The 559,022-nt window shown below is 64.2% G+C and overlaps 19 protein-coding genes and 1 long non-coding RNA gene across 32 annotated transcripts in view; 9 read left to right on the top strand and 11 right to left on the bottom strand.

The window, feature by feature from the left end:
• Positions 1 to 2,103, top strand: part of ADM2 (adrenomedullin 2) — a 4,356-nt gene extending 2,253 nt beyond the window's left edge. Inside the window, exon 3 of the mRNA XM_082066535.1 lies at positions 1,438 to 2,103. Within this exon, the coding sequence (XP_081922661.1) occupies positions 1,438 to 2,038 (601 nt within the window). The 3' untranslated portion in view covers positions 2,039 to 2,103. The remainder of the gene's footprint in view (positions 1 to 1,437) is intronic.
• Positions 2,104 to 5,709: 3,606 nt separating this feature from the next.
• On the top strand, positions 5,710 to 9,682 carry MIOX (myo-inositol oxygenase; the record flags this gene model as incomplete). Its single annotated transcript, XM_082071229.1, has 10 exons — positions 5,710 to 5,795; positions 6,908 to 7,079; positions 7,360 to 7,440; positions 7,917 to 8,079; positions 8,162 to 8,229; positions 8,297 to 8,406; positions 8,521 to 8,588; positions 8,743 to 8,792; positions 9,353 to 9,465; positions 9,541 to 9,682. The coding sequence occupies 10 exons, from the start codon at positions 5,710 to 5,712 to the stop codon at positions 9,647 to 9,649; spliced, it is 1,020 nt and encodes a 339-aa protein (XP_081927355.1). The 3' UTR covers positions 9,650 to 9,682.
• A 246-nt stretch (positions 9,683 to 9,928) lies between these two features.
• On the bottom strand, positions 9,929 to 20,215 carry LMF2 (lipase maturation factor 2). The gene is made up of 14 exons (XM_082076378.1): positions 20,077 to 20,215; positions 18,214 to 18,467; positions 16,323 to 16,351; positions 15,914 to 16,110; positions 15,531 to 15,709; positions 15,274 to 15,412; positions 14,687 to 14,821; positions 14,476 to 14,581; positions 13,783 to 13,879; positions 13,497 to 13,679; positions 12,412 to 12,580; positions 11,935 to 12,046; positions 11,618 to 11,726; positions 9,929 to 10,820 (listed from the first exon to the last, which is right to left on the bottom strand). Exons 1-14 carry the CDS (start codon positions 20,171 to 20,173, stop codon positions 10,434 to 10,436), a joined length of 2,193 nt encoding a protein of 730 aa, XP_081932504.1. The 5' UTR covers positions 20,174 to 20,215; the 3' UTR covers positions 9,929 to 10,433.
• A 21-nt stretch (positions 20,216 to 20,236) lies between these two features.
• NCAPH2 (non-SMC condensin II complex subunit H2) lies at positions 20,237 to 31,622 on the top strand. 4 transcript variants are annotated; one of them, XM_082076376.1, is made up of 21 exons: positions 20,237 to 20,324; positions 21,523 to 21,773; positions 21,938 to 22,039; positions 22,478 to 22,533; positions 24,806 to 24,881; positions 26,009 to 26,080; positions 26,274 to 26,353; positions 26,755 to 26,894; positions 27,067 to 27,150; positions 27,404 to 27,513; positions 27,634 to 27,690; positions 27,854 to 27,920; positions 28,502 to 28,609; positions 29,401 to 29,454; positions 30,207 to 30,277; positions 30,391 to 30,472; positions 30,607 to 30,681; positions 30,856 to 30,908; positions 31,027 to 31,128; positions 31,204 to 31,353; positions 31,434 to 31,622. In XM_082076376.1, exons 2-21 carry the CDS (start codon positions 21,666 to 21,668, stop codon positions 31,569 to 31,571), a joined length of 1,785 nt encoding a protein of 594 aa, XP_081932502.1. In that variant the 5' UTR covers positions 20,237 to 20,324; positions 21,523 to 21,665; the 3' UTR covers positions 31,572 to 31,622. The 4 variants fall into 4 exon arrangements, with proteins under 4 accessions (XP_081932502.1, XP_081932503.1, XP_081932500.1 ...); XM_082076377.1 differs by having other exon boundaries at positions 26,006 to 26,080; positions 30,610 to 30,681; XM_082076374.1 differs by having other exon boundaries at positions 26,006 to 26,080.
• Positions 31,623 to 32,469: 847 nt separating this feature from the next.
• SCO2 (synthesis of cytochrome C oxidase 2) lies at positions 32,470 to 33,246 on the bottom strand. Its single transcript, XM_082072336.1, has one exon. It carries the CDS (start codon positions 33,242 to 33,244, stop codon positions 32,483 to 32,485), a length of 762 nt encoding a protein of 253 aa, XP_081928462.1. The 5' UTR covers positions 33,245 to 33,246; the 3' UTR covers positions 32,470 to 32,482.
• An 893-nt stretch (positions 33,247 to 34,139) lies between these two features.
• TYMP (thymidine phosphorylase) lies at positions 34,140 to 40,263 on the bottom strand (the record flags this gene model as incomplete). The annotated part of the gene is made up of 9 exons (XM_082071218.1): positions 34,140 to 34,330; positions 34,418 to 34,558; positions 35,470 to 35,700; positions 36,132 to 36,294; positions 36,429 to 36,547; positions 36,866 to 36,995; positions 39,315 to 39,413; positions 39,485 to 39,687; positions 40,137 to 40,263. The coding sequence occupies 9 exons, from the start codon at positions 40,261 to 40,263 to the stop codon at positions 34,140 to 34,142; spliced, it is 1,404 nt and encodes a 467-aa protein (XP_081927344.1).
• An 853-nt stretch (positions 40,264 to 41,116) lies between these two features.
• Positions 41,117 to 43,264, bottom strand: CIMAP1B (ciliary microtubule associated protein 1B; the record flags this gene model as incomplete). The annotated part of the gene is made up of 6 exons (XM_082056860.1): positions 41,117 to 41,241; positions 41,342 to 41,482; positions 41,998 to 42,119; positions 42,656 to 42,757; positions 42,851 to 43,054; positions 43,156 to 43,264. 6 exons carry the CDS (start codon positions 43,262 to 43,264, stop codon positions 41,164 to 41,166), a joined length of 756 nt encoding a protein of 251 aa, XP_081912986.1. The 3' UTR covers positions 41,117 to 41,163.
• Positions 43,265 to 53,573: 10,309 nt separating this feature from the next.
• LOC309440081 (C-type lectin Cal-like) lies at positions 53,574 to 57,829 on the top strand. 2 transcript variants are annotated; one of them, XM_082053389.1, is made up of 6 exons: positions 53,574 to 53,723; positions 54,231 to 54,304; positions 55,544 to 55,674; positions 55,833 to 55,970; positions 57,282 to 57,396; positions 57,651 to 57,829. In XM_082053389.1, the coding sequence occupies exons 1-6, from the start codon at positions 53,692 to 53,694 to the stop codon at positions 57,716 to 57,718; spliced, it is 558 nt and encodes a 185-aa protein (XP_081909515.1). In that variant the 5' UTR covers positions 53,574 to 53,691; the 3' UTR covers positions 57,719 to 57,829. The 2 variants fall into 2 exon arrangements, with proteins under 2 accessions (XP_081909515.1, XP_081909516.1); XM_082053390.1 differs by having other exon boundaries at positions 53,595 to 53,723; positions 54,234 to 54,304.
• LOC309440091 lies at positions 55,964 to 57,273 on the bottom strand. 2 transcript variants are annotated; one of them, XR_014184123.1, is made up of 3 exons: positions 57,014 to 57,273; positions 56,708 to 56,871; positions 55,964 to 56,041 (listed from the first exon to the last, which is right to left on the bottom strand). It is a non-coding gene; the product is annotated as an uncharacterized lncRNA (long non-coding RNA). The 2 variants fall into 2 exon arrangements; XR_014184124.1 differs by lacking the exon at positions 55,964 to 56,041 and adding an exon at positions 56,501 to 56,552 and having other exon boundaries at positions 56,728 to 56,871.
• A 1,686-nt stretch (positions 57,830 to 59,515) lies between the features above and the next one.
• LOC309449234 (rheacalcin-1-like) lies at positions 59,516 to 61,871 on the bottom strand (the record flags this gene model as incomplete). Its single annotated transcript, XM_082071209.1, has 4 exons — positions 59,516 to 59,595; positions 59,698 to 59,809; positions 60,810 to 61,123; positions 61,814 to 61,871. The coding sequence occupies 4 exons, from the start codon at positions 61,869 to 61,871 to the stop codon at positions 59,516 to 59,518; spliced, it is 564 nt and encodes a 187-aa protein (XP_081927335.1).
• A 5,355-nt stretch (positions 61,872 to 67,226) lies between these two features.
• On the bottom strand, positions 67,227 to 82,175 carry CPT1B (carnitine palmitoyltransferase 1B). Its single transcript, XM_082060188.1, is given in 20 exon segments — positions 67,227 to 67,372; positions 67,880 to 67,972; positions 68,176 to 68,289; positions 69,329 to 69,481; positions 70,230 to 70,364; positions 71,800 to 71,964; positions 72,518 to 72,546; positions 72,549 to 72,633; positions 73,233 to 73,338; positions 73,408 to 73,593; positions 74,896 to 75,091; positions 75,183 to 75,267; positions 75,465 to 75,572; positions 75,652 to 75,729; positions 76,618 to 76,755; positions 76,834 to 76,935; positions 78,018 to 78,189; positions 79,676 to 79,815; positions 79,891 to 80,056; positions 82,044 to 82,175. Coding segments are annotated over 19 exon segments (2,316 nt in total). The 5' UTR covers positions 80,032 to 80,056; positions 82,044 to 82,175; the 3' UTR covers positions 67,227 to 67,282.
• Positions 82,176 to 83,980: 1,805 nt separating this feature from the next.
• CHKB (choline kinase beta) lies at positions 83,981 to 88,017 on the bottom strand. The gene is made up of 11 exons (XM_082070707.1): positions 87,839 to 88,017; positions 86,940 to 87,048; positions 86,654 to 86,767; positions 86,371 to 86,504; positions 86,043 to 86,147; positions 85,695 to 85,753; positions 85,489 to 85,573; positions 85,306 to 85,414; positions 85,100 to 85,206; positions 84,886 to 84,967; positions 83,981 to 84,756 (listed from the first exon to the last, which is right to left on the bottom strand). The coding sequence occupies exons 1-11, from the start codon at positions 88,003 to 88,005 to the stop codon at positions 84,700 to 84,702; spliced, it is 1,128 nt and encodes a 375-aa protein (XP_081926833.1). The 5' UTR covers positions 88,006 to 88,017; the 3' UTR covers positions 83,981 to 84,699.
• Positions 88,018 to 88,098: 81 nt separating this feature from the next.
• Positions 88,099 to 89,517, top strand: LOC309447003 (uncharacterized protein). Its single transcript, XM_082067243.1, has 4 exons — positions 88,099 to 88,275; positions 88,774 to 88,875; positions 89,008 to 89,133; positions 89,205 to 89,517. Exons 1-4 carry the CDS (start codon positions 88,123 to 88,125, stop codon positions 89,346 to 89,348), a joined length of 525 nt encoding a protein of 174 aa, XP_081923369.1. The 5' UTR covers positions 88,099 to 88,122; the 3' UTR covers positions 89,349 to 89,517.
• A 4,710-nt stretch (positions 89,518 to 94,227) lies between these two features.
• Positions 94,228 to 107,413, top strand: MAPK8IP2 (mitogen-activated protein kinase 8 interacting protein 2; the record flags this gene model as incomplete). The annotated part of the gene is made up of 12 exons (XM_082070891.1): positions 94,228 to 94,292; positions 99,454 to 99,559; positions 100,193 to 100,429; positions 102,029 to 102,125; positions 102,298 to 104,703; positions 105,222 to 105,297; positions 105,402 to 105,574; positions 105,676 to 105,785; positions 105,871 to 105,990; positions 106,083 to 106,153; positions 106,826 to 106,924; positions 107,288 to 107,413. 12 exons carry the CDS (start codon positions 94,228 to 94,230, stop codon positions 107,358 to 107,360), a joined length of 3,633 nt encoding a protein of 1,210 aa, XP_081927017.1. The 3' UTR covers positions 107,361 to 107,413.
• A 5,770-nt stretch (positions 107,414 to 113,183) lies between these two features.
• On the bottom strand, positions 113,184 to 506,711 carry SHANK3 (SH3 and multiple ankyrin repeat domains 3). 3 transcript variants are annotated; one of them, XM_082076373.1, is made up of 23 exons: positions 506,487 to 506,711; positions 494,959 to 495,008; positions 477,701 to 478,030; positions 437,480 to 437,683; positions 430,835 to 430,906; positions 419,805 to 419,913; positions 412,952 to 413,103; positions 412,487 to 412,654; positions 411,355 to 411,471; positions 409,918 to 409,995; positions 393,132 to 393,198; positions 375,657 to 375,984; positions 325,345 to 325,532; positions 265,169 to 265,282; positions 239,349 to 239,424; positions 203,674 to 203,756; positions 188,413 to 188,537; positions 174,179 to 174,314; positions 171,573 to 171,653; positions 164,955 to 165,082; positions 164,010 to 164,115; positions 148,251 to 150,576; positions 113,184 to 113,325 (listed from the first exon to the last, which is right to left on the bottom strand). In XM_082076373.1, the coding sequence occupies exons 3-23, from the start codon at positions 477,953 to 477,955 to the stop codon at positions 113,313 to 113,315; spliced, it is 4,926 nt and encodes a 1,641-aa protein (XP_081932499.1). In that variant the 5' UTR covers positions 477,956 to 478,030; positions 494,959 to 495,008; positions 506,487 to 506,711; the 3' UTR covers positions 113,184 to 113,312. The 3 variants fall into 3 exon arrangements, with proteins under 3 accessions (XP_081932499.1, XP_081932498.1, XP_081932497.1); XM_082076372.1 differs by having other exon boundaries at positions 113,193 to 113,710; XM_082076371.1 differs by lacking the exon at positions 113,184 to 113,325 and adding an exon at positions 118,877 to 119,663.
• Positions 506,712 to 524,230: 17,519 nt separating this feature from the next.
• LOC309449152 (acrosin-like) lies at positions 524,231 to 527,075 on the top strand (the record flags this gene model as incomplete). Its single annotated transcript, XM_082071094.1, has 4 exons — positions 524,231 to 524,298; positions 524,961 to 525,226; positions 525,441 to 525,586; positions 525,994 to 527,075. 4 exons carry the CDS (start codon positions 524,231 to 524,233, stop codon positions 526,330 to 526,332), a joined length of 819 nt encoding a protein of 272 aa, XP_081927220.1. The 3' UTR covers positions 526,333 to 527,075.
• A 136-nt stretch (positions 527,076 to 527,211) lies between these two features.
• On the bottom strand, positions 527,212 to 532,144 carry ARSA (arylsulfatase A). Of its 2 annotated transcripts, none has more exons than XM_082051788.1 (8): positions 531,759 to 532,144; positions 531,221 to 531,461; positions 530,559 to 530,777; positions 529,925 to 530,094; positions 529,327 to 529,451; positions 529,023 to 529,156; positions 528,533 to 528,635; positions 527,212 to 528,418 (listed from the first exon to the last, which is right to left on the bottom strand). In XM_082051788.1, the coding sequence occupies exons 1-8, from the start codon at positions 532,004 to 532,006 to the stop codon at positions 528,117 to 528,119; spliced, it is 1,542 nt and encodes a 513-aa protein (XP_081907914.1). In that variant the 5' UTR covers positions 532,007 to 532,144; the 3' UTR covers positions 527,212 to 528,116. The 2 variants fall into 2 exon arrangements, with proteins under 2 accessions (XP_081907914.1, XP_081907915.1); XM_082051789.1 differs by having other exon boundaries at positions 529,023 to 529,150.
• LOC309449145 (acrosin-like) lies at positions 532,005 to 539,750 on the top strand (the record flags this gene model as incomplete). The annotated part of the gene is made up of 6 exons (XM_082071079.1): positions 532,005 to 532,092; positions 532,242 to 532,563; positions 536,932 to 537,126; positions 537,440 to 537,705; positions 537,940 to 538,085; positions 538,634 to 539,750. 6 exons carry the CDS (start codon positions 532,005 to 532,007, stop codon positions 538,970 to 538,972), a joined length of 1,356 nt encoding a protein of 451 aa, XP_081927205.1. The 3' UTR covers positions 538,973 to 539,750.
• Positions 539,751 to 540,062: 312 nt separating this feature from the next.
• On the bottom strand, positions 540,063 to 545,651 carry RABL2B (RAB, member of RAS oncogene family like 2B). 5 transcript variants are annotated; one of them, XM_082076015.1, is made up of 8 exons: positions 545,472 to 545,651; positions 545,353 to 545,382; positions 544,772 to 544,851; positions 543,878 to 543,957; positions 542,883 to 542,994; positions 541,148 to 541,245; positions 540,798 to 540,881; positions 540,063 to 540,511 (listed from the first exon to the last, which is right to left on the bottom strand). In XM_082076015.1, exons 1-8 carry the CDS (start codon positions 545,618 to 545,620, stop codon positions 540,434 to 540,436), a joined length of 711 nt encoding a protein of 236 aa, XP_081932141.1. In that variant the 5' UTR covers positions 545,621 to 545,651; the 3' UTR covers positions 540,063 to 540,433. The 5 variants fall into 5 exon arrangements, 3 of the variants coding, with proteins under 3 accessions (XP_081932141.1, XP_081932142.1, XP_081932143.1); XR_014186604.1 differs by having other exon boundaries at positions 540,446 to 540,511; positions 540,798 to 540,946; positions 541,083 to 541,245; XR_014186605.1 differs by having other exon boundaries at positions 540,458 to 540,511; positions 541,040 to 541,245.
• Positions 545,652 to 545,850: 199 nt separating this feature from the next.
• Positions 545,851 to 550,585, top strand: NME6 (NME/NM23 nucleoside diphosphate kinase 6). Its single transcript, XM_082049374.1, has 6 exons — positions 545,851 to 545,980; positions 546,451 to 546,553; positions 546,965 to 547,004; positions 547,440 to 547,600; positions 547,856 to 548,031; positions 549,462 to 550,585. Exons 1-5 carry the CDS (start codon positions 545,894 to 545,896, stop codon positions 548,020 to 548,022), a joined length of 558 nt encoding a protein of 185 aa, XP_081905500.1. The 5' UTR covers positions 545,851 to 545,893; the 3' UTR covers positions 548,023 to 548,031; positions 549,462 to 550,585.
• The last annotated feature ends 8,437 nt before the right edge of the window (positions 550,586 to 559,022 follow it).

Below are 559,022 nucleotides of genomic sequence, written 5' to 3'. Positions count from 1 at the left end.
GTGGGTGCCCTGTGGCGGGTCTGGCGATGCTCCTGAAGCCCCGGAGCGGCAGCGATCCCGTGGGACCCCACGCGCAGCCGGATGTGCCGGGAGCTCGGCCGGCGCGGGCGCACGCGGTGCCGGGGCAGCCGGGGCCAAGCCGGGGCAGGAGCCAAGCGCGGGAGGGAGGGGAACTCCAGACCGGCATCTGAACCGCGGGATGCGCACGGGGGCCCTTTGGTGGGGGTGGCTGGCAGGGCTGGAGCACCGGAGCTGGCACCGAGCCGGCCAGGAAAGTCCCGTGGGCCACGGCTGCCGGTGTTTCCGGGCACCGGCCGCCTCCTGTAAACACGTCCCGGGACGGGAAGGGGCAGCAGGCGCTCGCCGGCCCCCCCGGTGCTTCCCGTCTCTGCAGGGCTGGAGGAATTTGGCCTCTGTCCCCGCTCCCGTGGCTGGTGGCCAAGCGGCATCTGGCCTCCACCCAGCTGTGTCATGCCAGGACGAGCCCTCCGGCCCCCCCGGGCGGTGGCAATGGGGGGCAGGGGGTCGGTGCGGTGTGAGTTGGGGCTGCGTGTGCAACCCGGGGCACGCGGGGGCTGGCGCGGGTGCTGCCGTACGTGCCGGTGCGCAGGCAGGGCCGGTGCGGGCAGCAGGAGGGTCGTGGGCAGCGCTACCTGGGCCACGTGCCACCCCAAAGCCACGTTCCACTTCCGCCGCCACCGGGCACTGCCGATTCCTGCCGGGCAGTGACCCAGGGCGGCTGCGGGTGACACCGCGGCGGGTCCCCCTGCCAGTGCAGGGTCACCGGTTCCTCCAGGGGTGAGGCCAAGCTGGGCTGTACTGGAGCCGGCAGCACCGGGGTGTCCCCGTTTGTGCACCCCGGGGAGGGGACAGCAGGGTCAGCCCTCTGGGAGCTTGGGGACCCCCATGGCAGTGCCTGTGGTTGTGGGGGGTGAGCAGCCATGGTCACACGGTGCCATGAGGGGCATGGGGAGCCCATGGCGGGACCGGGGGGGGTCCCACCCTGCTGGCGGGGCTGTGGCTGCAGCCCTGCCCGTGGCAGCGGCTCCTGCTGGCCCTGCCACCGCGGCGCGACGCCGGAGCGCGGAGTACGTGTGCGGCTGCAGGTAGCAGCTCCCCGTCCTTGGCTGCCACCTCCTCCTCCCAGCTTGGCAGGGCAGGGCCTGGGCAGAGCGGCCGGGGGGGCAGCGAGGCGCCCCGGCCTGTGGCTGGGCTGGGGGGTCCCTGCCTGGCCCACCATGGCACCCCCGCCACGGCACGGCCGCCTGCCCTGTACCCTCCGTGGCGCGGCCGCCCTGCCCGCGGTGCTGCGGCTCTGCCCGCCGCCCCGGCGCTCCCGCTGCCCGCGGCTCTGCCCGCCGCCCCGGCGCTCCCGCTGCCCGCGGCTCTGCCCGCCGCCCCGGCGCTCCCGCCCACCGCGCTGCCGCTCTCTTGCAGGGAGCCCCCGGACCGGAGACCCTCGCCGGCCTCGCTCCTCGGGGACCAGCCAGGACCGCGGCCCCCCGCCCCGGCACAGCCCGCCGGCCCGCGGCACGGCCCACTGCTCCCTCCACGCAGACCCTCGGGCCTTCGGCACAAACCGCGGCTCCCGAAGCTCAGCCCTCGGCACAGACCAAAGCTCAGCCCTCGGCACGGGCCCCCGCTCCCGCGGCACAGCCCGAAGCTCGGCCCGCGCCATGAGCCCCCGTTCTCCCCCCGGCACGGCACCCGCCTGGCCCCCCGGCACAGACTGCTCATCCCGCGGCACCACCCGAAACTCATCCCGCGGCACCACCCGAAACTCATCCCGCGGCACCACCCGAAGCTCCCGCTACGCCGGGAACCCCCGTTCGCCCCCCAGCCCGGTGCCCCCGTGGCCCCCCAGCACCCGCGGGGCCGCCGGCACGCGCTGGGGCGGCCGCAGCTGCTGCGGGTGGGCTGCGTGCTGGGCACCTGCCAGGTGCAGAACCTGAGCCACCGCCTCTGGCAGCTCATGGGCCAGTCGGGGCGCCAAGACTCGTCCCCCATGAACCCCAACAGCCCCCACAGCTACGGGTGAGGGGGGGCGGCTGCAGCGGACTGCCTGGCCCCGCGCCCCCTGCGGAACCCCCCACTAAAGCACTTCCAGACTCAGATGTGCCTGAGCTCCCTCTGCACTGTTCGGGGGGCCCAGGGACCCCACCAGGGACTTGGGGACCATGGGAGTGTCCCCGCGGAGGGGCCCCTGCGCTGTCACCAACCGGAGCCCCATGGAGCAGAGAGCACTGTGGCCGCGGGCCGGGGAGCCAGTGGCCCATGGTGGCCCGTGGTGGCCTGTGGTGGCCCATCCGGCCGGGGCTGGCGGTGGCGGGTCCAAGGGGCAGCGGGGATCCTGCTGACCGCAGCAGCGCCGGCGCCTTGTGCAACAGCCCCGGCCACGCTCCCCTGACTCAGCAGCCCGGCAGCTGCCGCGGCACGCGCGGCCAGGGCTGGCGAGCCTGCTGCGCCCCACCGTGCCCCACAGCACCCCTCTGTGCCCCCTTGTACCCCTCTGTGCCCCACAGCACCCCACTGTGCCCCACAGCACCCCCCTGTACCCCGTTGTACCCCACTGTGCCCCACAGCACCCCTCTGTGCCCCGTTGTACCCCTCTGTGCCCCACAGCACCCCCCTGTGCCCCACAGCACCCCTCTGTGCCCCACAACAACCCTCTGTGCCCCGTTGTACCCCTCTGTGCCCCACAGCACCCCTCTGTGCCCCACAGCACCCCGCTGTGCCCCATTGTACCCCACTGCGCCCCCTCACTCCCAGCCCCCTCCCGTGCCCACCCAGGGCAGCGCAGTTCCATGGGTGGGAGTCCTGCATGGATGGGGTGGGGGAACCCTGCTCCAGCCCCCCAGCCAGGGTGGGGGCACAGGGCAGCCCCCCACACCTTCCCGTTGGGGTCCCTTCACAGGCCTGAGGCTGGGGAGCCTTTGGGGGCCCCGTCCTCCCCGGAGAGGATGCTGTTCCGTTCCCCTGTCCCCCCGGGTACCGCTCACAACCCTGCGGTGACACAGGGACCGGGTGCTGGTGGGTGCCAGGGGATGGGGAACCATCCCCAAGCACGGGGGGCAGAGGAAAGGCCGGGGTCCTGCACCCCGCTCCTGCTCCATCCCCTCCCTGTCCCTGTCCCCTCTCCTGTCCCTGTCCCCTCCAGGCTCCCGCTCTCCTGGCACAGCGACACCCCAGGAGTGCTGCTGTCACCTGGCAGAGCTGTCACCCCTGTGGCCTGGCAGGACGGGGATATGCAGCCCCTGGCACCGGCCCGTGAGGGTGCCCGGCCCCCCACTGCACCCTTGTGCCCCCACCCCTGCCCTCCAGAGATCCCCATCCCCAGGAGCACCCCGTCCCTCTCAGGAGCACCCCCATCCCAGAGCCCCCATCCCCAGAGCCCCCATCCCAGAGCCCCCATCCCCAGAGACCCCCAACCCCAGAGTCTCCATGCCCGGAGCCCCCCATGCCCAGAGTCCCCCATGCCCAGAGCCCCCCATCCCAGAATCCCCATCCCAGAGTCCCCATCCCCAGGAGCCCCCACCCCGCAGCAGCCCTGGGTGAGGGTGGGGGGCACCCATGGGTGCTGTTCCTGGCCCGTCTCTCCTCCCTCCCGGGGGTCCTGCCCCTCACTCGAGCCGGCTGACAGGGCAGGATGGGGACAGGACCATGACGAGGTGTCCCATGGGTGTCACAGCAGGTTCCAGGGCCGGGGTCCCCCCAGTGCGGGCAGGGGTCACCCCTGCACCCCCGGAGCCCTGGGCAGCCCCCAGACCCAGCACGGTGCTGCCAGGGGACATAGGGACACCAGCACAGCCCCTCCGGCCAAGGCCATCACCCCCCATCCCTGGGGTGACCCCCAGGCTGCAGAGGGGCCGTGCTGAGCCCCGCGGGGCCCCGGCCGGATCCTGCCCCACAGCAGCACTGGTGCTGGGCATTGCACGTCCCTCTTTGGGTGACAATCTGGCTTTGTACAGAATAAAGTGTGCGAGGAGGGGACACGTCTGGTGCCGGGGCCACAGCAACGGGCATGGAATGGGGGGCGAGGGGCTGCCCCGGGCAGGGCACGGGCACCCGGCTCTGCCACACAAGGCACCGGCACCGCCTGCTTCCCTCGGTGCAGCGGGGACAGCAGCGCAGGGGACAGAAGCACAGGGGACAGCCACGCAGGGGACAGGCACGCAGGGGACAGAAGCACAGGGGGGACAGCAGAGCAGTGAGGACAGCCATGCAGGGGACAGAGGAGCAGTGGGGACAGCAGAGCAGCAGGGACAGCCACGCAGGGGACAGCAGAGCAGCGGGGACAGCAGAGCAGCGGGGACAGCAGAGCAGCGGGGACAGCAGAGCAGCGGGGACAGCCATGCAGGGGACAGCAGAGCAGTGGAGACAGCCACGCAGGGGACAGCCACGCAGGGGGGACAGCCACGCAGGGAACAGCAGAGCAGTGGGGACAGCAGAGCAGTGGGGACAGCCACGCAGGGGACAGCAGAGCAGTGGGGACAGCAGAGCAGTGGGGACAGCCACACAGGGGACAGCAGAGCAGTGGGGACAGCCACGCAGGGGACAGCCACGCAGGGGACAGCCACGCAGGGGACAGCAGAGCAGTGGGGACAGCCATGCAGGGGACAGCCACGCAGGGGACAGCAGCTCAGTGCCCGTCCCAGTGGCCGCAGCGCTGCCCATCTGGCACCCACAGCAGCCACAAGGCCAGCGGGTCCGGACAGGAGCCAGAGAGGAGGAGGAGGGTGAGGAGGAAGCAAATGGGGCCACCCGTGTTGGGGGTCCCACGGGAGGGGGCAGGGTCGTGCCGGGGCTGCACACCTGTGGGCGTGGGGCTGCTGCTGCCTGTCCTGCCTGCGCACGGGCACGCGGGGACGGACCTGGCCAGGGCACGGCACAGCACGGCACAGCACAGCCCCACTGTGGGACACACTGTTGTGCACCCCCCACAGATGTGCACCACCCCCCCACAGATGCGCACCTCCTTGCACACAGGTGTGTGCCCCCTGCACACAGATGTACACCCCCTTGCACACAGAAGTACACACCCGTGCACATGGTCTGCACCCCCCTGCACACGGTTCTGCACCCCCTTGCACACAGATATGCATCCCCTGCACACAGATGTGCAGCCCGTGCACATGGTTCTGCACCCCCCCTGCACATGGTTCTGTACCCCCTTGCACACAGATGTGCACCCCCTGCCCATGGCCCTGCCCCCACAGCCTCACCCCCACCTCTGGCTCCCCCCCACTGCCCGCAGCCCCTCACCGTGCTATGGGGGCGCCTGCCTGGCCCCGCTCCCCATGTCCCCACGGGGATCACACCACGGCCCCGTCCCACAGGGTCACCACGGCTGGGTGGGCAGTGGGGGGACGCCCTTTTGCCCCCGCAAGGAGCCCAGTAGCCTGGGGCCACCGTCAGGCGCTGGCAGGGCCACCCATGGCCGGGCCCCCCAGCTCAGGGTTGGGGGTCCCAGTTTGGGGCTGTGACAGGGCCGGGCTCCCGCCAGCCCCCGCGCCCCCGGGGAGCAGCGTCCCCCGCGCCCGGTGCCGCGGGCTCAAACATTAACCGGGGGCAGGTCAGCCGGTGACCCGTGGCCCCGCAGGCTGGGCCGCCCCGCGCCGCCCCCGCCGATAAAACCGGGGGGCCCGCGGCCGCCCCACAGCCCGCAGCCCAGCGCCCCCCGCACGGCCCAGCGCCCCCCGCACAGCCAGCATGAGGAGCCTCGGCGTGGTGAGTATGGGCGAGACCCGGCGCCCCACGCCTGGGGTCAGACCCACCCGCATCGCCCCACACCTGGGGTCAGACCCACCCGCATCGCCCCACACCTGGGGGGCAGACCCACCCGCATCGCCCCACACCTGGGGTCAGACCCACCCGCATCGCCCCACACCTGGGGGTCAGACCCACCCGCATCGCCCCACACCTGGGGGGCAGACCGCACTCATGGGGGTGCGGGTCCTCCCAGGCACACCCAGCCGGCCCATGCAGCCCCCAGCCCCACAAGCATCACCCCCGCGTGGGGTCGGTGCCCTTGGGACCCCCCCGCCCTGCAGCTCTGCATGGGGGTGGGGCTCACACAGCTCGGCATGGGGGCTGTCCCCTTCTGGGGGGTCGGGGATCACGTGGGACCCCAGTGGTGCCATCCCCCCACAGGAGCGCCGTGCCGTGGGGGGAGGGGGATCCCGCAGCTCCAGCGAAGCGGGGGGCTGCCCTCCCCATCCCCGGGGCTGTGGGGTGGGGGGTGTCTGCAGCACCCCTGGGCCTCACTGCGGGGGCTGCCGGGGGCTGCCAAAACCAGGGACACCCCGGGCCAGGACCCCCCTGCACCCCAGCGGGACAGACGCCCCACACCGGCAACGGGGCTGCAGCGAGTGATACGGTGTGCAGTGCCCTGCAGTGCCCTGCAGTGCCATGCAGTGCCGTGCAGTGCCGTGCAGTGCCGTGCAGTGCTGTGCAGTGCCGTGCAGTGCCCTGCAGTGCTGTGCAATGGTGTGCAGTGCCATGCAGTGCCGTGCAGTGCCATGCAGTGCTGTGCAATGGTGTGCAGTGCTGTCCAGTGCCCTGCAGTGCCGTGCAATGGTGTACAGTGCCGTGCAGTGCTGTGCAGTGCTCTGCAGTGCCGTGCTCAATGGTGTGCTGTGCCCTGCAGTGCTACGCAGTGCTGAGCAGCTCTGTGTGATATTGTATGATGCTCTGCGGGGCTGTGCGATGCTGTGCGATGCTGTGTGGTGCTGTGCAGTGCTGTGCGATGCTGTGTGGTGCTGTGCAGTGCTGTGCAGTGCTGTGTGGTGCTGCGTAATGCTGCACATTCGGTGTTTCCTTTGGCCATGTCCCAGTCTCCGTGTCCCCCAAGACACCCGCTGTCCCTGGGGGTTTCCTCTCTGCCCCACGGCTGCTGGGCCCCCTGCAGGATCGGGCCCCCTGCGGGATCGGGCCCCCTGCAGGATCGGGCCCCCTGCGGGATCGGGCCCCCTGCAGGATCGGGCCCTGCTGACCCCGCCCGGCCCCTCTCCCCGCAGGACCCCGACCCCTGTGATGGGCCCGAGCCCAGCAAGGCCAAGGCCGAGTACCGGAACTACATGGTGAGCCGGGGGGGGTCGTGCTGCTGTTGGGGGGGCTGTGACCCCGGGGGGTCCCCTGCACCGGGGGCGGTACCGGGGGGCTCCCCCGCACTGGGGGGACAGGGGGGGCTCCCCTGCACTGGGGGGTGTGGGGGCCGTGCCGGGGGGTCCAGCCGCACAGCGCTGGCCATGCTGGGGGGTCTGATCCTGCCTGTGGGGGGCCGGGGGGGCTCCGCTGCCCCAGGCTGGGAGGGATGTTGGGGTTCCCCTGGAGCCCCCCGGGCCTGACGCTGCGCCGCAGGACGGGAAGCTGCTGGACCGCGTCTACAGCACCTACCTGCAGATGCACACCCACCAGACCGTCGACTTCGTCCGCAAGAAGGTGCGAGCCCCCCCCGGCCAGCACGGCCCCCCCGGGGTCCACCCACAGCGGGGGGACACCACAGACCCCCCAACACTACAGCGCCCGCCCCAATGCCCCCCCCAGCCCGCTTGGGGGGCACCCGCTCCCCACGCAGCTCCGGGGGGTCCCGGGGGGTCCGGGGGGGCGGCACCCACTCCCCACGCAGCTCCGGGGGGTCCCGGGAGGCGGCACCCGCTCCCCGCGCAGCTCCGGGGGGTCCCGGGAGGCGGCACCCCCTCCCCACGCAGCTCCAGGGGGTCCCGTGGGGTCCGGGGGGGCAGCACCCGCTCCCCACGCAGCTCCGGGGGGTCCCGTGGGGTCCGGGGGGGCAGCACCCGCTCCCCACGCAGCTCCGGGGGGTCCCGTGGGGTCCGGGGGGGCGGCACCCGCTCCCCACGCAGCTCGGGGGGTCCCGGGGGGGCGCGGGGGTCGCGGTGCCAGCCCCCCGCCCGCAGAGCGCGCAGTACGGGAGCTGCTCCCTGCGCACCATGGGCGCCATGGAGGCCCTGGAGCTGCTGGACCAGCTGGTGGACGAGTCGGACCCCGACGTGGATTTCCCCAACTCGTTCCACGCGTACCAAACCGCCGAGGGCATCCGCCGTGCGCACCCCGACAAAGGTGGGGCCGCTGTCCCCCCCCCCGCCACGCGGAGCCCCCCTGGGGCCGCATCCTGCGGGGTGACGGTGCCGCTTGCCCCCAGACTGGTTCCACCTGGTGGGGCTGCTGCACGACCTGGGGAAGGTGCTGGCGCTGTTCGGGGAGCCCCAGGTGAGTTGGGGGGGCAGGCCGGGGTCAGGGACCCCCCCGGGCCGTGGGACAGCTGTGACCCCCGCAGTGGGCCGTGGTGGGGGACACCTTCCCCGTGGGCTGCAAGGTGCAGAAGTCGGTGGTTTTTGGCGATTCCACCTTCCACAACAACCCCGACACCAGGGACCCCCGGTACAGGTGAGACCCCCGGGACGGGGGCGCCCGAGGGCTGTGCCCCCCCGACCGCAGCACAGCTGGGGAGGGGCTGGGTGTGCGGGGGTCCGGCCCTGACCCCCACTGGCTCCCCCCCAGCACCGAGTTCGGGATGTACCAGCCCCACTGCGGCCTGGAGAACGTCCTCATGTCCTGGGGACACGATGGTGAGGGGGCGCGGGGGGGGACAGGGCTCCTTACCCCTGAGCTGATGCACCGGGGGGGTGCCCGAGCTCCCCAGCCGCCCTGTGCTGGGCCCTGCAGCCCCAGCGGGGGGCGGGGGGGCCACAGCGGGGTCCCACCCGCAACGTGTCCCCCCAGAGTACATGTACAGGGTCATGAAGTTCAACCGCTTCGCGCTGCCCAAGGAGGTGAGGGCTGGGGGGGGACCCTTGGGGGCCATAGGGACCCCGGGCTGGGCTGGCACATCCCTGTCCCTCTGTTCCCATATCCCTGCCCTGTCCTCATGCCCCCACGTCCCCATCCCTGTCCCTGTGTCCCCACCCACATATCCCTACCCGGTCCCCATGTCCTCATTCCTGTCCCTGTGTCCCCACCCCCACGTCCCTACCCCTGTCCCCATGTCCTCATCCATGTCCCTGTGTCCCCACCCCCATGTCCCTACCCCTGTCCCCATATCCTCATCCATGTCCCTGTGTCCCCACCCCCATGTCCCTACCCCTGTCCCCATGTCCTCATCCATGTCCCTGTGTCCCCACCCCCGTGTCCCTACCCCTGTCCCCATGTCCCCATGATGTCCTCATTCCCATCCCCACATCCCTACCCATCCCCAGACACAACCCAGTGTCCCCATCCCTGTGCCCAATCCCTGTACCCGTCCCCATCCCCATATCCCCACCCTTGTGTTCCCATCCCTGTCCCCGTGTCCCCAGCCTGTCCCCACGTCCCCAGCCTGTCCCCGTGTCCCCAGGCGTTCTACATGGTGCGTTTCCACTCCTTCTACCCCTGGCACGCGCACGGCGATTACCGGCACCTCTGCTCCGAGCTGGACCTGCAGATGCTGCCCTGGGTGCAGGAGCTCAAGTGGGTGCTGGGGAGGCCGGGGGGGCCTGCGGGGGCCCTGCAGCCCCCCAGCACTGACCCCCCTCGCTCCTGCAGCAAGTTCGACCTCTACACCAAGCAGGAGGAGCTGCCGGACGTGCAGCAGCTCCGGGGCTACTACCAGAGCCTGATCGACAAGTACTGCCCGGGGCAGCTCTGCTGGTGAGCGGGGACCCCCCGAGGGGACCCCCACCCACCCCACGGCACCGCATTGGGACCCCGACCTGCCCCACGGCACCGACACGGCCCCCCCCACTCAGCCCCTCGCCGTGGGGGCACCGGGCTCTACAATAAACCCGCTGTCACGCACCCCTGTGCCAGTCACACCCCACGGGGGTTGGGGTCACCCCAGGGATGGGCAGGGGACAGGCAATGTCCCTGTCACCTCTCCTGGGGGGGCAAGGGCCAGGGCAGGACACCCCCCTTCAGGGTGAGCTGGGGGGGCTGGAATGTCAAAGGCTTTATTTAGAAAATTATAGGAAAGCTCTGTGCTCAGTGCCGAGCCGGGGGGAGCGCAGGATGGCAGAGCCCCCCCTGGGACTGTGGGGCAGCGCCAGAGCCCCCCCGCCCCGGGACTGCGGGGCAGCGCCCAAACTACCCCAGGCAGGGGAGCAGGGGGCTGCCCATGCAGAGCGCAGTGCAGCCCCCCAGTGCCGCACACCCCCCTGGCACAGAGCATCCCCCCCAAGCACAGAGCCCCCCCAGCCCGGCACAGCCCTGGGGGAGCCGGAGCGGGGCAGAAGGCTCTGCTGGCGCTGCTGCCTGCGCGGTGCAGGAAGGCACGGGCAGGGAGCGGGCAGGGAGCGGGCAGGAGCGCGGCCCGGGCCGGCAGCTGGGGGAGAGCTGCCGCTCCCCAGCCATGACCCCCCGGCAAGGGGAGGGGGCAGGGGGGGCTGCAGGCGAGGCTGTCAGTCCGTGGGGGGAAGACGGGGCTGGGCCAGCTCCAGGCGCTACTTCTTCTTCTTGGACCCGCGGGGGCCGTCGCTGTGGCCATCGCTGCCCCCCCGGGCGCGGCCGTCGCTGTGGCCATCGCTGCCCCCCCGGGCGCGGCCGTCGCTGCGGCCCTCGCCCCTCTCCTCCTCCTTCCTCCGCACCTGCCCGTTCTTCTCGCCGCCCCCCCGGTCCGCAGGCTCCCCCCGGCGGGGCCCTTTGTGGCGGGCGGGGGGCGAGCCCCCCCGGGGCCGGCGGCGCAGGGCGCGCAGGACACAGGCGGTGGCGGCCACCAGGTAGAGGGACCAGAGCAGGATGGGGCCGGAGCAGGGCTGGCTGAGCTGGCGCAGGGACCGCAGCAGCCGGGGCAGGGTGGCGGCTGCCGGGCGCAACGGCGGCGGCTTGTCCTGGGGGAGAGGGGGGGTCAGGGCTGCCCCACAGTGTGGCACAGGGGGGTCAGGGCTGCCCCATGGCCCACAGTGTGGCACAGGGGGGTCCGGGCTGCCCCATGGCCCACAGTGTGGCACGGGGGGGTCAGGGCTGCCCCATGGCCCACAGTGTGGCACAGGGGGGTCAGGGCTGCCCCATGGCCCACAGTGTGGCACGGGGGGGTCAGGGCTGCCCCATGGCCCACAGTGTGGCACGGGGGGGGTCAGGGCTGCCCCATGGCCCACAGTGTGGCACGGGGGGGGTCAGGGCTGCCCTATGGCCCAGAGCGTGGCACAGGGGGGTCAGAGCTGCCCCATGGCTCACAGTGTGGCACGGGGAGGGGGTTAGAGCTGCCCCCACGGCCCACAGTGTGGTACAGGGGGGTCAGGGCCACATCCTGGCTGGGAGCATGGTGAGGCCATGGCACGAGGGGGGCTGCCCCACAGCTGGGAGCATGGCACGGGGAGGCACAGCTGCCCCATGGCCGTGACAGAAGCGGGGGGGCACGGCTGCCCTGTGGGGGGGAGCACAGTGGGGCCGCAGCACGGGGGGGGGTCAGGGCTGCTGCACAGGTGGGAGACCGGGGTGGCCGTGGCACAAGGAGGGGGTCGGGGTGGCACGGGGGGGTCAGGGCTGCCCCCTGGCTGGGAGCACAACAGCACGGCCATGGCACAGGGGCGTGGGGTGTCGGGGATGCCCCCTGGCAGGGGGTCAGGCCTGGCCATGGCACAGGGGGTGTGGGGGGCCAGGGCTGCCCCCCTGTGCAGGGTCCTACCTTCAGGCCGTGCTGGCTGAGCAGACTCTCCAGCGCGGGGTCCCCCAGGGACACGGGGGGGAAGAACTCCTGGACGTGCTGCCGCCGCCACCACTGCGCCGGGGCCGGGCTGCGGGACGGGGGGCTCAGTGACAGACCCTGCGCCCCCGGGAGCGGGACGGCGCCCCCGCCGCCCCCGATGAGCTGCTGAGAAGCAGCTCCCAAATCCAGCCCCCACCCCATGAGTCTGCAGGCTGATGAGTGTCACAGCAGCTCAGGGGAGCAGAGGGGCTGGTGGGGGGGGCAGGTGCTGGCACCCCCCGCCCAAACGTGCTCACCTGCCCTCGGCGCTGCCGGTGAACCAGTACTTGTAGAGGCGGGCGCGGATGAAGAGGGGGGGCCGGGCGCTGAAGGGGTACAGGGACTCGTCCACCTGCACCAGGCGGATCACTGCCAGAGACATAACGTCACCCTGCGCCCCGTGCCGCAGGGACACCCCAAACTGCTGTGGGGACACCCCAAACTGCTGCGAGGAGACCCCAACCCACTGCAGGGACACCCCAAACTGCTGTGGGGACACCCCAAACTGCTGCGAGGAGACCCCAACCCACTGCAGGGACACCCCAAACTGCTGTGGGGACACCCCAAACTGCTGCGAGGAGACCCCAACCCACTGCAGGGACACCCCGAAGTAGTGTGGGGACACCCCAAAGTGCCACAGGGACACCCCAAACCACTTTGGGGACACACCAAACTGCTGTAGGGCTGGAGCCCAGCACCCCCGACCCCCCAGGGAAGGAGCTGCCCCCACTCACCATCATGCTGGCCCTGCAGCAGCCGGTGCACGAAGCTGGTGAACCAGGGGCTGCTGGTGTGGGGGCCCAGCGCCGCAAACCACATCTGCCAGTCCAGGCGCGGCTGGTGCGGGATCACCACGGGGGGGGCCCTGCTCACGTTCCCCGGCTTGTACATGAACTCGATCTCCTGCCAGGGGGAGCAGAGGGCGCTGGGGGGGCAGCCAGCACCCCCAGACCTGCCTCCCCCCACCCGGGTTACCAGAGGGACAAAGCCCCCGGGGGACAGCCGCGTGCCCCAGAGGGGACAGAGCCAGCGGGACGGGGACGTTCGGCTCCACTGCCTGTCCCCAGTCACGGTTCAGCCCTTTGGCACCAAACGTGATTGTTGAACTTGACCTGAGAGCAGGACCTGGCACTCGGCCTGGTTGGGTCACAACAACCCCATGGACGCTGCAGCCAGGGAAGAGCGGCTGGAAAAGAGCGGCCCTGGGGGTGTTGGTGCCAGCGGCTGAACATGAGCCAGCGTGTGCCCAGGTGGCCATGAGGCCACCAGCATCCTGGCTGGTGCCAGCACTGGTGTGGCCAGCAGGCCCAGGGCAGTGACCGTCCCTGTGCTGGGACCTGGGGAGGCCAAACCGCCAATCCTGGGGCAGTTCTGGGCCACTCACGCCAAGAAAGGCCTTGAGGTGCTGGAGCGAGTGGAGAGAAGGGAACGGAGCTGGTGAGGGGCTGGAGCACAATGTGATGGAGCAGCTGAGGGACCTGGGGGGCTCAGCTGGAGAACAGGAGCTGAGGGGAGACCTTCTGATCTCTGAACTGCCTGAAAGGAGCTTGGAGCCAGGGGGGTCGGGCTCTGCTCCCCAGGAACAAGCGCCAGGAGCAGAGGAAACGGCCTCAAGTTGCGCCAGGGGAGGTTGAGGTTGGATGTGGGAACAATTTCTTCCCCAAAGGGCTGTGGGGCATTGGAACAGGCTGCCCAGGGCAGTGCTGGAGTCACCAGCCCTGGAGGGCTGGACAGACGGACATGAGGTTCTCAGGACACGGGGCAGGGACAGGGCTGTGGAACCTGAACGACCCTGCGATCCTCCCGAACGCGGACTCACCGTCCAGCTCTGCCGGTCGTAGCTGCCCTCCAGCACCACCTCGGGCCGCCCCCCCACGCCCGTCATCCTGCGGAACAGCCCGTAGGAATTCACCACCTGGAACCGCTCGACCGCGTTGAACATCTGGTGGATGCCGGGCCACAGTTTGCCATTGGACTCGTAGTCAATGTAGGTGAATGGCACCTGGGCGGGGCAGAGAGTGACTTTGTCATGGCTGGGGGGGCTGAGTCTCCCAAGACAAACACAATGCTGCTCCGCTGCCCCTCAGACACCCCCCAGTGCTCACCAAGCTGATTGCGAACATCCCCAGGGTGGCTGTGGCGAACACGGCCCACTGCAGCGCAGCCCACAGCTTCCAGAAGCATCCGCGGACACAGGCACACCTGTGGGGGGTGGGAAAGGCTCAGAGCTGCACAGCCCCCCGAGCTGGGGCTCCAGCTGCCAACTGCGGGGTTCAGAGCTGCTGGGGCAGAGGGCTCAGCCCCATGGCAACACCACAGAGAATCCCCCCAAACTCATCCAGCACCCCCAGTCCCAGGGTCCAGCCGCCCGGTGTCCCTGCAGCACGAATCACAGAACCATGTTGGTTGGGAAAGCCCCTCAAGCTCATGGAGACCACCCATAACCCACCCTGTCCCTGCCCCATGTCCTGAGAACCTCCTGTCCGTCTGTCCAGCCCTCCAGGGCTGGTGACTCCAGCACTGCCCTGGGCAGCCTGTTCCAATGCCCCACAGCCCTTTGGGGAAGAAATTGTTCCCACATCCAACCTCAACCTCCCCTGGCGCAACTTGAGGCCGTTTCCTCTGCTCCTGGCGCTTGTTCCTGGGGAGCAGAGCCCGACCCCCCTGGCTCCAAGCTCCTTTCAGGCAGTTCAGAGATCAGAAGGTCTCCCCTCAGCTCCTGTTCTCCAGCTGAACCCCCAGGTCCCTCAGCCGCCCCCTCCCGCCCAGCTGTGAGGCCCCGGTGTCCCCACCCCCACCTGTACATGGCCACCAGGATCTCCCAGGACAGCGAGAGGAAGCCCAGTCCCACCAGCGGCAGCGTCACCGTCCGCAGCCACGTCGTGAATTCGTGGTAGGTGAAGGCTGGAGCAGAGGAAACCCCACGGGGTCAGAGAGGAGCCCCAGGGGTACAGGCAGCCCAGGTGCTGGGCCGGGGGGAGCAAGGGGCCCTCAGCCCCCGTGACGCACCTACTTTGGAGTCCAGCAGCCTCTTCTCCCAGTTGATCTCCAGGCCGAAGCAGCGGATGCTCCCGTAGAGCAGGAGCCCGTAGGCACTGAGCTCGAGCAGGGCGGAGAGCAGGGAGCGCAGGCTGGGGGGCCAGGCTGTGCACAGGGGGGGCTGCTGAATGCTGGGGGGCTGCGGAGGGCCCAGTGAGCCCGACCCACTCCTGCCAGGGGGTGCAACTACACCCTGAGAACGCGGGCAGGGAGGGGGCAGCGGTGGGGACACCCCACACCAGGAGCAAACACGCTGCTGTGCTCTGGGTCAAGCACCCCAGGGGCACAGACCCCGCCAGGGGCACAGACAACCCCCCCCAGGAGTACAGATATCCCCTCCAGGGGCACAGATCCCTCTACGGGGCACTAATCCTCCCCGCTCCGAGGCACGGACACCCCCAGGGGCTGGCAAAGCGGCTAGGGGTACAGCCAGAATGATCCCTCTCGCTGTCACACCCAGACTGGGCGGTCAGTGACAGTGACCTGTCCCCTCCCTGCCCTGGGGACACCACAAACAGGACCCCATCCCCATGCAGCGGGGTGCGGGGGGGCCTCACCGCTGCTGTGTCTCCTCCTGGTGTGGCCCAGCCAGCGCCCCACGTGCTCCTCGTCCAGCAGTGAGAAGGCCAGGACGATGGTGAGTGCATTGAAGAAGTTGTAGTTACCCGTGAGGATGATGAGGAGCTGCAGCAGCACCTGGCGGGGAGCGGAGGCAGTGCTGGGGGGGCACAGTGCTGGGGGGCTCCTGTCCCCCCGCCCAGCTGAGCCCCACGGCCGCTGGTGCGGGACAGGGGTCCCGGCTGTGCCCCCGCACCTGGCAGTAGAAGGCGAAGAGGCGCAGGCGGCGCGCGGGCGCGAAGAAGAGGACGGGCACGGCGATCTCGATGACGTATGTGGCCACCACGCTGAACTTCTGGAACCAGACGGGCAGCTGGTGGGCGAACCAGGCGCCCGGCGTGGGAATGCACTGCGTCTCGTAGTGGTAGGTGAGAGCTGGGGGGGCGTGGGGGGTCAGGGCGGCAGAAAGGGGCACGGGGCTCAGAGCAGGCAGAGCCGGCACAGAGCCGTGCGGGACACCAGGGGTGCCAGGGGCTGCCCAGAGCCCCCCAGCTGCCCACGGGCACGGGAAAACCCCCAGGGCAATGTGTCCCCCTCCCACTGCCTGTGGGGTGCCCCAAAGCGCGTGACGCCCCTCACCTGTGAGCCCCCACCATGTGGGGCAGCGGCTGGTCAGCTTCACCACCCCCGAGGCAAACATCAGCCGGAAGAGCAGCCAGCGCACCAGCCAGAAGGTGACGCCGTCGTGGGGACGCCAGGCTGCCGAGCCCCCCCGCAGCAGGCGCAGGGGGGCCACCAGCACCGCCAGGAACCCCGCTTCCAGCAGCAGGCTGTCCCTGCGGGGAGCGCCGCTGTCCCCACTGCCACCCCGGGGCCACAGACCCCCTGGGGCAGCAGCTCCCACCCCACCTGTGCCGGTACCGAGTGCCCGAGGTGGCGGGGGGGTGGCTGCTGTCACCCCTGCCCGTCACTGCTGCCTGAGGGTCCCCCTGCACAGAGCCCCCCACCCAGGAGCCCCCCTGGAAGGGCCACAGTGGGGCTGACTTACCACTGGAAGTAGAGGAAAACCTGCCCCACCTGTGGAGAGAGGAGCAGAGCATGAGTGGGGGGGAATCATCACATCACAGAGTCGTTTGGGTTGGAAAAGCCCCTCCAGATCATGGAGTCCAACCATAACCCACCCCAGCACTGCCCCATGTCCTGAGAACCTCATGTCCGTCTGTCCAGGCCTCCAGGGATGGTGACTCCAGCACTGCCCTGGGCAGCCTGTTCCAATGCCCCACAGCCCTTTGGGGAAGAAATTGTTCCCACATCCAACCTCAACCTCCCCTGGCGCAACTTGAGGCCGTTTCCTCTGCTCCTAGCGCTTGTTCCTGGGGAGCAGAGCCCGACCCCCCTGGCTCCAAGCTCCTTTCAGGCAGTTCAGAGATCAGAAGGTCTCCCCTCAGCTCCTGTTCTCCAGCTGAACCCCCCAGGTCCCTCAGCCGCTCCATCACACTTGTGCTCCAGCCCCTCACCAGCTCCGTTCCCTGCTTTGAACTCCCTCTAGTACCTCTACGCCACATGCAAATCGGGTTCCCCAGGCCCCTTCCCCACAGCCACCCTGCTGAGAGGGGGCAGAGGGGCTGGGGGGGCTCCGACCCCTCCGAGCCCAGAGCTAGCCCGTGGTAGCGCAGAAGAGGAGGAGGAGAAGGAGGGACCTTCCTCCAGCATCACCGTAAAAGGGAGCGAGGAGAGGGAGGCCGGGAGGAGGCAGAGCCGTGCGCACCCTGGGCACCGCAGCCACATCAGGCGTGTCCCTGTGGGCAGGAGTCACCCAGGGCCCCCGCGGGCGCTGCCTCCCCTCCCTGCCGAGGCAGTGGGTTACTGGATGAGCCTGCCCCAAAACACAGCTCGGTGGGGCCAGCAGGGCTCCCGCGCGAGGGCGGCTGCTCACCAGGGCTCCTGAGGGGCACGGCAGAGGGGACAGGGCGACAGTGCTACCAGGCAGCCCCCCGGGCTGGGGGGAACCCATTCCCAGCGCTGCCACCTCACTCTGCAGCCCCTGGCACCGCCTGAGCACCAGGGGAGGGAGCGGCGGGGGCTGCGGGTGCGGCGGGGGCTGCCAGTGCTGCCGTCCAGCGGGGCAGGATCGTTCCTCCCAGGGCAAGAGCCACCAGCCAGAACGGATTTTAGAGCACAAGTGTTTTCTTCTCTCTTTACTTCCCCTGGTTTCAGTGACACCCTCCTCTCGCTGCGCCAGCGGACTCTGACTCACCGGGGCTCCTCTGCCTGAAGCCGCAGCCCCAACAGCGAGCACAGACGGCTCAGGAGGGCGGATTTGCAGCTGGGGGGCAACAGAGCTCTCGTGGGACATGGGCAGAGGGTCTGGGGAGGCCACAGCGGGCAGGGGACAGAGCTGCCCCCACAGCAGTGCAGGAATCAGCCATGCAGGCCAGTCCAGGAGGGTTTTATCCCAGGGAAGGCACAGAGAACAGAACCCCAGGATGTCAGGGGTTGAAGGGACCTGAAAGCTCATCCAGTGCAACCCCCCCGGAGCAGGAACACCCAGCTGAGGTTACACAGGAAGGTGTCCAGGGGGTTGGAATGTCTGCAGAGAAGGAGACTCCACAACCCCCTGGGCAGCCTGGGCCAGGCTCTGCCACCCTCACCCCAACAAGTTGCTTCTCATAGTCAAGTGGAACCTTTTGTGTTCCAGTTTGCACCCATTGCCCCTTGTCCTGTCCCTGGTTGTCACCAGAAGAGCCTGGCTCCATCCTCCTGACACTGCCCCTTTCCATATTGATCCCCATGAATGAGAACCAGCACAAGCATGGAGTTGTCCCCCTCAGGGAGCTGCCAGCACCTTCCCCTGCTCCATGAGGAGACCTGAGCGTGCCCACACAACACTAACACAAGAATGTCCCCCCCCTGCCCCCCCAGGGCACTGTAACCCCTACCTGGTAGAGCGAGAGGTAGAGCAGCCAGAGCAGGGCGAAGAGCAGGCTGTCCCGCAGCGCCTCGAGCAGCAGCGCGCCGAGGGAGCCCAGCGCTCCCAGCACGCACAGCAGCTCCATCGCCTGCTCCGTGTCCAGCCCCAGGCGGGGCCCCAGCCACAGCACGGTGGGCATGTCCCGAAACTGCTCCCACAGCCCCTTCCCGCTCAGGCGCAGCACCTTGCGGGCGGGCAGGATGCCATCCCTGCCGTAGAGCCCTGCAAGGGGATGGTGACAGTGGGGACAAAGCTGACCCAAAACTCAGAGCCCCCCTTGCCAGCCCCTGGGCGAGCCGGGGGGTGCCGCAGAGACTTTGTCTCTGCGGCACCCCCCGGCTCGCCCAGGGGCTGGCAAGGGGGCTCCAGCAAACCCCCAGTTTACTCATTAAACTGGGAAGGCAGCAGCAATGGGAAGAGCCCGGTGGTTGGCAGAGCCAGCCTGGCCACGTGGAAGGGAGAGGGACGCCCTGCCCGCTGCGGGCAGGGGGGGGTTGTGCAGGCAGGGCTGTGCCGGGGGGCTCCGGGGAGCTGGCACAGCCCCTGTCCCCCTCCCCGTTCTTGTGTCCCCATTCCTGTCCGCATATTGCTCACCCCATCCCCCTCCTCATCCTGTGCCCCCATCCCTGTTCCCAGAATCCTCACCCCATCCCCATATCCGCCCTCACCATTCCTATGTCCCCATGTCCCCCTCCCCATCCCTGTCCACATATTCCTCGCCCTATCTCCATGCCCCCCTCCCCTTTCCTATGTCCCCATATTCCTCACCCCATCCCCAAATCCTCATCCTGCTTCCCCCCTCCCCATTCCCATCTACATATTCCTCCCCCCACTCCCCTGTCCCCCTCCCCATGTCCCCATATTCCGTACCCCAGCCCCCATCCCCATATTCCTCACTCCATCCTCATGTCCCCCTCCCCATTCCCGTGTCCCCATGTCCCTCACCCTGTCCCCCTCCCCATTCCTATGTCCCCATATTTCTCCTTCCACCCCCATTCTTGTGTCCCCATATTCCTCACCCTATCCCCATGTCCCCCTCCCCATATTCCTCATCCCACCCTCCTGTCCCCCTCCCCATTCCCGTGTCCCCATGTTCCTCACCCTGTCCCCATTCCTGTGTCCCCATGTTCCTCATCCTATCCCCAAATCCTCATCCTGTCTCCCCCCTCCCCATTCCTGTCTATATATTCCTCCCCCGACTCCCCTGTCCCCCTCCCCATGTCCCCATATTCCGTACCCCAGCCCCAATCCCCATATTCCTCACTCCATCCTCATGTCCCCCTCCCCATTGCTGTGTCCCCATGTTCCTCACCCCATCCCCACGTCCCCTTCCTCATCCTGTATCCCCAGACACCTCGGGGGTGTGGAGCGGACAGCGGACCCTCCCCCACGGAGCGGGCCCGGGTTCAGCTCGGCCCCCCGCCGGCCCCCAGGCAGCTGAGCCCACGGGCACAGGACGGGCCGGTACCGGGGGCCGGGGGAGCACGGTGCGGAGCCCCGGGGGGCCGCAGGACGGGCCGGTACCGGGGGCCGGGGGAGCACGGTGCGGAGCCCCGGGGGGCCGCAGGACGAGCCGGTACCGGGGGCCGGGGGAGCACGGTGCGGAGCCCCGGGGGCCGCAGGCGGGCCAGCCCCGCACCCCGGGCACACAGAGACAGGGCCCCGCGGCTCGGAGGGGCGCGGCGGCTCCGGGCCGGCCCCATCCCCGCCCGAGCATCCCCCGGCCCCGCGGGGGCCTCCGTGGCCTGTCGCGGCGGGGCCCACCGCCCCGCAGCCCCCGCAGCGCGGGGCCAGGCGAGCCCCGCTCCCCGCCCGCGCCCCCGCGCCGTACCGGGGATCTGCACGTAGAGCGAGGCGAAGGCGGCCAGGTATGCGGCGGCCAGCCCGGCCAGGAGCAGCGAGCGCGGCCGGCGCGGCGGGTCCCCCATGGCGGCACCGGCGGCTGCCCGGCCCCGCGCCCGCCGCGCGGCGTCAGCACGCACGGGGCGTCGCACGTCAGCGCGCACGGCCCCGCCCCGCGCGTCACGGCGGGCGGGAAGCACGAAATGGCGGCGGGGAGCGGGCCCTGAGGCGGGGCTGGTGAGCGGGGCCCGGACGGGCCCGAGGGGCCTCGGCTGCGGGGGGGAGGAGCTGGGTGCCGCTGTTAGTGCCGGAGCGGCCCGGCTGTCGGGGGGTTTGCTGCCGGTTGCCGTGTCAGGTGTTGGAAGGCGTTGTTGGTTTCCCGGTTGCGGGTTCTCAGGGGCTGTTCCGCGGGTTCTGCTTTTCCGTGAGGCTGAGAGACACAGGGACCGCCCTGTGTGGGACCCGGGGAGGCCAGACCGCCAATCCTGGGGCAGTTCTGGGCCCCTCACGCCAAGAAAGGCCTTGAGGTGCTGGAGCGAGTGGAGAGAAGGGAACGGAGCTGGTGAGGGGCTGGAGCACAATGTGATGGAGCGGCTGAGGGACCTGGGGGTTCAGCTGGAGAACAGGAGCTGAGGGGAGACCTTCTGATCTCTGAACTGCCTGAAAGGAGCTTGGAGCCAGGGGGGTCGGGCTCTGCTCCCCAGGAACAAGCGCCAGGAGCAGAGGAAATGGCCTCAAGCTGCGCCAGGGGAGGCTGAGGTTGGATGTGGGAACAATTTCTTCCCCAAAGGGCTGTGGGGCATTGGAACAGGCTGCCCAGGGCAGTGCTGGAGTCACCATCCCTGGAGGGCTGGACAGACGGACATGAGGTTCTCAGGACATGGGGCAGGGACAGGCTGGGTTATGGGTGGACTCGGTGACCTTGAGGGTATTTTCCAACCAAAATTATTCTGTGATTCTACGTTTATCGCAGTATCACAGTATGTTTGGGATTGGAAGGGACCTCAAAAGCTCATCCAGTGCAATCCCCCCATGGAGCAGGAACACCCAGCTGAGGTTCCACAGGAACATGTCCAGGCGGGTTGGAATGTCTGCAGAGAAGGAGACTCCACAACCCCCTGGGCAGCCTGTTCCAGGCTCTGCCACCCTCACTGAGAAGAAGTTTTTTCTCAAATTTAAGTGGAACCTCTTGTGTTCCAGCTTGATCCCATTACCCCTTGTCCTATCATTGTTTGCCACCGAGAAGAGCCTGGCTCCATCCTCGTGGCACTCACCCTTTAGATATTTATAAACATTAATAAGGTCACCCCTCAGTCTCTTCCAAACTAAAGAGCCCCAGCTCCCTCAGCCTTTCTTCATAAGGGAGGTGCTCCACTCCCTTAATCATCTTTGTTGCCTTTGTTTATTGAAGCTTTGCGTTCCTGTCGCCATGCAGCTGGTCCCTGCACCACCCGGTTGTCACAAGATGTCAGCTGCGCCTGGCTCCAGGTGACCTGTGACCCTCAGCCACCTCCCGCAGGATCCCCCATCCTGAAACAGGTGGTGTAACCCCATTTACCGGCCCCGGGAGCAGCCGCCATGGCAGACGTGGAGTCGCGCTTCCAGCACCTGCTGCAGCCCATCCGCGACCTCACCAGGAACTGGGAGGTGGACGTGGCCACGCAGCTCGGGGAGTACCTGGAGGAGGTGAGGGGGTCCTGCGCCCATGATGGGCATGTTGGGGTGACACCCGTGGGCCATGTCTGTGCAGGGGTTCTGCCCGCACCCCCAGCTCCTCCCCCTCCCTGTGCTGCCCCCCAACCCATCCTGTGGATCAGCGTTTCACTTCCCTTCCCCTGCGCCTTTGGCAGCTGGAACACGTCTGCATTTCCTTTGACAATGGCAAAACCACCATGAACTTCACCGAAGCGGCAATGCTGATCCAGGGCTCCGCCTGCGTCTACAGCAGGAAGGTGAGGGGGCTCCTCAGGTCCTGTTCCCGAGGCTGAGCTCTGCGGGGGCTGCTCTGGGGGTGCCAAAGACCTGGACGTAACAATGACTAATGGAAATAAAAGGATGTGATTTTATAATTCCTAAATTCAGGCCCTTTATACGCGTTGGGGCTGGGAGCCTGAAAAAGTGCAAGAATTTTGCTGGGTAGTACTTTCTTCTCTAGAGGGTGGGACACAAAGCCTCTATAATACAAAACCCCTAGAGGGTGGAGTACAAACCCTGCTTTCCCAAATCTGGTCTCAGAGTGGCTTAAACACCAAAAAGCACAATGAGGTTGTCAGGAAACTGCCCTCCAGCTGGTGGGGACGAGGGGAGGGCGGGCGTCACCCCGGCAGTAGCCGGAGCAGCGGTTCTGGGAGCTGCTTTTCCCTCTCTGAGGCTCCGTTGCTGTTTTGCAGGTGGAACATCTCTACTTGCTGGTCTACCAGGTGCTCGACCTCTTCTCCAACAAGAAGTGAGTGAAGCTGCCCCTGCTGGGGGGGCCCAAGGCTGCCGCTTGCCCCCCGCCTGCCCCACCATGCGCTGCTCTGCCGCGCTGCCCTCGCCCCTCTGTGCTGAGCCCTGAGCCCTCCCCTGCTCTGCCCTGCCCAGCTTGGGCAGCTCCTGCCCCAGGGCGTGAGCTGAGCCTCATCTTCTGGAGGTGGAACTGAGCCCCCCCCTGCAGGGATGTACTGGAGCGAGTGGAGAGAAGGGACCGGAGCTGGTGAGGGGCTGGAGCACAATGTGATGGGAGCGGCTGAGGGACGTGGGGGGTTCAGCTGGAGAACAGGAGCTGAGGGGAGACCTTCTGATCTCTGAACTGCCTGAAAGGAGCTTGGAGCCAGGGGGGTCGGGCTCTGCTCCCCAGGAACAAGCGCCAGGAGCAGAGGAAACGGCCTCAAGTTGCGCCAGGGGAGGTTGAGGTTGGATGTGGGAACAATTTCTTCCCCAAAGGGCTGTGGGGCATTGAACAGGCTGCCCAGGGCAGTGCTGGAGTCACCATCCCTGGAGGGCTGGACAGACGGACATGAGGTTCTCAGGACATGGGGCAGGGACAGGCTGGGTTATGGTTGGACTCCATGATGTGGAGGGGCTTTTCCAACCCAAATGATTCTGTGATGAGGGAGCTCAGGGGAAGGTCCAGGACCCTGCGCTGAGTTTTGCTTCTGCTGCTGCTGACCTGGGCAAGTGTCACTTTGAAAAACCCAAACACACCTGTTGTGGTGTTGGTCTCCAGCCCCATCAGCCATTCTATAAGGAGAAGGACTTTTGCTGCAGGAAAGGGCCCTGGTGGGGCTGATCCCAGCCCAGGGCCATGGCAATGCGCACCCTGCGGTTTTGCTGCCGCAGCCCTTTGCTGTGGTGTCTGGCGAGGGCAGCACCCGACATCCACAGAGTCAGCATCGGCAGCAGGAACCATCCTGGGGGGCACGGTGGCCCGTGGTTTATTGGTCCCTGTCTGCTGAGAGCCGGGCTCTGCTGCTGCTGTTGTCTCTGAACGTGCTCCTCGCTGGGGAGGGGTCGGCCAGCAGGACCCTCCCCTCCGCTCTCAGAGCGGGGATCTGGGGACAAACGGGGTTTTTGTGCCTCCAGCCACGCAAATGAGCTTCTTGAAGGGCCCGTCCTGTCCCTGCTTAACCCTGCCATGAGCTCTGCTTGTAGGAAATCCTGCTGGTTATTTAGGGAGGGTCGATGCGAAGGATCTGCAAGAGGCTCTGCTGGGGCTGCAGCAACATGCTGCTGCTGCGGGCATTTCTGAACATCCCCAATTATTTCCGTGCTGCGGGACTGCAGTGATACATTTCCTTCTGTACTGGAGCTCCCGAGCGTCGCCGGGCACGTTTGGTCATGAGGGTGTTTGTCACGCAGTCTGGATTCCCAATTCCCACCAGCCCCCCTTCCTTCGCAGCCCCCGCCCTCCCAGGAGCACCCTGAGCGCGGTGGCTCGTGCTGGTGGCACTGCCAGTGTCACGGAGGGACCCCAAAGTCAGTTTTAGGCGGCGAAACGTACTTTATTCTGGCCAGAAAAGTACAGGCAATGAACCAACCAAAACAGGGTTTATACAATTAATTAGCACTCTGATAACATAAGATAAAGGTTCGGATATCAGTTGAGGAGTTTATTGGGGTGCAACAAATAAGAATAATGAGGATCCACAGTGTGCATGCACGCACTCACAAGAAACAAAAGCAGAGCCCTCTGCCGCGGGTACCTATAGGAAATAAACACTAGCCTGGTTCGGCAAGGACTGCGCTTGCCTGATCAGCAAGGACTGAAATGATCGCTCACCCAAAGGAGGAGGTGAGGCGCTCCCGGTCCCGGGGAGATCCCTTGGACGGTGCTCCCGCCTGAGGGGAGGGCTCCAGCACAGACCCGCTGCTCCGGGAACACCATGCAAGGGGAATCTTCGGCAGGAACCCTGGTTTATAGTCTGATTAGATCTGGCTGTGGGCATTCCAGAAGCTTCTGGCTTCTCTGAGCCCCTCCTCTGCTAATGACCCTGTCCAATGGCTCGGGGTCCCACAAAAGAGCCATTAGCTGCCCCATGGAAGGAGAGGGGGGTGTACAACTGCCACAGCAGCTCTCAGAGGGGGGAAGTACCACTGCCACAGCCGGTCACATTGTCACCTCTCCATGCTGTCTGTTGCAGCGCAGGATGCTCCTGCTCGGAGATGCTGCAGCGGGGTGGGGGGAACCTGCGGCAGCCCCAGGCAGCCCCTGACCATGTGTTTTTCCCCCGGTGCAGGCGGGAGAAGCTGCCCACCTCCCTGCGGCCCGACGGCACCGATGCTGACGCAACCTTTGGGGAGCAGCAGCAGGAGGTGAGGGGGTGTCTGTGCCACAACGTGGGGCGCGGCGCGTGCAGCAGAGCCGGGTTTGGCTGCAGGGGTACGGGGAGGGCTGCACACAGCGGGGAGCCCCCAGCGATCCTCCCTGTTCTGATTAAGTGCTGAGGGTGCTGCCTCGTGCCTGTGCTGACCTGCTCATCCCTCACAAGGGACCTTCACCCCATGGCTCCCTGCATCCGCCCCTGGGCACGGCGGGAGCTTTCCGCAAGTTTTGTGTCGTGAGACCAGCCAACCCACAGCCCCCTGGGATGAGCCATCCCGTGTAGTGACAGGGACCCCCCTCCATCCACCCGGGGCTTCGCTATTCTCTCAGTCCTGGCCCTGGGCTGTCTCTAGGGCTGTGTCACCAGCAACGTGGGCAGCAGGTTTGGGGGATCCTGCCCCTCTGCCCCGCTCTGCTGAGACCCCCCTGCAGTGCTGGTCCAGCTCTGGGTCCTCAGCACAGGACACACAGGGACCTGCTGGAGAGGGGCCAGAGCAGCCCCAGGAATGACCCGAGGCTGGAACAGCTCTGCTGGGGACAGGTGAGAGAGCTGGGCTGGTCAGCTGGAGAACAGGAGCTCCAGGAGACCTTAGTGCAGCCTTTCCGCACTGAAAAGGGGCCCATAAGAAAGATGGGGACAGACTTTTGAGCAGGGCCTGTTGTGATGGGGTGATTGTTTTAAACTAAAGAAGGGACATTCAGGCTGGACATGAGGAAGAAATTGTTGCCCTGAGGGTAGTGAGAGCCTGGCCCAGGTTCCCAGAGAGGGGGTGGCTGAACCATCCCTGGAGACATCCCAGGCCAGGCTGGACGGGCTCTGAGCACCCTGAGCTGGTGCAGATGTCCCTGCTCATGGCAGGGGGACTGGGGGGGCTGGGACGGTCCCTTCAGCACAAACCATCTGTGATTCGATGACTGTCCCCCGGGGTGGGGAGTGTCACCTCCGTCCCTTCCCCACTCCTGTCCCACCCTAGTGGCTCTGCAGCCACAGCCCTGCTCACCGCTGCTGTCTCTGTCCTGCCCGCGTGGCGCAGCTGTGGGAGCACCCTGTGTCTGTCCCCCGCCTTGGGTGGGGTCCCTCAGACCGAGGGTGACAGCTGGGGGGGTGTCTCAGCAGTTCCTCTCGCTGGATGACGTCAGGGACAGCAGCCAGGCCAGCATGGACATGAGGAAGGACCATCAGCCCAATGTAAGAGACGCTGTTCTCCCTCTGCTTGTCCCAGCCTGTGTTGGGGTCTCCCCACGTGGACCCCACAGGTGGCTGGGGCCAGCTGCTCTCCAGCCAGGCCCTGTGGGGACAGTGGTTCCCGGGCAGTGCTGTGTTGTGCTGGGCGCTTCCCCAGGGGGTGAACACCCTCCTGCCCTGTCCTGTCCCCCCGCAGTCCGTGAACATTGTTCCCTTGACCCCCATGTCCCTGGTGCCCCCAGAAGATGTGGAGAAGAAGGACAACCCGCTGTTCAGGTGAGTTCTCCTCGGTCACTCCTGCAGGTTTAACTGGTCCCCCCTCCAGTTACTGTAATGAGGTCGGGCTATCCCAGTTCCCCAGTGCAGGAAGCGGCACCTTTCCAGTTCAAACTGGGTGGCAAGAAGGATAATCCTGTGGGTGTGTGGGTCCTGCTGGGAGCTGAACATGGGGAGAGGTCCCAGGGAGGGATGAGCTGGGGCCATGCTGGGAAATCTGGGATTGCACTGGGAAATCTGGGATTGTACTGGGCCAGAGAAGCTGAGCAGGGCCAGCGGGAGGGTGGGGTCGATACCCCCAGAGCAGGGGTTCTGGCTTTGGGGACACTCAGCAGCTCCCTCCCAGAGGCACAGGGCAGCGCCTGCTCTGGGGGTGCCCTGACGGGTGTGCCCCCCCGCAGCCGCACCAGGGAGCTCCTGGCCAGCCGGCGGGATTTCCGGATGAACTCCTGCACCCCCCATGCCACCGGCACCTGCCTGCTGGAGCTGTTGGGGCTGCCCCCCGCCCACCTGTGCCCCAGGGATCCCCGCGGAGCCGCAGGTACAGGGGGGATCGGGGTGGCACCACTGTGGGGCTGGGGGCACCCGGGGGGGCTCCGCTGTCTATGGGGACAGTGCTGAGGCTGCTCGGTGTCTGTGCTGGTGGCAGGGGCTCGCGAGGGGACCTGCCTGCTGGAGCGGCCACTGACCCCCCGCCTCTGTCACCCCCCCAGGAGCACAGCCCCATGTCCCCGGCAGTGAGCCTGGGAGCATCAGCGGGAACCCCGTCCGGGCACTGAGCTTCTCTGAAGACGAAGGTGAGCTGTGCGCAGTCGGTGGGCTGGGGAGAGGTCTGGCCACTTGTCTTGCCTGCCTGTCTTTTGTGCCTGTTTGTCTGTCGTTATGGGCTGCGTGTGTCCATCCTGCATGGGATGCTCCTGCCGTGTCACCATCAGGCAGTCGGGTCCTCCCAGCAGGTTCAGCTGGTGCCTTGGCCATGACACAGGGACCCCCCCGGCGTGGGAACTGGGGGATCCCAAAGGCTTTTACAGCGTTTGGTTCCCCTGCCAGGTGCCGCAGGACTAGACGGTGACATCGGCGGCGGGGACGACGTGCCCGGGGCCCTGGAGGACGACATGGAAATGGCTCCAGTTGCTGAGGAGCATGTGGAGGCGCAGAAGGTGGGTGTGGGCAGGGTGCTGGGGGCATGCTGCCCCCAAGCCCCCTCCCCGAGACCCCCTGAGCCCTGCGCGTCACTGCTGGTGCCACCAGGAGCTCACCACCTTGTTCCCCATCTGCAGCGTGCGCCCCGGGCACGGGAGCGAGTGCCGCCGGAGGACCCCAACGCCCACATCAAGGTGGGAGCCCAGGGCCAGGGGGAGCCTCTCTGAGACCGTGGGGGACACGCTTGGACACCCCAGGACATCCCCGCCTGCCCCCTACGCTGGTGCCATTGTGGGGGTGACCCCTGCGGTGTCAGTGGGAGCTCTGTGGATCTCACCTGTGCTTGCTCTGCTGTAGGAGCTGCTGGATCCGTGGCAAAGCCTCGACCCCTTTGGCGACTCCGAGGACAAGCCCTTCAGGAAAGGTATTTTGGGGGAGCTGGGGAGGGGGGGCTGCTCCCTAGATTCAGTTTACCCTGGCCAGGCCGGGCCTGGCTGCGCAGGGGGGTGAGGCTCCATTTCACAGCCACTTGTCCCACAGTGTCCCCAGAGCCACGGCGGGTCTGTCCCAGCCCCACGGGGCGCAGAGAGGCCTGGGGGGGGTCAGCTGTCCTGGCCAGACCCTCCGTGTGGGGGGCTGAGCTCTGATTAGAGCTGTGACACAGGACTGTCCCTGCGGTACCAGTGCCCTGTGCGCCTGGTGCCAGACGGGGCCACTCCTGTCTGCTCCCCAGAACAAGCGCCAGGAGCAGAGGAAACGGCCTCAAGTTGCGCCAGGGGAGGTTGAGGTTGGATTTAGGAACAATTTCTTCCCCAAAGGGCTGTGGGGCATTGGAACAGGCTACCCAGGGCAGTGCTGGAGTCACCATCCCTGGAGGGCTGGACAGACGGACAGGAGGTTCTCAGGACATGGGGCAGGGACGGGGTGGGTGAATGGTTGGACTCTCTAAGCTTGAGGGCTTTTTGCCAACCCAAACGATTCTCTGATCTGTCTCTGTGTGCACAGGGAGGCCCTTCTTGGTGCCACGTGGCCTGGACGATGTGGTGGGTGGCAAGAGGAAGAGGAAGGGCCCGAGGAAGCTCCAGGACTTCATGAAGTGGTTCTCTGCCTCCTGTGAGTGTTGCAGCCAGGGTGTTGATCCCAGCAGGCCTGGGCAGACTCGTGGGGGGACCGGGCTCTCTGGGAAGGGCTGCCCCAAAACGCACCCGGGGGGATCCGGTTCCCCAGTGGCTCTGGGTCCCGCGGCAGCCGGTGTCTCAGCTCCGGTCTCAGTCCTACCAGAGCTCCCCCAGTGACTCTGTTCCCTTCACTGGATGGGACGTGGGTCACCTTTAATTTGGGATCTCCTCACCTGGCCTTGGCCCAAGTCCTGAGGAGGAGGAAGGGGCAAGTTATCCAGGATAGAACAAAGGGGCCAGGGCTCCCCACCTTGGCAGGACGGGGCTCAAGTGAGAGCACGAGGAGTGTCAAGTAACAGCAGCCACGAAGCTGTGCTGTGAAGGGGGAGAAGTCCAGGCAGGTGTCCCCATACCACAGAGGTGGCCACGCTCCGCTGTCACCCTCACCTTCCCCCCACCAAACTGGGGCTGTGCCCCTCACTGGCCCCTAGACGGGCTGTGCTGCTCCCAGGGGGCTGGGCTGCATCAGGCTCAGGAGCTGCTGCCCTGGGGCTCTTGGTGACTGTCCTGGATGGGCCAGGACGCCTCTGGGGAGGGAGGTGGCTCTGGAGGTGACAACGGGCTCACTGCTTGCTGTGACAGCAGCAGATGTGGTGGCTATGCTGTCAATGGGGGGCTGCGGCTGCTGCAGGCCCCACATGCTGCTGTTCCCGTAGTGTCCCCAGGTGTGCTCCTGGTGTCCGCACCTTCCACCGTTGTGACTTTAATTCTCTCCAATTCCCACAGACACCGACGGTGCCGGCAGCCGGAAACCCAAGAGCAAAGGGCCGACATTTGCAGGTGAGGGGAGGTGGCAGAGGCTGGGGGGGAGGTGACAGATCCCTCCAGCCTGTGGCTCCTGCAGGGGGGCTCTGGGCAGTGGGCCGGGCACTGGGGGGCAAGAGTGAGGTACAGGGAGCGAGTGGAGAGAAGGGACCGGAGCTGGTGAGGGGCTGGAGCACAATGTGATGGCAACGGCTGAGGGACGTGGGGGTTCAGCTGGAGAACAGGAGCTGAGGGGAGACCTTCTGATCTCTGAACTGCCTGAAAGGAGCTTGGAGCCAGGGGGGTCGGGCTCTGCTCCCCAGGAACAAGCGCCAGGAGCAGAGGAAGCGGCCTCAAGTTGCGCCAGGGGAGGTTGAGGTTGGATCTGGGAACAATTTCTTCCCCAAAGGGCTGTGGGGCATTGGAACAGGCTGCCCAGGGCAGTGCTGGAGTCACCATCCCTGGAGGGCTGGACAGACGGACAGGAGGTTCTCAGGACACGGGGCAGGGACAGGCTGGGTTATGGTTGGACTCCATGACCTTGAGGGGCTTTTCCAACCAAAATGGTTCCATGACTTTCAGTCCCGGGGGACATGGGTCTGGGGGACACGGGGCTGCTTCCCCCACAGTGGGGGCCGCAGAGGCCTCCATGCTGTCCCGTAGCTGCAAACCCGGGCGAGGGGAGTGTGGGAGGGCACCTGACAGCCTCGGTGTGCTGGGGGCGGGCTGGAGGGGCTGAGACCAGCCCGGGGAGCAGAGGGCCCCCCATCACCCCCCATCTCTTGCAGACCTGGAGATGCTGTACTGGAAGCAGCTGAGGCAGCGGGTGGCGGCACAGAGGAAGCTGCAGCGCCAGGAGGTGAGTGGGCACGGCCCCAGGAGGGCAAACTGGGCTCGCTGGGACCCCCCACCCCATGGGGTGTGGAGCCCCTTTTGGGGGCTCAGGGGGATTTTGGGGGTGTTCTCTGCCAGAAGCCCCTGTGGCCACCACCATGTGAGGAGGAGCTGGAGCCGCTGGAGGAACAGCTGGGGGGTGACAGCGAGGATGGGGCAGGTATGTGGGCACCTGGGTCTCCCCGTCCCCCCCCCGAGCTGTGGGTCCCCTCCTGCCTCCCCTGTGGCACCGGTGCCCTTACAGAGATGGGGCTGGTATCCCCCGGGGGGCACTGAGGGGGTGTCCCCTCCCAGCAGGTGACTTCCTGGAGCACGAGGACATCCTGGCTGAGGGCCCAGAGGAGCTGGGGGACGGCGACGTGGCCCTGGGTGAGTACTGGAGGGGCTGGGCATGTGCCCCCCCTCGGCACGAGCCCTAGCAAGGCGGCAGGGCTGCACCCCCCCCATCCCAAACCCCCACTCTGTCCACCCCTGGGGCTGTCCCCGCTCAGTGGAGGGGCGGCTGTGCTGTGTCACTGCTGGTGACACTCTGCCCCCCCGCAGACCCCCCCAACCCGGGCTCGCTGTGCTACGCCGACCTGGTTCGCAGGAACGTGGTAGGTGCCCACAGTGGGGGGGCACAGGGCCAGGGGGCGGCAGTGGGGGCTCAAGCCCTGGAGGGGCAGCAGGAGTGTGGGGGTGTCCCCGCTGCCCTCCCCCCTATTTCCCCCCCAGGAGCTGTTCATCGCCAGCTCGCAGCAGTTCGCGCAGGAGACGGAGCTGTCACAGCGCGTGCGGCGCTGGGAGGAGCAGATGGAGCCGCTGCTGCAGGAACAGGCAGGGCCGGGGGGGCAGGGGGGGTCTGGGCGTGTCACAGCCCCCTTCCCGCATTGATTCCCCCTGTCCCCGCAGGAGGAGCGAGCGTCCTTTGACATCCATGGCTACGGGCAGGCGCTGGCGCAGGGCTGCGGCGCGCCGGGGCGGTGGCACCCCTTCGCCGCACTGGTGGCGGGGCAGCCCCCCTTCGAAGTGTGCCGCTACATGCTGGCCGCGCTGCAGCTGGTGAGTGTGGGGGGCACGGGGGGCTCCCCTGGGCTCTGCGGGACCCCCCCTCACTGCTGTCCCCTCCCTGTCCCCCCCAGGCCAACGACAGGGTGGTGGAGCTGGCGCAGGAGCTGGGGCTGGAGCAGGCGGTGGACACGATGCGGCTGCGGCTTCTCGCGCCCCCGCAGCCCCACGACCGATTCCACGCCCTGCAGCCCCCCCTGGCTGGGCCCTGAGACGGACCCCCAGATACAGCCCCCCCTGTGCAATAAACCCCACCTTGGCCCCGCTCTGCTGTCCTGGGGGCTCAGGGAGGGAAAGGCTCTTTCTTTGGGGCTGGCACCCCCTTCCTCCCGGGGACAGCCCTGGGGGGCCCTGAAGGGCAGGTGGGGGTGGCAGAGGCCTCCCTGTGCCCCCCCACCCCGGGGCCTCCCTTAGCACAGGACAGTTGTGGGGGGTGGTGGGGGTCCCTCTGCCCACCTGTTGGGGGTCACCCTCACCTGGGAGAATCCTGGGGGCTGGGGGGGGTCACTCCACCCCCTACCCAGAACCTCACTCCTTGTGGGATAGTCTTGGGGGGCTGCGGGAGCCCCTTTTCCCCCCTAGGACAGTCCTGGGGGCAGCAGGGGTCCCTGTGCCCACTTCCCCAGTGCCACCTTCCCCCTGGGATGGTCTTGGGGGGTGGTGGGGGTCCCTCTGTACCTGGGGGATGGTCCTGGGGGGCGAGGGAGACCCTCTCCTCGCCTACCTGGGGTTTCCCTCCCAGGGGGACAGTCCTGGGGACTGGGGGGGTCACTCTGCCCCCTGCCCTGAGCCGTCCTCCTTGTGGGATGGTCCTGAATAGTCTTGGTGGGGGGGGATCCCTCCACCTACCTGCCTGGCACCTTTTTCCCCAGGGGACAGTCCTGGGGACTGGGGGGGTCACTCTGCCCCCCTGCCCTGAGCCCTCCTCCTGTGGGATGGTCCTGGGGGGGATCCCTCCACCTGCCTGCCTGGCACCTTCTCCCCCAGGTGATGGTCCTGAGGGCTGGCAGGTGTCCCTCTGTCTGTCTGCTGGGCCCCACCACCTTCTAGGGCCAGTCCTGGCGCTGGTGGGGGTCCCTCCCCCGTCCCCAAGGCCACAGGACGCCCCTGTCACCCGCACGGTTTATTCCCCGTCCTGGAGCACGGGCTCGTAGGTCTCCATGTGGCGGCGCACGCTCTGCGCGATCTGCGCGGCCGTCTTGGCGCGGCCATAGCAGTCGAGCAGGAGCCCGTCAGGGCCCAGCAGGTAGATGAACACGCTGTGGTCCACGATGTAGTCGCCGTCGTCGTCGCGCGGCCCCGCCGCCGCGTACACGCCGTACGCCCGTGCGGCCGCCCGCACCTCCTCGGCGCCGCCCGTCAGCCCCAGCAGCCGCGGGTGGAAGTCCCGCACGTACCGCGCCAGCGCCGCCGCGTCGTCGCGCTCGGGGTCCAGCGTCACGAACAGCGGCTGCAGCGGCGGCAGCGCCGCGTCGCGCTCCAGCAGCTCCGCCGCCCGGCCCAGCTTCTCCAGCTCCTCGGGGCAGACGTCGGGGCAGTGCGTGAAGCCGAAGTACAGCAGCACCCAGCGCCCGCGGAAGTCGCCCATGCGCCGCGGCCGCCCGGCGTGGTCCTGCAGCCGGAACTCGCCGCGGCCCAGCGCCAGCGCCCGCAGCTCCGCGCGCCGCCGCTCCCGCCGCCGCCGCTCGCGCTGGGCGCGCAGGTACAGCCAGCCCGCGCCCGCCGCCGCGCCCGCGCCCGCCACCACGCACAGCCGCGCACACAGCCCCAGCCCCCGCCGCGCCCGCGCCGGGGGGGCCGGAGCTGACAGGCGGCGTTGCGGAGGGGGGCGCGGGCAGCGGCACAGGCAGCGCAGGCAGCGGGCGGGCAGCAGCGCCGCCAGCATGGCTGGGGGAGGGGAACGGACCCTGTGACCTCTGACCCCTGGGCCCTGCCCCCTCTAACCCCTCGCCCCAGCCCCCTCTGACCCCTCGACCCTGTGACCTCTGACCCCTCGCCCCAGCCCCCTCTGACCCCTCGCCCCCCTCCTTCTGCCCTGGACTTGACCCCCAGTGCCTCTGACTCCGTCCCTGCTGCCCTTTGACCCCCAGCTCTGACTCCCAGGTGACCTCTGACCCCTCACCCTGGCCCCCTCTGACCCCTCGCCCCAGCCCCCTCTGATCCCTCAACCCTGTGACCTCTGACCCCTCACCCCAGGCCCCTCTGACCCCTCGACCCTGTGACCCCTCACCCCAGCCCCCTCTGACCCCTCGCCCCCCTCCTTCTGCCCTGGACTTGACCCCCAGTGCCTCTGCCTCCCTGCCTGCTGCCCTTTGACCCGCAGCTCTGACTCCCAGGTGACCTCTGACCCCTCAGCCAGCTCCCCTTTGACCCCTCAGCCCCCTCCTCCTGCCCTTTGACCCCCAGCCAGGCCCTTCTGGCCTCCGAGCGCTGACCCCCCCGTGCCCCTTGACCTCCCCCCCGTCACTGCCGCATATCACGTAGCCCTGCCCCCCGTGCCCTTTGACCCCAGCCCCGCCCCCGGTGCCCTGTGACCCCTCTGACCTTTGCCCTCCGCCCGGAGCCGCGCGCCGCCCGCGGTGCCCGCCGCGCCGCTCCCCCGGAGCCGGAAGTACCGGGGCGGGAGGCGGGCGGGGCGGGCGCATGCGCACTGGGCACGCCTGTGAGGCGGCGCCTTTGCGCATGCGCGCCCGCCGCCTCCGCCAGGGGGCGCCGCCGCGGGGGCGCGGCCGTGACCGTGACCCGGCCGTGACCCCGGGCCGGGCGGGCGGGACGCGGTTTCAGCGCCCGTCCCCCGCCGCTGCGGGGGGTGCGGGGGGTCCCGGGGGGGTCCCGGGCCCCAGGACGGTCTCCGCCAGGCGGGGCGGGGGCGCGGGGGGCGGGGCGGGCCCCAGGCACAGCGCCCCCTGCAGGGCCCGGCGCGCCGCGCCGCACAGCGCCCCCTCGTGGTGCAGCCGCAGCCAGGGCTCCCCTGCGGGCAGCGCGCGGTGGGCGGGGCTCCGGGAGGGGGGGGCGCCTTGTTCCCCCCCGCCCCCCCGCCCGGTGCCGGTGCCGGTACCTGCCCGCACGCGCTGCCCCGCGGCCACCAGCAGCTCCGCCCCCACGCGGGGGTTCACGGCGTCCCCGGCGCGCGCGCGGCCGGTCCCCAGCTCCTGCAGCACCCGCGCCAGCGGCAGCGCCGCCACGCGCTGCACCCAGCCTGGGGACACGCGTGGGCGGGGACCGGGGAGCGCCGGGACCCCCAGCGACAGGGCAGGGGGGACCCCGGGACGGGGCGGGGGGGAGCCCCAGGCACAGCGGATGGGGAGTGGGGGGTGGGCAGGATCTGGGGTGTTGGGGGGCCCCAGGGACAGCGGGTGGGGGGCAGGCAGGGGGACACAGGGACCACGGGGGAATGGGGAGTCCCGGGACCCCCAGGGACAGGGCATGGGGAGTAGGGGGTGGGCGGGATCTGGGGTGTTGGGGAGCCCCAGGGACAGCGGGTGTGGGGCAGGCAGGGGGACACAGGGACCACGGGGGTTGGAGAGCCCCAGGTCCCCAAGGGGTTCAGGGTCTGGTGGATTGGGGGACCCCAGGGACAGGGGAGTGGGGGGTGGGCAGGATCTGGGGTGCTGAGGAGCCCCAGGGGCAGCGGGTGTGGGGCAGGCAGGGGGACACAGGGACCACGGGGGTTGCAGAGCCCCAGGTCCCCAAGGGGTTCAGGGTCTGGTGGATTGGGGGACCCCAGGGACAGGGGATGGGGGGTGTGGGCAGGGATCTGGGGGGACTGGGGGTTGGGGTGCCCAAGGGGGAGCAGGGTCTGGGGGGTGTGGGGAACCCCAGGGACAGGGGATGTGGGGAGGGGGACACAAGCAGGAACCGTATGGGGGGGTGAGGAATAAGCCAGGGGAGCCCTGAGCACCCCGCATGGGGGTGAAGCAGAGGGCAGGGGGTGCGGGGTGGGGGGAGCACGGGGGGAGGGCAGGGTGGGGGTGCGGGGTGGGGGGAGCACGGGGGGAGGGCAGGGTGGGGGTGGGGATGGGCAGGGCAGCGCTGTCCCCGCCCCCCTGTCCCCCCTGTCCCCCCTGTCCCCCCTGCCCCCCCTGCCCCCCTGTCCCCGTCCCCGCTCACCCCCCCGCGGCGCCGGCAGCTCCTCGCAGACGCGGGCCCGGCCCAGGACGCGGCGCCGCTGCTCGGGGGTCCCGGCGCAGAGGCGGCGGGCGGTGCCGGGGGGCACCCCCTGCGCCCCCAGCATGGCCTCGAAGGTGCGCAGGGCCGAGCCGTCGTCCAGCGCCCGGCCCAGCCGCTCCCGGCCCTGCGGGACCCCCCCGGCCAGCCCGCAGCGCCACAGCAGCAGCCCACCTGCGGGGGGGCCACGGTGGGGACCCCGCAACCCCCCCCGTCCCCGCTGTGGGTGAAACACCAGCTCTGGGGTGGGCAGGGGGATGGGGGGGGATGGGGGCGATGGGCGGGCCAGTGTGGGGGCTCAGGGGGCAGGGGGATGGGTTGGGGGGTCGAAGGGAAGGGGGCAAGTCAGGGGAGGGGACAGGGACACAGGACAGGACCCTGGAGTGCGCAGGGGAGGGCTCCTGTGCGGACAGGGACAGAGCCCAAGGCTGGGGGGCTGCAGGGCGGGGGGACACCCAGGGAAGGTCCCCATGGCCGGGGGGGGGCAGGGCTGGGGGTGAGGGAGACCCCTGGGCTGCGGGGCGGCAGGGCTGGGGCAGGGGACGCGTGTGGGGACCCAGGCCGTGCCCACCCCGTCCCCACGTCCCCCTGTCCCCATGGCTGACCCAGGGCGGTGACCAGCTCCCGCAGGTCGGGGGGGCCGCCCCCCTCCAGGCACTCCAGGGCCTCCAGCACCTCCAGGGAGTTGCCCACGCAGCGGCCCAGCGGCTCGTCCATGCGGCTCAGCACGGCCGCCGTGCGGATGCCCAGCTGCTCGCCCACCCAGACCTGCGCACGAGCGGGGCCGGGGGCTCACGGGGGCAGTGGGGGCTCACAGGGGGCAATGGGGGCTCACAGGGGGCTGGGGGCTCACAGGGGGCTCACAGAGGGCTCAATGGGCTCCCAGGGGGCCGGGGGCTCACCAGGCTCTGGGCCAGCTCCCGCGCGCTGTCCTGCGTGGGGCACAGGGCTGCGCTCCCGAACTTGACATCCAGCACCAGCGCTGAGAGCTGCTCTGCTGCCTTCTTGCTCAGGATGGAGGCTGGGGGGGGCAGCTTCGCTGGGCTGCTGCCCCCGTCCTGCCTGCCCCTGCCTGCCCCTGCCCACCTCTGCCTGTCCCTGCCTGCCTCTGCCCACCCCTGCCTGTCTCTGCCTGCCCCTGCCTGTCCCTACCTGTCTCTGCCTGTCCCTGCCTGCCCTTGCTGTCCCTGCCCACCCCTGCCTGCCTCTGCCCACCCCTGCCAGTCCCTGCCTGTCCCTGCCCGCCCCTGCCAGTCCCTGCCCGTCCCTGCCAGTCCCTGCCCGTCCCTGCCCACCCCTGCCCACGGGGCGCCGCGCCAGCCGCCTGTCCGTCCCGTACCGGTGACAAGGGGCAGGCTGTCGACGGTGGCGGTGACGTCCCGCAGCCCGTACAGCACCCGGTCGGCCGGCGCCAGCTCCTCGCTCTGCCCCACGATGCAGCAGCCCACGCGCTCCAGGATGCTCCGCATCTGCGGGGCGAGCGTCAGCGCGGGGCCCTCGCAGCATCCAGTGTCCCATCGCTGTCCCATGCCCCATCGGTGTCCCATGTCCCATCGCTGTCCCATGTCCCATCAGTGTCCCACACCCCATCGGTGTCCCGTGTCCCATCGGTGTCCCATGTCCCATCGCTGTCCCATGCCCCATCGGTGTCCCATGTCCCATCGCTGTCCCATGTCCCATCAGTGTCCCACACCCCATCGGTGTCCCATATCCCATCAGTGTCCCATGTCCCATCGCTGTCCCATGTCCCATCAGTGTCCCACACCCCATCGGTGTCCCGTGTCCCATCGGTGTCCCATGTCCCATCGCTGTCCCGTGTCCCATCGGTGTCCCGTGTCCCATCAGTGTCCCATGTCCCATCGCTGTCCCATGCCCCATCGGTGTCCCATGCCCCATCAGTGTCCCATGCCCCATCGGTGTCCCATGTCCCATCGGTGTCCCATGCCCCATCGGTGTCCCATGTCCCATCGGTGTCCCATGTCCCATCAGTGTTCCATGCCCCATCAGTGTCCCATGCCCCATCAGTGTCCCATGTCCCATCGGTGTCCCGTGTCCCATCGGTGTCCCATATCCCATCAGTGTCCCATGCCCCATCAGTGTCCCATGCCCCATCAGTGTCCCATGTCCCATCGGTGTCCCATGTCCCATCGCTGTCCCGTGTCCCATCGGTGTCCCGTGTCCCATCAGTGTCCCATGCCCCATCGCTGTCCCATGTCCCATTGATGTCCCATTAGTGTCCCATGCCCCATCGGTGTCCCATGTCCCATTGATGTCCCATGTTCCGTCAGTGTCCCATGTCCCATCGCTGTCCCATGCCCCATCAGTGTCCCATGCCCCATTGGTGTCCCATGTCCCATCGGTGTCCCATGCCCAATCGGTGTCCCATGTCCCATCGGTGTCTCATGCCCCATCAGTGTCCCATGTCCCATTGGTGTCCCGTGTCCCATCGGTGTCCCATGTCCCATCGGTGTCCCATGTCCCATTGGTGTCCCATGTCCTGTCAGTGTCCCATGCCCCATTGGTGTCCCATGTCCCATCGGTGTCCCATGCCCCATCAGTGTCCCATGCCCCATCGGTGTCCCATGTCCCATCGGTGTCCCATGCCCAATCGGTGTCCCATGTCCCATTGGTGTCCCATGTCCTGTCAGTGTCCCATGCCCCATCGGTGTCCCATGTCCCATTAGTGTCCCATGCCCCATCAGTGTCCCAAGTCCCATTGATGTCCCATGTTCCGTCAGTGTCCCATGCCCCATCAGTGTCCCATGCCCCATTGGTGTCCCATGTCCCATCGGTGTCCCATGTCCCATCGGTGTCCCTCATCCTGTCAGTATCCTGCATCCCCTGTCCCATCAGCATCCCGAGTTCCTTGACATCCCACATCCCACTGGAGCTCTATTATCCCATCACTATCCCATGTCACATCAGCATCGCGTGTCCCATCAGGATCTCTCACTGTGTCAGCATCCTGTGTCCCTTTGACATCTTGGGTCCCTTTTACATCCTGCATCCCATCAGCATCCTGTGTCCCATCCGCATCCCCTGTCCCCTCAGCATACCCTGTCCCCTCGGCATCCCCCATCCTGTCAGCATCCTGTATCCCATGTCCCCTCAGCATCCCCCATCCTGTCAGCATCCTGTGTCCCATCAGCATCCCACATTGTGTCAGCATCCTGTATCCCATGTCCCCTCAGCATCCTGTGTCCCCTCAGCATCTTGTGTCCCCTCAGCATCCCATATTCCCTCAGTATCCTGTGTCCCCTCAGCATCCCCTGTCCTGTCAGCATCCTGTGTCCCATGTCCCCTCAGCATCCTGTGTCCCTTCAGCATCCCCTGTCCTGTCAGCATCCTGTGTCCCATCAGCATCCCGCATTGTGTCAGCATCCTGTGTCCCCTCAGCATTCCCTGTCCCCTCAGCATCCCCCATCCTGTCAGCATCCTGTATCCCATGTCACCTCGGCATCCCCCATCCTGTCAGCATCCTGTATCCCATGTCACCTCGGCATCCCCCATCCTGTCAGCATCCTGTATCCCATGTCCCCTCGGCATCCTCCATCCTGTCAGCATCCCATGTTTCCTCAGCATCCCCTGTCCCCTCAGCACCCCCCATCCTGCCAGCACCCGGTATCCTATTGCCATCTGTGTCTCATCAGCATCCCATGTCCCACTGGCATCCCCCATCCCACCGGAGCTCTGTGTCCCATCACCATCCCATGTCCCATGGGAGTCCCCTCCAGCCTGGTGTCCCTGCAGGGTGACGGTGCGGCGGTGGCCGTGTCCCTGTCCCTCACCTGCTCGGGGCTCTGGGTGACGCAGAAGCCGGGAATGGCCTCCAGCTTGTCCAGCGTGCCCCCGGTGTGGCCCAGGCCCCGGCCGCTGATCATGGGCACCTGGGGGCGCGGGCGGGTGGGCGCAGGGGGGCACAGGGGACACAGGGACCCCGCTGGGTGCCCCCACTCACCTTGCAGCCACAGGCAGCCAGGGCGGGGGCCAGGGCCAGGCTGACCTTGTCCCCCACGCCGCCCGTCGAGTGCTTGTCCACCAGCAGCCCGTGCCAGGCGGGCGGCCAGGCCAGCGCGCGCCCCGAGCCCGCCATGGCCCGCGCCAGCGCCAGCGTCTCCCCCCCGTCCATGCCCCGCAGCCGGATGGCCATCAGCATGGCGCCTGGGGACACGGGGCACGGTGACCCCCGCTGCCCCCCGGGACCCCCAGGGCGCCGCAGCCCCCGGCTCTGACATCCCCGTCCCACCCTGAGGGTCTCTTGTCCCCTCAGGGGGATCCCCAGCTGCGTCCCCTGGTCATGACCCCCCTGCCATGTCCCAGCAGTGCCCCATGCGCTGCCCTGCACCCCCCACCCGTTGTTGGGGACCCCCACCCTGCCCTGGCCACGTCCCCCATGTGTCCCGCTGCGCTGGCCTTTGCCGTGTCCCTGTGCCAGGTCCCCTGGCCATGTCCCCCCAGGTCCATCCTGGCCACGTCTCCCCCGTGTCCCCCGGTGCCATGTCCCCCCCCGTGCCCCAGCTGTGTCCCCTGCCGCCTCCCATTGCCACACCCCCCTCCTGCCCCCCGTCCCCTCAGCGTGTCCCGGGCTGCGCCCCCCGCCGCGCCCCCACCGATCTGTCCCTCCTGCGCGGTGCCCTCGGTGACGCCGCGCACGAAGCTCCGGATCTCGGCCTCCTCCAGCCGCTCCCCGTCCCGCTTCTTGCGGATGAGGGTGGGCAGGGAGGCCTGCGCGGCCATCGCCGCCCCCCCGCCGTCCCCCGGCCCCCCGGCTGGCCCCCGCTGCCCCCGCTGCCCCCGCGGCGCCCGGCTGCCCAGCCTGCCCGGCCCGGCCCGTGCCCGCGCCGAGGAGGCGTCCCCAGCGCTGGACTCTGTCCCCAGGGCGAGGGTGGGGCAGGCGGGGGGGCTGCAGCGCCTGGGTGACAGCGCTGGGCGCCCCCAGGGTCACCCCCAGGCGATGCCCGAGGCCTCTGCACGGCCACCCCCCCCCCGACCCGCACGGCGCTCGGGTCCCCACCCGCAGCACCCCCGGCACCCACTTGTCCCGTGGCACCCACGGCCCCACACATCCTGTGGTACCCATGGCACACACAGCACCCATAGTATCTGTGGCACCCATGGCACCTGTGACACCTGGTGGCACCTGTGACACCTGGTCGGTGCAGCACCCACGCTGCTCTCAGCATGGGGGGTGTCCCACAGCACTTTGCTGACAAGTGTCCCCTCCCTGGCTGGAACCCCAATGCCACCCCACACCCCGTGGTCCTCTATGGGATCGGGGTGACCGTGCGTGTCCCCCAGACGCTGGGGTGACCCGGGGACAGAGCAGGGGGCTGAGTGGGTGGGGGGCTGAGTGGGTGCCGGTGGGGGGCACCAAAGGAGATGTGGGCGGCCGGTCCCTTCGCAGCCATGGGGCTGTGGGGCCAGCGCTCAGCCCCCTTCGCCATGCATGGCCCTCCAGGGGACAGCAGGACACGGCCGGGGAAGGGGCAGCTGGGGGGGCCGGTGCTCCCACCCCCCGGGATGGGCACGGCGGAGCGGGGACAGCCCCGCCTGGGACACGGCGACACACGGGCAGAGCCAGGGGTTGGTGCATCCATCGATCTTTGGGTCGCTCCCACCAGCGCGGCCCCGCGGCCCCTACTCGGGCACGTCCACGATGAGCGGAGCCACGTAGTCCGAGTGCCGGATCCCGAACGTCAGCCCCTCCGGCCGGCGCTGCGGGGCGGGGGGACACACGGTGACGCCGGGGGGGTCCCGGCCGCCCCCGGCCGCCCCCCGGCCCCGCCCGCGCCGGCGGGACCCCCGCAGCGCCCACCTGCTCGAGGCTGTAGGCGGCGGGGCCGGGTTTCTGGGTGTTGTCCCCGGGGAGCGCGGTGCGCGCCAGCATGGAGTAGTGCGGGGCGCGGCGCTTGTACACGTCGGCGCTCACCACGCGGTACCCGCACGGCCCCGGCGTCTGCGGGCACAGCCTGCGGGGTCGTGTCCCCGGCACACGGACCCCAGACACACGGCACCCAGAGCCCCGGCACCCACACCCCCCAGCCCCACGGCACCCAGATTCGCAGACCCCCCAGCCCCATGGCACCATAGACCCCCAGCACTCAGAGCCCCGGCACCCAGAGCCCTGGCACCCAGACCCCCAGACCCCCCCAGCCCCACGGCACCACAGACCCCCAGCACCCAGACCCCTCAGTTTCCCAGACCCCCAGCACACAGACCCCTTGCATCCAGACCCCCCAGCCCCACAGCACCCCAGACCCCTGTTCCCCTGTCAGCCCAGCACCCCAGACTCCTGGCACCTCAGACTCTCAGCACCCAGACCCCCAGCCCCCTGGCACCCCAGATCCTGACAGCCCAGTCCCCCAGCACCCCAGACCTCCTGACCCCCAGCACCCGATCCCCCTGACTCCCCAGCCCCTGACCCCCCAGCCCCCAATACCCCAGCTCCCCGACACCCCAGCCCCATGGCACCTTGCACAGATCCTCGTAGAAGGCGCCGTGGGTGCTGCGCCCCGGGATGGAGTAGTTGGGGGCTGAGCTCTTGTTCACCACGCGCGGCCCCAGCATGGGGGGCAGCCGGTAGGCAGCGGGGCCTGGGGAAACGGGGAGCAGGGGGCTCTGCCGGGGGCCGGGGGGGCAGGGGGGACCCCCCTTGGGCAGGGAGGGAGGGCTCAGCCCGGGGATGATGGGGGCTCAGCATGGGGATGGTCGGGGACTCAGCCCAGGGATGATGGAGGTGTTCAGCCTGGGGAAAATGGGGGGCTCAGCCCAGGGATGATGGGGGGCTCATGATGGGTGTCCCAGCCCGGCCCAGGGAGGTCATTGGGGGTCCCAGCCCATCTCAGGGGGGATGTTGGGGAGCGCAACCCAGCCGAGGCGGGATGCTGGGGGTCCCAACCCATCCTGGGAGGGTGTTGGGGGTCCCAGCCCAGAGAGGACATTGGGGGTCCCAACCCATCCTGAGGGGGATGTTGGGGGTCCCAGCCCAGGGAGGATGCTGGGGGTCCCAGCCCAAGGATGATGAAGGGATCATGACGGGCGTCCCAGCCCGGCCCAGGGGGGATGTTGGGGGTCCCAGCCCAGCCCAGGGACGACGCTGGGGGCCCGTCCCGGCCCCCGTCCGTCCTACCCGGTGTCTGTTGGGCGCTGAGCTGCCGGGTGCGGGAGGCCAGAGAGAACTCAGGCGCCGAGGGAAAAGCCAACGCGTTGGCCTTCTCGGGGGCGTAGCGGGCTGGGGGCAGAGCGGGGGGCTCGCCACGGGCACGGCCATGGGCACGGCCGGGGTCCCCAGCCCCGCCACCCCCCCAGGGCTCCGGCCCCTCACCTGGCCCGGGGGTGTCCATGGGCCGCAGGTCGCGGGGGCGGCTGTAGATGGAGTAGGCGGGGGTCCCGTCCTTGCCGTGGACCGTGAGCCCCTTGGCCAGCCCGTACACGGGCCCGGGGGAGCGCTCGTGCAGCCGCCCCTCGGTGCGCAGCCCGAAGCTGTAGGCGGGGGCGCGCCAGCGCGAGGGGTCGTGCAGCCGGTAGCCTGGGCGGGCGGGGGGCTCGGTGGGCGGCGGGACCCCCGGTGCCTGTCCCCCGGCTCACCGGCGGCACCGCGGCCCCCGGCCTCCCGCCGCCCCGACTCACCGACGTTGGTGGGGAGCCCATACTTGGGCCCAGGGCCTTTGAAGAGGGCGGCGATGGGGCCGCGGGGGCGGTGGGGCCTCCAGGTGCCCACCCACCCGTCGTTCGACATGGCGGCCCCTGCGGAGAGCGACGCGGCCCCTCAGCCCCAGAGCCTGAGCCCCCAGCCCAGGACGAGCCGGGTCCGGAACTGTCCCCAGCGGCACCCGCGTCACAATGGCCGGGGGCTCCGGGGCCCCCACCCCCCGACCCCCGCTGGGCATCCCCAGGGTGCCAGCTGTGACATCCGGGGGACCCCCCAGCACCCGCGTGCACCCCAGCATCCCAGGGGGAACCACAACAGCCCTTCCGAGAGGATTCCAGCACCCCAGGGAAGAAACCCCGGTACCTCGGGTGCAGCTGCTGAGACACCGGGGATGGAGCCCCAGCACCCCATAGATACAGCCCCTGCTCCCCAAGCATGCAGCCCCCAGCACCCCATAGATACAGCCCCTGCTCCCCATAGATACAGCCCCTGCTCCCCAAGAAAACAGCCCCCAGCACCCCATAGATACAGCCCCTGCTCCCCAGGTGTGAGGTCCCTGGCACCCCATATATACAGCCCCCCGAACCCTGTATATACAGCCCCTGGCACCCCATAGATACAGCCTCCAGCACCCCACATATACACCTCCTGGCACGCCAGGGATGCAGCCCCAGCACCCCATATATACAACCTCCAGTACCCCAGGAATGCAGCCTCTGGCACCCCAGGGGTGAAACCCCCCCAGCACCCCAAATACGCAGCCCCAGCCCCATGGATGCACCCCAGTGCCCCATATATACAGCCCCAATATGGCATATATATGGCCCTTGGGGCCCCGTATATCCAGCCCCCAACACCCCATATATACAGCCTCTGGGACCTTGTATGTCCACCCCCCCCCACCCCATATATACAGCCCCCAATATGTCATATATATGGCATATATCCATATATATCCATATATCCAGCCCCCAGCACTCCATATATACAGCCCCTGGGACCTCATATGTCCACCCCCCCCCCACCCCATATATACAGCCCCCAATATGCCATATATATGGCATATATCCATATATCTAGCCCCCAGTACCCCATATATACAACCCCTGGGACCTCATATGTCCACCCCCCCACACCCCATATATACAGCCCCCAATATGCCATATATATGGCATATACCCATATATCCAGCCCCCAGCACCCCATATATACAGCCCTTGGGACCACATATGTCCAGCCCCCAATGCCCCATACATACAGCCCCTGGGACCCTGTATACCCAGCCCCAGCACCCCAGGGCTGCACCCCCGCCCCAGGGCTGCGGGCCCCCTCACCCCTCACCCCTTACCCCTCACCCCTTACCCGCGCTCCCGCCGGCTTCTCCTCCCCCAGTTACTATGGCACCTGCACAACAAACAGCACCGGCAGCCTGGGATGGGGACACGGGGACACGGGGACGTGGGGAGGGGGACAAGGACACACAGGCAGGTCACAGGTGCATGGGGGCCGCAGGCAGTCACGGCCGTGGGGCTGCCCCACTGCGGGAGTCAGCCCTGGGAGAGCCTGGTCCTCGGGGCACAGGGGTCCCATAGGGGGTCAGTGGGGCTGGCTGGGGGCGATGGGGGACCCACAGGGCCATAAGGGGTCAGTGGGGCTGGCTGGGGGTGATGGGGGACCCACGGGGGCCATAGGGGGTCAGTGGGGCTGGCTGGGGGCGATGGGGAACCCACAGGGCCATAGGGGGTCAGTGGGGCTGGCTGGGGACGATGGGGAACCCACAGGGCCATAGGGGGTCAGTGGGGCTGGCTGGGGGCGATGGGGGACCCACAGGGCCATAGGGGGTCAGTGGGGCTGGCTGGGGGTGATGAGGGACCCACAGGGCCATAGGGTGTCAGTGGGGCTGGCTGGGGACGATGGGGAACCCACAGGGCCATAGGGGGTCAGTGGGGCTGGCTGGGGACGATGGGGAACCCACAGGGCCATAAGGGGTCAGTGGGGCTGGCTGGGGGCGATGGGGGACCCACAGGGCCATAGGGGGTCAGTGGGGCTGGCTGGGGGCGATGGGGGTCCCATGGGGGCCATAGGGGGTCAGTGGGGCTGGCTGGGGACGATGGGGAACCCACAGGGCCATAAGGGGTCAGTGGGGCTGGCTGGGGGCGATGGGGGACCCACAGGGCCATAGGGGGTCAGTGGGGCTGGCTGGGGGCCATGGGGGTCCCATGGGGGCCATAGGGGGTCAGTGGGGCTGGCTGGGGACGATGGGGAACCCACAGGGCCATAAGGGGTCAGTGGGGCTGGCTGGGGGCGATGGGGGACCCACAGGGCCATAGGGGGTCAGTGGGGCTGGCTGGGGGCGATGGGGAACCCACAGGGCCATAGGGGGTCAGTGGGGCTGGCTGGGGGCGATGGGGAACCCACAGGGCCATAGGGGGTCAGTGGGGCTGGCTGGGGGTGATGAGGGACCCACAGGGCCATAGGGGGTCAGTGGGGCTGGCTGGGGGCGATGGGGGACCCACAGGGCCATAGGGGGTCAGTGGGGCTGGCTGGGGACGATGTGGGACCCATGGGGCCATAGGGGGTCAGTGGGGCTGGCTGGGGGTGATGAGGGACCCACAGGGCCATAAGGGGTCAGTGGGGCTGGCTGGGGGCCATGGGGGTCCCATGGGGCCATAGGGGGTAAGGGGCTGACTGGAGACCATGGGGGACCCATGGGGGCCAGGGGGGCTGACTGGGGGCTATGGAGGTCCCGTGGGGGTCTGTGGGGTCCATGGGGTCTGTGGGGTGAGCTGTGGGGGTCCATGGGGGTCCATGGAGTCTGTGGGGTGAGCCGTGGGGGTCCATGGGGGTCCATGGGGTCTGTGGGGTGAGCTGTGGGGGACCATGGGGGTCCATGGGGTCTGTGGGGTGAGCTGTGGGGGTCTGTGGGGCCCATGGGGTCTGTGGGGTGAACTGTGGGGGTCTGTGGGGTCCATGGGGTCTGTGGGGTGAGCTGTGGGGGTCTGTGGGGTCCATGGGGTCTGTGGGGTGAGCTGTGGGGCTCTGCCAGCCCAGCTGTGCCCTGGGCAGAGTGTTTCCCTGCCCTGGGCTGCCCAGACACGGTCCCTGTGCTGTCCCTGTGCTGTCCCTGTGCTGTCCCTGTCCCCGTCCCCATCCCCGCGCCCTGTGGCTGGTGACCCTGGTGGGTCCCGGTGGGATCCCCCCCAGCCCCACGGCGCTGGGTGCTGTGGGGCCCGATCCGGCAGCGGGGCCCCATGTGCACTGGGTGGTGGATCAAAGAATCACAGCCTGGTCTAGTAAAGCTGTTAAGGACGGTTAAACCCCAAAACCAGTAGCCCTGTTTGTTCCAGAACTTGTAACCCTGTTTGTTCCAGAACTTACAACCCTGTTTGTTCCAGAGCTTATAACCCTGTTTGTTCCAGAACTTGTAGCCTTGTTTGTTCCAGAACTTACAACCCTGTTTGTTCCAGAGCTTATAACCCTGTTTGTTCCAGAACTTGTAGCCTTGTTTGTTCCAGAACTTACAACCCTGTTTGTTCTGTTATCATCACCCTCTTTACACATACGAAGCATCACAAAACCACTCACACTAGTATTTCTATATGAATACGTTGTTCCGTATTAGACTTTGAGGAAGCACCTGCAGGGGCAAGTGTATCAGCTGCACACTCACCTGCCCAGGTGTCTACAGCCCCCACCCAGGTGTGTGGAACCCTGAGCAATACAGAGCAAGGAGTCAGATCATTCCCTTTCCCTTCTGCAAGTGCCCTCGCTGCTCTCACATCTTCATGGGAACTGAGTAATTGTTGCCTGAGCAGCGCAGTGCGGTTTGTGCTCGGAGGTGTACGGGCAGCGCGGGCGCTTCTGGAGAGGAGGCTCCATGTCTAACGTGGGGCCTCGAGGAACATTGTGGCTTCATCTCTCACCCTGCTCACCATCCAACACCCGAGAGATCTGCACAGGACTTTGTATTCGTCTCACACAGCATGGCCGCTTCCCTGTGCGGGTCTCTTTATGGTGACAGGGACGGCGTCAGGGGAGGTGGCAGGGAGGTGACAGGGGTGGTGGCAGGGATGATGGCAGGGGTGGTGGCTGGGAGGGTGACAGGGCTGATGGCAGGGAGGTGGCAGGGATGGTGGCAGGGATGGTGGCAGGGTGGTGACAGGGGAGGTGGCAGGGCTGATGGCAGGGGTGGTGGCAGGGGTGGTGGCAGGGGTGGTGGCAGGGAGGTGCAGGGGAGGTGCAGGGGAGGTGCAGGGGAGGTGCCAGGGGATGTGGCAGGGAAGGTGGCAGGGAGGTTGGCGGGGTGGTGACAGGGGAGGTGGCAGGGAGGGTGTCAGGGGTGGTGGCAGGGGAGGTGGCAGGGATGGTGTCAGGGGTGGTGGCAGGGAGGGTGTCAGGGGTGGTGGCAGGGGAGGTGTCAGGTGAGGCGGCAGGGGAGGTGACAGGGGAGGTGGCAGGTGAGGTGACAGGGGTGGTGGCAGGGAGATGGCAGGCGAGGTGGCAGGTGAGGTGACAGGTGAGGTGGCAGGTGAGGTGACAGGGGAGGTGGCAGGGAGATGGCAGGTGAGGTGACAGGGGAGGTGACAGGGGTGGTGGCAGGGGAGGTGACAGGGGAGGTGGCAGGTGAGGTGACAGGGGCAGTGAGGCTGGCACAGGGTCCCCCCCAGTGGCTCCGGGCGCTGGACTTGCAGCCGAAGGGGTTCCCGTGGGCGCAGGTGTCGCTGCAGCACGGTGTGAGATCGGGGGGGAAAGAGCCCCGGGACCCCCCAGGAGAGCAGCCCGGGCACACCCACTGTGTGTGTGCGTGCGTGTGTGTGTGTGTGTGTGCAAGGGGCATCTGTGTGCACATGCCGTGTATGTGTTCATGTGTGCACTATGCACGTGTGCGTGTGTGGCACATCTGTGCACACGTGTGCACGGAGGGGACGGGGCTTGTGTTTGTTCTGGCACAGCACACGTGTGTGTGTATGCACGTGTCCATTTGTGCCTGTGCACATGTGTGCCTGTGCGTGTGTGTGTGTGTGTGTGCACCTGTCCGTTTATGCTTGTGGACGTGTGTGTGTGTGCAGCTGTGCATGGCTGTGTGTGTGTGCACCTGTCCATGTGTACCTGTGCATGTGTGTGTGCACCTGTCTATGTGTACCTGTGCACAGGTGTGTGTGTGGACGTGTCCATGTGTACCTGTGCATGGCCATGTGTGCCTGTGCACGTGTGTGTGTGTACCTGTCCGTGTGTGTAGCTGTCCATGTGCACCTGTGCATGGCTCTGTGTGTGTGCACCTGTCCGTGTGTGCCTGTGCACGTGTGTGTGCATGTGTCCATGTGTACCTGTGCACGGCCAGGTGTGTGTGTGTGCACCTGTGTGTGCCTGTGCACGTGTGTGTGTGTGTGTGTGCACCTGTGTGTGCCTGTGCACGTGTGTGTGTGTGTGTGTGCACCTGTCTGTGTGCTCAGGGTGGGGGTGACTCTGTGACCCCCGTCTGGTGCCCCTGGCCCAGCCAGCTGTGCCAGCTGTGGAGTGCGCGGTGCAAGGTGCGGGGATGCCGGGGTGCAGGGTGTGAGGAACAGGGGACGGGGGTACAGGAGTCCGGGTGCAGGGGTGTGGGGTGCAGGTTACAGGGGTGCAGGGTGTGGGGTGCAGGATGTAGGAGTGCAGCGTGTGCGGATGCACGGTTACAGGGATATGCAGAATGCAGAGTGTTGGGTGCAGGGTGTATGATGTGCAGTGCACCGGTGCTGGAGAGCAGGGGTGCAGGGTGTGGGGTGCAGTAGGCAGGGGCACCGGGGTGCAAGGTGCAGGCTGCAGTGCGCAGGATGTAGGGGTGCACAGAGCAGGGGTGTGGGGTGCAGGGGTTAGTGGCGCAGGGGTGCAGAGCGCAGGAGTGCAGGGTGCACAGATGCAGGGTGCAGGGCTGCAGGGTCACAGGGGTGCAGGGGGCAGGAGTGCAGGGTGCACGGGTGCAGAGCACAGGGGTTCAGGGCGCAGGGGGCAGGAGCACAGCGGTGCAGGGGTTCGGGGTGCAGGCCGCAGGGGTGCAGGGCGCAGGAGCACAGGGGTGCATGGGTGCAGGACACGGGTGCAGGCACATGGGTGCAGGGTGCAGGGATGCAGGTTGCACGGGTGCAAGGTGCACGGGTGTAGGGCACAGGGATGCAGGGTGCAGGGGTGCAGGCTTTCAGTGTGCAGGGCACAGGGGTGCAGGGTGCAGGGCACAGGGGTGTAGAGTTTCAGGGTGCAGGGCACAAGGGTGCAGGGTTTCAGGGTGCAGGGTGCAGGGGTGCATGGTGCAGGGTTTCAGGGTGCAGGATGCAAGGTGCAGGGTTTCAGGGTGCGGGGTGCAGGGTACAGGGTTTCAGGGTGCAGGATGCAAGGTGCAGGGTTCAGGGTGCAGGGTCCAGGGTGCAGGGTTTCAGGGTGCGGGGTGCAGGGGTGCAGGGTGCAGGGTTTCAGGGTGCAGGATGCAGGGTGCAGGGTGCAGGGTTCAGGGTTTCAGGATGCAGGGTGCAGGGTTTCAGGGTGCAGGGTTCAGAGTGCAGGATGCAGGGTGCAGGATGCAGGGTGCAGGATGCAGGATGCAGGGTGCAGGGTTTCAGGGTGCAGGGTTCAGGGTGCAGGGTTGCAGGGTGAAGGGGTGCAGGGTTTCAGGGTGCAGGATGCAGGGTGCAGGGTTTCAGGGTGCAGGGTTCAGGGTGCAGGGGTACAGGGCACGGGGTGCAGGGCTCTGGGCTCCTGGGCTGCCGTGTCTGCGGGGCCGGGCTGCGGCCCGGGGGGACATCCTGAGCGGGTGCGGAGGCGGGGGCGGCACCCTGAGCCACCCGGGGTGTCCCCCCTGCCCCACGGCGAGCGGGGCTGACGCAGCCGGCGCCCACGGACGCAGACGCTCAGCGGCCCGTGTCCCGCCGCTCCTTTGATGGCAGCGCGGCGGGGACGCCCCGTCATCGCCCCGCGGAGGGGCGGCCGCGCTCGGCTGCCGGTGACGGAGCCGGGGACGCGTCTGGGCACGATGAAAGAGCCTCCCCGGCCCCGCGCGTCCGGCTTTCGTCTGCGGACTCGCGTGGCCCTGACACCATCCTGCCACGCGTCCCCGCGCTGGCACCTGGGCAGCGACAGCACCCAGTGACGGGGGTGCTGGGGGGGCCTGTCCTGCTGGGAAAAGGGGCTCGTCAGGGCCACTCACGCCTCGGGATGGAGGGCAGGGGGTACCCAGCTCCATACTGGGATGGGGCGCAGGGGGCACCCAGCTCCATACTGGGATGGGGCGCAGGGGATGCCCAGCTCCATACTGGGACAAAGGGCAGTGGTGCCCAGCTCTGTACTGGGATAGGGGGCAAAGGATGCTCAGCTCCATACTGGGACAAAGGGCAGGGGTGCCCAGCTCTATACTGGAACAGGGGATGCCCAGCTCCATAGTGGGATGGAGGGGAGGGGATGCCCAGCTCCATAGTGGGATGGAGGGGAGGGTACGCCCAGCTCCATACTGGGATGGAGGGCAGGGGGTGCCCAGCTCCATACTGGGATGGGGGGCAGGGGGTGCCCAGCTCCATACTGGTGTGGAGGGCAGGGGGTGCCCAGCTCCATACTGGGACGGGGGCAGACCATGGGGCTCAGCACCCCGGTGCGAGGTTTGGCACCCACTGTGGGGTTTGGCAGCCGCCTTTGGCGCTGCCGGAGCAGCAGAAGGGTGAGCTGTGTGTCATGGAAACACTGGTGAGGAAGGGTCAATCGTTATCGGGAGGCAGCGGCAGTTTTGATAAGAGCAGCAGAACTGCTGATAAGGAACGGTCCTTTGGGGAAAGGAGAAGTTGGTAACGGCCGCGGCAGCAGCCGGTGACCCCCCCGGCATGACGTTAACAGCTGATGGGGGGGACTCTGCATGTACAGGGGATGCTTGGCGGGGGGGGACTACACAGAGGTGGTCACAGAACAAGGGATGGAAAACACCTGGGATGGGGATGGGGTCACTTAGAGTGGTGACGGAGGGGAGGGATGGGGTGGGAATCCAGAACCACAGATGGTTTGTGTTGAAGGGACGTTCCCAGCCCCCAGTCCCCCTGCCATGACAGGGACATCTGCACCAGCTCAGCGTGCTCAGAGCCCGTCCAGTCTGGCCTGGGATGTCTCAGGGATGGTTCATCCACCACCTCTCTGGCCAACCTGGGCCAGGTTCTCACCACCCTCAGGGCAACAATTCCTTCCTCATGTCCGGCCTGAATCTCCCTCCTTTAGTTCAAACCATCACCCCTTGTCCTGTCACAACAGGCCCTGCTCAAGTCTGTCCCCATCTTTCTTCTCAGCCCCTTTTCAGTGCGGAAAGGCCGCACTAAGGTCTCCTGGAGCTCCTGTTCTCCAGCTGACCAGCCCAGCTCTCTCACCTGTCCCCAGCAGAGCTGTTCCAGCCTCGGGTCATTCCTGGGGCTGCTCTGGCCCCTCTCCAGCAGGTCCGTGTGTGTCCTGTGCTGAGGACCCAGAGCTGGACCAGCACTGCAGGGGGGATGGGACCCAGGGTGCGGGGGGACCCAGGGGTGGGGTGGATGAGCAGCCGCCGTTGGGGCCACAATGGTCAGAACCGGCCCCGGCCACAGGCTTGTGAAAGGGGGAGATGATGGGGCTGATAACGCCCCAGCTGTTGGGGTGGGGGGGACCCAGGTTTGGAATCGGGGTGGGGGACCCCGTTTTTGGTTATGGTGATGGGCCCTTGCCCCCCCCGGCCACGTTGCTGGGGGCCTGGTGCTGGAGCAGGGACGGGGTGTCCATGGGGAACATGGGGGTGTCGGGGTGACTGCAGCTCCCCCCCCGGCACCCCAAACATGAGAGGGAGAGGGAACAGAGTGCTGGCTGCCCCACGGGCCCCGCACAGCCTGTACAGACACCTACACAATGTGTACAGGCACCTACACAACGTGTACAGACACCTACACAGCCTGTACAGGCATCTACACAACGTGTACAGACACCTACACAATGTATACAGACACCTACACAATGTGTACAGGCACCTACGCAATGTATACAGACAGCTGCGCAATGTGTACAGACACCTACACAACCTGTACAGGCATCTAGACAATGTATACAGGCACCTACACAACACAGATGGGCTCCTATGCAACACAAATGGACACCTACAGAAGATAGGTGGGCTCCTATGCAACACATACAGGCTCCTCCACAACACGTATGGACTCCTACACAACACATACGGGTTGCTGTTCAGCATACACGGGCTCCTACACAACATACACAGGCACTCACACAACATATACTGATATACGGGCACCTACACAACACGTATGGGCTCTTATACAACATGTACAGGCCCCTACACAACATATACCGGCTCCTACACAACATATACGGGCACCTACACAACATGTATGGGCTCTTACACAACATGTACAGGCCCCTATACAATGTATGCGGTCTCCTACACGACACGGATGGGCTTATGTCCAATACTTATGGGCTCCTACACAGCATATCTGAGCTCAAACACAACATATGCAGGTTCCTACACAACATATACAGACTCCTCCACAACATATACAGGCTCCTCCACATCACATCCTGGTCCCACCTCGCTCCTGGTGGCCCTGTGCTCCAGACAGACCCACGGGCAGCAGGAGCGCCAGGGCGAGGATGGGTTTTGGGGGAAAATCCCCTAATTGCCTTTCCCTCTTATAATCATTATTTTTTATATACGTACGTAATGCATATATAAAAAGAATAATTACATATCATTATATCAATATTATATCATGTTACTGTGTAACCTCATCTAGGGATGGTGGTGTCCCCAGGGAGGCTGGTGTCCCCAGGGGTGATGGTGTCCCTAGGGATGCTGGTGCCCCAGGGAGGCTGGTGTCCCCAGAGGTGATGGTGTCCCTAGGGATGCTGGTGTCCCCAGGGGTGATGGTGTCCCCAGGGATGCTGGTGCCCCAGGGATGCTGGTGTCCCCAGGGATGATGGTGTCCCTAGGGATGCTGGTGTCCCCAGGGATGCTGGTGTCCCCAGGGGTGATGGTGTCCCTAGGGATGCTGGCGTCCCCAGGGATGCTGGTGTCCCCAGGGATGATGCTGCCTTAGGGAGGCTGGTGTCCCCAGGGATGCTGGTGTCCCCAGGGATGCTGTGTCCCCAGGGATGCTGCTGTCCCCAGGGATGCTGGTGTCCCCATGGATGGCGGTGTCCCCAGGGATGCTGGTGTCCCCAGGGATGCTGCTGCCCCAGAGGTGTCTGTGGGCTGAGCGGGGTGTGGGAGCAGCCAGGAGGCCGTGCTGGTCTCACTGGCAGCACTGGGAACCCTTATTCAGGGCAGGGCAGAGAAGTTGTGATAACGACCATTCCAGGAAAGCAGAAGTGGCCGTGTGTCCCAATGTCATGTCCCAATGTCCTGTCCCACTCCACAGACATAAAAGCAGCGGGTGCCCAACCTGGGGAGGTCGTGCCAGAGCAGCCCTCGCCCGACAGACAGACTGACCTGGGGACACCCCTGGGACGTGGGTCACTCATTCAGAGACATGTCAGCCACCCTGCGCCTGGGAGCCGGCTGGTGAGTGTCCCCTGCCCCCCGTCCCAGTATGGAGCTGGGCACCCCCTGCCCTCCATCCCAGTATGGAGCTGGGCACCCCCTGCCCTCCATCCCAGTATGGAGCTGGGCACCCCCTGCCCTCCATTCCAGTATGGAGCTGGGTACCCCCTGCCCTCCATCACAGTATGGAGCTGGGTACCCCCTGCCCTCCATCCCAGTATGGAGCTGGGCACCCCCTGCCCTCCATCCCAGTATGGAGCTGGGTACCCCCTGCCCTCCATCACAGTATGGAGCTGGGCACCCCCTGCCCTCCATCCCAGTATGGAGCTGGGTACCCCCTGCCCTCCATCCCAGTATGGAGCTGGGTACCCCCTGCCCCCCGTCCCAGTATGGAGCTGGGCACCCCCTGCCCCCATCCCGGGGGGCAGATGGTCCCCGTGTCCCCGTTTCCCAGCGGGCAGGAGCCCCGAGCAGCCAGTGCTGCCGGTGCCCGTCCCCGCTCAGTCTGTGTCCCCCTCTGTCCCACAGCAGCGGGATGACCAGGGGGTCCCTGCTGTCCCCACTCCTGCTGGGCTGCCTGCTCCTCGCTGCCGCGCTGCCAGGTGAGTCCCTGCGTGGGGACAGGGGACAATGCCCACCCCGGGACAGGGGGACAATGCCCACCCGAGGACAGGGGGACAATATCCACCCCGGGACAGGGGGACAATGCCCACCCGGGGACAGGGGGACAATGCCCACCCCAGGGACAGGGGGACAATCCCACCCTGGGACAGGGGGACAATCCCCACCCCGGGACAGGGGGACAATCCCCACCCGGGGACAGGGGGACAATGCCCACCCCGGGGACAGGGGGACAATCCCACCCTGGGACAGGGGGACAATGCCCACCCCAGGACAGGGGGACAATGCCCACCCCGGGGACAGGGGGACAATCCCACCCTGGGACAGGGGGACAATGCCCACCCCGGGGACAGGGGGACAATCCCACCCCAGGCCAGGGGGACAATCCCCACCCCGGGCAGCAGCGCTCAGCCCAGCACAGCCCCAGCCCTGACCCTGCTCCCTCCTCCCCAGGCCCTGATCCCTGAACCCTGATCCCTAATTCCAAACCCCTGATCCCCAATTCCTGATCCCCGATCTCCAATCCCTGATCCCCCATCTCTGATCTCCTGTCCCGAGTCACTGATCCCAAACCCCTGATCCCAAACCCCTGATCCCTGACCCCTGATCCTCCATCCCTGATTCCCAATCCCTGATCCACATCCCCTGACCCCCAGTCTTGGTCTCCTTGACCCCTCACTCCCACTGCCCACCCCGTGGCAGCCCCCCCATGCCCAAACCTGTCTGTGTCCCCCCCACACCCTGCCCAGGGCATGGCAGAGCCTGGGGGGGCATTGTTGGGGGTCTCCCTGGGTGGGGGTGCCCATGGGTGCGAGTTCCATTGGGTGGGTTCCCCCTGGGAGGGGGTGCCCATGGGTGCGAGTTCCACTGGGTGGGTTCCCCCTGGGTGGGGGTGCCCGTGGGTGCGGGTTCCACTGGGTGGGTTCCCCCTGGGAGGGGGTGCCCGTGGGTGGGAGTTCCACTGGGTGGGTTCCCCCTGGGTGGGGGTGCCCGTGGGTGCGGGTTCCACTGGGTGGGTTCCCCCGGGTGAGGGCGCCCCTGGTGGGGTTCCGCAGGATGTGGGTGGTGCCGGGTGGGTGCTGGGGGGCCGGTGCCCTCCGGCCCCACACCCAGCAGACAGCCGGGCTCCCCCCACGGCGGGGGCCACGGCCTGTGGGTTGGTGGCGGTGCCCCCTCCCGTGGGCCGGTGACCCGGTGCCAGCTCCACCCGTGTGCGGAAGGTGCCCTGGCCGCCCGCCCCCGCCCTGCCCCCGCACGGAAGGGGGCCGCCAGCTGCCCCCCCAACTGGCTGTACCACCGCGGCTCCTGCTACGGGTACTTCGTCCAGAGGAAGACCTGGGCCGAGGCCGAGGTGGGTGCTGGCCCCGGGGGTCCCCGGGGGGTCCCCAGGGGGGATCAGCCCGGCCGGGAGCAGGACCCCGCGCAGGGGCTGCAGCCTGGGGGGCTCTGCTGCGCTGCCCCCACCCGGCGGTCTGTGCGGGGGTGCTGACCGCCCGTGCCCCCCCCCAGGCGGAATGCAAGCGCTACGGCCCCAAGGGCCACCTGGCCTCCATCCACAGCCAAGGGGCCACCAGGGTCTTCGCCCAGTACGTCTCCAGCCAAAAGGGTGGCCAAAACGTGTGGATCGGGCTGCACGACGAGGAGCACGTGAGTGTCAGGGGATGCACCTCTGCATGGGGGCCCTGTCCCGGGCACCCCCTGGCCCCCCTGGGCACCCACTGACCCCAAGCTGGACACCTCCTGACCCCCCTGGGCACCCACTGACCCCCACGGGCACCCACTGACCCCACCCTGGGCACCCCCTGACCCCCCTGGGCACCCCCTGACCCCCCTGGGCACCCACTGACCCCCACGGGCACCCCCTGACCCCCCTGGGCACCCACTGACCCCCACGGGCACCCCCTGACCCCACCCTGGGCACCTCCTGACCCCCCTGGGCACCCACTGACCCCAAGCTGGGCACCTCCTGACCCCCCTGGGCACCCACTGACCCCACCCCGGGCACCCACTGAGCCCCACCCTGGGCTCCGCCTGACCCCCATTCCTTGGCAACCACTGACCCCATCCCTGGGCACTCACTGACCTCATCCGTTGGCACCCACTGAACCCATCACCGGGCACCCACTGACCCCACCCCGGGCACCCCCTGACCCCAACCTGGGCACCCACTACCCCAACCTGGGCACCCCCTGACCTGCCTGGGCACCCACTGACCCCCATGGGCACCCACTGACCCCACCCCGGGCACCCACTGACCCCATCCCTGGGCACCCACTGACTTCACCCCGGGCACCCACTGACCCCCATGGGCACCCACTGACCCCACCCCGGGCACCCACTGACCCCATCCCTGGGCACCCACTGACTTCACCCCGGGCACCCACTGACCCCCATGGGCACCCACTGACCCCACCCCGGGCACCCACTGACCCCACCCTGGGCACCCCCTGACTGCCCCGGGCACCCACTGACCCCCATGGGCACCCACTGACCCCACCCCGGGCACCCACTGACCCCACCCTGGGCACCCCCTGACTGCTCCGGGCACCTACTGACCCCACCCTGGGCACCCCCTGACCCCACCCCGGGCACCCACTGACCCCATCCCTGGGCACCCACTGATTTCACCCCGGGCACCCACTGACCCCCATGGGCACCCACTGACCCCACCCCCTGACTGCCCCGGGCACCCACTGACCCCCATGGGCACCCCCTGACTGTCCCAGGCACCCCCTGACCCCACCCTGGGCACCCCTTGACTGCCCTGGGCACCCACTGAGCCCATCCCGGGCACCCCCTGATGCCTCTGGGCACCCACTGACCCCACCCTGGGCACCCACTGACCCCCCTGGGCACCCACTGACCCCAACCTGGGCAGCCCCTGATCCCCATTCCTTGGCAACCACTGACCCCACCCCGGTCACCCCCTGACCCCACGCCGGTCACCCCATCCCGCAGACCCGCGGCTGGAAGTGGACGGACCAGTCCGCCCTCGACTACACCAGCTGGGCGCGGGGACAGCCCAACAACCTGCGGAACAGGGAGGACTGCGTGGTGCTGGACAGCTTCTCGGGTGAGCCGGGCGGGGGGCACCCCCAGCACCCCCGCCACCGCGGGACAGTTGGGGTGTCCAGTGGTAAAGGGGGGTGATGGAGGTGGGGATGATGGGGCTAAAAGGGGTGGTGGGGATGTGGTGGAGGTGGGGATGATGTACGGGGGGTTTGATGGGGATAAGAGAGGTGATGGAGCTGGGGTGGTGGAGGGTGACGGAGGCGCAGGGGCAGTGTGGGGGGTGGCAGGCTCGGGGTGACCCTCTGCCCCCTCCAGGTTTCACGCTCTGGCATGACTACCCCTGCGACTACAGGTTCCCCTTCCTGTGCCAGCACGAGCTCTGAGGGGCGGCCGGACCCCCGGCACCGGGGGGGCCCCCGCGCCCCTCCCTGCCCGTCACCCTGTGGGCCCCCCAGTCTGTCCCCAGAAATAAACCTTGGCTTGAGCACCCAGCACCCACCCGTGCCCGTCTGCTCCCTCCACGCGTGGGCACGGGCAGTGCCACCACCAAAGCCACCTGTGCCACGCATGGCTGGTGTCCGGCCCCAAGGCCAGGGGATGGGCACCTCCTGACATGGGGACACCTCCTGCCCTGGGGACACCCACTGCCCTGGGGACACCTCCTGCCCTGGGGACACTCACTGCCCTGGGGACACCCACTGCCTTGGGGACACCTGCCCTGGGGACACTCACTGCCTTGGGGACACCCACTGCCCTGAGGACACCTCCTGCCCTGGGGACTCTCACTGCCTTGGGGACACCCACTGCCTTGGGGACACCTGCCCTGGGGACTCTCACTGCCTTGGGGACACCCACTGCCTTGGGGACACCTGCCCTGGGGACACTCACTGCCTTGGGGACACTCACTGCCCTGGGGACACCTCCTGCCCTGGGGACACTCACTGCCTTGGGGACACCCACTGCCTTGGGGACACCCACTGCCCTCGGGACACCTCCTGCCGTGGGGACACCTCCTGCCCTGGGGACACTCACTGCCGTGGGGACACCTCCTGCCCTGGGGACACCTCCTGCCCTGGGGACACTCACTGCCGTGGGGACACCTCCTGCCCTGGGGACACCTCCTGTCACTGGGCACACCTGCCCTGGGGACATTTCCTCTCTTTGGGACACTCCTGCCTTGGGGACACCCGGGCAGCACGGTGCCAGCACCCGTCCCCCTCCCTGTCGATGGCAGCGGCGGAACCGTCCCGGCCTTTATTTTGACCATAAACCGGAGAAAAACCGGTACAAAACCGGTGCGGGGGGGCGGCTGGGACATAGGGGTCCCTGCTGCGGGTTTGCGCCCCCCCCCCCCCACCCCGGGCACGGACCCACGGGAACGCCCCCGCGGTCACCCCGCGGTGCCCCCCGCTCCCCACGCCGTTCCCGCGTTCGGGGGCCGCTGACCCCCCGGTCCGTGGGGTGAAGGGCCGGGGTGTCCCTGCCCTGGGCTGTGTCCCGCCCCGCTTTGTCCCCTTCCCCGGGCCGGGCCGGTGGGGACACGCGGTGCTGCCGGGTCCCGTCCCCCGGGGTGTCCCCCGGGGGGGCCGTTGTGCGGGGGCCACGGACACGGCGGAGGAACACGCGGGGCCACGGTGCTTCGAGGCACTTTATTGTGGGGTCCCTCCGCGGCCAGGGAGGGGGGGCCGGGTGGGGTGTCTGGGGGCAACGCGACAGCACAGTTTGGGGGTTGGGGGGGCTGTGAGGGGTGCAGTGGAGCAGGGGGTTGGGGGCGCTGTGAGGGGTGCAGTGGGGCAAGGGGGTTTGGGGGGGCTGTGAGGGGTGCAGTGGGGCAGGGGGGTTTGGGGGGTGCTGTGAGGGGTGCAGTGGGGCAGGGAGGTTTGGGGGGGCTGTGAGGGGTGCAGTGGGGCAGGGGGTGGGGGCGCTGTGAGGGATGCAGTGGGGCAGGGGGGTTTGGGGGGGCTGTGAGGGGTGCAGTGGGGCAGAGAGGTTTGGGGGGGCTGTGAGGGATGCAGTGGAGCAGGGGGGTTTGGGGGGGCTGTGAGGGGTGCAGTGGGGCAGGGGTTTGGGGGCCCGGGTCGGGGTGTGCTGCACGCCGCAATGGGGTGCAGGGTCCGGGGATTTGGGGTGTGCCGCAGGGGCACACGGGGTGCGGGGTGCGGGCGTATCCGGGGGCTGCCTCAGGGCCCCCCTTGGGCGCTGTATTTGCAGACGAAGGGTTTCCTGTCGCTGCAGGAATCGTCCTCCCAGGACATGAAACCTGCGGGGAGGCGGAGGGCGCGCTGGGGGGCCGGGGGAGCCTCTCCCGTCCCCTCCGCGCCCCCCGGCGGTGCCGCCCCCCCGGCCCGCGGTCCCCGCTCACCCGCGGAGTCCTCCAGCGCCGCGCACAGCCGCCCCCGCGGGAAATCGTCCCCCTCCCAGGCCGAGTAGCGCTTGGGGGACCCGTCCACCCACATCCAGGCCTGGCTCTGGGGCTGGACACGGAGGACATGAGCGGCACAGGGGACACGGGGGACATGAGTGGCACAGGGGACATGAGCGGCACAGGGGACACGGGGGACGCGGGGGACACGGGGGACAGGAGTGGCACAGGGGACATGAGCGGCACAGGGGACACGGGGGACGCGGGGGACACGGGGGACAGGAGTGGCACAGGGGACATGAGCGGCACAGGGGACACGGGGGACGCGGGGCTGGTCGGCGGTGCGGGGGCTGCCGGGGCGGGGCAAACGGCAGCCAGCGCGGGGCGGTGCAGACGGGGACAGGACGGACGGACGGACACGGGCAGTGCAGGAACGTGGGTGGATGCACGCAGGGACGGGCAGGGACAGGGGTGGGCAGGGCAGGGACAGGCATGGCAGGGATGGCACGGGCACGCGTGGGATGGGCCCGGGGCAAAGCGTTGGGGTGGTGACCCCCCAGGAACACGGGGGGAGCTGCAGGCAGCGGGGCAGCAGGGCAGGCAGCGGGGCAGGCAGTGGGGCAGGCAGCAGTGCGAGCAGTGGTGCGGGCAGCGGTGCAGGCAGCAGGGCGGGCAGCGCACAGGCAGCGGTGCAGGCAGTGGTGCGGGCAGCGGTGCAGATAGCGGTGCAGGCAGCAGGGCAGGCAGCGCACAGGCAGTGGTGCAGGCAGCAGAGCAGGCAGCAGGGCAGGCAGCGCACAGGCAGCGCGCAGGCAGCGGGGCAGGCAGCGCACAGGCAGCGGGGCAGGCAGCGCACAGGCAGCGGGGCAGGCAGCGCACAGGCAGCGCACAGGCAGCGCACAGGCAGCGGGGCGGGCAGCGCACAGGCAGCGGGGCAGGCAGCGCACAGGCAGCGGGGCGGGCAGCGCACAGGCAGCGGGGCGGGCAGCGCACAGGCAGCGGGGCAGGCAGCGCACAGGCAGCGCACAGGCAGCGGGGCAGGCAGCGCACAGGCAGCGGGGCAGGCAGCGCACAGGCAGCGGGGCAGGCAGCGGCGGGCAGGGGCCGCTCACGCGGTGGTAGAGGCCGATCCAGACGCTCTCCTCCTCCTCGTCGCGCTGCTGGCGCTGGGCGATGAAGGCCGCCAGGGCGCGGTGCTCGTCGCGCGTGTGCAGCGAGGCCAGGTGACACCCCCCGCGGGTGGCCTTGCACCACGCCTGCCCGGGACAGCCGGGTCGGGGGGGGCCGGCAGCGCCGCCCGCACAGCGGGGGCCGGGACCCCCAGCACCTACCTCTGCCTTCCTCCAGCTGAGCTCCCGCCCGAAGTACCCGTAGCAGTGTCCCCTGAAGTCCAGCCAGCCCCGGGCACACTTGTTGGCCTGCGCCCCTGCGGGGTGGGGGGGGCAGTGGGGTGAGGGGCTGCACCGGGACCCCCCCCAGCACCAGCCGCAGCCGCCACCCGGGGGGCTCAGGGCACGCCCGGCCTCCGCCCAGGGGGGGCTGCTCCAGAGCCCCCGCGCTTCGGGGAGCCCCTGGTGCCCCCCTGTGCATCCCCGGGTTGCGTAGGGAGCTGTGGAGGACAGGGCAGGGTGCGGGCAGGGTGCGGGCAGGGTGCGGGCAGGGTGCGGGCAGGGGTCACCTGGCAGCGAGGGGTGCAGGGCCAGGCAGCCGAGCAGGCAGAGCCCCAGGACAGCAGCTGCTCCCATCCTCTCCCTTCCCTGCAGAGAAAGGGGCGGCTGGAGTGGGGTGTGGGGTTGGCCAGGGCACCCACCGCCTGCCCCAGCACCCACCTACCACCCCAGAACCCACCACCCCAGAACCCACCACCTGCCCCAGCACCCACCACCCCAGCACCCACCGCTTACCCCAGAACCCACCACCCCAGAACCCACCACCTGCCCCAGCACCCACCACCCCAGCACCCACCGCTTACCCCAGAACCCACCACCCCAGAACCCACCATCTGCCCCAGGACCCACCCACCATTCCAGAATCCACCATCCCAGAACCCACCACCCCAGAACCCACAACCTCTGCACCCACCGCTTACCCCAGCACCCACCACCCCAGAACCCACCATCTGCCCCAGTGCCCACCACCCCAGAACCCACCATCTGCCCCAGCACCCACCACATGCTCCAGCACCCACCACCCCAGCACCCACCGCTTACCCCAGCACCCACCACCCCAGCACCCACCACCTGCCCCAGCACCCACCACCCCAGTGCCCACCACCCCCAAGCACCCCCAGCACCTGTGAGAGCGGCGACGTGGCGATGTGCCCGGCTGGAGCAGCCGCAGCCGCCCGGTGCATTTATAGGCACTGCGGCCGGGGTGTCGGGCGGCGCGGGGGACGGGGCGAGTGGCACCCGCTCCTGGCAGCCACATCAAAGGCGAGGCGGCCGCCCCATGGCTCCGCATCACCACGCATGGGCAGGAGTCCCAGAGAGGGCACAGCCCCAGCCAGACCCCCAGCCCGGGCCCCCCCTTGTCTGAACACCCCGAGACACCAGGCCCTGGATGGATGGATGTCCCCGTGGTCCCCATCAGTGCCAGCAGCCAGTGCCACCCAGGACCCCATAGCAGAGCCCCCCATCCCAGGGCCACCTCTGCACCCCCAGCAGTAAGTCCCACTGTCACTCGTGTGGACAATGCTCCCAAACACATCAGGAGCTCCCAGTCCCGTGCCCACCCAAGCCCCACGGTTCTGGCCCCACCAACCGAGCCCCCAGGCACCCTGGGGTGCTGCCCCCCTCTCTGCACCCCTGGGTGCTGCCTCCCTCCCTGCACCCCCAGGGAAGCAACACTAACCGGCACAGGGAGCGGGGCCGCGCTGGGTGCAGCGTCAGTCCGGCAGCACCACCAGCCCTGGCCCCGCTCACTGTCCCCAGGTGTCACAGGGACCATCCTGGCAGAGCCCTGCTCGTGTCTGTGCGTCTGGTACTGAGCCCAGCGAGGGTGCACAGCCCAGGCTGCACCTCACCGCGCTGTCCCCTCGGTGCTGGGCACTGCCCACCACCGCCTGGGGTGTCCTGTGGGACGTAGCGTGTTGGTGTGAGCACCCACGGCTGTGGTGTGAGCACCCATAGCTCTGGTGTGAGCACCCACGGCTGTGGTGTGAGCACCCATAGCTCTGGTGTGAGCACCCACCACACCAGAGTGAGCTCCTGTGGCTCTGGTGTGAGCACCCACAGCTCCAGTGTGAGCACCCATAGCTCTGGTGTGAGCACCCACAGCTCCAGTGTGAGCACCCATAGCTCTGGTGTGAGCACCCATAGCTCCAGTGTGAGCACCCATAGCTCTGGTGTGAGCACCCACAGCTCCAGTGTGAGCACCCATAGCTCTGGTGTGAGCACCCATAGCTCCAGTGTGAGTACCCACCACAGCAATGTGAGCACCCACCACACCGGAGTGAGCACCCATAGCTCTAGTGTGAGCACCCACAGCTCCTGTGTGAGCACCCGTAGCTCGAGTGTGAGCACCCATCACAGCAATGTGAACTCCCATGGCTCCAGCGTGAGCACCCATAGCTCTGGTGTGAGCACCCACCACAGCAATGTGATCACCCATAGCTCTGGTGTGAGCACCCAGCACAGCAATGTGAGCTCCCACGGCTCCAGTGTGAGCACCCATAGCTCTAGTGTGAGCACCCATAGCTCTAGTGTGAGCACCCAGCACAGCAATGTGAACACCCACAGCTCCCGTGTGAGCGCGCACAGCTCCCGTGTGAGTGCGCACAGCTCACGCATTGTGCTCCGGGCAGCGTGGGGGTCTGGTTGCTACCCTGGCACCCCCAGGCAGTGCCACACTTCACCATGACACAGCACAAGGGCCAAATGCCGGCAGAGGATGGACCCGTGTGGGGAGCGGGGTGGTGGGGACCCCGGGGGAGCAGGGGTGCCGGGAGGGAGCAGCCCGTCACGGCGCTGTCCCCTGGGCACGCAGCCCCCTGAGCAGGGCTGGGCTGGGGTGCAGGTGCCGCAGGTTCGGGGAGCGGCGCAGGGCCAGGGCTGGGCTCGCTGACCGTGGCGCCATCAGATACGGGAGCAGGAACCAGCAGCTCCGGGCGCAGCTCCAGACACTGATCGGGGCTCCAGACACTGATCGTGGCTCCAGACACGCTCCAGCAGCTCCTGCTCCCCCCGGGGACCTGGCACGGCCACCTGTGGCCTCCGGGGTCCCCACTGCACTCAGGGTGGCTCTAGGGGACCCCTGGCTGTGGGGCTGGGCTGGGCTGTGGAGCTGGACCACGGGGTGCAGGACACGGCCCCGGTGCAGGGTCAGGGTGCAGGATGTGACCCAGCATCAGGTCCAGGGCAGGGGGTGACAGGTGCTCACCCCAAGGGACAGGTGCTGGCGTGGGCAGGTGGCAGCTGGTGCCCAGTGTCCCCACGGTTCTCAGGCCCCTCCTGGGCTGAGCTGGGGTGCACGGCTGGGGGTCACTGCCCCTCCTTGGGGGGTCCCGCTCAGCACCCCGTGGTGGGGGCAGAGCCTGCGTCAGCTCCAGGGAGTTCACTGCAGTGTCACCTCCTCACCGTGTCCCTCTGCGCTGGGGACATCGGGCAGTTCTGGCAGCGGAGGCGGGGAGGCAGGCAGGTGTGCACGAGGTGTGCAGGCAGGGGAGTGTGTGCAGGCAGGGTGTGCAGGCAGCAAGCAGGGTGTGCAGGCAGCAGGTGTGCAGGCAGCAGGCAGGGGTTTGGGTGTACAATGTGCAGGCAGGGTGTGCAGGCAGCAGGTGTGCAGGTGTGCAGGCAGGGTGTGCAGGCAGGGTGTACAGGCAGGGTGTACAGGCAGGGTGTGCAGGCAGGGTGTACAGGCAGGGTGTGCAGGCAGCAAGTGTGCAGGCAGCAGATGTGCAGGCAGCAGGTGTGCAGGCAGGGTGTGCAGGCAGCAGGTGTGCAGGCAGGGTGTGCAGGTAGGGTGTGCAGGCAGGGTGTGCAGGCAGCAGGTGTGCAGGCAGGGTGTGCAGGAAGGGTGTGCAGGCAGCAGGTGTGCAGGCAGGGTGTGCAGGCAGGGTGTGCAGGCAGCAGGTGTGCAGGCAGGGTGTGCAGGCAGCATGTGTGCAGGCAGCAGGTGTGCAGGCAGGGTGTGCAGGCAGCAAATGTGCAGGCAGGGTGTGCAGGAAGGGTGTGCAGGCAGCAGGTGTGCAGGCAGGGTGTGCAGGCAGCAGGTGTGCAGGCAGGGTGTGCAGGAAGGGTGTGCAGGCAGCAGGTGTGCAGGCAGGGTGTGCAGGCAGGGTGTGCAGGCAGGGTGTGCAGGCAGCAGGTGTGCAGGCAGGGTGTGCAGGCAGCAAATGTGCAGGCAGCAAATGTGCAGGCAGGGTGTGCAGGCAGGGTGTGCAGGCAGGGTGTACAGGCAGGGTGTGCAGGCAGGGTGTGCAGGCAGGGTGTGCAGGCAGCAAGTGTGCAGGCAGCATATGTGCAGGCAGCAGGTGTGCAGGCAGCAGGTGTGCAGGCAGGGTGTGCAGGCAGGGTGTGCAGGCAGCAGGTGTGCAGGCAGGGTGTGCAGGCAGGGTGTGCAGGCAGCAGGTGTGCAGGCAGCAGGTGTGCAGGCAGGGTGTGCAGGTAGGGTGTGCAGGCAGGGTGTGCAGGCAGCAGGTGTGCAGGCAGGGTGTGCAGGCAGGGTGTGCAGGCAGCAGGTGTGCAGGCAGCAGGTGTGCAGGCAGGGTGTGCAGGTAGGGTGTGCAGGAAGGGTGTGCAGGCAGCAGGTGTGCAGGCAGGGTGTGCAGGCAGGGTGTGCAGGCAGCAGGTGTGCAGGCAGGGTGTGCAGGCAGCATGTGTGCAGGCAGCAGGTGTGCAGGCAGGGTGTGCAGGCAGCAAATGTGCAGGCAGGGTGTGCAGGAAGGGTGTGCAGGCAGCAGGTGTGCAGGCAGGGTGTGCAGGCAGCAGGTGTGCAGGCAGGGTGTGCAGGAAGGGTGTGCAGGCAGCAGGTGTGCAGGCAGGGTGTGCAGGCAGGGTGTGCAGGCAGGGTGTGCAGGCAGCAGGTGTGCAGGCAGGGTGTGCAGGCAGCAAATGTGCAGGCAGCAAATGTGCAGGCAGGGTGTGCAGGCAGGGTGTGCAGGCAGGGTGTGCAGGCAGGGTGTGCAGGCAGGCGGGTCTGGCTGGACCCCCCACACCCCGCAGCCACCCGCGGGTGCTGCCAGTCTGGGGGTGCGGGCACAGGGTGAGCTGTCCCACCGGACACGGCCCAGGGGTTCTGTGCAGAGTGTCCCCGAGCGTGTTCCTGAGCCGTGTTCCTGAGCCGTGTCCCTGAGCCGTGTCCCTGAGCCGTGTCCCTGAGCCGTGTCCCAGCCGCCATGCCCCGCTGCACGCTCCCGTCACGGCCACGCAGGCACCGGCGGGCACGGCTCACGGGAGACGTGGCTGACCAGGGACACGGCTGACCGGGGACAAGGCTGACCGGGGACGCTGCTGACCGGGGACACTGCTGACCGGGGACAGGGCTGACCGGGGACACGGCTGACCAGGGACACGGCTGAGCGGGGACACGGCTGACCAGGGACACGGCTCATCGGGGACGCGGCTGACCGGGGACACGGCTGAGCGGGGACACGGCTGACCGGGGACACGGCTGAGCGGGGACACGGCTGACCAGGGACACGGCTGAGCGGGGACACGGCTGAGCGGGGACACGGCTGAGCGGGGACACGGCTGACCAGGGACAGGGCTGACCGGGGACACGGCTGACCGGGGACACGGCTGAGCGGGGACACGGCTGAGTGGGGACACTGCTGAGCGGGGACACGGCTGAGCGGGGACACGGCTGAGCGGGGACACGGCTGGCCAGGGACACGGCTGACCGGGGACACGGCTGACCGGGGACACGGCTGAGTGGGGACACGGCTGAGTGGGGACACGGCTGGCCAGGGACACGGCTGACCGGGGACACGGCTGACCGGGGACACGGCTGAGTGGGGACACGGCTGACCGGGGACACGGCTGAGCGGGGACACGGCTGAGTGGGGACACGGCTGGCCAGGGACACGGCTGGCCAGGGACACGGCTGACCGGGGACACGGCTGGCCAGGGACACGGCTGAGCGGGGACACGGCTGGCCAGGGACAGGGCTGACCAGGGACACGGCTGAGCGGGGACACGGCTGACCGGGGACACGGCTGAGCGGGGACACGGCTGAGCGGGGACACGGCTGGCCAGGGACAGGGCTGACCAGGGACACGGCTGAGCGGGGACACGGCTGACCAGGGACATGGCTGAGCGGGGACACGGCTGACCAGGGACACGGCTGAGCGGGGACACGGCTGACCAGGGACATGGCTGAGCGGGACACGGCTGAGCGGGGACACGGCTCCGCGCCCCCGGTCCCCGCCCACGCACGCTTCGTCCGGCGCTGACGTCGCGCTCCCGCCGGGACCCCGCGAGTGCGGCGGGCGAGGGGACCCCGGCCCGGCTGCGGGCACGGAGCGGGGGGTTCACACCAACAGCCTTTATTGAAAACATGTACAGAACAACCACGTCCCCGCTGCCCCCCCGCCCCCCCAAACCCGCACCGGGGCTCAGCGCGGCCCCCGCCGGCCCCGGGACCCCCCTCACTTCCCCCCCGTGTCGGCCGGCTTGTCGAACAGCTCGGCGATGTCCAGCATGGCCTGGCGGATGTTCCTCCCGAAGCGCTTCGAGTCCTGCGGGCGGCACCCGTGAGACCCCCAGAGCGGGACCCCGGCCCCTCCCTCCCCCGGAGACCCCGCACCCCGGGACTCCCGGCACGGCCTGCGCGGGCAGCGCCGCCGGCCGGGGGGGAGGTGGGGGTCCCACCGGAGGGGCTGGGACACGGGAGAGGGGCTGGGACGTGATGGAGTGAGGGTCCGACAGAAGGGACTTGGACATAGGGCGGGGGTCCCACCAGAGGCGCTGGGACGCAGGAGAGGGGCTGGGACGCAATGGGGTGGGGGTCCCACAGGAGAAGCTGGGAAACGATGGGGTGGGGGTCCCACCAGAGGGGCTGGGATGTTGGGGGATCATGGTCAGGGTCGGGGGGCTGCCCCAGGCCCATGGGGTCCCCACAAGAGACCCCACAGCATGGATGGCAACTGCAGCACCAGGGGAGCCCCCACTGCCTGTCCTTCCCTGGCCGGGGGTCACCAGCTCCCGTTTGGGGGACCCCCCCGGCCGTCCCTCGGGACTCTCACCGTCTCGGAGCTGGAGAACTTGCTGGAGATGTGGAAGTTGATGAGGTTCTCGCCCGCAATGATGTAGGAGACGCCGTAGCCATCGTCTGCCACCTGGGCGGGGGGATGAGTGGGGCCGTGGCACCCAATGGGGGCGCTGGGCACCCAACGGGGGCACCCAAGGGAGCCGTGGGGCTGGGGTACCTGTTACGGGGCTGGGGTACCCGCGGGGGGGCTGTGCTACAGACCCACACCCCTGCCCATTGACCACCCTGCTGTGTCCCCACCCCCCTCCCAGGGACCCCCGGGATGCTCACGGGGCCGAAGCCGCCGCCGGTGGAGACGTGGTCGGGGTACTTGTCCAGGTCGAACATCTTGAGCTGCAGCTGCGGGGTCTGGCTGGTGGAGAGGCGCCAGGGCTCCGACAGCACCTGCGGGGGGGCTGCGCTGGCACCCCGCTGCGCCCCACTGCACCCCACTGTGCCCCCAGCACCCCGCTGTGCCCCACTGTGCCCCACTGCACCGCGCTGCGCCCCACTGCACCCCGCTGTGTCCCACTGCACCCCGCTGCATCCTGCTGTGTCCTGCTGCACCTCGCTGCATCCTGCTGTGCCCCCATGCACCCCGATGCACCCCACTGTGCCCTGATGCACCCCACTGCATCCTGCTGTGCCCCAATGCACCCCAATGTGCCCTGATGCACCCTGCTGTGTCCTGCCATGCCCCCATGCACCCCACTGTATCCTGCTGCACCCACTGCATCCTGCTGCACTCCACTGTGCACCAGTGCAGCCCGCTGTGTCCTGCTGTGCCCCAATGCACCCCAACATGCCCCACTGCACCACACTGCACCCCACTGCACCACACTGCACCCCAATGCACCCTGCTGTGCCCCAATGCCCCCCACTGTGCCCTGACAGACCCTCCTGTGCCCCAATGCACCCCAATGCACCCCGCTGCACCTCAATGCACCCCAATGTATCTCACTGCACCCCACTGTGCCTCGATGGACCCCAATGCACCCTGCTGCACCCCACTGTGCCCTGATGGACCCTGCTGTGCCCCAATACACCCCTCTGTGACCTAATGCACCCTGATGTACCCCACTGCACCTCACTGCACCCCAATGCCCCCCCCGCCCACGGGTGTCACCGTCCCCACGCACAGCCTGTGGCAGTGCCCGCTGGCTGTGCCATGCGCGGTGACACGCTGCAGGGTGCCAAGCGCAGGGTGAAATGCACAGGTGACACACACAAGGTGACACACACAAGGTGACAGACGCGGGGCGCCGTTGCTGTGGCACACGGCAGCACGCTGGTGACGGCAGCTGGCGCGTGCCTGGACCGCGTGCAGCGTGCGCAGCCCTGGCACGTGCGTGTGCTATTGACATACAGAAGGGGGGGTGGCTTTTCCCCCTTGTGCCATGTGTCACCGTCACAGCGCGGTGCTGTCCCCGCACCCCGGGCTCACCTGTTGCAGGAAAGGGGACTCCACGCCCAGGTAGCGCGACACCACGTAGAGGCAGAAGAGGTGGCGGTCGATGCCGGCGCCGGTCATGGCCATGCGGTACATGTGCTGGTGCTTCTCGGCCGCCAGCTTGAAGAGCCGCTGGCGCTCGGAGCGCTGGGGGGAGCGGGCTCAGCGGGGGGGCCGGGGGTCCTGGCACCCCAACCCGGCCACCCCGGGGGCTCTGGGTGGGGGGAGTCACCCCTGGTCCTGCCCAGGGGGACAACGGCTGCGCAGTTCGGGGGGAGACAGCCCAGAGGAATGGGGACGGGGTGTCCCCAAGGAATGGGCCTTTTCTCCAGGGACAGGGACATTGCCATGGACTTTGACATCGGCCAGAGATGGGGACCTCCCTGAGGAACGGGGACCCCCCGGAGGAACAGAGACCTCCCCAAGGACCCCCCGAGGAACAGAGACCTCCTTGAGGAACAGAGACCCCCCAAGGAACAGGGACCCCCCTGGAGGAACAGAGACCTTCCCAAGGAACAGAGACCTCCCTGAGGGACAGGGACCCCCCGGAAGAACAGAGACCTCCCCAAGGAACAGAGACCTCCCTGAGGGACAGGGACCCCCCGGAGGAACAGAGACCTTCCCAAGGAACAGAGACCTCCCTGAGGGACAGGGACCCCCCGGAAGAACAGAGACCTCCTGGAGGGACAGAGACCCCCCAAGGAAGAGGGACCCCCCAGAGGAACAGAGACCTCCCTGAGGAACAGGGAAGTCCCCAAGGATTGTGAGCACTGGACAGGGGGGCGCTGGCTGAGACGAGCTGTGCAGGGACAGCCCCGACATGTCTGGTGACAGCGGCTGGAGCGAGGGCTCGGGGAGCCCTGGGGCTGGGGACACGCAGCGCCGTGGCACTCACGCTCTGGCGGGGGTCGGACATGCTGCGCACGAAGGCCGTGGACTCGGAGGTGCAGGAGCGCACGGTCTCGGTCCGGCCCTCGCGGAACAGCCGCGTCATGGAGGCCTCGTACGTCAGGCAGAAGCAGCCCTTGTCCTGCCGGGGGCTGCGTGAGACGGGACGGCCGGGACGCTGTCCGGCCCCATCCCCATCCCCGGCCCTGTCCCCGTCACCATCGCCATGGCCCCAACCCCAGCCCCATCCCCATCCTTATCCTCATCCCCATCCCTGTCCCCATCCCTGTCACCATCTCCATGGCCCCAACCCCAGCCCCATCCCCATCCTTATCCTCATCTCCATCCTCATCCTCATCCTCATCCTCATCCTCATCCTCATCCTCATCCTCATCCTCATCCCTGTCCCCATCCCCGTCCCCATCCCTGTCCCTGTCACCATCTCCATGGCCCCAACCCCAGCCCCATCCCTATCCTTATCCTCATCCTCATCCTCATCCCCATCCCTGTCCCTGTCACCGTCTCCATGTCCCCAACCCCATCCCTATCCCCCTCCCTGTCTTCATCTTCATCCCCATCCTCATGTCCCCATCCTCATGTCCCCATCACCATCCTCATGTCCCCATCCATGTCCCCATGTCCCCATCCCTGTCCCCATCCTCATGTCCCCAACCCAGTCCCCAACCCCATCGCCATCCTCATCCATGTTCCTGTCCCCGTCCCCATCCTCATGTCCTCATCCGTGTTCTGATGTCCCCAAGTCCCCATATCTGTGTCCCCATCACCATGTCCCCATGCCCATGTCCCCATATCTGTGTCCCCATGCCCATGTCCCCATCACCATGCCCATGTCCCCATCCCTGTGTTCCCATCCCCATCCTCATGTCCCCATCCCTGTTCTGATGTCCCCAAGTCCCCATATCTGTGTCCCCATGCCCATGTCCCCATCACCATATCCCATCCCTGTGTCCCCATCCCCATGCCCATGTCCCCATCACCATATCCCCATCCCCATGTCCCCATGCCCATGCCCCCATCACCGTGTGCCCATCCCCATGCCCAGGTCCCCATGCCTGTGTTCTCATCCCCATCCTCACGTCCCCATCCCTGTTCTGATGTCCCCAAGTCCCCATATCTGTGTCCCCATCACCATGTCCCCATCACCATGTCCCCATCACCATATCCCCATCCCCGTGTCCCCATGCCCATGCTCATGTCCCCATCACCATGTCCCCATCCCTGTGTCCCCATCCCCATGCCCATGTCCCCATCACCATATCCCCATCCCCATGTCCCCATCCCCATGTCCCCGTATCTGTGTTCCCATCCCCATGCCCGTGTACCCATCCCCATGTCCCCGTATCTGTGTCCCCATCCCCATGCCCATGTCCCCCTCCCTGTGTCCCCATCCTCATGTCCCCATCCCTGTTCTGATGTCCCCAAGTCCCCATATCTGTGTTCCCATCCCCATGTCCCCATCACCATATCCCCATCCCCATGTCCCCATCCCCATGCCCATGTCCCCCTCCCTGTGTCCCCATCCCCATCCCCGTGTCCCCATCGGCGCGGCGGCTCACGCGGAAGTGGGCGAGCTGCAGGGAGATCTGGATGAAGGCGTCGGGGCTGGTGCGGCACTTCTTGATGAGCCCCTTGCCGAAGTTGGAGAACTGGAAGCAGCAGAAGTCCACGTCGTCGGCCAGCGCCTTGGCCAGCCGGTACGAGCTCTCGATGGCCGCGCAGCACTGCGGGGGACAGCGTGGGACGGGGCACACAGCGCGGCCCCCCAGCACCCCACCCCAGGGACAGCGGGGACATGGGGACACAGGAGGGACAATGGGACCCTGGTGCGCTGACACTGTGGCATGTGGCATGCTCCGGCACGGGGACTGAACTAAGGGTCTTTTGAGGTCCCTTCCAATCCCTAACGTTCTGTGATTCTGTGGGGGTGTCTGGGGTGCAGAGCCCACCCTGGTGCTGTTGGATTTGGGGGTGTCTGGGGTGCAGAGCCCACCCTGGTGCTGTGGGGTTTGGGGGTGTCTGGGGTGCAGAACCCACCCTGGTGATGTGGGGTTTGGGGGTGTCTGGGGTGCAGAACCCATCCCGATACTCTGGGGATTGGGGGTGTCTGGGGTGCAGAGTTCATCCCAGTACTCTGGGGATTGGGGGTGTCTGGGGTGCAGAGCCCACCCTGATGCTGTGGGGTTTGGGGGTGTCTGGGGTGCAGAACCCACCCCAGTGCCGTGGGGCGCAGTCAGGACCCCCCGAGCTCCCCTGGCACTTGGGGGTCAGACCCACCTCCGGGGGGATGTCCCACTGCAGGCGCTGGGGGGGGCCAGCAGGGTGTCGGGCTCCCCCCGGCAGTGCCCGTCCTCGGTGTAGCCCAGATGGAATTTGTCTGTCGCCAGCATGAACTGGGGGGACAAGTGCCCCTGAGTGGGGGGCACCGGCCCCTCTGAGCCCCCTAGTGTCTCCCCATCCCCCCAGTCCACCCCCCCAGTGGCCCCACTCCCCCCAGCGTGGCCCCACACCCCCCACTGCCCCACTCAGCCCAGTTTGCCCCAGAGAGCCCCCTGGAGCAGCCCCCTCGGACCCTCCCACCCCCAGGAGGGGGGTGCCCAGTTTGGGGTGACCAACGGGGGGTCTCCAGTGTGGGGGGCCCCAATAGCGGTGCCCAACTGGGGAGGCCAATTGGGGTGCACAGAAGGGATGCCCAGTTTGGGGGTGCCCAACTGGGGGTCTCCAGTCTGGGGGGCCCCAATAGCGGTGCCCAACTGGGGAGGCCAATTGGGGTGCACAGAAGGGATGCCCAGTTTGGGAGTGCCCAACTGGGGGTCTCCAGTCTGGGGGTCCCCAACAGTGGTGCCCAACTGGGGAGGCCAATTGGGGTGCATGGAAGGGGTGCCCAGTTTGGGGGTGACCAGCTGGGGGTCCCCAACAGTGGTGCCCAACTGGGAGGCCAATTGGGGTGCACGGAAGGGGTGCCCAGTGGGGTGCCCATGTGCCCCGTTACCTCCCAGAGGTGCCCGATGATGGGTGCGTCGGCCCAGGAGTGCTCAGCGTTGGCCCCCAGCTTCCCGTTCTTGTAGACCACCAGGGTGAAGGACTTGTCGAACCACCTGGGGGGGCACGGGGGGTGAGGAGGGGGCGGGTGCCACAGGGGGGCTGGGGGGTCCCCGGGTGCCCACCGGTCGTAGCAGCGGCCGTGCAGCAGGGACTTGGCGTAGGCGTCCATGCAGCCCTCGCGGCCCGCGACGTAGCCGTGCTCGTCCTCGTCCAGCGTCAGGAAGAACGCCGCGCGCTCGATGGCGTCCAGGGACACCTTGTTCTTCCCGTGGCTGAAGAACCGCGCTCGCGCCTCGGCCCAGGGCACCCTGCGGGGGACACGGGGTGAAACCCAGAGCCACCCCGTCCTGCTGGGACCCCCGCCCCGCCTGCCCCAGGAGCACGTGGGGGAGCTGGGGATGCCTGTCGCCCTGGGAAGCCCCCCAAGCCCCCCACTTCACCCCACGCCGCAGCCTCCACCCGTGGGTGGCCCCAGGCCCAGCTCAGGGGGCCATGGGGGTGCAGGGCTGGTGATGCCCCCTGAGCCCCACAACCCCACATCCCAACCCACACTGCAGACGCCACCACCCAGGGGTGACCCCAGGGGGCCCATCCTGGAGCATCTCCCTGTGCCCCAGGCAGCACCCCCAGCATCCCAGCACACCCGGAATCCTCAGGATCCCCAGAATCTGCAGCACCTCAGCACCCCCAGAGTCCTCAGGATCCCCAGAATCTGCAGCACCCCAGCACCCCCAGCATCCATCCCCGGAATCCACAGCATCCCCAGAAACCCTGCACCCCAGTATCCCAGCACCCCCAGCATCCATCTCCAGCAGCCCCAGTGTCACCAGCATCCCCAGTCCTCCCAGTACACTCAGCATCCACCCCAGCAGCCCCAGTCCTCCCAGTACACTCAGCATCCACCCCAGCAGCCCCAGTCCTCCCAGTACACTCAGCATCCACCCCAGCAGCCCCAGTCCTCCCAGTACACTCAGCATCCACCCCAGCAGCCCCAGTCCTCCCAGTACACTCAGCATCCACCCCAGCAGCCCCAGTCCTCCCAGTACACTCAGCATCCACCCCAGCAGCCCCAGTCCTCCCAGTACACTCAGCATCCAACCCAGCAGCCCCAGTCCTCCCAGCACGCCCAGTACCCCCAGTACCCACAGTAGCTCCAGTGTCTCCAGCACCTCAGTACTCCTCGCACCCCCAGCACCCACCCCAGCATCCCTGACACCCCAGCATCCCCAGCACCCCCAGCATCCTCAGCACCCCAACGTCTCCAGCACCCCCAGCATCCCAGCACCCGCAGCATCCATCCCCAGAATCCACAGCATCCCCAGAAACCCTGCACCCCAGCATCCCCAGCATCCATCTCCAGCAGCCCCAGTGTCACCAGCATCCCCAGTCCTCCCAGCACACTCAGCATCCACCCCAGCACCCCCAGTCCTCCCAGTACACTCAGCATCCACCCCAGCACCCCCAGTCCTCCCACCACGCCCAGTACCCGCAGTAACTCCAGTGTCTCCAGCACCTCACTACTCCCCGCACCCCCAGCATCCACCCCAGCACCCCCGACACCCCAACATCCCCAGCCCCCCCAGCACCCCGGCAGGCCGGGCTGTGCGCACCTCTCTCCGGCGGTGAGCGCCGCCAGCCGCTCCTCGCCGGGCTGGGGGGGCGAGGGGTCGTCCAGGATGCGCTGGAACTGCTGCTCCAGGTCGCGGGGGCGCAGGTGCTGCCCCCCATAGTACAGCCACACCTTGTAGAAGCGGCCCTTGTGGTACACGGCCAGGTGCTTGCTCTCCAGCAGGTGCAGCAGCGTGTCTGGGGGGGACACAGCGGTCACAGCCGCCACACGGCACCGGGACCCCCCTGGGATGGGGGTGGGGTTGGGGCACCCCCCGGCCCCCCGTACCCGTCTCCTTGCCCGGGATGCGCGTGGTGTTGAACATCCGTTCCAGCTGGTAGGAGCACATGGGCACGATGCCCAGCGCCATCACCTGCATGGGGCAGCGATCAGGGGGGGCCAGGGCACCTGTGCCCCCATCTCCACCCCCTGAAACTCCAACCCCAGCCCCCCTGAACCCCCAAGTCCCCCTGCAGCCCCGGGACCTTGTGGCAGCCCCACGGCCACTCTGCCGTGCCCCTGCCCCCCTGCTCCCCCACCGCCCCCGGCCCCCCAGCGCCCCATGCTCACGGGGGGGATCTCGCCGCGGTCCAGCTTGCGGCGGTACTGCAGGATGGCGTGCACCGCGTTGCCCGCCCGGGCGGCCTGGATGTGGCTGGGGGTCACGTAGAGGAAATCCTGGGGACAAGGGACGGGTGAGGACGCCAGGGGTCCCGGTGGGGGTTCTGGCCACACCGGTGGTCCCGCCCCACCTTACCATGGCGTAGTAGTTGCTGTTGACCATGAGCGGGCTGCGGCCACGCAGGTAGATGTACTGCTCCCACCAGTCACTCACCTGCAGGGAGAGGGACGGGGATGGGGACGGGGATGGGGATGGGGACGGGGACGGGGATGGGGACGGGGATGGGGATGGGGACGGGGATGGGAACGGGGACAGGGACGGGGATGGGGATGGTGACGGGAATAAGGATGGGGACAGAGATGGGGATGAGGATGGGGATGCGGATAGGGATGGGGACGGGGATGGGGATGGGGATGGGGATAGGGATGGGGACAGGGGTGGGGATGGGGATGGGGATGGGGACGGGGATGGGGACGGGGATGGGGATGGGGAGGGGGATGGGGACGGGGATGGGGATGGTGACGGGAATAGGGATGGGGACAGAGATGGGGATGAGGATGGGGATGCGGATAGGGATGGGGACGGGGATGGGGATGGGGATGGGGATAGGGATGGGGACAGGGGTGGGGATGGGGATGGGGATGGGGACGGGGATGGGGACGGGGATGGGGATGGGGAGGGGGATGGGGACGGGGATGGGGACGGGGATGGGGATGGGGACAGGGATGGGGACGGGGGTGGGGACGGGGGTGGGGACGGGGGTGGGGACGGCGATGGGGATGGGGATGGTGACGGGAATAGGGATGGGGATGGTGACGGGAATAGGGATGGGGATGGGGATAGGGATGGGGGCGGGGATGGGGACGGGGATGGGGGTGGGGATGGGGATGGGGGTGGGGATGGGGACAGGGATGGGGACAGGGGTGGAGATGGGGTGCAGAACCCCCTGCCCCATCCCTAATGACCCAAGTCGCCCCTTCCCATGATCACAGGGGGACCACAGGGCCATGGGCTCGGGTCGGGGTCCCCATCCCTGGTGCTGGAGAGGGGAAGCACCATTGCGTCCCCCACTGCAGCACTGGAGGAGCTCAGGGAACTCACGTAGTTGGTTGTCCACCAGGACTTGAGGATCAGGTACTTCTGCAGCCGTGGGGCCGTCTTCTCCTTGAACTCCTTGGCCAGCGCCTCCATCCTGCTGTACTTCTCATCGTCCATCAGCGGCCGCACGGACTCCAGGTACTGTGTGGAGGGGGCTCGCTGTGACCCCCCATCCCCGTCGCACCGTGGAGGGCCCCCCTGTCCCCTCCCAGCCCTTACCCGGGTGATGGTGGCGTGCACGGGGGGCACGGGCAGCTTGGGGAGGGACGTCTGGAAGCTGTAGAGCAGGGGCTTGCGGATGGACAGCACCTTCATCAGCGCCTGCGGGACGGTGGGGATGGAGGGGACGGGGCGGAGCAGCAGGACCGCGGCGCGGCCGCGCGTCACCGCGTGACGGCTCCTGCTGCCGGCACCGGCAGTTCTGCACGTGCCCGCGGCACCGCAGCAGGTCCCAGATCTGCACCGCAGCAGGTCCCAGATCTGCACCGCAGCAGGTCCCAGATCTGCACTGCAGCCGGGTCCCAGATCTGCACTGCAGCCGGGTTCCAGATCTGCACCGCAGCCGTGTTCCAGATCTGCACTGCAGCCGGGTTCCAGATCTGCAATGCAGCCGGGTTCCAGATCTGCACCGCAGCAGGTCCCAGATCTGCACCGCAGCCGGGTTCCAGATCTGCACCGCAGCCGGGTTCCAGATCTGCACCACAGCCGTGTTCCAAATCTGCACCGCAGCTGGGTTCGAGATCTGCACTGCAGCTGGGTTCCAGACCTGCACTGCAGCCGGGTTCCAGACCCGCACTGCAGCCGGGTTCCAGACCTGTACTGCAGCTGGGTTCCAGATCTGCACCACAGCCGGGTTCTAGATCTGCACCGCAGCCAGGTCCCGGATCTGTACTGCAGCTGGGTTCCAGATCTGCACCGTAGCCGGGTTCTAGATCTGCACCGCAGCTGGTTCCAGCCCAGCGTGCTATCCCTGTCCCTGTCCCTGTCCCTGTCCCTGTCCCTGTCCCTGTCCCTGTCCCTGTCCCTGTCCCTGTCCCAGCCCTGCACGCTTCCCTGCACCGTCCCAGTCCCACACCACAGCTGGTCCCAGCTCTGCATGTTGCTACTGTCCCAGCCCTGCACACTGTCCCCGTCCCATGCCTGCACACTCCTGCACACTTCCCTGCACACCGTCCCCATGCCAGCCCTGCACACGGTCCCCGTCCCCCCTCAGCGCGCTGTCCCCTCCTCTGGGCCACTGGCCCCCTCCACTCCCAGCCATGGGGCAGGGGCAGCTCGTCCCCAGCAGCTCTGCAGCCGCAGCGCTCTCCATTCTGCACACACGCACACACATGCACACGCGTGCACACGCAGACGCTCTGCACCCTACGCCGGCCTAGCGGGCGGGTGCCGGTGCCGCTCACCACCCAGATTTTGGTGCTGCGGCTCATTTTGCCGTGAGGCTCGAACATCCAGCCGTGGTAGGAGAGGAGCAGCTTGAGCATCTGCCGGAACAGCAGCACGGCCGAGAGCCAGGCGCCGGTGGAGAACAGCACGGCGCTCACCGCCGTCCGGCCCTCCGTGCCCAGGAAGCGGCTGTGGGGACAGACGGGTCGCAGGGACATGAAGGGCAGGACCCCCATGAGGATGTCCCAATGCAGGGCCATGCCCGTGGTGTTAAGGGATGTGTCGTGAGACCCCCTGGGGTATGTCACTAAGAGGGGACATGCCCGGGGGGTAGGGACCTGTAGTGGGACCCCTGGGGGACATCCCCAAGAAGGGCTGTGCCCATGGGGCAGGGACATGTAGCCGGGACCCTCGCAGGATGGCCCCAGGTGGGGCTGTGCCCATGGGGTAGGGATGTGAAGGGTGGGACCCCCTGGGGGGTGCTGCGGGTCCCCATGGCCATGCTGGGGTGTTGTCGAGCATGTGGGGTGACCCCCAAGGATGTGGCTGGTGGGGTCGTGCCCATGGGCTGGGGATGTGGGGTGACCCCCTCTCCAGGGGATGTGACCGGTGGGTCTGTGCCCATGGGCTGGGGGTGTGGGGTGATCCCCAGGGATGTGACCGGTGGGTCTGTGCCCATGGGCTGGGGGGTGTGGGGTGACCCCCAGGGATGTGACCGGTGGGTCTGTGCCCATGGGGTGACCCCTCCTCCAGGGGATATGACCGGTGGGTCTGTGCCCATGGGCTGGAGGGTGTGGGGTGACCCCCAGGGATGTGACCGGTGGGTCTGTGCCCATGGGCTGGGGGTTGTGGGGTGACCCCCAGGGATGTGACCGGTGGGTCTGTGCCCATGGGGTGACCCCCCCTCCAGGGAATGTGACTGGTGGGGTTGTGCCCATGGGCTGGGGACGTGGAGTGACCCCCAGGGATGTGGCTGGTGGGGTTGTGCCCATGGGCTGGGGGTGTGGGGTGACCCCCAGGGATGTGACTGGTGGGGTCGTGCCCATGGCCTGGGGATGTGGGGTGACCCCCCCTCCAGGGGATTTGACTGGTGGGGCTGTGCCCATGGGCTGGGGGTGTGGGGTGACCCCCAGGGATGTGACCGGTGGGTCTGTGCCCATGGGCTGGGGGTGTGGGGTGACCCCCCCTCCAGGGGATGTGACCGGTGGGGCCGTGCCCATGGGGTGACCCCCCCTCCAGGGGATGTGATCGGTGGGTCTGTGCCCATGGGCTGGGGACGTGGGGTGACCCCCAGGGATGTGACCGGTGGGTCTGTGCCCATGGGCTGGGGGTGTGGGGTGACCCCCAGGGATGTGACCGGTGGGTCTGTGCCCATGGGCTGGGGACGTGGGGTGATCCCCAGGGATGTGACCGGTGGGTCTGTGCCCATGGGCTGGGGGGTGTGGGGTGACCCCCAGGGATGTGACCGGTGGGTCTGTGCCCATGGGCTGGGGGTGTGGGGTGACCCCCCCTCCAGGGGATGTGATCGGTGGGTCTGTGCCCATGGGCTGGGGACGTGGGGTGACCCCCAGGGATGTGACCGGTGGGTCTGTGCCCATGGGCTGGGGGGTGTGGGGTGACCCCCAGGGATGTGACCGGTGGGGCCGTGCCCATGGGGTCCCCCCGCCGCGCTCACCTCTCGGGCAGGTGGCGGCTGATGCGGGAGATCAAGCCCAGGGAAGGGTCCACCTGGCAGTACAAGGAGCCGGCGGTGGCCATCACCACCACCATCCAGCTGGAGGGGGACGCGGGGTACACGCCGGTCAGGAAGCTGTTCTGTGGGCACAGCGGGGTCAGGCCAGTGGGGACAGCGGGGACAGGGACACCGGTGGGGACGGGGGGTCCGACCACCTTGGCGCAGATCAAGCGCTTCTTCCAGGAGTAGACGCCGGTGAGGTAGAACTGCTTGACGGCCTCGCGGCTGAGGTGGAAGTCCAAGCCCTCGGGGGTGACGGTGAACTGGAAGGCCACGGCCTGGTGAGCCTCCGCCATCCTGGGGCTCTGCTGGCACCGGCACCTGCGGGGGGACGGGGGTGCTGAGCGTGGGACGGTCACCCCGGGTCACCCCCGGGGACCCCCGCCCGGCCCCGGCGCCGCAGCTCGGGGAGCAAGGCAGGGGGTGCCGCCCGCGGGGGCTGCCGTGGCGCTGCCGGGGCCGGCGCGGTGCGTAGGTGTCCCGGTGACAGTGTGACAGCGGCGGTGCCAGCTCGGCCGTGTCCCGGGGAGCCTGCCAGCGCGGGGTGCGTGCTGCGGCACAGTCACGCGCTGCTGGCCGGGCGCCCACTGAGCAAAGGGTCAGTGCCGTCTGCGCTCCGTCACCGTCCCGGGAGAGGGGACAGGGGACGGTGGGCGGACACACCCCCGCTCGCCCGCTGCTGCCCGCGCTGAACCCTCGGGGACACGGCAGCACCTGCCGCTGCGCTGGCACATGCTGTCCCTGCACAGGCTGCGGCAGCTGCGCCCGAGCTGGGGGCAAGGGACAGCCTGGGGACCCACTGGGGTCCCTGCCTGGGGCTGCTGCACCCATGGGTGCTGCTGGGGCCCGGCCTCAGGGCGGGGGAGCCCACAGGGGTGTCCCTGGGGTGAGGGGATCCCCAGGGGTGTCCCCGGGGAAGGGGAACCCCCAGGGGTGTCCTCGGGACAGGGGGAGCCCCGGGGGTGACCCTGGGGCAGGGGGAGCCCCCATGGGTGCCCCAAGGGTGGCTGTGCTGAGGGTGCCCGGCACAAGGGCGTCCTTGGGTTGAAGGGAAACAGCAGCAGCTCGGCAAGAGCCAAGTCACACCGCTGCTGCTGCACCACACTGCGCCGCACTGCACCGCACTGCACTGCACCGCACCGCACTGCACCGCACAGCTACACAGCATCGTGCCGCACTGCACCAAATAGCTACACGGCACTGCACCACACCGCACCACATGGCTACGCTGCACTGCACTGTACTGCACTGCACTGCACTGCATGGGTATGCTGTAGTGCATGGTTATGGTGCACTGCACAGCTATGCTACAATGCACCACACTGCACTGCATGGCTACACTGCACTGCACTGCACAGCTACGCAGCACTGCACCACACTGCACTGAACTGCATTGCTCTGTGTTGCACCGCACTGCACCATACGCACTGCACAGCACAGCACTGCCTTGTGCTGCACGGCACTGCGGTAAACCGCATCACCCTGCACAGAACTGCACCACGGCGTGCGGCGCTGCCCGGCTGCTGGCTGCACTGCACTGCACTGCACCCTGCTGCAGGCAACCGCCCTGCACTGCACGGCACTGCAGGGCAGGACACGGCACAGAATCACAGAACCACAGAATCATTTTGGTTGGGAAAGCCCCTCCAGATCATGGAGTCCAACCATAACCCAGCCCTGTCCCTGCCCCGTGTCCTGAGACCCTCATGTCCGTCTGTCCAGCCCTCCAGGGATGGTGACTCCAGCACTGCCCTGGGCAGCCTGTTCCAATGCCCCACAGCCCTTTGGGGAAGAAATTGTTCCCACATCCAACCTCAACCTCCCCTGGCGCAGCTTGAGGCCATGGCACAACCCCGCACCGCACGTCACCGCAGTGTCACCGCAGTGTCACCGCAGTGTCACCGCAGGCTGCCGGGGGCCCCGCAGGGTCCGTGTCCACGCGTGGGACGAGCCCCCGTGGGGCCGGCCCCCCCTCCGCCCGCCGCCGGTACCACAAGGTCACCGGGCCCGGCCCGCGGAGCCCCCGGCGCCCCCGGACGAGCGGCCTCGCCCGAAGCCTCCGCCCCGCCCGGGGCCTCGGGGCGCTCCCGGCGCTGCGGGCGGGGGCGGCGGGGCCGGGACCCACCGCAGCACCGGCAGCCGCGGAGCGGGCGCAGCGGCTCTGCGGGACGTTCCCAACGGCCACGGGGGACCCGCGGCGGGCGGGCGCGGGGCCGTTGGGTCTCCGCGCCGGGGGCGTCCGGCCGGTGCGGCTCCCGTTCCGGGGTTCCCCACGCGTGGTTTCCCCCGCCCGCCCGGTGCCCGGTACCTGCTCGGGGGCGCGGACGGCGGGCGGCAGCCCCGGGGACGGCGGCTCCTGCGCCCGCTGCGCCCCGGTAACCGGACACCGGCGGCGGGCGGGACCCGCTACATGGCCCGAAATGGCAGCGACGGCCGCCGCTCCTCCCCCGCCCCGCCCGCGGCCTCCCCCGGCAGGGACCGACACCCGGCAGGGACCGACCGACACCCGGGAGGGACCGACCGACACCCGGCAGGGACCGTCCGGCACCCGGGAGGGACCGACTGACAACCAGGCAGGGCCCGACACCCCGGGAGGGACTGACACCCGGCAGGGACCGACCGACACCCCCGGAGGGACTGACTGACACCCAGGCGGGTCCCCGCACCCCCGCAGGCCGGTCCCCCGTGGGCGGTGTAGCCGTGGGTCTGTCCCGGTCCCTGCCCGGGGCTGTGCCGGGCCCATCCGCGGGGCCCGATCCTGGGCAGCGCCAGGCAGGGCTGGGCGGAGGAGCAGCCGCTGCCTGCAGGTCCTGACCGTCCCCTCACCGCTCCGGAGCAGAACGGGGGCAGCTGCACGCACCACTGGCTCGGCTGGAGGAGCTTCATTGTATCACAGAACAGTTTGGGCTGAAGGGACCTTCCCAGCCCCCCAGCCCCCTGCCATGAGCAGGGACATCTTCAGCAGCTCAGGGTGCTCAGAGCCCCGTCCAGCCTGGCCTGGGATGTCTCAGGGATGGTTCAGCCACCCCCTCTCTGGGAACCTGGGCCAGGCTCTCACCACCCTCAGGCCAACAATTCCTTCCTCATGTTCAACCTGAATCTCCCTCCTTCAGTTTCAAACCATCACCCCTTGTCCTGTCACAACAGGCCCAGCTCAAAAGTCTGTCCCCATCTTTCTTATGGGCCCCTTTTCAGTGTGGAAAGGCCGCACTAAGGTCTCCTGGAGCTCCTGTTCTCCAGCTGACCAGCCCAGCTCTCTCACCTGTCCCCAGCAGAGCTGTTCCAGCCTCGGGTCATTCCTGGGGCTGCTCTGGCCCCTCTCCAGCAGGTCCCTGTGTGTCCTGTGCTGAGGACCCAGAGCTGGCCCAGCACTGCAGGGGGTCTCACAGAGCGGGGCAGAGGGGCAGGATCCCCCAAACCTGCTGCCCACGCTGCTGGTGACACAGCCAGGACTCTGTTGGTTTCCAGGCTGTGAGCGCACATTGCTGGGTCCTGTTGAGCTTCTCATCAACCAACACCCCAAGTCCTCTCCTGGGGCTGCTCCATCCCAGCCTGGACTGCCAGGGAGGGGCAGGACCTTGCACTTGGCCTTGTTGAACCCCATGAGGTTCACACGGTCCCACTTGTCCAGCCTGTCCAAACCCAGCAGAACCACAGCAGCACAATCCCGCCCCCAGCCCCGTCCTGGGGCAAGGTCTGAGCCCCAGTGCTGGCAGGGGGCTCATGGGGCACATATGCACACAGGCTGCTCCCCCACACACGCACACGTGCCTGGGGGTGTGCCCAGTGTCACCACGGCCAGAGATGTCCCCTGCGAGACCCCCAGGCTTCTGTGTCCCCCTGGGGCTGGGTGGGGTGGGGATGGAGCCCCCAGTGCCCTGCAGAGCTGCTGGGCACCTGCAGGGCTGTAAACAGCCAGTATGTGGGTGAAAGAGGGGTTGGGTGAGTGCTGAGGTGGGGGGCTGCGGGCCCAGACCCCCCAGCAGCCCCACACTTGGCCCCACACGTGCTGGGGGGCAGCTCCTGAGCGCAAGCCCCTGTTGAACCCCCAGGCGCTGGTGGATGGGACTGGGGTAGGGGCTGGGGAGAGGGTCAGACCACGCATGCTGCTGTGGGGCAGCCCCCCACCCGCTGCGACAGCCCAGCGGTGGGAGGCAGGAGGGACTGGGAGGGTCTGGACACCCTGGGGCTGGGGACAAGCAGGGATGGGTGGCGGTCACGGGGACAGGATGACGAGCAGGCAGCGCCATGCACCACCGCAGCGTTTATTGGTCTGACAGTTACATTCTGCTGTCGGGAGGGGAGGGGCAGCCCCAGCCTGGCCGTGCAGGGGGCGCCCTGGGGGGCCAGGGAGCGGCTGCAGCTCCTGCCCTGGCCCCAGAGCTCTAGGGGGCGCGGGGGGGAATGAGCCGCAAGGGCAGGTCCCCCGCACCCCTCTGCCCCCAGCAGTGCCCCGGGACCTCCCAGCGCCCCTGCCTGGACCCCTCGCAGCAGGCGGGAGCGGGCAAGGGGCAGCCAGGATGGCCGAGCCCCCGCCCCGCCATGGCCACCAGCCAGTACCCACGGCTCGAAACCCACCTGGTGCCAGCAGTGCAGACGTAAAGGCTGTGCCAGGGCCGGGGGGCTGCGCCAGGGCCGGGGGGCTGTGCCAGAGGCAGTGGGGAGCGGCCGTGGGCAGCACCATGGGTGCCGGCAGGGGCAGGCAGGGCAGGGGCACAGCCCCCCAGCCACCGCTGAAGATGTGGGGCTGTCCCTTTCCCAGGGGCACGGGCCGGGCAGACCCGTTTCTCTCACTGGGGTCACCAGCCCCCCGAACCGTTACAGCTCCCCTGGGCAGCCCAGGCTGTGGGGCAGCCCCCCGGGAGGGGACAGTGCTGCACCCCTGGGCTGCCCCACGGCACAGGCGCTGCCGGGGCGGGGGGGGCTGCGGGGCCGGGGTGCGCAGGCAGGGCCGGGGGCTGCTCTCAGCAGCACTGTGCCTTGTGCTGGAAATACGCCTCGAAGCGGCTCTGTGCATAGTCCTGGGGGGGGAAAGGGGGAGTCAGGGATGGCCCCCTGACACCCCCCAGCCCCCCGACTACCCCATTTGAGAGGGGGGTGAGATGCAAGAGACCCCCACAGCCCTCCCAGTGCCTGCGGGCAGCGCTCACCAGGTACCCGAACTTAATGGTGGAGATCTTGGCCTGCAGGATGGACCACAGGCCCCAGAAGAAGTGAGAGGCCAAGGCGAACCTGTGGGATGGGGAGCAGCCGTCAGCCCTGCCGGCCCCCCAGCGCTGCCCCACGGAGGGAGCGGGGACCAGGGGGTGTACCCCAGGGCAGCCCCACGGCCACAGGGACCCCCCCGCCCCGGCGCGCCCTCACCGGTTGATCTCGGTGAGCATCTCCTCCTCGATGCGCGCCTGCTCCTCGTGCGTGGTGTCCCCGCGCCGCCCCGAGTCCTCCGAGAGGTAGTGCCGGATGAAATGCAGCTGGAGGGGGACAGAGCGGGCAGGGACGTCCAGCACAGCCCCCCCCTCACCTGCACCCCGGCAGCACCGCTGCCCGCTGCCGAGCCGAGGCAGCTCTACCTGCTGCTGCCGGCTGGGGTAGTTCTCCGGGGACGCCTTGAAGAAGGGCCAGGAGTCGTGGGTGTAGTTGTAAACCCACTCGCAGAAGTGGTTGCCGATGTCGAAGCCCCTGGGGAAAGGGGGGGTGAGCAGAGCCGCCCCCCGGCGCGTCCCAGCCCAGCCCCCCGCAGCCCCCAGACCCACCGGTAGTTGTAGCTGCTGTACTCGAAGTCGATGAGCATGAGCTTGTCGGAGGAGTCCTCGTGCCCGGCCAGCAGCAGGATGTTCCCTGCGCAGACACGGGGCGGGCTCAGGGGCCCCTCCAGCGCTCCTGGAGCCGGGGGCTCGGGGGGCAGGAGGCCCAGCCCGTGCCCCTGCGAGGGTCGCGGCCGCCCGCCCGCCGCACTCACCCTCCTGGACGTCATTGTGGCAGAAGACGACGGGCGAGGGGGTGGCCTCCAGCAGCTCCCTGCGGGACAGGGACAGGGACAGACACCTCAGCGGAGGGAGCTGCAGGGACACGGGGCGGACAGAGCTACAGACACAACTGGGACACAGCACAATGAACCTGGCGGGAACGCTGCCCCGGGGACGCAGGGACCCCCCCGAGCACCGTCCTCAGGGCCTGGTGGCACCTGCTGAGGACGCAGGACGGAAGGGCCAAGTTTCCAGAGAAGCCGCATCCCGCAGGCTCCCTGCGAGGAGGCTGCGATGCAGCAGGGTTGGCCCCCCGCGTCGTGCCGTGATGGGGGGGTCACCTGAGGCTCTTCATCTCTTCCTGCAGGTTGTAAGTCTTGAGATGGTTGAACTTCATCAGCTGCGCTTCCTCAGCGAAGGTGAGCTCCGAAATCTGCTTCAGGTACCTGCGGCACAGGAGACGGTGCTGCGGCGGGACGGACGCCCCTCCGTGTTGCCACCCCACCACGTCACCTCTCCCCACCGCGCTGCAGAGCTGGGGACACCGCGGAGCTGCCACCAACCCGCTCTGTGCCCTGTCCCCATGGACCCCCCAGCAGCCGGCCGGGAAACCCCCCTGTTCTCCAGCCCCCAGGATGCCGGGGGTTGAGGTGACCTGGGAGCCCTCACCACTCCATGGTCCCAAACAGCCACTTGGGCTCCTTGTTGAAGGGCATCACCATGCCGTGGAACCGCGACATCTTCACCGCGATCTCCTTGGAGATGTCGGGGTCCCGCAGGTCCTCGGTCTGCAGGCGCCGGCTCTGGGGGACGCGCAGCCACGTGAGCAGCCCCAGGAGCCGGCTCGGCCCGCGGCGCCACGAGAAGCCCCGTGGGGGGTCTGGCCGGAGCCGGGACGAGAGGACCCCAGTGGGTCCTCCAGGACGGGGTGGGGGGACAGCCCGTCCCGTACCGGGATGTACTGCTCCAGCCGCCCCTGTGGAAACACCCCGTAGAGCCGCGGCCCCAGCGCCCGCTCGGCCAGGATGGCAAACATCACGCTCTCCAGCACCAGCGAGTCCACGCCCTGCGGACACGAGTGACCCCGTGGCAGTGACACCCCACAGCCCCCCGGCAGCCCCGCAGAGACACAGGGCAGCTGCCACGTCCAGGCCGGGAGGAAGATGCGGCAGAGCCCCGAGCCCTGTGGCTGCCCGGGGCTGCTGGTTGTGGGGGGCCGGTCGGGGGGCCACCCTTACCTGCAGGATGGCCCCATAGACGCGCAGCAGCACCTGCCGCGGCTCGTCGCCCACGCTGAGGATGTGCTCGGGCAGCGCACACTTGAACAGCAGGTTGCTGAGCCCCCCGCTGCAGGCACAGGGTGGTCACTGGGGGGGCACCGGGCAGGGGGGAACGATGGGGGGCAATGGGGGCAGCCAGATGGGGGACACAACTGGGGAGTGACTGTGGCACCAGGGGGGACAACTGGGACGCCTGGCAGGAGACAGGCACACCAGTGGGGGTGGAACAGCTGGAGGGCACTGGGAGGGCACTGGGTCAGCAGTTGGTGGGTAACAGGGACACTGCGGGGGGACGCGACCTGGGGGAATCACACAACTGGGGCACCCGACAGGGGAACTGGGGGGAGGACTGGGGTACGGGGCGGGGACAACTGGGGCACCTGGCAGGACACAGGGTCACCAACTGGGTGGCACTGGGAGAGTATTGGGCCACTGGCTGGGGGGTAACAGGTGGCACTGGGGGGGACTGGGCCACCGGTTGGGGGGGAACAGGGGCACTGGGAAGGACACGACTTGGGGACAGACTGGGGCACCCGATGGGGGAACTGGGGGGAGTGGCTGGGACACCGGGGAGGGACAACTGGGGCACCTGGCAGGACACAGGGTCACCGGCCCTGGGGGCAACTGGGGGCACTGGGAGGGGACTGAGCCCCGGTCGGAACAGGGACACGGCGGGGACACAACGAGGACAGAGGCTGGAGCACGCAACGAGGGACCCGGGGGGGGCACTGGGCCACCGGGGCGGGAGGGACACGGCCGGGGACACCGGGGTGGCGCCGCGTCCCCCGGGACGGTGACACCGGCGGGGCGGAGCCCGGTCACCGCCTCCGGCTGCGGCTGCCGCGATCAGCTCGTACCTGACCAGCCCGATCCCGAACTCTTCGGGCCCGATGAGCTTCCAGGAACCGGCGAGGAACTCCCGGCACCAGGCGTACGCCTGCAGGCGGGTGGCGGCGGGCACGTCCCCGTCCCCGTCCCCGTCCCCATCCCCGGCGCCGCTCCCGCCCGCCGCCGCAGCCGCCATGGCCGCCCCGCCCGCCCGTCGCGGCGCAGGGGGCGGGGCCGGGCGCTCGCTGGCCCAATGGAGAAGCGCCCCGGCAATGACGTAGCGAAGCGCGCCCAATGGGCGGAAGCGGCGGGGATGCGGCGCAACGTGGAGGTGAAGGCGCGGCTGCGGGAGCGGGCGGCGGCGCGGGGCGCGGCGGAGCGGCGGGGCGGGCCGGGCCGGGCCCTGGCGCACACCGACACCTTCTTCCGCGTCCCGCGGGGCCGCCTCAAGCTGCGCCGCACCCCGGTGAGCGCGGGGCCTGCGGGGAGCCCGGGCCACGAGGAACGGGGGGTGCGGGGCTGAGCCTGAGCACCGGGGTGGAGCACAATGTGATGGAGCGGCTGAGGGACCGGGGGGTTCAGCTGGAGAACAGGAGCTGAGGGGAGACCTTCTGATCTCTGAACTGCCTGAAAGGAGCTTGGAGCCAGGGGGGTCGGGCTCTGCTCCCCAGGAACAAGCGCCAGGAGCAGAGGAAACGGCCTCAAGTTGCGCCAGGGGAGGTTGAGGTTGGATGTGGGAACAATTTCTTCCCCAAAGGGCTGTGGGGCATTGGAACAGGCTGCCCAGGGCAGTGCTGGAGTCACCATCCCTGGAGGGCTGGACAGACGGACAGGAGGTTCTCAGGACATGGGGCAGGGACAGGGTGGGTTATGGTTGGACTCTGTGGTCTTGAGGGGCTTTTCCAACCAAAATTATTCTGCGATTCTGTGGCCCTGACCCTTCCTGGCCCTGGTGCCTTCCCAGGACGGCCGGGGGGAGCTGATCTTCTATGAGCGCCCTGACACCACCGGCCCCAAGCTCTCCCGCTTCACCATCACCCCCACGGACGACCCTGATGGCCTGGAGGTGAGCGTGGGGGTCCCCGGGACAGGGTGCCCAGGGGTGCTGGTGCTGGGTGCTCCCGCCACGGGGCACCCACAGCCTGGCCAGGGCCGCGCTGGGGGCGTGTGCCGCAGGCAGCTCCTCTCCCGCGCGCAGGCGGCGCTGGGGCAGGCGCTGGGCGTGCTGGGGGTGGTGAGGAAGGAGCGTCTCCTCTTCCTCGTGGGACAGACACGGGTGCACCTGGACAGCGTGGAGGGGCTGGGGGACTTCCTGGAGCTGGAGGTGAGTGGGCACGGCCGGGGTGCGCGTGCCGGCGCTGCAGCGCCGCAGGGCCACCGTGCCGGTGCCCGCAGGTGGTGCTGACCCCGGAGCAGAGCGTGGAGGACGGCGAGCGCGTGGCCCGTGAGCTGATGAAGGAGCTGGGGGTCGAGGAGCAGGACCTGATCTCTGGCGCCTACCTGGACCTTCTCCTGGCCAAGGGGGAGTCGGGCTTGTGAGGGCTCGCTGGTGTCCCCCCCCCAGGGATGGAGCCCCCTCACTGGGCTGTGCCAAGCACTGAGAGCAGCGGGAACACGGCCACCCCATGGTGACTGCTGCCCCCTCCCCACCCCACGGACACCTGCTGTCCCTGCCCTCTGCTGCACAATAAAAGCTGGGGACAAGTGACCTTTGTGACTGGCTGTTCCAGTGGGTGCTGGGGCCTCGGTGCCGAGGTCAGGACACACATGGTCACCCCTCAGCTCCCCGCTGTGCTGGCGGGGAGGGGGTGCCAGGCCCAGGGGGTCCCAGCTCTGCTCCCGTGGGGCACGGGGCCGTGGGGACGGGGCGCGGAGGGGCTGGGGTGGGCAGCAGCGCCCAGCCCTGCGCTGGGATTACATCCCTCCCCACGCTCGGGCCGTGCGGGAGCGGAGCCCAGCGGTGCCGGGGGGGCTGAGCGGGGTCTGCGCTGCTGCGGCAGCAGATGGGTCAGTGGGGGGGCGGGGGGCTGGAGGCAGCTGTGCTGCTGTGCCATCTGCCTGCTGCCAGCTAAGCCGATGTTGTGGCTGCCTGATCCTGTCTGGGGGGACAGTCAGCGCTGGGGGGGGGCGGGAGGGTCTGTGGGGCGGCGTGGCTGGGCAGGGGGGGCAGGGCTCACTCCTGGGGCCAGTGTGGGGCAGGGGCTGCCAGGGCAGGGGCTGCAGAGGAGCCTGTCAGAGATGGGGACACCACGGACGTGCCAGGGGACACCAGGAGAGGAAAGTCCTGTGGGAGCCACAGGCGGAGGAGCTGTGCCTGGGGACAGGCGGGAGGGAACAGCCCCGGCCCCTGCTCTGCCCAGGGGCTCTGTGACCCTGTCCCTGAGCCCACCCTGCTCGTGGGGTGACCCTGCTCGCGGGGTGCTGCTGATCTTCATGGGGGGCATCTCCCCTGTGACCCCCTCCCCAGGAGCCCCCATCGTGGGATGCTGAAAGGACTGTGCCGTGGGGTTGGTGGGACCGGAGTCGGTGCAGGCGTCGCCTGTTGGGGACGGAGGGGTGGTGGTGGCTGCCTCATGTCCCTCTGCTTGGACTTTAAGCTTGGATTTTAAGGGTCTTTTCCAGCCTAAACGATTCCAGGCAGTGCCGGGTCTGACGGGGAAACCATTCCCTGAGCTCCGCCTGTGCGCTGGGGGTTTGTCTGCACAGACACCCGGGGGGCTGTTCCTGCACCCCGAGCACACCCGGGGGCCGGGGTGGGTGGGCAGGCAGGGCCAGTGCTGCTCCGGGGGCTGTGGCGCGGGGGTGTCACCTGGACAGCTGTCCCCTTGCGTGCTCTGGGCTGGCACAAATGGGGCCTTGGTCTCCCTGGGGCTCTATCCATCGGGAGGGGCGAGTGGCTGGATGCGGGGGGGCAAAGGGGACACCAAGGTCCTGCAGTGCACAGATGCCCCCACTGCCTCTGGGTCCTCATGGCCCCTTGCAGCCTCTCTGACCCCCCCGCCCCCAGTGCCCTCAGCAGCTTCTGCCCCCATAATTGCATCCTGTCACCCACCGCACTGCCCGCAGACACACTGACACGTGGGGCCTGTTGTCCCCTTTGGCCCCCTGTGGCCCTCCCCTGGCACAGGTTGTCCTCACTGCCCCTGAGCCCCCCCCACTGTATCGTCCTGCTCCCCAGTGCAGTGTCCCCCCACCCCCAAGGCCTGTAGGGCCCCTTGCAGCTTCTAGAACCCACTCACTCCCTCTCAACCCCCCCATTTCACCCTGTCCCCTCACTGCAGGGACTCCCCCAACACCCCCTGAGCATCTCGTCCCTGTGCATGTACCCCCACTCCTCCTGGGCACCCCAGTGCACCCGCCTCCCCAAAGCACAGACCCCCCACTGCTCCTGGGCACCCCACTGCACCCGCCTCCCCAAAGCACAGACCCCCCACTCCTCCTGGCTTCCCACGCACCCTCCCCCATTGACCTCCACCATCTCTATTTCCCCTCCCCCATTTCTCTCTGCCCCCAAAGCAGGAACCCCCATCACCTCCTGGATCCCATATCACCCCTACCCGTCCCCCAGCTGTGCCATCAGCACCGGCACCGGACAGCCCTGATCCGTCAGCACCGGCACCGGACAGCCCCGGTCTGTCAGCACCAGATATCAAACAGCTTGACCTGTTCAGCACCAGGCACCAGGCAGTCTGGCCCGTTCAGCACCAGACAGCCCTGATCCGTCAGCACCGGGCACTGGACAGCCCGGCCCGTTCAGCACCGGGGCCCGGACAGCCCGGCCCGTTCAGCACCGGGCACTGGACAGCCCGGCCCGTTCAGCACCGGGGCCCGGACAGCCCGGCCCGTTCAGCACCGGGGCCCGGACAGCCCGGCCCGTTCAGCACCGGGGCCCGGACAGCCCGGCCCGTTCAGCACCGGGGCCCGGACAGCTCCCGCCGCGCCGCCCCGGGGCCGCCTCCGCCCGCCCAGGGCTGGCACCGCCTCCACCTCCCCAAACGGCTCCTGCCCCCTCTTACAGGTCCATCTACACCCTCTGTCCCTCCATAGACCCCCTGCCCCTCTCATACAGCCCCTTCATCCCCCTATAGACCCCCCGTCCCTCTCATACAGCCCCTGCACCCCCCTATAGACCCCCTGCCCTTCTCATACAGCCCCTGAACCCCCCTACAGACCCCCTGCTCCTCTCATACAGCCCCTGAACCCCCCTACAAACCCCCTGCCCCTCTCATACAGCCCCTGAACCCCCCTATAGACCCCCTGCCCCTCTCATACAGCCCCTGCAGCTCCCTATAGACACCCTGTCCTTCCCTATAGACCCTCTACTCCTCCCTATAGACGCCACGCCACTCCCTATAAAACCCCTGTCACTCCCTATAGACCCCTGTCCCTCTCATACAGCCCCCTGACCCTCCCTATACGGCCCCTGCATCGCCCTGCTCCTCCCCTGTAGCCCCCTGTGACCCCCGCACTTCCCTGTACAGTTCCCTGCCTGTCCCTGTGCAGCCCCCTGAATCTCCCATATACATCCCCCCACACGTCCCTATAGGGTCCCCCGCAGAGCCCCCCTGCAGCTCTGCCCGCCTCCTGCACAGCCCTGCGCCCCCCAGCCCTCTGCACTTCCCTGCACGGTACCCCCATGTACCCCCACTCCCTGGCCCCCCTTATACAGCCCCCTCTCTGTCAGCCCTCATTTCCCCTTAGAACCCCAGCTCCCCTCCATAGGGAACTGCCAGCACCTTCCTGCTTCCCCTCTATACAGCCCCCCGGCCCCCTCCTTACACAGCCCCTCACTCCCCTCCCTATAGAAACCCAGCCCCTCACCCCTCCCTGCACAGCCCCCTCCCCTCCTTAGAGAGCCCCCCCGCTCCCTGTTTGCTCATCAGCAACTTCCCGCTGCCCCCCGAGCCTCCCCCCAAGAGCTCCCAGCCCCTCCACACTTCCCTCTAGACAGCCCCCTGCCTGTGCCATGCCCGATCCCCTCCCCATAACGACCACCCGCCCCCCGCTCCCCGCCCTATACCCACTGCCTATAGCCCCACTCCCCTTCTATAGCACCACCCACTCCCCTCCCTATACCCACTGCCTATAGCCCCACTCCCCTTCTATAGCACCACCCACTCCCCTCCCTATACCCACTGCCTATAGCCCCACTCCCCTTCTATAGCACCACCCGCTCTCCTCCCTATACCCCCTCCCTATAGCCCCACTCCCCTTCTATAGCACCACCCGCTCCCTTCCCTATACCCCCTCCCTATAGCCCCACTCCCCTTCTATAGCACCACCCGCTCCCTTCCCTATACCCCCTCCCTATAGCCCCACTCCCCTTCTATAGCACCACCCGCTCCCTTCCCTATACCCCCTCCCTATAGCCCCACTCCCCTTCTATAGCACCACCCGCTCCCTTCCCTATACCCCCTCCCTATAGCCCCACTCCCCTTCTATAGCACCACCCGCTCCCTTCCCTATACCCCCTCCCTGTAGCCCCACTCCCCTTCTATAGCACCACCCGCTCTCCTCCCTATACCCCCTCCCTATAGCCCCACTCCCCTTCTATAGCACCACCCGCTCCCTTCCCTATACCCCCTCCCTATAGCCCCACTCCCCTTCTATAGCACCACCCGCTCCCTTCCCTATACCCCCTCCCTATAGCCCCACTCCCCTTCTATAGCACCACCCGCTCCCTTCCCTATACCCCCTCCCTATAGCCCCACTCCCCCTTCTATAGCACTACCCGCTTCCCTCCCTATACCCACTGCCTATAGCCCCACTCCCCTTCTATAGCACCACCCGCTCCCCCCCGTATACGCACTGTCTATAGCCCCGCTCCCCTTCCTGTAGCACCACCTGCTCTCCTCCCTATACCCCCTCCCTGTAGCCCCACTCCCCTTCTATAGCACCACCCGCTCCCCTCCCTATACCCACTGCCTATAGCCCCACTCCCATTCTATAGCACCACCCGCTCCCCTCCCTATACCCACTGCCTATAGCCCCACTCCCATTCTATAGCACCACCCGCTCCCCTCCCTATACCCACTGCCTATAGCCCCACTCCCCTTCTATAGCACCACCCGCTCCCCTCCCTATACCCACTGCCTATAGCCCCACTCCCCTTCCTATAGCACCACCCGTTCCCCTCCCCTTCCTATAGCACCACCTGCTCCCCTCCCTATACCCCTACTCCCTCTCCTATAGCACCATCCGCACCCCTCCCTATGCGCTCCTCCCCACAACCACCGCCCGCCCCCCCCACACCTTCTCCCCATACCCTGTGCCGCTCCCCCCGGCAGCCCCCGCCCCTGCCGGCTCCTCCCCCGCCCGGAGCCCCCATCCCCCGCTCCCGCCCCCGCGCCCCGCCCGGCCGCGCTCCCCGCGCTCCCCGCGCAGCTCCGCAGTCCGGCGCAGCCCCGGCCGGGAGAAGATGGCGGATCGCGCCGAGATGTTCTCGCTCTCCACCTTCCACTCGCTCTCCCCGCCCGGCTGCAGGTGAGCGGGGCGCGGGGCTGGGGGGATGCGGTGCGTGATGCGCCGTGGGGCCGGGGCACTGCGGCGGTGCGGGGCTGCCCTCCCGCCGCACCGCCCTTGGCAGCGCCGGGGGGCCGCGCGGGCTGCCACGGGGCCCGTGGGGGGAGCGGGCCGGGCCCCCCCGGCGCCTCCCGCCCGCTCCCCCGCCCGTTCACCTTGGGCTGCCGGGCCGGCGCCGCCGCCGCTCGGGGCCGCGCAGGCCGCCCGCCCGCCCGCCCGGCAGCGCTGCCCGCTGCGGCCCCGGGATTAACGCAGCAGCCGCCGGCCGCAGCCCCCCCGGAGCAGCCCCGGCCGCTCCCTGCCGGGCGGGGGGGGCTGGGGCTCGGGGGTCCGATCTGCCCCCCTCCACCCGCCGAGCCCCTCCGCGCTCAGCCCCCCCGGCTCGGCCGTGCCCGGGGCCGCCGCACCCCGGCGCTGCGGGGGGAGCCGCCGCCGCCGCCTCTTTGTCTCTCCCGCAGCGGCCCCGGCCGGGGATGCGGGATGATGCTGGTGCCGGGAACGGGCCCTCGGGGCCCCGCAGGGCCCGGCGCCGGCGGGCACGGAGCGGGGGGCGCCGGGTGACAGACCCCGGAGCTGGCGGGTCCGGGCTCGGCGGGGGCTCCGGTGGGTGCCGTAAAGCCGCGGCCCCCGCGGGAGCAGCGCCAGCCCCGGTGGCGCCCGTGGCGGGTCACCTTAGCGGGTCCTGCGGGAGCTGGGGACACAGGGCCGTGGCGTGTCCCGGGGGTCCCTCGCACTGCTGCGCCCGCTCCCCCTTCCCCGCACCTCGCCTGACCTTGGCGGGGCCCCTCTGGGTTGGGGTCTCCGCGTGAGCGGTGGGTGCGGGATGGGTGGGCTCGGTGCGGGGCCGTGGATCCTGGCAGTGGGGTGGGGAAGGGTGGAACACGGGAGTGGGGGGCATTTGGGGAGCCCCGGGGGTGCGGAAGCTGCGGACAGCGGGAGCTGGGGTCCCATGGGGATGCGGGTGTGCCCTCCGTTGGTTCTGGCCTGTGCTGCCAGGTCTCATGGCTGTCCCCGTCCCCTTCCCCTGGCCGTCCCCTTCCCCAGCCGCTGCGCAGCAGGGCCGCGGGCGTCCCCGGCTGCAGCGGCGCAGGAGGGGAGGACACGGGCTCTGCCGTGGCTGCTTGGCTCCTTCCTGCCTCTCGCCAGGGATCCGGGCAGTTCCCTGGGGGTCTCGGCGGTGCTCCGCTCACAGGGCTCCCCATCCAGCCCCTGAGCCACACGCTGCCGTGCGGGGTCAGAGCTGCCTCAGCGCATCCCTGCCCTTGGCTGTCGTGAGGCCTGGGCCAGGGATGCGTCTTGGCCGGCGCCGCGAGGGGCGGATGAGGCTGGAGCCCCCGAGCCCCCCAGCCCTGCTCCTGTCCCCACAAGGGGGTTCGGTCCCCCAGGGCTGACCTCGCTGCCCCGCCGTGTCTCCCGTTGCTCTCTGCGAAGGGGGGACCGTGGCAGCGCTGGCCACATCTTCTGCCCCCCCCATGGACCATCCATGGCCCCTCCAGCTCCTGAGGGAGCATGTGGCCCCAAGCCCTGGGCGGCACCGTGGGCAGCATGGAGCCCCTTTGCGGGTGCAGGAGGGCTGGAGCCGTGACCGTGACCGCTGGCCCGCGCTGTTCCGCGGGAGGAGGGCAGGGGGAGCGGGCACTGCCCCCGCACCACCCAGGGAACCGGCTCCGATCCCCGGGGATGCCGTGGTGGCAAACGCACCCGCGAGTCCCCCGAGCCTGGCAGGGCCCGGGGAGGGGGTGAGGCCCCGGCTATCGCCAGCACCATGGGCTGCGCCGGTTCAGCCGGGCCCTGCCAGGGCCTCATCCGGCTTGTGCCCTTTCCAAGGAGGCCCCTGGGGAGGTTGCGGCTGGGGGTGGGATCCGCGGATGGGACGGGAAGGAGAAGCTGGTGAAGGTGCGGTGGTGCGGAGGGATCGGCGTGGAGGGTCCGCGGCGCACCGCGGCGGAGCCTCGGCCGTGGCAGCGCTCCTGCGGGACGGCTCCTGCGTCCCGCTCCTGGCACCAGCCCCGGTGAGGCCGTGGGAGCCCCGGGTGCCGCTCACAGGGTTGGGGTGGGGGACGCTGGCCCCCCGGGGGTCAGCACCGGCCTCCCCGCGACCTCTTTCCTGCGCTGGGAGCAGCCAGGGGCCGGCGGGGAGCGGCGGCACATCTGCCATCGCAGCCCCTGGCCTGTCCCTGCGGGAGCAGCCATTGCGGGAGAGCCGCTGCCAGGGCGAACTGTCCAGGGAGCTGAGCTGAAAATAATGAGGAAATTCAATCTTGCCGAGGCCTGCTCGGGCGTCGCTCCCTCCTCAAGCCCGGCCCCCGGCAGCTCCGGCGCAAACACCGGTGCGCTGCTGCGCTGCCGTGCCCCGCTCCCGGTCCCGCTCCCCGTCCCTGCGCCGCTCCGCTCTGCGCCCAGGGCTGCGGGATGGATGTCGGGTCCCCTTAGGGACCCCGTGCAGCCCCACTCCCCTCCTCCAGCCCGGCCCAGCTCAGGACGTGCCAAGCAGAGGCGGCGAAGCCGGCCCGGGGTGCGCAGTGGGGCGCCGGGTCCCCACACACCCCATGGCGGGGTGTCCTGCTGCCCCCTGTGCGTGGGGCTGGGGCGAGCTCCCTCCTCCCCAAACGCAGCTGCGGCTCCACGTCAGCCCCAGCCCCTCACTCGGGTGTTCCCCACCTGCACCCCGGCGCCGGCACCGCCGTGGAGTCCTGTGCAGCCATGGCGGGGACGGGCGCTGTCCTGCCGCTGCCACTCGTCACCGGTGCAGCCAAGGTGCCATTGCTGCGTCCCTGCAGCGATGGTGCTGCCTCTGCTCCGGCTGCACCGGGGCCATGGCCACGGCCCTTGGGAGGCTGCAGGTCCGGGCTGGCTCTTGCTGGTGGCCCATCCCGCCATGGCGGCCCCATCCTGCCCTGCCCGCCCCAGCTCAGGAGTGGTGTGACCTAGAAACTTCAGCCACCGTTTGTCACAGCGTTTGGTCCCCGCTGAGGGGGAATGGCCTCCCCGGGCAGCCGGGGCTCGGCCGCGGGGGGGCAGGAGCCCCGTGTGGGCCGGGGCAGGGCAGCCATGCCGTGCCAGGCCACACTGTGCCACGGTGTGCCATGCTGGCCCGGATGAGGGCTGCTGGAGGAGCGGGTCCGAGCTGAGGAGGGTCCGTGGGTGCGGGAGCAGAGCGGGCCGGGGGTTTGCAGGACCCCAGCAGGTCCCCACCCCAGGACGACCCCCGGCCGCGCTGTCCCTGCCCTCCCGCCTGCCGCCCCTGGGCGACCGAGGGACCCCGAGAGCCCTGCTCACCCCAGGGAGCACAGTGGGTGCCAGCAGCTGGTCTGGCAGCTGGAGGGCTCTGTCCCCACCCTGCTGCCTGTGGGAGCGCAGCCTCCGGCGTCCCCTGGCGCTGGGGACGTGGGCTCAGCCACCGCTGTCCCCAGGGCTCGGCCACCGCTGTCCCCAGGGCTCTGGTCCCCACCATCCCTGGCGCTCCCTGGCTCTGGCGCAGCCCGTGTCCCGCTGCAGGCCGAGGCTGCGGCTGCACCGCCGGCTCTGACGCTTTCGCCACAAATCTGCGGATATTTGCTGCCTCCATGGCCTACTTCTGGGAATTATGTGATTTGGGGAAATCTCGCTCCCCGTGAAGCGCGAGCGACCGCCTGGCCAGCAGGTCCTGGGCAATGGGCTGGAAAAGGGGAGCTTGTGGCAAAAGTGGGGGCAGGTCGGGGAGCAGCTGTGGCTGTGCAGGCTGTGACCCCCCATTGTGTGGGGGGGCTGCTCCTGCTGCTGGCTGGGTCCTGGGACTGGGACCCCGTGAGGTCCCAACGAGACCCCCGTGAGGTCCCAACGAGACCCCCGTGAGGTCCCAATGAGACCCCCGTGAGGTCCCAGCCAGGCCCCAGACCCGTCCCCGCTGCAGGGGCTCCGTGTGCCCTGTCCCCCAGGAGCTGCTGGGTCCCCTCGGCTCGGGGGGCCCTGGGTGTCTCCATGGGGTCAGGGTGGGCAGAGGGTCCCCACGGGTGCCCGAATGCTGCCGCACCTCCCACCCCACACAGCTGCCAGAAACGTTTCATTTCCGTTTTTCGACACCGAATCCTGCCAAGAGTTGTCATCTTTTTCCTTTTTTTTTCTTTTTATTCTTCTTTTTTCCTTTCCCTGCAGAAACCACTGGTTTCCATGGCACCCCTGTTCTTGATGGAACGCCTTGGCTCCGGCTCCGGCTGCCCTACCGCAGGCAGGGCGGCCCCGGCAGGGTGTTGGGGTCATGGTGTCAGGGTGCTGGGGTCATGGTGTCGGGGTGTCAGGGCGTCATGGTGTCGGGGTGTCAGGGCGTCATGGTGTCGGGGTGTCAGGGCGTCACGGTGTCAGGGTGTTGGGGTCACGGTGTCAGGGTGTTGGGGTCATGGTGTCGGGGTGTCAGGGCATCACGGTGTCAGGGTGTTGGCGTCATGGTGTCGGGGTGTCAGGGCGTCACGGTGTCGGGGTGTCAGGGCTTCCATCCTCCCTTGCCGCCCCATCCCTGCCTGCGCGGGCAGGGCCTGCGTGCGGGCAGCACTGCGGGCTGGGCGCCGCTCCGCTTCGGGTTCAACCTGAGTGAACCCCTGGAGAGCAGCCCCTGGGGTGCAGGTGACCCCAAAGCCACTGCCACTGTCCCCTCCCAGCCTTGGGTCCGGCCCCTGCCTTGGGCTGGGCTTAGGGGGTTTTGCTGGGCTGGGAATTTGGGGTACGTGCTGCCCGCTCGGCGCCGCGCGGGCTGTCACGGCTGCGCTGGCGGTGTGTGCCGAGAGCGGCCGTGCCGGGCGCCGCCGCGGCCATCGCCCTCCCCGGCGCGGGCGACCCCCGGCTGCGGCTCAGGGTCCCCGTGCCGCCTGCCCGCAGCGTGCCGCGTTGGCTTGGCCGGCGCTCCCACGCCGGTGCCCGGGTGGCGGTGTCACGCCAGCACGTCCCCGCGGTGCTGCCCAGCCGGTGCTGCCGCGCTGGCACCCAGGGCGATGACGCTGTGATGCCAGCACGTACTGGTGGTGCCGCTCAGCAATCCGGACCCTTGTGGTGCTGTGGGGGGAACGGGAGGCGTTTCCCTGAGGTTTGTCATCCCGGCCCTGATGTTCCCAGCCCTGGTGGCCCTGACGTCCCCGGCTCCTCTCCCCAGGCCGCCCCAGGACATCAGCCTGGAGGAGTTCGATGATGAGGACCTGTCGGAGATCACGGACGACTGCGGCATTGGGCTGAACTACGACTCGGACCACTATGAGAAGGTGTGTGAGCTGAGCAGGATGAGCCCCCCTGGGGACACGGCGGCTGTGCAGAGCTTCGGTGGGGACGGGGAGGGGACACGGCCTGGCAAAGCCCGTCCAGGGCACTGAGGGGCCATGCTGCAGGGCACAGGCAGGTTCTGAGCCCAGGGACCCCCACCGTGGCCGGGCACCCAGGGGCCGCCCCCCACCGCTGGCTGAGCCCCGTGGGGTGGTCGTGGGGAACACGGGTGCTCAGCAGCCAGCCCCGTGTTGTCCCTGCCTTCCAGTGGCTCCCGCTCAGCTCTTCTCCAGCTCTGATGGGCAGCCGGGGGGACGGTGCTGGGGACACCGGCAGGGGGGACGGTGCTGGGGACACCGGCAGGGGGGATGGTGCTGGGGACACCGGCAGCGGGGACGGTGCTGGGGACACGGGCAGGGCCGGGCAGGCACGCAGGAGGGGTGAAGCGCTGGGTGTCGGGGCTGGGACAGGCAGGAGGGGCAGGCAGGGTGCTGGCAGAGCTGAGGGCCCTGGTCCCCAACGCTTTCCTCTTGGAGCCCCCTGTCCTGGAGACCCCGGCGCAGGGACGTGCCATGGTGGCCGTGGCCGTGGTGAGAGCGGGCGCCGTGGCCGCTGACCCAGTGCCGCACCCCCAGGACTGCCTGGTGCTGGAGCGCGGGGAGCAGCCGCACCCCGTCTGCACCTTCCAGGACGACTTCCAGGAGTTCGAGATGATTGATGACAACGAGGAGGAGGAAGAGGAAGAGGAGGAGGAGGGCAACGAGTTGGAGGCTCCACCATCCCCTTCGGCTTCACCCATCCCCTCGCCCGCTCTGGAGGAGACGCAGAAGCACCGACCCACCACCCTCAACCTGACGGCCCCGGGCACCCAGGTGAGGGGGCGCTGGGAAGGGTGTCGTGGTCTCTGCCCCCAGGGCCAGCGGAGGAGCAGCGGGGGCCCTGCGGGGTGTGGGGTGGTAGGGGGCCCTGCAGAGGGGAGTTCTGCCCGGGCGCCTCACCCACCTGGGATGGGGACACTGGGGGCACCGGGGTGACACCGGCTCCAGCTCCGCAGTGGTGTGGCAAAGCTGGGGATGTTGGGGATGGGTCTGTGTGGTGCCCAGGGGGCCCCTGCCAGGCCCAGTCTGGGGGACCCCATCCCCACGTGTGGGGCTGCAGGAGACGTGGGGTGCTGGGGTGTCTGGGGCGGGCTGTGAGGGCTGTGGGCACAGTGGGTGCCGTGTGCCAGCCCCGTGCGTTGCACGCGCGTGTGCGTGGGTGCTCGCACACCCCTGTCCCTCCTGTGCCGTCGCTGGAGCTGGGCTCAGGGGCTCTCCTGGGGAGGAGGGGGGGTCCCCGCAGACGTGGCGCTGCCGGGGTGTCCCTGTGTCCCCATGCGCACGCGGTGCTGCCGCGCCACCGCAGTGTGTGGGAAGGCGCGTGCGGTGCTGCCTGCATCCGGCTGCGTTGCCATGGTTCCGGGGGCCTGGGGATGCTCAGCCCCCCTCGGTGGGCACCGCGCACCGCGGGGGCTGCTGGGGGCTGGGGCTGGCGCAGGAGGGTGACAAAGCCCCAGGGCTCTCCCCCAGAGCCCACCAGCCCTGACCCACCCCAGTGGGGTGAGTGGGGGATCTCACCGGCCACCCGGGTCCCTTGTCCCTTGGGGTGCCAGCGATGGCCAGATCCGGCCTCGTTGGTGTGCTGGGGGTGCCAATCCCAGTAATGCCTGCTCCAGCTTGTTTGCACCAGCTGGGGAGGAGGCGAGACCCTCGTGCTGGGGCGCCAAACCCCTGGCACCCATCCCTATCCCCCCCAGCACCCGCAGCCATTGTGACACCCCCTCCCCGCCGTCCCTGCCGTCCTCCGCCGCCACGCTGGTGCGTGCCCCGTGGCACGTGGCGCCGGCCCCGCTCGCTAATCTCCTGCTCGGCGGGATTACCGCTGCCCGCGCTTCCCGCCAGGACTAATCCGCAGCTGCCGCCGCGCCGGACGGGGCGGCCGTGGCCCCGCCGGCTCCTGCCGCGCCGCTGGGCTGCGGCTCCGCGGGGACACCGCGGGTCCCGCTGGCCGCGCTCTGGCCCTCGGGGACACAGGGCACAGCAGGGCCTTGTGCCGGCGTCCCATGGGGGCAGCACCGGGGCCAGCGTGTCCCCTTGGGGTGTTGTCCCCGGGGCGTGCAGGACACGCGGGGTGTCCCTCGGGGGTGCTCACAGTGTCTGGCCGGGCAGGGGAGCTGGGGACGTGGTGGCCCTAATCTGGATAAGCCCCTGGCATGTGGCCCAGGCGCTGCCGGGCCGGTGGGGGCACCGCGCGGTGCCGAGGGACATCCCTGGCCTGGCCGTGTTCGGAGCCCCTGGGCCCCCGCGCAGCCCCCGCTGGGCACCCTCCTCCCCCCGTTACCGGGTCCCCAGACACCCCCCGGGTCCTGTCCCCAGGCTCGGCCACCCGCGCCCCCTCCCCGTGGTCACCCCCTGGCTCTGCTCTCCCCCCAGGACTCCCTAAACAACAACGGCGGCTTCCCGCCCGCACACCGCACCACCTGGCAGGACGCCCTTCTCCACTCCTCCTCCTCCTCTCCCTCACACACCGGTGAGTGCAGAATGGGGACGGGGTCCTGGTCCGGAGCGGGGCCGTGGGGCGGGGGCTGGCACGGGGGGCTCCTGCCCGGGGGTCCCGCCGCCATCCCCCTTTGGTTAGAGCCTGGTGCGTTTTCTCCCCGGCGCGGGGCTGGGGACTGATGCGGCGCTGCCTTCCCTTGCAGGACACTCGTCCCCCCACGCCTGCATCCAAGACGGACCCTGCCTGGAGAGCCCGAAGGGGCCGAGCCCCGGGGGGGCCCCGCAGGCCCCCGCCCCACTGCAGCCCTCCCCCTTTGACTCGCAAGGCAACAGCCACGAGTCGCTGGCACATGGTAACACATCGCCCCCGAGAGCCGGGGAAGATTATAACATGAATATCATCTCCTCTGCGCTCCGAGCTCCGCACTCCCCGTCGCGCCTCCACCAGCCGCCCCCTAAACCGCCTCTCTCTCCAACAGGGCCTGCGGCTCCCCCCGGCCCCACCGCGGCCTCGCCACCCGCAGCCCCCGCCGGCCGCTGCGCCCCCCCAAAGCACGAGGTGGCCGGCAGCCGGGAGAGGCCGGTGCCTGGCGAAGGGGGTGGCCGGGGGGCCGGGAGCCCGGGGTCCCCCGCAGCCCCCCGCGAGCAGCCCGGCTCCCCGCGGCGCCAGGAGGAGCCGGCGGCCGCGGCCGAGCGGCAGGATGCGCGGGGCGGGCGGCCGGCAGGTGCCTACGTGCGCCCCGCGGAGCCGCTCAGCTCCGACGGCGAGGGGCCGCGGGCCGGGCGGGCGGCCAGCGTGCGCGGGCACCCCTCGGGCTCCTCGGAGACCACCTCGCCCTCCTCAGACCCCGGCATCGAGGCCGACCTCACCAGCAGGACCGCCAAGCCCTTCCTGCCCGGCGGCCGGCACGGCGAAGACCTCAGCTCGCCCGGCTCCGACTCGGACGTGGAGGGGGAGATCGAGGCGGCCTTCGCCAGCGGGCGCCTGGTCAGCAACATGATCTCCTCCATCTCAGAGACGGAGCTGGACCTGAGCAGCGACAGCAGCAGCGGCCGGTCCTCCCACCTCACCAACTCCATCGAGGAGGCCAGCTCGCCCACCTCGGAGGCCGAGCTGGAGACCGAGCTGGAGGCCCCCGGCCTGATGGGCATCAAAGACTCGCTGCTACTTGACAAGGGCAAGGAGGAGGAGGAGGAGACGCTGGAGAGGGAGCTCCCAGAGCGCGGCGTGGTGCGGCGGGAGAGCCTGCTGGAGCTGAAGATGGAGGGCTACTACGACAGCCTGAACCCGGCGGACTCCTCTGCGCCCGCGGGCCAGACGGACATCTCCACCTCCGGCCCCCTGGACCTGAAGATCGACCCGGACCACAGCCTGGAGAGCATCCGCCGCTCCTTCTACCTGCCCGTGGGGCCCAAGCTGATGCCCGAGGCGGACGAGGAGGACAACAGCGAGTACGACTCCGACTCTGAGTCAGAGCCCGACCTGAGCGAGGACTCGGACTCGCCCTGGCTGCTCAGCAACCTCGTCAACAAGATGATCTCGGAGGGTTCCTACCCCATCAAGTGCCCAGACGAGTGCTTCCAGCAGACCCACTCGCTCTGCGACACCATCTCCCCGGCCTCCGATCTGGAGCCCGAGCTGCTGAGCGAGGCGCTGGACGGGGACCCCGGCTCGCGGGGCTCGCCGGTGGGCGCGGGGGAGCCGGCGGCCCTGCCGCGCTGCCAGCGTGCCATCGAGCTGGTGGACATGGAGACGCTGCGCAGCTCCCTCCAGCGCGCCGAGGACGAGCGGGCGCTGGGTGCCGGGACGGAGCCGGTGCCGGAGCTGCCCGTGGACGAGCCGGGCCCCTTCCTCTTCATGAGCAACCCCACCAACGACACCATCGCGCCCGTGTTCCCGGGCCGCCCCGTTGCCCTCGACAGACTGGGCGCCTCCGAGGTCCTGGCCACCCTGGGCTGCCGCCCCGCGCCAGCGCGCGCCCCCCCCCGCACCTCCCCCGGCACCGAGGCTGCCGCCGGGGAGCACCGCAGCGCCGCGGCATCGCCGCCCGCCGGCCCGCAGGACTGGGCCGTCAGTGGGGACCTGGACTCGGGTGTCCTGGAGGCCGATGACATGATCGATGACGTCCGGTTAGCGCCCCAGGGGCAGGGCCCTGATGCCGGCCCACCCGCCATGGATGTCTCCACCGCCAAGACCAACCGCGGCTTCACCATGGCCTACTCCACGGACGAGGACGAGGCGCCCTACCTGAAGGGCTCCCCCTTCGCCGAGAATGCGCTGCGCGGGAGCTTCGGGGAGCAGCTGCCGGCGGCTCCTGGCGCGCTGGACGAGTCCCTGGCGTACGACTCGGTGAAGTACACGCTGGTGGTGGACGAGCACACGCAGCTGGAGCTGGTGAGCCTGCGGCGCTGCACCTCGGTGCTGAGCGACGACAGCGACCTGCTCCGCGCCTGCGACCGCTGCGACCTGGAGGACGAGGTGGCCTTTGGCGACGGGCTGGTGGCCCCCGACGCCCACAGCTCCTCCGAGGACTCGTCCCCTGAGGCCGACCTGCAGTTCTCCAAGAAGTTCCTCAATGTCTTTGTCAACAGCACCTCCCGCTCCTCCAGTAAGTGGCCCATGCGGTGTCGTGCCATGCCGTGCGGTGCTGTGCCGTGTGGTGCCGTGCCGTGTGGTGCCATGCCACGCAGTGCTACGCTGTCCCAGTCGCTCGGTGTGCTGCCCACAGTCTGGGTGCTGGCACAGCTCCGCCGTCCTGCCTCAGCTGTCCCGGTCGTGTCACCGTCCCTCCGCGGCATGGCATGGCACAGGACGTGGGGCAGGGGGCTGCAGGGCCCATGGGGACGGACCCCAAGGCCATGGGCTGTCCCTGTGGGGCCACGAGGTTTTACTGGGGGGGGCTGGTCCCAACATGCTGTGACGTCTGTGGGGTCCTCGGCCCCAGGCCACTGGTTGGGGGGCTCAGCAGGGAGCCCCCAGGAGGGGCCTGAGCCCACAGTGGTGCCATCTGCCCCCCGCTCCCCTCGCCGTGAGGGTCCCGCAGCCCCTGGGTGGGCAGAGGTGGGGGTGGCCCCCACGTGGTGGGGTGGGAGCTGCCCCCCGCCCACAGCAGCCTCTGGTCCGCAGGCACAGAGTCCTTCGGGCTGTTCTCCTGCATGGTGAACGGGGAGGAGCGGGAGCAGACCCACCGCGCCGTCTTCAGGTGAGCAGCCGCCCGGCTGCGCCGAGCCAGCCACGGCCACCTCGGGGGCCCCATTCCCGCCCCCCTGTCCCTCCTGCCCACGTCCTCCTGTCCATCCCCCCCAGGTTCATCCCTCGCCACGAGGACGAGCTGGAGCTGGACGTGGACGACCCTATCCTGGTGGAGCTGGAGGAGGACGACTACTGGTACCGGGGCTACAACATGCGGACGGGCGAGCGGGGCATCTTCCCCGCCTTCTACGCACACGAGGTCGTTGGCCAAGCCAGGGACGCTGTTGGTAGGAGCCTGCGGGGTCCCTGGGGGCCGTAGGGGGTGATGCGGGCTGTGGGGGACATGGGGGGCTCCGGGCGCCATCTCCTTGTCCCTGTCCCTGCGCAGGCCTGAAGAGGAACCCGTGCTGGGTGGAGCGGTTCAACGTGCAGTTCCTGGGCTCGGTGGAGGTTCCGTACCACCAAGGCAACGGCATCCTCTGCGCCGCCATGCAGAAGGTGAGCCGGAGCCGGGGGGCGGCGCGGCGCGACCCCCCCTCCCTGCGCCGCCGTGACCCCCTCACCCCCTGCCCCGCGCCCCCAGATCGCCACCACCAGGAAGCTGACGGTGCACCTGCGCCCGCCCGCCAGCTGCGACCTGGAGATCACGCTGCAGGGCATCAAGCTCATCCTGACCGTGGCCGAGTACAGCCGGGACGAGGAGGTGAGGAGCGCGGGGCGCGGACCCGGGGGGGGCGGACCCGGGGGGGCGCCTGCCCTGCCCCCAGCCCACACCTCCTGGCTCTTCTCTTCCAGTTCGAGCGCTGCAGCCACTTCTTCCAGATGAAGAACATCTCCTTCTGCGGGTGCCACCCCCGGAACAGCTGGTGAGACCCCCCCGCCATCCCCGCGCTCCTGCGGTGCCACCCCAGCCCCCCCTGCTCCGTCCCCGTCCTGCCGCGGCTGCCCCGGCCCCGGGGGTGTCCCCTCTGCAGAGCCCCCGCGGCCACCAGACCCACCACGGGACAGGTGTGGGGTGTCCCCCCCTCACCCATGGGACAGGAGTGGAGTGCTCCCCCCTCACCCATAAGACAGGAGTGGGGTGCCCCCCCCTCACCCACAGGACAGGTGTGGGGTGCCGCCCCCTCACCCATGGGACAGGTGTGGGGTGCCCCCCCCTCACCCACAGGACAGGTGTGGGGTGCCCCCCCTCACCCACGGGACAGGTGTGGGGTGCCCCCCCTCACCCACGGGACAGGTGTGGGGTGCCCCCCCTCACCCACAGGACAGGTGTGGGGTGTCCCCCCCTCACCCACGGGACAGGTGTGGGGTGCCCCCCCCTCACCCACAGGACAGGAGTGGGGTGTGCCCCCCTCACCCATGGGACGGGTGTGGGGTGTGCCCCCCTCACCCATAGGACAGGAGTGGGGTCCCCCCCCCCCACCCATAAGACAGGAGTGGGGTGCCCCCCCCTCACCCATAGGACAGCAGTGGGGTGCCCCCCCCTCACCCACGGGACAGGAGTGGGGTGCCCCCCCTCACCCTGCCCGCCCCCGCAGCTACTTCGGGTTCATCACCAAGCACCCGGTGCTGAGCCGCTTCGCCTGCCACGTCTTCGTCTCGCAGGAGTCCATGCGGCACGTGGCCGAGTGCGTCGGGTACGATGGGGACGGGGACAAGGCGGCCGCGTGGGGCACGGGTGGGGGGCTGGGTGTGGGGGGCACGGCCACGCTGCTGCGGGGGGGGTGTGGTGCTGGGGATGGCTGTGCTGGGGCTGGGGGCTTGTGGTGCTGGGGTCTGGTTATGCTGGGGCTGGGGGGGCTGGGGTTGCAGTGCTGGGGTCTGGACCCTGGCCCAGCCCTGAGCCCCCCCCCTTGTGCCCCCCATCTTGTGCCCCCCCGCCTTGTGCCCCCCCCACCCCCCCCCTTGTGCCCCCCATCTTGTGCCCCCCCGTTGTGCCCCCCGCCCTGTGCCCCCATCTTGTGCCCCCCCTTGTGCCCCCCGTTGTGCCCCCCTCGCAGCCGAGCGTTTCAGGAATATTACCAGGAGCACCTGGAGTACGCCTGCCCCACAGAGGACATTTACCTGGAGTAAGGGGGCAGCCACTGTGTCTCCTGCTTCCGCACCCCCCTCCAGCCCCAGCTGGCCAGAGACTCTGTCTGACCCCCCAAACCAGCCGGCTTGCCCCCCCCGCACACGCTCCAGCCCGCACCCCATGGACTCCCCACACATCCTCGCCGCTTCTTGGGGGGCTCTGGGCCGCAGACACGGTGGGTATTGGGGTATCGGGGGGTGCCCGGCACCGCCCCAGCCCCGTGCCCTGGAGTCCCGGCCGCGGGGACGGCACCGCTGAGCCTCGGCGCCGGGGGACACGCCGCCCCCCTGCATGAGCAGAGCCAGCCCGGGGGGTGGGGAGCGGCTGCGGCCCCCCCAGCCCCGCTGCACAGGGTGGAGATGTCGGGGGTGAGCGGGGTCCGGGGAGTGTGGGGGCAAATGCTCCCGTGGGGGCTCAAAGGGGTGAAGGGGGGGGAAGGCTGTTTGGGGGCTGGTGGGGCATGGGGAGGTGGGGGTGCTGGGGTGAGCCCCCCCGCCCGTGCTGGGGTGAGCCCCCCCGCCCGTGCTGGATCCCTGCACAGCGGCAGCACCACCCTCCCGCCCCCCCGGGGACCCCCCGCCGCTGCTCCCCCAGAACAGCCCCGCACCCGGGCAGCTGCCTTGGCCCCGGCCCCCCCGCAGCCCCCGGCCCCCCCACCGCCACCAGTGTCCCCTGCACCCCCCGCCCCGGGACCGCATCCCCCGCGGGGCCGCGCTGGCCGTGGGGCGCAGGACACGCGCTCGGGCCGGGGGGCTCCCGGGGGGTGGGCGACGCTGCTGGCCCGCGGGAGCCCCCCGGCCTCAATGTATTCGCCCTGCGAGGGGAAACCCCGCGCCCGGGCGGCCGTGGGGGCGCCGGGCAGGGCCGCCCCCCCGTGCCAGGGGGTTCTGCTCCCCGTCTCCCGCCCAGTGCTAGTTTAGTGACTATAACTCCACGCGCTCGATGTACCGGTATTTATCTCGTGACAAACAGAACAGGAGGAGTCCTGAGCACCCCACACTTGTACAAACCCGGTTCCAGGTCCTCCCTCACCGCCCTGTCATCCACTTGGTCTTTCAATAAAATATATGCTTGGTGTGACCGCGAGGCCGGGGCCGCTGTCGGTGCCCCCGGGATGTGGGGTGAGGGGGTGTGTGTGTGGGGGGGTGTGTGGGGGTGTGTGCAGGGAACCCCGGCCCCCCAGGCTGGTTGGGAGCTCTGCAGGGCCCAGCCCCCCCTGCTCCCGCAGGGTCACAGGCAGATCACACAGGATCCCAGGGCTGGAATGGCTCAGAGGAGACTCCACACCCGCTCTGGGCAGCCTGGGCCAGGCTCTGGCACCTCCCAGCAAACGAGTGTCTGCTCGTGTTCACATGGAGCCTCCTGTGCTTCAGTGTGTGCCCGGTGCCCCTCACCCTGGCCTTGGGCACCACTGACCAGAGTCTGCTCCATCTGACACCACCCTGACATATTGATCATTGATCACATCCCTCTCAGCTTCTCTTCTGCCCTCAGCAGCCCCAGCTCTCCCAGCTTTTCCTCGGCACAAAGATGCTCGGGCACGCTGGGTCCTGCCCTGTGCCCGGGGCTTCAAGGGGACAAGGGAACAGTGTCACTGAAACAGGCAGCGCTGACGTGACACAGGGACAGGAGCATCCAACGTGGGGACAGCTGGACTTGGGGACAGAGTGGCAGAGGAGCTGCCCCACTCAGGAGGGACATTGTGGGGACAGCTGGGTACCAGCACCTTGGGGTGCGGGCACAGTGCGGCTGGGCTGGCAGCGGGGCTGGGGGACACGGGGATGGTGCGGGGGGTGGGATGTGGTTGCAGCGGGGCTGGGGGACACGGGGACTGTGCGGGGAGTGGGATGCGGTGGCAGCAGGGCTGGGGGACACGGGGACTGTGCAGGGGGTGGGACATGGGGACTGTGTGGGGGGTGGGACATGGTGGCAGCAGGGCTGGGGGACACGGGGACTGTGCAGGGGGTGGGATGCAGTGACAGCAGGGCTGGGGGACATGGGGACAGTCCCATCACCCCCCATGCTGGCTGTGGGGGTGGGTGTGAGGCATCGACCCCCTGGTCCCGGACCCCCCTGTGCCAGCCCCACGGGCTATGCGGGACGAGGGGTCTCTCGGTGGGGCTGTGGCGGGGGGGCCCCGGCCCGGGCTGCGCTTGGCTCAGGGTCACAGGGGGCAGGGGCAGCGGGGAGGGGTGGGAGCCGCGCTGGCCGCCCCAAACCCGTCCTGACAGAACAGGAGGGACCCGGAGAAGGTGCCAGCGAGGTGGGACAGGGCGGCAGCCCCTCCAGCCCCGCAGCTGCTGCTGCCAGCAGTGACAGGGGAATGAATGACGGCCACTTTGTCACCCACGGATGCCACCAGGTATTCCATGTGCACCCACCGTTCTGCAGCATTTGCATCCCATTAAGTGTATCCCAACCAGTGCCGGTGGCCCCGACCCCGGTGAGCAGCCAGCGGGGGTGACGGTCCTGAAAGAACTCGGGGGTCACTGGGGTGACTGTGGCTCCTCCTGCCCTGGCGGGCTTGGCTGTGCCCCCAGGGCCCCGCACACCCTCCTGCCCCCGCTCGCGCTCCCTTGGCCGCTGGTTTTGCCCGAAGGCACCGGCCACGTCCAGGTTCACCGGCAGCTGCGGCACCGAGCGAGGCCTCGTGTGCGCCCAGCCCCTCGGCTCCTGGCACACGGGACCCTGGTGCTGTCACTGCCCCGCGGCTCTGCCCCACTGCCAGCCCCGCTCCGGCTGGGGACAGTGACACCGAGCCACGGCTGGGGACGGTGGCACTGAGCCATGGCTGGGGACGGTGGCACTGAGCCATGGCTGGGGATGGTGGCAGCGAGCCATGGCTGGGGAGGGTGGCACTGAGCCATGGCTGGGGATGGTGACACTGAGCCATGGCTGGGGATGGTGACACTGAGCCATGGCTGGGGACAGTGATGCTGTGGCATGGCTGGGCACGGTGGCACCGAGCCATGGCTGGGGACAGTGACACTGAGCCATGGCTGGAAACGGTGACACTGAGCCATGGCTGGGAATGGTGGCACCGAGCCATGGCTGGGGACAGTGATGCTGTGGCATGGCTGGGGACGGTGACACTGAGCCATGGCTGGGGACAGTGGCACTGAGCCATGGCTGGGGACAGTGACACTGTGCCATGGCTGGGGATGGTGATGCTGTGCCATGGCTGGGGACGGTGACACCGAGCCCTGTGGCTGTGCCGTGGCTGGGGACGGTGACACCGAGCCCTGTGGCTGTGCCGTGGCTGGGGGCTGTGGTGGGTGCCGTATGCAGGTTGTACACACAATATGACGCAAAGTTGTGCCACAGGAATCCGCGCAGACCGCTGGTGAGTTTCCCTCCTCTCCGTGCTCCCGTTCAGATGGTCTCCAGCGACATTTTGCGGGTGTTGTCAGTGTAACCAGGGTCCTCCTGCCTGACGTGCTTCCTGTACAGCAACGATAAACTCCTGCACGTGCTTCAGTGCTGTGAATCGTAGGTATTTTAAAGTTGAAACCACGTATTTCTGGGCTTGGTATTAACAGGCTCCACTTTCTGTGCTCTCTTCCCCCGTCAGTTCGACTCACGGTCTGTGATTTCAGGTAAGTGCAGCGGGGCTCTTGTGTCTCTGCACTCGTGGCACCTCCTGCCAGAAAAATGGACTTCACTGGTTTTTCTGGAGCACAGCGGCCGCGTGAAAACTTTTGCCAACCCAGTGCCAGGGGTTTTTTTGGTTGCTTTTTAACTTTTTACGTTATACAACTGAACTCTAAACCAAACTGGCGTCTCTGCTGCGGCGGTGGGGCTGTGGCCAGTGATGCTCTGTCGGGATGTGTCGGTCCCAGCACCGGCAGCCAGACACGGGCAGAGACGGCAGAGACGGCAGCAGCACAGCACGTCAGGATTGTGTCCAGCTGTGGCCCCTCAGTTCCAGCAGGACAGGGAACTGCTGAGAGAGTCCAGCGCAGCCACCAAGATGCTGCAGGGAGTGGAGCATCTCCCGTGTGAGGAAAGGCTGAGGGAGCTGGGGCTCTGGAGCTGGACAAGAGGAGACTGAGGGGGGACTCATTCCTGGGGATCAATATGGAAAGGGGCAGTGTCAGGAGGATGGAGCCAGGCTCTTCTGGTGACAACCAGGGACAGGACCAGGGGCAATGGGTGCAAACTGGAACACAGGAGGTTCCATTTAAATATGAGAAGCAAGTTGTTGGGGTGAGGGTGGCAGAGCCTGGCCCAGGCTGCCCAGGGGGTTGTGGAGTCTCCTTCTGTGCAGACATTCCAACCCGCCTGGACACCTTCCTGTGGAACCTCAGCTGGGTGTTCCTGCTCCATGGGGGATTGACCTGGATGAGCTTTCCAGGGCCCTTCAACCCCTGACATCCTGATCCTGTGACTCTGTGGCTCTGGGGAGGGACACGGGCAGAGGTGTCGGGTGGGGTGGGGGGTTCTCCCGCAGTCACAGCTCCGCTCCCCGGCCCACGGCTCTGAGTTCCCGACACCAAACCTCTGTACCCACGGGGTTCCGCTCGGCCCTGGCCCCACGTGGGGCGAGCCGAGATGGCAGGGCAGGGGACAGGCCAGCACGGGGGGGACGGTGGTGACACTGGTCACTGCGGGACTGGGAGCACTGGGGTGCAGGTGACACCGGTCACTGCAGGGCTGGGAGCACCGGGGTGCAGGTGACACCGGTCACTGCGGGGCTGGGAGCACCGGGGCGCAGGTGGCACCGGTCACTGCGGGACTGGGAGCACCGGGTGCAGGTGACACCGGTCACTGCGGGACTGGGAGCACCGGGGCGCAGGTGACACCGGTCACTGCGGGGGTGGGAGCACCGGGGTGCAGGTGGCACCGGTCACTGCGGGGGTGGGAGCACCGGGGTGCAGGTGACACCGGTCACTGCGGGGGTGGGAGCACCGGGGTGCAGGTGGCACCGGTCACTGCGGGGGTGGGAGCACCGGGGTGCAGGTGGCACCGGTCACTGCGGGGGTGGGAGCACCGGGGTGCAGGTGGCACCGGTCACTGCGGGGGTGGGAGCACCGGGGTGCAGGTGACACCGGTCACTGCGGGGGTGGGAGCACCGGGGTGCAGGTGGCACCGGTCACTGCGCAGGTGGGAGCACCGGGGTGCAGGTGGCACCGGTCACTGCGGGACTGGGAGCACTGGGGTGCCCTGAGCTCTGTGCCCACTCCAGGGCTGCTCCCCCCGCAAAGCCGACCCCAGAGAGCCCGGCTCCCCCCAGCCCTGGGGAGCTGCACCCCCAGCGAGCGGCCACGGCCCCCCAAGTGCAGTGGGACCTCACCCTGCCCAGCCCCCTCCCCTCACCGACCCGGCCGCTGTCCTGGCCGGGGGCACAGGACCCCGCAGGATGGGGCTGGCTCCCCGTGCTGCCCCATCCTGCGCCCCCTCCCCACCATGCGTTCCCCATGAGGGGGACCCCGAATGGCAGCTGGGTCTGGGAGCTGCTGGAGCCGACAGACACCACGGACCAAAGCGGAGCTTTCTTATAAATTTATTACATAATAATAATAATAATTAATAATAATATAATATAAGAAACATAGATCTCTGTGGGGTATGTGTATCACAACGTCAAGGGCGGGAGGCGAATGGCCACACCTCCATGACTCTGGAGAAGGAGAAATCTCCTCCAAAAATCCATACAAAATAAGGGTGAAGTCAAACCGACCCTGTCAAATTAAAAACAGAACAAAAACCCACAGGTGAGTCCGTCTGGGTGAGAACCGAGAGTGTGGATGCGGCGCCGCGGGCCGGTGCGCGGTGCACATGCAGTGGTGGCGCCGGGCGCGGTGACACATGCATGCGGCAGCGGGGCTGCCGGCGCAGAGCAAACCGCGCCGCACTTTGTGGCTGGTTGCAAACGGGTTTGGCTGGCGAAGCTCTTCACCACCAGGAACAAAGTGCTGTGGGGTTTGTTTTCTCTTCGTTTACGGTCAGAATTACAGACAGGAGCTGATGGAGAACAGGGAATGGATGGCGTTAGTCTGGACAAAGGAAAAATACCAACAACTTCTTTAAAAAAAAAAAAAAAACCAAACCAAAAAAGTGTATCCCTTTGTACAGAAGAGAACCCAAGTCATTGAGAAGCCATGAGAATCACAGTAAGCGCCGCGCGTGGCCGGTCCCGGCGCGGCCGAGGGTGCGACGCTCGCCGGCGGCACCGCAGGCTCCGGGGCGGCTCCTCGCCCGCTACCGCTCTGCCTTCTCCTGGATGGCTTTTCAACGGGAAATGTCTCACTGGTCGGGAGGTGTCGGAGCGGAGATGCCAATGCAGCCGGAATAGATACAGAGTCAGGAAAGCGCTATCTACACCTGGGGAAAATCCTCTCTGCTTCCGCTGGGAAAAGAAAAGTAAAGGAGCAGCAGCTGCGTTAGCGGGGGTGGCGGTTCTGCCAGGGGTGGCGGTTCTGCCGGGGGTGGCGGTTCTGCCGGGGGTTGTGGTTCTGCCAGGGGTCGTGGTTGTGCTGGGGGGTTGTGGTTCTGCTGGGGGGTTGTGGTTCTGCCGCGGGGCTGCGGTTGTGCTGAGGGGTTGTGGTTGTGCTGGGGATTGTGGTTGTGCTGGGGATTGTGGTTCTGCTGGGGGTTGTGGTTCTGCCGGGGATTGTGGTTCTGCTGGGGGTTGTGGTTTGCTGGGGGATTGTGGTTCTGCTGGGGGTTGTGGTTCTGCCAGGGGTTGTGGTTCTGCCAGGGGTTGTGGTTCTGTCAGGGGGGAAATGGCCACAGGACAAGCCCTTGGCCCTGTGGCAACCCGGCTGCCGCAGCCAAGGCAGCGCCGAGTGCCGCGCTGCTGGGCCGTGGGGGCGCCGGGGACACGCTGTCCCCACCCGGTGGCACCGCGGAGCGGACGCCGCGCAGACGGGCACAGGGAGCGGGGGCTGAGCGGGGAGGAACAGGCGGGTTGGTCCAAGGGACTTTGGCACCTGGAACAAAACCAGCCCCAAAGCGAAGCCCCTTCCCGCGGTGCCGGCTGCTGCTGCCCGGGGACAGCGCTGTCCCCGCAGCCCCGTTGGTGCAGGTGGCGGGCGCGGGGGACGCGGCGATGGGGAGGATGAAGCTGCGGGGAGCAGGTTGCGCAGACGCGGGCAGCCCCGGCGCGGCCGCGGTGGGAGGTCGCCTTCTCTGGTGTTACGCCTGACTGGGACGAGCCGTGGTGTCCCCGCGGGGATCACGCAGTGTTTGCCAACACAGGTACGGCTGCAGCTGCTTGCTGGCGGAAGCTGGGGTGCACGGCAGGGCGGCGCGGCCGCCGGCTCCGCCACGGCAGAGCGGTGCATCCACCATTCCCAGCCCTGGCAAGAGGATCAGGGGCAGGGGGGAACTGGGGAGTGGAGGAGGAGGAGGAGGAGGAGGAGGGCTCCTCAGAAATGGCAAGAAGGCGTCCAGCTTTCCTGGTCCCAGACCGAACTTTCTGCAGAAAAGTTACGCTCTGCAGACTTCTGGCCTCTCGCAGCAAGAGGCGGGTGCAGGCGGGTCTCTCGGTCGCCCCAGAAGCAGCTGCGGAAGGGGCAGAGACCCGGGGTGCCTGCACTCAGGGTAACACGTCACGCTCCCACCAGCGGCGCCGAGGGGCAGCGCTCGGAGCCGCCACCGCGCCCAGGGGACACGGGGCAGCTCTGCCGCCACGGGCCGAGCGCTGCGCTGGGCACAAGGGCCACTGGGGCCGCCAAGGGCCACCAGGGTCTCCACAGGCCACCGGGGCTTCCAAGGGCCACCGGGGTCTCCAAGGGCCACCGGCATCTCCAGGGGCTGCCAGGGTCTCCATTACCTGCGGGTGAGCCGGGGAAGGAGCCAGCAGTGCGATGGGAATGAAGCGCAGCGGTGGCAGAGGTGACAGAGGCGGCAGTGGGACAAGCTGGGCAGGTGGGCAGGGGTGGCGGGGCTGGCGGGGGGTGGGCATGCAGGGGGTCTGCGGGGCGCTGGAACGCCAAGCGGGGCGGGGGCCGCGCAGCCAGGGCCGAGCCAGCAGCGCTGCAGAGCTTTGGCCGAGCCGCGGCGTGCGGGTGGGTGCCCAGCGGCTCCAGCGGATGCTGCTCCGCGGGGCCACGGTCACCCTGCGTCACCCTGGGGACCCAGGGAGTGGACCCCAAGCGGGGACAGCCGGGGTCTGCAAACATGCAGCAGCGGGGGCCAAAGCCAGCCAGGCAATGGGCGCAGGTCCCCGTGGCACAGGTCTCTGTGGCACAGGTCGCCGTGGCACAGGTCCCATGGCACCGCGCAGCTGCAAACGTGCGTGTCCACATCGGCAGGAGGCTCCAGAGCAGCCTGGTCAGAGCAGCGGAGGAACAAGCAGCCAAATGAATTCCCAGGCAGTCCCAGTGCTCTCCAGTTTGGGGAAGGGGCTGCGCGACACCCACCCCGGGACGTGCCCAGGCCCGTGCGCGCAGCGGGGGCTGCGGGGGCACCCAGCGTGCGGCGTCCCGAGGGATGCCGGGGGGCTGGGTGCTCGCCGACAGCCCGGGACGTGCCGGTGCTGCTTTGCCAGGCACGGAGCTGGAGAAGCAGCATCAGCTGGAGAGCCAAGCCCTGGTGCGGGTGAGCCCGGCTCCAGTCGCAGGGGACAAGCGGTGAGCTCGGCTTGCAGTCAGGTGCTGTGGGTGCAGGGGCTGCGGAGCGTGCGGGAGCTGGCGGAGGGACAGGGTGAGGGGACGGCTGGAGCGGGGGGGCTCTGGAGGGAGCGTGTGCCGGGCCGGGGGCTGTCAGAGCAGCAGCAGCCGTGCCGGCGGCATGGGACACGTCTGGTGCGGGACTGTCCCTGCCTGCGCAGGCAGCGGGGATGCGGGGTGCAGGGTGCTGAGCCGGCGGCTGCACATGCTGCGGGCGAGGCGTGCGGGGCTGGGGTCCCAGGGCCGAGGGGGAGATGGGGAGATGTGCGGGAGGGATGGAGGCGAGAGGAGCACAGCAGGGTGGAGGTGCTGGGAAGGCGGAGGACACACGGTGGGTCCAGCGGGCACACGGAGGGCGGGTGCGCGGCAGAGGGACGATGGGCCGGGCTGCGGCCGCGGGGCAGCGAGGCGGGAGGGGCAGGAGCTGGTCTGCGGCGCCCGCCGCAGGGGACACGGGACAGCAGCAGCGTTGGCACAGACAGGGCTGGGGACGCCTGATGGGGTGCGATGGCACACCTGGGAACCAGGCGGCGGGGTCAGGCAGACATCATGGCTGCTATCGCAGTTCGGGCGCCGCGCGGCTCACCAGGTCGCGGGCGCGGGGCCCGGGGTGCCCTGGGGCGCGGGGCGCAGGCTGTTTGCTCGCGGCTCCGGCTCGAAGCCCCTCGCGCCGTCTCCGGGTGCCGACCCCAGCCAGGAGCAGCGGGACGGCGCCCGGGGAGGGGGAGAGGCCACGAGCCCCAGGGCCCGGTGGCTTCCAGAAGCCTCGGGATGGAGCCGATGGGCACGTGCCCAGCAAGAGCTCAGGGAAAAGGACACGGCACCGGGGTGCGCCAGGATCCGTCCCGGGGAGGGCTGGTGTGCCGGCACACGTCAGGATCCGTCCCGGGGAGGGCTGGTGTGCCGGCACACGTCAGGATCCGTCCCGGGGAGGGCTGGTGTGCCGGCACACGTCAGGATCCGTCCCGGGGAGGGCTGGTGTGCCGGCACACGTCAGGATCCGTCCCGGGGAGGGCTGGTGTGCCGGCACACGTCAGGATCCGTCCCGGGGAGGGCTGGTGTGCCGGCACACGTCAGGATCCGTCCCGGGGAGGGCTGGTGTGCCGGCACACGTCAGGATCCGTCCCGGGGAGGGCTGGTGTGCCGGAGGAACTGCCCCCACCCCAGTTCGGGGCCTTTTCCCTGGCTGAGGGTTGTAAAGGTTCAGAGATGTGTGAGGGTCAGAAGGAACCTCCTTGTCCTTCCCTCTAGCACCAGAAGAGTTAATGCCTTTGTGGGGGACTCGGCTTTTTGGGAACACCGGTCACCAAGCCACCCCCTCCTGAGCTGCTGGCTGCGGCAGGAGGGGGCACGCGGGCCCTGGGCACCGCGCCGGGGACAGGGACAGCCCTCCCGGCGCCGGGGCTGCCGGGTCACTCCGGCTCCCGCCGAGCCCCCGTGGCCCCCGTGGCGCGGCGGGAGCCGGCCCGGCCAGCCCCGCGCACCGGCCTCCCCGCTGCCCACGCCGCCCGTAGCAGCCCCAGCGGCTCCCGGCCGGGCCGGCGGTGCCACGGGGCTGCGGCGGCGCCGTGCGAGCGGGTCGTGCCGGCGGCCATGGCTCCGGGACGGGGGCCGGTGCCCGACGCCTGCCAGAGGCGCCGGGTCTGCGGGTGGTGGAAGCACCAGCTCCGTGGGTCTGTGCCGGGGGGTGGAAGACTCGGTGTGTCCCAAAAAACAGGTTTCGTCTTGTGTTTCTCAATCTTTAAAATCCAGAGTGTTCGGAAGGAGCTGTTGGGATAGGTTTTTGTGTTTTTTTTTTTTAAAAAAAAGACTTTAACATTCACTCAGTCGCTAAAAAGCCCCATGAGCCATGGGCGTCCCGGGGGAGGGGTGCGGGCACCGCCTCGCCAGCATCTCAGCAAGTCTAGAGATATAGAGATTTAGGAAAACTATAACAAAATCAGGTGGTTATAGCTATAGATATAGATATATAGATATTTGTTCTCTCTTTTCAAATATATAGCTGATTAAAAAGATGCAAAATAAGGATGACTAGGATGGAGTGGGGATCCTGTAGTTCAATATCATCTCTTGTAGATCATCAGCTGCTCTCTATATAAATGCACGGAGATTATATATTATCCATCAACGCATCCCCCTTGGAAACAAGACCCTAAACCAAGAGGAAATAAAACATCTCCCTCCTCCCTCCCCCCCCGAAAACGTTGGCAAAGCGTTTTCTGCTGGATTCCCCACCAGCCTCCCTCCGCCATCCCCAAACATGCTTCTGTCCATGCGGTTTCGGTCCCTCTGGGGTGACAGGCGGCGCAGCGGCAGGAGCCGGCGGGGGAGCCGCTGTCCCGGCAGCGCCGGCGGCTCCCGGGGCGGCTCGGACAGGGGGAGCTGGCCTGGGGGTCACCGCGGGTGTCCCCCCAGCCGCCGCGCCCGTCCCCAGAGCCCCTGCCGCTGGAGCCCGACCCTCCGAGCACCGGCGCGGCTCAACCGCCGCTGACCCCGGCAGACGCAGCCTGCGCGGGGCCAGGGCCACCACCGCGGTGCCTCCCGCCGCCGCGGCCGAGTGCCGGCGCCGCCTGTCCCCTGCCCCGCCGCACTCGCGCCGCGGCGGCTCGGAGCAGCTCGGGGTGTCCACGCCGTGGGCCGCCCCGGCCCGTCCGAGCCGCGGCGGGGGCGCGCAGCCGTCCCTGTCACCTGTCGCCGCCGGGCGCCGCGGCCAGCGCCGGGCCGGCAGCACAGCCCTGTCCCGAGCCAGGCTCGGCTCTCCCTGCACCGCTGGCCCTGCCGCTCCCGCCCCGGCCAGGCGCTGCCGCGGCCACGGGAGCTGCGCCGGCGGCACGCGGAGCCTCGGCCCCGCCGGCCCGGCGACGCCCCGGGAAGAGCACACAAGCGATATACAGGCCAGACTCTCCGAGGAACAGAAACGAGGATGTATTTCATGCAACATTCCCTGTCCCGAAGGCGTCGCGGGGCCGGCGGGGCCGGCGGGGCCGAGCGTGCGTGGCACGCCGGGAGCGGGCGGGAGCCCCTGGGCTCCGCGCCCTTCAGTGCAGTGCTCAGAGTAGAAAGAGAATCAAAGTGGGTTTTATTAGTCTAGTAGAAACGCCCTCCGCGGCGGCTCTGGACGAGGCCAGCGCTGCCGGGGCCGGTCAGCTGTCTACCAGCTGCTTGAGCGCCCTCTCAATGTTCATGCGGTGCCCCACACGGGTCACCCCCAACTCCACAAAGTCCTCCTTGGTGAGGGCGGGCAGGTGCGTGCCCTCGATTTCATGGTCCTCAAACTTGTCTCGGTGCTCCACCAAATTGATGCTTTCCAGCCAGTCCCCGACGTCGTACTTGTTCCAGAGGTGGAGGGGTTTCTGCATGAAGGGCCGAGGCGGGTGGAGGGTGTGCAGGGGCGGCCCTGGCGAGGGGGACGGGGACGGGGAGCGGCTCCGGGCGCTCACGCTCCTCACCACAAAGCGCACCTCCTTGGGCTCGTGTGGGATGGAGAGGCTGGAAGATTTGAGGATGGTGGGAGGGGTGAGACCGTAGGGCCGGACGGTGCTGAGGGGCTCTGTCCGATCCAGAGCCGGCTTCACGGGGCTGGGGGTACGTCGGGTTACGGGGTAGCGACTGCCAGGTCGGACTGTGTAGGTGGTCCCGGAGCTCCGCTGGGAAATGGTGCTGAGTTCTCCTAAACTACTGAAAAGTCTGCAGAAAGAACGGTACAGCGAGAGAGAGAGGAGAGAGCAGAGGGCAGGGGTGAGGCCGAGGTCCCCAGACACGGCAGCACACACACAAACACACGGGGCTGGAGAGCTGGGCCAGCCGGGCGGGGGGGGCACGGAGGCGCCTCAGCCGGGGCCGCCCGGCCGGGGCGCTCACGGGGGCACAACACGCTCAAGCAAGTATCTTCAGTACAGAATCACGGCATCATGTTGGCTGGAAAAGCCCCTTCCAGCTCATGGAGTCCAACCACAACCCAGCCCTGTCCCTGCCCCATGTCCTGAGAACCTCATGTCCGTCTGTCCAGCGCTCCAGGGATGGTGACTCCAGCCCTGCCCTGGGCAGCCTGTTCCAATGCCCCACAGCCCTTTCCAGGAAGAAATGTTTCCTGATCTTCAATGCGAACCTCGGTTCCTGCTCTGGCTGCCGCGGCTCCGCAGCCCAGCGAGCCCAGCCGTGGCGGACGGTGGCCCCGCTGGCCGCACACAAGCCACGCTGCAGCCTGGGAGCCTGCACCTCAGCAAGAAGCCGCAGCAGAGCTGAACCTAATCCCGCTGGGGACCCCCGTGTCCCCTCGCTAACCCATCAGGGAGCTCTCGGTCCTGCCACGGCCTCAGAGCAACCAGCGCTCCCAAGCACATCGGCCCCTCCTGGGACAAGACGGAACCTTCCCGCGCCGCCCCAGGCGCCGTGTGGGGACGGGAGGGCCGTCCCACCGTCCCAAGGATGGAGCCAGCAGGGTCTGATCGTCACCCGTCGCTGTGGGTGAGGCAGCCTGGAGGCGCCTGGACGGGCGTCCCCCTTGCACTGCACCATGTCCCCATCCTGCCCCCCGCGTCGCGGTGGCACCTGCCATGGCGCTGGGCAGGGGACAGGGACAGCCCCTCCTGCAGCGCTCGCTGCTACCAGAGCCTCTGGCGGGGCCACCCCGGTGCAGGCGTGTCTGCCTCCTGCCATCGCCTCCATCGTGTCCCCCAGACGAGCAATTGCTCCGGGTACGCAGAAAGAAGCAGATCTGAAGCCTGGCAGGGCAAGAGCCGAGTGCCACAGCCTGGTGAAGCCCCGGCTCTGCTGGCGCCGCACTGTGGGGTGTCCTTCCGCCAGCACCCGCGCTGTGGGGTGTCCTTCCGCCAGCACCCGCGCTGTGGGGTGTCCTTCCGCCAGCACCCGCGGTGTGGGGTGTCCTTCCGCCAGCACCCAGGGTGACTGTGCTGGGGCCGGCACTCTGAGCGGGAGGGACCTGGGGCTCCCTCCCGCCCACTGTCCTGGCACCACCCTGAGCCCACGGGGACTTTGGTCCCGGCTCCGGTGGCTCTGAGCTCCCAGGAGGGCTCTCGGCAGGGCCCGGGTCCTGCGGCGGCTCGGGGATGGTCCCACGGGCCTAGGACGGGTCCCCTGCACGCACGGCGTCACCGCGCTGCGCCGGTTATCTCACCGCTGACCAGGCCGTGACTGCTCGTTGGGTCAGCAACGTCAGTCTGCTCGTCCTCCAAACTGGCCCATCCAACACAAGGAACCACAGCACCCGGTTACCAAACCAGCAGCGCCCCGAGTGAGCCCGGCCCCGCACGGCTCCTCCACCGCCCCCCAGGCTCTGCCCTGTCCTGGGTCCCTCCTGGCACGGACGGACCCTCTGGAAAGCTGCTGCTGGCAAGAGGAGCCCAGAGCTACAGCAACTGCTGCACCAACGCACACACCGCGCCAGCCCCGCCACCAACGCACACACTGCACCAGCCCCGCACCACGCCAGGTTCACCACCACTCATCATTTCCCAGCGACACGGCTCCAAGAAGAGTAGCTGAACATTAATATGAAGGGCTGCTCAGAGTCTGTGGGCTTAGACACGTTACCTCTTATTCTTATTTCCCTGCCCCCTTGGCGCAGAAAGCAAGAGGGCTGTGAAGAAGCACCGTGATGAGTCACGTTTGGGAAGCTCCATCAGTACAGAGGAGGAAGAGCTGAACGACCTTGAGGGCTGTGCCACGAGAAACAGAACGAGAAGTGACAGCACAAAATCCCGTGTCCCGCTTGGAGGGCTGGCAAGGGATCCCTGCTCTGCTGGAAGTGATGGAGAGAAAGTTCTGGGTCTGCCGAGAGCCAGGAGGGGTGACCGGGGGGACGGACGCGGCATGGCTGCGGACGGTGAAGGAACCGCTGCGGGATCTCCGGTCCGTGTTTCCCACAGACACAAGGATGCGCTAATGTTGCCAAAGGAGACACCGCAACACTCACTCGAAACTCTGAGCACAGTTCTGGCCACTCGTGTTCTCAAAAGGCAAATGTGAACAGAAACGGCCGCAGACAGAGAGTGTGCCAAGGGCGTGCTGAACCTGCCCAGGCGGGACAGAGGGACAGTGACTCCAGGTCTGTGGAGGAAAGAGTGGAGCGGGAGGGCACTGAGGACTCTGGGTCACCAGGACGCGCTCGCTGGGTCGCAGGGGACGCCTGGCTGGGAGAACGACAGCCCTGCTGGGGCAGCCGGAGCCCGCGAGGCGTTTTAGAATCACAGAATCACAGAATCATTCGGAGTGGAAAAGCTCCTCCAGACCATGGAGTCCAACCATAACCAACCCTGTCCCTGCCCCGTGTCCTGAGAACCTCATGTCCGTCTGTCCAGCCCTCCAGGGATGGTGACTCCAGCACTGCCCTGGGCAGCCTGTTCCAGCCCTTTGGGGAAGAAATTGTTCCCCACATCCAACCTCAACCTCCCCCGGCGCAACTTGAGGCTGTTTTGGGTGGTACCGATGAGCGAGGACGTGCTCCGGGCACAGTGCGGGTGACACGGGGGACAAAGCCACGGCCCTGCCTCCAAGGCACAGGGTCAGCTGCACGGAGTTACTGTTGGAAGATTCCTCTTCCCTATAGTTGGGAAAGCACATCAACACCCGTGCATGAGCCTTGCTGCAGGATGCACGGTGGCGGCTGCAGCGGCAATTTCCGCGGGCGGTGACACGCTCCAGAGATCTCCCGCACAGCTCCGCACCGCGTCCTCCAGCTCCTGGCGCCAGGCTCCGCATGGTGCGTGGTGAGAGACCTTCTGCACCACGGGGGGTTCGTACGTGAGCTCGGGCAGCAGGGACTTGCCCCACAGGTGCTTCAGTTTGCCCTGAGCATTTCTGAGTCCCAGCTGCAAGTCAAAGGGGCTCACGAGCGCCAGGTGTCCCTTTGGGGATGTGGAAAGCTCCGGCTGCAGCCGGGCAGCACGGCTGCCTGCCTTGGGATGCTGCTGCTGAGCACTTGGGCTCTGCCGGGTTTTGTGAGCGCTACGGTGCCGTCCACTTCTCCTTTAGGCAACAACGAGTCAGCGGCACTGGGAGCTTCATAAGAAAGATGAAATGATTCACGTTCCTTTTCTGGCGGAGCTCCCGCCGGGGGTCGGGAGGCAGCAGCCCTGAGACAGCGGCATTGCTGGTGGCCGGGGTGTCCCTGTGAGCTGGGACGTGGCAGCTCTGGCGCTGCCTGCAGGCCTCTCCTCCAAGCAGGCGGGATGCGGAGCGCTGCAGCATCAGCAGCGGGTGGGATGTGGGATGCGGAGCGGTGCAGCACCGGCAGCGGGTGGGATGCGGAGCGCTGCAGCACCGGCAGCGGGTGGGATGTGGGATGCAGAGCGGTGCAGCACCAGCAGCGGGTGGGATGTGGGATGCGGAGCGGTGCAGCACCGGCAGCGGGTGGGATGCGGAGTGCTGCAGCACCGGCAGCGGGTGGGATGTGGGATGTGGAGCGCTGCAGCACCGGCAGCGGGTGGGATGTGGGATGCGGAGCGGTGCAGCACCGGCAGCGGGTGGGACGTGGGATGCGGAGCGGTGCAGCACCGGCAGCGGGTGGGATGCGGAGCGGTGCAGCACCGGCAGCGGGTGGGATGTGGGATGCGGAGCGGTGCAGCACCGGCAGCGGGTGGGATGCGGAGTGCTGCAGCACCGACAGCGGGTGGGATGTGGGATGCGGAGCGGTGCAGCACCGGCAGCGGGTGGGATGTGGGATGCGGAGCGCTGCAGCACCGGCAGCGGGTGGGATGTGGGATGCGGAGCGCTGCAGCACCGACAGCGGGTGGGATGTGGGATGTGGAGCGCTGCAGCACCGGCAGCGGGTGGGATGTGGGATGCGGAGCGCTGCAGCACCGGCAGCGGGTGGGATGTGGGATGCGGAGCGGTGCAGCACCGGCAGCGGGTGGGACGTGGGATGCGGAGCAGTGCAGCACCGGCAGCGGGTGGGATGTGGGATGCGGAGCGCTGCAGCACCGGCAGCGGGTGGGACGTGGGATGCGGAGCAGTGCAGCACCGGCAGCGGGTGGGATGCGGAGCGGTGCAGCACCGGCAGCGGGTGGGATGTGGGATGCGGAGCGGTGCAGCACCGGCAGCGGGTGGGATGCGGAGTGCTGCAGCACCGACAGCGGGTGGGATGTGGGATGCGGAGCGCTGCAGCACCGGCAGCGGGTGGGATGTGGGATGCGGAGCGGTGCAGCACCGGCAGCGGGTGGGATGCGGAGCGGTGCAGCACCGGCAGCGGGTGGGATGTGGGATGCGGAGCGGTGCAGCACCGACAGCGGGTGGGATGTGGGATGCGGAGCGCTGCAGCACCGGCAGCGGGTGGGATGTGGGATGCGGAGCGGTGCAGCACCGGCAGCGGGTGGGACGTGGGATGCGGAGCGGTGCAGCACCGACAGCGGGTGGGATGTGGGATGCGGAGCGCTGCAGCACCGGCAGCGGGTGGGATGTGGGATGCGGAGCGGTGCAGCACCGGCAGCGGGTGGGACGTGGGATGCGGAGCGCTGCAGCACCGGCAGCGGGTGGGATGTGGGATGCGGAGCGGTGCAGCACCGGCAGCGGGTGGGATGTGGGATGCGGAGCGCTGCAGCACCGGCAGCGGGTGGGATGTGGGATGCGGAGCGGTGCAGCACCGGCAGCGGGTGGGATGTGGGATGCGGAGCGGTGCAGCACCGGCAGCGGGTGGGATGTGGGATGCGGAGCGCTGCAGCACCGGCAGCGGGTGGGATGTGGGATGCGGAGCGGTGCAGCACCGGCAGCAGGACATGACGGGGCTGGGCTGCGGCTCTGGGGTGGCCACAAGCGCCAGGCTGGTGAGGCGCAGCAGCCGGGGCCCGATCTGCGCGCCGGCACACGCAGGGACCAGCTGCAATCAGCAGAGGGGGAGGACGGGTCTCACGGGAGGCGTCTCACACGCAAAGAGACACCAGCTTGATGAAAAAGTAAGTTCTAACCAAAGAAAAGAGGGATTATGCCTTTGTAGGACAGCTAATTAAACCTTCTGGGAGTACTTTTACTGAAGATATTAAAAAGCAGATTTCCTGACCGAGTCCCTAATGGATGAGGATTCCTCCTTTGAACTCTGTCTCTGAGTCTGAATTTCTTCAAGGCGAGGGCAGATTCGGCAACAGCGGTAACGCGCTTCTCACGCTCCGAAGAAGCGCTTTGCTTTTGCTCCGCTAACTGTTGTGTTGCTGCTCCTGGCTTGCAGGTGTTTTCATGGCTTCAACTCTGCCAGGGGAAATTTAGGCTGGATATTAGAAAGAAATTCTTTACAGAGAGAGTGGTCAGGATTGGAATGGCTGCCCAGGGAGGTGCTGGACTCACCGGCCATGGAGGTTTTAAACTGAGATTGGACATGGCACTTAGTGCCATGATCTAGTCAATGGGCTGGAGTTGGACCAAGGGTTGGACTGGATGATCTCTGAGGGCTTTTCCAACCCAGTCCATTCTGTGATTCTGTGATTCTGTGATTCTGTGATTCATACCAGCCCTCGGAAGCTCCCCCATCTCTTCCCACTGGATCTGCACACAGGACTGTTCTGCGCTGGCTGTCGGGTGACATGAGGCTGCTCAGGTGACTTCATCGGCTCGGTGACCAGAGCCGCAGCGGTGCTGTGCCCACGGCCAGGCTGGGCTGGGGGCAGAGCTGGACACTAATCCTCTCTTTGCTTGAAATGCAGAAGGATGCTTGGAGGCTTCCTGCCCAGAACGGTGCCTGTCCCGGGAGACCCAGCACACCTACGGTTCCCATTCCGAAGGGATTTTGTCTTCCAGAACTGTCTCATGAGACCCATCCCTGCCGAGGGAGGGTGAAGGCAGGAGTGCGGACAGGACGGGCTCCGGGAGCCCCGGGTGCCGCTCCGGCAGCGATGGACGGAGCTGCGGCGCTGCAGACTGACGGGCTGTGCGCAGGGACCGCCTGCCAACCCCCCCTCCTCCTTCCCTGCTGAACTCCAGCAAGAAACGTCCTCCTGGCTCCCAGCAGAATAACCCCAAGAGAGGATAAGCTCATCCCCGTAAAGCAAGCCCACAGGGAAAAGGTGCCCAACAGCGCGAGGCTGATCTGTAGAACCACCGAGAAGAAGGTTTTTCACTGAAGGTGATCAAACTTCCTGCTGTCATTTGTTCTCAGGACTCCACTCATGCACTTTCATCAGGGAAGATCAATCTGGCGCTTCTGCGTGCTTCTCCTTTGCAGCAGGAAAACAAAGGGATGCTGCGAGGGAGCACCTGCAACACCGCCACAGCCTAGCGGGGTTAACTGGACCCATGTCCTGTGCCCCGACGGCGATGTGGTAACTCCACGGGCGTCTGGGGGCTGAGGATGCTGAAGAAGCACTGGACGGGCTCTTCACATGAACACCAGAATGAGCAAAGCGGGAGAGAACTGGTAAATTCTGTAACCCTAGGGGCTGCTGCACTCCCGCACGGCGTCTCCGGAGCAGGAGTAGAAGCAGAGCCTGTGGGCAGCACTTGCGCATGAGGTCCTGCAGCCCAGGCAGCCCGGTCCTGCGGATCGTGGGCTGCACAGATCCTCACCTCGGGCACAGCTCGTGTGTTCCTGGCAGCGCTGAACACCCACGACTGAGCTTTCAGAGGGGTCAGAGACTTTGTGAGGGGCCCAGCACCCACACTGCACATGAGCAGTAAAGCTCGTGTTCTCCACAAGCAGCCGAGGAGCCGCGCAAGCGCGGGACGATCACTCTGTGCCTCCCACGCGACGTGGCTCCGCAGCAGCGGCCGTGCCATGGGTCAGGGCAGCAGGACCTGGTCACCCTCGCAGCAGCCTGGGGAGGTGATGGAGCAAATCATCCCGCAAACCGTTTCCAAACGCACCGAGGATGAGAACACGGCCGGGAGAGGGATGAGCCAGGGACCTTGTTTAATCTGGCTTAGTAAGACCTCCTGAAGCGTCTCCCCCAGCAGCCTCACGGGCAGGCTGGGGAAGGACGTGCAGCACGAGCAGAGGGGAGGCTGGTTGGGACCCGGCTGAGCAGCCGGGCTCCACGGGCCATGGTCAGCGGAACAAGGTCCAGCTGGAGCCTCGTGACTCCAGCGGGCACAACCCTGCGGCTGCTGTGCGGCCACTTCCTCTCAGTGTCTTCATTAAACACCTGGATGGCGGGGCAGTCAGTGGAGATGGCACACAGTTCGTGCAGGTGACACACCTTTTGTGCGGGTGACACACCTTTTGTGCAGGTGACACACCACAGAGGAGCAGCCGATGCACCAAATGGGTCTGTGGCCCCGCAGAGCATCCCCAACCCACTGGATGGACGGGCCAGAGCGACCTCGTGAAGTTCAGCTGAGGGAAGCGCGAGGTCCTGCACCCGAGGAGCTGGGAACGGTCTCACCCGCAGCACACGCTGGGCTGAGCAGCTGCAGGAGCCGGGGTGCTGAGACCAGGCTGAACACCAGCCGCCTGCGTGTCCCTGCAGGAAAAGACGCCATGGGGGTCCCGGGCTGCGGGAGGTGCTGCAGGTTGGGGGTGACCCCTCCTCTGGGCCCAGCACTGGTGGAGCACACCTGGAGCAGTGTCCAGTGGAGGTCACAGAGATGATGAAGGTACTGGAGCATCTGACACAAAAAGAGAGATGAGAGAGCTGGGACTGCTCAGCCTGGAGAAGAGAAGGTTGGAGGGGACCTCCCCAGCTTGTACAAATACCAGTTCTCCAGTTGTAGCCCCTCAGCTCCAGCAGGACAGGGAACTGCTGGAGAGAGTCCAGCGCAGCCACCAAGATGCTGGAGGGAGTGGAGCATCTCCCGTGTGAGGAAAGGCTGAGGGAGCTGGGGCTCTGGAGCTGGACAAGAGGACACTGAGCGGGGACTCATTGCTGGGGATCAATATGGAAAGGGGCAGTGTCAGGAGGATGGAGCCAGGCTCTTCTGGTGACAACCAGGGACAGGACAAGGGGCAATGGGTGCAAACTGGAACACAGGAGGTTCCACTTGACTATGAGAAGCAACTTGTTGGGGTGAGGGTGGCAGAGCCTGGCCCAGGCTGCCCAGGGGGTTGTGGAGTCTCCTTCTGTGCAGACATTCCAACCCCCTGGACACCTTCCTGTGGAACCTCAGCTGGGTGTTCCTGCTCCATGGGGGGATTGCACTGGATGGGCTTTCCAGGGCCCTTCAACCCCTGACGTTCTGGGATTCTGTGATGCTGTGAAACACCTGACGGGGGGAGTGCAGAAGACGCAGCCAGACTGCCCAGCGGCACCCGCGGTGGGACAAGAGGCACACACTGAAACACGGGGAATTCTGTCTGAACGCACAAGATCGTCAGGTCACCGTGAGGTGACCGAGCACAGGCACAGGGTGCCCAGAGAGGTGCTGGAGTCTCCACCCCTGGAGACATGAACACCCGACGGGACAATGTCCTGGGCACACACACTGCTCGGTGAGTCTGTGGTCAGGATCTGGAGGAGCAGTGCAGACCTGAGGAAGCCTCCCAGACCCGTGATCAGCTCCACGACGCGCAGGAGCCGTCACTGCGGGTCGTCCCTTTGTGCCGGGGCCGTGCAGAGTGCTCGAGCTGACAGCCCTTCCCTGGACCCCCCTCCAGCCCCTCCCTGGTGTCCTCAGCCTTCTCCAGCACCCACAACGGCAACTCATTCCTGCAGCACCACCAGCCCCAGCAGCTCAGCACCAGCCTCTGCTCCTCACACGCTGCCTGTGGGCCACTGGAGCCATCAGGAGCGTTGCCACCATCAGATGGCCGCAGTTCACGGGGACGGTGCTCTGGGGCTGGAAGAACCAGCTTTTGCTCTCATCTGTCAGCACCGAACCCTCTGCTCCGGCGCAGGTCGCTCACTGGGCTTGGCTGGTTTCCTCTGCACTGTTCTATGTCCCCCAAAACTTCATGCGTTCTGCAAATCATGAATCCTCATTAATCATGCCAGTTTTCATACAGTAAATACACCTATTAAATGAAACAGGACTCTACAAAATACCTGTCTGCTATCAGCCTTCTTCCACAGTGCAAACCAACAAGCTACTTCTTACTCTTCACTTCTGGTGGGTGTTTTTCCTCTGGACAACACGTCCAGACTGAAGTCTTACCTCTTGCTCTGAAATAATTCCTCAATATTTATAATCCCGCTCCTAAACCAAGGCCTGGCTCCGAGCGCAGGTTGGAGCGTGAGGGGCCGCGTCCCTGCCCAGGAGGGACCCTCCGCGACCCCTCGAGCGTGGGACACGCACAGGTCCCTCCGGCCGGTCCCTGGAGCCCGAGCTCGCTGCGTGCAGCTCGGGTCCCACCGCAGCGGCCACCGCCGACAGGGCGACCGACCACGACCGACCCACGCGCAGTTTTCTGCCTGAACGCCAAGGAACCCAGAGCATGGTGATGCGTGGCTCCAGGCGGCCAGCCCAAGCCGGAGCCCAAGATACTGCGGAAACGGAGCAGCCGAGAGAGGACGAGGATCCTGGCGCGAGGGCACATGAGCCGCGGACCCGGCTCTGCGCTGGGAACGGCTGCAGCCAGCGGCCCCGGCCCCCTGCACCGCGGCACAAGCAAACCTCCTCCTCTGGCAGAGAAAGGAGGGGAGAATGGCAGCTTCTGCAGCTAAGAACTGGAGCCCGCAGTCCAGATCTCCTCAGGGTGCCTGACCTGACTCCTGCTCAGCGCACGGGCAGCCGAGGGAAGGAGTCCTGGAACCAGCACACTCAGCGTCTGCCGTGACACGGGGGTGACACGGAGCTGGGAAAGCCGGGCCCTGCAGCTGCGGCAGCACGGGAGCACGGAGCAGCCACGGGGGTCAGGCGCACTCGGTGTGCTACCTGGACGCTCAGCAAGGGACCCTCACTCAGCAGGGGACCCTCACTCAGCAGGAAACCCTCACTCATCAAGGGACCCTCACTCAGCAAGGGACCCTCACTCAGCAGGGGACCCTCACTCAGCAGGGGACCCTCACTCAGCAGGAAACCCTCACTCAGCAGGGGACCCTCACTCAGCAGGGGACCCTCACTCAGCAAGGGACCCTCACTCAGCGGGGGACCCTCACTCAGCGGGGGACCCTCACTCATCAAGGGACCCTCACTCAGCAGGGGACCCTCACTCATCAAGGGACCCTCACTCATCAAGGGACCCTCACTCAGCAGGGGACCCTCACTCAGCAGGGGACCCTCACTCAGCGGGGGACCCTCACTTCACCACGGCAGGTTTAACAAACCCCAAAGCCAGATGGTGCAGGAGCAGCGAAGGTCGCAGCCGACACCCGGGGCTGTGGCGACGGGCCCAGCAGCTCCATGAGCACGGGGGCCACGGGGAGGCGGCTTCGCAGCCTGGCTGGAGATAACAGCTCTTGGACACCGGAGGGACATGGAGGTGCTCAAGCCGTGACTTCCTACAGGCTGTGATTTCCTATAGACTGTGATTTCCTACACACCGTGATTTCCTACACACCGTGATTTCCTACACACCGTGATTTCCTACACGCTGTGATTTCCTACGGGCTGTGGTTTCCTACACGCCGTGATTTCCTACAGGCTGTGATTTCCTACACACCGTGATTTCCTACACACCGTGATTTCCTACAGGCTGTGATTTCCTACACACCGTGATTTCCTACAGGCTGTGATTTCCTACACGCCGTGATTTCCTACAGGCTGTGATTTCCTACACACCGTGATTTCCTACACGCCGTGATTTCCTACACGCCGTGATTTCCTACAGGCTGTGATTTCCTACAGGCTGTGATTTCCTACACACCGTGACTTCCTACACACCGTGACTTCCTACAGGCTGTGATTTCCTACAGGCTGTGATTTCCTACAGACCGTGATTTCCTACACACCGTGACTTCCTACATGCTGTGGTTTCCTACACACCATGATTTCCTACACACAGTGATTTCCTACACGCCGTGGTTTCCTACAGGCTGTGATTTCCTACACACCATAACACGGGGTGATGGCTCCTGAGCTGCCACGGGGGCTGAGCTGCTCGGCCACGCTGCCCGGGCACCATCGGGCTGGCTTGGTGGTGTGTGTCACCATGTGTGCCAGGAGAACAGCACCGCAACAGAGCAGAACAGCACCGCGGCACAACAGAACAGCACCGCAACAGAGCAGAACAGCACCGCGGCACAACAGAACAGCACCGCGGCACAACAGAACAGCACCGCGGCAGAACAGAACACCACCGTGGCAGAACAGAACACCACCGTGGCAGAACAGAACAGCACCGCGGCACAACAGAACAGCACTGCGGCACAACAGAACAGCACCGCAACAGAGCAGAACAGCACCGCGGCAGAACAGAACAGCACCGCGGCACAACAGAACACCACCGTGGCAGAACAGAACGGCACCACGGCACAACAGAACAGCACCACGGCACAACAGAACAGCACCATGGCAGAACAGAACGGCACCACGGCACAACAGAACAGCACCGCGGCAGAACAGAACGGCACCACGGCACAACAGAACAGCACCACGGCACAACAGAACAGCACCGCGGCAGAACAGAACGGCACCACGGCACAACAGAACAGCACCGCGGCACAACAGAACAGCACCGCGGCACAACAGAACAGCACCGCAACAGAGCAGAACAGCACCGCAGCACAACAGAACAGCACCATGGCAGAACAGAACGGCACCGCGGCACAACAGAACAGCACCACGGCACAACAGAACAGCACCGCGGCAGAACAGAACGGCACCACGGCACAACAGAACAGCACCGCGGCACAACAGAACAGCACCGCGGCAGAACAGAACAGCCACCATGGCAGAAGACCCACCACAGCAGAACAGCCACTGCAGCAGAACAAACACCCACTGCGGCAGAACAGTCACCGCAGCAGAACAGTCACCGTGGCAGAACACCCATGGCAGCAGAACACCCACTGCATCAGAACACCCACCGCAGCAGAACAGTCACCGCAGCAGAACAGTCACCGTGGCAGAACAGTCACCGTGGCAGAACAGTCACCACGGCAGAACACCCATGGCAGCAGAACAAACACCCACCACGGCAGAACAGCCCCCCAGCAGAACAGTCACCACGGCAGAACACCCACGGCAGCAGAACACCCACGGCAGCAGAACACCCACTGCGTCAGAACACCCACCACAGCAGAACAAACACCCACCACGGCACAACAGCCCCGCGGCACAACAGCCCCGCGGCAGGTCCCGCTGTGACCCGCAGTGGCTCAGCTGGCACCCGGCAGGGACGCTGGGGACAGGGGACACCAGCACGCACAGAACACGCCGAGCACGGGACGCTGCACAGCCCAGCGGGACAGGGACGTGGACAGAGTGTGGAAGGCTGAGCAAGCAGAGGTGGATGGAAGGGGGGCAGACGTGCCGGGTGGAGGGGACGTGGAGCTGCCTGTCCCAGCTCTGGGGCACAGCTGGGAAGGGCCTGGAGACAACCGGGGGCCCTGAAGCTTCTGACCTGAGCAGCGTCTCAGACCGAGCTGGAGGAGGATGCGCGAGGTTTAACGAGCCATGTCCTGGAGTCCTCTCTAATCACTTTAAGCAGAGTATGACAATGCACTCCAGAAAGCCATGGTGATTGCCACTGCTTTACCTCGCTATGGGAAGACAAAGCTGAAGATCAAGCAACTGGATGGTATCACTGATGGAACCAAAACTGTTGCTCCTGCTCCTGTTCATTCACCTTCTCGTTACAAGTAAGGGTTCTTTTCTTTGCTCTACATACACGAAGTCCTCCACGTGGGAACAGGGACGATGGAAAAGCAGCAAGAACTGTGCCTTGTCCTTGTGCTGACGGGGGGAGCAGCTGGGGAGGGGACACAAGCGGGGACCCCGGCCGGTGCCTGGACAGCCCAGGGATGCAGCTGCTGCTCTGAGGTGTCGGGTCCTGCTGCAGCTCCAGGTGCAGCTGCAGCCCGGGGCTGTCCCTCTGCAGGGTGACACGGCCCTGCCCCGGGGCTGTCCCTCTGCAGGGTGACAGTCCCTGTGGCCCATCCCTGTGCCAGGGCTGTCCCTCTGCAGGGTGACACGGCCCTGCACCGGGGCTGTCCCTCTGGAGACACCACTGCGTGCACTGGGGACACCACTGGGAGCCCCAGGGACACCACTGGGAGCCCTGGGGTCAATGCAGCTTCACATTTTGGGTGACAAATTTTGTTGCAGGGGAAAATGACCCCAGTGAGCAGTGATGCCAGCCCATCAGTGTTTCAACCGTGATGACACAGAAGGTTAATTAGGGTCAGCAATCAGCTAATTACCCACACAGAGCTGACCCCACGCCTCCAACCAGCAGCAAGCACTCGTGCATCCGACCTGACGGTGCCGCAGATCTGCTGTGGAACTGAGTCTCCTCGCCTGTGCACCCCAATGACCCCCGGGCTCCCAGCGCCCCTCGCTACCGGGAACTAATGGCAAAAACCTGCACTAAGAACACGGGAAAGGTGCTGGCACCTGGGAACGCCAGCCTGGACTGGTAGCCAGCTCCATCGCTGAGCCTTTTGGACCCAGACAGCAGCCAACCCTGACCCTGACCCTGACCCTGACTGTGACCATGACCTTGACTGTGACTGGGACCCTGCCCCGACCCTGCCCCTGCCCCCGGCAACGCCGGGCTCCGGCAGCGCCCACTGTCCCTCTCCGGCTCGCGTTCCCGCAGCCGCCTGCGCTGAGCTGGGCTCCCGGCCAGGGCTGCCCCGCAGGGCAGCGCCCGCGGGTGTGGGGAGCTCGGCAGCCCCCCCAGCACCCTCAACCGCGGCTGCAGCTGCAGGGAAGCACCAGCCGAGGCTCCAACACCTTCACGCTCGCCCGGCTGGAGATGAGCTACAGCCCATCTGCAGCCCCGGCACCCTCGCCAGGCTGTGCTCGGGGGCTGTGCTCGGGGTTTGGGGGCTGTGCTCATGGTCTGTGCTCAGGGTGCAGGAGCTGTGCTCGGGGGCTGTGCTCAGGGTTTGGGGGGGTGTGCTCAGGGTTTGGGGGCTGTGCTCAGGGATTTGGGGGCTGTGCTCGTGGTCTGTGCTCAGGGTGCAGGAGCTGTGCTCGGGGGCTGTGCTCAGGGTTTGGGGGGGTGTGCTCAGGGTTTGGGGGCTGTGCTCAGGGATTTGGGGGCTGTGCTCGTGGTCTGTGCTCAGGGTGCAGGAGCTGTGCTCGGGGTGCAGGAGCTGCGCTCAGGGGCTGCGCTTGGGGTCCGTGCTCGGGGTGCAGGAGCTGTGCTTGGGGGCTGTGCTCGGGGTCCATGCTCAGGGTGCAGGAGCTGTGCTCGGGGTCCATGCTCGGGGTGCAGGAGCTGTGCGCGGGGGCTGCGCTTGGGGTCCATGCTCGGGGTGCAGGAGCTGTGCTCGGGGTCCATGCTCAGGGTGCAGGAGCTGTGCGCGGGGGCTGCGCTCGGGGTCCATGCTCGGGGTGCAGGAGCTGTGCTCGGGGTCCACGCTCAGGGCGCAGGAGCTGTGCTCGGGGCGGCTGCAGCTCACCCGGGAGCTGGGCAGGGATGCGGGTGTGCGTGAAACAATGTCCAAAGCTTTCACACAGACAGGGCTGTGCAACAGAGGGGAAACATCAGCTGACGGTCACGGTCAGTCAGACGGTGCCGCCAGGAGCCGGCGCTGCCATTGTCTGAACCGCCAGCTCAGCGGAACCGGGACGCGCCGGCTCTCACCCAGCACAGCCACCGACCCCACAGTGTTCTGACCGGCTGGCGCCGTCACCGGGGCTGCTGAGCTGCGTCCCAACGCCGTGGGGCTGAAGACGGACCGGGCAGAGTAAACTCGCCCTGTCCCGCATCACGGAGCCCGGGGACGAGGCAGGTGCGACCGCGGGTGGCAGATCCCGAACGCTCAGACGCGCTGTGACACCAGCGACAGGACGGGGTGCGTGAAGCCACGTGCAGATGCGATGGCACGAGCGCCCTCCCACCGCCGACCACGCGCCAGCCAAGCGCCGTGTGCCGTGCAGAACCCGCGGCACAGATCTCTGCACAGCAACGGCCCCGGCCAGACACGGCGGCCCCACCAGCAGCACCAAAGGCAGCCGGATGGCTCCCGAATGCCCCGCTCTGCTCAGACCAGCCGTGCGGCGCAGCCGGGCCTGCGGCAGCGCTGGGGACGGCGCCGGCGCGGCACCACGGGTGCGTGTGGCAGGAGGAGCGTCCCAGCGCCGCAGGGGATGCCGTCGGCAGCTCAGTGCCTGGCAGAAAATGACAAGTAAAATCAAACATGAGTGTGCCCAGAGCTCCGCACGGGCTCCGGGGCTGCGACCACACGTGAGGCAACACAGATGTAGGGAGCTACTTACACACACGCTACGGCTAAGAACACCAGGACAGACAGACAGACACGGACGAAGCAAAACCAAGAGCACACAGCTGGCCATGCACGCTGGGGAAATTCACCTGGGGGGCACCTGGATTGGGGCATGTGCTACAGCTTGAGCCACCAGGGCTGCCCAGGCCCTGGGGCACCTCCTGGATGGGGACAGGGACCCTGCCACGTGGCACCTCCTGGATGGGGACAGGGACCCTGCCACGGGGCACCTCCTGGATGGGGACAAGGACCCTGCCCTGGGTCACCTCCTGGATGGGGACAGGGACCCTGCCATGGGTCACCTCCTGGATGGGGACAGGGACCCTGCCCTGGGTCACCTCCTGGATGGGGACAGGGACCCTGCCACGGGGCACCTCCTGGATGGGGACAGGGACCCTGCCCTGGGTCACCTCCTGGATGGGGACAGGGACCCTGCCCTGGGTCACCTCCTGGATGGGGACAGGGACCCTGCCACGGGGCACCTCCTGGATGGGGACAAGGACCCTGCCCTGGGTCACCTCCTGGATGGGGAAAGGGACCCTGCCATGGGTCACCTCCTGGATGGGGACAGGGACCCTGCCATGCACTCAGGTGACCTGGTGAGTGCACATGAGTCACCAGCCATGGGGTTGCAAAGGGACTCCAGCAGCTCTGGTGACAATTGAGACCGGCTGGGGACATGGCTGAGGAGCTCTGCCAGCAGGGACCCCTCCAGCACAGTCACTAACCAGTCTGGGAGAAGGGGGGGCAGTTTTCTGCGCCCCAATTTCCCTACAGCTGTCTCAGGTTCAAGTTCGTGCCAACAGTGACTTCCCTGGGACACTGTGCGTCACCTGCGCTCGGGGTGGGTGCTGGAGGCAGCGCTGCCCTCCTGGCCTCTTCCAGCCCCCTCCCCGCTGACCCCACCCCGGGGGGCTGCACGATCTCCGGAGCAGGAGCGGAAGCTGCTGTCCCCTCTGTCTGGTGGGACTCTGCTCCAGAAGGTGACCCAGGGACAGCCAGGGCTGTGAAGTCACGGCCCTGCGGGGAAGGGGAGCCCCGCGCACCAGCGGCATGGGGGGAGCTGCTGGGGGCAGAAATGAGACGCTGCGTCCTGGGGGGCAGTGGCCCAGCCCCATGGGGCTGGGGGCCCTCCCCACCCTGGCTGGGATCCCTTCTCATAGCACTGAGGTCCCTCCCCATGGGGCTGGGGTTCCCTCCCCATAGTGCTGGAATCCCTTCTCATAGGGCTGGGGTCCCTCCCCATGGGGCTGGGGTCCTTCCTCATTGGGCTGGGGTCCCTCCCCATAGCACTGGGGTCCCTCATCATAGGGCTGGGGTCCCTCCCCATAGCACTGGGGTCCCTCCCCAAAGCACTGGGGTCCCTCCTCATTGGGCTGGGGTCCCTCCCCATAGCACTGGGGTCCCTCATCATAGGGCTGGGGTCCCTCCCCATAGCACTGGGGTCCCTCCCCATAGCACTGGGGTCCCTCCTCATAGGGCTGGGGTCCCTCCCCAAAGCACTGGGGTCCCTCCTCATTGGGCTGGGGTCCCTCCCCAAGGCACTGGGGTCCCTCCCCATAGCACTGGGGTCCCTCCCCAAAGCACTGGGGTCCCTCCCCATAGCGCTGGGGTCCCTCCCCATGGGGCTGGTCGCTCCAAGGGAGCCGTGGCCCTGCAGAGCCCTTGCTGGCCATGCCTGGGCAGCCGTGCCGGGGGCACAGGGGCTCATCTGGGCCCAGTAAGAATCCCATGGAAGCCCAAGGGAATTTCCTCAGTCGCCACCTACGAGCATCAGCACACGACACCACGGCACAGGGACACGGACATGCTACGGGCACAGCGGGGCCGGGACACGCGCATGCCGGAGCGGGCGCCGCTGCCCGCTCTCGGGTGGGAGCAGGGAGCGGGGCCGCGGGCGGGGGCCGGGAGGCTGCTATGGGATGAGAACATGCTCACTTACACAACTCGCCCACCCGCCGGAGGCCAGAGGCGGTTCTAGACAGAGCAGCGCGGACATGCAGATGGAGAGCAGGAAGAGAGGCAATGAGAGAGATGTTAGCTCCGGTCCGGCAGCAACGAGGCGGAGAAGAGTGAACGGGCTTCGTCTGGCGGCACCGCGCGCCTCGGTGGCTCCTGCGCCGTGCGGGGCTGGGGCTCCGGTGGTGTGGGGGACGGGGAGGGGACAGACCCTGCGGTGTGTGTGGCACAGTGGGGACGGGACAGACCCTGCGGTGTGTGTGGCACAGTGGGGACAGGACAGACCCTGCGGTGTGTGTGGCACAGTGGGGACAGGGATGGGACAGACCCTGCGGTGTGTGTGGCACAGTGGGGACGGGGATGGGACAGACCCTGCGGTGTGTGTGGCACAGTGGGGACAGGACAGACCCTGCGGTGTGTGTGGCACAGTGGGGACAGGGATGGGACAGACCCTGCGGTGTGTGTGGCACAGTGGGGATGGGACAGACCCTGCGGTGTGTGTGGCACAGTGGGATGGGACAGACCCTGCGGTGTGTGTGGCACAGTGGGGATGGGACAGACCCTGCGGTGTGTGTGGCACAGTGGGATGGGACAGACCCTGCGGTGTGTATGGCACAGTGGGGACGGGGGTGGGACAGACCCTGCGGTGTGTGTGGCACAGTGGGGATGGGACAGACCCTGCGGTGTGTGTGGCACAGTGGGGACGGGGATGGGACAGACCCTGCGGTGTGTGTGGCACAGTGGGGATGGGGATGGGACAGACCCTGCGGTGTGTGTGGCACAGTGGGGATGGGGACGGGACAGACCCTGCGGTGTGTGTGGCACAGTGGGGACCGGACAGACCCTGCGGTGTGTGTGGCACAGTGGGGATGGGACAGACCCTGCGGTGTGTGTGGCACAGTGGGGACAGGGATGGGACAGACCCTGCGGTGTGTGTGGCACAGTGGGGACAGGACAGACCCTGCGGTGTGTGTGGCACAGTGGGGACGGGACAGACCCTGCGGTGTGTGTGGCACAGTGGGGATGGGACAGACCCTGCGGTGTGTGTCGCACAGTGGGGACGGGGATGGGACAGACCCTGCGGTGTGTGTGGCACAGTAGGGACAGGGATGGGACAGACCCTGCGGTGTGTGTGGCACAGTGGGGACGGGACAGACCCTGCGGTGTGTGTGGCACAGTGGGGACGGGGACGGGACAGACCCTGCGGTGTGTGTGGCACAGTGGGGATGGGACAGACCCTGCGGTGTGTGTGGCACAGTGGGGACGGGACAGACCCTGCGGTGTGTGTGGCACAGTGGGGACGGGACAGACCCTGCGGTGTGTGTGGCACAGTGGGGACGGGACAGACCCTGCGGTGTGTGTGGCACAGTGGGGATGGGACAGACCCTGCGGTGTGTGTGGCACAGTGGGGATGGGGATGGGACAGACCCTGCGGTGTGTGTGGCACAGTGGGGACGGGACAGACCCTGCGGTGTGTGTGGCACAGTGGGGACGGGGATGGGACAGACCCTGCGGTGTGTGTGGCACAGTGGGGACGGGACAGACCCTGCGGTGTGTGTGGCACAGTGGGGACGGGACAGACCCTGCGGTGTGTGTGGCACAGTGGGGACGGGGATGGGACAGACCCTGCGGTGTGTGTGGCACAGTGGGGATGGGACAGACCCTCTGGTGTGCACGGCACAGTGGGGACGGGGACAGGACAGAGCTCACAGTGTGCGTGGCACAGTGGGCCGGGGATGGGGACAGGTGGCACTGGGAGCAGAAGGTCTCTGGCGCTGGGGGTGCTCTGGGCAGCTCTGGGGACGGGGCGATCCCGGGGCAGCGAGGGGACCCGGGGAAGGGCCAACACGGGGCGCTGGGGCCGGGGAAGGTCGGGACATCCCACACCAGCCGGGGCACGTTCGCGTGTTTACTGAAGGAAATGGGACATTGATAACTGCGTGAGTTCAACAGCCAAAGCCTGAAGGGTTCCACAGAGCTACTTGTGACAGCTGGGAGGGAGGAGGGACAGGCGGGGAAGGGACAGGACAGAGATGGGGAAGGGACAGGACAGAGATGGGGAAGGGACAGGACAGAGATGGGGACGGGACGGGACAGAGATGGGGAAGGGAGAAGAGGGAGGGGAGGAAACAACATATGCATGAGAAAAATGCCCCACAGCAAGAACAAGAAAGAGCGGCAAATACAGTTCACATCGCTGTGACTTCACCCCATGGCTGTGTTAGCTTTGCGTTCATGGTTCTGAGAGTAACTGCTACAGGTTGTTTTAGGGCCTCGCCAGTGCGTGAGTGTTTCCCAGGGGGGATAATCACGGTCCCTCTGGTTCGGAGCTTGGCTGAACCCCTTGCGGAGCCCTGAGCTGCGCCCAAGGACTCGCCCTGGGCTGTGGGGGACAACTCAGCACGTGCTCTGCGGTGAGCAGGGGACGCGTTGCGTCTCCTCGCAGGAGCAAGACAGACCCCGCGCCGCTGCCCGGGCGCTGGGCTGCTCACCGAGCCTCCCAAACCTCCTAAACCCCCTCGGCTGTGGCTGCTGGGAGAGAGCGAGAGGCCTCGTCTCACCTCGGTGACACAGCCGCCTCCTGCTTGTCCCCCTGACCGCGCTGCTGTACCCGGCTGTGCCGGGGCCTCCAGCAATAGTTGTGTTTGGCACAGGGCGACAAACACCAAGTGGTCGCTGCTTCCATTCAAGGTTTGATCCCTTTTCTGCAGGCAGAATGGGCAGAACCGGCCGGGAGCCGTGCAGAGCCCGTGCCTGTCCCAGGCCACCGTGCTGCTCACAGCGGGGGCTGCTGGCTCTGCGGGACGCTGGGACGTGCCACCAGGAGCTGCCGGGCCACCCGCAGCGGGTCCGGCACAGACCGAGCTGTGCCAGGGTCCAATGCAGACCGAGCTGTGCCAGGGTCCGGCACAGACCGAGCTGTGCCAGGGTCCAATGCAGACCGAGCTGTGCCAGGGTCCGGCACAGACCGAGCTGTGCCAGGGTCCAGCCCAGACTGAGCTGTGCCAGGGTCCGGCACAGACCGAGCTGTGCCAGGGTCCAGCGCAGACCGAGCTGTGCCAGGGTCCGGCACAGACTGAGCCGTGACAGGGTCCAGCGCAGACCGAGCTGTGCCAGGGTCTGGCACAGACCGAGCTGTGCCAGGGTCCAGCGCAGACCGAGCTGTGCCAGGGTCCAGCACAGACCGAGCTGTGCCAGGGTCCAATGCAGACCGAGCTGTGCCAGGGTCCAGCCCAGACCGAGCTGTGCCAGGATCCGGCGCAGACCGAGCTGTGCCAGGGTCCAGCCCAGACTGAGCCGTGCCAGGGTCCGGCGCAGACTGAGCCGTGCCAGGTCCAGCCGGCGCTGCTCAGCTCACGGCCAGAGGGACGCGGTTACCCCCAGGGAACGCAGCACCGCCGGGGCCGTGTCCCCGCGGTGTCACGGTGACCGACCCGCGGCGCTGGAGGGGTGATGTAGAAGAGCAAGAGGACTCCTGAACGCACCGCGGACGCTCTCCCTCTCATGCTTCTCCATACAGGGGCCTGAGCTCCAGCTGCAGCTTTTCTTGGGCAGTTCACCGCTGGAGCAGTAACCAGCCTGGAGCCTCCCAGTAACCAGCCTGGAGCCTCCCAGCCGCAAGCTCCCACCGGCCTGCGCTCCGCCCTGGAGCGGGAGACCCAGGAGCAACCCGGCTGTCTGCAAGGGGCTGGGGGCAGAGCATTATGGACCTAAGAGCTGCTTCTGCCCTAACTACTCCCATTGCAGCAAGCCTGCTTTGCACCCCTCTGACCTTCGTAGGAAGAGGAAATTCAGCGCTGGTATCCACAGGACACCTGTGTCTCCTGTGCTGGCCCGGGGTGTCCCCAGGCTCTGGCTGCAGAGCGGGTGGAAGCAGCGGCCCCGCAGACCTCCCCAGCGGCTGCTCCACCTCCCGCTTGTTGACACAAGAACTGGAGTTTGAAAGGGTCCCTTTGTATTTCTCTGTACAAGAGGAAAAGCCCTTTTTCTGGGACTTCCACTTGTAGTTTGCCAAAGCTCCGAAAGGAACGGGCCCTCCAGCTCTCCTCCTGCACCTGCGATCAGACCCTGCGCCACGGGCCCTGCCCCGAGCTGAACCCTCGGGCTCCACTGCTGCTCTCCCGGCCGCTCCGGCACCGGCGCAGCCCCGGTGGGACCCGGGGACCATCCGGACAGCCCCTCCCTGCTCCTCCCACGTCTCGCTCTGGACAAGCATGAGGCAGAGTCACCGATTGCTCTTCTACTCACGGGGCGGGATGCGCGGATGAGCTGTGATTAGTAGATGTTAGTGACCAGATGAGGCGAAGCAGCTGTGCTTGCTGTGACATGGACACATGCTGGGACTTGCCACCCGCAGCGCCCCTGTCTCCTTGTAGGCAATGCACACCGGTGTCAAACCCAGACCCGTGGCGGCGGCACCGCGCTGGTGCCGGGTCCTGCCCCTCCGACCCGGGGAGCGTTTCCTGCCGTGTGTGTGCTCTCAATTCCCCATTTCCACAGCAGCCCCAGGACTCCTGCTTCTCACAACACTCAGCCTCCTGCAGCCTGTCTCGAGCAGCCCCAGCTCGGCTCCGTGCCGGCGGCAGAGCCACGTCTACGTGGACAAGCTGCGGCGGCGGCGCGGGCCCAGGAGAGCCCTGTCCTCGGCCTGGCGTCCCGCGGGAGCGCGGGGACAACGCCACGGCAACCAGGAGCCGGGAGCCCCCTCGGCACGGCTGCGCTGCCTCCGCAGCGGGGGGGCCACGGGGGCGGTTCAGTTACCTGCACAGGTGCATCAAGCATCTCCGAGTCCAGCTGCAGGGGGGGATGCAGAGCTGCCAGTCTCCCGCAGCTTTGCCGTCCCCTTCGGGGGGTGCTGGGGAGACAGGGGGGAGCTTAGGGGGACTTTGTGGCCCTTGGCAGCCTGGGCAGGAGACGCTCTGCTCGGTGTCACCAAAGGAGCAGCTGCCACCGGCCGAGGGGCTCCCGCCTGTCTGGGACTAGATGATCTTTTGAGGTCCCTTCCCATCCCAAACATACTGTAACATACTGTGACCCTGCGGCTGGGCGGGGGCCACCTCCTGTCACCAGCGCCCCCCCGCGTGGCCCCAGCTCCCCGGGGAGCGCCAGCCTTCCCATCGCCCTCCAGACAGGTCCCTTGGCGCTGGAAAGCAAGCTCAGCTCCGCTTTGTGTGCGGCTTTGGGCGCCGTGAAGAGACAAGAAGCCTACAAGGAAACAGGGGGTTGTGTCTGCAGCGGCTGGAAGCTTGCGCCAGAAATGTTACACCATTAACTGAAACAGAATTAATTGATGAGCTTATATAGAAAGAGGTAGCTTTACCCTAGGAGCTAAATGCCTAAAGGGCTTATTTTTCTTCTGTCTCTCTTTCAGATCTGTAGAAATACAAAGCAGTTGTGGGTTTCCAGAACAGCACCTGAAAAACTTCGTTTTGCATCTAAAATTCTGCTTCGCGTGGCACAGTTGGCACGTTCGGCTGTCGCTTAAAGATAAACAAACAAGCAAACAAACAAACACACACGCTTTGCACGGCACCGCTGACCCCGTTCTCGGCTGTGTTTGCGGAGCCGCGCGGCGCCGAGCCCCCCGAGCTCCGCGGGGTTGGGGCGCCCACGCGGCGCCGGCACCGGGCTGGGGCTGAGGCTGCGGCGTGCCCGTGCAGTGAGGGGACGCGGGCTGCTGAGGCTGGGGGGCCACGCCAGGCACAGGACAAGGGGACACAGACAAGACGGCGTCTCGACACAGGGCTGGACGTTGCACACTGAACGTGAGTCACCCTGAAGCGCGCGAGCTCGGCCCCGGCGCTAACGCAGCGCTTGAGCTGGCGCGTGCACCGCTGGCTCTGACCCGCTGCTCGCTAATCAGAAACCAACACCTCGCGCTCGTCAGCGTCAGCTTTATTGTGGTGTCCTGGTTTTGTTAAAAGCAGGTTTCTCTTTCAGTGAATTTAGCCTGTCAGCTAAAGCTTCATATTAGCTGCATTTTCCTGGAGAACCAGACACATGTTTTTGGTAAACAGAGCAATGGAATGCTAACTTATTGATAAGCATGGATGGACATCTCGCGAGAGGGGCAACGAGAAACCAGTGACCAAGAAACTGGCCAACTGTGTATAACATCCCATTCACGTGAATACTTCATATAAAAGTGGGAGATCACGATGACCTCGGCCCTTTTCCCTTTTGCCTTTGCTTTTTCCCTGCTGCTTATGGCGACATTAGGAGAGGACCTTGCGAGTCGTCCCTGCGAACTGAGGCCTAGTGAGAGACTGAATCCAGCTCCAGTTGGCTGCAGAGTCCAGTCCAGGACTTCGGGTGCCGGCTCTGCAGTTGCTGAGACTTTCAACATTGGTTTTGTATATTTTGTATTATTTTCTCTATTCTTATTAGTAGCATTAGTAAAACATTGTTAATTTTTCCAGCTCTCTTCTCTCTGTCCTCCTTTCCCTCCTGATCGCCTGTCCTGAGTGGGAAGGGGGCAGAGGGAGGGGCAAAAGGGGGAAGTGGGGGGGGAAGAGGGGGTTAACAAGACACCTGCCAGGGTTTTACTGTCACCCCGCAATCTAAACCCGGGACAGCCCTGACGGTGACACGGGCCCGAGCAGCGGGCAGGACACAATCAACATCGTCCCTGCTGGTCGCCTTAACTCTGACTTCCTGGTCCCATTCTCAGTATTTCTTGGCCTCTTTCTCAGTCCCTCTTGCCCAACGTCCTGCTCTGGAAGGCTCTGGGGAGGAGGAGATGGCCAGAGCCAGCCTGGAGACAGCGCTTTGTGTCTTCTGTCCCTGGGGGTCCTGGGCAGGACCCTCACAGGCGTCTGCAAGAGAAACACCCCAGGGCTCCAGAGCCACCCTGTGCAAAGGGAGGCTCCCTGCTCCCAACGGAACTGCTGTAACCCACAGCAGCTTCATGGGCTGGAAAGAAACTGCAGCAAGGAAACCTGCCATGGTCTGCAAGGCGCTCGCCTGTGCCGGCAGCTCCCGCGGGCCCTGGAAGGGCACCGGAGCCTGGGAACACTCTGCCAGGGTATGGAGCTCGGGGACACTCTGCCAGGACACTGGAGCTAAGGGACACTCTGCCAGGACACTGGAGCCTGGGGACACTCTGCGAGGGCATGGAGCTCGGGGACACTCTGCCAGGACACTGGAGCCTGGGGACACTCTGCCAGGGTATGGAGCTCGGGGACACTGTGCCAGGACACCGGAGCTCAGGGACACTCTGCCAGGGTATGGAGCTCGGGGACACTCTGCCAGGGTATGGAGCTCGGGGACACTGTGCCAGGACACCGGAGCTCAGGGACACTCTGCCAGGGTATGGAGCTCGGGGACACTCTGCCAGGGTATGGAGCTCAGGGACACTCTGCCAGGACACTGGAGCCTGGGGACACCCTGCCAGAGTATGGAGCTCAGGCACACTCTGCCAGGGTATGGAGCTTGGGGACACTGTACCAGGGCACCAGAGCTCAGGGACACTCTGCCAGGGTATGGAGCCTGGGGACACTGTGCCAGGACACCGGAGCCTGGGGACACTGTGCCAGGGTATGGAGCTTGGGGACACTGTGCCAGGACACCGGAGCCTGGGGACACTGTGCCAGGGTATGGAGCTCGGGGACACTGTGACAGGGCACCAGAGCACAGGGACACTGTGCCAGGACACCAGAGCCTGGGGACACTCTGCCAGGACACCGGAGCCTGGGGACACTCTGCCAGGACACTGCATCGTCCCCAGCTCCCAGGGGACTCCGGACACCGCGAGGTCGGAGCTCTGGTTTGGCTCCCGGCCGTTTCTACGAGCTGCGGGAAAGGCCGCGGCACCACCAGGCACAGCCCGTGGGTGCCGCCGGTGCGGGGGCTGAGGGCTCTGGGGCAGCATCGCCCGGGCTCTGGGGACGCCCGGCCAGGGGTGCAGGACCTGCCACCCCCCAGGGACACCCAGGGCCACCCTGCAGCCGCGGCCACCACGCCGGCACCGTCCCGCCCCCCGGCAGCACCGCGGTGCCTGGGCAGGTTTAGGTGATACTGTCGCTCTCAGGACAGGCCCAGGGACTGGAAAATGTGTCCTGAAATGGGTCATCTAAGCTTATCTAACTGCTCTTTCCATTATTTTCTGAATTTACAGCAATTTCATAAAAGAGAGACATTTTCAGAGTGAAGGAGAGTAGCTGACATCATTAAATATTCTATTTACAGCTGACTTGTTGGGAAATATTTCAAGTCTTTGACATAACCGGGAGCACACAGATCTCAGAGATGAAAGGCCAGGACTTCAGAGTGAGGACCGAGAACACGAACTCTGCGGGACGGGGGACGTGCCAGCACTGGGTGGCACCGCGGGCATGGCCAGGAGGACCCACCGGGCTCCTGAGGGGACACACGGCTCCCTGCAGGGGGGACACGTGGGGTCCCTGCAGGGGGGACACATGGAACCCCTGCGGAGGTGATAACACGGGGTCTCTGCAGAGGTGATATACGGGATCCCTGCAGAGGTGACACATGGGGTCCCTGCAGGGGTGACATACAGGGTGCCTACAGGGGTGACATATGGGGGTGGGTCCCTGCAGAGGTGACATACGGGGTCTCTGCAGAGGTGACACACGGGATCCCTGCAGACGTGATATACGGGATCCCTGCAGAGGTGACACATGGGTCCCTGCAGGGGTGACACATGGGGTCCCTGCAGGGGTGACACATGGGGTCCCTGCAGGGGTGACATACAGGGAGTGTCCCTGCAGAGGTGAACATACAGGGAGTGTCCCTTCAGAGGTGACATACAGGGTGCCTACAGGGGTGACATATGGGGGGGGGGTCCCTGCAGAGGTGACATACAGGGTCCCCTGCAGAGGTGACATATGGGGGAGGTCCCTGCAGAAGTGACACATGGGGTGCCTACAGGGGAGACATATGGGGGTGGGTCCCTGCAGGGGTGACATACGGGGTCCCCGCAGAGGTGACATATGGGGAGGTCCCTGCAGAAGTGACATACAGGGTGCCTACAGGGGTGACATGCAGCGGGATCACATCACCGGGCAGGAGCTCAGGCAGGCGCTGCTGCTCCCAGAGGGACGGGGTGAGGGATGCCAGTGGCAGCACGGGGACCAAGGGGACGTGCTGGTGGCCCTGGGGCCATGAAGGAGGGGACGGGCAGAACAGGGGCAGAGGACGGAGAGGGGGTATCCCTGTGAAATGGACAAGGGGCATCCCCGTGCAATGGGGGCACCCCCGTGCAATGGGGGTACGTGCAGGTCTCTGCCAGGAGGCTGCGTGAGGACCGGCGGATCAGTTGGGCACGGTGATCCGGTGGACGTGAGCCGCGCTGTGACACCACCTGGTCACGGTGCTGCTGGCTCCGGGACACCAAAGGGGCTGAGGGAGGTGACTGCCCCAGACCTCCAGCAAAGGGCGAGCTGAGAGCCGCCCGGCTGCCACGGGAACCGGGGACACCCAAGTTCTCCAGCATCACCAAAGATATGCCCAGTCAGCACGATTTAGGAACACGAGGCATGTGCCTGATTTCAGAAGGGTCCCCAAATGCAACCAGGCTCGGAGCATCCAGCACAGGACCCCACGGTTCCCCACGGAGCAGTGACCACGTGTGGGTCACAGGTCTCCAGGGAACAGCCGTAACGTGCACGTGGGGACGCACGGCACGGCCACAGCGGGGATTTGGTACCTGCCAAGAGGGGGGCGAGCAGGGCGGCCAGGACGGCACCGCCAACGTGGCGCTGGCAGGGACAGGGCTACAGGGACACTCCCTGGGGACAGGACACTGTGTCCCCCATGATACAGCCTGAAATGTCACCAGCCGGGTTTGTACCTGTCACTGCGATGATCTGGTTGGAAAAACCTTCCCAAGAGAAGGTTCCCCTCGTGCAGAGCTCCCTGCTGAGCCGGCCCCTCGCTGACCCCGCAGCCACCCACTGGGGACACCGGTGGCACCCGCTGACCGTGGGCGGTGTCGTGTGGCTGTGGCCCCAAAGGGCAGAGCAAGACCCGAGATTCTGGGTCACTTCCTGCTGTAACTTCAGATTCCAAAGCCCTGTGAGGGTTCGCTCTCAAATCTCGAGCTCTAATTTGGAGTTTTCGGTTCAGTTTTGTTTCAGTGGGGGTGCTGGGGAAGGTGTGGGGCGGAGGGGCCGCTGCTCACAGGGCAGCAGCTCAGAGCCCAGGCCGGGGCTGGCAGGGACATGGAGAGCCCGCTGCTCGGGAGCGCAACGGTCACCGCTCCAGCGTGGCAGAGGGAACCGGTGTCACCCGCCGGCCGGGAGGGACAGTGAACCCGGGTGACCGTCAGAGAAAGAGGCTCCTGGTGCCCCAGTCGCTCTGCTGTGAGCTGTCGGCTCTCCTGGGCTCACGCTGGGGCTGAGGATCCGCAGAGACACCTCTGAGCCAGCAGCCCCCCCGGCACGGGGACGCGTGTCCCCCGGGACATGGCAGCTGTGAGCACCGGGGGGGACGGCTGCACCCCCAGCCTGGAGCCACGTGTGACACCCCGGCTGCGCCCGGCCAGACCTCCCTGAGGTCACCAGAGCGGCCTGTGCCGGGAACGTGCCGAGCTCTGCCCTGGCCAACGCGGCCAGTGCTGCTGGGACCTCTCTAGGGGCTGTGACAGAGCAGCTGGTGACAGCAGGGACTGTGACAGCAGCCGGTGACGGCCCCGCGCGCAGGGACTGTGACAGCAGCCGGTGACGGTCCCGCACCGCAGGGTCTGCCCGGGGCTGGGATGCTCAGCCTGACATTTGGAGCTCCTCGGAAATGAGAAGCACTAGAGGAACACACATCGGTGTTGACCGTGCGGGAGCAAACGTGTACAAGTGAAACCCAGCACTCGGCACAGCGGCTTCACAGGAGCATCGAGACAGGAGGAACACGGAACAACAGGAGGGCAGGTTGAGGGAAAAAGCAACAGTGCGAGCTCATACGTGTGCGGGGGTCGAGAGGAGCCACAACAAATCACACCCCGCCTGGAAGCGCGTCCCGGCATCGCCTCTCCCCGCAGCTACGTCCTGCCATCTCGGAGACACCCCCAAAGCACGCGCGGCTCGCCGCACAGCTCCGTTCCGCTCGCCCGCCCCCGCCCCGTCCCGGCCAGGCGCCGGCGTCTTACCGTGCTGCGACCACCGGCGACTTCTTCCCGGGGTCTAGGGCGGACCCGGCCGGTTCCTCCCCCAGTGATCGAGTATCCTTGTTCAGCTGCTGTAGTCGGGAACTTAGCTCACTGATCACAGTTGGCTTGTCATCGTCAGCCCCATGGATGGGCCTGCTCTCCATGGGGTCCCCCCATAGCTTGGACCTTCTCTGAAAGAGGTAGCGTGGCCGGCCGATGCTGGCTGATGCCAGCGTGGCCGCATGTTGCTGGGAGATGAGCTCGCTGTCCGAAGACTGCTTCAAAAGTGGGTCCCTGAAAGTAACTGGCCCCTTGCTGAGCTGGGACTTGAGTTTTGGCTTTGGAGGCACTGGTGGCTTCTCGAGTATAAAAGTTTGTCCATCCGCAAAGGAAGTGTATGTGTCAGTGGGCTCCCCGCTTTCTGAGGACAACGTGGACATGCTGGAGACCGTCGAGATGGTGCTTGTGGTCTCCAGGTGATGGTCACTTGAACTTCTGGTGTCCACCTCTTCCACTCCCGAGTCTGCAGCAGACTCGGGGGCGACGGGGGCGTCGGAGGGCTTCCCTGAGGGTGTTCCGCCAGTGGTAGAAGGTGCTACTGCTGCCGCTGGTATGGATGGCGTGCTAGGCGTAGCCAGGTGGCTGACCGGTGTGCCGGGGGTGGTGACCAGTACCCCGTTCGCAAACTCATCTGGTGGAGGCACCAGCCCTATCTTGGCCAGCTCCTCCCTGGTCTCCTCGTCGCTCGAGGACAGCTGGGCTGGCGGGAGGGTCACCGTGTAGGGCTCCACTTCCTCCTCCGAGCTGCCCTGGCCCAGCGTCTTGTCGGAGACCGGGCTGGCCGGGGGCTTTCCCACGGGGCTGGGCTGGGGCTCCGCCGGGGGCGACTCGGCCGGCTCTGTGCATGCCTCGGGGACAGCCGCTTGCTCCTCCTTCATCTCCAGTCCTATCTCGTCTTGGCCATTGCTTGTGGCGTGAACCATGATGAGGCCAGCGGTCTTCTGCTGCGATGTGTCCACTATGCTAATAATCATGGACTTCTTGTCTTCTTGTTTCTTCTCCTCCTTCCCAGGTGTTTCTGCTCGTGCCTCGGTCTCTTTTCTCAGCGTGGACGGAGTCCCCCACTGGCTCTTGGCAGGGGCCAAAGTCCCAGAGTCCGTGCCGATGGCCCCTTTGCCTCCGGGTGAGTAGGCAGGGGACACCAAGCTCTCCAGCTCCCCCCTCTCGGGTTCTTTGGTTTGGATGTCCACGAACAGGGGTGCTGCTCTGTCGGAGTCCGGGCTGTGGATGGGGGTGGGCGAGCGGGACGGGACTTGCGTGGACAGGGCCCGCTCCCTTGCGGCCAGCGCAAGCGCCAGAGGAGAGTTCGGATCCAGGGGCTTGCCCGTCAGGGGGTGGATGAACGTCGAGGAGGAGCTGCTGATTAATGGCTTTAAAGCTGAGACAGGGGAAGGCAGTAGTACATCTCGGCTTCCTAACAACCGCTCGTCGATGGACCGGGACTGCTGCAAGGACGGCATGTCGCTGCTGGGGGGCGTCCCTTCGATGGCCCCCACCGAGAGGAAGACAGTGGATTTCCGCCTCTCATCCAGGCGACGGTCTCGGTCCTTCATGACTCCGGCGATGGCAGTGGCGAAGGGGATGCTCGTGGCTTCGACCTGAGCGATGCCGGCGTGGTGCTGGTACTCCACCCCGCTCAGGCGATGGCTCCGGCGCGTGGGAGAGGGCTCTCTGGTGAAGCCGCCGGTGATGGACAGAGCCGCTCTCTCCTGCGCGTCCTCCACCTGCAGCTGCTTCACCAGCGGACTCTTCTTCCTCTGGGGCTTGGTGGGGGCAAACAGGCTGACGTTGAACTGCCCCATGTTGGCGTAAGGGTTGTCGATCACTCTCCCCTTCCTCTTCAGCTTCTCGGGAGGGGTCGCGGAGGGGCCAGGCCGGGGGATCTCCGTGGGTTCCACGGGAAGATGGGAGGAGTCCTGCAGGATGATCATGGAGCGCGCCCTCTTCTGCCGCTCCGGGTACGGGATGGAGGTCCTCGCCTGATCGTACACCTCGGCCGCGCTGATCACCTGCGGCAGCCCGTGCAGTTTGGCCTCCAGGCTCGGCTTAAAGCTCGATCTTATGGTATCATAAGCTCTTCCTGGGGGCGGAGGTGGCGAGAAGGATGGAGGGGGGCCTGTGTCAAAGTAATATGGAGAAGGAGGCGGGGGTGGGGCTGTTTGAGGCGGGGGTGGAATCCCATGTCCTTCCCTGACAGTGTCTTGCATCGATGTGCTCCGGGGAAACTTCCCATCCAGTAACGAAGCAGCGAGTTTCTCGTCTTCACCTGGAACACAAGGAGAGCGGTGGAGTCAGGGAGGACGGCTCCAGAGAACCCAGAGCGCGACAGTCGACACAAACCGGATCTATGACGTCCCTCTGTCCCTGTCCCACTGTCCTTCCGCAGTGACCTCCCGCTGCATCCCCCGTTTGCCTGGCGCAAGCGTCTGCAGTTCGGCCCTTTGCTCCTGTTCCCTTGGCACGGGAGGGCGGCCACAGACTCTCACAAAGTCTGACGCCGGTTTAAATCCGTCGCACGGCGGTGCCCGATGCTTCCCAGCCCGGCCGAGCGCTCTGCAGCCCGCGGCAGCGCCGGTGGAGCCAGCACCGGCCCCGCCGGCAGCCCCGAGCGCGACCCGCCGCGCCACGCACGGCTCTGGCGGTTCTGTCACCCCGTCCCCGAGGGTGACATGTGCTCCGTGTGCCAGACAGAACGCAGAAGCTGCGTCTGGCACAGACTTCAGCTGCGTGTTTCAAGGATCACAAGTACCCAAGGAAGCCGCATTCTGTCATTCTGACTGTTCACTTACTACCTGCGTGCACAGTGAGAGCTTTTTCAGGCACTTGGAATACTGAAAAAGTATGAGAGTCTTGCTAAGTAAAACAGTAGGAGGAGAATACCATTAATACAGCAAATACCGTGCAAGCCCTTGCATGGCGGCACGTTCACCAGCTGAGCCCCGCGGCCCCGCCCTGCTCCGCTCCCACGTCCCCCGCTCTGCTCCGCTCCCACGTCCCCCGCTCTGCTCCGCTCCCACGTCCCCTGCTCTCCAGCCCCAGCTCGGCCCTTGTCAGGGTTGCAAATGGAGAGAAGGCTGGCGATGGCGCCCAGCACGGCCTGGCACCGCCGCACCGGCACCACCGCACCGGCACCGCCACACCGGCACCACCACACCGGCACCACCGCACCGGCACCGCCACACCGGCACCACCGCACCAGCACCGCCGCACCGGCACCGCCACACCGGCACCGCCACACCGGCACCACTGCACCGGCACCGCCGCACTGGCACCGCCACCACCTGCTCGCGTGGCACCGATGCTTTCTGTCATGTCCACCAGCATCCCAAGTGCTTTGGCAAGGGCGCCCCGTGTTACATTAGCAATCGCACCAACTGCAGAGTCTGCCGGGGAAAAGGGAATATTTTGGCCATTGAGCAGCGAACTTGGCGTCTCAGCGCACGGAGCAGCCTATCGCTGTGCTCAAAGCTGCGCTATTCCTGCTGAACACGGTTTGGGGATTTTTAGTACCGAGGCAGCACAATGAACGGGAAGCACAAAACAAGTTCAAAGAGCCCGGACAAAGCCGCGGAGGATGCGCTTTTTGTGGGCACAGAAACGTCTGAACTGAGGACAGGAGCTGCCTGGGTGAGTATTCAGCAGAAACACCACGTCCTTGTCCTGTTTTCACTCTTCCCTGGGCATCTGCCGAAGAGCAACGCTTGCGGGACGATCCTGATCCTGCCCTAGTTGGAGCCACCGTTTGATCAGTACATTGCCACGTTCTGAAGAGCAGGAAGATCCGAAACACCAGCCATGCCTTTATGCTTATTTCTGCCTGGGAATGGCCAAGAGTTGAAACAAGGCAATTTGTGCAGCGCTGGGCTCTGCGACCGTGCCCGGATTGTTCCAGAACACGCTCTGGTCTCTGCAGGGCTCAGGGCTGCGCTGAGCGCCCTGCAGCGGGTACTACCTGTCCAGCCAGAGCTATTTCAGGAATAAACTGGGAAGCTGGTTCGTCTTTCTCCAATGTCCTGATCTGCAAAGAGCGGCCTGGCCAGGTGGCCGCCAGCCTGGGGGAACGCTGGCCCCGGAGCCACCAGCTCGGTGAGCGCGGGCTGCACTGTGACCAGTGTGGCTGGTGGCTGCCAGCCCAGGGGGACGCTGGCCCCGGAGCCAGCAGCTCAGTGAGAGTGGGCTGTGCTGTGACCAGCATGGCTGGTGGCCACCAGCCCAGGGAGACGCTGGCCCTGGAGCCACCGGTTCGGTGAGCGCGGGCTGTGCTGTGACCAGCACGGCTGGTGGCCACCATCCTGGGGGATGCTGGCCCTGGAGCCAGCGGCTCAGTGAGCGTGGGCTGCGCTGTGACCAGCATGGCTGGTGGCCGCCAGCCCGGAGGGGACGCTGGCCCCGGAGCCAGTGGCTCGGCGAGTGCGCGCTGCACTGTGACCAGCGTGGCTGGTGGCCCCGTCCCACCTGCGCTCGTGATCCCTGCTGGGAACATCTTTTAACACGTTAAAAGCGAAGTATTTCAAGTGAAGGAAGGGTGAAGGGGACAATCAGACAGTCTAAATGTATCCCTGGTGTGGGCATTAGTTTTTGGTGTATTTTACACACCTGCTTCTACAATTCCTCATCTCATCCTCTCTGCTCCCACTTGCTATTTTTTTCTGCCATAAGCAGCTCTCTCCTCCACTTTTTTCCTTACGCGAGGAGGGGAGCTCTATGGAAAGTGACACCTGAAGCCCCAGCGGGCTCGAGGACCAGCTGGACATCTCCAGAGGACCCGGCCAGGCTGGGGGAACGGGCTGCACGAGCCCTGGGAATCCAGCGAGGTCCAGAAGATAACGGCAGGCTTTGCCAACAACCAGGGACAGGACCAGGGGCAATGGGTGCAAACTGGAACACAGGAGGTTCCACTTGACTATGAGAAGCAACTTGTTGGGGTGAGGGTGGCAGAGCCTGGCCCAGGCTGCCCAGGGGGTTGTGGAGTCTCCTTCTGTGCAGACATTCCAACCCCCTGGACACCTTCCTGTGGAACCTCAGCTGGGTGTTCCTGCTCCATGGGGGGATTGCACTGGATGAGCTTTCCAGGGCCCTTCCAACCCCTGACACCCTGGGATTCTATGACTCTGTGATTCCCATTGGTGCACGGCGGGAAGACAAGTGGCAATGGGCAAAACTGAAACGCGAGGTTCTGGCTGGAAAAAGGGGTTTTATGCTGACAGCCAAGCAGTGGAACAGGGTGTGCAACCTCCATCCTGGCAGGTTGTGGAGTCCAGCCTGGGTAAAGCCCTGAGCAGCGTGATGTGAGCTCCGTGGACCCTGCCTGCAGCTGGAGCTGGACAGACAGCTCCTGCTTCCAGCTGGAACTGCCCTCGGATCCCACGACAGAGGGCGAGCGGCTTCGCTCCAGTTCTGCCTCCCAAGCCGATTGTCTCCAACCCCGTCCCCTGGAACAGCAGGAATAACGCCTGTTCCCTGCGGAAACCAACTGCTCTCAGCACGAACAGCAATACTCGGGAGAGATCGCGGATGGGAGAGGTGGGAGGAAAGCAGATTCTTGCAGGCGCTCTCTTCACCACCCGCACTGCCCGCTCGGACACAGCCCCTCGGCCACCGAGTCCCACAGCCCCGCGCTCCTGACTGCCCTGGGCACAGCGCGCCGTGCGCTGCCCAGGGTGCTCCAGCTCTCCTGAGGGTGCTCCAGCCCTCCTGAGGATGTTCCAGCCCTCCTGAGGGTGCTCCAGCTCTCCTGAGGATGTTCCAGCCCTCCTGAGGATGCTCCAGCTCTCCTGAGGGTGCTCCAGCTCTCCTGAGGATGTTCCAGCCCTCCTGAGGGTGCTCCAGCCCTCCTGAGGGTGCTCCAGCTCTCCTGAGGATGCTCCAGCTCTCCTGAGGGTGCTCCAGCCCTCCTGAGGATGTTCCAGCTCTCTTGAGGATGTTCCAGCCCTCCTGAGGGTGCTCCAGCCCTCCTGAGGATGTTCCAGCTCTCTTGAGGATGTTCCAGCTCTGCTGAGGGTGCTCCAGCCCTCCTGAGGGTGCTCCAGCACTCCTGAGGATGTTCCAGCTCTCTTGAGGATGTTCCAGGTCTCCTGAGGGTGCTCCAGTCCTCCTGAGGATGCTCCAGCTCTCTTGAGGATGTTCCAGCTCTGCTGAGGGTGCTCCAGCCCTCCTGAGGGTGCTCCAACACTCCTGAGGATGTTCCAGCTCTCTTGAGGATGTTCCAGGTCTCCTGAGGCTGCTCCAGTCCTCCTGAGGATGCTCCAGCTCTCCTGAGGATGTTCCAGCTCTCTTGAGGATGTTCCAGCTCTGCTGAGGATGCTCCAGCTCCCGTCCCTCCACGAGCCATGCAGACCTGAGGTCACCGAGCTCCGGCGCTGCCCGGCAGAGCCAGCAGCCAGCACCAAGGAACTGGGTCAGGACATGGCGAGCACCACGGCTTTGACCCAACGGGCTGCTCTGCTGGCTCCAGCACTTGCTGATCAGGGCTGGCCAGGTCAGACGGCTCCGTGTCGAGCCCTCAGAGGATGCTCCTCACCCTCGGCAGCACCCTTGAACTTGTGCAGACCCCTCGGCGGACCTTCCTCACCTTTGGTGGATGTTCCTCATCCTCAGCAGATGTTCCTCACCCTCAGTGGACATTCCTCATGCTTGGTGGATGTTCCTCACCCTTGGCAAATGTTCCTCACCCTCGGCAGACGTTCCTCACCCTCAGCAGATGTTCCTCACCCTTGGCGGATGTTCCTCACCCTTGGCAGATGTTCTTCACCCTTGATGGATTTTCCTCACCCTTGGCAGATGTTCCTCACCCTTGGCGGATGTTCCTCACCCTTGGTGGATGTTCCTCACCCTCGGCGGATGTTCCTCAACCTCAGCAGATGTTCCTCACCCTCGGCGGATGTTCCTCGCCCTCAGTGGATGTTCCTCACCCTTGGTGGATGTTCCTCACCCTCGGCAGACGTTCCTCAACCTCAGCAGATGTTCCTCACCCTTGGTGGATGTTCCTCACCCTCGGCAGATGTTCCTCACCCTCAGCAGATGTTCCTCACCCTCGGCAGATGTTCCGCATTCTTGGTGGATGTTCCTCACCCTCGGCAGACGTTCCTTACCCTTGGCAGATGTTCCTCACCCTCGGCGGATGTTCCTCACGCTTGGTGGATGTTCCTCACACTTGGTGGATGTTCCTCACCCTTGGCGGATGTTCCTCACCCTCGGCAGATGTTCCTCACCCTCAGCAGATGTTCCTCACCCTCGGCGGATGTTCCTCGCCCTCAGTGGATGTTCCTCACCCTTGGTGGATGTTCCTCACCCTCGGCAGATGCTCCTCACCCTCAGCAGATGTTCCTCACCCTCGGAGGATGTTCCTCGCCCACAGTGGATGTTCCTCACCCTCGGCAGATGTTCCTCACCCTCAGGAGATGTTCCTCACCCTTGGTGGATGTTCCTCACCCTTGGCGGATGTTCCTCACCTCGGCAGATGTTCCTCACACTCAGCGGATGTTCCTCACCCTTGGTGGATGGTCAAGATGGACAAGACTTAAGCCCAGGGGATGGACAGACGTGGGCCCAGGGGATGGACAGACCTCAAGCCTTGGGGATGGACAGACCTGGGCCCAGGGGATGGACAGATGTGGTCCCAGGGGATGGACAGACCTCAGCCCCAGGGATGGACAGACCTCAGGCCCAGGGACGGACAGACCTCAGCCCCAGGGACGGACAGACCTCAGCCCCGGGCATGGACAGACCTCAGCCCTGGGGATGGACAGACCTCAGCCCCGGGGACGGACAGACCTCAGCCCCTGGGGATGGACAGACCTCAGCCCTGGGGATGGACAGACCTCAGCCCCGGGGATGGACAGACCTCAGCCCCTGGGGATGGACAGACCTCAGCCCTTGGGGACGGACAGACCTCGGGCCCAGGGGATGGACAGACCTCAGCCCTGGGGATGGACAGACCTCGGCCCAGGGATGGACAGACCTCAGCCCTGGGGATGGACAGACCTCGGCCCAGGGATGGACAGACCTCAGCCCCTGGGGATGGACAGACCTCAGCCCCGGGGATGGACAGACATGGGCCCAGGGCAGGATCAGCCCCTGGCCCAGGGCATGGTCAGGCTGCAGAGGAGCCCGACCAACTCCTGCAGCATGTGGAGCCGTTCTCCACAACGCGGAGGCACCCGAGGAACCCGAGCAGCTCTGCCCAACGCACGCCGCACGTGGAAAGCGTCGGGGGACGCGCTGTGGCCAGGCTGACACAGCCCAGCACGGGGCAAGGCGGCTCCTTCAGCCTGCAGCACCTCATGAGATCGTCCCCTCGTCCTGCCGGATCTCAGCCCAGTGCCTGCCGCTCCGTGTTGCAGGAACACGCACAGCGGCCGCCCAGGGGCTGCCCGACCACCCTGGAGCCCCGTGGGCTGCTCCAGGTGCCGCAGAGGGCCGGGGCGGGGGGGCTGAGCCCGGAGAAGAGGGGGCACCGCCTGTCACCCACGGCACGGCAGCTGCTGTGACCCCTCTGTCCTGCTCCGTCCCACACGTGCCCAACTGGAAGACTGAACTGCAATGACAAATAACCAGACACGTCCCTTTGCCACCTGCTGTGGAGATCTTGTCTCTCAGCTTTGTTCAAGCAGCGTGAACTGCGTCTCCATCGCAGCGGGGCACATGTGCTCCTACAAAGAGCAACGAGGCCTCACCAGGATAAACCAGAGGTGGGCGCACGCAGGAATAAAGGGTTTGAGCCACAGTGGAGCCTCCAGTGACCAGCAAGGACCAGTAAGAACCCATCTCCGAGCACCTGGCCTCATGGCTCGGTAATGGGAGCGTGCCCGGAGCGCAGCTGGTGATGCCACGGCCTCGTGGCAACCCGGCCACCCACGGCACGCACCGCGCTGTTCATCGCCAGGGAAACGCAAAAACGCTCCATGATGCTTTTGTGCTTCTGGGCCTGTTGCCATAACAGCCTGGATCCCTGTGAGAATCTAACTGTGCATTAATTTGGGCTGGCTAACGAGGTGGCTCCTCCAGAGCACACTCCGCCGTTCCCAACCTCACTGTCCCCACACAGGGATGGCAGAACAGCTCCCAAAGCCACCCTGAGCCACCACACAAAGGTGCAAGGGAGCAGACAGCGGGTGAGCGTCACATCCTCGGGTTCCAGGAGCACAAAGCGGGTGAGCATCACATCCTCAGGTTCCAGGAGCACAAAGTGGGTGAGCATCCCATCCTTGGGCTCTAGGAGCAGACAGTGGGTGAGCATCACATCCTTGGGTTCCAGGAGCACAAAGCAGGTGAGCATCACATCCTCGGGTTCCAGAAGCACAAAGTGGGTGAGCATCCCATCCTTGGGCTCTAGGAGCAGACAGTGGGTGAGCATCACATCCTTGGGTTCCAGGAGCACAAAGCAGGTGAGCATCACATCCTCGGGTTCCAGAAGCACAAAGCGGGTGAGCATCACATCCTTGGGTTCCAGAAGCAGACAGCGGGTGAGCATCACATCCTCGGGTTCCAGGAGCACAAAGCGGGTGAGCGTCACATCCTCGGGTTCCAGGAGCACAAAGTGGGTGAGCATCACATCCTCGGGTTCCAGGAGCACAAAGTGGGTGAGTGTCACATCCTCAGGTTCCAGGAGCAGCCAGCAGAGCGTGTGCCGCCCGCAGCCCAGCGCGGTTCCAGCGCACACGGGGACGCGCCACCACAGCCCAGCACGGCTCCAGCGCTCACGGTGGGGGACGCGCCACCACAGCCCAGCGCAGTTCCGACGCTCACGGGGATGCACCACCACAGCCCAGCGCGGTTCCAGCCCACACGGTGGGGGACGTGCCACCACAGCCCAGCGTGGCTCCAGCGCTCACAGGGATGTGCCACCACAGCCCAGCGTGGCTCCAGCGCACACGGGGACGTGCCACCACAGCCTGCACGGATCGTGAGGGACGCGCCACCACAGCCCAGCGCAGCTCCAGCGCTCACGGGGACGCGCCACCACAGCCCAGCGCAGCTCCAGCGCTCACGGGGACGCGCCACCACAGCCCAGCGCGGGCTCGGGAGGGCCGCGCTGGGGACCGTGGCGGCTCTGCAGACTTACACGTGTTTCCAGCTTCCAAGGCTGAGCAGATGGCGTGGTAGCGATCTTGGAAGCCTGACAGAGGTTTTCTCTCCTACCAGCCTCCCCAGCGCAATGCATCTCTTCTCTTCACATTTTGCTGGAAGTATTTCTCCCGTTCTGCTCTTTGTAGCCGCTGAGGGTTAATCACCTTTGTCTCAAGAGATTTTTAGATGCAAACACGAAATGCTTTGACCTTTTGTCACAAGTCTCTGGGAATGTAAACCAGCTGTGGAACAAGCAAATTGCTCAGAGGATTTCTTCACCAAAAACCCAAGCCAGCCAACCAAGCCCTGCTTATTTTTCATCTAGTTCCTTGCTTTTAGTAGTGGTTTTTATCACGGAGTCAACCGATGTATGCGCAGCGTGTGAGCCTGTCGCTGTGGGTGTGAAATGACAGCTCAAGAAGGGCTAAAACAAGCCAATTGCAACCCAGTTTCTCCTGTTTGGCTGTTTTCTATTCCAGCTTCTCTGGAATCGCACAGCAATGAGCTGTGTCCACGAGGCGCCGCTCCACTGCTCGTGGTGCGTGTTGCGGCAGGGGAACCGGGAACAGGACCCGCTGTGCCCCCCGCACCCGGAGCCGCTCCCGCTCGGCGCAGACAGACACACGCCACTCCAGGACTGAGCAGAACCAACAGCTACGTGGATTCTCTCCTGTATTTATTGTGGGGTTGTTGTTGGATGCTGCGCTTGCGGCAGCAGCTCCAGCTCTGCTCATCCTCCCTGACGCAGATTAAATCTGTTTCTGGTCCCCGTGCAGCTGTAACGCTGGGAATCCCGCGCTGAACAGAACAGGCGTCCATGGGACAGCACAGCCCCGCGAGCAGACAAACCCTGCACACAACAACCAAACGTGCAGGTGCCTAAACCCTGCAAACCACACACCCCCTGCTCGCCGCCCTCTGAACAGAGACTTGTCACTGAATCTGCACGAGTGTCACACAACAGGCATCGCACAACAGGCATCGCACAATGGGCACTGCACAATGGGCACTGCACAATGGGCACTGCACAATAAGCATCACACAACGGGCATCGCACAACGAGCATCGCACAATGGGCATTGCAGAAGGAGCATCGCACAATGGGCATTGCACAACGAGCATTGCACAATGGGCACTGCACAATGGGCACTGCACAACGAACATTGCACAACGGGCATTGCACAACAAGCATTGCACAATGGGCATCGCACAATGGGCATCACACAATGGGCATCACACAATGAACATCACACAATGGGCACTGCACAATGGGCACTGCACAATGAACATCGCACAATGGGCATCGCACAACGAGCATCGCACAATGGGCATTGCACAATGAGCATTGCACAATGGGCACTGCACAATGAGCATTGTACAATGGGCATCACACAATGAGCATCGCACAATGGGCATCGCACAATGGGCATTGCACAATGAGCATTGCACAATGAACATCGCACAATGAGCATTGCACAACGGGCACTGCACAATGAACATCGCACAATGGGCACTGCACAATGAGCACTGCACAATGAGCATTACACAATGGGCACTGCACAATGAACATCGTACAATGGGCATCACACAACGAGCATCGCACAATGGGCATCGCACAATGGGCATTGCACAATGAGCATTGCACAATGAACATCGCACAATGGGCACTGCACAATGAGCACTGCACAATGAGCATTGCACAATGGGCACTGCACAATGAGCATCGCACAATGGGCATCACACAACGAGCATCGCACAAGGAGCATCGCACAATGGGCATTGCACAATGAACATCACACAACGGGCATTGCACAATGGGCATTGCACAATGAGCATCGCACAACGAGGTGCAGGTTTAGAGGGACTTCCCCAGCCGCTGACTGTGCTTTCACAGCAGAAGGAGCTCCTTGCACACAAGGATGTAGTTTTTAGTGAATGTTTCCAGTTTCTGATCTGTTACTGGTGAAAATGCTCTTTCACACAACAGAACCCCTTCAAAATGACTTCCAGCTGTTTGTGGCTTGATTGAACCTCAAACAACTTCTGCTCAGCAGCATTTTCCCAACCATCCTCAGGCACGAAGCGCACGTCCAGGACGCAGGTTGCACCCCGAGCGGGCAGCCTGACGCCCAGCGGTCACTGCTGCTCCCCGCGGCAACAGCACCTGCGCAGGAGCCTCCCAGACGTCACGCACACCGCGTTCCAAGAGCCCGTTGCCCCCGGTCGCTGGGGAGGGTTCATAGAATCATAGAATCACAGAATGTGAGGGACTGGAAGGGCCCTGGAAAGCTCATCCAGTGCAATCCCCCCATGGAGCAGGAACACCCAGATGAGGTTACACAGGAAGGTGTCCAGGGGGTTGGAATGTCTGCACAGAAGGAGACTCCACAACCCCCTGGGCAGCCTGGGCCAGGCTCTGCCACCCTCACCCCAACAAGTTGCTTCTCATAGTCAAGTGGAACCTCCTGTGTTCCAGTTTGCACCCATTGCCCCTTGTCCTGTCACTGGTTGTCACCAGAAGAGCCTGGCTCCATCCTCCTGACACTCCCCCTTTCCATATTGATCCCCAGCAATGAGTCCCCCCTCAGTCTCCTCTTGTCCAGCTCCAGAGCCCCAGCTCCCTCAGCCTTTCCTCACACGGGAGATGCTCCACTCCCTCCAGCATCTTGGTGGCTGCGCTGGACTCTCTCCAGCAGTTCCCTGTCCTGCTGGAACTGAGGGGCCACAACTGGACACAAGATTCCAGGTGTGGTCTCCCCAGGGCAGAGCAGAGAGGCAGGAGAACCTCTCTGACCTACTGACCACCCCCTTCTAACCCACCCCAGGTCCCATTGGCTTCCTGGCCACAAGGGCCCAGTGCTGGCTCATGGTCACCCTGCTGTCCCCAGGACCCCCAGGTCCCTTTCCCCTACGCTGCTCTCTAATAGGTCATTCCCCACCTTACACTGGAACCTGGGGTTGTTCCTGCCCAGATTCAAGACTCTACACTTGTCCTTGTTCTATTTCATTACATTTTCCCCGCCCAGCTCTCCAGCCTGTCCAGGTCTCTGATGGCAGCACAGCTTCCAGTGTCACCACTCCTCCCAGCTTGGTGTCACCAGCAAACTTGCTGACAGTCACTCTATTCCCTCATCCAAGTCACTGATGAATATATTGAGCAGTACTGTCCCCAGCACTGCCCCTGAGGCTCTGCACTGGATACAGGATCAACTGGACTCTGCCCCATTGACCACGACTCTATGGCTTCTTCCCTTCAGCCAGTTCGCAGTCCAGCTCGTGGCACCTCAGTGCGATGGAGACGCCTGCGCTGTCACCGCGTGTGGCGGGATGCGAGGAATCCCCCCCCCGCACACGCTGCCGAGCCCTTTGTGCACATGAGACCGTCCCGCGGGCCCTTCTGCTCCGGCCCCCGCAGCAGCTCCGCTCCCTCCCTGCCACGCACGTCACAGCCTCGCGAGGGATGAGCAACTAACTCCTGCCCACGTTCGCCCCCAACGCGGCGCCGCATCAGCTGCTGGGCCCCGGCTCTATTTCGGTTCCGCAGTCACGGGAGCTGCTGCCCGCGGGTTTCGGGTGGGCCGGCAGCTCTACCGACGCGCAGTGCCAGCGCACGCCGGGGCAGCCCCTTCCGCGCCCACTCCCGGCTCGTGTTTCTAGGATCAGCTCACCGAGTTTGTTTTTGGGATTAATCACATACACACGTTTGATTATCTCTCGCTATCTGCTACTCGCGTGGGACCGCAGGTACCAGCTGCTCTCGTACAAACACACGCGCGAGGCACGTACACAGCAATTCTGTGGCTCTGTGCATTAGAAAGTGCATTTTGAATACTACCTCTTGCAGTTTTCAACTGGTTTTTACATCCTTGCTAGGACTGTGCGGCTCTCAGCTGTAGCCTGAAGCAGAATTTACTTTCTATTCACTTATTTTGTGTGTTAACCGCACAATTTGTTTTGGCATCGCCATTGCTATCAAATGGTGCCTTGGGATTGCTTACAGTGAACACCTGTCACACAGCACACGGCTTTTGTCCCCACTGCCCTTCCTCCTGCCCTCGGCCCCTCCACGTGAGCAACAACACGCTCGCCCAGCTCCGACCCGCACGGCCTCAGACCCGCTGCCACCGCTGCCCGGTGTCACCAGGCTCGGTGTCACCAGGCTCGGTGTCACCACTGCTCAGTGTCACCAGGCTCAGTGTCACCAGGCTCGGTGTCACCAGGCTCGGTGTCACCACTGCTCAGTGTCACCAGGCTCAGTGTCACCAGGCTCGGTGTCACCACTGCTCGGTGTCACCAGGCTCAGTGTCACCACTGCTCAGTGTCACCAGGCTCAGTGTCACCAGGCTCGGTGTCACCACTGCTCGGTGTCACCAGGCTCAGTGTCACCAGGCTCGGTGTCACCAGGCTCGGTGTCACCACTGCTCAGTGTCACCAGGCTCAGTGTCACCAGGCTCGGTGTCACCACTGCTCGGTGTCACCAGGCTCAGTGTCACCAGGCTCGGTGTCACCAGGCTCAGTGTCACCACTGCTCAGTGTCACCAGGCTCGGTGTCACCAGGCTCAGTGTCACCAGGCTCGGTGTCACCACTGCTCGGTGTCACCAGGCTCGGTGTCACCATGGCTCGGTGTCACCACTGCTCAGTGTCACCAGGCTCAGTGTCACCACGGCTTGGTGTCACCAGGTTCAGTGTCACCATGGCTCAGTGTCAACAGGCTCAGTGTTACCAGGCTCGGTGTCACCACTGCTCGGTGTCACCACTGCTCAGTGTCACCAGGCTCAGTGTCACCACGGCTTGGTGTCACCAGGTTCAGTGTCACCATGGCTCAGTGTCACCAGGCTCGATGTCACCAGGCTTGGTGTCACCACTGCTCAGTGTCACCAGGCTCGGTGTCACCAGGCTCGGTGTCACCACAGCTTGGAGTCACCAGGCTCGGTGTCACCATGGTTCGGTGTCACCAGGCTTGGTGTCATGAGGCTTAATGTCACCACAGCTCGGTGTCACCACTGCTCAGTGTTACCAGGCTCCGTGTCATCATGGTTTGGTGTCACCACTGCTTGGTGTCACCAGGCTCAGTGTCACCACCCGGCTGAAACCCAACGGTACACGAACCCAGGAGAGGGAGATGAGAGCCCACGCTGTCACTGTGTCACCCACCCTGCTCTACTCTGCCTCCTCCTGCCACCTCCAGCACATTTTTGGTTTTAGCTGCACCACGAACCTTCTGGGACAGGCTCTACAGACCCGACCAGCCCACGGATGAGCGTCACCGGCTCCCCCATCGCAAGCTGTTGCCGCTCATGGCTTCAGGCTCAGCTCCCTGCACGCCCAGCGCAGCTACTGCACGGGCAGACAGAGCATCACCCACCGACCCTCGGCTGCCAGCACAGAGCGCGGGCAAACTCCTCCGGAAAGGAGCCGGAGGGAGGAACGAGCTCTGGAGGGCTCCGGTCTGACCGCGTCAGCGCTGGAACAGGCTCCTCAAGACACAGGCAGCCGCCAAAGCAAAACCCCATTAAACACCCCCCTTCACAGCGCTGCAGTTGCAAGCTGTCAGCGGCTCCTGTGCAGGCACCGACGCTCCACGGGAACGCCTTCGCTCTTAGGAAGGGATTCCCCCCGGCCGGCCTTACCTACAGATTTTGTCCGTGGAATTCCTTTGCGCAGTGAAACATGGGGCTTCTCAGCTCCCGCCAGGACCCCCGAGTGTGCTGCCATTCCCTGGCGTTCAAAGAGGGACTGCAAGGGAAAACGGGACATGGGCGGGACTCAGCTGAGGGGACACAACGCTTATCTGTCCCCTGGCCCTTCTGCCCGCGGTGACTCCGGGCTCTGCCCCACATCGATCTGCAGCCCGGCCCTGTCCCTGCAGGCGGAACTGCTGCGGAGCGGTGGCTTCTTTGGGGACAAGGACAGACCCCGTCCTCACCTCTGCCTTCAACAGTCCACCCTCCACCCTGCCTCGTCCAGCGTGGCGCCAAAACCTGCGCCCCTGCCGTCTGAAGGGTGAACCTCCTGCCCTCTCCTCTGCCCTGTCCCCTGCCCACTCCCCTCTCTGTGCCCAGGGAATGGTGGCGCCGGCTCCGCGGCGGTGCCGGCTCCCACAGCGGCTCCAGCACACCTTCCTCCGTGGGAAGGCTCGGCTCAGGCCGGGCTCTGCTCAGCCTGTCCCATTTTCCCTCCTGCTCCAGAAGCTGCCTCCCACCACCTGCTGCACTTTCACAATCCAGACAGCCTGGAGCTGGCAGCCCCACTCCTACTCCATCCCTGTTCCCCTCAGAGATGGTGTTTTTCTCTTCTTTCATTCCTCCTAATTTCCAGTTGCACATCCAGAAAACTGCAGCCAGACGAAGCTCTCTGGCTCAGCTTTCCATGCTCCTTCAGATCTGCTCTAGCATCCTTCCCATGGCAACCCCGTCCTGGCGAGCGAGCGCCGAGCAGCCCGGTCAGCTCCCACCGCCCGCCCGGGCCCTGCTCTGTGTCCCCATGTCCCCCAGGGTGTCTCTTGTCCCCCACGCTGGCGCTCAGCGCCGGCACAGCGCCACGTGCCCCCGGCCCCGCGAGCCCTCCTCTCTCACACTGATTTCTGCTGGCGTGATCCGCCGGCTTGTTGGTCGCTGCTTCACAGTGGCTGCCCGAGAATCTGCTTCCACAATGTCTGCTCTCAGCGCCGGCTCGGCTGCCGCCAAAATCTCGTCCAGTTTCTCTGGAATTCCAAACAAAAAAGCCAACGGGTTAGCAAGGGTCATTGCACCGAGGCAGCTCCCCTACGAGGGGCTCATCCCACCACAGGGGTGACCGTCCCACAGGGGTGACCGTCCCACAGGGGTGACCGTCCCGCAGGGGGTGACCGTCCCACAGGGGTGACCGTCCCGCAGGGACAGCCGCTCCTGCGCCTGCTGAACGCGGAGCTGCAGAGCAGCTCTCAGGCCTCTGGCCCCCAGCCAGCAGCTAACCCAGCTCTCGGAGGGGTTTCTGGAGCTCCCGCCCGCCATGAGCATCGCCAGGCACCGGCCTGGCCGGGCCCCGCGGCCGGCACCGCCGTGCTGTCCCCACCGCGCTGCACCGGAGCCACCCACGCGCCCCGAGCAGCCCGAGCTCCGGGCCTGGGGCGCCGCTCCCAGCTCTGCTGCACTCTGAGGAAGCCTCGATCCTTACACGAAAAGAGCAAATGTTTGCCCAGATATATTTTGATATTCGGAATGAGAGCAAGTCCCCCTCGCTGGGCAGAGCGAGGGCTGCGGGCGAGGGGAACCCGGCGCTGCAGGGACCACGGTGACACAGAAGTCCAGGGGACTCCATGGGACTCCGTTTGGCTCCAGCACAACCAGTCACTCCAGTGTCTGTCTGGGACAAACTGGGACGTTTCCCCCCCGAGTGGACTCCTGTGCCCAACCGGCCCAGGCGGGAGCGACCAGGCCCCGCGCGCCCCGTGTCGTGGCCGGAGCCGCGGGCGGCGCGGGCCGGGGGCGCCATGCCGCAGTTTGTGAGCCAGCACTCCTGAGTTATACAGACTAAAAATGAGCCCCAAACATTTCGGAAGCCCAGCCTGTGGAGGAGCGAGCCCTGCGCCAACAGACACCGAGTAGTTTTGCCAGGGGACCGAGGTGCCCGCTGAGGCCACCACCTTGGCGCAGGTCTCCAGCAAGGCCCTGGGACCAAGGACCTGCACCGGCTCCCAGGAGCAGCTCGGGCCAGCTCCTGAACGTCCTCGTCACAGCGCCTCCAGGAGCCGACCATCCTTGTCTCTGGGGACTGCGTGGCGCCCCCCCCGCGCTGCCGTGCGCCTCTCGGGCCGCGCTCAGCACCAGAGGCACAGGGGGGTCCAGCCTGCCCAGAGGGGACCTGGCTCAGCCCCTGGGCACAAACAGCGAGTGACTGCATGGAAACAACCAAGCCTGAGCGGGACGCGTCACCGGCTGATTCTAAAGGTGACCACGTGCTGGAAAGCTGCCTCAGGGGTGTCTCTGGAAGCTGCTATGGGCAGCCCTGCAGTGACATTAGCCTGGGGACCCCAGTGCTGCGAGAGGAGACAGCGATGCTCAGCGGTCTGCACCCGCCTCCGCTCCCGCTTTTGCTCTGCTTTCTGTCTATGAGCGCACAGGGAGCCGAGCTGCTGCTGGCTGCACGTTGTACCCGCCACGGCTCCGCGTCCCGAGCGGATCCCGCCTGCCCAGGCTGCTGGGGCGGGAATGGGCAGCGCTGGAGCCCCCCGAAAAGAGGGACCCCCAGGAACGGGTGACCCTGGGGGCTCAGGCTGCCCAACGTGCCAGGGTGTCCACCACACACCTGGAGACCAATGTCTTCAACGTCAGGACATGCCTGGTGACCTGCAGCTGGTCACGGAGCTGGGCCCTCCGCGTCGCCTCCCGCTCTGGCACTGCGGAGCTGCTCGGGACAGCGGAGCCCGGGGAGCCCTCAGAGACCTCCCACCGCAGGCCCTGCTCAGCCTCCTCCCTCCATCACCACCGTGACGGTGACAGAGCTGGTCCCTCATGTTCCCTGTTCTTGGGACACCGTTCAGCTCCGTGTCACCAGGACAGTTTTGCTTCTGAAAGGCTCAGAACTGGGCTCAGCTCCCCAGGCTCCCGCCCCCCACCCTGCGCTGGAGAAACGCGGAGCCGTGTGCTGGCCCAGGACGAGCCTTCTCGCTCCATCCACCGTTGTCCGCTACCAGCTCTCAGCCCGGCAAGAACCTCCTGTGTTTGTCACATCCCCGTGCAGTGTCCACACAGACACTGCGCAGCGCAGCCGTCACACACGGAGCCCCGGGCCACCAGCTCTGCCCCAGCCAGCTCAGGGCTGTCCTCAGAGCCGCCACCAAGCCCTGCCCGCATTGCGGGACGCCCCAGGTGCCTCCAGGACAGCCCGGAGCTGCGGGACGCGGCAGAGAGCGCGGCTGCCGTTTCATCCGACCGAGCTGCAGCGGCCTGACCCGGGGCTGAGGGACCCCGCGCACAGGACTCGCACCTGGGGACACACGCCGGGCGTCTTCACCGCGGAGCAAACACGAAGCGAGTACGACCCCTGGGAAAGGCAGAGCTGGAGACTCACGGGGCTGGGTGGCAAACGGGCTCCAACGGGCGCCCAACAACCGCCACAGTTCTGGCCTTGCTGCCCCTGCAGAGCCGCACGTGGTGGCTGCTCCCCGCGTGGCCACAGAGCTGGCCCTCCCGTGACACACGGGGAGCTGGGCCAGCCCTGGGGAGCACTGTGTGTGGGGGGGGGTCCAGGCCAGCCCCGGGAGCACAGTGTGTGCGGGGGGTCCGGGCGCTGGCTGGGGGCTGACGGGGAAGGAAGGAGCCCCAGGATGTGTGGTTTCACTCACCCCCTTTTCTTCTCCGCATGGAGGCTTGGAATCAAGAAACAAAAGACAAGGTGAATGGCATGCACAGTTCCTGCGTTCATTCCCATCTGCAGCCTCGCTGCCTCCAGCATGCGGGCAGGATCGGGCCCTGGCAGCGAGCCCGCGCCGGCCTCGCTGGGGCTCTCTGACAACGGCTCGGGCAGGGCAGAGGGTGCTGACCTGCACCTGACCGTGTCCCCTCCATGGGATGGCCAGTGCCCGTCCCGGCGCCGTGTCCCCTCTGTGGGACGGCCAGCGCCTGTCCTGGCCCTGAGCCCTCCGCCCCTTCTCAGACCCGCAGGCAGCGGGACGGCGCTGTGCCAGAAGGAATCAGACCCAGAGAGGTCTGGGTGGCACTGAATGCCTGAGCCAGGGAGAAGCTCTTTCAGGAGCTTTGAATCCCCGCTGGCTCCCGGAGGAGACTCGGCAGCCCGCACGTCTCCAGAGCCGGGTTGCTCCGCACCCCGCGGGCGCCAGGGCCGCGGCCAGGAGCGCCCGGCGAGCGGCTCGCTGGGAACCACGGGCACCGCATGCAGCAAGATGTTATGGCGGGGCTGCGTGCACATGGGATGCTCTGCAGGACAGGGACGGGCTGCAACGAAAAAGGGGCAGAGACGCTCCAACAAAGCTGCAGGTAGAAATGTCCCTTTCTCTAACAGCACCGTCCCCTCAGGAAAGGAGACGGGGCTCTAACCCTGCCCACCACCGAGGCGCGGGGTGCTGACCTGCACCAGAACTGCCCCTGGAGGATCAACCACCAGAAGACACAGTGCGGGAGGAGGAACGATCCCCATCCTCCCTGTGCCCTTGTCCCTGGGCATGACACACCGGCCACAGCTCAGTCCCTGATCCACAGGACATGAAGTGGGGACGAACCGCCACAAATTCCTGGGGAACGTGTCTACAAATCCCTCCCCCAGGACCCCGAGGCAGCTGCAGCTCCTCATCCCTCTGCAGGCAGAGGCAGCATCTAGCTGCAAAATCCTCCGGGAGACCTCCGGGACTCATCTTTAACATATTCTCTGGCAGAGCTATTTCTCTGCTTTTCGTGACTTCCCTTTCCACGAGCTGGCTCCCCCCTGCTCCGCTTGCCAGAAACCTGCCGGGGGGCCGCTCCGCAACCGCCGCGGGTGCCGTGGGGCAGCTCGGCCCCTGGGGGGGTCCCTGTCCCACACCCCGTCTGGCACCCGTGAGGGCAGCGCCGTGGCAGTGTGTCCGTCCCTCTGCACAGGCAGTGCCGTGGCAGTGTGTCCGTCCCTCTGCACGGGCAGTGCCGTGGCAGTGTGTCCGTCCCTCTGCACGGGCGGTGCCGTGGCAGTGTGTCTGTCCCTCTGCACAGGCAGTGCCGTGGCAGTGTGTCTGTCCCTCTGCACGGGCGGTGCCGTGGCGGTGTGTCTGTCCCTCTGCACGGGCGGTGCCGTGGCAGTGTGTCTGTCCCTCTGCATGGGCACCCTGAGGGCAGCGCCATGGCTGTGTGTCCGTCCCTCTGCACGGGCGGCGCCGTGGCAGTGTGTCCGTCCCTCTGCACGGGCAGCGCCGTGGCAGTGTGTCCGTCCCTCTGCACGGGCGGCGCCGTGGCTGTGTGTCCGTCCCTCTGCACGGGCGGTGCCATGGCTGTGTGTCCGTCCCTCTGCACGGGCAGCGCCGTGGCAGTGTGTCCGTCCCTCTGCACGGGCGGCGCCGTGGCAGTGTGTCCGTCCCTCTGCATGGACAGTGCCGTGGCAGTGTGTCCGTCCCTCTGCACAGGCGGTGCCGTGGCAGTGTGTCCGTCCCTCTGCATGGACAGTGCCGTGGCAGTGTGTCTGTCCCTCTGCACAGGCAGCGCCGTGGCAGTGTGTCTGTCCCTCTGCACGGGCGGCGCCGTGGCAGTGTGTCCGTCCCTCTGCACGGGCGGTGCCGTGGCAGTGTGTCCGTCCCTCTGCACGGGCGGTGCCGTGGCAGTGTGTCTGTCCCTCTGCACGGGCGGTGCCGTGGCAGTGTGTCCGTCCCTCTGCACGGGCGGCGCCGTGGCAGTGTGTCCGTCCCTCTGCACGGGCGGCGCCGTGGCAGTGTGTCCGTCCCTCTGCACGGGCGGTGCCGTGGCAGTGTGTCCGTCCCTCTGCACGGGCGGTGCCGTGGCAGTGTGTCCGTCCCTCTGCACGGGCGGTGCCGTGGCAGTGTGTCCGTCCCTCTGCACGGGCGGCGCCGTGGCAGTGTGTCCGTCCCTCTGCACGGGCGGTGCCGTGGCAGTGTGTCTGTCCCTCAGGCTCGGCCGTGCCGCCCTGCAGACGGGCAGGCGCAGCTGGGAAGGTGCTCTTGGCGCGGCGCGGGCTGCCCGTGCACCAGCACCGCGCCGGCCAGGAGCTGCTGTCAGGACCAGCCACCCAGAGGGAAAATGTGACACCTGGGGTCTGTGCAGTATGTGCGCAAAGGGAAGAGCAAAAAGGGGAAGGAAAGGGGCTATTCTGAGGCTTCTCCAAATGGCTACATGTAAACACGGTGTCTTGAGGTTTAGTAACAAGGTCTGGAGAAGCGGGGAGCAGGCTGGCGTGAAATCCAGGCAGTGGGCTCAGCATAAAATAAATCCCAGTGGCCAAGAGCCAGTTGATGGAAACCCTTCAATGCCCGGATTTGTCCCTTGGAACCCGTGCTCCCTGTGAGCCCCAGTCCCCGAGATCACCTCTTTCGGAGAAGCCGGCAGGGCTGTAAAGCCTGGCCTTGCGCGTAGGACAGGGAGCAGAGCAGAGCCAGAGGCCGCAGACCTTCCCACAGCACCCTGACAAAGAGGGGGTGCTGGGCTCTCTGCCGGGGCTCCTGTCTCCACCCAGCAGGATCGGGCTCTGCCCCGCGCAGCCTCCGCACCGTGGCCAGCAGCCTCATCTGTACACATCGCCACACTTCACACGGCAAAACCACTGAAAAACCAGCTAAAGCATGAGCCAGGGCAGCAGGCGGTGCCGAGAGCAGCATCCCTGGCCCAGCGCCGGACAGCCCGGCCGGGCAGAGCCGACGCGCCAGCACCCGCCTGCAGGTCGGAGCGCGGCGCCACGAGGGCTCCAGGAGGGTCCCCCCGCACCTCCTGCCACCGGCCACCCCGGCACCGCCACCGCCAGCCGCGCGTCCCGCCTGGCGCCCGGCGCCTCCGCAGCACACGGGGACCGCACGGCACCACGGGCACAGCGCTCTGCGCAGCGAGGGACGGCCCGAGGAGCCTGCGGGCGCGCGCCGGGCCGGCGCTGCTGCGGGAGCCCGGGGGGGTGCGGGCTGGACGGGGCCACTGGGACGATGGGGAGACCGGGGGCTCCAGCACGGGGCACATGGCAGCGAGGACGGGGTGGGGGTGGACAGGCTCTGAGAGAATCGAGGAACATGGAGATGCAAGCTGGGATACCAAAGCATCTGAAAACGTGGGTAGGCTCTGTAGTGACAGCAGAACGTGTGAGCGTGTGTACGGGGGGAGGGCAGCCCCTGGGACGCCAGATAATCTGGCAGCGGGTGGCATCTGCCTGGAGGGAGAAGGAAATAAAGACAAGGGGCTGTTTGGAGTGCGGGAGGCGCAGGGTGCCCGATGGATGGGGCACGAGCCGCCCTGCAAGCACACGGAGCTACCGGCGTCCTTCCCCATGTCACCTCCCAGGGAGGCGGCACCGGGGGGACCGGCTCTGCGGGGGCTCCCGCATGCTGCGGCGGCGGCACCGGGATCTCACCCCCTGCCCCCCGCGCCGCTAAGACAACAGAAAGTGCAGCGCAGGAGCTGCGCGTCGGCTCCTGCTCACGGACCCCCCTGCACACCGGACCCGGTGAGCGCCGCCCGCTCGGCCGCGGCCCCGCATGCTCCCCATGCACCGCGCGCCGGCGCCGCGGCCCTTACCCAGCTCCTCCAGCTCGGCCGTCATGGACTTGGAACGCAGCGTCAGGGTGGTGCTGGGCGCTCTCTTGGGAGGCGGCGGAGCTGAAAGGAAGAGAGACGGCATTTTGCTTTTCTTGTCCAGGAACTTACGAGGAGTGGCCAGATGCAGGTGCCACTTCTTCTCCACAGCCTGGATCTCCTCGTACTCGCGGGATGAGGAGTCGCACTGCTGCAGGATCTTATTGAGGCTGCGCGTGGAAGCAAACTTCTTCATGGTCTCGGTAGCACAGTCCGGGGCGCGGGGCAGGGCCCGGCGCCGAGCGGCCGCTGGCTCCGCCGGCACGTGGACGCTGCCCAGGCCGCCACAGCCTCAGCGGAGGAGAGTCCAAGTCATGTCCCCGGCTGCGCCTGCCCCCGGCAGCTACCGGAGATGCTGGGGCTATGAAAGCCTCCCGCGAATTAAACGCGCCGGAGGCAGCTGGCCGCCCGCCCGCGGGACGCAGCGCACAGCTCCGATGGCTGCGTCCCCGCCACGCACGCCATGGGTGGAGGGGAGGAGGAGGAACGCGTCCAGCAGGCCCGATCTCAGTCTCTCATTCCCGCCTCGGCGCGGCCCCCGGCGATGCCGCCCACCCACCCTCCTCGGCTGCTCCAGGCCGGGGCTCCGGCCCTAGCGCGGCGCTGACGGCGGCCGGCTCCGCGCCGGGCGGCGGGGGCGCATGGCCGGCTCGGGCGGGCGCGGGGCTGTGCCGGGGCGGGGGGCCCGCCGGGGCTGCTCAGCCGGGCCGGGGCGCGGGGCTGCCCCCCAGGCGCCGCATGCCATGAGCCCACCGCGGCGGGGACGAGTTGAAGGCTCTTCCTCTTCACTTGGGGCGCCTCCTCCTCCTCCCGCTCGCTGACAATGCCGGATTCAACGCTCAGGCATTGCCATGGCAACCGCAGCTTCAGGCTCTGCTGGCGCTGCCTGCATCAGAGACCCCAACAGGGGCGGATTCAGCCACAAAGCGCCAGCCCCGCTTGGGCCTCCATCACCCCCGGCACCAGAGAGCCCTGGGGGTACGGGGGTCTGGCCACCCCAAGCGTCCTGCACAGGGGACTTGGCCCCGGGCCCCACACCTTGTGCCGCAAGAGCGGCTGCCCAGCTCCGCGGGCTCAGGGCACGGGCAGCGATGGGCAGTGCCGGGCAGCACCGGGCAGCCACTCACTGGCTGCAGGGCTGGAAGCACCGGGAGAAGTGGCGAGTGGCACTGGTGGTGGTTCCAGCACCGATTCTCGAGCCGCAGCCTTTCCCACAACTCGTGCCTTTGTGCCGTGACAGTGTAATTACAGCTCTTAGTGTCAGCGCGGAGCTGCCTCCCTCCCCCACGCCCCGCGTGCTGCGCTGGGAGCCCCCCGCTGCCGTCACCCCCCGCTGCCGTCACCCCCTGCACCCATCACCCCCACGCCCGTTACCCCCTGCTCCTGTCACCCCCCGCTGCTGTCACCCCCTGCGCCCGTCACCCCCCACGCCTGTTACCCCCTGCTCCTGTCACCCCCTGCTCCTGTCACCCCCTGCGGCCGTCACCCCCTGCGCCCGTCACCCCCACACCCGTTACGCCCTGCTCCTGTCACCCCCTGCGCCCGCCATGCCCTGCTACTGTCACCCCTCGCTCCCACCACCCTCTGCTCCTGTCACCCCTTGCTCCTGGTCACCCCTCGGTCCCATCACCCCTGGCTCCTGTTCCCCAGCACTGGGTTCCCCCAGAAAACGCTCCTGCCCCACAGCTGGTGTCCCCGCACATGTCCCAGCGCCAGGACGGACAGGGGCAGCCTGCCCGTGCTGCCAGCTGTTCCCAGATGTGCCTCTGCCTTCTACAGCCGCTTGCCTGTGGATGAAGCCCCATCCTCCACATACAGCTGCTGCCAGATGTGCGCCCACCACTGCCGGCTGCTGCCAGATGTGCTCTTGGCCTCCACAGCTGTGTGCTGTGCCGTGTCCCCTGTGCACAGCTGGCTGTCTCCCATCCAGCTGCCCTCCAGATGTGCCCCTCCAAGTCCCAACCCCTGCCGGCAGCCCTGGCTCTGGCTGTGCCCCCACCCCCCTGGGCAGCCCCAGTGCCGGCCCGGCTGAGCACAGGCCCCACGCCGGCACCCCCTGCGCTGCTGCAGGCTCCAGCGCCAGCCCCACGGGGACAGTTCTCCACCTCGACCAGCCCACACTGAGCAGGGGCAGCTCCATCACCCCCACAGCGCGGGGCCGTTCGCCCGCCACCCCCGGTGTGGGGGTCTCTGCTTGCGGCACACGGGCTGCGGCCCCCACGCGGCTCTTCCCGAGGAGGAGCCGGTCCGGCCGGCCGAGCGCGCGCAGCCCCGGTGCCAGGATGGAGCCGCCATGTCCCCCAGCCCCACCCGCCGGGCCCGCGGGGGCCTGGCCGGCAGCCGCCGCGCTGCCCGACCCCGTTCCCTCCCCAGCCCCGTCCCGGCGGCAGCGCCCGCCAGCCCCGGCGTCCGTGCCCAGGACAGGCCGACCTTCCCTCAGGGCCCTCCCTCCCGCCAGCCCCCCCGCGGGTCCGTGCCCCCGCTCTGCCGCAGCCCCGCTCGCGCTCAGGCACCGCGACCGCCCCAGAGCCCCCGGAGCCCACACCTACCCTTCTTGCGAACAACTTCTTCTGACTCTGGCTTGCGGCTCACGGAGACAACCTTCATCACCAGGTGGTTCCCCCCTTGCCGGATCAAGGAGACCACCTGCTTGTGCCCCACCTTCACCACGTTGACACCATTCACCTGGGACACAAACAGAGGGCAGGTAAGGGCCGGCGGGCACAGAGCGCGGGCGCAGGGCACGGCCCACGCACGTCACGTCCCGTCACAACAACACGTGGCTTTACGTCTCTGCGGCTGGTTTTACAGCCTCGCACATCTCCATAGTGAAGTGGGATGTCACCCATCAGGGACCCCAACCTCTGCAGAAGCTGAGGAGCTGCACCAGGCCAGGGCACACCAGTGCAACCCAGTGCACACCAGTGCAACTCAGTGAACACCAGTGCAACCCAGTGAACACCAGTGGAACCCAGTGAACACCAGTGCAACCCAGTGAATACCAGTGGAACCCAGTGAACACCAGTGCAACCCAGTGCATGCTGGTGCAACCCAGTGCACGCCGGTGCAACCCAGTGAACACCGGTGCAACCCAGTGCACGCTGGTGCAACCCAGTGCACGCCGGTGCACCGGCGTGCACACCAGTGCAACCCACTGAACACCGGTGCAACCCAGTGCACGCCAGTGCAACCCAGTGCACACCAGTGCAACCCAGTGAACACCAGTGCAACCCAGTGAACACCGGTGCAACCCAGTGCACACCAGTGCAACCCAGTGCACACCGGTGCAACGCACTGAACACCAGTGCAACCCAGTGCATGCCAGTGCAACCCAGTGAACACCAGTGCAACCCAGTGCACGCCGGTGCAACCCAGTGCACACCAGTGCAACCCAGTGCACACCGGGGTAACCCAGTGCACACCGGTGCAACCCAGTGCACAGCAGGGCTGCAGCCGCTGGCAGGAGCTGGGCCTCCCCATCCTACCCAGACCTCTGAAACGGGGCTTTTCCCAGTCCCGCTGTCACCGTGCAGACGGTGACACTCATCCGCTCCTGTCCCATTGTCACCATGCAGACGGTGACACTCATCCGCTCCTGTCCCATTGTCACCGTGCAGACGGTGACACTCATCCGCTCCTGTCCCATTGTCACCATGCAGAGGGTGACACTCATCTGCTCCTGTCACACTGTCACCGTGCAGAAGGTGACATTCATCCACTCCTGTCCCACTGTGACCGTGCAGACGGTGACACTCATCCACTGCTGTCACACTGTCACCATACAGATGGTGACACTCATCCACTCCTGTCCCACTGCCACCGTGCAGAAGGTGACACTCATCCACTCCTGTCCCACTGTCTCCATGCAGACGGTGACACTCATCCACTGCTGTCACACTGTCACCATGCAGATGGTGACACGCATCCACTCCTGTCCCCGCCAGTGTGACTCGTGTTGTGCAGACGGTGACACTCATCCACTGCTGTCCCACTGTCACCATACAGATGGTGACACTCATCCACTGCTGTCCCACTGTCACCATACAGATGGTGACACTCATCCACTGCTGTCCCACTGTCACCGTGCAGATGGTGACACTCATCCACTGCTGTCCCACTGTCACTGTGCAGATGGTGACACTCATCCACTCCTGTCCCACTGTCACCGTGCAGATGGTGACACTCATCCACTGCTGTCCCACTGTCACCGTGCACATGGTGACACTCATCCTCTCCTCCCAGGGCTGTGCGGGACACGCACTGACGCCCATTCCTGCTGCCGTATCTCACTCCACCATAACCTGTCAGCATTTTGGACAAGTGCTGGGCTTTGGTGACAAGCTGCGTGATCTCTAAGACACAAAACCAAGAAATAAACTGGAAAATGAAACCTCGGTGCTTCGGTATCCACCAAGTGGCACCGAACACAAGGTTCTCCAGGGCCGCTGACGGAGCGGGTCCCCTCCTTTGGGGAAGGGAGGTTGAGGTGTCGCGGGGTGAGGGTGCCACAATTCAGACGCTTTGGTGCTGGAAAATCTCAGTGGCTCATTTTCCCGCTTTGTAAAACACCGGAGGTGTCTGCGGGCTCTGGGAAACGCGCCGGGGGCTCCGCGGCAAATAACACATCACCTATGGGCAATCAATACAGCAGCACTTGCGCTACCGTTTCCATTAGCGTTGATGTTTCCCGAGGCGGGGCGCTCCACAGACAGGTAACGCCGGGATCTGGTGTCGACGCACCATTCATCTCGTCACCCGAAGTTCAAGAGCAGCAGCGTTACATGAAGCTGTTGCACCCCGCTGGGTCCTCAGGACACCGGGACACGGGAACTTCAGCCTCTGCTGAACCAAATGCCCCAAATGCTCAGTAATTCCCGGCACCCCCCGTTCCGGCGCTGCTGCCCTGGTGGGTTTCCAGCCCCAGCTCTTTGGCGTTCAGGGCAGACTGAGCTCTGGTTTAAATGATTAAACGTGGGTCACAGCATTTGCAACGCGTGAGCCGTAGTGCTGTTTTCTGTGAAAAACGGTAAGAAATGTAAATGTGAAAAAGGGGTTGAGCTACATTCAGAAATGGGTCATTTTCTAGGATGCAAAGCTTTTGAAATAATCGTTTTACTTCAAATATTCACAGAATCACAGAATGTTAGAGATTGGAAGGGACTTCGAAAGATCACCTCGTCCAATCCCCCTGCCAGAGCAGCAACACTGATTATTATTCAACTGATTCAATTCTGATTATAATTGATTCAACAATTATTCCATTTGCATGAAAACACACGTTTTCCTCGGAAAACTTGATTTTGCTGAAATTACCAGCCTACTCGAGTTAAACCACCTCTTCATCTTTCCTGGGACGAGCTGGCTGGAAGGGATTCGCTCCTGCTACCCTGTATCTTCTGATCCTAAAGCACCTCAGCAGTTCCCTTTGCAAGCCCTCTAAGCGGTGAAGAACATCTATTACACCTTTATCAACCAGATCGCACAGAAGGAGGTTTGTTCTGTGCGCTTTTCTGCTGGTAACGTTATTCTGGTCTTTAACTCTTCACCCACTGGATCCGATAGATTATTTTTTGCCAGCGGTGATACCGGACCCGTGGGTTTGTAACAATGCGGCCGGTCCCCTTGCCCGTGGCGAGCGGCGGCGCCATCGCCCGGCATCGCACAACTGCTCAACAAATGCTGAACAACAACCACCGGGAAGACGCTTCCAGCTGCGGTTACTAATGGCTCGGGGAGCGTTTGGTCACGGGCACGTGCAGCCATCGCGCCGCTCCCTTCGAACACAGAGCAGACACGCCGACAGAACGCTCGCTGCTCTCTATGTCACTCTCCCTCACCCCGGCTCCTCGGTTCCTGCTCTCCAGGCCACTCGCGACGTCCCAACCTGCGGGCTGCACAGGCGGCTCCGGCGCCCAGTGCCGGCGGCTCCAGCAGAGCCCTGACCGCCGCGGCACCGCGGGACGCCAGCACCGGCTCTCTCGGGTGCCAGCACACTGCTGGCGTGTCTGCTGACAGCCAGGTGACAGATGGAAAACACTGATCTTCAGCTGTCTGTAACCAGGTGACACCAGGGACAAGGACAAGGTACCGCCATGGGCGGGCGGCTTTCCGCCCCAGCTGTTGCAGATGTGCCCCCGGACAGACAGCTACTGAAGCTGCGAGACATCACGGACTGTGCAACTTCACCTGTTCTGGGCCCCCCTGGAACGTCCGCAGCACCAAAACCACAGCGAGGGCAACGCCGGCAGCACACGGCGCGGCAAGGGCCGGTGGGACAGACGGCGCTGGCCTGGGGACGCTGGCATGAGCCTGTGACACTCTGAACAGCCCTGGACAGAAGGACGTCAGCCCAGAGCCACAACCAGAAACGCAGCGGCGGGGCACAAGGGCTGGGAGGACAGCTCGGCCAGCGGAGCGTGCGTGGGGACAGCTCGGCCTACCGGAGAAAATAACATCTCTGCTATTGCTCGAACCAGAGCGAACGGCGCGTTGAAGGTCCTGCAGCCGCAGCCTCGGGGTCTCCCACATCCCAGGCCTTTCCTGGGAAACACGGAGCGAAACCGGGCGGCGCTCAGGCCCCAGGACACCGCAGCTCAGGGAAGGGCACCCTGCAGAGAGCAGGTGAGGAACGCAGGCAAGAGGCCAAAATAACGTGGCAGGTCAAGAATTAACACTGTACAGTAGAGCTGAGCACGGGGGGATGGGTCACACAGTTTGTACCGCGCAAGGATGTCTGGTAAAAAACAACTTCTGAAAAATATGAACTCCTGATTCAGCCCCGGCTCCTGGTGATGCCCAAGGAGATGAGCTACAGAACTCGGCAACTGAACAGTCATCCGAGCAAAGCTCCTCTAGCAGCTGCTCTTGAAAAGCTCCAAATACAAGAGCACGCCTGACAAACAGGGTGGCTCACGGCGAGCGCGGCGCGAGGGCTGCAGCGCCGAGCGGGGCTGACTCAGCCGGGCGTGACGAGGCGCGTGTGCCGAGCTCAGAGCGCCGGCACGAGGCTGCCGAGGAGCCCGCGGGGGGGCAGCTCCCGGCACACACCGGCGCTCCGGGACGCGGTTCTGCGGGGGGACGTGACACCGGCACCCGCAGCCCGACCGGCGGCGGCTGGAGCCACAACGGCCACAGAGCCCGAGGGGAAGGGGCTGCGGGTCCGCGATGCCGCCGATCGCCGAAGCGGGAGAGGATCTCAGCCGAGCCGTCCCCACCCGAGCAGGCGCAGAATGTGGGAGCCGCGCTCCCGGGAGCACAACGTCTCCCGCAGCATGGACAGAAGCGCTTCGGCTTCAACAGAGGTGCAGCCAAACGAACAAAGAGAACTGCTCCATGTCCCCGAGCAGCCCGTGCACGGAGCGTCCCCATCGCGGGGACCGACACTCAGAGCCACACCAGGGAACTGCCTGGGACACGCACGCGATCGGGGTTTGGTCCCGGTCTGTGACATGCAGAGATGGATTTTCAAGAAGATCAGCAGCTGGGAGTCCTGCGCACTGAATCCAACACTCCAAACCATTGCTGGTCCTCAAACGGGGAGGTGTTGGGATGAGAAAGGTGGTGGAAACGACTGGTTTTGATCCAGCAATAAACTTCCAGTTTCTTGGACCACCTGACAAGGATTCCCTGCTCTTGGAGAAAGGTTTTTGGCCTGGAAGAAGACAACAGATCGCAAGTCAAACCATGCAGGAAGCGCCTACCAAGCATCAAAGAACATAGACAGAAATGTGAAGACACTGTGTCAAAGTCTGGGCACCACAAAGTGCTGCAGCTGTCTTAGGAGTAACCAAAAGATTCACCGGTGTGATGAGCTCGGGACTCCCAAAGCGAGAGGGCCGAAGGGGGCAGATGGGCCACCACGTGGACACCCGCACAGTGATGCCTCTGGGGAAGAGTCACCGAACCCGCCACACGATGCCGAGCGTGGAGCTGGGGGGTGCAGCTCCAGCCAGGCCTGGGAGCCGATCCCGGCAGCTCTCCAGGTCCTGGGCTCTGGGCACCGCAGCGGCCAAACCCCAACCCCACAGAGGAGGGAAGAGATGGAAAGCCAGGCGGGCAGCGGCACCGGGCTGTGCCGGGCGGCACACGCAGCCGTCGGGGCGGTGCTGGGCTGGCTCAGCGTCCCAGGAGTCGGCGCTGGAGCTGGAGCAGGCCCAGAGAAGGGCAGCTCCATGGTCCATGGGACGGAGCAGCTGCCCATGAGGACGGCCGGGCAGGCCGGGCGCCTCCAGCCCGGGAGCAGCGGGCTCCGGGAGCCGCGGCGGAGGCAGAGCTGCTGCTCAGCAGCTCCCGCAGCACCAGCAGAGGGCTCCGCACGGCCCGGGGCCGGAGCAGCCCGACCGCCGTGCGCCCCAGACACGGGCTGGGGAGCTGCCGCGGGCGGGGGGGACACGGCCGGCGGGTTCCCAGGGACAGGAGCTGAGCGCCTGCAGAGCCGCTCCGTGCGCAGGGACCGACGGCACCGAGCGGGGCATCGCTGCCCGTGTCCCCAGTGCCATGGCATCGGATGCTGGGGGCGCAAGGGGGACGGACCACCCAAAATGGCCAAGCACGTGTGCGCTCCTTGGGTAACAGCATTTGCAAGGCCGCTGTCACAGACAGGGAACGGGGCTAAGGGACCACAGCCTGGCCCAGTGGGACATTTCACACGTTCAGTCTGATCCCCCCAGCGAGCTGACCAGGACACGAAGCTTTGGTGCTCTGTCTCAGAGAACACGTCCCCATTCTCCTGACCATCTCCATCGCTTTTCTCTGCTCCCGTTCCAGCCCGAGTTCCTCTCTCCTGAACACAGGTTTCTGGGGTGATGGATTTTACTCTGGTTGAGCTCGTCTGTGACTTGAGTAGCGGCACCAACGCTTCCCCCGCGACTTGAGCAGTGACCCCAGCAGACAGCTCTGGACAGACGGACCAGGGCTCTGTGCTCCCCCAGCTCAGGGACCAACGCTGGGACTGAGTGGCCAGAGCTGCTGCAGGGATGCTGAACCCATGTCGAGCCCCAGGGGAGCGGAGCGCAGCCTTTGTTCTGAGCGGCCGAGGGTCCATCCGCTGTGCCGGGAGCAGATCGGCCGCCGGAGCAGCCGCGAGGGACACCCGGCTCCGTAACTGCACCCTCGAGTTAGCGATACAAGCACAAAAGACTTGGCGAGTCAGCAAGACCAGAACGGGGAGAAGGACGTGTAACCGGATCAGCCCAGCAGAGAACAGAATCATAGAATGCGGAGCGGATACAAAACCCCAACAACAAAGAGAAGGGACTCCAGGACAGCAACGGGCTCGAGCTGGTGTCACCCCCCGTGCCTTTGAGGCAACCGGGGACAGTGTTGTGATGGCGAGCAGGTTACAGAGACTGGTGACAAGAACCACACCGGTACGGTGGTTAAGCTGTATATTGCATCTGCTATACTTTGTTAAGTGTAATTTATATTTGTATTTAATTCAAGCCCATCACTGCACCGCTCTCCTCAATCAAAATCCTGTGTGATGTTCAAAGAAGTTCCAACAAGTGAGCTTGGCATGAAGCGCTGAACCCGCCCGGTGTGGAGCATCCAGCTGTGCGGAGCCTGGGGCTGAGCGTGTCCAGCACATCTGGACTGAGCATCGGGAGGAGATGCCACCTGGGTGGAGATCAATGGCACGTCCCCATCGTGGCCCCGCCGTGCTGGGGCACAGAATGTCCCCAACTAAGTCACACTGGGGGAAAGGGAACAGAAAACTGTCCCCATGCGAGGACGGAGGACGGAATCCTTTGGCGGTGAGCGGTGTCAGAGCTGTGACAACACAGGGTTCGATTGCTGAAGGAGAATAACGGTACCACCCTCGAAGCTCAGCAACCACGCTGTGGTCCATTCTGGACTCTCCATTATCCAAATGATGTCAACCCGTGCGGAGCAGCTTTGAGAAACACACAGAACGATCAGAACACTGGAAGCGCTGAGTCCTGCGGGCAGGCTGGAAGCGCCACCCGCTCCGTGGCAGTGTCTGTGCCGTCACCACGCAGCGCCGGTCTGCACTGACAACCAGCCACCCGAGCCACGCGCGCTGCCGGGAACAAGCGCTTGCTCAGAGCAACGGAAGCTCTGAAGCCTGAACTGAGTTTGCTGTGCTGCGAAGCTCCAGGGTGGCCGCACGGGCTCCTCGGCCAGGCCACGCACAGCCCGTCGACCAAACCCTGGCTCTGGGGTGGATCTTCACCACCGGGATGAACCCGCACGCCACTGCGGGATTTCCCGTTGCCAGCTTCACCCTCCCGGCAGCACGAAGCAACCCAACTGCAGACAGGCCGCCAGGTTCTCCAGGTCCTCAGGTGCTCCTCGCAGAACCTGAGCTCCAAACTGCCTTTCCCATCTCCCCTGGGCAGCCCCATCCTCTGCGCACAAGAAGTACCGGTGCGGGAATGCTTTGAAATGGGGTTTCACTAAAACCCACGGCTGTGGTCATCCAGGGATCTTCTGAACCTGCACCGAGAGCGGCAATGAGCCGCGTCCGTCCGAGCCGGGCGGTGGGGTGAGATCCCACCAGAGCCACGACCACCACCAACACACCGAGCGACGGGGTGAGATCCCACCAGAGCCACGGCCATCGCCAACACACCGAGTGATGGGGTGAGATCCCCCACCAGAGCCACGGCCATCGCCAACACACCGAGCGATGGGGTCAGATCCCACCAGAGCCACGGCCATCGCCAACACACCGAGTGATGGGGTGAGATCCCCCACCAGAGCCACGGCCATCGCCAACACACCGAGTGATGGGGTCAGATCCCACCAGAGCCACGGCCATCGCCAACACACCGAGCGATGGGGTGAGATCCCACCAGAGCCACGGCCATCGCCAACACACCGAGCGATGGGGTCAGATCCCACCAGAGCCACGGCCATCGCCAACACACCGAGCGACGGGGTGAGATCCCACCAGAGCCACGGCCATCGCCAACACACCGAGCGATGGGGTCAGATCCCACTAGAGCCACGGCCATTGCCAACACACCGAGGGATGGGGTGAGATCCCACCAGAGCCACGGCCATCGCCAACACACCGAGCGATGGGCTGAGATCCCCCACCAGAGCCACGGCCATCGCCAACACACCAAGTGACGGGGTGAGATCCCACCAGAGCCACGGCCATCGCCAACACACCAAGCGAGGGGGTGAGATCCCACCAGAGCCACGGCCATCGCCAACACACCAAGTGACGGGGTGAGATCCCATCAGAGCCACGGCCATCGCCAACACACCAAGCGATGGGGTGAGATCCCACCAGAGCCACGGCCATCGCCAACACACCGAGCGATGGGGTCAGATCCCATCAGAGCCACGGCCATCGCCAACACACCAAGCGATGGGGTCAGATCCCATCAGAGCCACGGCCATCGCCAACACACCGAGTGACGGGGTGAGATCCCCCACAGTGCCTCGGCCACCGCCAGCCCTGCTGTGACACACCGAGTGATGGGTCTCCTGACGCCTCAAACCTGTTTTAATGAATTGTTTCGAGGACACTTCAGAATTCCGCTCGGTGCTGCCAGCTCCATCCCGCGGTGCGAGTGTCCAGCTCGCACTAAGTGACGGTTTACTTCCAACCAAAACGTGCAAGTTCATGTAACTCTGGGAGTTTGTCCTTTACAGAATCCCAGAACGTCAGGGGTTGAAGGGCCCTGGAAAGCTCATCCAGTGCAATCCCCCCGGAGCAGGAACACCCAGCTGAGGTTACACAGGAAGGTGTCAGGCACACCTACAGAATCTCTCTGCCGCATCCTACGCAACCACCGATAACACAGTTATCTCGGGGAGACCTGTGTCCTTTGCCAAGCGGCATTTTCGCAGGGTGATTTCACACCCTGTGACCCACGTTTTGTGGCTGCAGCCGCGTCCCCGGCAGGGACGCCAGCTCACCCGCGGGCCTCACCAGGGCGTTCCTGGTGCTATCTGGAGCCAGGGCCGGCAGCGCTGAGCTGCGGCACCGGGAAACGCCAAGAGCGCCTGTGGTGATGGCCATGCCGGAGCGTCCCCAGGGCTCTCCCTCGGACCGCAGCGGCACAGGCGCCTCCTGCCCTGACTCCACTGATCGTCGGGTTACCTACACACAAGTTACGCGGTTATTAAGGAAGTCAACGCATCCCCTGTGAGCACCGTCCTCACGTCAACCAGCCTGGCGGGGCTGCCGAGAAGAGGCAGCAGGTGTGTTCCACCATCCCTGGAACCGCACGGTACAGCATCAATGGCATTTCCATGTGCTGATTGTGCTCCAAATTAATTGCTTCATTATTTCACCCAGCACCGACGCTGAGCTAAACAAGCTCTAGTTTCCCGAATCACCTGTTTTATACCCTCGGAGCCCTGGAACAGCAACAGCCCTCCACCAGCTCTCTGAGATTCGTCAATTAGCGCGCTTGAGGCAGTACGGAGCGGCAGAGCCGGACCCGCAGCCCGGCGCCGCAGCCGCCCGGTGGATGCTGATCGAGCCTGCTAATCTGACTATGCTTATTTTTAGCAAATACTATCTCACTTTCTCCTTGGTTACAGCTGGGAAACTTTCTGTTCCAAGCACATCATATGGATGGATCCATCTCCCGGTTTGTTCCAAACTCGGAACAGAACATTTCTGACTTTTTTTTTGCACCAGAATATACAATTTTATCATTTACATATAGAAACAGACCTCTCTCTACCAGACTATTTTTTCCTTCTAATGCTCTAAAATTTCTTATTATCTTTACATATTGGCCTTTGATATTTCCTTCGGTTCCCCTTATCAACCTCCTACACACTTCAGCTCAAATTAACCACATCTCCTTCTCCTTTCCTCGCTAACCTTTCCAGCAAGAAGGGGATACGTGTCTGTAAGTCACATTTAATGCTCCCCCATTATCTCACCCAAGTGGGTGATGTCTTGCCCAGCAGATTTTTCCCCCCGATTTCTGAACCCCGTTTAGCCGCCTGTCCTCAAACAACCCTTAGATTTTGCTAATTATGTAAAATTAACGCTCCTGAACATGAAGAACCTGGAGGTTGGGAGGACGGCACCGTTCCCTCCCCGGGGAGCACCGGCGGTGTCTCGGCACACAACGGCACAGCCGGACCCGCTGCCGCGCCTGCCCGCTCTCATCACAGCCATCAATAATGGGTTTTGATCCATCAAACGAAGTGAGCACTTGACGGCATCAACTCACGGCAACAACCGGTCACTGGGGGCAGAAGAGACCTCGAGTACCGTCCCTGCCCGCCAGGATCGCTCCTGCTCACCAGGAGCGGTGACACCGGCGCAGAGCCGTCCCGCAGCCCCGCAGCGCAGCCGGTAGCTGGGGTTTGCTTTGATGGTGTAACACACACCTAAATACTCAACATATCCGCAAATCTGTACCCAGATCCGTACCTAACGCACATTAAGTCCCGCGTGCATATCACACACATTCCGTGTACGTATAAAATGAAAGGTACGTACAGAGAACGCTCTCACAGGATCCCAGGATGTCAGGGGTTGGAGGGCCCTGGAAAGCTCATCCAGTGCAATCCCCCCATGGAGCAGGAACACCCAGCTGAGGTTCCACAGGAAGGTGTCCAGGGGTTGGAATGTCTGCACAGAAGGAGACTCCACAACCCCCTGGGCAGCCTGGGCCAGGCTCTGCCACCCTCACCCCAACAAGTTGCTTCTCATAGTCAAGTGGAACCTCCTGTGTTCCAGTTTGCACCCATTGCCCCTTGTCCTGTCACTGGCTGTCACCAGAAGAGCCTGGCTCCATCCTCCTGACACTGCCCCTTTCCATATTGATCCCCAGGAATGAGTCACCCCTCAGTCTCCTCCAGCTCCAGAGCCCCAGAAAAGTCAGAGATCTAAGCGAGCCAGGCTCAGAGGAAGACACGAGGCAGACGGGGCTCCTGAATCCTGGTCAGATGCGGCAGGACTTTGCAAACCCCGCGCCCCGGTAGGTCTGACGGGTGCTGTCCCGCGGCAGCTCCAGCCCGTGCCGTCCGGCGGGTCCAGCAGCCGGGCGAGCGCCCGCAGCCACGGATCCTGTTCTGGCGCTGGGCAGGGAGAGGTGGCACCGGGACCCTCTGCTGCCGCCGCCAGAGCCAAACTCTGCTTTACCAAAGGTGTCTCAAAACAGCCCGTTGCTGAGCCCTGCAGGATCGCCTCGCTCTCTGCAGTTTGGAACCTCCCCTCACAAAGACCACGTCTTTGTGCTACCGCACGTCACCGCGCTGCTGCCGCATCCCCCGTCCCCGCGGTTTGATCACCCCAGCGGGCGCAGCATCCCCTCCCAGCCGCTGGGCGCCCGTCCCGGGCTCGGGCGCAGGCTGTGCCAGCAGGACCGGCGCTGCCTGACCCAGGCTCCCCGACGCAGCATGGAAGGCGAAGCCCATCTCACCGCTAGGAGAACAGAACCACAGAACGGGAACCACTTCTCCCCAGAGGGCTGTGGGGCATTGGAACAGGCTGCCCAGGGCAGTGCTGGAGTCACCATCCCTGGAGGGCTGGACAGACGGACATGAGGTTCTCAGGACATGGGGCAGTGCTGGGGTGGGTTATGGTTGGACTCCATGATCTGGAGGGGCTTTCCCAACCAAAACGACTCTGTGGTTCTATGATTCTATCATCGGCAATTCAGAGGCCACCTTGGCTAAAAACCTTTGGTGTTTCTGCTGCTGAGCTTGTGCTGGAAAAGAGTGAGGAACCTTATTTAAGGCTTCTCCTCATTACCCCTGTCACTGTCACAGACTTGTCCCGGACATGGGACAGGGACCTTGTGCCAGCCGGAGCTGCTGTCCTGGAAGGTTTGCTGCCTGTCCCAGGGCCTGCGAAGGGTGCAGAAACGCTCTGGGACTCCCCTGCCCCTCTGATGGCCACCCCTTGTACTCACGCAGGTGGGTAACGGTGACGCACCCGGGAAAGCCCTCAGCAGAGGAGCATCCCACAGCCACAGAGGAGACCCCGCAGCCACAGAGGAGACCCCGGAGCCACAGAGGGGCACCCCGCAGCCACAGAGGGGCACCCCGCAGCCACAGAGGAGACCCCGCAGCCACCGAGGGGCACCCCGCAGCCACAGAGGAGCACCCCGCAGCCACCGAGGGGCACCCCGCAGCCACCGAGGGGCACCCCGCAGCCACAGAGGAGCACCCCGCAGCCACAGAGGAGCACCCCGCAGCCACAGAGGGGCACCCATCAGCCACAGAGGGGCACCCCGCAGCCACAGAGGCAGCTGCAGCGATGGGGCACATAAAAAAATCCACATATTCTTGGCAGGGACTGGTCCTGTCCTGCCAGCACTGCAAGGCAGAGCTGATGGAGGCAGAGCTTGCAATACAGTCATAGTCCAGCCTTCGGGACTAAAGGCAGAATAAAGCCAGGCCTCCAGGTGGAGCACAGGGCGGGACTAAAGGCAGATTAAAGCCAGGCCTCCAGGTGGAGCACAGGGTGGGACTAAAGGCAGAATAAAGCCAGGCCTCCAGGGGGAGCACAGGGCGGGACTAAAGGCAGAATAAAGCCAGGCCTCCAGGGGGAGCACAGGGCGGGACTAAAGGCAGAATAAAGCCAGGCCTCCAGGGGGAGCACAGGGCGGGACTAAAGGCAGAATAAAGCCAGGCCTCCAGGGGGAGCACAGGGCGGGACTAAAGGCAGATTAAAGCCAGGCCTCCAGGGGGAGCACAGGGCGGGACTAAAGGCAGATTAAAGCCAGGTCTCCAGGGGGAGCACAGGCTGGCACCCACAGTGATCAGGGGAGGAAAGCACCAGGGCCAAGACGAAACCTTGTGTTACTGAAGTTCTCGGTCCCCCATGAACTGGGGGCGATGTCTGACCCAGAGGGGCTGCGGGGAGCGAGGGAGCACCCTGGGGATGGGGAGATGAAGCTCATCTCTTCCTGCGGCCATGGAAACGTCACGCTCAGAGTCACGTCCCAAGCTCCCCCGTTGTGTGTGCTGCCAATGGGCTCGGTGTCACAGCGGGCTCGGTGTCACAGTGGGCTCGGTGTCACTGCCGAGTGAGCAGAGAGCTCAGCACCTCGCAGCAGATGGACACCTCAAACCCTCTGATTTTACACCAGAGGTTTTGCTGGTTCATCGTCACAGCTTCGCCACCATAGACCTGAGAGGCACCAGTGCGCACTGCAGCCGGAGCCGCACCCACGGTGCGCACTGCACGCGGAGCCGCGCCCACAGTGCGCACTGCAGACGGAGCTGTACCCACGGTGCGCACTGCAGACGGAGCTGTACCCACGGTGCGCACTGCAGACGGAGCTGTGCCAGCTGTGCCAGCTCTCCCATCCGCGGTGCCAGCTCTCCCATCCGCGGTGCCAGCTCTCCCGTCCACATTTCCTCCCCGTGAACGCGAGTGGAATGCGCAGCGGGCTGTGGGCTCAGAGCGAGGGCAGGACACGGCCCCGCCATCATCCTCTCGAGAAGGGGAACGGGCCATGGGGAGACCCCGGAGCAGAGCCCATGGCTCCGCTCAGTCTAATTCTTCTCTGCAGACCCCACTATTGGTGCCACCTTGGGCCAAGCTGTAATGAACACCAGTACAAAACACACAGAGCATCTCATGAGTCTTCTCTCCAGCCTGTTGTCCCCGTCACTTCAGCTGGCAGAGGGGACCCGTCAGCTCAGCTCCCAGCACAGCGAGCAGCATCTGCTCCCACTCCTGCACCTGACGGACGTTCTTGCACCAAGACATGCACGCAGCAGGCATTCCGGCAGCGTTATCACCAGCTCTGCGCCCCCTCACAAAGGACACTGTGCGAGACACGGTCGCGGTCGCGCTGCTGGCGGCCCCGGGCGCCCTCCCGCTCACCTCGATCAGAAAGTCTCCGGTGCGCAGCCCCGCTCGCCACGCCACCCCCTCCACGTCCACCGACTCCAGGTACTGCAGCGCGGGGAAGGCCGGCGTGGGCGTGAACTCCTCAATCGGCGTTTCAGCTGCAAAACACAAAGAGAGAGACTGAGACAGAGTGGCAAAAAGCAGGAACGTCCCGGGGCCCAGGAAATCTGCCCGTTGGTTCAGAAAGAACCGTCGCACAAGGCTCAGCCGGCACGGGAAGCAGAGCCCATGCTGCACGCCCACAGCTCCCGTCAGCTCAGAGCCCACGCCGGGCCCAGAGCCTCCTGGACACCCGTGACTTCCAGAGTCACGTCTGTTCCCACAGGGTCCCCAAAGCCTCACCCGGCCCCGGTACCGCAGATGAAATGAGAACAGCTGCGAACGGGCCGGGGGGACTCATTCCTCCTGTGTGCCCATCCCCGTTAGCAGCCCCAGACCCGCAGTCTGCAGAGTGAACCAAGCGCCCTGCACCAGAGCAGAGGTGACACCGGCCCCTCCCCTGGCCCTGCAGGACACCAGGAGCAGAGCACACCTGTTGATGAACACCCACAACAGTCAGACGAACCCCAGTCCTCATCAGTGAGGTTTTAATTGCGGTCCTGGTTGGAAAAGCTGCTCCTGCCCCCAGAAGAACACCATTCCCAGGGACAGCGGACCAGGGAGTGCACTTGGATCCTCCACATCCAGCCCATCCTGCCTCTCTGCCCCCCCAGGACGAAGGAATTCTGCCAGCGTACAGCAGAGGAGCTGTGTGCTGGCATGGAGGAACAATTTCCTCCGGCTGTTTGTCCAGAGGAGGCTGTTGCAGATGTTCAGAAACTTTGGACCCACCAAAGAAATGAAGCAGAAAGGCCGCGGCTACTTATTACACAACTGGCCCGACTCTGGTCCCCGAAGCTCCGGCGGTGCCAGCTGGGCTCCTGTCAGCACAGAGCACGCCCGCCGGGCTGTGCCGAGGCCGGGCACGAGCCTCCGGGACGATTCTGGTTTCCCTGGTTGTGAACAGCCCCGCTGCCGCGGTCCCTGCGCTCACGCACAGCGATTCACGTCTTGCTGCACAGGCCCACAGCACCAGCGAGGGCGCCTTCCCTCGGCCTTACGGGACTGGAAACACCCGAGGCAGACCCAGGAGCAGCCTGAGACGTCCCCTGTCTCACGGCTGGGTTCTGTGTCACCAGACAGACGGCCGCGTGTTCCTCACAGCCGCGGGGAGGGAAGGGAGAAGCCACAAGGGAGAGCTACAGAGAAGAGGAGGATCCTCCTGCCGAGGAAAGGCTGGGAGAGCTGGGGCTGCTGAGGGCAGAAGAGAAGCTGAGAGGGATGTGATCAATGATCAATATGTCAGGGTGGTGTCAGATGGAGCAGACTCTGGTCAGTGGTGCCCAAGGCCAGGGTGAGGGGCACCGGGCACACACTGAAGCACAGGAGGCTCCATGTGAACACGAGCAGACACTCGTTTGCTGGAGGTGCCAGAGCCTGGCCCAGGCTGCCCAGAGCGGGTGTGGAGTCTCCTCTGAGCCATTCCAGCCCCTGGGATCCTGTGTGATCTGCTCTGGGACCCTGCGGGAGCAGGGGGGGCTGGGCCCTGCAGAGCTCCCAACCAGCCTGGGGGGCCGGGGTTCTGAGAAGCCGCCTTTCCCAGGCACGTGTGCTCCTGGGCACCGTGACGCTGGTCTGTGCAGCCTCTGGGGAGCAGAACCCACGGGGTCACCCCGGCCCCAGGACCAGCAGGGGCTGCGCCACCCGCCCTGGTTCTGGAGCTGCTCTCAGCCCGCGCAGCCTCAGAGGTGAAGCTGAAGATGGGCCAGCAGACACAGCAGTACCGGCAAGGGGGTGAAGGTGCCACCCCGAACCCAGCTGTGCCAGACGCTCTGTTCTCCCTGCCTGCAGAAACAAGAGGACATTCCACATCCCCGACTGTCACAGAAAAGGATGTTACTGACACACTGGGGACAAGTGGCTGAAAAGCCCAGCCGTGCTCTGACAGACCCGACTCTCCTGGAAGTGCCACGGGCCCGGAGGTCGGCGCGGTTCTGCCGCTCTGCGGGACAGCCCTGGGCTCGCTGTCCCCCGGTGGCAGCTGCGGGCAGAATCCTCTCCTGCCTCACGCTGCTGAGCAGCTCCTCAACACACTTAAACCACGGGAGGAGATGAGGCTAACGAGCCATTGTTTTGCCTAATGATGCAGCGTATGTTGTGCACCAGCGGACAGCCGTGCCTGGAACACCCACGTTTTGGCTGCTGCGGGCACCCCGGCGCTGCCACGCACACCGGGTCAGTTCGGAGCGCGCCGTGCAGCCACTGGCACCGCCGGTGTTGATGCAGGTGTCTCACTGGGTCCGGGTGCAGTGGTCCTGGGCGGGTGCAGACAGACAGACTCCTGGCAGACGGCACGTTTGGTGTTGCAATGCGCTCCTTCCATTCCCTTCTCTGAAGGGTAATTAACCCGGGGCTGTGAAGAAGGGCCGGCAAACCAGCACCAGGACCAGCACCGGGGATGCTTGGAGCCTGGCTCGATGGCTTGTACCGTCCTCCCCTCCACACCGGAGCCGCTACAGCTGGTTGGTGAGAAATGCAACAGCGAGGTCCCAGCTGCAGGTACCGGCAGAGCCCAGGAGTTCAGAGCAGAGACCTGTTCCCCACACCTGGGCAGGGGCTGGGACAGCGAGCTGGGGCGCGGGCTGGCGGAGGCGGCTCCGTCTCACACGGATCTTCAGTCCACACGGACCCACTGTCCCACCTTCCTTCAGAAGAGCCAGCGGTAAAGGGGCACTAACGTGGGGACAGCTCTGAGCAGGACGCGCTGGAGGATCCAGGCTGACTGACTAACTAACTAACTAACTAACCTTACAAGAACTCACACACCAAATGTGCTCTCTCCAGCAAACCGCGAGCCTCGGAGACGTGCGCCAAGCAAACCCCAGGATCACCCAGAATCACAGAATCGACTGGGTTGGAAAAGCCCTCAGAGATCATCCAGTCCAACCCTTGGTCCAACTCCAGTCCATTGACTAGATCATGGCACTCAGTGCCATGTCCAATCTCGGTTTAAAACCTCCATGGCCGGCGAGTCCAGCACCTCCCTGGGCAGCCATTCCAATCCTGACCACTCTCTCTGCACAGAATTGCTTTCTCATCTCCAGCCTCAATTTCCCCTGGCAGAGTTGAAGCCCATGGCCCCTTGTCCTATTGCTGATGCCTGGGAGAAGAGCCCAATCCCCCCCTGGCTGGAACTGCCCTTCAGGTAGTTCTAGAGAGTGACGTGAGGTGTGAGCTCCCAGCACGGCCCCGTGGCTCCGGCTCCCGCCGCCGCTGGTGCACGCACAACGTGCGGTTATTTTTGTCACCAATACCGATAAGGCTGTGTTGTGTCAGCAGGCCTGCGTATGTTATCCATCACCCTAAGCCTGTTACCAAAACAATGGAGTTAAGAGCTGTGTCAAAACCCTAACGAAGCAGCAGATTTAATAAGAGCCAGCGGATGATCATGTGCGCACATCTCCTTTGATGTCAGGTCACTCCGGCAAATGTGCCCTACATTCTCTTTCCTTCATGTAAAATGTACAGACACTGATTTATACAGATAAAAAGATTTCCATAACCTACCATGCTACTTCCTTATTGTTTTGTTTCAGATTTTGATGCAAGATGTTTTCTGCTGAATCAGCCGGCCGCTGGCTGGCGCTGGCCAAGCCAGGTTGGCTGACAAGATGTTCGTTAGCATGCCGGATGATCTGAGCTGTTCCTCATCAGCACCGCTCCAGCACTCCTTCCCGACGGACCCAGCGAGCGCAAACGCCTCAGTCATCCCGCCCATTCTTAAATGCCAATGAAACACCTGATTCCTCCAAAGCCCTCAGGACTTCCCCAGGGTTCAATTCAACTCTTCAGATCGGTGTTGACCGGCAGGTTCTCTCATCGGTCTGAAGCTCAAAGTCCCACCGGCAGGACCTGCTGCAGCCGCAGAACCGGGAGCCCGGGACCCTGCGCCAGAGCCGGGCCCAGGGGACACCGGGTTTAAGGCAAGACCCTGTCTGTTGGGCAAACCTCTGAAAGTGAGGAAAGGGAGACTCGGGCTCTCTGAATATCAAGAGAATTACTGATATAATGATAACGAGACATACGGTCTCATAGAATATCAGCACGGTGCTTCACAGAACGAGAGCGGCAGCAGGACGCTCCAGGGCCGCCCTCTCATCAAACCTGCACCGTAACCAAGTCCCGAGCGGGTTAAGTGTAAGTCCCGGTCCCTGGCGGCACAGATGGACAGGTGACACTTTAATGGCTTTTCTGGCCAGGAGAAGGAGGCTGACGTGAGCAAACCCCGTTATCAGAGCGTCGCCCCGGCCCCCGCTGCGGCTCCGCAGCCACGCGATGCTGGGGCACTGAATCCAGCCCCAGCGATGATGGAGAAACCCGGAATCACAGCTCAGAGAAGGGTTATCTGAGCTCAAGAACGTACTTTTCCTATTGGTAATCAAGGATACAAACCGACAGGGAATACAGATAAGATCAGCGCAGGGAACCCAGCCTTACAGCCCGTTTTGCCACCTGCATTATTGATGAGGTACACGAGGACACGGCGCTTCCCGTGGGCTGGAAGCCATCTATCTGCAGTAACTGCGCGCCGGAGGCTCCATTTGTAAGTGTCACCAGTGCCTTAAGGACTCGGTAAACAAGAAAATGCGTCCTGAAGTCAGAACTGTGTCCTTATGAAACAAACATACAAACACAATTTAATAGAGGCGGGAAAAAACACAGATGGAGGAAACAAGCAGCTCTGCCTTGCTAGCGCCTGTAGTCCCAGACGCGGTCCCAGGGCACGGGAAAGAAGCCCCAGTGACGGCCAAGGAAACATTAACCCATCCCCTCTCCACGCACAGGACGAGCTGTGCAGGGCTGGCTGTCCCGGTGTCCCCAGAGCCGGACAGCGGCCGGAGGAGCCGCGACCAGCTCTGCGGCTCCATCTGCCTCAGTTACGGTCTGGAACTAAAGGAGGGAGATCCAGGCCGGACATGGGGAAGGAATTGTTGGCCTGAGGGTGGTGAGAGCCTGGGCAGGTTCCCAGAGAGGTGGTGGATGAACCATCCCTGAGACATCCCAGGCCAGGCTGGACGGGCTCTGAGCACCCTGAGCTGGTGCAGATGTCCCTGTCATGGCAGGGGGACGGGGGAGCTGGGTTCTCTGTGGTTCTCTGATTCTCTGATTAACCCCAGACTCGGGCCATACAGGGGAAACCCGTTCACCGGAGTCCATGATGTGCTGCCTTGCTGCAGCACTTTCCCTCACAGCTGCTTTTAGTCGTCACCAAGTCCAATCCGTCAGCGCTGAGCTCCCCCTGGTCCGTCCTGACACTGCCCTACGCTGCAGAGGGAGAACATCCTCCTGCGGTGCAGACACCAGCACGTGCCGGCCAAGTGCCACGAACGCCGTAAAACCAGCAGAACACCTGGAAGCCCAACCTGTGAAGCCAATGGGCACCGGGCACATCGTTTTCCCAGACCAGAACTAAACGAAACGTGTGTTCACAGCGACCCCACTGAGAACCTGCAAACCACGTGCAGGTCCCCTTGGTGGCGGGGACATCTCCAAAGCGGCGGAGTCTGCTGCGAGGGGCAGGGGCGGCGCTGGAGGGGACGCGGCGCCAAAGGCTGAACACAAACCCCAGCGCCCCGGGACAGGCCCCGCGGCCGCTCCTCTGTCCCCACGGCCGTCTGTCCAGCCACCAGCCCCGCGTGCAGAGCCCGTGCTGCTCAGGACACGGCGGAGCCCTGGCTGGGACGCTGCGGCACATGCTGCCGGAGCACGGCTGCGCGCAGACACCGGTGTGGCGCCACAGCCATGCGTGTGCCGCCACAGACACCATGTGCTGCCACCGACACCATGTACCGCCACAGACACCATGTGCTGCCACAGACACCATGGGCTGCCACAGACACCATGTGCTGCCACAGACACCATGTGCTGCCACCGACACCATGTGCCGCCACAGACACCATGTGCCACCACAGACACCATGTGCCGCCACAGACACCATGTGCTGCCACAGACACCATGTGCCGCCACCGACACCATGTGCCGCCACAGACACCATGTGCCGCCACCGACACCATGTGCCGCCACCGACACCATGTGCCGCCACCGACACCATGTGCCGCCACAGACACCACGTGCCGCCACAGACACCACGTGCCGCCACAGAAACCACAGCCACCCGTGTGCTGCAGAACGCACACCCAAGAGCCCCGGTCACACCACTCACCCACCTCCATGCGCTCCTCCCCGGCTCCTGACAGCCCTTCTCGCTGCCCCAGCTTCCTCCCCAATGAACAACCTGCCTTCAGTGACCTTCCCCTGCTCACCCCGGTTTTGCTACGTCTCTACTCCAACCCGGTAGCTCCGATCCACTTCCCTGGGTAACCTTGGCCTGACCTGGTATCACCCACAGGTGACCTGGGGACCCCAAAGGTCTCCAGCGTTCCCTGCCCTGTGACATTTGGCCGCTTCCAGCACCGCTCCCCGCGCAGGCGGCCGGGATGCAGCCGCCCCTCCGAAGTGCTCTGTGCCACGGGCAGCTCTCTCGCCGCTGTCACGTCCACCTCCCGCACCGCGTCCCGTCGTTCTCCGTCTCCCGTTCAGGTGGCTCCATCAGCCTCCCCAGCAGCCCGGCCATTTGCCCACAGCCACAACACCAGCCAGAAAGAGGAACCGGAGCAGCCCGCGGTGTTCGGAGCTGGCGGCAGCCCCGGTGATGGAGGAGGAAGAGGATGAGGAGGAGGAAGAGGAGGAGGACACTGACACTCCCGACGTGCGCCTGAGCGAGGGCTGAGCGCGGCAGAGCAGCCGCCACAAGAACCAGCTTGGACCAGAGCCTCCAAAGCACCGTCCCCAGCCCACGGCCGCGGGAAAGCTTCAGGACACACGTAATTCCGCGACAATTCATCTCTAAGTGCCTACCCAGGAAGGAAATAAAATTTTAGGAAGCTCTTATCCAACTGCAAAGGCAAAACGAAATCAAAATGTTTGGAATTAAATTACAGAAATTCTTGCTGGTAATGAGGTAAAATTTCCTAATGAGGAGGTCTATGGTCAATGCAAAGCTCATGACTTTAAATCTTGGGAAGCATAACCCATAGCTCTGGAGGAGCCACCATTCAACACCGCGGCTGTGGTTGTGCTCTCGGGCACGGCGGCCACGTCCGGGGCCCGCAGAACCACAGTTCGGGTGGTCGGGAGAACAGCTGGGAGAGTCGGATCACAGGAAGCCCCGGGGGGCTCTGACAAGCCCTGGGGAGCCCAGGTCCGCGGCACCGCCCCTGCGGCACCCCGGGCACCCCGAGCCAGAGGGGTCAGCTCTGCCTCTGCAGCGCTGGGGCAGCCTGGAGCCCCGTGTGCAGCGCTGGGGGGCCTGGAGCCCCGTGTGCAGCGCTGGGGCAGCCTGGAGCCCCGTGTGCAGTGCTGGGGGGCCTGGAGCCCCGTGTGCAGTGCTGGGGCAGCCTGGAGCCCCGTGTGCAGCGCTGGGGGGCCTGGAGCCCCGTGTGCAGTGCTGGGGCAGCCTGGAGCCCCGTGTGCAGCGCTGGGGGGCCTGGAGCCCCGTGTGCAGTGCTGGGGCAGCCTGGAGTCCCGTGTGCAGCGCTGGAGGGCCTGGAGCCTCGTGTGCAGTGCTGGGGCAGCCTGGAGCCCTGTGTGCAGCGCTGGGGCAGCCTGGAGCCCCATGTGCAGCGCTGGGGGGCCTGGAGCCCCGTGTGCAGCGCTGGGGGGCCTGGAGCCTCGTGTGCAGTGCTGGGGCAGCCTGGAGTCCCGTGTGCAGCGCTGGGGGGCCTGGAGCCCCGTGTGCAGCGCTGGGGGGCCTGGAGCCCCGTGTGCAGTACTGGGGCAGCCTGGAGCCCCATGTGCAGCGCTGGGGGAACCTGGAGCCCCGTGTGCAGTGCTGGGGCAACCTGGAGCCCCGTGTGCGGTGCTGGGCGGCCTGGAGCCCCGTGTGGGTCCATGGACACATCCAGGGAGAGCAACAGCGCTGGGAAGGGCTGGAAGGAACGTCCTGCGAGCGGCCGAGGGATCCAGCTCGTCTGGTCTGGGGAGAAGGCGGCTGAGCAGCGACCTCCTGGCTCCGCAGCTCCTGGGGAGGGACGTGGAGAGGGAGCTGCCCAGCTCTGCTCCGGGATCCAGGGACAGGACCCCTGGGAAGGGATCAAAGATGCATCAGGGGAGGTTCAGACTGGACATGAAGCACTGGGGTGAATTGTGGGGTCGTGCCGTGCAGTCTCCATGATCCTTGTTGGTCCCTTCCAACTCAGGACATTTGATGGTTCTGTCATTTCTTCCCCAAGAGGGGTTCACGCACTGGAACAGGCGTCCAAGGGAGGTGGGTGACATGGTCAGCGTTCAAAAGAACGCCCTTAGTAACATGGTCTAACTTTTGATCAGCCCTCAGTTGGTCAGGCAGTTGGAGTAGATATTGTTGTAGATCCCTTCCAACTGAAAATGTTTTCTCTTTCTCTTCCTCCTCTTCTCCCTCTCCCTCTCCCTCTCCCTCTCCCTCTCCCTCTCCCTCTCCCTCTCCCTCTCCCTCTCCCTCTCCCTCTCCCTCTCCCTCTCCCTCTCCCTCTCCCTCTCCCTCTCCCTCTCCCTCTCCCTCTCCCTCTCCCTCTCCCTCTCCCTCTCCCTCTCCTCTCCTCTCCTCTCCTCTTCTCTCCTCTCCTCTCCTCTCCTCTCCTCTCCTCTCCTCTCCCTCTCCTCTCCTGGTTTTATTGGACAAGTTATTTTAATTACTAGCCAAGCGTAGCAGTGAAAAATATTACAAGTTAATTCAAGCAGAGCAAATTGTTCAGATCTGCGCTGGGTTTGGCTGGGATCCAGTTAATTTTCTCCGGGGCTGTGTTTTGGATGGGTGCTGAAGCCCTCCTGATGGCACCGCGATGGTGCAGCCATCGCTGAGCAGCGCTCACCAGCACCAAGGGCTGTTCTGCTCCCCACAGCCAGTGCTGGGGACACGGGAGCTGGGAGGGGACGCGCTGGGACAGCCGACCCAGGGACACCCACCCCACTGACGTCAGCTCAGTGTGGGTCTGGGGAAGGAGCGGGAAGGGGACGTTCGAGTGACGGTGTCTGTCTTCCCAAGTCACCGTCACCCGTGGCACGTCCCTGTGTCCTGGGGACGCTGAACGCCCGCCCGCCATGGGAGGCAGGGGATCGATTCCTCATTCGGCTTTGCTCGTGTGCGCAGCTTTTGCTTTGCCTGTTAAACTGTCGTTATCTCAGCACACCCGTTTTCTTACTGTTACTCTTCTGATTCTCTCCCCATCCCGTCACTGGGGAGTGAGTGAGCGGCTGCGTGGCGCTTAGCTGTTGGTCTGCATTAAACCACCACAAGATCCCAGGAACTTCACCAGAAACACGTTTACAGAGTGAGAAATGAAGCAATATCGTAGCTGCCCTGGTACTTCCCACCTAAATCCTGAGGGCTGTCCGGCTGGAGGGCTGGGGTAGGAAGGCACACACGTCGTCCTGACCCCTGCAGGGGGGCAGCAGGTACCTGCCGGTGGTCAACAGGTCGGGGGCACTAACAGGATACGTGTATTTGGGGCAGGGGGAAAAGGGCGCTACGGCAGCTCTTGCATTTTTCAGTTTCTAAGGCTCCTATGAAAGGTGAGTCTTAAGTAGCGTTTGCCATATCTAGACTCTACCGGGCCTTGTTCCTCGTTGTCCATTAGATCGCCGTAACGGAAACACCACCCCTGCCAGCACAGGTGACAGACGTGGTGTTTGCCGGGCTCTACCCAAACACCTCCGGCCCCAGTTTCTGTCCATCCGAGGGTCACACGGCGCCGCAGCACTGCCCTGCACAACCCCAACGCCTGGAAACCAGCAGGGCGCTCCTCCCTTCCCACGAAGCTTCATGACACCAGACTGCAGCCCGGAACCGGGGCTGGGACAGGCTCCCCTCGGCCCCGCGCAGCAGAGGTGCTGGAGCTGTGACGGTGCCCGGGGCTGGGACAGCCTCCCCTCGGCCCCGTGCAGCAGAGGTGCTGGAGCTGTGACGGTGCCCGGGGCTGGGACAGGCTCCCCTCGGCCCCGCGCAGCAGACGGTGCTGGAGCTGTGACGGTGCCCGGGGCTGGGACAGCCTCCCCTCGGCCCCGCGCAGCAGAGGTGCTGGAGCTGTGACGGTGCCCGGGGCTGGGCGGGAGCTGTGGCGGAGGGACCGGCAGGTCAGCCCGACCCAGCACCGGACACAGCACCAGAGCTCAGCTTGCAGAGATTCCTCAGCTCCCTGTGCCGAGTGCTGGGCAGGAACCAAACCTAAACCAGCCTCAACTGATCCATGGCTGCTCCAGAGCCGGGCACACTCTGCGCAGGGTTGTTTGACTGGATCCACCCAAGGTGATCTGTCCCAGTAATGGCAATGGCAGGTGCCTGGGCTGGCGTTCACACAAAGAGACGCACACACAACCATCTGATGCCGAACATCAAACTTTAACCCTCCTGCAGAGAAAACACTGGCTGGGGCAGTCACGGTTCCCACCGGACTGGGGACACCATGGCTGCCATGGGGCTGGGACAGACATGGTTCCCATGGGACTGGGGACACCATGGCTGCTGTGGGGCTGGGACAGTCATGGTTCCCACAGGACTGGGGACACCATGGCTGCCGTGGGGCCGGGGCAGTCACGGTTCCCATGGGACTGGGGACACCATGGCTGCTGTGGGGCTGGGACAGTCACGGTTCCCATGGGACTGGGGACACCATGGCTGCTGTGGGGCTGGGACAGTCACGGTTCCCACCGGATTGGGGACACCATGGCTGCTGTGGGGCTGGGACAGTCACGGTTCCCACCGGATTGGGGACACCATGGCTGCTGTGGGGCTGGGACAGTCACGGTTCCCACCGGATTGGGGACACCATGGCTGTCGTGGGGCTGGGACAGTCACGGTTCCCATGGGACTGGGGACACCATGGCTGCTGTGGGGCTGGGACAGTCACGGTTCCCATGGGACTGGGGACACCATGGCTGCCATGGGGCTGGGACAGACATGGTTCCCATGGGACTGGGGACACCATGGCTGCCATGGGGCTGGGACAGTCACGGTTCCCATGGGACTGGGGACACCATGGCTGCCACAAGGCCCTGCTGCCAGCAGTCCGCATGGGACGGGGTGAGGGGACAGACCAACCCTCCCCATTGGCACATCCCACAGGCCAGCACTTGATCACGAGCTGTGACCGGCTGGGTTTCCAGGTGCTCAGTGGTCCGGTTCAAACACAAGGACACCGGGCAGGAGGGGCCCTGAGGGCAGAGCCATGGGGGCAGCAGGGGCTGGGGAGCCCGCGGCACTGGGACGGGCGGAGTGACACGGGGCCGAGGAAAGATGAGAGAGCTGGGGCTGCTGAGGGCAGAAGAGAAGCTGAGAGGGATGTGATCAATGATCAATATGTCAGGGTGGTGTCAGATGGAGCAGACTCTGTTCAGTGGTGCCCAAGGCCAGGGTGAGGGGCACCGGGCACACACTGAAGCACAGGAGGCTCCATGTGAACACGAGCAGACACTCGTTTGCTGGGAGGTGCCAGAGCCTGGCCCAGGCTGCCCAGAGCGGGTGTGGAGTCTCCTCTGAGCCATTCCAGCCCTGGGATCCTGTGTGATCTGCTCTGGGACCCTGCGGGAGCAGGGGGGGCTGGGGCCCTGCAGAGCTCCTGCAGCTCCATCATTCTCAGAGCTGGGCACAAACCTGGAGAGCAGGTCCCCGTTCTGCACCGAGGCAGGAGCACCTGGGAAAGCAGATGAAGTTCCTGCCTGGCTGGAGAGCTGGGGGCTGGGCTGGGGGAATAAAAACTTGGCATTGACATTTTGGAAGGAAGCAGGAGCACCCCGAGCCCGCGGGGTCACCGCGGCATCGCCTCCCCAGCAGCGTGCGGGATCCGACGCTCAGGAGACACACACACCATGGGAAGCAATCACCTCGAGTCACTCAGTGAAAACCCGCCCCGCTTTCTCCCCAGACAGAGCAGAGCCGAGCAAGCCCACCCCCTGAAGCAAGGACAGAGCTTTTCGTTTTTCAACACATCGTTTGTATCGTGGGTAATATCCTCGCTATTCATAGTGTCTACTCCCTTCTTAGAGAGTAAATTCCCAAGTCGGGGACCACGTGTCCCTCTACCGCTTCCATGGAACCCGCCATAACCAGATGGCAACCAGCATTAACCGGCCCAGGAAGCACACTCCTGTGCCCGGGGAGCCGCAGGGATGCGTTGATGTGCTGCGAGCATGTGCGGAGCAGCCACGGTATGAGCTGCACCCACCGCTGATGGCTGATGGTTTATTAACCGTCTCACTACACAGGCAGTGCCGCCGTGAGCGGGTCAGCCAGGAGAGCGAGGCCGCTCCAGCCCAGCCACAGAGACTGCTTGAGCTCAGGGTGTCACAGGCCAAGGAACAGCATCTCTCGGCACTTTGAGCACAGGTCTGTCATCTGTGCATGTGAACGGCAGGGCTGGTCTCTCGGGGCCAAGAACTGAAGAAGGGACTCCACCTGCTGAGCCCTTTGTGTCACGGTCTGAGCGCAGGGGCTGACGCCCCTTCGCCCGCTCCCAAGGGCTGGCTGAGGCAACGGCTGCAGGAGAGCTCCGTGTCCCAACGCTGCCGCTCGTTGCCTGCCCAGACCCGTTAAAATCAGCTTTGTCTGAAGACCCGTGTGGTTTGCCCAGAACACCAGGCGCTCCGGCACCGTCAGAGGTGACGGGACGGGCTGCGGGGCCGGGGCAGCTCACCCGCAGCAGCACAGCCGCGCTGGGGAAGGACCCGGCCCCGCGGCAGCGGCGGAGCCACGCACGGTCCTCACCGTCCTCTGCGGCACGCAGCCGCTTCCTCCGAGCATCGACCCGCCGGCCCCCAGCCAGCTCCCTCCCTCTGCGGGGCTTGCTGGTGCTCCGGTCCCTTCCCCGCTTCGCCCACGAGGCCTGGGGCGTTTTGCACAGAGTATCTAAATGAAGCCTGAGCGGCGGTGACGGCGGCGGAGACAAGACAGAGCCTCGGTGCTCCTTCCGGCTCAAACCCCACGGCAGCACGAAGCAGCAGAGCCTGGGGAACGCGGGGCTGGCTCAGAGCCCCCGCGTCCAGCTCCGCCGGGAGGACGCTGCTCCCCGCGGGCACCGGCGGCCCCGTCCCCGACACCCCGGCAGGGCTGCGGCACCGCCCGGTGCGAACCCCGCGCCAGAGCCGCGTCCCGCGCAGCCTCACGCCCACTCTCATCCACCCCGAGCCCTCGCTGCCCGCTCGGCAGACAAAGGAAAACGCAGAGCCTGCACACGCCAGCAGGACAAACGAGAGAGAAAAAGAAGGGAAGAAAAAAGGCAACAGAACAAAATTCATCCCGTTTTCCCAACACAATAGCTGCGAGTCTGATTTGGCAAAAAAATGGATGCCATTTTGAGCCCTGAAGTTTCACTTCATGTTACAGAGACTGACGCGTGCAGCACATGGACAGACACGTATGTCACATACATAGGGAAGAGAGAGAGAAGGGAGGAAGAGACAGCGACCATATTCTGGCAGGCAGGCAAACACACCCACGGGCACAGAGCCCTTGGTGACACGGACAGAACAAAGGCAATCAGGAATCCCCCACAAAATCACACCCACGATAAAGCCCGAATCACAAGGGCGTCCAGCCACGCCGAGGTCCGGGAAAGGAGCAGCGCTCCGAACGCTGCCAGCCGCCGCTTCCAGCCCTCCCGCCCGCATCCTGCGCCCTGCGTGCGAGCTGGGCACGAAGCTGCACCCCGAGCCTTCAGCAGCTCGTTTTAGAGCCCCCGCCTGCACCCTGTGCCCTCAGCTGGGTTCGGAGCCCCCCACCTGCACCCTGTGCCCTCAGCTGGGTTCGGAGCCCCCGCCTGCACCCTGTGCCCTCAGCTGGGTTCGGAGCCCCCACCTGCACCCTGTGCCCTCAGCTGGGTTCGGAGCCCCCGCCTGCACCCTGTGCCCTCAGCTGGGTTCGGAGCCCCCGCCTGCACCCTGTGCCCTCAGCTGGGTTCGGAGCCCCCACCTGCACCCTGTGCCCTCAGCTGGGTTTGGAGCCCCCGCCTGCACCCCGTGCCCTCAGCTGGGTTCGGAGCCCCCGCCTGCACCCTGTGCCCTCAGCTGGGTTCGGAGCCCCCCACCTGCACCCTGTGCCCTCAGCTGGGTTCGGAGCCCCCGCCTGCACCCTGTGCCCTCAGCTGGGCTCGGAGCCCCCGCCTGCACCCTGTGCCCTCAGCTGGGTTTGGAGCCCCCCGCCTGCACCCTGTGCCCTCAGCTGGGTTTGGAACCACCCACCTGCACCCTGTGCCCTCAGCTGGGCTCGGAGCCCCCGCCTGCACCCTGTGCCCTCAGCTGGGTTTGGAACCACCCACCTGCACCCCGTGCCCTCAGCTGGGTTCGGAGCCCCCGCCTGCACCCCGTGCCCTCAGCTGGGTTCGGAGCCCCCGTCTGCACCCTGTGCCCTCAGCTGGGTTCAGAACCCCCCTCTCCCAGCCGTCAGCCCGGAGCTGCGGGGGGGACCCTCCTGCCGGCGCTGGACCTGTGTCCGACCGCAGGGGCTGGAGCCTGTTCCCCATGTGAATACGGGCACCTCCACACCAGTCCCCAAGGGACTCTCTTTTTCTGTAGCAAAAGGATGCGTTTCTGGGCAGAGGAGCCACGGAACCAGCGGGTCCAGGGCTGGGCTGGTCGGGCTCGGTGTCCCCGGCAGGAGGAGCCTGGTGCGGCGCAGGGTCTGGTGGCAGCGGCAGGACACACATCTGCCGGTTCGCCCTCCCGCTGGGGCTGAACCCCAACACGACCAGGGCTCCCAGGAGAAGGACCCCACTCTACGCAGCCAAAGTACAGGGAAACAGTTCAAGCATTAAAAAAAAAAAGCCACGGAGGGCACAGGCCCTGCCCCCCGGGGCTCACACCTGCACCCCAAGCGGAGCAGGTGCACTTTATACGCCCAGGAAATAGCCAGAAGTGAAAACTCCTACAAATGCGAAGCCATGAATACCAGCATCTGTAGCAGAGAAACACCCCAGGATGTGCGAGAGATGCACGCTTGCCACGAACGGCATTTTCTGTACAACGCACGTAGCCACAGCCAAGCTGCGCGCGCTGCCCGGAGTCCCCGAAGAGCCGCGAGGGCAGCGGGACACGGTCCCGAGCGCCGGCCGAGGGGAGATGGAGCCTTCCCTCCCAGCCCCGGCACCCCGCGAAGGAAGCAGCCCTTACCTTTGGCCCCTCGCAACACAAACCCGAATCCCTCATGCTCCCTCTTCTGCAGCACGGCCGTCTTCTCCTCAATGATGTAGTCACTGGGCAGGAAAGAGCACAAGAGAATGATGCTGGGGTTAGATTTCAGCACCATGCTGCCAGGCGGAGGTGGCCTTCGTGCCTGCGACAAGGAGACCTCTTCTCATCGACCGTCTCATCTCAGCAAGGAGTTGGGCACAATCCGCTTCCCTCCCTCCCTTGCCCAGAGTCAGAACAAAAAGACGAAAGCTACTTTCCCTCAAGGTGTGGGTGGAGGAAAGCCCCGGCCGCCTGGATCACCCTTCTGCCCACCGGCCCCCTCGCAGTCACCTGCATACGCATGCAGGGAGCTTACGGATCCCCCGGGGGCTCCCGTTACACGCTGCCCTTGGCACGGCGCTGGCGAGCGCGGGGCCGGGGCGGCGCGGGGGGCGGCAGCCAGCCCGCCATGGGCAACCTCGCTCGGGCTTGCCGCTCGCCTCCCGTGCGAAAAAATTAGACGCTGGCCAAAAGGAGAGGCGCCTCTTGGGCGAGTTCCCCGGGAGGGAGGGCGGCAGAGTTTATATCCTCATCCCGGCGCTCTGATCTTCGCTGAAAATCCCCCCCCGCGTTGCTAAGGAACGCTCTGCCATGAGCAGAGGGGCCGCATGGCATTGTCCTAGTTTAACAAAGCCGCCGTCCCTGCCGTCCGCCGCGGCCACAGCACAAGAGCGGCAGGAATCCAGCGCTGGAGAGGGGAGGGGACGCGCAGCCCCCGGCCCCGCGACCCCCCCAGCAGAGCGGCTCCATGCGGCGGAGGGGCGGGGGGCGCGGGGAGGGGGCCGGAGAGGGATCCTCTCAGCAAACGGGAGCCGAAATGCAGCCCTGCAAATCCCTCCCAGCGAAGCCGCATGTCTGACATCAGAGCGGAATTAATCAGGGCCCGGGTCCCTCTCGGCAGCGCGGGAAGGAGCAGCCGCGCACCCGCGCCAGCCCGAGGCGGGGGGGGGCTCCGGGCGGGGCACGCGCGGAGACAGGGGGCTGCACGGCCTGCAGCTCCGCACGGCACCGCACGGCACCGCACGGCACCGCACGGCACCGCACAGAACCGCACAGCACCGCACGGCTCCGCACGGCACCGCACAGCACCGCACAGAACCGCACAGAACCGCACAGCTCCGCACGGCACCGCACAGCACCGCACGGCACCGCACGGCACCGCACGGCACCGCACGGCACCGCACAGAACCGCACGGCACCGCACAGAACCGCACAGCACCGCACGGCTCCGCACGGCACCGCACAGCACCGCACAGAACCGCACAGAACCGCACAGCTCCGCACGGCACCGCACGGCACCGCACAGAACCGCACAGCTCCGCACAGCTCCGCACGGCACCGCACAGCACCGCACAGAACCGCACGGCACCGCACGGCTCCGCACGGCACCGCACGGCACCGCACAGCTCCGCACAGCACCGCACGGCACCGCACGGCTCCGCACGGCACCGCACAGCACCGCACAGCTCTGTGCAGCGTAGCAGCATGTGCACCGCGCAGCTCCACACAACACCAGACCGCGCAGCACCGCACAGCACCACACCGCACAACACCGCTGCACAGCTGCACACCGCAGGGTGCAGCTCAGCACCGCACGGCACCGCAGCACAGCGCACAGCTGCACACTGCACGGCGCAGCTCAGCACCGCACGGCACCGCAGCACAGCTGCACACCGCAGGGTGCAGCTCAGCACCGCACGGCACCGCAGCACAGCGCACAGCTGCACACTGCACGGCGCAGCTCAGCACCGCACGGCACCGCAGCACAGCTGCACACTGCACGGCGCAGCTCAGCACCGCGCAGCACCGCAGCACAGCGCACAGCTGCACACTGCACGGCGCAGCTCAGCACCGCACAGCACTGCAGCACAGCGCACAGCTGCACACCGCAGGGTGCAGCTCAGCACCGCACAGCACCGCAGCACAGCGCACAGCTGCACACCGCAGGGTGCAGCTCAGCACCGCACAGCACCGCAGCACAGCGCACAGCTGCACACTGCACGGCGCAGCTCAGCACCGCGCAGCACCGCAGCACAGCGCACAGCTGCACACTGCACGGCGCAGCTCAGCACCGCACGGCACCGCAGCACAGCTGCACACCGCAGGGTGCAGCTCAGCACCGCACAGCACCGCAGCACAGCGCACAGCTGCACACTGCAGGGTGCAGCTCGGCGCCGCACAGCACCACAGCCGCCGCCGGGGCGCGGGGAGCACGGGGGGCGGGAGCAGCGCCCGTGCAGGCGCTGGCGGGGCCGGGCTCACACTGCAGTGCCGCACACACGCCCAGCCGTGCCCGCTGTGCCGGCCCCGCCAGCGCTCAGGCTGTACCGCATCCCCCGTGTCCCCGCACCCAACAGGGCACGGTCGGTGCTGCCGGGTGCGAGGTGATGGGCTCACAGCGCTGCCGTGGGTTAACCCCCCTGTTTCTGTGGGGCTGTGACCCACATGCAGCGGGACAGGACACACCTCTCGGCACTGCGGCCACTGCAGCCTCCTCTGCCGGAGCGGAATTTGTAGGCACAACGATCCCTTTCTGGGTCAGGAGTTGTGTGACTCTGACACTAAAACCCCAGCAGTGCCCAGCACCTACACCATGGCAGTGCCCAGCTCCTACACCATGGCAGTGCCCAGCTCCTGCACCATGGCAGTGCCCAGCTCCTGCACCCCGGCAGTGCCCAGCTCCTACACCCCGGCAGTGCCCAGCTCCTGCACCCCGGCAGTGCCCAGCTCCTACACCATGGCAGTGCCCAGCTCCTGCACCCCGGCAGTGCCCAGCTCCTGCACCATGGCAGTGCCCAGCTCCTGCACCATGTCAGTGCCCAGCTCCTACACCATGGCAGTGCCCAGCTCCTGCACCCCGGCAGTGCCCAGCTCCTACACCATGGCAGTGCCCAGCTCCTGCACCATGTCAGTGCCCAGCTCCTACACCATGGCAGTGCCCAGCTCCTGCACCCCGGCAGTGCCCAGCTCCTGCACCCCGGCAGTGCCCAGCTCCTACACCCCGGCAGTGCCCAGCTCCTGCACCCCGGCAGTGCCCAGCTCCTGCACCATGGCAGTGCCCAGCTCCTGCACCATGTCAGTGCCCAGCTCCTACACCATGGCAGTGCCCAGCTCCTGCACCCCGGCAGTGCCCAGCTCCTACACCCCGGCAGTGCCCAGCTCCTGCACCCCGGCAGTGCCCAGCTCCTGCACCATGTCAGTGCCCAGCTCCTACACCATGGCAGTGCCCAGCTCCTGCACCATGGCAGTGCCCAGCTCCTACACCTGGCAGTGCCCAGCTCCTACACCCCGGCAGTGCCCAGCTCCTGCACCCCGGCAGTGCCCAGCTCCTACACCATGGCAGTGCCCAACTCCTACACCTGGCAGTGCCCAGCTCCTACACCCCGGCCGTGCCCAGCTCCTACACCTGGCAGTGCCCAGCTCCTACACCATGGCAGTGCCCAGCTCCTACACCCTGGCAGTGCCCAGCTCCTGCACCCCGGCAGTGCCCAGCTCCTACACCCCGGCAGTGCCCAGCTCCTGCACCCCGGCAGTGCCCAGCTCCTGCACCTGGCAGTGCCCAGCTCCTACACCATGGCAGTGCCCAGCTCCTACACCATGGCAGTGCCCAGCTCCTGCACCCCGGCCGTGCCCAGCTCCTGCACCCCGGCCGTGCCCAGCTCCTGCACCCCGGCCGTGCCCAGCTCCTACACCTGGCAGTGCCCAGCTCCTGCACCCCGGCAGTGCCCAGCTCCTGCACCCCGGCCGTGCCCAGCTCCTGCACCATGGCAGTGCCCAGCTCCTACACCTGGCAGTGCCCAGCTCCTACACCTGGCAGTGCCCAGCTCCTACACCCCGGCCGTGCCCAGCTCCTGCACCCCGGCCGTGCCCAGCTCCTAGACCATGGCAGTGCCCAGCTCCTACACCTGGCAGTGCCCAGCTCCTGCACCCCGGCAGTGCCCAGCTCCTGCACCATGGCAGTGCCCAGCTCCTGCACCCCGGCCGTGCCCATCTCCTGCACCCCGGCCGTGCCCAGCTCCTAGACCATGGCAGTGCCCAGCTCCTACACCCCGGCAGTGCCCAGCTCCTGCACCATGGCAGTGCCCAGCTCCTGCACCATGGCAGTGCCCAGCTCCTGCACCATGGCAGTGCCCAGCTCCTGCACCCCGGCCGTGCCCAGCTCCTACACCATGGCAGTGCCCAGCTCCTACACCCCGGCAGTGCCCAGCTCCTGCACCCCGGCAGTGCCCAGCTCCTGCACCATGGCAGTGACCAGCTCCTGCACCCCGGCAGTGCCCAGCTCCTACACCCCGGCCGTGCCCAGCTCCTGCACCATGGCAGTGCCCAGCTCCTACACCTGGCAGTGCCCAGCTCCCGGCAGGACGGACAGACGCTCTCCTTTGTTCCCCACCGCGGGAAGCCGATCACTCGGTTGATCCATGCGACGGCTGCAGGTTCCGCGGCGCTCGGCACACGCACCACAGACACCGTCGGCACAAACCGACCCAGCACACACCCCTCAGCTCCTCAGCCTTCCCCGCTGGTTCCCTGGCTGCTGTAATTTCGGCCCATGCTCGGGCGCTATCCATGAAACAACAGCACCTATAGAAGCGGTGACTTCATGCACCAGAGCACCGAGATGTGGGTGAACTTCAGCTACGCTGTGTGAACTGCTCCCAAGGAGGCGGCTGCTGTCACCGCCGTCTCTCTGTGTCACATTTCCCACATGGCCTGTCTTTCAAAAGCAGAGCTGGTTGTGCATGTGTTCCTCAACATTCAGAAAACTCTCCCCTCCGCAACCACATCCTCTGAAGCGCAGGGTCCTGCTGGAGACAGCCCGACCACCGTGCGCAGTCACCGCGGCGCCACCACCCTGCTGCCCACGTCACAAGAGCCAGACGGCCCCAAAGGGGGGTTCCTGTGTCCAGCCGTGCTGGGAGCGCATCCCTGGGACACCCGGCCAGGCTGGACGGGCTCTGAGCACCCTGAGCTGCTCAACGTGTTGGACTGGATGAGCTCCTGTCCCTCCAACCCAAACCAGCTGTGATTCTGTGATGAGCCTCTATCTTCCATTTCACCTGCGATTCACCATTTAGGAAGAGAGCTTGACCAAACCCGCATTTCACAGGAATATCCCCCCTTTTCCGTATGATGTCAGTCTCTTGTAGACAACCCGTCCCACTTCTTAACCCCAGACCAAGAGCAAACCCCCCACCTCCACAAGAGTGTGTTTGTGCATGTGTACATGCAAGAGAAAGAAAGAGAGAGAAGGAAAGGGAAACAAATCACAAGTTGCGATTCCTGTGTACCTGGGGGTGGGCTGAAGTGCCCAATTAGTCCTGCTGCGATTGCTTTGTCAATGAGAGAGTGGGGAATCCACGACAAAAGACAATTGTGCCCCCCTGGTTCTTCCCACGGGACCTCTGTGGTCACTTCATCCACACGAGAAGGTGAGGAAGCTCTTGACAAAGCTGCTTGTGCCAGCGTAAGGAAAATCCCCCCCAGGCCTCATCCTGCAATAACGTGTCTTTAAACACATTCAGCCCGCTGCTGCTCTCATCCAAAGTTACCCTGCACCAAGAATATTTGATCCTCTCCCCCACCTTCCAATTATTCCTCCTCCTACAAATAAATTGGTAAGAAGTACCTTAATTCAAGAAGCTGAAGCTGTGAGGAACGCCAGCAGGGCTGGTCCCCACGCCGCGGTGCCTCCATGGCCCGGCCGTGCGGAGCTGCCCAGTGCTGGTCTGGCGCGGCCGCTCTGCCGCGGTGCTGCCGCAGAGCCGAGAAGGGGGGTCACAGGAGGGACCCCACGGAGCCGCTGCCACCGAGCCCCACGGGCACCTCGAACCCCCGGCTGGCCCAGCCAGCGCACACCCCCACGTTTGGGTACAACCACGTGAATTACAGGCACGAGTTACACAGCTGTACAGAAGAACTGGAACAGGTGCCCACGTTGCGGTGACCGGGGGTTGCGGGGACGCGCGGGAGGCCGGTGGGGGCACCGCGGGAGCTGGGGCTGCAAACGGCAACGAGCAGCCGAGGCGGCGGAACCGAAGACCTGTGATAGTGTCACACTGAAAAGCAGCTCAAAGTACTCGTTTCTTATTTGTGCCTAAATAAAAACAGGAACTTTCACAAAATAAGATGTAGTAGAGAGTTATTTTAAGGCATCGGAGAAAGGTGAAGTGAAAGGAAGAGACGAGCCAGCATAAGGACAGCGGCGCCGGAGCGTGGCCGCTCGCGGCAGCACCAGCGCTGGGCTGGGCTCAGACCTGCTGCCGAACCCAAACCAAAGACGTTAATGGCAAGTGATGCTTGGCTAGGGCCAACTATTTCAGTAGCTTTTTGACTCTTCAGAGGGACAAACCTAATAGATCAATCAAACGAACAATTAAAAAAATAGCGCGGTTATGGCTGCAGTAAACAGCTACAGTCGCCTCCGGGTAACACCGTGACAGCACAGACAGGTAACACCGTGACAGCACAGACAGGCTCTGACCCTAAGCTGAAATACCAGCAGTCGCACAAATGAGGGGTTTTTGGGTTGTGTGGGCCTGGTGACGTTCGGTGCCAGTGCTGACACAGCGGCACAAGGTGTGTGACCGGCGATGGGCCGTCACCCGGAGCAGCACAGGACCATGGAGCATCTGACACAGCGGCACACGGCGTGTGACCAGCGATGGGCCATCACCCGGAGCAGCACAGGACCATGGAGCATCTGACACAGCGGCACAAGGCGTGTGACCGGCGATGGGCCGTCACCCGGAGCAGCACAGGACCATGGAGCATCTGACACAGCGGCACACGGCGTGTGACCAGCGATGGGCCATCACCCGGAGCAGCACAGGACCATGGGGCATCTGACACAGCGGCACACGGCGTGTGACCGGCGATGCGCCGTCACCCGGAGCAGCACAGGACCATGGGGCATCTGACACAGCGGCAGAAGGTGTGTGACTGACGATGGGCCGTCACCCGGAGCAACACGGGACCATGGAGCGTCTGACACAGCGGCAGAAGGTGTGTGACTGACGATGGGCCGTCACCCGGAGCAACACGGGACCATGGGGCATCTGACACAGCGGCACAAGGCGTGTGACCGGCGATGGGCCGTCACCCGGAGCAGCGCGGGACCATGGAGCATCTGACACAGCGGCAGGTGTGTGACCGGCGATGGGCCGTCACCCGGAGCAGCGCGGGACGCGTGGAACACCTAAGTGATGCTCATCTTCAGAAACAGGCAGCAGAGAGACCAAAGAAGCATAAAACAAAGCAACTCATCTTTAACTCCCAGGAAAATCCTCTGACAAACAACACAGCAGCTTAATGAACCATCCAGAAGGAAAGAAGGTCATAAATACCAGGTGGCATGGATTTGAAGGAACCGGCTGTGCTAAATGAACCTGGTTTCTGTTGGAGCACCATGGGCCCCATGGCCCGGCAAAGGCAGCGCTGTGTCTGATGTCAGCGAGGCGTTCTGGACGCTCTCGCAGGCATCCCCGCACAAACCAGGGGAACGTGAGCGGCACGGTGAGCAAACGGCTGCCGGGACATGTTCACGGGGCCTGTCCTGGGACCGGCTCCATGTTCCACCAAGGACTGGGATGGAATCAAGAGCAAACTCAAGGATGCAGAAGATGCCACGTGCCAGGGGAGCTGGAAGAGCAGGTTTGGATTCACGTGGCGCTGTCACTGGAGAAAGGGGCTGAAAAACACCAGGGGGAAGAGGAAAAGCGCACGTTCCGCAGTCAGGACTAAGAGAAGGAAACCAGAAGACGGCAGCCAACTGAACACGAACACCATCCTGCGCTCATAGGCATCGCTGTGTCACGCTTCTGGGAGAGGGGGAGGACCGACTGCCCAGAGATATAATGTATGCCCAGACCCAAAATGATCCTTCTGCCCCAGCCCTGCTGCAGGGGCCTCGGGAGCCACCGCGGCACACGTGGGCACAGCAAACCAGCGCCACAGCCAGCAAGTTGCTCGGGCTCCTTTCAGCCTCAATGGAGAGCTATTCAGCGGAGTCAATGGAGCCGTGATTCATCCCGTGCTGCCGCGGCCGCCCACGGATTGCCAGACGAACGGCACCCGGCTGCGGTGACTGCGCACAGCTGCGCACAGCTGCACGGCTGCCGGGCGGGGGGCCGCGACCCACGGGTGGGGCCGCGAGTCACGGCGCGGGGTCGGTAACTGCCCGGCTCCGAGCGCCACAGTCCATGAGGACAGGGAGGAGGACACCGAGGAGGACACCAGCAGAACCACCTGGTTTGAGTGTTCCCGTGAGACAAAGGGGTCCCGCGGCTCCTCTGCACCGACCTGGGCCGGAGCTGGTGGCAGAACACTCGCCGGGACCTTTCCCATCGTTCTCCCTCGGGAGTGACCCAATTCCAGCTGAAGCTGTGCTGGGGAGGGACCGTTCAGGCTCCTCCAGCAGAATCACAGAATCACAGCATGGACTGGGCTGGAAAAGCCCTCAGAGATCACCCAGTCCAACCCTTGGTCCAACTCCAGCCCATTGACTAGATCATGGCACTAAGTGCCATGTCCAATCTCAGTTTAAAACCTCCAGGGCCGGTGAGTCCAGCACCTCCCTGGGCAGCCATTCCAATCCTGACCACTCTCTCTGCACAGAATTGCTTTCTCATCTCCAGCCTCAATTTCCCCTGGCAGAGTTGAAGCCCATGGCCCCTTGTCCTATTGCTGATGCCTGGGAGCAGAGCCCAATCCCCCCCTGGCTAGAACTGCCCTTCAGGTAGTTCTAGAGAGTGCTGAGCTCACCTCTGAGCCTCCTCTTCTCCAGACTAAACAAGCCCAGCTCCCTCAGCCTCTCCCCATAGGGCTTGTGCTCAAGTCCCTTCCCCAGTCTTGTTGCTCTTCTCTGGACCCGCTCCAGCACTTCAATCTCTTTCCTGACCCGAGGGGCCCAGAACTGACCACAATACTCCAGGTGTGGCCTCCCCAATGCAGAGCACAGGGGAAGGGTCACTTCAGAACCTCCGGATCCAATGGATTCCATGGAGCACGCCAGCACTGAAACTGCACACCCGATGAGAAGACAGAACACGGGTGTCCTTCCTACCCGCCTCACCTCTTAGAGCAGAGAAGCTTTAGGGAGAGAGATCACACACCACCCTCGATTTATATCCCAAACAGCGGAGCTTCCAGCCGCACTGAAGAGGGCAGAGGAAGGTCCCCGAGGCCTGGGACCAGCTGGGACGTCACCATTGAGCACATGGTCCCCAGCGATGGACCTGCAGAGACCGACCCAGACCCGGGGTCTGCGGCCACAGCCCCGCTCGTGTCCCAGCCAAACCTACACAGCTTTGCTTGGCTCCGCTCGAACGTGGAGGAAGGAACGACCACAGCAGATCAAGTGTCTGGTCTCCGGCATTTGCTGAGAGCAGCAGCCTGGAGAAGAGGACGGGAGCAGCTCCAAGTGTCTCAGTGCTGCCCCAGAGAGCTCCCAGCCCAGGGCCAGGGCGCCCCACAACAACACCGGACGGACACCGGGAACCCCTGTCCCCTGGGGAAAAATAAACCACTTAAACCACCGCTGCGGGTGAGGAAACCTCTGGAACGCGACAGTGGGGCCTCTGCACGGAGAGCACAGGGCAGCAGGAGAGGGCGAAACGAGCCGACGGATGCTCCAGCGGGCCCCGGAGCTCTGAGCATCATCAGTGGGATTTGCTGCTTAATTCAGTCAGGAGGCAGCTCATCAAGGCACTGATTATGAACTGCGTCAACAGCACACTGGCAGACGAAAAGCCACTGTGACTCCAGAAGGTGCCATCTTCCAGTGGCACGGTGTGGAGCCCCAGGCAGGACCCTGCTGGGACCACGTCCCTCTGGCACCGGTGATTCACACACCAGTTAAAAACCCAGAGCCAGCGCCGCTCAGTCCCAGGGCAACCCTGGAGAGGAGCTCTGGCGGAAGGTGAGGCGACCATGGGGGAAAGGCACTGAGAACCAGGTGAGGCGACCATGGGTGAAAGGCACTGAGAACCAGGTGAGGCGACCATGGGGGAAAGGCACTGAGAACCAGGTGAGGCGACCATGGGGGAAAGGCACTGAGAACCAGGTGAGGCGACCATGGGGGAAAGGCACTGACAACCAGGTGAGGCGACCACGGGTGAAAGGCACTGAGAACCAGGTGAGGCGACCACGGGTGAAAGGCACTGAGAACCAGGTGAGGCGACCATGGGGGAAAGGCACTGACAACCAGGTGAGGCGACCACGGGTGAAAGGCACTGAGAACCAGGTGAGGCGACCATGGGGGAAAGGCACTGACAACCAGGTGGACCATGGGTGAAAGGCACTGAGAACCAGGTGGACCATGGGTGAAAGGCACTGAGAACCAGGTGGACCATGGGTGAAAGGCACTGAGAACCAGGTGGACCATGGGTGAAAGGCACTGAGAACCAGGTGGAGCATGGGTGAAAGGCACTGAGAACCAGGTGGACCATGGGTGAAAGGCACTGAGAACCAGGTGAGGTGACCATGGGTGAAAGGCACTGAGAACCAGGTGAGGTGGAGCATGGGTGAAAGGCACTGAGAACCAGGTGAGGTGACCATGGGTGAAAGGCACTGAGAACCAGGTGGACCATGGGGGAAAGGCACTGAGAACCAGGTGAGGCGACCACGGGTGAAAGGCACTGAGAACCAGGTGAGGCGACCATGGGGGAAAGGCACTGAGAACCAGGTGGACCATGGGTGAAAGGCACTGAGAACCAGGTGAGGCGACCACGGGTGAAAGGCACTGAGAACCAGGTGAGGCGACCACGGGTGAAAGGCACTGAGAACCAGGTGAGGCGACCATGGGTGAAAGGCACTGAGAACCAGGTGAGGCGACCACGGGTGAAAGGCACTGAGAATCAGGTGAGGTGACCATGGGTGAAAGGCACTGAGAACCAGGTGGACCATGGGTGAAAGGCACTGAGAACCAGCGTCCTCACCAGCCAAACACGGACAGTTTCCACAGACAATTTCCAGTACTGGATTCATTTCATTTAAACACAGTGAGCTGGTAACTTCTTGGGTATTAACCAAAACACCAAAGGGAACGAGAAGTCTAAGAAAGCCCAGGACATGTTTTGCCTGGACTCCAAACCAGCTGTAAAACCCCGCTGTGAACACCGAAACGCAGCCACGTCGAGGAAAAGGTGCCGTGGCAGAGATGGGCAAGGGGTGAGCCCCTGGACAGCCAGGCTCACATTGACAGCGGCTCAAGGAAGCTCTGTGTCCTGGATCCTCACCCTCCCTTGCCGGCAGAGCACGGCAGCCGAACGGGACGGTACCGGCTCCGCATCCCGCCACGTGCTCCTACCAGAACCGCCACACCTGGCACCGACACCGGACCACGGCGAGCAGAGAGACGGGCTCAGGTCCGTCACCCAGAGCCTGCCGCTGCTGCAGCAAGGGGGCAAGCTGGTGTGTGCCGAGAGGAGGCCGAGGCAGCCTGAGCCGCGCTGGGCACCGCCGGGCCACCGCGGCCACCGCCGGGGATGCTGCTGCATCCCACAGAGCTGGTGTGGGAGCAGGATGCACGGAGACAGATAATCACAGAATCACAATGTCAGGGGTTGAAGGGCCCTGGAAAGCTCATCCAGTGCAATCCCCCCGGAGCAGGAACACCCAGCTGAGGTTCCACAGGAAGGTGTCCAGGGGGTTGGAATGTCTGCACAGAAGGAGACTCCACAACCCCCTGGGCAGCCTGGGCCAGGCTCTGACACCCTCACCCCAACAAGTTGCTTCTCCTCTTTCCGTGGAACCTCCTGTGTTCCAGTTTGCACCCATTGCCCCTTGTCCTGTCCCTGGTTGTCACCAGAAGAGCCTGGCTCCATCCTCCTGACACTGCCCCTTTCCATCTTGATCCCCATGAATGAGTCCCCCCTCAGTCTCCTCTTGTCCAGCTCCAGAGCCCCAGCTCCCTCAGCCTTTCCTCACACGGGAGATGCTCCACTCCCTCCAGCATCTTGGTGGCTGCGCTGGACTCTCTCCAGCAGTTCCCTGTCCCGCTGGAACTGAGGGGCCACAACTGGACACAAGATTCCAGGTGTGGTCTCCCCAGGGCAGATAAGGTAACACACAACAGCACCTCAAACCTCAGCATGTACCACAACTCACAAGGTTCCCGCTGCTCGTATTTCAGGGGAGCAGGGTGGGAGCAGAGGGTGCTGGGGTGAACCGCCGCGGCTCGCACGGGCACTGGGAGCGGCAGGAGGCACCGAAACCTCCCTGCGCTGCAACGGAAGATCAGAGAACATCCCGTCTGCCTCCTGCCCAATATGCATTCAGGGAAGAACAATGCACATTTCTATAAATAATAAAAACAAGACCTAGAAAATCTGAATTCTCCGAGGTGGATTCATTCCATCTTCAGCAAAGGAGGCAGATGGAGACGGCTGAAGGGCACCGTGTGGAGACACAGCACACACACACTGCAGATTGGGGAGAACAGAGAGAGGCTGGCGCAGCTGAACAGCAGGGAAATGGAGGTTATTAAAACCAAGGAAACACCCTTCCTAAAGCTGAAACCGCATTCAAATGAGGAACACGGGGAGAATCGTGATCTCTTGCAGGTTAAATGTAGAAACACAGTATGACAGGCCAAATATGAATCCGTGGAACAATCTGCAAAAGAGATCAAGACTGACACGAAGTGATGTTTGCAGTGCACGGGGAGCAGGGAGCCCGGCAGAGCGGCTCTGGGTTCCCCAGCAGAGGGGAGGTGCTGCAGGTCCGTCCTCCAGCGCTCACTGTGCTCCAGCGCTGGAGCCAGCGAGAACCAGCCAGCGCACTGGGAAAGCTGACGTGGAGCTTGACCTGAGCGTCTGCCTCAGAAGCTCCGGTCACGCGCGGGGTCCGTACTGGGACCGGTACTGTTTAACATCTTCATTAATGACGGAGCGGGATGGAGCGCACCCTCAGCAAGCTCGCAGAGCACGCCAAGCTGAGTGCTGCGGTTGATTTGCTGGAAGGACGTGATGCTGTTCGGGGGGGCCTGGACACGCTGGAGAGGTGGGACCGTGCGAACCTCGTGAGGTTCAACAAGGCCAAGTGCAAGGTCCTGCACATGGGTCAGGGCAACCCCCGTATCAACCCAGGCTGGGGGTGCAGGGATGGGGAGCAGCCCCAGGAGAGGATGTGGGGTGCTGGGGGTGAAAGATGGGACATGACCCAGCAAGGTGCACTTGCAGCCCAGAAATCCAACAGAGTCCTGGCTGTGTCACCAGCAACATGGGCAGCAGGTTTGGGGGATGCTGCCCCTCTGCCCCGCTCTGCTGAGACCCCCCTGCAGTGCTGGGCCAGCTCTGGGTCCTCAGCACAGGACACACAGGGACCTGCTGGAGAGGGGCCAGAGCAGCCCCAGGAATGACCCGAGGCTGGAACAGCTCTGCTGGGGACAGGGGAGAGAGCTGGGCTGGTCAGCTGGGGAACAGGAGCTCCAGGAGACCTTAGTGTGGCAGGGCCTGTTGTGACAGGACAAGGGGTGATGGTTTAAACTAAAGGAGGGAGATTCAGGCCGGACATGAGGAAGGAATTGTTGGCCTGAGGGTGGTGAGAGCCTGGCCCAGGTTCCCAGAGAGGTGGTGGCTGAACCATCCCTGAGACATCCCAGGCCAGGCTGGACGGGCTCTGAGCACCCTGAGCTGGTGCAGATGTCCCTGTCATGGCAGGGGGGCTTGGGGCGCTAGAAGGTCCTTCAGCCCCAGCATCCTCTGCTCTCGGGTACAGCACACATGGGTGCAGATAACGGAGGTCCCTCCCCAGCTCCAGCAACTCTGCGATTCTGTAGCCAGTGGGGAAAAGCCCAACATTCCATGTCACCATCAGCCACGTTGGGAACCACGCTCGGCCCCCGCACCCCACCAGCGCAGAGGGTTTGTGGGGACATCGCTTGGGCACCTTCCCTTAGAGCCCAGCGCTGGCTCGGGAGCCCCGGCAATGAACGTGCCGTCTTGGTTTGTTTGTCCTGATGTGTTTTTGGTTGAAAACGCTCCAATAACCTGGGGCCCGTGCAGCACCCGGTGAAGCTCCACAACGCGGTGCCCAGGGTCTGTGGGATGGGCTCTTCAGCAGCACCTTCACCGAGTGCTCGGTAGAGTTAAACACCCCCAGAACCACAGCCGGGTTTTGTTCCAGATACAACGCGCCGGCACCAGAACAGAGCAGGGGCCGCGCAGCCCCGGGAATGACCCACGGGGCAAAAAGCAGAGATCCCAGTTACCCGACAACAAAAGCCTCGCTGAAGTCTACTTATATTTCCAAACGCATCTGTCAAGTTCTCTCATTAAAATCTCTTGAGGAAGCTAAGAAGCCGTGGGATAAAAAGGAAGGGTTTTGCATGTTAGATTTGTTAAAAGGTTTAAAATAAAAGTAAATGATTGGATTTCACATCAGAAGAAAGGTCAGAGCAGAGTCTCATGGGGACCGGTGCCAGGATTTACACCGCTCAACGCAGCCCTAGATCACTGAGGAGAGAGCAATGAAAGAGAAGTAACAAGGTCTGCTGATAATGCTCAGTTATTCAGGATAATAAAGATGAGGGAAACTGCGAGGAGCTGGGGAAAGACCTTAAAATGTGCGATGAAATGTACGGTGGAGAAACACTGATGCACATTGGGAAAAAGAGCTCTCTGCTCATACGTGAGATCGCGGGTCCGAGCTGAGCTGAGCGTCCCTCCCGCACTGTGGCACTCGGGCCATGGAGCGCCAGCCCGACGTGCCACCGCAGCCAGGGACACAGCACCACACTGGACACACTGGACACAGCGGCTCCGGCTCCGGCCCCCTTCCGGAAAGGAACACAACACAGCTGGGGAAAGGAAGGTGACTCGGCTGTCCACAGCACGGGAAGGTTTTCTGTACGAGGAACCACTGCTTGGTACCACCGAACCTGGAGAACGCGCAGCCCGGGGACACGGTCCCGAGCGTCCATCGCCTTCTCCAGCGCAGTGACTCGCACGCAGCAAATCAACCCATGAGTTTCAGAACAAGCTGCATTTTCCAGATGACAAGTTTCTTGTTGCCACAGGATATTGTGCTAGAAATTGACACGGAATCACGGAGTGACTGGAGAAGCTCCGGGCCGGGCAGTCCCTGGGTGTTACTGCACACAGGACTCCTCTGGATGGACAATCTCTGCCCCACGGGCTGTTGGACACGGACGGGGCGCGTGGGGCAGCGTCACCACGTATGTGCCCGATCCCATCTCCTCCCGGTCAGCCAGGACGCGGCTCTGCCCAGACAGGACAAGGGACTTTGTGCCCAGGCCAGCGGGAGGCCCGCAGGGACATGGGTTAGTGCTGGATTTAGGTTACGGCTGGACTTGATCTTAGGGTCTCTGCCAACCAAAATCATCCTATGATTCTATGATTCTGTGGCCACCCTTACAAAGCTCAGCAGAAGCCCTTCTCAGCTCCCAAACGACACACGCGTCTGCCGTACGTACACATCCCGCTGCTCAGCCGTCTCCTCCAGACGACCCACTGGGGTGTTGGAGAAGAGCTGCGGCTGCCGGACTCACACAGCGGCTGCACCACTTCTGAGTTCACGGGCAGAAACCGCGGGAGCAGCGGACACGTCCCAACGCACCGCACGGCCGAGTCGCTCACCGCGCTCCCCGGCGCTGCAGCCACGAGGGCAGCACCGCGCTGGTCCCGAGCCGGCCCCGGGAGCAGCACCAGGGCGCCCATCCCCACCAGCAGCACTGTGCCGACCCCAAGCTGGCCCCGGGAGCAGCACCAGGGCGCCCATCCCCACCAGCAGCACTGTGCCGGCCCCAAGCTGGCCCCGGGAGCAGCACCAGGGCGCCCATCCCCACCAGCAGCACTGTGCCGGCCCCAAGCCCCAGCGCCTGATGCGGCAACTCGCCTGAGCGTCGTGCGTCCCAACTGATTTTCGATGGTCTTCATCAGTGGAGATGGTTCCCAGCGAGGCACCGTTTCATCCCTGCGGTTCTACAGACGCTTTCATTGTACCAGGTGTACAGCTGCAACTTGAGATTGGGCCAATTTAGTCCTAATTCTCGAAGAGCTCAATAGCAATTATTTAATTTGTCCAAGAGTACAGACGCCGCGTGTGCAGCATCGCACGCTGCAGCTGCTCCCTCGCTGCTCCGGCAATCCTCGGGGATGACTCCTGCTGCCAGCGGGCGCTTGTCACCGGCTGCTTCATCAGATGAGTCAGAGGGGACCTTTATCACTCCTCGGCGATGCCACGAACGGCTGTGCCAGGCAGCTCTGATGTGTCAGAGCTCCAAACACCCGTGTCTCAGCTCCGATCACCAGCGTGTCCCTGGACAGCCCTCCCACGTCAGCCCCAGCGCCGCTCGGAGCCGAAAACAGAAACACCCCCGCACGGAGGGGTGTCCGTGGCAGCTGTGCTCGCTGTCCATCCGCACATCCTTCATGGGCCCACCTGGCAGCTCCCGTCTCTTTAATGAATGGCTTAGCACCTTCATCATCAGAAAAAAAAGCGAATGATGCTTTTTGGTTTAGGGCTTCAGCTGCCCAGCTGAGCTGCGTCGCCACGGCCCGGGGGTCCCCCTGCGAGGGGCAGAGCCCGTTAAACCCGGCCCTCCCGCCGGCCCATCGCGGGGCAGCACCACGCGGAGGTGGTTTCCCAGGTTCGCTCACAGCCGGAGGCGCGGTGTGTGACGGCGCTGGGCCCGCTCGCCAGGCCGGGCCGCGGCGCGGTGCCGCGGCGGAACCGCCGGCGCCTCCCGGGGAGCCCCGCGCCGCGGCTCCGCCACCCCGGCTCCCTGGACCCACGTTGCGGCGTCGTACTCACCATAGCCCGTAATTTGCACAATTCTCATTCTAATACAACGGCTGTTTCCCTTGGGTCTGACACATTTCCTCTGTAATAATTATCATTAAGTTCTTACTGTAATTAAGAATAACTTGAAGTTAACACACTCTGGCTCTCACAATATATTTTGTCATCTCTGTTTAGAACACGAACACCCAGAAACAAAACCTCTTTTTTCGTACCTTACACGCTGGTAATTTAACACTCAGTGCTTATAGCGGGTTTCCAACCAGCAAAGACATCATGTGAACAACAATCAATTCACTGAGCCACCTCCTGTGTTTCTCGGCTCCTTCCGCTGCCCCTGGTGACACCGACACCTCTTCAGTGGCCGGGCCAGGAGCAGCGCTAGCGGGGTCCTGTCTGCACAGCCCTAACGCTGCGGATGGTGGACACGAGCGCCCCGAGCCCAGCGCGACGTGGACGGAACCCGAGCCCCAGCGCCGGGCCGTGAATCGCCAGCGCACATCCGGAGCTTTAGTTAATAACCCATCGCCTGCCCTTCGCTCCCGCACCCACACACACCCCGATCGGGCTGCAGGCAGCCCCGCGTCTCTCCTTCAGGAACCTGCTCCACAAACGTACTTATTCCGCCTCATTTTGTACTGGTAAGAATACAGGTTGGTCACAGCGCTGAGCTTGCAAGCAGCCTTCGGAAAATGCAAAGGCCAATGTGAGCACGACACAGGCACGTAATGGCACGGAAAGGACTGCACGGCGGAGCAACGATCTGCTGAAACACCAACAGGGCCATCAGGCGCGGTGGCTCCTCCAGGAAACAACAGCACGTGGATCCGAAACCTCGCGTTTCTATGGCTGCCCCAAAAACCCAGGCTGATCAGATCCCCCGAGAGCTGCAGACACCACGGCAGGGATCACCCAGCAGGTCTGCAGGGATCCATCACCCAGCAGGTCTGCAGGGATCCATCACCCAGCAGATCTGCAGACACCACGGCAGGGATCACCCAGCAGGTCTGCAGGGATCCATCACCCAGCAGGTCTGCAGGGATCCATCACCCAGCAGATCTGCAGACACCACGGCAGGGATCACCCAGCAGGTCTGCAGGGATCCATCACCCAGCAGGCCTGCAGGGATCCATCACCAGCAGATCTGCAGACACCATGGCAGGGATCACCCAGCAGGTCTGCAGGGATCCATCACCCAGCAGATCTGCAGGGATCCATCACCCAGATCTGCAGACACCGTGGCAGGGATCCATCACCCGGCAGATCTGCAGGGATCCATCACCCAGATCTGCAGACACCGTGGCAGGGATCCATCACCCGGCAGATCTGCAGGGATCCATCACCCAGATCTGCAGACACCGTGGCAGGGATCCATCACCCGGCAGATCTGCAGGGATCCATCACCCAGATCTGCAGACACCGTGGCAGGGATCCATCACCTGGCAGATCTGCAGGGATCCATCACCCAGATCTGCAGACACCGTGGCAGGAATCTGTCACCCAGCAGATCTGCAGCCACCGTGGCAGGGATCACCCAGCAGGTCTGCGGGGATCCATCACCCAGCAGATCTGCAGCCACCACCTCGGCGTCGCCGGCCCCAGGTTTCACCTCATCTCAGTCACACTCTGAACGAGCCCCAACCGGGAGTGATGGTCCAGAGGCTTCTCTGGACACCGGGGCACGGCCGAGCAGAAAAGAGATCACATCGACTAGAGATGTAATGCTTTTGACTTCTTGGCTTCTTAGACCACTTCAGTTTAACAAACTAGGCGATGAAAAGCCATTGCATTTGAAGACCATATAATGAAAAAGCCACAGACAGCAGCAGGAATGGAAACGTTGATAATTCATACTTGTGCTATGGGAACCTGTACAGCAACCCTGACAACTGTTCTGAAAAGACAGAAAAGATAAGTGATCCAGGTAATCAAGGCCTGAAAGTGAGTTCGCATTCCTGACAAAACAATCACTCCAGGACAATGACCCTGACCACGTCCCGGCGCCCTCCGTGGCTCCGGCGCCGGGGCCTGGGAGAGGGACAGATCTGCGCTCTGATTCTCTCCCGCCCTGCGGCTCCACCGGTCATTTACACCCCCGCGAAATGATTCCAAAGCCTATTGTGATTTGTTAGCATGTTACTCCCGCTGTGCACATGACTGTTAATATTCATACATGCAAATGTATGCAGCTGGACACGGGCAGCCCGGCGCTGGGAAAGGCTGTTTGCACCCGTACATCACCGATGGGGCTGAAGTGGATAATTATCCTGCGGATAATTAGCATTCAGGCCTGCTACTGACGGACTTAACTCATTATTTACAGGTGGGAACGGATGACAAGGGCAGTCCCAGAGACAGAGAGAGGACGTTCAGACACGGAGCTGCTGGAGAGGGGCCAGAGCAGCCCCAGGAATGACCCGAGGCTGGAACAGCTCTGCTGGGGACAGGTGAGAGAGCTGGGCTGGTCAGCTGGAGAACAGGAGCTCCAGGAGACCTTAGTGCGGCCTTTCCAGACTGAAAAGGGGCTGAGAAGAAAGATGGGGACAGACTTGAGCAGGGCCTGTTGTGACAGGACAAGGGGTGATGGTTTGAACTAAAGGAGGGAGATTCAGGCTGGACATGAGGAAGAAATTGTTGCCCTGAGGGTGGTGAGAGCCTGGCCCAGGTTCCCAGAGAGGTGGTGGCTGAACCATCCCTGAGACATCCCAGGCCAGGCTGGACGGGGTCTGAGCACCCTGAGCTGGTGCAGATGTCCCTGCTCATGGCAGAGGGGGAAGGAGATGATCAACAGCCACCAGTGTCCTGACGCGCATCAAGAACAGTGTGGCCAGCAGGCCCAGGGCAGTGACCGTCCCTGCGCTGGGACCTGGGGAGGCCAAACTGCCAATCCTGGGGCAGTTCTGGGCCCCTCACGCCAAGAAAGGCCTTGAGGTGCTGGAGCGAGTGGAGAGAAGGGAACGGAGCTGGGGAGGGGCTGGAGCACAATGTGATGGAGCGGCTGAGGGACCTGGGGGTTCAGCTGGAGAACAGGAGCTGAGGGGAGACCTTCTGATCTCTGAACTGCCTGAAAGGAGCTTGGAGCCAGGGGGGTCGGGCTCTGCTCCCCAGGAACAAGCGCCAGGAGCAGAGGAAACGGCCTCAAGTTGCGCCAGGGGAGGTTGAGGTTGGATGTGGGAACAATTTCTTCCCCAAAGGGCTGTGGGGCATTGGAACAGGCTGCCCAGGGCAGTGCTGGAGTCACCATCCCTGGAGGGCTGGACAGACGGACAGGAGGTTCTCAGGACACGGGGCAGGGACAGGGTGGGTTATGGTTGGACTCCATGATCTGGAGGAGCTTTTCCAATCTAAAAGGTTCTATGATCCCCCAAGTCAGCTGCCTCCAAGACCTGAGGTTCAACCTTCTCTTTCCACAAGATCTATGAAACCCACTGGAGATAGCAACATATTTAATTTCATGAGGATGAAAACAGCTCTTCCAGAATGCTAGAGGGACTTGTTATTGAATGGCATCTCTGAAACATTCGGTTTCCCATTTGGTGATTGAATTTTCCCTCAACCTGCCGAATCCCCACTTGGCCTTTACATGAAGTGCCAGAACCAGCTATAATCACTGCTCTGGAGCGAATCTGCTCTTCCTCAGCATCTCCTACAGCAGACGGGCCAAGCAGCCACTCGCAAATCCCCATAACTGACGTCAGCATATTAAATGTTGTACTAACTGGATTACACTCAAATTACAAAACAAAGGCCCATTACTATGGTTGTTTGTACTCCAGGTTTACCTACACCTGAGCGCCAGCGTGGCGAAGGGGCTGGGCAGGCCTGGGAACCACGACAGAGCTGGGGCCAGCTCTGCACAGCCCTGGCACAGCTGGTGCAGCTCCGGCAGAGCCGGGCCCAGCCCTGGCACAGCTGGGTCCAGCTGCGGCACAGCCGGCTCCAGCCCTGGCACAGCTGGGTGCAGCTCGGCACAGCCGGCTCCAGCCCTGGCACAGCTGGTGCAGCTCGGCACAGCCGGCTCCAGCCCTGGCACAGCTGGTGCAGCTCGGCACAGCCGGCCCCAGCCCTGGCACAGCTGGTGCAGCTGCGGCATAGCCGGCTCCAGCCCTGCCACAGCTGGGTGCAGCTCGGCACAGCCGGCTCCAGCCCTGGCACAGCTGGTGCAGCTCGGCACAGCCGGCTCCAGCCCTGGCACAGCTGGTGCAGCTCGGCACAGCCGGCTCCAGCCCTGCCACAGCTGGGTGCAGCTCGACACAGCCGGCTCCAGCCCTGGCACAGCTGGTGCAGCTCGGCACAGCCGGCCCCAGCCCTGGCACAGCTGGTGCAGCTCCGGCACAGCCGGCTCCAGCCCTGGCACAGCTGGGTCCAGCTGCGGCAGCGCCGGCTCCAGCCCTGGCACAGCTGGGTGCAGCTCGGCACAGCCGGCTCCAGCCCTGGCACAGCTGGTGCAGCTCGGCACAGCCGGCTCCAGCCCTGGCACAGCTGGTGCAGCTCGGCACAGCCGGCTCCAGCCCTGGCACAGCTGGTGCAGCTCGGCACAGCCGGCTCCAGCCCTGGCACAGCTGGTGCAGCTCGGCACAGCCGGCTCCAGCCCCAGCAGCCCTGTGGGCACCAAGCCCAAGCTGTCCCTCCCAGTCAGACGTGTCTCAGCCAGCGTCCCCGGGCTCTGCAGGGACGGTGGCCGTGGCTGTGGACAGGATGTCTGCGGGCGGGCTGGTGACCAGGGCCCTGCTCTGCTCCCAGCAGCGCTGACAGGTCACCCCACACAGGGGAGGCACCGGATCACAGATGGTTTGGGTTGAAGGGACGTTCCCAGCCCCCCCAGTCCCCCTGCCATGAGCAGGGACATCTGCACCAGCTCAGGGTGCTCAGAGCCCGTCCAGCCTGGCCTGGGATGTCTCAGGGATGGTTCAGCCACCACCTCTCTGGGAACCTGGGCCAGGCTCTCACCACCCTCAGGGCAACAATTCCTTCCTCATGTCCGGCCTGGATCTCAAGTCCCTCTCCAGTTTTCTTGTAGGTCCCTTTAGGTACCAGAGGCTGCTCTAAGGTCTCCTGGAGCTCCTGTTCTCCAGCTGACCAGCCCAGCTCTCTCACCTGTCCCCAGCAGAGCTGTTCCAGCCTCGGGTCATTCCTGGGGCTGCTCTGGCCCCTCTCCAGCAGCTCCGTGTCTCTCTTCAGTCGGCGGCCCCGGAGCTGGACTCCTCGTGGGGGCGCACGAGCGCAGAGTCCACAGTGATCTTCAGCCGTTTAACAATACATATCCCTCACTGTTCAAAGCGTTTGTGTTATTGCCAAAGCGACAGCGCTCGGCCCTCGGCCAGCAGTGTCAGCCTGTCTGTGTGTGCTGACGGGACCCCGGGTACAGGGGACATCTCCCGGCCCCCATGGCCACCAGGACCTGGTCAGACCCAGCTCGCAGGTGCAAGCGAGCAGCGAAACAGCGATCACAGCATTTCTGTTCTGACTAGATGATTTGCATCACATTTTCAGTCCTTGTTCCTACAAAGTGTGTTTCTAGCAGCTGTATCCCGAGGGTTCGGATCACCCGTCTCTGTAATTTCAGCACAAGTCACGAGTTGCTGTGCTGGAACGGCTGCAGGCAGCTGAACTCCGAGAGGAAACGCCATCACAAACCGAGAGCACGTGCTGCATGATCGGCGCGACACCACTGGCATAAAGATCTTGGCCAACGTTTGCCCAAGGACAGCTCAGAACAAACCTGCAGCACGACCCTCCCATTTTAACGGAGCTCAAGGGACGCGGCAGATCCCGCCTTGGCTGGGAAGTTAATCCCTTCCTCCTGCCCCTCTGCTCTGCCCGGGGAGACCACACCTGGAATCTTGTGTCCAGCTGTGGCCCCTCAGCTCCAGCAGGACAGGGAACTGCTGCAGAGAGTCCAGCGCAGCCACCAAGATGCTGGAGGGAGTGGAGCATCTCCCGTGTGAGGAAAGGCTGAGGGAGCTGGGGCTCTGGAGCTGGACAAGAGGAGACTGAGGGGGGACCTCATTAATGTTTATAAATATATAAAGGGTGAGTGCCACGAGGATGGAGCCAGGCTCTTCTCGGTGGCAAACAATGGTAGGACAAGGGGTAATGGGATCAAGCTGGAACACAAGAGGTTCCACTTAAATTTGAGAAAAAACTTCTTCTCAGTGAGGGTGGCAGAGCCTGGAACAGGCTGCCCAGGGGGGTTGTGGAGTCTCCTTCTGTGCAGACATTCCAACCCCCTGGACACCTTCCTGTGGAACCTCAGCTGGGTGTTCCTGCTCCGGGGGGGATTGGACTGGATGAGCTTTCCAGGGCCCTTCCAATCCCAAACATACTGTGATACTGTGATAACCTGCTCTCGCAAAGCTCTCTAGTGACGTAAATCTGCACAGGTTACAAGGAGCTAAATGTATGTTGTTCACTTGCTGAGTGTCAAGGTCCATTTGAAGCACCCTACTCCTCTGAGGAGCATTTACACCCTGCAGTATACACCAGCTACCATCTCAGCATACTGTCCATGGCCCCTGCAGCACGGCCATGGCAGGAGGTTGCCCACAGGTGCCACCCGCTCGGCGCAGGGGCTGCACTGCGGGGGCGGGACGGACGGAAATGTCCCCGGGCTCTGGTGCTGGGTTGGGGCAGCGAGGGGCAGTGCTGCCGTGCACCAGAGAACCGGCGCCTCCACGGAGCACGAGCCAGCGGCTGTGAAAATGAAGCGTGTCACATTCGGAAGCCAGAATGCTTCACTCTGAAGACCTTTAGAGAAATCAGTTAAAGAACTGTCTCGGTAACACACGGCACTATTTAGGAAATTCTGGAAACTCGAGAAATCCCAGGGCAGCTCGGAGCCCCACAGCACCAGTCTGGTCTGTACTGTGGCCCCATAGCACCAGCCTGGTCCATACTGTGGCCCCACAGGACAATCTGGTCCACAATGTGGCCCCACAGCACCAGCTCTGGTCCATACTGTGGCCCGGGCAGCTCAGAGCCCCACAGCACCAGTCTGGTCCGTACTGTGGCCCCCCAGGACAATCTGGTCCGTACTGTGGCCCCCCAGCACCAGCCCGGTCCGTACTGTGGCCCCCCAGCACCAGCCCGGTCGTACCGCAGGCCGGGCTGCACCAGCTGCCCAACCCCGGCACCCCCGGGGCCGTGTCCCCGTCACCGCGGCAGCACCAGGGCTGGCCCCACGGGAACCGGGATGATGAAGCACATCCAGCGTAAATCCCCATTTGGGAACAGGAGAGCTTTGTGTTTGAAGAGGATACGAGGAGCGGCGCCACCGCAGAGGAGCGCTCGTCAGAGCGGCCCCGGCTGCGGCACCCAGCACTCCGGACAAGAACAGATTCTAATGCAGGTAAATGCAAAGTATCGAAACTGCAGGCTCTGTTCTCAGGGTAAGAGACATCCTTGAAAAGCAACAACTTAAAAAGTGTAAACTGCCACCTCCTGAGCTCCCACTGCAATCAAGAGGCCATCTCTGGGCCTATAGAAGTGACGCAGAGGAAACAGAAGATGCTCTTCCCTCCGCACACACGGGTAAGAGCTCCCCAGAACGGCCGGCTGGCGTCCTCAGGAATGCTGAGAAAACAGAGACTTCAAGGCAATACAGAAAATCCCAGGAGTGGGAAACGAAGTCTTGCAATGTGAAATCCAGCTGGATTTATTCCTATCGAAGAGAAGGTCAAAAGGCATCTAGATCGCCATACATACGGAAAGAAAAATCCTTTCAATAGTTTAGAACTGTCAAACAACGCTAAGAAAACAGATTGGATTTCAAGACATGACTCGCGAGCCTTGAAATGGGGCTGAACTCCCAGAACGCCGGTCCTGCGACACGCCAGCCTCTCCGTCTCCGTAATCAAATACAATAGCTGGGGAAGTGTAATGCGCCCGTGCACACAGGAAATAAAACTAAATGTAATTGCCCCTTCTCTCTCATATTTTACCTAAACAGAAAACATTTTTGGTAATTCCTACCTATTTAACTGGGCTATTGTGAGTTGAAGAAGTGCTGGAGGAAACAGCATCTGACACCGTTTTTTAAATTTCTTTTGTTTATAATGATGTGATTATCTCCTGTCGGGAAGAACAAGGACCAGTAGACTCTAATCAGAAGAAAATCCACCAAAATTCACTAAGAAGATACCGTAAGCATCTGCAGCATTTTTCATCATTCCGGTTTCTGCAGATAAAGCTGCAGCTCGGAGACCTCTGACAACCTCCGTAATACCTGTTTCACCCGCTTTCCGGAAATAAGCACAAATGCCCCGCAACTGCTCCCGTGGAACAAACACCTTTGTTTGGCCCTGCCCGGGACACGCGGCCCCAGCCTGACCCAGCGCCGAACGGGGTGGAACTGCACTAAACCACAGGAACCAGTGCCGCACCAGGGCTGCGGGAATCCCGCACACCGACACTGATAACAGTGTAAAATGGGCTTTACTGTCCAATGAGACACCGCTCAGTAACCACCCAGACCTTCCTGTCTAAGGCTCCGCTACCCTCGCCACCAGCAGCGTTCTCCTGCCCGGCTGCACTGCTGCTTGCTGCCCGGCTCCTGTCCCGGTTCCTGCCCGGCTCCTGTCCCGGTTGCTGCCCGGCTCCTGTCCCGGTTCCTGCCCGGCTCCTGTCCCGGTTCCTGCTCGGCTCCTGTCCTGTTTGCTGCCCGGCTCCTGTCCCGGTTGCTGCCCAGCTCCTGTCCCGGTTCCTGCCCGGCTCCTGTCCCGGTTGCCGCCCGGCTCCTGTCCTGTTTGCTGCCCAGCTCCTGTCCCGGTTCCTGCCCGGCTCCTGTCCCGGTTCCTGCCCGGCTCCTGTCCCGGTTGCTGCCCGGCTCCTGTCCCGGTTGCCGCCCGGCTCCTGTCCCGGTTCCTGCCCGGCTCCTGTCCCGGTTGCTGCCCGGCTCCTGTCCCGGTTGCTGCCCGGCTCCTGTCCCGGTTCCTGCCCGGCTCCTGTCCTGTTTGCTGCCCGGCTCCTGTCCCGGTTCCTGCCTGGCTCCTCTCCCGGTTGCTGCCCGGCTCCTGTCCCGGTTCCTGCCCGGCTCCTGTCCTGTTTGCTGCCCGGCTCCTGTCCCGGTTGCTGCCCGGCTCCTGTCCCGGTTGCTGCCCGGCTCCTGTCCCGGTTCCTGCCCGGCTCCTGTCCTGTTTGCTGCCCGGCTCCTGTCCTGGTTCCTGCCCGGCTCCTGTCCCGGTTCCTGCCCGGCTCCTGTCCCGGTTCCTGCCCGGCTCCTGTCCCGGTTCCTGCCTGGCTCCTGTCCTGTTTGCTGCCCGGCTCCTGTCCCGGTTCCTGCCCGGCTCCTGTCCCGGTTCCTGCCCGGCTCCTGTCCCGGTTCCTGCCTGGCTCCTGTCCCGGTTCCTGCCCGGCTCCTGTCCCGGTTCCTGCCTGGCTCCTCTCCCGGTTGCTGCCCGGCTCCTGCCCGGCTCCTGTCCTGGTTCCTGCCCGGCTCCTGTCCTGTTTGCTGCCCGGCTCCTGTCCCGGTTCCTGCCCGGCTCCTGTCCCAGTTCCTGCCCGGCTCCTGTCCCGGTTCCTGCCCGGCTCCTCTCCCTTTTCCTGCCCGGCTCCTGTCCTGTTTGCTGCCCGGCTCCTGTCCTGTTTGCTGCCCGGCTCCTGTCCCGGTTCCTGCCCGGCTCCTGTCCCGGTTCCTGCCCGGCTCCTGTCCCGGTTGCTGCCCGGCTCCTGTCCTGTTTGCTGCCCGGCTCCTGTCCCGGTTCCTGCCCGGCTCCTGTCCCGGTTGCTGCCCGGCTCCTGTCCCGGTTGCTGCCCGGCTCCTGTCCCGGTTGCTGCCCGGCTCCTGTCCCGGTTCCTGCCCGGCTCCTGTCCCGGTTGCTGCCCGGCTCCTGTCCCGGTTCCTGCCCGGCTCCTGTCCTGGTTGCTGCCGGGCTCCTGTCCTGGTTGCTGCTAAGGAGGGGGTTTGCTGGGCTTCTGTTTGGATATCCCATTACCTTTGGGTTTTCACAACATTTTGATGTTGCTGATTGACGTTCAGCTTTGGATTCACCGTAACTTCTGAACTTTTTCTCCATTCTCTCTTTCCTGCATTTGCGCAGCCAATTACTTTTCTGCAAGTGTGATCATTTGCATTTATCCTTACCGAACTGCATCTAAGCATTTTCAAACAATAGTTTCTACTTGTCAGGATGATTCTGAATCCTCAGCCTGCCTACAAATGTGCAGTGTTTGCAGTGACTCACCGAGGGCATCTGCAACGTCCTGGGTCCCTCATCAAGCCACTATTCTTGTCCAGAAAAGGGGAGGATGATGTTCCAACACTTCGGGAGCTGAACTCAGCAGAGGGGCTGCGGGTTTTATTTCTGCTCCTGCAGGTCCCAAGTCAGGGAACAACAAGAACGATGCTGCAAACGTTCCCAGGGCACAAGGCCGGGAAGGGAGCCAGGTCCTGGTGCAGCGAGATGGGCCGTGTCGCGTCGGGGACGGTGTCTCAAGTCCCAGAGACTTTGCTGGGGAAGCCCCTGTATTTCTGCATCACGCCAGCAGGTTTAACCCAGCAGCTGACCAAGAGCCCCTCGAGGAGGACGCATCGTGCCCAAGATCTGGCGTGTCCAGCCCAGCTGAGGTTCCACAGGAAGGTGTCCAGGGGGTTGGAATGTCTGCAGAGAAGGAGACTCCACAACCCCCCTGGGCAGCCTGGGCCAGGCTCTGCCACCCTCACCCCAACAAGTTGCTTCTCATAGTCAAGTGGAACCTCCTGTGTTCCAGTTTGCACCCATTGCCCCTTGTCCTACCGTTGGTTGTCACAATGTGCAGCATCAGAGAAACCTTCCACACCTTGCTCACAGACACCAAATGGGTGGTAGGAAAAGGAAGTTTTCAAGGACCAACCAAAGAACTGCAGAGTGGAACAAAATCAACCGAGTCCCATGGCTGTAAAATGTCCAAAGAACCAAGTCAGCTCTTCATCTCTCAAGGCGGCTGAGGAGAAAGGAAAAGGCTCCAACATGGTCTGACTTGTGCTGTTCTTCCCGCTGGGCTGAAGGAACGAGAACACACCCTCTACAGAACCAGTGGCTTTGCGTGCTTGATCTAGGTTGCTGGTTTTGTGTGGTTAGTCCTGAGCGCTCAGTTGCGCTCACTGTGGGGTACAGAGGGAGGCAGACCCTTCACATGGTGTCCTTTGGGAAGCAGAGGACGAGGAGGGGGCGCTCAGCACCCCAGGGGCTGGGGACACAGCGTCCTCTCGGGAGCAACGGGCAGCGACAAACAGCAAAGGGAAGAGCACCAGAGACAGAGCAGGAGGGCAGGGAGGGCAGGGAGGGCCCCTCCAGCGCGCCCCCGCGCCAGCCCCGCGCTCGGCGCTGCGGGCCAAGAGCTGCTCTTCAGCAAGCTCCTACTCCCAGCTCAAAGCCATTTATATTTTTGGCCTCCACAACGTGCAGTAGGAATATATTCTACAGTTTAATCACCTGCAGTGTGACAAGGTACTTTGTTTTATTTTAATCTTGCTGCTTGCTAATTCCACAGAGTGCCACCTCATTCCTTTGTGCTGAGAAATCACTATTGTTCCATATTCACCTTCTCCTTGCCTACTCACGATCCCATATAACTCTGTCATCCCTTCCTCGGGCGCCTCTTCCCCGAGCTCAGGAGTTCCAGCCCATGTCATCGCAGATGGAAAGTGATCTGTGCTTTGGTCACCCTTGCTGGTTCCTCTGAATCTATTTCTGATCCAGGTGGGTAAACTACAACTGCAAGGAAGAGGCTGTCAAACCCTGGATTTATATAGAATATAATGCTATTTAGGTGATCTTCTATTTCTTTCCTATTTCCTCACATCCTGTATGTGTCACCAGCTGCTGAGAACTACCCACGGCTCCCAAACCTCCTGCAGTAAAACGCACAATGGGAACCCATCGCTAAGGAGTCTGTTCTTAGAGACTTCCAGCCCAGGGACAGCGGGCGCTGGAGACCCGTCTCAGACAGATGAGCTGGCTGGTGACCAACAGCACCACCGCTGGCACCTCTTCCGAGTTCACAGAATCACGGGATGTCAGGGGTTGAAGGGCCCTGGAAAGCTCATCCAGTGCAATCCCCCATGGAGCAGGAACACCCAGCTGAGGTTCCACAGGAAGGTGTCCAGGGGGTTGGAATGTCTGCACAGAAGGAGACTCCACAACCCCCTGGGCAGCCTGGGCCAGGCTCTGCCACCCTCACCCCAACAAGTTGCTTCTCATATTCAAGTGGAACCTCCTGTGTTCCAGTTTGCACCCATTGCCCCTTGTCCTGTCCCTGGTTGTCACCAGAAGAGCCTGGCTCCATCCTCCTGACACTGCCCCTTTCCATATTGATCCCATGAATGAGACCCCCTCAGTCTCCTCTTGTCCAGCTCCAGAGCCCCAGCTCCCTCAGCCTTTCCTCACACGGGAGATGCTCCACTCCCTCAGCATCTTGGTGGCTGCGCTGGGCTCTCTCCTGAGTTCTGGTTGTGTTCCGTCCATCACTTGACCCAGACCCTTTGCCAATCCCCGCAGGGCCCCCTGAGCCGCTCTGCTGACAAACCGAGGCCGGTGCCGCCGTCCGTCCCAGCGCCCCCCGGCTCCAGCGTCCGCAGGGCGAGTGGCAGCGGCACCCGGCGCTTCACTGCGGAACGGGAGGAAAAGCCGAAGGGAAACCCCGCTAACTTTTCTGCACCCGGCAAATGATTTTTGGGCAGATTGTTCACCGGTTTCCCAAGGCCCGCTTTTCAAACAGGTAACCACTTGTCCTGAATATGTTTTTAAACAAGAGGAGGAAGGGACTTAGCAAACAGTTCCCCTTCCCAATGCTCCTTTCATCTTTAAGGAGCAGCTCCGACAGCTGGCGCTGGCTGTGCTCTGCTTCCATCGCTTCATTATGTCATTACCCGCTCCCGGCTCTTGAATAATAGCGGCCACAAAGCCTCCTATTACCCACCAGCTCCGAGCTCCTGATTTCCAGAAGGAGCTGAGCGCCCCGGCCAGGCTGGGCGGCAAAGCTCGGCCTTGGGGGAGCTCACTGCCCCCCACGTGTCCAAACCCGCTCCAGAGAGCTAAGCGGTCCCAGAAGACACTGCTCACCGAAAGATCTTAAAAAGACTATTTTGAAGGCATGTTAATTTGACAAGTGGGATTATACAGAAGCCTTTTCAAGAACAGATTTAATTTTCTGCTTCCACACCTGTGTTGTTGCTATAGAAATGGAGGCTGCAAATTCCCTTTTCCCAGCAGCGCGCGGCCTGTCCCCCGGCAAAGGGGCCCCTGTGGACCTGCTGCCGCCCTCCCAGCAGCAGCTCCGGCCGCACGAACCAGAGCCGTCCCTGTCCCCTCCCTGTTTCCGAGCACAAAGCTCCTCTGCAGGGGTTCCCGGTGCCGGTCGCCACGGCCCCGTCCCTGCTCTCGCCTGTAACGCGGCTCCTCCCCGGCCGTGCTAATGAGTCACCACCCGACAGAACGACAGGATGAGCCGATGCGGCTCCCGGCTCCAGACCACAGCGGGCAGGGCAGAACGGGGCTGGTCCAGCCTCCCCACACACCCCAGTGTCCCAAACCAACAGCCGGGGCTGAACGGACAAGGCTGGAGGAACCTGTCTCAGAGCTCACGCAGCCAGGAACCGCTCGAGGAGATCCAGAGCGGCTCCTTCCGCTCGGTTTGCTCTGGAACAAGGGGAACCAGCTCTTTGCTCGTGTCCCCCCTGGCTCCGTCTGGCCCCAGGACACCGGGTGCAGGGAAATGGGGGTCCTGGTGTGGGGTGCAGTGCACTGGGTTTGGCTGGGATTCAGTTAATTTTCTCCGGGGCTGTGTTTTGGATGGGTGCTGAAACCCTCCTGATGGCACCGCGATGGTGCAGCCATCGCTGAGCAGCACTCGCCCAGCACCAAGGGCTGTTCTGCTCCCCACAGCCAGTGCTGGGGACACAGGAGCTGGGAGGGGACACGCTGGGACAGCTGACCCAGGGACACCCACCCCATTGATGTCACGCTCGGTATATACAGCAGGGGCCCAGCTGGCCAGGGAGCCGCTGCTCAGGGTGCGCTGGGCATGGGCTGGCTGTGGGGAGCAACAGTTGTCACTGCACAGCCCCCCGGCTGTCAGTGCTGCGGGAGCTCTGCAGGGCCCAGCCCCACCGGCTCCCGCAGGGTCCCAGAGCAGATCACACAGGATCCCAGGGCTTGGAATGGCTCACAGAAGGAGACTCCACTTGCATCACTTGTCTTTCTTGGGCTTTACTTCTCCCTGTTATTTTCCTTTTAATTACAAATTATTATTACTTTACTTCAATTTTAAACTGTTCTTATCTCTGCCCATGGGCTTTCTCACTTTTACCCTTGCCGTGCTCTGCCCCCATCCTGCTGGGTGGGGTGAGCGGGCGGCTGTGGTACCCACTGCGGGCTGGGGTTACACCGGGACAGCAGGTGAGGAGGGTACCCACTGCGGGCTGGGGTTACACCGGGACAGCAGGTGAGGAGGGTACCCACTGCGGGCTGGGGTTACACCGGGACAGCAGGTGAGGAGGGTACCCACTGCGGGCTGGGGTTACACCGGGACAGCAGCTGAGGAGCTGGGATCGATGGGGAGTACAAGCTATGGCCCCAGCGCCACCAGGGGTGACCCCTGCAGGGACCCCGAGACGAGAAGGAAGAGCAGGAACTGCATCCGCGCGGCGCAGCCACGGGCACCGCGCTCTTCGTGTCAGGGGAAAGAAGAAATAGCAAGTTACTGGTGCCGTCCCAAGGATCTAGAGGTGGTTTTACCAGCCTCACATTAGGGATTTGCTCACCCAGCGCACCTGAGCAGCTGGGGGCACCGGGGCGGTTGGGAGCAGCGGGTTCCCGGCTGGAGGGGGCTGGTGGACACTGTCACCTGCCAGCGCCCCATGGAGGCTGCAGGACAGAGACCCTGGGGCACAGGGATGGGCCAAGAGGCAACGGGCAAGAAATCCCAACGAGAGACAGAGAGAACTTGTTCACCCTGGAGAGCCGGCCTGGGACACGGCCCCGGCGCTGGGGGACCTTCCACCATGGGACCGGCAACCTGCTCCAGCTGGGCTGCTCGGCCCGCCGGCTGCGCGGGGAGCCAGACGTGCCGCAGCCCCAGCCGTCCTGCAGAGCTGCGCACCGGCGCCTCGGCTCAGCCGCAGTGCCCGGGGCACAGACGGCCCTGCCTGCAGGCTCCCCCACGGCGCTCCGCCCTGCCCACGGGAGGCCCCTCCAGATGGCTGGGGATGCTCCCGCCGTAATCTCTCTCTCTGGTCAACTAATCCCCGTGATTGAATAATAATAAAAAATAAATCCTAAATTGTCTATTGCTCCCAATTCTTTTCCTTCCCAGCTGTGCCCTGTAGAAAGTGGGCTCTTAATTTCACAGAGTTAATTTCCAACCACTTTAATCTCTCCCCGAACACAGTCCATCAGAGAAGTCCATTCCCCCTGTGACTGCCTCCTGCTGAAAGGCACAAGCTCAGGCTTCTCTCCCTGTTTCAAACCAGCCCGGCCTTGCTGAGCCCGCTCCCCGCTCACCCTCGGGCTCCGGGAAGCTCCCGCGGTGCAGCCTCGTGCCCTCGTCCCCCTGTAACCGCAGCGACGTTCCGGGGATCGGAGACGGGGGGACCTGCCCCAGAACAGCCCCCGGCCCCCGGCCGTGCTGCTGATGCTGCGGCTCGGGAACGGCGGCTCCCCAACAGCACACCCTTCTGCTCAGCACACAGCCCGGTCCCTTCTCACAATCTCAGATACACCGCTCCATACATTCGTAGCTTTCCTTTCACCTGATTGAGTCCAAAGGGAGTAAATGACGTGCCCTGCCCAAACCTGCCGTCCAGCTGTGTGGATGCTGTTCCCTGCTCCACCGCACAGGGATCCACTCAAACCCGCAACCATTCCAAAGGCTGTTCCTGAAATCTAAAGTCCTTTCTGTGTCATTTTCTCAAGTACTTTAAGTCGTTCCTCAAACGCTGTCATTATGTTAATCCTCTCCCATGTTTGGGCCTCCAGTGAAGTCAGGGAGGGTGCAAACCGCGTGGCTCCATCTGCTCAGTGATCTCCCAGCGCCTTCGTTTGCCCTTCGGTTCTGCTCTCCAGGAATCCATCCGCTGAATGTTCAGTGTTTTAATAACCGGGGGAAAAGCCCACTCTGTTGATCCTGTTTGGAAGGAGATCCTGACCCACCACACGGACCCTCACACCCCACTCCCGACCAGCGCCCGGCGGCCCTGAGCTCTCTGCTATGGAGTCCCAGCCGGGCTCTGCGCACGCAGACGCCTGCGAATGGTTTTTCAGCCTTGGGGCCGTTGCGGCGCTTTCTGAACCCCTCGGCGTTTGGCTCTCAGAGCCCCACTCAGCAGGAGCCACCCAAGTTAATGCAGGTTGGATGGAAAACCCCCTCCTGCCACCCGCTGCCACCGTCCTGCTTCAGGACGTGTCCACGTGGCGCTTAGGGACACGGGGCAGTGCTGGACCTGGCAGTGTCGGCTTTATGGTTGGACTTGATGATCTTAAAGGTCTTTTCCAACCAAAATGACTCCATGGTTCAGTACGTCAGGTTCCAACACGGAACAGACGGCCGGGATCAGCTGCCTCTGGTTTGCTTTTTCCTACCACACATTTATGGACTTAGTCCCCTTCTCCTCCTCCAGCACCGTCCCAGCCTGAGCGTGTCCATCTGTCCCACCACCCCTCTCTGAACACCTTGCAGCACTTGAGCACCTCTTAGTTTTCTCTTAGTTTTTGTTTAAATCTGAAAGACCAGAACTGCACGCGGGTTCCAAGAGGTGTGTATAGTACAGATTTATACAAAGATACTAATCATTACGTTTTCCTTTTTGTTTTGGCGGTTTGCTGGGTTTTGAGTGCTGGGGTTTTGGTTGGTTTGTTGGTTTGTTTCCTTTGTTATAGTTCCAGATGTTTCGCCGGTTTGGGCTGGGCTCACACAAAGCCCCAGATCCCGTCCCGAGCAGCCGCCGGTGCAGCAGCCGCACGGAACGGGAGCGGCTGCTCCCGGTGTTTCCCTCGGCCGCCACCGCTCGTGTGCCGGCGCCGCTGCTCGGCGGCGCTTCCACCAGCACCAGCGGCACCACGCACCCGCCCTCCAACCGCTTCACTCGTACTTTCCGACCTGCTCTTTCATGGGGGTTTTCTTAATGCGACGTCAGATCCTATTCCTAAGCAATTATAAAGAACTGAAAGGTCTTTAACGGGAAGAGCACCTCACAGTGTTTCTTCTCGTGTGTGTTATTTTGCACGTGCCAAAATAAATTCATGTTACTATCGCTCTGTTTACCAACCCGGCTTGATGCAACCCCATTCACCCACCCTCCCTTTGCTTAAGGAACCTACTTTTGACTCATCTGCCAATTTTGACTTATTTCCCGCCCTGTAAGGCCCAGCGGCAGCAGCCGGCCCTGCACAGCCCCTCTGGCGCTGCCTGGAGCGTCCGGCCGTGCTGCAAACGGGCTGTTCCCCCATCTGCCTTCTCTGCTGTTCTCTGAGTCACAGCAGCGTTTTCTCTTTGCTCCATGATATAAACGGCCCCGGAGAAGCATGCGTGGGACTGCTGGAGATCAAACGGAGAGGAAAAGCGCTCAGGCCCACGGAGACAGATTTGGGGTAGGAAGCTCGGGCAGCAGAACGCGCTCACTGCCCCGCTCACAGCCTTCGGGAGAGCTCCGCTTGGCGGGAGCCAGCAGCACAATGTGCTCCTGTCCCGGCACAGGTGACAATGGCCAGCGGTTCCTCTGGGACCAGCACTTTCCACGAGCACTGTCGCCCGACGGCAAACGGCGTGTTCAGGGTGACCCCCCTGCCCAGGCCCCGCTGCCCAGCGCGTGTTCCTGACCCAACGCAGACGCGTCCCCAGGCCCGGCCCCCCCCGTCCAGCAGCCACGCGCCCCAGGCCCCGCGAAAACCAGCAACGTCACCCTGGCTGTCACCACCAGTCCCTGTCGAGCTCCATCACCCGCCCAATGGCCGGTCCCCACCGGGGGCTCCATCGCCACCTACCAGAGCAGCCCCGGGGACACCCCGTCATCTGGCACGCTCAGTGCTGCCAGTGGGTTGGGGTGACAGCTGTCCCTGTGCCACCCTGCACCACAGCGTCCCCGTGCCATCCTGCACCACAGCTTCCCCGTGCCACCCTCCACCACAGCGTCCCCATGCCACTCTCCACCGCAGTGTCCCTGTGCCACCCTGCACCACAGCGTCCCTGTGCCACCCTGCACCACAGCGTCCCTGTGCCACCCTGGACCACAGTGTCCCCATGACACCCACACCACAGTGTCCCTGCACCACAGTGTCCCCATGTCACGCTGCACCACAGCACCCCCATGCCACCCTGCACCACAGCATCCCTGTGCCACCCTGCACCACAGTGTCCCTGCACCACAGTGTCCCCATGTCACTCTGCACCACAGCACCCCCATGCCACCCAGCACCACAGTGTCCCTGTGCCACCCTGCACCACAGTGTCCTTGCACCACAGCATCTCCATGCCATCCAGCACCACGGCGTCCTCATGGCACCCTGCACCACAGTGTCCCCACACCACAGCGCCCCCGTGCCACCCTGCACCACAGCGTCCTCGTCCCTGCCTCCCCAGCGCAGAGCTGGAACTCAGCACCCGCACCCAAGGCCTGTTCTGCAGTTCCCCAGCACACCAAAGCTCTCCGGAACGTTGGCTCCCAGCGGAGCCGCGAGCCAGGCTCCCGGCAGCTCCAGCGTCCTGTTCTAAGCCTTACCTAGGACGTGTCATTTAGACTGTAACCGAAGTGACCAAATCAACCAGAAAAGTTTCCTTCCCATGCAATTAACTCAACGTACACTGCTCCGTCAGGCAAAGGAGACACTTCTGCCATGGAAACGGATCTCTCGTAATCCCGAAGCAAAGGTGCTGGCGCTTACCTGTGAGAGGTGAAGTTGTCGTACGAGCCCACGGTATAATGTCGGAAGAGACGCTTTGTTCTGTCTTCTCTGGTTTCTACAAGAGAAAGCAGACACATCACAAAGCTGCGAGCTAAAGGGACGCTGCTCCGTGTCTCTGCTCCCCTGCACGCACACAAACAGGGCGAGTCCCGCCCTCATGCAAACGTTCCTCCACGAACAAGTGACAATCTGCGCAGACACGTGCCGGTGTGAGCAGCCCCGCGCGCTCGTGTGCGGTCCCACCTGCGCACATCAATATCTTCACTAGAACCACCAAAGCACGTCAAGGCGCTGGGTTCCAGCAGGACCGGAGGCAGAGCCGCAGGATGGTGACCGCGGGAAGGCAAACTCGCTCCGCTCCGCGGCTCCTCCCGGCTCCGCTCGCCACGCCAGCCCCGCGGCTGCGGCGCAGGACGGGCCCAGGGCAGGCGGGGACAGCCCCGGTCAGCCCTGCCTCACACCTGCGCCCACCGAGCTCCGCGGGCGCACAGAGCCACGTGGAGGGGACCCGGAACACAGAGACACTCGTGTCACCTCTTGGCCCAGGCACACTTGGGTCACCTCTTGGCCCAGAGACACTCCTGTCACTTCTTGTCCCAGAGACACTTGTGTCACCTCTTGTCCCAGGCACACTTGTGTCACCTCTTGTCCCAGACACACCTGTGTCACCTCTTATCCCAGGCACACTCGTGTCACCTCTCATCCCAGAGACACTTGTGTCACCTCTCGCCCCAGAGACACTCGTGTCACCTCTTTGTCCCAGGCACACCTGTGTCACCCCTCATCCCAGACACACTTGTGTCACCTCTTGTCCCTGACACACTTGTGTCACCTCTCGTCCCAGAGACACTCGTGTCACCTCTTTGTCCCAGGCACACCTGTGTCACCCCTCATCCCAGACACACTTGTATCACCTCTTGTCCCTGACACACTTGTGTCACCTTTCGTCCCAGAGACACTCATGTCACCTCTTTGTCCCAGGCACACTTGTGTCACCCCTCATCCCAGACACACTTGTATCACCTCTTGTCCCAGACACACTTGTGTCACCTTTCACCCCAGACACACTTGTGTCACCTCTCATCCCAGACACACTCGTGTCACCTCTCGTCCCAGCCCTGCCAGCAGCGTTGACTCGGGGCCGTGGGCGCTTCAGGCCGCGCTTGTTGGCCAAACCTCCGTGTGACACCCCCCGTGTCCACTCGTGGGCCTCGGCAGCGTGAACAGCCCGGAGACCCCCGCCCGAGCTGTGACCGACGCTGACAGAGCCGCCCGGGCCCGCGGGTGCCGAAGGGCTCGCCCGACCCGCGGCAGGGCAGACGTGCCGCTGCAGGCGCCCGAGCACGGTCTGCGGCCCACGGCTCCACGGAGACAGGGCATGGACAGGAAAGAACTTCGGCTACTCTCCAGGCTGCAGCGCGGTGACAGCACCGACCCCTGCAGTGCGGTGACAGCACTGACCCCTGCAATGCGGTGACAGGACCGACCCCTGCAGTGTGGTGACAGCACTGACCCCTGCAGTGTGGTGACAGGACCGACCCCTGCAGTGCGGTGACAGCACCGACCCCTGCAGTGCGGTGACAGCACTGACCCCTGCAGTGTGGTGACAGGACCGACCCCTGCAGTGCAGTAAGAGGACCGACCCCTGCAGTGCAGTGACAGGACTGACCCCTGCAGGGCTGCAGTGCGGTGACAGGACCAACCCCTGCAGTGCGGTGACAGCACTGACCCCTGCAGTGCGGTAACAGGACCGACCCCTGCAGTGCAGTAAGAGGACCGACCACTGCAGTGCGGTGACAGGACTGACCCCTGCAGGGCTGCAGTGCAGTGACAGGACTGACCCCTGCAGTGCAGTGACAGCACTGACCCCTGCAGTGCAGTGACAGCACTGACCCCTGCAGTGCAGTGACAGGACTGCAGACTCCAGTTTGCCACCATTTCCCCGCGGAGCCCCTGGCGCTGCTCACTGCAACACCGGCTGCGGCCCCGCGCGGTGCTGCTCTGCTTTGCACTCAGCGGGTCTTTACAACATTAACGAGGGCAGTTGGGTAGAAGGAACAGACCAAGGGGTGAGTAAGAGAGGAAATAAACAGCAAAGTACTGATAAAACTCACCATTTTCCTTTAGCAGGGACACGAACTGTTTGCGCCCAAAGCAGTAACAGCACAAACCAAACAGTTGTAACCTGCGCTGGAGCTCAGAACGGGAACAGTCGCCGGGGCTGCGAAGCAGAGGGGCTGTTTGCTGGTGTCCGGCGCCATCGGTGCAGCGCGCTTTGGGTGAGCGACACGAGCGACTCTCAGACCTTCCAGCCTGGCCCCGCGCCACACGGAGCCATCGCTGCGCCACCGGGAAACGCTGCCGCGGCAGCCGCGGCCCAGCCGGGGGACACACGACTGGCCGCGAGGCGGCACCGCAGCTGTGTCGCCCCATGCGCCGTCCCCCCCGCACGCCTGCAGTGCACTGGCTGTCCCGGCCACCCGGTGCCCAACAGGACCCGCACAGGCACAAGGGACATTCCTCAGCACGGGTACAAGGGACATTGCTCAGCACAGGCACAAGGGACATTGCTCAGCACGGGTACAAGGGACATTCCTCAGCACGGGTCCAAGGGACATTGCTCAGCACAGGCACAAGGGACATTGCTCAGCACAGGGTACAAGGGACAGTGCTCTGCATGGGTACAAGGGACATTCCCCCACACGGGTACAAGGGACATTCCTCAGCACAGGTCCAAGGGACATTCCCCCACATGGGCACAAGGGACAATGCTCTGCATGGGGTCCAAGGGACAGTGCACTGCATGGGGTCCAAGGGACAGTGCTCTGCATGGGGTCCCAGGGCCATTCCCCACACGGGTCCAGGGGACGCTCCCCCGCGCAGTGTCCCGCTCCAGGCCCCCTCCCTCCTCGCGCCCGTTCCGCACACAGAACACGCTGACTGCTGGCAAGGCTGAAACAACAATGCACTTCACCAAACTTCAGCAATGAAATCGCCACATACAGGACTCGTTTCTGCTCCTGAAAACGCAGCTTTGCTCCGCCCTGCCCGATTCTTGGGTTTCTGCTCCTCTGGCACGTTTGGGGTTTTCAGCTTTCTCCGCGCCGGGTGCCCCGAACACGCCTCGCGCCACGCGGCCCCGGCTGCGGCAGCGCCCGCAAACGGGCGAGCGAGACGGTCCGCTGGGACGCGGCGAGAAGGCGGTTTTGTACCATCATTAAAACTGCAAAACGTTTCCTAAATGGTGTTTCTGCCACCTTCATCTCACTAGTTTTTAGTTTCTATTTTTGCACGTGCTTTATAGTGCAGAGAATATCAGCAGAGTAGTGTGGGTATACGATTGATACGTAAATACACGTGTGCAGGAGGGGTGTGCTCAAGGGCTTTTGTACTGAGGGGCAGGCGATCAAAACGGAGAGAGCCCAGCGCAGGGGACGAGCAGCATCACAGAGACGAGCGCGGGGGCGCCGATCCCCGCACACGAGCGCCCGCAAAGCCCAGGTGGGCAGTAAGGCCATGGCCACGAGTGCCCGCTGAGGTGCGGCCCAGCCCCATGGTGCCACCAGTGCCCGGTGCAGTGCAGCCCGGCCCCACAGTGCCACCAGTGCCCGTGCAGTGCAGCCCGGCCCCACAGTGCCACCAGTGCCCGTGCAGTGCAGCCCGGCCCCGCGGTGCCACCAGTGCCCGGCGTGGTGCAGCCCGGCCCCGCGGTGCCACCAGTGCCCGGCGTGGTGCAGCCCGGCCCTGCAGTGCCACCAGTGCCCGGCGTGGTGCAGCCCGGCCCTGCAGTGCCACCAGTGCCCGGTGCGGTGCAGCCCGGCCCTGCAGTGCCACCAGTGCCCGGTGCGGTGCAGCCCGGCCCCACAGTGCCACCAGTGCCCGGCGTGGTGCAGCTCGGCCCCGCGGTGCCACCAGTGCCCGGTGCGGTGCAGCCCAACCCCACAGTGCCACCAGTGCCCGGTGTGGTGCAGCTCGGCCCCGCGGTGCCACCAGTGCCCGGTGTGGTGCAGCTCAGCCCCGCGGTGTCACCAGTGCCCGTACGGTGCAGCCCGGCCCCGCGGTGCCGGCTCAGCTGGGGCCGTCTGGAGCAGGAGCAGCCCCGGTGAGCCGGCATGGCGTGCTCCCCACCACCGGTTACCTAAGGAGGGAGATTTTCTGGAGCCTGACGGTGCCGGGGGGGCCGATGGCTTCCCGGGACTCCTCCGATGAGGGGGGCGTCCACCGCACCCTGGCCCCGCTGTCCTGGGAGAAGCTGTCTCAAAGAACCGAGGAGTTAATCTCAGCAGCAGAAAGGCACACTACGCCAAGAAATGGAGATGATAGCGACTGATGAGCACAGCAACACACCACGAAGAGTTAAAGGCAATAACCCTTTCACCTGGACCACCTAAGAGTCAGGGGGCAGGGGGCTGCACCCCCGGCAGCACAACCCAAGCACCCCGGCCACGAGGAGAGCGAGGCAGCGCGTGTTCTGGAGGGGTGACGGGAGGCGCCCGCGCCTGCTCCCTCCCCGCTGCCTCCGACGCGGAGCAGAACACCCTCCCGCTCCGGCTGCCGCGGAGCTGCCGCTGAGCAGACGCGGCAGAGGCCTCAACCAGACCCGAAGCGTCCGGGCACAGCGGGTTCCTTGTGCCTGGGAACGGGCTGGCACCCACAGCCCTGTACAACCTGACGTGGGGGTAGGACAAATGGGGAGGGATGGAGGGAAGGAGGGGATTGCGGGACGGGCGGCTGGCGCTCGGGAGGCAGCAGCACGGCTCAGGCTCAGCCCCGGCGGCCGTGGTGTGAACACACACCCTCTCCCTTTCCCGGCACATGATGACACTGCTCCATAAGGGACACTCGCAGAGCCCTCAGCCCCTGAGCTGCTGCCCCAGCACAGCAGACCCCGCTGGGACAGGGACCCCCTGCTGCCCCCCAACCCCAGCCCCTTCTCCACCCACCCTGCTCCTCATCATCGCCCCCGCCCGCCCCCCGCACGCACAGACACACGGATCCCATCGGCAAACACCCCCGAGACCTCGCTCCAGAGAAAAGAACAGATGTGGTGACAGAGCTGGATGTATGGCTGTCTGCAGCCCAAAGGCTCGTTCCCTTCCCCACTCCTAAATATAGCAGCTGCGAGCGCTGCTTAATGGAGCCGTCACGGCAGCACCGGGGCCGCGGCTGACGGATGGAGCCGTCACCGGGGATGGCTGTGCAGAGCGGGTCTGCGTTTAGTGAAGGAGCCGGGGACACCGGGACAGCCCGGTGCCGGGGTGGTGGCAGCACGGGGGACAGGACACGCAGGGAACCGGGGAGGGGAACACGCAACATGGGAAAACCGCAGCCTGGAAGGCAGGGGGAGCCCGTGCGTGGGCGCTGGCTGCGCTGGCTGCTCCGCACACGGGCTGCACTCACTGCTCCGCACACGGGCTGCACTCACTGCTCCGCACACGGGCTGCGCTGGCTGCTCCGAACACGGGCTGCGCTGGCTGCTCCGCACACGGGCTGCACTCACTGCTCCGCACACGGGCTGCGCTGGCTGCACTGGCTGCTCCGCACACGGGCTGCGCTGGCTGCTCCGCACACGGGCTGCGCTGGCTGCTCCGCACACGGGCTGCACTCACTGCTCCGCACACGGGCTGTGCTCACTGCTCCGCACACGGGCTGCACTGGCTGCGCTGGCTGCATTGGCTGCACTCACTGCTCCGCACACGGGCTGCACTCACTGCTCCGCACACGGGCTGCACTGGCTGCACTGGCTGCACTGGCTGCACTGGCTGCTCCGCACACGGGCTGCACTCACTGCTCTGCACACGGGCTGCACTGGCTGCTCCGCACACGGGCTGCGCTGGCTGCTCCGCACACGGGCTGCGCTGGCTGCTCCGCACACGGGCTGCGCTCACTGCTCCGCACACGGGCTGCACTCACTGCTCCGCACACGGGCTGCGCTGGCTGCTCCGCACACGGGCTGCACTCACTGCTCTGCACACGGGCTGCACTCACTGCTCCGCACACGGGCTGCGCTGGCTGCTCCGCACACGGGCTGCACTCACTGCTCCGCATACGGGCTGCACTGGCTGCACTGGCTGCTCCGCACACGGGCTGCGCTCACTGCTCTGCACACGGGCTGCACTGGCTGCTCCGCACACGGGCTGCACTCACTGCTCTGCACACGGGCTGCACTGGCTGCTCCGCACACGGGCTGCGCTGGCTGCTCCGCACACGGGCTGCACTCACTGCTCCGCACACGGGCTGCACTGGCTGCACTGGCTGCTCCGCACACGGGCTGCACTGGCTGCACTCACTGCTCCGCACACGGGCTGCACTCACTGCTCCGCACACGGGCTGCACTCACTGCTCTGCACACAGGCTGCACTGGCTGCTCCGCACACGGGCTGCGCTGGCTGCTCCGCACACGGGCTGCACTGGCTGCACTCACTGCTCTGCACACAGGCTGCACTGGCTGCTCTGCACACGGGCTGCACTCACTGCTCCGCACACGGGCTGCACTGGCTGCTCCGCACACGGGCTGCGCTCACTGCTCCGCACACGGGCTGCACTCACTGCTCCGCACACGGGCTGCACTGGCTGCTCCGCACACGGGCTGCACTCACTGCTCCGCACACGGGCTGCACTGGCTGCTCCGCACACGGGCTGCGCTCACTGCTCCGCACACGGGCTGCGCTGGCTGCTCCGCACACGGGCTGCGCTCACTGCTCCGCACACGGGCTGCACTGGCTGCTCCGCACACGGGCTGCACTGGCTGCTCCGCACACGGGCTGCGCTGGCTGCACTGGCTGCTCCGAACACGGGCTGCGCTCACTGCTCCGCACACGGGCTGCACTCACTGCTCTGCACACGGGCTGCACTGGCTGCTCCGCACACGGGCTGCGCTGGCTGCTCCGCACACGGGCTGCGCTGGCTGCTCCGCACACGGGCTGCGCTCACTGCTCCGCACACGGGCTGCACTCACTGCTCCGCACACGGGCTGCGCTGGCTGCTCCGCACACGGGCTGCGCTCACTGCTCTGCACACGGGCTGCGCTGGCTGCGCTGGCTGCTCCGCACACGGGCTGCACTCACTGCTCCGCACACGGGCTGCACTCACTGCTCTGCACACGGGCTGCACTCACTGCTCCGCACACGGGCTGCGCTGGCTGCTCCGCACACGGGCTGCACTCACTGCTCCGCATACGGGCTGCACTGGCTGCACTGGCTGCTCCGCACACGGGCTGCGCTCACTGCTCTGCACACGGGCTGCACTGGCTGCTCCGCACACGGGCTGCACTCACTGCTCTGCACACGGGCTGCACTGGCTGCTCCGCACACGGGCTGCGCTGGCTGCTCCGCACACGGGCTGCACTCACTGCTCCGCACACGGGCTGCACTGGCTGCACTGGCTGCTCCGCACACGGGCTGCACTGGCTGCACTCACTGCTCCGCACACGGGCTGCACTCACTGCTCCGCACACGGGCTGCACTCACTGCTCTGCACACAGGCTGCACTGGCTGCTCCGCACACGGGCTGCGCTGGCTGCTCCGCACACGGGCTGCACTGGCTGCACTCACTGCTCTGCACACAGGCTGCACTGGCTGCTCTGCACACGGGCTGCACTCACTGCTCCGCACACGGGCTGCACTGGCTGCTCCGCACACGGGCTGCGCTCACTGCTCCGCACACGGGCTGCACTCACTGCTCCGCACACGGGCTGCACTGGCTGCTCCGCACACGGGCTGCACTCACTGCTCCGCACACGGGCTGCACTGGCTGCTCCGCACACGGGCTGCGCTCACTGCTCCGCACACGGGCTGCGCTGGCTGCTCCGCACACGGGCTGCGCTCACTGCTCCGCACACGGGCTGCACTGGCTGCTCCGCACACGGGCTGCACTGGCTGCTCCGCACACGGGCTGCGCTGGCTGCACTGGCTGCTCCGAACACGGGCTGCGCTCACTGCTCCGCACACGGGCTGCACTCACTGCTCTGCACACGGGCTGCACTGGCTGCTCCGCACACGGGCTGCGCTGGCTGCTCCGCACACGGGCTGCGCTGGCTGCTCCGCACACGGGCTGCGCTCACTGCTCCGCACACGGGCTGCACTCACTGCTCCGCACACGGGCTGCGCTGGCTGCTCCGCACACGGGCTGCGCTCACTGCTCTGCACACGGGCTGCGCTGGCTGCGCTGGCTGCTCCGCACACGGGCTGCACTCACTGCTCCGCACACGGGCTGCACTCACTGCTCTGCACACGGGCTGCACTCACTGCTCCGCACACGGGCTGCGCTGGCTGCTCCGCACACGGGCTGCACTCACTGCTCCGCATACGGGCTGCACTGGCTGCACTGGCTGCTCCGCACACGGGCTGCGCTCACTGCTCTGCACACGGGCTGCACTGGCTGCTCCGCACACGGGCTGCACTCACTGCTCTGCACACGGGCTGCACTGGCTGCTCCGCACACGGGCTGCGCTGGCTGCTCCGCACACGGGCTGCACTCACTGCTCCGCACACGGGCTGCACTGGCTGCACTGGCTGCTCCGCACACGGGCTGCACTGGCTGCACTCACTGCTCCGCACACGGGCTGCACTCACTGCTCCGCACACGGGCTGCACTCACTGCTCTGCACACAGGCTGCACTGGCTGCTCCGCACACGGGCTGCGCTGGCTGCTCCGCACACGGGCTGCACTGGCTGCACTCACTGCTCTGCACACAGGCTGCACTGGCTGCTCTGCACACGGGCTGCACTCACTGCTCCGCACACGGGCTGCACTGGCTGCTCCGCACACGGGCTGCGCTCACTGCTCCGCACACGGGCTGCACTCACTGCTCCGCACACGGGCTGCACTGGCTGCTCCGCACACGGGCTGCACTCACTGCTCCGCACACGGGCTGCACTGGCTGCTCCGCACACGGGCTGCGCTCACTGCTCCGCACACGGGCTGCGCTGGCTGCTCCGCACACGGGCTGCGCTCACTGCTCCGCACACGGGCTGCACTGGCTGCTCCGCACACGGGCTGCACTGGCTGCTCCGCACACGGGCTGCGCTGGCTGCACTGGCTGCTCCGAACACGGGCTGCGCTCACTGCTCCGCACACGGGCTGCGCTCACTGCTCTGCACACAGGCTGCACTCACTGCTCCGCACACGGGCTGCACTGGCTGCACTCACTGCTCCGCACACAGGCTGCACTGGCTGCTCCGCACACGGGCTGCACTCACTGCTCCGCACACGGGCTGCACTGGCTGCACTGGCTGCTCCGAACACGGGCTGCGCTCACTGCTCCGCACACGGGCTGCACTGGCTGCACTCACTGCTCCGCACACGGGCTGCACTCACTGCTCCGCACACAGGCTGCACTGGCTGCTCCGCACACGGGCTGCACTCACTGCTCCGCACACGGGCTGCACTGGCTGCACTGGCTGCTCCGAACACGGGCTGCGCTCACTGCTCCGCACACGGGCTGCACTGGCTGCACTCACTGCTCCGCACACGGGCTGCACTGGCTGCTCCGCACACGGGCTGCACTCACTGCTCTGCACACAGGCTGCACTGGCTGCTCCGCACACGGGCTGCGCTCCCTGCTCCGCACACAGGCTGCACTCAGTGCTCCGCACACGGGCTGCGCTGGCTGCACTGGCTGCACTGGCTGCTCCGCACACAGGCTGCACTCAGTGCTCCGCACACGGGCTGCGCTGGCTGCACTCACTGCTCCGCACACGGGCTGCGCTGGCTGCTCCGAACACGGGCTGCACTGGCTGCACTGGCTGCTCCGCACACGGGCTGCACTGGCTGCTCCGCACACGGGCTGCACTGGCTGCACTGGCTGCTCCGCACACAGGCTGCACTCACTGCTCCGCACACGGGCTGCACTGGCTGCACTGGCTGCTCCGCACACAGGCTGCACTCACTGCTCCGCACACGGGCTGCGCTGGCTGCTCCGAACACGGGCTGCACTGGCTGCACTGGCTGCTCTGCACACGGGCTGTGCTGGCTGCACTGGCTGCTCTGCACACGGGCTGCACTGGCTGCACTGGCTGCTCCGCACACAGGCTGCACTCACTGCTCCGCACACGGGCTGCACTGGCTGCACTGGCTGCTCCGCACACGGGCTGCGCTCACTGCTCTGCACACGGGCTGCACTGGCTGCACTGGCTGCTCCGCACACGGGCTGCACTGGCTGCTCCGCACACGGGCTGCACTGGCTGCACTCACTGCTCCGCACACGGGCTGCACTCACTGCTCCGCACACAGGCTGCGCTGGCTGCTCCGCACACAGGCTGCACTCGCTGCTCCGCACACGGGCTTCGCTGGCTGCACTGGCTGCACTGGCTGTGCTGGCTGCTCCACACACTGGCTGCGCTGGCTGCGCTGGCTGCTCCGCATGCTGCCCGTAAAGCGCTCCTGGGAAATTTCTAAAGGGCAATTCTTCCTAGGTAAGTCTGCCTAATACATCAGATACAAATACAGGAATATTAACATCCCGTGGGTGGCCAGGAGCCATCTGGACGTGCCACAGAGAAGGTTCTGGAGAGACGCAGCTCTGACTCAAACCGACCGGACAGTCTGCCGGGCCAGAGCCGGCTGAGGAGCCGCCCACACGCACCCCGGCACCAACACCGCCCGCCAACGGGAAAACAACTCCTTCGGAATGTGAAAATACACCTTCTAGTCCCTACAGAATGTGGGAATGATATTCCTAAATACTACTTAGAATTTAATTTACTTCAATTTAATCTTATTAAATGCCAGATTTATGCACCCCTTATCACTGGCAGTGATTTCCCTTTCATCACATGTCCGACTGAGCGCTCCTGCAGCACCAGCAGCACGTCAGCAGCAGCTGTTGTGTTCTCCGGTGCCAGGCACGAGTGCCCCCAGACCCAAGGGCTGCGCCTGCAGCCAACGTGTTCCCGGCGGCTGCGGCTGCTGCCCGGGGCTGCGCTGCGGCGCTGCAACGAGTGACAAGCCATGGTTTGGAAACTGATCTCTCTGCTCATCTGGTGCGGCAGCAGGGATGTTATGGTTGTCACCCAAGAGCTACATCAAACCACCTGAGAGACCAAGGTCACCAAAAACCGTCGGGCTGATAAGGAGCTGACGAGGGAGATTCCAGGCAGACTGTGCTAGTCAATAAATGAGTTTAAAATAGATTCCATCTTCTCAGTTGAAATGCCAACCAGAAGCAGTGAGGCACCAGTCAGAGGGGTGGTCTCGGCAACGGAGGAGGTCAGGGTCTGTATTTGTGCCTGCTCGGGTACATGGACACCTGGAGCAGACACCCTGCTCGGACGGGGCTCTTGGTGCAGTACGCGGAGCCTGGTCCCAGCTGCGCTGCTCTCGGTGCAGGGACAGCAGTGCTACGGGGACAGCGCAGGGCCGCGGGCAGGGGACGCTCCGTGGCCGCGCGGGTTCAGTCGGGAGCCGCGGTGCTGCTGGGTCCCGGAGCAGCGTCTGGGTCCCGGAGCTGCCGCCCCCCGGCTGCTGCCCATTGGGGATGTCACGCACGCGTCCCACACCCTGCTCCCGAGCGCCTGACTCGGAGGAGGCTGATGAGCAGATGCCACCACAATTAAAGCCTCTTCCAGGCTCCATGCCAGGCAGCCAATCTGGCTGCGGCGGCCTCGGCGCTGGCAACGGGGAGAATGGGAATTGCTGTGGAGGGGGAACCGCTGACCCGCGCTGCGGGGGGAGGACGCGCGGTGCCCGAGAGGAGCCCGAGAGCAGCGCGGGCGCTGGAGCCCGTCCGCACCGTCCCCAGCTCGGTGACCACGGCCAGTGCACCAGGGCAGCCGCGGGTCCCTCGGGCCGGCGCTGCCGCAGCCGGGCGCCTCATTGCCAGCGCAGGGAAGCTGGAAACCCTCCCAGCGCGGCCGTCCCCTCCGGCGGCGCTGCCAGGACAGCGCACTAATTTATGTCCCTGCGGCACCTGGATCTGCTGCCTGGAAACAGAGAGAAGCCCAGGGACGATCTGCTGGGTGATTTGTGGCACTGCCGCACTCTGTGCGGACCGGGAACCTTTCCTGCTGTGCCCACGGCTGGTCTCCATCCCGTCAGGTTCAAATACAACTGCTCCGAGTGAATGCTTTGAGAAGCCTCGCTGTGACCTTCTTAGTCTCACACAACGATTTGCATACAAGATGTGATACATTTGGTGAAACCTTGGCCTGCATTACACGAATGCACAGAAGAGATAATTGCATTAGTCCCTCTTGCCCTTAATTGATGAGTTATACTTGCAACAGAATTATGCTTGTTAAGAGTTTTTAGCTTATCTGTAACTGAAAAAATGCAAATCAAAGGAAAGCCTGTTCTGCAACGGGGGAGTCAGGGAGCAGCAGCTGCGCGGGGCCTCTCGCGGGGACGCGCCAGCCTGCCAGCCCAAGGGGACATCGCTCACGGCCACCAAACGCCACCCGGGGACATCGCTCACGGCCACCAAACGCTGCGTGGGGACATCGCTCACGGCCACCAAACACCGCACGGGGACATCGCTCACGGCCACCAAACGCTGCGTGGGGACATCACTCACAGCCACCAAACACCGCACGGGGACATCGCTCACGGCCACCAAACGCTGCGTGGGGACATCGCTCACGGCCACCAAACGCCACGCGGGGACATCACTCATGGCCACCAAACGCTGCGTGGGGACATCGCTCACGGCCACCAAACGCCACCTGGGGACATCGCTCACGGCCACCAAACGCTGCGTGGGGACATCGCTCACGGCCACCAAACGCCACGCGGGGACATCACTCATGGCCACCAAACGCTGCGTGGGGACATCGCTCACGGCCACCAAACGCCACCTGGGGACATCGCTCACGGCCACCAAACGCTGCGTGGGGACATTGCTCACAGCCACCAAACGCCACGCGGGGACATCGTTCACGGCCACCAAACGCCACGCGGGGACATCGCTCACGGCCACCAAACGCTGCGTGGGGACATCGCTCACGGCCACCAGCGCCACGCGGGGACATCGCTCACGGCCACCAAACGCTGCGTGGGGACATCGCTCACGGCCACCAAACGCCACGCGGGGACATCGCTCACGGCCACCAAACGCTGCGTGGGGACATCGCTCACGGCCACCAAACGCCACGCGGGGACATCGCTCACGGCCACCAAACGCTGCGTGGGGACATCGCTCACAGCCACCAAACGCCACGCGGGGACATCGCTCACGGCCACCAAACGCTGCGTGGGGACATCGCTCACGGCCACCAGCGCCACGCGGGGACATCGCTCACGGCCACCAAACGCCACGCGGGGACATCGCTCACGGCCACCAAACGCCACCCGGGGACATCGCTCACGGCCACCAAATGCCACCTGGGGACATCGCTCACGGCCACCAAACGCTGCGTGGGGACATCACTCATGGCCACCAAACGCTGCGTGGGGACATCGCTCACGGCCACCAAACGCCACCTGGGGACATCGCTCACGGCCACCAAACGCTGCGTGGGGACATCACTCATGGCCACCAAACGCTGCGTGGGGACATCACTCATGGCCACCAAACGCCACCTGGGGACATCGCTCACAGCCACCAAACGCCACCTGGGGACATCGCTCACGGCCACCAAACGCTGCGTGGGGACATTGCTCACGGCCACCAAACGCCACGCGGGGACATCGTTCACAGCCACCAAACGCCACGCGGGGACATCACTCATGGCCACCAAACGCTGCGTGGGGACATTGCTCACAGCCACCAAACGCCACGTGGGGACATCGCTCACGGCCACCAAACGCCACGCGGGGACATCGCTCACGGCCACCAAACGCTGCGTGGGGACATCGCTCACGGCCACCAGCGCCACGCGGGGACATCGCTCACGGCCACCAAATGCCACCTGGGGACATCGCTCACGGCCACCAAACGCTGCGTGGGGACATCGCTCACGGCCACCAAACGCCATGCAGGGACATCGCTCACGGCCACCAAACGCTGCGTGGGGACATCGCTCACGGCCACCAAACGCTGCGTGGGGACATCGCTCCTGCCCACGCCGTGGGGCCCAAACCGACCGCTAAACCACCACGAGACACGCCTGGGTTTGCTGCCCAGTAGTCAGAACAGTATGAGGTGTCCTGTTATCAGAAATGTTCAGGAAGAGCAAACCTGGAAAGAATCTAGTGTCAAAACTTTGAAGTTCCCACTTTGAGAAGGGCAAAAATCAGCAAGTGTAATAGATATTGGCTTTAAAACCGGAGCAGCACCTTGGGATCAGTGTAACACCGACCTTTACTCCTGACCGCCAGAGGAAGCCGCCAGCAGAGCCGCCGATTAATTGAGACAGGAGAAAGGTTCAAAGAAACGAAAGGGATGGAGGCGGAAGGCGGCACCGCCAGAGGGGACGCTGGAAACAAGCGGCAGCGTAATGGGGACGGGACCGGGCTGGGAGGAAAGTCAGGAAAGAGAAAGAGCGATCGGGAGGGTTTTCCAAAGGCCGGCACAGACGTGGCCACAGGCCCGTTCAGCCGGTGCGGAGGGACGGGGACGGGATCCGAGCCCGGAGGGTGGATTTGGTGAGATCTCCTGTGCCCACCCGCGCCCCGTGACCACAGCTCCGCTGTGATCAGGTCCCTGCGTGTCCCGTGTTCCCGTGTCCGGGGACACCCTGGCTGCGCGGCTCTGCGCCTCCCGCCTGCAGAGCAGCACATCCCGTCTGCTGGCCGGGAACCGTCCCCTCAGGAGCGGTCAAACGGGAACAGTCACCCCCTCCAGCCACGAGGCCCCGCGACAAGCAGACGCGTCTCTTCGGCTGTTAAGAAGGAAGCTACTTCAGGCTCCGGATCTACTCCCACCACCGCTCCTCGTGTGGCAGTAAATGGCTCTAAGGACAGTACCGGAGGCTGCCGAAGCTCTGATAAAAGCCAAGGTGTCCCCAGCCACCGGCCCGTCCCTCGCCCGGGGCCATCCCAGGGCAGAGCCCCCGGTGTCCCTGCAGCGCCGGTGCCCGCTCCCCGCTCGGAGCCGTCCCCGCGTCCCGGCTGCCCGGCGCAGCGGCGCTGGGTCGCTCCCCATGGCCCGCGCCAGCAGGACCGGAGCTGGGCCTGACCTCTGTCCCAGGACCGGTACGCGCCCAGACTAACGGAGGGGACTGAGCTCCGCGTCAGAAGGTGAAACGCAGAGTCCCAGCCGGGCAGCTGCTCCCGCCGCGCGCTCTGTCTCCCCCAGAAGCCACCTCCAGCTGTCACCAGGCGCTCGTCACGCGGCGCCGGCGGTGAGATCCGCTCCCTGCGCCGCTGCAGGGGAGCGTCTGCACATCCACGTCCTCGTCAATCCTTCTGCAACACCGCCCTGAAGAGCTGGAACGGCACCGGGGGACCGTCCTCCCCGCAGGGGCGCTGGGCCCGCGCTGCAGCTCCCAAGGCTGCGCTCGCCTGGCCTTGGCCCCGACCCACCGCTCCAAGGCAGACGCCCCCTCAGGAGCAACTTCCCCACACAGGGACCCCAAAAACCTGCTCAGAAAAGCTGCAGGGTTGGACTCGGTGCTCGCCGCTCAGCCAGGGCTTCTCCTCTCCAGCCCTGGCAAATCTAGCACATGGAATTCTTCCATTTCCTCCTGTCCATCCTTCCTCTCCCAGTGCCATCCTCCTTCACACAGCCAGGTGTTTGGCAAAAGCAGGAACTGCTGACTTACAACAAGGTGCACGGGTGTTACACACAGACCAACCCCAGCCGAGCCCTGACCCCCAGAACGGACACAGGACACCGGCAGCCCCGTCCCACCGGCAGCCCCGTCCCACCTGTGGCCCCGTCCCACCGGCAGCTCCGTCCCACCGGCAGCCCCGTCCCACCTGTGGCCCCGTCCCACCGGCAGCTCCGTCCCACCGGCAGCTCCGTCCCACCGGCAGCCCTGTCCCACCGGCAGCCCCGTCCCACCGGCAGCTCTGTCCCACCGGCAGCTCTGTCCCACCGGCGGCTCCGTCCCACCAGCAGCTCTGTCCCACCGGCAGCTCTGTCCCACCGGCAGCCCCGTCCCACCGGCAGCCCCGTCCCACCGGCAGCTCCGTCCCACCGGCAGCCCCGTCCCACCGGCAGCCCCATCCCACCTGTGGCCCCGTCCCACCGGCAGCTCCGTCCCACCGGCAGCTCCGTCCCACCGGCAGCCCCGTCCCACCAGCAGCCCCGTCCCACCGGCAGCCCTGTCCCACCGGCAGCTCCATCCCACCAGCAGCCCCGTCCCACCGGCAGCTCCGTCCCACCGGCAGCTCCGTCCCACCGGCAGCCCTGTCCCACCGGCAGCCCCGTCCCACCAGCACCCCCGTCCCACCGGCAGCCCCGTCCCACCAGCAGCCCCGTCCCACCGGCAGCCCTGTCCCACCAGCAGCTCCGTCCCACCGGCAGCCCTGTCCCACCGGCAGCCCCATCCCACCTGTGGCCCCGTCCCGCCGCCCCGCGCTCCAGCCCGTGTCCCTGTGCCGAGGCCGCGTCCCCGTCAGCCCAGCCCGGTGCCGCTCTAGGACACAGCTCTGCAGAGGATCATGATTCCGGAACACACCAAGAAAACGAGAGAAGGTGGAACAGACAACTCATCCCTTCGCATGCAGGACACACAGAGTTATGAAGCGAGTACCATAACAAAACGAGCCGACGTCCCCAGAGGCCGGTGCAGACCCCCGGCAGGGAGAACAGCAGTGTGCTGCAGGAAACAGGGCTGTGTTTCATCAGGTACCAGAATCCTCCACAATCCTCCTCCTCCTTCGCAACCCACATGTTTGCATCACCTCAGGTTCCACCAGAGCCGAGTGAAGAACAACAGTGCCCTCTACCCAAAGAACCAGCCAAGGGCCTGCAGGCTCTGCCCAGGACCGGATGGGACAGTACGGGATGGGACAGTACGGGATGGGGCAGCACGGGATGGGACAGCACGGGATGGGGCAGCACGGGATGGGGCAGCACGGGATGGGACAGCACGGGATGGGGCAGCACGGGTTGGGACAGCACGGGATGGGACAGCACGGGATGGGGCAGCACAGGATGGGACAGCACGGGATGGAGCAGCACGGGATGGGACAGCACGGGATGGGGCAGCACGGGTTGGGACAGCACAGGATGGGACAGCACGGGATGGGACAGCACAGGATGGGACAGCACGGGATGGGACAGCACAGGATGGGGCAGCACAGGATGGGGCAGCACGGGATGGGGCAGCATGGGATGGGACAGCACGGGATGGGACAGCACAGGATGGAGCAGCACGGGATGGGATGGGGCAGCACGGGATGGGACAGCACGGGATGGGGCAGCACGGGATGGGGCAGCACGGGATGGGACAGCACAGGATGGGACAGCATGGGATGGGATGGGGCAGCATGGGATGGGGCAGCACGGGATGGGACAGTACGGGATGGGACAGCACGGGATGGGACAGCACGGGATGGGACAGTACGGGATGGGACAGCACGGGATGGAGCAGCACAGGATGGGATGGGGCAGCATGGGATGAGACAGCACGGGATGGGGCAGCATAGGATGGGACAGCACGGGTTGGGATGGGACAGCACGGGATGGGGCAGCACAAGATGGGACAGCACGGGATGGGACAGCACGGGATGGGACAGTACGGGATGGGACAGCACGGGATGGAGCAGCACAGGATGGGATGGGGCAGCATGGGATGAGACAGCACGGGATGGGGCAGCACAAGATGGGACAGCACGGGATGGGACAGCACGGGATGGGACAGCATGGGATGGGGCAGCACGGGATGGGACAGCACGGGATGGGACAGCATGGGATGGGACAGCATGGGATGGGATGGGACAGCATGGGATGGGGCAGCATAGGATGGGACAGCACGGGATGGGACAGCGCGGGATGGGACAGCACGGGATGGGACAGCATGGGATGGGACAGCACGGGATGGGACAGCACGGGATGGGGCAGCACGGGATGGGACAGCATGGGATGGGACAGCACGGGATGGGGCAGCACAAGATGGGACAGCACGGGATGGGGCAGCACGGGATGGGGCAGCACGGGATGGGGCAGCATGGGATGGGATGGGACAGCATGGGATGGGACAGCATAGGATGGGACAGCACGGGATGGGACAGCATGGGATGGGGCAGCACGGGATGGGATGGGACAGCACAGGATGGAGCAGCATGGGATGGGGCAGCATGGGATGAGACAGCATGGGATGGGACAGCATGGGATGGGGCAGCACGGCTCTGCAGGGACACTCAGAGCGTCACCAGCAGCTCCTCTCAGTGCCGGGTGCCGGGTGCCCCTGGTGAGCAGCTGCAAACGCTCCTGGCCCTCGCACACCCTGGGAACGGGTGACCCGGACAAGGCGCTGCCGGTCACTTGTGTTAAATCCATCCCCTTGTCACACCATCTGCGCCTCCAATGTCCGCGCTGGCCACCGGCAGAGACACCGAGGGGACAGCCCAGCCAGCAAGATGCTGTCACTGTTGGGCTTGTAAGTAACTTGAAGTACCCAACAATTTCAACAAAATCCAATTTCAAAATGTTTTTTAAGCACAAAACGTATCTCTTGATCAAAATGTGGTTCGAGCTCCTAATCATTACTTCAGAAAGCCCTTCCACAGGGGAAGAAGCGGCGACACCTATGGGGAGAGGCTGAGGGAGCTGGGCTTGTTTAGTCTGGAGAAGAGGAGGCTCAGAGCTGAGCTCAGCACTCTCTAGAACTACCTGAAGGGCAGTTCTAGCCAGGTGGGGATTGGGCTCTTCTCCCAGGCATCAGCAATAGGACAAGGGGCCATGGGCTTCAACTCTGCCAGGGGAAATTGAGGCTGGAGATGAGAAAGCAATTCTGTGCAGAGAGAGTGGTCAGGATTGGAATGGCTGCCCAGGGAGGTGCTGGACTCACCGGCCCTGGAGGTTTTAAACCGAGATTGGACATGGCACTTAGTGCCATGATCTAATAAATGGACTAGAGTTGGACCAAGGGTTGGACTCAATGATCTCTGAGGGCTTTTCCAACCCAGTCCATTCTGTGATTCTGTGACACGCGCAGCAGCTGCACTGCTACCCGCAGGCACCCAGGCACCAACCGAGCACAGCCCTGCCACGCCGTTAAATCCTCTGTCTGTCCTCAGAAAAAGAAGAAATGTCAAAGACTAAGCCCACTAGGAGCTCAGTTAACATGGTTTCAAGTATGAGTTATTTTGACACTATGATGTAGCAAAACAGCTGGAAATGTTGCCACAAATAAGTGGGCAGACAAGGAGCAGCAAGGAGAGGTCTCTGCTGCGCAGACCCACGGCTCCCTGACATGGCCGACCCCACGTCCTTCCACGGGAGCAGAGCGAGGTAACGCGGAGACGACCCGAGGAGGAGGATCCTGGTGCCGCCGTCACTGCGCAGGCAGAGCAGCACAGCTCGCGTCGGTCCCAGGCTCCCAGCACACGCTCTGCACAGCCCCAAGCGCAGCTGGTGCCTCTGGCTGCGCCGGAGCCTCCAGCACACGCTCTGCACAGCCCCAAGCGCAGCCGGTGCCGCTGGCTGCCCCGGAGCCTCCAGGGCACCCGCACACCCACCTCCTGCCCCACCGGTGCTGCTGGGGAACAGCTGCACGTCCTGAGTGCCGGGGAAGCAGCCGCTGGAAACCACGACCCCGCTGGTCTGCACGTGCTCTCCAGCTCACCTGTGGTGACGCAGCTCGCTCAGTTTAAACCAGCTTCCCCACACCCCCCTCCACACAAGCAGGTTGTTACGGGGGAGCAGACAAGAGCGCAGTGTTTCCTGGAGCAGACGGTGCAGCTTCTCTGCAAACAAGCCGCCCGCGAGACAAACCCCGCGGGGTGACGCCGACTGTCCCTGGCAGCACCCGGAGCTCCCGCTCCGCCTCGCGCCCCGTCCCTGTCCCCGTCCCCGCCCGCGGCTGCTCGCACGTGTGTGCGGAGCGTGCGGCTCGCTGTGCCTCGCACCCCAGCTCGTCTGGTCATTTGTGGGTGCTGCCTCCCAAGAGATGGGCAGCGCCGTACGGCAGCTCCGTCTGTCCCACCCTGGGACAGACAGGCGGATCTGCTGCACAACGGGAGTGTGAGAAGCACCAGGGAGGGTCAGGGGGGAGATGACGGCGCAGGGTGAAATGAGCCCGGTCGGGAGGGCCGGAAGAAATACATTTAGGGAATGCAGAAAGCTGGAGTTCTTTCCCAAAGGCAGCTGAGCAGCAGAGCGGGCAGGACCCGGCAGAGCCAGCGCCGCAGCCGCCGCGGCCGAGGGCAGAGCCGGCCCAGGCGCCCTCGCAGGAGAACCTGCCCCGCCACAGGAGAACCTGCCCCACCGCAGGAGAACCTGCCCTGCCACAGGAGAACCTGCCCCGCCGCAGGAGAACCTGCCCCACCGCAGGAGAACCTGCCCCTCCGCAGCAGAACCTGCCCCGCCGCAGCAGAACCTGCCCTGCTGCAGGAGAACCTGCCCCGCCGCAGGAGAACCTGCCCCGCCGCAGCAGAACCTGCCCCGCCGCAGCAGAACCTGCCCCGCCGCAGGAGAACCTGCCCCACCGCAGCAGAACCTGCCCCGCCGCAGGAGAACCTGCCCCGCCGCAGCAGAACCTACCCCAATGCAGGAGAACCTGCCCTGCCGCAGGAGAACCTGCCCCGCCGCAGCAGAACCTGCCCCGCCGCAGGAGAACCTGCCCCACCGCAGGAGAACCTGCCCCGCCGCAGCAGAACCTGCCCCGCCGCAGGAGAACCTGCCCCGCCGCAGCAGAACCTGCCCCGCCGCAGCAGAACCTGCCCCGCCGCAGCAGAACCTACCCCAATGCAGGAGAACCTGCCCTGCCGCAGCAGAACCTGCCCCACCGCAGGAGAACCTACCCCACCGCAGGAGAACCTGCCCCGCTGCAGCAGAACCTGCCCCACTGCAGCAGAACCTGCCCCACCGCAGCAGAACCTGCCCCACTGCAGCAGAACCTGCCCCACTGCAGCAGAACCTGCCCCACCGCAGGAGAACCTGCCCCACCGCAGCAGAACCTGCCCCACCGCAGGAGAACCTGCCCCACTGCAGGAGAACCTGCCCCACTGCAGCAGAACCTGCCCCACCGCAGCAGAACCTGCCCCACTGCAGCAGAACCTGCCCCACTGCAGCAGAACCTGCCCCACTGCAGGAGAACCTGCCCCGCCGCAGCAGAACCTGCCCCACCGCAGGAGAACCTGCCCTGCCACAGGAGAACCTGCCCCGCCGCAGGAGAACCTGCCCCACCGCAGGAGAACCTGCCCCTCCGCAGCAGAACCTGCCCCGCCGCAGCAGAACCTGCCCTGCTGCAGGAGAACCTGCCCCGCCGCAGAAGAACCTGCCCCGCCGCAGCAGAACCTGCCCCGCCGCAGCAGAACCTGCCCCGCCGCAGGAGAACCTGCCCCACCGCAGCAGAACCTGCCCCGCCGCAGGAGAACCTGCCCCGCCGCAGCAGAACCTACCCCAATGCAGGAGAACCTGCCCTGCCGCAGGAGAACCTGCCCCGCCGCAGCAGAACCTGCCCCGCCGCAGGAGAACCTGCCCCACCGCAGGAGAACCTGCCCCGCCGCAGCAGAACCTGCCCCGCCGCAGCAGAACCTGCCCCGCCGCAGCAGAACCTGCCCCAATGCAGGAGAACCTGCCCTGCCGCAGCAGAACCTGCCCCACCGCAGGAGAACCTACCCCACCGCAGGAGAACCTGCCCCGCTGCAGCAGAACCTGCCCCACTGCAGCAGAACCTGCCCCACCGCAGCAGAACCTGCCCCACTGCAGCAGAACCTGCCCCACTGCAGCAGAACCTGCCCCACCGCAGGAGAACCTGCCCCACCGCAGCAGAACCTGCCCCACCGCAGGAGAACCTGCCCCACTGCAGCAGAACCTGCCCCACCGCAGCAGAACCTGCCCCACTGCAGCAGAACCTGCCCCACTGCAGCAGAACCTGCCCCACCGCAGCAGAACCTGCCCCGCTGCAGGAGAACCTGCCCCGCTGCAGGAGAACCTGCCCCACTGCAGCAGAACCTGCCCCGCCGCAGCAGAACCTGCCCCACTGCAGGAGAACCTGCCCCACCGCAGCAGAACCTGCCCCGCCGCAGCAGAACCTGCCCCGCCGCAGGAGAACCTGCCCCACTGCAGGAGAACCTGCCCCGGCGCAGCAGAACCTGCCCCACTGCAGCAGAACCTGCCCCGCCGCAGGAGAACCTGCCCTGCTGCAGGAGAACCTGCCCCACTGCAGGAGAACCTGCCCCACTGCAGCAGAACCTGCCCCGCCGCAGGAGAACCTGCCCCACTGCAGGAGAACCTGCCCCGGCGCAGCAGAACCTGCCCCACTGCAGCAGAACCTGCCCCGCCGCAGGAGAACCTGCCCTGCTGCAGGAGAACCTGCCCCACTGCAGCAGAACCTGCCCCGCCGCAGGAGAACCTGCCCCGCCGCAGCAGAACCTGCCCCACTGCAGCAGAACCTGCCCCGCCGCAGGAGAACCTGCCCTGCTGCAGGAGAACCTGCCCCACTGCAGGAGAACCTGCCCCGGCGCAGCAGAACCTGCCCCACTGCAGCAGAACCTGCCCCGCCGCAGGAGAACCTGCCCCGCCGCAGCAGAACCTGCCCCACTGCAGCAGAACCTGCCCCACTGCAGCAGAACCTGCCCCGCCGCAGGAGAACCTGCCCTGCTGCAGGAGAACCTGCCCCGCCGCAGCAGAACCTGCCCCGCCGCAGCAGAACCTGCCCCACTGCAGCAGGACAATCTGCCCCGCCGTGGCAGATCAACGGGCAGCTCATTGCCTTTCCCTCAAAGCACGAAAACACACGCGGGTTAAAGGAACGTCCTAATGCCATCCCCGAAATGTCAGCCCTGAAAGCTGCTCTCTCTGAATTCCAACGGAGATCACGGTGCATTTCCCGCACTGCTCGGCCCGTCGCAGTCACCCTGCACCTGCTCCAGCGCAGTCCCGGGGTGTCTGCCCCGCAGGCCGCTGCCTCCCCAGCAGAACGGCTGGACATGGCCCCGACTCACACGGCTTTGTGCCCCAGCAAGGTACGGCCGGGCAGAACCTGCACCAGCGCACGGCCCGACCAGAACCCTCACCAGAACCTCCACCAGCGCACGGCCCGGCCAGAACCTTCACCAGAACCTTCACCAGAACCTCCACCAGAACCTTCACCAGAACCTTCACCAAAACCTCCACCAGAACCTTCACCAGCACACAGCCTGGCCAGAACCTTCACCAGAACCTTCACCAGAACCTCCACCAGCGCACGGCCCGGCCAGAACCTTCACCAGAACCTTCACCAGCACACAGCCCGGCCAGAACCTTCACCAGAACCTTAACCAGAACCTCCACCAGCACACAGCCCGGCCAGAACCTTCACCAGAACCTCCACCAGCGCACGTCCCAGCCAGAACCTTCACCAGAACCTTCACCAGAACCTTCACCAGCACACAACCCGGCCAGAACCTTCACCAGAACCTTCACCAGAAGCTTCACCACCGCACGGCCCGGCCAGAACCTTCACCAGAACCTCCACCAGAACCTTCACCAGAACCTTCAGCAGCACACAGCCCGGCCAGAACCTTCACCAGAACCTTAACCAGAACCTCCACCAGTGCACAGCCTGGCCAGAACCTTCACCAGAACCTCCACCAGCGCACGGCCCGGCCAGAACCTTCACCAGAACCTTCACCAGCGCACGGCCCGGCCAGAACCTTCACCAGAACCTTCACCAGAACCTTCACCAGCACACAGCCTGGCCAGAACCTTCACCAGAACCTGAACCAGAACGTCCGCCAGCACACAGCCCGGCCAGAACCTTCACCAGAACCTTCACCAGCACACAACCCGGCCAGAACCTTCACCAGAACCTTCACCAGCACACAGCCAGACCAGAACCTTCACCAGAACCTTCACCATCACACAGACAGACCAGACCCTTCACCAGAACCTTCACCAGCACACAGCCAGACCAGAACCTTCACCAGCTGCCGAGCCACGCCGAACCTCGGCCAGCAGACACCGCGCTGACCCTGACGGGAGGCGGCAGAGCAGCCCCGTGTCCACGCAGCTCAACCTTCTTCTGTGCACACACGTCATGGCCTCAAACCAACGACCTTCTGCAAACCATCTGCACCTGGAAACTGCGCCCGAGCTTTGTCTGGAGAAGTGAAGCCTGGCAAGAGCCAGACCATGGCAGGGGATACGCCAGCAGCCGACGTGCGGACAGCTGCAAACATCCACATCTCCGCTCCAGCTCTAGTGTTTAAGCACCATCTGTCTTTCACATTTCACTACACAACTTCAGTTTGACCAAACATGTAACGTCCTCCAAGAAAGCAGCCGGCAAACCTGGGCTCCCACCTGCAGGAAGGGCTTTAAACCACCCCACAGCAGCTGGTACAGGGACACGGGGTGACAGACCCACAGCAGCCAGTGTGGAGACACGGGGTGACGGACCCACAGCAGCTGCTACAGGGACACAGGGTGACTGACCAACAGCAGTTGGCACGGGGACACGGGGTGACGGCCCCACAGCAGCTGGTACAGGGGACACGGGGTGAAAGACCCACAGCAGCTGGTACAGGGGACACGGGGTGACGGCCCCACAGCAGCTGGTACAGGGGACACGGGGTGACAGACCCACAGCAGCTGGTACAGGGGACACGGGGTGACAGACCCACAGCAGCTGGTACAGGGGACATGGGGTGACGGCCCCACAGCAGCTGGTACAGGGGACACGGGGTGACAGACCCACAGCAGCTGGTACAGGGGACACGGGGTGACGGCCCCACAGCAGCTGGTACAGGGGACACGGGGTGACGGCCCCACAGCAGCTGGTACAGGGACACGGGGTGACGAACCCACAGCAGGGCCCCCGTGAAGTCGTGGTGGCCTCCAGGACCACGGCACCGCCGGGCACAGACAACCTGTGTCAGGAGCTGTTGAAGGAGGAAAGTTGTTTCTACAAAACCGGGGTCCTGGCGCCTGACCCCAGCGGGGGGAGGACCCAGAGACACCAGACCGTGAATCCGTCCCGTGAAACAAAGTCTCTTTGAACTAATCCCAGAGTGCAGACTGATTGCTGCATTTGAAAAGTCAGGCTGGGGAAGGGTAACCAAGGAGCCAGGAATCCGTATTTTCAATAAGTCAATAAGGGGAGGGGGCTGTTAGAAGTAGATGAATGAGACAGGTAAACTGAGGCAGGGTCGGGTGGTCCGTAAACCCTGCCGTACCAATGAGGAAACTGCGGCCGGGACTGGGGGGATACAAGCGGGGGCTGTTTGCCCTGTTCCGTGTGCCGACCGTCAGGGACAACACCCGCTGTTGCAAAATCGCTACTAAAATCTGCTTTGCTGAGAGATCCTGCCCGGGCCTGTTCTATTGACAAGCCGATTGTTTCCTACAACCTGCAGCTGCTGCCGCCCCCGGGAACAGCAAATCCCCGCTGGGGGTGCTGAGACGGGGCTCAGGGCTGCCCGGGCAGAGCCGCGGCCGCTCGGCGCCGGAGCAAACACCTGCAAACCGCCGCTTCCTTCTGGAGTCTCCTAAACCACACCGCGGGGCTGCAGGCTCAGGTCACAGCCCGTGTCTCCTGCTCCATCACTCGCTGTCGCCGGCACAACACCTGGCACTGCAGCAAAAGGCACTGGCGATCACGGTCCTCACGCTGTACCGCACACCTACCGCGGATCCGCGGCGTCACCGGGGGATGCCAGTGCACTCAGCGATGTGAACCAACACCCCAGATACAGTTCTTCAGATGCACCCACCACCCATTGCAAAGAGCGGGCAAGCCCTGAGCCTGCTAGAAACTTGCAGTGAGCAGTTCTGACCTCGGGGCCGCCCGGTGCAGCCACTGGACACTGGATCCAGCACAGCTTACCTTGCCGCGGGTCGTACTGCCGCATCTGCACCTCCTCCACGCATTCTGCCGGGAACCAGCCGGTCCTGCCCTTCACGGTTCCTTCCCAAAAGCCACCTTCGCCGATGCTGAGCACTGCGGGGAGAGAAACGGCACGTGAGCGCCAGCAGGGCTGCGAGAACGGGCAGGCAGAGCCGCCACCGCGCTGTCGGTGCAGCGGGAACACAGCGGGCGCAGCGCAGAAAACGTGTCAGTCGGGCACGGGCTGGAGGAAGAAAGCACCTCCAGGAGCTTCTCTCCCCCATGTCCAGCAGAGAGACGGTGTAGACACGGGTGCCCATGCAGCCGCGTGCTGTGAAAGCGCACCCTGAACGGGCAGCACCCACCCGTGTCAGGATCCTTCACGGGACCCAGACAGCACACGGGCTTTGGTAAAACCCCTTCTGGAAAGACGCTGCCCACCGTAACTGCTGACGGCCCGGAGCACCCGCAGCCCGTGAGGAAACGGGAGCACAGAGGGAAGGGAACTGGCCAAGGGGCAGCACGAGGCACCTGGGAACTGGGTGTTAAAAACACCGCGAGCCGCTTCACTGCGAATGACCCGGCAAACAGGACGGGGCTGCGCTGGCACAGCAGAATTCTCCCAAGCCATTAAGCCTTGGGTTTATTGCTCAAAGCTGAGAGAAAACGGAAAGGAAGTCTTGAAGTGTGCTCTGAGGATTAAATGAATTCACAGTCAAGGAGATTTTAAGGGAGAATCACACCAGAGTGTCCTCATTAAACCAGGGAACCGTCAGCCTGAGCTCAGCAGCCGCGGCTGCACAGGACGGCTCTGGGGACACCGGTGCCCATGCTGGGGAGCGACGGACACAGCCAGCGCCCCCACCACACCTGGAGCACGAACTGGGACCTGCAGCCAGCACCCCCACCACACCTGGAGCACGAACTGGGACCTGCAGCCAGCACCCCCACCACACCTGGAGCACGAACCGGGAGCAGCCAGCACCCCCACCACACCTGGAGCACGAACTGGGACCTGCAGCCAGCACCCCCACCACACCTGGAGCATGAACTGGGACCTGCAGCCAGCACCCCCACCACACCTGGAGCATGAACCGGGCCCCACCGCCAGCGCCCCCACCACACCTGGAGCACGAACCGGGACCTGCAGCCAGCACCCCCACCACACCTGGAGCACGAACCGGGCCCACCGCCAGCACCCCCACCACACCTGGAGCACGAACCGGGACCTGCAGCCAGCGCCCCCACCACACCTGGAGCACGAACCGGGACCTGCAGCCAGCACCCCCACCACACCTGGAGCACGAACCGGGACCTGCAGCCAGCACCCCCACCACACCTGGAGCACGAACCGGACCCACCGCCAGCACCCCCACCACACCTGGAGCACGAACCGGACCCACCGCCAGCACCCCCACCACACCTGGAGCATGAACCGGACCCACCGCCAGCACCCCCACAACACCTGGAGCACGAACTGGGACCTGCAGCCAGCACCCCCACCACACCTGGAGCACGAACCGGACCCACCGCCAGCACCCCCACCACACCTGGAGCACGAACCGGGCCCCGCAGCCAGCACCCCACCACACCTGGAGCACGAACCGGGCCCACCGCCAGCACCCCCACCACACCTGGAGCACGAACCGGGACCTGCAGCCAGCACCCCACCACACCTGGAGCACGAACCGGGCCCACCGCCAGCGCCCCCACCACACCTGGAGCACGAACCGGGCCCCGCAGCCAGCACCCCACCACACCTGGAGCACGAACCGGGCCCACCGCCAGCACCCCCACCACACCTGGAGCACGAACTGGGACCTGCAGCCAGCACCCCACCACACCTGGAGCACGAACTGGGACCTGCAGCCAGCACCCCCACCACACCTGGAGCACGAACTGGGACCTGCAGCCAGCACCCCCACCACACCTGGAGCACGAACTGGGACCTGCAGCCAGCACCCCCACCACACCTGGAGCACGAACCGGACCCACCGCCAGCACCCCCACCACACCTGGAGCATGAACCGGGCCCCACCGCCAGCGCCCCCACCACACCTGGAGCACGAACTGGGACCTGCAGCCAGCACCCCCACCACACCTGGAGCACGAACCGGGACCTGCAGCCAGCACCCCCACCACACCTGGAGCACGAACCGGACCCACCGCCAGCACCCCCACCACACCTGGAGCACGAACCGGGCCCTGCAGCCAGCACCCCCACCACACCTGGAGCACGAACCGGACCCACCGCCAGCACCCCCACCACACCTGGAGCATGAACCGGACCCACCGCCAGCACCCCCACCACACCTGGAGCACGAACTGGGACCTGCAGCCAGCACCCCCACCACACCTGGAGCACGAACCGGACCCACCGCCAGCACCCCCACCACACCTGGAGCACGAACCGGGCCCACCGCCAGCACCCCCACCACACCTGGAGCACGAACTGGGACCTGCAGCCAGCACCCCACCACACCTGGAGCACGAACCGGGCCCACCGCCAGCACCCCCACCACACCTGGAGCACGAACCGGACCCACCGCCAGCACCCCACCACACCTGGAGCACGAACCGGACCCACCGCCAGCACCCCCACCACACCTGGAGCACGAACTGGGACCTGCAGCCAGCACCCCCACCACACCTGGAGCACGAACCGGGCCCACCGCCAGCACCCCCACCACACCTGGAGCACGAACCGGGACCTGCAGCCAGCGCCCCCACCACACCTGGAGCACGAACTGGGACCTGCAGCCAGCACCCCCACCACACCTGGAGCACAAACCGGGCCCCACAGCCAGCGTGGCTCCAGGGACAGAACGGGCTGAGCCTTCTGCTACAAAAACCACTGCCTGCAAATGCATGTTGGATGTCAGCTGTCGCCTCCCAGCTCCCGCGGCCAGAGCCCCCGGCTCCTGCAGCCAGAGCCCCCGGCCCACGGCAGCAGCTTCTGCCAGACACACCTGGACTGGTCTGCGACACTGAGAAGGGAACGGAGCTGGGGAGGGCCTGGAGCACAATGTGATGGAGCGGCTGAGGGACCTGGGGGTTCAGCTGGAGAACAGGAGCTGAGGGGAGACCTTCTGATCTCTGAACTGCCTGAAAGGAGCTTGGAGCCAGGGGGGTCGGGCTCTGCTCCCCAGGAACAAGCGCCAGGAGCAGAGGAAACGGCCTCAAGTTGCGCCAGGGGAGGTTGAGGTTGGATGTGGGAACAATTTCTTCCCCAAAGGGCTGTGGGGCATTGGAACAGGCTGCCCAGGGCAGTGCTGGAGTCACCATCCCTGGAGGGCTGGACAGACGGACATGAGGTTCTCAGGACATGGGGCAGGGACAGGGTGGGTTATGGTTGGACTCTGTGACCTTGAGGGGCTTTTCCAACCAACACGATTCTGTGATTCTACAGTTTAAAAACGCCTCCCATGTGACCATTACATTTCCCACGGCCACAGAGGAAACGATTGTCATTCCCGGAGCACCCAGGAGAACAAAGCCGTGCCTAACACAGGAGAGAAAAAAGGGAGGCGAGAATCATTAACAACCTTTCCAGCTGTTCCCCATTGACATATCATATCCCGAGCGCCCAGATATTACCCGTTCTATCCAGAGAATGGCTGATGTGCATCTCTCACTTGAATTCGGGCACTCACGAGGCCAATTAACGCCCCATCCTGGCCAGGGAGCAGCGGGGAGCAGGCACCTCCGTTCTCAGGTTACTGCGGCTCACAACGCCTTCCTAACCCAGCGCTCTCCGGAACACATTGTGAATTAATGCGTTAGATTTAGTCTATAAAATACTACAGATCAAGAGAAACTGTTGCATATCACCCGAAAGTGATAAGCTTTTGATAAATCCTTTGGAACACATTGCAGTGCAGAATCTGTAATGGCAGTTCATTTGACACCCAGGCAGGAGACGAGCGCGGCGGCAGCGCGGGGTCCCCGCGTCCCGACCCCCACGCGCTCGTTGCCGCAGCCCCGGCGGCAGCACAAGCTCCGAACAGCCAAGCCCACCCACCAGAGACCCCCGGGCCAGCACAGATGGGGCGTTTCTTGGGCTTCGTCTGAGCCTCCAGAGCCCCCAGCGCAGAGAGACGACTCTGAGCTGGGTTCTCGAGCTCCTCGGCAAACCCCCGAGAGCAGGTGAAGGAAAGGGCTGACATGGGCTCTATTTCAAACTTGCACCATCTTATCTTACGCTTTTCCCATGGCTGTTTCTCCAACTTTTTAATCACAGCTTAACCCTGCGGCTTTGGGAGCAAGCGCCTCATTGAAGCTCGGCTGCGATCACAAACGCGCTGGGGGAACATGAGGGTTCCCGGAGCTGCTGTCCCGGGGTTTGCAGACAGGCCCTGGGACCCGACCCAGCACAAGGACAGTGGCCCCGCAGTCCCTGGACGCCCCTCCGGCCACCGGGACCCCAACGAGGGTGAGGAGCCGGTCACCAGAAGGGCCCTTTGGCAAGGGGCTGACGGTGCCGAGGGGACCAGGCACGGGGAGGCCTGGCCGAATCCTGCTGGCGGGGCTGCGCCACAGCCGGGCGCAGGAACAGAGCTGGGCAGCGGGAACGAGCCCCTGGTGTGACAGCAACCCCAGGAGCCAGCCCCGGGGCCCCTCGAGCAGCTCCGGGATGAGCCCTCTGGGAACAACGGACTTGGTGCCGCCAGGCAAGGCAAGTGTCCTACAGCCTGTCACCCCGTGCCACCCTGACACCCCGTGCCACCCTGACACTGGTCACGCTGTGCCACCCTGACACCGGTCACTCTGTGCCACCTTGACACCAGGCACTCTGTGCCACCTGATCTGACACCCCGTGCCACCCTGTCACCCCATGCCACCCTGACACCGGTCACGCTGTGCCACCCTGTCTGTCACCCTGTGCCACCCTGACGCCGCTCACTCTGTGCCACCCTGCCTGTCACCTCTGTGCCATCCCACTGCCTGTCACCTCTATGTCACCCTGTGTCACCCTGACACTGGTCACTCTATGCCACCTTGTCACCCTGTGCCACCCTGCCTGTCCCCCTGTGCCACCCTGCCTGTCACTCCTGCATCACCCTGCCTGTCATCCTGTGCCACCCTGCCTGTCCCCCGTGCCACCCTGCCTGTCACCCGTGCCACCCTGCCTGTCCCCCGTGCCACCCTGCCTGTCACCCGTGCCACCCTGCCTGTCCCCCGTGCCACCCTGCCTGTCACCCGTGCCACCCCACTGTCCTGCACCGCCCGGTCCCTCCCCGCAGCTCCTTCAGCGTGTCAGCTGCACCTTCTGCCCCAGCTGGCAATGTCCGCGCTAATCACTGTGAAATTCGCTCTCCTCGTTAGCGCAGCGGTGCCTTCACACCAAAGGCGCTGAGGGAGCCGGTCTGTGTGCGCTTTTCCTTTCCTGGCCCGGAGCCGCAGCAGCCCCAGCACCCAGGAGCCCTGGCGCTCCGGGCCAGCGGCTGCCGCCGCGTCCCTGGGTTCACTGCCCGCCCGGGGACACACGGGGCTGGAGGGACACGTGTCCTGCCCAGAGCCACGTGCCAGCGCTGGGGACACAACCCCGGGCCCAACGGCTGGCGGATCCACTGGGCTTCCCGCTCAGGAACAGAGCGAGGGGTCGCGCACGCGAGCTCACCGCACCACGGGCCGCGGTGCCACCGCCACGCCGGGACTGCTGTGCGGGCAGCTGTAATTAGTCACCAAATAAACACCTGAGTTACGGCGGTGTTTGCCGTCCCGCTGGCAGAGGGCACACGTGCTGCCACCTCCCGCCAGCAGGGTCGGGTTCACCCCGTGCCGCGTGTCGCCCAGCCCAGCGCAGACACCACAGCTGCTAATGAACGATGCGCCGCCCCACGGCGGCCGGAGCCAGCTCCCCAAAGCAGAGGATCAGATTGCGGGTATCCAGGCACCAGCCCTGCGGGCAGCACGGGAAAAGCAAACACGCGCAGCCTGATCTGCACGGCAAACAGGACTCGGCTCAGTCTCTTCTCTGGAGCTCTTCTTGAGATGCAAATGCTCCTGCTCTCCAAAGGTTATGATGCTGTCACCATCTGGAACAGCTCCAAATCCTGTACTTTATTTCCCACTGCTCTCGTCCATGCTTTAGAAGCTCTGCTAACACCTCCCAATGGAAAATTTCCCTTCTCTAGTACGTTGTATTCCCAAATTTGCGGAGCAGAGCTCATCCAGCTCTCCAGAGCCGCTGCTCTGCCCCTGTTCGCCCGGCTCTCCGATCACACCGCGCTCCTCAAGACCGGCTGTTGCTTGAGGGTTGGAAGGACTGAAGTTGCAGCCTGTCTGGCACCAAGCTGAGCACAGACCTTAAGGTAACAGCATTGGAATGCAAGGAAAACGTTAAAGTTGTTCGTATTTCACCAGTTTGTCTCTGACGGCCTCACATGAGATAACAGAAAAATCTTGCCATGAAGATGATGGAGTGGAGCATCTCCCGTGTGAGGAAAGGCTGAGGGAGCTGGGGCGCTGGAGCTGGACAAGAGGACACTGAGGGGGGACTCATTCATGGGGATCAGTATGGAAAGGGGGAGTGTCAGGAGGATGGAGCCAGGCTCTTCTGATGACAACCAGGGACAGGACAAGGGGCAATGGGTGCAAACTGGAACACAGGAGGTTCCACTTGACTATGAGAAGCAACTTGTTGGGGTGAGGGTGGCAGAGCCTGGCCCAGGCTGCCCAGGGGGTTGTGGAGTCTCCTTCTGTGCAGACATTCCAACCCCCTGGACACCTTCCTGTGTAACCTCAGCTGGGTGTTCCTGCTCCGGGGGGATTGCACTGGATGGGCTTCCCAGGGCCCTTCAACCCCGACATCCCTGATTCCGTGTGAACCGGGCAGGAGCTCTGGGCTGGCAGGTTGAGGCGCAGACGGTGCCAACAAGCTCTGATGCCACCACAACCCACGCTTGGCACACCAAGGGGACAGCGCTCGGGTTCAGCCGGGCTTAGCAGGGCCTGACTTGCCCTGTGGACGCCGTCTCTCGGCAGCCGCTCCCAACAAGTCTCTCCTAAGGCCTGGTTCATTTTGTGCCCGTTCTCCGCAGCGCCAGCCCAGGGCCGGCCGGTGGCAGAGCCCCCTCCCTCACACCGCGCAGGCAACGCCACCGCGGCCAGAAGAGGCTGGTGCTGACGGGGAACAGAGGTAAAGGGTCTGCTGAGGCGTGTGATCGCGGGTGCAGCAGCCACCGGCTCTGAAGGTCACCGGTAATCTGCATAGCTATAAACATGGTAATGAGGCGCACAGCGAGCCACGGTGGGATGCGCACACATAGTGCTTAAATTTGCTCTGAAGAAGTGAACAAACGAGACATACTGGGAGAAAATGACTCAAGGAAGGCAGAGCAGATCCCGTCTGGACGCAGAGCGCGGCCGGCCCAGGGCCGCCCCGGCGCCGCGCTGCAGCCCCAGGAGCGCCACGCTCCTGAGCCGGGTGTGCCCGCCAGGGTCCCCCACCCTGCGGCTGCGGAGGAGCCGCTGGAGCCACCGGGCTCCCCCGGCCCCTGCCCGCCCTTGGAGCACAACCCCCCTCCACTGCTGCCACCAGGGACCCGACCCATCCCATGCCATTCGCAGCCCCTGCTCCTCTCCAAACGCGTCTCCCAGACCGTTCTGTGCTGCCCCTGCACGCTCTGCCGAGCCTGCAAACCTCTCCCTTGGAGAATCCACCGTAGCATCCTCCAGGTCTTGTGGAAAATTCCCCCCGAACCGACGCCTATGGAGCCCAGCCAGCTGCAAATGACGAGGCAGTTGTCCTGACCAAAGGCGATTTTTTTTTTCCCTTGTCTTCCATTCATTTCCATCTCACTCAACCCTTAGAGCCTACACACAGGGCCAGCTCCTCCAGAGCGCCTCGGTGCGCCCGTCTGTGCCGCCGGCTGCTGTGCTGCCCGAGCCGCAACCGCAGCCCCGGCATCTGCCCTGCCCCAGCGTCTCCCCTGTCCCTGCCCTGCCCCTGCCCGTAGCCCTGCCCTGCCCCAGCGTCTCCCCTGCCCCTGTCCCTGCCCCTGCCCTGCCCCTGTCCCTGCCCTGTCCCTGCCCCTGCCCCTGTCCCTGCCCTGTCCCTGCCCCTGCCCCTGCCCTGCCCCTGTCCCTGCCCTGTCCCTGTCCCTGCCCCTGTCCCTGCCCTGTCCCTGCCCCTGTCCCTGTCCCTGCCCCTGCCCTGCCCCTGTCCCTGCCCTGTCCCTGCCCTGTCCCTGCCCCTGTCCCTGCCCCTGTCCCTGCCCTGTCCCTGTCCCTGTCCCTGCCCCTGCCCCTGCCCTGTCCCTGTCCCTGTCCCTGTCCCTGCCCCTGTCCCTGTCCCTGTCCCTGCCCCTGTCCCTGTCCCTGCCCCTGCCCCTGCCCTGTCCCTGTCCCTGCCCCTGTCCCTGTCCCTGCCCCTGTCCCTGCCCCTGTCCCTGCCCCTGTCCCTGTCCCTGTCCCTGCCCCTGCCCCTGTCCCTGCCCCTGCCCCTGTCCCTGTCCCTGCCCCTGCCCCTGTCCCTGTCCCTGCCCCTGTCCCTGTCCCTGCCCCTGTCCCTGTCCCTGCCCCTGTCCCTGCCCCTGTCCCTGTCCCTGTCCCTGCCCCTGTCCCTGTCCCTGCCCCTGCCCGTAGCCCTGCCCCTGCCCCTGCCCCTGCCCCTGTCCCTGTCCCTGTCCCTGTCCCTGTCCCTGCCCCTGTCCCTGCCCCTGCCCCTGTCCCTGCCCCTGTCCCTGCCCCTGCCCCTGCCCCTGTCCCTGTCCCTGTCCCTGCCCCTGTCCCTGTCCCTGCCCCTGTCCCTGTCCCTGCCCCTGTCCCTGTCCCTGCCCCTGCCCCTGTCCCTGCCCTGTCCCTGTCCTGCCCCTCCGCTGCTGCCCGGCACGGAGGGGGCTCAGACGGGGCTGCAGGTGCTGCGGGAGGCGCCTCCCACAGGGGCCGCCAGCAGCACGGGGCCTGCAGGGCTCCTCCGGCTGTCCCTGCTGAGTTTCCGCTTGCAGCTCCCACAGGTTCCAAGACCACAAGAAATGGAAAAAAATACAAACAAAAAACCCACCCAACCAACCAACAAGCACCCGACCCATAGAGGCCATGGGTTTCCCTTTCCTGAGTCCCGGTATGGATACAGCCACCCACACCTGTACGGATCCAGCCACGCACATCTGCACAGCTCAGCCACCCACACCTGTACGGATCCAGCCACGCACACCTGCACAGCTCAGCCATCCACACCTGTACGGATCCAGCCACGCACACCTGCATGGCTCAGCCATCCACACCTGTACGGATCCAGCCACGCACACCTGCATGGCTCAGCCATCCGCACCTGTACAGATCCAGCCATGCACACCTGCATGGCTCAGCCATCCGCACCTGTACGGATCCAGCCACGCACACCTGCATGGCTCAGCCATCCGCACCTGTACAGATCCAGCCATGCACACCTGCATGGCTCAGCCATCCACACAGTGCTCTGGCTCCCCAGCCCTGCTCGGACCCCCTGGCCCCCAGCCCCGCTCAGACCTGCCCGTCCATCGCTGAGCCGGGACCCCCGTGTGTCCCCAGCTCCTGGGTCCCACCACTGCCTGTCTGTGGGTTCCTGTGTCGTGGGAGCTGCCACGGCCGGATTCCTACAGAACAGCTTCATTCAGCTTCAGCCCCGAGGGGCAGAAATGCATCGGCACTCACATCTGCTGTCTTGAGCTGCCAACAAGGGACAAAGCCATTCTGCTGGTTTTATCTGTTCAGTGATTATCAGGAAGCCGCTTGGGGCACAGATACGGAATCTGAACGCAGGGACTCTCGAGCCTGTGAAAGGCACAGCTCGGGAAGCCAGGGGTGTCCCAGCGCGTCTGCGACGGGCGCTGACACCCGCGGTCTCACCCCACGGCCAGACCTTCCCTGACGGCTCTGATGGGAGCACCCCAAGGGCACCCGGCGCGGGGAGGCAGCGCTCCCGCTCCCCTCACCGGACTCAGGACCGCCAGCAGCCCCTCTGCAGGGCCGGGAACCCACGGGACGGCCACCGGGACCCCGCGCTGACAGCACGACCCTCTGCAGGGCCGGGAACCCACGGGACGGCCACCGGGACCCTGCGCTGACAGCACGACCCTCTGCAGGGCCGGGAACCCACGGGACGGCCACCGGGACCGCCGCGCTGACAGCACGACCCTCTGCAGGGCCGGGAACCCACGGGACGGCCACTGGGACCCCGCGCTGACAGCACGACCACCACCGTACCCCACGGGCTCCCCAGGCCCGGGCACGCGGGGTTACCTGCAGGGCCGGAGTCGCTACCACACGCAGCTGCCAAGCATGGCTAGAGTCCTGCATCTGGGCAGGAACAACCCCAGGTTCCAGTATAGGTTGGGAGATTACATATTAGAGAGCAGTGTAGGGGAAAGGGAGCTGGGGGTCCTGGGGACAGCAGGGTGACCATGAGCCAGCACTGGGCCCTTGTGGCCAGGAAGCCAATGGTACCTGGGGTGGGTTAGAAGGGGGTGGTCAGTAGGTCAGAGAGGTTCTCCTGCCCCTCTGCTCTGCCCTGGGGAGACCACACCTGGAATCTTGTGTCCAGTTGTGGCCCCTCAGTTCCAGCAGGACAGGGAACTGCTGGAGAGAGTCCAGCGCAGCCACCAAGATGCTGAAGGGAGTGGAGCATCTCCCGTGTGAGGAAAGGCTGAGGGAGCTGGGGCTCTTTAGTATGGAGGAGACTGAGGGGTGACCTTATTAATGTTTATAAATATATAAAGGGTGAGTGCCATGAGCATGGAGCCAGGCTCTTCTCGGTGGCAAACAATGATAGGACAAGGGGTAATGGGATCAAGCTGGAACACAAGAGGTTCCACTTAAATTTGAGAAGAAACTTCTCAGTAAGGGTGACAGAGCCTGGCCAAGGCTGCCCAGGGAGGTTGTGGAATCTCCTTCTGTGCAGACATTCCAACCCCTGGACACCTTCCTGTGCGACCTCACCTGGGCGTTCCTGCTCCAGCAGGGGGATTGCACTGGATGAGCTTTTGAGGTCCCTTCCAATCCCAAACATACTGTGATACTGTGAGCTGGAGACCTGACTGCATTGCTAAGACCTTGCTCCATTTCATATCCAGCCCCGCAGAGCTGGGCCCTGCACGACTGTTACTAGCAAAGACAAACCCTAGAAGGCTACAAAATGGCAAAAGGTGGAACAGGTACCATGACCTCACACCGAGACTAAATGTACATCACATCATGGAATCAACACACTTGGAATCCAGGATCAAGAGGCACCAGGTGCTGCCGTCACGCACCGGTCTCCGGGCTGCTGTGTTCCCAACCGGTTTCTGGCAAACAAGGGAACGTTGCCCAGACTGGTGCAGCTCCATGTCCGGGCAGCTTCTCCTGTAGGCTGGGCTTACACACAGCACCCAATCCACCTGAGGCCAACACGGACATGACCCGGCCTCTCAACCACACTCTTCACCTCCGTGTTCTTCACTCCTGAGCCATACGAGACCCAGAAAAAGGGACGCTGCCAGAGCTGCGCCAACAGCACCGTTCTGCTCAATGTCAGCTGGAAATTACTGTCGCTGAGCTCTGAAAGAATCAGCAACTGACCCATTTTCTGGTCCAGTCCCTCCTGCGAGCAGCAGTGCTGTGCTGTGACCTTCACTCGGTTCCAGAGCTCATCGGGCTCCGCGTTTCCTCCTATTATTGTTTCCCCACCCTAGCAAAGTTTTCTCCTCCTTTCCATTTAATTTGCCTGTATATACCGAGATGCAGCCAACCCTGGATTAAGCCAAGCACCGCAGAGCCTCACGCGGCTGCAAACGTTTGCCCCGAGCCCCGCTCGCTGCGCCCCAGGCCCAGGGCTGCACCGGGGGCTCCTTCCCTCACGCTCCGTCACTCTGACCCCGCAGCCCGGGGTGCTGGTGAAGCCCCTCAGCAGCTCCAGCAGCGGCCCCAGCGCTGCCACGCGGGTCCTGCGGCTGCTCCAGCCGGGCAGGTGAATCTGGCGCCAGCAGCACACGGGTTCACCTCCCGCCTCCAGCACCGAGGGCTCCCGCACCCGCCGGAGCTCCCGCTCCCGCACCCGCACCCGCCGGAGCTGCCGTCCCTGGCGGCTCCGGCTGGAAAGCCCACGGCATTTCTAGAGTGGGTGCCACGTTAGCCCCACTTTGCACAGCTGCTTTGCTACGAAATTAAAATGCAGTTATGAAAGCTGATTTTAAACGCCCTATCGAATTAATCAACTGCCTGCATACAATCCATCTGGCAGATGTTGCACGGTCCTTTCATCACAACAACAGATTTCACTTGGGTTTATTAATAAAAAACCAAGAAAGAGACAAGTTGGCAGCTACAGAAATTAGGGAAAATGGGAGAGATTCATATGGGGCCTCCGGATGAACAGAAAACACGGTTTGTCCACCAACCTCACGACCTTCCACTGAAATGCCCTGGGGAGGCTCCTGACCCTGGTTACACTTGAACAAGCCTTCGTTAACCATCACTTGAACAAGCCTTCGTTAACCATCACTTGAACAAGCCTTTGTTAACCATCACTTGAACAAGCCTTCGTTAACCACCACTTGAACAAACCTTCGTTAACCATCACTTGAACAAGCCTTCGTTAGCCATCACTTGAACAAGCCTTCGTTAGCCATCACTTGAACAAACCTTCGTTAACCATCACTTGAACAAGCCTTCGTTAACCACCACTTGAACAAACCTTCGTTAACCATCACTTGAACAAACCTTCATTAACCATCACTTGAACAAGCCTTCGTTAACCATCACTTGAACAAGCCTTCGTTAGCCATCACTTGAACAAACCTTCGTTAACCATCACTTGAACAAGCCTTCGTTAACCATCACTTGAACAAACCTTCGTTAACCATCACTTGAACAAGCCTTCGTTAACCATCACTTGAACAAGCCTTCGTTAACCATCACTTGAACAAACCTTCGTTAACCATCACTTGAACAAGCCTTCGTTAACCATCACTTGAACAAGCCTTCGTTAACCATCACTTGAACAAACCTTCGTTAACCATCACTTGAACAAGCCTTCGTTAGCCGTCACTTGCTCGTCTACTGACAACAGACGAGACACCGAGTCTGCGTGCAACACGGAGATGGAGCCCTGCGGTCAGCATGGACGGGATGTCTGCCCTCCAGAGACGTGTCCAGCGCCCGCCGAACACACCGGCACTGACACCCGCCTCCAGAGCCGTGCCTGGACCATGAGCCCTTCACACACCGACCACAAACACACACACAGGGCAAGAACAGACACAGGGCAAGACCAGACACACACCCCAGTGCCCCGGTACTCAGAGCAGTCAGCACACCAACAACTCAGCAGCTCAAATGCAGGAGAACCTGCCCCTGGGCAGTTGTACTACTCCTACATTACACCAGGACGTAATGCTCCACATGGAGCTTCCTACAGCAGCCTCCCGTCATTCCCACCCAAACAGGGTTGTGTGGCTGCTTCTCCACAACCCCCGCTTGGCATCTTCCATGCAGAGCCACCTCCCCACCTCCAGGTGCTAAACCGGTCCCAAAGCAACATCAGTGGCCTCACCCCACTCAAAGCTCACGTGTTTTCTTTATGGCATTAAAACAAACTAGTCCAGAAAGAATCCAACACAGAGGTGTTGGCCCGGAGGGGAGGAGCCCTCAGCCGTCCTGTCCACGCGAACACCAGCTCTCCGCGCAGCTCCGAACGGCCGTGGGCTCTGCAGCCACTCGGGCGCCACTGCTGAGCCTGCAGGTGCTCCCTGTGACCAGATGGATCATCCTGGTGGCCAGTGGAGATCGACCAGAGCCCGGCAGAGAGAGGAATCAGTTAACAGAGCTTCAGTCTGCTATGCGAGTTCACTCTTGCAGAAGAATAGTTTCCCTCTCCAATAAAGAAGGCAAATCAATAAAGACCAAAGAATTCCTGTATCTCCAAACTTCTCTTTGCTCGAGTCACAGCAAGGTCTAAGACAGGAGGTAAGAGTACAGATATTCAGACCATCCAGAGGAGACCTAAAATCCCCTTCTGCACTGTCCCACTAGGAATTCCCAGAGTTGCAAAGGACCACAGCAGCAGAGCAGGTTCTGAGGCGCCTTGAGCCCTGGGCACAGCACGGCTCAGCGCACCCAGCGCCACGGCGCAGCCTGTGCCGGGCGCGCTCAGAGCGCGGCGGGACACACGGCACCCGTCCGGCTCCCGAGGAAAGGACCCTCCTCAGGCACCTTCACAACAGCAAGGCCAGCGGAACCGCGTGTGAGTGCCCGAAGATGGAGCAGTGTCTGCCTGAACATCACCGTCAAGAACTCAGAGAACCGAGGCCCTGACAGACAGCTGCCGTCCAGATGTGCTCTCACCTGCAGCCTCAGTCACACGTGTTCGCCCCTGCTCCCCCAAACAATGGCCAACGAAAAGGAGCGTGCCCAGAGCTCGCCAAGGGTCTGAGCTCACCCAGTGGACCAGAGAAAGACCCTGAATGCTGGACACGTAAGCGCTGGCAAAAGAAAGCGTGAATCCTTCGAGCCTGCGCAGTACGAGCCTGGGTTGTGAAATGAAGGCGGAGACTGGGCTGAAACAATGGGAGCGAGGTGGGGAAGAAGCACAAAAGGTGACTCCAGAATGGACACCGTTGAAGGTCTTCCCGCCAGAGGATCCCGAACCACGACGGAGGATCAGCCGGACTCCACGGGACCGGAGACCAGAGGGAGCTTCTGGAACTGGATGGTGAGAAACGCAACCTCACTTCTCATCTTTACTCTTACTTTTCCCCATTTCTTTTCCCTCTTCTCTTTCTTACTCTCTCTATCGCGTGCCGCTTTACAGGCAAATTAATAAAGTAACACTGCTTGATTGAATTATAACCCCTTGGCATTTTAGCTGCCTTAATTTTGTGCTCTGAGATCAAGGTAAAAGAACCATCACGAGTCCATCACCCAATGGACCGTGACAGCGCGTTACAGCTGAGCAGCTCTGGGAGCAGCTCGGGTGTCAGAGCAGAGACTTCCAGCAAACACAGACCATGCCAAGAGGAGGGGACAGCAAAAGAACCCCCAGGTAAAGCGGATTCAGGACAGGGCACCTTATCTGCCTCCTGCAGGGAAGAGGCCAAGAGGAGGGACCTGACTGTGCTGGTACCCCACTACTTTGCATTCATGGTACTTTATGTCTAAGAGACTTTTAAAACCGAGGATGAAAAGGCAGGAAAACCTTCATTGCTGTATTAGAAATGAACGAAGAGGGGTGGGTGTGTCTCCTCATTGCTCCTGATGGCATCCTGGGCAGAACTGGTTTTACAGAGGCCAGGGGACGAGCCGAGCGGCCGCAGCAGCCCCGGCCCCGCGGCTCGTGCTCGGGCAGGGAGCGAGGACAGCGCGGCTGGGGGCGAGGACAGCGCGGCTGGGGGCGAGGACAGCGCGGCTGGGGGCGAGGACAGCGCGGCTGGGGGCGAGGACAGCGCGGCTGGGGGCGAGGACAGCGCGGCTGGGAGCGAGGACAGCGCGGCTGGGGGCGAGGACACAGCCCCAGCCCCGCGGCTCGTGCTCAGGCTGGGGGCAAGGACAGCGCGGCTGGGGGCGAGGACAGCGCGGCTGGGGGCGAGGACAGCGCGGCTGGGGGCGAGGACAGCGCGGCTGGGGGCGAGGACAGCGCGGCTGGGGGCGAGGACAGCGCGGCTGGGAGCGAGGACAGTGTGGCTGCGCCGGGTTCCCTCTGCAAGAGCTCGGGCAGCTCTGCCCACAGCAAGAGAAGCGCTGGCGTGGCTGGGGACGGTGCTGGGACACCGCTCGGCCTGTTCCGGGGGCGCGGGAAGGGGCCCGCGCGCCGCTGCGCCGGCTCAGGACAAACCCAGCGGCGCCCGTGGGTCTGGCAGAGCTGTGCACACACGGGTTCCCCACGAGCTCCCCCATCAGACAGCCCAGGCAGACGCTTGTGTTGGCCGCTCCAGACCAGAGGCCACCGCCGGGAGCCCCTCCGAGCGGAGCCGTGCCGGGAACACCGAGCCACAGCGCCCTGTGCCAGCGCCCTGTGCCAGCGTCCCGTCCCCGTGTCCCCGTGCTTCTGGCCAGACATGGGCCGTCCCACCCAGGACCCCAGAGCACCTGCTGCAAACGGAACCTGCACTCGGATGCCGGTACCTGCTGCAGAGGCTCTAGAAGGACGTTTCTCAAGGTCTGCTCCTGCCGTTCCTTCACCAGCGCACACTCAAACAGCTTGCTTCTGCAACCTGCCCTTGAATATCACATGAACTGTTGTTAAGCTCACAACCTCCAGCTTTGCAGAGCGCCCGCTGGGCTGAGGCACGGCACGGCTAACGGCTGGGGGCGAGGGGCGCTTCCCAAATCGCCTCTTCCACCTCTTGTTAAGCGTGGGGCTCCAGCGAGCGCCGCGGAACGGAGGCACAGCTGGGTCCAAATGAGACCCGAGGGGGCACAGAGCTCAGATACAGCAGTGGAGGAAATGAGATCATTACGATGAACGGGGACGTGACCTGAGGAACGGGCACAAAGAGGGAACTGGCACAGCAGAGGACGCCAGGACCAGCCCTGCCTGCACCATCTGGCACCAACTCCATCCCAACTGCCCTGGCAGCTGCAGGCAGGTAAAACCAATTAAACCCAACGCCTGGGGACCTGAGAAGTCTCCAGGAGCAGATGGACGCACCCGAGTGCCATTGGGAGGGAAGGGCAGGGCCGTCCAGCCCCGCACAGGCTCCGCGGGGCTCGGTCACCCTGCCCCTGCCGGGCACTGCTGCTCTGCCCGCGTTCCACAGCACACCAATCGGTGCTGTATGGACACAGCGCAGAGGCTGGCCAGGGCACGGCTGTCACCCGCCACGCGTCATGGGCCACGCGGGCAGGGAGGGAGCGGGGACCGGCGCAGCAGGACCCGGTGTGGGCGCACACCAGCGAGCAGCGGTGGTGCCGGAGCAGGACTCGGTGTGGTCGCACACCAGCGAGCAGCGGTGGTGCCGGAGCAGGACCCGGTGTGGGCGCACACCAGCGAGCAGCGGTGGTGCCGGAGCAGGACTCGGTGTGGTCGCACACCAGCGAGCAGCGGTGGTGCCGGAGCAGGACCCGGTGTGGTCACACACTGGTGAGCAGCGGTGGTGCCGGAGCAGGACCCGGTGTGGTCGCACACCAGTGAGCAGCGGTGGTGCCAGAGCAGGACCTGGTGTGGGCGCACACCGGTGAGCAGCGGTGGTGCCGGAGCAGGACCCGGTGTGGTCACACACTGGTGAGCAGCGGTGGTGCCAGAGCAGGACCTGGTGTGGGTGCACACCGGTGAGCAGTGGTGGTGCCGGAGCAGGACCCGGTGTGGTCGCACACCGGTGAGCAGCGGTGGTGCCGGAGCAGGACCCGGTGTGGTCACACACCGGTGAGCAGCGGTGGTGCCGGAGCAGGACCCGGTGTGGTCACACACTGGTGAGCAGCAGTGGTGCCGGAGCAGGACTCGGTGTGGGCGCACACCGGTGAGCAGCGGTGGTGCCGGAGCAGGACCCGGTGAGGCTGGGAGGGGCTGAGCTGGCACGTCTCACCCTGTCTGGGGACAGTGTCACTGTGCCCGAGGAGACGTGCCAGTCACAGCGTCAGGCCAGAGCTTCGGGCTGCTGGTGCGGGACGGGGCCGTGGGGCAGATACGGACCCAGACCTTGCACTTGGCTCACGGGCCTGGGGGTCAGAGCCCAGCACAGACCTGGGGCTGCAGCCGGTGCTGATGCAAAGTGCATCACGTTCCGCAGCTCCCGTCGTGCCCCGGCTCTGCTCCTCACCTGCGGCGATCCCGGCACAGACAGCGGCAGCACATCTGCCATCCCGCTCCCTGCAGCTGCTCAGGCTGACACCCCCGAGTTCGGCAGCGGGGATTTGGACAGCAGCGATTTGGGCAGCAGCGATTTCGGCAGCCGGGCTCCGCACGGTGCTCAGAACGAGGGGGCTGCGGGTCCGCGAGCACAACGGCCACAGAGACGCTGCGGATGATGAACCTGCGAGCGCGGCTCCACAGCACTGCCGCACAGATTGCTGCTCCGAGCTGTTCCAGCCCTGCAGCCTCCAGCTGCTAAGCTGATTTTTATAATCATCTTGCTTTTAATACAATCATTATACAGTCATTATGCCTTTAATTAAGCATTTATTGTAAAAAATAGTGCCAATCAAAGTCAGCAGGTTGGAATAGGAAAGGAAGGGAATTAATGTATTCCCAAAATGTTAATGAGGACTTTTCAGCCTAAGCAGAGTTTCGGATCTGGTACCAGTAAGCAGATTTGGAATGTGATACGCGAAGCCTGAGCAGGGCGGCTCTGACCCAGATGGCGGGAGCCGGAAGACGACGGCTGCAGTTGTGCTGCCGATGCTCCCGCCCTCCCTGTCCCTTCCCACCCCCTGGGGACATTGATCCCCCGGGCTGCTCACAGCAGCAGCATTTCCAGCTGCGAGTGGATTTCCCAGGGACCCAGCCCTGCGTCCCCTCCATGGCCCCCGCAGACCAGCCGGGGCACACGTGCACCGCTCGGGACGTCCCACAGCCCAGCGCGGCCCAGACCGGCCCCGCAGCCCCTGGCACCCCCAGCCCCACGGCCTCTGACACCCCCAGCCCCATGGCCCCCTGCCTCACAGTCCCTGACACCCCCAGCCCCACGGCCCCCAGCCTCACAGCCCCCAACACCCCCAGCCTCACAGCCCCTGGCACCCCCAGCCCCATGGCCCCCTGCCTCACAGCCCCTGACACCCCCAGCCCCACGGCCCCTGACACCCCCAGCCCCACAGCCCCTGACACCCCTAGCCCCATGGCCCCCAGCCTCACAGCCCCCGACACCCCCAGCCTCACAGCCCCCGACACCCCCAGCCCCGCAGCCCCCGACACCCCCAGCCCCGCAGCCCCTGACACCCCCAGCCTCACAGCCCCTGGCACCCCCAGCCCCATGGCCCCCTGCCTCACAGCCCCTGACACCCCCAGCCCCACGGCCCCTGACACCCCCAGCCCCACAGCCCCTGACACCCCCAGCCCCACGGCCCCTGACACCCCCAGCCCCACGGCCCCCGGCCTCGGAGCCCCTGGCCCCACAAGCAGCCATCAGGGTGACATCTGAGGACACCAGCCCTGCCAAACCTTCCCTAAAGCCAAGTCTGCCCTGTAAAACTTGGATGAATCACGGCACAAGTTACTGTGCGTGCACCCCCAGCAACTCCCCCACCACGGGGCTGGGGTCTCCTCACCCCACAGGACCCCAACCTCCCGGGACAGCCCCCAGGACTGGCACCCACAGCCCTGTCCCCAGGGCAGTTCCTGCGCAGGAAGGCTCAGGTGCCCTGCTGAGCCAGACAAACAGCCCGGCTCAGCGTCAGACCTGCCACCCGCGCCCATCAGACAAAGCCAGGTTCCCCCTTCTCCAGTGCCACAGCGCAGGGAGACCTGCGCCAGCCCCTCCGACCACGCTCGGCCTCCTCAGGCCTCGCACAAGCAGACATGGGGACAGCAGAGCAGCATGGGGACGGCGTACGTCCAGTCCTTGGGGATGATGGAGCTGTAGCAGCCGCTCTCCCAGACACTCCCTGCACGGGCAGGCTGCGGATATTCACCGAGCCCCCAGCTCCACGACCGCCCCACAGCCGGCTGGCGGCACCACCGCCGCAGGCAGCACCGCAGACGCTGGGAGCCTGGGAGGCTGGGACCGCGGTAGCGCCCTGTCAGCCGGGAAAGGCCAGAGCTCTCACCAAAACCTGCCGGGAAGAGCCGGCTGGGCCCACGGCCCCTCTCAGGGCACTGGCTGCCGCCGGGGGCTGGGCTCGGAGGGACAGCCAGCACGGGTCACCGCGACGCAGCCAAACGCGCCCGGGCTGGAGAACAGGGAACCGACAGCGCGTGCACGACGCTGGGCTCGGAGCCGCTGCCCCTCGGAGCGAGGTTTTGATCCAGATCGTTGTGTGAGCGCCTCAGCGACCGACAGCATCAAAGAGCTAACCGAGTGCTGGGGATGATCAGGAGAGCGTCTCAACCACCACGTGCAGCTCAGCTCCTCCGCTCGGAGGTCACAGCACAACAGGGAAAGGCACGGAACAGCGTGACCAGGGCTCTGAAGCAACGGCTCTGGACAAGGAGCGCAGCCCGGAGCAAAGGAGGCAGACAGAGAGTACAAAGCACGACCGCATGAACAGGGATGCCCTGCCGGCTGCCGCCTTCACCAAAAACGCAGGGGTCACCAAGCAAAACCAGCAGAGAGGAGGCCAAGAAAACCCCCAAGAAGAGACTTTTCACACAACACACAGTTAAGCTGCTGTAGCTGTGAAGAATTTGTATGGGCTGAAAGAGTAAAGAGACGAATCCCTACAACCCCCAGCAGGTCCTGTCAGGGACGATGAGCACGGACGAAGAGCTCTGAGCCCACGCGCTCCTGGTTTGGGTCCCTCCCCAGGACCACAACACGGACTGACAGGTTTCTCCTAAGAGACCCCACCAGGATGGGCCTGCGGCTCCCACAGGGACACTTCTCCCTGTCACTGGGTGCAGCTGGCACCTCACCACAAGCCCAGGACCTGGTCCAAGCTCCTGTGTGGATGCGTTCAGTCCCTGTTCATCTCAAGGTGGCACAACAGACCTGCCGGGAGGGCCCTCGGGAGCTCTCCGGTGCCGCGCTGCAGAGCCAGCGCAGCTCCCCCCCGCTCCCTGCACGGCTGATCGCGCCGAGACAGAGAACGGGAGGGAGAAGCCCAGACTCTGCGCCTCTGGCATCTGAAAGTGCCCAAAGAAAGCTGGTTTGAGCTGAAAATGGGTCCTGCCCATGCTCTTCACGTACCAGAAACAGGCACAGGTCAGCCTGCAGCGCTTCAGCCCGTCCCTTCCTCCCGTGCTCACCAGCGCGCGGCACTGGCAGCTTTGGAGAGCGCGGGTGGGCTCCTGGGGCACATCTGAGCCCGGTGACGGGCACGGCGGTGTCCCGGTGTCCCCGGCCAGCGGGGACCGAGCAGTGACCGGCAGAGCTGCTCAGCGCGCCGGAGCAGCGTGGGCGGAGGATCCACGCGCACGAGCGCGGCGGCACAGACAGCAGGCGCACCGGCACCGTCTGTACCCGAGATGGGACACACGTGCAAAGCACAAATCCGGCTGATGTGAAGAAGCCCTGATTAGGCACGAAGCTGGTAATTAGCAACAGATCCACTCCCGCCACAGCTCGCTGCCGACGTGCTGGACAGAAGGTGAGACTTGGGGTACGAGCGAGCAGGGGGCTCAGAGATCCCCCACGACCAAACGCAGCGCCGGGGGGTTGCCCGAGCCCCAGCGCGACCCGTGCGGTGGCACACGGTGCAGACAGCTGCTCGCAACGCGTCTGCTGCTGCTTTCTGCTCGAGGAACGGCTACGGACCAACTCCAGGTAACAAAAAGAGGAAAAAAGGTGCGAAGTGCTGCGCGTCTCCATAATGCACGACACGTGCACACCCCACACTCACTCACTCTACCCCAGCCCGCCAGCAGCTCAGGACAACACCTGCAGCCTGCAGATTCCCTTTCAGCTCCCACCGTCCTGTTCCTTCTGCGCCGGCTCGGAGCCCCTGGCGGAAGCTGCTCCCGCCGCGCAGCTCCGAGCCCCCCGGGGCGCGTCCCCTCCCCAGAGCTCCGCTACCCTCCTGCCGCAGAGCAGACCCCGGAGCACCCACGAGACAGCGACGGCGTAGGACCAGCAGACACAACTACAACAGGGGTGCCCAGATGAGAAGGACTGGAGGTCACTGGAACCTCTTGTCAGCACAAAAAGGGTTAAACAGCCAACAGAGTCATCTCTGGGTGACCACGTAAGTCCGGTCCACCCGCAGCCTGCAGATCGGCTGCTCCTCAGACACCTCCTGCCGTGGAAGGGCTTTGGGGAGGAGCAGAGTCCGCCCAGCGCTCGCTGGACACTCCTGCATTGCTGGGACAGCAGCACCCGCAGCACAGGGACAGCAGCACCTGCAGCGCAGGGACAGCAGCACCCGCAGCACAGGGACAGCAGCAGCACCCGCAGCACAGGGACAGCAGCACCCTCAGCACAGGGACAGCAGCACCCGCAGCGCAGGGACAGCAGCACCCTCAGCACAGGGACAGCAGCACCCGCAGCGCAGGGACAGCAGCACCCGCAGCGCAGGGACAGCAGCAGCACCCGCAGCACAGGGACAGCAGCAGCACCCGCAGCGCAGGGACAGCAGCACCCGCAGCGCAGGGACAGCAGCACCCGCAGCGCAGGGACAGCAGCACCCGCAGCACAGGGACAGCAGCACCCGCAGCGCAGGGACAGCAGCAGCACCCGCAGCACAGGGACAGCAGCAGCACCCGCAGCGCAGGGACAGCAGCACCCGCAGCGCAGGGACAGCAGCACCCGCAGCGCAGGGACAGCAGCACCCGCAGCACAGGGACAGCAGCAGCACCCGCAGCGCAGGGACAGCAGCACCCGCAGCACAGGGACAGCAGCACCCGCAGCACAGGGACAGCAGCAGCACCCGCAGCACAGGGACAGCAGCACCCGCAGCGCAGGGACAGCAGCAGCACCCACAGCACAGGGACAGCAGCACCCGCAGCACAGGGACAGCAGCACCCACAGCACAGGGACAGCAGCACCCGCAGCACAGGGACAGCAGCACCCACAGCACACTGATCCTGGCCACGTCCACTGGCGCCACGAGGACACGCCGCAGGTTTGCAGCAGCCACAGGTTCTCCATGGCACCTGTGGTGCTCGGGTGTGAAGGCAGCAGCGGCACACGCGTCCCTACCCTCGAACATGGAGCGGCAGCTGGAGCTCAGCCAGAGCTCAGCCCTAGCTCAGAGAGCTCAGCCCTAGCTCAGCGCTAGCACAGCCAGAGTGCAGACCTAGCTCAGCCGGAGTGCAGCCCTAGCTCAGCCCTAGCTCAATCAGAGCTCAGCCAGAGCTCAACCAGAGCTCAGCCCTAGCACAGCTGGAGCTCAGCCCTAGCTCAGCCCTTGCACAGCTGGAGCTCAGCCCTAGCTCAGCTGGAGCTCAGCCCTAGCTCAGCCCTAGCACAGCTGGAGCTCAGCGGACCTCAGCCCTAGCACAGCTGGAGCTCAGCGGAGCTCAGCCCTAGCACAGCTGGAGCTCAGCCCTAGCTCAGCTGGAGCTCAGCCCTAGCTCAGCTCTAGCACAGCTGGAGCTCAGCGGACCTCAGCCCTAGCACAGCTGGAGCTCAGTCCTAGCACAGCTGGAGCTCAGCCCTAGCTCAGCCCTAGCTCAACCAGAGCTCAGCCAGAGCTCAGCCAGAGCTCAACCAGAGCTCAACCAGAGCTCAGCAAGAGCTCAGACCTAGCTCAACCAGAGCTCAGCCCTAGCTCAGCTGGAGCTCAGCCCTAGCACAGCTGGAGGTCAGCCGGAGCTCAGCCAGAGCTCAGCCCTAGCACAGCTGGAGCTCAGCAAGAGCTCAGCCCTAGCTCAACCAGAGCTCAGCCCTAGCTCAGCTGGTTCTCAGCCCTAGCACAGCTGGAGCTCAGCCAGAGCTCAGCCCTAGCTCAGCCGGAGCTCAGCCCCAGCACAGCTGGAGTTGAGCCCTAGCTCAACCAGAGCTCAGCCAGAGCTCAACCAGAGCTCAGCCCTAGCTCAGCCCTAGCTCAACCAGAGCTCAGCCAGAGCTCAACCAGAGCTCAGCCAGAGCTCAGCCCTAGCTCAACCAGAGCTCAGCCGGAGCTCAGCGCGCTGCCCATGGAGCAAACCACAGCCACACGTGAGCTGCCAGGAAAGAGATCCAGGAGCAGCAGCTCCTTGCCGAGCTGCAGCGTTTCCCTGCTCCCCGCTGAGAAGCCGCTTTCCTGGAGGAGGAGCCGAGTCCGGCCGCAGCTCAGGAAATCCCTTTGTCTGCCGCCTGAATCCTCTTCCCACTGAAGAGCTGTGATGTGCTTTGCCGTATTAACACCACTCGAGCAGCTAAAATGCCTTGTCAAAGAAAGGCAAGAAAGCGCCTTGGAGGTTATTACAGGCTGATGTGATTTTACTAAACCCTCGCTGAATGAGCCCCACTCTGAGGAACATTTCGGGATCAGACGCTCAGGCAGGGACGAGCAATTGCAATTCTAATTTACTGCTGCGGCTGAGAAAGCTTGTCCTTACAGACAGAGGGATTAGGCATCCCCGGATCCACTCCAGAGCCACGGAGAGGAAACGCTGAGCTGTGATGCCTCTGGGGAAGAATTCCCCCCCAACACATCGCTCTCCAGCAGCCGGCAGGACACAGAGCGAGGAGCCGGGCTGGGGCTGGAGCCGGGGCTGGAGGCGGGGCTGGAGCTGGGGCTGGAGCTGGAGCCGGGGCTGGAGCTAGAGCCATAGCTGGGGCTGGGGCTGGAGCCAGGGCTGGAGCTGGAGCCGTAGCTGGAGCCGGGGCTGGGGCTGGAGCCGGGGCTGGAGCTAGAGCCATAGCTGGGGCTGGGGCTGGAGCCAGGGCTGGAGCTGGAGCCGTAGCTGGAGCCGGGGCTGGGGCTGGAGCCAGGGCTGGAGCCAGGACTGGCTGTGGAGGCCCGGTGGCCACCCCTGGGCTGCAGGGGCGAGGGCTGCGGCCAAACCGCGCTCTGCTGAGCAGGACTGAACCCAGCGCAGCACCATAGCCCAGCTCAGCACCACAGCCTGGCTCAGCACCACAGCCCAGCTCAGCAGCCAGAGCCCGGCTCAGCACCAGAGCCCGGCTCAGCAGCCAGAGCCCGGCTCAGCAGCCAGAGCCCGGCTCAGCACCACAGCCTGGCTCAGCAGCCAGAGCCCGGCTCAACGCCAAAGCCTGGCTCAGCACCAGAGCCCAGGGACCTGGAGGGCTCAGCAGGCGCTGCCCCCCTTTGCCCCACGCTTCCTCTCCCTGCACATCGAGTGCAGCACAAGGGACAAAATCGTTCTCATTCCTCATGTTCCCGTCTTGACTGAAAACAACAGCCACAGAAACGAGGCTCAAGCAGGCAGCAGCGAGCCCAAGATAGAACCGGCTTCCGTGGCCAAAGGAGGAGCCACAGGCAACGCCAGCTTCGCACTCAGGAACACAGCCAAAAGCTCAGGCACCCACCGCCCCGGCCCCGGCACCCAGTGCCCCGTCCCCAGCACCCAGTGCCCCATCCCCGGCACCCAGTGCCCCGTCCCCGGCACCCAGTGCCCCGTCCCCGGCACCCAGTGCCCCATCCCCGGCACCCAGTGCCCCGTCCCCGGCACCCAGTGCCCCGTCCCCGGCACCCAGTGCCCCGTTCCAGGCACCCAGTGCCCTGTCCCCGGCACCCAGTGCCCCGTCCCTGGCACCCAGTGCCCCGTTCCAGGCACCCAGTGCCCTGTCCCCGGCACCCAGTGCCCCGTCCCTGGCACCCAGTGCCCCGCCGTCCCTGGCACCCAGTGCCCTGTCCCCGGCACCCAGTGCCCCGTCCCCGGCACCCAGTGCCCTGTCCCCATCACCACACACGCCCACAGCACCCAAGAAGGGTGCAGGAGCAGCCCGCCCGGTTCCAGCACAGGCAGCCCGGGGTTTCCAGAGGCTGCAGCAGTCGTGTGCCCAGACACCGCCAGCCCAGCCTTCCACCAGTGACCCTGCTCCTTTGCTAAAATCCATTCACATTCTTGGCCTCCACAGTGTCCTGCAGCAATAAATTCTGCAGTTTAATACCTACCACACTGCACAAAAACACTGCTCTCCTCTGTCTAAAGGCTGGAGCCAAGATTTCTTTGAGCACCCCCAGGTTCCTGTATTAGAGGATTAGTAAGCAGCCTTTCCCCAAACTGTTCGTGAAATTACAGGCTGCTGTTGCACCATTTGTTTCCCAAATGCCTAAGTCTTAAAACGCGGCAGGGCGCCTCCTCGCACAGGTGCCACCGCAGGTCCCGTCGCCCCGCTGCCCACGTCCCCAGCGCGGTCACACACCGGGGCTGCGGAGTCACCCCCTGCGTGGCGGGGGCTCGGGTGGCACCGAGAGCTTTCCTGGTGATTCCTGATGAACCGTCCATCAGTGGGGGGGCTGACCAGCTCTAGAGCGCGGCACTGACTTTACCAAGAGTACTGCTGGTTATCTCTTCGTTTGTAATTATTATTGATAACGCCACCAAGAATCTGCTGCTCCAAGATGTGCTATGTGAACGCTGAGAGCTAATTGACTCCCACCGTGCATCTATCACTTGGGCTATTCTTTGCTATATGCGTGATTTGCATTTATCAGCTCTGGACTCCAACCGCTGTTGCTCGCGCTGCCCCGCGTGGTCCCTGTGCCGCGGTCCCTGTGCCGCGGTCCCTGTGCCGCGGTCCCTGTGCCTGTGCCGCGGTCCCTGTGCCGCGGTCCCTGTGCCGCAGCGCCAGCACCGGCTGCACCGGGGCGAGCAGGGCCGAGCCGGGGCTGCGCTCTGCCCCCCAGCGCCCGGCACTGCCGGGAGCGGTGGCGCCTGTTCCTTCAGCGCTCGCAGCCATTGCACCACTGCTTTAAAACATACTGATTAGCAGCTGATAGAGCCGAGAGCAGCCACCTCTGCAGCTCCAAACGCCACGAGCCCCGCGCTCTGCCGTTAGCGGCTCAGACCTCTCCTCCTACCCAAGGCGCCTTGCAGCATGACGCTGCACTTCTCTGAACGGGAGCGAAGCGCTTGGAAAATTAAACACCCTCTGTGATATTAAACACACTGAATTTGACACCAACACACAAAGCACAGAAGCGGCGCGCAGTCAGGGCCGCTCCAGCTCCCAGAGGGGCACAGCCCTGGCTGGTGCCTCCCCGATGGCAAAGTGACCCAGGGGACAATCACCCGCTGTGCAGCAGGACACGGGGCTGGGGGTCACAGGGTCGCCACTGCAATTCCCTGCCCCACAGCCGGCACCGCTCTGCTGCGCGGCCCAGCCAGAGCCACCGGCGCTGTCACCGCCTGGGGAAGGGCCACCAAAAGGCTTCACGGGCCACCAAAAGGCTTCACGGGCCACCTGGACACTCAGGAGCCCTTTAGGCAATAACAACGGCCAGGGCAGAGGAGGAGCGGGAAGTGCTGCGCTGGAGCCAGCGAGGGGAGGGCCCGCGAGCTCCCGGGCTGCGGTCCAAACCGCGGTGCACACCGGAGCAGTCACACCGTCAGCATTACAATGCCGTGTGAAACTGCTCCGTCCTCGTGGAAACCTCCAAATTCACTAATGCTCTATTTAATTTTCTCTTCCAGAGTCCATTATGGACAAGCAAGCGAATGCCTTTGCCAGGCCGCTCCAGGGGCGGGATGTGGTTGTGGCAGAGCACCAGCTGCTGGAAGGTTCCCTGAGGCCACCGGCTGCCTGGGGACATGGCACCATTCCCGTCCCTGCCCAGCTGCCTCCCCGGAACAGCGGCGCCGGGCCCGTGACAGCCTCCCCGCCGGCCCGGCACCCGGCAGGACCGGCACCCGGCAGGACCGGCACCTGGCAGGACCGGCACACGGCAGGACCGGCACACGGCAGGACCGGCACCCGGCCACACGGCCTGAGCCGGTGCACTGCTGCCCCTGCGCCGCCGCTCCTCACCGAGCGCGGCTGCCGGCTCCAGCCCGGCCGGGCCGCGGAAGCCCCGCTGGCGCCCTCCCCACCGGCACCGCCGCACCAACCGCCACCCGTCGCTCCAGACAGGAACTCCCACGCAGACGGGAGGGAGCAGATGAAAGGAAGGATTCGTTTCTATCAGCAGCCGCCCCCGCAGCCGCTGCTGCACAGAGGGACGCGCAGACCCCAGCCAGGCAGGGAAGGCTCCCCGTGCCGCGGCCGGCCCCGTGCCACAGCCACCCCCCGTGCCGCGGCCGGCCCCGTGCCACAGCCACCCCCCGTGCCGTGGCTGTCCCCTGTGCCACAGCCACCCCTCGTGCCGTGGCTGTCCCCTGTGCCACAGCCACCCCCTGTGCCGTGGCCGTCCCCGTGCCGCGGTCACGGCCCCGGCACCGCCAGCACAGCCAGCCCTGCAGCCGGCACGGCACAGCAGCCGTGTCCCATCCCGGAGCGCCGGCACTGCCAGCAGCCCCAGGACACCGCGGTTTTCCTGCCGCTTCCCCCTGCGGCCAGCAGCACGTGTCCCCTGCGCAACCCACGCCTCTGCTCCCCGCGTTCCCACTTCACCCCTCTACCACTACTTTACTTCTTACCCTCGTCCTTTCCTGCGCAAAGCCTGGCTTAGCTGGTGGGGGCTATAACGCCGTATAAGAGCAGAAAGCAGCCGACAGCAAGAGAGCCTCGGGAGCCTCGGGGTGAGGGGAGTTCATCGGCCCTGGAAGGGCTGGTGACATTGGGCACTCCTGCAGTGCCTTCCGAGCAGACCGTGTGAAAATAAGGACGAGTTTAGGCTGCACAAGGTAGGTGAGTGTGCAGATACCAGAGCTGCAGCAGGAGCAGAAACCGCTTATTCTGTGCTGTCTTAAAAGAGCTCCGTCCCACCCCGCTGCTGCAGAGCACCACGGCCAGCTGGTGCCTCACCTCCCCAAAACGGCGGGTGCCAACAAATGAGTGACCAAGCACGTGGCCCTCGGACACTGCTCCCTCCTGGGACACAGGCAGGAAATGTTCAATTAAAAGTCTTATTAACCGCTTTGTATTTTTAAGTTATTTTTTCTTTAATTTCCACAGTTAACACAAGGTTAAAGGGCTTTTAAAGCCACTTTCTCTGAAAAAAAAGAATAAGCTAATAGTGAAGACTGAAGCACAGGAGGCTCCGTGTGAACACGAGCAGACACTCGTTTGCTGGAGGTGCCAGAGCCTGGCCCAGGCTGCCCAGAGCGGGTGTGGAGTCTCCTCTGAGCCATTCCAGCCCTGGGATCCTGTGTGATCTGCTCTGGGACCCTGCGGGAGCAGGGGGGGCTGGGCCCTGCAGAGCTCCCGCAGCACTGACGCCTGGGGGGCAGGTTCTGATCATTACCCCTCAGTGCACAATTACACAAAGCGGACCAGCTCCACCAGCACCTCCCTTCTTGCTGGGCCCAAGGCTGTTCTCAGTGCTGCCTCTCTCCAGCTTAGGAAGGGACCGAAACATTTTCTGCTCTCACTGCTCAGGTTCAGTAAGACCAAGCACAAGCAAAGCTGCCCCTGAGCCCCGCATAACCCCGAGCACACCAGCTCCAGCGCCCCTTTCAACAGCAACAAGAGAACCGGGGGAAGCTGCAGCGAAAGGCAACGAGAGCGCAGGTCTGGAACAGCAACTGCATGGGAACAGCGCGTAGGGCCGGGTGCTGCAGCCGGCAGGGGCCGCGGAGCGGGAGGTCGCTGGAGCCAGGACACCGGCGGGGACGGGCACTGCGGGACACGGGAGCTGGGACACCAGTGGGGACGGGCACTGCGGGACATGGGAGCCGGGACACCGGCGGGGACGGGCACTGCGGGACACGGGAGCCGGGACACCGGCGGGGACAGGCACTGCGGGACACGGGAGCCCGGACACCGGCGGAGACGGGCACTGCGGGACAGGGAGCTGGGACACCGGCGGGGACGGGCACTGCGGGACACGGGAGCCGGGACACCGGCGGGGACGGGCACTGCGGGACAGGGGAGCCGGGACACCGGCGGGGACGGGCACTGCGGGACAGGGAGCTGGGACACCGGCGGGGACGGGCACTGCGGGACAGGGGAGCCGGGACACCAGTGGGGACAGGCACTGCGGGACATGGGAGCCGGGACACCGGCGGGGACGGGCACTGCGGGACAGGGGAGCCGGGACACCGGCGGGGATGGGCACTGCGGGACATGGGAGCCGGGACACCGGCGGGGACGGGCACTGCGGGACAGGGAGCTGGGACGTCACCAAGCGCCAGGCAGCGGGTCCAGAACAAACCCCGGGAAACTCCTCACACCGTGAGCCCTGAGCCGGGCACGTGTGCCACAGGACACGGCTGACAGCAGAACTTACCAGGGCTTCCATGCGCCACTGGAGAAATTACTGAAGAAAAATAATCAGCATCACCAAGAGCTATAAACAAAGCCTCGAGTCATTACAAGCGCCAGGCTGAGCTGCCAGGCAGGCGCCGCTCCGCACCGCCCTGCAGCGGAGCCTGCGCAGAGCGCCGTGCCGCGGCCACCGGCTCCCCGTGCCACCACACGGCCCCGCGGCCCGGCACGCACCGCGGTTAAACGACAACAGCGTGGAGATGGGGAGATGCCCCTGCACTGAGACGACATCTCCCAAACCCACTGTTGCTAACTGGGACACGGTGATCGCACAAGGACCACGAAGACACGCAGGGTAACTGTCCCGCGGTCACGGACAGCGGCTTGTTCCCTGTGCACCACTGGTGAACTGCACGAGGTGTCGGAGAAGTTCACACCTCACCGCGTTCAAACCAGGTACAACCCCAGAGCAGAGACCCCGGGAAGCACGACGAGCGGGTGCGGAGCCTTTGGACACATTAAAAACAAATCAGGAGAACAAAGTAAACGTGCCGGCTCAGCGCACATCCAGCGCAGCGCTGGCCGCTTCACGCCCAGGGCACCTCACAGCTACAGGGAACTTGGAGACCAGGGCTGTGAACGCGCTTCTTACGGTAAAACACCCCAAATCCTGGAACATTGAAACGATGAAGAAATCTCACAATGAATCCCAAGGACCGTCCTGCACGCGCCTGTCAGTTTGCTGTTCAGAAAGGGTGTTCGGAGGGGTCTCAGCAGCACCCCCGTGCCACACGGCTTCTCGGCACACTGAAGTTAGCGACCCAGCAAGACATATGCGCAGTAAACACTGTGTGGCGTATGGCTGACAACATATGCTCTCCATGCTCCAAGTGCTGCAAACTGAAGAGAAACCTTTCAGGGGAAAGAAACGTGTGAATTGATGAAGGTGCCGTGGAAAGCGAGAGAAACTCCTGTCTGAAAACACATCAGGAGGAGCTACTGAGTCCTGCACAGGTCCCGGAGCAGCATCCCGGACGCAAAATAACGGGGAGGGATGGAAAACTGCAAGAAAATTGTGAAGGAGGAAGAGAAAAAGGCAAGTTCCCGGAGGAGGGTCCTGCGCAGCCACGGGGCGCAGAGCAGCAGCACCGCAGAGCAGGCTCCGTCCCCCACTGCGAGCCAAGGTGCTGGAAGGTGCTGGCTCCAGAAACCCACTGAGCACATGGAGCCTGTTGGGAAGTTCCCAGTGGAAGCGGCAGGACGGGCCCCAGCAGCAGCAACGCTGCTGCAGTTGAAGCGGGTATTAATAACACTGCTTTTCTCCCTCTCCCTTTTGAAGCAGCGCTTCCACTCTCGGCTCGAGCACCTTGTTCCGCGCTCCATTGTGCTGGGCAATGAGAGCACTTCACGGGCTGGCACGGGCTGCGGCTCTCGGAGCGCACAGAGCCCTCCACAGCAACGCCGCCGCTCCCCAGCGCGCTTCAGCTGAGGCTCGGGACGCTGGGGAACGGGGACACGCGGCACCGAGCAGCACCGGGCTCCGGCTAAAGAGACAAGATCAGCCTCCCCCGTCCCGCACCGGCACCTCAGGCTCAACCGAGACCAGCGCGGGGTCCTGCCCTGGGAGGAACAGCCCCGGCACAGCACAGCCCTGCAGGGCCTGCAGTCCTGGGGACAGCAGGGTGACACGAGCCAGCGCTGTGCCCGCTGGCCAGTGGTACCTGGGCTGTGAGGAAGAGTGTGGGCAGCAGGTCAGGGGGGTTGTTCCTCCCCCGCTGCTCTGCCCTGGGAGGCCCCATCTGCAGAACTGGGCCCAGGGCTGGGCTCCCCAGTTCCAGAAGGACGAGGAGTCACTGCAGAGAGTCCAGGGAGGGACACGGAGATGCTGAGGGGTCCGGAGCATCTTTGTGCCGAGGAAAGGCTGAGAGAGCTGGGGCTGCTGAGGGCAGAAGAGAAGCTGAGAGGGATGTGATCAATGATCAATATGTCAGGGTGGTGTCAGATGGAGCAGACTCTGTTCAGTGGTGCCCAAGGCCAGGGTGAGGGGCACCGGGCACACACTGAAGCACAGGAGGCTCCATGTGAACACGAGCAGACACTCGTTTGCTGGGAGGTGCCAGAGCCTGGCCCAGGCTGCCCAGAGCGGGTGTGGAGTCTCCTCTGAGCCATTCCAGCCCTGGGATCCTGTGTGATCTGCTCTGGGACCCTGCGGGAGCAGGGGGGGCTGGGCCCTGCAGAGCTCCCGCAGCACTGACGCCTGGGGGGCAGGTTCTGATCATTACCCCTCAGTGCACAATTACACAAAGCGGACCAGCTCCACCAGCACCTCCCTTCTTGCTGGGCCCAAGGCTGTTCTCAGTGCTGCCTCTCTCCAGCTTAGGAAGGGACCGAAACATTTTCTGCTCTCACTGCTCAGGTTCAGTAAGACCAAGCACAAGCAAAGCTGCCCCTGAGCCCCGCATAACCCCGAGCACACCAGCTCCAGCGCCCCTTTCAACAGCAACAAGAGAACCGGGGGAAGCTGCAGCGAAAGGCAACGAGAGCGCAGGTCTGGAACAGCAACTGCATGGGAACAGCGCGTAGGGCCGGGTGCTGCAGCCGGCAGGGGCCGCGGAGCGGGAGGTCGCTGGAGCCAGGACACCGGCGGGGACGGGCACTGCGGGACACGGGAGCTGGGACACCAGTGGGGACGGGCACTGCGGGACATGGGAGCCGGGACACCGGCGGGGACGGGCACTGCGGGACACGGGAGCCGGGACACCGGCGGGGACAGGCACTGCGGGACACGGGAGCCCGGACACCGGCGGAGACGGGCACTGCGGGACAGGGAGCTGGGACACCGGCGGGGACGGGCACTGCGGGACACGGGAGCCGGGACACCGGCGGGGACGGGCACTGCGGGACAGGGGAGCCGGGACACCGGCAGGGATGGGCACTGCGGGACATGGGAGCCGGGACACCGGCGGGGACGGGCACTGCGGGACAGGGGAGCCGGGACACCGGCGGGGATGGGCACTGTGGGACATGGGAGCCCGGACACCGGCGGGGACGGGCACTGCGGGACAGGGAGCTGGGACGTCACCAAGCGCCAGGCAGCGGGTCCAGAACAAACCCCGGGAAACTCCTCACACCGTGAGCCCTGAGCCGGGCACGTGTGCCACAGGACACGGCTGACAGCAGAACTTACCAGGGCTTCCATGCGCCACTGGAGAAATTACTGAAGAAAAATAATCAGCATCACCAAGAGCTATAAACAAAGCCTCGAGTCATTACAAGCGCCAGGCTGAGCTGCCAGGCAGGCGCCGCTCCGCACCGCCCTGCAGCGGAGCCTGCGCAGAGCGCCGTGCCGCGGCCACCGGCTCCCCGTGCCACCACACGGCCCCGCGGCCCGGCACGCACCGCGGTTAAACGACAACAGCGTGGAGATGGGGAGATGCCCCTGCACTGAGACGACATCTCCCAAACCCACTGTTGCTAACTGGGACACGGTGATCGCACAAGGACCACGAAGACACGCAGGGTAACTGTCCCGCGGTCACGGACAGCGGCTTGTTCCCTGTGCACCACTGGTGAACTGCACGAGGTGTCGGAGAAGTTCACACCTCACCGCGTTCAAACCAGGTACAACCCCAGAGCAGAGACCCCGGGAAGCACGACGAGCGGGTGCGGAGCCTTTGGACACATTAAAAACAAATCAGGAGAACAAAGTAAACGTGCCGGCTCAGCGCACATCCAGCGCAGCGCTGGCCGCTTCACGCCCAGGGCACCTCACAGCTACAGGGAACTTGGAGACCAGGGCTGTGAACGCGCTTCTTACGGTAAAACACCCCAAATCCTGGAACATTGAAACGATGAAGAAATCTCACAATGAATCCCAAGGACCGTCCTGCACGCGCCTGTCAGTTTGCTGTTCAGAAAGGGTGTTCGGAGGGGTCTCAGCAGCACCCCCGTGCCACACGGCTTCTCGGCACACTGAAGTTAGCGACCCAGCAAGACATATGCGCAGTAAACACTGTGTGGCGTATGGCTGACAACATATGCTCTCCATGCTCCAAGTGCTGCAAACTGAAGAGAAACCTTTCAGGGGAAAGAAACGTGTGAATTGATGAAGGTGCCGTGGAAAGCGAGAGAAACTCCTGTCTGAAAACACATCAGGAGGAGCTACTGAGTCCTGCACAGGTCCCGGAGCAGCATCCCGGACGCAAAATAACGGGGAGGGATGGAAAACTGCAAGAAAATTGTGAAGGAGGAAGAGAAAAAGGCAAGTTCCCGGAGGAGGGTCCTGCTGCAGCCACGGGGCGCAGAGCAGCAGCACCGCAGAGCAGGCTCCGTCCCCCACTGCGAGCCAAGGTGCTGGAAGGTGCTGGATCCAGAAACCCACTGAGCACATGGAGCCTGTTGGGAAGTTCCCAGTGGAAGCGGCAGGACGGGCCCCAGCAGCAGCAACGCTGCTGCAGTTGAAGCGGGTATTAATAACACTGCTTTTCTCCCTCTCCCTTTTGAAGCAGCGCTTCCACTCTCGGCTCGAGCACCTTGTTCCGCGCTCCATTGTGCTGGGCAATGAGAGCACTTCACGGGCGGGCATGGGCTGCGGCTCTCGGAGCGCACAGAGCCCTCCACAGCAACGCCGCCGCTCCCCAGCGCACTTCAGGGGAGGCTCGGGACGCTGGGGAACGGGGACACGCGGCACTGAGCGGCACCGGGCTCCGGCTAAGGAGACACGATCAGCCTCCCCCGTCCCGCACCGGCACCTCAGGCTCAACCGAGACCAGCGCGGGGTCCTGCCCTGGGAGGAACAGCCCCGGCACAGCACAGCCCTGCAGGGCCTGCCGTCCTGGGGACAGCAGGGTGACACGAGCCAGCGCTGTGCCCGCTGGCCAGTGGTACCTGGGCTGTGAGGAAGAGTGTGGGCAGCAGGTCAGGGGGGTTGTTCCTCCCCCGCTGCTCTGCCCTGAGAGGCCCCATCTGCAGAACTGGGCCCAGGGCTGGGCTCCCCAGTTCCAGAAGGACGAGGAGTCACTGCAGAGAGTCCAGGGAGGGACACGGAGATGCTGAGGGGTCCGGAGCATCTTTGTGCCGAGGAAAGGCTGAGAGAGCTGGGGCTGCTGAGGGCAGAAGAGAAGCTGAGAGGGATGTGATCAATGATCAATATGTCAGGGTGGTGTCAGATGGAGCAGACTCTGTTCAGTGGTGCCCAAGGCCAGGGTGAGGGGCACCGGGCACACACTGAAGCACAGGAGGCTCCATGTGAACACGAGCAGACACTCGTTTGCTGGGAGGTGCCAGAGCCTGGCCCAGGCTGCCCAGAGCGGGTGTGGAGTCTCCTCTGAGCCATTCCAGCCCCTGGGATCCTGTGTGATCTGCTCTGGGACCCTGCGGGAGCAGGGGGGGCTGGGCCCTGCAGAGCTCCCGCAGCACTGACAGCCGGGGGGGCCGGGATGTCCCCGAGCTCCAGGGGCTCTGGGGGTCCCGGGGCTCCTCCCGCCCACACCAGCACCTCCCGCACTGCAGGTACCGGGTTCCCCCCGCGGTTCTGGGCTCTCCCAGAGCTGCCTGTCTGAGTCAGCAGAGCCCCAGGAATCGCTCCCCAGCAGCATCAGCACTTGCAAATCTAATCGCGTTTCAGGGAAACACTGGCAAGGGTTTACGACGGGATAAATCACCACAGCGGCGCTGCCAGGGCCTTATGATGTCTCACATTTCTTCACTAAAACATTCTGTTTTCAGCAGCCCCTAATGTGCCTGACGTTAACTGTTTAGTACGACTTTTCCTAAACCCAGAATTTGCCTCAATGATCTTTTAAACAAGGACCAGCCAGACCTGGAGCTGAACTGCAGCCCCGTTGTGGGTCAGAACCACAGCTCAAAGGAAACGCTCTCCCAGCATCTAAACCAAACCGTCTCTTACAAACACCCTGACACCGGGACACTGCAGATGCTGGAGCTGACTCTGGCAGACGAGGTCTCTGCAAGGTGCTGGCTGCCACCAACACGCAAACCCACCCAGGGGAACAGCTTAAACCTTATAGAAGCAAACAAGCAATCAATCACAGTTGAACATATGCTCAGTGTCACCTCTCCAGGTCTGCGGAGAAATTTCTGGAGCCTGTTCACAGTGAGAACATGCAGTGCCCATTCCTCCCCAGGCAAGAGGTCCCGTTTCACATTCGCGTGGAAAATCACCTCCAACGCTGTTCCTGGTCTGCTCCCCCTGTCCTGTCCCTGCTGTGTCCCCCCCGAGGCCCGTCCCCAGCGTCCTGTGCCGCTGTGTCTCCTGTTCCTACACCAATCACAGAACCACAGATGGTTTGTGTTGAAGGGACCTCCCCAGTCCCCCTGCCATGAGCAGGGACATCTGCACCAGCTCAGGGTGCTCAGAGCCCGTCCAGCCTGGCCTGGGATGTCTCAGGGATGGTTCAGCCACCACCTCTCTGGGAACCTGGGCCAGGCTCTCACCACCCTCAGGGCAACAATTCCTTCCTCATGTCCAGCCTGAATCTCCCTCCTTTAGTTTAAACCATCACCCCTTGTCCTGTCACAACAGGCCCTGCTCAAGTCTGTCCCCATCTTTCTTATGGGCCCCTTTTCAGTCCGGAAAGGCCGCACTAAGGTCTCCTGGAGCTCCTGTTCTCCAGCTGACCAGCCCAGCTCTCTCACCTGTCCCCAGCAGAGCTGTTCCAGCCTCGGGTCATTCCTGGGGCTGCTCTGGCCCCTCTCCAGCAGGTCCCTGTGTGTCCTTCCCCAGTGTCCCCAGGCAGCATCCAGCTGCCGTTCCATGTGCACTGGGAAGGGGATTTTGGTTTTGTGCAGAGTTCAGGGGCAGGAGCAGCAGCCCGGAGGGGACAGAGCCTGTTTAACCCATCCTGGGCTGGACGCGGGGGCAGAGGGCGCCGCCCGGGTGAGCTGGAACTGCCACCGCGTGGTTCACGAGCCGCGGGAGCAGCCGGGCCCGGCGCCTTCTCCCGGCGCTGTCCCGGCAGAGCGGCAGCGGCTCACCCTGCGCGGCTCCCACGCCGCACCAGCGTCTCCAGGAGACGCGAGCAGCTCCTCCGCCGCCTCCCTGTGTGCACAACACACGTGCAGGGAAACTCCAGGGGCTGGAAAGCCAGCGGGATGGGAAGGAAGGTCCCCGACCCCAGCCAGGTTAGACAGCAGGACACAAGGAAAGAAGAGGAAAGTCTCTAACGCCCTTGTAGACTCCCACACACGGAGGACACGGCAGGGACAAGAGTGGAAAAGGATGCAGAGGAGTGGAGGGAAAAAAAGAATAAATTCATAGTTACCCAGTTCACGAAGCTGCTCGTCTGCTGCGGAGCATGAATGGAAATGAAAGAGAAACAGTATGGGACACATGCACGAGGTGAGACACAGCAAAACCACACAGAGCGAAGCCCAAGAGCCGTGCCCAGCTCAGTCCCCACGGGCAGCAGGAGGGCACGGACACCCCGCACCCCACAGCCCCGCGCGGGTTCACCAAGCCCCGCAGGTTCTGACGGACAGTGTTTCTGGCCTCTGCTGCCCTGCAGCCTCACGCCCCAGAGACAAACCCATTCCACAGGGCTCCGTGGGTCCGGAACAGGAGAGGAGATTCAATTCGTAAAGCAGCACATATAATAAAACCAGACAGCATGGAGTCTGGCCCCGCAGCACCCCGCGCCCGCTGCATGCCGCGGCACCGCCAGAGCCAGGGCCCCGCTCGCACCGCATGCCACCCCGTGCCCGCTGCATGCCGCGGCACCGCCAGAGCCAGGGCCCCGCTCGCACCGCACGGCCGTGCCCCGCCGGCCCCGCACGCCGACCCGCGCCCGCTGCATGCCGCGGCACCGCCAGAGCCCCGGCTCACACCACACGCCGCCCCGCGCCCGCTGTATGCCGCGGCACCGCCAGAGCCCCGGCTCACACCACACGCCGCCCCGCGCCCGCTGCATGCCGCGGCACCGCCAGAGCCCCGGCTCACACCACACGCCGCCCCGCGCCCGCTGCATGCCGCGGCACCGCCAGAGCCAGGGCCCCGCTCGCACTGCATGCCACCCCGTGCCCGCTGCATGCCGCGGCACCGCCAGAGCCCCGGCTCACACCACGCGTGTCCTGCTTATGCTGAGCTGGAGCCCAGGAGATCCTGGTGCTCCTGAAATCTCAACCCACACACGTCTATCCGGTTTGTCTACAGGAGTCCTCGAGAAGCTCCAAATCATTCCAGATTTGAACAAATAATCTCAAGAAACACACCAATATCTGTTCTGCCAACCACTGCTTCCCAAATGGTCTTTCTTTGCTGCCTTTCCCCACTGAGCTCTTGCTCTTCCTCTGGCCTACACAGCGATGCTGAGCCCTCGGGCACCGCTAAATCAAGACCAACCTTCCTCCTTCACAAGAACACGGACTCTCCCGCTCCACTTCGGTAACGTTGGTGCCGGAGCGCCAGTCCTGATCCCAGCCGGGGCCATGGCCAGAGCAGGGACACGGTCCCTGCAGCCCGGCACCCACTCCCCGCAGCCCAGCACACCCGTTCCCCGCAGCCCGGCACCCGCTCCCCGCAGCCCGGCACACCCGTTCCCCGCAGCCCGGCACACCCGTTCCCCGCAGCCCGGCACACCCGCTCCCCGCAGCCCGGCACACCCGCTCCCCGCAGCCCGGCACCCGCTCCCCGCAGCCCAGCACACCCGCTCCCCGCAGCCCAGCACACCCGCTCCCCGCAGCCCGGCACACCCGCTCCCCGCAGCCCGGCACACCCGTTCCCCACAGCCCGGCACACCTGTTCCCCACAGCCCGGCACCCGTTCCCCGCAGCAGCAGAGGCGGCTGGAGCTGCAGTCACGGCACCCGCCGCTGCCCCACGCTCCACCACCAGCCCCTCCTGCCCCATATTCACTGGGTCTTGGGTTCACAGCCCTGTCAGAGACGGTTCCCGCTGCACCCACAGGGACACACGCTACCCTAACATCACAAAACGTGGTCGGGGAAGGTCACTATAGAGGTACAGAAGCGAGAGCAAAGGAGCTGGTTGGTTTCCAGCAGCTTCACGCAGCAAAGGGGCAGAGGCTCACCGGTGCACGTCGGTGCCCGCGGTGGCACGGGAGCCCGGCTGCCTGGCGGCCGCGCAGAGACGGGGACACCCCAGCGTCTGACTAACGCCACCCTCAGCACGGCCCTCGTGGGAATCCCGACGATGCTGGACACACATTCACCTCCAGCGCGGGTGTGGAAGCACCAGAGCCGTGTCCACCAAGCCGGCACACCGGACTGCCCCGGCAGGACGGCCCAGCCCCGGCCCAGTGACGGAGGTCGGACCCTGCTCCAGCACCCACCGTGTGCCACACGGGCGGTCAGCATCCCCAGCACAGGTCCCCAGATGAGGCCGAACACCCACGTCGGGCTGTTACACAGCCCTTGCAAACCTCTTGCTACCATTAAACCGACAGATGCAGAAAATATACAGCATAATGAGAGAAGTGGGGCGCACGAGACAGTTCTCTGGATGCTGAAGAGCCGTGCTCCATGAGCAGGCTCCTGAAGAACAGCAGGCACGCAGCATTATCCCAGCACACACCAACCCCACGGCAACCAGGGCCTGGCAAGTTCATACCAACTTTTCCACCTAATAACAGGTCCGTGTGCCCCACAGTCAAAATCTGGGACACTACAGAGGTCAAGCTGAGGAATACAGGAGACGCTGACTTGAATTAATGAAGCATTTTCTAATTCTGGAAGGTAAATAGGGACAGCTGCCAGCTCAGCGCACACCTCAACGCATTTGACTTGAACGTCTTACTAACATAAATAGTTTCCAACAAAAGCTAAAATAGCACCCCCAGATTCCAGCAGGTCATGTTTGGAGGTCGTCTCCAAAAGCCCCTCGTTTCCTCGCCGTGGTGTCGGGCAGGAAGGCTCATCCGGCCCCGGCCACAGGCTGCGGTGTGGCCATGGCCATGGCCGCTCGGTGCTCACGGCCATAGCTGCGGTGTGGCCATGGCCATGGCTGCTCGGTGCTCACAGCCATAGCTGCTGTGTGGCCATGGCCATGGCTGCTCGGTGCTCACAGCCATAGCTGCTGTGTGGCCATGGCCATGGCTGCTCGGTGCTCACAGCCATAGCTGCTGTGTGGCCATGGCCATGGCTGCTCGGTGCTCACAGCCATAGCTGCTGTGTGGCCATGGCCACGGCTGCTCGGTGCTCACAGCCATAGCTGCTGTGTGGCCATGGCCATGGCTGCTCGGTGCTCACAGCCATAGCTGCTGTGTGGCCATGGCCATGGCTGCTCGGTGCTCACAGCCATAGCTGCTGTGTGGCCATGGCCATGGCTGCTCGGTGCTCACAGCCCCGGCTGCTGTGTGGCCATGGCCATGGCTGCTCGGTGCTCACAGCCCCGGCTGCTGTGTGGCCATGGCCATGGCCGCTCGGTGCTCACAGCCATAGCTGCTGTGTGGCCATGGCCATGGCTGCTCGGTGCTCACAGCCATAGCTGCTGTGTGGCCATGGCCACGGCTGCTCGGTGCTCACAGCCATAGCTGCTGTGTGGCCATGGCCATGGCTGCTCGGTGCTCACAGCCATAGCTGCTGTGTGGCCATGGCCATGGCCGCTCGGTGCTCACAGCCATAGCTGCTGTGTGGCCATGGCCACGGCTGCTCGGTGCTCACAGCCATAGCTGCTGTGTGGCCATGGCCATGGCTGCTCGGTGCTCACAGCCATAGCTGCTGTGTGGCCATGGCCATGGCTGCTCGGTGCTCACAGCCCCGGCTGCTGTGTGGCCATGGCCATGGCTGCTCGGTGCTCACAGCCCCGGCTGCTGTGTGGCCACGGCCATGGCCGCTCGGTGCTCACAGCCCGGCTGCTGTGTGGCCATGGCCATGGCTGCTTGGTGCTCACAGCCATAGCTGCTGTGTGGCCATGGCCATGGCTGCTCGGTGCTCACAGCCATAGCTGCTGTGTGGCCATGGCCATGGCTGCTCGGTGCTCACAGCCATAGCTGCTGTGTGGCCATGGCCATGGCTGCTCGGTGCTCACAGCCATAGCTGCTGTGTGGCCACGGCCCCGGCTGCTCGGTGCTCACAGCCATAGCTGCTGTGTGGCCACGGCCCCGGCTGCTTGGTGGCCATGCCAAGAGGCAAACCCACCCAGCACCCAGCCAACAATCACCAAAACCACCCCGAAGCCCAGGAGTGCTCCACCCAACAGAAATACAGGTACTGGCTCATGTGCATCAGCAGGAATCCCCTGGAACTGTCTGTTAAGTGATTTACAGCCCACAGAAATCTCAGCAAGCAAGGGGGAGGACGAGGAAACTCCTTCTCCCAGAGGACGGAGAAAAGTGACGCCCAAGGACCAAACCACAGGATTATACATGCGGCAAGTGCAGGAAATGTAAAATATCCTCATTAAACCTTCAGAGGGAGAAGTCTGTCTATTTTTTAAATCTACAGTGAGTTTGCTACTACGTTGACTATTTGTACGTGCCGAAGGTTGTAGAGAGGAGCCCTGGTGAAGGGCCGTGCGTCCCGCGCGCCCTGTGCCGAGCAGCACGGTGACACTGCGGGCGCATCCCCGTCCCGAGCGCCCTGTGCCGAGCAGCACGGTGACACCGCAGGTGCGTCCTGAGCGCCCTGTGCCGAGCAGCACGGTGACACCGCGGGTGCATCCTGAGTGCCCTGTGCCGAGCAGCACGGTGACACCACGGGCGCATCCTGAGCGCCCTGTGCCGAGCAGCACGGTGACACCGCGGGTGCATCCTGAGCGCCCTGTGCCGAGCAGCACGGTGACACCGCGGGCGCATCCCCGTCCCGAGCGCCCTGTGCCGAGCAGCACGGTGACACCGCGGGCGCATCCCCGTCCCGAGCGCCCTGTGCCGAGCAGCACGGTGACACCGCGGGCGCGTCTCCGTCCCGAGCGCCCTGTGCCGAGCAGCACGGTGACACCGCGGGCACGTCTCCGTCCCGAGCGCCCTGTGCCGAGCAGCACGGTGACACCGCGGGTGCGTCCTGAGTGCCCTGTGCCGAGCAGCATGGTGACACCACGGGCGCGTCTCCGTCCCGAGCGCCCTGTGCCGAGCAGCACGGTGACACCGCGGGCGCGTCCCTGTGCCGAGCAGCACGGTGACACCACGGGCGCGTTTCCGTCCCGAGCGCCCTGTGCCGAGCAGCACGGTGACACCGCGGGCGCGTCCCTGTGCCGAGCAGCACGGTGACACCGCGGGTGCGTCCTGCTGGCTGTCACCCATGAAGGGTCTATTATGGTGTCGAGGCTCTGATGTGCAAAAAGATTAGTTAATTTATACCAGTGATCTGAACTGAAATATATTAGTCACAGCAAATCGTATTTGTAAGTGGATGCTCTTATGCAGAATTAAAGTGAATATAATTCATTTTATCATAATTATAGCTTTGGGAGTGAATTGAAGTAAACCAAATGAACTATTTTAGTTCCAAGTCAGAGGCCGCAATGCTTTAAGTGGGTAAACTGGTCTGTTACAAAGGGCAGCACGGATCAGCTCTTCTGGTCACCCTCCCGGCCAACCAGAAAGGAAAAGTGAAGGGGGGGATCTAACACAGACGAGTCCTGCGGGACAACGCTGCCGAGGAGCAGACTGACCCTGCCTGATCAGCACCGGCTGGACACGGGGCCCGCACCCCAAAACCTTCACCCCACCAGGTGCGTGCCCTGGGGACACCTGCCGAGCTGACACCTGTCCCCACAGAACCCAGGGCGCTGGGCAGAAGCCACTCTGGGACACCCCCGGTCACCCCATGGCTCAGTGGGGGTCCCCTTGTCCCCTCACGGCACAGTGGGGGTCCCCTTGTCCCCCAGTCACCCCACAGCTCAGTGGAGGTCCCCTTGTCCCCTGGTCACCGCACGGCACAGTGGGGGTCCCCTTGTCCCCCAGTCACCCCACGGCTCAGTGGGGGTCCCCTTGTCCCCCGATCGCCCCACGGCTGAGGGGTCCAAGACCTGCGTCCTGGGTTTAGCTTTACCGCAGAGCCGGGCTCTCCCAGGCCGGCCCAGCCCCGCCTGCCCTCCCGGCGACCGGCAGCTGCGGTGCCGGCACTGGCAGAGGCAGCAGCTCCTGCCCGGGCTGGCGCATCGACAATGGTCCAACATCCCCCTCACCTGCACCGATCACGAGCCCACCGAGAGAAACGCCGCCTCTGCCGGGCAGCGGGGCCAAAGGAACAGGATAACGCACAGACGTGTTTGACAGCGAGCTCCCAACAGGAGCGGAGCACGCGGATCGTGACTAATTCTCAATCAAGACAAGTAACACAGACACCAAGGATGAGCCCACGGGCTCTTCCCCGCCTGCGTGACACCCCTGGTTTTAGGAAACCGCGGCGCACGGTTTGGAGAGCTCCAGAGAGGCGTCCCCGGCGCGTCTCACAGGTGTCAGACCCCAGGCCCGTATTCAACCCACAAACACGCGCTGTGCTGGAACCAAGCTGCTGCTGCCAGGCGCAGGGCCGGCTGCTGGCACGCGCCCTCCAACGCTGCAGACTCAGGCGCCAGCACACGCGCCAGCGCAGCCCGGCAGCGCCACGGCAGAGCTGCGGCTCGCGGCCACCTGCCAGCGCCGCCTCCCCGGGACAGCCCCGACACAGACACCGCATCCTTGTGCCAGAGGCAGCTGCCGCTGGCTGTGCTCCGTCACTCATTAACTGCACTCTTAACAGAGTAAAGGTACGAGTTCGCTATCTAAACGAGCGGTGCACACTGATGCAGCCATGCCCGTCTGCCTCTGGCTCCCTCTGCAAAGCGTGGCTGGGGCCGCAGGGACAGCAGCCCCCATGTCAGGGCCGCGGGGACAGCAGCCCCCGTGTCAGGGCCGCGGGGACAGCAGCCCCCATGTCAGGGCCGCAGGGACAGCAGCCCCCGTGTCAGGGCCGCAGGGACAGCAGCCCCCGTGTCGGGGACTGCAGGGACAGCAGCCCCCGTGTCAGGGCCGCAGGGACAGCAGCCCCCATGTCAGGGCCGTGGGGACAGCAGCCCCCATGTCAGGGCTGCGGGGACAGCAGCCCCCGTGTCAGGGCCGCGGGGACAGCAGCCCCCATGTCAGGGCCGCGGGGACAGCAGCCCCCCGTGTCGGGGACCGCGGTGATTCACCACGGAACGGCTTCTGGTGCCAGGATGAGACCCACAACTTCGGCCAACACCCCCCTGGGCCGGGCCGGGGCTGCCAGACCGATGACTGCCCTCCTCCCCGGCTGCCGGGCAGCAGAGCACACGCTCTGGACAGAGCGGAGCTGCCAAAGTCAGACCAACCCTGGCCACGGCTCGCAAGGGCCTCTGCTAATGGCCCAGATGGATGGAAGACACAGCTCAGAGGCTCTCTATATCTGAGCTAGTCACCAGAGAAATGGGCTGTTCCAGAGTGTGATTCATCAGGCTTGTTTTAAATGTCTAACTTGGGATGAGATAAATTGCTCCCTGGAAGAGCTATTTCTTACCGCTGACTGCAGGGAGTCTAGACACCTACCCAGGTGTGGCTGGTGATCCCCGCGGACGCTGAATCACGCTCCGGCTGCGACAGCCCCACGCTCCCGGCACAGAGCGGCCCGCGGACACGGCGGCAGCGCTGCCGGCGACGGGTGACCCGGCAGCGCAGGACCCGGGCACGGGCTCCCGGCACTGCTGCTGGCTTGTGGCCACCGGCCCGGCCCCGAGGGACGTGCTGGGCAGGGGGACACTGAAGCACAGGAGGCTCCGTGTGAACACGAGCAGACACTCGTTTGCTGGGAGGTGCCAGAGCCTGGCCCAGGCTGCCCAGAGCGGGTGTGGAGTCTCCTCTGAGCCATTCCAGCCCTGGGATCCTGTGTGATCTGCCTGTGACCCTGCGGGAGCAGGGGGGGCTGGGCCCTGCAGAGCTCCCGCAGCACTGACAGCCTGGGGGGCGGACGCGCTGGGGCAAGGCCGGCTGGGTGGGCGCTGACCCCGCTGCTCCGGCGCGGCCGGCTGGGTGGGCGCTGACCCCGCTGCTCCCGCACGGCTGGGTGGGTGGGCGCTGACCCCGCTGCTCCGGCGCGGCCGGCTGGGTGGGCGCTGACCACGCTGCTCCCGCACGGCTGGGTGGGCGCTGACCCTGCTGCTCCCGCACGGCTGGGTGGGCGCTGACCCCGCTGCTCCGGCGCGGCCGGCTGGGTGGGCGCTGACCCCGCTGCTCCGGCGCGGCCGGCTGGGTGGGCGCTGACCACGCTGCTCCCGCACGGCTGGGTGGGCGCTGACCCCGCTGCTCCCGCATGGCCGGCTGGGTGGGCGCTGACCCCGCTGCTCCGGCGCGGCCGGCTCGGCGCCGCACCCCGGATTTCTGCTCGGTGCCAGAGCGCCGATGGGATCTCGTTCCTCTGACTTATCAAGAAGGTTTCCTCTCATGCAGTGACAAGCTGATAAGAACTCGCAATGTATCACGGCAGATGCCAAGTACAGCTGCTGTCACTTCCACGGCAACGTGCAACAGCCCAGCCTCACACGGGCACCTGCGGCACTTGCAAATGGCATCTGATGAACACAATAAGGAATCTCAGTTTGGTGTATTTCAGAGAGACGCTGGGGCAACGTAACTCATTGCTGAATATGCAAAGACAACATTGTTGACATAGGAAACACTTTTTACCTTTCTCCTAATACAAGGAGAGAAGAAATTTGATTAAAAACGCACAGGTGAAGAAAGAAGGAAAAATCCAGAACATCACAGAGAACCGCTGTCTTGACCCAAAGGCTCCCGAGCAGGTTAAAGCTCCAGCAGGAATTCCCGAAGGCAGCAGAGCCCAGTCCTGCGCAGGGAACGGGACAGCGGGACAACGGGACAGACGGCAGCACCCGGCGATCCCCACAGCTCCAGCAACCCAGAAACCCCCTGTTCGCCCGCAACACGTAAGATCTCAGTGGAAAAATCCTGTTCTAGCCTCCAGCAAAGAATGTAGCACAGGAAAGCGGGACTCATGACAGACAGCAGTCCCAGGGGGTTGTATAACTCTCATACCAGGCTACGGCAACCAGCCGCATCTTGGCTTCTTCCCATCTCTTTCAAAATGACCTTCCCAGCAGAGAAAACAAGGAACAGAAGGAGCATCTCCCGACCCCGGCCCGGAAGGAAAAGCGTCACCGGTAACCGCGAGTCCCTCCCAGCCCTGAGCGGAGACGGACACCCCGCACACGCTCCTCCATGGGAACGGAGCTGGAACGGAAACACGGGATGAAGGGGGTTTGGTAGTGATCGTAAAAACCCTGCAGCTTCAGCAGGTGCCAGAGACCGTCTGCAGCACCCAGCCTGGAGCTGAGCAAACCGGCGCCCCAGAGGCGCCGCTGCTGCTGCCCAAGCTGCCTGCAAACACCACAGTGTGCTTTACTGGTGTGAGCACACCCACCCCACACCACGATGGGCTTTACTGGTGTGAGCACACCCACCCCACACCACGATGGGCTTTACTGGTGTGAGCACACCCACCCCACACCACGATGGGCTTTACTGGTGTGAGCACACCCACCCCACACCACGATGCGCTTTACTGGTGTGAGCACACCCACCCCACACCACGATGCGCTTTACTGGTGTGAGCACACCCACCCCACACCACGGTGGGCTTTACTGGTGTGAGCACACCCACCCCACACCACGATGGGCTTTACTGGTGTGAGCAGACCAACCCCTGACACCAGGACACACTCTATTGGTGTGAGCAGACCAACCCGACACCAGGACACACTCTATCGGTGTGAGCAGACCAACCTGACACCAGGACACACTCTATTGGTGTGAGCAGACCAACCCCTGACACCAGGACACACTCTATCGGTGTGAGCAGACCAACCCGACACCAGGACACACTCTATCGGTGTGAGCAGACCAACCCCTGACACCAGGACACACTCTATTGGTGTGAGCAGACCAACCCCTGACACCAGGACACACTCTATTGGTGTGAGCAGACCAACGGGACACCAGGACACACTCTATCGGTGTGAGCAGACCAACCTGACACCAGGACACACTCTATCAGTGTGAGCAGACCGACCTGACACCAGGACACACTCTATCGGTGTGAGCAGACCAACCTGACACCAGGACACACTCTATCGGTGTGAGCAGACCAACCTGACACCAGGACACACTCTATTGGTGTGAGCAGACCAACCCCTGACACCAGGACACACTCTTTTAGTGTGAGCAGACCAACCCCTGACACCAGGACACACTCTACTGGTGTGAGCAGACCAACCCCTGACACCAGGACACACTCTATCGGTGTGAGCAGACCGACCTGACACCAGGACACACTCTATTGGTGTGAGCAGACCAACGGGACACCAGGACACACTCTATCGGTGTGAGCAGACCAACCCCTGACACCAGGACACACTCTATCGGTGTGAGCAGACCGACCTGACACCAGGACACACTCTATTGGTGTGAGCAGACCAACCTGACACCAGGACACACTCTATTGGTGTGAGCAGACCAACCCCTGACACCAGGACACACTCTATTGGTGTGAGCAGACCGACCCGACACCAGGACACACTCTATCGGTGTGAGCAGACCAACCTGACACCAGGACACACTCTATTGGTGTGAGCAGACCGACCTGACACCAGGACACACTCTATTGGTGTGAGCAGACCAACCTGACACCAGGACACACTCTATCGGTGTGAGCAGACCAACCCCTGACACCAGGACACACTCTATCGGTGTGAGCAGACCAACCTGACACCAGGACACACTCTATTGGTGTGAGCAGACCAACCTGACACCAGGACACACTCTATCGGTGTGAGCAGACCGACCCCTGACACCAGGACACACTCTATCGGTGTGAGCAGACCAACCTGACACCAGGACACACTCTATTGGTGTGAGCAGACCAACCTGACACCAGGACACACTCTATCGGTGTGAGCAGACCAACCTGACACCAGGACACACTCTATTGGTGTGAGCAGACCAACCCGACACCAGGACACACTCTATTGGTGTGAGCAGACCGACCCGACACCAGGACACACTCTATTGGTGTGAGCAGACCGACCTGACACCAGGACACACTCTATTGGTGTGAGCAGACCGACCTGACACCAGGACACACTCTATCGGTGTGAGCAGACCAACCCCTGACACCAGGACACACTCTATTGGTGTGAGCAGACCGACCCCTGACACCAGGACACACTCTATTGGTGTGAGCAGACCGACCTGACACCAGGACACACTCTATTGGTGTGAGCAGACCAACCCCTGACACCAGGACACACTCTATTGGTGTGAGCAGACCAACCTGACACCAGGACACACTCTATCGGTGTGAGCAGACCAACCTGACACCAGGACACACTCTATCGGTGTGAGCAGACCGACCTGACACCAGGACACACTCTATCGGTGTGAGCAGACCGACCCGACACCAGGACACACTCTATTGGTGTGAGCAGACCAACCCCTGACACCAGGACACACTCTATTGGTGTGAGCAGACCAACCTGACACCAGGACACACTCTATCGGTGTGAGCAGACCAACCCCTGACACCAGGACACACTCTATTGGTGTGAGCAGACCAACCTGACACCAGGACACACTCTATCGGTGTGAGCAGACCAACCTGACACCAGGACACACTCTATCGGTGTGAGCAGACCGACCTGACACCAGGACACACTCTATCGGTGTGAGCAGACCAACCTGACACCAGGACACACTCTATCGGTGTGAGCAGACTGACCCCTGACACCAGGACACACTCTATCGGTGTGAGCAGACTGACCCCTGACACCAGGACACACTCTATCGGTGTGAGCAGACCAACCCCTGACACCAGGACACACTCTATTGGTGTGAGCAGACCGACCTGACACCAGGACACACTCTATTGGTGTGAGCAGACCAACCTGACACCAGGACACACTCTATTGGTGTGAGCAGACCGACCTGACACCAGGACACACTCTATCGGTGTGAGCAGACCGACCTGACACCAGGACACACTCTATTGGTGTGAGCAGACCAACCCGACACCAGGACACACTCTATTGGTGTGAGCAGACCAACCTGACACCAGGACACACTCTATCGGTGTGAGCAGACCAACCTGACACCAGGACACACTCTATCGGTGTGAGCAGACCGACCCGACACCAGGACACACTCTATTGGTGTGAGCAGACCAACCCCTGACACCAGGACACACTCTATTGGTGTGAGCAGACCAACCTGACACCAGGACACACTCTATTGGTGTGAGCAGACCAACCTGACACCAGGACACACTCTATCGGTGTGAGCAGACCGACCCGACACCAGGACACACTCTATTGGTGTGAGCAGACCAACCCCTGACACCAGGACACACTCTATTGGTGTGAGCAGACCAACCTGACACCAGGACACACTCTATCGGTGTGAGCAGACCAACCTGACACCAGGACACACTCTATCGGTGTGAGCAGACCAACCTGACACCAGGACACACTCTATTGGTGTGAGCAGACCAACCTGACACCAGGACACACTCTATTGGTGTGAGCAGACCGACCCCTGACACCAGGACACACTCTATTGGTGTGAGCAGACCGACCCGACACCAGGACACACTCTATTGGTGTGAGCAGACCAACCTGACACCAGGACACACTCTATCGGTGTGAGCAGACCAACCTGACACCAGGACACACTCTATTGGTGTGAGCAGACCAACCTGACACCAGGACACACTCTATTGGTGTGAGCAGACCGACCTGACACCAGGACACACTCTATTGGTGTGAGCAGACCAACCTGACACCAGGACACACTCTATCGGTGTGAGCAGACCGACCCCTGACACCAGGACACACTCTATCGGTGTGAGCAGACCGACCCGACACCAGGACACACTCTATTGGTGTGAGCAGACCGACCTGACACCAGGACACACTCTATTGGTGTGAGCAGACCGACCCGACACCAGGACACACTCTATTGGTGTGAGCAGACCGACCTGACACCAGGACACACTCTATTGGTGTGAGCAGACCGACCCGACACCAGGACACACTCTATCGGTGTGAGCAGACCGACCTGACACCAGGACACACTCTATTGGTGTGAGCAGACCAACCTGACACCAGGACACACTTCGCTGGTGTGATCAGACCGACCCGACACCAGGACACACTTCGCTGGTGTGATCAGCCACCTGCGCAGCCCAGGGACGCTGGGCCCACACATCCCGTCGCAGCTCCAGGCACCGACACGCTTCCCAGGGAGCCGGGCCCCTCGGTCAGGACCGTGCGCAGCCTGATCTGTGGCAAGAATTAAACTTTAAACACACTGAGAACATTTTAGGCCAGACCAATTTTTCCAGCTATAGTTTAGGATGACTAAAAATAGAGTTTTGCAATGCCAACTGGTGGCAGCTTTAATAACCAGAGAGGGATAACTTGTTCTGTGTGTCCCCAGGGAATCTCCATCTCCTCTCTGCACTGAAGGATATTTTGACACTTGTTCCCATTGCACTGTCCTCTCCAGATCCCACCGGGCTCCTTAATCCTGGACCGGTACCAGACCACAAGCAGCACTCCAGGCAGTGCTCAGGATCCAACGAGCTGCTCCCTGTCCCCCGCGGGTCCCCTGTGCACCCCCAGGCTCACAGGATCTGCCGGCTGTTCCTTACAACGCTGAGCCCACCACCCGGCGCGTCCTGGTGCCACCCGGCATGTCACGGTGCCACTGAGTGCGTCCTGGTGCCACCCGGCGCATCCTAGTGCCGCCCGGTGTGTCACGGTGCCACTGAGCGCGTCCTGGTGTCACCAAGTGCGTCCTGGTGTCACCAAGTGCGTCCTGGTGCCACCTGGCGCGTCCCGGCTCTGAAAGGAACAGGCTGCCCGCCGAACAGCCCTGCCCCCCAAACGCACGCCCTCGCTGTGGCCCAGGGCTGGTCCAGCTCCGCGGGGCCAGCGCTGCCATGGCAGGTGTCGGTTCGGCAGCCAGAGCCGCTCCCTGCACAGCCCTGGAGAACCTGGAGCTGCTGCCCAGCTCAGGGTGCCCGTGACCCCCTGCACCACCCAGCACGTCAGCTGCTCCCCAGCACCACCCAGCACGTCAGCCGCCCCCCAGCACAACAGCCGCTCCCCAGCACATCAGCCGCTCCCCAGCACCACCCAGCACGTCAGCCGCTCCCCAGCACCACCCAGCACGTCAGCCGCTCCCCAGCACCACCCAGCACGTCAGCCGCTCCCCAGCACCACCCAGCACATCAGCCGCTCCCCAGCACCACCCAGCACATCAGCCGCTCCCCAGCACCACCCAGCACGTCAGCCGCTCCCCAGCACCACCCAGCACATCAGCCGCTCCCCAGCCCATCAGCCGCTTCCCAGCATCACCCAGCACGTCAGCCGCTCCCCAGCATCACCCAGCACAACAGCCGCTCCCCAGCACAACAGCCGCTCCCCAGCACAACAGCCGCTCCCCAGCACAACAGCCGCTCCCCAGCACCACCCAGCACAACAGCCGCTCCCCAGCACAACAGCCGCTCCCCAGCACAACAGCCGCTCCCCAGCACCACCCAGCACAACAGCCGCTCCCCAGCACAACAGCCGCTCCCCAGCACCACCCAGCACAACAGCCGCTCCCCAGCACAACAGCCGCTCCCCAGCACAACAGCCGCTCCCCAGCACCACCCAGCACATCAGCCGCTCCCCAGCACCACCCAGCACATCAGCCGCTCCCCAGCACAACAGCCGCTCCCCAGCACCACCCAGCCCGTCAGCTGCTCCGCCGCGGAACAACCGCAAACACTGTGATCCAGGTGCTGACACCCCTGAAGAAACACCAAAGAAAGTGACTTACACAGGCTGTTCCCAACATTTAACAAGGGAATAAAGACTCAAAGGGAGAGCAAAGGGAGGTACAGTCCACAGCTTAAGCTAAATATGTATTTCACATTTCTAAACTTTGTAAAGTGTATTTGCTTTAAGCAAGTAAAACAGGGTATCTAAACTCTATGTTCTCTATCCCAAATGGCTTATCCAAAGTGATGCAAGATCGACCTGGACACCACCCAAGGCTGCAATCGCAAAGACCTATTTATTTGGAATAGAAACCAAACTGGGTTAGAGAGGAGCAGACGGGCTGATCAGAGGTATAAAAAATTAACTGCAGGAAAGGATTCAAAGAATGGGGCGCGTGAATGGCAGAGCAACGTGTATTTACGGAGATATAAAACAGGGATACAAAATGGTGAGTGGGATTTCAAAACACCAAAACTTCCACAGAGCATCTGAACAAGAAAACACTTCAACTGGAGAGTAACTTATTTCTAAACCAGTAAGATGAGACACTTCTCTGCATCAGGCATGATGAGCTGCCTTATGACACAACTGGCGTAAAGAGCGCAGCGGGGGTTTGAAAGAGCTCAGGTATTTATACAGAACACAGGAACACCCAGAGAAACAACCAAGTCCTGAGTCTGCACCCACCACTGAGCCACCATCAGGAAGCCCATGTCCTCCATCCCCATCACCAGAGGAAGCCCGTGTCCTCCATCCCCATCACCAGAAGAAGCCCGTGTCCTCCATCCCCATCACCAGAAGAAGCCCGTGTCCTCCATCCCCATCACCAGAAGAAGCCCGTGTCCTCCAACCCACCACCCCATGTCCATGGCTCCCTGCGGACCCACAGCAGCTCCCCCTCCCCAGCCCATCACCTCCTGCTCCCCACACAGACCCGCAGTCTCTTCCCACCACGACAGTCCCAGCCGCCCTCTCGTCCTGTTTGGCCAGGATGCGGCAGAACACGTCACGGCTGCCCTGGAGCCTGCATGGGCTTGGTGGCCAGGACCACAGGGCTTGATGAACCACCAACTCCCCACTCTCAGCTGCTGCATCTCAAGCAACTTGGCCTTGAAACCTCCAGACGTGGGACAAATTTGTGGATGAGAAGAGAGGAGAGGAACAGCAGTTGCTCATGTCCAGCTGCCCCAGGAGAACGGGCTAAAAGGAGACACCAGGGATCTTCCCACGTGGGGCAGGAGCCACCAGGGACCCTCGGGCTCCCGCAGCGTCAGCTCATCACAGCCATCCCCACACGGGGACAGGGCTGCTCAGACCCGGGAGAGGAATCACACGGGTCTGGCGGAAAACCACCCGCAGACCTGAGAGGGACCAGGACCGCACTGGCACCTGCTCACCACGGCCTTGGGCAAGCAGCTGCACATTTCACGAGCAACAAAACTGCTTCTTCCAAACACATTTTTTCACGTCCCCGAGATATTTTAGTTTTATTCAGCTCATTTTCTTTTGTCCTTCATGAGCAATTCTTCTCTTCTTCCCCTTCCATGACTCATTTTTCAAAGTTTCCAACAACAAGGGGAAATAATTTATCTGTGTCTCAAGAAACTCATTATTCCTGAAAGATCTTCTAACTTCCAGACGCTGACCACGAGACAACCAGCGGAGACCTGTCACCCCCAGGCTCCCACGCACCAGCCGCCTCGCCCCCAGGAGCACACGCGGTTGGGGACCGAGCACGAGGTGTCGCTCAGGTCGCTCCGGGTGCACGTCCAAGGCTGCCGTGCCCGTCCAGAGCCCCTTCGGCAGAGCCGCGGCACCGGAGACGCCGGGAACGCCCGGCAGGCGATGGGGACAGCTCTGCCCGCTCCCGGTCACCACCCCCTCCACACACCATGAGGAATGACAACCCCTGCTCTCCCGAGCCCTGGTGGGATCCACAGTCACACCTCAGCACCTCCGGGGCCTCGGGGCTGCAGGAAGCTGAACAGCGCTCACCCGCCCCACAGCCAGTTCACGGCGAACCCGCAACGCTGGGGACAAAGACAGGTCTGAGTGCATTTCAGTGCCCAGGAGAGCGAGAGCTCCTCGGGTGGAAGGGAAGAACACAGGAGAGTGAGAGCTCCTCGGGTGGAAGGGAAGAACACAGGAGAGCGAGAGCTCCTCGGGTGGAAGGGAAGAACACAGGAGAGCGAGAGCTCCTCGGGTGGAAGGGAAGAACACAGGAGAGCGAGAGCTCCTCGGGTGGAAGGGAAGAACACTCAGCATCACTGGGCTGTGAGAGCTGAGGGAGCGAAGCAGCAGCCCCTGCCTGGCGCAGAGGAGGCTCTGGAGCCCACGGGACGGGGCGGCTCGGGCTGCAGAGCCGGCTCTGGAGCCCACAGGACGGGGCGGCTCGGGCTGCAGAGCCGGCTCTGGAGCCCACGGGACGGGGCGGCTCGGGCTGCAGAGCCGGCTCTGGAGCCCACGGGACGGGGCGGCTCGGGCTGCAGAGGCCACGGGAGATGCTCTGCAGCACGGGGTGGGACCCCTGGCCGGAGCCCTGGGCCCTGCTCAGAGGTCACTGTCACGAGCCTGGCAGGCAGCACTCGAGACCAAGTCACTGCTGCTGTTAGCGAAGGAGAACTCAGGCTCCCTTTTCCAAACCAGGACCTGCTCGCAGTGCCTCTGGTGTCTCAGCCAGCTCACCACCGTCTGTTGTGTCTAAAGACACGCCAACAAATCATTAAGACAGCCACGAATACTTATTTCAGAAGTTAGAAGAGATGAAGGCTGAAGTCTGGAAGGTTCCAGAGCAGGCAGAATAGCGGCAGGTGTCAGTGGTTTGAGAAGCGCAGCATGACCAGCCGAGCGTGGTGAGGGTTTCAACCCGCTGGCCATGAGGCTCCGTTGCTGTTCCAGCGCTTTGTCACCCTCGGCTCTGGGTCCCCACAGGCACAGGCCGCGCGAGGGGGAAGGTTAGAGCCTTGGCTTTCAATCCAAACGATCAATGGCTCCGTGTTTATCCACCTGTACGTGGGCACGGGCAGCGCGGGGCCCTGCGCGCCCGCAGCCCCCCCGCAGCGTCCCCAGGACAGAACCGGGGACGCCACCGGAGCACAGCGAACTGCAGCCCTGCCGCTAGCAAACCATCTTCTCTGTGCAATAACAGCTCCATTCACAAGCACAATAATCCCCTCTATCTAAACAACCTCCGGCACAACCAAGAGCTGCCGTTAATGCAATAATAACTCAACAAAACCATAACCACAGCCAACAGAAATCCAGTTTGCCATTTATTTCAGAGGGTTAGCTCACGCTGCAGCGGGGAATGTCAATAAGGAACCACGCGAGAGAGGAAAACCTACTGTTGGATGCACATGGTAACAGTTGCTCGAGAATAACTCCTCCTAATCACAAAGTGCAAGGAACTGGCTCCAAAACCAGCATGTTCACGGTGTTTCTAATCCCTCCCGGCTCCAGGCTGAGGCTCAGGCCTTGCTGTGCCTGGTCTCCCAACCACTTCTCCCTGTGACCTTGCGATTTCAGTGCCGGTGCCTACTGGTCCTGCCTTTGCTTGGGGCGCTCACATCTCATTTCATTTCTCATTATCAGTGAGAAGCAGATCAAGGACAGACTCTCCTCTGCTGGAATTCTTTGGCTATCTTGCAAAGGAAATAATGGTATTGATTATTGCTTGTTGTCATCCAACAGCTACCAGGACAGCTACAGCACGGTCCAGACAGACACCATCACCTTTCACCGCGCTCTTGAAGCCCAACCAGCTCCCCGGGAGGCCCGAGGAGCCCCGTCAAACGGGGGGTTCAGCGCGTCGCTCACCGCACCCAACCAGCACACGGGGTGCAGAGCAGCGCCCAGCAGACCCTCACAGCGTCCGTCTGTCGCAGGGAACGCGGGCGCAGAGCAGCGCCCAGCAGACCCTCACAGCGTCCGTCTGTCGCAGCGAACGCGGGTGCAGAGCAGCGCCCAGCAGACCCTCACAGCGTCCGTCTGTCGCAGGGAACGCGGGTGCAGAGCAGCGCCCAGCAGACCCTCACAGCGTCCGTCTGTCGCAGCGAACGCGGGTGCAGAGCAGCGCCCAGCAGACCCTCACAGTGTCTGTCTGCCGCAGGGAACGCGGGTGCAGAGCAGCGCCCAGCAGACCCTCACAGCGTCCGTCTGTCGCAGCGAACGCCACCTCCCAGCGCCACCGCGCGCTGTGGGACCCTCGGCTTCCCCTCGCCAGCCGCCAACAAGCAGCGTCTGCTTCCCAACGGCCGCGCTGCAGACAGCCCTACGCCAACCCCGCGCGCTGCGCCGCTCTCCTCTCCCACAGCAACCCGCAACCACCGGGGCTCCTTGCGCCGCAGGGACGGCTGTCAGGTCCCTCACCAACACACCTTAACGTGAGACACCAGCCCCACCACAGCCTCCGCGCAGCCGCCTCCTGTCCCTGCGGAGACCCTTCCCCAGCACGGCCCCGGCCCAGACCCGCGCCCTGGGACGGCTCCTCCCTAGGCATCGCCCTCCGAGAGCGGCGCTCCTGCCCCGCACGGCTCCAGACACGCTCAGCTCATCAGGCAACTGCCACCACAGCGCTTTGACAACGCTGCCCAAAGCGGCTCCCACCCTTTCCCAAGCAGCTCTCCTGCTCATATCCCCCACACTTCAACACTTCCTCCAGCGCCACCTTCTCCCTCGGGACCCTCCACCCCCAGCCCCCGGATTCCCAGGAGCTCGGTGACCCCCCAGGTGGCACATCCCTTCCCGGACCCTGATCCAAGTCCCACGGCTGCAGAAGCAGCTGCCCCCGGTACAGCAGCTCCAAACCACACACCCCATCGCCTCCCATTGCTGCCCCCGGTACAGCAGCTCCAAACCACACACCCCATCGCCTCCCATTGCTGCCCCTGGCCCGGGAGCTCCAAACCACACACCCCATCGCCTCCCATTGCTGCCCCGAGCACGGCAGCTCCAAACCACACACCCCATCGCCTCCCATTGCTGCCCCGAGCACGGCAGCTCCAAACCACACACCCCATCGCCTCCCATTGCTGCCCCCGGTACAGCAGCTCCAAACCACACACCCCATCGCCTCCCATTGCTGCCCCTGGCACAGCAGCTCCAAACCACACACCCCATCGCCTCCCATTGCTGCCCCTGGCACAGCAGCTCCAAACCACACACCCCACCGCCTCCCATTGCTGCCTCGGCCCGGGAGCTCCAAACCACACACCCCATCGCCTCCCATTGCTGCCCCTGGTACAGCAGCTCCAAACCACACAGCCCATCGACTCCCATTGCTGCCCCTGGTACAGCAGCTCCAAACCACACACCCCATCGCCTCCCATTGCTGCCCCTGGCACAGCAGCTCCAAACCACACACCCCATCACCTCCCATTGCTGCCTCGGCCCGGGAGCTCCAAACCACACACCCCATCGCCTCCTATTGCTGCCCCCGGCACGGCAGCTCCAAACCACACACCCCATCGCTTCCCATTGCTGCCCCTGGTACAGCAGCTCCAAACCACACACCCCATGGCCTCCCATTGCTGCCCCTGGTACGGCAGCTCCAAACCACACACCCCATCGCCTCCCATTGCTGCCCCCGGTACAGCAGCTCCAAACCACACACCCCATCGCCTCCCATTGCTGCCCCCGGCACGGCAGCTCCAAACCACACACCCCATCGCCTCCCATTGCTGCCCCGAGCACGGCAGCTCCAAACCACACACCCCATCGCCTCCCATTGCTGCCCCCGGTACAGCAGCTCCAAACCACACACCCCATCGCCTCCCATTGCTGCCCCTGGTACAGCAGCTCCAAACCACACACCCCATCGCCTCCCATTGCTGCCTCGGCCCGGGAGCTCCAAACCACACACCCCATCGCCTCCCATTGCTGCCCCGAGCACGGCAGCTCCAAACCACACACCCCATCGCCTCCCATTGCTGCCCCTGGTACAGCAGCTCCAAACCACACACCCCATCGCCTCCCATTGCTGCCCTTGGCACGGCAGCTCCAAACCACACACCCCATCGCCTCCCATTGCTGCCCCTGGTACGGCAGCTCCAAACCACACACCCCATCACCTCCCATTGCTGCCCCTGGCACAGCAGCTCCAAACCACACACCCCATCGCCTCCCATTGCTGCCCTTGGCACGGCAGCTCCAAACCACACACCCCATCGCTTCCCATTGCTGCCCCTGGTACAGCAGCTCCAAACCACACACCCCATCACCTCCCATTGCTGCCCCGAGCACGGCAGCTCCAAACCACACACCCCATCGCCTCCCATTGCTGCCCCTGGTACGGCAGCTCCAAACCACACACCCCATCACCTCCCATTGCTGCCCTTGGCACGGCAGCTCCAAACCACACACCCCATCGCCTCCCATTGCTGCCCCTGGTACAGCAGCTCCAAACCACACACCCCATCGCCTCCCATTGCTGCCCCTGGTACGGCAGCTCCAAACCACACACCCCATCGCCTCCCATTGCTGCCCCCGGTACAGCAGCTCCAAACCACACACCCCATCGCTTCCCATTGCTGCCCCTGGTACAGCAGCTCCAAACCACACACCCCATCGCCTCCCATTGCTGCCCCTGGTACAGCAGCTCCAAACCACACACCCCATCGCCTCCCATTGCTGCCCCTGGTACAGCAGCTCCAAACCACACACCCCATCGCCTCCCATTGCTGCCCTTGGCACGGCAGCTCCAAACCACACACCCCATGGCCTCTGCAGCCCAGCCCCACCTCAGCCAGGCTCCTCCACTCCCGCCAGCTCCTGCTTCCCGCCAGCTGGCTGCAAAAAGGTTCTTCCCACCAGCTGAAGTTCCCCCTGGTTCCAAAGGAGCCACAAGTCACTAAACATGACAAAGCACCGGCCGCAGCGGTTCCGCTCAGGCGCTGGGTTCCGGTTACCCCATCACTCCGCCTGTCTGCAAGGCCAGGGTGCCCGATCCAATAACTGTCAATATTCCTGTCCTCGCAAAAATGAAGCAGCACCTCAAAAGCGGTAAATGAGGGAGCGCTGCCCATCTGCGCTGCCTGGAGATGTTTCATAAGCGAGTCACTGAAGCGATGCTCTGTTAACTCTTCTCATGCCCTCCAGGCCACGCACGAAGGAACCAGCCCGAGCGTCCCCAGCGCCGGGAGCCGCTGCGTGTCCTGATCCGCTCGTCCTCCCCACAGCTCACTTTCCCTCTGGAGATCACATGAAGATATGCAAACAGCTACTGGTGAACGCAGGATTTAATGGTTCTGTTGCAATTACTGAGGAATGGCATCAGGACCACCTACTTACTACAAATGCACCAAGAGACACGGAGGGTGTGACAGAAAACACGGGGTACGTGGGTGAAGACAAGAGATGGGAAAAGCACTTCTGACCCAAAAGCCTTGTCCGCCTGTTGGTACCTTCCGGCCTCCTGGACAGAAACACCCCCACCCCGCGACAGCGGAGCACGCAGCCCCACAACACCCGCGAGCTCCAAGGGCCCTGCGGGGAGCCCGACCAGCTGGCGCGGCAGCCGCGGCACAGGCACTTCGCAGCTACAGAAATGCGTCAGCGGGAGCAACAGTGGGTCTGCTTGGGCTGCCGCCTCCAAGGGGGCTCCAGCGCCCGCCGCACAGCGCTCTGGTGTGCTTGAGACAGCAGTTCACAGCATCACCAGCAAGCCCCAGCTCCCACTCTGGAGCTCAGATCCACGTTACAGCTAACGCAACTAGTCAGATCAGCGGCTGCTCCCGCCCGCATTGCAAGAGGCACCAGCAAGGAAAGTGGAGGCAGGAAGATGAACAGAAGATCCTTAAACTTTCTATGAAAACCTATGGAATTAGCCCACTTGCAGAGGAAGCCTCTTCTCATCCCCGTCCGCTGGAAGCTGACTTACAACCTACCGCAGGGTTGACATGTCTTCCAAGAAGTCTGCCCGGCAGAAAGGGCAACACCATCACCCCTCTGAGCCGCTCACCTCCCCGGGAGCTCTGCATCACAGCGGCTCCAAGCTCTGGTCAGGAAGAGCTTCCATGCCCGCCGGCCCCGCGCCACTCTCAACCCGCGCCACCAGCGCCCAGCAAGAGAGGGGTGGACGCTGGGAGCCCTGCAGATGGCCCCTGGCACGGCGTGAGGCAGGGGCACTCACAGGGACCACAGTCAGCCCCAGGCTGCGGAGAACAGGGTTGAGAGGCACCTGCTCCTCCTGGGGTCCCAGCAGAGTATGGTGCCCACTGCCCTGCTCCACAGGATGGGACCAATGAGCCAGGGCCCGACTGCAGGACCAGAGCCCCAGGGCCACACTGAGGAGCCGTGGTCCCACACCGGGGACTGACCGGGCACCCCAGGGCCTGACCCGCACCCCATGGCCCTGCAGCCCCAGGGCCTGACTGTGCACCCAGGGTCTGACCCGGGACCCAGGGCTGGAGCTGACGCCTGGGGACCCCAGGGCTGGAGCTGACGCCTGGGGACCCCAGGGCTGGAGCTGACGCCTGGGGACCCCAGGGCTCAGCTGGGGCCCTGCAGCCAGAGTCGGGACCCCACGGCCGCAGACGGGGCAGCCAGCGCCACCAGCCCCAGCCCGTGGCCAGAGCGTGACCCCCGCGCCGGAGCAGCTCACGGGACACCCGGAGCAGAGCCCGGAGCCGCCGGGCGCCACCCCCGGCCCCCCGCCCGCCCCCGGCCCCGCCCGCCGGCCCCACTCACCCTTGACGGCTTCGCCCCGGTTGAGCTGGATCTCGCCCTCGCCCTGCGGCGCGTAGCTCTTCACCACGATGAACTTGCGGCCGGGCACGGCGCTGTACAGCTTCCGCTTGGGCCCGCGCAGCGGGGCGGGCGCGGCGTGCGGCGCGGGCTCGGAGCCGGGCCCGGGGGGCCCCGCCGGGCCGCCGGGGCTGTAAACGAAGACGTAGGTTACGGTGCTGATGCCCGGCAGCTCGCGGCTCGGCCCGCCGCGGCCCGCGGGCTGCGCCATGGCGGGGCGGGCGCGGGGCTCAGCGCAGCCCCGGCCGCCGCGGCGCCGCCCGGGCGCGGGCACCGGCTGCGGCTCGGGGGCCGCCGCCCGCCGCCGGCTCCATGGCGCGGCGCCGCCCGCCCCGCGCGGCGCTCCGCTCCCTCCGGCGCACCATGGCCCGGGGCAGCTGCCGCCGCCGGCGGCTCCTCCCCCTGCGGGCGGGGACGGCGCCGGCCCGGCCGCCTCCCGCCCCCGGCCGCCGCCCCCGCCGCCGCCGCCGCCGCCCCGACCCTCCGCCGCCGCGGGGCCGGGGCCGCAGCCGCGCACCGAACCGCCCTCTGGCGGCCGCCGCCGCCGCGCTGCCCCGGCCGGGGAGAGGGGCTGGGGGATCGGTGCCAGAGAGCGGGGCTGGGGGATCGGGGGAGCGGTGCCAGAGAGCGGCGATGGGGGAGCGGGGGAGCAGTGCCAGAGAGCGGCGATGGGGGAGCGGGGGAGCAGTGCCAGAGAGCGGGGATGGGGGATCGGGGGAGCAGTGCCAGAGAGCGGGGATGGGGGATCGGGGGAGCAGTGCCAGAGAGCGGGGATGGGGGATCGGGGGAGCAGTGCCAGAGAGCGGGGCTGGGGGATCGGGGGAGCAGTGCCAGAGAGCGGGGCTGGGGGATCGGGGGAGCAGTGCCAGAGAGCGGGGCTGGGGGATCGGGGGAGCAGTGCCAGAGAGCGGGGCTGGGGGGCAGTGCCGGGGGACTCGGGGGAGCAGTGCCAGAGAGCGGGGGCTATGGGCGCTGTGCTGGGGGCTCCGGGGAGGATCAGTGCCAGAGAGCGGGGGCTATGGGCGCTGTGCCGGGGGCGACTCCGGGCCGGGCGGTGGCAGTGGCGGGACAGGTTGCAGGGGCAGGGCCGGGACAGGCTGCAGGGGCAGGGCCGGGACAGGTTGCAGGGGCAGGGCCGGGACAGGCTGCAGGGGCAGTGCCGGGACAGGTTGCAGGGGCAGGACCGGGACAGGCTGCAGGGGCAGTGCCGGGACAGGCTGCAGGGGCAGGACCGGGACAGGTTGCAGGGGCAGGACCGGGACAGGTTGCAGGGGCAGGACCGGGACAGGTTGCAGGGGCAGTGCCGGGACAGGCTGCAGGGGCAGGACCGGGACAGGTTGCAGGGGCAGGACCGGGACAGGTTGCAGGGGCAGGGCCGGGACAGGTTGCAGGGGCAGTGCCGGGACAGGCTGCAGGGGCAGGACCGGGACAGGTTGCAGGGGCAGGACCGGGACAGGCTGCAGGGGCAGGGCCGGGACAGGTTGCAGGGGCAGGACCGGGACAGGCTGCAGGGGCAGTGGCGGGACAGGTTGCAGGGGCAGGGCCGGGACAGGCTGCAGGGGCAGGACCGGGACAGGTTGCAGGGGCAGGGCCGGGACAGGTTGCAGGGGCAGGACCGGCGGGCGGGCAGCCTGGGGGGGTTTCCCGAGGAGCAGCGTAGGGGGGCAGCCTGAGGGGAGGGGGTTTCTCGAGGAGCAGCGTAGGGGGGCAGGCCGGGGGGCCGTGTGCGGGAGGGACAGTCCGGGGGGCAATGCCGGCGCAGCAGGGTGCGGGGGACGGGTCTGGGGGCAGCGGCGGGGAGCAGCAGCTCGGGGGCGGGGGATGTGCGGGCTGCTCCCGGGGCGGGGAGCCGTGCCCGCGCGGGGCGGCGGCAGCAGCGTCCTCGGCACGAGGCGGTGCCGGGGGAGCCCTCTGTCCCCGACCCGCCGCGCACCGCAGCCCCCCCGCAGCCCCCCGTACGCAGCCCCGCACCCGGGGGCTCGGGGCTGGTCCCTCCTGCGGCCCCTGCAGCGCCCTGCTGGCAGCCCCCCGCTCCGAGCCCGCAGCCCCCCGATCTGCACTCGCAGCCCCTTGGGTGTGCACATCCTCCCCCCGAGACCCCCGGGTCCGTGGGGCCGTGTTTCCACGGCCGTGGGGGGCAGGGGGCAGGGGGCGGCGGGGCGGCGGGGTGTCCCCCGCAGACCCGCTGCTGCTGGAGCTGCTGGGGACGCTGCGGCTGGACAGAGCGGCCGCTGTGGCAGGAAAAGACGCCCCGTGTGCCCCCCCAGCAATGGCTGTGACCCAGAGCGGAGCTGGGGGACAGGACCGTGTCCCTCTGCCTGGGACACTCTGAGCGTCCCCAGGAGCTCCGGCACCGCCACGGAGCAGACACCCACCGCATGGAAACCAGCGGGACGCTGGGAACGAGACCCAACGCCAAAACAACCGGCACAAGGGGCACGGCTGCCCAGCTTGGCATCAGCCTCGGCCCGAACCCTCTCCACAAACTGCCGTCCGCAGGCTGCAGCAGAAGGCACCGTCACCCGGGGACGCGCGGGACCCCGCCAGCCCCAGCCCCAGCCCGCCGCTGCCGTGCTGCGCTCACTCGCAGTCCCTCAAGGGAAAAAACACTTAATAAGAAATAAATAGCTACCCTTTCCTTATAATGCTTCTAAATGTCACTCCGGTATCATTTTTAGTCAATGCAGAGATATTAAAGACCAGCTCAGCTCTCAAATCTCTTCCCTTCATGCTTTCAGGAGCAGTCACGAGCAGCATGCAGAACGTGTAGGTATTGCAGGCAGCTCGCAGCAACCTCTGCTCAGCGCAGCGGCTGCAGCCCCGCGGCTCTGCGTGCTCCGCTGGCCTGGGGACGCGCAGCCCACGGGCCAGCGCCGGTGGCCGCACCTGAGCCGTGCGGCCGGTGCACGGTGGCGGCACACGCGCGGGGCGGCCGGTGCACGGTGGTGGCACACGCGCAGGGCGGCTGGTGCACGGTGGTGGCACACGAGGGGGGTGGCCGGTGCACAGTGGCGGCACAGGAGCGGGGTGGCCGGTGCACGGAGGGGTCGCTGCGTGCAGGGCTGTGAGGCCTCCAGCACCACCGGCTGCAGCTAGCCCCACGCATCCTGCATGTGCAGAGCAGGATCCCCCTCCTGCCATGTTGCTTCTCCAAAGTACTGACTGCAAATCCCCTCCTCCCCTTGCTGTGCCACCGCTGCTGTTCTCAGCCGTGCAGCCAATGTGCCGCTGCCTCAGCCACCACGGAACCCCCAGCTCCACCGAGGAACCTCTGGCTTCACCACAGAACCCCCAGCCCCACTGAGGAACCCACAGCTCCAACATGGAACCCCTGGCTCCACCATGGAAGTCCTGGATCCACCACAGAACCCCCGGCGCCACTGAGGAACCCCCGGCTCCACCACAGAACCCCCAGCTCCACCACAGAACCCCCGGCTCCACCATCAAATGCCTGGCTCCACCACAGAAACCCCAGCTCCACTATCAAATGCCTGGCTCCACCACAGAACCCCCGGCTCCACCATCGAATGCCTGGCTCCACCACAGAACCCCCGGCTCCACCATCGAATGCCTGGCTCCACCACAGAACCCGCAGCTCCACCATCGAACACCTGGCTCCACCACAGAACCCCCAGCTCCACCATCGAACACCTGGCTCCACCACAGAACCTCCAGCTCCACCATCGAACGCCTGGCTCCACCATCGAACACCTGGCTCCACCACAGAACCCCCGGCTCCACCATCGAACGCCTGGCTCCACCACAGAACCCCCGGCTCCACCACAGAACCCCCGGCTCCACCATCGAACACCTGGCTCCACCACAGAACCCCCGGCTCCACCATCGAACGCCTGGCTCCACCACAGAACCCCCGGCTCCACCATCGAACCCCCGGCTCCACCATCGAACGCCTGGCTCCACCACAGAACCCCCGGCTCCACCACAGAACCCCCGGCTCCACCATCGAACGCCTGGCTCCACTGCAGAATTCCCGGCTCCACCGCAGAGCGTGCGCCCGGCGCCCTCCAGCCGGACTGCAGCAGCTCTCTGCACCAGCTCCTGTGCACTTCCCCACAACAACACTCCCTCGTCTCTCACGTCATGGCTGACAACGCTGCTGCCGGACCAGGAGCCGGTCCTTGCACAAGGGACATGGAGACCCGAACAGCGCCCGCGGTCTCGGTGGCTCCGCTGGAGCGGCTGCACGGGGGAGCATCCATCATGTGCCTCGCGATCCGGCTCCTATTGCCGTATTGATTCTGGAGCACACTCATTTTTTAATCGTTAAGGAGTTATTAAGTCAAAATGTCTGAGAAGCCTACCTCTATTATATCAGAGGCACGTTTATAATGAGGTTTGTAATCATTCCAAAGAATACCACCAGTTTTGTTTGGGCTCTTTTGGAAGGCTCGATTTCAATTAAATGATGTTAATTAGTTTAATCATATTTCGTGTCAATGCCCACTTGATAGAGACCTGTGTGAATGGTGCAGCTGCTCCAGGGTCAGGCTCTGCTCTAGGAACACTTCTACCTATATTCCCAACTGGAAAAGGTGAGAAAAACTGCGCAGAATGGGGTTTCTGTTTCCTGCCAGGCAGGAGCGGAGCGTCATGGACACACGAACTGACAACGTGTTCCTTCACCTCCTTTATCACCCCGCACCATAAGGCACCTTGAGGCCCTCGGAGCGGGTTCCATCCTCCGTACCGCCCGGTTAAGCTGTAGCTAATTGCCGCTGGATCCATAACTCACTCCTGAAGAGCAGCCAGGACGCCGTGTATACGATGAATAAAACAAACACCGCCGCGGCAGTGTTGATTAAGCAGCTAAGGAGCTGCTCAGTGTCCCCAGTGTGTGATCGCGATGCCACATCCTCCTTCTCTCCGAGCGGCGCGGGATGGGCGCTGCGGCCGGGCTGCCAGAGGACACGGCTCACCCCTCCCACGGCAGCGCCGAGGGGACAGCCCCGAGGGGACAGCCCCGAGGGGACAGCCCCACCGGACGGCCACGCGCAGGAGCAGCCGTTGTGCACAGAGATCGTGCCCCCGGGGATCGCGGGGCCTTCCCTCACGGCCACCGTTTCTCTGGAACCCATCCACCCGAACCGCACGTCAGGCTCCAGCGCAGTGGCTGCGGAACAGCAGGGGTCCATGAGCCAGCAGGTGTTCAGCGGGACACGGCCGGTCCCTGGAGCCCGGAGAGCAGAGGGAGGACTTGTCCCCACATCACGCGCTGCCCCTGCAGCCACCAACTGCCCGGAGCCAGGAGGAGCCCGAGCAGCCTCCACACGCTGTCCTCCATACAGTGTCCTCCATACAGTGTCCTCCATACAGTGTCCTCCACACGCTGTCCTCCATACAGTGTCCTCCATACGGTGTCCTCCATACAGTGTCCTCCATACAGTGTCCTCCATACGGTGTCCTCCATACAGTGTCCTCCACACGCTGTCCTCCATACAGTGTCCTCCATACGGAGTCCTCCATACAGTGTCCTCCATACAGTGTCCTCCACACGCTGTCCTCCATACAGTGTCCTCCATACAGTGTCCTCCACACGCTGTCCTCCATACAGTGTCCTCCATACGGTGTCCTCCACACGCTGTCCTCCATATGGTATCCTCCACACGGTGTCCTCCATACGCTGTCATCCAGATGGTGTCCTCCAGACTGTATCCTCCACACAGTGTCCACCACACAATGTTCTCCATACAGTGTTCCACCACACAGTGAACTCCATGTGGTGTTCTCCATATAGTGTTCCTCCATACTGTGTCCTCCAGATGGTGTTCTCCATACGATTTTCTCCAAATGGTATTCTCCATATGGCATCCTCCACACAGTGTCCTCCATGCGGTGTCCTCCAGGCAGTGTCCTCCAGATGGTTTTGTCCATCCAGTGTCCTGGGGCTCACAGCTTGGGTCTCTGGCAGATCAAGGGGCGCTTGAGCACGGCTGCCGTGAGCTTACCCGTCAGAGTGGAAACCCGCCGGCAGGCTCCGGCACACCGTTGTCTGAATTGCTGTTGAAAATAACTACTTGAGATGGAACCACAGAATGAATCACAGGCTGGTCTGGGTTGGCAGGGACCTCACAGCTCATCCGGCCGCACCCCCACACGGGCAGGGACACCTTCCAGCAGCCCCGGCTGCTCAGAGCCCGTCCAGCCCGGCGCTGAGACTGCAGGGACGGGCACCCACAGCTGCGCTGTCAGCCCGGGCCAGGCGACCGCCCTCGGGGGAGCAGCTTCTTCCTTAGCCCCGAGCTGAATCGCCCTCTTTCCCTTTGAAGCCCTTGTCCCCTGTCCTGTCACCCCCTGCCCTTGTAAAACATCCCTCTCCAGCTTTCTTGTAAGCCTTTGGTACCAAAGGCCGCACTAAGGTCTCCTGGAGCTCCTGTTCTCCAGCTGACCAGCCCAGCTCTCTCACCTGTCCCCAGCAGAGCTGTTCCAGCCTCGGCTCATTCCTGGGGCTGCTGTGGACTTGTTCCAACCAGTCCATGTCCTTCTCATGCTGGGGGCCCCAACGGTGGACTTGACATGTGACTCCACGTCTCGTGCTTCTTACAGACATTGTAGCCCTCAGAAGTGTCCATACGCATTAGTGCCTGGACACGGTGACAGAGACCTGACACCTGAGAGGTGTCTCCAGCAGAACCGGTGTTGGGTCCGGGTTGGAGGAGCAGACACTTGTCATGGACACAAACAGCCACAGCGATTCCCGAGGGAACTGACTTCCCTGGTTCCAACCACCCCGAGTGACTGAACAGATCCAACAGTCCCCACAATCACTCCAGACACACCGAGCAGTCCCAGGTACCCAGGATGGCTGTTTCATTTCATGTGCGCTCAAGCGGCTGATCAGAAGAGCATCACGTTTTGTCAGGTGAGTCGTGGCTGAAGGACTCTGGTTTCAGGTTCACGCACCCTCCTGCTCCTCCTCCCTCTGGGCATCCTGCCCATGCCCATGTCCTGGCCACGGGCGCTGGGCTTGAGAGCGCCCCGACGGGCCACGGGGCTGCAGGTGGGCTGGGCCAGCCCAGGAGGCCGTGCCGGAGCTGGGGAGTGACTCTGGCTTTGTCTCACCACATCCTGCGTGTCCGGGAGGCGAGAACGTGCTACGGTGTCTTATCCATTATCACGAAAGTATCAGTTACGGATCTCGATTTTTTTTCCTCCTTGAGAGCTGAATATCAGATTTTTTGTTGCTTTAGGATAGAGAGGCTTTTGCTTCCTCCGGTTTTAGAATGTGCTATAAACTGAAGCCTTCAGGAATGAAATGTATTTGGCAGCTTTGCAGTTCCCCTGTTCGCCTTTCCCACCAGCCGTGTGACTGTTGCGCGGTGCCGGCTCCCACGGCACCGCTCCCAAAGGCACGTTGCTCGGGTTTTGTGATGAGGTGTCTGCAGTTGCCTTCCGCTCCAGCCATGAAGAAACGGTTGAGAACGTCCGTGTCTCACCCGTCCAGCTCTGCACCCGCGACGGCTCCTCTGTAGGAACCTTCCTGGGGGCGCCTGCACCCAACAGCGCGTCCGGCGGGTCCGTCCGTCTGTCCAGCAGCGGGGGCTGCAGGGACCTCTCCGTGAGCTGCTCTTTGGTGCTCGGGTCAGAGAGATGTTGCCACCACACAAGCAGGAGATCAACTCCACCAGGTCCGTAGAACCTGCTGCTGTTAGAATGTGACTGGCAGCCCGAGGCTGCTTCTTGAGTGGGGCACTTACTACGTGTCCCCTGGAAGAAACGCGTTTGCTGTTCCGGAGTTTCAAATTGTTACTACAAGCGTGGCTGACAGATACAGAAATAGACCGGGTTTGATGGAAACGGTTTCAGCTCCAGCAGGAAAAGAGCAGCTCTGTGGGTCCCCAGCGCCGCCCGGATTCGTGGGATCACCACGAACGGCGCCCGGCAGGGACCTCTGGCCGCCCGCCAGCCCCGGCGCGGCGGGGACTCCTGCAGTGGTCACCCAGGACCCCGTCCGGCCTCGTGGACATCTCCAGGGGTGGAGACCCCACACCCTCCCCGGGCAGCCCGTGCTCAGTCACCCCTGAGAGCCAGCGGAACGTCCCTGTTCCAGCTGGCACCCGCGGCTCTGGCCCGGTCCCCGGCACCGCTGGCACAGCCTGGCTCTGCCCTGAGAGAGCTCAGCACCCCCCTGCAGGGACTGACACACGCTGACAGGATCCCTCTGAGGCTCCTCCAGGCCGGGCAGCCCCAGCTCCCGCAGCCCGTGCCCTCAGGAGAGATGCTCCAGCCCTTCCCCTCCATGGCCCTTCGCCGGACTCCCACTGGCCACCTCACTCGGGTACTGGGAGCCCAGCACTGGTCCAGCTCTGCGGTGCTGAGCAGAGGGGCAGGAGCAGCCTCAACCTGCGGGAGCTGCTCTGCGGACGCAGCCCAGGACGCCACACACCTTCCCTGCGGCCAGGGCACGGTGCTGGCTCATCAGCGCCCTTGTGGCCAGGAAGCCAATGGGACCTGGGGTGGGTTAGAAGGGGGTGGTCAGTAGGTCAGAGAGGTTCTCCTGCCCCTCTGCTCTGCCCTGGGGAGACCACACCTGGAATCTTGTGTCCAGTTGTGGCCCCTCAGTTCCAGCAGGACAGGGAACTGCTGGAGAGAGTCCAGCGCAGCCACCAAGATGCTGGAGGGAGTGGAGCATCTCCCGTGGGAGGAAAGGCTGAGGGAGCTGGGGCTCTGGAGCTGGACAAGAGGACACTGAGGGGGGACTCATTCATGTATTTGGGGTCAAGGAGAATTCCCTTGGTTGTCAATTAGCTGGTTTGGGAGCGATCTTCAACCCAGAAATGGGAGAAATCTTCAGAGATGCTCTGCTGAGAGTATTTCCTGGGCCAGACTGAGATAATGGCCAAAAGATGCAGGTTCTGTCCAAAATCCAGGAGGTGTTTCTGACACCGAGAGCGTTCTGCCTGACCGCTGGGGCTCCGTGCAGCCACAGGGCAGAGGACACAGCCCCGGCGCCGTGTCCCCAGCCGGGCACCAGGCAGATGCTCCGGGGCCGACTGCTCTGGCACAGAACCATTTCACTCCTTCCAGCTCCCACAGCGCAGCTCGTCTCGCTCGCTCAGTCTGCTGAGAAACTCCTGGTGTCAGATCACCTCTGCACAACTAAATGAAAGAGCACAGTCACCTGCTAACGAGAGCCAATTAGTGGCAGGTTCACACTGCTGGGGACAAGGGGGGAGGACGGCATCACTCCCTGCCCCTCCACGCTGCCCGGCCAGCGCTCACAGAGCTGTCAGCGCTCACAGAGCTGTCAGCGCTCGGCTCGTTAGCCCAGGGCTGAGCACCCGTGTGAGCCGGGAGCTGTGGTGCCAAGGGTGTCGCGCACCTCCTGGGAGCTGTGGGGCTGGGGGGGAATTGGGCACCCACAGTGATCATCCCCTCTGAGCAGAGACTGTCCCTTCCAAGCAGTGATGGTCCTCCTCAAGCAGTAGTGACCGTCCCCTCTGAGCAATGACCGTCCCCTCTGAGCAGTGACCGTCCCCTCTGAGCAGTGACTGTCCCCTCTGAGCAGTGACTGTCCCCTCTGAGCAGTGACCGTCCCCTCTGGGCAGTGACCCCACTTTATTGCAGGGATTATTCTGGGTGTTGAGCCACCTCCCTGAGTACAACCACCCCACCTGAGTACAACCACCTCCCTGAGTACAACCCTCTCCCTGAGTACAACCACCCCACCTGAGTACAACCACCTCCCTGAGTACAACCACCTCCCCGAGTACAACCGCCTCCCCAGGTACAACCACCTCCCTGAGTACAACCACCTCCCCGAGTACAACCACCTCCCCGAGTACAATCACCTCCCCGAGTACAATCACCTCCCAGAGTACAATCACCTCCCAGAGTACAACCACCTCCCCAAGTACAACCACCTCTCTGAGTACAATCACCTCCCCGAGTACAACCGCCTCTTCAAGTACAATCACCTCCCAGAGTATAATCACCTCCCTGAGTACAACCACGTCCCTGAGTACAACCACCTCCCCGAGTACAACCACCTCCCCGAGTACAATCACCTCCCAGAGTACAATCACCTCCCAGAGTACAACCACCTCCCCAAGTACAACCACCTCTCCGAGCACAACCACCTCCTCGCTGCGGCTCCCGCCTCACAAATGCATGTGGAGCAGATGGAGCAAAATTGGAAACCCAAGCGAGACAATTAATTAAAAGGTTTTGTCTCCCTTTGTATGATCCAGCTATCGATTGACTCTCCAAAGCGCTCTGTGTGCATCCCAGCCAGAGAACCTCCACAGAGGCAGCTGGATTTGTGCCTCTCCACCCTCAAACTGGAACACGGGAGGTTCCACTTGACTCTGAGAAGCAACTTGTTTGGGGTGAGGGTGGCAGAGCCTGGCCCAGGCTGCCCAGGGGGTTGTGGAGTCTCCTTCTGTGCAGACATTCCAACCCGCCTGGACACCTTCCTGTGGAACCTCAGCTGGGTGTTCCTGCTCCGGGGGGATTGCACTGGATGAGCTTTCCAGGGCCCTCCAACCCCTGACGTTCTGGGATCCTGTGATTCTGTGATCCCCCTGACAGCTGAAAGCGGTTTTATCACTGAGTGGCTCCATCAGATCTGTGCGCCCTACTGCAAAGACAAAACCACAGCTTCATCACTTGACAAAGAGGATAAGGGGATTTCTGAAAATCCTGCCGCTAATCCTGCCTATCCTGCAAGATCAGAGTCCTCAGGAGCTTGGACAAGGCGCCTGCTGCGCCTGGCGGGCGCAGGCGCCCGGTTTGTGGGAGGCAGGAGGACGGTCCCAGCTGCTGCTGCCCCCCCTGCTCCGGCCGCCCCGGCACCGCGGCAGGAGGCCGGGCCCCCGGGGGCAGCCGGCCCCACGCGCTGTGCCGGGCAGCTGGGGCGCGGGGCGGCGGGGCCGGTTCCACAGCGCCCACTGTCCCGCGGCGCTGCGCTCCGAACACGCCGTGCCCGCCGTCCCGCGGCGCTGCGCTCCGAACACGCCGTGCCCGCCGTCCCGCGGCGCGGCGCTCCGAACACGCCGTGCCCGCCGTCCCGCGGCGCGGCGCTCCGAACACGCCGTGCCCGCCGTCCCGCGGCGCTGCGCTCCGAACACGCCGTGCCCGCCGTCCCGCGGCGCTGCGCTCCGAACACGCCGTGCCCACCGTCCCGCGGCGCTGCGCTCCGAACACACTGTGCCCACCGTCCCGCGGCGCTGCGCTCCGAACACGCCGTGCCCACCGTCCCGCGGCGCGGCGCTCCGAATACACCGTGCCCACCGTCCCGCGGCGCTGCGCTCCGAACACGCCGTGCCGCACGGACACGGCCTGTGGCACCATCCCACGCACCACCAGCAGGATCGGTGTGTGCACACACCAGCAGAGACATACAGATCACAGAATCACACAGAATCACAGAATCGACTGGGTTGGAAAAGACCTCAGAGATCATCGAGTCCAACCCTTGGTCCAACTCTAGTCCGTTTATTAGATCATGGCACTAATTGCCATGTCCAATCTCAGTTTCAAAACCTCCAGGGCCGGTGAGTCCAGCACCTCCCTGGGCAGCCATTCCAATCCTGACCACTCTCTCTGTAAAGAATTTCTTTCTAATATCCAGCCTAAATTTCCCCTGGCAGAGTTTAAGCCCATCGACAGCTTAGCGATGCAGAGGGTTAATGTTACCTAAGGTGTTACCACTTTCATCATTTTATCAATCAGAAGCCCACAGCTAACTCCCTGAATCACATCAGCCTTTCCCCCTCAGGAAAACGACGCCACCTCTTGGCCAGCTCACCCAGGAACAGCCCAGAACAGCCTTCTCGGCTCCCTGTCCCTTCTCCTCTGTGCATTGAGCAGGTCTCCAGCCCCTGGCACCCTTCCCGCACACCCCTCTGCCACAGACTGCAGCTCACTACACCTCCAAGAAACCGGCAAAGAGGGTCCTCAAAGTGCCTTTGTCGAGCTAAATATCCCAAATCTTGTGGGTTTGTTTCAAGAGTCGGCACAAAGACACCCGTATTTCTATCCCAAACACAACCATCATTAGTCTGAGCTCTGTTAGGCCGACGCTGTGGCCGGCCTGGACTAACGCCCACCGATCATCACCCTGTCTGTCCTTGCCCTTGGGACACCAGAGTTTCCTGATGGACCCATCCACGCAGATCCCGTGGAACCCAGCAGTGATTTCCTGCCTTTGTGACGGTGACCGTAAGACACTTTCCAGCTCTTTCTCAGTGGTGAATTTAATAATTTGGCCAAATGATATCCACTCATTCTGCCCACACAGTCCCTCGATCACAGAGCAGCGGTGGGAGACGGCTGCAGCTGAGCCCAGAAGGTTCTCAAACGGCTTGGAACCGCTCCGGGATTAAAATGAGGCCAAAGAACGGGGCCTTGCACAGAACCCCAGGCCGCGCTGCCAGGCGCGGGGCAGACGCTCCCGGCGGGCGGAGGGACGGAGAGGGGGAGAGTGGGAGGCAGGCGCCGCTCGCCGCGTGTCCAAGGTCGCCCAGCACCTCCCAACCCAAACTGCAGGAGCCCTTGGTGCGGGAGGACACGGGACACGTCTCAGATCCACAGAAGACAGCAACTCTGCACCAGGGCCCAGCGCACCGGCAGAGGTGCTGAGCGCCGCCCCTGGCCGGTCCGCAGCTCCCGGTCCCTCCTCGTGCCGCTGAGAGGAGTGGCGGCCGGTGCTGTGACACGGGGAGCAGGAGGCGGGAATCATCGAGGCACAGAATTGTTGTGGTTGGACCCTCAAGCTCATGGAGTCCAACCACAACCCACCCCGTCCCTGCCCCATGTCCTGAGAACCTCATGTCCGTCTGTCCAGCCCTCCAGGGATGGTGACTCCAGCGCTGCCCTGGGCAGCCTGTTCAATGCCCCACAGCCCTTTGTGCGCCACTCAGACCCAGCTCTTCTGTAATTGCTCTTTCACTAACACCGTTATTGATCAGAGACTGACCAAAGACAAGTGCTGACCTGCGTGGCACACAGCAAGAGATTTCTTCTTGAAGGGCTGCCAGTTTGGGAATACCGATGTTTCCTCTTTCGTAACGTTGTAAGACACTCAGTGCTGAGGAGTTTCCTACCCGAATTCACGGGGCCACGGCTGTTTCTCCAGGACAGACCCCAGCGAGGGCGCTGGAGCTGCTGGAGACGCGGCCCACGCGGCAGAGGGGACGCGGAGGCACCGCGAGCGCGCCAGCGCGCGTCTCCAGAGAGATGAGCGATCTGGAAACAGCGCTGCCCTGCTTCATATACGAAATCATTTTTCTTTTTTCCCCTTACCCTCATTTTATTTTACGCATTATTGTTTGGATGAAGCACGATAAGGAAGAACACACAGGAGACGTGCTGCTCAGCCGACACAAGTACACCTTGCTGCGTGAGCCCCGAAGCAGCGCAGACGTTTCGCCCCGTGCCGCGTTGCACAGACCTGTATTCAGACAGCCCAGAGCGCAGGGAGCTGCTCCGGCACCCGTGGCCCAGAGCCCCCTCGGGCACCCCCCTGGTCACAGCCTGTGCGGGGAGACGGGCAGCGGGTGAGGGCTGTGACGGGGACACAGGTACTGAGCGGTTACACCAGCCCTTCTCCAGCACACAGCACGCACGTCCCTGCACATCAGTCGGGACCAGGGTGTCCAGGGAGGGACAGGGAACCGGCGGGACCAGCTCCGTCCATCCGCGGGGACAGGTCCCCGAGCACAGCCCAGCTCCGCCAGCGCGGCCCAGGACGGACGGGAAGGGACCCGCCGGCACCGCCGCGGCTCGGCCCCGCGGCAGGGACGTGTGGCACGGCCGAGCGGGGGCCCTGCTGAGGAAGAGCACTCGGAACCGACATTCCCCTGGAACTCAAATTAACTTCCAGTTTTGTTCCCCGGGAAGGAAGATGTGTCTGCGCCAGATGCCAAATCAAGGGGGCTCTTTGTGTGGGAGGTGTAACTGAGTCCCACTTACCCCGCATCTGTATTTCTTAAAAGAGGAGCAGCTGAGTCACAGCCCGGGCAGAGCCGCTTGTGCTGGCGCCTCGGGCAGACGGGGAAGGACACGCTGTCACCGCCACCAGGGCTGTTCTGTCTGCCACGCTGTCACCCGCCACCAGGGCTGTTCTGTCTGCCACACTGTCACCTGCCACCAGGGCTGTTCTGTCTGCCACGCTGTCACCGCCACCAGGGCTGTTCTGTCTGCCACGCTGTCACCGCCACCAGGGCTGTTCTGCCTGCCACGCTGTCACCCACCAGGGCTGTTCTGTCTGCCACGCTGTCACCCGCCACCAGGGCTGTTCTGTCTGCCACGCTGTCACCCACCAGGGCTGTTCTGTCTGCCACGCTGTCACCGCCACCAGGGCTGTTCTGTCTGCCACACTGTCACCCACCAGGGCTGGTCTGCCTGCCACACTGTCACCGCCACCAGGGCTGTTCTGTCTGCCACGCTGTCACCCGCCACCAGGGCTGTTCTGTCTGCCACGTTGTTACCCGCCACCAGGGCTGGTCTGCCTGCCACGCTGTCACCCGCCACCAGGGCTGTTCTGTCTGCCACACTGTCACCCGCCACCAGGGCTGTTCTGTCTGCCACGCTGTCACCGCCACCAGGGCTGGTCTGTCTGCCACGCTGTCACCCGCCACCAGGGCTGTTCTGTCTGCCACACTGTCACCGCCACCAGGGCTGTTCTGTCTGCCACGCTGTCACCGCCACCAGGGCTGTTCTGTCTGCCACACTGTCACCCGCCACCAGGGATGGTCTGTCTGCCACGCTGTCACCCACCAGGGCTGGTCTGCCTGCCACGCTGTCACCCGCCACCAGGGCTGTTCTGCCTGCCACGCTGTCACCCACCAGGGCTGTTCTGTCTGCCACGTTGTTACACGCCACCAGGGCTGTTCTGTCTGCCACGCTGTCACCGCCACCAGGGCTGGTCTGTCTGCCACGCTGTCACCGCCACCAGGGCTGGTCTGTCTGCCACGTTGTTACCCGCCACCAGGGCTGTTCTGTCTGCCACGCTGTCACCGCCACCAGGGCTGGTCTGTCTGCCACGCTGTCACCCGCCACCAGGGCTGTTCTGCCTGCCACGCTGTCACCCACCAGGGCTGTTCTGCCTGCCACGCTGTCACCGCCACCAGGGCTGGTCTGTCTGCCACACTGTCACCCACCAGGGCTGGTCTGTCTGCCACGCTGTCACCCGCCACCAGGGCTGTTCTGCCTGCCACGCTGTCACCCGCCACCAGGGCTGTTCTGTCTGCCACACTGTCACCGCCACCAGGGCTGTTCTGTCTGCCACGCTGTCACCGCCACCAGGGCTGGTCTGTCTGCCACACTGTCACCCGCCACCAGGGCTGTTCTGTCTGCCACACTGTCACCGCCACCAGGGCTGTTCTGTCTGCCACGCTGTCACTGCCACCAGGGCTGTTCTGTCTGCCACACTGTCACCACCACCAGGGCTGTTCTGCCCCCACCAGCTCTGATGGGGATCCAGTTCTCGCAGGTGCGGTGGCCTCGGGCAGGGGCGCCCAGAGCTCCCGTGACCTTCAGAGGGACCTGACGGGACCCCAGCCTGGTGCTGCAAACACCTTCAGGAGCAGAAGCTTCAGCCTCTGGTAAGACGATGCAAAGCCAAGGTTTGGTGACAGAGGTGGCCCCGCTGGACCGTCCTCATCTCTCAGTGCTCAGAGCAGAAGATCTGACCGCTGAGGACTCCAGCACCGACCGAACAGCTGAGACCCGCCACGGGCACTGGAGAAGGACACGAGAGGGGGCACTGTGAACGGGTCCCCAAACCGTGTGCTTGTGGCCAGGGAGTGTGGCCTGTCCCTCACTGCCCAGCACCACAGCACCGAACAGCAGCAGCACTGGTGTCACCGCAGACTGCGCCGCACGTCTCAGCCCCAGAATAACGCAGCATTGTGACCTGGGACTGGCCTGCAGCTCTGCAGGTGTCACCCCAGGAAGAACAGGGGACAGCGGCTCCAGAACACACAGTGAATGCAGCAAAGGCCCCTCTGGTTCAAAATGATACATCCTGGATCTGGGACGACAAGCCTGCAGGACAAAGTACAACACAGAGTCCCTGATGGGCGGCGTTTTCTCTCTGCAATGGTCCTTCTGCCTGCAAACTTCAAAACGTTCTACTAAACCCTGGAAGACGATCTGGTGCAGAACAACCCCAGGGGCACAAGCACCATGAGCTGGCCCCGCAGCGCCAACGGGACAGGGGCGAGCTGCCCCGGCCCCACGGCCCAGCAGCACACGGGGGCTCACGCCACACGTCTCCCTGGTCCCCAGCCCCACCAGTGCCACCAGCGCCATCAGTCGCACCAGTGCCACCAGTTACACCAGCCCCACCAGTGCCACCAGCCCCACCAGTGCCACCAGCCCCACCAGTGCCACTAGCACCACCAGTTGCACCAGTCCCACCAGTCGCACCAGTGCCACCAGTGCAACCAGTGCCACCAGCCCCACTAGTGCCACCAGTGCCACCAGCCCCACCAATGCCACTAGCACCATCAGTTGCACCAGTTGCACCAGTCGCACCAGTCACACCAGTCGCACCAGTGCCACCAGTGCCACCAGCCCCACCAGTGTCACCAGTGCCACCAGCGCCACCACCCTGCACGGCCACGCCGCTCGGCCCATGCTCTGGCCCTGCGTTATTCACTAAAGCAGCCGTAGCCGTTTCCAGCGCAGCAGCCCCAGAGCGCCCCGGGGTTCCTCTGCGCAGTGAGTGTGAACACGAACCGCGGTGCCGCGGCCACTCGCTCCCGGCAGCTCCCGGGGCGGCTGCAACGGCTGCAGCCCTCAGCTCGGCCAGCACCCACCGCGTCCCGCGGACTGGATTGGGCTGCCGAAGTCACGCAGGGGGTTATCACAGAGCCCTGTACCACTGCTCTCAATATCGCCGAGGCTGGAAAGCCTAGCCCTAACACCTGTGCCAGACGGATGACTGACGGCGAGCCCTGCACACCGTTCACAGCTTTGCACGGAGGTGTGAAACACACGGGATGTGAGCGTGCAAGTTCGCAAAAGCAACGACAGCGTGACAGCTCAAAAACGTGAAACCCTGCGGCAGTCTCGGATGCTGAGTGAGCAGGTGAGGCCACTCACAGCGGATCTGGCTGAGTGTGACCCGGCCACGGCCACACAGGTAGAAGAGCGGGTCCCGCTGCACGGAGCCATCGCCCTCGGCCGCGGCCCCGGTGCTGCCGGAGAGGGCGGCACGGCGCATGGCGCACGGCGCATGGCTCACAGCGCACAGCGCACGGCTCAGGGCGCACGGCTCACGGCGCACAGCTCACATCTCACGGTGCACGGCTCACAGCGCACAGCTCACATCTCACAGCACACGGCTCACGGTGCACGGCTCACGGCTCACGGCTCACGGTGCACGGCTCACGGCGCATGGCTCACGGCTCACGGCTCACGGTGCACGGCTCACGGCTCACGGCTCACGGCTCACGGCGCACGGCTCACGGCTCACGGCTCACAGTGCACGGCTCACGGTGCACGGCTCACGGCTCACGGCTCACGGCGCACGGCTCACGGCGCACGGCGCACAGCTCACGGTGCACGGCGCACGGCGCACGGCGCACGGCTCACGGCGCACGGCTCACGGCTCACGGCGCACGGCTCACGGCGCACGGCTCACGGCGCACGGCTCACGGCTCACGGTGCACGGCTCACGGCTCACGGTGCACGGCTCACGGCGCACGGCTCACGGCGCACGGCTCACGGTGCACGGCTCACGGCTCACGGTGCACGGCGCACGGCTCACGGCACAGGGGAGAGCAGACAAACGGAGCTGGAAGAACAGCACGCAGAAAGCCTGCAATCTGGTAAGTCACTTTGCAGAACCGTCCAGAACAGAAAACCTGTCAGGGACTGAAAGACCACTAGATAACCAAGGTATAAAAAAGGGCTCAGAGAGAACAAAGCCCGAGCAGAAGAATGAAATGAAATTTGACAGTGGCAAAGGGACAGTGAGAAACCACCAGGAACTCGGGTCTGAAACAGCCAGGGGGGTGCGTGACCCACCCCTCCCATCTGCTCTCAGCGCCGCAACACGGCAAACCGGCCAAAAACCGGTGCAAAGAGTTCTGGGGAGGAGCCGCGGCGCTGAACCCGCATCTCCACGGGCCAGGCTGGGCGGTGGTGTGGACACGACGCTGTGCAGCGGGGCCGACAGCGGCTGCGGAGCAGCCACTGCGCACCTCGCGCAGCTCCGGCCGCGCCTCCGCACGGCTGCCGCGGGTCCGGAACCGGGCGGACCGGCAAAGAACCGCGACCGCGATCCGCAAAGTCTGTGCCGCGGGTCCGGAACCGGGCGGACCGGCAAAGAACCGCGACCGCGATCCGCAAAGTCTGTGCCGCGGGTCCGGAACCGGGCAGACCGGCAAAGAACCGCAACTGCGATCCGCAAAGTCTGTGCCGCGGGTCCGGAACCGGGCGGACCGGCAAAGAACCGTGACCGCGATCCGCAAAGTCTGTGCCGCGGGTCCGGAACCAGGCGGACCGGCAAAGAACTGTGACCGCGATCTGCAAAGTCTGTGCCGCGGGTCCGGAACCAGGCGGACCGGCAAAGAACCGTGACCGCGATCTGCAAAGTCTGTGCCGCGGGTCCGGAACCGGGCAGACCGGCAAAGAACCGTGACCGCGATCTGCAAAGTCTGTGCCGCGGGTCCGGAGCCGGGCGGACCGGCAAAGAGCCGCGACCGCGATCTGCAAAGTCTGTGCCGCTCGTGCCCAAGGAGCAGGCGGCTCGGGTGCAGATGTCCCTGCTCAGGGCAGGGGTGCCCCCGGATGAGCTGTAATGGTGTCTGCCAACCCAAACCACGCTCAGCCCGATTCAGAACCAGAATGCCCTCAGCCTGGGAGGAGAAAGCTGGGGGCCGGAGCGGAGATCCGTGGGGCAGGAGGACGGAGCAGGCCCAGGGCCGTGCTGCCGCAGCTCTGCCGCTGCCGGAGCCGCGCGGCGCACACGTGGCAGGGACGGCGTCGCTCACAGAGGGAGATACCACAGACAGGTCAGGAAGCCGCAAACCCCTCCCTCTCTGGTGCTGTGAAAGGAACTTTTACTGGGGCTTAAAAAGCCCTGGAACAAACTGGGAGCAGAAAGCTCGGAGCTGAGAGCTGCTCCGTACCCAAGGGGTCAAGTGTGGCTCAAGGAGGACCCAAAAGATATCTCCTGATTCAACAGCTCCTGCTGCAGAATCTCCCCTTGCAGCTCCAAGGGTCATTTGTACTTTCCAAATCCACACCGATGTATGGAAAAATTACACCAGCTTACACCTGTGCCATATTGTCTCTCACTCCTGCTAATTTTGGCCTTTCTTGATGCTTAATCCCATGGCTACCTCCAGTTCTTTAGGACAAACAAGCCCATGTTCCAGTGCTTTTGTACTCATTAACCTTCTGCAGGGACACGGAGTAGGAAACTCCTCCCAGGCTGAGGACGCTTTGGTTATGAATCACAGAATATTAGAACGGTTTGGTTCAGAATTCCGCTCAGCCCAGGGGCCAAGTGTCGCAGGATGTTGCAAACGCCAACAGCGGAGACAATTTCAATTTGGGATTACACCCGTTGACAAAGGACAATCCGACACTGGTGAGCGTCAGTGCTAACCCACGGGCAGCCCCTGTGCGCAGGACCCACGGGACCCACGGGCAGCCCCTGTGCGCAGGACCCACGGGACCCACGGGCAGCCTCTGTGCGCAGGACCCACGGGACCCACGGGCAGCCCCTGTGCGCAGGACCCACGGGACCCACGGGACCCACGGGCAGCCCCTGTGTGCAGGACCCACGGGACCCACGGGACCCACAGGCAGCCCCTGTGTGCAGGACCCACAGGACCCACGAGCAGCCTCTGTGCGCGAGACCCACGGGACCCACAGGACCCACAGGCAGCCTCTGTGCGCAGGACCCACGGGACCCACAGGACCCACAGGCAGCCTCTGTGTGTGGGACCCATGGGACCCACGGGACCCATGGGCAGCCCCTGTGCACAGGACCCACGGGACCCACGGGACCCACGGGCAGCCCCTCTGCGCGGGACCCATGGGACCCACGGGACCCACGGGCAGCCTCTGTGCGCAGGACTCACGGGACCCACGGGACCCACGGGCAGCCCCTCTGCGCGGGACCCATGGGACCCACGGGACCCACGGGCAGCCTCTGTGCGCAGGACCCACGGGACCCATGGGCAGCCCCTGTGCACAGGACCCACGGGACCCACGGGACCCACGGGCAGCCTCTGTGTGCAGGACCCACGGGACCCACGGGACCCACGGGCAGCCCCTGTGCGCAGGACCCACGGGACCCACGGGACCCACGGGCAGCCTCTGTGCGCAGGACCCACGGGACCCACGGGCAGCCTCTGTGCGCAGGACCCACGGGACCCACGGGCAGCCCCTCTGCGCGGGACCCAGGGGACCCACGGGACCCACGGGCAGCCTCTGTGCGCAGGACCCATGGGACCCACGGGACCCACGGGCAGCCCCTCTGCGCGGGACCCAGGGGACCCACGGGACCCACGGGCAGCCCCTGTGCGCAGGACCCACGGGACCCACGGGCAGTCCCTGTGCACAGGACCCACGGGACCCACGGGCAGCCCCTGTGCGCAGGACCCATGGGACCCACGGGCAGCCCCTGTGCACAGGACCCACGGGACCCACGGGCAGTCCCTGTGCACAGGACCCACGGGACCCACGGGCAGCCCCTGTGCACAGGACCCACGGGACCCACGGGCAGCCCCTGTGCGCGGGAGCCCAGCCGCCGATGGGCAGTGCTGGGCAGACGTGCGGGAGCTGCTCTGGGGCGCCTGCTCGGCGCCGTCCCGGGACGGTCACCCCGCGTGTCCCTGCTCCGCCCGTCCCCTGAGCCCCCGTGACGCCCAGCAGTGAGCGGCGTTTCAAACGAGCTCTCACGGGACGCGGCGCCGCCACCGCAGCAGCTCCCCACGCCCCAGCAGACGCTGGCCGGCATCTTCCGCTTAACATTCCCAAACATTTTCCTCTCGTTTCTAACAGATACGGCAACTATGAACTCATACTAGAAATTGTTGTTGTTACCTTTAAATACAGGCTGCTCACAGTTTTATCCTATTTCCAGTTTTCCTGTCCTTCAAATCCTTCCTAATACTCCGGTCCTCCTAAGCACCCACTTATATCATCAGTGAAGTTCAAGAGTGTGCTGCTCATGGAGAGCAAACCACCCACAAGGCCAACACTTGATTTGCTCGCACCAACCTCCTGCCGCCCCCGCGCTCCCTCCCGGCAGCTCCGGCACGTTGAGATGGCTGCGTGTTTACACGACACCTCTGCCCTGCGCCACGGTCCCCACGAGAGCAACGCAGGTAACACAGGCTGTGATCCATGAGAGCAACACAGGCTGTGATCCACTGCCCAGGGCCACCAGGGCGACCAGATCACTGTGTTCAGCTTTGCTGGGACCTGCACGAGCAGCAAATATCAGTCTAAGAGGGTTCGACTGAGTGGTGGTAAAAAAAAGATGCACAGGCTCCCTAAAACCTGAATCAAGGATTATAGAGACAAAGGGCAAGCTACAATAAATCATTTATATATACCATATTTGCATATAGAAACGTGTGCGCACCTCCACAGCGCTGTACAACACGAATTCAGCTCTCGTGTGCTCTGGCGGTGCCGGAGGAGACTCTGTCCCTGACCTGTGCGTGACCGTGGGCCGGCTCCTGCCTGCACGCGCACCGCGGCCACCGGCACCAGCAAAAGAGCATCCGCGACCGGAACCGCCAGCGCGAGACCCCGCGGCGCAGGACACAGCCAGCGCCGCCCGGGGGCTGTAACCCCGAGGCTCCCACACCAACACCATCCCCAGGGACACACGTCCCCGCAGCCATAATACCCCAGCACTGCTCCACCAGCGCCGTGATACCCCAACACTCCCCCACCAGTGCCGTAATACCCCAGCACTCCCCCACCAGTGCCGCGATACCCCAGCACTGCTCCACCAGTGCCGCGATACCCCAGCACTCCCCCACCAGTGCCGCGATACCCCAGCACTGCTCCACCAGTGCCGTGATACCCCAGCACTCCTCCACCAGTGCCGCGATACCCCAGCACTGCTCCACCAGTGCCGCGATACCCCAGCACTCCTCCACCAGTGCCGCGATACCCCAGCACTGCTCCACCAGTGCCGCGATACCCCAGCACTGCTCCACCAGTGCCGCGATACCCCAGCACTCCTCCACCAGTGCCGTGATACCCCAGCACTCCCCCACCAGTGCCGTAATACCCCAGCACTGCTCCACCAGTGCCGCGATACCCCAGCACTCCTCCACCAGTGCCGCGATACCCCAGCACTGCTCCACCAGTGCCGTAATACCCCAGCACTCCTCCACCAGCACCGTAATACCCCAGCACTGCTCCACCAGTGCCGTGATACCCCAGCACTCCTCCACCAGCACCGTAATACCCCAGCACTGCTCCACCAGTGCCGTGATACCCCAGCACTGCTCCACCAGTGCCGTGATACCCCAGCACTGCTCCACCAGTGCCGCGATACCCCAGCACTCCTCCACCAGTGCCACGATACCCCAGCGCTGCTCCACCAGTGCCGCGATACCCCAGCACTCCTCCACCAGTGCCGCGATACCCCAGCACTGCTCCACCCAGCACCACCGCCCCTGCCCCGGCTCTCTGCCGAGGCTCCGCGCCAGCCAGTGTCCACCACAAAGAGACAACAGGCGCCACAGGAGACTCAACCCCACTCACCACGCCTGCCAACCCTGGGCGGCAGAAGGCACCGGGGACCCCTCCCGGTGCCCACCCGCCCGCCCGCCTCACCGAGGCTCTGGAACGGTGCTGGGGATGCTCTGAGCTGCCCCACCGCCTGCACCCCAGCACAGCGTGCGGCAGAGCTGCCACCCAGCACCTCAGTCACCCAGCGCCTCAGGACCATCCGGCACAGCGTGCGGCAGAGCTGTCACCCAGCACCTCAGTCACCCAGCACCTCGGGAACATCCGGCACAGCGTGCGGCAGAGCTGTCACCCAGCACCTCAGTCACCCAGCACCTCGGGAACGTCCAGCACAGCCTGCGGCAGAGCTGTCACCCAGCACCTCGGGAACATCCGGCACAGCCTGCGGCAGAGCTGCCACCCAGCACCTCAGTCACCCAGCGCCTTGGGACCATCCAGCACAGTGTGTGGCAGAGCTGTCACCCAGCACCTCAGTCACCCAGCACCTCAGGACCATCCGGCACGGCGTGCGGCAGAGCTGTCACCCAGCACCTCAGTCACCCAGCACCTCGGGAACATCCAGCACAGCGTGCGGCAGAGCTGTCACCCAGCACCTCAGTCACCCAGCGCCTTGGGACCATCCAGCACAGTGTGCGGCACAGCTGCCACCCAGCACCTCAGGACTGTCCGGCACAGCGTGTGGCAGAGCTGTCACCCAGCACCTCAGTCACCCAGCACCTCAGGACTGTCCGGCACAGCGTGTGGCAGAGCTGTCACCCAGCACCTCGGGAACATCCAGCACAGCCTGCGGCAGAGCTGTCACCCAGCACCTCAGGACTGTCCGGCACAGCGTGTGGCAGAGTTGTCACCCAGCACCTCGGGACCGTCCGGCACAGCATGTGGCAGAGCTGTCACCCAGCACCTCAGGACCGTCCGGCACAGCATGTGGCAGAGCTGTCACCCAGCACCTCAGGACCCAACAGCTCCCAGAGTGACACGGTCCTTACCAGCGCCCTGACACAACACGTCATCCCCATCCCGACGTCACCGCACGGTTCTGGGAGCGCACACGTCACTTGTGACCGGCCCGTGCCAGCCGCGGTGCTCCCGGCAGCCATGGCCGAGGCCCGGGCCCGGCAGTGCCCTGCGCTTCACCGGCGCCGGCGGCGGAGCTTTCGGCTCCTCCGCAACAGCAACGGGCTCGCGTGCCCGCTCGGGAAAAGCGAGGGACAACAATTGCACCAACCCAGGAGAATTCACCGCGGCTGGGTGAACGAGGGCTCGGGTTGGCATTGGAGGGGAGGCAGAATAACGTGTTCAATTGGAAGCACGCAGGGAATTTAGATAAGCAGATTATAAATACACAAACTGCAATTTAACTGAAGGGAAGACATCGCTTATCAGCTGCGGTAATTCTTCAAGCAGATTGTCGCCATAGTATCTGCTCTTTGTCTTTGACTAAGCCTTCAGATCTTCACGCTGATAAAAGCCTCCAGTGCCACTGCTGCGGCTGTTTCCTCAAACACCGGATGGCAGGGATGCCAACGGCCTCGGCCCAGCTACCCCCGGGCCTTCGCCTCCTCGAGACCCCCACAAACGGGGGAGACCCCCACAAACGGGGACGCCGGCGCACAGAACGGGCCTGTGTTTAAACAGCAGAGCTGGAGCCCCCCGGGTCCCGGCAGCTGCTCTGTCGGTGCGATGGACACCTGGCAGCTGCTCTGTCGGTGCGGTGGACACCCGGCAGCTGCTCTGTCGGTGCGATGGACACCCGGCAGCTGCTCTGTCGGTGCGGTGGGCACCGTCCGAGCCACGTCTGCGCCCCAGCCCGCGAATCAGCCAGCAGCAAGATCCCCGGATTTCAGGCTGTCACAAAACGTTACTGCACTGACGGCCCCGGCTGAAAAGCGTGTCGGGCCTTACTCTCTGTGGGGATGGTGAATGGAAAATCCCAGCGAGCTCCACCCGCTGCAGTCCCACATACGGGGTTATTCGTTTCAGGGATAAAACGGGAAACTAGAGCTGCACCTTTAAGAAATGTGAAGGGAACAACATAATTTAATATATTTCAATAATAAAAACTCTGCTGGAGTATATTAGGCAACTGGAAAGGGGATCTGATTGAATTTTAGAAACGGTTCTTGAATATGTGAATCAGATTAGGAGGAAGAGCGGATGGACAGCGAGGGCCGCGCCGGGCGGCCAGGGCGCAGGAGCCTCTCCAGGGCACGCGGATCCCGCAGGCGAAACTCTGGCAGGGAGACGAGCAGCCCGGCGGAGTTTCCATTTCATTTCCCTCCTCGTTAACCCAAACCGGCGTCTCCCCACGAGGGAGCTGGCCGAGCCGTGCCGGCGCTGCGGGCAGCACGGCCCTGCTCACAGGGGCGGAACAGCCACAGCGCCGAGGACAACGGGAGCGGTTCCACCGCGTCCAGCGTCCCCGGCACCGCGCTCACGAGGGAGCTGGCTGAGCCGTGCCGGCGCCGCGGGCAGCGCGGCCCTGCTCACAGGGACGGAACAGCCACAGCGCCGAGGACAACGGGAGCGGTTCCACCGCGCCCCAGCGTCCCCGGCACCGCGCTGCGGCAGAGCTGGGCCAGGTTGAGCCGGACACTGCGGCGTTCATGGGGTGGGCCCCAGCTCGTCACAGGACACACGGTGCCCTGCCCTGCGTACACTCTGACCAGCCCTGTGCAGAGCCCTGCAGGACAGACGGACCGCTCAGCTGCCTCCGTCACCACAAGTAGTGAGACAAGCAGGACCCGACCAGGAAAGGCAACTGCCCACCCCAGCGTCTCCAGGCTTGCATGGAGGGACGTGCCCCCAGCGCCCACGGGCTCCAGGACACCTCCAGCCCCCAGGGACGGGTTGGACAGGGCTGTCCAAGTGACCCGGTCTCTGCAGGGGAAGCTGCCGCTGCTGGAGGAGCTGGAGCTGGGGACAGAAGGGATGGGCTGGTGGCCCGTGCGGACACCCTGGCCAGCTCCGCGCTCCAGCTCCAGCACAGGCCCTGGCCTCAGCCGGCCGCCATCCGTTCCCAGCTCGCAGACACGTCAGCCGGAGCCCCTGCGACACGAGGGGCCAAGGGCCACACGAGCAAGGTCTGCGTCAGGACCTGGGCAGCACCTTCAGAGTCAATCTTCCTCTTCGAGGCATCCTCCAAACTGTCCCAACAGAGACAGGAGAGAGAAAACTTCAAGGACGTGGGGTGAGAAGTTTTACTGAGCCGAAGTCGTGGACTCAGCCCCCACAAAACAAGCAGAAGCTCTCCCGGCACATCCGAAATACGGACGGGCGCGTTGCCCGGGCAGGGTCCCGCACACAGAAGCTCCACAGCAGCACGGCAGCGGAGCCGTCAGCTCAGCACCCAGGGAGATACGGCCTGGGGGTGGAAACCGCACCAGCACAAGCACGTCTTACAAATGCCACAGCTAATGCGACCAGACACGCGTGCTGCTCGCAGCCTCCAGCAGACACAACCGCCACACGCTTTCTGTCACAGCTCGAACGCCCAGGGGGGAACTGAAACACCCTCTGCAAGAAATACAACACAACAGCAGTCACCATCTCACTCTCAGCTAATCAACCAATAAAACGTACAAAACACTCCACAGGACCAGATCAAAGGTCCCTTAGCCCCGTTCCCTGTCTGTGACAGTGGCAAATGCTGTTACCCAAGGAGTGCACACGTGCTTGGCCATTTTGGGTGGTCCGTCCCCCTTGCGCCCCCAGCATCCGATGCCATGGCACTGGGGACACTGGCAGCGATGCCCCGCTCGGTGCCGTCGGTCCCTGCGCACGGAGCGGCTCTGCAGGCGCTCAGCTCCTGTCCCTGGGAGCCCGCCGGCCGTGTCCCCCCCGCCCGCGGCAGCTCCCCAGCCCGTGTCTGGGGCGCACGGCGGTCGGGCTGCTCCGGCCCCGGGCCGTGCGGAGCCCTCTGCTGGTGCTGCGGGAGCTGCTGAGCAGCAGCTCTGCCTCCGCCGCGGCTCCCGGAGCCCCCTGCTCCCGGGCTGGAGGCGCCCGGCCTGCCCGGCCGTCCTCATGGGCAGCTGCTCCGTCCCTTGGACCATGGAGCTGCCCTTCTCTGGGCCTGCTCCAGCTCCAGCGCCGACTCCTGGGATGCTGAGCCAGCCCAGCGCCGCCCCGACGGCTGCGTGTGCCGCCCGGCACAGCCCGGTGCCGCTGCCCACCTGGCTTCCCATCTCTTCCCTCCTCTGTGGGGTTGGGGTTTGGCCGCTGCGGTGCCCAGAGCCCAGGACCTGGAGAGCTGCCGGGATCGGCTCCCAGGCCTGGCTGGAGCTGCACCCCCCAGCTCCACGCTCGGCATCGTGTGGCGCGTTCAGTGACTCTTCCCCAGAGGCATCACTGTGCGGGTGTCCGCGTGGTTGCCCATCTGCCCGCTTCGGCCCTCTCGCTTTGGGAGTCCCGGGGCTCATCACACTGATCCATTATGTGGCAACTCACAAGATGTTGTATCATCCGCAGACCTGCCGGTTTCATGCACACCCCCTTCTCCAGCTCACTGATGAACACGGAGGAGGAAACAGGTCCCAGCACCGCCCCGGGTGCCCAATGCTGCTGACTGCCCGCCTGGAAAGGGACATTGAAGTCCCACTCTTTGCTTCCTCCCTTTAACAAGCTTTAGAGCCATAAGGAGGTCTTTCTGGCTTTAGTTTCATCCATAGATACGAGAATTTATCTAAAGCTTTTCTGAAAATCCAAATTCTACGTTGTTGAGCAGATCCCCTCCACCCAGAGCTCTGCGGACAGCCGGTGCAGCTCCTCTGTCAGGTGGGCACGGCAGGGTCCCCTCACACGCCCCGCTGACTCCTTGCCGGTGTCGGTGACCCGGTCCCCACCGCCCGCAGACTCTGCCGCCCTGCACGGGGCTCCAGCAGCTCCCGGGTCCCGCAGCCCGGCGCCTGCGCGGGTCGCGCTGCCGCCCAGTCCCGTGTCTGCAGCGGCAGGTTCACTCCTCAGCCAGCACCTCTGCAGTCCCACCCTCAGGCTCCTCAGGCTTTCCAGCAGATGCAGTTTAAATACTCCCCACGGCCCGGCAGCTCCGCGGTGCAGCAGCTGGCTCTGTCCCCCCTGCCCCACAGGCTCTCCCACTCCTCCCACACCCAGATCCCGCTCCGCACCACCACGATCCCCGCGGCACCGCCAGCCCCGCGCCTGCCCCTGGCTTTGCGATCGCCAAAGGAGAACACCAGGGAAGCTGACGGCCTCCACCACACCTGGCCGGCACCAGGGGCCAGGCTGCACGGCCGCACCGCAGACCACACACCCCTCAGCGGTCTCTCTGCTGGTCCAGCACCGGGGATCCCAGGATGAGCTCTGGGGCAGAGGGAAAACGTGCCAAACCCCCGGCACCCACCATGCCGGTGCCTCCCGGGGCTGCCCCATGGCCCGGGGACAGCAGCACCGACCCTGACCGCGGCACAGCGCAGGTGGGCCCTGCGGCGCACAGCAAACCCCTCTGCCCGGCCGCTGCGCTGTGCTCGGCCCACACGCTGTGCCGGCAGAGCCGCGGGGAGCGCTGCGGAAAGGGCGCCCGAGCTGCTCGCATGGGCTGTCAGGGCTGTGCCGGGATCCTGAGCCACAAGTGTCACCACCAGCTCAGGGGCTCAGTGCACTCAGAGGCGCGAATGTCCATCACCTGATCATCCACCCACCTGTCTGTCCATCCATCCGTCCATCCACCCAGCACCAGGCACGCCTGGGACGCGGGACCTGCCCTGGCTCCCCCCCGCCCGCTCCAGCGCAACCAGCGGGTTCTGCTGGGCGAGGATCCGACAGGGGCTGCGGGACAGGGGCACCGCAGCCCAGGGGGATCTCTCTGTGGAGATACCACCCAGACCGCAGCGGCATTTATGGGACCCCGATTTAGTAAACTGCCATTTATAAAGAAATACTCCACTACGAACCTGATTTTTCTAATCCCCACGACCACGCGAAGCCGTTTCCTCTGAAGAGCTGTCCCCTGATTGCTCCTCTGCTAACACCATGTAAAACATTAGCTTATATTTTTTTAAAAGCACCACGTCTACTCGCAGAATATATTGCGACCATTTTTCCTTCGCCTTGTCTCATTTCAAAAACTCCGGTCCATTTTAATGGAAACTGAGCTGGAGGCAATGAAAAACCTGGGAATTTCAGATTGGAAGATATTTGAACAGGAAGATTAAAACCAGCTCAAAAAACTCTTCACTATGAGCAGTAAACGCCACTGGTGAGACCTCTACCCACCGCAAAGCAACAGCTCCATAAAGGGGAAACGCCACTGCGTTCCAGGCACTCGCTGCGGCCCAGCGCCCGCAGCGCCGAATGCCAGGCAGCACAGGCCATTCCACACCAAACCATGAAGCGTGGTGCTATTTGGGGTGCAGATACCATAGCGGGGGAGCCTTATAAAGATGAGTAACAAACAGCGCATCACGGCAATGGCAGCGCTGATGCGCTCACTGCCGCAGCGCGGGGTCGCTCCGGCTCACACCAGAGAGCACGGGGTCCTGGTGCCTGTGGCAGCGTCACGGGGACACCCTGCACGCTGCTCACCAGCCACACAACACTCACCAAGGCAGAACGCTCTTCAGCTATCTGACCCTTGGGCTGGAGCGCAGCCTCAGCACCGGGGCGTCCGCCTGGCCGGATGTCCCGCAGCGACGTCCCCGAGGTGCCGCTGCACCGCGCCAGCGCCGGACCAGAAACCGGCAGCCGCGCGTGCCCTGGAGCGGCAGCAGCCGGGGAACCTGCGGCTGGTGTCCCAGGGTGCAGCCCAACCACTGCCCAGAACAGCACGGCACCGGAGAGCTGGCGCTGCCCAAGCCAGGGCCGCACCGCGGCCAAAGCCAGACCATACTCCTGCCAAACTGGGACTGTACCCCGGCCAAACTGGGACTGTACTCCTGCCAAACCGGGGCCACACTCCTGCCAAACCGGGGCCACACTCCGGGCAGGCAGACAAGACCTGTGATGCCAAAATGAGCCTGTGAAGGAGGAGATGCTTCATCATTCTGGTCTGGCATTAGGACACTTGTTTGGGAGACGCAGGTAACAACCGGGATTACGGACCAGCCTGGCAGATTAAATGTATTTAAAGCTGGCTGCCTTCAGATACAATTACAAGCTGTCCTGGAGCCAAACCCCACTGAGCAGGGAGCCGCGAGCACCGCTCCCTCCTCTCCCCGGTGCAGGGGCTGGCAGAGGAGCGGTGCCGGGTCATCGCAGCCCCCGCACCGGGGAACACCCGGCACGGGTCCTGCTGCCACACACAGCGACGCAGACAGCGGCACAGGGCGAGCGTCACCGGGGAACACCCGGCACGGGTCCTGCTGCCAGACACAGCAACGCAGACAGCGGCACGGGGCGAGCATTGCTCTGGCAGCACCAGGCGGAGCAGAGCACCGGTGCACACCGGCAGCCTGCACACCCTTCAGGAGCTGGAGCACACGCGGTCCAGCCAAGTTTAATCATGCTGGACCCACCTTCACCCGCAGCAGCCACCCAGCAGGAAGGGCAGACTCTGCCATGCACCATCCTACCCAACCAAGACAGTTCATGGCAAAACAACCACCCCAGCACTGGCCATCTGGATCCAGAGCCAAGGCGCAGCCTGCACCCTCACCAGCGGGAGGCTGGTTCATTCGGAAGGCACCCAAAGCCAGGAATAACCTGCCCCACATGGGCAGTTTCCTGCTCCTGGTGAGGAATTCCCACCCCACCTGCCAGGAGCTGTAATGTCCCTGCGGTAACTCCTGCCAGCAGCCCCCGTGCCATGGCCAGCAGTCCCTGTGCCATGGCCAGCAGCCCCCATGCCGTGGTCAGCAATCCTCATGCCATGGCCAGCAGCCCCCGTGCCGTGGTCAGCAATCCTCATGCCATGGTCAGCACTCCTCATGCCATGACCAGCAGCCTCCATGCTGTGGCCAGCAGTCCTTGTGCTGTGGCCAGCAGTCCTCATGCCATGGCCAGCAGTCCCTGTGCTGTGGCCAGCAGCCCTCGTGCCATGACCAGCAGCCCTCGTGCCATGGCCAGCAGCCCTCGTGCCATGGCCAGCAGCATCACTCCCCTGCCCCTCCCCGGTGCTGGCACGTGCTGCACCCACACAGGGCGTTCGCCAGGTTCGTTACCCGACGGGCAGAAATTGCTTCCTTTATTCACGATGTCCTCACTCGGTCTCTGTGTCTTCTCGCCACGAGTCAGCCCTGCAGCCACTGCCAGTTTTAAATACTCTGGACTGGCAAAACTGAAATCCCCGGCCGTGGCCCCTCAGACCCTGTGCCGCATCCCTGGAGCAGAGCACCGGCACCGACCCGCCGCTCTGCCGCTCGTCTGCCAGCTGGAAACAACGTGTGTCTGCTCGAGGTACAGAAACAGCGGCGCTGTGAGAAACGCGAGTGAAGCCCTGTGGGGAGGCACCACCACGAGTGGTACCCCCCCCACGCAGAGCAGACTGCCGCGTGTACGGCTCTGCCAACCGACCGTGACATTGAATCGCATCCCCGTGTTTGATCCCATCTCTGCATGCAGGACAGCGCCTCCAGGCCACCGCGAATTCGCAGCGTTCGGCTCTGCCCTCGCCCCGCACAGCTCCGCTCAGGGCTCCTATATTCAGGCTGGACTAAGCCGAGGAGGGATCCGCTGGCGCCGGGACTCTGCCGGCACCAGGACTCCTCCGGCACCGGGACTCCGCCGGCACCGGGACTCTGCCGGCACCGGGACTCCGCCGGCACCGGGACTCTGCCAGCACCGGGACTCTGCCGGCACCGGGACTCCGCTGGCACCGGGACTCTGTCGGCACCGGGACTCCGCCGGCACCGGGACTCCGCCGGCACCGGGACTCCGCGCTGGCGCTGCGCCAGTCGCTGCCAACGCTGCTAATTCCTGGCAGCACCTGCAGAGCGGGCAGAGCCTCCCCGGGTGGCCGCGGTGACATCTCGGCTCCGGCCCAGCCTCACAGCCACAGCAGGCAGCGAGTGACGCACCGCGAAACACCGCGCGGAACAGGCACAGGGAAACACCGCACTGAACAGGCATCGAGAAACACGTCACTGAACTGGCGCCAAGAAACACTGCGCTGAACCGGCAGCAAGAAACATGGCACTGAACCAGCAGCGGGAAACATGGCACTGAACCGGCACCAGGAAACACTGCGCTGGACCGGCACCGAGAAACCCCACACTGAACCGGCACCGAGAAACCCCACGCTGAACCGGCACCGAGAAACCCCACACTGAACCGGCACCAAGAAACCCCACACTGAACCAGTACCTAGAAACCCCACACTGAACCAGTACCAAGAAACCCCACGCTGAAGCGGCACCGAGAGCTGGGCAGCGTGTGGGCAGCGCCATGGGCACACACAGCACCGGCACACACAGCACTGGCACACACAGCACCGGCACACACAGCACCGGCACACACAGCACCGGCACACACAGCGCCAGGCGGGAGGTGACGGGGTCCCCAAGGGCGACAGGAGCGGAGCGCTGCGATTCCGCTGCCCCTGCAACTCGGGCCCCAGTGGCAGTATCGCCTCGCTCCGCAGCACGCAGCACCCAGACCACAGCAGGACAGGTTTACCAATGCACTCGGGAAAAGCAGCTGGATGTACAGAGGACATGTAGACAGACACACACTGAGAGCTGCGACACATCACTATCCAGAAAATACACTGCTGGAACCAGCCCAGCACACACCGGGGCACCGCACCAGAGAAGATAACGGTGCTGCCAGCCTGCACTGCACCGCGCGTCCTTCCTGGCACACGCGGCTGGGACGGCACCGGCACCAGCGCCCGCCTGAGCTGCCGCCAGCGCCGCTGTCCCCGGCCCGGCCAGGAGCCGCGGCTGCGAAACCTCGCGACGCCCACCCACGCGCCCGCAGCACCGGCCACGCAGCCGCCCACGGCCCCGGGACACACGTCGATGCCAAAACTCGCCCCGGGTCTCCTGAGGACATCCCCAAACCTGCCCGGGATCAGCCAGCGCGCCCCGGGCACACAGAGAGGAGCAGGGGCTGTTCTGGTAACAGGACACGCAAACAGCAAGTGAGGGACAGAAACTCGCACCGCGACCCTGCAGCTGCAGGCCCGCGCCCCTGGGAAAAGGCTAAAAATCAAGATAAAAGAAAGAGCATCAGGCAAAAGTATTCTGTGGGGTGAAAAGCTTGTCTGGAAAGCAACAACAGCGCTGGACAGGAGAGCGCACTGGGAAGGATGCGGCGGTCCCGCCATGGCCGGGACGTCCCGGGACTCACCCACCCGGGGCTGGCACAGGGACCTGCGGCTGCACAGCCAGCGGGTGGAGACCCCGACCCGCCGTGGGGACCGAGAGAACAGCCCCCTGGGCTGGAGACCCTGACCCGCCATGGGGACCGAGAGAACAGCCCCCTGGGCTGGAGACCCCGACCCGCCGTGGGGACCGAGAGAACAGCCCCCTGGGCTGGAGACCCCGACCCGCCATGGGGACCGAGAGAACAGCCCCCTGGGCTGGAGACCCCGACCCGCCATGGGGACCGAGAGAACAGCCCCCTGGGCTGGAGACCCCGACCCGCCACGGGGACTGAGAGAACAGCCCCCTGGGCTGGAGACCCCGACCCGCCGTGGGGACCGAGAGAACAGCCCCCTGGGCTGGAGACCCCGACCCGCCACGGGGACTGAGAGAACAGCCCCCTGGGCTGGAGACCCCGACCCGCCGTGGGGACCGAGAGAACAGCCCCCTGGGCTGGAGACCCCGACCGGCCGTGGGGACCGAGAGAACAGCCCCCTGGGCTGGAGACCCCGACCCGCCATGGGGACCGAGAGAACAGCCCCCTGGGCTGGAGACCCCGACCCGCCGTGGGGACCGAGAGAACAGCCCCCTGGGCTGGAGACCCCGACCCGCCATGGGGACCGAGAGAACAGCCCCCTGGGCTGGAGACCCCGACCAGCCACGGGGACAGAGAGAACAGCCCCCTGGGCTGGAGACCCCGACCAGCCGTGGGGACCGAGAGAACAGCCCCCTGGGCTGGAGACCCCGACCCGCCACGGGGACTGAGAGAACAGCCCCCTGGGCTGGAGACCCCGACCCGCCGTGGGGACCGAGAGAACAGCCCCCTGGGCTGGAGACCCCGACCGGCCGTGGGGACCGAGAGAACAGCCCCCTGGGCTGGAGACCCCGACCCGCCATGGGGACCGAGAGAACAGCCCCCTGGGCTGGAGACCCCGACCCGCCGTGGGGACCGAGAGAACAGCCCCCTGGGCTGGAGACCCCGACCCGCCATGGGGACCGAGAGAACAGCCCCCTGGGCTGGAGACCCCGACCCGCCATGGGGACCGAGAGAACAGCCCCCTGGGCTGGAGACCCCAACCAGCCACGGGGACCGAGAGAACAGCCCCCTGGCCAGTGAGTGACAAGTGACAAGCGAGAGTCATAGGCAGCAGATCGCAACAGATCACAGCAGATCACAGCAGATCTCAGCAGATCACAACAGATCACAGCAGATCACAGCAGATCACAGCAGATCACAGCAGATCGCAGCAAGCACCAGCGGTGGGAAATGAGCCAGGGAGCTGCGCGGTGCAGCCGGGGCAAAGGAAAACCCAGTTCTGTGGTGGCCTTAACTGTCACCTCCCAGTGTCACTGACACTTCCTCCCCTCCACACAAACCCCTACACCCCCAGCTGGCTGCTGCTCCGCCAGCAGAGCCCCCTGAGCTGACAGACTCACAGACCCCCTGAGCTGACAGACTGACAGACCCCCTGAGCTGACAGACTGACAGACCCCCCTGCGCTGACAGACCGACAGACCCCCCTGAGCTGACAGACCGACAGACCCCCCTGAGCTGACAGACTGACAGACCCCCCTGCGCTGACAGACCGACAGACCCCCTGAGCTGACAGACTGACAGACCCCCCTGAGCTGACAGACTGACAGACCCCCCTGCGCTGACAGACCGACAGACCCCCCTGAGCTGACAGACCGACAGACCCCCCTGAGCTGACAGACCGACAGACCCCCTGAGCTGACAGACCGACAGACCCCCTGAGCTGACAGACCGACAGACCCCCTGAGCTGACAGACCGACAGACCCCCCTGCGCTGACAGACTGACAGACCCCCTGAGCTGACAGACCGACAGACCCCCTGCGCTGGCAGACTGACAGACCCCCTGAGCTGACAGACCGACAGACCCCCTGAGCTGACAGACTGACAGACCCCCTGAGCTGACAGACCGACAGACCCCCTGAGCTGACAGACCGACAGACCCCCTGAGCTGACAGACCGACAGACCCCCCTGAGCTGACAGACCGACAGACCCCCTGAGCTGACAGAGCGACAGACCCCCTGAGCTGACAGACTGACAGACCCCCCTGAGCTGACAGACCGACAGACCCCCTGAGCTGACAGACTGACAGACCCCCTGCGCTGACAGACTGACAGACCCCCTGAGCTGACAGAGCGACAGACCCCCTGAGCTGACAGACTGACAGACCCCCCTGCGCTGACAGACCGACAGACCCCCTGAGCTGACAGACTGACAGACCCCCCTGAGCTGACAGACTGACAGACCCCCTGAGCTGACAGACTGACAGACCCCCTGAGCTGACAGACCGACAGACCCCCCTGCGCTGACAGACCGACAGACCCCCCTGAGCTGACAGACCGACAGACCCCCCTGAGCTGACAGACCGACAGACCCCCTGAGCTGACAGACCGACAGACCCCCCTGCGCTGGCAGACTGACAGACCCCCTGAGCTGACAGACCGACAGACCCCCTGAGCTGACAGACCGACAGACCCCCCTGCGCTGACAGACTGACAGACCCCCTGAGCTGACAGACCGACAGACCCCCTGCGCTGGCAGACTGACAGACCCCCTGAGCTGACAGACCGACAGACCCCCTGAGCTGACAGACTGACAGACCCCCTGAGCTGACAGACCGACAGACCCCCTGAGCTGACAGACCGACAGACCCCCCTGAGCTGACAGACCGACAGACCCCCTGAGCTGACAGACCGACAGACCCCCTGAGCTGACAGACTGACAGACCCCCTGAGCTGACAGACCGACAGACCCCCCTGAGCTGACAGACTGACAGACCCCCTGAGCTGACAGACTGACAGACCCCCTGCGCTGACAGACTGACAGACCCCCTGAGCTGACAGACTGACAGACCCCCTGCGCTGACAGACTGACAGACCCCCTGAGCTGACAGACCGACAGACCCCCCTGAGCTGACAGACCGACAGACCCCCTGAGCTGACAGACTGACAGACCCCCTGAGCTGACAGACCGACAGACCCCCTGAGCTGACAGACTGACAGACCCCCCTGAGCTGACAGACCGACAGACCCCCTGAGCTGACAGACTGACAGACCCCCCTGAGCTGACAGACCGACAGACCCCCTGAGCTGACAGACTGACAGACCCCCCTGAGCTGACAGACCAACCGACCACCCTGAGCTGACAGACTGACAGACCCCCTGAGCTGACAGACTGACAGACCCCCTGAGCTGACAGACCGACAGACCCCCCTGAGCTGACAGACCGACAGACCCCCCTGCGCTGACAGACCAACCGACCACCCTGAGCTGACAGACTGACAGACCCCCTGAGCTGACAGACTGACAGACCCCCTGAGCTGACAGACCGACAGACCCCCTGAGCTGACAGACTGACAGACCCCCTGCGCTGACAGACTGACAGACCCCCTGAGCTGACAGACTGACAGACCCCCTGAGCTGGCAGACCGCCCGCTCCCAGCCCTGCTCCTGTCCCCTGCTCGGTGACCACGGCTGCGCTCCAGCCAAGTGACAGTGTCCACCGAGCGACAGGACAGCATCGTCATGGTCTTGACATCATCTTCCACCTCGTTTTATAGGTTCTGATGTTTTGCTCTGTATTTTAATGAGTCCTCATAAAAAAGCAGAGATGTGTTCATGGCGGCACTGACAAGGGAGCCTGTGGGACTGCAGTTAATTTAAAATCCAGCAAAATAGAGAAGCTGTCTGAATTTCTTGCTCACAGCACACAGTGCCCGTATTTATCAACGAACTCCATCGGCCTTTGAAGTCTCACAGCTTCCTCCAGTATAGAACGACTGAGCTGGGACCAGCGCTGCAGAGCGGCGGAGCGAGGGAGGCAGAGAGAGCAGCCCTGGGGTCTGAGGGCCCCCAGCCCCGGCCTGGCCAGAACTGGGGCTCTGGAGCAGCTCAGGGGGGTCTGAAGGCCCCCAGCCCCAGTCTGGCCAGAACTGGGGCTCTGGAGCAGCTCAGGGGGGTCTGAGGGCCCCCAGCCCCGGTCTGGCCAGAACTGGGGCTCTGGAGCAGCTCAGGGGGGTCTGAGGGCCCCCAGCCCCAGACTGTCCAGAACTGGGGCTCTGGAGCAGCTCAGGGGGGTCTGAGGGCCCTGAGCCCCAGACTGTATAGAATTGGGGCTCTGGAGCCATCGGGGGAGTCTGAGGCCCCGAGCCCTGGTGTGTAGGGACTGTGCCTGGTCCTGCCTGCCCGGGCTGCGTGTCTGGAGCCAACGCCCAGAGCATCCTCCAGCTGCCGGCCGACCCACCCGCAGCCCTGGTGCTGCACTGCTGTCACTGCTGATCACCACAAGCCGCCAGTCCCAGGGGATCACCACAAGCCACCGGTCCCGCAGGATCACCATGAACCACCAGCCCCAGGGGATCACCATGAACCACCGGTCCCAGGGGATCACCACGAGCCACCGGTCCCGCAGGATCACCATGAACCACCAGCCCCAGGGGATCACCATGAGCCACCGGTCCCAGGGGATCACCATGAGCCACCGGTCCCGCAGGATCACCATGAACCACCAGCCCCAGGGGATCACCATGAACCACCGGTCCCAGGGGATCACCACGAGCCACCGGTCCCGCGGGATGACCATGAGCCACCGGTCCCAGGGGATCACCACGAGCCACCGGTCCCGCGGGATGACCATGAGCCACCGGTCCCACAGGATCACCATGAGCCACCAGTCCTGGGGGATCACCATGAGCCACCAGTCTCCGGGGTTCACCACGAGCCACTGCTTCTGGAGTGACCTGGGCAAGTGCCCACAGGCTCTCAGCGCGGGGCCGTTCCCAGCGCCGGGCTCCGGCAGCCCCCAGCACGCACCGCAGGCTCCGGGGTTTGTCTCCACAGCGGCTCCGGATCGCGCCAGACGTTTGAACTCCAGCTCCTCAGCCCCTGCCCAGCCGCCCAGCCCTGCTCCCGCCGCCCCGCGCCCATCTCCCGCTCACGTCAGACCGGATTCACCGCCAGCCCATCGTGTCTGCTCCCTGCACCACCGCGCCAAGAGCTCCCTGCACCGCCGGGCCACCTGGGTCACCCAGAACAAATCCGCTCCCCGGAGCATCCTGCGGGCTCTGCCGCGCTCCTCAGACCCTGCGCTGTAGCCTTCAGATACAAAAGTCAGCGTTTTAACCAAGTGAACACATGAAAGCCCATCCAAAGGCCCTGCTAACAATTCAGCTGGTGAGCTATATTTGTTGCAAGAGCTGCATGCACTGCATGAACTGCTACAGATCTTTGCACATGTTTGTAAGAGCAGCCTGGCCGAGGGGCGGCGTCCAGGCCCGAGGCACAGCCGGGATCTGCCGGGTGTCTCCGCTCGTCTCATCTAGTCCCGCTTTAATTTTGCCCAACTGAAATAAATATTCCTGAAGCTTCGCTGGTATCCCAACTGACAGCGTATATTCTTAAGGGAACTTTGGGGCAAACAGCAAAAGCTATTACAGAGACAAACAGGCCTGCCAGGGCGGTAATCTGCCTTGATTACGGCTCAGACTCCCCCTTGGTTTATCAGAACTCAGAAGGCATTTGTCCCAGCTGCTTTGGGCGGTTCAAGCGCGTGGAGGGAGCAGCTCACCCCACAGACCCGGGTGCAGGCGTCTCGTGGTGCAGGTGACGCTCCGCTCTCTGTCCCACCGCACAGGACGGCGAGGGAGCCGGCTCCGGGTCACCCCAAGGGCAACCGAGCTGGGACCGTCCCGCGGACAGGGTGCAGCCCTGGGGACGGCAGGACGGTGACCCCGGCAGTGCCAGGCAAGCCCTGGGCACGGGCGGGTCCCCAGCTCCCCAGGCACCGGCGGAGCTCAGGACCAGCTGCGGGGCTGCCCGCACCCTCGGGCTGAGCTCCGGCCCAGGGCCCTGGGCATGGGGCAGGAGCACCCGAGAGAGACAGGGCCCTGGGCATGGGGCAGGAGCACACCGAGAGACAGGGCCCTGGGCATGGGGCAGGAGCACACCGAGAGAGACAGGGCCCTGGGCATGGGGCAGGAGCACACCGAGAGACAGGGCCCTGGGCATGGGGCAGGAGCACACCGAGAGACAGGGCCCTGGGCATGGGGCAGGAGCACACCGAGAGAGACAGGGCCCTGGGCATGGGGCAGGAGCACACCGAGAGAGACAGGGCCCTGGGCATGGGGCAGGAGCACACCGAGAGACAGGGCCCTGGGCATGGGGCAGGAGCACACCGAGAGACAGGGCCCTGGGCATGGGGCAGGAGCACACCAAGAGAGACAGGGCCCTGGGCATGGGGCAGGAGCACACCGAGAGACAGGGCCCTGGGCATGGGGCAGGAGCACACCGAGAGAGACAGGGCCCTGGGTATGGGGCAGGAGCACCCACGAGAGACAGGGCCCTGGGCATGGGGCAGGAGCACCCACGAGAGACAGGGCCCTGGGCATGGGGCAGGAGCACACCGAGAGACAGGGCCCTGGGCATGGGGCAGGAGCACCCACGAGAGACAGGGCCCTGGGCATGGGGCAGGAGCACACCAAGAGAGACAGGGCCCTGGGCATGGGGCAGGAGCACCCACGAGAGACAGGGCCCTGGGCATGGGGCAGGAGCACACCGAGAGACAGGGCCCTGGGCATGGGGCAGGAGCACACCAAGAGAGACAGGGCCCTGGGCATGGGGCAGGAGCACCCACGAGAGACAGGGCCCTGGGCATGGGGCAGGAGCACACCGAGAGACAGGGCCCTGGGCATGGGGCAGGAGCACACCAAGAGAGACAGGGCCCTGGGCATGGGGCAGGAGCACCCACGAGAGACAGGGCCCTGGGCATGGGGCAGGAGCACCCACGAGAGACACCATCGAGCCTTCGGAGCCGCTTTCTCTGCCAGATGGGAGGGCTGGACCAGACAACCCCCAGATGTCCCTTGCAACCTGTAACCTCGTAACCTCGTAACCCCTTTGCAAACACCCCGTAACCCCTTTGCAAACACCCTGTAAGCCCTTTGCAGACACCCTGTAAGCCTTTTGCAAACACCCCGTAACCCCTCTGGAGATACCCCGCAACCTCTTTGCAAACACACCATAACCCCTTGGCAAACACCCAATAACCCCTTGGCAAACACCCCATAACCCCTTGGCAAACACCCCATAACCCCTTGGCACACACCCCATAACCCCTTGGCAAACATCCTGTAACCCCTTGGCAAACACCCCATAACCCCTTGGCACACACCCCATAACCCCTTGGCAAACATCCTGTAACCCCTTGGCACACACCCCATAACCCCTTGGCACACACCCCATAACCCCTTGGCAAACACCCCATAACCCCTTGGCACACACCCCATAACCCCTTGGCAAACATCCTGTAACCCCTTGGCACACACCCCGTAACCCCTTGGCACACACCCCATAACCCCTTGGCACACACCCCATAACCCCTTGGCAAGCAGCCCATAACCCCTTGGCACACACCCCGTAACCCCTTGGCAAACATCCTGTAACCCCTTGGCACACACCCCATAACCCCTTGGCACACACCCCATAACCCCTTGGCACACACCCCGTAACCCCTTGGCACACACCCCATAACCCCTTGGCACACACCCCGTAACCCCTTGGCACACACCCCATAACCCCTTGGCAAGCAGCCCATAACCCCTTGGCACACACCCCGTAACCCCTTGGCACACACCCCGTAACCCCTTGGCACACACCCCATAACCCCTTGGCACACACCCCGTAACCCCTTGGCACACACCCCGTAACCCCTTGGCACACGCCCCATATTTCCTGCGCAAGGCCTCCAGTCTGACAACCGCGGACTCACGGTCTCGTCGCCGTTTTTCTCCACAAAGTGCCATCCAGCTGGCTGCTTCCTGGTGGAGCTGCCTTGGACTACGGTGTCACACCAGGAGCAGGAGGTCCCCCACCCACGCTCCTCACTACCCCACCCCAAAAGAAAACCCCACATCCAAAGCGCCGGGCACGGCGCTGGTATCGCTGCTCAGTGCTATTGGGACCGCGAGCAGGCGGGTGAGCCAGGAGCACCAGGAGCACAGGGAGGGGTGTCCTGTGCACCCACCTGCAGGCCCCCTGCCCAGGTCCGTCCCGGCTCCGGCGCAGCCACGCGGGGCAGCTCGGCAGCAGCTGCCGCCCGGCTGGAACCCGGAGAACGGAACAAATGGAGGTAATTGCTCCTCAAATCCCTGATGCGGGTGGAACAAATCAAACGGATCCAGCCCTTTCAAAGGCAAGGAATGGAAAACAAATTGTCTGAGGCTTTTAAAAAACAAATAAAGAAACCAGCCACTGAGTCTTCGGGCAAAGATCTCATTCACTTTGCTGAGGGAAAAGAAAGGGCTTGGGAATAGCGAATCAGTTCACATTGTTGAAAGTAATAATACAAAAAAAGAGATTGGGACGAGGCATTTATTTTATTAAACCCCCCAAGGAGAGGTCAAGAATATTAGAAATAAAGTCCCTGGGTTGCAGTTGATGCTATAGCTGCAGTTTTAGCAATTTCAGAAGAAGGATGTTTGTTCAAGGTGGCAAAGCGCCAGGAGCCTCGGGGAGGTGCGGGAAGGACGCTCGGTGCCGGCGCGCGCGGCCCTGGGCACGGACACCACGACAGGGCCAGGGCAGGACGGGCGTCCCGCCTCCTCGGCGCGGGTCCTGCTCCCCAGGGCAGGACGGGCGTCCCGCCTCCTCGGCACGGGTCCTGCTCCCCAGGGCAGGACGGGCGTCCCGCCTCCTCGGCGCGGGTCCTGCTCCCCAGGGCAGGACGGGCGTCCCGCCTCCTCGGCGCGGGTCCTGCTCCCCAGGGCAGGACGGGCGTCCCGCCTCCTCGGCGCGGGTCCTGCTCCCCAGGGCAGGGACCGGACACAATCCGGGCTCAGCAGATCTCCGCTGACCCGGCCCAGCCTTGCGCTGTGCGCTCCGGTGCTGCCCACGGGATAACAGGACACTGCGCTGATCAGACATCGGCCGGGAAGGATCAGGACTGTCCAGCCAGCTCTCAGACTGTATTCACTACCATTTATTTTTACAGCCACAGACGCTCTTTCAGTGCTTTGCTTCCGAGCAGCTGAAAACATGAAGGCAGATGTAATGTTGGCTGGAACAATCAAGTGTTGGGCACTTCATAGGAAGAAAGCAAGAAAGACCAGTGAAACAAGAGCGATGCATTTGGAGGCCAAGCTCTATACACTCCCGAACACTGGAGACGAGGTTTCCTGGGGGGTCGGCCCAGGGGGGACGTGGCCTCCAGGGGTCCCTTCAACCCAAACTGTTAGATGGTCCCACGACAGGGAAGCCAAGGAAAGCAGAGCTCAGACCTATCCCAGCAGAAAGGATGCCTGAGCTGTAATGTACAAAACCAGCTAAATCACAGACAGTCGTTGAGTTCAACCACGCTGCGTGAACGGGGAAATGGAGAGATGGCTGTGGAGAAAGTAACGGAGACGCACAGGGCAAGAGGAGCAAACGTCTGGACAGCGCGAGCAGGAGAGGGAACGCCGGCATGGAGAGAAGCCGGGATCACTCTGCAAACACACCCGCAGCGAGAGAACGACCCCGGGGATCGCTGGGGATCACTGGGGATTGCTGGGGACTGCTGGGGATCGCTGGGGACTGCTGGGGACTGCTAGGGATCACTGGGGATCGCTGGGGACTGCTGGGGATCGCTGGGGATCACTGGGGATCACTGGGGACTGCTGGGGATCACTGGGGATCACTGGGGACTGCTAGGGATCACTGGGGATCGCTGGGGACTGCTGGGGATCACTGGGGATCACTGGGGACTGCTGGGGATCGCTGGGGATCGCTGGGGATCGCTGGGGATTGCTGGGGACTGCTGGGGATCACTGGGGATCACTGGGGACTGCTGGGGATCGCTGGGGATCACTGGGGACTGCTGGGGATCGCTGGGGATCGCTGGGGATCGCTGGGGATTGCTGGGGACTGCTGGGGATCACTGGGGATCACTGGGGACTGCTGGGGATCGCTGGGGATCGCTGGGGATCGCTGGGGATCGCTGGGGATCACTGGGGACTGCTGGGGATCGCTGGGGACTGCTGGAGATCGCTGGGGACTGCTGGAGATCGCTGGGGACTGCTGGGGACTGCTAGGGATCACTGGGGATCGCTGGGGACTGCTGGGGATCGCTGGGGATCACTGGGGATCACTGGGGACTGCTGGGGATCGCTGGGGATCGCTGGGGATCGCTGGGGATCACTGGGGACTGCTGGGGACTGCTGGGGATCACTGGGGATCACTGGGGACTGCTGGGGATCGCTGGGGATCACTGGGGACTGCTGGGGATCGCTGGGGATCGCTGGGGATCGCTGGGGATCGCTGGGGATTGCTGGGGACTGCTGGGGATCACTGGGGATCACTGGGGACTGCTGGGGATCGCTGGGGATCGCTGGGGATCGCTGGGGATCGCTGGGGATCACTGGGGACTGCTGGGGATCGCTGGGGACTGCTGGAGATCGCTGGGGACTGCTGGGGACTGCTAGGGATCACTGGGGATCGCTGGGGACTGCTGGGGATCGCTGGGGATCACTGGGGATCACTGGGGACTGCTGGGGATCGCTGGGGATCGCTGGGGATCGCTGGGGATCGCTGGGGATCGCTGGGGACTGCTGGGGACTGCTGGGGATCACTGGGGATCACTGGGGACTGCTGGGGATCGCTGGGGATCACTGGGGACTGCTGGGGATCGCTGGGGATCGCTGGGGACTGCTGGGGATCACTGGGGACTGCTGGGGATCACTGGGGATCACTGGGGATCACTGGGGATCGCTGGGGATCACTGGGGATCGCTGGGGACTGCTGGGGATCACTGGGGACTGCTGGGGATTGCTGGGGATCACTGGGGATCACTGGGGATCGCTGGGGACTGCTGGGGATCACTGGGGATCACTGGGGACCGCTGGTGCTCCTCCAGCTGACTGCAGAGGGAGAAAGTTTTTAGTGGGTGAAACTAAAAAGACCCATGTGCTCAATACTTGTTCATCTTTAAATCAGAGCCCAACTGAGAGATTGGCAGAGAGTTAAGACCCTACCTGGAAACTAGAAGTGGGAATTAATTAAGAATATCTGGATGTGCCTGACTACACACGTGGTGGGAAGTTTAAGAACAGACAGGAGCAATCTAAGGACATCTAAGGCCATCCTTTGAAGGCTTGTGTTACATGGAGTGTGTCCAAAAGAGTGGAAAGTTACAAATGGCCAAAAAGGGAGAGAAGAAAAGCTCAAGAAATATCATCACTTCACTTCTTGGAAAAAAACATCGCAACAAATAACAAGGCAGAGTGTTTGTGTCACCCAGGAGGCAGCAACGCGGTGACAGTCGGGGCTTTGTCAAGGACAGACACACGGGCTGGCGGCAGCGGCACACCCGGCCACACCAACAGCCGCGCAGCGCGGCCGTCACCGGCTCCCGGCTGCACCAACAGCCGCGCAGCGTGGCCATCCTGGCTCCCGGCCGCACCAACAGCCGCGCAGCGTGGCCGTCACCGGCTCCTGGCCGCACCAACAGCCGCGCAGCGCGGCCATCCTGGCTCCCGGCCGCACCAACAGCCGCGCAGCGCGGCCGTCACCGGCTCCCGGCAGCCTTGGCCCCCCTGGGCAGAACGGCTCCCGGTGCTCCTGTCGATGGCCGACCTGGGGCCCTGTGTCCTCTGGCAGAACAGCAACGCACTGCAGACCTCCCTGCCACAGCTACAGGCAGGTCAGACCTCCCTGCCACAGCTACAGGCAGCACAGACCTCCCTGCCACAGCTACAGGCAGCGCAGACCTCCCTGCCACAGCTACAGGCAGCGCAGAGGGGCTGCGAAATACCCCAAAAACAGGATTAGGGTTTCAACGGATCCTGATAAACTGCAGGTACTAAAATCTATGCAGGAATCATCAACTGCACAAGGATTCAGACAGGGAGGCACGGGTGATGTAGCAGGACTGAGAGAGAAAGAACGTGGAGGCATCACACACTTAATGAGTCACACATCACACCGTTTCATTAAACGCAACACGCTGCGCTACCAGAGCCACAGCCTGACAAACGCCCAACGCGGCTCCGCCGCCGCAGTCCCGTGCTGCCGCCCCCCCCGCGCACGCTGCGGGACCGCGGGGCTGCACAGGATCGGGCCCTGCGGAGGGGAGGACGGTGGCGGGAGCGGTGACACGGAGGGGCGCGCGGCCGGCGGCCTGCAGCGCGCGCGGGAGCGCCGCAGCTCCTGCCGCACCGCTGCACGACAAACGGGCGTCACGAGCCAGAGGAAGGAACGTTCGGATCAGACGTAAGGAAACTTCCTGGTGGCGAGGACAGGGAGAGGCAGGAGCGAGGAAACGCCAGCGCACGTCCATCAGCGGGGTCCCCGCAACAGGCAGGATGGGCACGGCTGATGGTCTGCAGGGAGCCCCTTCCCCCCCTCCCCTGCACCCCCTGATCCACAGCACAGCCGGGCTTCAACGCCAGCGGCCCCGGCAGCTGCGGCACCGGCAGCAGCGGCCCCGGCGCTCTCTCCCCTGTGCAGGTTATCAGCACAACGACCACCACAAGGCAGCTGGGGCCACCGTGCCAAGGCTCACCCGGTGCCCCGGGCTGCATCAACCTCGGGCATCGCCCAGCTCCTTCGCCCAGGCTCCTCGCAGCCCGGCCGGCTGAGCCGCTCCTGCCAGGGGACGGACCCCCGGCTCGCACCCCTGCCCGTGTCTCGCTGTCCCGCTGTCCCGCTGTCCCGCTGTCCCGCTGTCCCGCTCGGCTGGGCCGGCACAGCCCACGGCTGCGGGACACGCGCCCATCCTGCCCCTGCCCCGGCTCCCAGCGCAGCGCGAGGTGCTCTGCACTCCCGCTCTGGATAAAAGAGAAACGCTAATGCTGAACTAGGTTTTGTGTAAATTCTCTTTGCTATCCTGAATAGATTTGCAAAACAATCAGAATTTTGCTGGGAGTTTTTGCCCTCAGAATAAAGAATTCTGGGCCAACACTGCAGACACTAAATTTACTTGATGTTTACTCTAATAAAAATCTGACCCAGAATCAATTTCTCTGCAAGACTTTTGAAGGAAGATGTGAGAGGACTGTGCGTGTTTACGGACGCCTTGTCACTCACCGCAAAGCGAAGGCTTTCTTGTTTGAAAATACAACGTCCCCGGGACACGAGTATTCAGAGGAGACAGGGATCGCTGCGCTGCTCCTCCCGGCCCCGCGGGAAACAGAAGCTCCGTCAGAGCTGCACGAGCACGCTGGGAATGATGAGGCCAAACAGCGGGTGAAAGAAACACCGGGTCACACTAAACACGCTATCAATTAGCTGCTCTAAGCACTCATTAGCACACGGCCTCACGCTGATCAGCAACTGTGCGTGCACACCTGTGTCCTTTGGAAGAGCATCAGCGCATGCGGCTGGGAGAGCGGCACCCACGCAGCACCCACGCAGCGCCCCGGCCACCGCGGGCTGGTGACACGGGGACAGCACGGGAAGGGCGGCAGAGCTGACAACCCTGGCACTGCCAACACCCCCGGCACCGCCAGGAGCTCCCGTGCCGGGCCCCTCTCTGCTCCTCCAGGACTCTCCGGCCACTCCTGCCCACACCACGGTGACACCGCCCTGCACCGGAGTGTCCCCGTGCTCTGCCCCGCTCACAGCCCCCGGTGCGAGGGGACGGGGACAGCAGCTGTGGGGTCACACGCCGCTGTCCCGTCGGCAGCTTTGCCTTTCCTGCCCTCGGGCTCACCGCCTGCTCTCCTCACGGCGCCAAGACCAGCTCTGGGCAACCCAGCAGCTCCGAGCCTGCCCGGCGTACCAGCCACAGCACACGCCGGAGGCAGCCGTGTGACTCCACCGCCCCACACTCAGTGTCATGAATTTCATAATCCTTCCGCCTCTGACAAAACACCCAACTATCTGAAAATAATGGAGAAAAATGCATTTTCATACGCATTTTCTAAAGTGCATATGGCTAGGAATAATTAAGCCACCTCCAGCAACCCTTCAAAAGTTTGCACAAGCAGGAGACCGAAGGAAACGGGGCAGCAGCGCTGGGCAGCGAGACGTGGAGGCAGCTGCTGCCCTCTGGCCTCGGGTACCGGCTGGGCTGTGGCACCGAGCGGCACCGGGCGGCACCGAGCGGCCAGCCCCGGCGCCAGGGCTCGGCAGGTGTTGGTGGTTCCGCGCAGAGGCGAGAGGAGCCGCAGCAGCATCCCCGCGCCTGGGGAGCAGCCGGGGCCGCAGCCGCCGGGCTTTGCCGGCAGCACGGACAGCGGCTCTCCCAGCGGCACCAGAGCCCACCCTGTGAGCCCCCAGCCCGGACCGGCGGGGTCGGGCTCCTCTGCCCCAGCCGCCTCCTCCTGCCTCCCTGTCCCCTGCTCGGGGGATTTTGAGAAAACCTCCAAAACCTTATGGATTGTAACAGCCCAGGGTATTTTTTACCCACACCAGCCTCCTAGTGCTTTTCCATCTGAACCGCGCACCTAGCTGCTGCGTGCTCCCGAGGCGCTGAGCTCCCGAGGGGCTGAGCTCCCGAGGCGCTGAGCTCCCGAGGGGCTGAGCTCCTGAGGGGCTGAGCTCCCGAGGCACTGAGCTCCCGAGGGGCTGAGCTCCTGAGGTGCTGAGCTCCCGAGGGGCTGAGCTCCCGAGGCACTGAGCTCTCGAGGCGCTGAGCTCCTGAGGTGCTGAGCTCCCGAGGGGCTGGGCTCCCGAGGCGCTGAGCTCCCGAGGCGCTGAGCTCCCGAGGGGCTGAGCTCCCGAGGCGCTGAGCTCTCGAGGCGCTGAGCTCCCGAGGCGCTGAGCTCCTGAGGCGCTGAGCTCCCGAGGCACTGAGCTCCCGAGGCGCTGGGCTCCCGAGGCGCTGAGCTCCCGAGGCGCTGGGCTCCCGAGGCACTGAGCTCCCGAGGCACTGAGCTCCCGAGGGGCTGAGCTCCCGAGGCGCTGAGCTTCCCAGGGGCTGAGCTCCCGAGGCACTGAGCTCCCGAGGCGCTGAGCTCCCGAGGCGCTGAGCTCCCGAGGCGCTGAGCTCCCGAGGCGCTGGGCTCCCGAGGCGCTGAGCTCCTGAGGGGATGAGCTCCCGAGGCGCTGGGCTCCCGAGGCGCTGAGCTCCTGAGGGGCTGAGCTCCCGAGGTGCTGAGCTCCTGAGGTGCTGAGCTCCCGGGGTGCTGAGCTCCCGAGGCACTGAGCTCCCGAGGCGCTGGGCTCCCGAGGGGCTGAGCTCCCGAGGTGCTGAGCTCCCGAGGCACTGAGCTCCCGAGGCGCTGGGCTCCCGAGGGGCTGAGCTCCCGAGGGGCTGAGCTCCCGAGGCGCTGGGCTCCCGAGGCGCTGGGCTCCCGAGGGGCTGGGCTCCCGAGGGGCTGGGCTCCCGAGGGGCTGAGCTCCCGAGGCGCTGAGCTCCCGAGGCGCTGAGCTCCCGAGGTGCTGAGCTCCCGAGGTGCTGAGCTCCCGGGGTGCTGAGCTCCCGAGGCGCTGAGCTCCCGAGGCGCTGGGCTCCCGAGGCGCTGGGCTCCCGAGGCGCTGAGCTCCCGAGGCGCTGAGCTCCCGAGGCGCTGGGCTCCCGAGGCGCTGAGCTCCTGAGGCGCTGAGCTCCCGAGGCGCTGAGCTCCCGAGGCACTGAGCTCCCGAGGCGCTGAGCTCCCGAGCGAGCTGCAGGGTGCAGAAACCACTGCTCATCGCGGTTCTGAGGGCCCCTGCCATTAATTCCATCGCACGCTCTCTTCTCCTTGTGCCATCGAACAGGCAGAGGTTCCCTATTTCCCTCTGATTAGCCATTCAGCATTTTCAATATTTCTAACATATTTCCTCCTATTCATCTCGTCTCTAAGGTAACGGTCCCACTCTCCTAAATCTCTCTTCAAAGCAGAGAGGTTTTTCTCATTCCTGATCATTCCCACTGCATCTCCAAACCCTTGAACTCGCTCTGATCTGGCAGCGCCCGGCCCAGGGTGCCGCTCAGAGGTGTCACCGCTGATCCGGCCCAAGGCATCGGGCTGTTCCACGTCTCACCACCAGCAGGGTCAGGCCAGCCAGCGCCGCTGCGCCGCACTGCAGCTGCACACCGAGCCGAGGATCCACCCAGCTGGCCAGAGACCATCCTGCAACTCTGCCGCAGTTAAACTGTTCAGAATCCTAGTAGCTACCCAAGAGGTTTGGTTTTTTCCCCCTCTAGTACCTGGTTTACATTTATTTTCATTATTTTTAATGCACTGACATGTTTCCTTCTCCCCACATTCTTTAGATTGCCTCCAAGGGCCTCAGAGCTGCTTCTGCGATGCAGTTAATGTAAATAGCTGCCATCTGCCGAACGGTTCTTCAACGCTCAAACCCATTTCTCGGTCATTAGTGAGCACAGCTCAGACGCAGTCTCAGCTCAAACTCCTCAGGTACCCGTTTCTCAGCAGCGCTCCCCGCCTCCACGACCTGCAGAAGCAGAGCCTGACAGCACTTGTCCCCAAAGGGACCCTTGGCCATGGAGGTGTCCCAGCAGCCCTGCCGCCCGAGGGGCGCAGCAGGCACCCCCAGAGCAGAGCAAGGACGGGGACCAGCAGCGGCCAGCGCGGTCAGAGCCGACGTTCACATCGCACACGGTCAGTGACGGGGAGCAGCGGGGGAACACGAGGCCCATGTCACTCCCGCACCTCCGGCCACGGAAACCCCGCGAAGCACAAGGAAGGGCTCCCCACACCGCGAGGGCGGCCAAGGGTTCGGCAGAGCGACGCCACCCCAGGCCCGCAGACAGAGCGCCCATAACCCAATAACCGCAGGTCGCTGGGGACACATTGGGTGTTGGCTTATCTGCAATGTGCAACCTCGAAGTATTAGTCTTCGCGATGCATTCATTGTCATAGCAACGACAAGCACAACGTGCCATTGATGTACTCACCCTTTTTCTGAGACGCAAGGCTAGACCAAGGGCCGGGACAAGATGGAGAAAAGCCCCTTGGCGCTTGCTCCGGGCCCCGGCCGCCCCGCTCGCTGCGGCACGGACAGGGGCTGCGCCGGCCGCCCCGCTCACTGCGGCACGGACAGGGGCTGCGCCGGCCGCCCCGCTCGCTGCGGCACGGACAGGGGCTGCGCCGGCCGCCCCGCTCGCTGCGGCACGGACAGGGGCTGCGCCGGCCGCCCCGCTCGCTGCGGCACGGACAGGGGCTGCGCCGGCCGCCCCGCTCGCTGCGGCACGGACAGGGGCTGCGCTGGCCGCCCCGCTCACTGCGGCACGGACAGGGGCTGCGCCGGCCGCCCTACTCCCACCCGCTGCCCGGCCCCGGGAGGGGCTCCGGTGGTGCCGACCCACTGCCCGCGGCACCGGCCAGCCCGGCTCTCCCGCCCCAAGCCTCACCTGGCCTTGCCGCGGCTGCTCCTCCGGAGCGTGGGCAGGTCGGCCTCCTTCTCCTCCTGCACCCGCTGCAGGGACGGGGAGCGGCTGTGGGCGCTGCGGGCGCTGCCGGAGCTGGCCAGGCTGCCGTCCCCCGCCGCCGCCTCCTGCATCTGCGCCAGCAGCTGCGGGGGAAGGCTGCGCAGCGAGGGCACCGGCGAGTAGGACGCCCGGCTCTCCGCCTTCAGGTTGTTGTCGCTGGCCGAGCGCTGCAGCATGCGCGGGGAGGACAGGCCGCCAGCGCCGAGGATCCGTCTCCGCTTCGTGTAGCTGGGAGTTTCTCTGAAAGGCACTGCAAGAGAGCCGGGAGAGCGGCGTTAGCTACTGCTCACGCGGCGGAGCCAGTGTCGGCCGCCATGGCGGGCTGGAGGATGGCAGCAAAGCAGGAGCCCGGGAAAGCATGTGGAGCTGGGCTGGAGGGCAGGAGCACCGGGGCTCCAGCGCCGGTCCCTGCACTGCCCGGGAGCAGGTGGGGTCAGCCAGCCTGGCGCGGGGACGGCCAGCCCGGCGCGGGGACGGCCAGCCCGGCGCGGGGACGGCCAGCCCGGCGTGGGGACGGCCAGCCCGGCGTGGGGACGGTACGGAGGTGGCATCTCGGGAAGCATCTTGGAGGCTCCCAGAGCAGGGAGCTGGGTGGGCCAGGGCACCCAGAGCCACCAGCGAGGCCCTGCCAGCCCGTCTCCAGCTGCCACCCCCATTCAGAGGTGACAACGCGCACATGGGACACGGACACTGGCAGCATCCACGGCCATGACCTGCTCTGTTCAGAGGCAGGAAGGCCTAAGGCTATGGCCTCAGGCATGTGCCAAGTTCAAGCCTGGAGAACGCAATGCAGAGAATAGAACAGCAGCTGCTCCCCGCCCTGCCCGACCCCAGCCTGGCCGTGCGGCTCTGCGAGGACACGGCCGCCGGGGACCCTGGAGACGCAAAGTCCTGCCTGTGCCGCAGCTCCGCGGGGGAGCGGGACGGGGACCGGGGACCGAGCGCCGCGGGGAACAGGGCCTGCAGCCCCGCCACCGCGCCGCAGACCCCGCGCCACGAGAGATGGAGTTTCCCAAATTTTGTTTAATGAATCCACTTCCATCCTGAACCTTAATGTGCCTAAAGTTGGGCTGATGTGTGAACGTCCAGAGCCGACAATATCCAGCTGGTTTCTGGGGCAAATGCAGTGGGACCCTGCTGACAACACCTTCCACACCACCACATCCAGACCGCCCTGGCTTCACCCTTCCACACCACATCCAGAGCGCCCTGGCTTCACCCTTCCACACCACATCCAGACCGCCCTGGCTTCACCCTTCCACACCACCACATCCAGAGCGCCCTGGCTTCACCCTTCCCCACCACATCCAGAGCGCCCTGGTTCACCCTTCCACACCACATCCAGAGCGCCCTGGTTCACCCTTCCACACCACATCCAGAGCGCCCTGGTTCACCCTTCCCCACCACATCCAGACCGCCCTGGTTCACCCTTCCCCACCACATCCAGAGCGCCCTGGCTTCACCCTTCCACACCACATCCAGAGCGCCCTGGCTTCACCCTTCCCCACCACATCCAGACCGCCCTGGCTTCACCCTTCCCCACCACATCCAGAGCGCCCTGGCTTCACCCTTCCACACCACCACATCCAGACCGCCCTGGCTTCACCCTTCCCCACCACATCCAGAGCGCCCTGGCTTCACCCTTCCACACCACCACATCCAGAGCGCCCTGGCTTCACCCTTCCCCACCACATCCAGAGCGCCCTGGCTTCACCCTTCCACACCACATCCAGAGCGCCCTGGCTTCACCCTTCCACACCACCACATCCAGACCGCCCTGGCTTCACCCTTCCCCACCACATCCAGAGCGCCCTGGTTCACCCTTCCACACCACATCCAGAGCGCCCTGGTTCACCCTTCCACACCACCACATCCAGACCGCCCTGGCTTCACCCTTCCACACCACCACATCCAGAGCGCCCTGGCTTCACCCTTCCCCACCACATCCAGAGCGCCCTGGTTCACCCTTCCACACCACATCCAGAGCGCCCTGGCTTCACCCTTCCACACCACATCCAGAGCGCCCTGGCTTCACCCTTCCCCACCACATCCAGACCGCCCTGGCTTCACCCTTCCACACCACCACATCCAGAGCGCCCTGGCTTCACCCTTCCCCACCACATCCAGAGCGCCCTGGCTTCACCCTTCCACACCACCACATCCAGAGCGCCCTGGCTTCACCCTTCCCCACCACATCCAGACCGCCCTGGCTTCACCCTTCCACACCACATCCAGAGCGCCCTGGCTTCACCCTTCCACACCACATCCAGACCGCCCTGGCTTCACCCTTCCACACCACATCCAGAGCGCCCTGGCTTCACCCTTCCTCACCACCCCTCCCACAGAAGTGTCAGCGATGCACGTGAGCCCGGGTACACTCCGGTGCCGCCGCCGAGGGCGCAGCCGCGGGTCCGGGCAGGACCGTGCCCGGCGCCGAGCGAGGCCTCAGGCCCGCTCACCCTGGACCCACCGCCAGGGCCCTCCCGGCTGCGCGGCACAGCCACACGCAGAATATTTTTCCAAGGAATATTTTAGGTTCAAACTACAAGAGTTTCAAGTTGCTGTAAATCCTCCCGTTGTCATAGCAACGCAATGCATTTGTTCTCCGATGAGTTTCAACCAAGTGATGGGGGAATTTCTGCCGGCAGCGCCCGCGCCCCCCGCGGCGGCTCGGTCCGGCTCCCAGCCCCCCAGCCGCAGCGCCGCCCGCGCCCCGGCCACCCGGCACCAGCACCGGGCAGAACGTCACCCAGAGACCACGGGCAGGAGGAGGCGTCGGAGCGAAGGACGCAGAGCCAGGCTGCGCTGTGCCGCGGTGCCGGGGTGAAACGCGCCGCGGATCCAGGCCGGGCCCTGGCAGGACCGCAGGACACCGACGTACGGCCTGTCTGGCACACGCCACGCGCAGCCGCGAGCTCCGGTCCGGCCGCCTACAGCCGCTCCACAGGCAACACCGAGCGGCCGGGGCAGGACTGCCGGCCCGGCCCAGCTGTCACCCGCAAACACAACACGTCTCCACGAGACCTTTCACTTTGTGCTACAGCACTTCTCATAGAAAACCGCTTCAAAAAGACAGAGAAGCAGCGTGGAACGGAGGCAAGTCACGGCACCGACCCGAAAACGGCCAAGAACTGGAAATAGCTGCTGGAAACACAAGGAAGTTTCCTGCAAGTGTCAAAGAGCTGTTTGCAAACCAAGGAGGTTAGGAACTTTAAGTTCTTGGAAAAAAGTATAGAACCACTTTTAGTAAAAGTGCCAAATGCTGCCTAATGAAAAAAGCACCAAAGTCAGTGGCCTGAAAATATTCAGCAAGAAAAAGTTCAAGATCTAGAAACATCTGCCAAGCCAGCGCGCTCCCCGCTCCGCACAGACCTGACCCGCGGCCCTGCCGGCACGGCCTGGCTACCAGGAGGCAAACACGGCCAGTAAAGCCAGAGCTGGAGCCAGGCTCATGCTGAGGGGCTGGGCTCATCGCTCCTCCACGTGCGACTGGGCTCAGCGTCGCTGGTCCCGACTTCAACCAAGGAAGGAAGAAATGAAAGTGTAGTAATGAAAACTTCAGAGAGCAGGACATGGCCTGGGCTCACTTTAGTGTGCTTTATAAATGAATCATTAGTTCCTTGATATTAATTGTTTAGAAAAAAAATCACAACTGTATGTTGAACTGATGGAGTGCAAGGTTACTGTAAAACAACCCCACTGGTGAACTGCTTTTACCAACCTGACAAATGACAGGGGAAAAAGAACAGAAGCACAGACTGGTTTGGGTTGGAAGGGACCCCAGAGTCCATCCAACCCACCCCCACCCAGCTCAGAGCCCCGTCCAGCGTGGGCTGGAAAAGAGAGGAACCGCAGAGGAGCAGAGCAGGAAGCAAGCAGCAAGGGCAGGAGATCCTTCAGCCTGTGCAGGGCCCGTCTGCTCCCACTGGTTCAGCTGCACAGAGCAGCCGCAGCCCGTCCGGTCCCGCCGGCCCCGCGGCACAGCCCGCGCAACGGGAGACAGGGCGGGAGCGCGGCACAGCTCCTGGTGAGCACGGCACAGATCCCAGAGAGCGCGGCACAGCTCCCAGAGAGCGCGGCACAGCTCCCGGTGAGCGCGGCACAGCTCCCGGTGAGCGCGGCACGGCTCCCAGAGAGCGCGGCACAGCTCCCGGTGAGCGCAGCACAGATCCCAGAGAGCGCGGCACAGATCCCAGAGAGCGCGGCACAGCTCCCAGAGAGCGCGGCACAGCTCCCGGTGAGCGCGGCACAGATCCCAGAGAGCGTGGCACAGCTCCCGGTGAGCGCGGCACAGATCCCAGAGAGCGCGGCACAGCTCCCGGAGAGCGCGGCACAGCTCCCAGAGAGCGCGGCACAGCTCCCGGTGAGCGCGGCACAGATCCCAGAGAGCGTGGCACAGCTCCCGGTGAGCGCGGCACAGATCCCAGAGAGCGCGGCACAGCTCCCAGAGCGCTGCCCGCAGCAGTGAGACACGGACACTCGAGCACAGCTCCCAGAGCGCTGCCCGCAGCAGTGAGACACGGACACTCGAGCACAGCTCCCAGAGCGCTGCCCGCAGCAGTGAGACACGGACACTCGAGCACAGCTCCCAGAGCGCTGCCCGCAGCAGTGAGACACGGACACTCGAGCACAGCTCCCAGAGCGCTGCCCGCAGCAGTGAGACACAGACACTCGAGCACAGCTCCCAGAGCGCTGCCCGCAGCAGTGAGACACGGACACTCGAGCACAGCTCCCGGTGAGCGCTGCCCGCAGCAGTGAGACACAGACACTCGAGCACAGCTCCCAGAGCGCTGCCCGCAGCAGTGAGACACGGACACTCGAGCACAGCTCCCGGTGAGCGCTGCCCGCAGCAGTGAGACACGGACACTCGAGCACAGCTCCCGGTGAGCGCTGCCCGCAGCAGTGAGACACGGACACTCGAGCACAGCTCCCGGTGAGCGCTGCCCGCAGCAGTGAGACACGGACACTCGAGCACAGCTCCCGGTGAGCGCTGCCCGCAGCAGTGAGACACGGACACTCGAGCACAGCTCCCAGAGCGCTGCCCGCAGCAGTGAGACACGGACACTCGAGCACAGCTCCCGGTGAGCGCTGCCCGCAGCAGTGAGACACAGACACTCGAGCACAGCTCCCAGAGCGCTGCCCGCAGCAGTGAGACACGGACACTCGAGCACAGCTCCCGGTGAGCGCTGCCCGCAGCAGTGAGACACAGACACTCGAGCACAGCTCCCAGAGCGCTGCCCGCAGCAGGGAGACACGGACACTCGAGCACAGCTCCCAGAGCGCTGCCCGCAGCAGTGAGACACGGACACTCGAGCACAGCTCCCAGAGCGCTGCCCGCAGCAGCGAGACACGGACACTCGAGCACAGCTCCCAGAGCGCTGCCCGCAGCAGCGGGACACAGACACTCGAGCACAGCTCCCAGAGCGCTGCCCGCAGCAGTGAGACACGGACACTCGAGCACAGCTCCCAGAGCGCTGCCCGCAGCAGTGAGACACGGACACTCGAGCACAGCTCCCGGTGAGCGCTGCCCGCAGCAGTGAGACACGGACACTCGAGCACAGCTCCCAGAGCGCTGCCCGCAGCAGTGAGACACGGACACTCGAGCACAGCTCCCGGTGAGCGCTGCCCGCAGCAGTGAGACACGGACACTCGAGCACAGCTCCCAGAGCGCTGCCCGCAGCAGGGAGACACGGACACTCGAGCACAGCTCCCAGAGCGCTGCCCGCAGCAGCGGGACACGGACACTCGAGCACAGCTCCCAGAGCGCTGCCCGCAGCAGGGAGACACGGACACTCGAGCACAGCTCCCAGAGCGCTGCCCGCAGCAGTGAGACACGGACACTCGAGCACAGCTCCCAGAGCGCTGCCCGCAGCAGTGAGACACGGACACTCGAGCACAGCTCCCAGAGCGCTGCCCGCAGCAGCGAGACACGGACACTCGAGCACAGCTCCCAGAGCGCTGCCCGCAGCAGCGAGACACGGACACTCGAGCACAGCTCCCAGAGCGCTGCCCGCAGCAGTGAGACACGGACACTCGAGCACAGCTCCCAGTGAGCGCTGCCTGCAGCAGCGGGACACGGACACTCGAGCACAGCTCCCAGAGCGCTGCCCGCAGCAGTGAGACACGGACACTCGAGCACAGCTCCCAGAGCGCTGCCCGCAGCAGGGAGACACGGACACTCGAGCACAGCTCCCAGAGCGCTGCCCGCAGCAGGGAGACACGGACACTCGAGCACAGCTCCCGGAGCGCTGCCCGCAGCAGTGAGACACGGACACTCGAGCACAGCTCCCGGCCAGCGCTGCCCGCAGCAGCGGGACACGGACACTCGAGCACAGCTCCCAGAGCGCTGCCCGCAGCAGTGAGACACGGACACTCAAGCACAGCTCCCAGAGCGCTGCCCGCAGCAGTGAGACACGGACACTCGAGCACAGCTCCCAGAGCGCTGCCCGCAGCAGCGGGACACGGACACTCGAGCACAGCTCCCAGAGCGCTGCCCGCAGCAGTGAGACACGGACACTCGAGCACAGCTCCCGGAGCGCTGCCCGCAGCAGTGAGACACGGACACTCGAGCACAGCTCCCAGAGCGCTGCCCGCAGCAGTGAGACACGGACACTCAAGCACAGCTCCCAGAGCGCTGCCCGCAGCAGCGGGACACGGACACTCGAGCACAGCTCCCAGAGCGCTGCCCGCAGCAGTGAGACACGGACACTCGAGCACAGCTCCCAGAGCACTGCCCGCAGCAGTGAGACACGGACACTCGAGCACAGCTCCCAGAGCGCTGCCCGCAGCAGCGAGACACGGACACTCGAGCACAGCTCCCAGAGCGCTGCCCGCAGCAGTGAGACACGGACACTTGAGCACAGCTCCCAGAGCGCTGCCCGCAGCAGCGAGACACGGACACTCGAGCACAGCTCCCAGAGCGCTGCCCGCAGCAGCGAGACACGGACACTCGAGCACAGCTCCCAGAGCGCTGCCCGCAGCAGTGAGACACGGACACTCGAGCACAGCTCCCAGAGCGCTGCCCGCAGCAGTGAGACACGGACACTCGAGCACAGCTCCCAGTGAGCGCTGCCTGCAGCAGCGGGACACGGACACTCGAGCACAGCTCCCAGAGCGCTGCCCGCAGCAGTGAGACACGGACACTCGAGCACAGCTCCCAGAGCGCTGCCCGCAGCAGGGAGACACGGACACTCGAGCACAGCTCCCAGAGCGCTGCCCGCAGCAGTGAGACACGGACACTCGAGCACAGCTCCCAGAGCGCTGCCCGCAGCAGTGAGACACGGACACTCGAGCACAGCTCCCAGAGCGCTGCCCGCAGCAGTGAGACAGGGACGCTCGAGCACAGCTCCCAGAGCGCTGCCCGCAGCAGTGAGACACGGACACTCGAGCACAGCTCCCAGAGCGCTGCCCGCAGCAGTGAGACACGGACACTCGAGCACAGCTCCCGGAGCGCTGCCCGCAGCAGTGAGACACGGACACTCGAGCACAGCTCCCAGAGCGCTGCCCGCAGCAGTGAGACACGGACACTCGAGCACAGCTCCCAGAGCGCTGCCCGCAGCAGCGAGACACGGACACTCGAGCACAGCTCCCAGAGCACTGCCCGCAGCAGTGAGACACGGACACTCGAGCACAGCTCCCAGAGCGCTGCCCGCAGCAGTGAGACACGGACACTCGAGCACAGCTCCCAGAGCACTGCCCACAGCAGTGAGACACGGACACTTGAGCACAGCTCCCAGAGCGCTGCCCGCAGCAGCGGGACACGGACACTCGAGCACAGCTCCCGGCCAGCGCTGCCCGCAGCAGCGGGACACGGACACTCGAGCACAGCTCCCAGAGCGCTGCCCGCAGCAGTGAGACACGGACACTCGAGCACAGCTCCCAGAGCGCTGCCCGCAGCAGTGAGACACGGACACTCGAGCACAGCTCCCAGAGCGCTGCCCGCAGCAGTGAGACACGGACACTCGAGCACAGCTCCCAGAGCGCTGCCCGCAGCAGGGAGACACGGACACTCGAGCAAGGACCCGCTGCTGAGAGCAGGTACGCTATCATTCTCAACACAGGTCAGGGCAAGTGCTTTAATTTAGCCTGGTCACCCACTTCCACACCCTACACAAGAGCACTCATCATTCTATGTATTCCAAGAGCTCCCTCTCAACACCAGAATTACAGTGCCCGGCTTAAAGCCAAAGGAGAACACAACCTCTGCGCCAGCCTCCCATGGGGAGCAGGAGCAGAGGGGCCCGGGACCACCCTGCTCCTCACTGATCGCCCGTCATCATGGCGAGAGCCCCTGAAGCACAACACAGCGTTTACGGGAGTGAACGAGAAGGGGTCCAGGTCACATAATGCGTTGTAAAGCCAAAGTTTCCCGAGCATTTAACTCCAGAAGCACATTAAGAGGATGGTGTTAGGTGGAGCATCCTACAGACGGTCATCTTGAGTTACGGGAACGACCTTGATCAAAACAGAATGAGAAAGCAGAATGTTTTTGTACAAGAAAAGATATTTACAATGCGCTAGCCAAACTGCTAGAGCGCGTGGAAGGTTAAGTAGAGCAATTGTAAGATAACTTGGAGCGTGTGGACAGCTGGCATAAGCCAATTAAACGGAAAGTTAAAGGCGTGCACAACAGACACTAACTGTAAATGTAAGTGCCTCGCCAAGACAAAGGATGTCTTGGCTCACCCTCACTGACAGTCCGTGCCCTTAACCCCTCAGGGCTGAGTGCAAAGGCAGCCTCCCGACGGGCAGGATGCGCCTGCACCATCTGTGCCACTCTACTCTGGTCCCAGCGCAGCAGCCACACGAGGCGGGACTCAGGCTATTTCATTTGCTGGGCAAGGGACTCGCACAAATCCCCCAAAATGAGTGAAACCCCTGCTTTCCAGCACTTCCACGGGAGCGCAGACCCAGCCGATTCACGCTTAGATCGCAGAGCTCCCGGGTGTCCGAGCACAGGCCCACGTCCCGACGGCAGCGGCTGCGGCCCAGTCTGCGCTGGTGGGTGGGGAGAGCAGGGAGCAGCGGGACCAGCGGAGCCCGAGGAGCCCGAGTGCAGGGCTGGGGTGATGGAAACCTCCCCTGCCCAGCTCAGGGCCACAGTGCGGCGGGAAGGCAGCCGGCTCGAGACCAGATGCTCTACACAGAGGTGAGAGAGGCAGAAACAACACTAGTGCCCGGGAAAGCCAACGAGCAGGCGCCGGGCAGCTCCGCAGGAGGAGGGAGAGCAGAGGGGTCCAGCCCTGCTCACGTCAGCAACACACGACTTCTCTGCCCAGCTGCTCCACAGCTTTTCCAAACCCTCATCTAATCACAGGCTTATGTCCAGCCAGGCTGGAAGCTCTGCCATGTGGATACAGCACAGCCCGCGTCTGCTCTCATGACAGGAGTGAGATCGATTTGGAGAGATACAACCATGTTCTTGGCTGCCATACACAACAAGACGGAGACAGCAAGGGAGACGAAACGTTGCACATGGCAGAAATGTGGAGAAGAAGATTGTGTCACAGCCAGATGGCAGAAAGGACAGGAGAGATACCCACACATTGCATGAGATGAGGGCTGGGGCAAAGCCTTGACAAGCCCCTGAAACACCAGTGGAGACAGTCTGCTGCGGAAGGGTGCTACGTGTGCACTGTTTGCACAAGCAAGTCCAGCAGATCAGCCCTTGGCACGGTGACAAGGACAGCAAAGGCACCGGAGCGGGTCCGAGGCTGCAGCAGACGGGAATCGAGGCCAGCGCAGGGGGCAGCGGAGGAGGACGGCGGGGCCCGGCTCGGCGCTCAGCCCCCGCGCATCCGCTCAGCGCCGTTTCCAAACTGGCCGCTCCTGGGAGAGGCAAACGAGGGACCGACAGCCCGAACGCGTGATTTGCTGTTCGCTCCTCCCGCTGGGGAGCACCGTGTGTCCAACAGCCACAGTCTTGCAGTAACTCTGCTGTTCCGAGGCCGGGGAGCAGAGCTGCTCCAGGGCAGGAGCGCTGCGGTGACCGCGGCTGCCGCGGGCCCTGGCGCCGGCGCAGAACGGCGCGCAGCCCGCCGCGTGCTCACACCGCCCTGTGCGGTGCAGCTACCTCCAGGGCTCCAGAACGTGCAGCAATCCCAGCCCCATTTAAAGTCTTAGGAACACGGGAGGAGCCCCCACCGCTGCCCACACTGTCCTGTGGCCGGGCCGGCACTCAGCCCCAGCGCCGTGCCAGCGAGGACACCACGGTGCCACCGCCCCACTGGCGCCGAGGTCAAACCCTCCAGCACCACAGCCAAAAATGAGGTCGCCCTTGGCCTTACAGGGCGCTGAGTGCTCTTCTGGTCAGAAGGACATTGAGCGAGGTTCCTTCAGGCCACTCTCCCCGTTCACGCTCTGTGCGAGCCCCAGCGCGTCACCGAGACAGGACCTGCCCTGCATCACCCACTGTCACAGCAGCCTGAAGGACTGAAATCACACCGGGCCAGAAGGCAGCTGGAGGAGAGCGCTGGAGAGGGCCTGCAGCTGGGACATCGCTCCAGGACACTGTCCCCACAGGGACAGGAGGGGACGGGCAGCGCCAGTGAGGACAGAGCCACAGGGACAGCCACAGCGGGGTGTTCGAGGGAGCCCCAACAGGTGAAAGCAGACACAGCAGCCCTGGCTGGCTCTCCGTGTGCTCAGGACACTCGAGAGGCACTTGAGAGGTTTGGGAACAAGGCTCAGGGAGCGTGTGTGTCCCCAGGGAGCGTGTGTGTGTCCCCAGGGAGTGCAGTCCCTGGCCAGAGCCCAGAGCAGGCAGGGGACACGGCGGGGGACACGGCGGGGGACACGGCCACCGTCCCCCACAGGCTGGGGAGCAGAGACCCGTCCAGGACACGGCTCCTCTTCCGCAGTCCCAGACTGGGGATGGGGGGGCATGAAGAGGCCTCAGACCCGGCCCGAGGAGCCGCTGCCCAGCAGTGTCTGACAGGCCGAACCCAGCATGGGGACTCGGGCTCCGCACGGGCCGCTCGCTCCCGGCACCGGCCTGTGAGGGAAGGGCGGATCTGCCCGGGTCTGGCGCGTGTTCCCTCAGCGGAGGCTCAGGGCAGCTCCGGCAGCCGTCACGCCCGAAACACCGCACGAGTCCAGGGCTGCGTCAGTCGCCCCGAAACACCGCACGAGTCCAGGGCTGCGTCAGCCGCCCCGAAACACCGCACGAGTCCAGGGCTGCGTCAGACACCCCGAAACACCGCACGAGTCCAGGGCCGCGTGTCAGCCGCCCCGAAACACCGCACGAGTCCAGGGCTGCGTCAGCCGCCCCGAAACACCGCACGAGTCCAGGGCCGCGTCAGCCGCCCCACGCGCTGCACCGCCAGCTCCTCCTGCTCCAAACCTGCCTGAAACCCGTAACAACCACAATAAAGCACCGCGCCTGAGCTGCAGACACCAGGGACCCCAACCAGGACAGCTCCAGGCTGCCGCCAGCCAGCCAGCTGGGACACGGGTCTCCTCTGCCCACCCCCAGATCCCATCCCCCCTGGGGAAGGGAGGCAAGGGAAAGCAATAAAGAAAAAATACTTTGTGCAGTTCATACAATCAGCTTTGAAGATTCTTTTCTATACCTTCTCAAGAGTTTAATCAAAGTATGTTTACTGGGTTTCTCCCAGCGAAGTGAATCACTTTGGTTACCATGACAGCGCAGCTCGGAGCGGCACAGCGAGCCCCGGCGCTCCCGGCGCTGCCCGCTTTGCTGCTGCCCCGTGCGGGGAACGCGCGGCCCCGGCCCAGAATCGCCGTCGCTGCGCCGGCCCGGCAGCGCAGGCCCCAGCCGGGGCTCCCCGGGGACACCGCGGCCCCCGCACCGCGCGGCACCGCGACGCGCTCCAGCAACCCAGAGCCGCCTAATGAGCCACAGTGTAATCAACGCTCAGCGGTTATTTAGATGTGCCGGCTCAGTGTTAAATATTCATGTAAAAGAGCAAAAGCACGCGGAGTGCAAATGTCTCCGCAGCTCCAAGCTGAGAGGCCACATTTACATTTTAATAGTGGAAAATTACAGAGCAGAGCGGGCAGGACGGCGGCTCCTCCGGCTGCGGGGGCTGCTCCAGAGACCCCCAGCGATCTGTCCCCAATGAGAGCCGAAGGAAAGGGCGAGGTGGGCAGAGCAGCTCCGCCCAGCGCCAGCCCCCTGCCCGGAGCCTGCCCAGGCACTGGGAGGAAACGCAGCCTCATGGCAGCTTCTTAATTGAAAAAGTCACTCTCCAACCATTTCTCCGGCCCCCTCCATCCGCCGCTCAGCTGTGACACGGTGGCCCTGGCCTGTCCCTCGGGGCCCCCCCTCCTGTCCCTCCCTGTCACCCCAGCGAGGGTCTGTCACCCTCCTGTCCCTCCTGTCCCTCCCTGTCACCCCAGCGAGGGTCTGTCACCCTCCTGTCCCTCCCTGTCACCCCAGCGAGGGTCTGTCACCCTCCTGTCCTCTCCCTGTCACCTGAGCGAGGGTCTGTCACCCTCCTGTCCCACCCGTCACCTGAGCGAGGGTCTGTCACCCTCCTGTCCCACCTGTCCCCTCCCTGTCACCTGAATGAGGGTCTGTCACCCTCCTGTCCCCTCCCTGTCACCTGAGTGAGGGTCTGTCACCCTCCTGTCCCACCTGTCCCACCTGTCCCCTGAGCGAGGGTCTGTCACCCTCCTGTCCCTCCTGTCCCCTCCCTGTCACCTGAATGAGGGTCTGTCACCCTCCTGTCCCCCCTGTCCCCTGAGCGAGGGTCTCTCTGCCCATCCTGCTCAGTGCCAGCCCTTCAGATCTTACTGGCATTTGCAAAACCTACATTGAGCCCTCCAAAACCACGAGTTAACCAAACTCGCTCATTTCCCCTACACGCGATTCCGAGCCGCGCTGGCAGCGCGGAGCTGCAACACGAGACTGCAGCCTCTCCCTCCTCACGGATCCACCAGCCCGAGCCACCCAGCGCCGGGAACTGCCACGTGAGAGCCGGGCACGCGTGTCCGCTCCTCCTCACCCTGTTCATTCAGCATGTGGCGGTTCTGTGGGACCGCCAGCCATCGCCACCCCAGCGCTGGGAACCGCCACGTGAGAGCCGGGCACGCGTGTCCGCTCCTCCTCGCCCTGCTCGCTCGGCACACGGCGGCTCTGTGGGACCGCCAGCCATCGCCACCCCAGCGCCGGGAACTGCCACGTGAGAGCCGGGCACGCGTGTCCGCTCCTCCTCACCCTGCCTGTTCGGCACACGGCGGCTCTGTGGGACCGCCAGCCATCGCCACCCCAGCGCCGGGAACTGCCACGTGAGAGCCGGGCACGCGTGTCCGCTCCTCCTCACCCTGCTCGCTCGGCACACGGCGGTTCTGCCAGGACTGCCAGGCCATCGCCACCCCAGCGCCGGGAACAGCCACGGTGAGAGCCGGGCACGCGTGTCCGCTCCTCCTCGCCCTGCTCGCTCGGCACACGGTGGTTCTGCCGGGACCGCCAGCCATCGCCACCCCAGGGAAATCCTGGCGACTGCTCGGACCCGGTACGGGCGGCACACGAATCAACAGTGATGGCAGAAAATCAGAGAAATCTAACGCGTATTTCTGATCTTTGTCAGTAATCCCTACGCACACCTCTGCACCGGCAAAAAACGCAGCCAAGACCAAAGCAGAGCGTTTAACCCTCCCCCCCAGCCCGAGGACGGCGTGAGCCGCTGGCGGTGGTGACATTCCAACGAGCAGGTGGAGCTTCGTGTCACTGCCGGGAAAGCCTGGAAACACGGAACAGGACACTTCGCAATTAATAACAAGCGATGAGAGTTTAATTTCTATCAGCCAGGATGGCTCTGAGAGCTCAGATCTCACTGACAAAAATAACGGCTGACATCACAGGCTGGGTGAGACTGCCGGCCCTCTGCTGTTCTGACGGTGGACAACGTACCGGAGCACGTTTCAACAGCCCCGGTAAGAACTGTTAATGGAGAACAACAGCTGGCAATATTTCCAGTCTTACCCGCTGTGTCAGTTCTTGGTACAGGAGTAGTTATATTTCTGTATTTATCGATGGCTTAGAAAAGATACAGGTCATTGGCAGTACAAGCGGAGGTGACACAGCGGCGGGGGCGACGACGTGGGTCAAACCGCTGTGGTGAGGGTGGCACGTTAAAACTGACATGAGTAAGGAACGTCTGTACACTGAGGGTGGTGAGAGCCTGGCCCGGGTTCCCAGAGAGGGGGTGGCTGAACCATCCCTGAGACATCCCAGGCCAGGCTGGACGGGCTCTGAGCACCCTGAGCTGCTGAAGATGTCCCTGTCATGGCAGGGGGCTGGGGGGCTGGAAGGTCCTTCAGCCCAAACCATCTGTGATTCTACAACACACAAGAAAGGGCACGAACACACTGAAATCTCAGGCGTTTGTTGAGACAGGATCATCTCAGGATGCTCCACCACAGCCTGATGGGAGATGAAGCGCCTGGGAAACACGAGCAGAGGTCGTACAACACAGGGCTGCTCCTCCAACGGCAGCGACACCGAACCGACCCGAGTCCTGACACAAAACAGCGGAGAACGGGCTCCGAGCTCAGCGCGGCGAGCACGAGAACTGAAATAACCAGAGCTATCGGCCCCGGCAAACGGCACCATCGTCTGTTCAGCCACAGGATATTAGGGAAAAATGCATCTAAATTCAGCCCACACTTCTAAAAATAATGTTAGAAACAGTGAATGTTCAAAATAAAGCCATGTGATGGTTCAGAAGCCGGTCAACCTGATCTATATCAAGAAAATAATGAAATGGAAGCTATTTGTGGTTTGCCAAGGTGACAGTCAGTGTCACGCACAGATTTGTATGCTGGGCAAGAGCTCTTACCAGAATGTTCATCCAGACTCGCGCGAGCTTTACTGCTCTCAGCACAAGTTTGCAACACTGGCCACTCTGGCCTTAAAAATTTATTGTTCCATCACCAGCTTTTTGAGAGAATCTTTCAAAGTCATGACACAGAGGATCAGATTTCTCCAGTGAGGTCACCCCTGCACAGGCCCACGGTCACTGGGGTCCGAGCGCATCCCTGCGGAGCGGCTGGAAGGGCCCTCGGACAAGCGGGGACAGGAGGAGCATCCCCTGGGGACAGGAGGAGCAGCCCCTGGGGACAGGAGGAGCAGCACCCTGGGGACAGGAGGAGCAGCGCCCTGGGGACAGGAGCAGCAGCACCCTGGCGCGCTGCCCCGCCGCCCCCAGAATCCGTGCAGACAGAGCAGCAGCGGCTGCGCGGAGCAGCCAGGGCCGGACGGGCCCCAGCGCGGCTGTGGGGGCACCGACAAGGCCTCACAACCCAGCCTCTCTGCTCCAACCAAGAACACAAAGCACAGCAGGTGCCACTCATGGCACCCTCTGTCTGACCCAGGAAACACGAGGACAAGTTAAAAACCAGAAACCATGGAACAGCCCAATTCCACAGCCTGCACAAACGTTTTCTACTTGCACGAGCACGCTCTCCCTCCCAGGTTTGCAGCCTCCGCTCTGAGCTCCCCCGGCGCCAGTGACGCGGCCGGGACAGAGCGAGCGGCTCTCGGTCCCTGCAGAGCCGCAGGGCTGGGACCTGCGCACGGGGAGCGTGGTGAGGCCTGAGCGAGGCGTCCTGCACCCACCGGCTGCGAACAGCCGCCCCACACCCGCCTCTGACCCCACACGGTGAGCCCGCGGGTGAACACCCCTCAGCACAGGGGGCACCTCGGGGGTTCTTCTGAACCACAGCTTCTGGGTTATCTGCACAGGAAATTCAGTTCACACCCTCCGGGCTTGCTCTGCAGTGTAAGACAGAGCACAGCAGGTGGGAACAGCTCCAGCGCAGAGGAACATCCCCAACCCAGACAGAAACACGGACGAACGCTCCCGGAGCCTGAAGCGCAGCTGCACGCTCAGGGCTGTGCTGAGAACGGGGCCAAATGTCCCGCCGAGCATCCCTCCCCTGCCAGCGCCCCGCTCGGCTCCGCTCCCCGCGCTGCTGCGGCGGGGCCGCCGGCTCCTGCCTCGCGGCCACACAAGCGCAGCGTCGCGCTGGGCACCCGGGACAATCGCTGCGCTCACAGCGCTGCCCGCCCCCCCGCGCCTCGGTGCCCGTGTTCCTTGCGCTGTCGGGGCCAAGGCCGGGCCACGGCACCCCGGTAACGCAGCCCGTCCTCTGCGCAGAACGTGCACCTCTCCGTTCCTAACGAACCTCAGAGAACAATCTCTCCTGGGAAGTTCATCTGCCAGTTCCCGTGACCCAGGTGGAAACCATCTGGACCTGCTGCTTTGCTCGAGATTAGTTTGCAACTGTTACCTGACCTATTTTTATATAAAAAGCCATATCTAAAACATGAACAATTCATTCTACCTGACACGTTTTCACGCCCTTTTTCAATAAAAATAATTGAGCCAGTCAATCGCAGACTCAGATTCAATGACAGAGGAACTCGGACTGGAGGTCACCCAGCCCTCTCCAGCACCGACGGGCACTGCTGGCCACTGGCACTGACGGGGCGGCTCTCTCGTGAGCACCCCTTGCTGATGTAGTTATACGGAATTCTCAGGCTTTTCCCCATGTCCTTTCTGACTCTTCCACCTCCCCCCAAGTTCTCAGCAGCCGTTTATAACCATCAGCCACAGCCACCTGAGGAGGGAGCTGACAAAGGGTGCCTTGGGGCCAGGTTTCCAGATCCACAGCCCCTTCCCAGAGCCAAGCCCGGCCCTTGCTGGCTGTTTCTAACTCCACAAGTCTTTTTTCGGCTGCTGACCTTCTGTGAAGGTGCCCACACCAAGAATTAGCTCTTCACCCCGGTTCCTCCGTGGCTCTGGGGGCTCTGAACCAATTCACTTCTCAGAATATTTCAAGAAAACTCAACAGGTGTTGATTTTGTCTCTGACCTAACACTCAGTTTTGCATGGCACACGTCGCATATCCCCAGAAGACACGCTGTAAGGAAAAGGGCCGACCGGGAAACCCAAAACTACTCCCCCACAAAGAAGCAAGTGCAAGCAGAACAGCGGCTCCTTTGCTCCTTCTACCGACAGAGCGGCAGCTCCGTGGCCACGGCCGCTGCTGGACAGAGCTCGTCTCCCGCGCACCGGCCGGTTCACAGCCCCGCAGGACCAAGAGGCTTCGGGCAGGAGACGGTTGCACAGAGAGAGAACGCTGAAGGGATTTCACAGAAGAGCTGCTCAGAGCCCCTCGGACTAACGGTTCGGTTAATTCTTCAGCTTGGCAGCCTCAGCACTCGTGAGCAAACCCTGGACTGAACAAAGTAACTGGCTGCCCGGGGAAAGCAGCTCTGTCCTGCCGCCCCCAGACCCAACCAGCCCAGAGCTGCGGCTCCAGCGCCCGCCACGGGCAGAGCCAGGGAACCGCGAACACAGCCGCGCCGCCCCCAGCACACAGCGGGGTCAGAGGGGAGGAGAGGGGAGGAAGGAAGATTGAACTCACCAACATCAGACTCTTTGTGGGTTTTGATGATCTCAGCCAATTCGAAATTTCCTGCAATGATGGCCACCTGAAAGAGAGGGAGGCAGAGAGGTGAGCGGCTCGGCAGCTCCGGCCCCGCGCTCGCTGCCGCGCATCGCGCCAGATGGACCGGTCACAGCTGCTTCCCGCGGGGACGCGGAGCCAACGATTGTTCTGCCTCAGCTCACCCAGTCGGTAACCCCGAGGTGAGAACGCGCTCCCGGCACCGCAGGGACAGCGCGTGGCGAGGGGCGCCGAGCAGCTCCGAGATGGCCGGTCCCTCTCCCGGCCCGGCGGTACCGCCTGGCGCCAGCAGGAGTTAACACCGAGTCCCGCGGGTGCTGACCAAACGTTCTCCAGCCCGAGGCTTCCCAGGGAATCCTGGTGAGCCGAGGAAGCGGCCGCCGAGCCGCCTGGGCCGGGACCGGCTCGCGCTCGCTCGGGCTGCGCTGGCCAAGCGGCAGCTCGGCTCAGTAAAGCCGCAGCGTTTCAGACCGACGTTAAGTGTTGCTTTGCCTACCACCCATCCCACGGCTTCTCTGCACAGGAAGAACCGTAGAGAACCCAAAGGAACAGGGAAAGCGGGGAGGCTGAACGTGGGTCTGCCACAAAACACCCGGACACACAGGTCCGTCGTACGGTGGCGATGCGCTCGACCCCCGGCCACAGCAGCGCGGCTGGCCCAGGCTCCAGGAGGGAAGCGCCTGAGCCGCAGCCAAGAGCCCCTTCCGGGAGACCGCGGGGACGCAGAACGGACCCTGAACGCCGGTGGCCTGCGGGTGAGGGGATCTCCCACAGACCTTTCCCACTGCGTGCAACCTGACTGCGAGTCAACCGCTTCATTCCGCGAACACGACAGCCTGGGTGAGCCAGGTGAGCAATCCCTGCTGAACAAGTGAGCTGTACGGCAATGGTTTTACTACCCAGAGGTCAGCGGATGAGCCCAATTTAAACTCAGGATTAGTCATTTAGCTTAGGTAGATGCATACTGAATGTAATGGATTATTTAGAAATACAAGATTGTGTGATTTTTAATATACTCCTTGATTCATGTTACTTGGTAGGTTAGATTTGCTAAAATTTTAAGCTGTAAGGTCCTACTTGTATTTACCAAAAGCAGCTACAGACTACACTGAACACCTGCAAGGTGAAGTCCAGCTCGCACTTTGCTGGGAGAAATGGGACTGACTGGGAGAACAACGATGGAGCCAACGCGGAGACACCCCAGACACCGGCAGAGCTGAGGAGGAAGGATTCATCCAGACAGAACAGCACCTTGGACACAGACCAAACCCAGCGCCAACAGCTGAACAGCACGGAGGCCCACGTGGAGTCAGGAAAAGGGGCCAACGGGGAGCAAAGGACCCGATGGCAAAATTCTGCTATTGGATTGAATCTCGGTGTGAATGGTCTGTAAAGATATAACAGTTCATAGTTTCCTATGCTCGGGTGGGGCTGTGCGCAGGTACCCGGCTTGAGCCAGCCCTGCTGCTGTTCTGCTCCATTAAAGCTTTTATTTCCTGAGGATTCTGTTTCCTGAAAGTCTGCTCTGCACGTGGTTATGGGTGTCCCTGAGAGTTTGCATTCAGAGCTCTACGCACGGGCTCCGGAGCCAACGGTATCAGGGAAGGAGCATCGTGAATGTTTCCATGGTGCCGATACGGCCTCGCCGGAGAGTTTGGCTCCGGGGGCTTCAAACAGTCATCGGGGAAAGAAAACACCTGAGCGTCTGCTTCATAAACGGACACAGGCACCCCAGAGAAGGTCAGCAGCACTGGCTCGGTACATCTCCCCATGCAGTAAACAGCCTCGCCCGGGCTGCCCAGAGCGGCTGTGGAGTCTCCTCTGAGCCATTCCAGCCCTGGGATCCTGTGTGATCTGCTCTGGGACCCTGCGGGAGCAGGGGGGGCTGGGCCCTGCAGAGCTCCCGCAGCACTGACAGCCGGGGGGGCGGGTGCTGGGACAGAACCGCGGTGGGACGAGCAGGAGCACACGGAACCCAGCGCTGGGCCTCGAGGAACTGCACGGGAAGAGCTGCTCTGGAGCCACCGGCCCAGTCCTGCACTCGACGGGAGCCGCAGCCGCCGCCGCCCTGCGCCCCTGCACCCCAGGCCCTGCTGCGCCCCCGCAGCACCTGCAGCTGCATCGGGAATGAGAAGCAGCTGCATCGGGAATGAGAAGCAGCTGGATCGAGCTGATTCTGGGCAAAACCAAAGTGCCGCTGCTCAGAGCATGAGAACACGTGTGAGAACAGGCTGGGACGAGGCTGCTGGCTCTGCCTGTCCCTGCTGGAACCGTCACCCCCTTTTCTTCCCAGGCTGGGGCTGGGACTCAAGAGCAGCGTATCGATGGGGCAGCAGGAGCTGAAGCCCAGAGCCAGGCCGGGAGCAGCTCCAGCGTATCGATGGGGCAGCAGGAGCCGAAGCCCAGAGCCAGGCCGGGAGCAGCTCCAGCGTATCGATGGGGCAGCAGGAGCCGAAGCCCAGAGCCAGGCCGGGAGCAGCTCCAGCCGCTCAGTGCTCCCTGCCCTCCCACCACAGCGGCTTTTAGAAATACGAGCTTCGTTTGCACGTCCCCACTCACTTGTGACGAAGGGATATATTTAACGCGGTGACTCAGAGCAGCACGCACACCTCTCCACTATCACCCTTTCTCAGCAGAAATAGTCTCACTATCCTCAGCCCAGCAATGTTTATGTGCATTTGTTCCATTTTCTGAGGCCCAGGATCCTGCCCTGCTCCTCGGCTGGAGCTGGAAGCGATCGGTGACGGCTGCAAGAAAGACACTTTCCTTCTGCAGTTGGGAAACGAGGCCACCACAGCAGCGAAAAACCGAGTGACAGGCTGTTTGCCCCCAGGCTTGCTCCAAACGGCCACCTCCCCAGGTCTGTCCTTACACACACACAGTGACAACGTCTGCTCTCCCAAAGTCACATTCTTTGAGCAGGCAAACAAACCTTCGTACAGAGGGGCGAGTGACCTGAATTCGGGCAAATCTGAAAGGAAAAACAAGCAAACTGACAACATTCAGAAAAAGCATTTGAGCTTTGAAGTTCCTCAAACAAACAGCATGAAAAATCCTAATTCTGAGTACAAATGATGAGTCTTATCAGACGTAAGTCTCGGGAATAATTCCCAAAAGGCCGGTGAATCACGTGCTGCGCAGGAGCCGCTCCGCGCACGGCTGGTGCTGGTGCCGCCGTCCCTGCACGGCTGGTGCCGCTGTCCCCGCTCTGGCTGCGCCGGGGCCGGTGACGCCACGGGACACACACCTGCCATTAAACACCGCAGGTGACACACACCTGCCATTAAACACCGCAGGTGACACACACCCGCCATCGACCCCCGCAGGTGACACACACCCGCCATCGACCCCCCAGGTGACACACACCCGCCATCGACCCCCCAGGTGACACAGCTTCCAGGGCCGCACCGGGCCACGCTGCACGAGGCGCCTGTTCGGAAGGGAATCGCACAGAGATCCCTGGGGAGGGAGAAGAGCCCCGCCGGGCACGCTCTCCAACCCAAGCTGGAAAAGCAAAGGAGCCGCAAGGATTTCACACAGCGCTGCCGGCTCCGCTGGGGCTCGGGGCACAGCGGCTGCCCCGCCGGTGGGGGCACAGTCCGCGTTCCCAGGCACCCCCAGCACCTGCACCCTGCACCCCAGCACCTGCACCCTGCACCCCAGCACCTGCACCCTGCACCTGCACCCTGCACCCCAGCACCTGCACCCTGCACCCCAGCACCTGCACCCTGCACCTGCACCCTGCACCCCAGCACCTGCACCCTGCACCCCAGCACCTGCACCCTGCACCTGCACCCTGCACCTGCACCCCAGCACCTGCACCCTGCACCCCAGCACCTGCACCCTGCACCTGCACCCTGCACCCCAGCACCTGCACCCTGCACCCCAGCACCTGCACCCTGCACCTGCACCCTGCACCCCAGCACCTGCACCCTGCACCCCAGCACCTGCACCCTGCACCTGCACCCTGCACCCCAGCACCTGCACCCTGCACCCCAGCACCTGCACCCTGCACCTGCACCCTGCACCCCAGCACCTGCACCCTGCACCCCAGCACCTGCACCCTGCACCTGCACCCTGCACCTGCACCCCAGCACCTGCACCCTGCACCCCAGCACCTGCACCCTGCACCTGCACCCTGCACCCCAGCACCTGCACCCTGCACCCCAGCACCTGCACCCTGCACCTGCACCCTGCACCCCAGCACCTGCACCCTGCACCTGCACCCCAGCACCTGCACCCCAGCACCTGCACCCTGCACCTGCACCCTGCACCCCAGCACCTGCACCCTGCACCCCAGCACCTGCACCCTGCACCTGCACCCTGCACCCCAGCACCTGCACCCTGCACCCCAGCACCTGCACCCTGCACCTGCACCCTGCACCCCAGCACCTGCACCCTGCACCTGCACCCCAGCACCTGCACCCCAGCACCTGCACCCTGCACCTGCACCCTGCACCCCAGCACCTGCACCCTGCACCCCAGCACCTGCACCCTGCACCTGCACCCTGCACCCCAGCACCTGCACCCTGCACCCCAGCACCTGCACCCTGCACCCCAGCATCCCGGCACCTGCACCCTGCACCTGCAGCCCAAGTACCTCAGCGCCTGCAACGCAGCACCTGCACCCTGCACCCCCAGCACCTCAGCACCTGCACCCTGCACCCCCAGCACCCTCACCCAGCACCCCCCGTGCTGGCAGAGCCGTGCAGACCCCGCACCACAGACCATGCCCTGAACGGCACATCAGAAGCAAGAGCTTTTTGGGGACGGCTAGACAAGAAAAGGAAGTCTCAAGGAGAGAAATGCCTGAACTTTTAGTATTTCACAGCTAGCAACTTGAGTGGCTGTAACACCACAGTGGGAGGAATTGGTGACTGTCAGAAAAACCACTCTGGCTTGCCCACAGAAGCCCAGTGACCCACTTTGAAGCAATCAGCCGGACGCCCCCACCCCAACGCTTCAACATCGCAGCCGGGTTCCTCCCCCTGGCGGTGCCGGGGTCGGCGGCGCCGCGCACAGGGCGCTTCTCACCGCGGTTTGCCCCGGTGCCACAGACCAGGCTATGGAAATACACGCTCAGGCTGCACAACCATCCACGGCTCCGGCACAGCGTTATTTTCTGAAATGCCTGAGTCATTCCACAGCACGATACGAAAAGTGACAACGCTTTTTAATCTAACAGCTACTTGCCTATTTTTATCTTTTTAGGCAAACTGGGTAATTTCTCAAAGAAAGGAGAGACACCTGAAGGGGCTGCGCGGCACGTAACGCCAGCGCGCCGGTGAGGCCTGAGAGTTAACAGCGGAAAACTGAAAGATCACTCAAATATTCCCTGTAAGAGTAACGGCGGTGAGATCTCAGCCAGGTGCTGTGGGTGACAGCGCTGCTCAAACACTCCTCGCCAAAGAGAAACAAGGACAAGAGCGTGCTACACTGCACGAGCCCTGGGACGGTCCCCAGCCCCTCCTGGTGACACCGAGCTCGGGGGACACTGATGAGGACCCACCGGGACCAGCAGCACATCACCGAACCAGCACCGGCCCGCAGAGCGCGGGGCGCCCAGGTGTGGAGAACCAAAGCACCCGTGTCAGGGGCCGAGGCCACCGGCACGGCCGGCGCCGCCGCCTCGCTCGCCAAACGAGAGTCGACCTGCACAGGGGCCGGTCAAACAACTCCAACCACGGCACCGCACTCGGCCTTCACCCTGCGCCTGGCTCTACAACGGTGTTCAGCGTTTCTTGTTCTGAGCTGTCGCTGTATATTCACACTAAAGCACCTGTTACCTCCTTGCACCGAGGTGTGATGTGCGAAGATGGAGCTTGGGTGGATGTACTGAGCCATGGGAAGACACCACGGTTATCTGCTCCAAGGGGCAGGGCGCTTGAACAAGGGCGAGGATAAGGTCACGTTCTGATCGAACTGATCGAGCAGGAGCCCACAGGAGGCACCTCCAGGCTCCCGCAGACCAAACCCCGTGACCCCTCTGCGCCCGCTGCCACCAGCGGCCACCAGCCCGTGACTGTCACACGCTGCAGACACGGACCTGCAGGGGCCCAGCGCAGGGACACCAGCTGCAGGAGAGCCCGTGGTCCCACCCCATGTGACAGGGTGACAAACCTGCACGGCTGGCGCTGAGCCCAGCCCAGCCCACCCTGGCTCAGCCCAGCCCAGCCCATCCTGGCTCAGCCCAGCCCAGCCCACCCTGGCTCAGCCCAGCCCAGCCCACCCTGGCTCAGCCCAGCCCGGCTCCAGCGCCCGGTCCCATGGGGCTGCTGAGGAACCAAGAGCCACACAAAAGCTCATCGGGATCTTCACAACGTGGGAAGAAAAAGGAAGAGCGGGAAGTGAAGAGATGGAGTTCAGCGGCAGGAGTTTCCATTCTGGACGGTACCTTCAAAAGGGAGTTACGTGGATGAGGATCAGAACACCGAGCAGATGCCAGAGTAGCTCTGAAAACGCTGATGTGTTCCCGTATTTTCATAAGAAGCCCACACCCCCACGGGCTGAACCTCCAGCTGGGAAGTGACAGACTTCCCAAGTCAAGCCGGCCTGCGTGGCTGCTCCACGCTAAGCACACCATGCTCTCACAGGTGTCTCCATCGCAGACCACAACAGCCAGAGAAGCCCAGGGCTTCCCAGTTACCACCCACACGTGCGAAAGGCGGAAAAGGCAGCGGGAGCGGCGCTGGAGCGGGTGCCGGGGCGGGACGGAGCGGGACGGGGAGATGCCCCAGCAGCAGCTCCCGCGGGCGCTGGAGGGAAGGGAGCGATGGCCAGCGGTGCTGAGCACGAGCCGGCAGAGCTGCAGGGAGGGCTCCGGCGGCCAGGCTGGCGCCGTGACACACCAGAGCCCCCCAGCAGCCCTCAGAGCCCGAGAAGCATCTGCCGCCAGGCCAGACTGCTGTCAGCTATTTCTGCGCCACTTTACCCAAGACGTCTCCAGTTACCGAGGCTTCCCATGGCTGATGATTTGCGAGCTGCCCGTTATCCCAGATAACAGAGAGCAGAATGATTCTTTTTAATCATCGCATTTTATTTAGCCAGGCAGCACTGCTACACGTCTGCACTGTTTTCAAAGCCGTCTACCTCTCCGTGGCCAGGCAGACTCCAAGCCTGTTCTATATTTGCTCCAGGCCTCCAGCAGTCTGGCAGCCCTACCGGCCAACCCTGCCGCTCACAGACGGCAGCGCCATCTGGGCCGCCATACGAGCCGGAGCTCTAGGTACGTTCCAGCATGTGTGCTGCCATCGCACCGCACAGATGCAGCTCGTCTGATGCTCCCGGGAGCGTCACCGGGTCAGTGACGGTGTGACAGACCCAGCACCTCCTGGAGCAACAGGCAGCGCTCCCGCGCGGGACAAGCGCCGCCCCGGGGCCTCGAGCCAGCCAGCCCTGCGCAGGCACACAGAGCCCAGCTTCTCTTTCTATCAAGAAGCCAGAACTTCTCTTCATATTTTCAGTTATGGTTGTTCACACCTTTTCTCTTCGCTTCACAAGTCCTTTTTTTGCCCATAGAATCACAGCTGGTTTGGGTTGGAGGGACCTTCAAATGTCCCCCAGCCCCCTGCCATGAGCAGGGACATCTGCACCAGCTCAGGGTGCTCAGAGCCCGTCCAGCCTGGCCTGGGATGTCTCAGGGATGGTTCAGCCACCACCTCTCTGGGAACCCGGGCCAGGCTCTCAGCGCCCGTAGCTGCGGTTACAGTAATGAACGAGACATTTGGAATGTATCTCTTTCCCCACCTGGTCAGCTTTCCTGCTGTTGGAAACACTTCCAGAAGCATCACAATCCTGTATAAGTTGCGCAGCACCAGAAGCGTTACCCACCCTCACAGTATCCAGGTTGTTCTGCAGAATCTTCACAGGGACCGTGTGTGGTACATTGAGAATACTGACGGATATTTACCATCTAGAATGTTTTTCTGGATTCTTTTTCCTGCATACCCTATGCCAATTTTGACATCATAGGCTCTAATTAGATTTTATTCTTGTTTTACTGATAACTTCCCTAGTTTTGGGAAAGTAAATCACGTTAAAAGCAGAAAGCGTAATACCCAGATTGACTGACGAGTCCGTGAACTTGGCTGGCAGAGGCAGCGACGTCTGGATCAGAGAGAAAACCAGTGTGTTCTGGTACAAACCGACCCTTGGAACCACGAAACCCCGTGTATAAACAGAGGTGGAGAACAACCGGCTGGACACGGTGCAGCGGAACTCAACGCGGGGTGACAGCGGAAACCCCAAACTGAGCACGCGTCAAGGACATTGCATAAAGAAAAACGTCATTTTAGGAGGTATTAACCAGACGGCAAAGACCCGTCTGGGCTGACACAGGCGGTGCTGGGACAAAGGTCTTCGTAAGGAGGCAAATGAATGGAAAGCACCAAGCTGGAACTTTGGACCCCTGAGGAAAGATGGACAGACGTGGGTTTGCTCACCTTAAATCTTAAAAGAGTATTAAAAAGATGCCAGTGATGGCTTAACCCAGCAGTTACTGCTGGGGGGACAAGGAAACGTGCCAGCTCTGCCAAGACCTTTGACTGAAGCCACAGACACTCCTGATTTTCTCAGCACAGAGGAAACCCCCCCGGACAGAAACACCGCAGGGCTGCTTTCCTGCTCCGAGCGGGGAGAGGAGCGCCATCCTGACCCCGCGGGAGACAGTGCGCCCAGAAACGCATGGCACGACACATCTACCCTTCCCCATGACGGTATATCCAGACTGCATCCAGAAGACACATATATATGTGTGTGCGTGACATGTTATATTCCGTTTACCCTGCTCTACGTGTATTTGTTACTGCAGAGGTGCCACCGAGCAGGACACTGCTCAGGACATTGCTCAGCCCTCGGTCCAAAGCAGCCGCGTGCCGGTGACGAGCCCCAGCCCGGCGAGGGGCAGAGCCTGGGGACACGGGGACACGGGGACACGGGGACATGGGGACACGGGTCAGCAGAGGAGCCCAGAGCACTGCGGGGAGGCGAAACCGCCTTGGAAAGCAGGGATGCACACCAGGGATAAACCACAGGGATAACTCTTGGAACAAGAACTGTAGCCAAAAAGATTAATTCAGAGCACCAGTTAGCAAAGTGTGCAAATGCAGTGCTGTGTGCTGCAGAACCTGCGCGGACACCGGCGCTGCTCCGGGAGCCGGGCCCGGCACAGGAGCAGAGCAGCATTCACTGGGGACACCAAAGAGCTCCAGCAGCCGTAAAAGCCTCGCAATGTGACAGTTAAAAGAGACCAAACCACCCCGGTGCTCGGTGCAGATGCGGCGGCGGCTGTGCCGAGGTGCCGAGGTGCGGGGCACAGCCTGGCTCGCCAGCACAGGCCCAGCGGCCCCACAGAGCCAGCACCCCGGGTACTGCTGCCCCCGGACCCCCATGTCCATCCCAGAACACCCCAGAGTCAATCAATTGTTATTTTCCAGAGGAAGAGGAGGAGGGCGCTTCACCTGTTAGAGAGCAGTGTAGGGGAAAGGGAGCTGGGGGTCCTGGGGACAGCAGGGTGACCATGAGCCAGCACTGGGCCCTTGTGGCCAGGAAGCCAATGGTACCTGGGGTGGGTTAGAAGGGGATGGTCAGTAGGTCAGAGAGGTTCTCCTGCCCCTCTGCTCTGCCCTGGGGAGACCACACCTGGAATCTTGTGTCCAGTTGTGGCCCCTCAGCTCCAGCAGGACAGGGAACTGCTGGAGAGAGTCCAGCGCAGCCACCAAGATGCTGCAGGGAGTGGAGCATCTCCCGTGTGAGGAAAGGCTGAGGGAGCTGGGGCTCTGGAGCTGGACAAGAGGACACTGAGGGGGGACTCATTCCTGGGGATCAATACGGAAAGGGGCAGTGTCAGGAGGATGGAGCCAGGCTCTTCTGGTGACAACCAGGGACAGGACAAGGGGCAATGGGTGCAAACTGAAACACAGGAGGTTCCATTTAAATATGAGAAGCAACTTGTTGGGGTGAGGGTGGCAGAGCCTGGCCCAGGCTGCCCAGGGGGGTTGTGGAGTCTCCTTCTGTGCAGACATTCCAACCCGCCTGGACACCTTCCTGTGTAACCTCAGCTGGGTGTTCCTGCTCCATGGGGGGATTGCACTGGATGGGCTTTCCAGGGCCCTTCAGCCCCTGACACTGTGTGATCCCCAAGAGGCCTGAAGAGCCGCGCTGCCGGCTGTGAGCTGTCACCCGCACACGCGCGGGGCTGTCACCCGTCTGCTCATGGGAACCGCTGAGCTGTCACCCGCACACGCGCGGGGCTGTCACCCGTCTGCTCATGGGAACTGCTGAGCTCCGCGGGACACACACGCGGTGGGGACACCCACCCAGCACCCAAAGCTGCCGGGCACACAGACGCCGACCCCACCCGTGGAAAACGCCCCCACGGTGGCCGTGCCTGCGAGCTCCTTCATCACTAACAGCCGCGCTCAGCTGAAACCACGCTTCTCCAATCCGGACTGTGAGAAAGCTTGTGGTTATTCTGAAGTCTAAGAAAGGTTAGAAGAAGCCGGGTTTCTGCGTTACCTGATCGTCAAGGACAACAAAGAGCTTAAGCACAGACAACACATTTCTCAGAGGTCCTGAACTTTAATAAACTGTATTGTTGAAAGTTAACAAATATACTTTTAAATGCCAAAAAAATAATGTCTTCCCACTCAGAGAGCAAATGCATTAAGTCTGAGGAAGACATGTTGTGGTTTCAATAAATACCAGGTTGAGTAACCACTCCAAGCGCCAACAGGAACTCCACACCTCCATACATTATTTTAATTTCCACTATCGTAGAGCTCGAGAGCGAAATCAGTCGGCTCGGCACACACACAAACCCACCGCCCCACAGCCCACGTGTTCGGCAGCGCAGCAGATGGGGAGGACGAGGTTACCGCCGCGCTGACAACAGAAATACGGAGCTTCTTAATAAAATCCCGCTACAGACATTCCCGCACCAGGCAGGACCCTCGGCATTGGTCGGGTGTAGGTCTGCAGAGCACGTCAAGCGGCAGACGCTGTTTCTGTTTGATGCATCGAGGAACAACAGCCGCTTGCAGGAGTTTACAGCTGAGCTCACCACACTGACAAACACCCCTCGCTCCAGCAGCTCCTCCCAGTGTTCTCCAACACCCAACACTCACCTACATTAGTAGCATTACATTTATTTGTTTCTATGACATCACGAGGTATGTCACCAGTAAGTTAGAAATCCAAACGCTGTCAGCTGAAATTTAAGCTAAATTAGAAAAGAATCACAGTTAACTGAAGACGTTCCTTAACAAATCACTCCGTTTGAGAATATTCCGTTGCCTGGGCAACGTGACTGCAAATTGCGGAGTTCAGACCGTGATGTCTATTTTAAAGCAACAAGATACAAATCTCCAAAGAAAATCCATCTAACAGCCCGTTAGTGTTGTTCCAGAAAGCCGAGACAAACGGCGCGTCGGGATAACGCCCGAGCGCAGACCTCGAAGGTGCAGGAGAACCGCTGGAGCTGTTCTGAGCCCCAGCGACGGGACGGGGCAGCAGAGGTGGGGGAGGTTGGGAAGGTCGGGCGCCCGAGGGGACCCCGTCAGGGAGCGGCAGCACCGGCAGGAGCCGGAGGAGCCACGAGCTCCGGCACCGCGACCAGCGGCTTGGTGGCTTTGCCCCTGAGCTCTTTGCTGCACAGTTCACCAACACAGGAGCAAACAGCACCAAACTTCCCCTGCAGCGCTCCAGGCTGGGCACAGAGTGGCTGCAGAGCAGGCGGGCAGAAAGGGACCTGGGGGACTAATGGACAGGAAGCTCAACATGAGCCATCAGTGTGCCCAGGTGGCCAAGAAGGCCAATGGGATCCTGTCCTGGATCCAAACCAGCGTGGTCAGCAGGACAAGGGAAGTGATCCTTCCCCTGTGCTCTGCACTGGGGAGGCCACACCTGGAGTATTGTGTTCAGTTCTGGGCCCTCAGGTCAGGAAAGAGATTGAAGTGCTGGAGCGGGTCCAGAGAAGAGCAGCAAGACTGGGGAAGGGACTTGAGCACAAGCCCTATGGGGAGAGGCTGAGGGAGCTGGGCTTGTTTAGTCTGGAGAAGAGGAGGCTTAGAGCTGAGCTCAGCACTCTCTAGAACTACCTGAAGGGCAGTTCTAGCCAGGGGGGGATTGGGCTCTTCTCCCAGGCATCAGCAATAGGACAAGGGGCCATGGGCTTCAACTCTGCCAGGGGAAATTGAGGCTGGAGATGAGAAAGCAATTCTGTGCAGAGAGAGTGGTCAGGATTGGAATGGCTGCCCAGGGAGGTGCTGGACTCACCGGCCCTGGAGGTTTTAAACTGAGACTGGACATGGCACTTAGTGCCATGATCTAGTCAATGGACTGGAGTTGGACCAAGGGTTGGACTGGATGATCTCTGAGGGCTTTTCCAAGCCAGTCCATGCTGTGATTCTGTGAAACCGGCGGGTCAGTCGGGTCTCACAGAACCACCACGCGGTACCCAGGGCGTTATCTGCCTGCGTGCTGGGTTCCGCGCCCAGGTTATGAACCACCGATACTATTGGCAGTGCCAGAGATCCGCAGGCGCGAGCTGAGCCGCAGCCACACGGCGCCAGAGCAGCCCTGGTGCCAGCCACGGCCTGTGCCACCGGCAGCGCGCGGGAGAGGGACGGTACAGCCGGCTCTGAACGCACCCACAGGCGCGGGATGGTACAGCCGGCTCTGAACGCACCCACAGGCGCGGGATGGTACAGCCGGCTCTGAACGCACCCACAGGCGCGGGACGGTACAGCCGGCTCTGAACGCACCCACAGGCGCGGGATGGTACAGCCGGCTCTGAACGCACCCACAGGCGCGGGATGGTACAGCCGGCTCTGAACGCACCCACAGGCGCGGGACGCTGCGCTATCCGCCAGGAAACTCAGATTTACCGTCAGAAGAACACCGGGACAGCAGGGATTCTGTAAACGGAGATGACCAACAACGGTCATTCATAAAGAGTGAACCAAATTCAAGGCATCCAGGTCACTTCCCGGAGGGGGAGCGGGCCAGGCTCTGCAAAGACACTGAAGACACGTAGCTGTCTACTGCAAAACTTCTGACGGCCTTCTGTGCCGATCGCAGAAAAACAGAACTTAAATCTGGCTGAAATTCCTGCCAAGCGCTGAAAAACTGATGAGAAAACTAATTCATGACTGTCAGACTACAAATGTACGCTAAACGGATTTCACAGGAGCCGACCCAGGTTCGGCAGGACTCAGTCTCCCCATCGGCAGAGGGATGATGCACTGCAGAACGTGCTTAGTAAGCTCCTAGATGTGATCAAGCAGGAAGGAGACGCAAAGTCATTAGAGTATTATAATTGAAATGATTGTTGGAAACTCAAGAAATAAGTGTGTGTGGGGGTAAAGATTTAGTCTACAGAGACAAATGCAACGGCAGTTTGTGTACAGGGATTGCAGGAGATGGGTCAGCCCATGGCAGTGTCCAGTTCCGGCCCCTCAGCTCCAGCAGGACAGGGAACTGCTGCAGAGAGTCCAGCGCAGCCACCAAGATGCTGGAGGGAGTGGAGCATCTCCCGTGTGAGGAAAGGCTGAGGGAGCTGGGGCTCTGGAGCTGGACAAGAGGACACTGAGGGGGGACCTTATTAATGTTTATAAATATATAAAGGGTGAGTGTCAGGAGGATGGAGCCAGGCTCTTCTCGGTGGCAAACAATGATAGGACAAGGGGTAATGGGATCAAGCTGGAACACAGGAGGTTCCACTTAAATTTGAGAAGCAACTTGTTGGGGTGAGGGTGGCAGAGCCTGGCCCAGGCTGCCCAGGGGGTTGTGGAGTCTCCTTCTGTGCAGACATTCCAACCCGCCTGGACACCTTCCTGTGGAACCTCATCTGGGTGTTCCTGCTCCATGGGGGGATTGCACTGGATGAGCTTTCCAGGGCCCTTCAACCCCGACATCCCGTGATTCTGTGATTCCTCAAGGTTCACCAAGAACAGGAGCCCATGGGCACCAGGTACAACACAGGGAGTTCTGCCCGGGTGTAACAAGGAGGCTCCTGAGCAGGAGGACGCTGAGCAGGGGCAGGAGCCCCCGGGTGGGACCCCGGGGGGGTTTCCGGCCCCAGCAGCCGCGGGTCCAGCCGAGCGGGGGACGTCCCCGCGTCCCCATCGCAGCACCAGCGCGCCCGGGGAGCCGAGAGCTGGGACTGCAGCATCACCAGCTGGAAGTGAGTCAACCGAGTCACGCTGCGGCAGGAAAAGGAAACCATAGCAGGATGTACAACGAGCAGCCTCACCTCCACACGTGCAGTGCAACCCACCGCTCCGCGGAGCGGGCTGCTCTCAGCTGGAGACGGCTGCTTTAGGAACAGAGTGAAACAAAAGGTACGGAGAGACTGCAGAGCGAATCAATAGCAATGACCAGATTATGCTTTCCAGGGCCTGCGAGCTCTGGGACGTTCACCCAGAGAGCAGCGATCGGGTGGGGAACAGGTGACCTGACTGGAGAAGCAAAAAGCAGGCAGCGAGGACAAAAATAACCTGTTCTCAACAACAGGGAAAAGCAACAGGCTTAAAACTCAACAGGAAAGATCCAGGTTAGATGTCAGAAAACACTGAGAGGAAGAGTGAAGCGCGGGAGCAGCCCAGCCCGGGACGGGGCCCACGAGCAGGGGAGCGGACACCACAGCACCTTCAGACAGAGCCGACCCGACCCGGGGACACGGCAACGGAGCCCAGAACCCGACACCCGGCTCCCTTTCAGCCACGGCTTCCCGCTGCCTTCCCGCGGGGATCCGAGCGGGGGCGCAGGAGGGTCCTCACCCCGCCCCGGGGGGCGCAGGAGGGTCCTCACCCCGCCCCGGGGGGCGCTCCGTGGGGCCCTCGCCCCGCCCCGGGGGGCGCTCCGGGGGGTCTCCTGCAGCATCCTCACTGCGGGACGGGGCAGGGCCGGGTGTGCAGGGGTGACGAGGCGGGTGAACTGGCTGGACCAGCAGCTCCAGGGCGGTGATGGGCCACACGGAGCTCAGCTGGTGGCCGGTTACGAGCCCATTCCCAGGGACAGGAACAGTGGCTGGTCCCTTTTGGTATGGCAGTGGCCCAGCAGGGTGACAGGAGGGACATCCCTGTCACCAGCCCGGGAGCACCAGTGTTATGTCCTGCCCGGGGGCTGCAGCCGCCCCGTGCTCAGCACAGGACGGGAAACGGAGCCCCCGATGTCCTGGGGATCCCGGGGCCCTCAGACCCGGCCCCGGCAGCGCCCTCGGGCAGGGACCGGCTGACAAAACCCTCGGTACGTGCTTGGGCTCCACGACCCATCGGCGTCACTGGAGCTGCACAAGCGACAGAGCGCCGCAGCCAGAGCGGCTCTGCGCCAACACAGCCCGTGCCAACCAACGGGAAACCTCGTCCACTCATAGCACAACTGCCTCCAAATCAACCAAACAGAACGCACCACAGAACCACCAAAAACCACCACCCTCCACCAAAACCAACACCAGCACTGTTGCTGAGACAGGGGACGAGTGCCTGCGACCTGGGCCAAGCGACACGACTGTGGAGAACGCAGACGAGACGCCTCCCCCAGAGAGGGCACAACGGTGGGATGAAGCACCTTCCACACTGCTGGGAACGGAGGATCGGAGCAACACACGCAGAAAGACAGACGAGCTGCTCCCACGGGAGCACAGGTGTGAACAGAAACACCCCCACGCCCCACTCACTTCCCTTTGACCCGCCGCAGGAGCTCAGGTTCATTGCCGTCACCCTCTCCTCCCAATCCGAACACAAAAGGCACCACAGCCCATCATTTCGGACCCTCCTCCGCCGCAGCAGCCGGTGCCGCGGGAGGGGGCGCGCGGGGAGCACACGGGCACAGCTGCTCAGGGGCCGCACAGCCCGACATCGCCATCCCGAACCCGGCCCGGCGCCGCCACCCACACCCCATCTCTGAGCACGGGATTTCAGCTCCCAGGAGGAGCCCGGTGCCACCACCCAAACCCCATCTCTGAGCACGGGATTTCAGCTCCCAGGAGGAGCCCGGTGCCACCACCCAAACCCCATCTTCTGAGCACGGGATTTCAGCTCCCAGGAGGAGCCCGGCGCCGCCACCCAAACCCCATCTCTGAGCACGGGATTTCAGCTCCCAGGAGGAGCCCGGCGCCACCACCCAAACCCCATCTCTGAGCACGGGATTTCAGCTCCCAGGAGGAGCCCGGCGCCACCACCCAAACCCCATCTCTGAGCACGGGATTTCAGCTCCCGGGAGGAGCCCGGCGCCGCCACCCAAACCCCATCTCTGAGCACGGGATTTCAGCTCCCGGGAGGAGCCCGGCGCCGCCACCCAAACCCCATCTCTGAGGACGGGATTTCAGCTCCCAGGAGGAGCCCGGCGCCACCCACACCCCATCTCTGAGCATGGGATTTCAGCTCCCGGGAGGAGCCCAGTGCCACCACCCAAACCCCATCTCTGAGCACGGGATTTCAGCTCCCAGGAGGAGCGCGGCGCCGCAGAGGGTTCTGGGCCACCCTGCGCAGTGAGGATGCGGATTTGTGTCGGGGAAGATAACCCAGCAGATTACAACCTCTAAACCCTCTGAATGACTCTGTGCTATCTGGAGCCACCTCAGGGCGCTGACACCAAGATACCATCTCCACAGCCCCTCCCACAAGTACCGCGTGTTCTCTTTCCCACCCCAGCAACCAAGCCGGTGTCAGAACAAGCGCCCTGACCCGGGTTCGCCCCGCTCAGCGCCGTGCCCGCCGCGGCTCGGCCGGGCTCGCTGCCTCACCTGGAACGCCGTCTGGCTGTTGTAGTTGCGGATCTCTTTGCTCGCACCGCGGAAGAGGAGGACCCGAGCACAGCTCTCCTGCAACGGGAAGAGCAGTGAGCGCGGCAACGGCGCCCCGCGCTGCCCCCAAAACCCAGAGACCGGCAGCAAGAACCCAGGGCCATTGGTGAGAGGGACGGGACCCCAGCCCACAGACCTTCCCCAGCACAGGCTAAAGGCCACAGGATGTGCCCAACAAGCCCCGCCCCAGGCATGTGCCCCCCTCAGATTAAACGTGAGCACCTGGGCAAATGAGCACCCACCTCAAACTAAGTGTGAGCACCTGGGCCAAATGAGCACCCACCTCAAACTAAGTGTGAGCACCTGGGCAAATGAGCACCCACCTCAAACTAAGTGTGAGCACCTGGGACAAATGAGCACCCACCTCAAACTAAGTGTGAGCACCTGGGCCAAATCAGCACCCACCTCAAACTAAGTGTGAGCACCTGGGCAAATGAGCACCCACCTCAAACTAAGTGTGAGCACCTGGGCCAAATCAGCACCCACCTCAAACTAAGTGTGAGCACCTGGGCCAAATCAGCACCCACCTCAAACTAAGTGTGAGCACCTGGGCAAATGAGCACCCACCTCAAACTAAGTGTGAGCACCGGGGCCAAATGAGCACCCACCTCAAACTAAGTGTGAGCACCTGGGCCAAATCAGCACCCACCTCAAACTAAGTGTGAGCACCTGGGCCAAATCAGCACCCACCTCAAACTAAGTGTGAGCACCTGGGCCAAATCAGCACCCACCTCAAACTAAGTGTGAGCACCTGGGCCAAATGAGCACCCACCTCAAACTAAGTGTGAGCACCTGGGCAAATGAGCACCCACCTCAAACTAAGTGTGAGCACCTGGGCCAAATCAGCACCCACCTCAAACTAAGTGTGAGCACCTGGGCCAAATCAGCACCCACCTCAAACTAAGTGTGAGCACCTGGGCAAATGAGCACCCACCTCAAACTAAGTGTGAGCACCGGGGCCAAATGAGCACCCACCTCAAACTAAGTGTGAGCACCTGTTCCCAGGCAGCCCTCTCCACCCAGGCAAACCGCTCCCTTCCCACTGGGAGCGGGGACTCATTGAGAAGTAGAACCAGAGGAAAAATTGCAGAACAGTAAATCAACAGTAATTCAGGCAGTAAATCAGCAAAACCTCTTGGGAACAGGAACAGATTAAACCCCAGACTCTTCTCCAGCCACCTGCCCCTTGAGAAATCCCAAAGCAGGCTGGTGCTACAAACACAAAGAGCCTCGTCCCTGCGGATGCCGCTCGGAAGAACGTTTCTGGGGGGACCAGCACCAGCACTGAGATGCCCCAGCGCCACGCCGTGCTCTCCCAGCCAGGCTGGTGCCCCACCGACATGCTCCTGGTTAATGCCCCAGGTGGCACAGGTGTACCTGGTTATAGAGAGCGCAAATGTGCAGAGCCGTGTTTCCTGAGGCGTTCTGCGCAGTCATATCCGCTCCGTAGAACAGGAGATGCTCCAGGTGCTGCACGTGGCCATAGCGACATGCCTGCTCGAAATGCAAAGTGCAAAACAGAAAGAGAAATCAAGGAGCAGCAGGAAGATAACAAATCCCATAACATGCTCTGCTGGACTCATCCGCGCTGGAAGAGCTGAATCAGGCTGGACCTGTAAGCTGAAAAGCCCCATTAACATGCACACACACCCCCTGCTGCTCCTTACAGCAACTTACACCTGGACACTCATCAGATCAACCCCCTCTGCACCGGCTGCAGGCGCGGGGTCAGGGGCACAGCGGTGCCAGGTCCCCCTCCAGACCCTTTGCTATCCCAGCGTAATTATCCAGTGAAAAGAAGCCCCGAAGCACACGCAGGCGAAGGGGCGGGCGGCAGCCCCATCTCTGGGTAGCTGGTGTGGTATTTCCCTCTACGTTTGGTCCATCCAGGACCAGCACTCAAAGATCTGCCACGGCAGGGTGGTCATGGCCAGTAAATCGGATCACAAACACACGTCTCTTGTTTTCTCATCCTCATGCATTTGTCCTCAGCTGTGCCAGCGCTCATCCCCCTTCGGGCGGCTGACAGTGGGTGCTGGGGGCGTGGGTACAGACAACCTGCCCTCCCCATGGTCCCAGGCGAGGGACTCCAGCGCCGGCGCATCCTCCCCTCCCCTCCAGGATCTGGGTCTTGACGCCCAAAGGCAGCTCAGGGCCCGACCCCGGGCCCATGTCTTCCCCACGCCAAACCCACCCGTCGATGTGTGAAACAGGGACAGATACAACTGGTTTGGAACCAGAATGTCTCATGCGTTGGACCGAGATCCCAAGGCAGTGTCCATGGGATGTCCGTGAGCCGGGCAGAGCCCAGGGATGATCCCGACCCTGCTGACCCAGGCCGGAACAGGCCAGCACACAGTAGCGTGAGCTGGGACAGCACGAGCCCGCCCAGCGCGGGAGCTCGGTCCTGGTGCCACCAGCCTGCGGGCAGCACCCCCGTGTCTGCGGGGACACCAGGGACGGGACGAGCCCCGTCAGCGGCAGGACAGCGGCCCCCGCGCCGTCCCACCTGGTGGATCTCCTGCCAGCCGTTCTCGTCCACGCAGCCCAGCCGGGCGTAGTCGTGCAGCAGCAGCTCGCAGCAGTAGGGGTCCCCCCCCACCATGGCGCTGTGGTACAGCGGCGTCAGCCCCCGGCTGTCCTTGTAGTCCGGGGAGGCGCCCAGGTCCAGCAGCGTCTGCAAGAGAAGCGCCCGCCTTGCTCCGCAGCTGCAGGTGGCCCCGCGCTGGGAAACCCGCCCTGCGCGGCCCCGGGGGCGCTCCCACCGCGGCAGGTGTCAGTGCCCCCACCGCACCCCAGGGCTCACGTAACCAGTGCCACGCTCTTGCAACGAGCTGCGTCCCCCGACAGCAACGCGAGGGCGCTCTGGCCCAGGAGGGACAGAGCGTGCGTGCAGCCTGGACGGGGTGCGCGGAGGAGCCGGTGCTGGGGCAGGGGCAGGGGAGGGAGGGGGAGCCCCGGCCGCCCCGCTCACCAGCAGCGCCGCGTGGTTGCGGCAGCGCACGGCCTTGTGCAGCGCCGTCATCCCCTCCCGCGTGCGGAAGTCCAGGTGCGCTCCCCCGTTGCGCAGAGCCTTGATCATCTCGGCGCTGAGCTCCAGCTGGGCGGCCGCCGTCAGGGGACACTCTGCGGAGCGGGACAGGCGGGTGAGACCCGCGGGGACACCCACCCCTCGGGGACACCCACCCTCGGGGACGCCGCTGGCCCCTCGCTCGGGCTCGTCTCCCGCCGGGCTCCGGCAGCGCAGGCTCCTGCTCCCAAACCCCCATCCACCGCGGCCCCGCGCAGGCTGGGCGCTGGGGCTGCCCCTCGGCTGCTCCGGTGCGGACGAGGGTCCCGCGGAGGGGAGGGGAAGGAGAGCGGCAGCGGTGCCAGGGCTGGCAGAAGCGCCTGCGCGGCTCCGGTCTGCAGGGCAGCCGCACCTGGACACGCCGTTCGGACCCGGGGAGAAGGGCTGAGCACCGGGATCCTCATTCCGCTCCTCCCTGCAGCCATCAGCTACAACTACATTCATATTTTTAAAAAAGTTACCTAATTTGCACATAAAATATCTCGATTTAGTAGAAATAACTATTTAAATGGGAATAATAAAATGGTTTGAGACCCAAATAGAAAAGAATACAAATACTAATTTTCGAGCCTGCTATCAGCCACATTTTTAAACGGGACAGGCAGAGGTCAGACGAGGCTCTGGGCTTTGCTAAAACCCGCTGGGCTTTGTGCTACGAGACACCAGCACCGAGAAATGAGGACGGCTGAGGGCGCTGCCACGAGGACCGGAGACGGGGTCACCCACAGGGAACCAGCAGCGAGTGAGAACGTCAGCGCTGGCCCTTCCCTGGCCCTGTCCTCAGCGCCAGACCCCATCACCTTAACTACAGTCTGCAAGAAATGACAAGTACTCGCTAAGAAACGTCACACGCACGGGATGTTGTTACACATGTCAAAGCCAACGGTACGAGGCATCGACCTCCATCTCCACGAGCAGTTAAACCACCAGTCGTTGCTCAATATCTCAGTTTAAATGAGACAAACTCTTCAAAGAGGCAAAAGACACAGAAAACGAGGCTTCAAATCTTCCATTAGTCTCAGTTATTAATACGCCAAATTCAGCTGAAAAATCTATCACATTTTCTTGCATCTCAAAGACTGAGAAAGGTCCAAACAGGGCGTTCCAAGAGGCACTGAATGAACTGCAGCGAGCGATTTGTTCGCTAAATCTAATCTAATTACTGCCTAATCCGGGATTTCAGTGATTGCACTCTGCTAATTCTTGGAAACGTGTGTAGCCAAATATATGCTTGAAGTTCTTAACGAACAAGCGCACAAGATGCGCAGCAGCAAACCGAAGCAGCAAGACGGGGCGTTGCGGTTGCACGGTGACGGGAGCGGCAAACGGCAGCACTACCTGTGTGGTAAAGCCAGCACTGACCTGCGTGGTAAAGCCAGCACTAACCTGTGTGTGGTAAAACCAGCACTAACCTGTGTGTGGTCAAGCCAGCACTGACCTGTGTGGTAAAACCAGCACTGACCTGTGTGATAAGGCCAGCACTGACCTGTGCGTGGTAAAGCCAGAACTAACCTGGGTGTGGTAAAGCCAGCACTGACTTGTGTGGTAAAGCCAGCACTAACCCATGTGTGGTAAAGCCAGCGCTAACCTGTGTGTGGTAAAGCCAGCACTGACCTGTGTGGTAAGGCCAGAACTAACCTGGGTGTGGTAAAGCCAGAACTAACCTGGGTGTGGTAAAGCCAGCGCTAACCTGTGTGGTAAAGACAGCACTAACCCATGTGTGGTAAAGCCAGCGCTAACCTGTGTGGTAAAGCCAGCACTAACCCGTGTGTGGTAAAGCCAGCACTAACCTGTGTGTGGTAAAGCCAGCACTAACCCGTGTGTGGTAAAGCCAGCACTAACCTGTGTGGTAAAGCCAGCACTAACCCATGTGGGGTAAAGCCAGCGCTAACCTGTGTGGTAAAGCCAGCACTAACCCGTGTGTGGTAAAGCCAGCACTAACCCGTGTGTGGTAAAGCCAGCACTAACCCGTGTGTGGTAAAGCCAGCACTAACCCGTGTGTGGTAAAGCCAGCACTAACCTGTGTGTGGTAAAGCCAGCACTAACCTGTGTGGTAAAGCCAGCACTAACCCGTGTGTGGTAAAGCCAGCACTAACCCGTGTGTGGTAAAGCCAGCACTAACCTGTGTGTGGTAAAGCCAGCACTAACCCGTGTGTGGTAAAGCCAGCACTAACCCGTGTGTGGTAAAGCCAGCACTAACCTGTGTGTGGTAAAGCCAGCGCTAACCCGTGTGTGGTGGCCGCCCCAGTGCCCCAATCCCCGACAGGTGACAGTAAATTCTGCAGCCACATCTGCCCCAAATGGTCCCAGTGCCCAGAGCCGGAGGCGGGAGCAGCCTGAGCAGCTCAGGGGGCAGGACATGGGGCAGGACACGGGGCAGGACACAGGACAGGACACAGGACATGGGGCAGGACATGGGGCAGGACACGGGGCAGGACACAGGACAGGACACAGGACATGGGGCAGGACACAGGACAGGACACAGGACAGGACACAGGACATGGGGCAGGACACAGGACACAGGACACGGGGCAGGACACAGGACACGGGGCAGGACATGGGGCAGGACACAGGACACAGGACACGGGGCAGGACACAGGACACAGGACACAGGACACGGGGCAGGACACAGGGCAGGACACAGGACACGGGGCAGGACATGGGGCAGGACACAGGACACAGGACAGGACACGGGGCAGGACACAGGACACAGGGCAGGACACGGGGCAGGACATGGGGCAGGAGCTGGACACAGGACACAGGACACAGGGCAGGACATGGGGCAGGAGCTGGACACAGGACACAGGACACGGGGCAGGAGCAGGAGCAGGACACAGGGCAGGACACGGGCAGGACACGGGGCAGGAGCAGGAGCAGGACACGGGGCAGGACACGGGGGAGGACACGGGGCAGGAGCAGGACACAGGGCAGGACACGGGCAGGGCACGGGGCAGGAGCAGGAGCAGGACACGGGGCAGGACACAGGGCAGGACACGGGGCAGGAGCAGGAGCAGGACACGGGGCAGGAGCAGGAGCAGGACACGGGGCAGGACATGGGGGAGGACACGGGGCAGGAGCAGGAGCAGGAGGACACCCCCGGCCGCTCCATCCAGCAGGACAGACCGTGGGGTCCCATCCCGAGACGCGGGGTCACCCTCAGCCTCCCGAACACCGGCCGGAGAGCAGGAGCTGCCGAGCCGGCCCCGTCTGGCCCCGCGCCCCCACAAACCTCTTACAGCGGCAGCAGTGACACACCAGCCCTGCAAACGGCAGCCAACCCGGAGAAAACTCCCGCAAACCAAGGACTGGAGGAGGGCGGCCTCTCTTCAATTAAGGAAAGGAAGATTGAATGTTGACTTGATTACCACGTATAAACACCTTCATGTGAAGACATACCAGGTACTAAAGTGCTCTTTAATCTAGAAGATAAAGTACCACGACAGCTGGAAGCTGAAGCACACAAATTGAAATGAGAGGCGAATTTTAAACAGCGAGGGTGATGAAGCAAACCCCGAGGGAAAGGCACAGCTCTTCTGGCCCCTCAATCCAGACTGATGACTTTCTGGCAAACAGGTTTAAGCTTTGCTTGGTGAGCACACGCACACAGAGCACCCGTGAGATACGGTCGGACGGGAGGTGCCACAGCTCCACCTGCTCTAAGTTCCAGGAACCCCGAGTACCACCAGCAGTTTCATGGCGTTCTTCCACCCTCACAAACAGGCTGTACAGCAGCACTGAAGCGCTTCTGCACGAGACCCAGCGCTGGCTCCCTCTGCTCCAACAGCCCATTTCTGCACCTCATAGCATCCACTCCGCTTTTGCCTCCGGTTCTGAACCGGATCCAAACAACAACTGGATCCAAACTACAATGGATTTGGTGCTTTTCCTTCTTGCCCCTCTCTATTTAATAGTCTGGTGAGTACTCCAGAGCCTGCTCCTATCAGCCTCTACCCTTCTGTGAAACAACATCTGGGTTCAAACCACATCAGATCCAAAGCCCTGACAGCACCTTTCCAAGCGCCACGCTGCCCGCTGTGAGGTGACACACTACACCCGGAGCGGAGGGCTTTCCTTGTACGGAAGGACCCCCACAACGGTCGTACGGTCTTGGCAGAAATGACCGCACGTGTTGCCGAGCTGCTTGGCCAGGTCAGCGCAGACAGCGCCCGGCCCGTGTGCTGTTCGTCACACGAGCATCGTCCACCAGGACACTCGGCAGGTCCAGCCGGGCTGGCGACACCTGCAGATCAAACAGGGTGAACAAGCCCCGGCCCGTTTGAGCGGCTCCTGCCAGAGCGCAGCCGCAACAGCTGCTGCATCCCGGCCCCGCAGCTGCACCAGCTGCCGCATCCCAGCCCCGCAACTGCACCAGCTGCCGCATCCCGGCCCCGCAGCTGCACCAGCTGCCACATCCCGGCCCCGCAGCTGCACCAGCTGCCGCATCCCAGCCCCGCAACTGCACCAGCTGCCGCATCCCGGCCCCGCAGCTGCACCAGCTGCCGCATCCCGTCCCCGCAGCTGCACCAGCTGCCGCATCCCAGCCCCGCAACTGCACCAGCTGCCGCATCCCGGCCCCGCAGCTGCACCAGCTGCAACGTCCCGGCCCTGCAGCAGCACCAGCTGCCCCGTCCCAGCCCCACCGCTGCACCAGCTGCCACGTCCCAGCCCCGCAACTGCACCAGCTGCCGCATCCCGGCCCCGCAGCTGCACCAGCTGCAACGTCCCGGCCCTGCAGCAGCACCAGCTGCCACATCCCAGCACCACAGCTGCACCAGCTGCCATGTCTCAGCTCCAGAGCTGCACCAGCTGCCACGTCCCGTCCCCACAGCTGCACCAGCTGCCACGTCCCAGGCCCGCAGCCACACCAGCCGCACCAGCTGCCATGTCTCAGCTCCACAGCTGCACCAGCTGCCCCGTCCCAGCCCCGCAGCCGCAGCAGCTGCCCCGTCCCAGCCCCACAGCTGCACCAGCTGCCCCGTCCCAGCCCCGCAGCTGCACCAGCTGCCCCGTCCCAGCCCCACAGCTGCACCAGCTGCCCCGTCCCAGCCCCACAACTGCACCAGCTGCCACGTCCCAGCCCCGCAGCTGCACCAGCTGCCCCGTCCCGGCCCCACAGCTGCACCAGCTGCCCCGTCCCAGCCCCACAGCTGCACCAGCTGCCCCGTCCCAGCCCCGCAGCTGCACCAGCTGCCCCGTCCCAGCCCCACAACTGCACCAGCTGCCCCGTCCCAGCCCTGCAGCCGCACCAGCAGCACCAGCTGCCCCATCCTGGCCCCGCAGCTGCCGGTCCCAAGGGGATTCAGCTGGGTGCAGCCAAATTATCCGAGTGGGGAAGGGAGGTGAACGGTGTGAACGACGCCGCAGTCTGCCCCCTGGTCTCGGACACACCAAACCTCTGAGTACGGAGGTAGCCAGTGTTTCAGAAACAACCCGAAAAACCATCGCACTGAACCAGAAACGCAGAAGATTAACCATCAGGCTGGAATCTGCCCATGGGTCGGAAACGTGCCCGTGATTCACACGCAAAGTCCAACTCTATAATCAATACTAATCAGCTGCATTACTTTAAAACAAGAACAATAGCAGATACTCCTCTCAGAAACAGATCATGAGACTTCCCAGCAGGAAGCGGGGGGATCCTGCCTCCCACCCCCCAGCACGGAACACGCGCTGGAGTGCGAGCGCGGCCCCGGCCCCGGCCAGCCCGGCTGCTGACCGCGGTGACCGCCCAGCTGCTGACCATGGTGACCGCCCGGCTGGTGACCACGGTGACCGCCCGGCTGCTGACCACGGTGACCGCCCGGCTGCTGACCGCGGTGACCGCCCGGCTGGTGACCGCGGTGACCGCCCGGCTGGTGACCACGGTGACCGCCCGGCTGCTGACCACGGTGACCGCCCAGCTGCTGACCATGGTGACCGCCCGGCTGGTGACCACGGTGACCGCCCGGCTGCTGACCACGGTGACCGCCCAGCTGCTGACCATGGTGACCGCCCGGCTGGTGACCACGGTGACCGCCCGGCTGCTGACCGTGGTGACCGCCCGGCTGGTGACCGCGGTGACCGCCCGGCTGCTGACCGCGGTGACCGCCCGGCTGCTGACCACGGTGACCGCCCGGCTGCTGACCGCGGTGACCGCCCGGCTGGTGACCGCGGTGACCGCCCGGCTGGTGACCGCGGTGACCGCCCGGCTGCTGACCACGGTGACCGCCCGCGCCAGCCAGGGAAAGGGAGCAAAAACAAAGCAAAGCAGAGGCCAAGATTTTATCTTCCTGACCCCCAAAATACTTCTTCAACCTTCTGACTGCTTTGTGACCAGATCCGGAGGCCACAGTTTGCTTTCACCCAACTTGCGGCTCTGAGAGATGGACTCATCCTGTGCAGAACCCCCATAGGAAGATGTCCAGCCCCATGGCTCTTTGTGTTCTGCTGTATTCCCAGACCCATGTCTGTGCCCCACAGGAAGGTGCCCGACCCCACGGCTCTTTGTGTTGTGCTGTATTCCCAGACCCACGTCTGTGCCCCACACACCATCCTCTCCCCAGAGCCTTCTGAAGCCTCGGGCTCCCGAGACCCCCAGGTCATCAGAAGACACGCTGCTGAGAAGTCCGACACCTCCGTGTCTCCAAAGCTCCCATTCCAGACAACGCGCTGTTTGCCACTGCCAGATTCCCCGAGTCCCCCGGCACGCTCCCCCAGCCCCGCTCCGGCCCCCCCAGCCCCGCTCCGGCCCTCCCCTCTCCGGAGAAGCCAGGCTCACCTCCGGTATCCGGATCGTGGAAGTTGGGGTCCAGTCCCTTCTCCAGCAGCCGGCAGACCTTCTCCGCATTGAGCATCTGCACGTACTCCATGAACTTCTTCAGATTTGCCTGCAGCCATGGCACCCCAGGAAACACAAAACACACAGTGTTAACACCCCAGAGTGAAGAAAAGCCAGCGGAGGAACATCCCCATCCAGGAGACCCCAGGCAACACCATGAGGAACATCCCCATCCAGGACACCCCAGGCAATACCAGGAGGAACATCCCCATGCAGGAGACCCCAGGCAACACCATGAGGAACATCCCCATCCAGGACACCCCAGGCATCACCAGGAGGAACATCCCCATCCAGGACACCCCAGGCAACACCATGAGGAACATCCCCATCCAGGAGACCTCAGGCAACACCATGAGGAACATCCCCATCCAGGACACCCCAGGCAACACCAGGAGGAACATCCCCATCCAGGAGGTCTCAGGCAACACCATGAGGAACATCCCCATGCAGGAGACCCCAGGCAACACCAGGAGGAACATCCCCATCCAGGACATCCCAGGCAACACCAGGAGGAACATCCCCATCCAGGAGACCCCAGGCTACACCATGAGGAACATCCCCATCCAGGACACCCCAGGCAACACCAGGAGGAACATCCCCACGGGACAGAGCAGGGCTGGGTGACACACAGGACAGAGCAGGCCCTGCACACACACACAGCCCCTCTGTGTGTGCCGCGGCGGCTCATCCGGGTTCACCAGACCCTCTGTGTGTGCCACGGCGGCTCACCCGGGTTCACCAGACCCTCTGCGTGTGCCACGGCGGCTCACCCGGGTTCACCAGACCCTCTGCGTGTGCCACGGCGGCTCACCCGGGTTCACCAGACATGGCCCAGCACCAACCCCCTGAAGTTCTGCTCCCGAGGTTCTCCAGCGCCTCCCACCACCAGCCCCAGCACCGCAGCCACCCAGACCACCCGCGCCCACCGGCAGGGGCTTGGTTGTATCCGCACTGCTCTAGGTGCTCAGGAATTTAACACGTTTTTTGACAGAAAGGAATTGATGCCCTATGTCAACTTTACACGGTACTTTTATGTTCAGAAAGCAAACTCAAGAGCAAGTGCTTGAGCAAAAGGAGGACGCGGAGGGAGCCGCCCCGGCCCCGGGATCTGCTGCTCGCCCATCATCACGGTCCTGCCTCATCATCACGGTCCTGCGCACCGCACAGGCACTAATGGCTCTGCCATGGAATTTCCCTTTGGGCAAAATCAATTAGTACCCTGCCTTTCAGATCAGAGCAAAGCAGGTTCATCTGCCCAAGGTCTGAGAGCAAATCCACAGCAAGGCTTCACAAATAATTGATGAAGCCCAGAGACACAACCGGTTGATTTTGACACAGAAGAACCTTCTCTTTGCAGCAGTTTGCACAGCCCGCCTGCCCTGCGCCCTCTCCAGATGTGCGCCCTCTCCGGATGTGCGTCCTCTCCAGATGCGCGCTCTCTCTCCAGATGTGCACCCTCTCCGGATGTGTGTCCTCTCCAGATGTGCGTCCTCCCCAGATGTGCACCATCTCCAGATGTGCACCGTATCCAGATGTATGCCATCTCCAGATGTGCGTCCTCCCCAGATGTGTGCCCCTCCAGATGTGCTCCCTCTCCCGATGTGCGCCCCGGTGCCGCAACAGGAGCTGCTGCAGTTCACACATTAACACAACAGGGAGAGGTCGGACACTGGCACGGCGGCTCCGGAGCCTCCCCGGGCAGTTCTGCCCCTCCAGGTCTGGTCCCGCACCTCAGAGCAACGGAAATGCCTCAGAAAACCAAGAAACAGACAACGAAAAAGGCCGTTTACCAGAGACGCAATGCTACGGCCTTACAGGAATTCCACGCCCAGCATTTAGGAGGCAGCCTTGCTGCGCTCCCAGAGAAACCTGAGCAAGGAAAGAGACCAGAAAAGGGGAAAAACAAAGGATTGCAGCCTAGCTGGTGTCTCTGATCAGGCTCACAGCCCGGCCTCACCAAGAGCTGCGTTTGTGCCGCAGAGGCGGCGAGCTGTGCCGGAGACACCGCCACGCAGCCACTAGCGGGGTCACCAAACACCTTCCACCGCCAAAAGACGGCGGGTTTGGAACCGCGTGTTGGGGGACACGGCATCACCAAACACCTTCCACCGCCAAAAGACGGCGGGTTTGGAACCATGTGTAGGGGACACGGCATCACCAAACACCTTCCACCGCCAAAAGACGGCGGGTTTGGAACTGCATGTTGGGGGACACGGCATCACCGAACACGTTTCACTGCCAAAAGACGGCGGGTTTGGAACCACGTGTAGGGGACACGGCATCACCAAACACGTTTCACCACCAAAAGACGGCGGGTTTGGAACCACGCGTGGGGACATGGCATCACCAAACACGTTTCACCGCCAAAAGACGGCGGGTTTGGAACCACGCGTGGGGGACACAGCATCACCGAACGTGTTTCACCGCCAAAAGACGGCGGGTTTGGAACCACGTGTAGGGGACACGGCATCACCAAACACGTTTCACCACCAAAAGACGGCGGGTTTGGAACCACGCGTGGGGACATGGCATCACCAAACACGTTTCACCGCCAAAAGACGGCGGGTTTGGAACCACGCGTGGGGACATGGCATCACCAAACACGTTTCACCGCCAAAAGACGGCGGGTTTGGAACCACGTGTAGGGGACACGGCATCACCAAACACGTTTCACCGCCAAAAGACGGCGGGTTTGGAACCACGCGTGGGGGACACAGCATCACCGAACGTGTTTCACCGCCAAAAGACGGCGGGTTTGGAACCACGTGTAGGGGACACGGCATCACCAAACACGTTTCACCACCAAAAGACGGCGGGTTTGGAACCACGCGTGGGGACATGGCATCACCAAACACGTTTCACCGCCAAAAGACGGCGGGTTTGGAACCACGCGTGGGGACACGGCAGCGCGGAGGGGCGCTGGACCGGGCTCAGGGAGCAGCAGCGTGTGAGCGGAATGGCCCAACGCTTCCACTATCAGTTCCAATTTCTTATTCTTTACTAAGAGGGAGATATATAATTAGCTCAATTAAGCTGTTTGGCAGAACGAAGCTAGAGAAAAATGCATTGTTTCATTCAAGCTCAGTGTTTCTATGAGCACGGAGACTGCTGTTTCCACACACGGCTCCTGGGAGGCAGTCAGCCGCTTCCCAGGCAGCTCCACGGCACCGCACCAACGCCACATGTGGGAAACACCAGAAACTGGTAAAAGAACAGGAAATTGCTGTTTGAGACAGCCTGGTCACTACACTCCTGAAACCATCGCGTCGAGACCCAGGGACGCTGCTCCCGGCGGCCTCTGGCACGTCTCGCCTTCGCGGCCCACGGCCAAGAACCGGGCCGGCCCAAGCTCCCGGCGCCGCTCCCCGCGGACGCAGTGGCAGGTCTGCGGTGGAGAAACCCGGCTCTGCCGAGTCCCCTCGGCAGCCCCGACACGTGTCCGCAGCCCACGGGCCGCGTTTCAGCCGTCTGGTCACGGCTGCCCGTCCCCGGCGAGGCGGCGCAGCCAGACCCGCGGAGCCAGCGCTGGACCCACACCACAGCACCGCACGGTCCAGCCAAGAGCTGAACCAAAACCAGAGCAGCCGTGGCCGCGCTGCCGGCCCCCGCGGCACGGCCGTACCCGCCAGCCCCGTGGAGGGGACACCGGGAGCTGCTCCTCACAGGCACAGCCGTGGTGGCAGCCCCAGGGGAACGGGGAAGCCGTCCTGTCCTCAGGGAACGGGGAAGCCGTCCTGTCCTCAGGGAACGGGGAAGCCGTCCTGTCCTCGGGGAACGGGGAAGCCGTCCTGTCCTCGGGGAACGGGGAAGCCGTCCTGTCCTCAGGGAACGGGGAAGCCGTCCTGTCCTCGGGGAACGGGGAAGCCGTCCTGTCCTCAGGGAACGGGGAAGCCGTCCCGTCCTCAGGGAACGGGGAAGCCGTCCTGTCCTTGGGGAATGGGGAAGCCGTCCCGTCCTCAGGGAACGGGGAAGCCGTCCTGTCCTTGGGGAATGGGGAAGCCGTCCTGTCCTTGGGGAATGGGGAAGCCGTCCCGTCCTCAGGGAACGGGGAAGCCGTCCTGTCCTTGGGGAATGGGGAAGCCGTCCCGTCCTCGGGAGCCTCCTGCTCGGGGTACGGCCGCACGGCTCCCCTACAAGGAGCAGGGGGATCCCCAGGAACGCAGGAACCTGGCCCTGCCCTCACCCCAGGGGCTGGAGCGCGGTTCAGCGCCACCCAAACCCCGCCTGAGGAGTCGGCTCCGGAGCAAGTTTGAGGCGCTTCTGTTTGCTCGGAGAGGGGGAAGCGCGGGGCCGGGCCCGGCTCAGCCGCCCCGCTGGCAGCCGCCGCGCCGCACTCCATTATCCACCCCTGGCTCCGAACCGCAAGGAAGATCAACACCCTCCAAAGAGAAAAGCTCATTGACAGCAAACTGGTGCGAAGGAACAAGCTTCTCTCGAATTGAAATGAAAGAAGATAAATGAGATATTCTTCTTGCGGATAAACTATTCTGTCAGCCGCCATTCGCTGCGGGCCGGGTGCTGGGGAAGCCGGCACCGGCTCCGCGACCGCAGAAGGACAACCCATCCCCCGTGCCACGGGCAGGCTGATGTTCCCAGAAGGTTCAGTATCAGGGAAAGACTCGTCTCTTCTCGGGGTCCGGTTTGCCCCAAGCAGCAGCCGAGCGCAGCCGAGCCGTCGGTTCCGCGGAGCACGCGCCGCGCGGTCAGGCCGGGGCTGCGGGGAGAGCGGCCTCCCCACGGCACCGACCGGCTCCCGCACGGGCCAGCGGGCAGCAGCAGAGAGACGCCCCATCGATTCCCACAATAACGTCCAGTAATCGATTTCATGACACACCACAGGGTGTTTAACTGCTGTTCCGTGTGTCTCGCTGCATCCCCACACGAGCGGGACGGGGCCAAGACCTCGCCAGGGGGCAGGGGCAGCCCCCCGGCCGGCAGTGGGACAGGATGGGACGGGACGGGATGTGGCCGCTTGGGCCACGATAAACCCGGTTTTGCCATGGCAGCTGGTACGGGGCTGTGTTTTGGATGGGTGCTGAAGCCCTCCTGATGGCACCGCGACGGTGCAGCCATCGCTGAGCAGCGCTCACCAGCACCAAGGGCTGCTCTGCTCCCCACAGCCAGTGCTGGGGACACGGGAGCTGGGAGGGGACGCGCTGGGACAGCTGACCCAGGGACACCCACCCCTCTGACGTCAGCTCAGTGTGGATCTGGGGAAGGAGCGGGAAGGGGACGTTCGAGTGACGGTGTCTGTCTTCCCAAGTCACCGTCACCCGTGGCACGTCCCTGTGTCCTGGGGACGCTGAACACCCGCCCGCCATGGGAGGCAGGGGATCGATTCCTCACTTGGCTTTGCTCGTGTGCGCGGCTTTTGCTTTGCCTGTTAAAGTGTTGTTACCTCAGCACACCCGTTTTCTTACTGTCACTCTTCCGATTCTCTCCCAAGACACAGGGGGGTCCGGGTCCGCTGCTACCAGAGCGGGGTGGGCCGGTGGGCGGCAGTCACCCCGCAGCCTCCCCAGGCTCTCAGACACTGGGTGACGCTGGACCCGGCCGTCCTGCCCTTCGCTCGTCAGTCTGTCTGGGGAGAAGGAGAAGCCAGAGGCAGGCGGGAGGTCTCGGCAGAGAGGCAGGACAGCCCCGGCTGGTGAGGCCCGCGTGTCCCTGCAGAGGGACACACGCAGCAGCGTCCCCCAGGACAGCAGCGTCCCCCAGGACAGCAGGACACCACCGATTCACCAAGTCACTTCAGTACTGCCAGCAGTACGAGAAACCTGCTTCTCCGCTTCTTAGCACTCAAAAAAATGAGTTATTTTTATTTTTCTTGGTTTTCTTTTTTTAATGGCCGTTAAGAATCCTGTCTCGAGGTCATCAAAAGATTGAAGCAGTGTATCCTGCTTCTGAAAGTCAGACTAAACTGGGCACGTTAGCATACTTTCACTCCGATGAGACCACCAGCCACAAGCCCAAGGCTCTGCACGCCCCACGGTCCAGGAGAGGTCTCGACAGCCCTCGGACCTGAAGCGAATCCCCCACGGCCCCTTCAACCACCGGCCTCCGAGAAAGCACGAGCACCGAGGCACCGCCACAACGAACACGGAGCCCCTCGCCTCGAGCGACACGCGGCGTGTGCCCTCGGGCAGCGGCACCGCCCGCGCTCCTGCTGCCCAGGACCCCAACCCCGCGGGGGGCAGCGGCAGAGCCCCCGCAGCGCCACCCGACGCGGGAGCACGAGCGAGCCCGCAGCCACGGAGCCGGAGCCGAGGTGACCAGGGAGCCCTCCCGCGCCGGACCTGGAATGAACCCCCGCCCGGCCACCTGCCCCCGTGCCCCCGCGTGGCACCGCAGGACTGTCCCAGCCCCCATGCCCCCTGTGGCACCGCAGGACTGTCCCAGCCCCCGTGCCCCCTGCGGCACCGCAGGACTGTCCCAGCCCCCGTGTCCCCCGCAGGACTGTCCCAGCCCCCGTGTCCCCGTGCCCCCCGCAGGACTGTCCCAGCCCCCGTGCCCCCTGTGGCACCGCAGGACTGTCCCAGCCCCCGTGTCCCTGTGCCCCCGCAGGACTGTCCCAGCCCCGGCCCGGCGGCGCCCGCGCGGCAGAGCGGGCAGAAGCAGCGGTACCGTGCTCGGCGCCCGGCGGTCCCCAGCAGCGCGGCGGTTCTCCCTCTGCTCCGCCAGCCACCGTCCCAGCGAGGAGCCCATGTCCCCGCGCTCCGCACCCCCGGCTCATGCTCCGGCCGCTGCCGAGCCTGCACACGCTCCGCTCTGCCGGCGCAACAGCCTCGGTCTGCGCCGGCCGGGCGGGTCACACCCGCCGGCTCTCGGCGCCGGCATCGCTCCAACGAGCGGCCAGCACAGGGCCAGCACCGCGCCAGCACCAGCACAGCACCAACACCAGCACAGCGCCAGCACCAGCACAGCACCAACACCAGCACAGGGCCAGCACAGCGCCAGCACCAGCACAGCACCAGCACAGCACCAGCACAGTGCCAGCACAGCGCCAGCACAGCACCAGTACCAGCACAGGGCCAGCACAGCGCCAGCACCAGCACAGCGCCAGCACAGCACCAGCACCAGCACAGCACCAGTACCAGCACAGCACCAGCACAGCACCAGCACAGCACCAGCACAGTGCCAGCACAGCGCCAGCACAGCACCAGTACCAGCACAGCACCAGCACAGCACCAGCACAGCACCAGCACAGCACCAGCACAGTGCCAGCACAGCACCAGTACCAGCACAGGGCCAGCACAGCACCAGCACCAGCACAGCACCAGCACCAGCACAGCACCAACACCAGCACCAACAGCAGCACCAACACCAGCACCAACACCAGCACAACACCAGCACAACACCAGCACCGGCACAGCACCAGCACCAGCACAGCACCAGTACCAGCACAGCACCAGCACGAACACCAGGACAGCACCAGCACCAACACCAGCACAGCAGCAGCACAGCACCAGCACAAGTACCACCACCAACACCAGAACAGCACCAGCACCAACACCAGCACAAGTACCAGCACAGCACCAGCACAAGTACCAGCACAGCACCAGCACAGCACAGCACCAACACCAGCACAGCACCAGCAGCCGCGTCTCGCGCTCCCTGCTGGCGCTGGCCCCGGCGCTGGCCCCGGCGCTGCCCCCGCCTCCCTCACCGCGCACCCTGCGGGCGGCCCAGGGCCGCTCCTGCCCCTCCATGGTGCCCACGGGCCAGAGCGAGCGCTCGTCAGCCTCCTCCGGACGGAGCCCAAGGGCAGCAGGGGTGCAGCATCTCACTCTGATGCCACATTTTATCATCAAGGGACGGTTTAAAATTAAAGCAGTAACAAGAAGGAGATTTGTTTTTAAAGTAGAAATTAAAGCATAGAGATGAAGTGACTATTCAATACGGTGCATCTCTGGTCGCTCCATGCGGGCAGGGTGAGTCCCGCGGCGGCGTCCCCAGCCTCCCCCAGCAGGCTCGGTCCCCGCCGGGCTCCGCAGGGCTGGGATTCAGCTTCCTGGGGCAGGAAGATGCTGAGAGTTTTCCAGGTTTGCTGCCTGGATATTCTGATGCCATCAGACGAAGCCTTGTGACTTTAATCCTCGTGAGTCAAACCTGAACCCTAACGGCATTTTGATTCTTGTTTCTGCAGCTCTGCAAGCAGAAGGCAGGGACCTGCTTCTGCCCTCGAGGATGACCTTTCACACCTTTTGGGAGGTTCTCCTGCCTCCTGCTCAGCGCTCGCTGTTGCACCTGTTCACCGGCAATGTGCAGCCCCCGGCTGCCCGGCTCTTGCCAAGCAGATGAGGCCAGAGGCAAAGCACCAGTGCAGACCCGGAAAACGTGGCTGCCGGGAGCCGAGGAGGAGGCAGCACCGGCCCCGGACCTCCTGTGCAGCTCCGAGCCCGTAGCTCTGTATGGGGTTCTGAGCCCGTAGCTCTGTATGGGGTTCTGAGCCCGTAGCTCTGTATGGGGTTCTGAGCCCGTAGCTCTGTATGGGGTTCTGAGCCCGTAGCTCTGTATGGGGTTCTGAGCCCGTAGCTCTGTATGGGGTTCTGAGCCCGTAGCTCTGTATGGGGTTCTGAGCCCGTAGCTCTGCAGGGGGTTCTGAGCCCGTAGCTCTGTATGGGGTTCTGAGCCCGTAGCTCTGCAGGGGGTTCTGAGCCCGTAGCTCTGTATGGGGTTCTGAGCCCGTAGCTCTGCAGGGGGTTCTGAGCCCGTAGCTCTGTATGGGGTTCTGAGCCCGTAGCTCTGCAGGGGGTTCTGAGCCCGTAGCTCTGTATGGGGTTCTGAGCCCGTAGCTCTGCAGGGGGTTCTGAACCCGTAACTCTGTATGGGGTTCTGAGCCCATAGCTCTGTATGGGGTTCTGAGCCTGTAGCTCTGTATGGGGTTCTGAGCCCGTAGCTCTGTATGGGGTTCTGAGCCCGTAGCTCTGCAGGGGGTTCTGAGCCCGTAGCTCTGCAGGGGGTTCTGAGCCCGTAGCTCTGTATGGGGTTCTGAGCCCGTAGCTCTGTATGGGGTTCTGAGCCCAAAGCTCTGTATGGGGTTCTGAGCCCATAGCACTGTATGGGGTTCTGAGCCCGTAGCTCTGCAGGGGGTTCTGAGCCCGTAGCTCTGTATGGGGTTCTGAGCCCGTAGCTCTGTATGGGGTTCTGAGCCCGTAGCTCTGTATGGGGTTCTGAGCCCGTAGCTCTGCAGGGGGTTCTGAGCCCGTAGCTCTGTATGGGGTTCTGAGCCCGTAGCTCTGTATGGGGTTCTGAGCCCGTAGCTCTGTATGGGGTTCTGAGCCTGTAGCTCTGTATGGGGTTCTGAGCCCGTAGCTCTGTATGGGGTTCTGAGCCCATAGCTCTGCAGGGGGTTCTGAGCCCGTAGCTCTGCAGGGGGTTCTGAGCCCGTAGCTCTGCAGGGGGTTCTGAGCCCGTAGCTCTGCAGGGGGTTCTGAGCCCGTAGCTCTGTATGGGGTTCTGAGCCCGTAGCTCTGTATGGGGTTCTGAGCCCATAGCACTGTATGGGGTTCTGAGCCCGTAGCTCTGCAGGGGGTTCTGAGCCCGTAGCTCTGTATGGGGTTCTGAGCCCAAAGCTCTGCAGGGGGTTCTGAGGGAGCTCATGATAAACAGCAACAAGGGAGCTTGCGGGGAGCCCTTGGGTCTCAGCCAGTCTCACACCCTTCCCAAAAAACCCTCAAACCTCCCTGCATCACCTTCCCCGGCACAGTGACCCTCCCCGGCACAGTGACCCTCCCGGCACAGTGACCCTCCCCGGCACAGTGACCCTCCCGGCACAGTGACCCTCCCCGGCACAGTGACCCTCCCGGCACAGTGACCCTCCCCGGCACAGTGACCCTCCCCGGCACAGTGACCCTCCCGGCACAGTGACCCTCCCCGGCACAGTGACCCTCTCCGGCACAGTGACCCTCCCCGGCACAGTGACCCTCCCCGGCAGTGTGCTCCACACAGCCCCAGGCACTGTCCGTGCCACTGCTCCTGCCCCAGCCCTTCCCCGAGAACCCTCCAGAGATGAGGCTGCTGGAGGCTGAGCGTGTCCTCTTGCCACCAGCAGCTCAAGTGCTGCCCAGCGCGTTAGAGCCGCCGCTGTGCCGGGGCCACCACGGTGCCAGAGCCCAGCTCCATCCTCCTGCCTCGCAGCTCCACACCGCGCTGGCCCCGCCATCCCAGGAGCCACCACCATCCCCACGGGGCCACGTGCCTCCTCAAGGCACAATGACCAGTGGCAGCAGCGATCTGATGGGCTCAGACCTCTCCACAATCGCCGTTCTTAATCTCTTAGGCAACAAGTGACCTCACGGGACCACCTCGGGTGGCCGGGGGAGAAGCCACGCGAGCGGCCGCCAGCCCACGCGTGCCCGAGGCCTGGTCGCCACCGGCATCCCCGCCCTCCGCTGGGCCAGCGTGTCCTGCTGCGCAGCCCGCGGGTGGGGATCCCTCCTCCCCGGAACCCCGCGCACGCAAAGCACCGGTCCCTCCACCCTCCTGCGCCCAGACACCCAGACAGGCCGGGCAGCGCGCCCACCACCCCTGGGGCTGCAGACCGGGAGCACTTTCCACTTGGCAGGTGGATCCCACCAGTGGAACCTGGACCCAGCCGCGTGGGTTGACGCCGAGACAAGGCCGGAGCCCGCGTGCGAGGCGGAGGCGTGCGCCGGGGCAGGGACCGCGCTCCTCAATGCACCGCTGTGCTCTGCAGCATTCAGTGACTCCGCCATCCACCCCAGAGAACAAAGCTGCTCTTCAGCCGGCCACCACGCGTTCCTCCGCCTCCCGCCCCACAGAACTGCCCGAGCTCTCCCGCAGAGCCGAGTCCCACCGCACAACCGCCTCAAGCACCGTGGGCAGCTCGGACACCCCCCGAGCCTCAGCGGGTCCCTCGGTGACCCTCATCGGCGCCAGCCCATGGCTGGATGGCTGCGCTGCCTGGCGAGCGGGCGGGCGGAGCCACCCCGGCACCCGACCCCCCTTACCTTGGTGTGGAGCTTGGCAAACTGCTTGTCGTCCAGCAGGGCCTGGGTGTACACACGCCGCTTGTACCGGAACTGCAAGAGGGAACAGTGTCAGATATGAGACAAACAAAACCCACTGGGCACCAGCCGGCGCTCCGGCAGCTCCGGTCAGCGTCATCCTGCACGAAGACGTTCGGTCTAGATCTGAAAACAACGGGTACGGAATGCACCGCTCTCCAGCATTTGCTCTAATCGTTAATTGCTTTCCTCACTAAAGAAATTCTGACCAGTTTCTCATAGGAATTTGTCTGGCTCCAGCCTCCAGGCAGTGTGGGCTTCGTTCTGTCCCTTCCCCGCTAACGAGGAATCTCCCTAACGACAGAACGGTGTTCCCCAGGATGGAATGACAGAGGGGGTCGCGCCGCCCCCTGGGGCTGAGCTCTGAGCTCTGAGCCCTCGCCGAGGCTCTGCTGGCCCCTCACCATCGCTGCCGCTCCATCGGAGGGACGGCAGTGTCACACACCCCCAAACACAGCTCCTGCAGGGGCACGGGGACAGCAGTGTCACACACCTCCATCCACCCAAACACAGCTCCTGCAGGGACACAGGGACAGCAGTGTCACACACCCCCAAACACAGCTCCTGCAGGGGCACAGGGACAGCAGTGTCACACACCCCCCCAAACACAGCTCCTGCAGGGACACAGGGACAGCAGTGTCACACACCCCCCAAACACAGCTCTGCAGGGGCACAGGGACAGCAGTGTCACACACCCCCCAAACACAGCTCCTGCAGGGGCACAGGGACAGCAGTGTCACACACCCCCCAAACACAGCTCCTGCAGGGGCACAGGGACAGCAGTGTCACACACCCCCCAAACACAGCTCTGCAGGGACACAGGGACAGCAGTGTCACACACCCCCCAAACACAGCTCCTGCAGGGGCACAGGGACAGCAGTGTCACACACCTCCATCCACCCAAACACAGCTCCTGCAGGGGCACAGGGACAGCAGTGTCACACACCCCCCCAAACACAGCTCCTGCAGGGGCACGGGGACAGCAGTGTCACACACCCCCCAAACACAGCTCCTGCAGGGACACAGGGACAGCAGTGTCACACACCCCCAAACACAGCTCCTGCAGGGGCACAGGGACAGCAGTGTCACACACCCCCCAAACACAGCTCCTGCAGGGACACAGGGACAGCAGTGTCACACACCCCCCAAACACAGCTCCTGCAGGGACACAGGGACAGCAGTGTCACACACCCCCCAAACACAGCTCCTGCAGGGGCACAGGGACAGCAGTGTCACACACCCCCCAAACACAGCTCCTGCAGGGGCACAGGGACAGCAGTGTCACACACCCCCCAAACACAGCTCCTGCAGGGACACAGGGACAGCAGTGTCACACACCCCCCAAACACAGCTCCTGCAGGGACACAGGGACAGCAGTGTCACACACCCCCCAAACACAGCTCCTGCAGGGGCACAGGGACAGCAGTGTCACACACCCCCCAAACACAGCTCCTGCAGGGACACAGGGACAGCAGTGTCACACACCCCCCAAACACAGCTCCTGCAGGGACACGGGGACAGCAGTGTCACACACCCCCCAAACACAGCTCCTGCAGGGACACAGGGACAGCAGTGTCACACACCCCCCAAACACAGCTCCTGCAGGGGCACAGGGACAGCAGTGTCACACACCCCCCAAACACAGCTCCTGCAGGGGCACAGGGACAGCAGTGTCACACACCCCCCAAACACAGCTCCTGCAGGGACACAGGGACAGCAGTGTCACACACCCCCCAAACACAGCTCCTGCAGGGGCACAGGGACAGCAGTGTCACACACCCCCCAAACACAGCTCCTGCAGGGGCACAGGGACAGCAGTGTCACACACCCCCCCAAACACAGCTCCTGCAGGGACACAGGGACAGCAGTGTCACACACCCCCCAAACACAGCTCCTGCAGGGACACAGGGACAGCAGTGTCACACACCTCCATCCACCCAAACACAGCTCCTGCAGGGGCACAGGGACAGCAGTGTCACACACCCCCCAAGCACAGCTCCTGCAGGGACACAGGGACAGCAGTGTCACACACCCCCCAAACACAGCTCCTGCAGGGACACGGGGACAGCAGTGTCACACACCCCCCAAACACAGCTCCTGCAGGGACACAGGGACAGCAGCGTCACACACCCCCCAAACACAGCTCCTGCAGGGACACAGGGACAGCAGTGTCACACACCCCCCAAACACAGCTCCTGCAGGGGCACAGGGACAGCAGTGTCACACACCCCCCAACACAGCTCCTGCAGGGGCACAGGGACAGCAGTGTCACACACCCCCCAAGCACAGCTCCTGCAGGGACACGGGGACAGCAGTGTCACACACCCCCCAAACACAGCTCCTGCAGGGACACAGGGACAGCAGTGTCACACACCCCCCAAACACAGCTCCTGCAGGGACACAGGGACAGCAGTGTCACACACCCCCCCAAACACAGCTCCTGCAGGGACACAGGGACAGCAGTGTCACACACCCCCCAAACACAGCTCTGCAGGGACACAGGGACAGCAGTGTCACACACCCCCCAAACACAGCTCCTGCAGGGACACAGGGACAGCAGTGTCACACACCCCCCAAACACAGCTCCTGCAGGGACACAGGGACAGCAGTGTCACACACCCCCAAACACAGCTCCTGCAGGGACACAGGGACAGCAGTGTCACACACCCCCCCAAACACAGCTCCTGCAGGGGCACGGGGACAGCAGTGTCACACACCCCCCAAACACAGCTCCTGCAGGGACACAGGGACAGCAGTGTCACACACCCCCCAAACACAGCTCCTGCAGGGGCACAGGGACAGCAGTGTCACACACCTCCATCCACCCAAACACAGCTCCTGCAGGGACACGGGGACAGCAGTGTCACACACCCCCCAAACACAGCTCCTGCAGGGGCACGGGGACAGCAGTGTCACACACCCCCAAACACAGCTCCTGCAGGGACACAGGGACAGCAGTGTCACACACCCCCCAAACACAGCTCTGCAGGGACACAGGGACAGCAGTGTCACACACCTCCATCCACCCAAACACAGCTCCTGCAGGGGCACAGGGACAGCAGCGTCACACTGTGCCACGGTGACACATTTGGGAGTGATGCCAGGCGTCTTGCCCGAAAGGCTGAACACCCTTCCCGGGCAGCTGTGTCCAGCAGGAGCCCCTCATCGCAGCAGGGCCTGTCCCCACTGTGTCACCGGCTGTCACCCGCGGGCCTGGAGCGCGCTTTGCTGGCCCCACTGTGTCACCGGCTGTCACCCGCGGGCCTGGAGCGCGCTTTGCTGGCCCCACTGCGGGCGACCCGCACGGCACAGTGCACACGGTTCTATTCTCTGTCAAACTCGTGTATTCAGACTTTATCAGCAGCGATTTCACATTTACACCCAGATCCCTGGGGCAAACGCATCAAGTCTGACATTGGTCCCTGGGAAACCCCACTACAAATATATCTGTGTGGTGACAATCGCGGTGACAACTGTGTTTTATCATTGATTACTTACCCAGTGGCACTTGTCCTACTGACGTTTTATAGTGCTAATCCGAATCTGAATATCATGTAGAAGAAAATCAAGTATCCCCAAGTGGCTGCTACCTCTGTATAGTTATCTTCGCCAAGCAGAATTACAATTTTCTTAAAGAGTGGAACTGGATTTGTTTGACGAGATCTCTTTGCAATGCATGTACCGTATTCTGAGGTTTTGAATTGCTACGAACTTAATCCTCCATCAACATTTCATTATTTGAGCTGGAAGTGACACCACGTTATCTTTGGGCTGCAGTTACTAAGCTCATCCCACTTACTTTTTAACACTGGGGAAATACGAGCCCACTTCCAGCCTCGCCAGCCTGCGGGGCTGGGCAGGCGTCTCCGCACACAACTGGGTGTAACCATTCCAAGGTAAAACCGTCCTGCTGCCCGCACGGTAACGGCGAGGACAGCGCTGGGTCTGGGGAACAAGTGCCTCACCGAGAGGGCACGATCCGCTGAGAGCGGACACGGACAGCAAGACACCGTGGGACACGGCCGGGGACACGGCCAGGGACAGCCAGGGACACGGACAGGGACACGGACAGGGACAGCCAGGGACAGCCAGGGACACGGCCAGGGACACAGACAGGGACACAGACAGGGACACGGCCAGGGACACAGACAGGGACAGCCAGGGACACAGACAGGGACAGCCAGGGACAGCCAGGGACAGCCAGGGACACAGACAGGGACACGGCCAGGGACACGGACAGGGACATGGACAGGGACACGGACAGGGACACGGCCAGGGACACAGACAGGGACAGCCAGGGACACAGACAGGGACACGGCCAGGGACACGGCCAGGGACACGGACAGGGACATGGACAGGGACACGGACAGGGACACGGACAGGGACAGCCAGGGACACAGACAGGGACACGGCCAGGGACACGGCCAGGGACACGGCCAGGGACACGGACAGGGACACGGACAGGGACACAGACAGGGACACGGCCAGGGACACGGCCAGGGACACGGACAGGGACACGGACAGGGACACGGACAGGGACACGGACAGGGACACGGCCAGGGACATGGACAGGGACACAGACAGGGACAGCCAGGGACACAGACAGGGACACGGCCAGGGACACGGCCAGGGACACGGACAGGGACAGCCAGGGACACAGACAGGGACACGGCCAGGGACACGGCCAGGGACACGGCCAGGGACACAGACAGGGACAGCCAGGGACACGGACAGGGACACGGCCAGGGACATGGACAGGGACACGGCCAGGGACACGGCCAGGGACACGGCCAGGGACACGGACAGGGACATGGACAGGGACACGGACAGGGACACGGACAGGGACATGGACAGGGACACGGCCAGGGACACGGCCAGGGACACGGACAGGGACACGGACAGGGAGCTGCTGTCCCGCCTGGCAGCGCGTTCTGTGGGCGCACACAAAGCCCCCATTCACCCCATTCACCCCATTCACCCCATTCACCCCATCACCTTCACTCGCTGCCCTGAGGGCTCATTTATCTGCTGGGTTCAGGAAATCTCAGCCGTATCACACACGATTAATGTATTGAAAATAGACGCTGGATTTTTGGTTCTCCAGGATGATTCCAGCGCTCGGCTGCCATCCTTACCAAGTCACGAAGAATTGAAATGACACACAACAAATATCCACATCCAGTCTGCATTTAGATGTGTGTGGCAAGTCATTAAGTGTGGACATTATGCTAAATTATACAAAACCAAAGCGTTAAAGCCTGTACAAGGAACATTAAGGAATTTACCACCTCAAAGGTTTATTTGCAAGCATCCTTAATGTTGTTCCCAATGTTTTTGTCTACATTAAATGATAGTTTGCTACAAAATTATTGTGCTGCACTTTCTATCCAAATGAGGCAGGATTAGTTATAATACAGCATTCACGCTGCATCCATAAGAGCTTGTGCGGCTTAGGCACGTAATGCTTTCCAAACAGACTCTGTGGGCAAGATGTAGCACAAGATCCCACACTCAGAAGCCCGTGTGCAGTAACGGGAGCCCCGCAGCACACAGCGGAACGACCAGCGACAGCAATGGAGCCAAAACCGCCGCCACCGGTCAGATCGAGACCGACACGCAGCCACCCGAACCCAGCCTGGCAAGGCCTAGAGCCAGCGCAAACACGGAGCCACTCCGGTGAGTTCTGCTCCCGCTGATCATCGGAACAGGAGCAGTGTGGGTTTATTCTCCGTGCTCATCGCACACACGAGGCCCGTGCGGGGACAGCCACCTGCTGCCATGTCAGAGCGCACGGCTGCGCTCCGGTCTCTACTGCGACTGTACATTAAACCATCGAGCTCAAGTCCTTCAGCCTCAGACTCAAAGGTGTCCCTATGATGTTCCCTCAGCACCTACGAGACCGCCTTTCCTTCCGTTACCGCAGTTCTGTGGCAGTTAGGTGCCACCAGACAAAGGGAATCTGGAAGGGGGTCGGCAAACAGGGAGCTGTTCCATGGTGGTGACAGGTGGGATGGAGCTCTCGAGCACACAGTCACGAGCAGCTACAGCTCAGCTTTCCCTCCACGGATTCTCCGCGAGCAAACACACACCCACACGATTTCTGTGCTCGCACCCCTGGAAGGGAAACGTAAAATAAAAGGGGAAGGGGGCAGGGGGGCAGTAATGTTTGTGGTGCCTATAGAGACTGCAGCGATCGTAGACAACCTACATACTTATGGCCACATGTATATATATATATATATATCTATATATATGCAGGAGGAATGGCAAGTGCTACCAAGCAGTGACAGAGCCCAGGGAACGGCAGGAGATGTGCTGGGGAGGGGCAGTGGGACGTGGGGAAAAGGTTCTTCCCCAGAGGGGCTGGACACTGACCAGGCTCCCAGGGAGGGGTCACGGCCCAACCTGACAGTGTTCAAGAAGAGACCGGACACCGTCCTCAGACACACGGGGTGACCTGTGGGGTGTCCTGTGCAGGGACAGGAGCTGGAACTGATGATCCTGTGGGTCCTTCAGCCCAGGACATCCCGTGATTCCATATATATCTCTATAGGTGACTGTGGACACACACATGAAAGCTCTGTTTACCTCCAGGTAGGGGACGGGCGTGTCGGGGTTCAGGGGGTACTCCCGCAGCAGGCGCTCCTCGTCCAGGAACTTGCCGGCGCGGCCGTTGAAGGCCGGCTGGAACAGCCCGTAGTTCAGAACATCCTTCAGGCTGTGGTTCAGCGTGCACAGGATGCGCTGCTTGGAGATCCACACCGGCACGTCGGGGTTCAGCCGCAGACACTTCTGTGGAGACACGGAGCGCGGTTAAGCCGGGCACCACCGAGGCGCTGAGCCAAACACGGGACGCCCATCCAAACACGGGAGGCCCATCCAAACACGGGAGGCCCATCCAAACATGGGACGCCCATCCAAACACGGGAGGCCCATCCAAACACGGGAGGCTCATCCCACAACCCTTCAGAAGGGACCTCGGTGTGCAGCCGCAGCTCTGAGCCCGCGGGGATCCGCAGAAAGCTGCTCCATGCACCAGAACTGGGCTGCTCCATGCACCGGGACCAGGCTGCTCCGTGCATGGGGACCAGGCTGCTCCGTGCACCGGGACCGGGCTGCTCTGTGCATGGGGACCGGGCTGCTCCGTGCACCGGGACCGGGCTGCTCCGTGCATGGGGACCAGGCTGCTCCATGCACCAGGACTGGGCTGCTCCGTGCACCGGGACCGGGCTGCTCTGTGCATGGGGACCGGGCTGCTCCGTGCACCGGGACCGGGCTGCTCTGTGCATGGGGACCGGGCTGCTCCATGCACCAGGACCGGGCTGCTCCGTGCACCAGGACTGGGCTGCTCCGTGCACCGGGACCGGGCTGCTCCGTGCACCGGGACCGGGCTGCTCTGCTCCTGCAGCTGCAGCACAAGGGCTCCCCGGCCCTGGCTCACGGAGGAGCACGGTGCTCTGCTCGGCCTCCTGCGTGCCGGGCAGCCCGGCAGCTCCCGCACGCACCGCGCTGACCCGGCGGAGCAGGTCTGCTGCCGATGCCAGTGCCGTGCCAGGCGCTGACCCGGTGGAGCAGGTCTGCTGCCGATGCCAGTGCCGTGCCAGGCGCTGACCCGGCGGAGCAGGTCTGCTGCCGATGCCAGTGCCGTGCCAGGCGCTGACCCGGCGGAGCAGGTCTGCTGCCGATGCCAGTGCCGTGCCAGGCGCTGACCCCGGCTCCACCAGCAGCAGTGGCTGAGCTCGGACAGCGAGGGGCACCTGCCACCACCACAGGGACATCGACCCAGAGGCAGAGTCACCACAGCTCACAGGGGTGTGAGCAGCTGCCAACCCCGAGGCCTGGACGGTCAAGTCAACATTAATTCCAAAAGGAACCGAGTTGCCTTGTGCCCTGAACCCGCAGGGAGGGAAGGGAAGGGAAGGGAAGGGAAGGGAAGGGAAGGGAAGGGAAGGGAAGGGAAGGGAAGGGAAGGGAAGGGAAGGGAAGGGAAGGGAAGGGAAGGGAAGGGAAGGGAAGGGAAGGGAAGGGAAGGGAAGGGAAGGATCTGTCCCTTGGGGCTCTCCTGTACGGAGGCTCAGTGTGGCTCCTGTCTGTCCCCTGAAGACCCAGGAGGGACCCTGTGACCGGAGGCCGCTCGGTGGGGTCACCGCAGCGATGCCGGTCCCGTGCGCCGGCACCGCGGAGCCCAGCCGGGCCGGGCCTGCGGCTCACGGGCAGAACAAGCTGCTCGCTCTGCTTTGCGGTCACAAGCCATAGTTTCTTCCACACAATGATAAGCTCCAATCACAACAATCAAAGCCTCAGGAACAAGTCCCGAAAGAACACGGTGCAGCTGCTCAAGTTTTAGCAGCACAGACAAATCCTTCCTGGAGGAAGAAAGAGCCCAGAGCTTCAGATTCAATCCCAGCAACGCACAGGCTGACAGACAAGATCTATTCAAGAGCCAACCTGCAATAACGACAACAAAGAACGTACATTCAACAATCCCTTAAAAGCAAAAATAGCCAACAATTCTTCATCGAAGAGCACACAAATGAGAAAGAGTTGAAAGGAAATTAAAAGAAGCAGCTGAAAAGGTAACGTGCTTGCAGGCAGCGGGGAATATATCTCATAATAACACAGCAGCAGCTCTGAGCAGATGTACGGCCAAAATGAAGAAACAGCGTCTAAGAGGCCCCTACAGAAAGCTGGAGCAGCCAAACCAGCAGAGCAGAGCAACCTAAATCAAAAGTAATGTATTTCCTTTAGAAAATGGGACTTGCCCCTGAATGGGAACAGCAAAGAGCTAATCCTGCCACACCAGGCGCAAAATGCCAATGGTGTTGGAGCCATGAAAACAGCCGCGGAGGAGAGGGAGCGCGCCGGCCAGCGGTGACAACACCAGGACCCGGTGCAGTCACCCCGGAGCCGGCGCGGGGGCGCGGACGGGCCCTCGCTCCCCCGTCCCGCGGCGCCCACGCACAGGCTCCCGTCCCGCGGCGCCCACGCACAGGCTCCCGTCCCGCGGCACCCACGCACAGGCTCCCGTCCCACGGCGCCCACGCACAGGCTCCCGTCCCACGGCGCCCACGCACAGGCTCCCGTCCCGCGGCGCCACGCACAGGCTCCCGTCCCGCGGCGCCCACGCACAGGCTCCCGTCCCACGGCGCCACGCACAGGCTCCCGTCCCGCGGCGCCCACGCACAGGCTCCCGTCCCGCGGCGCCCACGCACAGGCTCCCGTCCCGCGGCGCCACGCACAGGCTCCCGTCCCGCGGCGCCACGCACAGGCTCCCGTCCCGCGGCGCCCACGCACAGGCTCCCGTCCCGCGGCGCCCACGCACAGGCTCCCGTGCAGCGTGGTCAGAGCCGCGCAGCAGGGGCCCGAGCAGGGCGGGTGTGAGCGCGGCTGCGAGCGCTGCGGCCGCCCGTGCTCGGCTCCACGCCGCGGGAGCCCTCGGGGGCAGGACCCGGGAGCGGCGCCGCAGCCCCGCGGCTCCGGGAACAGGCCTGGGCTCTGTCGGGAACGACGGGGACTGCGGCAGACATCTCCATCGCCGACCAACCTGCCACCGCAGCCGTGCCCCACAGCCCCGAGGGGAGCCCGGAAGAGCCCACGCCGACCAGAACGGGGCTGCTCTGCTCACCCTACACACGCGTTTCACACACATTTTAACAAGGTCCCTTGCTGCCGTGAAGTGCCAGAAGCAAGAAAGCACTCATTTGGATCCATAACCCTCACCGAAAACAGTAAACAGAGGTGAAGGTTGAGCAGGCGGGTTTCCTGAGTCGGGACCCGCGCGGTGGGGCTGAGACACCAGCTGGCAGCACATCCAGATCCCCCGCGCCGCGGGCAGCCCTCTCAGGAAACAACAGCAACAGGAAAGAGGTCAAAGGAAAGCGGACAAAGGTGAGCAGAGCACGGAGCGGCCTGCAGACACGGCTGAGGGGACCTGGAGCGTCCCGGAGGAGCCGCCGTCACCGCGCAGCATCCGCTGCTCCGAGCCAGCAGCGGCCCCGCTGGCACCGGCACTGGGACAACGTTACAGCAGCAGACGCTGCATATGACACAAACAAGCCCAGGTAACTCTTTCACCTTTTCTTAAACGATTACATTTGTTTTTCTCCGACTGTACGTCTTTTCTCCCCAGTCACCCATGAGCAGCCTGTGTCCCTGCGCAGCGGTTCCGGCAGCAAGCTGTGATCCGGGACACGCGGGACACGCTGCAGGATCCTCCGAAACCCGGCAGGATCCCCCGGCCCCTCCCGACGCCGGCGGGAGAAGGGACGGGAGCCACAGGAAGTCATGACGGGATGGCCCAGAGACCCACCAGCCACCCCTCGGCCCCGCGGGGACAGGGGACCCCCCGGCTGACCCCCGGCCAGGGCCCGCGGGACAGTCTGAGCGTCACCCCCCCGGCTGACCCCCGGCCAGGGCCCGCGGGACAGTCTGAGCGTCACCCCCCCGGCTGACCCCCGGCCAGGGCCCGCGGGACAGTCTGAGCGTCACCCCCCCGGCTGACCCCCGGCCAGGGCCCGCGGGACAGTCTGAACGTCACCCCCCCGGCTGACCCCCGGCCAGGGCCCGCGGGACAGTCTGAACGTCACCCCCCCGGCTGACCCCCGGCCAGGGCCCGCGGGACAGTCTGAACGTCACCCCCCCGGCTGACCCCTGGCCAGGGCCCGCGGGACAGTCTGAACGTCACCCCCCCGGCTGACCCCTGGCCAGGGCCCGCGGGACAGTCTGAACGTCACCCCCCCGGCTGACCCCCGGCCAGGGCCCGCGGGACAGTCTGAACGTCCCCGTCCAGCTCGGTTCCCTCCACGGCCCGGGCAGAGCAGCCGCCGCCCCACGTTCCAGTGCCGGAGAGCAGGAACCAGCACGAGTGTGTGTGCGGGGTGCTGGTGAGACCGGGAGCAGCGCAGGGACCGCGCTGTGCGCTGGCGGAACAACAGGAATTCCGGGCTTAGCTCACCTCCTGAGGAGAGCTCCGGCCCCGCCGCCGCGCTCAGCGCCGTGCTGGGAGAAGCCGCCTCCGCCAAAAGGAAACAAGATAAAGAGCGGGAGGGAGGTTCTCGCTCCCGCGGGAAAGCACCGGCTGCACGAGCCCGTCCTGCAGTTACGTGCTGCAGAGAACAAAGTCCTCTGGCTCTAAAGGTTTTCCAGCGAAACGGTTGCTGCTCAGGAGCCGGTCTGGAAGGATGTTGGTCACTGTTATATCATCCCCAGCCCCACAGCCTGAGACACAAGCCCATCCCGTCACTTCCATCCAAAGAGCAGGAGCCCCAGCGCCGTGCCGGAGCTCCCGGCAGAGCTGACAGCGACAGCCAGCACCGGCCCACCCGCCCGGGCTCCACAGCGGCCGCCGCGCCACAAACGCAGCTTGAAATGAATGTTTGAAGAGGTTCAGCTCCTGGTGAACTCAGAGTGACTGAGCCGGGCAAAACGCCCCTGTCACACGGAGCGACACAGCCCCACGCCGGCCGCCCCGCGGACCAGCTCCCCAGCGCCGCCGCTGGCCAGTCCAGCCGCTGGGCTCCCCCGCACAACAGGCGCAGAGCGAAATGGAAGTGCTGGACCTGTAAACCACGCCGATCCCACCAAAGAGCCCGAGGGACGTTAAAGAGATGACTACTAACCTCCAGCAACTGGGAATGTCTCCTGCTTGGCTTATGCAACACCACAACCACAGCTACAAAACCCCACGACCCTGTGTCCAACTTGTGACCAGCTGGAAACAAGGAGCCGGGCAGCTTCGGCTCTCGCTAGGCCTCAAAAAGCCACCTAGAGCCAAGTTTTTCTGGAGAAGGAATAAGATCTCCTGTTCATCCAGCCCAAGACGGAGCCATCGGCTGGGCAGGCTGGTCCTGATGAACACGAGCACAGAGACAGGGAGCTTCTCATCAGGGAAGAGCCGATGAGCCCAGGTCTGAGCAGGTGGCGGAGGCAGCGAAGGGCGCACGCGGCGCTCCTGCACGGCACAGCTTCACTGCCCCAGGTTCACCAGGGACCCCCACAACGAGCTAAACCCCCTGAACTTGGCCAACAGTTTCCTGAAAAGCATCCAGCCTGAGTTTAAAATATATCACAGGATGGAAACCACACTCCCCCCTTGGATAAACTAATAAGCAAACACTCATGTGTGTCAATTGTAATTTGATTTCCCATTTGTAGTCACTATTTCTCGTTACCTCTCTCTGTGACCCCGGACAGCCCCGCAGCACAGGGTTTCTCTGTCGAACCCCGTCCCCTCAGCCTCGGGTGGGCGAGCAGGGACTGACGCCCACAGTTGTGCCTTTTCCCAGATCCCAAACTGTTTCTGTGGCTCTTTCCAGCACACTCTTTCATTTTCAATGCACTTGTTGCTCAGAGCCAGGGCCGATACTCCAGCATCTGTCTCCAGCTGCCGTGTGCAGCTATAAACACTGTCCTGATCTCACCTCGCCGTGCCCGCGCCCGCCCGCCGGCGCCACGCAGCGCCCCTCACACCGCGTCCGCGCGGGGCCGGTGGCTGCGCCGCTCCAGCGCTCTCCGCGGCCAGACCCCGCGCCTCCGGGAACACCCGCTGCCTACACCTGGCATTGGTCTCCATCACCTGCAAAACTCCGCGTGTGAATCAAACGATAACTCATTTCGACAGGCCCAGGTGCAGTTTGCGCTGCATGTGTATTTAAAAAGCAGGCGAGGACGGGTCTGCAGCTGTGCCGACCTGACCCGGCGGACGGGCGGAGCTGGCGCGGCCCCTGCGCCGCGGTGCTCGCCGCGGTGGGACGGGCGCCGCGGCACACACCGCCCGGCCCGCGGCTCCTGTGCTGCTCCTCACGGACCCGCGACATCCTCGCTCCCAACTCCACTGCTGCCGACAGCTACAGGACAAACGGCAGCAGAGGGCACGGATTTACGGCTGCTCCTGTATTTCCACACTTAGCACAGTGCTCAACAGTCGCTTCTAGCACAGCCTAACCACCCATCCATAAAGATCTCAAACAGCGATTCACAGGATCTGTATGGATCAGGTTGTTAGAAGTCAGGGGTTAATGTTTAGGTCTTTAGGGATCTTTATGGCCCCTATGATACATGTCACTGTATTTCTTGCACTAAGCCCCAAAGGCCTTTGCGGTGCTGAAGCGTCCAGCCCATCGCACGGACGCTGGAGCCGCTCATGGTGTGTCTTATAGTGCATCATCAACACTGACCCAGGGCCCGCACAGCACCACCTGCCCAGCACCGCTCTGCCGGGCACAGGATCAGTCCCGCACTGCACCGCCTGCCCAGCACCGCTCTGCCGGGCACAGGATCAGTCCCGCACTGCACCGCCTGCCCAGCACCGCTCTGCCGGGAACAGGATCAGTCCCGCACTGCACCGCCTGCCCAGCACCGCTCTGCCGGGCACAGGATCAGTCCCGCACAGCACCGCCTGCCCAGCACCGCTCTGCCGGGCACAGGATCAGTCCCACACTGCACCGCTCTGCCGGGCACAGGATCAGTCCCACACTGCACCGCCTGCCCAGCACTGCTCTGCCGGGAACAGGATCAGTCCCGCACTGCACCGCCTGCCCAGCACCGCTCTGCCGGGCACAGGATCAGTCCCGCACTGCACCGCCTGCCCAGCACCGCTCTGCCGGGAACAGGATCAGTCCCGCACTGCACCGCCTGCCCAGCACCGCTCTGCCGGGCACAGGATCAGTCCCGCACTGCACCCCCTGCCCAGCACCGCTCTGCCGGGCACAGGATCAGTCCCGCGCAGCACAGAGCAGATGTGCTGGGGCGCAGGCACAGCCGGGCTGTTTCACAGGGTTTGTGCCAGTACCTGTGCTGGGTGGTCGGGGGAGCTGTGAACCAACAACCACAGCACCCGGTGTGGTAAAACCGAGGGTCAAGCACAACGAACAGCAGAAGGAGCCCACGGAGCCAAGAGCTGAGGGACAAGCAGATGAGCCCACACCGGCACAGCGCTGGGCTCCGAGCTGCTGCCGCCTCAGCCCCAGCGCGGCACTGCCCACGGGGGCCCACAGGCAGCAGGGACCCGGGGCAGAGAGCACCGCCGCACTGCCGCGTGAGCCCCGCTGTCCCGGCACCGCCGCATGAGCCCCGGTGTCCCGGCACCGCCGCACTGCCGCGTGAGCCCCGCTGTCCCGGCACCGCCGCATGAGCCCCGGTGTCCCGGCACCACCGCACCGCCGCGTGAGCCCCGGTGTCCCGGCACCGCCGCACTGCCGCGTGAGCCCCGGTGTCCCGGCACCGCCGCATGAGCCCCGGCGTCCCGGCACCACCGCACCGCCGTGTGAGCCCCGGTGTCCCGGCACTGCCGCGTGAGCCCCGGTGTCCCGGCACCACCGCACCGCCGCGTGAGCCCCGGTGTCCCGGCACCGCTGCACCGCCACGTGAGCCCCGGTGTCCCGGCACCGCTGCACCGCCACGTGAGCCCCGGTGTCCCGGCACCACTGCACCGCCACGTGAGCCCCGGCGTCCCGGCACCGCCGCACCGCCGCGTGAGCCCGTGTCCTGGCACCGCCGCACCATCGCGTGAGCCCCGGTGTCCCGGCACCGCCGCACCGCCGCGTGAGCCCCGGCGTCCCGGCACCGCCGCACCGCCGCGTGAGCCCCAGTGTCCTGGCACCGCCGCACCATCGCGTGAGCCCCGGTGTCCCGGCACCACCGCACCGCCGCGTGAGCCCCGGCGTCCCGGCACCGCCACACTGCCGCGTGAGCCCCGGTGTCCCGGCACCGCCGCACTGCCGCGTGAGCCCCGGCGTCCCGGCACCGCCGCACCGCCGCGTGAGCCCCGGTGTCCACCGCTGCCTGCACCCCCCGCTCCTCTCGGAGAGGCTGCACCAGAAGCGGAAAAGGTGACAGCAGGAAGAAAAGACCAAGGGCCTAGAGCAGCCTCCGCGTGAGACCGAACCACACACAGCAGGCGCTTCAGTCTGGGAGAGACAAGACTGAGAAGGAATATGACAAAACCGAAAATGGCATGAAAAAGATTAGCAGGTATTATCTCCTTGGGAACTGGTGCAAACAGCACAAGACAAGGTGACAGATAGGACACGTTCCTCAGGCGCTGGCGCTGGTCGGCGCGCAGCACGCTGCCGGGCGCCGGCAACCGCCGCAGATCGGTCTCGCAGGTCCTTTCAGTGCACAGCGTGACCACACACCAGCGCGGTGCGCGGCAGCGGCGTTCGGCTTCACCAGCTGGAGCAGCCCACCGGACCGGACTCAATGGCAGCAATACCTGCCGGGTCACAGGTTACCACCGCGCTTTTCCTCAGAGCTACAGCTTCTCCTATCCGACGGCAACCCACACTCCGCTGCCTCCAGCTCTCAACAACCAGCCGAATTCTGCGGCTGGATCTTTCTTCTTTATATTTAAGACTCCACGATTTTGCACGTGCACCTTGTTTGTCACAATTGCATCATCTCTGTTGAATTGCACCGACTCCCACCCACCCGCAATAAAGTCTCTTTCAAAACAAAACTCGGGAAGGTGTTAAGTGGAACTAGCAGAGCCCGAAGCAGAACAAAGATTGGTATTTCTCAAGAACCCGCCCGCATTGCTGTGGAGCTCCACGCCAGCGAGTCGCAGGCTGGCGCTGGGACGGCACCGGGCAAGCCGGCCCGGCGCCCAGCAGGGCTGCTCGGCGAGGGCTGGGCGGGCGCAGAGCCCGCGGCGCCGGGCCCGCTGGTGTCCGACCCACCTGCCGCGAAGGGCCCGTCCTGCCGAGCAGGGAGCGCGTCCCGGCTGCAGCTCGTGCCTCTCCACCCTCACGGCACCTCCGAGAGGAGCCGGCTCTGCCCCCTCCCCACGCACCGTCACCGCGGCCGGTCTCCCCTCCGCCTTCTCCTCTCTGGGCTGGGCAGATCCCGCACTCCAGCCCCGACCGCCCCGGGGCCCCACGGGACCCACCACACTGTCCCAATGTCCCCACAGGTCTGGTGAGCCTGGCCTGGCCCTGGTGTCCCCAGCCTGGCCCTGGTGTCCCCAGCCTGGCCCCAGTGTCCCCACAGGTCTGGGGAGCCTGGCCTGGCCCTGGTGTCCCCAGCCTGGCCCCAGTGTCCCCACAGGTCCGGTGAGCCTGGCCTGGCCCTGGTGTCCCCAGCCTGGCCCCAGTGTCCCCACAGGTCTGGTGAGCCTGGCCTGGCCCTGGTGTCCCCAGCCTGGCCCTGGTGTCCCCAGCCTGGCTCCAATGTCCCCACAGGTCTGGGGAGCCTGGCCTGGCCCTGGTGTCCCCAGCCTGGCTCCAATGTCCCCACAGGTCTGGCCAGCGCTGAGCGGGGGCAGCAGCCCCGGCCCTCCCCCTGTGGTTGCCCTTGGGCCACCACCCCGGGAGCTGCTCTACTGCCCGAGGGTGCTGCCGGGGCCGGGGGACACCCCAGGACATCGGGGGCTCCGTTTCCCGTCCTGTGCTAGGCATGAGGTGGCTGCAGCCCCTGGGCTGGTGACAGGGATGTCCCTCCTGTCACCCTGCTGGGCCACTGCCATACCAAAAGGGACCAGCCGCTGTGCCCATCCCTCGGAATGGGCTCGTAACCGGCCACCAGCTGAGCTCCGTGTGGCCCATCACCGCCCTGGAGCTGCTGGTCCAGCCAGTTCACCTGCCTCGTCACCCTGCACACCCGGCCCTGTCCCGTCCCGCAGTGAGGATGCTGCAGGAGACCCCATGAACACCCCAAGATGGGGTAACGGCCAAACTGGACACCCCCGAGATGGGGTGACGACCTTTCCCGCGCTGCGCTCGCCCGGAGCCACCCGCCCCCTTGCAGAAAGCCATTGAGCTGGCTGGGGACAATTTAGCCCCGGTAAATCCACACGGCTGCTCCCCGTCACCTCCGTCCCCCGTGTGCCCGGCCAGGGCGCTCGGGGGTTTGCTCCAGCCCCTTCCCCGGAGGGAGCTGAGGCACCTTCCCTTCGCCCACCCCACGCACCCCAAGGGCTGACGCGCGTTCGAGACAGAACACCGCGATCTCCTGGCACAGACGTCAGCCGGGTCACTGGGTAACCCACCTCCAGCCCTTCAGAGCCGCTTGCACCAAGCCGCTCAGTCCCGACGGGCAGCTCTCTCACACGCGTTCTCTCTAATAAAGAACCGAAACAGACTAGGGAGACATGGTCTCCCGAAAACGTGGTTCAATCTCTCCAGGAATCACCTTCCATCTGACCAGTGCTCCCGTTTTCCACTAACGGCACAGCGGCTCTACCACGTGGAAGCCCACCGGTCCTCAGGTCTGCGCGCTGGCGCTAAGGCTTCTGCTAAAGATGCCGTCAATGGCTCCTTCTTGCTCTTTTCCCTGATACAATTACCGTTTGAGCAAAAAGAAAATGTGCCTTATTGCTACCTACCCATCCGCTCCATACCTAGGATCCTTTCAGCAATTACCCACAGGTTTGGCATTTTTAATCAGTTTGCCTCAGCACTCACTTGCTGGTCCATTTTATTGTCAAACTTCCCCAGCACTTTACACCGTTAATTCACTGTGTTTCTCCTCTATGCAGTGGCTTTAATTAAAAACAAAACTAACGGCAAGGCTGACAGATTCATTAACCACCCTCTGATGGTGGCTCGGCCGGGGCTGGTCCGTGCGGAGCCTCGGCAGCGAACCCCCGAGCCGGCTGTTCCAGGCGCCGCGGCACAGCTCCACAGCATCACCGCGTTTCAGTACAAACCCTGCTATACGCAGGAACTCCGGCTTGTCAAACAGACTCCAATGCACAGTAATCCAGACCTCGTTAGGAGGGTCCGTGCCAACGGCCTCACTTGCACCTTTCACCCATTGGAAAATCAGCATTTCTCTTCTATCAGTGCGTCAGTTTGCAGGCTGCCGCGTTCACACGCCGCACGCTCCTCCGGGTCCGTATGCGAACGTACGTCACGCTTCCCACGGGAACAGCGCCCGACGGGGGTGCAACCGCTCTGATCACAGTGGCACGAGCAGCAGGGAGAGCTCTAAACAGACCCCGCGGAGAAAAGGCAACGACTGGACGTGTCTGCAGGAAGAACCCGGGGAATACAGTGCACCGTAAACGGTCCAACAAACACACAGAAACGCAACCTCGGGGTGTTGGGAAAGGCTTCTCAGCAAGAAAAAAGTGGTCACTAACCACAAAAAGTCTTATCTGTACATTTGCTTGGGTTTAATGAGAACCAAAGCTAGGACATCAATTAACTGAACTCTGAAACTGCGAGAAGACGCGGAGCTTTTGTCAACATCACTAACAAGGAAAAGGAGGATTTCAACAAAAGTATTAAAAACTCACAGAGAAAGAAAACACAACAGGACGAGTTACTTCATTTCTAAGTTTGTTTGTTATCAAACAAAACACGAATCACTTTAGATTGCCGCAAACATCGGTCATTCACGCCAAGTCCCTCCCGAAGCGCGGGTTTTATTCCAGCTCCCTGGTGTCTACTGGTGTGTAGCTCAGAGTCCCCGGGGTTCCGGCAGCAGCTGGAGCGGCACAGCTGCCAAAATCCTACCGAACGGGGTGGCAGCAGAGGGACGCGCTCCGCCATGAGCCACCTGGCTGCCGCCTCCGCTGGTCACCTGCACCTCGTGTTCCGCTTGTCACCTGCGCCTCGTGTTCCGCTTGTCACCTGCGCCTCGTGTTCCATTTGTCACCTGCGCCTCGTGTTCCGCTTGTCACCTGCGCCTCATGGCGGAGGCCGTGGCCTCCAGCCGCACTGGGACACCACACCAAGCATTACCGAGAAGCTTCCAGAGCCACCGAGAGCTGCCGGGGAAGGTTCCAGAACCACCAAGCTCTACCAGAGAAGCTTCCAGCACCCATCACTGTCACCCTGCACAGCCATTGCTGTAACCCTGCACACCCATCGCTGTCACCCTGGGCACCCATCACTGTCACCCTGCACACCCATCGCTGTCACCCTGAGCACCCATCACTGTCACCCTGGGCACCCATCACTGTCACCCTGCACACCCATCGCTGTCACCCTGGGCACCCATCACTGTCACCCTGCACACCCATCGCTGTCACCCTGAGCACCCATCGCTGTCACCCTGGGCACCCATCACTGTCACCCTGCACACCCATCACTGTCACCCTGCACACACATCGCTGTCACCCTGAGCACCCATCACTGTCACCCTGGGCACCCATCGCTGTCACCCTGGGCACCCATCGCTGTCACCCTGCACACCCATCACTGTCACCCTGCACACCCATCACTGTCACCCTGAGCACCCATCGCTGTCACCCTGCACACCCATCTCTGTCACCCTGCACACCCATCGCTGTCACCCTGCACACCCATCGCTGTCACCCTGAGCACCCATCGCTGTCACCCTGCACACCCATCGCTGTCACCCTGAGCACCCATCGCTGTCACCCTGAGCACCCATCGCTGTCACCCTGCACACCCATCGCTGTCACCCTGAGCACCCATTGCTGTCACCCTGCACACCCATCTCTGTCACCCTGAGCACCCATCGCTGTTACCCTGAGCACCCATCACTGTCACCCTGCACACCCATCACTGTCACCCTGAGCACCCATTGCTGTCACCCTGCACACCCATCTCTGTCACCCTGAGCACCCATCGCTGTTACCCTGAGCACCCATCACTGTCACCCTGCACACCCATCACTGTCCATCCTGAGCACCCATCACTGTCACCCTGCACACCCATCGCTGTCACCCTGAGCACCCATCGCTGTCACCCTGCACACCCATCACTGTCACCCTGGGCACCCATCGCTGTCACCCTGAGCACCCATCACTGTCACCCTGAGCACCCATCACTGTCCATCCTGAGCACCCATCACTGTCACCCTGGGCACCCATCGCTGTCACCCTGCACACCCATCACTGTCACCCTGAGCACCCATCGCTGTCACCCTGCACACCCATTGCTGTCACCCTGCACACCCATCGCTGTCACCCTGCACACCCATCGCTGTCACCCTGCACACCCATCACTGTCACCCTGCACACCCATCACTGTCACCCTGAGCACCCATCGCTGTCACCCTGAGCACCCATCACTGTCCATCCTGAGCACCCATCGCTGTCACCCTGCACACCCATCGCTGTCACCCTGCACACCCATCACTGTCCATCCTGAGCACCCATCACTGTCACCCTGCGCACCCATCACTGTCACCCTGAGCACCCATCGCTGTCACCCTGAGCACCCATCACTGTCCATCCTGAGCACCCATCACTGTCACCCTGCACACCCATCGCTGTCACCCTGCACACCCATCACTGTCCATCCTGAGCACCCATCGCTGTCACCCTGCACACCCATCACTGTCACCCTGGGCACCCATCACTGTCACCCTGCACACCCATCAGTGTCACCCTGCACACCCATCACTGTCACCCTGAGCACCCATCACTGTCACCCTGCACACCCATCACTGTCACCCTGAGCACCCATCGCTGTCACCCTGAGCACCCATCGCTGTCATCCTGCACACCCATCACTGTCACCCTGCACACCCATCACTGTCACCCTGAGCACCCATCGCTGTCACCCTGAGCACCCATCGCTGTCACCCTGCACACCCATCACTGTCCATCCTGAGCACCCATCACTGTCACCCTGCACACCCATCGCTGTCACCCTGCACACCCATCGCTGTCACCCTGGGCACCCATCGCTGTCACCCCGGGCACCCATCGCTGTCACCCTGCACACCCATCTCTGTCACCCTGGGCACCCATCGCTGTCACCCCGGGCACCCATCACTGTCACCCTGCACACCCATCACTGTCACCCTGAGCACCCATCACTGTCACCCTGCGCACCCATCGCTGTCACCCTGGGCACCCATCGCTGTCACCCTGCACACCCATCACTGTCACCCTGCACACCCATCGCTGTCACCCTGGGCACCCATCGCTGTCACCCTGCACACCCATCACTGTCACCCTGAGCACCCATCGCTGTCACCCTGCACACCCATCACTGTCACCCTGGGCACCCATCACTGTCACCCTGCACACCCATCACTGTCACCCTGAGCACCCATCGCTGTCACCCTGCACACCCATCACTGTCACCCTGCACACCCATCACCGTCACCCTGCACACCCATCACTGTCCATCCTGCACACCCATCAGTGTCACCCTGCACACCCATCGCTGTCCATCCTGCACACCCATCACTGTCCATCCTGAGCACCCATCACTGTCACCCTAGGCACCCATCGCTGTCACCCTGGGCAGCCCTGGGTCCCCACACGCTGTCCCCGGCTCTTGCTGCCTCCCGGTCACCCGGCGCCTCCCCCGCTCCGCTTGCTCCGTCACCAAAGTCAATTTTGTAAAACAATGGCTATAAAAAAGAAGCACAAATTTCCATCGGTCAACCCGTAACAACGAGGACCAGTCAGAAGCAGGGAGGAGGATTTAGGTTGGCTGGCTGTTTAATTAATCGGCCAGGCCTTTAACGATGCCAGTGACCTGTGAATGTCAGGACCAATTTAGAGAGCCAGTGGTGTGCAGCAAAACCCGGCTCTAAGCCTAAAGGGTGACGGGCTGCCCCTCTCAACCCAGCTCCAGCAGGAAAAGCGTGGCTCTCGTGGGACCGACAGGAGTTTGCCTTCCACCGAGCTGTGCCGTAGCCGGACCACGGCCATGGACAGACGCCGTGTTTCAGAGGCCCTGTTTAATGCTGCTTCCTGACATCCGGTTTGCATTATTTAATTAATCTAAATTGTCGCGGCTAAGCCACCATCACACCAGCTGAGGGCTGAAGAAACGTGCGGTACCAACAACAATGTCAAGGACCCGAGGGGGGAATGGGGTTGGATGGCACGTGGGGCCAGTCAAACAGCCTGGACATTACAAGGAAATACGATGACGCTGGCAGAGTTTGCATCTTCAATACGCAGCACGTTACACCATCAGGTGTACACTATCGTGAGCTGCAGCACAAAATGCAGCACGTTTCTAGACACGATGAGACGCAGCAAAAACTAATCCCGTTCTGTAAAACCTCCCGCACAGCACTTGGGAGGGGAGGGGAGGGGAGGGGACACCTGTGATGACACAAAAACATCGCGGTGTGACTCCCCAGCAGCACTGGTTACCCCAGCAAAGCCCCAGGTCTCTGCTGGGCTCCAAGTCCCACACACTGGCAAGACAAGCTCAAGGTCTGGGTCCGTATCTGCCCCACGGCCCCGTCCCGCACCAGGAGCCCGAAGCTCTGGCCTGACGCTGTGACTGGCACGTCTCCTCGGGCACAGTGACACTGTCCCCAGACTGACCCACCACACGTCCCTGCACCTGTCCTGTGCTACAACCAGCCGACTGACCCACCACACGTCCCTGCACCTGTCCTGTGCTACAACCAGCCGACTGACCCACCACACGTCCCTGCGCCCCGTCCTGTGCTACAACCAGCCGACTGACCCACCACACGTCCCTGCGCCCCGTCCTGTGCTACAACCAGCCGACTGACCCACCACACGTCCCTGCACCCCGTCCTGTGCTACAACCAGCCGACTGACCCACCACACGTCCCTGCACCCCGTCCTGTGCTACAACCAGCCGACTGACCCACCACACGTCCCTGCGCCCCGTCCTGTGCTACAACCAGCCGACTGACCCACCACATGTCCCTGTGCCCCGTCCTGTGCTACAACCAGCCGACTGACCCACCACACACCCCTGCACCCCCGTCCTGTGCTACAACCAGCCGACTGACCCACCACACACCCCTGCACCCCCGTCCTGTGCTACAACCAGCCGACTGACCCACCACACACCCCTGCACCCCCGTCCTGTGCTACAACCAGCCGACTGACCCACCACACGTCCCTGCACCTGTCCTGTGCTACAACCAGCCAATTGAACAGCCCCAGGGAGGTGACAGATATTCAGTTTGTGAACAGTGTAACGATGTCCCGGGCCGAGCCAAGGGTGCCGCTGTCCTGGGACCAACAGCGTGCAACACCCTGCAGCACCAAACCCTCATACACCGCTGGGAAACGGAAAGCCAAACTGGAAACGACGCCAAAGGCTTTTTACTACATAGATTGCAAAAGATAAGTTTCTGGACCTAATTCCACGAACTGTTGCACAGAAGAAGGGAGCGGGCTGGCGCTGGAGCAGGACAAGCTCTGGTTGTCTCACACACAGCGGCTTGCTCTGCTGGGCTCCTCTTCACAGACACGCGCAGTTAACGCACGGGCACAATACCAAGAGGTCCCATCAGTGGGACGCAGGCAGGAGGACAAGCTTTGGGATTTTGTATATATAGGCTAATTTGGAAACGAGATGTATAAACCGGAGATCAAGATTTCTGCATCAGAGAGTGCTCCAAGTGAGAAACGCGGACGAGAACACTGCCGGGCAGGAAACTCAGCTCCTGCAGCTGGAAGGAAGAAATGCAAATGAGAGATACATTCTAAAACTGCTCCCTCCTTTGTCAGCGCGCTGCTGACTTTGTAATCGGGGATTTAGTGTTTCTTTTCGCAGTGTAAAGCTCATGTTTCCATGCTGAGCTTCCCCGCCGTGCAAAGCGGATTTGGGCGAACTCGAACCGCGCTGCTCTGTCCTGAGCAGAGACTCCCCAGAACCGCATCGAGAACAAACGCGCGCTGCCCCCGCAGATGTAGGAGACGGGAACACTCGCTGTCCTGCACAGACCCCGAGCTGCCCTGTGGGCTCGGGGGCGCGGGAGATGTGGCGGGAGCCCCGGGACCCCGAGGAAGGGGCAGCGGCAATGCCCTGCGTTTCACGCGGCTCCATCGCCGGGTGCTGGCACAGCCCGTCCCGGTGCCGCAGCGCGGTGAGCAGACACATCTCCGGGAGGTGCTGCTTCTGGGACAAGACATACTGAGAGATGGGAAAGAAGGAAGAAATCCACCACAGAACCAGCACCCGTGGGATATCTGGAGAGTCCAATTCTGAACACTGTCAGATTTGCAACTCCTTACAACCTCCGACCTTCACACAACTGGCTTGCACGGCCCATCCGTCCCCACAGCACGCACGGCCCTGCCGGGTTTACAACCCGCTCTGTGCAGGTCTAAGCCCTCCCGGCGGGGCGGTCGGGCAGCGAGCTGGTCCGCAGAGCCGCCGCGGGGCCGGGCTCCGGGGGCTCCTCCCAACCCGCCACCTGCCCGCGCTCGGCCCGTCCCCACGTGGGACAAATGCCGTTGTGATTCGTGCCGAGGTGTTTAATGTTTACAGATACAGCCAAAGGAGGCTCGGGCTCTGAACCTGGAAAAAGGAAAAGGTGGGTAAGTTCCATGTAAAAAGTTATGAAACTTGCTTATGAAGTTATATTGACAATGGGTGCCTACTAATGAACTAACACTTTAAGGCTTAGCCACACAATAAATGCTTAGTTTAGAGCTTTATGTTAAGAGGAACAGAACCCCATCGAATGCCAAGAGAAGAAGTTTTACTGCACCAGCTGTAAACTTGAGGAGACAAGATAACGAAGATTGACAGCAAAAGGGGGCGCCAGTCTGGTTTCAATGGACTCGGCAGCTTGGGTTCCAGCCCATTCAACAGAATGAGCCAAAGGTAAAACGTTCACTGTGACGAAGCTGAAGGAGCTTCATCCAAAGAGCCCCAAAGACCCCTCCTCAAATTCACCAAGTGGCACTGCGCAGGCGCAACAGGGGAGGGTCTATGGAAATGGTATCTGAGACTCATTGTAATCAGAAGCGGGGAAAGGTTATGAATACGTACAGGCGTTCCTGGGGTCATTATGAATATGTAATACCATACTGTATTTAAGCACACTTATTATTGTTAAAGGTGTGCGTGTTGGGTGGAGCGAATCCCCCGCGCACCCAGCGCTGTTTTGCTTATGCTCTAATGAACACGTGTCTAAGGAATACAAGGAATTGGATTAAACGTTGTTTATCCACAGAAAAAGCGTAAGTTATTTATTTCACACGGGACACTAAGGAACAATTTCAGTTATGTTTCTTCCGCACCCGTGCAGACATTCACTGTAAGGTACATGATTCACAAATGTACCCGCAGGCTGGCAGGCTGGGACAGCGGGGCAGTCTAAGCCAGCGGCGTGTGCCGAGCAGCGCGGCCGGGCGGGCGGAGGAGACAACGCCGTGAGTCACCGCACCGCGCTCCGTGAAACCGGCTGGACACGGACAGGTGCTCCGATGTCTCACACTGCGCCTGCGGGACGTGGGCAACAGAGCTCCAGCAGCGTGTGCTTTGGGAAAGGCTACCTCGTGAATGTGTTATTGCCATGGAATCAGCTCGCTGGGGGGGCCGAGCCGCGCGGAGGGAGCGGCGGCTGCGGGCGAGCGAGCCGCCCCCCAGGCCACGGGCGGCACCAGGGAACTGGTCCAGCGGCAACGAACCTGAGACCCGTCACTCCACACACACCCGGAGTGACCCATGGGCAGATCAGACCCAGAGTCGCCAACAGCAACCCCCAAGCCATCAGCAGAGAACCCTACCCGTGAACACACACCAGGGAATGTTTCAGACGTGATTTAAACACTCAGGGGCTGGCGCGGTCCCTGCAGGCCCCGCAGGCCCCGAGGAGCCCGGCCACGCCAGAGCACGGGTCCGCTCAGCCAGGGGGAGCACCGGAGCCGCGGCCACGGCTGGCGTGGGACCAGGACCACCGCGCGTGTCCCCAGCCGTGGGACCGGGACCACCGCGCGTGTCCCCAGGCGTGGGACCGCGGCCACCGCGCGTGTCCCCAGGCGTGGGACCAGGACCACCGCGTGTGTCCCCAGGCGTGGGACCGGGGCCACCACGTGTGTCCCCAGGCGTGGGACTGGGACCACCGCGCGTGTCCCCAGGCGTGGGACCGGGGCCACCGCGCGTGTCCCCAGGCGTGGGACCGGCGCCACCACGTGTGTCCCCAGGCGTGGGACCGGGGCCACCATGTATGTCCCCAGCCGTGGGACCGGAACCACCGCGCGTGTCCCCAGGCGTGGGACCGGGGCCACTGCGCGTGTCCCCAGCCGTGGGACCGGGGCCACCGCGCGTGTCCCCAGCCGTGGGACCGGGGCCACCGCGCGTGTCCCCAGCCGTGGGACCGGAACCACCGCGCGTGTCCCCAGCCGTGGGACCGGGACCACCGCGCGTGTCCCCAGGCGTGGGACGGGGACCACCGCGCATGTCCCCTGGCGTGGGACCGGGACCACCGCGCGTGTCCCCAGGCATGGGACCGGGGCCACCATGTGTGTCCCCAGGCACTGCCGGGCGGTTGCACCTCCAAGGGCTCCATGGTACAGGTGCCACTGGTGGCTCCTTCCGAGAGCCACCAGAGGTGCTGCACAGGCTCCAAGGACCGGCACCCCATGGGCTGCAGGTCTCCACCCTGGCCAGACACGGGCAGGGCCGGTCATTAGACACCATCCACGCCATCCACGCCACCCACGCCACCCGCGCCCCACGCACACGGGTGCTGCTGGCGAAGTCCTGCGCTCCGCAGCGGGACCCTTCTCCCAGCCCCATGTGCCGCATCCAGCCCCTGGGGCGGATGCTCCTTCGTGTCTTTGCGCTTCCAGCTCTGCCTTCGCGCGTTTTCCTCGCACACGGATGGAGTTGGCGGAGGTTGTGAAGTGGGTCTGCAGCACTGTTCATTTTTACTGTCAGTTTCCAGTAATTCATGTGGGCTTTTTTCACCTAAGTTTTCGTATTCACTATTTTCTGGAAATGCTGATAAGCAGCCTCAGGCACCCATTCCGGTGGGACAGCCTCGGCACGCGGGGTGCGCGTCACGGCGCCGCCGGCACGGGACACAGCAGCTCGGCAGCCGCAGAGGCAGGGAGCCTCTTTGGGCTGATCCACAGAGAACCTCACATTGAAAACGACGCTAATCTCGGAATTTTCCACCACCCAGATTTTAATAAAAATAATCTCCCCTGGAGAGAGCTGTAATATAAAGCTCCAGCACCGCTTCTCGTACTTTCTCTTTTTAAGTACAAAAAGCAACAGCAAGGAATCACAGAACGTCCTGAGCTGGAAGGACCCACAGGATCATCGGTTCCAGCTCCTGTCCCTGCACAGGACACCCCACAGGTCACCCCGTGTGTCTGAGGACGGTGTCCGGTCTCTTCTTGAACACTGTCAGGTTGGGGCTGTGACCCCTCCCTGGGAGCCTGTTCAGTGTCCAGCCCCTCTGGGGAAGAACCTTTTCCCCATGTCCCACTGCCCCTCCCCAGCACATCTGCTGCCGTTCCTGGGCTCTGTCACTGTCCCGGAGCAGAGCTCACCCTGCCCCTCCTGCTCCTGCTGAGGAACCTGCAGCCCATGAGCTCTGCGCTCAGTCTGCTCTGCTCAGCTGAGCACACCCAGGGACTGCAGCCGCTGCTCACACGGCTTCACTCCAAACGTGAAATCTCACTCTGGTCAGCACAGCCGGGCTGCACCGGGCACAGCCCAACCTGGGCACAGCCCAACCCGGGCACAGCCCAACCCGGGCACAGCCCAACCGGGCACAGCTCAACCCGGGCACAGCCCAACCTGGGCACAGCCCAACCTGGGCACAGCCCAACCCGGGCACAGCCCAACCCGGGCACAAGCCAACCCAGGCACAGCCCAACCCGGGCACAGCCCAACCCGGGCACAGCCCAACCCGGGCACAGCCCAACCGGGCACAGCTCAACCCGGGCACAGCTCAACCCGGGCACAGCCCAACCCGGGCACAGCTCAACCCGGGCACAGCCCAACCCGGGCACAGCTCAACCCGGGCACAGCCCAACCCGGGCACAGCTCAACCCGGGCACAACTCAACCTGGGCACAGCCCAACCCGGGCACAGCCCAACCTGGGCACAGCTCAACCTGGGCACAGCCCAACCCGGGCACAGCTCAACCAGGGCACAGCTCAACCTGGGCACAGCCCAACCCGGGCACAGCTCAACCCGGGCACAGCTCAACCCGGGCACAGCCCAACCTGGGCACAGCTCAACCCGGGCACAGCCCAACCTGGGCACAGCCCAACCTGGGCACAGCCCAACCCGGGCACAGCTCAACCCGGGCACAGCCCAACCCGGGCACAACTCAACCCGGGCACAGCTCAACCCGGGCACAGCTCAACCTGGGCACAGCCCAACCCGGGCACAGCTCAACCCGGGCACAGCCCAACCCGGGCACAGCCCAACCCGGGCACAGCTCAACCCGGGCACAGCCCAACCTGGGCACAGCCCAACCCGGGCACAGCTCAACCCGGGCACAACCCAACCCGGGCACAGCTCAACCCGGGCACAGCTCAACCCGGGCACAGCCCAACCCGGGCACAACTCAACCCGGGCACAACTCAACCTGGGCACAACTCAACCTGGGCACAGCCCAACCCGGGCACAACTCAACCCGGGCACAGCTCAACCCGGGCACAGCTCAACCTGGGCACAGCCCAACCCAGGCACAGCTCAACCTGGGCACAGCTCAACCTGGGCACAGCCCAACCTGGGCACAGCTCAACCTGGGCACAGCCCAACCCGGGCACAGCTCAACCTGGGCACAGCTCAACCCGGGCACAGCCCAACCCGGGCACAGCCCAACCCGGGCACAGCTCAACCCGGGAACAGCTCAACCTGGGCACAGCTCAACCCGGGCACAGCTCAACCCGGGCACAGCCCAACCCGGGCACAGCTCAACCTGGGCACAGCTCAACCTGGGCACAGCTCAACCCGGGCACAGCCCAACCTGGGCACAACTCAACCCGGGCACAGCCCAACCTGGGCACAGCCCAACCCGGGCACAGCCCAACCTGGGCACAGCCCAACCCGGGCACAGCCCAACCCAGGCACAGCCCAACCCGGGCACAGCCCAACCCGGGCACAGCTCAACCTGGGCACAGCCCAACCCAGGCACAGCCCAACCCGGGCACAGCTCAACCCGGGCACAGCTCAACCCGGGCACAGCTCAACCTGGGCACAGCCCAACCCGGGCACAGCTCAACCCGGGCACAGCTCAACCTGGGCACAGCTCAACCTGGGCACAGCCCAACCCGGGCACAGCCCAACCCGGGCACAGCCCAACCTGGGCACAGCTCAACCTGGGCACAGCCCAACCCGGGCACAGCTCAACCCGGGCACAGCTCAACCTGGGCACAGCTCAACCTGGGCACAGCCCAACCCGGGCACAGCTCAACCCGGGCACAGCTCAACCTGGGCACAGCCCAACCCGGGCACAACTCAACCTGGGCACAGCTCAACCCGGGCACAGCTCAACCCGGGCACAGCTCAACCTGGGCACAACTCAACCTGGGCACAGCCCAACCCGGGCACAACTCAACCCGGGCACAGCTCAACCCGGGCACAGCTCAACCCGGGCACAACTCAACCTGGGCACAACTCAACCCGGGCACAGCCCAACCCGGGCACAACTCAACCCGGGCACAGCTCAACCAGGGCACAGCCCAACCTGGGCACAGCCCAACCCGGGCACAGCTCAACCTGGGCACAGCTCAACCTGGGCACAGCCCAACCTGGGCACAGCTCAAGCTGGGCACAGCTCAACCTGGGCACAGCCCAACCCGGGCACAGCTCAACCTGGGCACAACTCAACCCGGGCACAGCTCAACCTGGGCACAGCTCAACCCGGGCACAGCCCAACCGGGCACAGCTCAACCCGGGCACAGCCCAACCCAGGCACAGCCCAACCCGGGCACAGCCCAACCCGGGCACAGCTCAACCTGGGCACAGCCCAACCCAGGCACAGCCCAACCCGGGCACAGCCCAACCCGGGCACAGCTCAACCCGGGCACAGCTCAACCTGGGCACAGCCCAACCCGGGCACAGCTCAACCCGGGCACAGCTCAACCCGGGCACAGCTCAACCTGGGCACAGCCCAACCCGGGCACAGCTCAACCCGGGCACAGCTCAACCTGGGCACAGCTCAACCTGGGCACAGCCCAACCCGGGCACAGCCCAACCCGGGCACAGCCCAACCTGGGCACAGCTCAACCTGGGCACAGCCCAACCCGGGCACAGCTCAACCCGGGCACAGCTCAACCTGGGCACAGCTCAACCTGGGCACAGCCCAACCCGGGCACAGCTCAACCCGGGCACAGCTCAACCTGGGCACAGCCCAACCCGGGCACAACTCAACCTGGGCACAGCTCAACCCGGGCACAACTCAACCTGGGCACAACTCAACCTGGGCACAGCCCAACCCGGGCACAGCTCAACCCGGGCACAGCCCAACCCGGGCACAGCTCAACCCGGGCACAGCTCAACCTGGGCACAACTCAACCCGGGCACAGCTCAACCCGGGCACAGCCCAACCTGGGCACAGCCCAACCCGGGCACAGCTCAACCTGGGCACAGCTCAACCTGGGCACAGCCCAACCTGGGCACAGCTCAAGCTGGGCACAGCTCAACCTGGGCACAGCCCAACCTGGGCACAGCTCAACCTGGGCACAACTCAACCCGGGCACAGCTCAACCTGGGCACAGCTCAACCTGGGCACAGCCCAACCCGGGCACAGCTCAACCCGGGCACAGCCCAACCTGGGCACAGCCCAACCCGGGCACAGCTCAACCTGGGCACAGCCCAACCCGGGCACAGCTCAACCCGGGCACAGCTCAACCCGGGCACAACTCAACCAGGGCACAGCTCAACCTGGGCACAGCTCAACCTGGGCACAGCCCAACCCGGGCACAGCTCAACCCGGGCACAGCTCAACCCGGGCACAGCCCAACCTGGGCACAGCTCAACCCGGGCACAGCCCAACCTGGGCACAGCCCAACCCGGGCACAGCTCAACCCGGGCACAGCCCAACCCGGGCACAACTCAACCCGGGCACAGCCCAACCCAGGCACAGCCCAACCCGGGCACAGCCCAACCGGGCACAGCTCAACCCGGGCACAGCCCAACCCGGGCACAGCCCAACCCAGGCACAGCCCAACCCGGGCACAACTCAACCTGGGCACAGCCCAACCCGGGCACAGCTCAACCTGGGCACAGCCCAACCCGGGCACAGCCCAACCCGGGCACAGCTCAACCCGGGCACAGCCCAACCCGGGCACAGCTCAACCCGGGCACAGCTCAACCCGGGCACAGCCCAACCCGGGCACAGCTCAACCCGGGCACAGCTCAACCTGGGCACAACTCAACCTGGGCACAGCCCAACCCGGGCACAACTCAACCCGGGCACAGCTCAACCCGGGCACAGCTCAACCTGGGCACAGCCCAACCCGGGCACAGCTCAACCTGGGCACAGCTCAACCTGGGCACAGCCCAACCTGGGCACAGCTCAACCTGGGCACAGCCCAACCCGGGCACAGCTCAACCCGGGCACAGCCCAACCCGGGCACAGCCCAACCCGGGCACAGCTCAACCCGGGCACAGCCCAACCCGGGCACAGCTCAACCCGGGCACAGCTCAACCTGGGCACAGCCCAACCCGGGCACAGCTCAACCCGGGCACAGCTCTACCCGGGCACAGCCCAACCCGGGCACAGCTCAACCTGGGCACAGCTCAACCCGGGCACAGCCCAACCTGGGCACAACTCAACCCGGGCACAGCCCAACCTGGGCACAGCCCAACCCGGGCACAGCCCAACCGGGCACAGCTCAACCAGGGCACAGCCCAACCCGGGCACAGCCCAACCCGGGCACAGCTCAACCTGGGCACAGCCCAACCCAGGCACAGCCCAACCCGGGCACAGCTCAACCCGGGCACAGCTCAACCTGGGCACAGCCCAACCCGGGCACAGCTCAACCCGGGCACAGCTCAACCTGGGCACAGCTCAACCTGGGCACAGCCCAACCCAGGCACAGCCCAACCCGGGCACAGCCCAACCTGGGCACAGCTCAACCTGGGCACAGCCCAACCCGGGCACAGCTCAACCCGGGCACAGCTCAACCTGGGCACAGCTCAACCTGGGCACAGCCCAACCCGGGCACAGCTCAACCCGGGCACAGCTCAACCCGGGCACAGCCCAACCCGGGCACAGCTCAACCCGGGTACAACTCAACCTGGGCACAACTCAACCTGGGCACAGCCCAACCCGGGCACAACTCAACCCGGGCACAGCTCAACCCGGGCACAGCTCAACCCGGGCACAACTCAACCTGGGCACAGCTCAACCCGGGCACAGCCCAACCCGGGCACAACTCAACCCGGGCACAGCTCAACCCGGGCACAGCCCAACCTGGGCACAGCCCAACCCGGGCACAGCTCAACCCGGGCACAACTCAACCCGGGCACAGCTCAACCCGGGCACAGCTCAACCTGGGCACAGCCCAACCTGGGCACAACTCAACCTGGGCACAACTCAACCCGGGCACAGCTCAACCTGGGCACAGCTCAACCTGGGCACAGCCCAACCCGGGCACAGCTCAACCCGGGCACAGCCCAACCTGGGCACAGCCCAACCCGGGCACAGCTCAACCCGGGCACAGCCCAACCTGGGCACAGCCCAACCCGGGCACAGCTCAACCCGGGCACAACTCAACCTGGGCACAACTCAACCCGGGCACAGCCCAACCCGGGCACAGCCCAACCCGGGCACAGCTCAACCCGGGCACAGCTCAACCGGGCACAACTCAACCGCCCTCCGGCTGACAGGAGGACCACGAGCTCCCACAGCACAGCGGGAGCGGAGACGCCGCAGACACCGCGGGTCCTGCCCGTCTCACCGAGGTGAACGCACCGGAGTGGTCGTTCCGGAGCCCAGGGCCTGTCCTGCACGAAGCAGCTCCCACAGGGCCCCCAGTCGCCTCGCAGGCTGTGTCCAGCGTGGCCCCCTCAACGCTGGCTCTGGCGGTGGAGCGGGAGGGACAGAGGCACCAGCAATTCACCCAAGGATGCTGGAGACCCACGAGTAAACCTGATGGGCAAGAGTGAATCGCGGGTCCTATTTATATGTTAAATGCATTTATGAGCATGTAGAGCTGGAAGACAGGGAAGCAAAAGCATAGCCCGTGTTAATGAGAGAAAGATTGTAGCTCAGATGTGTGGTCATCCCAGGTGAGACCTCTCCTCATTTCTCTCCATCACGTAACCCCCTCACCCGTCTGCACCGCCAGGAGGATCCGTGACTCTCGGCCTCAGCCCCTCAACGACGCTGCTCCGGCTCCTGCCCTCGGGCAGCGAAGGGCGCATCCTGCATGTGGTGCTGAGGTAGCTGCTGCTGACCCCCTTTACAGACCAGCTCTCTGTGAGGCCGAGCAGCGTCACCGCAGACTGGAGTGAGACATGGACGCTCCACGAGGGCGTTTCACCCCCGCTCCCGCACCCTCTGCCAGTAAAACGCCACAAATGAGTTGTCACAACGACCTGCGACGCTCAGCACAGACCGACAGTGCGGCCATGGGGCTGCAGCTGCCCGCCCTCGCCCCTCCTCCTGCGCGACCGCGGGGCCGGGACCCCGGAGCCGTTCCCGGGCGTCCCGCTCCGTCCGGGGGAAGGTGCAGATCAGAGCAAATGCACAACAAATGCACACGGTGCAGACACGGGGCTCGTTAACGCACACGGTGCAGACACGGGGCTCGTTAGTCAGCGTCACGTTCACATCTCGTCAGAGCAGCTCTAGGGGGAAGCAATTAACCGGAGAGACGGGCTCAGCACAGCCTGCGCGGCACGGACGGTGCCGGGACGCCCTGTGCCGGTCCCAGAACCGCAGCTCCTCCCCAGGACGGTCCTCAGCTCCCACTGCCCCCGGACGGACGGACCCGCTGCCAGAGCCGGCCCGGCCTCGTCCAGCCCTGCACCCGCAGGAGGTTCGGGCGCCCACGCCGCAGCCCCAGCTCGGGCCGATCCCCGCGCCCGCAGCAACCGCAGCGCCCGCCATACAACAGCCGCACCGGCCACCGCCATGGGGACAACGTGCAGGGAAACCCGTGTCACGCAGCGGGGTGATGTCCCCCTGCCCTCCCCGGCAGGGACACAGCTCCAGGGGCAGCCTGGGCACCCCAGCCACCAAACCTCCCCTCCCAGCCCAGCGCAGCGGGGTCAGGCTGTGCTGCAGGGACTCCCGTCCCCATGCAGAGCAGCGGGGTCAGGCTGTGCTGCAGGGACTCCCGTCCCCATGCAGAGCAGCAGGGTCAGGCTGTGCTGCAGGGACTCCCGTCCCATGCAGAGCAGCGGGGTCAGGCTGTGCTGCAGGGACTCCCGTCCCCATGCAGAGCAGCGGGGTCAGGCTGTGCTGCAGGGACTCCCGTCCCCATGCAGAGCAGCGGGGTCAGGCTGTGCTGCAGGGACTCCTGTCCCCATGCAGAGCAGCGGGGTCAGGCTGTGCTGCAGGGACTCCTGTCCCATGCAGAGCAGCGGGGTCAGGCTGTGCTGCAGGGACTCCTGTCCCCATGCAGAGCAGCGGGGTCAGGCTGTGCTGCAGGGACTCCTGTTCCATGCAGAGCAGCGGGGTCAGGCTGTGCTGCAGGGACTCCTGTCCCCATGCAGAGCAGCGGGGTCAGGCTGTGCTGCAGGGACTCCTGTCCCCATGCAGAGCAGCGGGGTCAGGCTGTGCTGCAGGGACTCCCGTCCCATGCAGAGCAGCGGGGTCAGGCTGTGCTGCAGGGACTCCCGTCCCATGCAGAGCAGCGGGGTCAGGCTGTGCTGCAGGGACTCCCGTCCCATGCAGAGCAGCGGGGTCAGGCTGTGCTGCAGGGACTCCTGTCCCCATGCAGAGCAGCGGGGTCAGGCTGTGCTGCAGGGACTCCTGTCCCATGCAGAGCAGCGCCCGGCACAGCCGGCAGCCCGGCCTGGCGAGGGCAGACGCTGCATCCGCCGCGCTGACACACGTGCACGTTCCCGTGCCTTGCTTTAAATCAAGCCTGAACGGTTTCATGCAAATAAATCGCATTTATTCAAAACAACTCATTAAATGATTCACCCACAATGTCCCAAAGGGTGTTGCACAACACTTGGCAGCTCAGCTTCCCATCCCCAAAATAATCAGCCACAGCCCCAGATCCGGCCCGGGACCCGCAGCTCTGCCGCCCCAGGGAACAGCCTCGCACACCCGGCACAGCCTCGCACACCCGGCACAGCCTCGCACACCCGGCACAGCCTCGGCACACCCGGCACAGCCTCGCACACCCGGCACAGCAAAGCGGATTGATTTGAGTCAATGATCGCCGATTCCAACCATGAGAAATCAGCTGGCAGGAAATCTGGATAGAAATAACGGAGTCTGCTGTTGGTTTGCATTTGTAGTCCTGAGCTATTTTCCTAAAGAAGCCTGAGTCGGATCAATTCTTAACCATCACAGTAGATTAATTTGCAATTTAATATAGACTTTACAACCCAAAGTGCTTTTTCCTAAGTAGATACACTGTAACCGTATGCATCTCTTTAAGGAATTACAATGTAAAATATAAATGCAATTTTTAAATTTTACCCTAATATTTTAGAAAAGAGTGAGAGCAGCCCTGGCCAATGGGTTTAGAATTAACTGTTAAACCGCAGCCTAAAAACTGCAGCACCTTTGCTGAGGGGCGTGACCCGCGTTAACGACCGGCGTGCAAACGGCGTGACCCGCGTTAACAACCGGTGTGCAAACATCGTGACCCGCGTTAACGACCGGTGTGCAAACAGCGTGACCCGCGTTAACGACCGGCGTGCAAACATCGTGACCCACATCACTGACCGGTGTGCAAACGTCGTGACCTGCGTTAACGACCGGTGTGCAAACATCGTGACCCACGTTAACGAGCGCTGTGCAAACGTTGTGACCCACATCACTGGCCAGTGCACAAACGTTGTGACCCACGTTAACGACCAGTGTGCAAACGGCGTGACCCACGTTAACGACCGGCATGCAAACGTGGTGACCCACATCACTGACCGGTGTGCAAACGTTGTGACCCGCGTTAACGACCAGCGTGCAAACGGCGTGACCCGCATTACTGACCGGTGTGCAAACATCGTGACCCACAGCACTGACCAGTGCACAAACGTCGTGATCCACATTGACGACCGGTGTACAAACATCGTGACCCACGTTAAGGACCAGTGTGCAAACAGCGTGATCCGCATTACTGACCGGTGTGCAAATGTTGTGACCCACATTACTGACCGGTGTGCAAACACCATGACCCACGTTAATGAGCGGTGTGCAAACGTTGTGACCCACGTTAACAACCAGTGTGCAAACGTCATGACCCACATCACTGACCGGTGTGCAAACGTCGTGACCCACGTTAACCACCGGTGTGCAAACATCGTGACCCACGTTAAGGACCGGCGTGCAAACGTCATGACCCACATCACTGACCGGTGTGCAAACGTCGTGACCCACATTAAGGACCAGCGTGCAAACATTGTGACCCACATTACTGACCGGTGTGCAAACGTTGTGACCCACATTAAGGACCGGCGTGCAAACATTGTGAGGAGAGGAGAGGAGAGGAGAGGAGAGGAGAGGAGAGGAGAGGAGAGGAGAGGAGAGGAGAGGAGAGGAGAGGAGAGGAGAGGAGAGGAGAGGAGAGGAGAGGAGAGGAGAGGAGAGGAGAGGAGAGGAGAGGAGAGGAGAGGAGAGGAGAGGAGAGAGGAGCCCGGTGCCGCGGCAGGGCCAGGGCCAGCACCTGCCCGGGGCACGCGGCCCCAGCGGAGCCACAGCGCCGGAGCCCCAGCGCCAGAGCCCCAGAATTTGCCCCCAGAGCAAAGCAGACACAGCCCCAGGCCGAGCCGGCGCGGGGACCTGCTGCGGGTTACCGCCAACAGGCAGAAACGTCAGCCTGACCCACGGCGCTCCTCGGTCTGGCTGTGACATGATTTAAAAGGGAAAAGACAAAGAGTTGCCAGCACAGGATGGAGAAGAGAAGCCGTCGGAAATCTCCAGGAGGAGGTCTCATCAGCCGTACGCCGCTGCTCCTCCAGATCTTCCCGAGCTGTTCCAATGAGCTCCGGCTCTCTGAGAGCTCGCAGCTTCCTAAGCACCACTCGTCTGCAAAAGGCTCGTCTGCAAAAGGCTCCGATCCCTCTGCGGGTACATTTTTTATGTGATGTGCTGATTCCTTGGAACAAGCTTTCCCTGCTGCCAGCGAAAACTCAATAGAAACCGTGCCCGTCGTTGCTCTGTACTCACAACCACGGGGGGGCTGCCCCTGTGGAGCGTGGCCGCGCTGCCCACCGGCTGCTGCACGGCGCGTTTTCCACGGGACACGTGCAGGCGGGTTCGGCACCGAGCGGGACCCCAGCCCCAGCGCCGGCTGCGGAGGGCTCGGGCGGCGGCGGCGCCGCGGCGCTCCTGTGAGCGTCTCTGTGTCGCCACCTTGTCCCGCCACGGCGCCCAAACCAGGTCACAACTCCCTGCCAAAGTGCTTGAGCCACAAGACTCGGTTTTCAAACACGTTTTAATGATACAGACCTACAATTCACAACTATTTCAGAGAAACAAACCTTAGCTTGGGCATGTTTCTGTCTCCTTAAAAACCAGACTATAATCTCATGAATCTTGTGGGCGTTTTGGATAATTTTATCCCAGGTCTCCATCACCCTCTCCCACGGAGCCACGCGCAGTGAAAAGCTGAGCTGCAACGGCTCTGCCCGGAGGATCGGAACCCGCGGGCCAAAGGCAGGAGCAAGCAGGTGGGACAGAAAAGGTCCACAAGCGCCAGGAAGGATCCTCGGGGCCTTGCACATCGTCGTCCTCTTCCCTCCGCCAGCCACCCTGCTGCTGTGCCAGGGCCGGCGTGCGCCAGCGCCCGCCAGCCGGGGCTGAGGGAGGAGGGGAGGCTCCCGGCTACCGAACTCCGATACACTGAGATCTCGGGAGCCACTGCAGAGCCCGGGCTGTCAGAACAGACCAGTTCCCTGCCCCACAGCCACGGCACAGCACGGGCCCGTGCAGCTAAACGCTGCACATCGCTGGCAGGAGGCACGTGGAGCTGCTCACCGGATGGCACAGCCGGCAGCGCTGAGCCCAGCGCCTGAGCTGCTGCCTCAGCGCGGCCGAGCGGACAGCGGGACAGCGGCCAGAGGCTGCACGGGGACCGGTGACATGCTGGGGCTCCCCGTGCCACACTGCCGGCACAGCAGGACCCGGGCACAGCCCCGCTCCCCGGGAGCTGCTCAGCCTGCTCACAGCGCCCTGATCACAGCACACTGCTCACACTGCTCACACTGCTCACCCTGCTCACACTGCTCACACTGCTCACACTGCTCACCCCGCTCACAGTGCACTGCTCACACTGCTCACACTGCTCACACTGCTCACACTGCTCACAGCGCACTGATCACACTGCTCACACTGCTCACCCCGCTCACACTGCTCACAGCGCACTGCTCACACTGCTCACACTGCTCACCCTGCTCACACTGCTCACCCCGCTCACACTGCTCACCCCGCTCACACTGCTCACACTGCTCACACTGCTCACCCTGCTCACCCCGCTCACACTGCTCACCCCGCTCACACTGCTCACCCCGCTCACACTGCTCACACTGCTCACCCTGCTCACCCCGCTCACACTGCTCACACTGCTCACACTGCTCACACTGCTCACCCTGCTCACCCCGCTCACACTGCTCACACCGCTCACACTGCTCACCCTGCTCACACTGATCACCCCGCTCACACTGCTCACACTGCTCACCCTGCTCACACTGATCACCCTGCTCACCCCGCTCACACTGCTCACCCTGCTCACACTGCTCACCCTGCTCACCCTGCTCACACTCCTCACACTGCTCACACTCCTCACACTGCTCACCCTGCTCACACTGATCACCCCGCTCACACTGCTCACACTGCTCACCCTGCTCACCCTGCTCACACTGCTCACCCCGCTCACACTGCTCACACTGCTCACACTGCTCACCCTGCTCACCCTGCTCACACTGCTCACCCTGCTCACACTGCTCACCCTGCTCACACTGCTCACCCCGCTCACACTGCTCACACTGCTCACACTGCTCACCCTGCTCACCCTGCTCACCCTGCTCACCCTGCTCACCCTGCTCACCCTGCTCACACTGCTCACCCTGCTCACCCCGCTCACCCCGCTCACACTGCTCACCCCGCTCACACTGCTCACACTGCTCACACTGCTCACCCTGCTCACACTGCTCACCCCGCTCACACTGCTCACCCCGCTCACACTGCTCACCCTGCTCACCCTGCTCACCCCGCTCACACTGCTCACCCCGCTCACACTGCTCACACTGCTCACACTGCTCACCCTGCTCACACTGCTCACCCTGCTCACACTGCTCACCCTGCTCACCCCGCTCACCCTGCTCACCCTGGTCACCCCGCTCACAGTGCACTGATCACCCTGCTCACACTGCTCACCCTGCTCACACTGCTCACCCCGCTCACACTGCTCACCCCGCTCACACTGCTCACCCCGCTCACCCCGCTCACCCTGCTCACCCCGCTCACACTGCTCACACTGCTCACCCCGCTCACACTGCTCACCCCGCTCACACTGCTCACCCTGCTCACACTGCTCACCCTGCTCACCCCGCTCACACTGCTCACCCCGCTCACCCCGCTCACCCTGCTCACACTGCTCACCCCGCTCACACTGCTCACACTGCTCACACTGCTCACCCCGCTCACCCTGCTCACCCCGCTCACCCCGCTCACCCCGCTCACACTGCTCACACTGCTCACCCCGCTCACACTGCTCACACTGCTCACCCTGCTCACCCCGCTCACACTGCTCACACCGCTCACCCTGCTCACCCTGCTCACACTGCTCACCCTGCTCACCCTGCTCACACTGCTCACCCTGCTCACACTGCTCACACCGCTCACCCTGCTCACCCTGCTCACAGTGCACTGATCACCCTGCTCACAGCACGCTGCTCACACTGCTCACCCTGCTCACCCTGCTCACACTGCTCACACTGCTCACCCTGCTCACAGCACGCTGCTCACACTGCTCACCCTGCTCACACTGCTCACACCGCTCACCCTGCTCACCCTGCTCACACTGCTCACCCTGCTCACCCCGCTCACACTGCTCACCCTGCTCACCCTGCTCACCCTGCTCACACTGCTCACCCTGCTCACCCCGCTCACACTGCTCACCCTGCTCACCCTGCTCACCCTGCTCACACTGCTCACCCTGCTCACCCCGCTCACACTGCTCACACCGCTCACCCTGCTCACCCTGCTCACAGTGCACTGATCACCCTGCTCACAGCACGCTGCTCACACTGCTCACCCTGCTCACACTGCTCACACCGCTCACCCTGCTCACCCTGCTCACAGTGCACTGATCACCCTGCAGCCGCGGTCACACGGATCACAGACAGACGGACACACGGCTCCCGCAGACCGACGGACACACGGCTCCCGCAGACCGACGGACACACGGCTCCCGCAGACCAACGGACACACGGCTCCCGTAAACTGACAGTCTCTCCGGCTGGTGTCCTCATGCAGCCGGACACTCCCGAGCGGCACCGTCACACGACACCGTCCACAGCTCCATGCTTCTCCAACACAAACAACACAAACCCCTTGCTGTGTCTCCTCCAAACCAGCATCTGCCGCTCAAAGGGTCTCTTTGCTCTCCGGGTCATCCTGCCCCTCCAGCACAACCCCAGCTGTCCCTCTCCCTCCCCAGGCCACCACTGTGACCCGCCCAGCGGCCGCCCCCTGCCCCCACGGCCCCAAATCCTGCCCAAATCCTGCCCGCAGGGGCACAGCACCCACCGTGGCTGGGAGGAGCAGGAGCTGGGTCCCAGCACCGTGCGTCCCAGCTGCCAAAAGCTCGGTCCCCAAACACACGGACGCTGCTTAGAGAACTGCACAAACTGCTGGTGGCAAGGGAGGGGAGGAGGCGAGGACCCAAAACTGAAGCAACAAGACAGATCCATCTAGTGCCACATTCCTCTCCCCAAGCACTTGGCTTGAGAGCCTCAGCTGCCACACAGGGAGCTCAGAGGAGAACAGGGAACAGTAAGTTTGGGGCACTATGAAAAACATCCAACCAAGCGGTGAAATCACCTGCCAGGGTCCGTGCAGGACAGGGGACCCTCCCGGGGCTCGTGTGGCTCCTGAGCGCAGCCCCAGGCGCTGCCCAGCACAGGGGCGGCTGCGCCAGCACGGGCCAAGCTCTGCGTGTGCCCGGCCCCAGCGCCTGCCCAGGACAGCCCGCAGCCGCATCGCCTGAGCCGCCAGCCCCTGCCCAGGACAGCCCGCAGCCCCATCGCCTGCACCGCCAGCCCCTGCCCAGGACAGCCCGCAGCCGCATCGCCTGAGCCGCCAGCCCCTGCCCAGGACAGCCCGCAGCCCCATCGCCTGCACCGCCAGCCCCTGCCCAGGACAGCCCGCAGCCGCATCGCCTGAGCCGCCAGCCCCTGCCCAGGACAGCCCGCAGCCCCATCGCCTGAGCCGCCAGCCCCTGCCCAGGACAGCCCGCAGCCGCATCGCCTGCACCGCCAGCCCCTGCCCAGGACAGCCCGCAGCCGCATCGCCTGAGCCGCCAGCCCCTGCCCAGGACAGCCCGCAGCCCCATCGCCTGAGCCGCCAGCCCCTGCCCAGGACAGCCCGCAGCCCCATCGCCTGCACCGCCAGCCCCTGCCCAGGACAGCCCGCAGCCCCATCGCCTGCACCGCCAGCCCCTGCCCAGGACAGCCCGCAGCCGCATCGCCAGCACCGCCAGCCCCTGCCCAGGACAGCCCGCAGCCCCATCGCCTGAGCCGCCAGCCCACGGCACAGGCTTCGGGAACACACAGCCCCATCGCCGGCACCACCAGCCCATGGCACAGGCTTTGGGAACACACAGCCCCATCGCCGGCACCGCCAGCCCACGGCACAGGCTTCGGGAACACACAGCCCCATCGCCGGCACCGCCAGCCCACGGCACAGGCTTCGGGAACACACAGCCCCATCGCCGGCACCGCCAGCCCCTGCCCAGGACAGCCCGCAGCCCCATCGCCTGCACCGCCAGCCCACGGCACAGGCTTCGGGAACACGCAGCCCCATCGCCGGCACCACCAGCCCATGGCACAGGCTTTGGGAACACACAGCCCCATCGCCGGCACCGCCAGCCCACGGCACAGGCTTCGGGAACACGCAGCCCCCGAGCCAGCTCTGCCGGGCAGAAAGGAGGGACATCTGCAAGCTCTGTGCTCAGTTCTCTGAGGGGTTTATCGCCTCTCTGTGTCCCCAGCAGAGCTCTTCACCTCCGGGGCAGGGAATGCGCCAGGTTGTTCTGCACTGCGAGAAGGGAGTCTGCTTTTGGCAAGGAAGCTGTGCTCCCTTCCCTGCCACGCGCCCTCCCCAGCTCCCGCGCTGCACAAGGGCCCGTCCACCTGCCCCATCTCCATCTGCCCCCTCTCCCCCTGCCCCATCTCCATCTGCCCCCTCTCCCCCTGCCCCATCTCCATCTGCCCCATCTCCCCCTGCCCCATCTCCATCTGCCCCATCTCCCCCTGCCCCATCTCCCCCTGCCCCATCTCCCCTGCCCCATCTCCATCTGCCCCATCTCCCCTGCCCCATCTCCCCTGCCCCCTCTTCCCCTGCCCCCTCTCCCCCTGCCCCATCTCCATCTGCCCCATCTCCCCTGCCCCATCTCCCCCTGCCCCTGCATCTCCTGCCCGGCTCCATCTCCCAGGCGGTCTGTGTGGGTACAGGGCGGCTCAGGCTCCCTCCCCTGAGCTCAGAGCTGGTGCACGTTGCTCAGACTATTTAACCTGAAAGTGCCTGGCCCATCATTAGGATGTAAAGGCGAGTGATGTGCCTGAAGAGACTGCCTTTCAGAGACAAGGTCACAGCCTGGGTGGCGATTTGCTCCTAACAATGGAAACCACTAACAGTGAATTTGAAGGCTTTCAGCTGAATAAAGACAGTGGTGGAGAGCTGGAAAGGAATCTAAAAGAGGCTTGGAGACAACTCCAAGAGAGCTGGGAAACTTGGCTTGAAAAATCAGCAACTTCACAGTCTAAAATCCCACCTGGAGGCTCCAACCGTGACAGAAGAGATGAATAACCTGAACTCTGCCCAGCTGAAGTCCTGCTCCCTGTAACACCCGCAGCTAATGGAGTCTGTTACTGAAAACGTACCTGTCCACCCTCTGCCTGAAGATCCCGACACAATCCCCACCTTCGAGCAGAGCTTGTCATAGCAAAGCCCACAGCACATCAGCTGCAACTGCAGCCAGACCCAGCGCCCCAGGGGCACCCCGGGAGGAGGGTCCGGGGTCCCCGCACACTGTGCAGGGGCTGGAGTCCAGCGAGCAACCCCCCCTCGCTACACCAACCAACCCTTTGCCAGCACCACACAGCCCATTAATGCAACAGCCTCCTGCGAGCACGGCCGTGTTCTGCCAGGCTGTCCCTGCCGCCAGCCTGAGCATCCGCGGGCTGCCGACAGCAGGGAGAACGGTGCGGGGAGCAGCGCGGTGTCCGGCTGCCCCGGCACAGCCCGCGGGGAGCAGAGGGTCTGACAGGGAGCCTGGCACCGTCCTGTCTCCCACAGCTCCGGCAGGCTGTGCCGCAGGCGCTGCACCCACAGCTGCACCCTGCCCCTCTCCGCTGTGCCGGGGAGCAGGTGCACAGCCTCCAGCTCCCCCTGCACCCCGTGAGATCCCGTGCACCACCCCGGGGGCTGGGCAGCAGGGACGGGGCTGTCCAGGCAGCGCTGCCCGTCCACGAGCGCCGTGCTCGGCCGCCGAGCTCGCTGCTGGCGCTGCAAACCAGAGCCCTGAGCCGTGACTGCAGTCAATTCCTCTGCGCAGCAGCCAGGCTGGCGGTGCGCAGCTTGCGCTTGCCAGGATGTGAGCGCCATGGTGCTCTCACCCATCCCCACTGCACCCCTGCACTGCCTGCCCGCACCCCTGCCCCCCTGCCCGCACCCCTGCCCGCACCCCTGCCCCCCTGCCCACACCCCTGCACTGCCTGCCCGCACCCCTGCACTGCCTGCCCGCACCCCTGCCCGCACCCCTGCCCCCCTGCCCGCACCCCTGCCCCGCCTGCCCACACCCCTGCCCCGCCTGCCCACACCCCTGCCCCGCCTGCCCACACCCCTGCACTGCCTGCCCGCACCCCTGCACTGCCTGCCCACACCCCTGCCCGCACCCCCGCACTGCCTGCCCGCACCCCTGCCCGCACCCCTGCCCGCACCCCTGCCCGCACCCCTGCACTGCCTGCCCGCACCCCTGCACTGCCTGCCCGCACCCCTGCCCGCACCCCTGCCCGCACCCCTGCACTGCCTGCCCGCACTCCTGCCCGCACCCCTGCACTGCCTGCCCGCACCCCTGCCTGCAACCCTGCCCGCACCCCTGCACTGCCTGCCCGCACCCCTGCCCACACCCCTGCCCGCACCCCTGCACTGCCTGCCCGCACCCCTGTCTGCAACCCTGCCCGCACCCCTGCCCACACCCCTGCCCCCGTGCCGCCTCGCCACTGTCCCGGGGCAGCAACGGCACGAGCCCCCCGCAGCCCCCGGGGCTCCCCAGGGGCTCCTGCTCCGCTGGCTCCCACCCCAGCCCACGGAGGTTGACCTGAAACATTTCCAGCTCTCTGATAAGCATCTGCCCGTGGGGCAAGCGGCTCTGGGAGGGCAATTCCTGCTTCACACATGCAGAGACGCTCTGCTTTGCACAAAGTCCCGTTCCCTCCGCTGCCTCAGGGGATCTTTGGTCTGGCAAAGCTGAGCTGCCTCACTCTGGCCCTGGGACTGTCCCCTGGTCGCAGGGGAGGACTTGTGAGGAGGAGGAGGGTGGGAATCACAACGCACCATCACTCCGACTCCAGTGCCGCTGCTTCCTCCGATGCCCACACGCGCTCCCCAAACAAAGGCAGGAAGGGAGGTGCGCAGCAAGGCAGAGCTGGATACCGGGCAACGTGCAGAGCAAGGGCCGCGCTGACGGCCCTCGGGCCCTGCCCCGTCCTGCACCTCACAACGGGGTCCGGGGCTGGGCCAGGATGAGCCCTGGGCCTGTGCATCAGCTCGGGAGGACCTGACGGGGCTACTACAGCAATGAAGGGAAAGAGCAGACCCTGTGTCTCCCAGAGCATTGCTCACGACCCGAGCAGCGGCTGTGGTAGGAGCGAGCGGCTGTAAAGCCCTTTCTGCAGCACAAGGTCAGTCCTTGCAGAGCATCTGTCCAATTCTTCGACAGCACAGGCAGCTGCCTCTCCCGTGTGCCGCTCCCAGCGCCTGGCAGCGCAGCCGGCAGAGCCGTGCCCGCCAGCGCCCAGCCCAGCGCCTGGCAGCGCAGCCGGCAGAGCCGTGCCCGAGCGCGCCAGCGCCCAGCCCAGCGCCTGGCAGCGCAGCCGGCAGAGCCGTGCCCGCCAGCGCCCAGCCCAGCGCCTGGCAGCGCAGCCGGCAGAGCCGTGCCCGCCAGCGCCCAGCCCAGCGCCTGGCAGCGCAGCCGGCAGAGCCGTGCCCGAGCGCACCAGCGCCCAGCCCAGCGCCTGGCAGCGCAGCCGGCAGAGCCGTGCCCGAGCACGCCAGCGCCCAGCCCAGCGCCTGGCAGCGCAGCCGGCAGAGCCGTGCCCGAGCGCGCCAGCGCCCAGCCCAGCGCCTGGCAGCGCAGCCGGCAGAGCCGTGCCCGAGCGCGCCAGCGCCCAGCCCAGCGCTCGGCCCTGGCCCCAGCACGCTCTCGCAAGCTCTCTGGCCCCAGCCGCTACCGCTCCATCGCCGAGCAGGACCCCACACCAGCGTCTTTCCCCACCCAAGAAGTGTGCTCTCGCCTCCTGTGGTCCCTGCACCCCAGCAACGCTCTGCTCTGCCCAGGTGTCTGCCTCCTCACCTCTCCCCACCCCTCAGCCCTCTCCTGCCCCAACACCCACTCCGGGAGCACGGGCTCCCTGTGCCTCGTAGCCCACGCATCCCTACTGCTCCAGCTCTAACGAGCACTCTTCATCAGCCCCTCAGCGAACTTTTGCCTTGCCCTGACCAAGCTCAGTCTCCAAGCACTCGCTCCCCCCAAGCAGCCAGCATCCAGGTGACCCTCAGCGCTGCTCTGGTCTGTAACAGCCACCCACACCCTCCTCGCTTCACCGTGCTCTGCCAGACACCTGCTGTGCCCGGGATAACCACCCACCGTGCCACCCCCTGCCCCCCCGTGCCACATGTCACAGCCACCCCGGCCAACACACCATGAAGCCCGTGACTCCTGTGTCACACCTCGGCTCCCGGCAGGTCACACCTGCACGTCCTGCCTGCGGCACGGTGGCCCAGCACAGCACAGCGCACCGCACTGCCGTCCAGCGCAGCGGTGCACCCTACGCACCCAACCTGCTGCGCTGCACCCGGGCCCGACACCCCGCACCGGCTGCGGTCACATCGGCACCCGCGCACAGCCCGCGCACAGCCCGCGCACCCCCGCACGCAGCTCGGCACAGCCCTGCTGCCCGCACAGCCTGCCCGGTCCTGCCCGCCCGCACTGCCCGCAAGCAGCAGCCTCAGCTCCCGGCGCTGCGGCTCCGGGCCCCTGCAGCTCGGCCCCGCCGGTACCGGTGCCGGAGCCAGCGCCGGAGCGGTACCGGTGCCACGCCGGTGCCGGAGCCTCCCGAGCTGCGCCCGCTCCCTGCGCCCGCCCCCGCCGCCCCCGCGCTCGGAGCGCAGCCGGTCCCGGGCCGGTGCGGACCCACGGCGGCGGGAGCGGCCCCGAGCTGCGGCCGCCCCGGGGCCTCGGAGCGCCCCGAAAGGCAGCGCTGCACCGCGGCTGCCCGGCCCGCTCCGCCCGCCGCCGCGCCGGGCTCTGCGGAAAGGGGAGCGGGGCTACGGGGAGCCGGGGAGGGGGCTACGGGGAGCCGGGGAGGGGGCTACGGGGAGCCTGGCACCGCGGAGCGGGGCACCGGGGAACGGGGCAATGGGAAGAGGGGCAATGGGGAGCGGGGCACCGGGGAGCGCGGCACCAGAGTGCGGGGCAGCAGCGCGCCGTCCTGCCGGGGCCGTGTCCGGCCGCCCCCCGCCCGCGGCGCTGCGAAGTTTGGCGGGGGGTGCCGGGCCGGCAGCTGTCGCGGAGCGGGGCCGGTCGGGGCGCGGGTCGGGGCGGGCACTCACCGTCTGCTGGAGGTCGGGGATGCCGATGCGGACGACGATGGCGCCGGGCGCGGGCTCCTCCATGCGCGCCGGGGCCGCCAGCTTGGGGGAGCGGGGCCCGCCGGGGCCCCGGGCCGGGTCGAGCCGCGTCTCCTCCCGCAGGCCGGCTCCCGGCTCCCCGGCGGCGGCGCGGGGCTGTCGTTCCGGCGGCGGCGGCTGCTCTGGCGGCGGCGACTCCGGGCTCTCATGTTTGCTGCCGGCGGGGCTCAGAGGCATGCTCCGTGCGGCGCGGCGGGGCGGCCGGCGCCGGCTCCGGCACCGCGGGCCGCGCTCACAGCCCGCCCGGGGGCCCTGCGGGAGAGGAGAAGCGGTGAGCGCTGGGACCACCCCCGGCAGGGACGGGACCCCCACCCTGCACCGGGCAGCCCTGAAGGGACCCTGCGGGATCTCACCCCCCGGCAGGGATGGGACCCCCACCCTGCACACGGGCAGCCCTGAAGGGACCCCGCGGGATCCCACCCCCCGGCAGGGATGGGACCCCCACCCTGCACACGGGCAGCCCTGAAGGGACCCCGCGGGATCCCACCCCCCGGCAGGGATGGGACCCCCACCCTGCACACGGGCAGCCCTGAAGGGACCCCGCGGGATCCCACCCCCCGGCAGGGATGGGACCCCCACAGGGCACACGGGCACCCCGCGGGGGGATCCCAGCAGGGGATGCCCAACCTCCACTCGGGGACCTGGGGGGGAAGCTCCAGCCGGGGCCCAGTGCAGGACCCCACACTCCACCCAGGCCACCCCCGCAGGGCCCTCATACAGGACCCCTGAGTGCCCCCCGCAGAGAACCCCCCAGGAACCCTCACCGACCCACACAGGAACCTGGCAGAGGCAGCCCCACGGGGCTCCCCACGGCAGGGACCCTGCGGGGACACCCTCCACACAGGGATCCTCATGTTAGGGGCCTTGCAGAGGACCAACCCCACCCTACATGGGAATCCCCAAGTCAGGGACCTCACAGAGAAGCCCCACACCACGCAGGGATCCTCACAAGTGCCCCCCTATTGGCCCCCCAGCAAGGGCCAACTGCAACTGCAAGCCCTCCCCACCCCATGGTGGGCACAGCCCCCTTGCAGTGTCTCCCACCAGCACCGCAGGGGACCCTTCCGTGTCCCGGCAGAGGGACGGGCAGTGAGCGTGGAGCTGCGCTGGGCTGACCCAGGGGCACAGCGGCCCCAGAGCCTCTGCTCCCCCGGGCTGCACCGCATGCACCACAGCCAGCACGGAGGGGCTGACACGGTGCCCTGAGCCAAGGACGGGATGTCCCAGCCTCTGGGGCCTGCTCTGCTCCTTCCATCAACTGCCTTCTTCCTCTGATCAACTGTCTGCTCTGCACATCACCACAAGTGCCTGCAGTTCATCCCAGCAGCCTTGTCCTCCATCTGCAACCAGGGTCCTCCATCTCCACATTGACACCAGCACGTCTGGAGGGCCTGCCTGGCCCCTTCCCCATCTGCCAGAGGACCCCCGGTGGAGGCAGACACAGCAGGACACGTCGGTGACGCGGGGGCTCAGCACCCTGCCTGTCCCTGGGTTTTACAGGGAAAGGCCTCAGCTCTGGCCCTGTCAGCTGCTCACCATGCAGCAGCTGCAGCGCTGCCCACCGCAGGGTCCCCGCAGCCCCCAGCACCCAGCGCGCCCCGCACAGCCGCACACAGCCGGGCCCTGGGCTGCAGGAGCAGCTCCACCGGGCTCCGGGAACACCCCACCAGCCCACCGCGTGGGGCTGTCTGCCGGGGGTTCCCCAGCCGGCTGCTGCTGGGACAACACGAGCAGCAGTGCCCTTGTGCCAGGGCTCTGGGAGTGGATGTGGCTGAGCCATGCTCCTGCCCCAGACCTGTCTCGGTCTGAAGCCACGTGTGCACACAGCGCAGCGGTGGCAGGCACGGCCACCACTGGCTCCAGCACAGAGCGGAGACACAAGCAGCTGCACCACAGGCTGCTGTTTCTGCCAGAGCCCCTGCCAGTGGGGGCTGCTTAGAGCCAGGTCCCTGCCTGCTCAGCGGGTCAAGCCCCTGCTCCCAGGCAGGGCCAGGCCAGCGACTGCCCTTCCGAGAGCAGATGGGCCCTGGCTGAGCCCTGCGGGACCGTGCGTGGGGCTGCGGCCGGTCCGTCACTGGCTGGGAGTCAAGGCTTAATCGGCCTGACAATCCTGAAACAGAAACAGCCCCCAAACCACTGAGAGCTGCAGAGATTTACGGTATGGCCTGGATCTGTCCAGGAAACGAGTAATGGCTCTTCCTTCGGCCCTCCCGGCCTGAGGCCGAGGGACCGCACCCGGCACCGGTGAGAGCCAGGCTGTGCCGGTGAGAGCCAGGCTGCGCCGGTGAGAGCCAGGCTGCGCCGGTGAGAGCCAGGCTGCGCCGGTGAGAGCCAGGCTGGGCCGGTCAGAGCCAGGCTGTGCCGGTCAGAGCCAGGCTGGGCCGGTCAGAGCCAGGCTGTGCCGGTCAGAGCCAGGCTGGGCCGGTCAGAGCCAGGCTGGGCCGGTCAGAGCCAGGCCGCGCCGGGCAGAGCCAGGCCGTGCCGGTCAGAGCCAGGCTGGGCCGGTCAGAGCCAGGCTGCGCCGGGCAGAGCCAGGCCGCGCCGGTCAGAGCCAGGCCGCGCCGGTCAGAGCCAGGCCGCGCCGGTCAGAGCCAGGCTGCGCCGGTCAGAGCCAGGCTGCGCCGGTCAGAGCCAGGCTGCGCCGGTCAGAGCCAGGCTGTGCCGGTCAGAGCCAGGCTGTGCCGGTCAGAGCCAGGCTGCGCCGGTCAGAGCCAAGCTGTGCGGTCAGAGCCAGGCTGCGCCGGTCAGAGCCAGGCTGCGCCGGAGAGCCAGGCTGTGCGGGCAGCCAGCCCACAAACCCCCCGCTGGAGCAGACGGGCTGCCAGTGCCCACACCGAGCACGGGCAAGCAGGCGGGGAGGCCGCATCCACAGACCGGGGAGTTCGGGGTCCGGGGAGTCTAACGGCTCCTGGAGCACGAGCACCGCAAGTCCGTGGCACAAGCCCCAAAATGGAGACTGTGGCCTGATCATGACAAACAATGAGATCAGCCCAGGAGACACCCGCTGGTCCTCGGGCTCCTGTCCTTCAATCCGCACACATACCCCTGTGCTGGAGAGCCGCGGGTCCCGTCTGTGCTGCGGCTCCACGGACGCAAGGAGCAGGGGCAGCGCCTGCGCCTGGGATTGGTGCCGCCTGCACGGGTCAGCATTGGTGCCCGGGCACGACACGGTGCCGTGGGAGTTTCAGTCATCCCCGGTCAGTCCCTTTCTAAGGAATGCGAAAGCAGTCTGCCCAGCAGCAAAGAACGCCAGAGCCACGGCTTTCCAGGGGGCCCGTCGCACCGCAGCGCCCTGTGCCTCCCACTCCGAGAACAGCTCTCCAGCAGGGCGCTGCCTGGGAGACGAGACCAGGGCCATTGCAAAGGCTCCTGCTCCATGGGGCACACAGATACCCCACCCTGTGTAAATCCTGCTCCATGGGGCACACAGCGTGGCCCACCCTGTGTAAATCCTGCTCCATGGGGCACACAGATACCCCACCCTGTGCAAATCCTGCTCCATGGGGCACACAGCGTGACCCACCCTGTGTAAATCCTGCTCCATGGGGCACACAGCGTGACCCACCCTGTGTAAATCCTGCTCCATGGGGCACACAGCGTGACCCACCCTGTGTAAATCCTGCTCCATGGGGCACACAGATACCCCACCCTGTGTAAATCCTGCTCCATGGGGCGCACAGATACCCCACCCTGTGTAAATGCTGCTCCATGGGGCACACAGCGTGACCCACCCTGTGTAAATGCTGCTCCATGGGGCACACAGATACCCCACCCTGTGTAAATCCTGCTCCATGGGGCACACAGATACCCCACCCTGTGTAAATGCTGCTCCATGGGGCACACAGCGTGACCCACCCTGTGTAAATGCTGCTCCACGGGGCGCATGTTGCGCCCCATCCTGCAGCCACGCAGGCCCCAGGTGAGCCGCGCCAGCAGCGCCGCTCTGCCAGCCGTGCGGCAGGTCCCCGGGCAGGGCTCAGGCTCCGAGCGGAAAAGGCCATGCAGCTAAAGCCAGGGCTGCGGGAACAGGCTGGGCTGTGCCGCTTTGGGCCAGGGACACCGGGGACGCGGTGGAGCTGGTGAGGGGAAGAAGTGGGCGAAATGACCGTGAGTCACAAACAGCCAAGGAGTCGCAGGCTGAGGTGTCTCATGGCACAAAAGACAAAGGAGTTAAGAGTGGTCAGGAAGGGAGAAGCCAAAAATACCTGTGAAAGGGCCAGAGAGGAGAGCGTGGAAAGTCTGAACCAGGAAGCCAGCAGCTGCGGCCTGACATGGCAGAGTGACACCGGACAGCCCGGGGCCGAGAGCGGAAACCTGCAGTCGGCCCAGAGGAACCTGCACAGAGCAGGCAGGACCTGGGAGCTGCAGCCGGCCCAGAGGAACCTGCACAGAGCAGGCAGGACCTGGGAGCTGCAGCCGGCCCAGAGGAACCTGCACAGAGCAGGCAGGACCTGGGAGCTGCAGCCGGCCCAGAGGAACCTGCACAGAGCTGGTGGAACCCGGGAGCTGCAGCCGGCCCAGAGGAACCTGCACAGAGCAGGCAGGACCCGGGAGCTGCAGCCGGCCCAGAGGAACCTGCACAGAGCTGGTGGGACCTGGGAGCTGCAGCCGGCCCAGAGGAACCTGCACAGAGCTGGCGGGACCTGGGAGCTGCAGCCGGCCCAGAGGAACCTGCACAGAGCTGGTGGGGCCCGGGAGCTGCAGCCGGCCCAGAGGAACCTGCACAGAGCTGGTGGGACCCGGGAGCTGCAGCCGGCCCAGAGGAACCTGCACAGAGCTGGTGGGACCCGGGAGCTGCAGCCGGCCCAGAGGAACCTGCACAGAGCCGGCGGGACCCGGCAGGCAGGGTGAACGCCTCCCTGACAGCGGGCGCTATGCTGCACAAGACCCCCACACGCCACAGCGTTCCCCCGAACACGCGGCTGCAGAGGGGCCGGGTCCCACCTGCTGCCCTCCTGCCCTGCACACGCGGGGTTCAGGCGACAGCAATGGCACGGCTGTCCCCTCCTGCTGCTTCAGCCAGATCCCGCCCTGCGGTGACAAACCGGGCCGGCCGGGCTCTGCCCCAGCCAGGCCTGCAGGGGTGTCCGGGACAGCGGTGGCCCCGGCTCCAGGCTCCTCAGGGACAGTGTCCCGGCCGGAGCCCTGCCCGCGGCCCACTGCCCGCCGCTCCGTTCAACTAGCGCTGTGCGACGACTTTAGTTCTTTCTTTTTCTGTCTCGTTATTTCACTAGGGGGAGAAACTAAATGCTGCACATGGTAATCGTCAGGATTGTTCTTGCTTTTTTCCCCAATCTTCTGGTACCTCGTTAGTTCCCAATAACGTTCAAGACACAACTGTGAATGGCCACCTTCATGGACACCCTCACGGCCACCTTCATGGACACCCTCACGGCCACCCTCACGGCCACCTTCGTGGCCACCCTCACGGACACCTTCATGGCCACCCTCACGGACATCTTCACGGCCACCTTCGTGGCCACCCTCACGGACACCTTCACGGCCACCTTCGTGGCCACCCTCACGGACACCTTCATGGCCACCCTCACGGACACCTTCACGGCCACCTTCGTGGCCACCCTCACGGACACCTTCATGGCCACCCTCACGGACACCTTCACGGCCACCTTCGTGGCCACCCTCACGGACACCTTCATGGCCACCCTCACGGACACCTTCACGGCCACCTTCGTGGCCACCCTCACGGACACCTTCATGGCCACCCTCACGGACATCTTCACGGCCACCTTCGTGGCCACCCTCACGGACACCTTCATGGCCACCCTCACGGTCACCCTCACAGCCACCTTCATGGCCACCCTCACGGACACCTTCACAGCCACCCTCACGGCCACCCTCACGGCCACCCTCATGGCCACCCTCACGGACACCTTAATGGCCACCCTCACAGCCACCCTCACGGACACCCTCACGGCCGCCCTCACGGCCGCCCTCACGGCCACCCTCACGGCCACCCTCACGGCCGCCCTCACGGACACCCTCACGGCCGCCCTCACGGCCGCCCTCACGGACACCCTCACGGACACCCTCACGGACACCCTCACGGACACCCTCACGGACACCTTCACAGCCACCCTCACGGCCACCCTCACGGCCACCCTCATGGACACCCTCACGGCCACCTTAATGGCCACCCTCACAGCCACCCTCACGGACACCCTCACGGCCGCCCTCACGGCCGCCCTCACGGACACCCTCACGGACACCCTCACGGACACCCTCACGGACACCCTCACAGACACCCTCACAGACACCCTCACGGACACCCTCACAGACACCCTCACGGACGCCCTCACAGACACCCTCACGGACGCCCTCACAGACACCCTCACAGACACCCTCACAGCCACCCTCACGGACGCCCTCACGGACGCCCTCACGGACGCCCTCACGGACGCCCTCACGTCCAGCCTGCCGGGGCTGCCTGGGGCTGCTCCTGCCGCTCACGCCCCAGTGGCTCCGTGGCTCTGGAACGGCCCGGCCGTCCGAGGAGCAGGGTGTCCCGGACACGCCAGCGCAGGAGCGCCCAGCTCAGCGCGCCCCAGGTGCGTCCGCACAGCACGGCTGGCGCCGTGGGCACCGTACCGGAGGCTGCAGGGAGCTGCTCTCTAGCACAAGTGCTGCTCTCTGGGAGAGACGGCGGCAGCAACAGCTACTGCAGCACTGACTTGGCGAGGACCAGGTACCCGGGCCATGCTGGTGTGTGGGAGCAGCACAGACACCCCAGCAGGGCGCAGGCTGCACCAGGTCCCTGTGCCTCACGGGGCTGTGGGTGCACACGGCAGTGGAGACCGAGGGGAGACCCAGCGTCCTGCTCGGGTGTCACTGCTGGGGCGGGCGTGGAGAGCGGCACGTGGGGCTGTCACTGCTGGGGCCACCGCAAATGGTCCCGTGCGCTGGGGCTGTTTGTGCAAAACGCGCTGCTGGGGCACTGCCTCTGCCTCTCTGCTGGGGAAAGGAGCAACTAGGACAGACTGCGCCCGACCGACTCCAGAGCAGCACCCAGGGCCGCAGGGCCACGGCGCCCATGCACCCACCTGCACCGGCGCTGCCGCTGCCTGCCAGGCTGCAGGGACAAGGCAGCCCATGCACCCACCTGCACCAGCGCTGCCGCTGCCTGCCAGGCTGCAGGGACAAGGCAGCCCATGCACCCACCTGCACCAGCGCTGCCGCTGCCTGCCAGGCCGCAGGGCCACGGTGCCCAGGCAGTGCTGCCCACCCCGGCTCCAGCAGCTCCCGCAGCACCCCAGGCTCCACTTCTGCAACCGCACCGAGCCTGGCCCTGGCTCCGCGTGCACTCCAAGTCCTCCTGGGACCGGAGCCCCGGATCATGTTCAGCAGCCCTGCCCGGAGCCCCCGGCCCTCCCGTGCCACTGCAGGAGCCCAGCCCTCACCTCAAAGCACCGGGGAGCCTCCGCTCTGGCTTGGCTGGCGATGCCCATGGAACAAGCAGAGCCGTCCCCTCGCACAGGCCAGACGTTACTGATTTACCAGGGGCGGCTGCAGCTGCGGCTGGAGCGCACGGTCGATGGCTGCAGCGCTGTGGGAGGCACGGGGGCCTCTGCGGGGGGGACAGGGAGCAGGAGGGACTGTGCTGCTCTGCCCCCACCATGGGGCCTGAGTGCAAGGCCCTGTGTGGGGCGTCAGGAGCCTGGGGCTCCCACAGGCCACATTCCCACGGGCGCAGGGCTGCTCCTCAGCATCCTGCCAGCTCCGTGCCAGGGGCCACACGGTCCTGCCCAGAGCCAGGGCCCTGCCCAGAGGCAGGCCCCTGCCCAGAGCCAGGGTGCTGCCCAGAGGCAGGCCCCTGCCCAGAGCCAGGGTGCTGCCCAGAGGCAGGCCCCTGCCCAGAGCCGGGCCCCTGCCCAGAGCCAGGGTGCTGCCCAGAGCCAGGCCCCTGCCCAGAGCCGGGCCCCTGCCCAGAGCCAGGGCCCTGCCCAGAGCCAGGGCCCCGCCGTGCCGGGGCGTCCCCTCCGGCTCTCCGGGCGCAGGCAGGTCAGCCAGCCCCGCTGTTGGCCGTGGCCCCGGCCCGGCCCCACGGGAGGGCCAGCACAGCGCAGTCTGCGCAGCCCGCCCTTGTCCTTGGCCACGCTGCCCGTGTCCCCAGCCGTGGCTCAGCGCGGACGCGCGGGCACAGCTGTGTGCGCCGAGCCCGCCGTGCCGGACGCGCAGCGCAACGGGGCGGCGCGCATCGACCGGCCCGCCGGGAACCCTCCTCCCATTGATCTCCCTCTCTGTTCGCCCGGGTCAGTGGGTCACTGGGCGTGTGCAGACAATTAAAGGGCAAGTCCCCAAACGCGCTGCTCATGGCAGGAAACTCACTGCCCCAGTGCTCACCATTCCCGGGGTGACAGCAGAGCAGCGCTGACCCCAGTGCTCACCATTCCCGGGGTGACAGCAGAGCAGCGCTGACCCCAGTGCTCACCATCCCGGGGTGACGGCAGAGCAGCGCTGACCCCAGTGCTCACCATTCCCGGGGTGACGGCAGAGCAGCGCTGACCCCAGTGCTCACCATCCCGGGGTGACAGCAGAGCAGCGCTGACCCCAGCACAGAGCAGCGCTGACCCCAGTGCTCACCATTCCCAGGGTGACAGCAGAGCAGCGCTGACCCCAGTGCTCACCATTCCTGGGGTGACAGCAGAGCAGCGCTGACCCCAGTGCTCACCATTCCTGGGGTGACAGCAGAGCAGCGCTGACCCCAGTGCTCACCATTCCTGGGGTGACAGCAGAGCAGTGCTGACCCCAGTGCTCACCATTCCTGGGGTAACGGCAGAGCAGTGCTGACCCCAGTGCTCACCGTTCACAGGGTGACAGCAGAGCAGCGCTGACCCCAGTGCTCACCATTCCCGGGTGACGGCAGAGCAGCGCTGACCCCAGCACAGAGCAGCGCTGACCCCAGTGCTCACCATTCCCGGGTGACGGCAGAGCAGCGCTGACCCCAGTGCTCACCATCCCGGGGTGACAGCAGAGCAGCGCTGACCCCAGTGCTCACCATCCCGGGGTGACAGCAGAGCAGCGCTGACCCCAGTGCTCACCGTTCCCAGGGTGACAGCAGAGCAGCGCTGACCCCAGCACAGAGCAGCGCTGACCCCAGTGCTCACCATTCCCGGGGTGACGGCAGAGCAGCGCTGACCCCAGTGCTCACCATTCCCGGGGTGACGGCAGAGCAGCGCTGACCCCAGTGCTCACCATTCCCGCGGTGACGGCAGAGCAGCGCTGACCCCAGTGCTCACCATTCCCGCGGTGACGGCAGAGCAGCGCTGACCCCAGTGCTCACCATTCCTGGGGTGACGGCAGAGCAGCGCTGACCCCAGTGCTCACCATTCCCGGGTGACGGCAGAGCAGCGCTGACCCCAGTGCTCACTGTTCCCAGGGTGACAGCAGAGCAGCGCTGACCCCAGTGCTCACTGTTCCCAGGGTGACAGCAGAGCAGTGCTGACCCCAGTGCTCACTGTTCCCAGGGTGACAGCAGAGCAGCGCTGACCCCAGCGAGGGGCCAGCAAAGGGGCAGGGGCACCCCGAGCTCCCCAGCACACGCACACGTGGGGGCAGCTGCAGAGCACGGCTGGTGATGATTTGTAGGGAAACCTGTCAGCAGAGTTCTGGGGCAACAGTCTTTCGCACAGGGGTTTCCCAGAGCTGTCCTGTGTCTGCTGCACAGCGCTGCAGGAGGGGATCCCGCTGCTCCGCCACCAGGGAGCGGGCCCCACCAAACCACGGCAGCCAGTTCCCCACCGGACTGACCCTGGCACAGCCCCACTTGGCCACAGCAAAGGCTCTTTGCTCACTCCTGCCCCTGTCCCAGCTGGAGACGACCCTTCAGGCCAACAGGAAACCCTCTCTCTGTCCCTCAGCCCCGCACAGGGCACAGTGCTGCTCGGTGCCAGGCACTGCCACACAGCCCAGGCTGTGGCTCAGGGCGGCACAGCCGCTGCCAGGCCCAGCCCCTGTCCTTGGCAAGCTGGGCAGGTGGGACAGCCGGACAGCACGTGCGTGCTGGCGCCGCGTGACACTGGGGCTCCGGTGGTACTGCTGGGACACAGCCGTTTGGTCCTTGTCCCCATCCCTGGGTGCTCACTGCTGCTCCTGGGCTGGACGCAGACACACGGGCAGCCCACGCTGCCAGCTGGCCCAGCTTAAAACCAAGCTCATTTTGTCCCGGTGGCTTTTGTCAAGAGCAGCTTGCAACTGTAGCTGTTCCTCTAAAGCACAATTGGCGATGAACAATGACACAAGAGCAGGAATGAGGGGCTGGAGTGCAACCTCTGTAACTCGGCCCTACCAGCCCGCCCGTGGGCAGCCAGCACCATGAGCTGCCCACGCAGCCTCTCCTGCCCCGGAAAGGCGTCTCGGAGCAGAGCAGGGGCCGGCTGCAATGGGAACAGCCTCCCGGGAGGCACCGGGTCCTGGGGGTCCGCGCGCTCCCCCCGCAGTCACTCTGAGCAGGAGCGGCGCGTAGCCATAGGAACACCACTTAACACGGTCACCTTGGTAACTACAGCTACAGCTGGCACGGAGCACGTGCCAGGCCCTGTGCGCCCGGTCGGGGTCCTCCCGTCCCGCACCCCCCCAGCCCGCTGCCTGCCCCGCCAGCTGCCGCGGGGACCAGGGCAGGGACAGACCTGCACAGGACCACGAGAGCAGCTGGAAATCACCCCCGCGACCAGAGCAGGGAGTCAGACCCTTCCAGAGCCTCAGGGACCGGGCTGGCCACAGACAGCTCTGTCCAGAGGCGTGCGCTGCCCGGGCTGCCGTCTCCTCCCGTCCCACCAGTCACTGAGCCCCCTTCAGCTCCTCATGTGGAGCCACAGCTCTAGGACCCCACACACCGCCTCACCTCGTGGATGCAGGGGAGGAACATGCCCGGGTCAGACACACGTGAGGGCACAGCCAGGAGGAGCAGGCGGCTGGAGCCTGCCCCGCCATGGACAGGCTGTCAGGAAGCACATCTGCTCGCTCCAGCTCCCCACAGCACCCTGGGCACAGCGGCAGGTCAGCACAGCCCGGGAACGTGGCGGAGCCCAGGGACAAGCAACGCGAGCATGAGGTCCGCACACCTCCAACCCCGACCGCAGCAGGCAGCTCTGTGCGCACCGCCGCACCGCCACACCGCCGCACCGCCGCACCACCGCACCGCCGCACCGCCGCACCGCCGCACCACCGCACCGCCGCACCGCCACACCGCCGCACCACCGCACCGCCGCACCGCCACACCGCCGCACCGCCGCACCACCGCACCGCCACACCGCCACACCGCCGCACCACCGCACCGCCGGCGAACGCCCAGCCCGCGGTGCGCGGCCGTGCCGCGGCCCAGGCCGGCAGCCGCCCAGCTGCAGGGCTGCACGGCCCCCAGCGGCCCTGCTGCAGCCGCACCGTGCCCGCTCCCAGCTCCCGCTTAGGGGGCACGACACCGCAGGGAGACAGAAACCTGAGGAGCTGCAGGAATTACACGATCCACGGAGCAACCTGGACAGGCCCGCTGCTGCCAGGACGCACCAGCCCCGCACCATCACCACCAGTGAGGGCCCAGCCCCTCGCTCAGCCACGGCCCTGCCCCATCACAGCCCCTGCACACCAGCACAGCCCCTGCACACCAGCACAGCCCCTGCACACCCCGGCACAGCCCCTGCACACCAGCACAGCCCCTGCACACCCGCACAGCCCCTGCACACACCAACACAGCCCCTGCACACCCGCACAGCCCCTGCACACCCGCACAGCCCCTGCACACACCAACACAGCCCCTGCACACCCCGGCACAGCCCCTGCACACCCAGCACAGCCCCTGCACACCAGCACAGCCCCTGCACACCCAGCACAGCCCCTGCACACCAGCACAGCCCCTGCACACCCAGCACAGCCCCTGCACACCAGCACAGCCCCTGCACACCAGCACAGCCCCTGCACACCCAGCACAGCCCCTGCACACCCCGGCACAGCCCCTGCACACCCCGGCACAGCCCCTGCACACCCAGCACAGCCCCTGCACACCCCAGCACAGCCCCTGCACACACCAACACAGCCCCTGCACACCCCAACACAGCCCCTGCACACACCAACACAGCCCCTGCACACCCAGCACAGCCCCTGCACACCCTGACACAGCCCCTGCACACCCGGCACAGCCCCTGCACACCAGCACAGCCCCTGCACACCCGGCACAGCCCCTGCACACCAGCACAGCCCCTGCACACCCTGACACAGCCCCTGCACACCAGCACAGCCCCTGCACACCCGGCACAGCCCCTGCACACCCCAACACAGCCCCTGCACACCCCCCGCACACCCGCACAGCCCCTGCACACCCAGCACAGCCCCTGCACACCCGGCACAGCCCCTGCACACCCAGCACAGCCCCCGCACACCCGGCACAGCCCCTGCACACCCAGCACAGCCCCTGCACACCCGGCACAGCCCCTGCACACCCAGCACAGCCCCTGCACACCCCGGCACAGCCCCTGCACACCCAGCACAGCCCCTGCACACCAGCACAGCCCCTGCACACCCGGCACAGCCCCTGCACACCCAGCACAGCCCCTGCACACCAGCACAGCCCCTGCACACCCAGCACAGCCCCTGCACACCAGCACAGCCCCTGCACACCCAGCACAGCCCCTGCACACCCCGGCACAGCCCCTGCACACCCCGGCACAGCCCCTGCACACCAGCACAGCCCCTGCACACCCAGCACAGCCCCTGCACACCAGCACAGCCCCTGCACACCCGCACAGCCCCTGCACACCCAGCACAGCCCCTGCACACCAGCACAGCCCCTGCACACCCTGACACAGCCCCTGCACACCCGGCACAGCCCCTGCACACCAGCACAGCCCCTGCACACCCGGCACAGCCCCTGCACACCAGCACAGCCCCTGCACACCCAGCACAGCCCCTGCACACCCGCACAGCCCCTGCACACCCGGCACAGCCCCTGCACACCAGCACAGCCCCTGCACACCCTGACACAGCCCCTGCACACCAGCACAGCCCCTGCACACCCGGCACAGCCCCTGCACACCCCAACACAGCCCCTGCACACCCCAACACAGCCCCTGCACACCCCCCGCACACCCGCACAGCCCCTGCACACCCAGCACAGCCCCTGCACACCCGGCACAGCCCCTGCACACCCAGCACAGCCCCCGCACACCCGGCACAGCCCCTGCACACCCAGCACAGCCCCTGCACACCCGGCACAGCCCCTGCACACCCAGCACAGCCCCTGCACACCCAGCACAGCCCCTGCACACCCCGGCACAGCCCCTGCACACCCAGCACAGCCCCTGCACACCAGCACAGCCCCTGCACACCCGGCACAGCCCCTGCACACCCAGCACAGCCCCTGCACACCAGCACAGCCCCTGCACACCCAGCACAGCCCCTGCACCCGGCCCCGAGGCGCCCTGGCCTCCCTGCAAAGCTCCAGGCCGCAGCAGCAGAGCTCTTGGTCCGGGACTGGTGGTGCTGACCCCATGTCTCCAGTGCATATCTGACCTGTTCCCAGGGGCCTGGTCCTGTCTGGGCGCAGACACTATCCAGAGCTGCCACCCCAGAAAAACATCCTGCTGCTGCTGGGGCCCAGGGCACCCACTGATCAGCCAGCTGAACACATCATTCAGCCTCTGCCGCTTAGCCCCTGGGTAATAGGATAACGCTGCCTCCATCTGTTTGTCTGGGACTGAGACGCTAATCGCCTCTGGCACCCTCCCCTGCCCCCTGCCCGCCGCACCACCAGCCTGTCCGGCACAGGGCAGAGCTGCTGCACCGGCAGGACGCGGGAGGCGCCGGGCAGAGCCAGCCGGGCGGCCGTGGTGGCACAGAGCGGGCAGGACCGCGCCAGGCTCCGGCCCCGCCACAGCCTCCCCATGTCCCACGGACGGGGCTCCTGCTGCAGCAGGGAGGGCCGGTCCCTCCCCTTTGGGGATGGGGACCATGTCCTGCACAGGGATCGCCTTCGCCCAGCCCAGCTCCACGGGGCCCGCTGCCCGGGGTCTGCTCTGCTGCAGAACGGGGACCAGGGCAGAGCACCGTCTGCCGTGCAGTGACCTGCTGCCAGCGCGCAGAAATGACGCTGCCACCGCAATCACATTCAGGCCCTGCGAGCCACGCATGTACTCCGGGACCAGGCGGACTGACTTAATTGAACACACCAGCTAGCAGAATAGCCTGGATGAATTCCCACGTCTCGGTACAAACACCGTGCATCCCCACCGCACGTATCCCAAGGCTGCGCCTGCCCCGCACTGGCAGCCGGTGCTCAGACTGGCACAGCCCTGCGGGAAAGACCCCTCACAGCGCAGCAGCTCCCCAGCCCCGAGCCACCTGGCACAGCGCGGCACAGCACGGCGCAGCATGGCATGGCACAGTGTGGCACAGCACGGCACGGCATGGCACAGCACGGTGCAGTATGGCACAGCGCGGCACAGCACGGCACAGCATGGCACAGCACGGCACAGTATGGCACAGCACGGCACAGCACGGCGCAGTATGGCACAGCGCGGCACAGCACGGCACAGCACGGCGCAGTATGGCACAGCGCGGCACAGCACGCCACGGCATGGCACAGCGCAGCACAGCGACTCCTCTGCACGGAAATATGCAGCGCAGCCCCCGCAGCGCAGCCCCCGCAGCGCAGCCAGCCCTGCACGGAAACACGCAGCACAGCCCACGCTGCTCGGCCCACGCGGCACAGCCAGCCCTGCACGGGCAGCCTGAATTATCCAGAGGATTTACAAGGTGAAGTGGCAACACACTTCAGGGGTCCTGGAATGAAGCTGCAGGCTCTGAAAACAGCCTGCTGAAACCAAAAAAAGCACCCGCTATTCTTGTGCATCAGCATTTCATGTTTCCTTTGTTCCATCCTTTGGTTTCCAAGCCTTCACCCTGAAGCCTGACATACGCTGCTCGCTGCGCGACAGGTCAGCGTGCCCAGTGCACAGGGAGAAGGGCTGGGTGAGGCTGGCACTCGCTGAGCCCCAGCCCCACAGAGGTGTCCACACGGTGCGTGGGTGCACGGGGGTCCCGCGCTCCTCAGCTCATCCCTTGCCTGGGGGGCCATGGCAAGCGTCCGCAGGGACTGGGGCTGGCAGGTCGCAGCCTGGGGACGGGGCAGAAGCCGGAGTCCTGCTCCCCTGCAAGGCCCAGCACTAGTTGCACTGGTGCAGGGCGAGCAGTAGGTGGGAACAGACCCTCAGGGACACACTCCGGGTGTGCACACCCTCAGGAACATACTGTGGGTGTGCGCACCCTCAGGGACACACTCTGGGTGTGCACACCCTCAGGGACACACTCCGGTGTGCACACCCTCAGGGACACACTCCGGTGTGCACACCCTCAGGGCACACTCTGAGTGTGCACACCCTCAGGGACACACTCCGGTGTGCACACCCTCAGGGACACACTCTGGGTGTGCACACCCTCAGGGACACACTCCGGTGTGCACACCCTCAGGGACACACTCGGGTGTGCACACCCTCAGGGACACACTCCGGTGTGCACACCCTCAGGGACACACTCTGGGTGTGCACACCCTCAGGGACACACTCCGGTGTGCACACCCTCAGGACACACTCCGGGTGTGCACACCCTCAGGGACACACTCAGGTGTGCACACCCTCAGGGACACACTCTGGGTGTGCACACCCTCAGGGACACACTCCGGGTGTGCACACCCTCAGGGACACACTCCGGGTGTGCACACCCTCAGGGCACACTCTGGGTGTGCACACCCTCAGGGCACACTCTGGTGTGCACACCCTCAGGGACACACTCCGGTGTGCACACCCTCAGGGCACACTCTGGGTGTGCACACCCTCAGGGACACACTCTGGTGTGCACACCCTCAGGGACACACTCCGGGTGTGTACACCCTCAGGAACACACTCCGGTGTGCACACCCTCAGGGACACACTCCGGGTGTGCACACCCTCAGGGACACACTCTGGTGTGCACACCCTCAGGGACACACTCCGGGTGTGTACACCCTCAGGAACACACTCCGGTGTGCACACCCTCAGGGACACACTCTGGTGTGCACACCCTCAGGGACACACTCCGGGTGTGTACACCCTCAGGAACACACTCCGGTGTGCACACCCTCAGGGACACACTCCGGGTGTGCACACCCTCAGGAAGCACCTACAACAGTGTGATGTCCAGGAACCCCCTGCCCTCTGAGACCAGTGGTGCTTGTTCCAGACAGAGATCCTGGGTCCCCCTGGATGGGCCTGGGGGAACCCACCAGAGGGGACACCCCGGGTCCCCCTGGATGGCCCGGGGGAACCCACCAGAGGGGACACCCCGGGTCCCCCTGGATGGCCCAGGGGAACCCATCAGAGGGGACACCCCGGGTCCCCCTGGATGGGCCCGGGGGAACCTACCAGAGGGGACACCCCGGGTCCCCCTGGACGGGCCTGGGGGAACCCACCAGAGGGGACACCCCGGGTCCCCTTGGATGGCCCGGGGGAACCCACCAGAGGGGACACCCCGGGTCCCCCTGGATGGCCCGGGGGAACCCACCAGAGGGGACACCCCGGGTCCCCTTGGATGGCCCGGGGGAACCCACCGGAGGGGACACCCCGGGTCCCCCTGGATGGCCCGGGGGAACCCATCAGAGGGGACACCCTGGGTCCCCCTGGATGGCCCGGGGGAACCCACCAGAGGGGACACCCCGGGTCCCCCTGGATGGCCCGGGGGAACCCATCAGAGGGGACACCCCGGGTCCCCCTGGATGGCCCGGGGGAACCCATCAGAGGGGACACCCCGGGTCCCCCTGGATGGCCCGGGGGAACCCATCAGAGGGGACACCCCGGGTCCCCCTGGATGGCCCGGGCAGCCGTGGCAGCCGTCTCGGCGGGACCGTTCCTCCCAGAGCACGCCTCGTGGCCATGACCTGCCCCACTGCAGCCTGCCCAAGCGCGCCCCCGCAGCCCCAGCCCTGCCACCCTTTGCCAGCCCCCACAGGCCCCATTTGTGCCCCCAGCTCTCCCACGGCTGCCCCTGAGCACAGCCAGGTCCCATCCCCACTGCCCAACAGGCCGTTTTCCCCCAGAGCAAGGCTGCAGGGCCCACTTCAGCCTCAGCCCCCTCCTCAGCACCTCCCGTGGGAGGCGCAGGGCGGTTCCGAAGGCAGAGCGGGAAGGCAGAGCAGTGCTTACCTGAAATGACTGTCACGGGCTCGGGGTCACAGCACTCCCTCTTCATCAACCTGCGGACAACAGAGAGCGGGGACAGTCAGCCAGCGCACGCACGGCACCGGGCACGCTGCGCGGTGTGGATGACAGAGCCTCAGCACGGCGGAGCTGGGAACCAGAGCATCCCAGAGCAAACTTCCCACGGGACACCAGGAGGGGGGCAAGGCCACCTCCAGCCTGCGCCAACACCTGCGCGAGCAGGAGCCCCGAGCCCTCCTGCCCAAGCAAGGCCCCTCACCCAGGAGGGGCACGGCTGCTGCCCCGAGCAGAGCCACAGGGGCTCTGCCCCTTGCCCAGCCCGGATGGAGGCCTGGTAGCCCCTGCTGGCCTGGAGCACAGCTCCATGAGACCCTGGACAAGGGCAACACAGCTTCCCGGCAGCCTGGGCTCGAGCCAGAGGGACAGCGGACACAGCCACCCTGGGGCAGCAGGGACCCTTGAGAACCTCTCCCACCTGGGGCAGCAGGGACCCTCGAGAACCTCTCCCACCTGGGGCAGCAGGGACCCTCGAGAACCTCTCCCACCTGGGGCACCAGGGACCCTCGAGAACCTCTCCCACCTGGGGCAGCAGGGACCCTCGAGAACCTCTCCCACCTGGGGCAGCAGGGACCCTCGAGAACCTCTCCCACCTGGGGCAGCCACCCCAAGCAGAGCCGTAGGCGCCGGCGGGCTCAAGCCGAATCACCGGCAGGTCTAAGGGTCAGGTTTTCCATAGGGTAGCCTCTCTTGTTTGGGAGGAGCAACTGGGGACCGGGGCCCAGCCGAGCCCACCCCCAGAACACCACACAGCAAGCGGCCCAGGCAAAATTCAGGAACAGCTACAGGCAGCCAGGAAAAGAGAAGAGTGCGTCCACAATGCCTCTGCTCTCCTATGTGCTGGAAATGTGCATGCTCGCTCTCCCCGCTTCTCATTAAAGATTCTTTCTGGGTGAGTGGCTGAAATGGCTGCTCTGTTGTAGAAAATTAAAAATGTATGACTTGGGATTTCTTGGCGCACGCCTGTTGTGCAGCAGCTGGTGTCAGCAAGTGCACGGTGCTGCGGGGAAGGGGCCGCGGCGCCGCTCCCGCCGTGCAGGCCGCAGCGTGCCACGCGGGCTGGAAAAGTTCTGTAGGGCACAGTCCAGCCTCTGCCGAACGGGATCACACACACTGCGATACACCTGCAAAACTTGGCAGCTATTGCGTGCTCCTCTGTAAAACGATGCTGCCCAGGCCCAGCGGGGCCGCAGCACCGGACACGGCTGCGCCATGGGCTCCTCCCTGGAGAAAAGCTCACGAGACACCTGTGCCATGAGAACAGAGGAAACCTACCACAGCTGTTTACGTAGGACCTAAACAAAACAGCGCAGGCCACGTGTGTGTCCTGCTTGGACTCGCGGTCCCTCAGCACCGGGAATGCCAAGACTGGAGCCAGGCAGGCGGTGGGGCAGGGGACGCTGCGCCTGCAGGGACACCAAACCCTGACCAGCAGCCTCACAGCGCTTACGGCGGAGGGTGACACCCCCGGCACGGGCTGGGACACCGGCACGGCCTCCCTCGCACCGCGCACCGGCCGAAATCCTCGGTGCAGCAGCCAGGCCAGGGCCCGGACCGGCCCGTCGCGTCAGTGGCGCCAGGAGGCTCATCCGGCACGGCCGGGCGGCGGGAGGAGGGTGCGCTGTGCGGTGTGCAGCAGGAACCCCTGCCCGCCAAAGGCATCTCTGGCAGCCCCAGCCCACGGACACGGTGGGTTCAGGCGGGAGTTACACAGCAAGGCTACAGCCACGTCACCAAAGGTGGCACGACCCAATCACCCCAACATGCCTGGTGGCCCAGCTGCACACCCTCTGGGCCTCCGCATGGACATCAGACAGGCAGCGAACCCAACCACGCACACGGCAGACACGTGGAGCACGGGAGCCTGCCCCAGGCACACACCGAGCCCCACGCCGGGACGGCGCTGGCGCAGCCGCGGCACAGCCCCGGGCAGCCGAGCGCTGAGCCCCAGCGGCACCTCGTCCCGACCCAGCCGAGCACCGGCTGCACTTCCCCACCACCTCCACTTCCCCGCCACCTCCACTTCCCCACCACCTCCGCTTCCCCACCATCCTCACGGGTGTGCGAGGGCTGGGGCTGCACAGGCAGCACTGGGAGCAAAACGGGCAAGAGAGCGCATGGGGACGAGGTGTCTGCACAGCCCCACATGTCCAGCGGCTGCAGGACCTGGCACCAGGGCCCCCCAGGAAAGCGTAAAACAAAGGGGACTTGGAAACGGGAGGAATGAATGACCAAAGGGCGAGAAAAACTGTCATCAAAAGAGGAAGGAAAGAGCAGAGATTGCTGCCTTAGAAGGAGGCAAATAAGAAGGGACACAGATAAAAGGCTGCAACATCCTGAACAGTTTGCAGAGAGGAGACAACGCTTCTGTTCTTTTCATCTCACAGCGTGAGGGCAGCGGAAAATGTTGTGGGATCTCACACTAAGAAAAGGAAATACTTCTCCACATCGCCTGGAACTAGATGGCGTGTCTCGCTGCCACAGGAAGCCCCTGGGGCCCAGGACGGTGCAAGGTCCCCGCCGGACCTCGAGGTTTCTGTGGGTGAGGATCCCAACCGAGGTGACCAGCGGCAGCATCTGGCGGGGCCGTGCAGCCCCTCCCGCAGGTCAGGACCCCCGTGGTGCGGGCAGCCGGCGCCAGAACCTGATCCCCCTCAGCACGGGCAGCCGGCGCCAGAACCCGATCCCCCTCAGCACGGGCAGCCGGCGCCAGAACCCGATCCCCCTCATCATGGGCAGTGGTCCCAGCTCCTGGATCCCCCTCATCATGGGCGGTGGTCCCAGCTCCTGGATCTCCCTCATCATGGGCAGTGGTCCCAGCTCCTGGATCCCCCTCAGCACGGGCGGTGGTCCCAGCTCCTGGATCCCCCTCAGCACGGGCGGCGGTCCCAGCTCCTGGATCCCTCTCAGCACGGGCGGCGGTCCCAGCTCCTGGATCCCCCTCATCATGGGCGGTGGTCCCAGCTCCTGGATCCCCCTCAGCACGGGCGGTGGTCCCAGCTCCTGGATCCCCCTCAGCACGGGCGGCGGTCCCAGCTCCTGGATCCCCCTCATCATGGGCGGTGGTCCCAGCTCCTGGATCCCCCTCAGCACGGGCGGCGGTCCCAGCTCCTGGATCCCCCTCATCATGGGCGGTGGTCCCAGCTCCTGGATCCCCCTCAGCACGGGCGGCGGTCCCAGCTCCTGGATCCCCCTCAGCATGGGCGGTGGTCCCAGCTCCTGGATCCCCCTCAGCACGGGCGGTGGTCCCAGCTCCTGGATCCCCCTCAGCATGGGCGGTGGTCCCAGCTCCTGGATCCCCCTCAGCACAGGCGGTGGTCCCAGCTCCTGGATCCCCCTCAGCACGGGCAGTGGTCCCAGCTCCTGGATCCCCCTCATCATGGGCGGTGGTCCCAGCTCCTGGATCCCCCTCAGCACGGGCAGTGGTCCCAGCTCCTGGATCCCTCTCAGTATGGGCAGCTGGTCCCAGCTCCTGGATCCCCCTCAGCATGGGCGGTGGTCCCAGCTCCTGGATCCCCCTCATCATGGGCGGTGGTCCCAGCTCCCAGATCCCTCTCAGCACGGGCAGTGGTCCCAGCTCCTGGATCCCCCTCATCATGGGCGGTGGTCCCAGCTCCTGGATCCCCCTCAGCATGGGCAGCTGGTCCCAGCTCCTGGATCCCCCTCAGCATGGGCAGCTGGTCCCAGCTGGTCCCAGCTCCAGGGGCAGAGCCGGAGGTGGCCCGGGACAGTGAGAGGACCCCAGGGGGTGGCTCTGGATGCAGCGCGGTCCCAGCAGGGATGGCCCCAGCAGCATGGCCTTCCCTCCACGTCCATCCTCCAGAGCAGATCTAGGCCAGCACGACCGGCTCTGGGCTCCACACCGCTGGACTTCTCCAGCACCATCTCTCCTGTCCTCAGGTCACAGGGCCTGGTGGAACACCGGCCATGGGAATATACATCCCGACGTGTCAAAGGCACTGATGTGCATGGGAAGCAGCTCAGGAGATAAATTAAATGCTTTTAATATGAGCATCTTCTCCCAACGCTGATAACAGGCAAAGAAGATTTATGAGTTTATTATTGGACCTGATAAATTAAACTCTTCATAGAAGAATAAATTATGCAGATGATGTGTGATGCATTTAGACTGCAGCTTGCACACTGCCAGGATCCAGCCCTCACGTCCCTGAGGATCCTGCGGAGCGGAGGGGCCTCGTTCGGACGAGCAGGGCCGGCTCCAGGGAGGCTGTTACTCCTCTTGCTCAGGAACGGCAGCTCTGCCTTTCGCTTGCCCGGGACTGACTCTGTTATCAGGAATGTCCAGATTCCCCGCTTCCCGTCCAGCTTCCTCCCGTTCCAGGATAAGATGCAGGGGCTGCAGCCGCGCAGGAACCGCAGCAGCTGGTCCCCAGCAGTCTAACAAACACGACATGATTGGAAATGACAGTCAGTGGAAGTAAAACTGTCCCCAAGACAGAACTGGGAGCTGGGAAGCATCTGGAGGCTTCTGTCTCCGGAGGGCTGTGGGAACGCCTCTTGCACTGAGACATCCGTGGGGTTGTGATGTGACAGATGGGGCACAAGCAAATGCCTGTTCATGCAGGGGGACGTGCCTGTCTCTGTCTCCTGATCCCACAAAGGGATGATGCCACTTGGTCCCTCTCACAAGCGTCCCCAACGAATCCATTCCAGCTGCTCCAGACAAGAAACGCAGGCAAAGCCTTCCCCGCAACGAGCCGCCTCCAACCCGGGCCAAGGCGAGCGTCGCCGTGCCAGCCCCAGCGGCGCATCTCTGCACCAGACGAAGCTCGGCACCGGCCTGGCCACACTGCAGCCAAACTCCCACCCGGGCACGGCACTGCCCGGCACAGCGTGGTCGGCACAGCTGCTCCACGTTGCCCCAGGGGTCTGTGAGACTTGGGCTGTCAGGATGAGCTCAGGTGTGGCCATCACGTCCCAACGGGCTCTTGTCACAGCTCCAGGATCTGCGACCCTGCGGAGGAGCAGGAGACACAGAGGACAGGGTACAGCCCGCGGCCCCCGGCACGCCGTCTCCTGCACCCCCGCGCACTCTGGGAGCTGTAGTCCCTTCCTACCAAGGCCAGGAAACATTACATCATGGTGCAAGGACAGGGCTGAGACTCCTGCGGACGGGGCCGGTCCCCTGGCAGCCCTGCGGTGGCGGCTTCCGCCGGCGCGGAACAATAGCGTCCAGGCTGAGTGCTTGCGGGGCTGCTGCGTTTCCTGCCATTCTGCGCACTCCCCTGGGGATGTCTATAAAAAGCAGAAGAATCCAGGCCTGGAAGTCTAAATCACTCCTTAAATAAGCCAGGAGTGGCAGCCTGTCCCGGAGGAGGGGAGCCCCGCAGTCCCCAACGGGAGCGGCCGAGGGAGCTGGGGGACAGCCCAGAACCCATCGGTTCTGTCCTGGGGACACGTGCAGCCCAGAACCAAACTGCGCCCTTGGGTCTCTCGGTGCAAACAAACCCAGCCAACCACCGAACCAGCCCTGCCCAGCGAAGTCTCTGCAGTTCTGGAGCCTGCAGAGTCATCCACCCTGGCATGAAAGAGCAACACAAAGAACCGGCTCCTTGAAAACGAGCAGCCCCTTGGAGCAGGGCCTGGGCTGGAGCACAGCGGCGATGGGCGGCTCCCGCAGGGCCAGGCTGCAGGGGCTGCTGTGGGGAGCATGGCTGTGGGGCACATGGCTGTGGGGAGCATGGCTGTGGGGGGCATGGCTGTGGGGGGCATGGCTGTGGGGCGCATGGCTGTGGGGCACATGGCTGTGGGGGGCATGGCTGTGGGGGGCATGGCTGTGGGGGGCATGGCTGTGGGGCGCATGGCTGTGGGGCGCATGGCTGTGGGGGGCATGGCTGTGGGGGGCATGGCTGTGGGGCACATGGCTGTGGGGGGCATGGCTGTGGGGCGCATGGCTGTGGGGCGCATGGCTGTGGGGCGCATGGCTGTGGGGGGCATGGCTGTGGGGCACACGGCTGTGGGGAGCATGGCTGTGGGGGGCATGGCTGTGGGGGGCATGGCTGTGGGGCGCATGGCTGTGGGGCGCATGGCTGTGGGGGGCATGGCTGTGGGGACCATGGCTGTGGGGACCATGGCTGTGGGGCACACGGCTGTGGGGCACACGGCTGTGGGGCGCATGGCTGTGGGGGGCATGGCTGTGGGGCGCATGCCCCGGGCTCAGCTGAGAAGCTGGCACGGACGGTCCCTGCACCATCCCCAGCCCCGTTCCCAGCCAGAGTCAGCTGAGTCCACTCAACACCCAGAACAAACTCACAGAGCTGCTGGCAGCGAGCGGAGAATGTGCTGCTGCCGGAGGCCTCTCAATATTTAATGATAGAAGAGTCTCCTGCTCGACCTGCTTCTCGGGTTACGAAAGAGCCCATCATTCTGCTCCCCTTAACAACGAAAGAGCCCATCGTTCTGCGCCCGTGACGGGACGGGCGGCGTGACCGCTGGCGGTGGCGCAGATACCCCATCCCCAAAGTCTGTGCTCATCCGTGAGGGACCTGCGCAAAGCAGCGCTGCCTCCCCTTCCCACACTGCCAGCAGGAGCCAAGGCACTCGTGAACCAGAGCTTTTGCCTGTTGTCACAGTTACAGCAGCTCAGCTGCATTTAGGAGTGGGATGGCAATTTACTCTTTGTACCCATTTTAGCTGCGCGGCCTCCCCCAGCTCCAGGTCTGCCATGGCAGAGGGGATTCCCGCCCCCGGCACTGCCAGCCCCGCGGGCTGCCGAGCCCCCGCGGCTCCTGCGGCACAGCCGGACCCCAGACCCCGCTCCAGGGCTGGCAAAGGGGCAGGCAGAGGATGCTGGAGCAGGCAGAGGATGCTGGAGCAGCGCAGGGCTCGACCGGTGCCCCTTGTCCCCTGGAAGGACACCCTTTCCCTGTTCCACGGCTCTGCTCTTCTCCAGCTCCCCTCGCAGCCCCTCCTGTCTCCTGCCCAAAGGGAGAGCGGGGCAGGAGCTGGGGGTGCTGCCAGGTGCTGATCCTTCCAACACAACCTTGCAGTGGCAGCCCAGCCCTGGCATGCCAGCCCTGGCATGCCAGCCCTGGAACGCCAACCCTGGAACGCCAGCTCTGGAATGCCAGCTCTGGAATGCCAGCTCTGGAACACCAGCCCTGGAAGCCAACCCGCCAGCCCTGGAACGCCAGCTCTGGAATGCCAGCTCTGGAATGCCAGTTGTGGAACACCAGCCCTGGAACGCCAACCCTGGAACGCCAACCCTGGAACGCCAACCCTGGAACGCCAGCTCTGGAACGCCAGCTCTGGAACGCCAGCCCTGGAACGCCAGCCCTGGCACGCCAGCCCTGGAGCCCCCGGTCCCGCAGGCAGCTGCCGGGCGCAGCTCTGCCCCCTTGACCCCCACGCGCGTGTCCCTGCCCTGGCTCTCCCGGGGGAACTCAGCCCTGCCCCACGCGCCGCCGGCAGCCCCGGCCCGGCTCTGCACAGCCCCCGCGCAGCCACGCGCCCCGTGCTGCGCCACGGCCAGGACCAGCTGCCATTGCGCAGCCCCGCGGTGCCTCCCCGCGGGCGCCCCAGCTCCACGCGCCCGCGGGACGCGCGGGGGCCACCCTGACACCCCGGCCCCTCCGCACCCCGCAGCCCCACGCTCCGCTCCGCGCCACTCGCACCACGTGCTTCACCATCGGCAGATGCGTTTACACGCTCCTGTGCAGAGCAGCAGAAATCGCTCTTAGCTGGTGGAAACCTGCACAGAACAGTCGGTAGTGAGCGGCCCGTGTGTCTGTGTGCACCCCAGAACGCTACCGCGGTTTGAGTGAACAATGACGTACAGAGCACAAACAGTACAGAAGGCATTATTCATATCATAATCCTAACAATATTAAGAATACTTAGGTGTTATATGAATATTTAGATGTTACATGCTGTACAACAGAAAAAAAATCCTGTTATTATCTGAAAAAAGACCTTGTAATACTCTCCTTTGTGTCCTTTCTTGCCCTCTGCACCTCTTGCCACAAACCTCGCAAGTTTGGCATAATCAGCAGAGTCTCCACAGAAGGCTGCTGTGCAGCTGCAACGTGCACGAGAAGTTTGTGTGCATTTAAGTGTGAGTATAAAAAGAAACCATGGAAATGAGGTAGGTGGTGTCTCCATGACCTGCCTGTTGCCATTGAGACAGAACGACCACAGAAGTTTTCAGTGACACTTACAAAGTTCTGGGGGGAAAAGACCTCGTCATGCCTCCGGTAGGAGCCACCCCTGCCCCACTCTGTGCCCCAGCAAGCGAGCCCCAGCCCCACCGCCCCACCACACCACACCTGTACCACACACACCGTGCCACACACACCGCGCCTGCACCGCGCACACCATGCCATGCACACCGCGCCTGCACCGTGCACACCATGCCACGCACACTGTGCCTGCACCGTGCACACCATGCCACGCACACCACGCCCGCACAGCCCCGCAGTGCACACCGCGCCTGGCGAACCGCACCGCGCACACTGCACCCGCGCAGCCCCACGGTGCACGGGGTCTGGTGCAGCATCAACACCGCGAGGGGCTTGGCCAGCCCAGCAGACGCTCCAGGAGACCCGGGCCAGGGCACCCTCAGCAGGGCCAGCCCGGATGGCAGAGCCGGCAGAGGCCGGTGTCCGCGTCCTCGGCTCCTCCCCGCACAGCCCAGTTCTCCAGCACAAACACGCAACAGCTAAAGAACGCCTTGTATGCCAATACAGCAAGACATTTCCCACCGCGCCGTGCCGTAGGCACCCTTGCAAAGCTAGCCTCGTGTCTGACTGTGTGTCTTACAGGTGCCTGCCACGCGTAACCCTTCCATCACTGAAGGCTTTGAGGATCCCTGTCCAGAGCCGTCAAGGCAAGAAACAGCAGGCATGGTTCCTGTTTGAATCCTATTTGCTTAAACCCATTTCTCCCTTCATGCTAGCACCCTGATCTACACAAGCACCACAGGCACTCGTGGGTACCGGTGCCTGTGCAGCCAAACCAGCTCGGGAGCTTCCTGCTCCCTTGGCCCCGGTTTGGACGAGCAGGAGGGCGGCAGGCTCACCCTCCACTAGTTCCCCGGATATCAGGGACAGGCAAACCCGCATGCTGAGGCCTAGACACAAGAACACAACCACACAAATCCCATACACAGCACATCCGATGGCCAGAGAACAGCTCATTATCCACAACAGCCGGGGGGGAGATGACTTACTGCACAAATTGCGCTTGCACACAAACAACAGAGCACACAGCAAAATGGTGCGGCGAGCACCATGCACAGGTATGTGCAAAGCCAAGGGCACATACACCCAATTATGCACAGTGGACCACAAACAGGTAAGTTACAAAAGCAACAGCGCACACTACAAAAGCAATGCCATGCCTTCAGTCCTCCTGCCTGTCTAAATGCCTCTGGACCGTATCACAGGTGTCCTGGTCCCCATCCTCCGACGCATGCTGTGCCTGCACGCACGCGACTGAAAAGCAGGGCTCCTGTTCCCCGTGGCCCTTCCCAGCACGTCGGTGTCATTGCAAACCACTTCTATCCCCGTGCACATTCAGCTCACTGCAAATCTCAAGCCTTATCCCGCCATCCCTGGAGACACCCCAGGCCAGACCGGATGGGGCTCTGAGCACCCTGAACTAGTTCAAGATGTCCCTGCTCATGGCAGGAGGTTGAACTAGATGGCCTTTGAAGGTCCCTTCCAACCCAAACTAGTCTATGTTTCGATGAAAACAGACTCCCACTACAGCCACAAGCCCCTGCTCTCCAGTCCACATGCTCCAAAGCACATTCCAGCCCTCGCTCCCCAGCACAGACACCCCAGCTCCAAACACAGCTCCTGTCCTGAGGGGCCAACATCCCAGGGCAAACCCTGTCCCCTCTCCCCCAAGACATCTCACTGCAAACCACAGCCACCCCATGCAGACATTCCAACGCAACCCACAGCCCCATTCCCCAAAACACACGTCCAACCACTCCCCACAGCCTCCAACTCAACCACAAACCATGGCCCAAATTTCTCAGTGCTACTGCATCCGGCTGCGCACCACGGCCCTGTGCCCACCGCAAACCGCAGCCCCTGCTCGTCCCACGGCCCCGCGCCCCACGGTCCCACTGCAGGACCGCCCGCCCCACGGCCCCCGCCCGCCCGCAGCACAGCCCCGGCTCCCCGCCCCCGGCAGAGCCTCCCGCCCGCGGCGCGGCGGCCGCCGACCCCAGCCCAACGCGCGCCCGCGCTCCGGACCCGGACCCGGACCCGGACCCGGACCCTCGGCGGGCGCTCGGGGCGCGACCCCCGCGGCCGCGCAGCCGCCCGCTCCCGCGCAGGGCTGACCCCGCCGCCGCGGGCGCCCGGCCCCGCGCCGCCCCCCTGCCCCCGGCCGCTCGTTACCTGCGGGGCGGCGGGCGGCGGGGCCCGAGCCACCATATCCGCGGCGCGGCCGGGGGCAGCGCGGCCGCCGGCAGCGGGAGCGGCGCGGAGCGGCGCGGGGCGGCGGGCGGGGGCGGCCGGGGCGGGGAGCGGCGCGCGCGGCGGATCCTCCGCGAACTCGGCCCCCGCCGCCAGCAGCGGGTGTTAGTTTAAGGAGTTGTCATGGCAACGGGGAGCCGGCGCGCGCGGGAAGGGGCGGGCGGAGGCAAACTTCAGAGGCGGCTGCTCCGGCGCCGGCCCCGGCACCCGCACCGGCCGCTGCCCCCGGGGTCGCCGCCCCGCAGCGCCACCGGCACCCCGGGCTCTCCGCGGCCGGGCGCCCCTCAGCGCGCCGCGCCCGCGCTGCTCCCGGCGCCTCGCCCCCGGCCCCGCCGCCCCCCGCTGCCCTCCGGCACCTCCGCCCGCCCCGGCCCGCGGGGCCGCGCTCGGCCCCGGCTTTGCCTTCCCCCGCAGCGGCAGCCCCGGGAGGAGCCGGCGGGCTCCGGGCGCGGCAGGGGCGGCGCTGCCCCCGCAGCCCCGCGTGGGCAGCCCACGGCCGCGCGGGCGGGCCCTGCGCCCCCAGGCTGGGCCGTGTCGGCGGGACGTCCTGGGGCAGGACAGGGCTCCGCGCCGTCGGGTCCCGGCCCGGCCCCGGCTCACGGCCCCGTGCTGCCCCACTGACCTGCCCCACGGCACAGCCTGAACTGTCCCACCGCCGAGCCCCGCAGCCCAGCCCTGTGCTGCCCGTCCAGCCCCTGCCCACACAGCAAAGCTCTGGGCTGGCCCACGCCGCCGAGACCAGGGCGCGGTACCAGATCTGCCCCGGCGCCCACGGCCGTACCGGTACCGGATCCACCCCGGCTCCCACGGCCGTACCGGTACCGGATCCGCCCCGGCTCCCACGGCCGTACCGGTACCGGATCTGCCCCAGCTCCCACGGCCGTACCGGTACCGGATCTGCCCCAGCTCCCACGGCCGTACCGGGCTGCCCTTCCCAGGGCTGGCCCAGCCGCACAGCCCCGCCGGGGCGCAGGGACCCCAGCCCCACACTGTTCGGGGTGCTGTTACCTGACACAGGCCCGGGTGCTCCCGCACAGGCTGCTCCGGCTCCTGGCGCCCGCGGAGCTGGAACCTACAGGAAACCCGCAGCCGCCAGCTCAGCCCCTTTCCTGCCAGGAAGGGGACACCCTGGCCCCGCCAGGCTACCGCCTCCTGTGCGCCCTGCGTCCTGCCGCACGCAGCCGAGGCAGCGACGGAGGGACGTCCCGGGTCAGGGCCTGGCCACAGGGTCCCACATGCACACACGTGGCTGCATGTGCATGTGTCTGGGGGGCCACGGGGTACTGTGCATCAAAGGGGCTTGTGGCACACACAGCTCTGGGGTCTGCGTGCAGCTGCGGGGGTCAGGATGTGCCTCCGCATCCTATCTGGGGAGCCAGGAAACACCTTGCCAGCGCAGAGATTCTCCCTTCCTGTGGGAGCACCGCGGGCCGGGAGGAAACACTGCCTGGCCGAGAGCAGAGCGCCGGCAGCACTGCCGCAGCAGTGCCGGCCGGCTGGACAGACAGACGGTGCCCTGGCCTGGGCTGCTTGCTGGGGCACAGTCTGCCCCGGCCGGGCGTGGGGCGAGCTCGGGCAGGGCCGGAGCAGCCAGGTCGTGAGCACAGGCGCAGGGCACCGCGGCGCATCGCTCCGCAGCAGCACCCTTGGCATGGCTGTGGGGGGAAGGAGGGACCCTGCTCTGCCCTCTCCGCACCGAGAGGGGACACCCGCTCCCACCCGCTGCCCTCCCTGCCGTGCCCCCGTGCCCCTGTGGCTGCCCCCCCATTGTGCCCCGGCCCCTCCGCTGGCCACAGCTCCTACACGTCCCTCCTCCGCTCCCCAAGGGAGCTGCAGCCACACAGGGGTGTCCTCCTGCTTCTTGCGAGTCAGCGTTGTGACCTCAGGGGCTCGGGAATAGTGTCCAGGCTCTGCCTGTGCCTTTGGCCTGGTTTTGATCACAAGATGTTTAATTGCAATTCTTTGGGTATTTTTTAGCTCATGGAGGCAAACATCCCGGATTTCCTTCACGAGCCTGGAGAGCCAAGAACGCGCTGTTCCCGTAAAGCTGACACATTCCCCCGGTTCCCCGACTCCGAGTGTTTTCCGAGTGCCGCAGTGCTCACACCAGCCGTGCGGAGCTGCTGCTGCGGTAGCGACCGCAGCCCCGTGGTGTCAGGAACAGGTCCCAGCTGCGCAGGAGGGAAACAGGCCCTGGGTGACCAGGGTGGGACCAGACCCCAGACCCAGGGGAGAGGGATGGGTGCTGGGCTCACAGCCCTGAGAACCCCTGCTAGACAAGAGGAAATATGATCAGGTCCTGGTGGAGGTCTGGCAAGCAGATCCTGGCTGCACGCACAGGGAGCAGTTAAACGGCGAGGGATGAACCTCATGGGGTGGTGTGGTAGGAACCTCTGTCCTTTGGGCAGCAGCCCCAGGAGGGCACGGGGAGACCCTTTCCCAGGCGACCCTGAGCGGTGGGGGCAGCCCACTCCTGAGCCCCTCCACGTCACAGCCCAGGCACGAGCAGCACCCGACACACTGAGTGTGGCAGCTCCCTCGGGACCAACCAAGCGTGACATGGGCTGGGGGAAGAGACGTCACTCAGGGAGAACCGCCGAGTGTCCTCAGCTTAGGGGTCCCTGCAGCAGTCAGCACGGGCCGCGCGGACAGCGAGGAGCCCCGCGCCGAGGTCTGTACACGCTGACCCACAACACACACAGCCGAAGGAAGTGAGCACCTCCCAGCCATGGCGAGCCCAAGGGACGGGAAACCATCCCTCCTCCTGCCCTTAGGGGTGTCCCGGAGCAGTCCGTTGGAGTGGAGCCATGTTTGCGTCCAGGCAGACGAGAAGCTTATGGACACAGCCCTGAACAAGCACGGGCCATGGCGGTCCTGGCAGAGCGCGGAGAGGTCCATCGGTGTGTCACCCCCGTGCCAGCACACCGGGCAGGTCGGGCTGCTGAGCCGGCACCCGCGCAGGCCCTGTCTGGTGAAGCGGGGGTCCCCCGCGGGGGCTCTGCAGGGGGCGGGGGAGGGTGCACACCCTGCGGGGCCACGGCCCCCACGGGGAGCAGGCGGCGGGCGCGGGGGGGCGGGCGGCCCCCGGCGGGGCTGGCACCGGGCAGGGGCTGCAGGCAAACGCTGTGCCCCGGGGCGCGGGGCTGCAGGCAAACGCTGTGCCCCGGAGCACGGGGCTGCAGGCAAACGCTGTGCCCCAGGGCGCGGGGCTGCAGGCAAACGCTGTGCCCCGGAGCACGGGGCTGCAGGCAAACACTGTGCCCCGGAGCACGGGGCTGCAGGCAAACGCTGTGCCCTGGGGTGCGGGGCTGCAGGCAAACGCTGTGCCCCGGAGCACGGGGCTGCAGGCAAACGCTGTGCCCTGGGGTGCGGGGCTGCAGGCAAACGCTGTGCCCCGGAGCACGGGGCTGCAGGCAAACGCTGTGCCCCGGGGTGCGGGGCTGCAGGCAAACGCTGTGCCCCGGAGCAGGGGCCGCGGTGTGCGGAGCTGAGCTCACCGCCTCGCGTTCTCCAAAGGTCAGGGAACGAGTGCAACGCAAATGCTGGCGAGTGGGAAGCAGCAGGAAGCCGCGTCTCCCAGGCGGGAGCGCGGAGCCGGGCGGAGGCTGCACCCATCTGCTCCCTCCAGGCTGGCAGCCGGGAGAGCGGAGACCGCGCAGGGACTGGGGTGGCAGGGGAAGGGGGCGAGACGGGGGCAGGTGGAGCTGCCCGGCTCTGGCAGAGCTTGTTCCCAGACATGCCAGGGCGCCCCCAGCACAGGGCTGGGAAACCAGCGCTGGCAAAGCAGCCGGAGACTCCACAGGCACTCGACCTCTGGGCAGCGACGTACACCCCCCGAGGAAGGAGCTCGGATGATGGCCGTGGAAAGGACAGAAGACCAGAGCACCAGGTGGCCCTCAGGGTCTCCGGGGGGTATCCAGGTGGCTCAGCTTTCTGCCCATTGAGCAGGTGTGGCTGCTGTGGCTTCACGCGCGGGTGCTACACGATGCCCAAGGCACAGCTCTCGCTGCGGCGATGCAGAGGCAGAGATATCTCTGGATACTCACTTGGCGCATGAGCTGTGCTGCCTCTGGAGCCGGGAACTGCCGTCCCCACATCCAGACTTCTGCCAAGTGCGCTCTGCTGAGACCCTGCAGGCCCTGATGGGGGCAAGTGGTGGGGCAGCAGGGCCCAGCGTGAGCGGGACAGCTCAGCTCCCCTCCGCCGTTGAGCATCCTGCTCCACCCTGGCTCTCCCGCCACAGACCGGCCCAGGCTCGGTGCGGGTGGCAGGGGGGTGGGACGCTGCTGCAGCCTGCTCTTCTGCTGCCCTGTGCAGGGAAGGATGTGACAGCAGAGGCTGCTCCCACTTACTGCACAGCACTGTGGGATCTGCACAGGAAGGCGGAGGGGCTGGAGCCCGCCGGGGCAGAGCCGGGCTAGCCGTTGCCACGGGGCCGGCAGCATGCCGGCAGCATTTACCCCCCCCATTGCCCATACAGACTTATCCCCCACATTGCCCATAGAGTGTTTGTCCCCCACATTTCCCTTTCCAAGGCGAGTGCCCCGTGGCTGCACTTGCCCACCAGCACTGCTGGTTCATGTGCAATAGTTGCATTTGGGGTCTGCTTGGACCCAGCACCTCTGGGCTGAGTTCTGCCTCTGCACTGAGTCCCACCCGGCTGCTCATACAATAAACTGGATATTTTCTAGGACTCGATCTCTGTGCCATGTGCCATATGCTGGAACCCATGCTGTCCCCTTCATGGCCATTCCTGGACATTTGGTACAAAGCCGGTGGTCCAAGAACAGGTCTATAAGGTGGACAAATGCAGGACAAGGTCTTGTGTTTTCCAACTCTTGATGAAGCAGAAGGTGCAGCTGTCTCTGTTCCCTGAGCTCATGGTGTGGGAGCAGCTGCTGTGGGACTCCGAAATGTCAGATCTTCCCATCTGACACAGATAAGCCTTGGGCTCTGCCAGCAGCAGCTTCCGAGCGTGCCGATGAGGGCACCCCATGCTCAGTCCTCTGCTTCCTCAGCAGCGGCTTTGATGAGTGCATGGAACCCACTGTCATCCACCCGATCCGGCTGTGATCTGCCCGGCAGGAGCGCGGGCATGCGGCAGCAGCCCTGACCACTGTCTGCAGCCCCTGCCTTCCCCAGCCCATGTCACGCAGCTCTGCTGCACCGCAGTCACACAAGGCACCTGGTACCTTGCGCCTTTCCTGCCCTCGACGGCTGCGCTGTGCCGGGAGGCGGCTGCAGAGCATCGCCACCGACAGCCTGTGCGCAGCGTGCAGCAGCATCCTGCTCTGCAACCTCCCGCGCTGGGGTCTGGCACAGCCCTTGTAGTCCTGCTGCTGAGGGGCCTCCAGGTAACACTTGCTGATGGAAATGGCTCTTCTGTACCGATGCCTTGTATTACCAGCTCCTTCTCTAGCCCATCCTGCTGCAGGACAAACACCTTGTCTCTTGGGCACCTGAGTGCTCTCAGCACCCAGCTGTTGAACGTGAAGTCTTGGCATGTGCCTCAAACAACCCTCAGCACAAGACAGACACTACTGCAAGAGCTAAGCATGCTCTCACTAGGATCAGCCACCACTTAAGGACCATCAGCCATGCTGTGCCTGGGACCAGGCAGGCAGGTGACACAGGAAGCTCCGTTCACGCTCCCTGTGCTGTAAGGCAGAGCTGCCTCGCTCCCTCTGACCAGATCAACCCCTCAGGACGCTGGTACAGCCTTTGGCCACAGTCCTTGCTCCAAACCTCTACCCTGGCTTTTGTTGCCCTGCAGAAGAACTTGCTTTGGTGCCACAGACACCTTGGCGTGCTGAGCTCCCCGTTGGTCTCTGTTCGGGTTCACACTCTTTCTCCGGATGCCAATCTCCGTGCCCCTCCCAAGAACCGCAGCGCACCTTGCCCGGTGCTCACAGCGCCGCAGGCCCTGGGCACGGCAACGTGCCGCTCCCTTGTGCCGCTCGGCTTCCCCGTTCTCCACAGAGCCGTTAACTTCACGTTCTACCCCGGGCAGTCCAGACTCTGTTCCACCCCGCTGAGCCTGGCCCAGCCCTTTATGCGCTCGGCCTTCTGACCACATCTTTCATACAAACAGATTTTCAAAGTTTTCTCTCTACCAGCTTGCAAAGAACCCGAAACGCGAGTCCTGACCAGCCTTACACCAAGGAACAACAGCATCCCCTCCGGGCTGTCACCGCCAGCACCAGGGCACGCAATTCGCGTGCTCCCGGGATTCACACACAAGGCAAACCTTTGCAGACCCCACTGGGAAGGCTGATGCTGGTCTCCCGGATACACCAGTCGGCTCCTCTGCCCACAGACGGGGGCACGAGAACCCGCCCCGTCCCTGCAGCACCGGCCGTCGGCAGCCCCGCGGCAGCTGGCGCGGACCAGCGGGCTGGGCTGGGCAGCGCTCGGCTGGAGCCGAGGACAGACACCTGGTGCCGGCCCTTCCGCGGCGGCTCCCAGCCCTGCTGGTCGCTCCTGTCCCCCAGGCTGTGTGTGCCACCGTGCGCCCTGTGGGACACCGGCCTCTACAGCCAGGCCACCAGCCAGCCTGAGCGCCAGCTAAGTGCATCGTGTTCCAAAGGTCAGAGCAGCAGGCAAAGCCCTCGGTGACCAGAAAAGAGGAAACACCATGCCCATTTCTAAACAGGACCCTGGCAGCTACCGACCGGCGAGCCCCACCTCCGTGCCTGCTAAAATCACGGAGCAGATCCTCCTGGAAGACATGCTGAAGCACATGGAGGACAGGGAGGTCATCAGAGACAGCCAGCCCGTATCCCCAAAGGCAAATCACGCCTGACTCGTCCGGTGCTCTGCTACGATGGAGTAACCGCATCAGGGGGCAAGAGCAGAGCTACGGACGTCAGCTACACAGGCTGCTGTAAGGCCTTTGATACGGGCGCTCACAGCGTTCTTGCCCTGAACTGGAGAGACACAGGTTTGACGATGGACTGTGGGTGGATCAGGAATTGAATAGATGGCCACGTTCAAAGTTACTGACAACGGACAGCAGGTCGAGGGGGGTTCTGCCCCTCTTCTCCGCTCTCGTGAGACCCCACATCGAGTATTATACTGCATCCCGCTCTGGGGTTCCCCGTGCAAGGAAGACGGGGACCTGTTAGAGCAGGTCCAGAGGGGCCATGGAAATGACCGTGGGGCTGGAGCAGCTCTGCCGTGGGACAGGCTGAATGACCGTGGGACTGGAGCAGCTCTGCCATGGGACAGGCTGAAATGACCGTGGGGCCGGAGCAGCTCTGCCGTGGGACAGGCTGAAATGATCATGGGACTGGAGCAGCTCTGCATGGGACAGGCTGGAATGACCATGGGGCTGGAGCAGCTCTGCCATGGGACAGGCTGAAATGACCGTGGGGCTGGAGCAGCTCTGCATGGGACAGGCTGAAATGACCATGGGGCTGGAGCAGCTCTGCCATTTACAGGCTGAAATGACCGTGGGGCCGGAGCAGCTCTGCCGTGGGACAGGCTGAAATGACCGTGGGACTGGAGCAGCTCTGCATGGGACAGGCTGAAATGACCGTGGGGCTGGAGCAGCTCTGCCATTTACAGGCTGAAATGACCGTGGGGCTGGAGCAGCTCTGCCATTTACAGGCTGAAATGACCGTGGGGCCGGAGCAGCTCTGCCGTGGGACAGGCTGAAATTACTGTGGGGCTGGAGCAGCTCTGCATGGGACAGGCTGGAATGACCGTGGGGCTGGAGCAGCTCTGCATGGGACAGGCTGAAATGACCGTGGGGCTGGAGCAGCTCTGCATGGGACAGGCTGGAATGACCGTGGGGCTGGAGCAGCTCTGCCATTTACAGGCTGAAATGACCATGGGACTGGAGCAGCTCTGCCATGGGACAGGCTGAAATGACCGTGGGGCTGGAGCAGCTCTGCCATGGGACAGGCTGGAATGACCGTGGGGCTGGAGCAGCTCTGCGTGGGACAGGCTGGAATGATCATGGGACTGGAGCAGCTCTGCATGGGACAGGCTGGAATGACCGTGGGGCTGGAGCAGCTCTGCCATGGGACAGGCTGAAATGACCGTGGGGCTGGAGCAGCTCTGCCGTGGGACAGGCTGGAATGACCGTGGGGCTGGAGCAGCTCTGCCATTTACAGGCTGAAATGACCGTGGGGCTGGAGCAGCTCTGCCATGGGACAGGCTGAAATGACCGTGGGGCTGGAGCAGCTCTGCCGTGGGACAGGCTGGAATGACCGTGGGGCTGGAGCAGCTCTGCCGTGGGACAGGCTGGAATGACCGTGGGGCTGGAGCAGCTCTGCCGTGGGACAGGCTGGAATGACCATGGGACTGGAGCAGCTCTGCCGTGGGACAGGCTGGAATGACCGTGGGGCTGGAGCAGCTCTGCCGTGGGACAGGCTGGAATGACCGTGGGGCTGGAGCAGCTCTGCCGTGGGACAGGCTGAAATGACCATGGGGCTGGAGCAGCTCTGCCGTGGGACAGGCTGGAATGACCGTGGGGCTGGAGCAGCTCTGCCGTGGGACAGGCTGGAATGACCGTGGGGCTGGAGCAGCTCTGCCGTGGGACAGGCTGGGATGACCGTGGGGCTGGAGCAGCTCTGCCATTTACAGGCTGAATGACCTGGGGCTGGAGCAGCTCTGCCGTGGGACAGGCTGGAATGACCGTGGGGCTGGAGCAGCTCTGCCATGGGACAGGCTGAAATGACCGTGGGGCTGGAGCAGCTCTGCCATGGGACAGGCTGAAATGACCGTGGGGCTGGAGCAGCTCTGCATGGGACAGGCTGAAATGACCATGGGGCTGGAGCAGCTCTGCCATGGGACAGGCTGAAATTACTGTGGGGCTGGAGCAGCTCTGCCGTGGGACAGGCTGGGAGAGCTGCAGCGTTCAGCCTGGAGGAGAGAAGGCTCTGGGGAGACCTTATTGCAGCCTTTCAACATATAACGGGGGCTTGGAAGAAAGATGGAGAAAGACATTGTACCAAGTACTGCAGTGACAGGAGAAGAGGCAATGGCTGTAAACTGGAAGGGGAAGGGGAGGAGAAAGTAAAAAGAGCCTCCAAGCACCTGGCCAAACACACTCAGTAGTCTGGCCTCCCCAGAGGATTAGTTTCTGCAGGGTGCACGTGGCACAGGCCTCTCTGGACGTTTAGTTAACCAGGTGTCCCAGGGGCCAGCGCCTGTCCTGTGTTGTGTGAGGCGCTGTTGTTCATGCTGGGCGCTGTTCGAGCAGCGCGGCTCCGGGCGCTCGCAGCAGCTCCGCGGGCAGCGCCGCAGGCCGGGGGGCATCCTGCACGTGCCACGTCCCTGTCCCACCCGCCGTGCCACGGGCCTCCTCCAGCCAGCGCCGCCGGGCCGGCGGGTCCTGCCGCGTCCCTGTCCCACCCGCCGTGCCACGGGCCTCCTCCAGCCAGCGCCGCCGGGCCGGCGGGTCCTGCCGCGTCCCTGTCCCACCCGCCGTGCCACGGGCCTCCTCCAGCCAGCGCCGCCGGGCCGGCGGGTCCTGCCGCGACAGGCTGCCAATGGAAACCATCTGCCCTTGGCTAGTGAGCTCGCGGGAGACAACGGAGCCGCCTGGAGCGAGGCGTCCAGGGCAGGGCAGGCACGGGACGTGGCGGAGACAGGGGCTGGCAGAGGAGGACGTGTCAGACCCGGGTGTGCTGGACACGCGCTGCCCTGCGACAGTGAGAGCTGCTGGGGCTCTGCTGGCAGCTCCTGCTCTTCCTGCTGCTTAATCACCATGCTCTATGCTAATGAGCTGACAGCTCCTTAAGGGAAACACGCCTGCTAATTAAGCTCTTAATTTGGTGACACTGCACATTTCCAGAGGCCGCCTCTCTGCCTGCAAGGACGTGCTGTCCCGCCTGGCCGTGGCACAGCCTGTCCCCGAGCCCTGGCCCTGCCAGAGCCACCGGCCCGCTGCCCCAGGCTCGGGCCACACAGAGCAACGGAAACAGCCGCTTCTGCCTCCCACCCAGGCACCGCGATGCTGGAGAGCGGGACACGCTGTCTGCAGAGCAAAGACACGGGACACGTGTGTGCATGGACACGGACGGGCGACCTGGGCAACGGAAACAGCCGCTTCTGCACTCCCACCCAGGCACCGCGATGGGAGAGCAGGACACGCTGTCTGCAGAGCAAAGACACGGGACACGTGTGTGCATGGACACGGACGGGCGACCTGGGCCATGCACAGGCTGGCAGTGCTCAGCACAGGCAGTCACCACGGGCCATGCACAGGCTGGCAGTGCTCACCACAGGCATTCACCACGGGCCATGCACAGGCTGGCAGTGCTCACCACAGGCACTACACACACACACACACACGGTGCTCGCTGCGGGCTGTGCACACACACACACACACACACACACACACACGGTACTCGCTGTGGGCTGTGCACACACACACACACACGGTGCTCGCTGCGGGCTGTGCACACACGCACACACACACACACACGGTGCTCACTGCGGGCTGTGCACACACACACACACACACACGGTGCTCACTGCGGGCTGTGCACACACACACACACACACACACACACGGTGCTTGCTGCGGGCTGCGCGCACACACACACACACACACACGGTGCTCACTGCGGGCTGTGCACACACACACACACACACACACGGTGCTCGCTGCGGGCTGTGCACACACACACACACACACACACACACACGGTGCTCACTGCGGGCTGTGCACACACACACACACACACACACACACACACGGTGCTCACTATGGGCTGTGCACACACACACACACACACACACACACACACACGGTGCTCACTGCGGGCTGTGCACACACACACACACACACACACACACACGGTGCTCACTATGGGCTGTGCACACACACACACACACACACACACACACACACACGGTGCTCACTGCGGGCTGTGCACACACACACACACGGTGCTCACTGCGGGCTGTGCACACAGACCGACAGTGCTCACCGCACGGTACGTGCGGCTGTGGACACCGCTCGTTAGTGTCACCGTTCACTCCGGTCCGCGTGCCCGTTTGCCGTGCTGGGCAGCCCTGGCCGGTGTCTCTGGTGCGTTACGGCGGCTCAGGCGCGCGTGGCTGCGCCAGGCGGGGGACGCGCTGGCTGGCAGCGGGGGCATCGGTGCCACACGTGCCGCCACGGCTGCCCGCCGTGGTGAGAACAGGCAGCAGCTTGGACCAGCTGCGGTCACAGTGCCACTTCCCAGAGGGTCTGTGGGAACTATAGGAGTGCCAGGGGCTGTGGGCTGAGCTGGCGTGGGCTGGCCCCGTGGATGTGGGTTACCGGTGCGGCAGTGGTTGTTCAGTGCACCCCGCGGGCTCCGCACGGGCAGCGTTCCCAGCCTGCCCCTGGCTCTCGGGGACGAGCGCTGTGTGTGGAACGGGCACAGGCGTGGCAGAGCTTTCCACTCACGGGTTCTCACTCTGTCACACTCGGCCATGGCACAAGGGCCTCCTGCTCCCTTCGGGTCCCTGACACCGCACGCAGCGAGGCTGGGGACGCAACCAGCTCTGCACCCGGCGCTGGTGCCCGGCACATTTCTGCAGGGACTGGCTTTGCCCAGGACAACCGTGTTTGTCACCTCCCTGCTGTGCCACAGCACTCTGCTGCGCTGGGTGAATCCACTCGTGTCCTGACAGAACAAGGGTCGTGTCCCCTCTCCACAGCAGAGCCGGCCCTGCAGAGGGACAGGACCTGCTACACAAAGCCGAGAGCAGCCTCATCCCTCCCGGCAGCGTGCTAATTAGTGAGGTGCTAAGCCCTGAATATTATTCATTGCTGTGATTACACATTCAGATAAGCACGAGTCGTGCAGTTATTGCCATGTGATTACAGCTCACTCTGGGATTAATCAGGTATCTCTCTCAAAGCCCTGAAGTCAGTCGCAGCGACCTGCAGGAGTGGGGAGGGAGCTGCTGGATGGAGATGGACGGGGATGGGGACAGCGGTGGGGACCCTCTGGTGACAGGACTGGGAACAGTGATCAGGATGGGAATAGGGACGGTGCTGGGGTGGGGATGGCGATGGGACCGGGAACAGGTCTTGAGCCGGGGACGGGGATAGACATTTTGGAAATGGGGAGTGGGGCAGGGAGGGAGATGAACCGGGGAGGCTGAGCACAGCTTGGCTGCAGGGGTGACCTCCCGGGGACGTGCCCGCAGGGCAGCCTGCTCAGAGACCACAGCGGGGCCTGAGTGTGCTAGTGCCCAGTTCAGGGCAGCGCCCTGCGGTCCTGGGGCTTCCGGAGCAGGACAGGACCCGCTCTGGGTGCGGAGGAGCCCCCCGCGCCGGCAGTGACCGCCGCCTTCCCACGGCCGAGGGGGAAGCACACGGCGGGTCCCCAGCTGTGCGGAGGGGGCAGGGGCTGCGTCCCACCCGTGCACCGTGACACGCGTGGCACACCAGTGCTGCGGACACCAGAGGCGGGTGCTCGGCGTCCCCGTGCCCAGAGGACCCTGCTGCTGGGTGCGCCAAGGGGCACGCGGCACGAGGCAGCCGCTGGGAGCGGGCATGGAGAGTGCAAGAAGATGAGCAGCTGCCCCAGAGCCCGCTGGCGCAACAGCTGCGTCACCTGCAGGCCTGCCAGGAAGAGCCACTGCTGCAGCCCCAGGAACCAGAGCTCTTCTGGGCCATGGTGCCTGCATCAGGGTGGCAGCCATGGGCAGAATGCGTGCAGGGGAGGTGTGCAGCTTCCCCAAGAGGCAGAGACTGCAGAAAAGGAGCAATGAGCCACAGCGTTGCTGAACGTGGAGTCACTGCCCAGGATCCGCTGGGACCGAGCTCGGGGACAGCGTGCGCACCAGTCTCCTGTATCCACACCAGATCGCGCCCGGGCACCGTCCCCTCCTCATCGCCACGGTGCGGGCACATCCTGCTCACAGGGCATGGAGCACAGAGCAGACGCCCAGGGGCATGCTGCCAAACCTGCCGGCAGCGCGGCACAACCGCCTCCCGTCCCCGCCGCGCTGGAGCTCTGCACGGCACCCGTGCCAGCGCGACACAGGCACCGCCAGTGAGCACAGCCCGGTGCCGGGACCCTCCTGCGTGCCGGCTGTGGCACAGCAACCGGTGAAACCGTTGGGACACAATCCTAACGTGCAGCACTCCCGGGTGGAGCGGGACCCCAAGGCACAGGAGTGCGGGCTGTGCGCTCACACCAGACCAGCCTGGGCATCGTGACAGTGACAACGCTGTGATACCCACAAAGCACGTGCCACCACAGCCAGCTCAGACATCTTCCTTGTCCCCATCGCCACGAACTGGTTCCTCAGGAGCCAATCTGGCAGCACCGAGGCCTCATCCTTGTCTCATGTATGAGCTGTTACCTGGGCCAAAAGCCCATCATCACGCTTGTCAGAATACCTCACCTGTGGCACCGAAGGCATGTGCTCTGCTCACCAGGGCAGCTGTGCCCGTCCTCTGGGGCGGGGGTCACGGACACCACACTGCTGCTGCCCCAGGAACAAGCACATCTACCAGCTGCTGTTGTAACAGCCATAGAAGAGCAGGAACACGAGGAGAAAAGCAGACCCTGGGAAGTCCCACACTGCTGCGCTGCAGACACCCCACGGCAAGCACGAGGGCACGAGCCACACACAGTGCTCCTGTCACCCGGCTCCCGGTTCAGTCACCACAGAGGGTGGTGGGACCAGTGCCGAGCGAAGGGAGCAGTTCGGACGTGGGGCCGGTCTGCTGAGCACACAGAGCCCCAGGGAGCCTGGCCGGAGCGGCACAGGACGGCGCTTGGAACCACACTGAGCTGCACACTTGCTCTTGCTGTTTTCGTACCTGCGCATTCCTGAACGATACACAAACCCGCACTTTCTCCTGGCTACCGGTCTTTCATGGAGTGATGGGGTACATGGGGCTGCAAACACTGGACGTGCCTCCGCAGGACACCGGGTGAGGGGACACGTGCCGCCCATCACAGGACGGCAGCCAGCGCCCACGGGGTGAGCCCCACAGACACGGCTCTGTGCGGCAGCGGGACCCACGGGCTGAGCCCAGCGGAGCAGCCCCAGCATCCTGCAGACCCCACGGCACAGCACACGGCAGCCCTGGCACCCTGCGGACCCCACGGCACAGCACACGGCAGCCCCGGCATGGGGATGGGCCCCACGGCACAGCACACGGCAGCCCTGGCACCCTGCGGACCCCACAGCACAGCACATGGCAGCCCCGGCACCCTGCGGACCCCACGGCACAGCACACGGCAGCCCCGGCATGGGGATGGGCCCCACGGCACAGCACACGGCAGCCCCGGCACCCTGCGGACCCCACAGCACAGCACATGGCAGCCCCGGCACCCTGCGGACCCCACGGCACAGCACACGGCAGCCCCGGCACCCTGCAGACCCCACAGCACAGCACACGGCAGCCCCGGCATCCTGCGGACCCCACGGCACAGCACACGTGGGGCTCCGTGGGGCAGACGGACACTCCTGCTGGGGGTGCAGCTGCTCCTCGGCCGCCCAGGGTGACTGGCAAGACGAAATCCGCAGCCTCTGCCTCTGCTCACCGGAGGCTCGAGGCTGCAGCGCTGGGGGTGCCGGGCTGCTCGCTGGGCTGGGAAAGAGACGGGATTGTCCTGCAGTGTTTAGTGCTGGAGCAGCCTCACCCGGAGCCCTGTGTGCAGCGCTGGGCCCCACCATTTAAAAAGGATGTGCAGGTCCTTGATTCGAGGTCTGGCCTCCCCAGCACAGGGACAGTCGCTGCCCTGGTCCTGCTGGCCACACTACTCTGGAGGCATTCCCAGCCAGAACAGACAAGCTCCAGCATCTCCTGCAGCACCCAGAAGAGTCGGACACCAAGGAGAGGCAGAAAGAACTCATGGTGCAGAGATAACCCGCCATCCACATGCAAGGCGCCATGTAGCAGCCCCCCGGCCCCCCTGTGCTAAACCCTCTCCCGCAGCGTGCCTGTCCCGTGCCCAGGGTGATGGACCAGCTCCCACTGCGATACATGGGATTATTACACTGAACACTGAGGCATTAAATATTGAGAGGCAGTTAAATGCTCATTAGATAGATTTAAACATTGAGACCCAAAGAGCCATTAAATATGCAGTGTGCAGGGTGGGGGGATGCGGTGATTGACTGCACACAGTCTCCTTTGTGCAGAGCCGCTACGAGCCTCCCAGCCCGCGCAGACACGTCTGCTCCATCTCCCAACGCGCTGTCTCGAGCGGGCTCTCCCAGCCGCACGGGTGCGCGGGAGACGAGCGCTGGGGCCAGCGGAGGGTGGAACAGCAGCTCAGCGCAACGAACAGTCAGAGAATCATTTTGGTTGGAGGAGACCCTTAAGACCAGCAAGTCCAACCATAGCATAAATGCCGCACTCAATCTTGTCCCTAAAAGCCTCATCTACACGTCTTTTAAACCCCTCTGGGGATGGTGACTCCACCACCTCCCTGGGCAGCCTGTTCCAATGCCCCACAGCCCTTTCCATGAAGAAATGTTTCCTAATAACCAATCTGAAACTTCTCTGGCGCAACTTGAGAGTGGATCTGGGGCACAGAGGTCTGGGAGCAGCAATGGAGCTCAGCCCCGTGCAGAGGTCTGGGAGCAGCAATGGAGCTCAGCCTGCGCAGAGGTCTGGGAGCAGCAATGGAGCTCAGCCTGCGCAGAGGTCTGGGAGCAGCAATGGAGCTCAGCCCGTGCAGAGGTCTGGGAGCAGCAATGGAGCTCAGCCTGCGCAGAGGTCTGGGAGCAGCAATGGAGCTCAGCCTGCGCAGAGGTCTGGGAGCAGCAATGGAGCTCAGCCCGTGCAGAGGTCTGGGAGCAGCAATGGAGCTCAGCCTGCGCAGAGGTCTGGGAGCAGCAATGGAGCTCATCCCGTGCAGAGGTCTGGGAGCAGCAATGGAGCTCATCCCGTGCAGAGGTCTGGGAGCAGCAATGGAGCTCATCCCGTGCAGAGGTCTGGGAGCAGCAATGGAGCTCAGCCTGTGCAGAGGTCTGGGAGCAGCAATGGAGCTCATCCCATGCAGAGGTCTGGGAGCAGCAATGGAGCTCAGCCCCATGCAGAGGTCTGGGAGCAGCAATGGAGCTCCTCCCGTGCAGAGGTCTGGGAGCAGCGCGGAGCTCCTCCCGTGCAGAGGTCTGGGAGCAGCAATGGAGCTCAGCCTGTGCAGAGGTCTGGGAGCAGCAATGGAGCTCAGCCTGCGCAGAGGTCTGGGAGCAGCAATGGAGCTCAGCCTGTGCAGAGGTCTGGGAGCAGCGCGGAGCTCCTCCCGTGCAGCCCGAGGCCGGGTGCGGCAGCTCTGCGGGGCGCAGGGCAGCCTCGGCACCGCGCTGCTCCCACTGCGGGCTCAGCTGCAGCCCTGCAGAGAACGGGAGGGGATGTGTTCCCCTGCAGGGGTGGGTGCTCTGCCCCCACCTCGTCGTCCTCCCCACCCTCCACGCCCGCCACCCCCTCCCACTGCAGGGGGATTATTGGAACGGGGCGGCCAGAGCCCCCGTGGTGGTCACGCTGCCCCGGCCGGGCGGGCGGATCCCGCAGGCGGCCCCTGCCCGGCCCGCAGCCCGGCCCGGACAAGCGGCCCCACCCGCCTCGGCCGCGCTCCCCGCCCGGGCGGCTCCCGGCAGAGCCGGCGGCTCCAGCCCGCGGCCCCGGGAACCCGGCCGGGCCCGGAGCTCCCGGAGCACGGACCGCCCGGCCGGGCCTGCGGGGGCCGGGGCCGCGCTCCCCGGGCAGCGGCGGCTCCTGGCGGCGGGAGCGGGAGCGGGCAGGGGCGGGCGGCAGCGGAGACCCCACAGCGACACACAGCGACACACAGCGACACACGGGGCGTCAGCACACCGACACACGGTGCATTAGCACACCAGCACACCGACACACCGACATACGGTGCATCAGCGCACTAGCACATCGACACACGGTGTGTCAGCACATCAGCACACCAACACACCGACACACGCTGTGTCAGCACACGGCACACACCAACACATCGACATACGGTGCATCAGCACATCAGCACACTGACACATGGTGCATCAGCACACGGCACACACCAACACACCGACACACAGTGCGTCAGCACATCAACACACCGACACATGGTGCGTCAGCACACCGCACACACTGACACACCGACACACGGCACACCGACACTCATGTGCGCTGACACTCACGCACACCAACAGACTGTGCACCGACACACTGCACACACACACCAACACACACACCCCCCCCAACGCACCATGCATACCCCAACACACTGCATGCAATCACACGCACATGTGCACATGCACACTGCACACCAACACTCACACATACCTCCCAGCACACAGTACACAAACACTGCACACATGCGGGTACACCAGTACACACATGCACATACACTGCACACCAACACCTGTGCACACACAGTACACACAAACACTGCCTACCAGCACACATGTGCACACACAGTACACACAAACACTGCCTACCAGCACACATGTGCACACACCCCATGCATGAACACACCAAGCAGTGCACATCCATGTTGTGCACAGTGGAAGGCAGGCACGCTCAGCGTGCACACACACAGAATGCCCACACACAAAGCACACTGCCCTGTGAACACACAGGTATGGTGTGCACACCCACAGGCTCGCTGTGCCACACTGCATGTGGACAGTGTGCATCAAGTGTGTGTAGAGTGTACATCCACAGTGTATGTCCTCTGCATCCACTGCGTGTGTACGGTGTGCATTCACAGTGTGTACAGCATGCATACAGTGTGTACAGCACACATACAGTGTGTACAGCATGCATCCAGTGTGTGCACTGTGTGCATCCAGTGTGTGCACTGTGCAGCCAGCGTGTGTGCACTGTGCAGCCAGCGTGTGCACTGTGTGCATCCACAGTGTGTGTGCACTGTACATCCAGCGTGTGTACAGCATGCATCCACAGTGTGTGTGCACTGTGCAGCCACAGCGTGTGCACAGTGTGTATCCACAGTGTGTGTGCACTGTGCATCCAGCGTGTACACTGTGTGCAGCCACAGTGTGCGTGCACTGTGCATCCAGCGTGTACACTGTGTGCAGCCACAGTGTGAGTGCACTGTGCATCCAGCGTGTGCACTGTGTGCAGCCACAGTGTGAGTGCACTGTGCAGCCACAGCATGTGCACAGCGTGTATCCCCAGTGCATTATGCATAGATGGAAAGTGCAAGGAGACACTGACTGCACACACATGTTGTGCACGTGGGCGCACACACACAGCACGTGTACTCCCACACGTGTGTGCACCGTGGGGAACGCTGGGCTCATCCTGCTCACACATCACCGCGCGCCTGCTGCGGCTGCAGCCAGATGGGCTCCTGCAGCCCCGCGTGTGCACTGCCACAGGAGCTGTGTGCTGTGGGGTGTGATTCGGGGAAGGAGCTGGTGGCACAGGCTCAGCAGCAGCGTGCCAGTGACCCTCCCAAAGAGGCCGTGGTGCCACACGGGGTTTCTCCGCCGCTCGCGGTGGGCCGTGCGCAGAGCCGGCTCTGCTGCCGGCACCGGGGCCCGCACGTGCTCATCGTGCATCAGAGCATCCGGCGGGGCTGACGGGGCGTCCGATCCCAGCTGCTGCCTCCCCTCCTGCTTGGAACCCCCCGTGTCACCCGTCCCCCCCGGGCCAGCGTGCCCAGCACCCGGAACCAGCAACTCTGTGACATCAGCCCCGGGGCCACGGGCACCGCGGGCAACGCGAGAACTGTGGGCACTTGGCTGCTGCACGGGTGGCAACGAGCCCTGGGTTCCTGCGGCTGCCACGTGCCGCTGGAGCCATGAGCCTGCTGCCCCTGCTCGTCCTGCTGGCCGCGTGCTGGCCCGCGCACGGCTGGGACAACTGCGGGTGAGCGGCCCCGGGCTCTGGGAGGGAGCGTGGGAGCCCCGATGGGGTTCACTGGATCCCTTGTCCCCCGCGGCCGCACCACGGCTTTCCAAACCGCTTTGGGGGGAGCCTCAGGTCCTGCCAGCGCCCCGGCTGCTGCACAACCTGTCAGTGCGGCTACAGCAGGAGCGGGGCAGATGGACACACACCGTGGGGTTCCCTGGCCCGTCAGCGCTGGTGGGGAGGGCAGGACTGAGCGTGGGCACGAACAGCAGCACGCGTGGGGCAGGACAGTCACGGGTTTCTGCTTACAGAACCTGCGGGCTCCGGCCCAGGGCTTCTTACGGCTCGTCACGCGTTGTGGGCGGCACGGACGCCCAGCCGGGCTCCTGGCCCTGGATCGTCAGCATCCAAAAACCCTGGAGAACAGCCACAACGCATGTATGTGGAGGGTCCCTCATCAGCTCTCAGTGGGTCCTCACAGCCGCCCACTGCTTCTTCAATGTCTGGTAAGGAGCCACCGCTTCCGCGCAGCCTCCAGCCCCACGTCCCTGCAGCCCAAGGCACGCGAGGGCTCTCGCACCGCAGCGCTGCTCCCTCGCAGCTCGTGGCGCAGCCGGCGGGAGCTGCTGGGCTGTGCAGACGAGGCTCCGCTGCTCTGACCCGCTCTCCATCTGCTTCAGGAACGTGACGAGGTGGCGCGTGGTGCTCGGGGCCACCCAGCTGTCCCGGCTGGGCCCCGAGGCCCAAGTGCGTCGTATCAGGCAGTTACTGTCTCACCATCATTACGACAGTAAAACGGACAGGAATGACATTGCGCTGCTGGAGCTGGACCAGCCTGTCCAGTGCAATGACTACATTCAGCTTGCTTGTGTGGCCGACTCCACAGTGAGAGTGTCCGAGCTGACATCCTGCTACGTCAGTGGTTGGGGTGTCACGTCCGCCAGAAGTGAGTTCCGAAAGCGGGCACGGCGGAGCCGGGGTGGGCTTCTGAGTCAGGGCTGGGGACGGGTCTCCGTGGAGAGACCAGCCTGACCCGCTGCCCAGGGCTGGCGGGGGGGAAACACGGTGCCGTGGCTGCAAAGCGCAGCCCTGGGGACGGGTTCACCCGACGGGAGAACGGGAACCAGCAGCTGCGGGTCAACTCCTTTCTGTGCCCACAGGTGTAAAAGCCAGCGATGTGCTGCAGGAGGCCCAGGTCCACCTCATCGACCTGCAGCTCTGCAACAGCACGTGGTGGTACAGAGGGGCCATCCACTCCCACAACGTGTGTGCTGGCTACCCGCAGGGCGGCATCGACACCTGCCAGGTAGGAGCGCGCTGCGAGTGTCCCAGCGGAGCAGGCAGCGCCGTCACAGCCGCCCCAGCGCTCCCAGCGCCGGCTCTGCCCGGCACAGCACCTCCCAGCGCCGGCTCTGCCCGGCACAGCACCTCCCAGCGCCGGCTCTGCCCGGCACAGCACCTCCGGCGCTGGCTCTGCCCGGCACAGCACCTCCCGGCGCCGGCTCTGCACGGCACAGCACCTCCCGGCGCCGGCTCTGCCCGGCACAGCACCTCCCGGCGCCGGCTCTGCCCGGCACAGCACCTCCCGGCGCCGGCTCCCTCTGCCCTTTCCCCAGCCGCAGCTCCTTGCCCAGGGCCCCCTTGTCCCAGAGCCCTGGGACCCTGCCCATAAAGCCCCTCCAGGTCCCCCCTGACCGCCCTCTCCCGCTGCAGGGGGACAGTGGGGGCCCTCTCGTCTGCAAAGACAACAACGCTGAGTACTTCTGGCTGGTTGGAGTGACCAGCTGGGGGGAAGGCTGCGCCAGACCCTTCCAGCCCGGAGTCTACACCTCCACCCAGCACTTCTACGACTGGATCCTGGTGCAGACGGGGCTGCACCCTGCAGAGACCGCTGCTCCAACGCCACAGCACTTTGTCACCTCAGCCCCCCCTCAGACACAGAGGCCCACACAGGGCACATTTAAGCCCTGTCTATTTCCACGCGAGAAGCTGGATGAATTCTTTAAGAAGCTGCAGGAGCTCCTGCAGTACCTGAAGGGAAAAACTGCCTGATCAGCAGGGTGGACAAGATCCAGAGCAGGCTGCAGCACAGCACAACCGTTTCCTTCTGGGCTATGTCTGTGGATCCAAAGGCACCTCAGTGCCCAAGGCCACCTCCGTCCTGCCCGCTCTCTGCCGAGTGCACTCAAATGCTGAAGTCGACTTAGTTCTTGAAATAAAGGTTCCGTTTTTCACAGCTAACCACGCTCTGTCCAGTCCAGTGCCTGTGCCAGGCAAGGGCTCCCTTCCCGTCCCTGCAGGACGAGGCTGCGGGCGGACACGGGGGGCGCACGGGCTGGGACCGTGCCCGGGCACAGAGGAGGGTGCTCAGAGCAACCACGGGACAGACAGGGTGGCACATCATGGCTGGAGAAAATGACGCGAGTTGCAGGGAACTTTGAGGGTGCGCGTCCGGCACAGCGTGGGCGGCCAGGGCTGGCACGAGCCTCGTCTGCCCGACAGAGCCAGGGATTCCTGAGCGTGGCAAGAGAAACAGCTGCCCATGGCAAACAGAGTGAGAAGCTGGAGGAGGTACGGTGCCACAAGAGCCAGCTGCACAGGTGGTGAAGGGGGACTTATCTGAGACACGGCCACCATCACAGATAATTGACGGAAGAGTTGGGGTGACGCTGGGGAGAGGAATCTGGCAGGGACAGCAGTGCCCAGGAACCCGTCACACCGTGGCAGCCCAAGGTGACCAGCAAACAGCACCTGAAACACCAAATCTGTTCCCAGATGTAGCAACCTGGGAGCAAGCAGGGGAGCAATAACTGGGGATAGATCCCTTGTTTGGGAGGTGACAGGTGGAGAAAGGGAGGGGCCAGGGAAGATGAGGAGGGTGTACGAGCATGGCGATGGTGAGAAGGCGGGGATGAAGGAGCCAGTCATACATAAGCAAGTGGCTGTTCGGTTTGTTTGACAGCTCTGCACCTGATCACCACACTGTGTCCCACCTTCTTTTCTAGAGCGATTCCAAATCCTTTTCTGGGTGGCCCCACTCTGTACTGGGCGGGGGTGGCTCCAGAGGCAGCAGTGGCAGAGGGGACGCAGGTCACAGGGACCCAGCAGCTGGAAACTCCAGCGCCGTGCTCGTCCAATTCACTTCTGAGCTCTAAGCTGGACTAGCTCATGAGCAAGAGAGGCCCTTTCGTCATGAGGACGGCGTGCGGGCGCAGCGCCCTGACTGATCAGCCCCAGCACACACAGACCCGCCAGCCACCGGCCGCATCCCCACTCCTGCAGGCCCAGAGGACGTGCGGTGCCTGAGCACGCACACCCGGAGCTGCTCCCCACCCAGGCACGGCCCCTCCGCTCCAGCTGCACCAGGTGCTGCCGCTGCGGGTGCCGGGACCATCCAGCCCACCCTCCGCTTGCTGTGCTCCTGGCCCTGGCAAGTCCCCAGCCGGGGGTGCGCAGCGCGCCTCCCGCTGAGCTGGGGTCTCCGCACGCTGGGATGTGTCCTTGGCTTCACCTTGGTCACAGTTTGAAAGGAGCCATTCTGGCTCTGGACATGATGCTGTAGCACGGTCCCTCCCTAAACAGCTCTGGGTTTCTCTGTCAAGCAGTCGCAGCTTGATCGCCCGGCACAGAGCCCAGGGTCTGCGGACCCGCGCTCCCGGCAGAGCTGGTAATGTCCCCAGCCCACGGTGCGTGACCCCAGTGCTCCGTTAGTCAGGGGTGTCACTGAGCCACAGCTCCGGGGCAGCTCTGCGGCTGAGCTGGGTTAGTCGGGGGCTGGGGGCACGTCTGGTGTGTTTGGGATAGGGCTGCAGTGTGGATGATGGGGCAGCGAGAGGCTAGGAGCAGCGGCAGCAGGAAGGCTTAGGAGTGCAGCTCGGCGCGCAGCAGGGCTGCAGGGCAGGATCCCTGCCCTTCCTTATCTGGCTTTCCCCAAACTCCATGCGCTGTTCAAAAAGCACTTTCTGCAGCTCGATCTCCTTGAGGACTTGCAGAACCTCTGGCCCTGCGCCGCTCTGCAGCAGATCATAGTTCTCGGCTGGGTCTGACTCCAGGTCGAAGAGCAGCGGTGGCAAGTGAGGGGTCAGCGGGGTCAGTCCGTGGCAAGCCTGGTCTGGGGTCGTGTCACTGTGAAAGGAACCTGCAAAGAAACCGCCAGCTGGTGTAGCTCAGTTTCTTCTCTTTGAGCTTTGGACGGCCAGGCCGTAAAGAACTTCACAAAGCTGCCGCGCAGAGACGAGGAGGCAGCACTAACCTTGTGTGAAGTAGTGGGCCTTGTACTTCCCAAGCCTGACAGCGAAGGCGCCGTGCAGCAGGTCAGGGGCCGGCGGGTAGAAGAACATCGCCTGACGGGGGCTCTGTGGGAAGCAGCAGAGCTAAGCTCACCTGTGCAGCCACGAGGCCAAAGAGCCTGGAACAGGACCAGGCAGAGACCCCAGGGAGTCACACAGGAGCCCTGATACCCCAGACAGAACGTGGCCAGAGAGGGGGAAGCCAATGAGCAGTAGCACCCCCTTTGCTCCCTACTCGAAGCTGCTGGGGCTGGGCCCATCCACCGTAGCCACGGGGCTCGGGTGTCGGCGCTGAGCAGCCTGGGGAAGCCCAAGAACCCCATGGCATCCCCCAGGCCTCACAAAGTCCCAGCTCATGGATCCCCCCTGACCTCCAGCTGGTTCTACTCATCAGGCGCACAGCTCCAGCCCCACACCCAGCCTTTGTGCAGCCAAACCAGCCACAGGACTCACCTTCCCTGACCCAAACAGCACTGGACTCAGGTCATAGCCATCCAGGGCAACTTTGGGAAGAGCTGCTCCAGCCAGCGTAGCCAGTGTTGGCAGGATGTCCAGGGTGCTTGCCAGCTCATGTGTCACTCCTGTCACTCATGACAACAAGGCACAAAGAAAGGTTCAAGCACCTGATATCGCTCCCATTCCTGCCACACTCACTTCCCTCCCACCCTCCGCTTGCCCCGGGGTGGTCGAGCTGCCACGACACCCCTGCCTTGGCTGGCGCCAGCACACCGAAGGCACAAGCAGCGCCAAGTCTCACCTGGGCTGATACGGCCTGGCCAATAAGCCACTGCTGGTTCCCGCATGCCGCCTTCATACGTTGTGCCTTTCCCACACCTCAGAAGGCCAGAGCTGCCCCCACGCGCCATCCGCATGGTGGAAGGGCTGTGGGAGAGAAGAACCTCCTACCATCAGCTCCACAGGTTCCCGCCAGCCCTTCCCTGGCACTGCCAACGCGGCCACGGCGCCAGCACGCGGCACTGCCACCCTGCCCGCCTCGCCAGGCCGGCCTGGGCAGGTGACGGGGCCAAGGTGTGCGAGACGCCTGAGCAGGGCACCAGAGACTGACGGCACCCACACAAGAAGGGCACAGGGGTACACTGGGGCTGCAGGCTCCCGGCCTGAACCCTGTGAGGTTTCTGCCCATGAGGGGCACAGCTGAGCCACAGGGGCACATTGTGCACTGGCTCCTCTCCCAAGCAGCATTCACCTCTTACTCAGTTCAGGTCACTGGGGTCTCACCTGGCAATGCCACAGCACATCCCCTTTGCCCCAGTCAACCAGTGCCCCACTCCAGTCCCCCACACCAGGGCAGCAGAATCTCCCCAGTGAGGAAGTGCCCCGCCGAGCCCACTCACCCGTTGTCAGAGGTGAAAAACACCAAGGTCGTGTTGGCAAGACCATTTTCCTGCAGTGCCTGCAGCAGCTCTCCCACCGAACCATCAAACTCCGAGAGCGCGTCACCAAACGGCCCACGCCGCGATTGCCCTGCGTACTCCCGGCTTGCAAACTGCGGGTAGTGTGTATGCTGGGGAAAGGGCAGAGAAGACTGATGCACAAAATCCCAGAGCTGCATCTGGTTCCCAGTTCACGTGGGGACAGTGAGCACCGCAGCTGGGACATGGAGGTACGTGACAACAGCCATGAGATAAGGCTTGTTCCCGAGCTTCAGACGCATCTCTCGGAAATGGCACAAAGGAGCTGAGCCCCAGGAGGGGATGCAGAGACCCGGAGTGGGGAGTTCTCCCAGGTGGACTCCTGGTCCAGGGAAATGGGCAAAGCTCCAGAAAGAAGCAGCTCGATAACATTATCGTAACGGTGCTGCCACAAGCCCTGGGCACGGGAACAGCAACGCCAGGTCATCCACCGGCAGGTAACGAGTGCTCGGCACAGCCTGGGGCTGCAGGAGCCGAGGCGCCTCCTCGCTTTCCCCACAGGACAAAGGTTCCCTTCCCCACCCCTGGGCGCGGAGCAGCCCTCCCCTTCTCCTACGTGTGAGGCGTAGTAGAGCAGGAAGGGGACACCTCGTCGGGCACAGTCAGCGATGAAGTCCCGTGAGAACTTGTTGTAGCGTGGCACCAGATCAGGGAAGGAGACCGGCTGCTGTACAATGCTCTGGTTCCAGAGCAGCGGGACCGGCACTAAGCCTTGGTCGCAAGCCCCAAAACACTTGATGTCGGGTGGGAAGCAGGTGAGATTCTGGCAGGGGCCCTAGAAAGAACAAACAACACTGTCTTTTATCTGTGTTGCAGGACACTGAGGGGAGCAAAGCGTCTCACAGCGGCCCAGCACCAGGTCCTACAGACATCCTTTGGGCAGCCACTTCCAGGTGTGTGCCCACCCTGCAAGTGCCCAAGGACCACGCTGCTCCAACATCATTTTCCCCTGGCAGCAATTCAGATGTTTCTTTTTAGCCCAGAAGCAGATGCTCCCTCCCTTCACAGAGCCTGTGTCTGTATGCACAGCTGCCCCCCACGCTCTGCAGGCTGCCGTCTCACAGGAGCACTCGGGGCAGGCTCTCCTCCCCAGCACCCGCCCCCCCAGCCCGCACCCCGCGCCCGGCAGGCACGGACCGTGTGCTCTCACACAAGTCACCCTTCAGCCCTGCTCCCCAGCTGCCCCGGGACACCCGTCAGGCTCGACAGGCCTCTCACCTGGTCATGGGAGTAGGGCACCCCCAAGAAGTGGTCGAAGCCCTGGTGGATGGGCAGGAAGGAGCCGTTAATCCCCAGACCCAGGTGCCACTTGCCAACCATGGCTGTGGCGTAGCCCTCAGCCTTCAGCAGCTCGGCGACGGTGACCTCGGGCAGGGGCAGGCCGCCCCGCGAGCCGGGCTCGAACACGCCGGGGTAAACCCCCGAGCGCATCTGGAAGCGGCCGGTCAGCAGCGCGGCGCTGCGGGAGAGGAGCGGCGCTGGGGCGGCGCGGGCAGAGCCTGCGGACCGCGCCCGCCAGCCCGGCCCCGCGCCCGCCAGCCCGGCCCCGCGCCCGCCAGCCCGGCCCCGCGCCCACGGCCGCCCCCGCCGCCCCGTCCGCCGGGACACACGGCTCGTAAACCCGCTGGACCTCCGGCCCCCTGGGACACCGCAGGTTCATCGCCCCCCGTGCCCCCAGCCCCGCGGCTCCCGAGCGGTGTCCCAGCCCTGTCTGACACCGCCACCCCCGGGGCCCTGCGCAGCGGGGGGCACGCACCGGGACGGGCTGCACACCGGGGAGCTGCTGTAGAAGCTGGTGAAGCGCAGCCCGCGGGCGGCCATGCGGTCCAGGCTGGGGGTGGCCGAGGACGGGTGCCCGTAGCTGCCCAGGTCCCCGAAGCCCAGGTCGTCCGCGAGTATCAGGACGAAGCTGGGGGGCGCACCGGCCGCTCCGCGAAGGGCCAGCAGCACCAGGACCCACGGCAGCACCGGGGCCCGCGGCGGGGACCGGCCCCACGGCCCCATGGCGCTGCCGCGCGTGGAGGCCCCGCAGACACGCGCGCAGCACGGGGCACGGCGCTGCCCTCCCGCGGTGCGGCCGATCCGGTCCGGCCGGTGCCCGCAGGACCCGCAGCCCCGGTCCGGCGCCGACCGAGCGCTTCCCCGAACCGCGCCCTACGGCGCGGCCACGTGACCGGCCACGTGACCGGCACCGCCGCGGGGCACGCCGGGAAGTGTAGTCCGCCCGGGACCGCTCCAGCGAGGGGCCGCGCACGGTCGGTCCCCCACGGCGGGTCGGTCCCTCACGCCGGGTCGGTCCCCCACGGCGGGTCGGTCCCTCACGCCGGGTCGGTCCCTCACGCCGGGTCGGTTCCTCACGCCGGGTCGGTCCCTCGGGCCGGGTCGGTCCCCCACGGCGGGTCGGTCCCTCACGCCGGGTCGGTCCCTCGGGCCGGGTCGGTCCCCCACGGCGGGTCGGTCCCTCACGCCGGGTCGGTCCCCCACGCCGGGTCGGTCCCCCACGCCGGGTCGGTCCCTCGGGCCGGGTCGGTCCCCCACGGCGGGTCGGTCCCTCACGCCGGGTCGGTCCTTCATGCAAGGTCGGTCCCCGCAGCCCCTCCCGCGCCCCGTGCCCGCCCCAGCCCGTCTCCCGGCACCGGGGAAAGGCCCGGCAGCCCGGCTGCCCCGCACACACACCGGGGCTGTCCGGGACCAGAGCGGCGGCCGGTGTGCGGCGGCGGCGCTGTCCCCTCGGCCAGGGGGTGGCCCTGCCCGCCCCTGCAGCCGCCACAGCCCGGCTGCTGCGGCACAGCGAGCGGAGCACGGGCTGGGAATGGAGCCGTTCTGCTCCAGATGTGCATGGGCTGTGAATGGAGCCGTTCTGCTCCAGAGGTGCATGGGCTGGGAATGGAGCCGTTCCGCTCCAGAGGTGCATGGGCTGTGAATGGAGCCGTTCTGCTCCAGAGGTGCATGGGGGTGTGAATGGAGCCGTTCCGCTCCAGAGGTGCATGGGCTGGGAATGGAGCCGTTCTTCTCCAGATGTGCATGGGCTGGGAATGGAGCCGTTCTGCTCCAGGTGTGCATGGGCTGTGAATGGAGCCGTTCTGCTCCAGAGGTGCATGGGCTGGGAATGGAGCCGTTCTGCTCCAGGTGTGCATGGGCTGTGAATGGAGCCGTTCCGCTCCAGAGGTGCATGGGCTGGGAATGGAGCCGTTCTGCTCCAGAGGTGCATGGGCTGGGAATGGAGCCGTTCCGCTCCAGAGGTGCATGGGCTGTGAATGGAGCCGTTCTGCTCCAGGTGTGCATGGGGCTGTGAATGGAGCCGTTCTGCTCCAGAGGTGCATGGGGCTGTGAATGGAGCCGTTCCGCTCCAGAGGTGCATGGGCTGGGAATGGAGCCGTTCTGCTCCAGGTGTGCATGGGGCTGTGAATGGAGCCGTTCTGCTCCAGAGGTGCATGGGGCTGTGAATGGAGCCGTTCCGCTCCAGAGGTGCATGGGCTGGGAATGGAGCCGTTCTGCTCCAGAGGTGCATGGGCTGGGAATGGAGCCGTTCCGCTCCAGAGGTGCATGGGCTGTGAATGGAGCCGTTCTGCTCCAGGTGTGCATGGGGCTGTGAATGGAGCCGTTCCGCTCCAGAGGTGCATGGGCTGTGAATGGAGCCGTTCTGCTCCAGGTGTGCATGGGGCTGTGAATGGAGCCGTTCTGCTCCAGAGGTGCATGGGGCTGTGAATGGAGCCGTTCCGCTCCAGAGGTGCATGGGCTGTGAATGGAGCCGTTCCGCTCCAGGTGTGCATGGGGGTGTGAATGGAGCCGTTCTGCTCCAGGTGTGCATGGGGGTGTGAATGGAGCCGGTCTGATCCAGGTGTGCATGGGCTGTGAATGGAGCCGTTCCGCTCCAGAGGTGCATGGGGGTGTGAATGGAGCCGTTATTCTCCAGATGTGCACAGGCTGTGAAGCTGCTCTAGATGGGGGGGGGGGGAGGAGCAGCGAATGGAGCCATTCTGCTCCAGGTGTGCGTGGGGCTGTGAATGGAGCCACTCTGCTCCAGATGTGCGGTGCTGTTAATGGAGCTGCTCTGCACCAGATGTGCACATGTAGTGTATAGAGCCTTTCTGCTCCAGATGCGCACATGTTTGTGAATGGCGCTGCTCCGCTCCAGATGTGCACCTATTAGGAACGGACCCGCTCTGTTCCAGATGTGGACCAGATGTGAGCAGGGCTGCTCTGGTCCAGGTGTGCGCAGGGTGCAGATTCCCCAGGACGCAGCAGCGTGGCATTGTGTGGGGCTCCCCGTGGGAGCCTGGGCACTTTTCAAGCACAGTGTTTTTGTGCAGCAATGGCAGTGTTGTGTTCAGGCTCAGGGACTGCTGGCTGTGCCTGAACGTAGGAGCCCGATTCCTACAGATCAATGACTCATAATCAGAGTGAGGAAGGGACAGTGCAAAGAGCAACAGCAATTCTCTGGTGGAAGGAAGTGATAAGGAGAAACACGGCGGGGTCCTGCACCCCGGGAAGGCCGTACCCTATTGCTGTGTCTGCTCTGAAAACCAGAGAAACCTCAGAAGACAAGCACAGGAAGGAACTGGGGTCTGATGTTCTGGAGACCTCCATCTGCTCAGTTTATCCAAAAGGAGATTAAAGCAAGGCCAGAGGTGCTGTACAAGCACAGGCACAGTGGCGGTGGTTTAGGATTGAGCACACGGCAGGCAGAGGTGAGGAGTCTCAGCCCAAAGGAGCAGGGTAAGACTGACTAACGCCCTAGTCTGGATGTGCTCATGTAGATGCGCATGTGTTTTGCATCCACCCCGTGTGATCACTCAGTCTGGATTTTCCTGTTATTATTATTCAGCATTTCTTAAGACCCATCACACTGTTACAACCACTTTCCAGTGTGCCAGTGAACTCCCTGTTCACTTCCATTGCTCCCTGTCCCCCCCAGTCCAGCCTGTCCCGCAGCCCCGGCCCCCTGCGTGTCGAGCCCCGTGCCTCTGAGCAGCCTGGCCCTGCCACGTGAGGATGCTGCTGCTGCTGCTGCATCAGTGATTCAGGGCAGAGGCAGAGCGAGGAGGCTGGTGCCGCAGCAGGAGGCGAAACTGCTGCATAATTCATGGAGCCCATTTTGCTTTGTGCCTGGCTGCAGCAATCTGGGCACTCCCAGGTTCACTGCATCTGGGAACAGATTTGGTGTTTCAGGTGCTGTTTGCTGGTCACCTTGGACTTCCACGGTGTGACGGGTTCCTGGGTACTGCTGTCCCTGCCAGATTCCTCTCCCCAGCATCACCCCAACTCTTCTGTCAATTATCTCTGATTATGGCCACCTCTCACATCAGTCCCCCTTAACCACCTGTGAAATCTGGTGCTGGAATAGCGGAGTGTCCACAGAAGACAAGTTGTCCAGTCTAAGGCCTCTTGTCTGCTCCAAGCAGATATGGGGCACCACCTTCGGGTCAATTTTCAAAAGCAAAGCAGCCTCAAGTGCCGTTTGTTTGGGCGCAGTTCAGCCATGCTGTGCCTCAAGGGCCCTGGGAGCAGCGATTCCACTTTCAACAAGGCTGCGCTGCTGTGCAGGGCCCCGGCCGCACGCTCAGCTGTGCGCCTCCTGTCTGTCCACACGCCAGGATGCCCCCAGGAAGCTCCCGCACTTTCCACGGGCTTTGAGGCTGCTGTTCCTCCAGCCGCCGCTCCCCTCCCTGCAGGCGCCAGCCTTGCTCTGCCATCGCGCCCGGCTGGCTCCCCGTCCTTCCAGGGCTGCCCTGCGCTGCTGCCGTGAAGACGGCCCTGCTGTGCGGTTGAGCAGACAAACTGAGGAGATGAGGCTGACACAGGATTTACCCAAGCTGTGGAGAACGGTGAGTGGGGCTGAGAGCAGACACACCTTTCCGTGTCTAGAGCTTAAGATGGCACGTCTTTGACACACATACCAGGTGCCACAAGTGCCCGGAACAGCACTGTAACTCACAGACGGCAAGGACGTGAAGCTGGCCAGAGGCTGTTGCTGTGGCTGACACAGACGTGTGGACTGTGCTGCATCCATGCTTCACTGTGCTTTGTGCAGGAAGGTTGACACTGCTTGGGTGTGCTTGGTTTTTGGATCACACGTCACCGCGCGCCTGCTGCGGCTGCAGCCAGACGGGCTCCTGCAGCCCCGCGTGCGCACTGCCGCAGGAGCTGTGTGCTGTGGGGTGTGATTTGGGGAAGGAGCTGGTGGCACAGGCTCAGCAGCAGCGTGCCAGTGACCCTCCCAAAGAGGCCGTGGTGCCACACGGGGTTTCTCCGCCGCTCGCGGTGGGCCGTGCGCGGAGCCGGCGCTGCTGCCGGCACCGGGGCCCGCACGTGCTCATTGTGCATCAGAGCATCCGGCGGGGCTGACGGGGCGTCCGATCGCAGCTGCTGCCTCCCCTCCTGCTTGGAACCCCCCGTGTCACCCGTCCCCCCCGGGCCAGCGTGCCCAGCACCCGGAACCAGCAACTCTGTGACATCAGCCCCGGGGCCACGGGCACCGCGGGCAACGCGAGAACTGTGGGCACTTGGCTGCTGCACGGGTGGCAACGAGCCCTGGGTTCCTGCGGCTGCCACGTGCCGCTGGAGCCATGAGCCTGCTGCCCCTGCTCGTCCTGCTGGCCGCGTGCTGGCCCGCGCACGGCTGGGACAACTGCGGGTGAGCGGCCCCGGGCTCTGGGAGGGAGCGTGGGAGCCCCGATGGGGTTCACTGGATCCCTTGTCCCCCGCGGCCGCACCACGGCTTTCCAAACCGCTTTGGGGGGAGCCTCAGGTCCTGCCAGCGCCCCGGCTGCTGCACAACCTGTCAGTGCGGCTACAGCAGGAGCGGGGCAGATGGACACACACCGTGGGGTTCCCTGGCCCGTCAGCGCTGGTGGGGAGGGCAGGACTGAGCGTGTGCACGAACAGCAGCACGCGTGGGGCAGGACAGTCACGGTTTCTGCTTACAGAACCTGCGGGCTCCGGCCCAGGGCTTCTTACGGCTCGTCACGCGTTGTGGGCGGCACGGACGCCCAGCCGGGCTCCTGGCCCTGGATCGTCAGCGTCCAGGAACTCTGGGAACACGGCGCAGCGCACATATGTGGAGGGTCCCTCATCAGCTCACAGTGGGTCCTCACAGCAGCGCACTGCTTTGTCACGGTCAGGTAAGGAGCACAGGGAACAGGGATGTCCCCGCACCACGGGTGGGTTCCATGTCCCCGCACCACGCTGCTCCCATCCCACCGCCTTGCAGCACGTCCAGTGCCCAGGCTCCCCCCGCCCAGCTGGGACAGCTCGGGAGCAGGGCTCATCCACCGCTTCCGCGCAGCCTCCAGCCCCACGTCCCTGCAGCCCAAGGCACGCGAGGGCTCTCGCACCGCAGCGCTGCTCCCTCGCAGCTCGTGGCGCAGCCGGCGGGAGCTGCTGGGCTGTGCAGACGAGGCTCCGCTGCTCTGACCCGCTCTCCATCTGCTTCAGGACCGACGCGATGTGGCGAGTGGTGGCTGGGGCCACCCAGCTGTCCCGGCTGGGCCCCGAGGCCCAAGTGCGTCACGTCAGGCGGGTCCTGTCTCACAAATATTATGACTATGGAACGCAGGAGTATGACATTGCATTGCTGGAACTGGACCACCCTATCCAGTGCAACGACTACATACAGCTGGCTTGTGTGGCCGACTCCACAGTGAGAGTGTCCGAGCTGACATCCTGCTACGTCAGTGGTTGGGGTCTCACGTCCGCCAGAAGTGAGTTCCGAAAGCGCTCGTGTGCGGAGGGCGCCGGGCACGGCGGAGCCAGGGTGGGCTTCTGAGTCAGGGCTGGGGACGGGTCTCCGTGGAGAGACCGGCCTGACCCGCTGCCCAGGGCTGGCGGGGGGGAAACACGGTGCCGTGGCTGCAAAGCGCAGCCCTGGGGACGGGTTCACCCAACGGGAGAACGGGAACCAGCAGCTGCGGGTCAGCTCCTTTCTGTGCCCACAGGTGTAAAAGCCAGCGATGTGCTGCAGGAGGCCCAGGTCCAGCTCATCGACCTGCAGCTCTGCAACAGCACGTGGTGGTACGGAGGGGCCATCCACTCCCACAACGTGTGTGCTGGCTACCCGCAGGGCGGCATCGACACCTGCCAGGTAGGAGCGCGCTGCGAGTGTCCCAGCGGAGCAGGCAGCGCCGTCACAGCCGCCCCAGCGCTCCCAGCGCCGGCTCTGCCCGGCACAGCAGCTCCCAGCGCTGGCTCTGCACGGCACAGCACCTCCCAGCGCCGGCTCTGCCCGGCACAGCACCTCCCAGCGCTGGCTCTGCACGGCACAGCACCTCCCGGCGCCGGCTCTGCCCGGCACAGCAGCTCCCAGCGCCGGCTCTGCCCGGCACAGCAGCTCCCAGCGCCGGCTCTGCCCGGCACAGCACCTCCCAGCGCCGGCTCTGCCCGGAGCCGGCTCTGCCCGGCACAGCACCTCCTGGCGCCAGCTCTGCCCGGCACAGCACCTCCCGGCACTGGCTCTGCCCGGCACAGCACCTCCCGGCGCCGGCTCTGCCCGGCACAGCACCTCCTGGCGCCGGCTCCCTCTGCCCCTTCCCCAGCTGCAGCTTCTTGCCCAGGGCCCCCTTGTCCCAGAGCCCCGGGTCCCTGCCCAGAAAGCCCCCCCAGGTCCCCCCTGACCGCCCTCTCCCGCTGCAGGGGGACAGCGGGGGCCCTCTCGTCTGCAAAGACAACAACGCCGAGTACTTCTGGCTGGTTGGAGTGACCAGCTGGGGATACGGCTGCGCCAGACCCTTCCAGCCCGGAGTCTACACCTCCACCCAGCACTTCTACGACTGGATCCTGGTGCAGACGGGGCTGCACCCTGCAGAGACCGCTGCTCCAACGCCACAGCACTTTGTCACCTCAGCCCCCCCTCAGACACAGAGGCCCACACAGGGCACATTTAAGCCCTGTCCATATCCACAGAACAAGTTGGTGGAATTCTTTAAGAAGGTGCAGAAGCTCCTGCAGTCCCTAAAGAAAAAAACTGCCTGATCAGCAGGATGGACAAGATCCAGAGCAGGCTGCAGCACAGCACAACCATTTCCTTCTGGGCTATGTCTGTGGATCCAAAGGCACCTCAGTGCGCAAGGCCACCTCCGTCCTGCCCGCTCTCTGCCGAGTGCACTCAAATGCTGAAGTTGACTTAGTTCTTGAAATAAAGGTTCTGTTTTTCACAGCTAACCACGCTCTGTCCAGTCCAGTGCCTGTGCCAGGCAAGGGCTCCCTTCCCGTCCCTGCAGGACGAGGCTGCGGGCGGACACGGGGGGCGCACGGGCTGGGACCGTGCCCGGGCACAGAGGAGGGTGAGGGTGCCCTGGGAGGAGGGAGCACAGATCATAGGGGCGATAGGTTTTGGGACAGCAGCTGGAAACCAGGAGTGTGTTGGGCCAGTGACTGGTGGGACCCCAGTGTTTGTGTTTGTGTGTGCGTGTGTGTGTGTGTGTGCGTGTGTGTGTGTGTACCATGCACCGGTGAACCTGAAAGTGTCTGTCTCATGACCCAGGAGATGTGGATCTAGAAAGACCCCAAATCTGCAGCAGTGACTAGGTAAGGAGCTGGACCTCCATCCACAGATATGACATGGACTTAATCTCCACACTGTTACTTGAGGAATCTATCAACATGGTCTGCTGATCAATCTAGGAAGTGAAGGCGTGATATATTTCGGTACTAAACATCCGGTCCTGATCATCTGGAAAGGCAGAAAAGGACCCGACTGTGTTCATGTTTATGTAGGCGGTGGTTACCTACACGTGGGTGCTGGTAAAGGCATTGCTCTGCCTACGCCCCTCGGGTTTGCATCCACATTAACTGTGTAGGATCTGGCTCTTTGGAACGCAGCTCTTGAACACCAACAGCAGCAGCTGCATCAACCAGGTTGGGACAGGACGAGCCTCCTGGGCGTGAGTCCGCCTGGTTTAGCTCCAGACGAGCGGAAAGGGCAATCCCCTGTGTTCACGAGGCTGCTGCGTCTGGCTGCTCCGCAACCAAACGGGGAAGGGAACCCAAAGCACTCTGCAGCAGAGAGCAGGGGCAGACAGGGAGGCTGGACTCTGGAAGCGATGGGGAGAGCTGGTGGTTGGACTCACGCTGTGTGGTGACCGGATGGCCTTATAACAGCATAGGAAGGATGCAGACTCACAGCTTCAGAAAAGCAATTCTTTAGTGTTCGTTTTCTCCAGCAGGTACCATTAAAGCATGTGGGCAGGACCCTTCCCTGCAGGCCCAGAGCAGCTCAGCTCTGCTGGGAAGCTTTGCCTCGCAGAACCACATGGTGCTCTCGCCCCTGCCTCGCTGGGCCGAGCCAAGGGGGCCGTGCCCAGGCTCCCCCGGGCAGGGGAGGCCCTGCTGCCCAGCACCAGAGCCACAAAACCCACTGTCCTCTGCGAAGCCTGGCGCTAACCGGCCCCAGGAATCCAGAGCAGAGGAAAGAGCAGACTCAGCATCCCGGGCCTAGGCAGATGGCGGCTTCTCTTCAGGGCAGCTCTCCTCTCCATCTGACAAACTCTCACTCTTCTGCAGGTCGAAGCTCTGGAAAGGAGCAGAAGGAACTGCTGAGAAGCATGAGAGCAACAGCTGTCCTCTCCCGTGGTTCTTTCCAGTCCGGTCTGGGGCAGCGAGGGTTCTTCAGACCGCCACCACCTCACCCCTTTCACCATGGACACAAGCAGCACACAAACCCAGCGGTGTCACCAGCATCAAGCAAACCTTTCCATGCCTGCAGAGCTTCGCCCTTTGCCACAGACTCTGCTTTCCCGAGGGAAAGAGCACAGCTGCCCATCGCTCCGGGGAGCGCGGGAGGCGGCGCCCTTCTCACCTCCAGCTCTCGCAGGACCTGGTCCATGAAATCTCCCGAATTCCGCTTGTAAGTGACCGCCAGTTTGATGGCATCATTGAAGAGCTAATGAGGAGGAGAATGTTTGTCACTCAGAGCAAGGGGCACTGTGTTCCTGTAACATATGGAAACTGTAACATATGGAAACTGTAACATATGGAAACTGTAACATATGGAAACTGTAACATATGGAAACTGTTCCCACACCCAAGAAAAACAGCTACCTGTAGCTACCAGGACTCTAGCCCGTTTCTGCTCCATGCCTACCACAGTCTCCACATGCCTGGACTGGATGGGGGTCTCATGGATGCTGAGCCAAATAACTGTTTTACCTTCACCACATTGGTGCCGTCTGCAGCAGACACAAAGTAAAATGGCAAACCGAGCTTCCGGGCAAAGCTGAAGCTTTTTTGGGTCATCGCCATATCCGCTGGAGGAAAAGAAAAGAGGAAGCGGTCAGCGGACGTCCCCGGGGGCAGAACAGCAGCGCACGGGAGGCGGAGCGGACCGAGCCCGGCGCTGCTCCGGGGCCTCCGCGCCGGAGCGCACGGTGAGGAGTGGCCTTGCCGAAAGCTACAGGGGTTTGAAAGCAACAGCATCCGCAAACAAATTGATAAGAAGACACAAAAAGAAAAGAGTTCTTGTTGGTTTATCCATGGTGCTTCACTAAATTATAGACAGATTCTGATGTGCTATAAATGAATGAGGGTCTGCAGCTCAGAGCAGGAGCGCAGCCGCTGTGCAGCAGCTGTGAACGTTCCCAGGCGCACCCTGATAGCGCTGCTGTGTCCACACCACCCGGACGCTGCTGCCAGCACCGCTCACGCGCCTCTCTCCAGTCTGGCCTTTTGAACCAGAACTCGCTGCCCTCGCGCCTGTTACGGATGTCCTGTGAGCCGAGGGAACGCTCTCTAGCGCACAGACGGCTCGGCTCTTACAGATCTTCACTGGACAGGCAGCTGGGCCCAGCAACCCCAGCCTCAGTAGCCACAGAATTTATTTCAGTTTCGGAACGAATTATGGCACATTTACAGACGTGCTGACGCAGCAGGAACGGCACACAGTTCTGGTGGGCCGGCAGCCTGCGTGCCGGCACAGGAGGGTGGTGCCAGACCAGCCGCCCTGTCTCAGAAGCCACAGTGGAGTAGCTGGGGCTCGGAACGCGGAGCCGGGCTCTGCGGGGCTGGACCAGCCTCTCCAGCCGGGCACGAGCGCCGCGGGCGCGCGGCCCCACGGGCAGAGGGCTCTCCGGGCAGCGCCCGCACGGGGCGGCTGCGATCTGTGCACAGCGCGGCTGCCAACACCAGCCCCTGAGCCTTGGGCTCCTGTGCAGCCCATGCGATCGGTGCGTTCACAGCCGGGAGCCCCGACGCCTCGCCCAGCTGTTCACTCTTGTTCATCGCTGCCATTATTTCTAGTAGGAACGTCAGCAGGGAAGCCCCTGCCTGACTGTGGTCCCGGGTACGCGTTCCCTCGGTGCTGAGCAGACGCGGGTGGTTACGCGCTCTCCCGGGCGCAGATCACAACCCGGGTGACAGCAATCACAAATGCCTGCCTGCCATTCCTAAGAGCTGGGAACCATCCAGCCATGTCCAGGGGAAGGTGAACCGTTCTGCCAGCAGGTACATTAGACACCTTAGCGCAGAGAGCCCCACAGGACCCTGGAGGCCGAATCAGCGATACAGAGGCCGATACTGACTGTATCAGGGACACCACTGTGCTCCTTTTCCAACAGGACACGCTGCGATTTTTGACTGGGTACCGCTCTAATCAGCTTCCAGGTCCTGCTGGATGAGTTGGGCAGCGTGGTAAGGACAGAACTGGAAGGACGTCACTTGAATAAACTTTAAATGGATCAAATTTGTATTTTTAACCACTAATTAAACAAGGACAAGAGGCTCTGATACAGGTCAGTAGAGGACCCAGCTATTTGGTAAAATAAAGCCCTGAGAGACTAATACCCAAGAACCCATCTGGACCTAACAGATGAATGACATTCTTCCTCAGCAAGACCAGAAGAGCATCACGTCACGATCCTGCGAGGCTGAAAGCAGCAGACACACTCACCATCGATCTTGTTGGCCGCCACGATGCAGGGGATCTCTGGGCGGAATTCTCTCAGCTCCTGGTACCAGCTGTTCAGGTTCCTGTAGGTGACTTTCCGCTGCACGTCAAACACCTTCCGAAAAGAAGCAGCTGCTGTGGGACCCACAGCGGGACGCTGCCGATCGACCCTCCGCACAGACAGCGGCGCAGAGCCCAGCGGTTTCCCAGGACACACAAAGGAGGCTGCCCTGCTGGCCTTCGTCAGAGGGTGAAAGAGACAGGGAGAGTATCCAGCGAGTCTGGAAACACGCAGCCAGCCCATCTCCTTGTGCGGTACGGGAAACCGTCCCTCATGGTCCTTCACACTCGTGTTTTCTGCTACGACAAGCTGTCACCCGTGGTGGTGAACAAGCACGGGCAAAGTCCTGTTCTGCTAAGGAGGGTCAGACACGAGGCTTCTCTACTTTAACGATTAAAAACTGAATGAAGCTGACTGATGCGCACGAGTGATGAGAAACAGTGGAAAGTCAGAGCAACAGTACAAACCAAGAGAGCCGAGCCAGCTAGAAGTCAGGAAACACGACCATTTTAAGCTAATAAATGGGAAACACAAAGTACAGGAAAACAGAAAGGGCAGAAGACCAGAGAAGAAGGTCTGATGTGGAACCCCCGCCGAGCACGTCGGAACAGTTGTGCCCCACGTAACCAGCAGTCCCACCGCAGAACGCGAGGGGAATGCCCTGTCGCTCAGCTCCGGCAGCGCTGCTCCCAAAGGACCCCGGGTACCCACCACCTTACGGGGAACACAGCGACAAAAGCGAGGAAATTCGGAAAACAGCACAGCCAGGGAATATAGTAAGAGTGCTATCAGGAAAGACAAAGGAGAGCTAAACGAGCCCAACTATGCTGCTTTTATCTGGCGAGGGAAGAAAGAACATAGGAAGTTTTTTAAATGACTGGAAGAGACAAGAAATATGGGCTGGTTCAGTCAGAACTCCAGCAGGTCGCAGCTTTACCATGATACACGCGTGAGCCTGGTGGTAGTAGGAGGCGTGCATGCTCTGGAACCGCTCCTGCCCCGCCGTGTCCCAGAAGTCTGCAACACGTAAAACACCACTTAGAATGACACAACTTTCCAGGTTCTGTTTTCCTCACAACTTAAAGCCACGACACAAAGCCTGGTCCATCTACTCAGCGTCACAAATTAGGTTTCACCTCACTAATCTGAAACTTTCCAGAGCTAAGAGATTATGTAAAACTAGGACCTGTTCTCAGCTAGGCTTAGCTATGAATTGTACTGACACTGAATATTGCTACAAACATATTAGAACAAGAGAAGCCAACAGCAGATATGGCTTATAAAGCAAAGAGTGGTAACAATGTTCGGTACTTTGTCACTAGAGATGACAACAGGAAACAAAGTCTAAGTGTCTTGAAAGAACCCGATTTCTAACAGAGTGTAAAGATGGATCCGGGCTCTTTCCAGTGGTGCTCAGTGACAGGACCAGAGGCAACGGGCACACGCTGGAACACGGGAGCTTCCCTCAACATCAGGAAACACATTTTCCACTGTGAGGGTGACTGAGCACGGGCACAGGTTGTGGAGGTTGTGGAGTCTCCCTCCTTGGGGATACTGAGCAGCCACCCAGACATTGTCCAGGGTGACGGCTCTGGGGGTCCCGCTTGAACAGGGGCCTGGATGGGATGACGTCCCGAGGCCCCTTCCAACCTCAACCACTCTGGGATTCTGTGATCCCCATTTCCCTGCCCGCAAACCACTGCTTGGCGTCCCCGTGCCCAGCGCAAGGAGCTCCCTGCCGCCTTCCTGGGTCCACACGCTGCCGATGCACCAGCAGCATCGCCGCTGTTTCCCCCTGTCCCAGACACCCCGAAGGACGCTCCGCGCTCACCCACGAGCACCGTCCGCCCGTCCAGCCGCGCGCGGTGCCGGTGGAGCGTCAGCGCGAAGGTGGAGAGCTGCTGGGGGCGGCTGCGCCGAGCTAAGGACCCGCGAGGAGCGGTGTGCCGCAGCGACCCACGGCACCGGGCTGCCCGCAGCGACCCACGGCACCGGGCTGCCCGCAGCGACCCACGGCACCGGGCTGCCCGCCGCCCCCCGCCCCCCGCCGGGCCCTCCGGCACCGGGCTGCCCGCCGCCCCCCGCCCCCCGCCGGTCCCTCCGGCACCGGGCTGCCCGCCGCCCCGCTCCGGCCGGGCCCTCCGGCACCGGGCTGCCCGCCGCCCCCCTCCGGCCGGGCCCTCCGGCACCGGGCTGCCCGCCGCCCCCCTCCGGCCGGGCCCTCCGGCACCGGGCTGCCCGCCGCCCCCCTCCGGCCGGGCCCTCCGGCACCGGGCTGCCCGCCGCCCCCAGGCCGGGCCCGCCACAGCTCCCCAGGCGGCCCACCACCCCCCTCCGGCCGGGCCCGCCACAGCTCCCCGGGCCGGCACCGGCTCCCCCGCCGCGCCCGCCGGGCCGGGCACACAAGGATACAAGCCATCGAGCAGGAACCGCTCCAGCAGCCTGCGGAGAGAGCACCGGACACCCGTTAGGCCGCAGGACCGAGCTGCCCCCGCCCCGCGGGAACCGGCCGGGCCCGCGCGGCCACGCACTTGGACTTGCCCACGGCGCTGTCCCCCAGGCAGATGATTTTCACCGTCTCCTCGACGCCGACCGCGGCCTCGTCCCCGGGCTGCTCGGCCGCCTCGTCCCGGGGCTGCTCCGCCGCTTCATCCCGCGGCTGCTCCGCCGCGTCCGCCATAACCCGCCCCCGCGTCTCCGCTGCTACGCGACACGGCGGCCCCGCCCCGGGACCCGCCCCCTTCGCCCCGGACCCCGCCTCCCTCGGGCCCGCCCCTTCTCGGAGCCCTCCTTCCCTCAGACCACGCCCCCACGTGACCACGCCCCACCCCAGACCCCGCCTCGCGCCCCTCGTGCGTCACGGAGCGCTCTGCCCCGCCCCCTCCCCGTAATGCGTCACGCGCGCGACGTCCCGCCCCATGCGACGTCACGGCCGCGCCGGCAGGCGGGCGCGATGGCCGCGGGGCGCTCGGCGCGGCCGCTGACGCTGACGCTGGCGCTGCTGAAGCCGGACGCCGTGGCGCACCCGCTGGTGCTGGAGGTGAGCGCGGCGCTTGCGGCCGGGCCGGCCCCGCTGGTGCTGGAGGGAGCGCGGCGCTTGCGGCCGGGCCGGCCCCGCTCTGCCGGAGGGAGCGCTGAGCGCGGCGCTTGCGGCCGGGCCGGCCCCGCTGGTGCTGGAGGGAGCGCCGAGCGCGGCGCTGGGCGGCCGGGCCGGCCCCGCTGGTGCTGGAGGTGAGCGCGGCGCTTGCGGCCGGGCCGGCCCCGCTCTGCCGGAGGGAGCGCCGAGCGCGGCGCTTGCGGCCGGGCCGGCCCCGCTCTGCCGGAGGGAGCGCCGAGCGCGGCTCTTGCGGCCGGGCCGGCCCCGCTCTGCCGGAGGGAGCGCCGAGCGCGGCGCTTGCGGCCGGGCCGGCCCCGCTGGTGCTGGAGGTGAGCGCGGCGCTGGGCGGCCGGGCCGGCCCTGGCCCGCTCTGCCGGTCCCGGCGGCCGCCCAGCCTGCGCCTCTGCCCGCAGGCCGTGACCGAGACCATCCTCAGCAACCGGTTCCTGATCGTGCGCTCCCGGGAGCTGCGCTGCGGGCGGGAGCAGAGCGGCCGCTTCTACCGGGAGCACGCGGGTAGGCGGCGGCGCCGCGGGCCGGCCGGGCTGGGGGACTCGGGTCTCCAGCTTGGAGGAGACTGAGGGGGGACTCATTCATGGGGGTCAATGTGGAAAGGGAGAGTGTCAGGAGGATGGAGCCAGGCTCTTCTGGTGACAACCAGTGACAGGACCAGGGGCAATGGGTGCAAACTGCAACACAGGAGGTTCCACTTGACCACGAGAAGGAACTTGTTGGGGTGAGGGTGGCAGAGCCTGGCCCAGGCTGCCCAGGGGGTTGTGGAGTCTCCTTCTCTGCAGACATTCCAACCCCCTGGACACCTTCCTGTGGAACCTCAGCTGGGTGTTCCTGCTCCGGGGGGATTGCACTGGATGAGCTTTCCAGGGCCCTTCAGCCCCTGACACTGTGTGATTCTGTTTCTCTCCCCAGGGCGGTTCTTCTACCAGCGGCTGGTGGAGTTCATGGCCAGGTACCGGCCGGGAAGCGGCTTTGCTCTGCGGGTGGCCCCTGGTGTTCCGGGCAGCGTGTGTGCAGCTGGAGGTGTGCAGCGCTTGCTGGTTCTGCTTAGGGCCACTCGGCGGGGCCGTGTCTGCTCAGGAGCTGGTGCAGAGGGGACGGGCCCTGGGCTCGGGGGGTGCCGGGAGCCAGCTCTGCTGCGGCAGCACTGGTGGTGACAGCCCCGGGGGCTGTGGGTGCTGTCACCTGGGAGGTCATTCCTGCAAGTGCTTTGCTTGTGAGCCGTGGTCTCAGTGTTTGGTGTCACAGTAGCTCTGCATCCCCTCTCAGAAAGCACTGCACCGCTTTTGCACTTCTTTGCTTCTTTGCACTTGCTTTATGTATAAGAATGAAGCTCTGCCCTTTTGTAACCTGTTCTACTTCTGCTTTTCCCTGGTCCTTTACTCAGTGGCCCTATGTGGGCTTATATCTTGGCCCATGAGAATGCCATCCCCCTCTGGAGATCCCTGATGGGACCCACCAAAGTGTTCCGAGCCCGAAACAGCGTCCCGGACTCCATCCGCGGAGCCTACGGCCTCACCGACACCAGGAACACCACTCACGGCTCAGGTGGGCCTGTCCTTAGCTGAGCGTCGGGCACTTGGCGGGGGTGAATGGTGGTGTTTTGTCTGCCTTTACTTGCTTTCTGTTCTGGGAGTCAAAGTTAATGATTTTCTCACTTCTGCAGACTCCAATCACCCCTGTCCTGGTGTGACCAAGCCTGGTGCTTTTCTTTACGGCTTCTGCCTTTGCCTTTGGAACACAGCACATATTTGTGGTGCCGGATTGGCATTTCTCATCTTCCTTCCCTCTATTTTCTAACAGACTCGCCAGCATCAGCCAGCAGAGAAATTGCCTTTTTCTTCCCCGAGTTCAACGAACGTCTCTGGTACGAGCAGGAGGAGCCGCGTCTGCGCTGCGGGCGGGTGTTTTACAACGCGGAGGAGCGCGTCCACTGCGCGCTCGGGGACGGAGACTCGGAGCTGACCTGAGTTCCCGGGGTAATGTTTGCTGAGCTGGAAGGAGCCGCCGGGCACGCGGCTCAGCCTGCAGCGAGACGGAGCACGGGGAGGGAAGGGCCCGGTGTGCGTTGTGTGGCGCTGCCTGGGGTTGCGTACGGGTGCTGGGCTGTTTTAGGGAGCCCTTCTCAAGTAGGAGCGCTCCAGCTTGCTGCAGAGCTCTGGCCATGCGGTTTGTTGGTCCCTGGCGTTTATGTGGATTTGAGCGGCGCAGGCGAGTTCACCAAAGCGCTGGGTGCAAAGGTGGTTGCTAGTTCTGCTTAGGGTGTGATTGGTTTTGCTGATAGTAGGGCTCAGATCCTTAATATTTGTTCTGTGCCCACGGTCCCTTCAGGAGAAATGAGGGGAAAAGGAATACGAAAAAATGCAGCGATAAGCAGGGCAACATGAGCTCTCCCGTCCTTGCTCTCCGGGGTCTAAGCTGGGAAGCAGGGTTGTCCTCGAGGCTGTATCAGGGTTGTGCCTCCAGCGCGTGTTGGAGGGCAGGGCAGCCGCTCTCGGGAACATCACTGTCCGCTCGGCTCAGTGTCCCCGGGCTGACGAGCCTGTGACGGTTGCGGGGGAGCTGCAGAAGGGTGTGAATAGTCCGGTGCCCGGAAGGATCTTCTGTTTGTGCTTTTAGATTGCTGGGGCGTGAGCTTGGTGCTGCTGGAACCTGACAGCGCTGTTAGAGCTGTGGATCTCTTGAATCCGTAATAAAAGGCCAGAGAAGTTGGTTTGAATGCTGGTAGGCAGAGGCTGTTTCTGCCAGGAGCTCTGCGTGTTAAGCTCAGAGACTTCGTTGCCTATAGACCTACCGGGCATCGAAGCACCGAGTTCCATATGCTTCATAAATCATATGGACAAAGTAACTGAATTATTCAGATAATTGATGATATATGATGGTGCACAAGAACTTGGTTGGGAGGTACAAAGCAATGCTCTGACCTGCTTGTTTGTTTTCCCGTTTCATGGATTTTGAGACCTGTTCCTGTATGAGTTTTAATCTGTTTAAACTACCCTCCAAATAGCTTCTTACAGTGCTGATTTTTAGTTTTAATTAAGATGCCTTGTACGGAGTGAATTCCTTTTGGATAATTTCCAATGCGCTGTCTTGCTGAAGGTGCCATGCAAGGTGCTTGGCAGAGCGCGTTAGCTCGCTCTGGTTCCGCAGCGCTGCGGGCCCGCACCCACGTTACTGCTCACCGAACTGCGCTCGAGTCCCAGGTTTACTGGTGTGTTACTGTCTCACAGATCAAACGCAAGTTACTCCTTGGCCAGTTTAAGACAACGATGTGAAATGTTGGACTTTGATTGAAAAATGTTTAATTGTAGAGAGTGCTGCTGTAGAGCTTCCTTGATTAAATACATCAACGTTTTTGTTCCTTCCTTACTATTGCATGAGATTAAATGCAGTTGTTGTTTTGTTCCAGGTACAGATCAAAGGATCTGCGGAATAGTTCCGCGTTTTTGCATTGCTGCTTTTATTTTCACCAGCAGCGTCCCAAGGTTGATCTGCTCCCGGTCGAGTGTGTGTGTACAGGTCTGGCCTTAGTGCCATTGTCAGGTGACGTTTTGTTGATCCTGAGTTTCTCTAAGTTATGTATGTTTTTCTTATACCCATTAACCCTTACTGTTTTTTTCACCTTTCTGCTTTACATTGTGCTTTCTTTATTTGATATCAATTTGGGATATCATCGAATGATAATTCCTAGCTTGCACATCTCATTATAAATGTTGTGGGGGTTTTCGCGGTTGGTTTGGTTTTAGGGTTTTTTTCTAGTCGCTTGCAGTGATTACATTTGGGAAAACCGACCCTTTTAAGACGTGAGGTACCGACAGCACTGGCTTGGTGGCGCGGTGTTCACAGAACGGCTCTCGTGGTTACAGATCGGTCCCCGTCACTGGGAGAGCTGCCAGTCTTCATGTCCATTCTACGTTTCTTTGGTCCCCCAAGACTGGACCCGAGCGGGGTGGTCAGGACTCTGCAGCCCCATTTCCCTGAGCAGAGTGTTTATTTTGAGACTAAAGATGTTCTGCAAACTTTCTCAGGAGATGTAATGTTGAAATATGTGGTATTAGATGCAGGGGTAGTGTCAGAATTTTTTACTATCGAAGGCAGGCTTTGGGTCTGTGAGGTGGGAGCAGCTGCTTTCTGTTTGAGGACTATTATGAAAGTCGTTTTTTTCCAACACCCTCAATTTAAGTGTTTAAACGATTTTAACTTCTCTCGTGCCGCTCAGCGTGTTTTCTGTGCCTCCTGGTGCCCCTCGGTCCTGCGGTGAATCACCTTTGATTTTCTGGCTTCCAGTGACTAATACAGAACAATGTCTTGTGTCCTTTCTCAGTTTCTTGCTGTTCCCTTTCCTGTCCCCAGCCTGTCTTTACAGAACCAGTTGAAACTTCTCATTACTGTGGTTTTGTTTTTTACACCGGAGTCAAACGATTCTTAAGAAATTCTGGTAATGCCAAGCACATGCTATTTATTCTCTTTCATAAAGATTTTTGGTTGCTTTGAGTTCCTGTGTTGTAAAAGAATAAAGGCAAGTTATCTGAATACTGGTTTGACTTAACTTTGTGATGTCTGGTGCTACCACACTCCCATGCTCAGTAGACACCTGTATTTTGGTTGTTCTCTTTTTACTAACACTGAAACGCCTCCTGCCTGCGGTTTACTTGCACAGAACCATGGTGCCCGAATATTAAACTGGAGGATGCTGAGCCATACGGTTTCTTCTTTGTGCGGGGAGCGCTCCAGTGCTGCACAGGACCCGCAGTCCTGCTCACAGCATTCACGGCCCAGCCCTCGGGAGCTGGGACAGACGTCAGGAGAGTTTCTCTGGGATGCCTCTTCTCTGGAAAGTTAAACACAGTCCCATTTGAAATTGAAGCGCTCAGCTTCACAGCAGCTGGCATAACTGACTGCTTTCTTAACTTGTTTCTTTTTCCCTAGGTATTGTGTGAAAATACAGAAGCCAGGTTCTGTTCATCCGGGATACTGTGGAAGGAAGGGAAGCAAATAGAGAGGAAATCAGGCTAATAAAAGTACTGGATAGGCAGCGCGGACCCTAATGTGAAGATGTTTGAATGTGAGGGCAGCTCGTGTCCCGGACGCGTCAGTAACTGATCAGGATCTGAGGAAGAGAGGTGGAGCCTGGCTGTTCCTGGAGCCCACCAGGCCTTGCGCTGTGTATCAGGTGGAGGTGGTTGTTTCACTTCTCTGCCGCACAGGCCGTGAGGCAGACGTGGATCGTTGCGCAGGCGAGGGCGCAGTCTGCCCTGTGCTTTTAATTGCCTCTGCTTCTACCTTCTCAAGCCCAAGATCAAGTTTGGTTAGTAAGTCCAAATCTAACCCCTACTAGACCTGTCTTGGGCATAAGGTGGGAGATCATCAGTTTTCTGTGATATGGAAAAAACAGTCATGGTCTGCTTTTTTTCTGCGGTTTGATGTTCCTCTTTGGTCTTTGTGTTCTGTATGCACAGAGTTCAGGTTCTTGAGGACTGAACTGCTTGGAGCTAATGGGCTCAATTGGCTCAGTGATCTTAAAGTCTTTTCCAATCAAAATTACTCCATGATTCTGTAATTAGCCAGGACATCAATGGGAGGTGATGCAAGTGCAGACTGTGAGGCACAGCGGTGTCTCCTGGCATTACACTTTTCCATTACTGGGGCTAGAACTGCTATGGCTTTCAATGGGAAATTGGCTAAAGAGACCGGCGTTAGAGCCGGGCCTGTGGCACCCATAGTAAAAATGTCTCAGCGCTCGTCTGTCTCAGGGTTTTGCTGCAGAAGGCTACACGGCCTTGTGGAGCAGGGCACTGAACAGCGCAGGGGAAGGGCGGGCGCGGAGCGGCCGTGTGCTGTGGTGTCAGGTAGCCCTTGTGTACTGGAGGTGTGTCAGATGCAAGAGCGGCTCCTTAGGGGCTTATTTCTCTCCAGGAGACACATCCATAGTGTTGGTGTTGATACAGGAAATCGTATGACCAACAAATGCAGTCCAAGAGTTGCCCCAAACCCACTGGTCGCTCTCCATTGATGGATGAGGGCGCACACGACGGGTGCGGGTGAGTCTGTCGCTCTGCGCTGCACGAGCGTCACTGAGCAGGTCAAGGAATGAGCTGGTGTCTGCTGAGTTCTACCGGCCGAACCAGCGCCGTCCTTCCCTGTGAAGCCTTCCTCGGGCTCGTGCCGTGCTCCCCAGCATGCCACCTACCGACCTCCGGCGCTGCACAGACACTCAGTTCACGTCTAAAACTGAAACGTACATTTCTGTGAAAGCCTCGGGCCCGGTTTCACACTGTGCGAGGTCTCTCGGGCGTTGAGACGCCGGCAGCAGCCGGTGTGCCTTTGCTCGGCACCCGGAGCGGCGCCCGCTCCACAGCCACCCGTGGGTCTCGTGCTCAATCCAGACCCACAGGGTGAGCCCTGCAGGTCCCGCGGAAGCCAGCGCTGTCGTGCCTGTGCCACAGCTGACCGCGCTGCACCCGGCGTGCGGGCTGCAGGCGCGCTGCACCCGGCGTGCGGGCTGTAAGCATGCTGCACCCTGCGTGCGTGCTGCAAGCGCGCTGCCTCGGGAGCGGGAATGGGGTGAGATGGCACGACTGGTACAACAAACGGCCGTGGAACTTCATATTCCCTGTTGCGGTAACTGAAGTTCTTCATAAAGTTTAATGTCATTCAGGTATTTTATATTGACTGCTAAAGAACTGTTGGGTTATTTACCTTTTTCTCCTTTATTACTCCAACAACTATGTTTTTGTCTAGAGTGTGAACATTTCAAAGATGGGAACCCTGTATAGATCAAAGACTTTTCTTCTCCAGGTACTGTTCTGTGCTTCTAAGTTATGATGCAATTCATTGTAGCAGAAGTAAACAGCTTAGAAGTTATTGCCCTGACGGCCTCAACTTTTAATAGCCCACTTTGTGCCTTGTTTGTGTCTCACACCAACACGCTGGGGAGGGAGCGCCGCGCTCTGGGCTGTCGGTAATTGGCACTGAAACCCTGGTGGCGTTTTCTCTGCGGAGAGGAGCCTGTGGGGAGTGGGCACCAAGCGGGCAAACTGGAAACAAGGAAACTTCTCTCAAACTTCAGCCTTCTATTTAAAGCATCTTGTTCAAAGTGCACTAATTGGCCCCTAGGGCAGGCGTGGTGGGCGGTGGGTGAGCGGCGTGCCGCCTGCCCTGCGCAGCGCCATGCGGCTGCAGGTGCCGCAGCAGGTGCCGCAGCAGGTGCCGTAGCAGGTGCCGCAGCCGTCCTGGGGGCTGCGGGCAGTGTGATGGCAGCAGGGCTGCCCCGTGGCCATGGGGCCGTTGTCCCGTGTCGCTTTCTGAGCTCGAGTTGGCCAGGACGAAACGGGCCCTGTGGCCGGTGCCAGGACCACACTCTGTGTTTCCAGGACTCTGCGGGTGTCACACCTGCCCCAAACCCCACAACCCAGGGGCGACAGCACGGGGTACCAGGTCACCTTGTGCTGCCTCGTCACGGTGTTTGAGTTTGTGTGAGCTCTCAGCTCACAACGAACGCGAGTAAATCAGGTCAGCTTTGGGCAGCTTCATTGTTGGATCATGTGGGTACAGCCCTCATTGCCTTTTTTTCTAAAATATGAATACCAATGGCCAATTAAACTGAATAAAAGTTTGAGACAATGCAATTTTCTTTGGCCAAAAAAATCTCCTGGTCAGGTTTTAAGGAAGGAAATTCAGACAGAAACCCGTTGCCGCTCACAACACGTGAGGCTTTGTCTTGTCTCGGGCGGCTGGACTGGAAATGCCGAACTTTGCTGGTTCTTGTGTCTTGCCTGGTCTGGGTAACAGGCCGCTCTGGCGCCTCACCCGCGAGAAAGGTTTCCCGAGGGAAACTCTTTATCTGAGGAAATCGATGGGAAAAACCTCTGAAATATTGTCCAGCTCATCCCAGCAGGGCCTGGGGGAGGACGAGGGCAGCAGGAAATCGTGTCAGACCGGAGGTTTCAAGCTCGTAGAATGGTAGAATATTCTCAGTTGAAGGGCCACGCGAGGATCGCTGAGTCCAGCTCTTGGCTCCACACAGGGCAGCCTGAGAGTTAAACTGTGTGTGTTATATAAGCATTGTCCAAATACTTGAGCGCTGACAGGGCTGGAGCCATCACCATTTCCTGGGGAGCTTGTTCAAGTGCTTGACCACCCTCTCGGTGAAGAACTTTTCCCTAATGTCCAATCTGACCTGCCCTTGACACGACTTTAGGACATTCCCTCACATGTTATCACCGGGGATAAATCAGCATCTCCCTCTGCTCCCCATTGTCAGAAAGCTGTAGACAGCAATGGTGTCACCACCTGCTCCTTGTAAGTCACACTCTCTAGTCCTTTCACCGTTGCTGTTGAGTTCCTTCGGACGTTCCTGCATGTCCATATCCTTCTTCCATTGTGGAGCCCAAACCGCACACAGTCCGTGCGGTGCGGTTGAGTAGAGCGGGACGGTAACACAGCTGTGCTGTCCCAGCGCCCTCCGGGATACAGTTGGCCCTTCTGGCCACCAGGACGCGTTGACTCACACGGAGCTCATCAGCAGCCGAGGTCCACGGAGGTTTCCCCGCCTGGATCTGAGGAACAGCGGCCACTGAGGATCGTTTGGAGGCCTGTGGGGTCTCTGGCCGTGGAGGTTCTGCAGGCCGGCTGGATGCAGCCCGGAGCAGCTCTGTGTGACCCGGAGCGGGCTGTGCCGTGGGCAGGGACTGGACCCGCCACCCCAGCACCACAAACCGCACCGTTGTCCTGTCTCCGTGTCCAAGGGAAGCGTTTGTGCGCGTGGAGACCATGGGCAGTGGCCTGGCAGTGCTGCTGCAGTGAGCCGGGGCACGAGCGTGGCGGGGTTTGCTTGAGAAACAACCCTTGAACGCGTCTGTCATGACAAGCAGGGAGGTCTGACCTGGAGATTCCTGGGTTCAGAACAGGCCACTCGGTTTTGGACAGTGAAACACACGCCTGGAGAAGGTGGGAGCCCCGCACCCAGCTGGGGCCTGATTTCCAGAAGCGCCGAGCACCTGCGGGTCTGCGCCCAGTTCTCCCGGTTGCACAACCAGATTTAGGCGTTTATTTAAAACTGCTCTCTTAACACTTCACAGATTCATGGAGATTGGATTTCTCCCTGGACCCCCAATGCTGGAATTTGTGTGCATCAGCAGACCAGAGAAGGCTGCAAACATTGATGCATCTTCTCATAACGGCTGTTCTGAAGACTTTACCACAGAAAATGGCCATGGGCTACCAGAACTGGAGACCAGGTTTCTGGCAAGACTCCAGTATATTTTAATATCTGTGCCAAGCGTTGATGGTCTCGGCAAACCCCTGTTTCAGGTACCGGTGTGTGAGGGTTTGCCCGAGTGCCGCAGCGGGGTCTCGTCCCGGCGGAGCAGCCGGGTGTCCCGGACGCCGTGCGCAGGGGTCTCGTCCCGGCGGAGCAGCCGGGTGTCCCGGACGCCGTGCGCAGGGGCCTCGTCCCGGCGGAGCAGCCGGGTGTCCCGGACGCCGTGCGCAGGGTCTCGTCCCGGCGGAGCAGCCGGGTGTCCCGGACGCCGTGCGCAGGGGTCTCGTCCTGCCGGAGCAGCCAGGCTGTCCCGGGACGCCGTGTGCAGGGGCCTCGTCCCGGCGGAGCAGCCGGGTGTCCCGGACGCCGTGCGCAGGGTCTCATCCCGGCGGAGCAGCCGGGTGTCCCGGACGCCGTGCGCAGGGGTCTCGTCCCGGCGGAGCAGCCGGGTGTCCCGGACGCCGTGCGCAGGGTCTCGTCCCGGCGGAGCAGCCGGGTGTCCCGGACGCCGTGCGCAGGGGTCTCGTTCCGGTGGAGCAGCCGGGTGTCCCGGACGCCGTGCGCAGGGTCTCGTCCCGGCGGAGCAGCCGGGTGTCCCGGACGCCGTGCGCAGGGGTCTCGTCCCGGCGGAGCAGCCGGGTGTCCCGGACGCCGTGCGCAGGGCCTCGTCCTGACGGAGCAGCCGGGTGTCCCGGGACGCCGTGCGCCGCGTCTGTTGGGAACAAGGAACAGTTCGTCATTGCCACACGAGAAAGGCGAATTGTGTAAACCCAAACCAAACGGCTGTGTCACAACGTGCTCTTGTCATGGTCCTTCTGCCCTGTCAGCCCAGCCTCCCTGAAAACATGCTCTTCGGTGTACAATGCTCGTAATTACTGCTCTTCATCTGGTACATCCTCTCCAACACGGATTTTCCCTCATTGCCGTAGGTGTCCGTGCTGAATTTCCACACGGGTTTCCTTCCCATGCCTGGGCTTTCCCTGCTCCCCAAAGGGCGATGCTGCTCAGCTTCTCAACCCCTGGAATTTCAGATACAGAGCTTATTAGAGGATCGGCTCCTATTTCCCAATCATCAGGAAACAGAGGTTGCAAAGAGATTGCAATAAGCAATGATGTATCCGTGCTGCAGAACCAGTCACGTCTCAGGATCGGCCGCCCCGCTGCAGTCGTCACGTCTCCATGGCGCTGCGTGGGGAGGCCCAGCCGGACCCGCTGCTCGGCGCAGGAGCGGCTGCAGGCCCCGCGCAGGCCGCGTCCTCGTGCAGGGCCGCGCAGTCCTGCTGCTGCTCTCCAGGAGCTCGCAGGGCGCTGCTCTGACCGAGCCCAGTCGGAGCTGCTGCCGAGCACAGTCCCGCTCCGGACCATGGGCCGTGGTCTCCAGATGCCTGCACAGCCTGGGCTGCGGGCACGGTCACTGCAGGTGGACGGAGCGGGATGCAGGGCGGACACCGTGCAGGCACCTCACTGCTGCGCAGCCCTCGGCTTTGTCACTGTGAGCGTGGCCGATGGCCAGGCCTCCTCTCTGACGGTATCGGACAGTGTGGGCACCTCATAACCCTGCAACAGATAAAATGGGGTCACAGAGAAGGACTTGGGGCACAGGGACAACAGCGCTCAGCCTCCCCAGCCAGACACCCTCCTCTGGCCTGGGGCGCCTGTGCGGGCAGCTGTGCTGCCCAGGGGCCGGGGAGCAGGATGGGAGCTGGGCTGGGCTGTGCTGGAGCAGGACAGGAGCTGGGCTGGGCTGTGCTGGAGCAGGACAGGAGCTGGGCTGGGCTGTGCTCAGAACCTGGAGCAGGACAGGAGCTGGGCTGGGCTGTGCTGGAGCAGGACAGGAGCTGGGCTGGGCTGTGCTGGAGCAGGACAGGAACTGGGCTGGGCTGTGCTGGAGCAGGACAGGAGCTGGGCTGGGCTGTGCTGGAGCAGGACAGGAGCTGGGCTGGGCTGTGCTCACAGCCTGGAGCAGGACAGGAGCTGGGCTGGTCTGTGCTGGAGCAGGACAGGAGCTGGGCTGGGCTGTGCTGGAGCAGGACAGGAACTGGGCTGGGCTGTGCTGGAGCAGGACAGGAGCTGGGCTGGTGTGTGCTGGAGCAGGACAGGAGCTGGGCTGGTCTGTGCTCACAGCCTGGAGCAGGACAGGAGCTGGGCTGGGCTGTGCTGGAGCAGGACAGGAGCTGGGCTGGTCTGTGCTGGAGCAGGACAGGAGCTGGGCTGGTGTGTGCTCAGAACCTGGAGCAGGACAGGAGCTGGGCTGGTCTGTGCTGGAGCAGGACAGGAGCTGGGCTGGTCTGTGCTGGAGCAGGACAGGAGCTGGGCTGGTCTGTGCTGGAGCAGGACAGGAGCTGGGCTGGGCTGTGCTCACAGCCTGGAGCAGGACAGGAGCTGGGCTGGGCTGTGCTCAGAACCTGGAGCAGGACAGGAGCTCGAGTGTGTCCTGTGCCAGGAGGGCTTGGTCCTGAGGGCTCAGGTCTCGCCCTGCAGGCTGACTGGGGGATGCTCCTCTGCTCCTTGCTCCCACCGCTGCACCAGAGCTGTGTCTGAAAGCCGCTCCCCAGGGCCCGCGCAGGGTTAAAACCTCTCCCTGCTCGCGGGGCGAGGACACACAGGCTTTTCGTGGCGCAGGTAAGGCAGACTGGACGGCACCTGGGGACATCGCTAGTGTGTCCTTTCATCAGCGAGCGCTGGGTCGTGTCTGCTGTTCGCTCTTGCACGGGGAGGTGGGGCAGGACGGCTGCCCGTGGTGGGACCCTCGCGGAGTCCGCACAGGCACAGCGCGGGGGGCAAACCCGACCGGCAGCCGGGGCTGCTGGGGCCGGCAGGCGCGCGGCTGCGGCTGCTGCGGCCCCAGACAGAGCAGCCCGGTCCTTTCGGCACAAGCTGGTCCTGTATTGTTGCCGGCTCCCTCAGTCCAGCCACCACCTCAGGCTGGGACTGGACCGTCCCCAGGGCTCAGGACCTTTCCTCCCATGGCTACATGCTCCAGGATACCTTGTCTGCTCGCCTGAGTGCGAACAGGACGTGGCAGCTTGGCGAGGAAAGTCCGTCCTCCTGCAGGAGCAGCCGGCTTGCTGGGCTGGCACGGAGCACAGCTGGTTCCCGTGGGAGGAAGGGGGACAGTGCACCCCAAAATGCTGGACGTAAGGCACCCCCTCAGGGACCCCGCCAGGGCTGAGCTGGGTCTCAGACGGCGGCATCGCCGTCGCTCCGGTCAGGGGCACCTTCCCTCTCCCGGGAATGACAGCACCCAGCTGCCTCCCCAGCACACCAGGGCTCCCTCTGCCCCCTCCGCCCCGTCTGGACCGGTCACGGAGGGCAAAGCTGCAGCCGCGCTGGGAAACACTCGGCAAGTCGTTAATACCATGAGAAACCCCTTCAGTGCAGGTGAGAGAGGAAGGGGCTGAGGTGAGATGGGGACTGTTTCAGGCCTCATTCCTGTGCAGTCCAGGGGAGAGAGGGAGGTTTTGCCACATGCCTTCCTATTTCATTGTATACAGAATGTCTGAGGACAGGGGGTTTAAATCTGGCACTCGTTGTCATGTGCCCGTGGCCGCTGAGTGCCACACTGGACCATGGTGAAAACCGAGGGTCCTTCCCCAGCCCTGCGGCTGCACCCAGCCCTGCGGCTGCACCCAGCCCTGCGGCTGTACCCAGCTCTGTGGCTGTACCCAGCCCTGCGGCTGCACCCAGCTCTGCGGCTGCACCCAGCCC

This window comes from Streptopelia decaocto (genome assembly GCF_964273445.1).
Source record: "Streptopelia decaocto genome assembly, chromosome: 1".
Lineage (NCBI taxonomy): Eukaryota > Metazoa > Chordata > Aves > Columbiformes > Columbidae > Streptopelia > Streptopelia decaocto.
The sequence above is the reverse complement of the archived record's forward strand: the minus strand, read 5'-3'. Positions and strand labels throughout refer to the sequence as shown.

What these genes read in the sequence shown, in the direction of transcription:
- LMF2 (XM_082076378.1), bottom strand. Translation starts at nt 20,173, where the DNA reads ATGGGGGACCCGCCGCGCCGGCCGCGCTCGCTGCTCCTGGCCGGGCTG. An exon ending in GCTCTACGTGCAGATCCCCG is followed by an intron (nt 18,468 to 20,076) that starts GTACGGCGCGGG and finishes ATCCCCTTGCAG; the next exon opens with GGCTCTACGGCAGGGATGGC. An exon ending in ACGACCGGCAGAGCTGGACG is followed by an intron (nt 12,581 to 13,496) that starts GTGAGTCCGCGT and finishes TCCCCCTGGCAG; the next exon opens with GAGATCGAGTTCATGTACAA.
- NCAPH2 (XM_082076374.1), top strand. Translation starts at nt 21,666, where the DNA reads ATGGCAGACGTGGAGTCGCGCTTCCAGCACCTGCTGCAGCCCATCCGC. An exon ending in GGACAAGCCCTTCAGGAAAG is followed by an intron (nt 27,921 to 28,501) that starts GTATTTTGGGGG and finishes CTGTGTGCACAG; the next exon opens with GGAGGCCCTTCTTGGTGCCA. An exon ending in GGACGGCGACGTGGCCCTGG is followed by an intron (nt 30,682 to 30,855) that starts GTGAGTACTGGA and finishes GCCCCCCCGCAG; the next exon opens with ACCCCCCCAACCCGGGCTCG.
- SCO2 (XM_082072336.1), bottom strand. Translation starts at nt 33,244, where the DNA reads ATGCTGGCGGCGCTGCTGCCCGCCCGCTGCCTGCGCTGCCTGTGCCGC.
- LOC309440081 (XM_082053389.1), top strand. Translation starts at nt 53,692, where the DNA reads ATGTCAGCCACCCTGCGCCTGGGAGCCGGCTG. An exon ending in AGACCTGGGCCGAGGCCGAG is followed by an intron (nt 55,675 to 55,832) that starts GTGGGTGCTGGC and finishes GCCCCCCCCCAG; the next exon opens with GCGGAATGCAAGCGCTACGG. An exon ending in GGTGCTGGACAGCTTCTCGG is followed by an intron (nt 57,397 to 57,650) that starts GTGAGCCGGGCG and finishes TGCCCCCTCCAG; the next exon opens with GTTTCACGCTCTGGCATGAC.
- CHKB (XM_082070707.1), bottom strand. Translation starts at nt 88,005, where the DNA reads ATGGCGGCTGCGGCGGCGGGCGGGAGCGGCGCCGGGGATGGGGACGGG. An exon ending in ATGCTCACCGAGATCAACCG is followed by an intron (nt 84,968 to 85,099) that starts GTGAGGGCGCGC and finishes CCCATCCCACAG; the next exon opens with GTTCGCCTTGGCCTCTCACT. An exon ending in CCATTAAGTTCGGGTACCTG is followed by an intron (nt 84,757 to 84,885) that starts GTGAGCGCTGCC and finishes TTCCCCCCCCAG; the next exon opens with GACTATGCACAGAGCCGCTT.
- LOC309447003 (XM_082067243.1), top strand. Translation starts at nt 88,123, where the DNA reads ATGCGGCGCAACGTGGAGGTGAAGGCGCGGCTGCGGGAGCGGGCGGCG. An exon ending in TCAAGCTGCGCCGCACCCCG is followed by an intron (nt 88,276 to 88,773) that starts GTGAGCGCGGGG and finishes GTGCCTTCCCAG; the next exon opens with GACGGCCGGGGGGAGCTGAT. An exon ending in GGGACTTCCTGGAGCTGGAG is followed by an intron (nt 89,134 to 89,204) that starts GTGAGTGGGCAC and finishes CGGTGCCCGCAG; the next exon opens with GTGGTGCTGACCCCGGAGCA.
- SHANK3 (XM_082076371.1), bottom strand. Translation starts at nt 477,955, where the DNA reads ATGCCTCTGAGCCCCGCCGGCAGCAAACATGAGAGCCCGGAGTCGCCG. An exon ending in ACAGCCAGACGGCGTTCCAG is followed by an intron (nt 393,199 to 409,917) that starts GTGAGGCAGCGA and finishes CCTCTCTTTCAG; the next exon opens with GTGGCCATCATTGCAGGAAA. An exon ending in CCACAAAGAGTCTGATGTTG is followed by an intron (nt 375,985 to 393,131) that starts GTGAGTTCAATC and finishes GCTCTCTTGCAG; the next exon opens with TGCCTTTCAGAGAAACTCCC.
- ARSA (XM_082051788.1), bottom strand. Translation starts at nt 532,006, where the DNA reads ATGGGGCCGTGGGGCCGGTCCCCGCCGCGGGCCCCGGTGCTGCCGTGG. An exon ending in CCGGTGTGCAGCCCGTCCCG is followed by an intron (nt 531,462 to 531,758) that starts GTGCGTGCCCCC and finishes CCTCTCCCGCAG; the next exon opens with CGCCGCGCTGCTGACCGGCC. An exon ending in TGCTCTACTACGCCTCACAC is followed by an intron (nt 530,095 to 530,558) that starts GTAGGAGAAGGG and finishes CCCTTTCCCCAG; the next exon opens with CATACACACTACCCGCAGTT.
- RABL2B (XM_082076015.1), bottom strand. Translation starts at nt 545,620, where the DNA reads ATGGCGGACGCGGCGGAGCAGCCGCGGGATGAAGCGGCGGAGCAGCCC. An exon ending in AGCGCCGTGGGCAAGTCCAA is followed by an intron (nt 545,383 to 545,471) that starts GTGCGTGGCCGC and finishes CTCTCTCCGCAG; the next exon opens with GCTGCTGGAGCGGTTCCTGC. An exon ending in CGGTTCCTGCTCGATGGCTT is followed by an intron (nt 544,852 to 545,352) that starts GTATCCTTGTGT and finishes AGCTCGGCGCAG; the next exon opens with CCGCCCCCAGCAGCTCTCCA.
- NME6 (XM_082049374.1), top strand. Translation starts at nt 545,894, where the DNA reads ATGGCCGCGGGGCGCTCGGCGCGGCCGCTGACGCTGACGCTGGCGCTG. An exon ending in CGCACCCGCTGGTGCTGGAG is followed by an intron (nt 545,981 to 546,450) that starts GTGAGCGCGGCG and finishes CTCTGCCCGCAG; the next exon opens with GCCGTGACCGAGACCATCCT. An exon ending in GAACACCACTCACGGCTCAG is followed by an intron (nt 547,601 to 547,855) that starts GTGGGCCTGTCC and finishes ATTTTCTAACAG; the next exon opens with ACTCGCCAGCATCAGCCAGC.